Source organism: Chlamydotis macqueenii, chromosome 7 (assembly GCF_036417535.1).
Source record: "Chlamydotis macqueenii isolate bChlMac1 chromosome 7, bChlMac1.mat, whole genome shotgun sequence".
Classification (NCBI taxonomy): domain Eukaryota; kingdom Metazoa; phylum Chordata; class Aves; order Otidiformes; family Otididae; genus Chlamydotis; species Chlamydotis macqueenii.
Window position 1 is genome coordinate 9,734,216 of NC_141562.1, and position 539,430 is coordinate 10,273,645.

The 539,430-nt window shown below is 40.3% G+C and overlaps 6 protein-coding genes across 12 annotated transcripts; 4 read left to right on the forward strand and 2 right to left on the reverse strand.

Moving 5' to 3' along the window:
- The first annotated feature begins 62,959 nt into the window (after positions 1-62,959).
- On the forward strand, positions 62,960-70,262 carry LOC104482003 (protein NDNF). Its single transcript, XM_010123366.2, has 4 exons — positions 62,960-63,068; positions 65,158-65,347; positions 67,280-67,413; positions 68,407-70,262. The coding sequence occupies exons 2-4, from the start codon at positions 65,166-65,168 to the stop codon at positions 69,753-69,755; spliced, it is 1,665 nt and encodes a 554-aa protein (XP_010121668.1). The 5' UTR covers positions 62,960-63,068; positions 65,158-65,165; the 3' UTR covers positions 69,756-70,262.
- A 28,135-nt stretch (positions 70,263-98,397) lies between these two features.
- Positions 98,398-204,672, forward strand: BICC1 (BicC family RNA binding protein 1). 2 transcript variants are annotated; one of them, XM_086752636.1, is made up of 21 exons: positions 98,398-98,857; positions 134,424-134,470; positions 151,619-151,688; positions 176,304-176,383; positions 177,420-177,578; positions 178,525-178,578; positions 179,618-179,812; positions 180,781-181,032; positions 183,609-183,740; positions 184,811-184,997; positions 186,454-186,612; positions 187,015-187,211; positions 187,504-187,645; positions 188,763-188,919; positions 190,323-190,488; positions 191,822-191,861; positions 192,535-192,689; positions 195,120-195,276; positions 197,499-197,659; positions 200,037-200,136; positions 201,694-204,672. In XM_086752636.1, the coding sequence occupies exons 1-21, from the start codon at positions 98,398-98,400 to the stop codon at positions 201,822-201,824; spliced, it is 3,201 nt and encodes a 1,066-aa protein (XP_086608762.1). In that variant the 3' UTR covers positions 201,825-204,672. The 2 variants fall into 2 exon arrangements, with proteins under 2 accessions (XP_086608762.1, XP_086608763.1); XM_086752637.1 differs by lacking the exon at positions 98,398-98,857 and adding an exon at positions 99,881-99,982.
- A 44,642-nt stretch (positions 204,673-249,314) lies between these two features.
- On the forward strand, positions 249,315-350,490 carry PHYHIPL (phytanoyl-CoA 2-hydroxylase interacting protein like). Of its 3 annotated transcripts, none has more exons than XM_086752839.1 (5): positions 249,315-249,329; positions 338,542-338,738; positions 344,430-344,604; positions 345,564-345,681; positions 349,222-350,490. In XM_086752839.1, the coding sequence occupies exons 2-5, from the start codon at positions 338,574-338,576 to the stop codon at positions 349,754-349,756; spliced, it is 993 nt and encodes a 330-aa protein (XP_086608965.1). In that variant the 5' UTR covers positions 249,315-249,329; positions 338,542-338,573; the 3' UTR covers positions 349,757-350,490. The 3 variants fall into 3 exon arrangements, with proteins under 3 accessions (XP_086608965.1, XP_086608964.1, XP_086608963.1); XM_086752838.1 differs by lacking the exon at positions 249,315-249,329 and adding an exon at positions 287,497-287,651; XM_086752837.1 differs by lacking the exon at positions 249,315-249,329 and adding an exon at positions 309,542-309,801.
- Positions 350,491-351,548: 1,058 nt separating this feature from the next.
- On the reverse strand, positions 351,549-487,045 carry FAM13C (family with sequence similarity 13 member C). 2 transcript variants are annotated; one of them, XM_086752834.1, is made up of 22 exons: positions 487,016-487,045; positions 485,219-485,393; positions 484,806-485,015; positions 483,004-483,187; positions 476,997-477,132; positions 453,287-453,333; positions 410,163-410,201; positions 405,232-405,288; positions 403,293-403,491; positions 396,626-396,747; positions 383,312-383,375; positions 375,335-375,485; positions 374,879-374,944; positions 369,459-369,669; positions 368,375-368,513; positions 366,912-366,993; positions 364,368-364,579; positions 358,538-358,621; positions 355,886-355,981; positions 354,445-354,644; positions 353,085-353,186; positions 351,549-352,296 (listed from the first exon to the last, which is right to left on the reverse strand). In XM_086752834.1, the coding sequence occupies exons 1-22, from the start codon at positions 487,043-487,045 to the stop codon at positions 352,173-352,175; spliced, it is 2,730 nt and encodes a 909-aa protein (XP_086608960.1). In that variant the 3' UTR covers positions 351,549-352,172. The 2 variants fall into 2 exon arrangements, with proteins under 2 accessions (XP_086608960.1, XP_086608961.1); XM_086752835.1 differs by lacking the exons at positions 358,538-358,621; positions 374,879-374,944; positions 405,232-405,288; ... (4 more) ...; positions 485,219-485,393; positions 487,016-487,045 and having other exon boundaries at positions 410,163-410,224.
- On the forward strand, positions 384,851-396,084 carry LOC147600044 (uncharacterized). Its single transcript, XM_086751774.1, has 3 exons — positions 384,851-384,872; positions 387,511-388,255; positions 395,964-396,084. The coding sequence occupies exons 1-3, from the start codon at positions 384,851-384,853 to the stop codon at positions 396,082-396,084; spliced, it is 888 nt and encodes a 295-aa protein (XP_086607900.1).
- A 12,384-nt stretch (positions 487,046-499,429) lies between the features above and the next one.
- SLC16A9 (solute carrier family 16 member 9) lies at positions 499,430-526,627 on the reverse strand. 3 transcript variants are annotated; one of them, XM_086752174.1, is made up of 8 exons: positions 526,597-526,627; positions 514,216-514,275; positions 513,675-513,792; positions 512,356-512,584; positions 504,081-504,224; positions 503,061-503,156; positions 500,961-501,869; positions 499,430-500,620 (listed from the first exon to the last, which is right to left on the reverse strand). In XM_086752174.1, exons 4-8 carry the CDS (start codon positions 512,549-512,551, stop codon positions 500,442-500,444), a joined length of 1,524 nt encoding a protein of 507 aa, XP_086608300.1. In that variant the 5' UTR covers positions 512,552-512,584; positions 513,675-513,792; positions 514,216-514,275; positions 526,597-526,627; the 3' UTR covers positions 499,430-500,441. The 3 variants fall into 3 exon arrangements, with proteins under 3 accessions (XP_086608300.1, XP_086608299.1, XP_086608301.1); XM_086752173.1 differs by lacking the exon at positions 526,597-526,627 and adding an exon at positions 518,494-518,615; XM_086752175.1 differs by lacking the exons at positions 513,675-513,792; positions 526,597-526,627 and adding an exon at positions 518,494-518,615.
- Between the last annotated feature and the right edge of the window lie 12,803 nt (positions 526,628-539,430).

Here is a 539,430-nt window from a genome sequence, read left to right on the forward strand (position 1 = left end):
AGATAGATGTAAACAAGTGGCCACACAGTTTGAACCTTCTCAATTATTGTAAGAAAGAATATTTTCCAGTCAGTATCTGTATCATAGGCCAGCTGGAAGGGAAACGGTTCATTCTTTTAACTTCAGGTTGGTTTCCATTTCACATATTTCTGCAAGGTGGACACGCATGTGTTTCCCTAACTCTAGTGGAAAATGAAAGAAGGATTGTTCAAATTTGTCCGTGTAACGGAGTTCTACACTCTTTATAAAATCTGAACTTGGTATTTCCCATCCCCTGCATCACAATTAAGCTGAGTTAGTCTGCTTGAGTTAAAGCCTTCCTCACATCACTTCATAAAAACCATCTTTGCTATGATGTCCACAGAAAAAAATAATTGCTAGGTAGCTCGTATGCTGCGACTGCTGCTAACTAATCTGTTCACAATAATTTCCTTTTCACTTTGTGCATCCACATTCTGTTGCTGGATTCAAATACTTTTTCTTATACTCTGATTTTACATTATTTGATACATGAACCATGTTTTATCTGTTTGCATTGTTTCTAGTTCAAAAGGGCTAAGCAGCTAAGCATTTTCCTTTTATAAAAGACCGTAGCATGGAGTCTTATGATGTCACAAACACTCCAAAAAAAAGGAAAACAGACATTAGAATTAGAGCATGTATGCTTCTTGGGGTACAGCTGGACTTCTGATGAAATACATGACAGTGCAAGCAGTTGGATGGCTATGGGTTGAAATTCTTCACTTCTAAATGTCTCATTCTGTAAAATTTATTCATTGGCAAGTATCAAAAAATGAACTGTCATCTGGTTTTTTAATCTGTGTCTCTACAAATAGTTCTTTCATTAAGGAATATATATTGTTTATGTTTTTCAATTTTTAATTTGACACTGAAGATTCACTGTCTCCAGAATTACTTAATTTTCAACTTCTTGTACTTTTTAAACTATACAAATAACTTCAATTTTGTACGATCTTAAAAATACATACTAAACCAAATATTACAAGTTGAACTTGTTTGCTGAGATACAAAGAAGGAAAACAATGAGCTAATGTCACATACAGAAATACTTACATGACTGTGCTCATATGTGTGTATATTTATTACTTCCATGCATGGTGTCCACAAGAAACTAAACTTTGTACTATTCTGCAATGAATAATTGTATAAGAATAAAACAATTAATAGGAAATTCTGCTTGGTGCAAGCTGAGGTCTTTACAATGGTTCACCATCACTGCATCTTCTTTTGTATGGGAAAACACAGATGAGATGAGCTCAAACTCGTTCTGCTGAAAGAAGTGATATCCTAGTCACGTTTAAGACTAAGTCCTGTATTTTTCTTAATCACTTGAAAAGGAATCCTAATTAAGTACTTCGGCATTTGATGCCTTTTCAGGCATTAGTGATACCTACCCCTTTCTAAATAATCTTTAGATAATATTTAAAGAGGATACTATTTAAATAAAGAACTGTTCATTACCGGTTGGCAGCTGATTTGTCATTTCAGTAGCTGGCTCAGACGTCTACCTTGGATGTGCAAAGACAATGTTGCTGTATTTCTGAGTTTGGCGAGTGACTGATGAGCTGACCCTTCTTACCCTTCTCCTTTCAGAAAAGGTTTTATGGTCTTGTTTAAGTCAAACTCTTCTTCTGAACGTTGCTTAAAGAATACTAAAATACCAGTCCAAGGTGTCTGTTTAAAAAACTCCGTAATGTGTTGCGCTGTGGCTAGCACCACTGACGTTCAGAGGTGCTCAGAATGCGTTACGCTGTCTGTTCATTCACTGTGAGACACGGTGAAGTTACACAGGCCTAAACTACGCTCTTATTTTTAGTATTTCTCATGTAAATGAACAAGTGGGCAGAAAGCTTTCCTCTCTGTCCCTCTCTCTCAAGGCAGGTGACCAAATGTAAGTTAAACTGTCACAGATAAAGATCATGTGCTTGACCTTCTCCTTTCTTTACTCTGGCAGTGCTGTGGTGGAAGTAGCCTGGACCAGTTCAGGAAAGTTTGCTGTTAATACCTGCCCTGGGCAATCCTTACACCTTGCTGCTGCTGCGGCTGACCACGCGTGATGCTTCAAAACACTACATTACTCTAAATAATTTAGACTTGCTTAGGTCTAAATTATTTAGACAGATTAGTTAAACTATTTAAGCAGCCTAGTAAAGCTACTTTGTAAAATACTGCCAATTTTTTTCTACACCTCTTCACTGGCCACACGCTTACAATACATAGCACCTTTAGAAACACAGAAAAGCATTTCTAGATAGTGACTAAGATCATATTGCACTTTTCTAAAATCCAAATGCGCTGTCTTTCAGTTCTTTTTAAACATGTGCTCCTCAGTCTGTAACTGTTAAAATGCATTAGTAAATAATATGTTTCATTTAAGTCTGATACAGTTTCTTCTTTATTTTTCATTGCAACTTAATCTGTATTGTCATAGGCTGAATTTAGATTTTAGCCACAGCAATCTGAAATGGTGAGGCTACAAATGCTCCTGGAGAGGTGAATGAGCAGCTCAGACTCTCGCCTGCTAGATGCGGAACATATCGCACCTCCCTGAGCCCGGTTCATCTCTCAGCCCGCTCAGATGTCCTTGGCTGAGCAGTTAGTTAGCTGTTAGTTAGTTAGTTTATAGAGCGGCTCTACATTGTGCAGGATTCCAGCTTAGCAGAAGTCAGCGCAGGGGACACTTCCCACTTGCTCAGATGAAATGTTAATTCATTCTCATTCATCTCATCCCAGAGAGGATCCTTTTAAGAGGAATCATACATTTTCTGAGTCTCGATTCATAGCTGAGGCAGACTGCAGAAAGGAATTAACTCAAATACAGTGATATTGTTTACATGAATACTATTTCAATCATATTATTTTTAATATGGAAATAATTAGTTTCAACTAACTTGGAGACTTAAAGAAAAATATAAGCAGACTGCTTCAGTAGCAAATAGCACTTTCAAAAAACAGCTCAGCACTTTAAAAATAGTTTTATTCCATGTATGTATTTGACCCTAATCTTTCTTGTCTGAACGTTTGAAAGCATCAGAAGATAAAAAATGAAAGCTAAAATTCCATTTTTTTTTCAGTGATTAGATTACATTTTCAGTATTAAATGGCAATGAAAAACAAAGAGCTCGAAGATGCAGATTAAAAGATACAATTGCTTTTCCTCTTTTTGTGCACATGGCAGTAACATGTGCGCTGAGAAAAGAGTTGACCTTATCCAAAATTATGTATGTGACCAATCTAACCAGTAGCTCAATAATTAACTGAATGTTTCAGAGCTCCACAGGAACATCAAGGACAGTTACACTGTATGCTCAAAACTATAGTGGCTTGGAAAAATAATGCAATATTAGATAAGAAAATGTTTTATAAGGATCTTTTTCCTCCTTACTCCCTCCCTCCTTTTTTATTAGCTCTAGTTACTTGGGAAAGCAATGCTTATATTTGCATGTGTGTATAAATAAAATATATTCATATAAAATGTAACTTTTACATATACCCTGATATACATATATGTGTGTATATATATTTGTATAAACACATTTGTTCTAGGCATTAGGAATCATCTGGAGAATGTAAGTGCAGAATTAGAGGATTCCTCATAGCGACCCTGGGCTGTTGGGGATATCATTTACACAGGTCGCTAGTGATGGCTCCTCCAAGTGGGGCTGGTTAGCCCATCTCAGCATCGGCTGGAGGACAGGCTGCGCTCTGGGGTCCTCCCTCAACACTGGATCTTTCTAGAAACTCTTTTCAAAGTCAGACATAGTTCAGCTGTAATGAGAGTTAATTACTTGCTTTCCTGTCAAGTAAGAAAGCTGAATTCTCACAAGACAAAATAGAAATTTTCTTCTTACAAGCTGGCACCTGCCTCTGATTCATGGACTTCTGCAGACATTATCCCAGGAGATTCTGACAGTTTCCTGAAATACTGGCACCAGAGGTTCAATCACTGCTCTGTCCAGTAAGGCACCTAGCAAGGTTCTGCTGTACTTTTAAACCAGGAGATATTGAAGGTGTTTTTCTCTGAGTTAATAATTACTAACTGTAGATAGCAGCAAGTTTGAAAGAGACTGAACAATTTTAGAAATGCATGCAGTAAATAATAATGGGTAGGCTTCAGATGGTTGTCACAAGGCTCAAGGACAAATTCTAACCAGCATGACTCTGGCATTTTAATGGCTAAAAATATGTCTTCAATCTACATTGTGAAACAGAAAATGCTGGCAGACAAAAAGTTGCATGCAAAATTCTGAGTAAAACTGCTGTTCTTTCAGTCTTGTTATGAAGACAGCTATGAAAAATATTTTGTGCTTTTGATTCTTTGAAATCAAGGAACTCCTGGTGTTCTGCAAACATGAACGTCTCCTCAGAATATGTTTTAATAGAGTTAAGGCTACTTCTAATTAATTTTAAATAAACTGAGGTACAGAAAGGTGCCAGGATCCAACTGGCAAGCTAGTGGCAGAGACAAAGCTGGAATCCACCATCCCTGACTGCTAGATCCGTATGTTTAGCACTGAACCATGCAATACCCAGCATGAAACTGTCCCATACCAAACTGTGTAGAGAAAGAACATCAAATCCAATACAGTGAGCGTAAGACAGCGTTAACAGTAACAACTGTGAGTAAATTAAGGAATATTTGTGGATATTCACCCAAATGTTAATGGTTAAAACCAGAGGTTCTGAACAGAGATTCAGAGAGTCTCAGAGGTGCGGAAAAAGAGGACAACACAAAGAAGCTGAAGGATATCTCTTTACTGAGAATGCAGTTAAAGTGGAGAACTAACCTAAACTGCAACGATGGACATAATGAAGATATTATTAGATAAGCACTTAGAAAATGATAAACCTACAAAGAATCCACAGATAGGTCAATAAGCTTTTAGGGAATGTCTGGCTTTCTTCCATCCTTTAATATAATTATAAACTGTGTATTTGATTGCAAACGTTTTTTAGATGTCTGTTGGGGTGGTTTTATTCTACATTTTTAAAATCCATTGCAATCCTTTTTCAAGGGCAGTATGATACTCTGGCAACATGACTCTCTAAGTTGCAAGAAGAAGTGAGGACAGATCCTTTAGAGAATTCAATCAGTGATGTAATGACAGCTGCCGGGTTTGGATATGGTATTTATGGGTAAAGGAGGATCCTGGTGAAAGGGGAATGTCCTTCTGAATAATTCACTCACAAAAGTGAGAATGGTACTACCTGAACTATGGCTTTTCCAGTGCATGCGGTGACATGTGTATGTGTACAGTACTTAACTCCTACTAAGAATACAGGTTCCACGGCTGTGTAAGTGACATACAATGTTACACACTTTTGCAAGGAATATAATTTTCTTCATGTTCATCAGAGAGCACTTAAGGGAAAAAAAAAAGTTCTTCTTTTGGAGTCAAAATTTCTAATCATAATTAGCTCAAGACACACTGTGGTATCCAGAAGGAAAAGGGGTTTGGAGGCATTTTCATTATAAAAGAGATACATTATTAGTCCTGTGAGAATCTTCAAAGATGACAACCCTCATTAATGTGAAAATTCAGCACCTGAAATTCTCTTACTGTTCCAAAATACTTCACAAGAGAGAAATTAGATAGAAAAAAAAAATTGTTTTATGTCAATTTTCTTTAGGTCAGAATTCTTTACAGGAATAATGACCTAAATAAATAACTATACCCTTCACCCTGGCAGAGGCAGCATGCATTGAAAGTGACGTATTTCAATATTGCGAAAATAGTAGCGTGTGCTGCTGATGCATCTAAATCATAAGCAGTATTGCGGACTCTAGCTGAGAGAAATGAGCCTTAGTTTTCCCTGGAGTTCTGCTTCTCTTACAGTCCCAGTGTCCTGAAAGTCTTTTGCCTGTGGGAAGCACGGAAGCAGCTGCAGTTAAGAATATTAAGCATTATTTCTGTAGGTGCAGATGACCTAGAGTGGTCCAAAGATGGGAGAAAACAGAGCAGAGAAAGAGGTTAGAACAAAGGGGAAATAGAAGAACACAAAATGAGACAGAAAAAAGGTTTTCCAAATCAAAGCACCTCTGTTGGTAAGAGAAGATCAAGTCTCATGAAATATTGAAAAGAGAAGTAAAAAAACCAGGCCTGCCATTTTCCTCTGGAGTGGTGGAAGCCTCTACTTTGCATTCACTTCATGCTGCTTTTAATTCCTGATGCTGATACTGGGGCATCCCCTGGCTAGACAGACACACAGGAGTGTCGCTGGGGAGGCACAATTACGAGCTGTAAAATTTTACACCTGAGGCTAATTTTAAGTACTTAGCTAAATATATAGTTTGCATATTCTGTGAATTAATTAAAATGTATGTATCGAATAGAAACATAATGGTCCTTAAATCTTTTTCTAAATTTTCTAAATGAGTGTTTATAGGTACACGTGAATCTGTGTGAGTTTGTCACTGATTGAATAGGTGCCATTTCATGAGTCATGGCAGTCCGTTGTCACGTTAAATGCAGAAATACCTACCTGGCAATTTTAGGACATGAGTACCCAAGGTTACTGGCTTTTAAAAAAAGCTTCAGCAAGGATCTGCAGTCCTGCAACACCTCTAGTTCTGTCCTGCTCCTCCAGGCAGGCATTGTAGATTGAATAACAGCTTGGGTAGTATTTTATTTCAAATATAATTTAATTGAATTCATTCTATGCACATATTTTCTGTAGGTTCATTATGCATATGCAAACATTTCCCATCTTCATAAGCTTTTGGCTTAAGCAGAATGAACTTACAGAATCGTTGCTTAAATTAATGTGGGCCCATAAATAAATTTTAAACATTAGGATTTTGGTTAAGGGCACATAGGAAGATATTATCCTTTTTCCTGCATCCTCCCCAGGTCTTTATTTTTTTTAAAATGTACCTTATCTCTTACTGCAGTTAAAGATCATAAAAGTCACTCAGCTGCCTGCTTTCTGCACCAAGTTGTTGCCCAAAAGGATGTTGCTACCAGCTTACATGCACCAAGGCTTACTAAAGGGGTCCACAGCTGATGGCAAACATCAACTCCGACAATAAAAGTTAATTTGGAAGAAAAGCAACCCATAGGTAGATTGATGGATCTTTTCAGATCTTTCCATGATTAATAATTCAGCAGAGGATGATTTGGGCCTCTTACAAATTTAGAAAGCTGTGATGATAAAGGTACCAGATTAAGAAACCTGAAAACCAAACTCCTGTATTTATACACGACTTAGAAAAAGCTTTAAGAAATACTGCCAACATATCTCTCCTCTAAGCTACGAAACCCTCTTCAGACGAAAAGACTCTTCAAGATCCCTGTCTAATTAGTCCGTGGCCTTTTTGCCAAAACTACAAACATAACATTCGACTTTATAGAAGTCACAAGACAGAAATATTTATAACCACTGAGAACACCAGTTTTCACTGGAAGTTTGATCACTGAGGACTGGACTAGGACTAAAACTTATGCTGTTGCTCTTTTAATAGCCATCAGACCATACTGTCTGTCAGAAATAATACATCATCTTCACTGAGATGTGACCCGATTGGTGACTGTGAATTGAATCTCACTGTATTCCCCTTACTATTACTGTGAGATAAAGATCCTATTATCCATTACCTCTGTCTTTGTAGAGCATGTAATTTCTTAAGAAATTTATTCATTCAAAAGCTAATAATATGTTTAAAGCTGTATATTAGATGGTCTTCGGTCACTGCCAAGAGGGAATGAAGCTAACGCTAGAAGTTCATCAGTGCCTATAGTAAACAGAAAAAATAAAAACTGATTAGTGAGAATGGATTTTACATTTGCTCTGCAACTCTGTAAAATAATACAGAATTATAGAGTGGTATGGGTTGGAAGGGACCTTTAAAGGCCACCCAGTCCAACCCCCCTGCAAGAAGCAGGGACATCTCCAACCAGATCAGGTTGCTCAGAGCCTCATCCAACCTGGCCTTGAATGTTTCCAGGGATGGGGCACCATCACCTCTCTGGGCAACCTGGGCCAGTGTTCCACCACCCTCCTTGTAAAAATTTTTTTCCTTATATCCAGTCTAAATCTACCTCGTTCTATTTTAAAACCATTACCCCTTGTCCTATGACAACAGGCCCTGCTAAAGAGTTTCTCCCCATCTTTCTTATAAACCTCCTTGAGGTACTGGAAGGCAGCTATAATGTCTCCCTGGAGCCTCCTCGTCTCCAGGCTGAACAGCCCCAACTCTCAGCCTGTCCTCATAGGAGAGGTGCTCCAGCCCTCTGGTCATCTTCATGGCCTCCTCTGGACCTTCTCCAACTGGCCCACGTACTTCTTATGTTGGGGGCTCCAGAACTGGACGCAGTACTGCAGATGGGGTCTCACCAGAGCAGAGTAGAGGGGCAGAATCACCTCCCTCGACCTGCTGGCCACGCTCCTTTTGATGCAGCCCAGGATGCTGATGGCTTTCTGCACTGCAAGCACACATTGCCGGCTCATGTCCAGCTTTTCATCCACCAATACATGCAAGTCTTTCTCGGCAGGGCTGCACTCAATCCATTAATTCCTCAGCCTGTAGTGATACTAGGGGTCATCCTGACCCAGGAGTCAAGTCAGAATACATTTCCATATCAAAATGCAGTCAACAGCAGGAGACTATATTTTGATTAGCATAGTAAATTCTGTATTGGTCAGCTTACACATAAACTGGGGGGAAGAATGAGAAGGAAGGAATATACTGGAGATCCTCTGTCGAAGATGTTTCTATCCTTACTGAGGAAAAAAAAAGTAATTACAAGACTGGGGCTTTCTTGTTTGTCCTTAACTTTAAGAATATAAATGAGGTCCATATTTTTGTTTTATGCTTATTTTTATCATTCATTCTCCTGCCTTAATTTCTTACAACTCTTGCTATACATAAACATATATATAATCTATATTTATAAATATACCTTGCCAGCTTGTTCTTAGAGGAATGAACTCAAGCACTCAGTCCCATCGGCTACTCAGAGATTTGGCGAATGTACACCATCACTGGGCCCTTTCAGTCATTGCTTTTATCTGCTTTACAGGCCATCAGCTAATGGAAATACTGAGACAGAAGAAGTCAAGTCTTGCTAATGCCTTTTTTTTTTTTTAAGTAAAAGATGAGAGAAGAAAAATAAGGCAGAGAAGGAAAAAGAGGTCTTCCCAGGTTTTGTTTGCTGGTGGAAATGAGACCACAATCTCAATATTCCTTCTCTCTGGCTGATATAATCAATGTACGTCCCTGGATCAGGCCCAGAAATGATGCAGTTTTGAGGAGGGTGTGGAGGGAAGCAGGTGGGCTTCTCCAAATCCCAGGGATACTAAAGATGGCAAAGATGACAGAAAAATTCCTTCCATCCTCCCAGCCTTTCTCCACAGCCACTTCCCACACTTTTTAATGACTTCAAAAAACATAAGGAGCAGAGTCATCCCCCCATTACCCTGCCTGCTAGCTGTTGCTAATTGCCAGCACAGCAATTATAATCCATTAATTTCTGCTTCCTTTCCTCCCTTGTTTACCAGACATGATGGCAACTCAGTCTTTCGGTTGTATCAGTAGATGTTTTTGTTTTCGTAAGTCCAGTAAGCCACCCCCTCCACCATCTCTCTCAACAGCCCTTGTCAGAGGCAAATAGGACATTTTATGAAATGTCTCACTTAAAAATCCAGCTTAGAGTTTGGTTCAGCCCACGAAGACCTCAGCGCTCACAAGAGAAAATCTAGTATGCAAGTGTCTCGTAGGAATTGATCATCTTAGCTCTATTTAAATGTTAAAGCTAATGCCATTACAAATTCAAATTATCCTGCCCTGTAGACCTGTAATAACATTTAAGTAGGAAAAGGATTCTGCTCTGTGTTCACTCTGACAACTGTGTCGCTCCCGAGAGCTCCCGGTACCAGGAGTATTCCCGCAGGAGCAGTCGCAGTTTGATTCGCCCACTACGTGCAGCGCGTCAAGTCGTTCTTTTCACATTGTGCACTAATTAAAAAATAAACATGTAGTGTGACAAGTTAGGATCAAAAATCTCTGAAGGACAGGCCTGATTACAGCAAATCAGCTGATACTTTGTGCCCTCAACTATGACTTATTCCTATTCTCTGAAATTACGTTCTACCGGCTGATCAGTTCATAAAGCAAATGGACAGCCGCAGCAGAGAGCAGACATTTTAACAGCAAAGTGCTGTAGACGTGGCTGGCTGCCAACAAACACAGTGTTAAAGCAAGCAGCATAAAATGAAAAATTAAGATACTGGCACCAAGAACTACTGGTAAGAGCTGAGGGTCAATAAAGGACACAGCAATAATCTAGAAGATTTTTTTCCACTAGATTAAATTTAGGACAGGCAAAGCATCCTTGCTTTGGAGAAGTGTTCTGCAGCGCTGGGAAAGGAGGCGAGTCTCAAATCAAACATAAAAGCCCCTGCTGCCTGTCCTGGCCACCGCAGCTTCTCTCCTTGGCCAATTAACAACTGGGTACAATCCTTCTTTATAGCACAACTGTCACAGCTGGACAGAGCACCACTCAGCTCGTTCTCAAACATACTTTGTCAGTAATCACTACATATTTTAATGCGCGCATTTTATTTGATACTCTGTTTTGATTTGTTTATTTGGAAAATAGCAACAGTTTATTGAAATTGCCTTTTACCTGAAACAGATGCAAAATAACAGCAGCAAGGCAAAAGAATATATTCAGATGCTCCTTCCTCAGTAGCCGCCACCGTTAGCACCAGTTAACATACACTGCACATGAAAATGGTTTTGAGAAATTCTCTAGTTAAATGGCTGAGCATTAATTATTCAGGAAACTCCAAACATATGACTGCACGTCCCTTCTTCTGGGTACATATATTGTGTTCCAATCTTTACTTACTTATCATCATGTACTATTACTCAAATAGTATCATGATTTTCTTTTTATTGCTGAATGACTACAGTATAGCCTCTGATGTGTCTTTATTCCCCTCAGTAATTCTATTGTCACTATGACCTACTGCCTCTTTATTGACTCTGACTTCTTTACATACGTTGTATTTCACTCCACAGATGCATTTTAATAGTTTGTCAGCATCTGTATACCATCCCATTTATTTCTGTGCCTGAGAGTACTCCATCCTTTGGAGCAATTTAGAGCTGAAGCAATTAAGCAAACAGCTACAAACTGAGATGGTGAGACTCTTCAACAATATCTTATAGGACCTGCAAATTTAATATTACAGTATAATCCTAAACATTTTTTTTTTTGCTTATTGGTTTATATGGAGTCTGTCTAGGAGTATTCCCAATGGTCCCTGGAGAGCACAGCTAAGAATTAGGAGAAGTCTTCTAAACCTGTGGCTGTTCATAAGCAACAAGCAATCACAGCTACAGAGTTCATCATTTGGAATAATTTAGCCAAAACCAAAGGTATAAAATACAGCCTGCCTGTGTACCAGGAAATCCTGTCAGCTCACTGCAGCAAGATTTTCTCTCTCAAAGGAGAGCAGCTCTGAAATTTCTAAGGTGAATCATGAAAAGTGTCCTTTTGTGAATTTTTATTATAAAGCAGGAGCATTACTAACCCTTTCAGTGATTTACAGAGTGCATAGGGGTTGAGCCTGAACATCTTCAGCACAGTGTTCATTATTCATCTGCCTTAGTCAAGCATAGCTCTCCTTCCATATGTTACATTGGGCAAGAAAGCAACCTGTCTGCGATTATCAGCAGAGACAGAGCCAACCCTGCCATGCGAGGTGATGGGAAGAGGGAGAGAGAGGGGGAAATCTACTCACCCACGTGACGGCAAACACGTCACAGGACGTGGTGGTTCTCGTGCCACATCCAACCGTGCTCACAGGGGAGAAAGGGACCCAACCTCCCTTGGGTTTTTTCTTTCCTATTCACCCCACCTAAATTCAGCATATTTAGCTGTTGGTTCAGATTATAATTGCTCTTTCATCAGACAGATTGCGGTTCTTACACTTGAAGGTTAGGACTTTGGTGTAAGGTATTTGTCTGACCTGACTCCAGATTATTTTTAGACATCAGGAATGAATTACTGTTATGAATAATGCTGCTTTTCAACATTTTGGATTAGGAAACTATACAGAAGAGCTTGGGAAACATTACAGATTTCTTTTCAGCAGCTTAATACAAGCAGATGAAACCAATGGAAAAAATTTAGCCTTTTTCACATTACACGTTTTAACAGAAAAGCCTGTGACATTTGTACCATCATCTCATTTCTCTTACGCATATCATCTCAACAGGGTATGAATAAAAAGTCGTAGATTGATTCTCCTAAGCTTCCTCCATGAAAGTTTCAGCTTGGATAACCCTGTGTCTGACACTCGAATCAAAATGTGTTTAAAAATGCAAGCCTCTAAGATACATAACCAGATATACATGTTTTATATCTCCATCCATATGGAATTTTTGGGCTTATCCATACTGGCCCTAATTGATTACAACTGTCCACTCAGTTTATTTTAGAGCAGTCAGAGAGTCTGGGTCAATTTCTCGTTAGAAAATTGAATTGCATTTGCATTATGTTAATACAGGGTGAAAAAACAGAGTGACTGTAAGGAAAGGTTAAAATCTGGCACAGAAAAATCAATCTGACTCCGCTTATGCACACCTTCCTTGGCGCAGGCTGTACCAATCAGGGCTGATACAAATACAGATATTAAGCTTCCTTCCATTTTAAGCAGCATTATTAAAAAGACCTGAAAAGTGGGACAACTTAGCAGCTTAATATCACTCTAACACAATGCAGAGACTAATCTCCAATATCTTTATTCAGGACGCTGCTTCTCTGGGTTCTCTGCCAACACCCTTTCCCTCAGCCCTGTCTCAGCCAGGGAAGATGTAGGTCCCGCAGCGATTGGGGTCACTGGGGCAGCCAGCCCCAGTGATATAATGACAAGACTGCAAACCACAGGCGTTTGAGCCGACAAACTCCCAGCCGCCGGCTGACCCACATTGGGGGAGAGAGGAGACCCAGACAGGCTCACAGCTGAGCCAGCCATCAATACAGATGCCCCAAGGCCCACAGACAAACATTTCTCACTGATCCTCAGCCTCTTTGAGAGCAGGAGGCATTCAAGCATCGTTTGTCAGGTGGATGTCTAAACAGAAAAACACCACTACTGGTAGTGAAGTGAATATTTTACAAAAGCTACAACAACAGATTCTTTTCTGAGGGTCGTATGGAATAGGCTAAGTCTAATCAGGGGCTGAAGACTGAAGGCTAATATGAATAATCTTTATCCTAATACCTCCTACGCATATTATTGCTGATAAAGTTGAGCTATCAATATGAAAGCCAATTATAAGCAAAAAAAAAAAATAAATAAATTAAACACAGGCATAAATTAGTGAAGCTGGAGTCACATATATCAGTACCAACAATAATGAGTGCAATGTGAGAATCAATTTGTTGCACCTTCTAGAGATGAGACTCTCAGAGTAATAAAAGTAATGTACGTACTAAGCACGTTCAAGGTTAAAGTAACATCGAGGCTCACTTGTTTCAGTTCCTCTGCCTTCCGAAATCCTCTCTTAAATTTTAAGGCTTCAGTGACATCTGCTGTTGAAGACCTATTTAATTAATTAGTTGTCATCTAACAGATATTTCCTCTAAGTGAATTCTTCTTCCACAGAGTTTGATAATCAATTCTGTTTGTAAAATTCCATACTACCACAGAAACCCTTTAATCTCATCAGAAAACCCCTGAGATTGAGCACTTTTGTTGTTCTGTTCATCCAACAAGCTGTTAAATTACTTGGGTTTTTTTAACGCAACAAACTTTCTCTCTACCTTGCTCCTGCCCTCCCTTCCAATTTTAATATGAGGGAATTGCATAAGCACATGTTTAACTTCCAGTAAAGCCATGCCCTATGTGTCCAAATCCATCCATGGAATACCAAGATTGAATTTATGATCAACAAACAATCACGATGAAAGGCTCTGTATAAAATGATCCCAAAACTTTGTAAATTAATGCTTCTGTGCCCTCACAATCGCCTTTAAAGGAGGACTAGCAGAAAAGAGTACACCAATGATTACCCTCATTAATTAATCTGTGGTTCCCTTTCCAGTGTGACTTTCATGCTCCCGAGAGCAGAGCAGAGAAGCTACCAGGCTCCTGTCAAGCCCCTAATCCAAGCAGTTCAAGAGAGGCTGAAAGTAAGGCTAGAAGTCTGATTCTTCAGCTCAGAGCAGAGAGAGAACAACTCGGAATCAAACTCGCTCATTACTCAGTTGATACCACCAGTTATGTGATATGGTGACTACTATCCTGGATGAAAGGTGTTGTGTCAACATAATACTCTGTTAAAAAGATATGGTCAAGCAGTACATAGAATACTGCTGTTCAGTTCCATTTCTTTCTTCTCACTCTGAAAAAAAAAATATTTTCACATTAAAATTAATGGCCCACACTTCTGTGGTGCACTGGAGTTAAGGCCACAGAGTTGAAGTCCAGAATTTTGCATCCTGTTTCTGCTATAAAATTGCTGTATGAACTTGAGTAAGCCACAAAGTCAAACCTTCAAAGCATTCTACGTTTCTGGATGATCAACTTCAGACAATACATTTTTCTTGCAGAAGCGCCCAGTACACCCATAGCAATAACGGAAGTGACTGGAACATGCGAGTGTTTTGGGTCCAAGAAGACCCAAACCAAGGTCTCCCAAGCTGCTCACCCAGAAATTGAAGCATTTAGCACTGAAACGTCTCTTGGAAACACAGATCTCATGTCCCATTTCACAGAGGATTTGTGGCTGATACATTAATTCCCCAGTGCTTAGGCCCTATGTATTAGTATTACTAAGGTGGCAATGAAGAAAAAAAAAATGTGATGTGAAACCTAAACTACCAAAATCCTGACTCCTGTCTTCTATTCCTACTGAATATTAGACACATATTAACAGCACATTGTCTGAGGTGCTTGCAGACAAAGCAAAAATATTCAGAACTGTGACATTTTTATTTTAACATTTGAAGCCCATAGCAGGCAGTGATTTTTTTACATTTACTTCATTAAAACACTCAACACATTAGAAGTAGGAGGTGAAGGAGTGAAGTAAAGAAGCCAAGGGGAAAGCTGCTATTGCCCCATCAAACTTTCAGTCCTCCACATCATGGTAAGCCAATGGAAATTAAACAGTTACCAAACATACGATTGTATTATCTATTTCTAATCTCTTTTAAACTGCAGCTGTGACTGAAACATCCCTTCTCCTCAGCATTTTGACCTTGCATACAGCTGTAGTAAACAGAACCAGTTCAATTTAATGTTTTTTTCTTCACTGGAAGGGATCCAGGTCCAACTTTAGCAACTGTTTGTAGATTCTTAAGAGTTTCTGTACAGCTGCCCAGGCAGGGCAGGGTCCGAGGGTGTGAAAAATAACTGGCTGAGAAAGAGAGACCTCTCTACCAAAAAGAAGTAAGCATCAGCAATCCGGAAATTTAAAGAACTAAACTAAGTGGTAAGGAATCTAAACTCTACTTTAGCTTACCCTAATTATTGCACAGTGTAGAAGAAAAAAAAAACAAACAAAACAAAACAAAAAACCAAACAACAACAAAAAAAAAAACAAACACAAAAATCAAGATAAGAGAATTCTGTGTCTTTGCAGAATTTGTTTACAATGTACTTTGAAGCTGGATACATTATGCAATGTTATATACTATTATATTTTAAAACTGGTTTTTATAAGACATTTTGCCTATATTTATCAAATAAAGAAAGCTGCTTTAATACGGAAAGCTTATTCCAAGGTTATTTCCCTATTTTTGGAATCAAAGCCACACAGTGTACCAGTGAGAGGTTTCTCTTGCACGGAATAAGCAGCTATTGCTCAGTTTGCACATGGACCTCACTTCTTTAATGGAGTATTGGTTGTATTTTTACTTGTTTGTATTTCTTTTAGGTTTCTTGAACTACTAAAAAGCAAAAATAACAAAGTTGTTATATTTAAGAAATGTAAATATTATATTCTTTTACTAACATATAAAGTCTAATTAGTAATATTAGTAAGTCTATTTGTAATATTTAATATTCTGGTAAGTCATATGATAATTACCTGAGAAATTATCTTCCTCATTTAGACTTTATGACAAAGTCTTCCTTATCTGATTTATTTTTTCCATTCCAACACAGTGGGATATGGATAATAATACATAACCCTTGTAAAATTAGTTTTCAGGAGAGACATAACTAGACATTTTAATTTTATTTGGAATAGAGTGCTTATATTTTGCATAAGCCCTCACTGCACAATTACAATGCAAATGTGATACCCAGAAATGCGAAGCTATACTGAAAGCAAGAAGATTTGAACTTATAAATGAAAAGTTACACAGTTCAACCAGTTCAACCACTGTAAGAAGCGACAAATTGCACATTAGAGCTAGAGCTCTCTTTCGACGTGATGCTCGTTCTGGCCAACCTCCCGCACCAAGGCAGCTCTCCTTGGGTCCGGCTCGCTTCCGCTGTGGGTCAAGTCACAGGGGAAGATATGTTCATGCAAAAGGATTGCTGCTGTGAATGAAGTTCCTGCAGGCTGTCGCAGGGGATTTGTCTTCTGCTACTTGGAATGCCCAGACTCTGAGGGAATGACAAGAACTAAAATAATTAGTGGGTTTTGGTTTTTTTTCAGGAGAGATGGTAATTAGGCTGCTATATTTACTCAGGTAAAATTATGTTTTTACTAATTGAGTTAACATCATTTTCTGAGCTAAGTAGATGCAGGATTGATCTCTTTTTGAGCTTCCTGATACTCCAAACTAGGATATAAATTCCTAAAAAGCCAATAGTCCTAAAAAATTCAGCTTATATGAAAGTTTCTTTATCAAATAATTTACAGTAAGTTTAAGTCAGGCTTTTGTATATATATTCTTCATGAATTAACTTCAATTAGAAATGAAGGACTGCATGGCTAAATGAAATATTTTAAACACAAAGGCTATGATTATCTCTAAGACTTTGACTGCTAATTGCACATTTTAATAAAAGAAAGTTAAATACTCTAAGCTCAACTTTCAAAAGCTACCACAAGACTGTAATGCACTTTAATACTCGCTTTCATTTTTTTGGAACCCTCTGGGACTCCAGCTGTGAAGACCCAGTGACAGTTCATCATCGCGTACCTGATCTTACGTCCTCACAGTGAGACACAAAAATCCCTGGGCTGCTTTATTCTTTGCTCAAAGATTAGTAGAACCAGAATGCCAATAGAACGCTATCTCCCAAAAGCTGTGAAGAGGCTAAATACAGAAATGAGTAAAACTTCAAGTAGTCTGTGTTCTCCTGTCTGTTGCGAACCCCTTTCTTTTACTTATCCAGCTTTTTTAGACATGCCTTCCCCCTTTCTGCATCTGCTGTAGTTGATGGGAAAAGCCTCCATTCGCTTTTCCATCGCCTTGAAATTATGCTCCAAAGCCTAAGCATCTCCTTTGAAATGGCTTCTCTAGTCCTTCGACTTGCAAAAATGACCAGAAATATGAGATTAAAGGGAAAGCTAATATGTTGATACCTGTTCAAGACCACCCAAAACAAACAATTAGTTTGAGAAATAAAAACTGGTGTATTCATCTGAATGAACTGTCAGTTCTATTACTTGCAAGTGAATATAAAATAATGCTTAGTTAAAGTTTCCAGGTGACACATTTAGGACAATTCTGCGCTTCCTGCCCCACGTTTGCAGGTATCCAAAATGCTGTGTCCTACTCAGGTAATTCCACTATGTTTGAGTGGGTTTAATATAAAAATATGTAGCTCATAGGTAGCAATTGCTAGATAGCAAACTGAATTCCATCATAGTGCTGAGACATATGCTTGGATATATTTTATTATTATTGCTTCATTCAATGAGATAAATTCAATTTTCATTTCATTTGAGCTATGTAAGAATCTTAGAAACTGTAAAAACAACAGCAGCCAGTAACCTGATTGCTTGTTAGCTCTTTGTACTATGATTTGCAAACCCATGGATGTCCCTAAAATAAGGCTGACCAGGAGATGGAGTTCATATTTTAATGTATAATCTACAAGTTTCAGGCATGGTAGGCATCATCTTGGCACCAGTTCTGCCAGCATGCTAATATTTTCCAGACATGACAATGACCTAAATAAGAATTAAAGTGATTGTCCCCAAGAAGCCCAGCTCACTCCCATTTGCATGAAAAGACCAAAGTTTGAAACACAACAGTCCTAGAAACACCCTTGAGCACATTTCTTTTAAAGGCTGGGAAGAACAGATGGCTTTTGAACCCTGATGCTACTGGTGCTGTCTGCATGATGAAGCACTGTATCCTCATTTGTACTGATTGGGGTCAAATCAGCTCTAGCCTTTAATTCACCCTAACCACTGAATATTTTTTCCAATTATAATATGTGTCATTACCTATTCCTACAGTAATGATCACCTACTGAACTCTAATGAATCAATCCCATCTGCCTTGCTGTGCACATACACAGCCATTTCACCGCTCAGAATCAAAAGAATTCACCGTGGCACACAAGCTAGGAATCAGAAGTGCTGCTCCATGTATCACAATGTAAATCGAGCAGTTATTCTGGGTTGCACTGTGATTTTCTGCAGGATTTTATTACTGAAGAGTTTGTAAGGTCACTCCCAAGAGAACCTTTGACGGCCTGCAGAGCCAAACACAAAATACAGAAGCACAGACACTTCTTCAGCTGAGAATTGATGGTCTTCTGTGAAGGACAGAGATAAAGGGCACCGAACAGATGCATTTCATCTAAACACCAAATTTTAAGCTCTGGGAGGAGTTCATACATTATAGATTGAATGCTGCTGACTTTGACACCTGTTTTACATCAGAGGCATTTGAGCATCACCCCCACAGGTAACAGATGTGATCCTGGCAGGTACTACAAAGCGATATTCAGTGCCCTTACGATCTGTTGATGCCCTGGAACGCCAGAGCAACAGTTCATTTTATCGTACCAAAGATGCCTTCCAGGCAGGAGAGCCGTGGAAGGCCCGCATGCCATGTGTTAAGCTCAAAAACAATTTAGAAACTGCTGCTTATTTAAAGAGGATTTAACTACTGATTCCAGCTCATTCTGCCACAGCCAGGAATGTTTCACAGGAAAAAGAGGACAACAGCAATTAGATTACTAACATTGCATCAGGTTTAAAAACAGTTTTCACAGGTCTACAGTTTGGAATAAAATGGATTTGCTATTTTTTCCCCTGCAATTGTGCACATGTAATATACTTTATTGCCTTACAATTTTTCTCTTCATGCTTTTCTTGTTGCTTTCATGCCCAACCGACTGTTACTTTAGTAATACAAGGTGTGGAAAAGAGCTCAGGAACTAACAAAATCGATTCAAAATTGCTAGAAACAATTGCAGGTGAAATATGAACTGACGACAATGCAAGAGGCTAAATTCGCCTGGGAGGTCAGGCTCCCTGTGCAGAGGAGGCCAGCTTGCCCCCATTATTTTCAACCAGAACATTACCAGCAGTCAGCAGTGACAGAGTTTTAGGAAATATGGAGACCATGGCCATCTTTCTTCGACCCAAGCCACTGGCCCTGCATGTGCTTGCCAAAAGGACGGCAAAGGAAGCACACGCATCCTTCATACAGATGCTTTTAAATTTATGCCCAGTAGTAGTATTTTACTGTTAAACTGCACAGCAGCCATAGCTCAGCAGAGAAACAACTTGGACTGGAAAAAGGATTCATAGATTGGGAATATTTACGCTGGCAAACACTAATCCTTACCCATTACCTCACAGCGGACCCCAGGCGTCTGGATCAGTTACAACAGAGCAGCAGAGCTGCACAGAAGTTGCTTACTTGTGCCTATCAGCAGTGGCAGAAAAAATCTGCTTTGATCAGCCCCGCAAGGGAATATCCTCTTTCCTCGCTGTGACACACAGCCTAGCTATGCCGGCAGAAAGATTTGATCTCTCAAGACTGGCTGCTCTGAGTTGTCCTGCAATTATACCAGTGGCTGAGAGGGAGGATGGATTAAATTGTTGCGTTCTTTTGGCTAAAATACATTTCTGCATATTGCATATAGCTTAAAAGTGGAAAAAGATGTTTCTAGCTTTTCAAGTCCAGCATGCTCCATCCAAGGTATCTCCACTGTTTCCCAAAGGAAAGGCTTAGGAAAATTTGGCCCAATATATAAGATATCTTCCAATCAAATTTTTATTGCTAGATTTTGGCAAGAAACTCAAATTTAATTTCCAGATTCAGATATTTGCTTGTGAAGAATGAAGAACAAAAGGCTTATTGCTGGATTTCTCCACTGCCAGTCAGTGATCTGCCAATAAAATACGAGGCAGCAACAAGCCCCAGAGATTTTGTCAGCGTAAAACTGATGCAGAACAACTGGAAATCTGTAATGACAGATTCCACAGCAGGTTCTCACAGAAGGGATGCACTAGGGATTAATTTCTATAGGGAGTGATGTTAGATCAGCAGTGTCCAGCTACCCACTGTCAGCTGGCCCCGCGAGTCTCCTGGGTCCCCCAAGCCAAATGGCACCAGGACCACCAGAGTGTCCCACCAGTACTAATTATCAAAATAACAGGTTCCTAACAGCTTGATATACTATTTTCTTTCTAGTCTGGAATTAGCAGGAAGAATGGACAACTGCCAGCTTGGGCGGAAAAGCAAGATTATGTGCTGTGTATCTGTGGAGGGAGCTTTAGTGGTTCAGGAGAAGGATTATACGACATGGATGCCTGCAGTACCAAGGAAGGAAACGGAGTAGCTGAAAAGATCAGTTCTAGCCTCATGGTCTCCAATCACAGGCTAGCCCGAAATATCATACTCAGTTAGCAAGTTTTTGATAGGTCAAAGAAAGGATTACCTGGGTATAATAGTTCGTTAATGCAAGTATTTCATTATTCCATCTGCATGTAGGAGCCCTAAGAGTGGAAACCTTGTAAGAGAGCATAAGCAATCTTCAGTAGGCAACATAAGCACAGTTCTATCTATAGCTTCACAGAAAACTGGTCTAGAAAGGATTTTAGAGGTCACGTAGCAATTTGAGGGGGTTAGCAGGAAAGGCTATCTAAAGTACTCCTGACAAGACCTGGGTCTGTGGAATTTGGATCAGGCCCACCGCAGCTGTGTTCGGATACAAGAGATGGTATCTGGGACAACCTTACTCCATCCTCTAAACGGAGCGATCCCACGAGCCAGGGCTCATCTACGGGATGAGTCTGTTAAATGGAGAAGTGCAATGCAACTTCTAATTATGACATCACATGTCATGATACAACTTCAGACCGGGGCTTGGTGTTCGCTTCTTACATGACTGAAAAGCAAGCTTAGCCTGGGACCTGAGTATTATGGTACTTCTTTTCTGTTCTTGGCTTCTCTGAGATTTTAAAAATGAGAATCTGTGCTTAACTATTAACTACATTAAACACCAGTTCTATTCAGTGTGCCTCAAGGAAGTACATTCATGTTCATAGAACAATTATCATCTTATTTAAAATAAAATTTGACCTATACTCAATTAGTCATATAATGGAAATTTCATTGTACTTGTACATCCATGTATTTATGCTTCACATATTTCTATATAAAATCAACCCTTTGTGTAGGGCAGAAATGTTTTTCATATTGACTATCTGATGTCATAATTAGGACAAATTCAAGCAGAGAATTGCCACACGGTATCAACATAATCTAAAAAAAAAAAATAATAAAAATCAAGATCTGAGCTTCAATATCAATGGCTACAGTAACAAGAAATAATATTAGAAAAGAAAAAAGCACTTAAGTAGGCTATTTTTCTAGAATGTATAGATTTTCTTCTGATTTTTTTTTCTTTTTCCCTAGGACTAAGCAAAATACGAAGTCTTCAATAATTTTTCATTAAGAAGAATTAAAACAAATGCTTTGCAGCAGTGTGTGGTTTCCCTAGATTACAGTTTGGAAAAATATTAATGAGATATTTCACCTTAATTGTTGTAGTAATTACTTCACACATTATTTACTCTTGTTTATCAATGGTAACGCACCTCTGCTTATGTTCTGTTTCTGCTTCATTTTGACAGACATGTAGATGTAATAATTTAATCAAATTCTTTGCATTCCTTTACTGACTTGGAGCTTATAATCACTAAACGCTGTTCAGTCAATGAGATGCTTGACAACAATGCCAAATAGCGTGGAGTATATCCCCTTCAGTTAGTCGCTCTTGAGAAACAGCTTCAGGTTGCTGTTGACAAATGTTCTGGCACCAGCAGCTGAACAGGCTGATTACAATTCAGTCTTGAGGCAGAGATTTGCATAAAATACGGTTTCAAGCAGCTTTCAGGGTATGTCCTTACGGTGTTAGAACGGCAATAACAGGAGCTGCTCTAATGTTCTGTCTAAAACACAGCCACTGAGCTACAACTTTCAAAGGCGCCCACGAAACTAAAACAGTAGAACAGACCTATGAACACTTGGCTGAAATTCCTTGCAAAACTCAAGCTATAGATAACAAATGGGATCAGGAAAAGCTTCCTGCAAAAGTAAGAAATCCTATCCCAGTTCCTCCCTCACAAATTTCCAGAGAGTTTGATATATAGTCTTACAAAGGATGCACTATTATCATACTGCGGACCTGCAAGCGTTTGCAATTACTTGTAGTATAAGCATGGACAAACATTTTGCAAGCAAACCCAGGAGCACACATCTGCTGCAAAGGCTCCCCCCTCCCATCAGCTTCAGGAATATTTCTGACCTTTCCCACAACGTCAGCTCCAGTAAGACTCTTTCTTTTCACACTTTTCAATGAACATCGCTGCATATTAAAGGGCAAACAGAGGACAAACTTTTATTTCTAGGCCACAGCAATGAATGTTTACTGAAGGTCTAAACTATTATTTACAGTAGTATTTGCTTACCCATGTGAAAAATCAGTTGAAGCCTACAAGGCCAAATCCTCAACTGGTATGAAACATAGCTCTCTCTCGTGTGAGCGCACCTCAGATTGGCAGACCTTGGCTTTGCAGAAAGCCTGAGTTCAAAAGTGTTCTCCCACCCTCAGAAACAGGGAAGTGTGGGTGAAAAGATGACACAGTGAAAAACTTACCCTGAGTGCTCACCAAGAGATACTGGGCCAGGACCTGCTCTCTCTTATCCCAGCCATCAGCCTTCTCCTGGTACACGTTACTCAGCTAGCAGCAGACTGCATGGTGTCAAGATGGGTGTTGCAGCAGCCAACCTCTCGTCCCATTTCTGAAGCGATGTACTTTTTACTCTCTTGAGACAACAGCATTTACATACGTCCTAGTGGAAAGATTGAGATCCCATCTGCTGAGTCTCACCATCCAAATCTGCGGTGTGCCTGCTTGTTGTTCACCATCTTTTCCCTGGCAGAAATCTCCTCTCTTGCCTTTATAGAGGGGAAAATTTCTCCACGTGCTGAAGAAGGGCTAGGTATCAGAGCCACGTGGGTTAACTGAATGGGCCAGGGAATTGATTTGTCCGCAGTGATGGAGCAGAATGATTCATCGCAGGATGACACTGCAAAATGAGGAGTCCTGCCTTGAGCGATCCAAGAGGAATTTTCCTGGTATCTCAGCACCATAGATAGGTGTCTAAAATAAATTTTAATATGCTCATGAGACTAAAATGGACTTGTGTAAGGGCCTCCAGCAAATTTTGCAGCAATAAACAAAATGTTTACCGCACAAGTGAGATACAAATTTAACTTGCAAACTCTACAGAATTTTCCTTATGTTTAATACAAGGGACAATAGTTATAGGACCTTGCTGGAACATTAATCAAACCTTTTTTTTTTTTGTTTCCCCCTCACCCTTCAGTCTGTGACAGCTTTCCCAGCTGCAGGCTAGAAACGCATTCAGCTCAACTCCTGCCCAATCGGATTAATAAACCAGCTTCTCTTTTTCACTCTGACTTTTGCCTGTTGTATATAAATAGCTTGAAAATTCGAGAAGCTACCTGAACTTGTATCAATGAGTTCATCTTTCAGGCTTTCAGCTCTTACCGTCATCCTCATTATGACAGTAATAAGAACAATCAGAAGAGCAATAACAGTCATTTCTTCAAAGCCTTTATCCTGTGGCATCTAAAAACCTCCCTGCCCTCAAACGAGAGTACTCAGACGGCAGGCTGTGGAAAGGCAAGGACAGGGCCATCCTCCAGGGACCTGGCCAGCTGCACCAAACGTGCACGTCACAGCCAAACAGCAAGGGTCAGTCATTTTTTTTATTGTCTTAGTCATTCGTTATCAGTCAGGCAGCTTCCAAGCCAGAACAGAAGCAGGCTTCTTGTGCTAGAAGCCTAATCCTAACCACTTCAGCATATTACACATATTACTTTCTTCATCACGCCATGGGCGGGGTTCTTGCTGAGGTACCGTGTTAGGGAGAGCACAAGGTCGATGCTGAAGTTTGCTCCTGGCCACATAAAGAAAGAGCAAGGAGGGCAGCTACTGCCTAGCAGCCCTGAGAGTGGGGTCCCTATGGAATATACCGTTACCCTGTGAAAGCACTGAGCCCCTCAGCCATCGCTTCTCGAGGGCACTGTGCAAGTCTTGAGGGCTAGCGGCGCACAGAGCATTAGTGTTGCTTCAACCTAGGCTACAAAGCAGCTTAATGCTGCACTAACCTATTTCTTCTTAGCATGGTTTATTAGTTTAAGCCTGGCTACACACAGGATGGTGAATACATTTTGGGTTAATTCTGCCCAGCTGTGTGACAGTTTATGGGAGTTGCTTGTAATTACCCAAAACCCAAATCCAGCTTATATAAGAGGGGAGAAAAAAAAAATCCAGGAGAAAAGGAAAAATAAGTTTCAGCAGCTAGCACGTTGAATGGAGTATGCTGTGCATCTGCTCTTGAGTTACTGCAATGACATTTGTAGCTTAATTGCCATATCTAAGTGGGAATGCTGTAATTATAGTTTAGGAGCTTTTTCTATTCACAATAGCCATTTTCTTCCTTTATAACTGTCTCAAGCTTTAGAATAGCCTGAAGTAGATCATGTAAGTTCTAGCCTAGATATACTAGATGAACAGCATAACTATTTTTTAATTAGGTGAGTAAAAAAGTTTTATTGTCAAGTACCTTGTGCCACAGACTGCTCTTGGTATGTGCATCTGTCTAACCCAGCTCTGCTTCTTCCCAGCTCATGAGCCTACTCATGGCAGTACCTAGAGATGCGAGATTAACGCTTCCCATCACATCCAAGCCCTTTCCCCTGGCACACAGGCAGTCTTTAGTGCAGTCTTAAATGACCATCTGGATCTCAAACAGCAGGAGCCAGTGTAGGGCATTTTTATGGATTGCCTTATGAACACGGGGATAGTGCTGAGCGGCTGCTGAAGTGCTCTACTCCCGCTGGCTTTCTAGTTTATTTGCTGGGGTGCTGATGGGATGCGTCAGGTTTTGGAGATTTCTGGATGAGTCACTTGTTTCTATTCCAGTTGCAAGCACCTCAGCAACAGGGATTTTTGCCTTGAGTAACAACAGGTAAGTTGCATCAATAACCTGGCACCATCACGGGCTTCACCTGTAGAGGGATGCCGGGACCTGTAAATCCAAGGCACACCGATGACATTAGAGTGCCAAAGCAGTCCTATAATCTGCACGTCCTGAGACAGAGACTGCACCTGCAACAGCAGGAGCAGGACCTGGGCTACATTTCAGACACTTGACACTGTGGGCACACGGGACACTGCTGGTGTGTGAACAATTTTGCCCTGCAGGAGCTGGGAACGCCCTGGGGTCAGGCCAAGGTTGCCCAAAAACAGCCTAGCACTTGCCAGGTCCCTGGTTAATCTGACACTATCCTGACATTACAAAGCCTGCAATTTACAGGAGCTCTACCTGCTGGTGTGCAGACTTCCAGTCCATCTTCTTCCCACTCTGGATGCCTGACCACACTCTCTTGTGCTAGAAGCTCCTGTGGGGCCCAGTGAAGAGCCAAACACATCAGCCTCACATCGACTTTGAGCTGGAAAACTTGTAAAGGTGGCCATGCAGCCACTGCACAAAGAGAACAACATCTGGACCCCACTCCCACATTACTTTCAGGAAGCCTTCTCATTGAGACGTACGCACTGATGCGCTCCCTCACTGCTTGTCTTTTTACAGCCCTGCTATAATTACAAGCCCTACCCATGCCTCCTGAAGTCAGCAGAACATTCCCATTACAGTAGTTCCTTTGAAGTTTTTTTTTTTCCCATCGTCAATTTAGATTTGTATTAACATTACAAATTTTCTACTGTATTAATTTCACCATAAGTCCTTTTATGCAGTTCAGTAATTAATTTCAATTCTCAATAAGGGCTTTCATTAATGTATTGCTATTGTTGAAACTATTTTTACAAAAGAATGAGGTGGTGTTCTCTGGAAAGATATTTAAACACTTTCTTAATTTTAGATAAAGTTACAGTGTGATTGAAGTTACTCATTACATACTATTCAATTTAATTTTTATAATGTTTCCAGGCCCATATCTAAAATTAAAATGAAGGCTAGCTTTTTTCACAACTCATACAGGTACTGCATTGTTTCTGGCTCCTTAGTAGCCAATTGTTTTTATTTGAACTCACATTGTACAGAGGTAACTATAATAAAGTAATTTAATGAACTCATATGCTCTACTTAATAATTCCACATTTGAAAATAAACATAAAGTATCGGTGACAGCCTACATTTTTTATTTATACATTGCCTCAGCAGCATAAGATTTAATTATTCTATTGAATTTTATAGAGAATTGAAATCTCTTTTGTTCCCTTTTTCTTACTTGCCTATGAGGCACTAACCAGTGCTACAGCATTTTATGTACACCTATCAAAGACTGTAGGAAAACAGCACGCGAGATCCCAATTCTCCAGGCTTCACATGGGGAAAGGAGCAGTGAGAAGAGGCTGCCACATAAAACCTTTGTGCTCTGAAATTGTTTTTACAAACTGGGCTGTAATCCACGTTCTGCACAGCAAGTACAAACTGGAACCAGCTTGGGGCATCCCAGTGTCTACTCTGCTCCTTATATCCGCTGAGGAGGGGAAGAACAGCAGCAGTTCAGTGTACCGACCTCCACCCTCCCGCCTGTACCTTCCACCCTGCCTTGCCATCCCCATAGGATGGTGTCTGTGCTATTTCCAAAGCCTCTGTCCGCTGCTAGATCAACAAGAGGGAGACATAAAAAGAAAAAAAAAAAAAGCAACAACTGTACCCTAATGCATGGAGTGGCTGACAGCAAGGAAGTTAACTGTCCCCGAGGGGGGAGAGAGGGACCCATTCCTAACGGGCACTGCGGGGCGGTGTGAAGGCTGAGCTCAGCTGCAGAACCATCTCAGTCCATCTGCTCTCCAGGCTGGCCCTCCCTGGGAGCCCTCAAAGCCTTGGGCTCTTCTGTGAGAGGCTCTGGCTGGTGTTGGGGAAGAAATACAGTGTGGTATGGGGTGCTGTATAAAATTACATGGTGTCTGAGCACTGACTCCCTACCCTGAAGGCTTGACTTCTCCCTCCACACGTGGTGGTTGCTTTGTCCAGGCTCTGGAAAACTGAGTTAAGTCTATATGTTTATTTTCTGACTTCCTGCATTGCTTTTCAGAAGTGAGCAAATTTTTTTCCTAGAGAAAGGGTGGAACAGGTATTTATTCTGTGAGAACAAACATGATTTTTCTCTGTTTTGAAAAGGAATAAAAGGGCAGCAGTAAACAGCAAAGCTTCAGATTCAATAAGCTACTTAAAGCAGCTGTGCTGATGCCTCCAGCCAGCAATGTGCTCATTTCAACAGCTGCATGGCATAAATAGAAGCTGCTCACTCTTATCTCTCAGCTAAACACAGGCCTATGGGTTTTAACCCCTGTAAAAATCCTGTGCTGGTTCCTTCAGGGGAAAGCAATTGTTTCCCAATTGAAATGCCTCTAACCACATAAACAACAAGTTAAATCACCAGGAGACCTGCTAGATCTTCCTCTTGTCTACACAGTGAGAGTCTCTGAGGTCTCTGCTGGGGTCTGAACTAAGGCAGTCTGACCTGCATGCTTATCCCAGTAAGGACGTTGTCCAGAGTATGAAAAATGTTTTAAAATTAGTTAACTGAACACTTAGCACTTCATAAGCATCCACAAAAATACTTCAACAGGATACTGCCACAGCCAAGACTTTGCCATATTTACATTTTCTGTTTGTTTCGTGAGCCCATCCACGTCTCCCACACGCACTCAGAGGCACCGCCAGTCCATGAGCTGCTTGTGCAACCTCTGACTTTGGCAAAATAAGCCATTTCCATGTCTCTCAATGCAAGGAAGCCAACATAACAGCTTCACAGCAACAGGGCACCCTGTAAGAGAGGCACAGCCAGCTCCCACCCCTTTGCCAAGCCCATACTGTAACAGCACAGAGGGCACAGCCTTCCCCAGCACAGAGCCCTGTTATACCAGGCACCAAAGGAAAACTGGTTTGTGGTGCTGACTATCAGCAAAGGCCATTCATTGGAAGGACTACAGCACAAAAAATCACAAGGCAGGTCAGCAACCCACGCTCTGACTCTTCCTGAACTCGGTATTTGGTAGACATTTAAGCAGCATTTATTCCGTAGCCAGGGAACTGGGGACCACAGGTTGACGAGACAAGAGCGTGGTGCTTTCTCTACAGAAGCCAAGTTCCCCTCCAACTTCTGCCTCATGTAAACAGTTAGTGACAGATTTCGGGTTTGGTAGAAAGGGATTGTGACTTCCTAATTCAGAAGAAACTAAAACTGCAGCATAAATTGTTTTACAGAGTCTTCAGTTTTACACTAAGCAAAAAGCAAAACATTACACCTAACACTTGCTTATTAAAAGTAATAAGCAAAATATTCCAGCTGCAAAACAAATAGATACTGTCTAGAATTGTTTGCCTTCCTTTAATTCATATTAAATCTTTTTGACATAAGAAAAATATTTTCTAAATAGAATTTGCACTGTCACCTCCTAGATCTCCCACAAATCGCTTTTCAGTTTTTCTTAAGTAAAACTCACAGTTTATCGGATACCCAACACTGTATGAATTGTTTTTGAGAATTTCCTAGCAAGGTGTACAGAAAAGAATAGATGGAAAATGTAGAAGTGACTCATGTGGGATAATTGCCATTTCTTCCTAATGAAGGGAGCTGCTCAGCACCACGCACTGCAATAGGTTTGTATTGTATGTACGAACAGGGGCGTTAAGGAATCCTTTAAGAGAGCGGAGTCTGCCATGCAGACACATCTTCAACACAGGAATAAGTTACCCTAATTATACAAAAGATACATTCCAAGATGAGGAATTTTACATTATAAAAATGAAAATATGGTTTTGGAAGGCCTTCTTTCCACTATCTGATGAATTAATGATATTTCAGAGTATTTAATAATGCCTTGCAATCAGAAGTTGAGGCATAAACTATGAAAGCTTCTTTTAATAGAAAAAAAATCCCAAGAGGCTGTTCATACATTCTCTTCTCAGAGCTGAAAAATGATCATTTATCTATTGCTCTAAAAACTGATTGTTTTTCAAATTGAAAAATCATAGCAAAAATAGATGTTACAAGTATTTCCAGATGCAGCCTTGTAATTAGCATGAACAGCTACTTAGTGCAATATGCTAATTATGTTACCCAAATACACGGAAATAATAAAAAATGGGGGGGGGGGGCATTCTTAGCTGCCTTTACAGTATTGGGCAATTATCCAATTAGACTAGAAGATGCCCGTAGGCTAATCCCTGCCTGGATGTTCAAGACAGCCAGGTATTTTTAGAAACGTTACTGATTGTCTGGAAATGTAACTTATTTGTAAAACTGCATGAATTTTAAGGCCAGAGCGGTACGACCTCCCCATCCAGACAGGATGCGAGAGGCAGCCGTTAGAGAAAGCTTTACCGGTAAGGAGAGCTGGTGAAACTGGAGCTTCAGGGGATTTGTAACAGGATAGCAAGCTTCTTACCCTCGTGTCACTGGTTCAAATCCTGTCCAGATGGGAAATGAAAGTAACTAGAGGCCTTGGCAGCTGGCTAAATGGGTTTGTATTCTCAAACTGGTTTTAATGGGCAAAGTCTCTCCTTGAGGCATTACTGCAGGCACGAGGACCTGCTTAGAGCAGGCGTTCTTCTCGATGCACTGCAGTTGCCACTTCCAATTAGCAGTGCAAAGCCCTTTAAAATACTGGAAAGTGAATTGCAGCGCATGGAACAGATGATCTACGGACCTCGCCGTGCTGAGCAGCTCCCTTTGCTTTTTTCACATTAGCTCAGGATTCGAAATCACAGCCGAGGCAAAACTCACTAACTGCTGTCTCAGCCACCACTTTGCTTGATTCTAATGGGAGCAGGCCAGGGCTGCTTCATGTTCCAGCTCCCCCTCCTCAGACAGCAGCCTAACTGTAAAGTCTAGTCTGAACTGAAAAAAAACCAGACTGGAGCAGCAGTATCGGTTACGGGGCTGTCTGTGATTTTGTGGCACCAGACCAGACACCATTACTCCCTTCTCGCCTGTGCTCCTGGCACTGAAAGCTTCCAGTGTTGTGAGTTGAACTTTGCTGACATACCAGCCATACACCATGGCCCTCAGAGTGCTTTACAATGAATCTTTATTTTGTATGTAGCCGTATTATGCTGCACATAATAAATAAACGGCACAGCTGTTAAGATTTATGGCAGGCTGTATGCGCGGCTTTATGTTGCTGTTTCCTGAATGTACAGATACACACACGATGTCTGTCACGGTACAGAAAGGGGTCACTTTCACTAGCTTTATTAATCCTGAATAAATAATGATGATTATCACCTACTGCAAGCTCAGTTTATAGTTTAATTAACCTGCGTCTGCTCCCAAGAATCAAAGGCAGAAAAATATTGTTGATGTATTAAGTGACAGCTACTGTTACGTTTTCAGGGCATTACATAGAATTGCAGTCATACAGCTCTTACTGATTTTAGAGAGAATGATGTGGCTTAAATGCTATGTAAGGCTTTGAAAAATCTAGGAATTAGAAGAATCCATCTGACCTGCTCAGCCTGCTGAGCATTTAAGAGCAGTAGTGAACACTTAGCACAAATAACTGAGGGAAAACAAGTTTAAAAATTATTGAAGCTCCTAGTATGCACTTTCGGAGTTGTATAAGTATCTCTGAAAAAGCCAAATAAAAGTAGGAAATTCAAGAATTACTCTAGAAAACAGCACAAGTCCTTGTACAAGGAGCTATGTCACAGCTGAATACGTAATTCAACAGCTCTATTACGTAGTATCTAAACATCACTCTGACTCAAGGCCTCAACTCTGCCAGCGGCTTTACACACAAGCTAAGCATCGCTGTTTCCAGAGTCAGAACATGGCATAACAGTGCTGTTTTCTACAGCAAGCACTCCATTGTTACTTTTCACTTTGTTAACTCACCTTTCCAACACAGGGCTGCTCTCTCCCAGGCAGTGATGCAATGCGGTGTAGATAGTCTTCCCAACTCACGCCTTCATGCACGAGCCTCCGCAGAGGTTTTGCTGCACACAAGCAAAGGCAGTTATGGCTTCAGAGGTAAACTCCTTTATTCTTTTTTAGATGCTCATTTTATAAATAGTAGCGGGGTTCATTTTGTCCATTACTCTCGTGTTGTCTAGCTGTCAGTGAGAAGGAGGTACAATGCAGCCAAAAAAAAAATTAAGTCTTGCTGTCTGCCAGAGGCTTAAATGTAGTACAAAACCAGGCATAAGTGACAGAGGTAAGCACAGGAGGACAAACCCACTAGAACAGCATTGCTCACCGCAACAGGCAGCCATCAACACATCAGCAGTATTGTGTAACTCAAACTTCTTCATTTGTTGTTGAGACAGAGGACAGCTTGGAAGAGATTCAGATGGAGATTCACATGGCCATTTTTTATGAGAATTTTTACTAATATTTGTTATGGAAAGCCCAGAGGTGTTTAAGAAATCTGTTGTACTGGAATAAAACATAAGAGATCAGCAGCCAAAAGGATGGTGAAAGTTGTTGTGGGCCAGTCAGAAGCAAGGTTTGACATCTCACTGCAAAGGCGTCAGTGGCACTAGACAGTGAAAGCGTTCAAAGGAGAGATCAGTAACATCTCACATGCTAGAACAGAGACTGGTGAAAGACAGGAAGCTCAAAACAGACTTAAGACAAAGTCCTTGCCTCAACATACCTTGAGGATCAGGAAGATTTTCTAAGGATGGAGAGGAGCATACTCCAGTAACAGAGATGCAAAATGGTTACAGCCTGAGCAGGAGGTTTAGTGTGGATGGAAAGGAAGGACTGTATCCTCTACAGCTTTCATTTAGGTCATCTTGTGAAAGATAGACCTTTTGGACAGAAGGACATTTGCAGAGGTTTAGATGGTACCCACAGAGTGGATATCGCACTGAGTCACAGCAGGACCACAGTGGTGATGCCTGCGGTAGTTGGAAAGAAAAAGCTCAAAAGCTGTGCTAAGGTGGACACTGACATGGTGCCAGAAAGACTGGCCAAGGCTTTCATTTGGAGGGAGCAGGTAACAAAAGAAGGACACTGAAGTGCACATATAAAGGCAGTGGTTACCTGGGGCTTTGCAGGCAAGATTTCCTGCACCCAAGCTGTAGAGGAGGAAGAAAACAGCACCAAAGCTCCTGTGATCTTCCCAGCAGCCTCCTAGACCATTAGAGAAAGACCTTCCAGCAGACATTGCTGGAGGAGCCGACAAAGGGCTAGAAAATGACATCATGACAGAAAGCTAAGGACAGGTTTGGAGTGGAAGAGCACAGGGAGGGATGTGGAAGGCAGCTGAATGGCCCAGAAGGATGAAGAGGACTCTGGACATGAGTTCTGTGGGGTCTGTGAGGCTTTAGCAGCATCGAGGGAATTACTAGAGGAAAAAACAGAGCCCCATGGCCAGGATGGGGAAAGGGACTCCAGACAGCAAGTACAGACAGCACTCACATCACAGCAGTAACGGGGAAAACAGGCAGAAATTGGAGAAGCAGGTGGAGATCATTGGTAGGTTTCTGGAGAACATTCTTTTACATTTTATGTTATCAGCTAGCAGATGCACATTTCACATTGTCAAGGTTGAGTTCCAGCTTCCATTATAGCACCTCTTTCACTCCCTCATCACTTTCTGAAACAAATTCCTTAAGGATTATAATTTTCCACATTTGGTTGCAGCTTAGAGGGTGAACGGTGCAGAGGACTGAGGCTCAGCAAACGCATGCAACGCTTGCGGTTGTCACCCTCGTACCACATTTCTGGAGATAAATTCACACCTTCCTAATTTAACACACTCCATACACCATTGATAGGATATGGTTTGACAAATAACATGCAATAGAGAGGCGGTATCACAAGGCATATGAGAAGTGACGGAGTCCATCTGGGCTTTGAACCTCAATTCTGCATTTCTGCACATTTGATATTAATCTTAAATTGCATTTCCTGACAAATGCTTGATCATCAGTTTTACTATTCATATTAGCAAGATATGTACAACACATGAAGACAAAGGATAAATACATTTTTATATGAAATATACCTATGAAATAGCTTTCTAAGACTAGACAGAAGAAAGAATTTTCCAGATGTAATGTAAAACTGATTTAAAATTCAAGCTGAAAAATGCCACCATTATTTCTTACTAACCTGTTTTTTCTAACAACGTATTCTGAAGAAGTCCTGTTTTTTTCCTGCTAACAGTTGTATTTCACTTTTCCACATGTATTTCCTCCCAGACAAGAACACAAGGTTGGACTGGAGAAGTTTACAAAACAGCAATAACATTTTCTTAAAAATATTAATACAGGTCACAACTTTGCAGTGAAATAATTAAGTAGTAACCTTGTTTTGCAAGGGGGGAGAAAAACCTAAAATCCATAGGGGTGTCACAGAATGAGCCCAAATGGGCAGATTTGTTGCCTGCAGCCTTGCGTTCAGCCTGCTGGCTGCAGCCTGCTCCAGCAAGTGACCCACACGCGCGGTGTGCTCCATGAAACGCGAGCAGGAAGAGCCTCTGCAGCCTGCGTGTCCTCCCAGACAGGGACCTCTGAAGCATTTATGTGTTGAAACAGTGGCAAACACAGTGAGGCCATGCCTGGAGCTTACAGAAATCAGCAGCAATAAGCTAGCAAATGCAGGGCGTGTTCTTTATCCAGGCCTGTGCAAGGAGCCTGTCTGAAAAGAGGTGGAGTAAGGGGGTCTGACACCCCTCCCAGTGCAGAACAGGCAACATCTGGCAATGAGAGCTGGATTACACTGGCTGTGACACAAGAGGAAGTGAAGTGGCAAGAGGATAAAAATAGTGGGGTGAAAATTCCATGTTAATCTTAGAGGATAAACACTTCATATTGATGTTCTCAAGCCCTAGCTTCAACTAAATTTAAATTAATTGAATCATTTCATGACTGCTCTTATGGCTTTGTTTTTACTAAAAGCCTTATTATTAGCAATTATTCATTTGTACAAAAGATGCCATCAAGAATGTGAAACAAGATACATTGCTAACTGAATACTGAATAACAACGGCAGTCATTTACGTGACTGGCAAGTTTTAAATTCAAATGTTTTCACCATAAACTAAAGCAAATTTACATAGAAAGGCAATTTAAGGATATAAGCATTTCTAATTTTTTTGTTTGTTTGTTTTTGTCTGTTACAGGCCTCTCAGTTATCAGAAGTGCAGCTTTTATCCTCAACTTTGAGCTCAGCCTGACAGGAAAACTCTTTTTTTCAGTCTTAACCTTTCATTTGGTACCCTCTGCTGGCCAAAATCAGCACAGACAGGGAAGTCAAAACCCCAGCCTCCAGTAATGAAAAAGACGCTGAAACACCACGAGTGACCTTCAGCAGAGATGACCTAATCTGTCACAGGGAGGCAGCTAACACGCACAACTCAGCTCCAAGCAGGAAAATCAATACAACGCAACGCATCCCGCAAGGCCTAAGCAGATTGTCACAATGCAGGAAGTGGCACAGGCGCTCTCAGATGTCTCATCAGCTCTATTCACTTTCCTAGCTTTAGCTTTTGTTAAAAATAAAATTGCTGCTTAGTCACCTGGAAGGAACAGTGAAAGCCTTAGGTATTTGTATCCTTCTTCCTCCTCCGACTCAAGGAGCAATGGATGTGAATCACAGCATAACCTGATCTTCCCTTCTTCTCCCTTTCTACAGTGAAACCTTTAAGCGCGCAATTTTTCAGGAGCTCTTATGTAGGAAGATTTCCTGCCCTGAACTGTACTGCCTACAGCTAGAGCCCCAGACGACCAGCGAGCAGGCAGGGAGCACCTCACCACTCCCTGCACTCCCTGCAGCCCGGGATGCTCTTTCCTTTGCGCAAGCTCTCTGGCACGGCTGCCTTCAAGCGGCGCCCTGCACAGTGACGGGTGGCCCAGGCCGCTCTCTGAGGCACGCTGCTTTGCCTTCCCTGGTGAGGGGCTGCACTTCAGCCACGCTCAGGTTCAGGACACACCAGGCTGCTCAAAGTTCACTGCTTCTTTTCAAGCTCAGGAAAAAAAAAAAAAAAAAAAAAAAAAAAAAAAAAAATCTTCCTGCAGCTTGTAGTAATCAGTCTATCCCAAACTTTACGTCGCCCTGCAGACTGTGAGGATGACTGGTTTGACTCATGAGAGAGTCATCAAACAAGCAGAGCAACACATTTCTCAGGCTCAGCTCATGATCCAGGGCATCAGTGCAACCTCACTGCTGGCCCTGCCAGTGAGATAGTGGATAAAGGGGATACACAGATACTGGAAAAAGTGTCTGCTTTCCTCTAAAAATTACCATCCCCAGCACAAATGGGCGAAGGTAAAGGCAGAGCTCTCCTCTTGCATTTTCTTTCCTGTTTCAGGGAAAAGCTCTGCAGGCTCACAAAAAGCAGCAAAGCTGTTGGACACTCGGGTCACATAACGAAAGCCAGGCAGAAGTCTGAAGTGTATGTGTGCGTTCACAGGCCTGCCCCAGGTCAGGATGTGGCGTGCAACCCGAACGCCCCAGGGAAACCTGTCACTGTGTGACAACGCCAAAAAGCTCTGCCTGCTCACTGGTATGACGTAAAACTCATTTTTGTCCACAGCTTACAAAAGCAAAGCCAAAACACTTCAGCAAGAGTTAACCATCAGCACAGAGATAGGGAAAGAAGAGGAAAGTGTCACAGGAAGATTTAACACACAAAAAAAACCAGCCTTGCTTACTACTTCTTCATAACCACATCAAGGAAGAACGTTACTGCCAAGTATGTTCCACCATGGTCTAGCCCTGTCAGACACTGCTTTTTAACTGTGCCCTCATGATTAGGGTAAAACCCCAAAGATTTGGCTTCGGTTCCATGTACAATCTTGTGAACCATGCTGTACAGAGTCACGGGACTGGCATTTTGTAACAAAGTCATGACCTTAGCCGTTGCTGAAGTCCAAAGAAACCACTGGCTGAACTGGGCTCTTGGGTGGCCCCTTGAAAAGGCGATGCCTTTGCCAGGACCCACAGCGACCTCTGAGCCGTGCTGCCAGAGCCAGCAATGTGCCCAAAATAAGTCTCTGGCTCTGGTGAGCACCTTCGGGCCAAGTCTGGCTCCGCATCAGCTCTCCTCACACCTTCTGAGGTTGCTCTGTCCCAGGCAGGTAGCAGGGATCAGGGGAACACTGCAGGCCAGGCCTGCACGAGCCTGGCCAAAATACAGCCAGGGCTCAGACAGGGAAGCTTGTGCCCATCACTCGCCGGGGTAGTTGATCTCCTTTTAATAGCAACACAGCCACTTAAACTTCCTAGGACAACTGCCAGCCCCAAGTCACATCTGTGCTGTACTCCAGGGTATTCAGGCAAGAAACCAGACTATAATAAAGTAAAAACAGGAGAGGGGTAGGAAAATATTCTTCCTAAGTATAGGTCATCTGCTTGGAAAAACACCTGTTTCAGTAACAGGTTCATTGTGAGAGCTTCTGGAGGTCCTTTCCAGCTGAAGTCCCTGGTTTCTAAGGCACCTCCCAGATTGTTGAAGATCAAACTTAGCATCAGGTGAGAGCACTCACATGCTCTGTCATGCAGTTCAGTCCTGTTTTCTTTCCTGTATATGCTAGTCACTTGTCTTTTTTTTTTTTTTTGCACTATCACACGAAGTTTGCTGATCAACGCACAGCAACATTCAAGCCTTCTTCCAAGTCATTCATTACTCAGTTAACAACTCCTTGGTACTCTTGCATAGTTTAAATTAATTCATTCTTCCCATTGGCATTATACAGCATGGATTGATTCTGTACTTAATTTGCCATTGGAAAGCACCGAAATCTGAAAGCTCCTTCGAGTTCCCATCATATCCATCTCGCTTAACCTGAAAAAACACTGTTCCTTGCATATTGTGTAATTTAACCTGGGTCTTAATAAAATCTTTAGGTACGTCATAATTCACACAGCTTTGTACTGAAATTTAAGTAAAAAGCTTTTCATCACTTTGTCTTTTAACCTGTATGCAAACCAGGACATTGCTTTAATCCATAATAGCCTAGTACTTCAACAAGCCCTTTAAGGGAGGTGTTGGCAAAAGATTTTTATTTTTTTTTTGAGATCCCAAGCAAAGTATGGCTGTGTCCACTGTTTCGTTGGTGTACTTGAAGTTCAGCGAATTAGAAGAACATTATTTCCTTTGAAGAAGCCATTATCCAACCAAGTTTACAGAAGGACTTCTGAAAAACTCTAACTACAACACGCATGATGAAGTAAGACTTACAGCTCAACCTTTGCAGCACTCTTGCTTTCTCACATTTTAAAAAATACATAGACTATACCCAAACTTCCAGTATTATAAAAATGCTTTGATTGTCTAAGGTTATCCTTTCCTTCCCTTTTGGGAATGTTGCAGTGGAGAATCCACACCTCAGAAGATAATAGAAACTACAGATGTGGCCAGCAAGAGCTGGAAAAGCTTCATTATCTTTCCCTGGTATTGTGTGCTGATGTATTTTTCCACAAATCTTAAAGTGAAAATCCCCTCCTGTTAAACAACAACGCATCATTTCTATAAATTGGGCAGGCAGAAGGCTCTGCTTCCTTTTCCAGATGTGCCTCTGTCTTTTCACTCCTCTTCAATGCAATGCATTTCATTTCCAAGTGCATTACCTGAGGCCCAGGGGATGGGAAGGCACCTCCTGAAGGCTGCATCTCCAGAGAACTCCCCCATCCTCCTCCACACACATTCAGAGCCTGACATAAAGAGCTGATGTGCCGAGTGCTCAGCAGGCAGCGGTACCTCCTGGAGCTCCAACTTTAACTAAAAACACAACAGCAGGGAACCCTTCGGCTACACATTTCATACCTCATAGAGGCTTTTACACAGCCACCCACTTAGGTGCACAGCGCTGGTGAACTAGACTCTGGTTACCCATCCTGCTAGCACAGTATAGCAACTTGAACTTTATGGATTGGATTCTCATCTCACTGAGGCACTTTTTGTGGGAGCTTTGGGGCAATGTAAGCTATAGTATGAGATATGAACAAGCTGGTGAGTTGCTTGTTAGGATGGTGACGTGCAGGTGCTCTACAGAAGAGCCTGCTAAAAACCACTACCTAGTACCAGCACGGATAACATAACTGGCAAACATTTGACATGGCCTAATTCAGGCTCACAGCTCCCATTACTAATGTTTTATATGAAAACTAGGCAAACATTAGCCATGCTCATTTAAAGCAATCCAGAAGTTATTAGCTGTCCTACGCTAAATAAGGATGGTATTTCCAATTTACAGCTCTAGAAGTTTGCCTGTCTCTGTAGGTATTTGTAGGTTCCTCATTCCTCTGAAACCCTCAGACGCTGTAAACATTCATGATTTACCTCTCCCACTCCCGGGAGAGGCGTGCTGTTTGCATTGAACAGATGCACTGAGATCAGATTTGCTCAAGGTCATTCAGAGGAACACTGGAGAAAAAAAAAATATTTTTCAAGTCTTAGTTCAGTCTCAACTAGGAAGCTTTTTAGCCTGCACCACGGAGGACAAAGTCAAAGATCAAACCTTGAGAACTATTCCAATCAAACAATAAGGCAAAGTATCATGTTTAGCACAGGCAACCTCCCTTTTGGCCCTGTTGAGCCAAATTAATCAACTTTTAAGACCAACTTTTCTCCAACAGCAGAAGAGCCAACATTATATTCTTGGCCAAACCTATCTACTGTTAATCTATTTTAGTCACACAAAATCCAGCCTAGAATTGAGGTCTCTTAAACTGTAATCTCTTCTGCACATCTCTGCAGATAAAAAGCAGGACCAATGTTTTCTAGCACTGTATATTATTTGAACCTAAGCAGTTGAGAAGCAGAAAAGGAGAGCAGAGGGAGGAGTAGGAAAGGAATCAAGGAAACATATGAAAAAGAAATATCAATTGAAAATGAAAGTATGAATGGTATAAGACAATACTGTACTTTTTCCTCCTCCTGTCTGCTTCTCCTCCATCACTTAGTTGCCTTCCAAACACCATTTCTGTTACTTTCTGCTTCATTCCTAGCACTGGCAAGCCTAAGCATTCCTAAATCAAAAGTCAGGCCCTCAGAATCACTTGATTGACTTCCAGATCACACAGATCTTGAAAGCAGCACCCCTGCGGTGTGCCTGCAGAGTTCGTTTCTTCACACAGAGCGTAAGCCCACAAGGAGCTTAGAGTAACAGCAGATACACTAAATACTATTAGAGAAGAGAAAGAGCTTCTTACTAGCTCTCCTTGGCCCTGGCAGACCAGACCAAGGCCAGCTATCTAAACCACAACGTTCTAGATAGTTTAAATGCAAAACTCAGACCTTAAAAGGACAGGCACGTTTACCTATACTAAGCTCTTGACTCTGCTTTCTGATTTTCAGGTTATTATGACTTGCTCAGATCATGTTTCCCTGCAACCATATGGACTTTCTCTTTTTTTTTTTTTTTTTTTTTTTTAAACACAGAAGCTGCAAATAAAACTCACGAGAATTAGAAAGAAAGCCAGAGTTAGCAATACTCTGGCTTTCTTTCAAAAGTACGCTTAGTTTAATTGATATTTAGCTCAGAGGCGTGTTGCAAACACTTAGGGCATTGCAGTGTTCCCACAACTCTTCAAAGAGAGCAAGTCTGTTATTTGCAATCTACTTTCCATCCTCTGAGTCCTGTGACACAGATGGAAACAAGAAGGTTAACCTGGATGAGTGGATCAGCTGTTTGGTAGATGGCTCAGAAACCTGGTACGGGGATTTCACGTAAGTAGCAAATCCCTAAAACATTCTGTTAGCATGGGAATCAAATAAATAACCCCTGCTGAGACCCCTGGGTCAACCAAGCACACACTTGGAGTTTCAGTCTACAGGGTGGATTTGTTATACATATATTTAATTATCTCATAGCCAGAAGGCTATAAAATTACCTGGTTGATAAGCCCCAGTTAAAACACATAGCAGTCCATGGGCTCCCAGAAACCAGCCGATTTAAGTGCCAGCAACACAAAGCAAAGAAAAACCACATGGAACAAAAGTTATTTAGTAGCCAGGAAACTGAGCAGGTTATTAAAATTGTGAAGCAGACCTTTAATTACTTCCAGCAGTTGTGGGAAATACTACCAGTTACATCTCTATAATAGATTTGAATTTACAAGTCATCACTGGAAGGCTGTAATCAATCCTGAATTTGTTTTGCAAGCCGGTTCAAAGAAAAGTTTAAATATGGAAACAAATACTGTGTCTTTTCTATTGAAAGAAGAGAATATTTTTTATTTCTACCAGCTTCACATTTCCAGCAGATTATCTTAAAAAAAAGCTTTTAAAATACAGCTGCAATCATCAGGCTTGAGAGGTATTACAGAACATGGAACCATGCGAAGGGATTAACTCCTAATATCATCCAGCTGAACAGCATGAGCTCATCTGGGCTTAACCTTCTGAATCCATGCCATTTGTAGGACCGAAGCAAAAACAATAAATCACAGCTAACAAGCAGGCAATTTTTATTTCAAACATTAAGAGGGATGGATGATTTCCCTGGCATCTCCATTAAGGAACCAAATTTTTCCTGGAGAGGGCATATTTATCTGGTCATGACTGCTACGCTCCCATCAGTGCCAGGCAAATAATTCATACGATCCTCTGACACAGCATGTCCCTTTGAGCTCACAGACTGGCCATGAGCAGGCTGTATTTCTCTCCAATGCATTTGTTAACACAGGAGAAGGAGCACAGCGCTCGCAGGCAATTGCCAGTTGGCTCATGGGCTTGGGGACGCACCACTGCACGTGGCACGGATCCTTGCCTGGCCCAAATGAGAGAAGTTCAGCACACTGGCTGCAGCGTATGTGGTAGAGAATGAAACCCATCTCTCACTTGGTACCTTGGCTTTTCTATCCGTAAATGTATTGCTGGAGCCAAAACCACCCTGGAGACCTGCTCCAGGTAGGTCTGCTCGGAGCAGATAGATGGGAACCCCAGCTATGTAACTGCCTGCATAAGGCCTGCGAGGGCTGGCAGGGAGCAGGCACCCTTCCGGGCCCTCTGGTACCTCTTGGCCCTAAGAAGATTTTAGCAAATGAGCATAATGATGTCAGTGGGGAAAGGGAATTATTGCTCAGAGCTAAGCATAGACTTAGTGCACAATTTCATTGCTTTCAGCAGTGGTGAGCCAGCTGGCTGCCACTGAGGGAAGAAAACAACAAGTTTTTCCTTTTAATCCCCTTCACCCTTTCAAAAGGCTGGTTCTAGAAAAGTTAGCAGCCAGTGCAGTCAAACACTGACTGAAGGAAAGGCTGTCGCAAAGACAAGATATCCCAGAAGGAACACAGAAGCATCAGAACAGATACTGAACCAAGCGTTGTGGATGGGATTACACCAACTGAGCTGCTCTGGCAGCCTCCCTGCTCACACTTAGCTGAGAGGGGGACTCACTGCTTAAAAAAAAAAAAAAAGAAAAAAGCAGAGAGACTCTGTCAACTTCAATTTCTAAGCTTCCCCAGCACGTTCCCCTTCTGCACAGGAGGGAGGGCTGAAGGGGCAGGGCCAGGCAGGGCAGCCTGACTGCACATCCACCTTTCAAGCTCTTCTGGGTGGGAAGGCTGCAGCATGGCAGCTTTTTGGCATAATTACCTAAACCCCTCCGATTATTTTTCTCAGTCCATCATGAGTTATACTTCTTTTGGCACCTTTATGCATCCTGTCTGTACTTAGTTTGGAAATGAAAGCTCCCTCAGGGAGCACCGTGGCATCGCTGTGTGTACAGATCCAGCCTGAGCCATCCGGGACAAACCCAGTCCAAGTGATAACGGTTGAAGCTCATTAATCATTTACAGCATGTGTGACTTATTGCATAAAGCAATTAAAAAGAAGCAGAATTCCAAGTCTGATGCACACCATAGCACAGCAAACAAAACATTTCTGATTTGGGGGGAACACTCCCACCTCCGCACAGCGGCTCAGGCTGCACCAGGAAGGCCATGCTCTCGACCCAGCACATCCACCCTGTGTTGCCCCTCCTCTACAAAACTCCTCACCACAGCCTTTGTGGGAGCTTCTTTCAAACACTTATCCTTTAATTATAAACCACACTGGATAATTATGCAATTTTTACTGATTAAGCCAATTTGATTGTTTGGGATGATTCAAATAGGCCACATGATGTCAGTTCTCATGAGGGATGAATGCATAAACACTTTTGATATGAATACCCATCCCACGGTGTTTGAATTGCAAATATTCGTGTGTGACTATGACATTCTCTCGTTCAAAAGATTCTCTAAAAAGAATAGCTGTAAGTTTATAGGAGAAATCCTGAAGCAGTCTGAACAAGCCTGAAAGGTAGAAGGGAGGAGGTATGAAGAGTCTAGTCCCTATTCAGAGGTGTTATTACACTCACAGCTGATATGTGGCAGTATTTTTCTCCCTTTCACCAAAAAAACCCCACTGAATCAGTCCATGCAGAAACACTATCTCACTTTAAGAAAATTTCAAAGGCACCAACCAAAAGGGGCATCTGCCTTCACTTAAGAGCCAGGACTCTAGCCCTTCACTCCCAATTACAAAGTACACACCCAAAATAAGAAGCATACAAGCAACACAGTAATGCAATTGAGGAATAAGATTCCCAAAAAATGAAAAACAGATTAAGGCTGGTTGAGCACTTATCAAGTAATTCAGATTCACCTGCAGGACCACTGCTTGCTGAGTTTGTGCACAGTTGCTGCAAAATTACTTTCAGCTGAGGTAATCTGGCCAGTTGAATATAAAATTTAACGGTTGTTTTGCTCTGACCAAGGCAATGCATCTGCTATAGGGGACTTCTCCTTGCTGTTAGTTTTCAGTGTTGATCCCACTGGAAATGTGAGTGTCTGAGAGCAGTGGCTGACTCCAGGCCTTTTGGGAAAAGAACCTGCCAAGGTCATTGTCCTTGTCTGCATCCTTTCTGCCTGTTATTTATGTCCCCTGCCGCCCTGACAAGAAACGCTAACACACAAAGGCGCTGCAGCAGACTCCAGAGTAGTTCTCACTGTGTGCTCACTGTGCGTGTGTGCCAAGGGTTAGGTGACAGGGGAAACACGCAGCATTCACATACCTGCTGGGCTGGCTCATGAAGCACACGCAGGGATGCTGCTGAACAGAAAGACTCGCAGGAATCAGCTGTAAATGCAGATTCAAAGTGGGCGCCTCTAGCTGTTTCCACACACTCGAAGGTGGTCACCCTTTCCGTGCCTGAGCTGGAAGAGAGCCCAACATAGCTGTAGTTGTCATGATTGAACTACATATTGGATTTTTTATTTTCTTGCTTTACCTAAAGAATTGTTAAATTCCTGTATTTTTCCTCAGCTGTCAAACTGGGATCCAGCAGCCTACCAGGCAATGAGAGACTGTGAATCCACAAAGCACAATCCATTTCCTCCTTACCATTCAGAGGAATCAGACTCAAAGTTGACAACTGCTGAGGTACACGGAGTTGCAGCTCCTAACCACAGGATACATCAGAGAGCCTCAACTCTCCCTGCTTCACGTCAACAGTTCTCTAGTTGCGTGCTGTGCTTCCAGATAGTGCCTGGTTGACTGCACGTGCAAAGGATGCTGCAATTGTAAACTTTCTCCTCCCCTACAAGCTCTCCTAGAGGCATTGCAACAAAAAGCTTGCAGAGCGCAGAAACCCAAACAGCACATGCCAGCTGTAGTACCTAGATAGGACATGAGGAATCTCAGCTCCAGACAGCTCCAGCACCTGTAAACCACCTCTTTAAACACAAGCACCTCTTCCACCAATGCATGAGGCACTTACTCTGGCTAATAGATCTCAGAGCAGTTAGTGCTTGAGTGGCAGAAACCACATTGCTCCAACAACTACAAGCATCCTCAGCTTGCCATGGCTTCAGAACAGGGAGAGTCACCTGAATATTTAATGCCTTCTTCACATCTATACTTTATTATTAGAAAGGAAGTTCCTTACAGAGCTTTCATTTGTAAAAATGTAACTCTCAGCACTAAAGGTTGCCCCAGATGGCCCTTTAGCACTCCTGCTAGGACTGGGAAGCAGCAAGGGCCAGCTGCTCCCTGAGGGACAAGGGGAGAGGCAGGCACAGTCATGAGGCTGGTAGGACAGGTGCCTTACCAGCCAGGGCCCCACCTCATGGTACGTGAGCAAGGCAGGCTGGAGACAGCAGCCTAGGTCAGACAACTTCACACTGTTGTTCTTAACTAACGTTCATAACTTCATGGAAGTGAAGCCAACCCACAGGTCTGGAGCAGCAGGGTGCACAGCCGAGCTGGAAACCAGAGCTTCCACAGCACAGCTCCAACCAGAGCTACTGGCCCAGGGCTGAGCTTAAATAGAGCTCCTGGCCCCTGGGCAGGGGCTGGAGCCCCAGGTGAGGCTGGTCAGGGCCACTACGGACTGGGAAAGACTAGTTTCTCTACAAAAGGTGGCAGTTTGGTATCCAGCAGAAAAAGTGAACTATCCAGAGACTTTGTGTGTCTTTCCATGATGTAGATGGTACTGGCTTGAGCTCGTTGGAGTGCCTCAGAACAGCGCTGATAGAGAGATAATACAAAACACACCAAGCTGTCTAACACACTGACTGGTCCTTATCTCCTGCTGCACTGCGATTGTTCTCTACTCTAAAAAGTAAGTGCATACTGATGAAAGTTATTGATTGTCAGCTCTGCAGATAGGTAACCTGTGCCCATCCACAGAGCAGCCACTGCATATAAAGAGACAACAAATATAATGTCAACAGATGGAGCCAGACAGTGACAATTCTTCTGCCATGCTGTCAAGAAGACGCTGCTCTGTAGAGTAGTTTCATCTGCACACAGAGTCTAAGCAGTGTGGTTGCTTAGGTTTTAGTCACTCAATGGAATGAGACTGCACAGCCTCAGTATTTAAAAGGCACTTTCAAAACTATGTCAAGTGTTTGTACCAGGTGATCCTTTCAGATCTCTTGTGGTAGGAAAGAATTCCATCTAAATACATAACCTCCTTGTGTTTTTTCCCATTCCTGGTGTGGCAGCAGGTTCTGCAGAGCCTCTGACTGTGCTGGTGAGGCATTTGTATGCTCTCCTGATCAAAAGTACCCAAACTGATTATAATGAGAGGTATACTGGGGGACACAGAAAGAGATCTCTCTCTCTTGGAGAACCTTTTATAGAGGACAGTCATAACTCTCAATCACATTAATAGATCCCAAAGTTCCCTACAGTTGAAAAGCCCCATATTCCATTACCAGAGATCAGGGAAGTGAGTTGCCCTGTGAATTAACCCCTCACACAGTGGCATTTTGCCACCTATTTGAATACTCTGGATGCTTTGAAAAGTGCTATTAACGCTTCGGAGTGATGCTAAACTACTGGCATTTTGCAGTTTCAAATACATAGTGATTTTTTAATGATACTGTAATTCACCTTGTAGATCAATGCTTCCACTTGTAGATTTCTACTTTTATTAACTTCCATTCTTTTAAAGAGGTTATTTTGTCATAGTTCTTCATGGCATTATACAAAAAGTAAATGGCATAGCATTAAAAAAATCCCCAGCCATTATTGTCAGCTGTCACTACTGAGGACAAGAACCCATCTGACTGTCTGCATCTCTATTACCAAAACCGCTCAGAGGCCCATCAACTTGTCTTGAGCTAAATGAATGCCTTTCAGCTCCTCAGCAGGAACTCTACGAAGCCCAGGAAACACCCAACCGTCCCTCTCCTGCACACTGACACAGAAGTGAATGAGAGGGAAGAATGAAGTATTGGGAACCTAAGGGCTGAATTTAAGACTTACGGTGTGATGTGCACTCAGGCATGCTCAAAATAGGGATCTTAGGTCCTAAGAGCTGAGGACCTGTTCCGAAACACACAGCAAAGAAATTTAGGACTTCAGTGGAGGTCAAAAAATTGAGGATTTTTTTTTTTTTTTGGCACCATCTGACATTTGAATGGCAGCAGTGTGGTGTAAACAGTGAATCCATAAAGTGAATAAATTATGAAAACCTAAATGGACTCTCAATTTCAAGCTGTGCTGTACAAATGTGTCCACCATTTCAGTCCATCTCAGATAACACTACATTTCAGATAATATTGATAAATATTAAAACCATAGGTAGGAGGTGATTAACTGTTCATCATTCATTTCAGAATGCATCCATCTACTCATAAATGTCAGTCTTAAGGAAATAGTCTCTTGCCTCCTACTTTATCTGCTGTCTTCTGAAAATCAGATCAGTGACTCAGCTTTTCCCAGTTGTGAGTCCCCACAGAAGTGCACCGTTCACAGTTCTCTGTGTCCCAGCTAGATCCTCACCCCACCCTGCTCCATTTGGCAATGCAGAAAGGACAAGAGGGTCATGATCTGCAAACAGAAAACAGTTGACTTCAACATAGGAGGAGCTGCATGCTCACATACTTGAAGTCTCAAGACTAATTCATGAGGGAGACAGGGAACCTGTACTCTCATTTACATCCACTCTGTGAAACAAGTGGTGTCACTAAGTGCGCGAGTTCTCATTCCTGTCTGAAGAGAGGAATTTTTTCCCTCAGTGGAGAGAAGGGCGTGCTTCCCAAAGGCTCCAGGGCTGGAGACACAAGTATGAGGAATTTCTCTCTGAACTCCTTAGGGCAGAATTATATATTGCATACTATGTATGTAACAGGGATGTATGTATGTGTCCAGGGATGCCTGGATGGGTCTGATATCCCTATTTAAACTGAAAGTATTATTATGTCATCTGCTAAATTTATTCTTGTTCTAATTATGGTAATGTATCTATCATCCCTAGCATGGCTCCTTTCCAGCATTATAAATACACCTGTTCTTCAATCTGCAAGAGCGCTGGATGCGTAAATCACATATTACAAATTAAATTTCCATTAATAAAAAATTAAGTTTCCATTAATAAAGGTTCCCTCTTTCCTCATAGCTGTGACAGAGAGGCCCAATAGTCATGCTGTTTGGTATTTTGTCCTTTGGTTAGCAGATGCTCTGCAAGGAGGGAATTTCTTCTTCCTAAAATACAAAGACACAGCAGGTGAAGCAAGAATGTAGGCTAAAATCTTTTGAATGACAGGCTAGAGAAGCAAGTACCAAATTTGTCACCAGGTAGTACTTCTGGTGTCCAAAAAGCCTACATGCTCTTCTCTTCTATTTTAGTTGAAAGAGCTGCTTTAGTTTAAAGAGTGTCAAGAGATGTCCCACATAGAAAGGGTTTCCCTCCATCCACCCCTCTCTGTCTGGCAGGGACTTCTCCCCGTTAGGTGTACCTCCACGTCTGGTGCAATACGGGCTTCAGATAAGTCTCACATCTGACATCACCCCCCACCACCTGTGTTCCCATCACTCCACTGTATGTCCCTCTTCTATGTCCAGAAAATGCTTGTGGAGCAGTGCTGGGAGGTAGGAGAAGGGTTGATGCTGCAGGGCTGGGAATGGTTCTGTCCATTGGCATGGGAGAGGAGAAAGGGTAGTCACTGACGAAATATGCACGTCACAGAGTGATTTTGCTTCTAAAAGATGACACAGTAAATAGGTCTGATCATAGTCTTTATTGACTGTTACAGTTCTTTAAGCACATGTTAAATACAAAGACGGTGTCCCCAGTAAAATATGGAGGATCATATACGTGGGCTCACCCCACAGAGCACCCAGAGTCACTGGAGCTTGGGCCTTCTCCCCTAAAAAACTTCTCCTCGCTTTAGGGCAGAGTGTTACATCCGAGGCTTCTACACCAGTCAGTCAAGCCCCATCATTGCCTGTCTGTCTTAAAGTCCCATCAGGGGCTGACGTGAAGTCTTAAAGTTGGGTCTGACTGTGTCACGCCCTGCCAAAAGCAGTAGGAAAACATGCTCTCTCAGAATGCTCAAGGTCAAAGACAGAGCCTGATCTGTGCTGCGGAAATTGTATACCTTACAACACAATTAAGAAGCTGATCTACCATCTCTCACAGGTGCCTGCTGTCTGATTCTGACGGACAGAAATAGAAGTAGTGTCACCAGACAGGAGTCATCAATCGACTTTTTAAGATATGTTTGATGGAAAAATATTCAGGGACAGTACAACCTGTCAAATGGCAGTCTAACTTCTCTACAAATGGTTCATAAATTGGTATTTTAATATAGGGAAAATATAAGCAGCTTCAGCCATGCTATGAATACTGTAAGCTATGCTTTTATGCTGCTGTGAAACTATTGCTATTATTTCCAGATGGTTATTTAGTTGTTTTTAATTTCTGGCACCTAGAATAGTTTGTGTTTTCACGAGGGTTTGCAAACATTTCTCAAACTTTCTTCAATCTTCCTGATACTGGCTTTAATAAGAAGGCAAAAGTATTTCCCACTGAACTCAAAGGGCAGACCAAAGATACGCACCTGCCCAGAAGGACAGACTGAGTTAATAGTGGAGACAAAATTAGAAGCAGGGAGAAAACTGGAAACCCCAGTACTGCACTAAATGTTCTTCACAGGGAAGTGTCATCTTCGTAAATAGGATTGCAGGGAATCACGGTCAGGACTGACCGAGGCTGTGTGTTCCTGTGTGCCAGGCATGAGGATGGCCCAAAGCATGCTCAACTCAATGCAGAGTGTCTCAGTGATGGGTATGAAATGAAATTAATTGGGGTGGGAACAAAGAGAGAGAATAGGAAAGTGGAAGAGACAGGGCTCAAAGGAAATGCAACCAACAAAGTACTAGATGTGACTTGTCTTCCTCTGTTTCGACCGCCTGATATTATACCATCTCAGTTTTCATACCCAGTTGCCCGTGGAAGGAAGAGCCTGGGGAGGGGATCTTGGAGAATGCAGGTTTTCTCTTTTTAACAAGTAAACCACCATCAGCAACAAAAGGCAAAAACAATTTTAATTAGTCAAAAGACCTCTAGAAGATTACTTTAAAAGCGTGCACAGTTTGAAGCCTTTACATCTGCATATTTAAATACTGATATATACAGCTGCTTTTGTAATAAAATGAGTGCACATCCCTCACGAATGCTTGGACTATGTCAGCTGAAAGACCCTGACAACAACTGAGCTCTGGATCCGCCGCAGCTTGGCCAGAGTTGGTGACTTCACAGAGTACCTCCATGAAGATGAAGAATTTTACCCTCTGCTTTCAGAGAAGGCTCTTAGCATGTCTTGCAAACCACATTTGACAGTCAACCTATGCCACAAGGAAAGAACAGCTTCTGACGCTGTTTACTACCAGCTTCCACTCTTTTTGCTCCCGGTTTGGCTGGAAGGAGTGTGGACACGTCAGCAGTGTGCAGGCCATTAGCTAGCAGGGAGGTAAGTGAAGACTACTGAGCCACTCTCTGCCACCAAAACCTCTTTGCAGCATGGGTTACGGTGGGGGAGCTCAGAGGTTTTTCACCAAGGTGTGACAGCAATCTCTTTCTCTGAGCATTAATATAATCTGCACCTGTGCTCTCTCTGCATAACTTTTCGGCACCTCTGGCCAAGAACGAAGCCGCTCCCCAGGGTCCACCTCAGCCTCTGTGAAAAAGCTCAGCCTGCTCCTCTGGTGCAGGGCTATCCGGAGCAGAATGCTGCTGTGAGTCGTTTGCTGGTCATCACTCAGCACACAGGCCTGACACCTCCCCACTGCATGGTGGTACACAGTATGGGCTTACATCCCTCAGGCTTTCCAAATAACCAAGGTAGCTGCAGCCTGAGATCCTCCTGCGGGAGCTGCCAACATGGAAAAGGGTTTTTTGAGAAGTGGAAAATGTCAGGGAAGTCTCTCATGTGGAAATTTAATAGGCAGATACTCTCAAAACAGCTTGGAGAAATGGTCCCACACATTTCATTAAGTGGAAAATGTGTGGTCAGACTGCCAGATTTGTCAGCCTCTTTTGTGCATTAAGCAACTATACAGAGATAACAAAATTTTGTGGGGTTTCTATCTCAAAGATAAGGGTGCCCTCCTCTGGTTAAGCTGTGCTGTTTGTGGCATTAAACATTTTTTTTAATTGGCTTTTTTAACTGTGCAATTACCAGCACATTCTTAGCACCTTTCTAAGCCAGAATGGCTCCTGTGAGCCAAAGGCTCAGCTTTGTAACGCTCATCCCTGTGCATAACTTCACGGGCAGGGGAAGCCTTGTTAAGAATTCATGAGTAGCGCCCGCAGATTGAAGGCCTCAAGCACTTCTTCTGTTGTTGTGAAGAAAGGAAAAAAAGTGTTTGCTTTGTAAAGGTGTGAGAGTTATATTAAAAAAAAAACAAACAAAAAAAAAACAACAAAACTTTGAAAATACTGCATTGGCTTGTTCATAAGAGCAGAAGGGAGTTAACTTGATCATCTGCCCTAAAGTTCAGAGCTCATGGGTGGGCTTCTGAAACCTAGGAATAAAGCCAACTTGGCCCAAATGATGTCTCGTTTGTCTTGACCATTTAGACTGCTGACTTTCTTCAGGTGCTGTTTGATTTCACGCCTTCATATGAGTGCAATATGCATTCCCTACTTTAGCTTCCTTCTATGGCTGGATCAGACTGGCCTGGTGTAGTGTGAAGGTAATTTCATTTCCTTGTGGTCATGTAGTTTGAAATATGATGGCAGAGAAACATAATTCCTTGGAATGCATTTCTCTGACAACCTGCTTTGTATTTCCAAGTAGATCCTTTGAGAAAAATCTACTTTCTTTCCCCACCTTTCTCCCCGAACTCTGTTTTAGCATCTTTCTCTGAGCTAAGATGCTTTATCAGATCTTTTTGCCTTCCATCAGACAAATAAGTCAGGTGCACACAGCACATGAAAAAAACATTTTTAATCAATTAACAGAAATCCCCTGCTGATAGCAGTGCAATCACTCAGCTAGTATGATAAAGATGCTCATCAGAGGTGATTATGAAGAGATTAATCCTTCAGGAATTGACTGTTGCTTGCCTGACAATAGTGCAGTTTTGCTTAGAAAGGTATCCTCCTGGTGTAGACATTTATCAACGTCTGGTTTCCCAGCAGTTGCTTGCCCCTCGTTGAAAGCTCTACTTTTCTGATTCTTCCCCTGTTCCACTGTTAAAAGGAGATTTATTAACATAAATCAGAAATATAAATCCGGGATACTGTATGGCAGACACTCACCCCAGGAGCCAGGTGAGGAGGCACATGTTTGGATTCTTTGGCCTATGCAGTACCAGGTTGTGGAAACTATTAAAAGAGATCACACGTTCACATATGTTGCTCCAGCCAAGAATATCTGACAAACCTGCATTGTAAAAATGGAAATAAGAGAAGAGCTCCCCCCGCCCACCAGGGCCCAGCCTTCAGAGGCAATGACCTGAAGCTAAAATGGTGTGGCTGTTCCTGCTCCCTCCTCGGCCTGACCTCCTGGCTCTCTATTCACCAACTCATTCCCTCTGCTCCTCAGACAGCAGCTCCTCTGTGTTGCAGGGAGTAGGTACTGCTCTCATGCTGCCCTTGCCATCTGGAGCAGCATCCCTCTTACTCTGTGCCTCATTGAATTTGAAGAGAAGCAGGGAGCTGGTCTTGGGAAGAGACATTTCCTGACCCTGCCTTATGACTCCCCCAAACACAGCGTCTGCTGGGAGAATGAAACACCTCCTGCAGCTCTGCTCCTTTTTGCCTCCACAACTTCAATACCCTGTGGACCACGATACCTTGAAATGATGCCTTTCTCCTACAGCCAAGTTGCACTGTGGCTTCATCCTAGGCTATCCCCTTCTGTGCCAGGAATGTCCCACCCTTGGCCCAGTCCCAATCCCGTGTCTTCAGGGCAATGAAATCTGGGTTTTTTTCCTATGTGGAAGGGTCAGACACACCCCACAGCTCCCCTCTCACTCTGAGTTGTGTGTAACACAACAGCCAGAAAAATGAGTTCCCAACAGCTTGGTGAAAAAACAGCACGCAGGATTCAGGGCAGGGAATGGCAAGACCTAATGGTTTTGCTTCCTGCTGCACAGAGTAGATCGTGCTGATGGATAACCTGGTTTATGGCTAGTGAAAACCAGCAACAAGGAATTTCTAATCATCGCTCAGGGAAAGTATGAAAAAATGTCAATTGACATGCAATACAGCCTTATAGGTGTCAAGGCTCTGGCAACATCACAATTTTTGGTGACTTATTCTTAGTATCAGTCCTAATACCAGACAAACAAGTTAGAATCAAGTCTGACTCAAGCCAAGAACAATTCCATGTAGAGCAAAACCAACAATTAAGTTTGCAGAAACTCACAGAGAAGGAAAGCTCAAAGAGTTCTCATGACTGCTGCTCTCTGACAATCTGTTCTTCAGCCCTTTCAAGGAAACTTCAGCCTGAAATGGTTTGGCATTACCAGAACCCCCAAAAGAGAATTGGACATGGAAGTAAGGAGCCACGGAACAGCACTGTGTGGCATCAAGGATGGCTTGAAGGCCATACAGTGAGCCATATGTAGACAGCTGGGCCACCCCACTGACCTTATAGTTGATGACTGAAGCAATTTGTGGGACAACTGGAAGCCAAGGGCAACAGGTTACTGTAAATTTTGAGGCCTCTCCAAAGGATCTCAGGAGTATGAGGGTCTTGAGACACATGGACATAAAGGGCCATGTGTCCCAGCAAGAGCCAAGGGGCTACCAGTGAGTAGGGCTGGCCATGTGGGCCATCAGTTATGGGACAGGCTCCTCAGACAGCTCCGTGCTGAAGGAGTCCTACTCTGTGCACCTTCCTGGAAAGCTGCATGCTGACAGGGAGCGCTAGCAAGGCGGCGAAATTTCATCTCATGCTGAAATCTAAAGACAAGAGTCAGTAGGAAATGGCCACTGGCCAAGTAGTAAAATAAATGAGGCCAGTGTTGGGAATAAATCAGAAAAGCTGGACAACACCAGAGCTAATCTAATGTCAGAAACAGTATTTCAACACAGACTGAGTCTGATGCTTAAGTAGCTGTGTCAGTGAAGGGGCAATACTGAATTAGTCCCACCTGAGCTTGTAGCTGCACTTTCTTTGCATACATTTGCCTCTGATTCAGTGCAAACCCAGTACCATTAAGTATTATGTAAAGGGTGGAATTTTCCCAAATCCTCTGTGCTCCTGCCTTTGCAGTGCCATCACCGCTTCTTCTCTTGTCATCAGACTCTCCAAAGGCCCATCCAGGAGTCCAGGAACTTGCCCATGGAGACTAGGGGTGACTTGAACACAGCAGAGGCACAGAAAGGGCAATATCCCTTATCTCTGCCCCAGATATCTCCCATAATCCTCCAGAATGAACGCGCCATGGGAACTGCCTTAGTTTTCCCTAGTTCCCCCTTGTGCTGCAGAAGCCTCATGGGATGATTTGTTGGAGTGATGGTAGGATCAGTGAGCCTGACTCACTCTTCCTTGGGGATGGAGATGAAGCCACATGGTTCTGGAGTCAGGACAGAGTCACAGTTTATACCCAGACCATGCCAGGACTCTGCCTTTAATAGGCAGATCATTTATCCTCAGGGCACTTTATGCCCTAATCTGGAAGTCTGGGATGCCAGGCTGAATACACCCCCTGTGGTACAGGTGGAGACAGTTAGAGAGCTCCTCCTCCATCTGGACTGCCACAAGTCCATGGGACCTAGGATGGGCTCCATCCTAGGGTGCTAAGGGAGTTGGTGGGGGTGATTGCCGAGCCGCTCTCGGCCATCTACCAGCGCTCCTGGTTATCTGGGGAGGTCCCGGAGGACTGGAGGCTTGCCGATGTGACTCCCATCTACAAGAAGGGCTGTAAGGAGGATCCGGGAAACTACAGGCCTGTCAGCCTGACCTCAGTACCTGGGAAAGTTATGGAGCAAATCATCTTGGGTGAGATCACTTGGCATATGCGTGGCATCCAGGGGATCAGGCCCAGCCAGCACGGGTTCACGAAAGGCAGGTCGTGCTTGACCAACCTCATTTCCTTTTACGACTGGGTGACCAGACTGGTGGATGAGGGAAAGGCTGTTGATGTGGTCTACCTGGACTTCAGCAAAGCCTTTGACACGGTCTCACAGTATTCTCCTAGGGAAACTGGCTGCCCGTGGACTGGGTAGGTATACCCTTCTTTGGATAAAGAATTGGCTAGGGGGCCGTGCCCAGCGGGTGGTGGTTAATGGAGTCAAGTCCAGCTGGCAGCCTTTTACAAGTGGTGTCCCCCAGGGGTCGGTACTTGGGCCCATCTTGTTCAATATCTTTGTTGATGACCTAGACGAGGGGATTGAGTGTACCCTCAGTAAGTTTGCAGATGACACCAAGTTGGGTGGCGGTGTTGATCTGCCTGAGGGTAGGGAGGCCCTTCAGAGGGATCTGGATAGGCTGGATCGCTGGGCTGAGCTGAATGGGATGAGGTTCAACAAGGCCAAGTGTCGGGTCCTGCACTTTGGCCCCAGTAACCCCATGCAGCGCTATAGGCTCGGAGCTGAGTGGCTGGAGGACTGTGAAGAGGAAAGGGACCTGGGGGTGTTGGTTGATGCTCAGCTGAACATGAGCCGACAGTGTGCCCAGGTGGCCAAGAGGGCCAACGGCATCCTGGCCTGCATTAGAAATAGTGTGGCCAGCAGGAGCAGGGAGGTAATCATCCCCCTGTATTCGGCGCTGGTGAGGCCGCACCTCGAGTATTGTGTTCAGTTTTGGGCCCCTCACTACAAGAAAGACATTGAAGCCCTGGAACGTGTCCAGAGAAGGGCAACAAAGCTGGTGAGGGGTCTGGAGCACAAGTCTTATGAGGAGCGGCTGAGAGAGTTGGGACTGTTTAGTCTGGAGAAGAGGAGGCTCAGGGGAGATCTCATTGCACTCTATAGCTTCCTGAAGGCAGGTTGTGATGAGCAGGGGTTTGGCCTCTTCTCCCAGGCAACAAGCAGGACCCGAGGAAATGGCCACAAGTTGTACCAGAGGAGGTTTAGATTGGACGTGAGGAAAAACTTTTTCTCCCAAAGAGTGGTAAGGCACTGGAATGGCCTGCCCAGAGAGGTGGTGGAGTCTCCGTCCCTGGCAGTGTTCAAGAGGCGGCTTGATGAGGAGCTACAAGATATGGTTTAGTAGCTGTGGCAGCAATGGTAGTGGGAAGACGGTTGGACTAGATGATCTTATAGGTCCCATCCAACTATGTGATTCTATGAATTCTATGAATTCTATGAATTCTATGACTCTAATGGATAACCTGCAATCTGCAGAATGTGGGGGCCAAACATCTGCCACATGAAAGAGGGAGCACAAGGAAAATGAGCTGAGAGTGTTGTAAAGGAAATGCCTCTTCCACCCAAGGGCTGAAGAGCGCTCAGTCACTGCTGTTAGAAACTGCCTGGAAGTGTAGATGTTAATGTCACGCCAGATCCAGCATAGAAGCAGAGATTAATTCCATTTCATTATGAAATGATACCAAGCACCATAAAGTGTCAGCTTTCAAATTCATAATTTATAAATTAAGTGTAAATAGCCCATATTCTGAGCTCCTCTCCAGCTGCTCATTTATCCTTCCCCCGTGAAAAATTAATGAGTATATAAAATACCTTGTAAATTTAGAGCAGTCATGTTTTTTTACAAAAAATCAACAGTGCAATTTTCCTAGAAACTCGGAAGCATTAGCTGGCTGCAGCCACTGCTGTTAATCACTGGTCTTAGGTGTGCTACTATGCTACAGCAAAGGTTCTCCACCTCCTGCTAAGATTCCTGCTGCAGACTACTGCCAGAGACAAGATAAAGCACTCTGGTTACTAGGTTGTCCAAGTAGAGCAATCCCTGCTCTCAGCAGCCTGGCAGACTGCTTCCTTCAGGGTGTGCTTGAGGACTTAACATCTTAGCCAAGACATCAGGAGAAGAATTAGCAAGACAATTTTTATAATCAAATTTTCTAAGTGGAAAATTCACCCCAGGCAAAACTTTTGGTCTGTGAGAAGGAAAACGAGCAGAACCAGATCAGCTAACTCTGTATTTCCACTAAGAGGATTTCCTAAGGGACTGTTCTGCTGTTTTGTGACCTTTTAGGCTTGCCTCTGGACAAAAAGCTGTGTTGGTCATTTTGCAAGGCCCTCTGCAATTTCTCAAGGAACTGTATTCCTGCCCATTGGCATACAGGCATTTACCAATCCCACGTAAAGATCAGAGAGGGGTAGAAGACAATCAGAGGGGAGCAGGAGACAGGTAGGCTGAGGAACAGATGAGGACAGGCACAGCACTCTGGATGTTGGAGTCATGAAGGACCACAACAGGGGAGTGCAGAGAACAGGCAATGGAGTGGTCTGGATGTACCCACATGGTACATGTGTGAAGGTGAAGGCATGCCCTCACCTACCTCCACTCTCTTCTGTCTCTGGGGGACTTTGCTCAACACTCAAATAAATGCCTATGAAGCCCATTCAAAAACAAAGACATTCCTACACAAGAACTCTGTACCAAAATGCGTTGCTGCTTGCTGGTCTGTGCTTGGCCGTGGATGCTGGAAGAGGAGACAGGATTTTACAGCTGCTATGGCATCATAGCAGGGGATGTTCTGTACCATAAGGGAGGGTGACACCAGGAGATGCAGGGTTAGATTGCTGTAGGATGAGCTCCATGATTTTCTGTTCACTTTTAAACTTATGCTTAACATTTGGAGGGATTTGCTCAATAAAGAACTTTGGCTAAAAAATTGTTTCATGGAAATAAACTCTTACTGTTAAGTTCTCTCATAAAATATCCAGCTCTTTGTAATTGAACAGAAAAAAACTCAGAGTAAACAAAGCACAGAGACTGCTTTTCCCCTTCTGTATACATATGTATGAGTATATTCTGTATTCCTTCTCCTATACAGTCTAACGCTGACTATCACAAACACTAGGTCACTGTGACGATTTATGACAAAAGTGGCAGATTTTATTAGATGTCACGTTAACTTATTCATTAAATTCCTACAATCAACCATTAAAATAAAAACGGTTCCTCCAGGGACAAGACAGAGATGAACATAATAACTTTATCTCTGTTGCATGTAAAATACTTGTAACTAAGCAGAAAGCCTGATCCAAAGTGCTTAAAAATATAAGGCCAGGGCAGCAAATGTGATTGGATTTCTTATAATCTAATCATTTTGCTCCATATGTGGCCCCCAATCTGTTTAGGATTGTTAAAATTCCTCAGTATTGTAGTGCCTTCCCCAGAGAAGCTGGGAAGAGCTACGGACAGCCTGGACCAGATGGGATGCCAGTGACTCCAGCCAGAAAAGGCAGAAAAGAGGACAGTGGTTAACTCCTTCTCTGCCAACCACCACGGAGGAGGTCTGAACAGGAAAATTAATGCAGGCTGCTTTCCAACACTGTAAAAGGCAGTTTATAGTTTAAAGCTCCTGGGAGCAAACTGCTGCAGCCCATGGGGACAAAGCAAGGACCGATAATTACACCCTTCTGAAAAATTGCTCAGTGCTGTAGGTAGAGATTTCGGTTGCTTGAAAATTCCCCCGGGTATGTGAAGGAAGTAGGGCTCCCAGGCGCCCAAGAGGAAAGTGAAATGCTGTAAATGAAACCAGCACCTACAAGATGAAAGGCCTCTTGATCAGATCGAAGGTGTTTTTAAAAAGCTTACAGAGTAACACAGGATCAGAGAGCCTCTCTCCACATGCATGAAATTTGGCAGGCCCATGGTTGATTTAAGAGCAAGAGGCTGGCTGCTGAGCATTCCCTGCCCCTCTCTAACTTGTCACTGAAGGGAGGTAAACCGGCACTGGAGGACCCCTGCCATAGGAAACACTTGGATGCTCCTTGTCCACCAGGGTGGATTTGTTCTATTTATACAGGTTTAATCCTTTGGCATATAAAACAGGTGACACTGCAGCTAAAAACAAAATATGGGATTACCCTATTAAAATGGTGCACTGATTACAGACAATTCCACTTCTTTCCTTCCTGTGACTTTCTCAACTGAAATATCCAGCAGCTTTTAGCTAAGCTGAAAACTTCACCTTATTATTCCATAGCCGCCCAAATTGTTATGCTGCTTTGATGGCTTGAAGGGAATTTGGGAGATGTTTTCTAAGGCACTATTTACCAAGACTTAACCTAAAACCCTGAAAGCCTAGGGGTATGGTAAAAGGAAAAGGAAATTAAAATAACAGCTCAGGAGCTTCAATATGTTTTCCTCTTTAATTCATAAAGAAGCTGTTATTGTAATACTGACTCCTGGCTGAGGACGTGAAGATTTCTCTGTTGCATTGAATTTACAGTTGTGGAGGAACAAATTCTGTCATAAAAATAAGGATTTTTCTCATTAAGTTGGATATTGTAACCTCAGAAGCAATCTCTCACATCCTGCAAGATCAGAGCTTTGCACAGGAAACCTCCCCTACATCACATCTAGTATTTCTCAACAGGCTCTTCTGATGACTTACAGTAATTCTTAAAAGTATGGAGTTTAAAAATAGTGGGGGGCAATCATGTGTCCATAATCTTTAGATTGTTGCTTACTAAAAGACCCTTCAAGGTTGTCTTTAATTTCAGCAGCATCAGAAAAAGATTATTTTCACGTGTAAAGGTGCCAACATCTTATCCTGGAGAGGGACTGCTAAGCAAAAAAAAACTTACGTGCAATTTTAGTAGCTACAGCAGTTATCACTGTATAATTCCCTGGAAAACTTTTCAACATAAACATGCCATAACAGGGGCTTATGGATCCAAAACACAGAAGGCCACTGGCTTTTTATCCTACAAAACCGATACGTACTGCCAGGACAAGCCACCAGCTTCCAGAACAACCTGTTCCTATACTCTCACCTGGGTACTCACTGCAGGAAAGTTCCAAGTCTGCTTTTGACTTATAAGCAATTCCCTGTCTCTCCTGCATATTAATGCCTCTGAATAAGAACAGACTAGGGCTTTTCTCATCAGACAGTCCTTGGAGTGCTTGTGCATTGCCAGGATTTGACAAAACCTGGAAGAAATAGAAGCAGCTGCCCCACTATGGTACCCTCAATAGGTTTTAAGTGCCAGACTTTTGCTTAGACTCATCTTTCACAGCTTCAAAGGAAAGTGTGATTCTTTCTGGAGCCCAGCTGTGTGTCTAAAGATATTTTTGAGCAATAATACTAACCAGAAGTGTGTTCACTTCACAAGGACATACTAGTTCCAGTAGCTGTCAAGCAATAATTACAACAATCCCTCCACTTGGGAAAGGATTTTTAAGGAAATTTGCACACCCCCCCCCCTTTCCATAGCCATAAGGACAAGTCAGAAGTTAGAGTCTTTTGCCAAGAGGAATAGATTGTAACTTGCAGCCATGCAAAATGTGTTTGGATGCTGTAATTGCCCTTGCAGATCTGATATGGAAGACATTAGAAAACGTCAGACATACACAGGTATTTCCACTCAGGGCTATGAGCATAGTTTATAAATGCTAATTAGTTAAGAAGGTGTTCTGCAGGCAGATGGGTATAGCCAGGAACTAACAATTTCAACACATGTGTTCATAGGATATATGTGTGCATGTGTAAAAGAAAAGAATATTACTGGTCTCATAACTGAAAGATTAGATTTCTATTTCTCCATGCATCTTTAATGTGCTTACAGAGTTTCATGAAACAGAACTCCCTGGGCAGGGTGAGGGATGCAGGGAAGTGGTTTGTGTTTGGGTAACGGCCTGGGTGTTGTAGTTCAGCCCCGATCGGGACCAGACTACGCAGTCTCTCTCTCACTCCCCACCCGCTCCAAGAGAATAGGGGGAGAATAGGGGGTTACAGACAGGGCCTGATCCAGCTGGGCAGTGGATGGGAAGACCACGCAGTCCTGTTACCGCTCTCCCATACATTGTACTCCTGGCCCTTCACACAGATACTGTTTCCTGATGAAGGTGACCTGACCATCTCAAAGGTAAGTTGCCAGGGCAGGGGAATTACCTCATCAGAAATACATGTGGTCAATTTTTTTCCATCCCCTCTGTGAAGTATGAAGTGGTACTGCGTGGGGTGGGCTGGGGCATGCTGTGCAGCTCTACGAGCATACTTTTGAAAGTATTTTGTTGTGAAAGAGCAACAAAATGCTGTGGGCCAGGACTGCTGTGGGCCAGTGTGCTGTCAGGACTGTGGGATGCTCCTCTGGCTTGCAGGTTCCCTCACCTGAATACAGAAACGGAGACTGCACTTCTAGGAAATATATATCTGAAGCATCTTTGAGAGCTTCAAGGAGATTCCTGATGGTCTGACTCCAAGCTACAATTTCAACAGAGCTCCATTTTTTTTTTTAGCATTACTGATCTTTTAGCAGAGCTACTACATAACAGAGTATCAATCAAGCCTTGGTGTCAAAGGTGGTCAACTCTTGCATTTGTGAAAGGTGTTGATGGCCTGCAGGGTTGGGACAGAAGTATGATCTATTGAACAGCTCTCCTGAACCTACTGACTCAGCTCTGGGGCACAGCAGAGCCTGCTCATTACAGACCACATTTTTCTAGTAAAAAGTCTGTTGTATCAATTTTATGCCAAATCAAAGGTTTGATTTATCCCTGTCGTAACTCCACTGAGTTCTGTCAAGCTCTTTGAGTCATGAATTTAGCTCTTAACTTTCTCCATAGAGAATACTTTTTTTTCCTTTGATATTGCTTCAGTGAACCTCTAAATCTTTGAACACACATCCTGCTCCAGCAAAGCATGTAAGCACACATATGTGGGAAGAATGCAAAAAATTGTTAGAGGAACTGGACTAGTTCCGTACTGAAAACATCTTGTCAGCCTCTTCCACCTGACATCCTTGCTCATGTTATTCAGTGGGTAACAGCGCATTTGGCTTAACACAGCTGAAATAATAGCCAATGGAAAGACACTCTGGAAGCTAAACTGCTCCCTGGGTAATGGCTTGTCTTGATGGCAGTGGGGAGGTTCGGGGAGGATGAGACAGCGAGTCCATCCCTTCTGTAACAAACACGTCCACTCTGTCTGTATGGACTATGGATTTAATCAGACATGAGTGATGACTGCTCCTGAGCCCTGCCCAAACGTCTTCCTGCTTAACAACGCTGGTTACTTCCTTACAATTCTCCCTGCTTACCTCTGTCCATGAGTCCCTCCAGATCTCAGCAAAAATACACAATAGGCCCTACACTTCTATTACAGACAATAATTTATCTTGTGGTTGGTTTTCAGTGCACATTTTTCAATGTACCTCATCTCACCTCCATTTCCCTATTCCAGGCCTGTTCTGGGAACTTACTGGGCTTCACAGCACCTTTTTCTCATGTTTCTCTTTCATTAGGGGAAGAGTTTCCTTCTGGCTAGGTGCTTATATTTTCATTAGTTCCCACGTCTGCTACCCAGACGTTACCTGGGTCTATTCTGCATTTCCACACCAGGATGGCAATTCGTCTGTAAGATGCTATTTGCCGTTAACCCTGCCTTTGCTACTTGTCTAGCAAGCATCTTGCTATGTCCCTTCCTAGCTGAACAGTGCCAATACTGACCACACAGTGCCTGAATCAAGGCTCCCACACAATGTCCCTTTTTTAAAAAGCTCAGTTGCTCAGCAAAATTTTTTCTGCAGATAAGTTTTTACCAAACTTTTGAACAACACTGTAATTATTCCTGCCATCTTCTGCAGTAAGAGTAAACACACTAATTATTTCTTTACATTACATCAGTTGATAACAGTTGACATCTCAGGCCAAGAAGTCCCAGCAGCGCAGGAGGCCTGGCCGTACCCTGCTTTCACTCAGCAGGACCAGGCTTTTTCAGGACCATGGCTTTGCTGCAACTGCTTTGTAGCCCCAGCTGCAGGAGCAATTCTTTGCTCTTGCTTTGAGCCGTTTCTCATGCACCCTTTTCCTGCCTGCCATAATACTTCCACACCAGAAATACCCACCCCAGCCCACACATGTTTGGAGTTTTTCTTACACTGCCTCTACAAGCCAAGAAATCCACACAGCTCTATTCAGTAGACTCCTGATAGTCTTCAAAGGATTGCTAATTCCACTCTGCTTACAAAATACAGAGCATTCCCTCCCTTACAGCCTTTCTGCATCCCTTTGTGAGCCAGTCAGCACCTGCTGGGCCATAAAAACCACACCAGCAATGCAGTACACCTGAAGCCATCTGAAACTTCTGCAGCACTGTGGGCAAGGAGATTGCACACTCCACAGAAGGGCCATCAAGCCTCTAACATAAAACCAGTTTTCTGGAGGAGATCTGTGTGCCCCTGGCTGGCTTGTGTTAAGGGCTAACAAGGGTTAACAGTGTTTGCTCTCTCCATCTCACCCCCTCCTCCTCACTGTGCATTTCTGTCAGAGACCTGCTCTCCGGCCAGGCAGCCAGGCTGGGATTAGGCTGCTCCAGCAGCTTGGCTGACGCTCTGTGCGGAAAGAAAGTCCTGCTGGCAGGAGGCACCGCGCTCCAACCTGCTTCACAGCGCTCCAGAAGGAACTCTGGAACTGGAAGAGCGACAACCAGGACTTCAAAAACTTCAAAATTATGCAAGTTTAAAATAACCTTTGAAAACACTCAACTTAAGAAAATACCAAAACTCTGGGGGTTTTTTTGTTTTGTTTTGTTTTTTGTTTTTTTTTTTTTCTTTTCCTGAAAGACTGCAAGCATTCTAGTTACTATGGCTGTTCAGGAGCCATATGGAAAAATCAGTTCTGTCCCATTAAACTGGTCCCACAGTTTTGGTTTTCATCTGTCTACAGAGATCTGAAAAGTCTATGTTGTTTTATTTTATTGTTGGTTTTTTTTTTTGGCAAAGAAAGCAAGTGGTCTGCGGATCATTTGGCCAGGAACACAATAGGTAAGCATAGTATTTTTTGTTTAACATATTTCCAAGAGGCTGGGAGTATACAGTTTGTGTAATTGGGTGAAAGCAGCCTTTAGGATGATGTTCTCTTTGGGATAAGCTGATTATAGGTTGGTTGGTCGCTTGGTTTGTTTGTTTTCCTGGACAAGAAAAGCTTAGCTGCCGTGGTATCAGTGTGGCTTGCAAGATCCTGTCATTTAAGCAGCAAAAGAGGTTTTTTTTAATCCTCTCTGGAGTACGGAGCAACTCAGATTCCACTGTCAAAGGTAAAATAATATATTTGGGGTTATATTTTGAATGTGTAAGCTACAGTTAGACTACATGAACAACAAAGCAGCAAAGTAGTGACTCAGAGTCGTAAGGAAAGCTGTAAGAACATTAAAAATGGAATAGCTATAGTAATCTTAACTATTCTTTCAACTTGTTCGGATGGTTGTTTAATCTTGCATTCAGCCATGTACTAAAAATATTACGAAGAGGAAAAGAATATCCTAACTTTCTTAGGATGTTAAGTAGGACATTCAAATGACCTAGTAGTGATAATTTCAATAATCTCACTGATACTGAAGAAGTGTGCTACTTTGGGAATCACAGATTAAAACAAATTTTGTACATAAAAATCTACAGATGTATTCTATACTGTGTTTAAATGTGCATGTTTAAAATGAATTTATAAAGGAACTAGTCCTTTTATGAAGTCACTTTAATTGTAATGGACAGCAGGTCTACTAAATTGTAGATATTTTGACTGCCTAAGGTCTTCTGTACATTTGCAGGCACCATGAGGAAAAGGGCTGATCACAGAAACAAGTAAAAATTAAAGTTTTGACTGTTTGTCTTGTATATTCTCTTCTATCATTACCCAATCATCATATTTAATCAGGATCTTTACTGGTTACTAAGATGCATTAAGCTACTTTTTCCTCAAAAAAAAAGAAAACAAAAAAGTGATCTTGCTCACAGAGCTCCCTCTGCTTTCCAAATCCCTGAGCTACAGCTGGCACCTGTATTAAAGGTCTATGCCCTTCTTTTATGCCTTTTCCACTTTTGTACTTTCCTCTCTTTCTGAAACTGTATGTGGCAGACAAAAAAAAAAGTTGTAAGGATAATCAATAACCTCACATAGTAGTGTACTGTCAAAATTTCTTGTCCTAACTGGAGTCTGTGTAGCTCTGTGTAATACACACAGCACAGTTTAAATGTCAGCATTTGCAGAGATGATTTTTGGGACTGTTTGTGTACATTTCATTCATAGGTTCAAAGCTGATAACAAAACGTCCTGACAAAAGGAAGGGGGGTACATGATTTTTTTTAAATCTTATCTGAGCAAACACAATAGAGCTGTTACAGTTCCAGTGAGCAGCAAATGCTGATATGGGCTGGAAGTGACATAGGTGTGAAAGGGATGGGCAATACGAACATCTCAATGATTTAGCCAGTTGCCCTGCAGTAATAAAGCCTTTCTCCAAATGAGATACTTAAGAGATTTAAAGCTCTTTGTGTATCGGTTTAGGGATTCTTATCCAGGATCCTCCAATTTTCAAACAGTATCTGACACTGCTCTAAGTTATTCTGATCCTCTTCTCTACACATATGAACAGTCATGATGGATGAAACAAAAATTAAATAATCTCTGAACAGCAGCAGCAGCATTTGGGATATAGTGACCTCCTGTGAGTTTGAAAGTGACAGTTCCATTACAAATAACCCAGCCTTGAAGCGTAGCAAATGAACACTATAAACTAGGAAAACTATTTTAAATGTAGTTCTCCACTCATTTTGTCAGCAGTGAAAGTTTTTTTTATAACTGTCTTGTGATATTGCACTTATGCCACATTTACTGTATTTTTCTACAATAGACTTCATAGCAGCTTCTGCCATTAAATCTTTGCAGAGACATCCTCTGAGAAATAGTTCTCTGTGAACTTCAAACAATTTAGCAAAATTGAGAATGGCACTGTTTGAATGCCTAGCTTGCCATGATTATGATAAATGCCAGGAAAGGCACAAAAAGAGAAGGTCACTGATTACTTTCTCCCCCAAAACAGCAGTTTCCATTCACTTTTGTCATCTCACTTTGCAGTATTAAAGATGTTCTGGTTTTATCTGCCTCTCCATCTTCTCCTGGTGGCTTGCTTGTGTCATTCCATAAAAGTACCCACCACCAGTTCCCAACACAGCTTCACGACCAATCTCTTCAATTTCTACCACTCCCTGATACTTGCTGATGGTAAGGAAACTACAGTTCACCTGCTGAAGGATATACCTAAAAGGTAAGAGCAAATCCATCATTCCTATTCTCAGGTACCTTCCTATGACACTGGTAGCTGCATGCTACCAGTAGAAGCCAAGAATTGCCATGCACCTGCAGAGCTTTATGAGCACACACTGAATTTCCAGAGAATTGCCCCATTGCTGTCAAGCACAAGTGTCATTACATGGCCCAGAATCTGGAACAAGCCTCTGAGATGAAGTTCAGATTCACATACACATTTCAGGCAGCTGTGTGTGGTGTCAGAGCAGCAGAGCAGGTGGGCTCCAACAGTTGTGTCACATAAACAGCCTTGCTTCAGAACTTCAGAGCAATATCAGCCATCCTACATTCACTGTGAAATATAAGAATTTTACCTAGCAAATGAGCTATCCCAAAAATCAATAGAATATCTGCACACACTTCTTATCAGAAAAGTTTATGCCAGTGTCCTGCATACTGGAAGTGTTTTTGTTGAATGGTGCTAAAGCTTGCTAAGATGAAAAATGCTTTGCATGCAGAAATGCCACAGATTCTTCACTTTTCCAGAATATCTGCAAAGTTTTCTGCCACATCTAAATACTTAGGTGATGTAGATATTACAACTGGCACTGCATCTTGGGAGGCAAAGACTTACCTGCTTGTTTGGGATGAGATGCCCTTCAAGTGGTTTAATCAGACTCCACTTTGGACAGTGACCAACACGTACAAATTTTAACATACACCCGAGCAGAGTGTGAGCCAGATGGTTCAGTCCTGATATGCATTACACAGAAATAAACTGGAACATGACACATGTTATATAATGTGACAACACTTACACAAGCAAAACTAGGATCTTTCCTTAAAGGAAAATGGGTATTGAAATCTCAGAGAAAAATTATCTTTGCTTTGCTCTTGTGGCATAACATTAAGATTGCACTTAGGAAGCAAAACCCCCTTCAGTTCAGCATGAAAAGACCTTATGAACCCCACAGTCATCCAAAGAGGAAACCAAGACATGACAAGTTTTGTCTTAAAGTAAAAAACTCAAGAATGTGGAACTCTTTCTGGTGAAGTTTGACTCTGGCCCAGCAGCCATAACCTGAAAGTAAGCCAGACCTCTAGGCAGGCATGACCTATCCATAATGACTAGGCTTGTCTGACCAATGAGCAAAAAACCTCAAACTGCCTTCATTTAACTGCAGAGTGAGTGAGCCAACTCCAAACATTCCTGTGGCTGTATACAGTCCATATATACCAAAACAACAGAAAAACAGAAAACCAAAGGAGTGAGACAAGAGGCTGGGCTTTACTGTAAATAAACAAGAATCAAAACCTGACTGAGTAGACTGATGTCACTTTGTACTGCTAATGCACAGCAGCCTCCATCGTGAAGGCAAGTTAGAGCTGGCCTGGATTAAACTGCCATTGACATCTGATAAACATCTGATAACGTCAGGGCTGGCTAAAACCATGCCATTTTATCCACTTCATCTCACCCAGGAACACCTAGATACACAAACAGATAGGAGGGAGAATAGGCTCCAAGAGCATTCACAGAACTCTAGCCAGGAAATCCTGGGAAAAAGCACACCAAGTTCCCCACAGTTAGCCAATGGGAGGTTATCTAGAAGGCAGTCAGTTTAATCACATCCATCATCCAAAATAAGCAGGTAAGTACGAGATATGATATTCACGTGGAGTGTGTTAAAATTCAGTGAAAAAAATACTGCCTATGGTAAGGGGATAAAATTTCTAGCAAATATTTGTGGATTAGAAAAAAAAACATAGCATGTATTCTTCCCACAGCTGATTATTTCAAACATTTATCATCCCTTTGTGTTAATGCACCTCAAAGGGCAACAGTCATTTCTACCCACGGTGGAGTGACTCACATCAGAATGGCTGACTACAAGGAGTCTGACAGACTTGAATTTCTGACACTTTCTCTGTTTTTAACCCACATTTACAGGTACTACTTTGTTTTGGAGGAAGGCAGAGCCCTCGCACCTTTCACAATAACAGTGACACCCTGTGATGTTCCCATTGAGTGGAGCATACTTGTGCACAAGGCTTCAGCAGGTTTCCTTGGAAAAACAGCTCGAGGTAAGACCATCAGTCTGCTTAAGCAGAGACAAAGAAAGCAGAAGTTAATCATAAGGAGTTGTGTGACAGGAAATTCTCCACAAGCTTAAACATCTCATGCTTCCCTCTCTTGTAAACTGCCATGGGCTGAAGATGACATCCATGTCTCCATGGGTGGAACATGGGAGATCATGGGATTTTGCCATCAACTCAAGTAAATTAAGGATTACATGCAAAAAAGTCTAAATCTAAGGTTAATATTTGGGAATAACCCTAGGTCTTCTGGGCTCCACAAACACAGATCAGCTTCATAAGCTGTTTGTACTGGCCCAAACTTCCCTCTGCTGCCTCAGCTCTTTTTCTGTGGCTTAGGCCACTTAAACCAGTCATTTTACTTCCCACAGCGATGCAGAAAAGATTTAGCTGTTTGTTTTTCTAGGAATACAATCAACCATGGCAGTGGGCATTACGCTGCCTTTAGCCTAAGAGGAAATTCCATACTCTTTCATGACTTTTTAAAATTAATTTTTCCGAACTAAAACCCGAAAGCTGTCATTAACAAGTCCTTACCTGTCAGGCAGGTAACCCTGACTGAGGAGTTCACATAATGTTCCTTTGAAGTGATAAATTTCCCTTCTTCAGAGGAAACAATGGCACAAAACTAAACCAAAGCAAAGTCCTTTCACAGAAAGAATGAGTGTCCTTGAAATAAAGTACCCAAAGACACAGCCATTGGAAGCAGAAAATTGTGGGGACATCAGTCAAGCTTGAGCAGGTTGCGGTTTTATAATTATAGTCTTTTTGAAAACAATTCTACAACTGCACTGCTAAAGTAAAACCTACTCAAATTTTATTTTCATAAATTGCCAGTAGCAAAAGTATTTTTAGTTATAATTATTGTTTTCAGGAAGAAAATAGAACATTCCTTGACATATGAACAATAAATCCTATACCATTCTTTATATTCTTTACTTCTGTTAAAACAAAAGTTACAAGCCTGCTTTTTGCCTGCAGGTGATGTTACACAAGAGGTCCCAAAATCTCAGAAGACTCCAAGCATCACGTCCACCATTTTTAACTATAAGGGAAATTCTGTAGAGACTTACATGGGTATGTCTTCTCATTCTGCCCTTTACGTGCTAGAGTTCTTATCCACTGAGCGAGATACACACATAACCGTGTACTTAACAACTGACACAACATCTGGGCACCTCTATCCAGAACTTCCAACAGATCCACGCATAGATGTTATTGGCATTGGGCATACAACAGTGACTCTGACCTGGAAACACAGTCCCTCTGCCTTGCAACACAGAGAAAACATCCAGTACTGTCTTCTAGTCAATGAAAAGCACAATTATAAGAGCTTATGTGCTGCTGAGACAGCAATCCGATCCTCTGGAATGAAACTGCCACCTACATTAGCTTTGTCTCTCTCTCCGTACCTTCTTGAACCACAGCAGGTGATGATACTGTCCAACAGTGAGTTGAGCATCATCAACAAAGTGAGCAGTGGGGAAGTCAGGCAGATATGCATGGGTACCAAGAACACTTACACCGTGCCCAATCTCAGTCCCAGCACACAATATTACTTTGACATTTTTGTTGTCAATCTGCTCACAAATGCCAGCGCTGCTTACACTGGGACATTTGCAAGAACCCTGGAAGAACCTGAACCTAAGGTGATGGAGCTGAAAGATGGGAAAGTGATTCAGGTTGTCCTGGATGGGAAGAAACAGAAATTCTACAGTCTGCAGTACCAGGCAAGGCACAAGAAAATACAATTCACCTTTCAGTTGTGTCGTGGCCAAGTACGGGTTCACATAGCAAAGAATGGTAAAACAGTGGCATCAGAAAACATCTCAGGGCTGAGGTATTTCTCACTGAAGGGAAAGCTGCTGGACACATATGTGGTGCAGTTGAGGTCCACAGAGGAATCCAACTCCTCTGTCAAAGTACAAGTGTCCCCCCATTTCCACAAGCCCTTATTCCCACTTCTTCCAGAAAGCTTAAAAATCAAGTCCTTCAGTAAACTGAGGACCTGCAACTCAGTCACCATTGCCTGGCTAGGAACACAAGAGGAGAGCAAGTATTGTGTGTACAAGAAAAGGGTTGAAGAAGATCAGGTCTGGATAGAACTGCAGAGTGCGGACAGGTGCTCAGGACCTGAATCTCGGCACAAGTCAGAGAAAGTGCTGTGCAAGTATTTCTATGATGTGAATCTCCAGCGAGCTGTCACCACAGAGACCATCAACGGGCTGGATGCAGGGACACTTTACTTGTTTGATGTTTATCTCTTTGGGCCATCTGGCATCCCTGTCAGATATCACAGTAAAGTTGTGAAGACCAGAAAAAAATGCTGAAGATTTAAAAATGCTGAAGGTTGTTAAAGAAATGCCTTGAAGTGAGTGAATGAAGACTATTATCAAAATCCATGCCATAGCTCATGTAATTTAAAATATACTGACACACAAAACAAAGCTGGGAGATTCTATGGAAGAAGCGTCTTAGTTGTCTAGATCATTACACTTACTTTTGCATCTTTTTCTCCTGTATAAGGTTTTTTTTTCTGCTCGGCTGTCTCATTCAGACATCAAAAACAGACCTGTGAAACAAATCCATGCACATGGAAATAAAATACCCGCAATAGCACCCATGAGAAACAGTTTAGTTACTTAAAATGCTTCTGATGTCCAACACAGAAGTGATGGGAAATGCCTCTAAAGAAGCACACATTCTTATTTTAAAGTCCCACAGAGTTTTCCACTTTGTGTAACTCCATCAGCTAACGAGGAACTGAGAGACCCCACAAGTCAAGTTGCTCTTGAGAAACTGAACTTCCCCATTGCTTCAACACAGATGGACACAAAAAAAAACCCCAAATTTAAAAAAGCAAGGGAACTGGTGTAAAGCTCCACACTCTGAGTAAAGCCAGCTAAAATACATCTTCCCCTACTACCCACATGTTTGCTTGGCTTTCATTTCTACAAAGAAACCGTGCTTGGTTAGAAATGGACAAAATTCAGGCCAGGAACTGGCTCTGGGTCCAGCTTTTCCGAGGAATGTACAAATACACTGCTGTGCTGCTACCCATTGAGGAAAGCCGCAAGTAAGGCATCTTGCCATGGAAAGGAGGTTTTTATCTCTAGTCTCTAGATCAAGCCCAGATCTATATCACTGTGTGACTTGTAAGTGTCTTTACATCCTTAGCCCAGTCTGTATCAATGGATGTGTTGCTTTAGAAAAAAAGTAAATGTGGTTTTCCTATTAAATATCACAGAGGGAAAATATTTGTAGTAAAAATCCTGACAAACCCTTTTTTCTTACGTCGTTTTCTTCATTACCTTCCTCAGATGACAAGTATTAAAAAAAAAAAAACTAAAAAAAAATTAAAAGCCTTCCTAAAAAACCCTTACATTCAATTTCAATTATCAGCAGAAAGTATTTCACACACAGGCTCCTGGCAGTCTGGAATTCACATCTAAAGAGATATGATAGATTCACTGACCCAGAGGTCACCAGAGAAATTCTGCCTGCTGTAATTCTCTTTCCTCTACAATTACATTAAGTAGCAACAGAAGTGATTGATTTCATTACTGTATATTTCAGAAGTTCACTTCCAATTCAGGGTTGTCAAGGTTTTAGTTTACTCTGAGTAATTATTACCTCCAAGCATGCTCGGAGGCACTTGGTAAGGACTGCATCAGTCCCCCGTGCACACACAGAGGATTGTGCTTCAAAGACTTCATAATGCCATGCACACTACACATAAGCAGACTCATTAGTCCAAGAAGAAGGGTTCTGGCCTTCACATGGGATCAGCTGCGATATCTGGGCTTCGGCTAGGCTTTATGTTCCTGCAGGCGCTACTCCAGATTGAGCTGTGCCATGGCAGGAGCTGCGTGCTCTGTGACCCCCTCCCCACACTCCGCAGGCCTTTTGGCTGATTATGCGGCTGGCAGCTGCACTGCCTTCTTTCCAACACAAGTCTACTCTTCATTTTGCTTCTGCCAAAAATAGTTTGAGCTCAAAGAGCAGAGGTCATCTCCACTTGGAAGTTTTAATGTTTTCTTCTCTGCCTTCCTCCTCAGTTTCAGGCGTTTACATTCTGGATGAACTTCACTTAGATGCTCTACAAATGACTGTGATAATAACCATAATAACAACAGAGAAGGAACAGGAAGATCTGTTTAATTGCAGATACAATATACACTTAATGCACTGCCCTCAGCCTATCAGAGCATTAACCCTTGCTTTTGCCCTCTGTACACAAATGCCACAAAAATATCACTTGGAACAGCAAGTGCCTCTACTGAAGAATACCTTTCATAAAAGAACTGGCTTTAACCTTCTCAGCAAAACCTTAGTTTAGGGCTGTAGCCAAGAGGTCTGAGGAAGGGATAAAAGGAGAGGCTGGGACAGGGCAGGAAGAGCTAAGCAGTCAGAGGTGATACATAAGCAAAGGCTTGGCACGGCACCGAGTTGACTGACTTTTAATCAGAGTCTGCAGGGAAAGAAGTGCAGGTTTGGAGGTCAGCAGATATTTCAGGGGTCTTTGAGTAGGGTCAAGAGTCTCCTCTTCCCAGCTTCACCAGCTCCTCTTTACACCACCTCCCCCAGCCATTGCCACACACAGAGGCAGAGACCAGTGGGAAGCTCTGAAAACCACAACTTGCTGCTCACCAGCCCAGCCTGTGACACAAGCACAACACTGACTACTGCTGCCGCTTCTGGTCCCTCGCTCACAGGAGGAGCTGCCACCCACATATACCAGTCCCTCCATCCAAGGCCCTTGCACATTGGAGGGAGAGCTTGGCTATAGCAGAAGATGCTGTTCTGTCAAAACCCATTGTTTCTAATATAAGCAGAGCAGGCAACCTGCCCTCCAGGTAGCAGCCTACTTTGCTTACGCATGCAGCCAACCATGGTCTGGCCAGCCTGTAACACAGACCCCCAGAGCAGCAGGGAATATTCCTCTCCATTGATCTTTCCACTGTGATTCCACCTGCGTGCACCAGACTGCAAACCTGGTTTTGATTCACCCATGCCCATACCCTGCTTATGAGGCAGCCTTCAGTGCATCAGTTTTTAAGTTGTGTCACTTTGACTGCTGTCCCAGGAGTGCAGTTGCAGAGGTTTATCCACAACAAAACCAAAGGTGCTGCATTACACCATTGGTGCTCTTCCTACCAGCTGCTCATGTGCACAGCTGCTTGTCTTCAACACTCAGGAGCCCTTCTCTTTCAAAGCTGTTGGGCATCTTTCCATCTTCTCCCCCTGCCATTTGACTAGTGTTTGCCTACTGCAGCCTGACCATAAACATTCCCCAAGCTACAGTCACCTCCCTTTTCTTGAGGCTTTCTGCAGTCTTTCCTGCTGAATTTCTAGAGAAGCTCAGCTCCTTCAGTCCAGCCTGTCCTAAGCTGTCATCGGCTTGTCCCATCTGCTCACCATCCCTGCTGAATCTGAGTCACACCAGAAGTACAGACATATCTTCATGGAGAAGATTTCAAGAGCAATGTTTTGCTTTTGTGGATCACTTAAAGTAAATCCTCAACATGGTTATCAGGCCAAAGTATTTTTCCTAGTGTTCCATGGTGGGTCCCAGCTTTTGTGTGCTATCATATCTCAACTCCTGTCACAGCTGAGACCAAAGCCTCAGGCCATGCATCTCTGCCCAGCATTTTCACAGAATTGCTCCCACTGCTAAGCTACCCCTCCACATGGGAAGTGGGGTTCAGGGGCACCAAAAACAGACTTCGGCCTCTACAGAGACCTGATGGGCCAAGTGCCATGGGAGGCAGCCCTGGAGGGAAGAGGGGCCCAGGAAAGTTGGTCCGTATTCAAGGAGCACCTCCTCCAAGCTCAGCAGAGGTGCATCCCTGTCCTGGTTCTGGCCAGGATAGAGTTAATATTTACCTGAGCTGGGTGGAGAACTGAAGCTGGTAGCCCCTATGGCTGGGATAGTTAACTAATTAGCTAACAGCTGGGGTTAATTTACCCAAATTAGCCAAAGGGCTATTCCATCCCATCTGACATCATGCTCAGTATATAAGTGAGGAGGGTGCTGAAGGGAGGCCCTCCTAGTTGGAAGAGACTGGATGTGGAGATCTGTTGTGAGCTATTATACTGTATTTGTGTTCCATCACTCTATTGTTTTCTTCTGTCATTACTGTTAAATTTACTTTTTGTTCAATCTCAACCCGCGTGTTTGGTTTTTTTTTCCTGGTTTTCTTTTGTTTGTCAAATCTCCTCCTATTCTCTCGGAGAGTCGGGGGAGTGAGAGAGAGACTGCGTACTCTGGTCCCCGTTGGGGCTGAACTACGACAATCCCGATGAAAAACAAGTCGGGCAAAAAGGCCAGGAGGCCGGCGTGGATGAGCAAGGAGCTCCTGGACCAACTGAAAGTGAAAAAGGAAGCCTATAGAGGGTGGAAGTGGGGACAGGTAGCCTGGGAGGACTACAAAGAGGCTGCGCGAGTGGCCAGGGATAAGGTAAGGAAGGCCAAAGCCCTGGCAGAACTGAATCTGGCCAGGGATATAAAATGTAACAGGAAGAGCTTTTATAGGTACGTAGGGGACAAAAGAAAGTCCAGGGTAAATGTAGGCCCCCTCCAGAAGGGAACTGGTGTCCTGGTTACCCAGGACATGGAGAAGGCTGAGGTTCTCAATGACTTTTTTGCCTCAGTCTTCACCGACAAGAGTTCCTGTCCCACCGCCCAAGCTGTAGAAGGTGCAAGCAGGGACTGCGAGAATGAAGAACTGCCCATTGTACTCGAAGAGCAGGTTCAGGATCATCTAAGGAACCTGAAGGTGCACAAGTCCATGGGTCCTGATGAGATCCATCCGCAGGTCCTGAGGGAACTGGCGGATGAAGTTGCCAAGCCACTGGCCATCATATTTGAGAAGTCGTGGCGGTCTGGTGAGGTCCCCGATGACTGGAAGAGGGGGAACATAACCCCAATTTTTAACAAGGGGAATAAGGAAGACCCAGGTAACTACAGGCTGGTCAGCCTCACCTCTGTGCCTGGCAAGGTCATGGAGCAGATTCTCCTGGAAACCATGCTAAGGCACATGGTGAGCAAGGAGGTGGTTGGTGACAGCCAACATGGCTTCACCAAGGGCAGATCGTGCCTGACCAATTTGGTGGCCTTCTATGATGGGGTGACAGCATCAGTGGACAAGGGATGAGCAACTGACATCATCTACCTGGACTTGTGCAAAGCTTTTGACACTGTCCCGCACAACATCCTTCTCTCTAAACTAGAGAGACACGGGTTTGATGGACGGACCACTCGGTGGATAAGGAGTTGGCTGGATGGCCACACTCAGAGAATGGTGGTCAACGGCTCGATGTCCAGGTGGAGACCAGTCAGGAGTGGCGTCCCTCAGGGGTCCGTGCTGGGCCCGACCCTGTTCAACATCTTTGTCGGCGACATGGACAGTGGGATAGAGTGCACCCTTAGCAAGTTCGCCGACGACACCAAGTTGTGTGGTGCCGTCAACACGCTGGAAGGGAGGGATGCCATCCAGAGGGACCTTGACAGGCTGGAGAGGTGGGCCCGTGCCAACCTCATGAAGTTCAACCAGGCCAAGTGCAAGGTCCTGCACCTGGGTCACGGCAATCCCAGGCACAAATACAGGCTGGGCAGAGAATGGATTGAGAGCATCCCTGAGGAGAAGGACTTGGGAGTGCTGGTGGTTGAGAAGCTTAACATGAGCAGGCAATGCGCCCTTGCAGCCCAGAAGGCCAACCGCATCCTGGGCTGCATCAAGAGAAACGTGGCCAGCAGGTCGAGGGAGGTGATTCTCCCCCTCTACTCTGCCCTGGTGAGACCCCACCGGGAGTACTGTGTCCAGTTCTGGAGCCCCCAGCACAAGAAGGACATGGACCAGTTGGAGAAGGTCCAGAGGAGGGCCACAAAGATGATAAAAGGGCTGGAGCACCTCTCTTATGAGGACAGGCTGAGAGAGTTGGGGCTGTTCAGCCTGGAGAAGAGGAGGCTCCGGGGAGACCTGATAGCGGTCTTCCAGTACCTCAAGGGGGCCTACAAGAAAGATGGGGATAGGCTGTTTAGTAGGGCCTGTTGCAATAGGACGAGAGGTAATGGTTTTAAAATAGAGGGAGGTAGATTTAGATTGGAAATTAGGAAAATTTTTTATGATGCGGGTTATAGAACACTGGAACAGGTTGCCCAGAAAGGTGGTGGAGGCCCCACCTCTGGAAACGTTCAAGGCCAGGCTGGATGAGGCTCTGAGCATCCTGATCTAGTTGGGGATGTCCCTGCTCCTTGCAGGGGGGTTGGACTAGACGACCTTTGAAGGTCCCTTCCAACCCTAACCATTCTATGATTCTAATAAAACAAGTTTCATAGCCACCTTTCCTTCCCCTGTGGGCTCAGCCTCACAAGTCACCACTTGCCTTCTGAAATGAGGTGCAGGTATCTGAAACAGTGAAATAATAAAGCACAGCCTTCTAAGTTTGCCATTGTGTATATCTGTAAGCTACAAACTAGTACAGCAAGGGACTTTTCAGCATCACTTCCCAGTATTTCATACAACTGCTATTGCTGGAAACTTTAAAATGTAACAAGACAGTAATAATTGCTCATTCAAGTTACACACTTTGAAAGATACCACTACTGAAAAGCAGTGTAGAGGTTTCTGACACTGCGTTCAAGGACTGATGACATTTATGAGTTAATATTTAACCGATATTGGGAATCGGTTATTTTGTCATTCCTTTATTCCTCCTGTATTTAACAGCCCATTTATTCATTCCATGTTACTCTGAGTTACCTAACAAATGTAAATACCCTTCAAAGTGGGTCCGGTAGTCTTTTAGAAACTGCTCCCTATCTGCCCACAAATACATTTAGGGATGCATTCACAGCTTTGAATAAAATTTTTATTAGTTCTTCACCTTTGCATATTTGCATGGTTTTTTCTGGCTAATGCCTTCCAACTCAGAAGACTGCCTTCTGGCTTAAGCAGCATGTTAAAAAAAATAGTCTTCCTATTTTGGCCCCAGATTCTGGACTGAAATCCTGCTCACTGATTGCTTTCAAAGACAGAGCTGATGTTTCTTCACATGTATGCACATCGCCCCTATTTGGGGCTTTATTACTAAGAGTTGTTGGGTTTTGGTGGGTGGAGATTTTTAACTACGGATGCTGTAGTTAAATATCCTGGACACGTGTAGCTTTCCACAATGCTTGAAGTCTAATTTTATGACTCAAATAATATTAGCACTGACAGCAAGTCCAGACCAGTGACCCCAAAACGCCAAAGGCTTTCAAGTACTGCTAAAGCAACTGAAGCTCTCTGGCATTTCAAGAAAAATGGATGACTTCACAGATGAGCACTCATTCAGCAAAATAACAAACCCAGCAAAACAGAATAGATAATTGTATCTTTGGGGATGAAGGTGAACAAAAGCTGCATGGCTGCTTGTTAGTGTTACCAATTCTGCACAGGCTGGATTGAGAAACCAACAGCATAACAAGGCACAGACAGGTGAACGTGCCTCTCTTGCACAACAGGTATTTCCCAGGCAAGGCTGACAAGGAATATTAAGAAACAGCATTGCACAAAGCAGCTAAATTGACTAGAAGAGGCAAACAGTAAGTATGTCACACTCCTGCATTGCCTTCTTCTGCAAAGAAACACAGTGGAACCGAAGGATGAGCCCAGAGGATACTGGGGTAACCGGTGCTGGGATGAGTGCTGTGGCTCCGGCAGCCTACGCTGCCCAGCGACAGCTGAGCATCCCGGGCAGCACTGAAACCCTGTGCTGCTGCCAGGCCGGTGAGCAGGAGAGGGCAGTGTCAGGCTGTGCGAGAAGCAGAAAGAGTTTACTTGGTAAGGCTTGTCAGGAGCAAATGGTTCCATGAATTTAACAAGCCAAGCATCTTGCTGATAAGATTAAGGCAGAATAGATAGAAAAGAACCCCAGAAACTTACATTTTTTTCTTTTAGTCTTTCAAGCGCTCCAAGTTTGGGTTTGGTTTTTTTTTTGTTTAAAATTAAAGGGCATAAAAAGTGACAGCCAAGGAATAAAAAGTGACAGGCAGTTACTTGGAAGGACTGTAACACCAGTGTTCCCAGTGCCTCTGAGAGGTTCAAGACTGCCATCACCAAAGAGCACAAAGCTCCCATCAAACAGAAACACAGGAGTGCCAAGGACAGTCACAGTGATGAGGTTCAAGTGAGGAGTTCCAGTTCAGACATATTCTACTCAGCAAGTTGTGATCCCAGGCATCCCCAACAACTCTGCATCTCCTCCTGTAGTGCCCTTGCACTGAAGGAGGTTCTCTGGGACGTGACTCCCCTGTCTCACTGACAACACTTAGCAGCGACTTACCTCCCACCAGAGCTGGATAGCCCACCAATACTCTGGGACATGGGCAGACTCCAGTTTGTCAGCGATTTCTTCTTCAGGGATTTTGGTCACTGATTTTGTGGCCTCTCCAAGGGACTGAGGATTCACTTACAGGGACTAAGAGCCATCCCTAGGGAACTGTAGACCCTGTCCTATACTGTTTTTGCTCTGAGGAACATTCTCTGCAATGCTGCTCCTCTACCTCAGACTCATGAAAGCATTTGAACAAGGATCATCTGTCCTTGGCTGACAGCAGAGTAGACCAAGGAGGTAAGCACCAGAGTGCTGTTTCTTTTTGCAGATATTGGTACCAGTGACACAGGAGTGGTTCTGAGAAGGTGACCTGGGAGCTCAGTTTAAAAGGGTTGTGTCCGACTTCTATGGTAATTTGCTCTGAAAGCAGAACCCTGCAGTAAAGAAGAACTTCAGAGGCCAGGGTGGGAGTAGAAGAAAAGCATGAAGAATCTGAAAGTAATGAGGTAAAATTTGAGTTTGTTAAAAGCTTCTAAGGAAAGGAAAGGCCCAGCCTGAATCCACATTTTACATCCAGCTCCCATTTTTCCAAGTTGCCTGCTGCTCAGAAAGCCTCTTTGCCTGGGTAGAGTTTTCCCTAGAACAAGATTCATTTTCAGCAGGGCTCTGCAGGAGCCCTCATCAAGGCTGCCAGTGGGATACATCCATCCTGGCCCTTCCTGCAGCACTTTCCAAGCACCAGCACCACAGTGGTAACTGTGATACCCATCACATTTTCATTCTCTTTCCAGCAGAAGGAAGACTGTGCTTGATTGAGCTTTGCTACTGATTCATTTCTGACTTAGATTCAGCGCAGCACACAACCCACTAAGCCCCCAGTATTCCTGTAGCTTGTGACTCACACAAATAGGAGAACTCTGCATGCAGCATGTTGTTTGTACCAAGACCATAACTCCAAGGAAATACTCAATCTCTGAGTCTCCTTTAGAGGACTCTGAACATAACCACACATGGCACACTTAAGACAGTGTGCTGCAGGAGCTGGATTTCATATCTTACAGATCAGCTACATGAAAACCCACAAAACCACAACAGGGACTTGAAGCAAATAGGCAAAGTCTATCTCTTCTGCTTTCCACTTCCTTCTGGGAGGCACAGGTCAAAACCAGCCTGGCAATACTCAGTAAGGTACTACATAGCACAGCTGAGGTGGTACCATTGTTGAGAAAAACATGGAACTTAAAGATAGAAGGTACCAGTGTGGGCTCCCATACTTTCTGTGGAGGCACAAGGAGCCTGGCGATGGCTTTAAACAAGTTAAACCCACTAAGAGCTTTGGGCATGATCTGTCTCTTCTAAGGCACAGACATAATAACTATGAAGTTTTCGGTTGGCTATTTGAGTGTATCTCTCAGAGGAGTGCAGAAAGGCAACTTTCCTGTCACGTCCCACGGGACAGTCTCACAGCTACAGCTGAGAAATGGCTAAGAAGCACAGCTAGCAACCTGACTGGCTTCCTAGGCCTCACTAATGAGGTAAGGAGGATTCGAGGCTGTTGAGAATGAGTGCCATCTGGTTGGAAAATTATTTAAAGTCAACATTTCTGCATGCAAATTACTGACAACATTATGATATACTAAGTACATCTGTAAGATGTACAGGTAGGAATCTGTAAGGCCTCCTCCTGCACTTATCTTCATTTTCATAAAACCCATGCTCCAAACAACTTTATATGGAGTTGCACAGTGGTATCTAGAGATATCAAGTCATCCATGCTTTAGCCACTACTAAGGAAGGGAACTAAAGCTCTCTCCACTCACTCAAGATTCCTTAACAAATCCATGCTTTCAAATCCCATTGAGCTTGTCTTGCAATAAGTTCACCGTGAGCAGGGACTAGAAAAAAATTGCCATAAAACACAACTCAGATGTTTCAGAAATGAAAAAAAGTACTAAGGAGACTGAGGAGAGTGGATGGGTCAAAGTTGAGTTCCCCATAATTTCAGGAATTAACAAAGCTACCTGCCAACAACATGCACAGCATTGCTGGCTCTCACTGTGTTTCCAGGATGCTTGCAATATTATGATAACAGTGGTGTGAGACAAGCAGAACTATTGCTACTCATTGCAGTGGTGCCAAGGGTTCATCTCCTAATGCTTCACCCACTGAACTCTAACTGGGGAGTTCATTCCTTCCTTCACCCTTTCCCATTCTTGATACATAGAAAGTAATTGCATGCATGAACTACATGGCTTAACAGTATCTCAGTGTCACGACTTGGGGCCAGTTTCATGGTTAAGCATTTGGAGTTGACAGTACCCATGACTGTTGATTGCCAGCTGCAGACTCCTGGAGGACCATAAAAGCAAGACCAGTTTCCTTACAGTGACAATCATGACGTCTCAGAATGCTTATTGTATTTGGTGGAAAGTTTTAAGTTGAAAAATTCTTTGGCTTTTTTTTTTTATATTTAAGAATCTTAACCAAAGAGGGAACCAATATTAAGCACTACTGTCAGTGACCAGTGCCTTTGAGGACAACAACAATCCACCCACAGAGAAGGATTCCTGTCTTTATCTACAGCTCAAAGAAGGCAACAATTTTGTTATTGGGTTGAGCTAAGAAAAAAAACCCAAAGATTTGTATTCAGGCAGTTAGTTTCTTAAGTGGGCCAAAACCTCTGGTTTTGTCCTGTGGAAGCCAGATTTCCACAAAGCACACAGTGCCAGTTTCTCAGCTCAGACTGAGAACCCACAAATTGGCTAGTCCATCAGAAGTGCTTTGCATATATTATCTCCTGTTGAGACCAAGTCTTTTAAAATCTATCCATAACTCAATGAAACCACAACAGTTACATCTGCAAACAATTTGGCCCATAATATTTTCCTCCCCAGTCATGCTTATGCAAAGGAAAAATGCTACTTTTATAGCAACTACTTTATTCATGTTAATCACATGTACTGATGCTGATGCTCAACTTTCTAGAGTACCTGGGAGAAAGATGCAAGGTGATTTTGTTTTGAATCCCAGAATAGAATTTCATTAGTCACTTCTAACCCCAAAATACAACTATCCTATTGTTAAAAAGCAGACAGTTTTACTTTGAAATTAAACTTCTCTAAAAGCAATATTAGAACTCCTATTAATGGAAATAGTTTCTTTGCAAGGTAGTTACTCTTGAATAAAGGACTCAGATGGAATCGGAAGGTGTTTCAGAACATGCAAAACACCTGTAAGTCTATAGTTCAAAACAAGACATTGGAAAAGTCAGCAGCAGCTCACGTTGTGCTGGGCACTGTAATTGTCCATTACTCTAGTCTGAACTGACCATTACATTATTTAATAGCCTTTTGAGTCTCAGAAATTGGCAGCAAACCTAATATTTTAGCTATTTGGATAAAACTGTTCCTCATTTCTAGGGTATTGCTGTTTATTTGCCTCAACTCTATTAATTCTATCTTAACCAGGTATTCAGAAAATGTGTGATAGCAGAATTGATCAGTCAAAACATACCGAACATTCTTTTCCAGAGGATTGAGAAATAATTCACTTAAGTAGTTCTTTTGCAACATCCTTTGGCTATATTGTCCCTCCCACTAGCTTCTTACAAGGATAAAGAATTACTTCTATTATTGTCTCACTGCAGTTCCTGTCTCTACAGACTTCAGCAAAATATTCACATATATTTTAACTTCATTTAGAACAGGAAGTTACCTCCCCTCTCCATAATAAAAGTTTCCCACCCACTCCCCATGATAAGTATGAAAAGCAAAGCACAAAGACATCCAGTGTTAAAACGATAAGCATGCTCATGCTCCACTGCTCAAGTGTATTTCAAGGTAAGCAAATGGAATAACAAAAATAATGGAAAGACCAAATCTTAAGTGCATGAGAGGAAAGAAACTATAAAGAATTACCTACAGCCTTCATGCAGAAAGGAGGAGATTGAGGTCTCTTAAGTGTTACTTGGGGCAGGTAAGGAGACAGGCTTCCAGGCTATAAACCATCTACAAGAACCTGACCTCCTCTGAGTGTCCAACCACACTCTGTAGAGTTTCTGGATCTGTTTTGACTTGCAGCCTCTTTCACCTTGTACTATCCCTCACCTGCTGCAGGGGGGACCTTTGCACATCCTTCAGCACACTGTCTGCCATGCTGAGTACATTCACCACCTGTGCAGATAGCACAACTGCTCTGAAACGCTCAGAGGCTATCAAGATGGTGCAAAGTGAGTGGCATTATTGCCATGCATCCATACTATGTTTTCCAACTTCAGAGAGCTATCTTCCTGCTTGCTAGAAGTCACACAAGACCAGCAAATTCCAGCACTGGGGCAAGAACACAGAAAAAAAAAAAAAACATTAAGGTACAAACCTGGAATCCCTGTTTGAATTTTCTATTCCCAATAGAATAAGGGTGAACAGCATATTGAGTTTTTCATTTGGCCTTAAACAAAATTGTGGGTTATTTTCAGAATGCAGCTTTAAGTTCTGGATGGTTTGGTTCAGGCTTGTATCCAAACCTTTTAGAAAACAGTTCAGTTAAAACAGTTAAAGGAAGTAGGATAGGGTTTACTGTACTTTTTCCTCTAACAGTGAAATGTTTTGACTGGAAGCAATTGAGTCAGGACCCATTTTTTTTTACTATATGTATATTCAGGCCACAGCACTGATCCTGATGGACCTAAGTGCAATAATAAACGTGGTGGGTGCCCATTGTTTATTTTCACTTTAAAGTAACTGAATAATTTTACCATTAGGTGGCACCAGAGAGTATTTTATCCTTCATACGAAAGACCAGGAACTGAAATCTGGAATAGTCTTAAAGCAGATGTAGCCACTAAATTTAAAAAAAAGTCATCTCTGTTATGCGTACGAGCACTTTAATTACTTGACTAGAAGAGGTAGCTTTACACAGCTCATCAAAATGCAAGTTACAGCTAAATCCATGATTTCTTTATTAGCAAGTTTTTTTTTCCTACTCATAATCACACACGAGAAGTTTCTAATGTCAAATTGCCATACAATTGCCATCTCATAACTGAGATGAATCACTTTGTAGTGTTTTATTTATCTTACTGAAAAGAGAAATATATCTCTGCCCAGACAATTCCAAATGTAGGCTATTAAAAAAGACCCTTTCAAGAGTCCCTGTGCATATCTGGTACAATTCCAGCTAGGTCTATGAATAATTTACCAGCTAATGAGCTCTTTTCTGTTTATGAAATAATACTCTTAAGAATTGTAAGGCAAGACATAAGCAGTAGCCATATGTTTCTTCTCAAATTCCAGCTAGACAAATGACCTGAAAATTGCTGTTGCTAGAACTTCTAAAACATATGGCAAAGTACAGGGAATTTGTTAACTTCTTGTGTCAGATCCAAGAGTTTCCAATTATCAACAAAAGATGGCATACCAACCCAATTACTCCTGATATATTCCAGTCAAGACAAATTCCAAGTAACCATAGCTGTGTGGGTGTATGTGGCTTGAACTAACAGAAATCACTGAAAGTTTAGTGTAAATAAAAAAAGAACTAGACCTTCTACATACCACATCCAGACAAACGTGTCCCAGTGTGCTGAATGTGCTTTCAACAGGAAGCAGAAATTTTTAGGCATTCTACCAAACTGATTTTAAGCCATCATAAACTATTAGAGGTACATTTATTTTCCAGCATTACTGAAAACTCCTTATTTATTTCATTTGTCAGAGTGGAAAAAACAAACATGTCTCTTACATAAGATCACAAAAATGTACCAAATCATCTTCAATTTTTTTTTTTAAATTATTAATTGCAGATTGCTTTTTAAAGCAACATCCTTGTAGTGCTGGATAAATACTAGGCTACAATCAACAGTCAGAGCACTGGTACATTGTCCGCATTACCGATACATCTGACTAATCAACTGCATCCAGTCACAGTTCTTACTCACAGGAGTACTTAGATTTGGACTCTGCAGACAGTGTGTTTTCATACGATGCCTTACCCAAAGAATCTCTAGGCATTCTACTTTACAGTGAGATGGAGAAATAATGATATATTCACAACAATGAACCAGACTGCAGAGAACCACTAAGGAAAAAAAAACATAAGGAACACATTTGTAAACTAAATATTTCATATTCATACTGTAAAATTTATTACATCATCTTAAGAGCTATATTAACTGTGCAGAATTATTCCCACTGTACTATGCCAGTGTGTCAATCCAGGTCAATGACAGTATATTCTTCATTAAGTATTTTTCTAGGTTAACATTTGTTTTAACCACACATTCATCCTGCAAGGAAGATAAAGGTCCACAGGTCACTTAGTGCTCCATTTACATTTTAATTCAGCACACTGAAAGCCACTGCTTCGGCCCTTTTTGTTTAATTTCCAACTACCACAACTGTTCTAAGGTTTAACCATGGGTGGTAGCAAAACTTATTAAATGACAATTATCCATAGGCAAGCCAATTACTGAAGTGCTTGCCTTCTGATCAGTCACAGTCCTGCAGTCACTTCTTAGACATAGGTCCTCTTGGGTCAAGTTGTGCAATCCTTACCAGAGCAGAACTCACTCACTACACTATAGACATCTGGCTTGGCCCTGGTGGGAGTACAGCCTAAATTCTGTGTGAACATCCCGAATGGGCCACTTGCTGAGGAAAAAATCCTGAAGCAAGTCATGGCACTGGTGAAGCAAGAGGAAAAAAAAAAAGCCTGAGAGCCTCCTCATCTTCCTCAAGATTTCCAGCCAGACATGCTGATCATGATGGAGAATGGTCCATTCCAACCAAAGTAAACGAAATTCATGGAAAGTGATCCCCAAATACTTAAAACAGACTAAACATAAGAATAATTGCATGTACAAAAGATGTTTTATTCAAGAGTCTAGAAATGTGATCTTTGCATAATGGCTCAGTTTTCACTTTCATGAAACTCATGATCACCAATATAACTAACCCCTTATTGTATTGGCTTTAAGAGTAAAAAAAATAGGTTTTTTTTTTTAAAACACAACTCTGGTCTAATTAATGTGTCATTAGGAAGAAAAAAAAAAAGCAAGGAGGTAAAAAAAAAAAAACCACATTTTTACCTGCCTAATCTTTAACTACAGTAGGAAGATTCAAAAAACCTCAAGTTCATTCTGAAATCGGCTACCTCCATGTTATCTGAGTGTATATGACTGATGTAGTCCTCCCAAACACAAGATTAAAACTAAACTGTTGTTCCTTATCAGAGCAAATAATATCTGGCACTGTTCATAGGAATTTCCAATATTAACCCACCTGTAAACTAAAGAAAACATTTTCTCATAGCTCAGGAATCACAGTGCCATGGCAGCTCATTTGTAAGACACAGGAATGTTGCTTGTGAAACTTAATCTGGTCTGAGCACATGGAGGTTTTTCAATGATTAGCTATTGTTTTATCAGCTCCATGATGCAAAAAAAAAAAAAAAAAAAACAAAAAACCCAAGTTTTCACCAGAATGTTAATAGTATCTAACTGGCAATGCTTCCTCACCACTAGAATAAATATTAGCAGTCAATAGGTTTTCCTAAGCATCCTTATACACTTTTTTTCCTACTTAAATGTGGAAAAAGTATTCAGAAGACTGTGCCATGAATCAGAATACCTAGTTTAAAGTCAGCAACAATCCACCTGCCAAAACACTAGTCCTCACTGCACAATATGCTCCACTTGTCAAACCAGGGCTCTCTGACTTGCATATAGCAACAGCCAAATACATATTTGTATCTCCTCCTTTTCATGCTATTAATTTTATTGGGGACTGTACTTTCTCCTTGGAGCACACTGTCTCACATGCCATAGCTTAAAGTATGTGACTCCATTCCAGCAATACACTTACACAAATTCAGTCACATAAAAAAGCCTATTGTTTTTGGTGAACCTATCTGTACATGTAAAGGCAAGCTTAAGCACCACAGTGAGTGGTGACCTTTCTTTGTAAGATTATATATTGTCTAGAATAATCTACCTCTCAATGTCAAGTAATGTATATGCAATCAACCAACTTCAGCTATTTCAGAATAGTTGTGTCCATTATTTTTTATGGTATTAGCCAAATATTGATATTGCAGTACCACAGAGCACCTACTACAGGTATCTGACTCCTGCTCAGCCTCCCTCCCAAGGGGCAGGATACCACAGGTGACTCTTGACTACTAGTCTCTGAAAGGGGATTCAAGAAGTCTATCCCTCTACATCAATGTTCAGAGTCACTGCAGTAACACCACATCCACCAGCAGATTATTTGACTGTTGTACTGTATTTCTGGACTGTTTCTATATATAAACAATTATGTACCTCATCTGCTCACACCTCAAGACCCACATGCCTTTTGCCACTCCAGCACTAGCCAATTTGTAACACAAAATGAGTTCAGGAAGGGTACAGATTAGTTAAGTGAGCTTCATTTAGCACACAGCATCTGTGCAGAAGCCCTTGTATTGCAGTATTACATCTCATTTATGAGAGCCCTCATCTCCCTGCTTTCTCACATCACTCTCTGAAGTTGTTCTGCTCCTCACTAACTCCACCAACTCTTTCCTGTGCATGATGGCTCTGTGGAATGGCACTGCTCGTTAGTTACAATCATTGCTGCACCTCTTCAGACTCATTTGGTTCAATGGTCTCAGTGGTTTTGTATTGGATATTAAAACATTTGTTTATCTTAAATATCCCAATAAAGTCAGATAAGACACACTCACCCCATTTTAGTATAAAATGCATAACATTCTCAGGGCAAAATGTGCAAAACTCCCACAACTATTTAAGTTAATAATTAAAAGGCCTTTCCCTAGGGTTAACCAAGGCAAGTTAGTGATTCATCTCATTTTAAAGTGCATGTACCAGGTCTAAAAAGGAATCAAAGACTTAAATTATTTTGCATTTCATCCATGCATAGCTCTATTATAACTGCATACATGCAATATACATCCAGAGAAGTAAAGTATTACTTCAGCAGTTGTGACAGAGTGCAGCAGGTCACATACCTTGAAAGTATCCAAGCCTCTCAGTGCCCCTCAGGTTGCTATAGAAGACATATCTGCATATCTGAAACTACTCTGGTGGCTGCACCAGTTCAAACACTATGGCATGCGCTTAAAATATAGGCTGACTCGTACATGTGAAAATACATTTGCAAAGTTACTTGTATTAGTGACTTTATACCTCCTGTATGGCTCGTGGAGACTTGTGACCAGTCGTTCTAGCTGGTCACTACTCCAAACAGTGCTTGAAAAGCAAATTTGATTTAATCCCAATATTGTTTGTGGCTCTGCAGAAAGACTAAACCACATGAGAAGGCTGCAAGTAGAAAAAGCAATTCCAGAGGGCACAGAAAGAAATAAGGTGCTTGATTCCTATTGTAAATTAATCTGAACTGATTGCCTAATTCCATCAGTTTCCTGATAATCCTTTTTTAAAAAAAGTGTACTCACCTACACCAACTAAATCCGGAAAGACAATAATCCCAGCAGTCTCCAGTTCAGCATTTTGGAAGTTACATCTGTCTCTTCTGCTGCCAGAAAATTGCTCAGCAGAAAAACATGAATATGGTGAGCCTTACAGAAGATGACTATTTACTTGATACCAGTCAATTGTAACGTGTAGGGGAAAGACTAGTTGCTGCCTCCATCAGACAATAAACAGTGCTTTCATGACAAACCTCTCTCTGTCCCCATGCCCCCATCTATAGAGATCAAAGCATTGTGCAGACCAAGAGAAAAGAAGCAGCTCCAGTTATCACAGCAGAGATGCTGTATTTCCCGAAGGCCATTTTCACTCCATGCAGGTGATACATCAGGGATCATCTTTAAAAAAAAAAAAACACAAAACACACACACACTGCAGTTCTCCGGAAATAAAGACATACAAAAGAAATACAAGAGTGTAGCATCAAACCCAAAACCAGGAAAAAGTGGTGATACTAGAACTAATTATTAATAAGTTACTTTTGAGCAATTATGACAAAGAATAGCCAGATTTGTCAAAAATATGTCAGTGTTTCAACTAGCAGATGTAGCTTATAGTAATAGTAAGATAAGCCTTTACCAAAGTTCCACATAATAACCTTATAAGTAAACTAGAAAACTGCAGTCCGGACTACATTTCTAGAATAAGAACAACTAGCAGTTTGAAATGCAAAATCAGAAAACACCCTCAGTATATTTCACAAAAGAAGAGGAAAATAGAATCATAGACTGAATCAAGGTGAAGTCAAAACCAGTCCCACAGTCCAAGCAGTGCCAGTTAGACCAGGTTGTTCATAGCCTTATCCAGTCAAGTTCTGGTACCTCCAAGGATTGAAACCCTACATTCTCCCTGTGCAATATCTGACCACCATTAAGGTGATCATGTTCTAAATAAAATCTGTTCAGAACTGTGTGCTAACCTGTGTCCACTACCTCCATCCCATCATCAGCTGACTGCTCTTCAAAAAAAAATAATTTTAAAAAAAGAATGGCTATCAACCAGGTAACCCTACTAACTGCAGCCACAGTAACACTGGAGATTGTGCTGAGGGCAATATCAATTGTTCCAGAAAAATGCCATTACATGAATTTGAGTTTTGAAATAAATATTACATTATGGCTTAAGCTATTTTTCAGATGAATTCTATGTCTACATATAATCTTCATCATTACAGTAGAGACCCAGCTTTGGCTTTACTATTTGTAGCTCAATCATGCAGTAAGATAGCAAGCATTCCTACATAATTAGTCTTGCTAGTAATGGTATTGAAAAGGATCCTTTTTTTTTGAAAGCAATACAAACATTAGCCCAGAAATCATCAAAACACAGGATTTTTTTTTTCCATGTAAGATATTAAAAATTGGCATATTAGCAAATTGAGAGTCAGGCATTTATTTGGCAAACTAAAGAACATGCATCATAATATTGCCAAAAAGTATTTGTTACACTAAGATATCTTGATCAAATCTTTATCTGCTACATGTGTAAATTCATTTACTCCAAGATATCTGTGTAAAAATGTCCAAGAGGAAAATGTATTCCTTCATGTCCACTGAAGTTCCTGGCCATTTACAGCCACTAACCTGATAAAACACTATTACAGACTTGTTTTAGGAATGTAATTCAGTCGTTTTAGTGCTTCCTGTCTCTGCCTCTGTGGGCTAGTAAACTTGACTTCAACAGTTTGGTTACATTAACCTAGCTTTTCTTGCCATTACTATGTTTTTCTTTCTTCTGAGTACTATGAGTCATTTCCTTAAATCTTTGCTGGTTTGGCTGCAGTCTTTAAGATAGCAGGAACTGCCAATGCTCCTCTTCCACTTCTGGTTTTAATTCCACTATGTGCTAGAACAATTGCTCTATTACATTGGTTTTATCTAAGGTATTTTTTGTTGAAATAATTAGATTTTTCACCTGATGTAAGTCATCCAAGCTTATCTGTCAGCATAGCTTCTTTGAAGCCATACAAGTTCAAAGTTGTTGAGGGTCTGGGCCCCGCGTCCTACCACTGTTCTGACAGAGCCCTTGCAGCTGACTAGCTGTTTCCCATGTGTTTAGAAACATGGCTGTACCACTGCATTCCTTTATTCCTCAGTTTAGACTGAAGGAGTAAATGAAAAGAAATCTTTATGCTTCAGTATGTGAAGTCTTCTCATGCATTTTGATGGCTCAGGTAGTCCTCTAGGTATTCCTTAACTCTGGGCAGGGTTAAATATACAAAAAAAAGGAACAAGAATATCAATAAATGAAGCCTTTGACCTCCCGAATGTGAATAATTGTTTTTAATCTATTTTCCTACGGGATCACACACAGAACTCATGCCAATTCTTAATAAATAAATACAGATGGAGAATACAGATTTCCTGATAGATACAACTCAATACATTAAGTCCAGAAGAGACCAGGCAAAGTGGTTCGCACCATCTTTGAACCACTTGGGCTCAAGACTGTTACCACTACTGAAATGGTTCTTGTTGCCAGTGGGCTTTAAAAAAAACTCCATACAAGATACCAGACAGTATTCCACAGTAAGTGTCTGCTTCACCAAAGTGTTACATAGGCAAGGAACAGAAAAAAAAAAAAAAAAAAAAAAAAGGATGACGGCTGAAACTGCCTCTGTATAAGGCCAATATACTGACAAATAGGGTACTGTGGCCTCTAATAACCTCCCCACTAGCACCAACAGGAAAGGAGCACATTTCTAGGACCACTGGAGCCAGCCATAGTTGCAAAGCCAGGCTTGCTCCTCCTCCTCCCCAGCCATTTAAGTCATAACTGCATTTGCCTCAGACAGAAACACATGGGAAAAAACAAAGGCTACTCTCTTCCCAGTCATGGCTCACATTTAATGTGCATTAACATAAAACTAGTTCTACCAAAAATTTAATCACAAAATAGCTCCTCACCCTTGGTAGGCCCAACATGCCCAAAAGAAAGAAATCTTCCCCTCTCTCATTGCTAAATCAAATATTAAAATCATCAAATTACACAGCATAAAACAAAGTATGATATGTGAAAAAGGGAAAAAAAAAGAAAAAGGACTGTTCCCATGCATCCTTACAAGGCAATTTATACAGCTTGGCTACTGCTTTATGCATACCTATGTTTAAAACTCAGAGAGGTATTATGCTGAATTTAAGACAACAGCTATACAAACTGGGAATAGAAAATACTGAGAAGCACTGTCTCCTAAGAACCCTGCCTGTTCTGAATTGCTATAGCAAAACTAAGCTTCTCTGGTGCAGTGCAGAAAAAAAGTTATGCAAGAGAAAGATTATTTCAACTATCAGTTTCCTTGCGCTGATGTTGAGGCAGTCTCCCTGCCTCTTACTGAGTACTTGCATGTCTTCTCATAAGTAGTTTTGTGCTCTCACAGCCAGTTATCTGTTCAAGTTCAGGGACCTTTTGTCTCTCTTCCTTTACCAGAGGTCATATATTTATTTTGTCTTTGCAAACAGAACAAGAAGTTCCTCAGGAATCATGCAAAACCAAAGGCATCAAAGCCACTAAGAGAGAAATAGAATTGAAAAAAAACTAAGAGAACATCTTTTCAAGAGTAGGGTTTTTTTCCCCCCTGCAGTTCTATGAACCAATGAAATACCAGGTCTGCTCAAGTCAAAAAGTTACTTTACATAAAATAAGTTTTTAAAAAATTCAGTTTCCAAAGGGAAAGGAAAGTAAAAATCTCTTTTTTTTTGTTTTGACTTTTCACTCCATATATTTTGTTCAGCTACTTATAGCCGCATGAATTTGACATCAGTGTTACCTTGGCAATAAGTTATTGGAAATTCTGAAATAGTTGAATTTGATACGGGAGGAATGAGTGACTACATAGAGTAAAGGGTACTGAAGAAACAGCTGCCTGGAGTTCAGATTGCAGCTCATGAGAATCTTTTTTTTCTCCTACCTAGAAAACCATGTCCATATCACCCTGTGTCACTGAAAAGCCTGCTATAAAACACAATATAGCTCCCCTAGCATCACCTCTAACGTTTCAGCCACAATGAAACATCTTAAGTTTGTAGTATTGACACTTACCCACTTGGGAGTTGGGCTCCTTTTCAGAAACCAAGAACAGCCAGCTGATAAATGGCATTCCTGTAACAGGAGGGAAGTTCCTACCAGGGAGCAGCAAGGGCTGGGCTGCTCCACAAGGCAGGACAAGCCAGGAGCACAGGACAACAGTGCCTCACCAATCCAGGTGCAATTTCACCCTGTCCCAACAGAGCAGGAAGAAGAGGGTGCTGGTAACAAGTCTAAGTCACAGGTCAATAACAAATTACCAAGATCCATCCAGGAAACCCATGCAGCAACATCAGAGACAAAACAAGAAACCAGCTACCTACACCACAAGTCTAACATCCAACCAAGCCAAAGACAAGAGAAGAGAGCAAGCTCCAGTAGAGCTCAATATAGGTGCAAATGCTCAGGGCCCAGCTTAAATGGAGCTCCTGGGCCCATGGGTAGAGGGTGTAGGTGGGGCCCCAGGTGAGGCTGGTCAGGGAAATTGAAGCCTATTAGTGCTCTCAGAGCCCTGACAGTGTGAGAGCGGGGCTACTGAGGACTGACAGATGAATCGTGTTGTGCAGAATAAAAGCAAGCATGTTTTAGTTGCTAGATCTATCTAGGTGTTTTTTACAGAATAGTGACTCACAAAGTGCAAGCAATTTTTTAGTAGTGCAATCAAGTATCAGACTTGTATGAGAAAAAAAAAAATAATTCCTCAAATCACATTTTTCTGTTTGATTTCTGGTAGATAACCAAAGCCTGATCTCAGCAGCTATTAGCCTTTATTACTGAAGTGGAAATGCATGAATTATACCAGCCATTTTAGACAATATCAAAGTCTTGAGTAATCAAGGGTGTCTGTGCAGTATAAAGGAGAATTTTTCTTCATTGAAAGACTATAATAAGAATTTAGTAAATTTTATTTGCCAATACAAATGGATTAATAGATCTTTAAGAATGTGTCATTGTTATATGCAGCGTTTCAGCTATGCAGGATGCTAAGAATGTATACTGCATGTACAAGTAATAGCAAAACAAAAATGATCAGAATATTATTAATAAAGAAAGTTGATCCATTTGGAATCTGACTCCAGAAAACACTTTCATATATATATCATTTTATTTCTAATTATTTAAGAATACAGAGGAAAAATGTTTAATTTTATATTTGTCTTTAAGTGAAGGATTAACTCCCCTGAGTGGTAAAGTTGTATCAGAAATTATTTTATATACCCTCTCCCTCTTTTCATAAAGACAATCTTTCCTGCCTGCCACTTCAAACCCATTTCAGTGAAACAGAAGGAATGTGAAATACCTAAAAATCACCTGTGAAGATTACAGTGGCAAAGGGGGAGTTTCAGAACAGGAATAATTTTCCACAATCCAGGAAGACTTTTTTCCAACAGCTTCTAAAGAAGAGAGAGAGAGAGACAGTCTCTCTTCCTCTTAAGTAAGAAAATAATATGGTCGCAAAATCCAGGATTTAGTATTTAGATTCTAATTTACTGAAAACATTACAAAACAACTTTTCCTAAGTTACAGATAAATAATGCAGTTCCTTTGACAGCAATGCAGGACATTACCTGACAGGACATGTTGATTCCCAGTGCAATGTTCATGTTCTCAGTCTTTTGGTTCTTTATAGTGCCATCTCCAACTACACTCGAATTCATGCTATTATTTATTATTATTTATTAACTTCTTTCCTTACAAATTAGGCAATATCAATATATTTCTTCTAATTCATAGTATGTAAATCTTTCTTTATAGTTGATTTCTAATTAGATTTAGAATGTTAATTTATTACTTTGTTTCTGAGAGCCAAAAGAGACAGGTTGCACTCTTGCCAGAAATTGCCGCTGCCATTTCCACGAGTGAAAATTCCTGGATTTCTGAGTCTCGTACATTTGTTTCTAATTCTCCTAACGTTTCAGCAAAGACAAAGTTCACAAAGTCTATCTCTATCCAGAGATTAAGATGTTTAACACGCATGGCTATAACAAATAACAGTGTACATAGAAGGTTATACAGCACATTGAACATTACCAAATGTTAACACCTTGTGTATGATCAGTCAGACTTTTGAGCCTAGACTTTTTTAGATCCTCAGGTTTTCCGTCAGGTTCACTAAGGCTATATTTATCCCTCTGCTCCTTCTCACAACCACTAATGGCTTGCTTTGAAATTCTTTGGTGATGGGAGAGGTACTAAAAAACTGTCAAATATAGTGACTGTCTTTAAAAAAGGCAGGAAAGGATGGAAGAAATTTTAGCCTAGTCAGTTTAACTTCAGCTCCCACAAATATTCTGGGGAAAAAAAAAAAAGCATCACATAAATTTGAACAGGTAACTGGAACAGGTGACTTAAGAAGATCTATACACAGAAGATCTATATACACCCTATCAGACTAATGTGCTGCTGTGATAAACCATGAATTTATGCAGATAGGGGAGTAGCAGCAGAGGCCGTGCTTCAGGACTTGAGCAGAGTTAAAGCCCTGTTTCCTGCAACATTCCCATAAAGTATAGCAAAAATTGCCAGTCGAAGACATAAAAATGGGTGAACAAGCATCTCCACACAGGATTGTTATGATTGTTACATTCAAAATGGAAGGATATGTCAAATAGGACTCTGATATTCTATTCTGGGCCCATATCTGTTCCGTGTTTCACTGATAATCTGGGTGAAGGAACTGAAAGTATGCTTCTCAGAGGCATAAAAAAATAAAAGAGCACAAGTACAGCATTAGTGCAAATAGATGTTAAAACATCAGGAAAACAATAAGAAAAACAGGATGAAATTCAGCAGGGACAAGACCAGGAGGCCATGCTGAGCAGGACTAATCAACACCACCAATACACGATGAGGAACAATTAGTTAGACAGTAGTTTTTCAGAAAAGGACCTAGGCATTATAGAACATCAACACAAGCTAGTAACATCACGCCACAGAAACAGGGTAAGCATGACACAGAGATGAATAAGCAGGAGTACAGTTTGTGAGACACCTGACGAGATCATGCAGTTCTGTCCAGCACTGGTAAGGCCTCAGCTGGGGGACGCCCTCCAGTTTTGTGCTTCGTATTCCAAGAAGGATATAGACTACTGTGGAAAAAGTTTGTTGGAGAGCAACAAGAAACGTAACCTCTGAGAATAGGCTGAAGGACTTAGGAGTGACTAGCTAAATGAAGAGAACACTTAAGGCCTGATCAATGCTTGATAAAAGCCTTCACAAGTGTTGAAGGTTGGTACAAAGAAGAAATATTCCATTACTTGTGTCTGTGCTGGACAGGACAAGAAGTAATGGCTTCAAGTTGCAGCAAGAATAATTCAAGTTACTTATTAAAGGGAAAAAAAGTACTGCTCGATGGTAAGTGAAGCACAGGAATTTCCCAGAGAGGTCATGGAGACCTCATCATTAGAAATTGTAAAGGAGCGGATAAACAAATATCTCTCAGGAATGAACTCAGCATAGCTAGGAGTTGAACTAGATGACCTCTTGAGATCTCTTTCAATCTTTTTTTATGGTCCCATGATTCAGTATAACTAAGAAGAGGTTTCAGAATCTCTCTGCTCTTATGGTTAGAAAAATAATTTATCTTGGGAATTTCTAGAGGTGGAAAAGCTTTTATAACAGCTGTGGATGACCTTTTATTTATTTTCTGGTGTGTCGTAAATGCACGGTACTTGAGTACATAGTAGGCCACATCACATTATTCTGAGAAATTGGAATTAATGGGGCCTACTTGGGGAATATGACACAACATCATGAAAGTCAAACGATTCTGGGCTCTTCTTCAAAATAAATGAATGCAATAAATAATGCCTTTCAAAACACCCCCAGCATTACTTTTCACCAGTAATAAACCTTTCCTGAACAATTAAAACAAAATTTAGCATTCTCCCTAGAACAACATTTCTAGATACCACAGATCACTTTTAAGGATTCTGTATGCCTCCTTCTCTTTCCCCACCCCTCACTTCATAGCTTTCTGAGCCGGTCTTTTTGCACATGGCTCCCACCACAGAAAAATATATATAACGACACTTTGCTTCAAAATGGTGTTGTGAAATAAATAAACTAGAGAATAATAAATAAATGCAAGATCTGGAATACAGATGGTGCTGTATTAATGGTAAGTTACATTGCAGCACTCTTCCATTTACAGAGAACCTCTACATCTTGCGCTCGTGGAGCACAGAGATAGCCAGCCATCAGCTCCGCACTTCGGCAGCAGCCCTAAGGCAGACCCGGAGCCGTCTAATGGTGCTCTTTGCATGGTGACTGTCACTTCTCGTCCACAGGTCCATGGGCAGACCCTCACTCTTCACAGGAGAGATCCTGTATCGCTCTAAATCTGGGGGTTCTATGCAGTCCCAAAGAGATGTGACTTATTACCGATCAACCGATTCATTAATCTCCTTTGAATTCATAGGACGTATTCCACCCCAACAACTATTATCCAACAGACTTTACATTATAGGTTGTGTGTGAGCATAAAACACGTTTATATTCAGTTATGTGTTTTCTGAGATTTGCAGATACTATGTGTGTGTGAGGTGAGGAAAAGAGACCAGGATGAAAAAAGAGGGAGAGAGTCTAGCAAAATAAATGGGGTATGCCAAAATGAGAAAGATCCTGTTATTTCTTTCTTTGATCAAGCTACTGGCCACAGAAAAATGGCCAACATAAATGATATATGCCAAAGTCAGCTTCAGCCGATGTTCTTGCTAGCCATTCAATCTTTTATCTGCCAACTTCCACCCATTTTCTCCAATTGTATCCACACTTAATATTATTTTAGCCATTAAAAATGTGGTTTTCTACTTAGTTCAAGTTTTCTGGGTTACAGACATTTTATTCTCCCACTGCAATACACTGGAAAAATAAAAAGCCATTTATGCAACAGAAGTAATACCCTACTGAATATATACTACCAATAATAACTCCTAATCACTAGAACTCTTTCTTTTTTTTGACCCTTTATATGAATTTAAAGAGGAAATCAAAGAGTTTACTTCTTATTTTCAGTCTAAAATCACACCATGAAAGGGTTCTTTTCAATGAATAAAAACTAAACTGTGTACATCATTACTTTTTAAGAGATCTTTGATTTACTATATTGTTTACATGGCTGCTGAAAAAAAAATACTGCTGAGTTTAACCACAGCTAACTGATGAGAAAGAAGGTTTCTGTGGCTATATTGCAGGAATTGATAAAATGCAAGGAAAGAGACCTCCTACATTGAGAATCTCTGACTGTAAATCTCAGTAGTTTATGAGTGGAAAATACCCAAATAATTGTTTTGCTCAGAGGTGCTAAGCACCTGTACCTGCTGCGGACTGTAATTGGCGCTGTCAACACTCAACTTCTGAACATTTGGATCATGTAACTCACCAGTCCTGGTGTCTAGAAGACAGACAACTCCAGCTGGTGCTGATCTGGGGTGAGGCAGCAGACTTTGCTGAATTTCAGGTTGGTTTGATATGGACAATGTTCACTTTCCCATCTGAAAAAAAAAAAAAAGGCAGTCAATAACTGTAAACTTCTGAACTGAGAAGAAAAAAACTTTCAGTCTGTCCTCAGACTGCCCTGCACATCTGAAGTGTTATCAGGCCACAAGAAAACTATTAAGAGAAATGGAGACTGTGCTGTTTTCCTGACACGTATTCATATTTTGTTCTGTTAGTTTTGACTTCAGCTGTTTTATTTCCCACAGTCATGGGAAGTATCAGAGGATCTTGTGAGCATTGTGTTGCCTCCGAGCTACCGGCTAGGATCCACAGAGGCTGTGAGACCACCACGAAAATTAAATACTACAATTGAATACTAGATGTTTCCACTAAGAGTGCCTCCCTCCATGCACATGATGTTCAGTAGAAATGAAACCACGGGAGCTGTAGAATTCACACTGTCATAGCTCTAAGAGGGAAATACGTAAAGACTCAGTAAGTCAAAATCTCAACCTCTGACAAAATGACTGCATATTGCGACTGGACACAGCACAGTTCCCATCTACCTGGAGTATGGTCCTTCAAGCTGGTGTCAACTATGAGATGAGTAACCATCATCTAAGCCAGCTGTCATTTTTGTATTGCTTTCCAGCGTGCATACCACATCCCGGTAATTATGACCGCTGTAGTAAATACGCAGATGCATCGGCAGTGCTGCAGGTGAGGTGTGATGCTCTCAGGGTGGGATACCTTGTGGGATTCCAGGCACTGCGCTGCCGGAATGTCTTGTAGCAGGCTGCTTTTTCACTGGAAAACGGTGAATCATTGAAACAGGAAGCTTTGGTTGGAATAGGTGATGTGCAGCCTAACTTTTTTTTTTTGTCAGAAAGGATTTCTCAGATTCAGGAGAAATGAGCCGGCTGGCACCGGAGAGGCTCAGATAGGGGTGTGCATGCCTCACCCTCGCCTACGTGGTTTGGGCAGCAATCGGCCTCCCAGGCAGTGTGTCCGGCTGCAGGGACAGGGAAACAACACCGCTGCAACCGGACCAGTGTGGCTGGCTGCTCTACACCAGCGCATGCTTTGGGCTTACACCGTTTGTGAAGCGATACCAGTTGCGCCATGGCAAAATCCAGTGCGGCAGCTCAGGGCACCTCGGCTCTCCGAGGCGTCGTGCGGAAGAACCGCCGAGCCAGGGCCTTCTCCACCACGAGATCTGTCAGCCCCGCCAAGCGAACAGCATTGTTTCTCCTGCGCACACGGGCACGTTGCAGGGGAGGGGGATCGGTTTTAGGCGGGGGTATTGTTCAGAGCCCATTTTGCTGGGCCGCCGCCCGGCCTGTCGCGTCCCTCGCTCGGTACCGCACGATGGCTGCCGACCCTCCGTCAGGCGGCGGGGGCAGGAGGCCCGAGGGGGGCGGCGGGCAGCCCGGCACCCCACGCCCTGCTCCGGGCAACCGCTCACCTCACGGCGGGGCCTGCGCCCGGGGGCAGGGCGGCGGTGGCACCCCCATAGCCCCGCTGTCAGGGTCCCCGGCCCGGGCCGGCCCGCGGGCGGAGGCGTTGCCGTTGGGGGCGGCCTCTCCTCTCCCCTCCCCTTTCCCTCCCCTCTCTCCTCCCGCCGCGCCGCGCCACCGCCCCCTTCTCCCGGGCGGCCGCCGGGGATATCCCCGGCCCCTCCCCGGCGGGCCGGCGGCGGCCCAATGGAGGCGGAGATGTTGTGCGGGCTGCGGGCGGGCTGGGGGCGCCGCCGAGCCGCGGAGGCCACCGCCGGCCCGGGGCCGCGCACACTCGGCGGGGAGCCGGAGGCAGAGGCGGGCGCAGGCGGCGGCGCCGGGGCCGGGACTCTGGCAGGCGGCGGCTGGGATGAGGCAGGGGGGCGGCTGTGGGGGCAGATAGCGTCCCGCGGGGAGGCGGCCGAGTGGGGCTCGGAGCGGCGGCGGGGTCCGCCCGGCAGCGCCATGGCGGCTCAGTGCGACCCGCTGAGCGGGTACCTGCAGCAGCCGCTCTCCGACCCGGGCTCCAACAGCGAGCGCAGCACCGACTCCCCCGTGCCCGGCTCCGAGGAGGACTCGGCCGGCCCGCCGCGGCCCCTGCACAGCCCCGAGTGGGGCGAGGAGCGATTCCGGGTGGACAGGAAGAAACTGGAGGCCATGCTCCAAGGTGAGGGCGGGGAGAGGCGACGGCGGGTGCCGGGGCGGCGGACCGGCCCGGGAGGGGAGGGGGACGTGTCCCCGGCCCGCCGTGCCCGGCCGGGCCGGGGACCCTCCTGTCAGCCCCTCCGGCGCCGCTGAGAGGCGTCCGCTGGCCGGTCGGGCGCTGGCCGCGGCCCTGGGGCGGCGGGAGCCCGGCGGGCCGGTTCCGGGCTCCCGGGCGCCGTCGTGGCCTCTTTGGAGGAGGAGGCGGCTCCTTGTCTCCCCGTGCAGCGGAGCCGGGGCGTCGCGGCCCCTGTCCCGGCCTCGCCAGCCCCGAGTGTCAGGCGTCGCTTGGGGCCGGAGCCCACCCTCGCCCGGAGGTGGAGGTCTCCCAGAAATCCCGCTTCTGGAGACGTGACAGCCCGGCTCGGGCAGGGCGGCTGGGGCTCCCGGCTTTCGAGGAACAGCCGAGGCCGGGGACAGGGCCAGAGCTGCCTTGGGGCTCGCTTTGCCTTCGGCTCGCCTTATTTATTTATTTATTTATTTTATTTTCCTTGAGACGATGTATTTTGCCCCGGTGTGTTTTGTGTTGTCTTAACTCTCGGTGGAAGTTACGTAGGCAGATTTGGACCAAGTAGTGTAAGAGTAGTAGTTTCTGGTTTTGTTGCTAAACAGCAGATAAATGGATTTAAACCATTTGGGGATGTTGGTGAGTGGGGTTGTTCCCCTGGGCTGTTGGCTGCTCTGAAGAGCCGGTGAGAACGCGGGTGAGTTCCAGGTCCTAGGTTGTGAAATCTCAGGGCACGCTTGGATCAACAAGGCAAGGTGGTGATGGCTTGGAGGAGCATACTCTTTCCTCTGGAACCGCTGTTTTGTAAACTTTTAAGGTTTCACTCAACACTGTAACTGAAGTGCTTACGCACATTTTCAAAACAAATAAACCCCTGACAAATATTTCACTGTTGCTGGTGTATTTCACTCACTGACTGGAAGCCATAGGTGCTGGCTCCCTGAGCATTCCCTGCCATCAGAGGCTGCGGGATCCAGCAGAGGAACGGGAGTGGGTGAGTCGGGTCAGCCGCTGAAGAGCTGCGGTTTGACTTGGTGACTACAATGTTTGGAATTTCTTTAATTGAGAGTCTTTCTCCTGGGGGTGAGTTAATCTTTAATTGGTTAATACGTTAGTGCTAGTAGAGAAATCTCATTATGTAATGCGGTGAAGAGGAAGGAATTTGGAGAAACAGAAGTCTCACGATCAGCAACAACTATTTATAAAGATGTGCTCATCGAAAGTGTCTTAGAACCAAAACTACGTGGATATTGCAGATAAAAAGTATTTTTATGTATGAAGTGTTAGCAAAAAGGGTCAAAAGTTACCAAGTGCTATAAGAAGTTTGAAGGTTGCCCTAACGTTTTCCTTTCGTAGCAAAATAAATTTCCATTATCTCATCCCACACACAGTCCTTCTACTGCCTGAGGTAGTAAGCATGTGAGGGTAAACAAAGCTTCTAAGTGGAATCCAAATATGTATAGGTTGTGTCATCCAACAGTAGCCGGTGTCAAACGTGAGAGGTTTTTTTGTTTGCTCCTTTTAAAATTGTTTTGGTTTTTTTTCTTCTTATCCTTGTAGGAGTGTACCCAGAAGTGTATGATTGATACAGTGCAGGGAATAAGGGCAAACAGAATGCTGCCTGCTTTTTGATGAGAGGTTGCTCTGTGTCCAGTCTAGAAGACATATTTTTCAGGTGATGGTTTGAGGAGTTTGCATCAGATAGTTATGCTTTTTTGTAAAGAAAAACATGTGTTGGACTCCCTAATAAGTGATTTTGTGTGAAAACCTGAACTTCCTGGCTTATTGGTAATGAAAAACTACTTACGAGGAAACACGAGGCAGACGTAATAGTTCTTTCTGTCAGAAAATTGTGAACTGTTTAACAGTATTGCTTTCATTCAGTTTCTTCTCTGTACTTTATGAGTTTTTATCTCACCTCTTGACTTCCTGCGAGGTAAATTTTACTTATCCTTTTCTTGTAGGAGAATACTTCAAGCACTGAGCAGCTCTGCCAGGTTATCATAAAGAGCATCATGAAGCCAGATCTGTAACTGGTACCTGGAAATTCAGAATCTGATTACAAGCCAAAGTTGATTTTAGTTTTTAACCTTTTCCCTCCGTCCCTTCTTTTTTTCTTTTGTTTCCACTTTTCAGAGTGGAAACTTTGACTCACCCTAGTAGGGAAGGAACAATGGAAAATAAGCAGTGTGCCATCTCCAGAAACTAACTGTTAGACAATTCATAGGGTCATGTTTCTTGTGGTTTCTAATACCAGATTCTTCACTGGAAGTTCTTAAAATATGCAGAAATTGCTTGTGGGAGGAAAACATCTTTGTAAACTAAGTGGTGATTACCATATTTCTGATTTCCAAAAGTTATCCGATCTTTTGATTGTTTTTGTATCAACTTGAATTAAAAAAAAAATAAATACAGCTTGTTGTTCATATTAGATGCTTAAAGGCTCTTCTTTAGCTTTTACCAGCTGCTAGAGAGCATGTTTACAATTGTTAAAGTCAGTTTTTAAGTGATTTAAGAACCTATAATGTCTTCCAGTGTTCACCATAGCTGTCTTATATTATGGGGAAGTGAGAATGTGTCATATTTAGTTCAGTTGTCTTTAAAGCCAAGTTTGAAACAGCATCTGTTGAAGAAACCTGTCAGGAAATGTTCTCATTCTTGCTTGAAGATCCCTTATTTTTTTGCTAGTCAACATCTGTTGTTTACTGTACTAATGATGAAATGTAAAAAAACAATCAGGAGTAGAAAGAATATGAAGAAGTTCAGTGTTTGGCTTTGTGCTTCTGTTACATTCCGTGATTGCGTTGCTGAATTTTATGTGTATTTCTGCCATGGTTATTTTCATCTTTGCTGCACTTGATATTTTGTGAATAGTTTCCTGAGGGACAATGCTGACTTCAGTGAGACTTGCCTGGGCATAGCAGGCTGCATAGGTCGTAGAGGGGACTGGGGTATCTTACTCTCAGATACAGAGCCCACAACTGGAGTAAGTGCTGTAGCAAGACACTGCGTAGCTCTCTCTGGAAAAAAAGAGGTGATGTGGATAGCTTGCTACCAGTTGCAGCTGAAGCAGAAACCAAATTTGAATTGAGATGTCAGAAAATCTTGACAGAACACTGGAACAGGTTGCCCAGAAAGGTGGTGGAGGCCCCATCCCTGGAAACGTTCAAGGCCAGGCTGGATGAGGCTCTGAGTAACCTGATCTAGTCGGGGATGTCCCTGCTCCTTGCAGGGGGGTTGGACTAGATGACCTTTGAAGGTCCCTTCCAATCCTAACCATTCTATGATCTGGCGGTGCTTCTGGTACTTTTTTTTCCAGTTTTGGTATTTCTGATGTTTCCAAGTTTGGTTCTGAATAGCCTTAAGGTAAATGTGTTAAATGAAAGTTAGAGGGAGTTTCTCCAAGAGCTTTGCTTTTTCTGTTTAGAATATCAGAAAATGCAAAAGCTGTGGTACAAAACTTGAACATAAGAGTAACTTTCTCTTGTTGTGTCCAACTACTTTGTATGACTTCTGTTATTTGATCGTAAGTGAGTGGAATGATGTTCTATAAACAAATCTCAGACGTTATAGTGGGGCGTTAGCTATCTTGTACTGCATGTCTTCATCAGAGTTTGGTGAAGAAGAGCTCTTTAGAATACTTTTTTTAATTCCCCCCCCCCCCCGGAATCAAATTTGAGTAAAATGGATTATCTAGTGTTTTCAGCAGTGACAGAAGATGATATTTCATAGTTAAGCTATTAATGCTCAGGTGACTTAATAGTGTGGAATGATTTACTTTTAATGCCTGTTGGAGTGACTATTGCCATAGCAGCTGAGTATTATTACAAAAATGCAAACCACTAATCTTCGAAAAACTGTCCAAAAAGTAGAATCTAACAGCTAATATCACAGCAATCAGTAGACGTAGACAAGTTGGCAGTGAACCCTAAAGAAAACAAACAAAATGGCTGAAGAAAAAGAAGCAACATTTATCTTGCGTAGTGTGCCTTATTCTTGGCTACAAAGTGTTATGCACGTCTTGCATTTCAGATAACCCTTTTTTTTCAAATCTTGTGTTCGATAACAGACCTTGGGGATTTTGATGGGATGTGTGTACAGCATGTGCTTAAAAAAATTGTGACTTTAGAATGCTCTAGTACATAACAGTACCTGGGTTAAAAAAAAAACAAATCCACACTGCGGCTAACTCCAGTAGTGGTCTGTGTGCCATATTATATATGGCTCTTTTTTTAAAAAAAAAAAGATGTGCCTACTAGGATTCTCTTTTTCTGTTTTGTTTTTTTTATGCATCATCTTTCAGTTTGAGGACTCTTTGGGGTAATTTTAATTATGTGACCTGAAATTTTGAGCAGTGCAATTTCTGGGTTTTTTTTTCCTCATGAGATAATTCAGCGTTGGCTTGACTATTGATAAACAAACACATGAAGAAAAGCACAGACCTTCTTGCTTAGGAAACTCTGAAGAGTACTGAGCACCGCAAGTGCTCTATTTGCTGCTGAGCTTGTCTTCCAGAGCATATTGTGTTGATACCAAGTGGCAGTCTTTGAAAACAGAAGTGTGCTGTGCTGATTCAGTACTGACAGTCGTTGGTGCCTCCGTATGTTAGCTGGAGTAGGTCAGAATTTATAGGAATTATAACCATCTTAGTTTACATAATCTAGACTTGATTTCTAAAAATAATAAAGGATCATTTATTATTTCCCAGGCAGTAAGGATAGAGGTACTGTAATTCAAATATAGTATGAGCAGTCAGTACAAGCAGCTTGTTTCAGTACCTTTATGCGGCTCTCCCTTCTGCCATCACAGCGTTAGGTGAACATTCCCCTGTCCTGCTCCCTCGGTTTTGGTACTTTTTGCATGCCATGGGCAGTTGGAAAAACGCTCAGCTAGTAATTTTTCACCAAAAGAAGCCCTACTTTTCTTAGCGGGAAGTGATGTAAATACTTAGTTAACTTTTTTGCACAATTTAATCTAGGTGAAACTTGTTTACTGTATATCTACTGAAAATCAATTGTTAATTCCTTTGCTTAATGGTCACACTTGATGCCGTTGCCCAATCCTAAAGCTATACTTACGCAATGCCTGGTTCTGATGCTTGGATGATAACCCATTTATTTTGTTTGCTGATCCATCAGGTGAAACTTACTGTGTTCAAACAAATGTATTTTCCCTACTTAATACTTTGACTACTCTTCTTAGATTTCTTGACTAGATTTCTTTAACTACAGAAAATGCTAAGTTGATAAGTGTGACAAGCAAAGTTTGGGGGTGAGGGGAAGAACAACACTTGTATTTGAATGCAGTAAAGAAGATGGAGATGTTCTAGGAAACCTGGGCCTCTGCTGAGACTTTGCTACAAACAATATTTTTGTTAGAGGGTAGACCCTGAAGATGTGAATTAACAGATTTTGAGCAAGTTAGCTGCTTAATAGGCAATTGTAACTTAACTAGAATGGTCCTGACTGTGATGGTGTCTGTGTGGGGGTGGCAAGTTCTGTGTTAAATTTATGTTGGGTTTTTATGTTTAAATAGCTAAGCAGGAATTAATACTTCTCTTATGGTTTTGAGTGTGTGTGATGGTGGTAGAAAGCTGTATAATAAAACTAAATGTACTGTGATCCTCCATGTAACTAGTGTACCTTACCTTGCTTGCCACTGAAGTTAAAATAATCAGTGCTGATGATTTATACTAATTTTTAAAGTTCCCTCATGGAGCTTTGAGAGATGTGAAGTGTGTCTTTCTTTGACCAAATTCTGACTGAAATATCTATTAAAACTCTTTATTTTAGTAGACCCTAAACACAGGTTCTTTTCCTAGAGGAAGAAAATGTTTTTGGTTTTGTTTTTTTTCTACTACATTGTGAGATTTCTATTGGTGTTTTTTTTTGTTCCTTGCAATGTATCAGCATAACCTGGAAAAGAACATATTTGCGGGGAAACTGGAACCTTTTTAATAGCATTTACATTTGGTGTTTAACTTGCATGTAGCAGGAAAAAAAAAATTAAGTTCTTTGTCAAGTTTTCAAATCCCTAAAGTGCTGAATAGTCTATTTCTGTGAAAATAAATATATGAAATGAATTTCTGTGACTTGTAGTTTAAAAATGTTCTTGCATTCCATTGTTAACAATTGTAATAATACCACTTTCTCAAGTTTCAGTGTTTTTTAAGTAGTACGGCGGACTATCATGGTTTGGCATGAACTGCTAAGTTAAGTATTGCTGGCTTGCACATTCCTGTTGGTTGTATTGTAATCTTTACCTCCATTGGAAAATATGTCCTATTTTGAGTACTTATTTTAGACTCTTGGCTTTATGCCTGTCAAAGAATGAAAGATGCTACTTTTCCTTTATTTCGTACCTGTGTGTTGAAGAACTAATACCTTTTAATTTATTTTTTTTACAGTGTTATCTCTTACTGTGAAGCTTCAGTAGCGAATTTCATAAACTTTGAGCCTAAAAACTAGGGAGACTACACAGGAATTGGAGCTCAGATAGCTTATTAATTGTGTGTACTCCTTGTAGCTGAAGGAGTGAGTGCTTGATTTAAGGATTTCTTCTTTAAGATGCTACCTGTTAATCAGTGGTAGTTTTAAAAAATCATTTTGACTTAAGCAGCTAAAAACATTCCTTGAACATATCTGCAACTGTTGTTCAGTGTCTATTTTTGTTTGTGACTAGGCTTTCTTGTCTCTAGTTCAGATCGGTATGACTGTATTGCATGGGGCAACGTAACCCTTCATGTTTCGGTGACTTTTATAGCTGATTTATGTAAAGATGTCTAGTGATACCCTCTTTGCAGGAATAGAAATACGTTTTTGTTTTTTTTTTTTTAAACCTGTTTCCTGTTAAAGGTTCATGGATGTTGTGAGGGAACACTCATGAGTGATAGCAGCTCTCTGCCAGGTCAGTATGTGTGGAGCTATTGGAGTAACCTTACAGAAAACAGAGTTGTATCCTTTGTGCTGCTATCTCTCTAGCTAATGCAGCCTGAGGAATCAGAGTATTCAACAAGTTCTCTCATATTATTTATATGTGAAAGTGTGATTTTTGGATACTGGAGGAAAAACTGTTGATGTCTATGTAAGAAAAGATGGGTGTGATGGACAGGGAGTTTAAAACAAATACAGAACAGAGATAATGCTAAGAGTCTGAATGGGTAAGTCACTTGTCTAGTAGCGTAACTGTTTAGTTTTTCTGCTGCAGACCAGATTTCATGATGGGTTGATGGCCATGTAGCAACATTGGTCTGTCCCAGTCATTGTCCCGGTTGTATACCTCTAGTGTAATAGAAACTGGAGCACAGAAATCAGGAGGTGACAACAGGAGGAGGACTTTCTACTTGGAAGCAAGGAAAAACTGGTCAGGGATGTGAAGGTGGAGGGCAGCCATTCAGAGGGACCTTAACAGACTGGGCCAGCAGGAATGTCATGAGGTTCAACAAAAACAAACATCAAGTTCTGCACCAGAGAAGAAATTGCCCCATATGCCGTCACCAGTTTGGGATAACAGGCTGGAGAGCAGCGTTTCACAAAAGGACCTGGGATCCCTGGTGGACAAGCTGGTCATGAGTAAGCCTGCAGTGTGGCCTTGTGACAAAGAAGCCCAACAGCATTTTGGGCTGTGTGAGGAAGAGTGTTGCCAGCAGGCTGAAGGTGGTGATGTTTGCTCACTACTCAGATGTGGTAATGGATCAGGAGTGCTGTGTCCAGACCTGAGTTCCACAGTACAAGAGAGAAATCAGCATACTGGACCAAGTCCAGCAAAGGGCCGCAAAACTGTTGAGGGACTGGAGTATCTGACATAGCAGGAGAGGCAGAGACATCTGGGACTGCTTAGCTTTAATCTTGAGAGAAGGCACAGTGAAGTCCTTACTAATTTTGTGTGTGTGTCAGGGGGATGGAGCGTAAGCAGATGGAGCCAGACTCTTCTCAGTAGTGCCTAATGACAGGACAAGAAGCAAGGATTGTTTTCTCCTTTTTCTGGAAAGGAAACAATCTGTGAAGTCTGGAGATTTGTCAGTTTTGCAGGGTTTAGTGCTGAAGTGATATCACTAATGTCTTTTTTTTTTTTTTTTTTTTTTTGAGAGCAAAGGCATCGAAGGATACTGTCGTGGTTGAACTGAACTACGACAGATACTCAACTACAAAGCTAAATATTTTACATTGTTAATTGAGTTAAAATACTAAATCTAATATTGGATTATAATATTACAGCATAATATCTATTAATGTTATGTATTGAATAAGACTACAAATACACATTTTAAGTAAATGCTTGATCAGATAGCAGTATTAAAACTGGCGTTTTGCAGCCTGAACTGTATTCTAGGATTGATAAAATTGTGACTGAGTATAGGGGTTGATTTGCCTTCTGTAGGGTGGTGAGAAGCATCGGCTGGGAAAAACTGGTCTGTACATCCCACTTTTAAAAGTCCTGATAGGATTTAGATTTAATTTTTTAACTTCAGTTTTCTTATGCTTGATTGATCCTTGTCCTGTTAATGACACTTAACTTTTAACCACTCCATTAGTATTTTATTTAGGTTGCCTTTGCATTTTTAAGCTGTGGTCCTCTTGAACAGGTAGAAAATCATTAATACTTCTAAAATTTTTGTTCTTGTTCTATTTGTTTAGTATGGTTACTGCTGTTCTTTAGACACTTAACACTTTATAATTTGTGGTGGCTTCTAAATACAGGCTAATAATCATCTTGCAAGTCATTACCATTCTATAGTGTTTCTAATTTTCTTTTTTAATATGTGATTTTCTTTTTTAATATGTGATACAGTTTCACAGGCCAGTTGCTGACCACTGGCTTCTGCCTGGGAACTGTTGTTTCATGATGAACAATGATGATCAAAATGTTGGAGCAGCTGACTTTTTCCTATACTCACTTTTTATTTTTATTTTAACCCTTGTATCTTTTGCCAAGGCTGTATCCTGTCTTATTTCCTTAAATATTTATATATTGACCAAAAAAAAGGAAATGTTTTGGATACTCTACCTTAGACGTTGAGGTAGCCAGGGCTTTGGATAAGCAACACTGAGAACAAGTGCAGGGCAGGTCTCGGTAGGCACTTTATTTTATCCTGTTCTCATCCACGCGAGAGGTTAAACTGAGGCGTCAGGGTTGACTTACGGGAACTGGATGAACTGACTGGACAGGAGCTGACTACGGGTTGGAGTGGCCTTGCTGGTTCAGCTGGTGCAGTTCATGGACTCCACGCTATGGCTTACACTGTGTCCTACTGAGCTTTAGGGTCTTACTGATAGCATGTTAGTAAGTTGTGAAAGCAAAACTTCCTAATGCAGCTGAGATTGGAACATGGTCGTGTTATCTCTGACTTGGATTCTGTTACGTAAACCACAGAAAAACTTGTTGCTCCATGTAGCTTTCCTGGAAGTCTCTTCCTTGCACATGTGAGTGGGAATGAACAGGACGTAACTTGTTCTTCAGATTTCTTTTCTTTCAAGGGCTTAAAAAAAAGTTCATAAATGTATCACTAGTGATGAGAAAGACAGAAAATAATAGATGTTGCATTTAAAAGGCACGAGATTTCCAGTCATTCTGACTACCTCCCAGATGGCCAGCTGCCAGCAGCTGTGTCTTTTGAATTTGGCATCTTGAGATCAACAGTTTAATAAATGCTGTGGAGTAAAGGTATGATCTTTAATGCTTAGGGTTTTTTTTGAAGTTGCCCAGGTTGATATTCCCCAGAACTTCAGAGATGGGATTTTGACCCATTTTAGAGGCTAAGGACTACTGGAGCACACTGTGGACACTTGCCAGTGCACACGCAACCTGTGATCAGCTGAAGATTTTTTTTGAAGATGTAGTTAGCACCTGATACATGATACGTGTGTATGTGGTTAAATGTTTTCGCTGTTATGCCGTCTCTAGAGGTACAAATGCAGCCTGATAGAAATGTTGCTGGACTAGGAGTGATATCCTCCTTTGATCTGCCTTGAGACCTCGATTAAATTGCTTTTCTTTCCCAAGTCTGATTTGACGGTTGAGCCTTTTCGCAGAGATAGGAAGCTGGTCACCACTGGCCAGCTGCCACACAGCCTCAAATTCCCTATTCCCGTGCAATTGGTGTGTAAGGGTTGTAATAAACCTTGTGAAAAATACTTCTTATGTTGGTAAACATGTATGGAGAAGCTTCCTCTCAAATATTAATTGAAGAAAATAGTGACTTCCCATTCCTCTTCTGGCATTTTGCCTGTTGGGAACATGTGTAGATGCAAGTGAAGCATGAGCCATCCATTTTCCATTTGCTAAACTTCTGCGCAGGCCAGGCTGGGAGGCTTTGTGGAATCTTGGTTCCATTTTCCGCTAAAACTGTGATATGAATCAGGTCTGTAAGAATTGTTTTCGAGGAAAAATGAGCAGTAATCTTGGTTCTTTTATGGTTACTGTGAGGCTTGCAGTGTGTAGATGCTGAAGAATTTCTTTGTGACACTGTGGCTTTTATAGGTACTTCTTCTTCCCCTGCTATCCCACAGAAAGATTTTCTTGATTTTTTTTTTTATTTTTATTTTTTTTTTCCTATGGGCTTGCCCAATATTTTATTTAATAAGCTATGGGATGGGTGGGTTTTTTAAGTCTTTCAGTCCTTCTCTAAAACTTTTAAACTGACATTTTGTAAGAGTACAGTGCCACTGGCTGTTTTTGCTCTGGATGCGAGAGTATTACAGAGTTTTTGAAAGCAAAAATTCTAAATAAAAATGAGTGCCAAAGAAAGAAAAAAATGGAACCTCATTCCAGATAGTTCTTGTGAAATAAGTGTATAATTGGAATATTAATATAAAAAAAAATGTGGACTGTATTATTTCTCACTTACCTGATACGAAGTGTCTGTAAAAGCTAGATTAGTTGTCCATACTGCAAATGAGGTGACTAGCAGAACAAAACCAAAATGCCATTCTGCTGCTTGTGGAACAGGTCAGATCATGGGCTTTGAATGCTTGGACTTCATTCCATGTTTCTTAGTGAAGAAAACTTGCAACATTTTTATAATTAAGTTCTGCTATACAGTTTCTGCTGTAACACATCTGGAAATCAACATTAAGCCAAGCAAATCTGTCCTGAAAGAAACAAGATTAGTAGATAATTGGAGGTAGAAATTGGTAATACTAATTATTTATTCTGTTTTTTAAAAGTATAATTTCAGTCCTTTTGAGCATATATGATATACAAGTGATTTTATTTCTTAATGTAATGTGTACATATGCAAACAGTCTGTTTTAGTATGCACCTGTGCTATTAGTATCTTGCTATATCAAGTTTTAAAATTTTTGATTGTATTGGTATTCTAAAGGTCCATGGTGAGGTTACCAGATGTTCCAAAGTTTTAAATATGTTTTCACCACTTCCTTTTTGTTTTATAGAGTATTTTTAAATTCTGCTTACAAGTGATGATACTTTTTTTTTCTCAGTTTTAAGCAAAGTCTGGTTTTAGGAATCTGTATTGACACTCTGGATTAGTGGTTTAAACAGACCTTTAAATTTGCCTTTTTCCTTATTATCAATAACTTTGTGTGAATGGAGGGCTTTGATTGTATCCATTTTTATTGGCTCTGTTCTGTTCAGACTTTGCCTGCAGTAACTTTAGACTAAGCATCTTGAGAAATTTAAAAAATTAAATCTGTAATTCCAAAATAAATATTAGGTCAATTAAGTGAAGCGGTGAAGCATTTTTATGTTATGCTTTAGCAGATTGATGTCTTCTGAAGATACTGCTCATGACCTTTATGGTAAGATAACTGTATTGCTTGAGGGACTACAAAGTGGAATTCGGAGAACTGTTTGCAGTGTAATTAAACCACAGATTAGTTATAAGGTAGTTCCTGTGCGGAACATTACACTGGGCTACAAAAGTTGTGGTGAGTGAGAGGTTAATCTCCTGATTGAAAGAAACCAAACCTGTTTAAAATCATATCTGTGTGTGTGATAAATATATTTAAATAATGAGTATTTATATGTATTTGTGTGTAATTCAAATGAGTGATACTTCGGTGTGTAATCCTTACTATGATATGGAAGTACTTCGTTTCATATGACCTTTTCTGAATGTGTAAGTGCATCCATGGGTGAGAAGTGCTATAGAACAGTGAAATATTAATGTACATTAAGTGGTCTTTGTTTTTATGCAGTTGGAGCAGTTAAAATAGCATTGATTTAAAGTGCCTGGATATGGAATACATATTAAAAATATTGTTTTATATAGTGGAAAAGAATCTTGGTACATTATTAGGTTTTTTTAGTAAAACAAACATAAGTGCTGTTTTTCCATAGTAAATTTACTTCTAGAGCATGTGTACAATAGCAGATAAGAGAATCTGTTTCTAATCTATTCCATGTGCAGAAACAGTGAATAAATTTGCTCAAATATTTAGTCCTTAATAAGCAATTCCTCTTTGAAATGTGAACATATCCTGCAGAATTTTCTTTTCTCCCTCTGTGTGGAAGACATTACCATCACTAGAGTCCAGAATACATGGAATCTTAATATGTGTGAAATTTTTTAATGCACTAAACAATTGAGCATGTAAGGATGTTTTCTGGGTTGCTTAGCAGCAGTCAGGTTTTTTAATTTAAGTGGCCTTCAGTGACATCTTCAGATTGTTCAGAGATTTGGCAGAAATAAAAAACTCATTCCAGTGTTTGAAACATGAGGAATCGTTTAAGCCAGGGAAAAAAGTGGGATTGGCTTATTGTGAAGTTTTGTTTATACTTAAACATTCACAGAACTTTATATTCTGTGTTCTTGTAAATGTTTGGGAGGAGTGAGTGCTAGAGGAGTATTTTGTTGGATGTTAAGTATGGTTTGAGGTGACTTACCACCTGAAAGATGCAAACTTTGACTACAGATCAATTGTATCTGAATTATTGGGTTTTTTTAATTGGTATATATCTGGTTGGAGGTATATTTGCTGTGTTTATATATAGAGCTAAGTATTGTTAGTGGTGTTTTTAGTTGAGGAGATATTTCAAGCAAACTAGAATGTAAAATATTAAATAAACTTTATTTTCCCATATGGGATACCAAATGCATATTTACAAGGACCGTTTAATTGGGTGGGTCTCCTGTATCACTGCAGAGCTTGTGTGGGCACAGCCTTCCGCTTCGGCTTGAACAGCCAGCACAGAATCTGAGACGGGTTTTAGTGCGTGTTAAAGGGTTACACGCCATCATCTTCATGCTGTGGCTCCCTGTGGAGTTAGGATGCTTTTGGTGTTTCTCTTCCCTGCTGCTTTCCTTCTGCATTGCACAAGTTACAGGAACACTCATCCTCCAAGTAGCGTAGTGGCTTGGGTCTAGCCGGAGCGTGCCGCTGGACCGAGTAAGGCGTGGGAGAAGTGAGTGGCTGAGTTAAAGGAAAGATTGACATAGCTGCCCATGCAGGTTAGCCAGACCAGAGTTTTAGTAGAAGGGGATCAAGGCCAAGTTTTTCAGACGGATAGGAAATATTTTTTGAAGTGGGAAATCTTGGGACCCAAGAGGCAAACGGAGACGTGACTAAGAGAATTATAAAAGTCCAGTAGCTTTGGACGTGCACACGAAAGATCTCCCCGCATGTCGTGCAGCGGCCAGCAGAGCTGTTCTGAGAGGAGCTGCTCTCGGTGCTTCTGTTCAGCTTCTCTTCCTCTCTCTTTCTGTTCGTACTGTGTTATGAGAGGAGAGAGAGGAGGAGAAACCACTCACCAGCTCTGTTCTGCCTCCTTCCAACAGTGTGATGAATTGAGATCGATTGGAACACATTTGGCATTTTTGCAGCTGGTGCACAGACTCGGGGCTGTTGCCGCTTCGTGCGAGCGAGTGCGGAATAAGGGCAGGCGCCGGGAGCTGGGAACCCGCAGGGGCTAGGGGAATGCTCAACTTTCTTCCATCTTCTAACCTACTCTTTCAGAGCGAGTAGAGCTTTGGTGAACACTTAAATTCTAGTGTAGGCTTTGGTGTAAGTAGTTTCTTACTTACCTACCAAGGCTTGCCTTCTTTCCATCTGATGTGTTGAGCAGGGAGATTCAGTGTGTATGTCAGAGCTATTCCAGTTGATCAGATCTGCTTTACTGGAGTGGAGGCCGTGCTGAGACAGTTGGCTCTAGTACCTTTTCTATTGGCAGTGGTAAAGCACATTCAGATGCCTCAGTGCATCTTGACTTCATATTAAAGATTTAAACTGGAAGACCATGATGCAGAGCTGCTGGTTGTGCATCAGTCATCTTCAGTTTGCATCACTCTACTCTGAAGAGAAAAGTAACAACCATTACATTTTTGTAATCTTCTAGATAATGCTAGAGAATATAGCTTTGAGTACAGCTGAGTATTCACTTTGTAAGGTATGAGTATTATGCCATTTTACTGATCATCTTAGTGTCTTGCAAATTATTTTTAAGTAACTTAGAGAATATGCATTTTTCTAAGGTAGATCAATTTTACCTGGTAGTGTGATGGTAATGGTAAACTTAAAAACAGAACGCCTTATTCTGAAACACTTAAAAGTCCTTAGTATTTGGCATTATGTTGTAATTTATCATTTCTTACATCATTTTAATAATCAAAGGAATAAGAATGCATTCTTCATGTCTGAGTGATTTTTATATGCTGCAAAGGAGTTCAGCATGAGCAAAGGTTAAAACATTATGATTTCTTCTAGTGATAGAATAGAAAAATCTTTCATTGCGGTCTCTTGTAATTCCCAAGTGATGTAGCCCTCTCAAACGTGCTGATCTTGGGCTCTGTGATTTTAGTTCAGGTTCAGAAATGCAGCAGCAGTTTATCTTCAAGTAGTTCATGAGTTAAAAATATATTGAGTTCCAAGGGATCGTATTCCAACATTTCTGAGGACAGATGAAGATGATGAGGTTTGTTTAGGAGAAAGATACCTTTTTAAGCAAGTTATTATGTAACTTTTAATTGGGTTTTTTTAATGTGCTCTAATGATTCTAGTACTTTCTTCTGTAAGTGGCAGTTACTGCCCTAGATGGACTGCAGATCCCAACTAATATGTTGCCGGCTTCTTTTGCTCCAACTAGTCACTGGTTTGTGACTCAGGCAGGAACTAGTTATCACTGCAAAGTGGATGTTGGCAGCTGAGCATCCACACTTCATGCATCAAGGATTTGTGCTTGAGCTAGCTTCCTGATGCTATTCCTAGCAATGTAGGAATAGTATTCTGGAGAAACCTCTCTAATCCGTGATCAGGTGGGCTCATGCAGGCACAGTTAGAGCTGGTAAACATTTCATTGTGACAGAAGATGATTTGGGTTTTTTTAAAACAAAATGTCTCTTCTGACACCTTAAATTTGCTGATTATTTTTCAGCAAGTTACAGAAAAGATTTGTATCAGTTTCTGCAAATTGGTCTTGCCAAGATTGTGGGTTCATAGTAGCCAAGCTGTCTCATGATTTCAGGGTAGCAGCTTACAGAGTTGAAAAGTATTTTATGGTTAAAGCAAGTTGAGCTGTAACAGGAAACCTGAATTCAACCAAAATCAAAATAAAAAAAAAAATGCAAACAGGAAATGTTGCTTTTTTTGGGCAGTCTTAATGATAATGGTTTATGAACTCTAGAAATGGAGTAGACGTTCCAAACTTTCTCCTCTGTTAATTCTAGATTTTTTTTTTATTATGCATGATTGAGATTTGCAGAGACTTTAAGAATCTCATGAGCTTTTTTGACTTCTATTCTCGCTATTGCAGTTTTATTTCATAGAATCATAGAATAGTTAGTGTTGGAAGGGACCTTTAAGGGCCATCTAGTCCAATTTCCCTGCAAGGAACAGGGACATCTTGCAGATCAGGTTGCTAAGGGCCCCGTCCAAACTGGCCTTGAATATTTCCGGGGATGGGGCATCCAGCACCTCTCTGGGCAACCTGTGCCACCACCCTCATTGTAAATATAGAATTTTCCTTATATGTAGTCAAAAATCAACTGTCTTTTAGTTTAAAACCATTACCCCTTGTCCTATTGCGATAGGCTCTGCTAAAATGTTTCTCCCCATCTTTCTTGTAGGCCCCCTTTAGGTGCTGGAAGGCTGCTATCAGGTCTCCCCAAAGCCTTCTCTTCTCCAGGCTGAACAGCCCCAGCTCTCTGTTGGTCCTCACAGGAGAGGTGCTCCAGCCATCTGATCATCTTTATGGCCTCCTCTGGACTTGCTCCAACAGGTCCATGTCCTCCTTGTGTTGGGGTCTCCAGAACTGGAGTCCTCAACATTTCCTCTGTCAAGACAGCTTTGGGAGTTTTGCTGTGTCTGTGGAAAAAGAATAACTTACCTGCTTGTCCTTGCAGAACAAGTACTGGTCCCCATACAACTAAATGAGTCCTAATTGTATGCACTGCCTCACAGTTTTTAGTAATGTGCCCAGAAAAAGCAAACAATAGCCAAATTCTGGTTTAAAGGGACAGCTGAAATAGTTGAAGTAGCACTGGTAAAAAGAGCATGAAGAAAGAAGCTGAAAAGCCTAAATGAAGTGATAAAGTCATTGTTTGCACAGTAGAAGACACAGTACTGTTAAGTTTATCTCAAGAACAGGTAGTAGAATAAATTATTTTTCTCAGATAAGAGAACTGTATGAAGTGTGAGGTTTGGAGCTGTATCTGATGCATTGTAACGATCAACCGCATGCAATAGCACGCTTCCATAATATCTTGAGCTCAAGAATAAAATAATAAGTAGTACTGATGGTAAGTATTGTCTTTAGAATGTGGCCAAATAAGTGAAGCGTGTGTATTGTTTATAACTTCTTTGTTAGACTACCTGGAGTTCAGTATTAGGAGATGCTATTCTGGGTCTTGGGTTTGCATTTCTGTGAGTGTGTGGGGTTTTCTTCAACTATAAAAATAGACACTATATGAAATCACTCGGAGTCTCTGCTAACTAAGAAACTGGGAAAATTCCTACAGATCAATTGCAGCTGAAGGAAGACCCATTTGAATAAAATCAATAGTAGGAGGCTTTGCTTGATGCTTACCGTGTGTGGGTAGGGCTGCGTTTGCTGTTTTTCTGATGTAGGCGTAATGTAGTTGTATGCTGCTTGTTCTATGGACACTTCCACTTCAGGGAGGATTTTTCTGGACTCAAAATGCCCATTTACTCTGGTGTCCATTGTGTCTGCAACAAGAGCAGAACAGAGCCTCTGCTTCGTCGCCAGAGTTCTTTGTGCAGTGACTTGTCCTTACACTTTCTCCATGCCTTGGTGAGTTGAGTTAAGGTTACTGAATGAGGGCTGCCTTAAGATTTCAAGAGCTGGTTGTTACGCATAACAACAGGACAAGGAGTAATGGTTTTAAAATAGAGGGAGGTAGATTTAGATTTTTACAATGCGAGTTATAGAACACTGGCACAGGTTGCCCAGAAAGGTGTGGAAGCCCCATCTCTGGAAACATTCAAGGCCAGGCTGGAGGAGGCTCTGAGTAACCTGATCTAGTTGGGGATGTCCCTGCTCCTTGCAGGGGGGTTGGACTAGATGACCTTTGAAGGTCCCTTCCAACCCTAACCATTCTATGATTCTATGATTCTATAATGCCTCCTGTCTGGAAGTGGAAGTTTCAAGTATGGTACTTTTGCAAGAAAGCTCTGCTAGTACAACTTAAGAATTGTTGACCACCTTCCTCCTCAAGTGCAGTCTTCTGCAGCCTTTAGATACTGTTTACTCTGCTTAAAGACTCATGGAACATAAACTTTCCAAATATTCAACAGAGGAACTAGAGCAGCAAGTCCTCAATTTTTGCTTTCTGCTTAGTTTTAAAGCTAATTAATTTTAACTGCACAAAGAATGTACTTTTTCTATTAGCTGGTTTGCACTGCACGAAGCTGTAGGTCACATTGTGGAACATCTTAAAGTCTCTGTTGTAATGGACAATGAATGCTAGGAATCTTCTGTGGACAACTTATTTTTTTGCCACAGAGCTTTCTGTACCCTTGCTTTAGATGACGAAGAGCAAAGACTGTAATTGCTTGTTTAATTATCCTGTTCCTTAGAGGTAGGCATTTTCTGATGCAAGGGCTCCGTGATCTATCCTCTCTTTCCTGTCTTAAGAAAAAAAAATGGTAGGATTGGCAATTTGAAGAAAGATATGTATATTTAAATTTCCTGTTTTCAGCTGGTGGTGCACCCCTACTTTTTTGTTGTGGTGGTTTTGGGGTTTTTGTTGTTTTTTGTTTTGGGATTTTTTTATTTTCTTCTGGATTACTTAATGACATTGTTCAGCATTACTCTGGGCTTTGCATAGCTCTTAAGAACCTGTGAGGATGCTGACCTGCCTTTCTCCATCCTGAGTCACTATGTGTGAATGAGGTAGCTGAAATAGAGGCGAAGGGCTCAATATATTGAAAAGAACACATAATTCAAGAGGGTGATCAGTGGACTTACTTTATTAAATTATAAGAGGAAGAGGCATTACAGGGTGAAGTTAAGTTGCAGATCTTCCCAGAAGTGTAAATCAGACCCAACCTGTGAAAGACTTCTTTTGTGAGGGCTTGATAAATCCTAGAGGAACTAATGGAGGATTAAAAATTTCAGATTTTTTTCTGTGATTGTGATATTTGCCTGTATGCATTGCAATTTGGTGTTGAAAACCCATATGGCTTAAAATAGTAATCGGAAAGAAAGTGAGACCAAGTTATAGTGTATCTACCTCTTGGGTAAACTTCTATACTTTTTCATGAGGTTTTTATATTCCTGCTTTTCATTGTTTGCAATTTTCTCATATTATTCTCTTAATACAGACTTTGGAGAATCAAAATCTAAAGCATTTTGTTTTTTCAGTATTTGTAAATTATATCTGATTAGGAATTAGAGGAAGACATTGTTGCTTTTTTTTTTTTTTTTTTTTAATCAACTACCAACTGGTGTTTAGGGGAGACAGTAGCCAAATACGAGTACATAAGGAGGATCAACAAATCTGTACTCCGGAGTGATGGTGGTTGTTGCTATCCACTGCAATACAAAACTGACATTTCCTGGGCTGTCAAGTGACAAAGGTGCCGTTATGTTTTTACTCTCCAGCAAAACTGAGTATTCGAGGTTTGGCTTATCATTACTTCTGTTGAACATAAACTGCTGATACCATTCCTTTTTGACTGAAGATACTACTGATGGCTATTGCAGACAAGCATGTAGTCATTTTTTTTTTTTATTGATGGGTAACTTGTCTCCTTCACAGAAGCCTGACCTCGATTCATGCTTATGTCTGGGAATGCTGACTTGAGCTACTTCACCCTGCTCTCAAGTGGACTGTATTTCTTAATGAGGGTTTGGAGTTCAAAGACCCTTGCCTGTTTAAACCAAAATTGTTGTTCAATTAGAAATTATGCATTCGTACAATGTTCCTGTTTTCCCAGATATTTTATTCACTGTCAAGTCCTCAGAGTGACATTATGCTCCTTCATGATAAAATATATCTTAAAAAAAAAAAAAGAGGCTTTTGTACCATGTCAGCTCAGTTTCAACAGTTAGATACGGATGTGTGCATTAATTATTTCAATTCATTATGACTACCCCGAAGAACACAAATTAGCAGGTAACAGGGCAAATAACAGGATTTTAAAGTAAAATTGATTTTTCTCTTTGATTCACTGACATCCCTTCCAAATTAGTGATATCTCCATGTCACTTAAAAAGAGAGTGTTTTGGCAGAAGCTTTATGCAGGCATGAAACACATGAACAGTATTTATAAAAACTGGGATGTTTTGTAAGAACGTGTTGAGGTGTTGCACAACACTTGGTTCATAGTGCTTTATACTGATAGGTGGTAATGTCACTCAATTTAGCGATAAAGGATTACAATTTTTGTATTTCTTACTCCTTTACTTAAAATCTGCTCAAATTTGAAGGAGCTGTCAGTTTCATCAATTCTTATGAAGTGTATTGCCGGCTGTCTTGGAGTATTTTTTAGAGGAGTAGGGTAGTGTGCCTCCGGAGTGAAGAGACGCTTACCATCAGGCTTAAGACTCTGTAAGCTTTTTGCTTTAGCACTCTGCAAGCATACAAAAGTAAATGGAAAAACAGACATTAAAGGCACTGTTTATGCTGGTAAATGTCATGTTGGGATATGCTAAATGCTTGCTGTGATGCTTACCATCATCTCATCATTGATTGAGTTGTGCTTTCTGCTGATCAGCAGACACTTAAAAATGGCAACTGAAAATATTAAGTCATGTTTGAGGTCGTTTATAAATATGCATTATGATGTATTAAAACTTTCTGCTGCAGATTAGGTTTGGATTAACTTTCTTATTTCTCCTGTGTACAAGTTAATTTGTTACTGCTAAATACTGAAAAAGGAGTTGATACTTGACCTAAGATGGAAAAAACAGACATTAACTTTTACTGAAGGGATCTGAGTTGAATAATACTAAGTAGAAACAGTAAAAATATTCCTGAAAACGGCATTACATTAAATCAGCTGCACTAACATCTTGCTGCTTAGTACTGATTTTGTTTGCAGAAATGCAGTATTTCTTGTGCTAAAGCTCCCACTCAGGAACTGGAGGCAGAAGTAGGCCAAATATTAGTTCCTCACTCTTTATCGTTTGTTTTTCTAGATTTTGGCAGAACTCGCACATTCTTTGTTATAATTTTTCACTTCCCCACACTTGACATTTTATATCCTTTAAGTTTACAAGTTTCTTCCCAGTTTATTTTTCATGAACTTAAATGGTTTTGGTATTGTATCAGCTCTTCTAAGGAAGACCTTCTTGAGTCTTAAGAGTGCGAAAGAGGAACTTTAATTTCAGAAATACTCAAGGTTACTAGATAAATGAGTTGCATAACTCAGAATTAGTTGTCTAACCACAAAACAATGCTTTCTTGTTTACTTGTGGTCATTAATTTAGCTTAAGCATTTCCTGCGCTGTATCACAAGGTTGTGGAAATGGAGTCCTGTAGAATTTCTCTGGTTTATATCTTTCTTGTAAGCCACAGTCTCAGAAATAGCTTTGTGTCCATAAAAATCCAGATCAGCTAGCAGGGGGCTACATGCTAGTCTTAAAAATTGTACTCTGTGGGCAATGATTTGCTTGCATGCAGAAAGAGAGTAGTCTTGTGATTTGAGTAACACATTTTGGGTCTGTTTGTGTAGTCAAGAAAACTTCAAAACAACTTTCTACTTCCTGACTGATTCTTAAACGCCTTGCTCAGTTTGATACAGTTGGGATAAAAGGTTCACCAGTCCACAAAGGCTGGCTTTCAAATCTTGTTAGACATACTCATCAGTGATGTTTATTTAGAATTGGTCGATATTCATAGCAGTTCTGCGATATTCGCTTTCACTGCTCAAACCTATGAGAGCTTCCAGTCCTCTGCAGGGTTGCTTCCTGAATACTGAAAAGTGCAAATGAAGATTTTTCACATCTTGCAAGTGTAGCAGTTCAAAGGCGTTGCCAGGAGTTTGCGGTCTCTCTGGAGCATTTCAGCTACCCTATGGCAGGACCTTGTCTCTAGGGGATGGAAATCACAAGGAATCTTACAGTTAATAGATGTGGCTTTCTCAACACCCGTCTGTTAAGAGGGTTGTGGTGGCGGAGCTTTGTATTTTTGTACATCTTCCATGTAGGCAGAATACGTAATTTGGAAACCAAGGAAGATTTACTTGGGAATGTTTGTGTGTATGAAAGCATGGCCCAAAAATACGTGTGGAGTTAGATGGTTGAACTATAAAGTTGGTAAAATTTAAATATTAGAAAATTAAATTATCTTTGTTCCTATGGCATGTTAATATATTTCTGTTTGTTCAAGTACTGCAAGATATGCATCCTAGACTAATTTTTGTCATCTCGACATCAGCCTAAACCGGGGAGGAGTCCCTGTGTGAAGATGACTAACCGCCTACATGAGTGCAAGAATACCTAGGTTTTCTGAAACTGTATTTAGGAAACTGAATGCAATATGCAACTCAAAAGACTTATCCTCCTGTTCTTCAGCTCTTAGTTAATTGTAGAGATAATACGTTGTAGTTTTTTCCATAGTTACTGATGAAAAATTAACTACAAATAGTTGGTGGAAGAATGTAATTATCATCCTTAGAAGTTAACAAGGATTTGCTACCACTCTGCAAAAATTATATAGAAGATGATTTAGTTTGAAGGACATGTTGGTGATAAAAAGATACTCCACCTGTGTAAGTGCAGAATTTCTTGTAGAGCTGCATCTTTTTGTCCAGAAGAAGACATTCTGCTGGTGCCAGTTTAGAGCAATTTTTTTTTTTCTGGATAGATGGGTCTGTCTCACTCCAGTACTGTTTATCTGTTGCATTGCTTCAGTGAAGAAGGTAGGATTTCCCAAATGGAGTATTTTAACTTGAGAAATAAAAATAATGTAATGGTTTTAATTTGTTTTTTTTTTTCTAATTCTCTGAAGTTGAAATGCTTTTGCTTGTCTTAAGCTAGCTGTACTCTTTTCAGCTAAACAGTTCACAATGCTAAAGTAAAAGCTAATAAATTATGCTTAACAGCTAATGCGGTCCATGTCTTCTAACCTTGTATGATTGGAGCCAGCATGGGTGCGAGGCTCCTGGCTAAATTTTACCACTGCAATGTAAACTAGTGCAGACTTTTATCTTACTGTAAACTGTAGCTAGAAATTTTAGTTATACAACATGGCATTCTTTCCTCTGGTGTGTGTGTGTATGTTTTTATTTATATGCATAAACAATCATATAATGCTTTGGCAGCTGTATAGAACAGTTGTGTGTTTTAATATGGGGACTCTTCATTAAAAAAAAAATCATGTGGATGTTGAAAATGTGGACATCAAACCAGCTGTGAAAATAAAACTTTCACCTTTACCAGAAGGGTCTAGACTTCTGTTGTGCTTTGATCTTCTTACCTAAACAATTACTTCATTTCCTTAGTTTCTTATGAGCAGAAAGATCTTGGTGTTGTGAGTAAACTTTAGTTTGGCAAAACAACTTATATTGCTGTGGTTTTGTGCTGATACGTAATTTGGATTTTTTTCCCTAGCTAATGTGTGGGGAAAATGGGTGACAACTCAGTACACGCTTTGTTGTGGTGATGCATAGCTCTAAACTTGATGTATGGATGAGTTTCTCATTTCCTCTACCTCCACCCTTTGGGGAAATCCATCCCACTCTCTCTTTTTTATCCAACTACTTGGCAACTTCCACATTGATGATGTTTGATCTATATTTTGCAATGCACAGAACTAACTGTATTTATTCCTGAGTGAAACAGGTGAACTTGTTCTATTCAAGTGTTGTCTAGACTATGGTTATATCTAAGAATAAGCCAAACAGAGACAATTTTTTCTGTATTTAAAGCTGTGAATGGTACAAATTGAGACATACAATGCATTGCTGTAAGTTGAGTTACACATTAAAATGTGATTTTTTTTTTTCCTTCTGTGTTCAAGTATGAGGTTTTGTATTTTCTCAATTTTTTAATTAACTAAATTATTTAAAGCCTTGCCCCAGTCCTTGTGCATTTACTTAGTTAAATGTGTTAATATTTTTTGCTTTTCTTGGATTTTTAACTTTTTGTCCTTTGCTACTTTATACCAGTGTATAGTACAGTTATGCTTAGTTTACAGTTTCCTGAATGTAAGCTTAAACTTATGTTTTTTTCATTCAGGAGGAGTAAAAGATACAAAAAGGATCTGATTTACTTTTATCAAATACTCAAAGCAGCAATTTATATTAAGTGGTCACTACTTCAGTAGTAGTGTCAGTAGTGGTGTAACGCATTACAAATTTAATCTGGAAGAGTGATTTACAATCCTACCCTGAACTGGAAATCAGTTATGCTAAATTTAACAACTCTTTTCTAGAATTCCTCTATAGTGACATACCTTACATCCTAGAATTAGAAGATTATAAAAATAAGACTGAATTTGGTTTGATTAGTACTTGAATTGTCAATGAAGGCATTTTATGCTTCTGTATGAAATGGAATTTTATAAGCTTGTAATATATCTAGAATTGGATAATTAGTAGAACTAATGTTCGTGATGCCAATTCCATGTAGCACAATAGGTACTGAATGATTGACCTGAGTACTAAGTACTTTGTAAGGAGACTGGAGATGAGAAGCATAAAGAATAAAAGGATCTGTGAATGGTACCTGGAAAAGAATTGACATCTGAGGTGATCCATCAGCTATCAAACTGATTAACACAAAATGGAAACAGGCAGACATTCAGAACACTGAGGCTAAGGGGAAAAAATGATGCCAAGCAGCCTGGAAGTGTGGATTTGAGAGTGTGGCCTTTGTCGTATGAGGAGTTACCAGCTGTGTAGAAACAGGAGATCAGGTGCCTAGAAAAGGATTCATGTCCTTTAAAAACTCCGAGGGTGTTGGTTTTTTTGTGTGAGTTTGTTTGTGCGTTGTTTTGTTGTTTTTTTTTTTAATTCTGATAGAGACAGAAATGGAAAAGAAAAGAAAGAAAAGGTTTTGGTTTTTTTTTTTTTTTGGACAGGAAAAGGGAACTATTTGTATTTCGTTCTCCAAATATTCCAGTTGCATCCAGGAAGCTGAAGAGTGTGGAGTTGGTTGGTTTTTAGAAATGAAAGAGACCTCTTAATTCCAAATGATGTCTTTTGTCCCTGTACATATGCATTTGCAGAATCTTGTTCAAGCGTAATGATGCCAGATACACGCAGTGTCTCATTACTGTTTGAAAAGGCTTTTTTTTTAACTTGTAGCTCAGTATGTAACCTGCATTGCAAAAGACTTAAACTGGTTTCCTGTATAAAGCTTTGTCTTTGACTTAATCTTGGCTGCTCTCCTGCAACTCCACATCTGTGAATGACTCATAACAAGCAGAGCCATCAGAAAAATATTGTGTACATTTTTATCTCAATCTGTGGGGTTTTCGTTTCAAATTTTTTTACAGCCTTGCTGCATTCTTGTCTCCCATGTAACGAATCATACAGTATCTGTACGCATAGCTGGCAAGAAAAGTGGTTGTGCATTGAGAGAAAGTTGAACGCTAAACAAACAGAAGGAATATCCTCGGCCATCCATCTGCTGAGAGCAGAGCTTTTTGTATTTGGCAGTTATCCTCTGTCAGCCCCTGGAGCACTTCTGATATTATTATTTTCTTTCCCCCTGTAAACAGCAAGTTCTGTTAAATGGATACTCTGGCTTGGGGGCAGAGTAGGATCTGTCGGGCTCTGGCAGCAAGAAAGATTCTGTCTCCTGAGGCACTCAGGGGATTTTTTTGAGCCTTCACAGCATCCAGTAACTGAAGAGGGCAGCCCCACTGTAGAGCTTTTAAGAAAAACGCCAAGCTTTACCTTTCTTAATTCTCTTATATGAATGTTTAGAGTCACTTCCAGATGTGTCATGGCACGGGGGTAGCTTGATCAGCTGTCCTGTCCCTCTGGAGTGTTTATGGTGGCAAGGCTGCAGGGAAGAGGAAAAATGCTACCCCTAAAAGATGAGTCCTTGTCTTCAATCTTATCCTCTCAGGAAGTATCTTCCTAGAGGAACAATAGTTCCCAAATTGAGTACAAGTTAAATGCACGTCAGCCCACACACAATAAGGCAGTCAACTGAGGTAGGCAAGATGAAAGCATGACTGGAATGGCTTAACCCTACCGCAATGTTTTGATCTCTTCCCTTGTGTCACGGAGTAAGCGTATAGTAATGGAAAAGTTGGTGGTTGGTATAAATAGCTTTTCATTGCTGTGATGAGAAGTTGCATATGTCAAGTATGTTCTCTAACTTTGTATAGTATATCTGGAACTTTAACAGTGTTGTTTAAGTCCTGGTGATAAAACAAGAAATCATTAAACTGAAAAGGTTTTAAATTTCATTTATGAATGCTCACAGTAATGAGCCAACTGTTTTTGTTTCAGAAAAATATCCAGTCTCTTTTATGACTAGCAGCCCTCTAGATGGGATGCCTTGTCTTGAATTCTTTCTTCCTTTGAATTCTCATCTCCTTTCTTACAGCCTAGCAGCTGGCTACGCTTTATGCATGGATGTTCTCCTATAATTTTAACCTTTTGCCAGTTTTATCTATTATAGTGCTTACAAACTTGAAACAGAATCTTTGTATTAGCTTGAGACTCCTTAAGGAGTCTGACATGAAGTTTTGGGTTTTTTTTATTTTAGACTTCAGTTTTTATTAGCTAAGGAATTTCTAACGAGCTCTCTGCTGCTCCCAGGAGCAGGGCCATTGATTTAATCTCTGTCAGTCATTGAAATCAAGCATTTGGAAGGGTTTTTTAAAGAAAAGTGTAGGATATATAGTTATTTCCAAAGATACTTCTTAATCTTTCGTCAGGTTATGATTCAGCAACTGGGTATTCTAAGAGGCTTTGGTTTCCACCTAGCTTTTGGCAGTGAGAAATAGAAAGGTGAGAATGGGCACTGGAAATACTAGCATCAAACTGAAGAAGTTGGTAAAAGTTTAGGTGGAGGAAAATGAATTTGAAAACTTGATCTAGAAACATCAGCTGGCATATCTGCTATAGGAAACAGCGAAAGCCCTTGAATGCATCTGAAAGATGATGTAGGAGACTTCCAGGAGTACTTTACCCAGTATGCTAAAGCACAGCATAGAAGAACTGACTTGGGCAGCGTTGGGACAGACTGCCAGTAATCACTTGTACTTTTTGGCCTCTTCCTGATCCGTGATTGCTGTTCTACCATAGCAATCCTAATCAAGCTGCGAAGGGGAGAGCTGTTATTGGGATTTCCGTATTTAGGGAGGAGAAACAAAGTAATAGAGATGATAGGATGTTTGAGGCTTCAATAGTGAACAAGTGTCAATCTGAGGCAGCTAATGGAGTAGATTTAATCAGGTAATATAGTGCTGACAGCTAGTCAGTTTTCCTGGCTTGGTTCTTAAGAGTAGCTGGCAGGAAGGAAAGCATTCACTTCATTATCTTCATTAAAATCCTAAATCTTGTGCCATGCACTCGACTGTGCTCCATGGTGCGTAAGGAAACAGTCTGTGTTTGTGCGGATGAGCTAAACCCGTGTGTGCCTTTCAAAGGAGAGATTTCTAACAAGAACAAGGGGCTCCTAAAGCAACCCCAACTTCACAGCCTGCTTTCAAGCAGTGATTTGGCTACAAAAATAAATAAACAAACAGACTTTCTCTGTGCAGAGACTTGGCAGACAGCTTTTTCCCCTAGAGATAAATTTGTTTTGCAAAATTAGGAAAATCTGTTGTTAGATATCTAAAATTTACAGTTGCTTTGTATTAGATTATTGGTTCTGGATAGACTTTTATACTTAGATAACTCTAAAACTATTGATGTGAGGGGAGGGAAAATTGACAAGGCAAGCAGCCTTCAGTGTAACTAAATTCTTTTTTTTTTTTTTTTTTTTTTTTTTTCTCTCCACCTCCCCAATCCTATTAGTCACCAAATCCATGGAGTCCTTAAGGAAGCTAGAAGCAAATCTATTTGTTAAAATCAATGTCTTTGTGCTCTTTAGAGTGTATAAGCTTTGGATTTTTCTTTCTTGCGTTCTTTGTTGGCCATGTATACAGAGGTAATAGAAGTAAGTATAGATTATTTGAAGCTTTTCCTTTTTGTCTGCACTGTTTTATTTATTTGTTGCAAATGATGGATGGATGAAACTTCATGAATTTTGGTTGTAGAATGGTTTTAGTTATCTGCCACCAATTTTAATATTATGTAGTATGCAGGACAAAACGAGGTTATTGAAAAGTAAATATTCCAATAAGTGAATATGCCTGTATAGTCTTGACAATTCTGGATCTGAGAGTAAATGTGGACTTAAAGGGAGAATGAAGAACATGAACATCTTACCTCTCTGTGTTTACATGCATATTCAGATGACATATGCCTTGATCCAGGAAGCGTCATGCAGCTAGTAAGTAATCCGAAAAGAGGCCATAGACGCTGGACTTTCAGGGGGCTCATAGATGCTGTATTTCAACAGCAGGTTAAAGTATCTTATACACAATCTGCTTTTTTTCCCGGAATTAGTTGTGTCTGTCAAAAGTTATAGAACATCTGGCCTCTTTATGGATAGCTTAGTAGCTTGTGTATCAAATTCCTTCTAACAGAAGGAGATATAGTGGAACCCACCCAAAAATGTCCAGATATTTAACAGTCTATTGTCGTTTACTGAGCACACTGAAATTCTTCCAATTCTTCTTTGGCTGCTCTACCGGAGGAAGAATGCTCCCATGTAAACATTCTAAGTTTGTTTCATGGGTATCTTTGTCTGCATTGCTTTAATTTTTTTTTTTCCTTAACTTGTTAATAAAAGGTGATAGTCTTATTTCACCTTCAGTCCAATAGTGGTCCTCTCACAGAATATGTAGATGTTGGGTAATTTTTGTAATATTCCAGGTGTCATGAAGGTCCTGACTTGACAAATTTGTCAGCATGGTATCTGGACAGGTACGTTTTTGCTAGTTTTCTTGGTTGTTGACTGTGCCAGTAGTTTGAGTATTTAGGGTTTTGTCTCTCTTTGCCATCCACTTCTCCTCCCGTTCTGATACCTCCAGTTGACTTTGTGGCTTTACTCTGATCTGTCTGTGGTGAGCATCCTCAAAAACTAAAGGCTGCTTTATATATGCATTTAAGAAAGTTTAAGTGCCTGATTTTCACTCATTGACATTGAAAAACTTGGTCAAATATATGAAGCCACTTGAGACCCTGGAATACAGAGAATGATATGTGTTACAGGTTAATTAATGACATTTATTACAATGCATAGCAAGATGAATATGTAATTGTTATGTTATTGAAAAGCCGATTGAAAAGTAGTATTCAAGATTGTTATGCATGTTTCTTGTTTGTTTAGGCCACGTTACTTTTTTTTGCTCAACTCTTTCATTTTAGCTGAGTTGTCTCTTTAACTTCTTAGTTTCTAAGCTGAAAACTGGAAGGGAGACTAGCCTTGTAATTACAAGAAAAATAGACAATTGTTTTGTTTGGGTTTCAACAAATTCAACTTAAGGTCAGATTTTTTTTTCTTTAACAATGTGAGCTCTATCTTTTTGTTCCTAAAGGCATATTTTCAGCGATTTGGCTTAACTCTGTAGCCTATGGGGGTGGAATTCTTTATCTTGGCTGGATATAAGCAAGCTTTCAGAGCATGCAGGGGTTAGTGACTGCCTTAGTGCACAGGATAGCATAATCTTTTTGTCAGGTAGTTTCTAGTTCGATGAAAAAAGTTTTTGTTTGGTGCTTTTTGTGTATGGTAACCAGCTTGGTAACTTCTGAGAAATAGTTCAGGCTTTCAATATAGATAACTCTTTCACTTAAAAAAAAAATAAAAAATAAAACCCAACCTTTGTACATAACTAGCATATTTCTATGACAGTTCTAGAAATAATCAGACCTAATTAACATGAGGGCAATCTCAATATAAGAGTTAGGAATTCTTTCTCATTCAGTGGATAGGAAAGGTAAAGAATAACTGATTGCTTACCTTCAGGTATATTGTTCTACAGTTTCTTGAGATCTTAAATTGATTTGTCTTACTCAAATTAAAATAATATCTAGATATCTCTCCTGTAAAAGTGTTTTGTTGCAAGGAACGATTTTTATTTCATCATAGATGAAACCTGAAGAGCAGACGTGCTTTTAAGTTCTCGTGCAAATGTAATCTTTCAATGCAGACAGAGAAAGGAGTCTTGATACTTATCAATGTAAAGGCAAATTCACAAACATATGACACTGTGTTAACAATTTGAAGTATTTTGTTTGTGTCAAATGAGACACAAAGTTGATGTACAAGATTAACCCAAAATTACACTGATTAAGTCAAGTCTTACTTAAATGAATTACTATATCTTGGGTTCGGTTCCTGTAAAAATGGCCTTTATTGGAACTTTTTTCATAATTAAAGTAACATTTGAAGTAAAAGGTCAAATTCATTTTTCCATGTAAACTTAGAAGAAATTACAATTGGGCTTTTTATGATTTGGTGGTTAAGTAGACAAGTGGTGTACTTCATGGGTACCATAATAGTTAACACCTGTTTCAACTGTTTTATATTTGTATTGGATGTAACCTCAGCAATCCAATATATCTTGAAAAGCAAAAACCTGATATAAAATATTTCACGGTATGGAAGAAATTATAATAAACAGAGTGTAACTTAAAATATAAAATGCTTATTATGCACATTTACGTAGCCTTTCATCTGTATTTTTTAAACCAATGTTACCATTTTGTGTAAAAATAATCCTATTTTTTGTGAAGGTCAATTAAGTGATTATTCAGTCCCATAAAGTAAATACTGTTTCTAAGAAAATAATATTTCCTGAGTAGCAGAGGTTGGCAGAAACAAATAAATTTGTCTAGTCAGAAGTCAGTACACTGTATTAGTTACCATCTGGTTTGTGTCTTCTCTCAAATCTGCTTTGGGGACAGGGACCATTGGCAGAAGGTGGACTTGGTCTCTGAAGGCGGGAAGCCAGGCATGGCTTTCCAGAGCTCATCTGGAAATCCTGTCAAAGCACTGGTCCTTTCCTGTTTCTCATTAGAGACACTGCTAAGCAGTTGTCATTGTGCACATTTAGTTGAGTTCAGGGAGTACTTTCGTTGACTTGGTAGCACTGTTGCTGTTAAATGCACCGTTAGAAAGTTAACTACTCTTCTACTCAGGTCATATTTGTGGTGCCTGGTCCTGCTGGTGGAGGAGCCTGTGGTTCTGGAGACTTACTAAAACATAATTTTGTCTGCTGCTGCTTCTTGAAGCTGTGGTTGCCCAAACACCTTCAGTTGGCATAAGCCAGAGCTGCTGACTAAGTGAGCCTCCCAAATCTCCTTCCCCTCTTCCTTCCCAGCTAAGTAAGACTGGGGGGCCATTCCAGTAAACGCTGCTTTTTCTACCAAGTATAAAGCTAGATCCGGTCCCTGCTGTGGCAGCACAGAAAGCTGTGCCATCAAACGAAGGAGAGCAGCACAAGTTGCAAGTCAGCCAAGGCCTTTTCTTTTGGTGGCTGAAAATGTTCTTCTAAAGCAAGTCTTCCACATGTAACTTCCTGAACTCGCCATTTGAGAATATTCTCACAGCAAGTGAAGATGGCAGAGCTCTAGTGAGCTGCATCTGTAGGAAGAAAGCTCTAAATGTTTTTATAATCATTATCTGAAGTGGAATTTAGCAAGCCATTAAGTAACTGGACTGCCCCAGTTGACATAATTATGAAATCAGGATTAGTGATGGTAACTTAGTAAGCACAGGCATTAAGTGTCACTTCTTAATGTTGTTTGTTAATGGTCTGGTCTTTTGAAATCATTAGTTCTGTTTGTAAAGTCAGAAAATGCTAAACTTCATTAAAATCTGAAAGCTTATTTAAAATTTCAGGATCAGACGAGCTACGCTGGCCCCCTCTGCCTCCCACAAAAGGCTTGTTCTCCTGGGTGTTTGAGAACTTGGAGAATTACTGCTCTTTGAAGAGAGCTTGGTTTCATATTAAATTTTCAATTAATATTCGTGAGACTACTAAAATAATCTGCGAGGTTACATCTGTCAGATACAAGTTTTGAGAGCTTCTCGATATGATGTTTCAAAGATGAGGTTTATTTGGAGAGTTGGGGTTAACACTCTTAAGATTTGTTTAGAAAGAAGTTGAGCTTAGGATACAATGACCTAGCAAACTTTTTTCCTAAAGATAAATTAACGTTTGCTTTTGTCTCAGTTTATCTGATTTGAGGTAAACGTCAGTGACTTGCTAAGTTGCAGCTTGTTGTAGTGAACACTGTAAATGGTTCCCACTTTTAATGACTTGTGCATAAATGTTATAACTGGAATACTTCTCTTGCTTGTATTTCCCTGCAGAAGATGCTGGTTTTGTCTTGTTTTTTGAACACAGTCTGTTTAGCTGTTCAATTAGGAAAGAAATGGATAAATTTCCCCTTCTGTCTGGCTAGTTTTGAGAAGTGCTAGAACCGTGCTGTTTTGAGAAGTGCTAGAACTGTGTTTGCCTGCTTTGGAGAGGAAGAAAGGCTTTGAGATAATTTCGTGTGACTAGGAAGTGTTTTGCATATGTGTTGGAAACTTTCTTAAACATAAGTACTTAGTTTGGAGGTAAACATAAATTAAAATGTATGTAGTAGTGGGTAGCATCCCAAAATTCATAAACTGCTGATGAAATTTAACTTTGATTAGCTGTAATTTCTCCTCATAGAAATAAGAGAGCAAGTTTTAGGAAGCTAAGTAAAAGAAGATGAATATAATTAGTACAAAGAATTATATCAAGAGGATGGAGGACAAAAAGAGGAAATAGCTGGAGAACTGCTAACCTAAAAGGTTAGCAGTTAACCCCTCTCACTAACAAAACCACGACAGTAATATACTGCTTCGTGCAGTTTCTCTTCAAATTGTAAGGCATTTTTTTTTCTTTTATGGTGAAAATGATACCATTCTTACTGTAACTTATGCTCAGAATTGTGTCTTAAAGTATATTTAAAAAAAAAAAAATTGGTGCATAATGGCAATTTAATGACTAGGTTACCTTAATATCCAGAAACATATCACTATATGTGAAAAATGATCAGAGGCGTACTTCTTAATGGATTTAGTGCTCCATGAGGGATACGAAGTGACAAAATACTAATATATTGCAATATGTTTTTAATCAGGTGAAGAACTGCTTTAAGGTATCTTAAACTTCAGTATCTTTTCCAAAAAACACCATACATTCTTCCCTACCTTTTCATAGATATCATGAGACCTGACAAATGGGTTATCGTAAAACATCCTACGTGCTGAAAAGCTGCAGTGAACGACCATATCTTTATCGTATGCTGGAACAACTAAAACTGCTGGTTATTAACTAAAGATGTTTCTAAAGTACCTTTTGCTCCAACTTCACAATTCCCTGTACTGTTTTTTTTGTTTGGTTGGTTGTTTTTTTTCCTGTGAACTGTTTAGAATGTTTTCATTCCCTTTCCTTCTTCCTTACCTCGTCCATGCTTGTTGGAGTCCATCTGTTGTGCCATACAGTTGGTGGGGCCAAGCTGTAAATCAGGTCACCAGAATGATTTAGCTTAAAAATAAACCTACAATAAAAAGCTTGGAATTTGCTTTGTCAGCATTCTGTTTAAATGCCCTGCAGAGCATCACTGCTATTATTGAAGTAATCTCTTGTTTGTATTCAGTTTAGAAATCATGTTAACCTCTGTTTTAAAAGCTGCAACTTCAGCCTTGCATCTGTCATGTTCTCATATCCAATTTCTCATATACCCTGTGATGAAAAGCACGTTGGTCCGATGTTTCACTTGAAATAGTATGGTGGTACTCATTTCCCAAAAGCGTTTCATAGCGATCCCTGAGTTAATGAAAACTTGTAAAACAACATGGATCTATGAAGTGGCTGCTGTCAGAAGAAAATCGTGTTTTTCTGCTAGTATCTGTAGCTTGTAAATCTGAGAAACTGAAATCTTCCCCAGTTGTTTTCTTTGCTTTCAGAAAACCTTGTTCTGGGGAAACTTGCACCAGTTTACTCTGTACTTGAAGGCACTTGGGGGTTTTGAGGGCGAGAAGGGCTTTGTGTTCTTCTCAGACTTGTGGAATTGCAGAGTCTGGAATGGCTCTGCGATGAGGTGACTGCTTGATGGGCTTTAGTCCCTGCCTCTGCTGTCACTGCATGTGAGTTCAATAACATGGGCTTCTGAACTGTGTTAGATCAACTCTGCCCTGTGCGCTTTCTCCGTGGTATTTAAGTGTTGTCGTTGATATTTTGAGAAGCCTGTTTCAAATGTCGTCATCTCATGACACTAGCCTGAACCTGCTCAGTTGTTCTTACATTGCATTACCTGATTTAATATTAACTTCAGAGTTCGGGATTGCTTGTGTAATCAGAAGAGTGGGGAGAACTAAGTTCCTGAAGGAAAGTTTTGAAGCCAGAGTGATGGAGTCAGCTAGAGGGGGGTTTTGTACATGAGAAATAAAGAAAAATCATGATGACAATGAGTTTCTTAAGCTATCCAGTGCTATTCAGGAAACTTGCACTTGGAGTTCCATTTGGAGGCATCTCTTTCTCCAGGGAAGAGGAAATTATCCTCTTAATAATTAGCGTGACCTCCCATGTTTGGAATTAAGTTGCTAGGTCTCAAGTTGCAACACAGACAAGCTGCACCATAAGCCGTGTATGCAGTTGTGTCATTTTAAGTGCAATCATTTATGTTAACTAAATATACAATTATGGTTTTACATACACGTGGGAGATAATCCAGGCTCTAATCCAGGCTTGCTCTTGGAATCACTGAATTATACGGTTGCTTCCAAGCTTGTTCTACAATGATGTTTTGTTCTGCCATTGTGGTGTTGTCTGTACTGTTTTTGAAAAGTACTCTGAAGGCTCTGCACTTTGTTTACAGTCTACATGTATTTAGTTATTATTCACTCTGCCTTTAGTAAGCATTTCTATTTATATAAATACAAGTGTCCCAGTGTGACTAGTACAGCCCTAGAGTACAGGGAGCATTTCAGTGTGCTGTCACGTGTTCCTCTGGTGATGTCTCTTTTCCCAGCTCATCCTTTCTGAAGCAGAGGTCCTCGCAGCCCCTGTCATGGTTGACCCAGTGCAAGGGGCCAGTTGGCACTGCAGGAGGTGTGTGTTGGATATGAGTAGGAGTGTAGCGTTCTCCGTTGTCTCTTCTCCTCCAAATGGGATTGGTGTGAAGGTATTTTCTGATGACCTTGCTCTTCATCAAGTCAAGATTGTCACCTTTCAGACTTTGATATACTAGGCTAAGAGAGTAAAGACCTCTTAATTTTTCTCTGCTTGACGATGCTTCTGTGCCCACAGTTGCCAAGCCCTTCGAATAGCCACGTTCATTGCCACTTTTGGCTTCAAGTCATCTTTCATGAACATCACTACCAAACGTGCTCGTGCCTCTGGTTTGCACAATGGCACCCTTTCTAGGGAAGTATCTAGAGCTGCCTTTTGTTTTTCAGCTGCTTTGAATGTAGTAGCTCATAAACATTGGCTGGCGGAAAGTACGTGTTGCAAATCTTCACTGGATAGCAAGCAATCGAGAGAGGACTATTTAACAGCACTAAGAAGTGTTTAGATTCTTGTGGCGTTCTCTCAGGCTCAGTAAACCACATAGCAGTAGCTCTGTATTTCCCTTCAGTATAAAAAAAAAAATAGCAGAATAGAGGAAAATATTTGTTAACACAATTCTGGCTTACCGTAATGCTTATTCTTGTTTTGATTCTTATTTTTAATCTTGATATAGTAAGTCTTGTGCCCTCCTAGCTTTCTTTTGGTCCTCCTATTGGTAGAATTATATGGCAAAGTATGCAGTGTGAATAAATCATTAGACTTGTATGACCATATTTATTTTGGGACTAAAATATGTATCAGTCAGTATTTTATAGCTCTAGCATGCAAATATGAACATCTGCTTGGGCTCCATCCTTAGCGAGTGATTTGCAAAAGGATGTTGTGGGTATTAGCCAGTTGTTGGCACATGTTCATTGCATGAGAAAAAAACTAACCGAGTTACGATTTCAGAGTAGCATGTACTCATTGATAGTTTCTATATGTAAACCTGTACACTTTCTCCTGTGTATTTAGTAACCAGATCCCACTTGTATTTTACAGCTGCTGCAGAGGGCAAAGGGAAAAGTGGGGAAGACTTTTTTCAAAAGGTAAGAAGATATTTTAATTGTGTAACATCAACTGACTAGAGGAAAAATTATGCCCATTGCTCATTCATGAGATCAGCTCGTTAAACCTGATGTGCAGTTTCCACTAGATTGATCAAATCATAAAACGGGTTTTGTCAAATAATGTGTCTGCTAACCATCAGCTGTGTGTGGAATGTGATGAGAAATATGTTCTTTGGTGTATGCTACTGTCATTCGTGTGCGACAACTTAATTATTCTTTAACTGAAAATGTCAAAATATGCATTATGAAAGCTTACTTTGCTTAATAGCAGGGAATTCATCCCAAAGATGATGTGAGGTGGTCTTAAGGTTTTTGTCTGTGGATAAACGCTACATCCTGTTACTGAAAAACTGACGTGAAACTTACTGTGATATTGTTGAAAGCATAAATATTTGGTTGAGAAATGCAAAAGCCTTTTGAGAAAGAAAAGCACAGTCCACAGAGTGATTCAATAAAGTCTGTGGTTAGACAGAGGCACGGAAGGACTGGAAAAAACAGTCCTGCAGCAACTAAACTACAAAGAGAAACATGGTCAAGAGTAATGACTTTGAAATAAATTTTGCAAAGCAACATGTTAGTTGTTTAGTTTTGGTTTTTTTTAAGAATAGTGTGTAAAATGTTATTTACGAGTTACATTGATGAAGATCTGCATATAGTACGCTAGTGAAGATGATGAGCTGTTTTGTCTTTCTGTATTATAGAGAAGGCGGTGTAAGTTTTCATGCTGTGTACTGAAATGCCGTGGAACTCCTTTTGAACCAGTTGCTTTTTAAGCAAGTAGTTTGCCTTATTTTACATGTTCTCTTCATATTTATAAGCAGTGCTTCTGAAAGATCTCTCTTTAGATGTGAAAGTGTATTTTATTCTGTACGTAGTTGTCAGATGCTTTGATGAAGGCTGGTGGGGAGGGGTATGTAAACTGTCAAACTATTTGTTTTAGAAAATATTTTATGGGAGTCTTCAGACTATGTTGCTCTTCCCTGATGACGAGTTACTTTTCCGGACATAGTGCTTGTGCTTAACTGTCTAATATTAGTGTGCACAGAGGAGATGTGTCAGTAATTCTTCCTTAGGATTTTACCAAAATGCATGGGTATGCTGTTACTTGCTGGAGCAAACCAAAGCCATAGTAGCATATACTTCATTCTACGCATTGTTCATTTTACAACAGTGTTTTCTCACACTTGTATAAATCTTCTCATAATTTTTGTTACTGTAGACAAAATATTCCCTCTGTGTGGGATTGAGTGGCTTATATATGACGTGTATTTGGATACTTGATAATTTACTGTAGATGTGATGTACCTTGCAATTATGTAGTTGTTAGTGTAATAGCAGAAAATACTGGTTTAAATTCAAAAGGAGAGCAAAATGTGCTAGAATTTATTAAAATGTGTGAGTAAGAGTCCACTACTTATCCATAATGATAATAGATGTGGTGGCTATTTTGGCATTAGTATACTGTCATATACATCCATAATAATTATACATTGCAGTCTGGATACTGCAATAGGTTAAAGCTGCTTCATTTTGACAGGCATTTTTGTTCCAGTCTCCTCAACTCTAGATTACTGATGTTTCTAAGTACATACACACAATACTATGGCTAATAAAAACAGATGGAAACTGTCTTCTTTGCGAGTTTACCTTTGTTCAAAAAAATCTTTGGGCAGTTGCTCATGGCTTACTCACAGTCTCTGTCTGTGCAATTTCCTTTTATCAGGGTTACGCTTTTTCCTTTCTCATGTGAAGTGATCAAGGCAGGGTTTCTGGAGGTGAAACCAAGAGCCTTCATTTGTTCCAGGTTGTGCAGTAAGGAAGCAAGCGATTTGCAGCACATTGCAAGCTAAGACAGCAAGATGCTTTCAGAAATGTAATACAAATCTGAAGCTACAGGAAATGCATTTGTTAAAATAGTTTTAAAAATGAGACTTTCTTCAGGGCAGTCTTGGCAGGCTTTTCAGTGGAACAGGGAGGGGAAGTGCATTATTTCAGAGGCACATCAAGCACTGAGCGTGTAGTTTGCGTAAACAGTGCCACGTATAGTATTTTCTGACAAACTCTACCCGGGATGTGCTGAAGGTATTGTTGTGTGGAAGGGACGTGCCAGGTGAAAGAAATGCTGAAATGACAGAGGTAACAAGGTAAAGAGGTAACAAGAAAGTGATTCCGTATGCTAAGACGTGCAGACCAAGAGGGAGGAGAGGAGGCTGGTACTGGAGGGAGTGAGGCAAGGCTGACTTGTTGCAGATGGCTCTGGAAGTGGCTGCTGGGTCCTGCTTGGTGGCTGTTCTGTGGGGGACAATGCTCAGTTCTTAATTAGCTCGCCCTCAGGAGGAACAGAAGTTGCTCATATGCTCTCTGAGCTGGGCTCAAAGTTGGGGACTCAGCCTGGATTGCTAAGTTACACAGGGTATGCGCTAATGGATCTGTCATGCTTTTAAAGAAAGTTAAGTTAATACAAGGTTTTGGTGCTAAGTATCTTTTACTGGTCTTCAGACATGAGCAAGCAGCATTTCTTTATTGGATTTTTATAACCACGCAGGTGCTCGGTGAATGTGAACTGGTGCTATCAACTTTCAACTTGCTAAGTTTAATAATGTATTTAAATATCAAAATGCATTATTTCACTGAGCGTATTAGCAGAAACGAGCACATACTCTGCAGTTGCTGGTGGAATTAGAGTATAAGCCCCAGTTCGTGGCTGCAAGGGGCAAACTAAGCTAACATTTCTGCCCTCTCAATGGCAGGGAAGGTCAGGTGAAGTGCCCTTTCCTTTTCTGAATTAAACTGAAAAGTAGATAAATTATTTTTGGTAATGTCACTTAAAAAAGAAATCTGAAGACTTCAGCATACTTTCTTAAATATTTCTGAGTTTTACTATTGCTTCAAAGCGGGGAAAAACTAACATAGTCTAATGTGGATTTTTCAAAACCACTGGGAGCTGCTGATAATTTAGCAAGAAATAAGTAAATAATGTGGTAGTTATCTCTCTAGAGCTTTCCGATCTGCAGTTCAGTGACAGGTAATCTTAAAAAAACGTGGATTGGTTTGCTGTTGTGTTACATACTATTTAGGTACAAGATCCTTGTGGACCTTACTCCGTATATTATTGTCCTAATTTATTCTGTGAGCGTAATACGTAATATGAAGTTATTACTTGTTCTTGATCCAAAGCCCATGTTCAGTTGATGGTGGAATTTTTCAATTGAGTTCCATAACATCTGGTTCACGCCTCATAGGCAAGCAAGGCCCTTCCCAGACAAAGCCAGGACATCGTTCCAAGGAACATATAATTTATGTAGCACTATAGATATGCATGGCACTCTTAGGTTAAATGTAAGAAGGTGGTGGGTCTCTGCCCTGAAGAGTTCATAATCCAAAACAGATGAGGGTTGGCCATGTGGGCAGAGGAGAATTTAATGCATCATTTCTGTTTGCTTTTAGTTCTTGCCTCATCAAGTTGTTTTTTTTTTTTTTCTTTTTTTCTCTTAAACACTTGGAAATCTTAGTGCTGCTGAGAGCCTTACATTCTGAAATTTCTCAGGGCAACAGTGCGTATCTAGCCTTATCATGAGATTATCAACAGTATGGTAGGGCAATCGGTGAAGATTGTGGGTTTAGTGGAAGTTGGGTGGAGTTCCTGGGCTAACGCAGGACTGCATGTGCAGAAGGTGGTGACTGGAAATGATGCACACATTGTGCTCTGCCCAAGTGCTTGACTCTAGGTCAGATGTAAGCTGCTCATTTCAGCATAATTCAGTGTGCATGTGTGTTAGTCATGGGCTTTGGGAGTATTTCTGAAGGGGCTCTGCAGCCTTTCCTTTCCTGGCTTTCAAGAGCTTGTTTGCAGAATTGGTTTTGTAGAAAGCACAATATATACTACCAACCAGCTGTAACTTGTGGGTTTATTGTTTCTGAACGTTGGAGACTGTTTAGATTTTGTGGGGGGATTTCTTTGGGTGGGTTTTGGGGTTTTTTTGTATGTTTTTTAATAAAAGAGAAATGGTGTTTGTGGGAATATATTAATTTGCACAGTTAGAGTTACTTAGGGGTTTTTAGGATAACACTGGATTGAAGTGCAGCGTGTGTTCAAATGCTCACATGTCTCTTGACTGCAGACTCCCTTACTCCTGAAGGGGATGTAATGCTTGACAGTGTGAAGACGCAAGTGGGCCAATGTTGCATGTGTGTACCAGAATCTCTTCTGTTTATTACTAGGAGCTTAGGCGTGTAGAAGACTAGGGTTTTCTTGTTTCATTTTCCTTCCTGTCCTTACATGTAACATGTTTCATCTGTAGCTTCTTATTTTATTAAATGAGTAGCACCTTGAAAGATACTGAGGCTATTGTGGAAGCCATATTTGGTGAAACTATCCTTTAAAAGGAGCTGGTCTTCCAGTATAGATGCTGGAAACAGAGGCAGTAAGAGATTTAAAAAAAAAAAAAACCAACAACAAAACAACAACAACAAAAAAAACCCACAAAAAACCCAACCAAACAACCAAAAAACAAAGACGAAAATACAATTATTGAAAAATAATTGTGAAAAATAAGTATATCGGACCACATCCTTAATTACCTTAATTACCCTTCTGTTAAATTCATCTTCTGTATGCAGTAGATATTACTGAATGTAATATTACTGAATGTACACGACCCTTTATTTGTTTAGGAGGCTCTGGCAGCAGACGCAGTGAGGAAGCTGCCTCAAGCCCAGTTGCTCTAAGACGGTAAAAGATCTTGTTCTGCAACTTTCTGTGCTTTCACTTGTATCTTTGAAAAACATTTGTTAGGTTGATCTGTGACAAACCTTGTAACTCTTGCAAAAATCTTATATGTGAATATATTTATACAGTGTATATGAATATATTAATGCTTTTGTAAGTGTATATAGTATATACTGATACAAATAATTTTAACTAAAAAAAGTTATATCCTTCTGTCTCCAGTAGGTCATGCTGAAAGTTGGTTGGTCGTCCTTCTCAATCTCTATGAAACTTGTAGGTAGAGCTTCAAATGTGAATGGCTTAGGGCATTTTCAGACATAAAAAATAGCAATCATTGACCTGAGACCGAGATGTCTCAGGCTGATTATTGTCCATGTTCAACAGTAACTTCTGAAGGGCTTTCCATTTGTCTTCATCCGTGACTTCTCTTGAACTGCATATTTAAAATTGTAGTTTCCTTAAGGCTATATTCCCATTTCTGATGGCAACAGCTCAGCTATTGGTTTTTTTCCAGTGCTATTTATCTTGCCTAGTGAGAGATAGTGAGTTCATGGTTGTTATACATTATCATGGGTTTTGTCTTTGTCAGCCGCAGGAGCAGTTTTGAATTGCAGAAACTGGTTCCACACCTTCCACTGTTTCTGGGTAGAAATTGGTATCTGCATTAGCACTACAGTAACCTCTTGATGTAGAGTTTGGCTCATGGCATGTGACAAGGATATATTAAGGCCACGCGTTTCCAGAATTTGCTTGAAACACCCAGCTGTGCTAGGCTGTGATGGGAACGCTGACATGCGCTTCTCATTTACATTGAGCTTCCTCTCATTTAGTTTCCTGGGAAGAGGAAGCAACTGCTTGGGGAGGGTGGTTTGGATTAGAGAGTTGAAAGAATGTGAGTTGCAGTCAACATCTGCAGGAAGTCTTGAGATTGAGAGGTTTGTCTCCCTTTTGGCAAAACCACACCCAGTGGAAAGAAGGAGACTGTTTAGGTTGGATCGCTTTCTCTAAAAAGGTAAATCAAGAATGCTTACTTAACTTTTTACTTAGTTCAGGCAGAGTGAAGTAGTGGGAAGGCTTCATTCTTCCAGAAAACTGCATTCGTCACATCTCTAAGATAACAATCATTCTGTTCAGGCAATGGAGTAATTAGAAGGTTTGAGGGGTTTTTTATCTTTAGGTTTTTTTCGTTGATTCTGATATAAAGTGGACAACCTTGAACGTTTACCTGTAATACGAGAATGCTCTCTGATGGGGCTGTTCCTTGAAGTGCCCACTGCAGGTATAAGTCTTACAAGAGCAACTGTCCTTAGAGTTGTTTGTGAACAAATCCTTTGGCCAGAAACAGTGGACATTTTAATCCCATAATATTATACTGAGTGATTCTCTACATCACTGCTCAGTCTGCGTTCCAAGCGAGTCAGAGTTCTAGTTGATGATGAAGTTGCATTTTACACCACCTTGTTGCTATGCTTGACATTGTGTGCAAGATCCCTTGCATTGTAAAGCAACAGAGAAGGAGCAATTTGTCACTACAGTCTCGATTGAGATGCTTAGTCCTTTTCGCTTAACCGTTAAATCCTCTCTTTAAACAGAAGAGGGACTTTGGTCCTCGGAAATGCTTTTACTCTTTCATTTCTTTGTGAAAAAAGTGAGGAAAGAGGAAGTGAGTATGGGAATTATACAGATTAATAGTATACACAAAGTTCCTGATTTGCAGGGATGAGACTTGTTTCATCTGCTTTTGGAGAGAAGAGTTAGCTGCATATTGGTGTTTCGAATTATGTGCTGTGGGGGCTTTGTTGTTAAGTAATGTTTTTTCTCTTATATAAATATCCCTTTTTTTCTAATACTTGTGTAGAATTCATTAATGCTAATCACACAGATACTTTTATAGCTTAGTTTTTGCATGCATCCCTTTACATTTTTGACCATACTTTGTCATTCATTTAAAATAAAAGTATTACCTGTGACCTTTGATTAATATTTCCATTGGCGGTGAGCAAAACATTAAATTCAAGTAAAGGAAGCACTTCTGCTCGGTAGAGTTTTCTTCTCACTTAACTTTATTTGCTGTACTTGTAAATGAAGGACTAAGTTCTGTAAAAGTTATTGTTGTAGAAGGTTCACTTATTGCAGTTTTTGGATGCAGCAAGGATACTGTAATATTTGCTTGCTTAAACAAGATCCTTGTTTCAAGAATCATCTTTCCCAGGTCATTTTAGGTAAAGTGAAGGTTAAAGATGCGGTGTGTGTGTGCATGCATGTGTTCTCTGCCATTCTAAGCTAGAAATGCCTTAATAGAAAAGCAAACAATATAAATTCATAAGCCGTATCCACATAGGTAGCTTTCCCCAATTCTCTCTTTACTGATTTAAGAGCTTTTATTTATAGCCTGAAAGTCTGAGTTGTAAAGCTGATATTGTTTACTCTGCTGCCTTTATTGCCTTTGTATATCACCTATTAATTAGGTTTTTTGAATTATTGTCAGCTGATACCCATTGATCAAAACTATGAATAAATGTATACATTGTCTATGATGTTAATCTTGTCCTCTAGTTTTAGCTTCAGTACCTCTTCATCCTGCACACGCTTGCCTTAATTCTAGATAAAGTCATTAGAAATAGCCTGTGAATACCTAGTAAATAGGGTAAACCTGTTTAGAGTTAACTTGGGCTGGGATATAGTCCTTGACAACAAACAGCTTGCTGCTTTGTGGAAGTCTCAAAGTCTGTACATGCAGACCACAAAATTATTGGTCATGAAAAGCTGGAGGAAACTATTTTGCTTGGTTTGACGTGAAGCTGTGTAGAAGTATGCGAATTGGAAACAGGCATGTTTTTCTTCTGCAGCCTTTTTATACCTAAATCTAGATTAGTTAGAGAATTCAGAAATGCTTTAATTTTTTATGAAACGCAGTTTAACGAAGGTGGACAAATTAGTCTGTGAAGATCAAATTCCTGTAGTATTGAAACAGATGACTTGCAGGGAAAGTATGAAGAAACCCACGTGTGACAGTATTGAACCTTATCCATATGGGTTATCCCATAGAACAGTCTCTAAAACAATTTATGTAATACCCTTTTCAAAGACAAGTGAAATGAGAGAATGACTAGCCACGTAGTCACATACAGATACTTTTCTGAAATGTGTTTGGGGTTTCTGACAGAATATAAAGGAGGAAAATCAGGTAACCCTGCCCTACGAGAGATGCATGCACTTGCACTTGAGGTGGCACACTTTTCGTAATGGTCCTTCCTGTACAGAAATGTAATCAACTGGAGCTTGATGATTGTCCTCCCTATGCATTGTTTTGTTGTGTATTTAAGTAGGTTACAGTTGCATGTATGCCATTAGTAAACATTTTGGCACCACATTTTGGAGATGCCCTATATTTCCTCACCAAATCCAGTAATCCTTGGTGCTCTACCATTGAGGTGTTCTGGCTCTGGCATCTCAAGCTCTTGCTCTGGCTTCTCACCAGTTTTAGATGCTAAATTCACACTGTCAGTTCCTGGGTAACTTTACACAATTCCATTTTGTCTTGTTCTTCATTCCTGTCCTTGTTCTTTCCCTGCTTTCTCCTCCCCAATAACCCAAAAATACCCCAACAAACCATTAAATATAATACTCCTGGTTCAAGCTACACCCATTGCTCTGTTCTTGCTGACAGAACTCGTGTTCAGGGGTCAGTCATCCTCTCAGGTACTGCTGCTTCACCAGTTTTCCTTGTCTACGAGGACTCTTCAGCTCTTCTCCTGCTAATACAGAAACATATATTTTTTTAAAAAAAAGTTTCATGCAAATTATATTCAGTGTTTCAAGTAAACTGTAAGAATAAGCTTGTTTATGCTGCACTAAATGCATACACGTTGAGGGAGCCACACTAATACAACTCTGAAGGCGGAAGATGCAGGATGAACGTTTGCTGTCTGTGAAACAAAATATTCAGAGACTGGCAAAATTAGTGTGTGTTTTTGTTTTAACTGGGCATCCCGAGGTCTGATTTTAAAGCTGTCACATGTCACCAGTTGGTTAATACTTAGATTGTATGTGTAATGGTTTCAGTTTCTAAAATGAAATGCTCATTTGGATGTTAAAAACTTGAGTGAAATCTGCAGTGGTGAATTTTGGCTTTTTTGTGAGTCAGTAAATTGGATAACTCATCCTGTTGCCCTGCTGCTCTTGCTTTGTTAATTACAAGAAGATTCTGCATCAGAACTGTGACTGTGTTTATGTTGAACTCTTTGTGTCTCTTTATTAGAAAGAAGAATGGTTTGGTTTTTTTTGTTGTGTGTTTTTTTTTTTTTTTTTTTGTCAAAAATAAAATTGCTGATCAACTGGAACTTCAGACTTCTAAATATTCAATGCACAGTGCCAGATTTCATTGTGGTTCTTACAGCTGCGTTCAGAGAATGCAAGCTTATATTTTTCATATTCAGTTTGATTTAGAAATACTTGTTAAGTTTCCTGTTCACTTTTTGTGGCTATCTATCTGGTTGAGTTGAAGCAGTTGGAGCACTTGGTTTATACAAACCAGACATTTTAGCAGAAAGTGTTGATATCAAATGCAACTTGTGCATTTGTAAATGATGGTGGGTAAGAACCTGTATCTGTCTTAAAATGAGCATTTGTGTCTGCTAAGAAGCCATTTTACAGGCGTTGCTGAGATAAAGACAGTACTACGTATCGGTTCTGTATTGGCCAATTTCACTACTTAAGATTGTTGTAGGTGTAAGGGAAGATTAACAGGCAGAAAATGAGGAGGTGGTTTATCTTGGGTAAGACAAATGTGATCAGACCACTCGGATATCTCTCATAGTATTTTCAGTTAACTATTGAATTTTGTGTCTTGAAGAATATTTCAAGTAATACTTGGAAAACCAAATAATTAAAAATCTGTGTCAGATAATGGATGACATCATGTAAAGTTCCATCACATTCTGGTCTCCTTTTTATAAGAAACCTGACTTTGAAGTGGTTTTGATGCTTAAAAACATCTGTTGTTACAGCCTTTGTTTTTAAAGCTTGCTTTATCCCTCAAAACCATACTTAAAGAGCTTTCACAGTTATTTCATCTTAAGGTTACTCAGCCAGCATTGTGATCTACCCTCATGGTATATTTTCAGTTTTAAGTTTTAAACAGTGTTCTCCTTGTGAGTAATTAAGAAGTTAAAATGTACCTGTAGAGGAGCAAAAACATGTGATAGGGTTCAGAAATTGCTTGTGTTGGGAGAAGTCGGAGTCGGTGTTGATAGCAGGAATATATCTTTCTACCTGCTGAGCTGAGTAGAATATCAACGTAATGCTTGACTTGCTTTCTGCACCAGCAACTGCTTGTCTGTTTTGGATCTGCAAAAAGAGTGTTAGTTTTTAAGACACTGGATCTGTCTTCCCATTAATATTCCATACCTATGGAAAAACATATTTGTCAAGTTTTGAAAGGCCATTACCATGGTAGTACTTTTTCTTTTACTACTGATATTTCTGTATTTTTTTTCTTTGCTGTCTTACACAGTAACATTCATCTTCTGTAAAATTAATGGAAGAAATCCTCTTGAGGATTTGTGGAAAAAGGGTTCTCAGAAACCAGTCCCATTAAAAATAGAGATGAGTACAATGATGTAAAAAACAACTAGTCAACTTCACCTTCAGAAACTGTGTGTGAAATATTTATTGGGTACAAGTTATCCTCCATAAACTTTGCAAGCTATGGGAATACGTAAGGAATTGCAGTCTTCTTCAATCTGATGGAGATTCAACTTTAAAATGAGATTAGCAGACATCTACTTACAGAGTTCCTATTATCATTCAATTTATGTAAATGATACTTTTTTTTTTAATCCTCTCTGTCCTTCCCTGTCCTTGTCCTACCCTCACACATGAGATTTTCTTCTCTGCAGCAACTCTTAACTTTACACAGTTATACTGCACAGCATTTATTTCTTAGTAATACCTGTTGCAGGTTGTTTCTGGCTCTGGGGGCTTTGTAATTCTTAGGTCAGTGAAGGAATGGGTGTTTATTGATGCTATGTTAAAATGGAGACGAGGAGCCACCTTGAACTTGCAGATCCAGTTGGCTCTGAAGTTCCAGATGGTTGTTTTGCTAATAATAATTCTCTAGAGATGCCCTTATATTTACTGCTCTGAGGTGTGCTCACGAAACAGGGTCTATCCTGCATTTCCAGTCCCTCCCCAATATCTGCTTGATGGAGAACTCGATCCTTTGCAGTTTCTGGAGGGAGGAGGGAGGACTACTGATGCAGCTCAACCATCTGTATTTTATCTCCTACTTCAGTGTGGTTTTGTTCTTTTTCTTATTCACAGTAGTTTCCCCTTTTTCCTCATTTGTTTTTTTGCTTGAGTTTGTTATATTAGCATTGCATCAAATTCTTTTCCGTTTTAAACTTCATATTGCTTGGAAAAATGACATCTTATTTGGTCGTACTTTTTTTGTCTTGCTGGGAGATGATTTTATACAAATAAATACTCTAAGATGTTTAAATGTAGGGCTGAGAATGTCATGGTGATTGACTCAAGATAATTCAAAATACAGTTTGGGCCCTGTCTTGATTGTATGCTTTGTGGTAATTTTTTGTCTGCACACAGAGGCAATTCCTGATTAAAAATCAAGATCTAAAAGGATGAAGTTATTTTTCCTCTAGTTTGCGTTGGCACTTAACCTGTTGAAGGAGAAAGACCTGCCCAAAGGGAACTGGGTCACTTTTAGAAGGGTTAATTTAGTTAGAAGAATTTACTGCCTACTTCCCTCCCCTGCTTTTCATCCACCTCTGTGTTTTATGCTGCCTCAGAGACAATAATGATATTTATTTTCATGGATATGATCACCTGTATTTATTCAACTTATTTTTTTTCTGTATACTTTACCCACCGAGTCTGCTAAACATGCAGGAGGACACTGAATTTTCAAGGTTTGTCACCAGACTGATGGACAGGCTTTGCAGTCTGATTACAAGAAATGGAGAGCAGTCTCTAAAATATTCAAAGCAGCAGAGAAGTTAAGCGCTCTCTGAGGATTTGTGTTGTTTGATAGTCGAAAAAAGGGTACCGCTGCAGTACTGCAAATGTTTAAGTGTAAGTATCTAGTGCCATTGATGCTGTTAATCTAAACCGAAGTGTTTCGGTTTGGTTTTTAACCTGCACAGAGGAAAACCTGGGCCAGCCCTTTGGAGACAAAACCTCAGCTGTTCAAAACATGACATGGACAGATAAATAAAAACCCCCAGTGGGCATACCATGTCATTGCTTCCTAGGGTTTTTAATAGCATGAAAAATTCAGGGTATCCACAAAACCTAGTATTGTATATTTAGGGAAAAAAAAAAAGATGTTCTTACATATTGATAAACATGTAACTGTTCTAAAAATACAATGTAGGTATGTTTACAATATTTTTAACATCTATGCTTCTGTGTCTAAGTACTCTACATATTAAAATTTTGTATATATTGTCTGTTGTATTAAGCAAGGTTAAACTGAGGAAGCTAATACCTCACACTGAAAGAGAGGGTTTTTCCATTGGTGAAATAACGAATGAGCTTTTTTGACAGTTATGCTTGCAATTCTGAGAGTTAATTCTGTCATTTTGGTTGGAATGACTCGTTGAACTGAAGTTGAGAAAACCAATTTTAGAAACCCACTGGTAGATGCAGGCTCTTCTCTTACCTGTTTTTCCTTTCACTGGGAATAAGAACGGAGGCGGAAAAGGCCAAGATGCACAAATCCCAGAGGTGGGAAGATCAGAAATAAATAACAACACTAACTATAAAGAATATTACTTTTATTTACTGTGCTTGCTTTAAATGAAAAAAGATCTATTTGCTGTATTATTATTTTTCATCTACTATGTGTAAAATACTTGCTTTGAATTCCAAAATGCTTGTGGGCTTTTGGGGAGTGTTGGTTGGTTTTTTGCATTCAGGGCATTCCAGTTTTCATCCAAAACCAACTACACAGAAATTACAACATAAGAAAAAATAACTTCTTACTGTCTTAATGTAAATCCATCCAAGTGCTCAAACTATAAATTTTTCAAGCTGGAATACAAGGAAGCCAAAAGCTTTTCTTCCAGCTGCCTTACAGCTAGATGTTTTTTTTCTTGAAGGCACAATGATTTGCAACTACAGCCAGTTTTTTCAGGGGTCAGGGCACAGCCTTACTTGTTCTGTTGGTATCTTCCAGTATCTTGTGTCATCTTCTGACAATAGCTTACATATTTTTGGCTACATAAACACCACAGTTTCTCTTGGGGAAAAGGGAGGAAGGGAAGATGTTGATAGATAATGTCTTAGCGTTGCTCTCATTTTAAGAAGCAGCATGAGAGTATTTACTATGGGATTAAATCTTGCTGACAAATAAGCCTACTCCCTCTGGTCAGTCCATCCCTCAAGGCAAGGAGAGTACTGGTTAGCATAAACCATATCACTTACTTTACATGAAAAGAAGGGATGCCTCTATGTTTTGTAACTGAAGTATTTAAACAATTAAAATATATGCTTTTTATTTCTATTACTTGTCAAATGAGTTCTGTTTTGTTCTGTTCATTTGAGAGCAGTACTGCTGGTTTCAGGGTATGTGGCCTAAGGCTGAGTTTTCTCTAAAAACTATTCCATTGCAAAATGCAGTTAAGGTTTTTATGGAATGATTCCAAATTTTTTTTCAGGAAAAAAACAAAATCCTGGCACTTAAAACTGCCTGAGCTAGAATGGTAAAACAGAACTAGAAATGATGAGGCAGTGACCTACGCTGTGCAGTCTTACTCTTGCACAGTTTTCAACATGGTATTTACCTTCAAGTTTACCAGCTGTAGTAAAAACTCAATTTCTTGGATTTTAGAGCTTTGTGACACTCCTGCTGTTACAATAAATACAGTATGTAAATAATAAAATAAATGCAAGAAATAGTTTAAAAAGCAAGCAATGTAGTTAACTGTCATTTTAAGGGTTCCTATGAAAGCCCCAATTCCTCAAAAATAAAACCAGAAGTTACTTTCCATTGCAAACTTTTAGGCTGTTACAATTCTCATTGTTTTACAGACAAGATAAATTATTTTCACTAGTGAAAAAATAAGTGCTGCAGCAAGAACTATTTTGTTTTTCTCCATAATATACAGCTTTCAAAGTTGTTGAAAAGATATTTATTGCAATCAACTTGGAATTTATCATAAAGTTTACTACTTGGAGTTGAAAGCCAGCACATACTCTGAGCCTTTTTAGACTTCAAAAAATGCGCTTTGTTTAAATGCATCCAGATTTTTTTTTTTTTGCCTAGCTGCCTAAGACAGGAAATAAACTTGTTTTTGTATTGACCAAACTGAGTCATCTTTTTGGTCTAATGTGGTAATTTTTAGCATTGCATTCTCCAAAGATCTTAAGGATATTAGGTGGTGAAATCTCAGGGGCTGGCAGTCAGAATTCTTTCCCTTTGAAGATCTCCTATGCATCTTTCTCATATGTCCCTAGAATGTGTGCATCTCTGAAGTGTTCGGCTTTCATTTTGTTTTGGTTTAGTGTGAGAAATAGGGAGGATTTAATTTCTTTAAGACAGAACTCTCCAGACATTATTGAGAGGGCATAGGACTGATGCGGTGTAACGTTTGTCTTGCATGACATTGATTCACTCCTCTCTTGTGGTTCCTTTTATGTTGGATCATCTTTAACTCAGTCCTGCACCATTCTTTGTTTTAGCATCTCCCTTCTCCTTTTAGTTAATGCCTTCCTATTTTTCTGTGTATTTCATGGCCTGTTGCACAATTAAGAATAATCCTGGCCCAAAGCCCTCCATCAGACACAAGTGAATTCTTTGAAATGGCTTTTTTCACATCTGGGTTGGAAAATTGTGAAAAGCATGTGTATGTTGCTGATCGAATTTCACCCTCCTGGAAATGTCTTATTTCAGCTGTAACTTGTTATCCAATAGCTGCTGAAACCAAAAATAACGTATAATGAAGTCTGGCTGACACTTTCAGTTTTTCCACATGGTATACTAATCTGGAAGTTGTTGTGATGTCCCAGGGATTTGGATGTGGAAGATAAGACTTAAGAACTGTTAGACAAGTCTGCATTAGTTCTAAATTATACCATTATGGAAAACTTATTGGTATTGTAGCTGTTTTCTTAATGCATTCATTTTCTTCTTGGAAGTGGCTTGGCTGGTAATTTTGGAATTTGAATTTTTTTTTATTGCTTATGCTTGTTGCAGATGACTAGAAGTACTAAAACGTACTGCTTTGCTTAATTCACCCCCTTGTCCTTTTATTTGTGTAGTGTCTACTCCTTGTGTATTGTAGCTCTCATTTGTATCAGCAATCAAAAGAGCACAATTTTTTTTTTAGTCCTTTTGAGGAAATTGAATAAATATTCTTTATGCAGGAGGAACCAGACTGTGGGAGTTGCCATCTGTAAAGCTCTTGCCCTTTCCTTTTCTACCTACAGCAATCAAATATTCTTTCAGTTCTTCTGATTTAGGTTTTTCTAGTTCACAGCATAAGTTTACAGTGAGCAGTTGTTTACTTGTTACTGTTACATGCATTAAATAATCTCCCAGCAGATCAAGGGAGAGGGTTAGTCCTCTGTGCACTGTTATTGTGAGGCTGCGTATGGAGAATGTTGTCCAGTTATGTCCCAACTCACCCCAAGAAAGATCCTGACAAGTGGGAGTGACTCCAGTGGATGATCACCAGGTTGATGAAGGGCCTGGAGCACTTGATGTGCAAACAGAAGCTGAGAGCAGGATTTGTTCAGCATGGAGGAGGTGGGGTAAAAGAGAGATCTAATAGCAGTCTTCAGCAACCCTGTGAGTGGTTAGAAGGTAGACTGAGTCAAGCTCCTCCTAAAAGTGCACAGGTAACAATGGCCAAAGGTTGTTCAAAAGAAAACCCAACCAGATAGGAGAAAATAATTTCTAAGTAAGGGTGGCCACACCCTGGAATAATAGTGCAGCGAAGCTGTGGAATCTGTTTCCATCAAGGTAATGAGAGCTTGATGGGCAAAGCCCTGAACAACCTGATCTAACTTTGCACTTGGCCTTGCTGTGAGCATGAGGTTGGGCTTAAATGACTTCCAGAATTGCCCTTTTTCCAAACTTGTTTTGTGGTTCTAGGATTCCTTCTAGTTGAGATGAGTAATGCTGAGCAAACTGATTGTTCTTGGTCACTCCAATGTCTTCTATCATAAGCTACTGGAATTTTCCAAGAAGTAAGGACCCTTCTGTGTGTTGCTGTACAAAATGTTATCCATGTGTGAACAGAACTAGGCAATTCATTTCCACGTGAAAAGTCATCAGGGCCTTCTGTAATCAACACCTCTTCTTAAAAAAATGCCTTCTTTGTGTGATGTTTAACAGGTGCATTTTCTTGGCATCCTACAACTATCTTGTCATGGTCTAATATGGGCAGGTCTTTATTGTTTATTCAGGTCCTCATGATGATGAGAGTTTCTTACTCATGATGATCAGATACTCACATCTCTCAAGTGTGATGAGAGGTATGATCTCATCATACTTATTGATGAGATCTTAATATAAAAAGTTATTTAGTCTCGGTAGATAACGCCTAGCATTTCTTTGAACTGAATTTCAGTTCATACATATCAAGTCTTTAGTGTCATTCAGTTCTTTCTCCTGTGTTATTGCTAAATGTGTTAGTGATGCACTGTAACTCTGTGCCAGTATTAAATTTCAGTATAATGTGTCTACAGCTAGGGAACTTAGTAAAATAAAGGCAACAACAGAATGAGAGTCTACATTGAGCCAAATGACTACATGGATTTCAAAGCAAAGTGTGTGCAAGTGCATAGAGTCTTTCTCTGTTGGAGATAAGTTGCACACTGTGTTGTAATAAATGCTGTTAAATCTCTGCATTGTCAAACCAAGAAGTAAAATTTCTGAAGTCTGGATATGCTTACAATGAAAAATTGCTTTCAAATAAAGGTGAGGCAAAAAAACCAACCTGTGAAGGCAAACCCATCTCTCTTGACTTACGAAGACTCAAAAGGACTTGTTTCAAATTTGATAGGCTTCACCTTGAAGCCATTTTAAGATAACTAAAGAAATACTTTTATTGAATTATAAAGCTTTGACTTTGCTATGAGGTAGACCTGGAGCGTGCTGTGGCTATTAGTGTTCACTTGAACTTCATGGAAACTGTTAAGCATTTTGGTTTGCTCTTCGGATTTTTCTTCAATGATCAGAACTCAGCTCCACCTATCACCAGACAAAAATTGTCAAGAAAACCAGAGAAGTAGTTAATGACTTGTGCTACTTATAATTAATAATAGTTAACAGATTTTAAAATTATAAACATCGTCTTTGCTAAAAATGAACTTTTGAGTTTGTAGAAGAACAATAAAAACTGAATTATTCATAAATGTTTTATTTTTAACAGATTATGGAAGAAACAAATACACAGATTGCTTGGCCATCAAAGTTGAAGATCGGAGCAAAATCGAAAAAAGGTATTTTGGTTTGTTCTTTTTATGGGATGTAATTAGTTATTAGAATAGTAAAACTATAGAAAAACAACTCTCATTAGAGTCACCATATCAATAGTGGACACGGGAAATACTTTCATTTCATTCTTCTGTTTATAAGAATTTCTTGTTTTGTTATCTCAGCTGTGTATAGGTATTTGATGCATAAACCTATCAAGTAGCTTGCACTTCTACAAGTACTTAAGGATAAATACTATTGTACTTACTGTCTGTAGCGTGTGTGCTTTCTTCTGTATAATTTTGCATGTAATCGGAACTATTTCTTTACAGCAGCCAGAGTCAGGTAGTCTTGCTGGTAAAATTGTATATTAGTGGGTGTTCTGTAAGGATTTTTGCTTATTTCTGTGGAGTACAAACATGTATGTTGGTCGAGCTCAGTTAGAACAATATATACTCATTCTGTCCTTGGCAGAGACAGTCTGCATGCTTTTTTTGGTTTCTTGAAGAAACTTAAGTAGAGTTGTTTCTTAGGTATGGCCAGTATTATATGTTTTATATGCTTTTTTTTGGAAGTACAACCTTCTAATGCAAACCAAGTATACAGTCTGGATCATCTCATTTTGAAATAAGCCTTCTAGTTCTATTCTTCAAGAATCATAGCTGTGACTGAATGAAACTAATACTTAATTCATCTTCTGCAGGGAAAATGAAATTGGGAGTGATTTTTAACGTTGCATATATTTCTGTTCAGGCTGAAACTTATTAAAAACCAAGAAAGTAGAATTCAAATAATTTCTCAATGTTATATTTAGAATGTATAGGTGGAGATCTAGGCTAACACTTGTAAATTAAGAAGGTCTCATAAGAATAAAAATAACCTCTTTAGAAAGGTATAGGGTTAATAACACTTCTATGATGTAAAGTGAGATTCAACCTCTGAGCTATTTTCCCACATGGTATTGAAGAACAAATTCATTTGATTTTTTTTCCTCGCTTGCATGGAAAAAGAATCTCACTTGAGAGGGGAAAAATAGGGAAGTAATTCAGACTGGAAAAAATGCAGTTGTGTATGTATATATTCATCTGTGGAACTAATGTTTATAGTAGTGCAAGAGTGACAAGGTCCCTGTGCAAACCTGTGCTCTGCCTTTATTCTTCTGAGTACTTTCTGCCTCAAGTGCTATGAATGGATACAGAGCTAAAGCTTATCAGGAAACTGAGGCAGGAGAGTTTGTTTTTCTTTTGAGGGGAGAAAATAAGAAATAACTCGGGTTCTGGATTGGTCCTTAGAGATGCAGCTTTATATGTAGATTAATTTAACCTCTTTATTAGTGATCTCAAAGAGAAGATAATGGTAGATTTGTGATGAAGTTCTATTAGTATATGGAGTGAGTTTGAATACCGGGGGAAGTAATAGCTAAAAGTTACAAGCTGTTAATAAAACTAAAACTTGAGGGGAGGGAATACGTAATACAGCTGGGCAAAGAGAGTGCATCTGCAGTGGGAATTATTATCCTGGAGAATCTTTATGCCAAAAGATAGTTTAGATAGTGATGGGCTGCAAACTAGGCATTCTAGCAACATCCTATACTATTTATTTTTATATATATTTCACATGCCTGTGGACTGCAGGGTGGCTCTGGAGTTAAGACTTGTATTCTCCTGCTTGCTTTGCTCTGGGAAGTTGTGTGTATATACACCTAAGGTAGTAAATTACAATATGTGTACAAAGAACCCCTTAAGCTAGAGGTCCCTATTTCTTCTGAAATCAAGTGTAGTTTACATATTCTGTTTATACTTGGTATCAATTGTTTGCAATTATGTAACTTTCCATTTGCAGCTACAGCAGCTGTTTATATAGGGAAAATATTCGAAGTGTTTAACATACGCTAGCCTCACTTAATGACATTCTGTGATTGAGAGGAGAGTCTGCAACAAATAACTGGCTGGCTCTCCGGGGACTTGAACTCAGAACACGCTATCTTTCCCTGTTTCCTTGGCTGGGAACAGCGTCTCTGATAAGCAGTCATTCAGTGAGGGAGAAGCAGTTACAGATGGACAGTCTTGTACTCCAGCCATACACTGTATCATGTATTAATCAAGTTATACCAAATTTTTGAGATGATTTTCCAGGATAATTTGCCTGCAGTTTCAGTAGCATCACATTCTATGGATGTATGTTGTGGCCTTTGGTCGTTCCCAGCTTTCCTCCCGAAATATGAAGAGATTTCCTCCTCAGTCAATCATTAGGAAGACATCTCTAGCTGTGCTGTTATTTCTGTCACGTTACTGAGCCTATCATGAAACATTTAGGGCTTACTGTAGGGTTCTTCTCACTGCTATTGTCAGTTTTTAATTTGAGATCCTTAATACCAAATCAATAAGGGCAGGGAACATATTTTCCTTAAAATTTTAATACATAGGTATTGAAATTTGCAGACAAGATGCACATAATAAGGTTCAGCAAGGTTTTAAGATTGTTCTGTACAAGACCCAGGGTTGTTTTCTGATCTTGTGGGAAAAAAAATTACTGTGAAGCTGAAGTGCTAAGAGTAGATGACCTGCAAGTTGGTAAATTGTTTTGTTTTTTTTTCTCTGTTATGCTGTTTACAGCTTTTAATTTGATTACTGCAAAATACTGTATATTGACTATCATAATGATTATTCATTAACTCAAGCTTGATAAATACTTTCTGAAAACTTGAACTGCAAAATGCTAATACCTGGATTTAGCATTATGCTGAATTTAAACAATTTGTGAAGTAAAATTTCTTGTTTACTATGAAATTGCTAAAATAGCTCTTTGAAAAGGCTAAAGTTAAAAAAAAAAAAAAAACAACTCAAAAAACACCAATTAACAACTCTCACCAGTTTCATAAAGACCAAAGCAGCAATTTCCTGGCTTTAATGAGCACCAGATGCTGCAGTCTTGTCTGGTGATGAGGGGTGGAGAGGGTTAAAGTATTTTGAAATATATGTTTAGAAAACACAACCAAATGTAAATCTTCCAGTAGCATCTCTAAGCAAGCCGTTTGTTCAGGTTGATAAAAAGATCCTGTAACATTAAGGCTTTAGCGAGGGAAGTGAAACAACTTAAAGCACTTTTGTAATGACTGATTCCTGCCCAGCAGTACCAGTTTGGCACTGGCATGGTCTGCTCTGCTTTGCATAGGTGCTGAAGAATTCAGGGCATACCACAACCTCATCTTCTGGAGGCTCCGGCTCCTCTATAATCCAATGAATTAAAGATCAGACTGAGAGACAGTAACTTTTTCTATCTGTTCCCCTTCTCCTCTCAACATACTTCCTCACCCTGTTAAATTTACTCTTCCTTAGGAATGCTATTAATTGTCTTTTAAAGACTTCTTCAGTGGTATGAAAGTTCGGACTACATTGCCAGATCTTAAATGGTCAGATGCTGTAGTTCCACAAACACTTTCAAAGCAAGTGTAAGCTAACTTTTTTTTTTTTCCCTCTCCCTTCCCAAAATACAGACCTGCCCTGCTCTCCTGTTCTTGTTGTCAGCCCTTTCTGTTGTGCTGTCACTGGTGTTTATATTGTCACATAGGGGACCAGGCTGGCTTAGAACTAACCATGGATAATTTTTACTTTTGGAGAGAGCTGGAGTTTTGTGCACTTGCTAGCTGGTTTAACCCTGGCTGTTTTAACTCAGGCTATGTCCTTAGTCTGCTTCACCACAGGGTTGTATGGGTCTGCCACGCTTAATGCACTGGGAGCGGGTGAACACCGTGTTGTTCAGCAGCAGTGCTTGCTGATGGGAATTTAAGGTGCTCCTGAGGAACTTCAGGAAATGGATATATGTGAGTTTAGATTTCACTTATATAGCTTACTCTTTTTCTTCCTTTAATTCCTCCTCCTTCTGGCCCCATATAGGTGTGCGCCTTTGTATTTCAACAGCTATAAAGAAGCTACGGAGTTACCTGTGCGCTCAGAGTGCAAACAGCCTTGAAATAGCATTTGGGTAACAACCAGCACAAGAATCAATACAGCTCCTGAAAATTTAGTTGGCTCTAGGCGGGAATGTGTTCGGAGAATTGGAGCAGGGAAAATCTGGGGAGGTTAAAGCTGTTAAGAGGAAATGCGAAGCAAATTGAGCTTACAGAGCAGGGATAACTCTGGTGTCTCTTTCACCATGGACCTTTTAAAGGGGCTGCTTTACTGAAATTGTGTTGCTCTTCTTTCCTTCTTCCTGTTCTTCCTGTATCTTCATTCCTCTTCTGCTTTCTCCAGATTAGTCTCCAGCTCTTCTTTATCTGCATCATATGTTGAAGTTACCCACTTGTTTCTTTTCTTTCTTTCTTGAGCTGCCCTTATTTCATTGTACCTGTTCTTTCATTTGGTGTTTCTGATTTTGGGGTCTGGGTTTTTGTTTGTTTGCTTTTTGTCTTTTAGTTTTTTCCCCCTTTATTACTGATGCATTTTAAGTTGGTTAAGAAAAAAATAAAATCCTGTCCGTGTTCTGTTTGTGGTTTTTTTTCCTCACCTGATTTTTCTTTTTTCTTATTCTTCTATCTTCTGTTTCAAAAATCAAGCTTCAGTAACTTTCTAATTTAAACTATTTTCTATTATCAGAACACTTCCTACATGCTATTTTGCATTAGCGTAGCTCAAAGGCAAATCAAGTACATAACGTGTGAAATTTGATATCTAAGGAGAATGGCAGGAGGGGAGGTAACACAGTGGCACTGAAGACATTGGAATGAAGGCAGCAAATATCTAGCAGTGGCCGCTGCTGGCGTTCATTGCCTGACAGTTTGGTTTCCCACTTTTTCCTTACACTTTGCCTTTTGCAAGCAGAGTCCAGTATTTCCTTCTTTGCATCTTCAGCTGCTGAGACAATATGCAAAATGAAGTTAGCAGCTGTAATACTGTATTTGAGGCAATTACTGTACAGAGAGCCTTCAACCAAATTAGTAAAATATTGCTACCATTATTCTGAATATTATTTAGACACAAGGGAAGAGCTTTGGACATTCCAGGAGGCATTATGGTAAAAGCTAGAGACTGACATTTCTTTAAAAACCAGAAATGTCACTACATAGAATCGTGGAATGGAATCATAGAATAGTTTGGGTTTATGATGAAATGTCGGTGAAAATGGAAGAGTTAATAACCTCAGGGAGCATCATTCTTTAAGGGGTTATGTGAGCTTTAAACAGCAGCATAGCCTCTTCTGGTGTGTCTGGAGGTCTCTGGATTCTCCCTGCCTACCCCTCAAAAATCAACCAAAAACCACAACCCCAAAAAACCCAGCAAAGCAAAACACCCCTAAGCAAAGCAATGAGGCTAACGAGGCAGCGGTTGGGAAACTTTGAGTATGGTGAAAAGTGTCTGTGTGGCATAAAGTGGTCTTGGATCTTCACTTCAGGAGGTTCTATCTTATTGCAGTGATGATTTTTTTTTTTTAATAAATGCCAAGTTTAAATAAATGAATAAATTGCTCTGCTCTGTTGTCGCTGAGGTTGCCAGAATACTGAATGGCTTCCAGTATATGCTACCAAACTTAAGTTACATACTTAAGCTTTTTCTAAGTATCAGATGGCTTGGGGTACTGCAGAGGCTGACATGTTTGCAGTGCAGTGTTATGATACGAAATTTTCCCCAAGACATTGTCCGAGTCTAAGTCTAGTCAAACAAGCATAAGAGTAACTAAAAATTAACTAATAGTTCAGGCTATTGACTTCTTTGACTTAGATAACTCCTTAAGTTGAAAAATGTAGACTCTCTTTACAACAGTTCGGCATCTACAAGAGCGAAGACCTTGCAGTTTAAATATATAATGCTATGCTCTGTGTGTGTGTGTGTGTGTGTAGAACGATGACTGTTAAGGTTGCTTTATTTTAAATTATTCAGTGTTTTCCTTTTCTCAGGCTTTACATGTTTATGTTATCCGTACTTAATATAGTTGCAGCCGTAACACAGCTTTTAAATTCTATGTTTTCCTTAAATGATTTCATTATTCTGGGCTGAAGATAAAATAGTTTTTTCTTTTTTTCACACTGCACATATATTATGCCCACTTTTAATTTTGTTTTACTTGCGTTAAAAAAAGTAATTTGGAACTAGCTGTATTGTGAAAAACTGCAGTTGTTGGCAGCACAGCATCTATTAACTACCCCTGTTGAGCACAGAGATGTTTACCACGAAAGAGACATCGATGAGATATCGATGAACCCTGAAAATAAAAAAAAAAAAGGGGAGGAGGGGGAATTAATCAGACCCTTGGAGACCTGCAGTGGTATAAGGAGCTTCTTGACAAATTTTAGTTTCTAATCCACTAAGATGCTTTGGAAAATTGTGCCAACTGGGCAAGGCTGTACCCTAACTCTTGATAGGAACCAAAAACGTATGGAGTGATGTTCACTTCTGAACCACCACTGCCTTTTCTTTCATCTTTAACTGGGAATGTAAAGTGATGCAGGAAAGAGCACCTAAGCCTCTGAAGTGCTTAGGTGCTTAAGTGCTTTTCAAAAAAAAAGCTAACTTTTTTTTTGGGTTCATGATCAAGTTTTTCAGTTGGTTCTGTGTTGATTTCAGCACAGATGATTGGAAATAGAGGTTCAAATTGCCCAGTGTCATGTTGCTGCTTATAAGGAAAATAACATACTGTGTCCCTGCTGGGGGTCTGCCAACTGCTCTGTCACTGCTGCTGATCTGAGGATTGTTTCAGGCTCTCACAGTGCTGTTGGGTGCCTTTCCTTGTTTGTGTGGATCTCTGCCTTTAGAGAGCAAGGGAAATAGTCCCTTGTCAATAATGGATCAGGTAAGGTGGGTGGAGGTGATGATTTGGTGACTCTGGTGTAGGCACCCCTTCTCTCCCCACCTGGTTACACCTCAGACAGCAAAGAGGTGCTGTAAGATGAGCTTTTGAAGTTATTACCTCATGTGTCTTTCCCATCTGTAAGTGGAAATGGGATCCTAGTGCATCAAACTGAGACAACCTCGTAGAAGAGCAGTAGGCACAATAGTTCTTGATCACTGTACCCCTAGGACAGCCTTGTTCTGTGTGCTGCAAATGATGATAAAGCTGCACTCAGGTGTGCATTTTCCAAGTGCTCTTGAAGGGAAGACTGGTAACAACTTTTGCTAGAAACAAGGGAGACAGAACTATCTCTACAGCTGCTGAACAGCACAATTTTTTGCCCTTATCTCTCTTGTCTTCCTGCATGCTTAAGGTCTGTCCCTCTGCCTCCCTGGCTACCTGCTAGGCAGCTCGGCTCTCCAGCCTGGCATGCCCTGGAATCAAACCCGCTGATGGAGAGGGCGTTTGGGGCTGCTGCGTTATTGAGGCCTGTGCTCTTTTGTTGGCAGAATATTTCCTAAAGTTTTGGTTCCCAAGGTATAAAGTTGTAGGTCTGACTTTATAGCAGTTCAGTAAAGGTTTTCTTAAAAATCTTGGCTTTTACATGTGTTTTTCCTTGTTGGTGCCCATGACAACAGAACCGTTGCTGTGGGTATTCCGTGTCAGCTCACTATGCATGGTGCATAATTCCTTTGCAGCTTTTGTTTGACCTCACTAAAAAATGAGAAAAAAGATTCATCCTGTTATGCAGTTGTCCAGCTGATAACTGTGTATCTAAGCAGAGTTTTTAAAATTATGCTCATATATTAGAAGCAGATAAATTTTACAACAGTATGTTTCTGTATATTGAAGGTAGTCATGTCAGGACATGAAGGATGCTCTGTGATGGTTCTTGAAAATGCTAAAAAGATTTCAGGAGGAAAAAAGATAATTTCTTATATCTACAGTTGCTTCATAAAACTTCAGTCAGACGTGGTACATGATCTCGGTATTTGCAAATTTCTTCTGTTCCTTAGAATGGCATTAAACTTATTTTTGTGCTTGATCTTTCTACAGCAAAACTAATGCTATTCTGCATTTCCCTGTAAGTAAAAATGGATTAACTTGATGTAGCTTTTTAAAAATCATGCAACTTACGTGAACTAAAACTGAACAGTTATATAATCTGAAATGCAGAATACCTTCATTTTGGAAGTTCTTTATAAGATGGAGAAGTATTTGCTTAATTATTTGCCTTTATTTAATTATGCTGGATTGTAACTTATGTAGTCTGAATTACTTAGAATTGGTTTATTTGACTTGGTCTTACTCTGATGTAAATCAAATGGGCATTTTTAAAAGAAAAAAAAAATTACAAAAATGCATTAATAGCCTGGATCGTTAGTGACGATCATCAGAGTACAGAAGATGCTGGTTGGGTAATTCCTGAATTCCTGTCAATCAGGTTGGTGTTTTAGTCTGTCAGGTTTTAGAATGCAGCTCCTGGGGAGGCTGCAGCCATCTGCTTGTGATACTATATGGTGTCTGCTTGTTAATTATTACCATTCTTTAATACCCTTTTCCTTTGAAGAAGGGATTATTCATACTCTTTAGTATTTTTCGTAAGGGAAGATAAACTCTTGATGTCAAATGTCAATTGAAGCCCGTAGTATGTTTTTGTTGGTTTTGTTTTTCAGCATGTACTTTTTTTCTGGGTTTGGCTGGAGAACTGTTGAGAAAGGGCAAGTGTCATGTTTCATTTTTTTAAGTATAACTCACTCCTGCTTCCATGTGTTTTATCGTAATGGTTCAGAAGGTTACAAGAGACGTTGAGAAGTGCTTAATGCTCATCTAAATAATTATTGTATGCAAACGTTTGACACCTGATACGAGAAACTTCTTGCAAGCCTAGTTGAGGATGCTAATGCAAATGCATCAGTTGTGCATTAAGCATCGGGCAATGAATGGCAATGATGTGCTAGGTTAGTAAACGTGATTCAAATTTCTGTTTTGATTTGGAACAAATGGCTTGAGTAGAGGAGGCCAGAACCCCAAAACAGCTTTGAAAAGCATGGGGAAACTAGCATGTAGAGCAGAAAGACACTTACAGATCATGTCACAGTTAAAATAATAATAATAATAATAATAATCACATGCCCACCACTATTACTGGGGAAAATACGACATTTTTATGTTGTGATGGATTAATACCTAATGTGGGTACCTATTATGTAGCTGATAAAATTTTTCTTATAGTCTGTCCAATTTCTTAATATTGTATTTTTGTAAGTACCATCCAAAGACCAGTCTTCCTTAAAGAAAGCCAGTGCCTGAGCTGATGCTCCAGGCTTTCCTGCTGGCAGTAGCACTTGCAGGTAGGGCTGGCTACTGCCTTCCCCTCTTGAAACCTCTGCAGCTCCTGTGAACTGTCCTGTCTCTGCAGGTCTTTGTATTATAAATTAAATTCTGATGATTTTTTTTTAATTGCTTTGGTTTCAAACATTCTTTATACTGTCCATTCTAAATATAGACTGAGTCTGTGCCAAAGACCAAGGGCAAACATACAAAACCATCATTGATAGAAAGTCTCTTTAATGACTTCCTCTGGAAACTATAATTTGAATCACATGATTTTTCTGGAGTAGCAGGACGAGGGAATATCTGAAAAATAACTATAATACAGCTTTTAGAATTTTAAACTTTTCAACTATACAAACCTAACTTTGTATAAACTGTGTTAGTCAATTTTATTCCTTGGTTATTTGGCAAGACTAATATTTCCTGTAAGGCAAGTCAGATCTAAAGAGAACAAAATCAAGGGCATAAATAGTGTGTTTGTGAATTCCACCCCCCACCCCAGTCTTTAGCAATTACAGAATAATTGTTATTTTATGGTAACTGCTTGTAGAGAACTCTGGTAGCCTGTAGTTGTGGCTCTGTGGCAGCAGTTGAAGCTGCTGAACTAGGATGGTTTAACTGGTGAGACTGGTACGATCTGGGAGTGCTTATCAACCATGGCTAGTCTCTGAGGACTGGTGGCAACGTGTGCTCTCTGTATTGACTCCTGTGAAAGGGAAAGGCAAATTATCTCTTCTGAATGGGAGGAAAGCTGTGGGAAAGGAAAAAAAGTTGGGAATGAAGTGGAATGGGGGAATGGAGAGACTTGGAGAGGAAGTGAGACTGATGATGGGTGAAAAGAGGTGGATGTAATTCAACATGAGGTTAGAGTGGGAGTGTTAAAGAAATGAGGCTTTTGAAAGAATAGAGTAATAAAAAGTAAATTACGAAGATGGTATAAAGATAATGGGAAAACAGATGGGAATTGGGAAGAGGAAGATGTGGGGGAAGGACTGAGTGAAGATGTGTATACCAAGAAGCAGAGAGGAGGATTACAGCACAGTGTTCGTAAGTTTCTGGCAGGGACTTCCAATACATATCCTAGTCTTGGAAATGCGATTGGACACAACTCTGAAGTTTCTACTTGATGAATATTCCGGGGAAAAGCATGGTATTGATGTAGATTTTTATTACTGTCCTAGACCAGTGATTAAATATCTAGCATGTCACTATTCTCATGTCTAATATCTTTGTGCTAATTCCATAAAGATGCAGTTTAGATGACTGCAATTTCAATTTGTTAAACATTTAACAGATGTCTCGTCTTGCATCAAAACATATGTATGATTTAAAATACTGGGAACGCGAAACACTAATTTCTAGTCATGAGAGTTGAGGATATTGGCACTTTCTGCTAAAAAAATCACAAAACATAATTAGAATGTGTGGAAGTAAAACAAGATGACCATAAAAAGGATTAAATTTGAGTGCAGCTGTCATCTAGCTTATTAGATTTGTGTCCAGTGCAATGTCAAATAACATGAAGTGCTTGGTTTAGCAATGCTGGAGGAGAATAATAGCCAAGAAAGGAAGGAGATAAAATATTGGGCTTCAAGAAAATGCAAGCTGTTACTTAAAATACTGCCATGCCAAACAGTTCCTACCAAGATTTTCAGCAATAAATTCATAGCGTTATCCCAAGCTCTGTATGTGCAAAATACATTCCTCTGTGTGTTTGTCATCTTCTGTTTCTGTTGTGCCGGAGCGCAGTGAGAAGCGGAGCTCACATTAGCTTTTCTGCCTGTGGGTATTGTCGTGTGGAGAATTACAAACAGGAATTGATTTGCTTACAGGTACATGTTTGGTCATGTCAAAGAAATACAAACTTTGAGAATGAGTGTACACTGTTTGGGAGGGGAAAAAAACTAAACACTGAATATGACTGTTTGGGTGCAGGATTTGTTGTTTTCTTTCCTGCTTGCAGGAAATTTGCCTGAAACCTAAGGAAGGTCTGGTGACTTCCCATCCTTAAAATGATTGACAAGTAGCATCTTACCTTCTGGTAGATGTTCTGACATACTGTCCTGTACTGGGCAGCGTTTTCAGTGATCATTAGTTGGTGGGAGAGCATGTATTGATAAAACTTGCGAGTGGCATCAAGTTGACAGAACACAACTGCCATTCAAAACAAATTGGAGAAACAATGCAAAATCAGTAAAAACTTGGGAATGGTGACTCTACACAGGCTGCTTGGGGAAGAAAGATCACGGGCACAGTATTGAAGAAAGGGATTTAAACATCACTGTGTATCATGGACTAAACAGGCCCTGGAGCGTGATGCTGTGTCCCAGAATAAAGCAAACTGAGGCACATACTCAGGCTCATTGTAGAGAAGAGATTTATCTTGTGCAACCTTGAAAACAGGAATTAGGAGGCGTTTAAAGAAAGTAATGTTATGTATAATTAAAAAACCATAGGCGGCTATGTGGGAATAGGAAAAAGCTGATTGTTATCAGTGTCTGCTCTAGGATGAAAAGCAAACATACCTAGAGATTTCTATTGGACTTCAGGGAGGGTAGGGGTAGCTAATTACTGTAATAAATTGGATAGGCTTTGTGGTCCTTACTAGTGAAGATATTTCAGAACAGATTAATTAACTAACAATGCTCTGATATACTAGATCCTGTCACAAAGGTGGCTTAAGTGACCACCTGTAGTACTTCAGTTCCTCCCTTCTGAAACTTTTTTTTGAAAGACCTGATCCTGATTTGGATGCTTACTGAAGGACACTGCCAGAAGGTATCCGTGTAGAACAGCCACAGCAGTGCATGTCAGTGTGCTACAGAGGGGAGCTGGCTTTGGGGGTCTGTAAGTAAAGATGGGATTCATTCCAGACTGAGGGAGTCAGAAGAAAAATAAACAAACAAAAAAAAATTGTTACAGAGAAGGCCATTCATAGCATGAATTATTGGTAAAATGCGGGACAAGAGAGATAATGAAGTCTATGCGCTTATGACAAAATGGATTATGATTTGAATCAGCTGACTCATATTAAATACTACTTCGCAGCATCAGTAGCCTAAAGGAAGAAATTGTCAAGGACTGAGAGACTCTTGGCAATTAACTTTTTTTTTTGCATATTTTTTGCTTCTTCCTCTTTTGTCATTTTAGTAAATAAACCTTGAACCACAGTCATAGCTAACTTCAGCAGCAGCTGAAAATGACTGTCTGGTAGCTTATATTTGAGTGCCTAAATTTAGGTTCCTAAATCTGTATCTGCAATGTCCTTTGCTGTTCCGTTCTTGTCTGCTGGCAGGGAAAAGCTGTGAGCACGGAGCTGGGCTGAGAGTTGGGGGGGTGTGGCATTTTTTTTAAGTTCCTTTCACTTTTCCTGCCACAACCACACCATGTGTAGTTGTATTACTTCGTGACCAGTATTCTGCCATTAGCAGTGCCCAGGTATTTAAAGCCAAGTTGTGCTGTCCCACTCAGTTTTGTTAGGGGATGGCAGGGGACCCAGTTTGGTAGGTGTTTGAGTTACAGCTGTTCTGTGCAGCGCCGCAGCCGTGCCTCCCCTGGCCTTTTACTGCCCGCCTTGGTGGAGAAAAGCCGGGGGGGTACAGAGCAAATGTTTGCAGTAGATGAGTGAGAGGTTCTGAAGAGCCATCCGACAGCTCTGCGTATCCATGCTTCGCCCCCGGTGAAGGCACAGGGGGCAGCTGTGGGAGAGGCAGCTCTGACCCGCGCTGAGCTGGGAGGGCAGGCGCTGGAACTGCTGGGAGAGGATGGAGCGTTGGCTTGTTAAACCTGCTGTGCCTGTCTGAGGGAAGGTGGCACTCCAGAGGGTTGGATGAGTCAAGTCTTGTATTTGTAGGCAATTTTTGGAGTAAACAAAACCAAGTATCTGCAAGATTTCTTTGTTTACCTCTGAAATTTTCAGAGTAAAATGAGTTGAAGGAAACTGTTTGAATATGGCATAAATTTATTATTGATTGAATTATCAATTTTTACTTTTTTCACTATACTTGAAAGCTACAATTTGACTTTGACTGTTGCACTGCTTTTTCCTGGTTTGAATTTATGGGATTTGTATGACATACTGCAAAGGGGCTGTAATTCTTTCTTTCTTTCTTCTTTTTTTTTTTTTTTTTTTTTTTGCGATCGAGAAAAAATAGTGGAAGACTAGCACTGGATACTTTTTTTTTTTTTTTACTTAAAACTATGAATATAGAACTTGAAACAAAGATGACTTGATTTTTCTCAGCATCTCAGATAAAACACAACTGCCACTCTTTCTAAGTGGACATATTCTCTACTTGGAGGCCCAGATTTCTATACCTTACTATCTTCTAGTCTAGTTTTTCCATAATTTGCCAAGATTGGCAATACTTGCATGTTTTGTAATCTCAAATCCATGCGTGCACGCAAAACGTCCAGTCTCTCTTTTGTGAGTGGCTGCTCTCCCCAGGCTGAGCTGTAAAGCTGGAAAAGTTCAGCTGTTGTCCGTGTTTATGATGCTTGGCTTGTGAATATATCGAGGAAAAGAATCTTTGTAGTTTTAATAGTTCTCTGAGTGTTAATCGTAAGTACTCACTGCTGCACTTCCTAATTAACCTACAGACTACCTGTTGCAGTTCTTGAACTATTGCTTATCTTAACACAACTTCGTATATGGTAAATATTTTCTGTAATGTGTTGTTAAGGCAATCAATGCATAATTGACTTACAGATTTAAAGCAAGTCTCTTGCTGACATTGTGTTTATTGTTTGGAATGCCAGATTAATTATGGCATGTATTGCAGTTGCTGTATTATGAGCTACATCTGCTTTTCGTTAACTATCTCTGTAAGTGAGAAACTGTCAGTGCGTAATGTTTCTCATACTCTGAAGAAAAAAATCCCCAAACCCTGTAATAGTGTACTTTAAAAATTAAAAAATCCTTGTGTTTAGATCACAAGTTCATTTATTTTTCTTGTTTCTGGAGGATCTGACCCAAGCATAGATGACTCCTCCCTGTTTTGCAATAAATAAATGAAGGAAGAGAGTGTCCCAGGCCATTCAGAACTTGGCCGCAGGACTCTGTGTCGATTCCCTTCGATCGGAGCCGTTAGACACGCACAAATCCACAGCATCCCTTGTGCTAGCAGCTGGCAGCAAACACTTCATTTACTGGAGTTATTTATACAAGCCTGCAGATTGCTACCATTTGAGGAACCAGCCAGATGAATTAATTCTCCCTACGTTGCGTGCAGTGGAGGTGACAACGGAGAAAGCTGTTCAAGAAAGTCACATTGGCTTGAGACTTCTGTCATCTTTGCGATCAGCTTCTGTGCTCGGGGTGTGTGTGCCTAAAGCAATGGATGCTGGTTCTACACAAAAATGTGAAATCATGAGTTTGTATCGGCTCAGAGAGAGGTACAATACATTTCTGGTCACACTTCTGAATGGTTCAAGCAAACAAACTCTACTTAGCAAAGGAGCCAGCAGGTGGGCATGGTACTTTGAAATAAATTTACAGAAGTGATTTGAACGGTGTTGCTTCTTGTAGGAAGAGTAAGAACCAAGTTCTGGGCTTTTCCTTTATTTGATTGGGGCTTGCTGTGCTTGCTGTAAAGAACAGCAGTTTGCTTATACTCAGACAGATAAGGGAGAGCCAAAATACAAACACAGTTGTAATGTGAAGGGAATTATCAAGGGGCTCAACATCCAGAGAGAGTGCTTGGCAGGAACTGTAGTACAAACTGAAAAATCAAGCACTGGAATGTAGTAATATAAACTATCTTTGTGATTAAATTACTTGGGAATATAAATTTGTCCCAGTCTTTCAGCAACGACTGGAATTAGCTGATGTATTGGTTTGGGATTTTTAGGAGCTTCTAAACATTAGCAGACACCTTGCGATGTGATCCATACTGCGCTTGCACATAAACTAGAGATTGACTTAGTCTTCCACTCTGTGGTCCCCATCCTTCTATTAAAATTGTATTTTGGGGCACACAAAAAGCAACTTATCAGAATGTCTAAATTTGCATCACACAGAAACTCAAAAGGCAATTAATTTCTAGAGGTGAGCTTTACTATTGGTCTAATACTGGAGAGAGACAGAGGGACAGGAGAGATACAGAAAAGATCCTGGAGACTACAGCCTGCACAGCAGTGATGCATGGAAAAAGCTATTAAATTGCCATGCTGGCTGGAAAAAAAAAAAAAAAAACAAACCAAAAAACCCTTTGTGCTTTTAAAAAATAAATTAAATAAATTAAATAATCTTGTTCAATGAATGGCAGAAATTAGCTGATAACAATCATAACAATTTTTGTAAAATTTCATGCACTTAATATTATCATAACTTCAAAATATGTATTGCTGTCTAACATTTCAAACCCAAGATGTAGAAATGTAATATATGTGGCAGTGATCTAACTTTCTGTGTCAAAAAGAAAATTACGGCCTTTTTTATACCCTCAAGAAGAGTTAAGGAGCGTAGTATCTACATGTTGTAAGCAATGTTATTGGTGTCTGGTAGATGAAAAGATAAAATAGGCAAGGAATATGATCTGCTTGCAATTGAGGTCTCTTTTATAAGAGACTGCTAATACTAAATCAGTATCAGACTGTGGACTGATGGACTGGGGTTTTACTGGACTGTCAGCACTGTGTTGTACTACTGTGTCCTTACGCATGTGTCTGTTACCGTGCTCTGTGTACCAACACCACAGAGGCAGCTGATGCGGAGGTGTCATGCTCTAGGGTTGATGAGCAATAAGCCAATGGCTTTTCAAAATACACAGGTGTTACTTTTATTATAAGTAAGAAAAAGTACTGTCAGTTTATACTCAAGATGGGTAGTTAAAGGTCTGTCAGAGCTTTAAACTCAGTCTTTAACAGTAATCCGCTGTAATGCGAATAGTAAAACCATCTAATGAGGCTTTTTGTGGTTGGTGTTTGCAATGTTTGCTCAGACCTTACTGTTGCTAATGCAGTGGCCAGAAACATCTTGCTACCATTTGCCAGTTGGTCATAGGTAACCATTCATATTCCCTGACTGGAACTGTCCTTGCTGTTGGGCTCCTAGCCTCAGCAGGCACCAGTCTGTTTCTCAGACTTGCTCCAGCTGTTGAGCTGCTTGTGGCTCTGCACCCAAGATCAGCTTGTGGAAACCTGCCTGAACCCCCTGCTCTTGCAGAGGCGGTTTCCTGATGGGGATCTCCTCACTGGGGTGCTCTGTTCCTCTGTGAGGTGTTGCATCCTTGCACCATGTTCATTGCGCTTCAGGTCTTTGCTTGGCACCTGATGAAGTGCTTGATGTTGTGCATTTATACCTCCTGTGTTTGGATTGGGGACTTAGAGGTACTCTTTGAAAGGCAAATACACTCATAATGCATGATCTGACTATGCCTTACTATAATTTGAAGTCAGAATCATTTTCATGTACTTCATGTAGCTGTTGCTACTTGGTTAGCAACAAGAAGATTGTACGGATATTTCTTTGAGACTTTTATTTTTTCTTTAAAAAAAAAAAAAAAAACAAAACCAAAACTCCCCCCAAAACCCCAAACAAAACAAAACAAAACCCCAAACTATTCGCCATGTTGAAATAAGAACCTCTAAAAAATAAGAATCCAGGAAAGGAAAACTTTTATGAGGAGAATCCCGGTTCACTCTGTAGAAGAGTGATACTGAAGCAGAGAAGGTAACAGAGTAATTGTAATATGTTTAGCTGTCCTTGGCTTTAGTCACCAGCTCTCTGTCCTATCAAGAACCAGCTGTTTCCATCTTCCTGATAGCCTTTCATTTCACACTGATCCTGAACAGGACCGTTCTGTTTGTGCTGTTCACTCAGTGTATCCAGTGCTGTAGTCCTCGCTGAAGACAAGCTGCATCCTCCTCCTCCAGCCGCAGGATGAGTACTTTCCAGGGGCTGTGTAACAACCGGCTCCCACAGCGTAATGCAGTCAGAGCACTGAGGCATTAGAAGGCACAGCAGTAACCGGGAAGCACCAAGATGCAAAGTCAGTGTAGTTGGGTTTGGATGTGGGAGAATTTGCGAAGAAGGCGGAGCCTGAGGCGTGCATTTAGGCTCATGAGTCAGATGTTATGAGACTTTTTATTTAGCAGAACAGACACAGTGACTTTTTTTTTTGCAAATATGTGTGTAAGAAACTAAAATTATCTCAAGGCTTATGCAACACAACTGTAACCTTGAGTATAAGTCTGCGTCCAGTGAAGATATAATAGTGTTATTTTTGATAGGAATGTTGTGGGTTGTTTTTTCAAGTCCTTTCTTAAGTTAATATCATACTATAGCTTTTTCCTTCCCTTTATTTCTTATTTTCTTCCCCAGGTTTTGTGGTTCTATGTTTGTGCTTTGAGATACATGGCAACAGACATTTAAGTAATGAACTGTGAATTCATTGGTTCCATGCTGGGAAAAAAAAAAAGGCATAGCAAGACTTGGTGTCCTGCTGAGAGATTGCCTTGCTTTGGGTGGCTTCTTAGGCTAAAGGCTGAAGAACAACTGCCGAAGAAGCAGCAGAGTTGCAACATGGCGCGTGCCTTTTAGTGTCTGACTGCATTTATAAAATGTCCCTAATGACATTTTTTAGAAAAAGTAAAATAAGGAATTTAAGCTAATTATGGTGGTAAGAAACTGAAATAGTTCAATTGAAATGAAGTCTCTGGGTGAATACAATTAATTCATTCTTATTTCTTCTTTTCAGGTTTTCTTCTTCCTCACCTTGGCCTTCCCCTTTCCGAATCTGGTTACTTTCTGTTTAATTGCCGTACGTTCTGTTACCTCTTCCTTGTCTTACCTCTTTGCTTATGCTTTAAGAGAAATCTTTTCAACTCCTTTCCTCTGTCACTGGGTCCGAAATCCAGTCATCAATAGTTTATTTCTCCAAAAATAATAAGTTGTACAGGTAATCTATTTTTTTAAAGCTTATTTGATTTTTCTGGCTAATTTTCACTTAATTCTGGGCATTCTGAACATTAATTTTCAGTGTTCTGCTGGGATGGTTGAAGGTGGCTAAGAGACCCAAATGTGGGATTCAGCTATGATTTGGTGTAGAAGTGCACCTCTTCTTATTTCTTTTAATTTGTGAGGCTGCATCAAACAAGTATCTTGGTAGCCATTTTATTTCAAGTAGCCTGTTACAGATTTTAAAGTTTTCTTTTGAACTACACTATGAAATCTTTTGAGGAACAGGATTCTTTGCTCTGCTCTACCAGGTGTTTGCACAGTATTTCTTTGGTTTTGTGTGTCTAAGGTTGATGTTTTTACCCAGAGTCTCTCCTTCATTAATATCTATGTGTAGGTGTGTATACATGTATTCTTATAAACCATGGAGAAAAGCGAGGAGAGGTTGGTAGGCTTCACCATCATACAGTTGTTACAGTGCAGAATTGAAAAGCAATGCTCTAATATTTAACGTTCCTCAGATGACTGCATAATAGCAACCAAAATGTAGGAAGAGTGAAGGGTTGCATGTAAACTGCTTTCCCTGGAGCTTCCGTCTCCTATTCTAAGTAGAACAGAAATTTTTCTAAAGATGGTTTGGAGTTAGATGCCAATAAGGGGGAGAGGTAAGAGTCAAAAAATTCTGAGAAGACAAAGAGTCTCGAATGTGTGCACACATATAGGCAGTGGCTGTAGCTCTTCTCAAGGACGTTTCGTAATCAGCTGTCCACAACAAACAGATCCCCTAGAACGCTCAGAGCCTTGGGATATGTCTACTCTGAAGACATGGTTAATTACTTGCAGCCCATGTTGAGTTTTGTGATGCTTTGGATAGGCTTTTGATCGTGCCCAAGTTAGCTAGCTGAAATCTGGTTCAGAGATTATGGTGCTGCGGTCTAATTTAAACTACAAAAACACTCCAAAACAAAAAACTCCATGTTGTTGAGTGATATATCTAAGCCTACTGGGAGTCTGCAGCAGGAAATGGCCCATTACACTCTGCCTTAATAGATGAGTAGCTTCTGTTTTCTTTGGTTTAGATACTGGGAGGTGAAGTAAAGGCACTAAGGTGCATCCCATGGGTACAGGGGGAGAATTCTTTTAAACTGATAAGCCAACTGCGAGGAGTGCCCAAGGGACAAATTTCCTTTTTTATTCAATTGAGTTACTTTGCACATGCCCTTACTCATGAGCATTTGCTGCGTGCTTCTAACCTTAGTGTTTCTTCTCCATGGGAATAGACTGAGCCTGTTTCAAGTCTGTCTTGGCTATCATCAGTCCATCTAGTTTGGTCAGTGAATATATGCTGTAGCAACTGTACACACAGCATTTCCTAACTTATTGAAAAGCAGTAAATAAATTGTTTCAATTCAGTTATCTGTTTTTTCCATTCTAACAGTAAGTCCTACTTGTACTTTTTGAGTAACTCACTTGTCTGACAGACCATGTTTCATCTTGTTGTTGTAGGGTGAATAATTTATGCACTCTTTCAGTTGAGAACATACCAACTTACGTGTGTTCATTTGACTTTCTCTCTCTTTTTATTTTAACTTCTCGTATAGCTTAGCATGTTTTTGTTAGCAATTTTGGACCAGATATTTTCATAACTTGTCCTTAAAAATGCTAAGTCTCTTTTGTCTTTGTTTTAATTTGAGTGGCTCAAGTTTAGTAATAGTCATGGGCTATTCAGATCCTAATCAGCTACTTATTAAGAACGACTGTCATCTGCCCTGGTGTTGCCCAGTTGTCTAGCTATTTTTAGAGTAGTGGCCTTTCTGTAACTTGAGTAAAGTCTGTTCATCCTGTAAACAAGCTGTGGTCTGCAGAACTTGTCCAGACGTTAAGTGTAAGGTCTGATTTGCAGAAGCCTAGACAGTTAAAAGTCTTAGCTATTTTAAATACCTCTTGCCTGGCAAAAGTTAGTGTAGATGCATTTGCTCTGGCACAAATGTATCTTTGCTGCGAGGAATTTTATTTTGTTTACTGAAATGTTGCACACAATGGTAGCAAAAAAGCTGGAGGCTTGCTGGTATAGTTGTGGACAAAGATTGAGGAGGTGGAAACTCTGCCAAAGTGTGGAGTGAGGGATTTGAGGATAGGAGCAATAAAAGGCCACTTCAAGGCAGGAGTCTGGCAAAATGAAGAGAAAAATTTCCAGCATTTTCTGTTGTGTAACTTTAGCTTTCTATTTTATGTCAATTGAAAAAAAAAAATTGAGAAAGGAGAGGAGGGAATATCTGTTAAAATTAATTTTATCTTTTCCATTCTTAGGGAAAAAGTTACTGCCCATCAAAATTGATTAAAAGATAGATTACTATACAGTGAAATTTTTTATATTTTGGAACACACTAATCATGGTGTTTCATATGAATCAAAACCTTTTCCAGTTTCTGATATATAAAGTATTAGAGCCTTATATGCTTTTAGCATGCAGACTACTTCAGAAGCCTTTGTTCTGTGTTTGCAAATAGTTTGTAAAGCTTTGGTGTCCCGTTCCTTCCTTCATGGTAGGCACCTGTTCTTTAACTCTAGCTTTCTTTGAAGTATAACTCCACTTGTGTTCAAAAGCTTAAAACAAAAACAAAAAACAAAGCCCCAAACAAAAAAAAAGTGGAGGAATGAGATTTGTTCCAGTAAAAATAGGTACCAAACCCAGTGTTCCTCAGAGGTGAAGTATGGCATGACATCCGGATGATCTGGTCCAGTTGTCATCTGGACAAAAATGGCATTGTTATGGCCCTGGTCTCAACAACATGCATTGCTACACTCATCCCCAGCAGGTATTTTAAATGTTACACGTAGACATTTAACCAACAAAATATTTTTGTCTTGGTACTAAGACAAGGTAGTAATTTTTCTCTAAATTAAAGAAATCTAACTAAATCCATGAAATAAATAGTTGCACTTGGAAAATAAGTGGCAGAAAAAAGGTTTATGTTCAACCCAGTCTAATGTAAATACAATAATAAACATACATCACTTGTCATATGCAAGTACTGAACACCCTAAGTTAGTTAGTGATAAGAAATAATAAATCGTCTGGGACCATTTATAATGTATTTGACTCCTTATTGGTGGCAACAGCTTCAGAAAACATTTAGAAACCTTAAGTCAGCTGTGTTCATCACGCTGTTGTATTGATGCACAAAGACCTTACATGGTCGTTTCATTCCTAGTTGGATTGAAATCCTGAAAACCATTTTCAGATATTATCCAGTTTCAATCTTTTCCACAAAATAGTTCGGATTAACCATAAGGCTGAAACTGAAGGTAAACGCCGATTCCATTAGTGACAGGTTTCCTCTATTTAGCTGACAGTCATCTGAGGTCAGATGCAGCCTGATCTGCACTGGACTTGCAAGAAGTTTGGGAGAAACTTGCCTTTTGATTATCTCCTGGTAACCTGCCTGTGGCATAGTGTTAAAAAACAGAAGCAGGAAATCCTTTACTGTGAAAATAAATAATTTGGCCAGGAAAAAAACAGGCAGCTTCTCTAACTCATTTTTCTTCATGATTGTTCAAATGATAGTGTTTAGGGTTGAGCTCAGAAAAAGAGTTAGTGTAATGATGGGTGATTTGATTAGTATATGGACCTTCACTAGAAGACGCTATTCAACACTAAGGGTATTTTCATCTCAAGGTGGGAGAGAAAAGGTAGAACCAGTGAGCCTAAAATGCAAACAATGCCACAAATCAGGCACAAATCTGGGAGGCTGAAACCGATGAACCATTAGAGCAAAGAATTTTCCACTTGTCCACATTTTCCAGAGGAACTGCAATGCAAACAAGCTAATTGATTCCATAAAGAGGTATATTTAAGAAATTTAAGGGTCCGTCATATAGAGAAAATCCCATTATGTGATCTAATTGTCCCTCTGAATTTTTAAGTAATTCATGAAGTGATCTGTTTGTTCAGTGATTCAGTATTATTTGGGTACCTATTGGTCTTCCTGCAGATCATAGATAATTTCCATGTACTTTCAACTCTTGCAAAGCCAGTTCAAATAAGTCAAACTCTAGTAGTGACAAGTAACTTCTAATGCAAAATTTTGATGTGGATGTCCTGTCTGAATTGTCTTTCCTTGAAGGAGAGAGTGAGTCTCAAAGGAAGAGTTCTGTTAACTTAAAAACGAGTTGCTTCATATCTGTTACCAACCACTGTGTGATTGAGAAGTCAAGTAAGAGGAGAGTACTTAAGACCAATTTTGAAAGATTTCATAGTGTGTTTTAGAATTGTCACAGGCATCAGTGGAATCTCTTTTCCTTTGTGGATTCTTCTTTTTTGTTGTTTTTAAAGTGAATAATTGAGCTTTTTCTTTTCCTCTAAAAAGAACAAAGAAAGGTTAAATGTAGAAATATGAGATTTTTTGCTGAAGCTGTCAATATCAACAAAAAAGAGGAGTCTAACTGAGATGAGAAATTTAAAAAAATAGATATTCTAAAATGTGTTTTCACCCATAGCTAAACAAATAGTATTATGGATGAGGCTCTGGGCAACCTGATCTAGTGGGAGATGTCCCTGCTCCTTGCAGGGGGGTTGGACTAGATGACCTTTGAAGGTCCCTTCCAGCCCTAACCATTCTATGAATCTATGAAATGGTAATAATCCTGTTTGGTACTAATAGGACGCTAGGCTTGATTTCAGGTATTTTTCATACTTGTAACCAAATGTGTATTAAAATATGATGTTTACAAATATGTGAAAATTGACCCCAAAATTAGTGGAGGACTCGTTTTCTGTTTTTCCTGGTTACCTCTAAAGAGCACTTGGAGCACACATCATGTACTAGAATCCGCTTCTGGGAATTTCAGCCTGCAACATCCACTTCAAATATCATTCACAGCTTAAACACATTAGAGCCACATGGCTTAGTGTCAACTTTAAAAAGAAAAGAAAAATTGCCCCTAAGACTATTTTGTTTGCTTTTTTTTTTCCCCTTTGCTCCATTGTGAAAGGGCTGAAGCAGCAGATTTTTGGAGCTTCTGTAGATTCTATGCGCATACCATGTTTTTGCGACTACAGTTTTTCCATTTTACAAATGAAATATATCTGTTTCTCAGAACTCAAAATACTGCGTTTTTCTTGACTTTCACGAACTTGGCAGTGAATCCTGTGTTCCTTCAGCATTTTTGTATCCCCAGCTGAATGTGCTCAGAACTTCCCTGTGGTAAAGACCAGAGGTTTTTTAGTGTTGGAACGAGAAGAGTATCCAGGCATGGCTTAAACGGTTTCAATTTTCAATTGAATACAACAGGTTTACAATCTCAAGTTGTGTTATTTGGCATTTCTTTAGTAGTGAAGTGATTTTAATCATTCAGATGATGGGAAAGGCAGATAGCTTGTTACAGCTATGTTTTCTCCTGCCATTGAGAATATTTACTTTTATATACCCTAAGATGTATGTATCTGTCTAGCCTAATGAATTAAATTAATTCATTAGCCAAAAGAGGGTTAGAAATATTTATTTTTGAGAACAGTTCATCCCATCACAGGAGAAGCAGCACTGTTACCCTGCAGAAGGGCAGAGAACTCATAAACTGGGGAAAGAGAAATAGGTATCACCTGCAAAATCATGTCCTTGTTTCTAATACTTAAAATTTGGGTGGTAGTTGAGGATGTTTTTGTTTGTTTTAATTGAACCTATATTTAATGTTTTGATAGCAATTTTGCATTGTGGCACTTTATGCTTCTGGACACCAGATGGTGCTGCTAAACTATCTAATGTGTGATTCTCACACTATTTTTTTTTGAGTAATTGATACTTGATTTAGTTCCAGGGTCAGTTCTAGGCTTTCCAACCAGGTGTGTACTCCTGGATGCAGAACTGTATCTGATAGCTGAGCACAACGCCTTCTGCTCTTTAAGGACAACAGCCTGATAATAATAATGCAAACTGAAGTGTGTTGTGGAATCCATATTTTAGATCTCACTGGGCAAAAACTGCTGTCAGGTGGTGTTCCTCCTGGGTGTACAGCTTAGTGGCAAATCTCAATTTATATACTTGACACATCAGAGATTTGACTTATTCAAGGGTCGCTTAAACTTGTTTTGATAACTTGAATCAGAAAAATTCTGATGGAGGCACATTTACCGGCAGGCTAAAACTGCAAAGGATATTTCTAGAGACTAATTAAATTTAATGAAGTGCTAATGGGGGCAGGTTTGTGTTTGGTGCAGGGTTTTCTTAGATATTGTTTGTGTTAACCTTGAGCAAGGCTGTCAAAGCTTTTTAGTTGTCCTCTTAATATTTGTTTGAGAAGACATGATGGCTTAGCTATATAATTGCATTGCAGACAGTTTTTATAGTACTGTGATATATATTTGGTATTTGATTTTTATTTATTTTAAGTTGATTATTGTGTTTAATAAACTCATCTGCTAATCCTAATCATGGTGCTGAAGGAATGGAATGATACAGGTTTTTAACTGAATCCCAAAGGTTTGTGGTGCAGTTCATTGCTGAACTATATTTAAGCAGTGAGGAAATTTTTGATGGATATTTTACTGTATTTTTCTTACACAGCCTTATTTCTTTTATAGATCCCCATATTAAAGTATCTGGAAAGAAGGAAAATGTTAAAGAAGCAAAAGAGAAAATCATGTCTGTCTTGGACACAAAAGTAAGAAAGAACTTACTTAGAATGACACCTTAACCTCTAATTTTGTGGTGACATTGCTTAAAGCACTTTTTCTAGCTCTGAACTATAGAGAAATAATAATTCCAGCCATATAGCTAAAAGCATACATAGTTTATTAATGGGATTTAATTTTTAATTTAAAATCTGAAATGCAAACAGTAAGTTATGTGGCCGCTTCAGGGACCCTAAAATTTCGGTTCAGTTTGAAATTTGATTTTTAGGAGTATATATGCAGTTGTATTTTTAACTGTTACTGCATTCTTATACTCTGAAACATTAGGACCAGAATTTCTAGATTTTGGCCAAGAGTCTCGGATGTTCATCAGATTTTCTTTTCATCCAATAGCAAGTCTTTCAGGGCAGTGTATATGGCTTCTGCGTAGTTGTATGCTATCTTTTTGATTCTCTAAACAGATTGCCAAAAGGACGCTGTATTGATAAATGCTAATTCTTTTTTTTCCAATAAATTTTAACATTATTCTGGGCTGTTAGTAATATAGCTTTTAAGAACAGCTGTAGGCAATTTTGGGGGGTTTTAAAAATTGATGTACCAGAAAAAAATTGGTATGTTTGTTAAAGGAGGAAAAAATAACTTGTTATTTTAGGTCCCATGGCTTTTATTTGCCAAAGTCGTCATCATATGATCCTTGCAGATCATACAGGGAGTGTGATTGCAATTGAAAAACTTAAATTAAAAATTAAAACAAATTGTAATGTATTGCAAAAGGGCATTAGTTGATAAATGCTAGGGCATGTTTTAAAAGCCTTAGATACTTTTTTGAAGATGTATCTTTGGGGTATTTAGTTCCATGTTATTTCCACTTGGAAAAGAAAATGTGAATGGTTTAGCATCTGATTGTGACCCATATTAAAAACATCTTACTTGAGTAGAAGTTAAGGCAGTTAAGCCATGGCGAAAATACTTTGGAAGTACAGTTTTGAATGTCATTCTTGAAGCTACATTACTCTAAAATAGGTTCTGCTGTGAAAAATCTAATAATGGGTGCTTGATTTCCAGAGCAATCGGGTAACCTTGAAGATGGATGTTTCACATACAGAACATTCTCATGTGATAGGTAAAGGTGGCAATAATATTAAAAAGGTGATGGAGGAAACAGGGTGCCATATCCATTTTCCAGACTCAAATAGGAATAATCAAGCAGAGAAAAGCAACCAAGTAAGTATTGTTTAATATTTAATTAATTTATACTCTAATTCCTGAGAATATAAAACATTTCTAAACTACTTCGGTCAATCTGGGTTTTATGGGGACAGTGAATTCATGTTCAGGGAAATAAGTTTTTGGTATTTATTCTCTGTGGAAAGCATGGGACTTCATAAGTGAGCAAATATTTAAAAACAGATGGAAACAATTCGCGATGGCTCATGAATCATTTTAATTTTTTTAAACTAAAATTATTTTGAGGATACGGAAGTCAACAACTTAGTGCTAGAGAAGCAGTATGAAAAGCACTGCTTTCGTAAAATTTTTTTCCTATTCAATACCTGACTTATTTAGCATACTGATTAATTTCTTGGTGCTTTGGGCTTATAGTTTAACTTAGTTGAAAGCTAAAGTTGGTGGACGGGTAGCAAAACTTAATGTCCTATTGTAAGGGTTCAAATTGATTAGAATAAGTTATTGAACCTGGATTGTACGTCTTTTGTACTGCTAATGCTACTGGAATGTTTACTTTCATGTCTTTTATCACTGTATTTAGAATTACTTCTTGTGCATCCTATTGGCTGCTGAGCAAAATACAGTCATTTGAAAACATTCCAGAAAACCTGCTTTTGTTGAATATTAGCATTGAGTGTATGTGTACAGTAGTAATTATGTTGTTTGGTCCAAACAACTATAATGTTTGATGTACCAGCTTTTTTCTAGTTGCTTAAGGCTGTGTAACCTAAGATGCTATTAATATTCTTGTATTATTTTTTCTTAAACTGGTTTTAGTTTTCAGCTAGTGTTTAGGAAACCCTTAGGATGTCACCAGGTGTGAAATAAGCGTTGACTTTTTTAACTTTTTTTTTTTTTCAAGAGAACACAGGTATCTGAATGAATTTTCTGATACCTCACTTGAAAGTGTGATGCTATGTCTTCTATATTCTTGCTCTTCCAGGTGTCTATTGCAGGACAGCCAGCTGGAGTGGAGTCCGCAAGAGTTAGAATTCGGGTAATAGTCTATTTAGTGTTCCCTTGAAAATATCTGAAAGCAAAACAATTATAGTTTTGAGAACCCTAGGGTTGTCTGGCTCTGTCTTATGACAGCAGAAATACAGGAACTAATGTGAGTATCTGTATGAGTAAAATGCAAAAAAATATTACAAGAACAGCGATTCACGTTCTGGCAAAATTTTTAACTAGCCCAAGGTGGACCTTGAACTTGAAGTTTACAGTGTAAGCAAGATGTTAAGTATCCCATACTGTCTTTAAAATTGCATCTTAACTTATCCTCCACAGGTGGCCTGTAGAAGCTCAAACATCCTGTCTGAATCTATGGCTTGCAAAAGGCGATTGCTGCCTTTTTCATTTTAACCTTTTTCATGCATATTTTGTGTAAATAATTTGGTGGAATTCAGTTCCATGCTCCTCTTGTAGCACCTTTCTATCTTTACCTTTTAAGTTTTGATGTGTATGTGAATCCTAGGATGAATAATTATAAACCTAATACATGATGAAAATTTTTTCACAGTTGTTGTAGTCAAGGATGTCACTTAAACAACCTAGGTCTTGACAGTCATGAAAGAAGCTGATGTTTATGTAGCTTTAGAGCTGACTTCAGAGCTCCAATTAATCTATGATAGAGAAGAGGCTTCTTCAGGAAGTTTTACAAATATTGACCTATTTGTAGGTCTGCATGGATAAGTATGGAAAAGTACCTGGCTTTACTGTTGCTACGTAGTTGCAGAAGAGCCTGCTATTTTGATGAGGAGAGTGGGGGGAGAGAAAAAATATGTATTTTAAAAAAAAAAAAAATAAAAAATTAAAAAAACCCCACCAATGCAAACCAAAAGTCTCATGTCCCTGGAAAAATCAGTGTTTTTTTCCAACTGAAGATGTGATAACATTTTTATCAGTGAACCCTGGTCAGAGGATGTATTATGTCAATTTAATCATCGCTGACCAGTGCATTATTATGCAGTAAAAAAATTGTTGTAGTTTTAGTGAGTATGATTTCAGTTTTCAATATTTGCTTTTCAATGTTGTTGTAGGAATTGCTTCCATTGGTACTCATGTTTGAATTGCCTATTGCTGGAATTCTCCAACCAATCCCAGATCCTAATTCTCCCACAATTCAGCATATATCTCAGACGTATAATATTTCAGTTTCCTTTAAACAACGCTCTCGAATGTATGGTGCTACAGTCATTGTCAGAGGGTCACAAAATAACACTAGTGCTGTGAAGGTAATGTGTCTTCTCAAGTAGGTTTCTGCATGTCATAAACATATTCGTAATTTAGATACTTAAGAACTTTATTATTGTTATATCCTACTTCGTCAGTACATGTTATTATTGTATAGTCACTTCTGAAGCCTGAGGATTTGGATGTTTTTAAACTTAACTGGTATAGGTGAGGTGTAAAAATGCGTAGAAAATAGTTTTAAGTTTAGGATTTAGCATTGTTTGTGCTAAGCCTTTAATCTGTTTTTCATCTCCTGCACACCTGTTTGGGTTTCTAGCAATTCTGGAACATGTGCTAATCTTACCCATCTCTTAATTAAAAAAAAAAAAAAAAACCAACCAAAAACCAACAACAAAAAACCAACCACAGAAGACCCCAAACGCATGAATTCTTCGTGCTTTGATCTTCTCAACATGCACTCAAATACATAACCTTGAAAGTTGCCCTCACAGTCAGTAAAACTAATCTGGCAAAACCAGGATTGGGAGATGAGTTTGACAGTCAAGTAAAGGAGCTACCATGAGCCTAGTTATTGTAATAAAATAAAAAAGTTTACTTCTTAACAACTGGCAGTGTGACAGATGGATATCGTCTTGGATGGATGTATGTCAAGCCAGTGAGAACATCTTAGGCCAAAACTGAAAGACAAACTTTGCAAGTGTATCTATTCAAATAAATTTATTATCAGCTTTATTGCTGTATGTGGGCACAGGTGGTCTCTTGGGACCAAACCATTCAACATCATCTTACTGCCTTTTACAATGGCCATAAAATGCTGCATTTGGCCTTAAAATGGGAATAGTAGGAAGAGTTTAGTCTGTTACCTTTAACACATCAATCAGGTTTTTAAACAAAAAAAAATTTTCTTTATCTTGATTGTGGAATGCATGACAAATAAGGAAACAGTCTGAAACGTTGTTTTGTCTGCCCTTGAGCGCTGTTTCACTGGTTTCTTGCATTTGCCCTGCAGGAAGGAACAGCCATGCTTTTGGAACACCTAGCTGGGAGTCTGGCCTCTGCAATCCCTGTGAGCACACAACTAGACATTGCAGCACAGCATCATCTCTTCATGATGGGTCGAAATGGGAGTAACATCAAACATATTATGCAGAGGACTGGTGCTCAGATCCACTTCCCTGACCCTAGTAACCCACAGAAGAAATCCACTGTCTACCTCCAGGGCACAATTGAGTCTGTCTGTCTTGCCAGGCAATATCTCATGGTAAATACTTTCGATGAAACTTGCTCGAAAAGAATGACGGATTGTAGAAAATATGCTCATTCTGCATGCATTTATGGGTGAAATTAAAGTGAGGCTTAGGATTACTACTCACATTGCAAAAAGCTGATTCACTTGAGGGCTCTATTTTTGTCAGTGTTTTGTGAGTGTTTATAGTTATCTAAAATACTTGTGATCTCTGGTATCATGAGTTGAAAAATAACCTTGGTAATATAAGTGCAACATAAGCAATTCAAATTTGCAGTAACAATATGCTTCTGAGTAGAAAGCAGATTTTTGGAGAGTTCTGGTTTTGAGCGGTGGGTTGTTTGTTTTATTTTGCCAACCTGCCTTTTCCATGTTTGTCAGGTAAGTAGGTTTCTTTTGGGAGAAAGTGGCAGGAGTTTCTTTGTTCGCGTGTGGGCGAGTTTTCAAGGCAGCTGGGGAACCACAGGAAATAACTACTAATTCTGCAGTCTTACATTCTTTCTAGTACCATAGCCTCAGCACTATAGGGCCTTGTATCTAAATAGCTGTGGTGGTGAATACTGCTATTATTTGTACAGATTTCTGTTATACTTGTCTTTAAGCTTCACAGGAGCCTTTAGGCATTGCTGTAGTACTAATTTTTATGTATATGGATATTTACAAACAACATGTGGGAGGATTGAACTCAAATCCAGTTCAAAGCTGGTATCAGGATAAACCATGATACCATTCAATTCCAGAAGTCTGTATCTCTTGCATTGCACTGTGTCTTGCTGTATAGTGGGGAAAAAAAACCCACAAACCATGGTGCCTTTCTGTTTATACAGTTATATTCATGATGATTATATTCTAGGGTATTATTGTCGGTAAATACTAAGAGATGGCCTTATTCTATGTACTTCCTTGGTGAGGTTTAGGTAGCACTTTTCTGGAGGTTCATGAAGCAGAAGGAAATGCAAACAAGCTATCATATGAACATCAATGTACACCTTTACTCTAGAAAGTTAGAATTATGTGAGGGCCATTTTTTTGAAATATTGATGTTTGTTTTAATTCCAGTACAACGTAGTATCCCACATCACATCTGCTATATCACCCTTTAAGAACTCTACTGACCAGGAGACCTGATCTGTTTCAACTCGCAGGCATTACATGTCCTGAAACTGTTGCTTCCCGTTTTGTAGATAAAACAAGTACTAAAAGCAAATTTTGCAAAGAAGGAATATATTTTTTAAACAGTAAAAATCTGAAAAGCTGAGGGAAGAAGTAACTAACTAGATAAACTTATCTCCAATTCCTAACTTAGTAAAACCAGTTTTTTTCAACTTCAGATAAAAACACTTAAATGTGCCAGCCATGCCAATAGCTACATACAGATAAACAGCTGCAGTCATTCTCAACTTCTTTTGAAGTATGTATTTTAAACATACAATAACAAAGCAATAGTGTAAAAAAAAAAAAAAAAGAAAAAAGAAAAAAATCCTTGACTGATTTTAGTGTTTTTAAATAGACTTAATTTATAATTGTTATTTTCAGAGAAGTTCACTTTGTGGATGCAAGCTGTGTTTCTCAGCCTTCCTGAAGTGAAAATATTTAAGATGCCTTGCTTTAATTTTCCTTAAGTTAAAATTACTTTAATTTAGGTTTGAGAAGTACTATGTAGCTATAGGTGGTACTGCTGAGAAGTGCTATTTAAATATAAAATTACATCGAACTAGTGATCTGAAGAATAAATACACCAATTTGCTCCTTTTCATTCTGAAGCAAAAGCAGGAAACTGATTAAATAAGACCACTTTCCTGAGTCTATCTTGTGGTGGCTTTTTTCCTGATAGGTGTGATACTGTTTACTTTGCTGTGAATCTAAATTCACAAAAAGTAGGATTTGTTTTTAACTGACTTTGAACGCTTCTTTTTGTTGTTTTGTGACAAGAAGCAATCTAATAATTTCTAGACATACTGTGACCATTGAGGTTTCTTTTTTCCTTGGGTTTGAGGTTTTGGGAGAGGGGGGAGGGGGCTTTTTTTTTTTACTTAAAGTTTTAGTATTTCATGTGTTTCAGAGGTGTTATCCATATCGCTAGACAATACTTATCTAGCTGATCTGAACAGGGGAAGAGAAAGGTAAAAGTTAAGACTTGGGCAACAAGACTTACAGAGAATTTTTTTTCAGAATTATATATATATTATCTTAAACATAGTTTAATGTGAGCCATTTGAGGGAGAGTCCTGCTATCAGTTCCTGACAATATTTTGTTCTGATTTAATCGGTAATAGTAGCTTCTGAATTTGAATCCTCCACACACCTCTAAATCTCTGTAAATAGCCAAGATGGGGTGCATATGTGCTGATTGGAATGTCAGATATTCAGCAAATCATTTCATAGTTATATCACCAGAATCCCAGGGTAGAAAGATACACCTGTATTGTTGCATACATGGAAGTGGCTTTACTTAAAATTTCATCCTTGCTATTTTTTCTGAAGTTACTGTCTCATGATGTACATGTGTTACAATCTCTTTCAGTTTATTGCTAAGATTTTCATGGGAAAAGGGTAGATGATAAGCTTTATGAATTTTTGCATCTTTTCAGGGTTGCCTTCCTCTTGTGCTCATGTTTGATATGAAAGAAGAAATTGAAGTAGAACCGCAGTTTATAACACAGCTAATGGAGCAGTTAGATGTCTTCATAAGCATTAAACCGAAGCCAAAGCAACCAAGCAAGGTTAGTGAAAAGCTAATATTTTGGTTTTAGGCTTTCATGTGACAACTTTTCAGAGCTGATGAGTTGACATGTGTGCTCCTCCTCCCCAGCTTAATGGATCGTAAACTTGTAAAAGGCCTACGTGTCATCTGCCTGAAATATCAGTATATATGCTTTGGCATGGAAGATGCTGATGAACGAAATAAATTATGAGGACCTAAATTGTATCTGATTAGAACAACTCTTGATTTGTTTTTAAAGAAATTAGTCTTAAATTGCAGAGCCACACCTAACTGCAGTGCTCTTTAGCAATCAGAAGTTAAAAAAAAAAAAAGAACCCAAACCCATAAAGGAAATATGACTATGAGAGAAATCTGTGTTCTATGCAAGATGTTGAACCACAAGAAATGGAATTACAAAATACCTCTAATGGGAGATATTAATCATAAGATATTCAGGCGAGTATAGATAGGAGACTCTTATCTGCATTGCTGTATACAATGCCCTAACAGACAAAAGTTCCAAAATATGAAAAGACTATTCCATTGTGTCAAATAAGTAAGCGCCTCTGTGTAGGAATATATGGAATCAATACAAAGAAACATGATGTAGAGAACGTACAAGAACAAATAATGGTTTTTGTAATTGGATTTTCTAGGCATTTGTTACTTTATTCTCACAGCTATGAACTTAATTGCTGAATTTAATATGAGTTATTTTTTTTATCCACTTCAAGGTACAGACCTCTGATAAAAGGGAATGCAAGACTTTAATTATAGGTTCACCTCTCTAGATCTTAAGATTTGATATACCAATAGCACCAAGGTACAATAATGATTGTTTCTCTTGGACAGAAAGGACATTCACCATTCTTATTGTCGCGTGCATACAAAATCCCTAAACTTGCCGTCAAGGCCACTGAATTTAAGTAGTTCGTAATGGACATGATCTCATGCTGTCTCACACTGCTCTGGTACTGATAGCTATAAGGGAGTGTTAAGAAGAGTTGTGTTTGTTGCAGATCCATATTATATAGTTGTGTTACTCATTGATTTTCCTTTTTTGTTTTATTTTGTCTTCTTTACCTACAGTCTGTGATTGTAAAAAGCGTTGAACGAAATGCCTTAAATATGTATGAGGCACGGAAATGTCTCTTGGGACTTGAAAGTAGTGGAGTCACCATAGCATCAAATCCCTCTACTGTCTCGTGCCCTGTTGGTCTGTCTTGTCCTGGTTTGGATATCTTGTCCTCAGCAGGACTAGGACTCACTGGGCTTGGTATGTGTTCTATTTTCTATTTATATATTTTTGTTTTTAATAGATATCTATTTGTTTGAAACTTAGTTCATTTGTACTAAAAAAAAAAAGGACCAGATGTGTGTTTTGCATAAGGAATTGTGTTAAAGCATTAGAGAATTCCAAAAGCATCTGGCCTTTCAAGGGCTTGTTGTTGTAAAACTTCCTCCAAGGCTTTCATAATCAGCTGTGTGACTCATCTCTGCTGAAAATCCTCTGGAAGTTCTCAGCTGAAAGGGAGGGAAATACAGGTGAAGTAGGACACTGATTTTACAACTTTCAGGAGAATCTCTTTGAAATGAAACTTCTTCTTTGGTAATATTGTGATATCTCAGGTTGTCCTGAATTTGGGTAGGTGCTTAAGCCTGCCAACACTACCTTGAAAGTTAACATAGCTAACACCACATTTCAGTTCTGGCTGCATCTCAGTGTAATTGAGGCATGCGCATGCTACTAGTTAAGAGCTGATTTATCAATTTGAAATTTAGGATAGAAATGTGTATGCTTTCTAGCTTCGTGTACCTGTATAGAAGCAGCACATAGTCCAGACTGGAAGTACCATTTTATTTTTAAGCTCTGCAAATATCCTATTATCAGAAACGTACAGAAAAATCAAGCAGTCCCAGAAGAATTTAGTGACAAATATTGACACTGATTTTTCAAACTTGGAGTTCTCCTGTAACCACCGTGTTCCCTCATGACCTGCCATCCAGGAGTGCTGTGTAGTTCCATGTCACGTGCTTTCTTGGGGGCCACACGGGGGCAAGCATTTGTGCCATTTGACTGTGGTTTTTAAAGCTGCTTTTGTAACTGTTCTTGTCATGCCTGCATTTTGGGGTTAGTTTTTTTATCTCTTTATAGTGCTAAACTGCCTTGTGAATGCTTTTACTTGAGGAGCTCGTTTGAGGGAATGCTTGGGGAATAAGCAGAGCATTTGGGGGGTGATTCGCAGTCAGTATGGAAGAGGCAAAGAGGACTTGAGTAGTTTTTAGTGTGAAAGTAGTGGTGTATTCATATGAGCTTCTGAGAAGAAGATTATTGTCTGAAATGAAAGTAAGATTGTGTAGTGCAGTTGCTTTCCCGTCTCGAAGTGATGCTTCTTTGAAACAAGCTGACAGCAGCAGCAGTGGGGATACAAAGGGATGATGGTGGGGGTGAGAAGCAGCCGATGCACTTCATGACAACAGTTTGAGTCCAGTAGAAGAACGTAAAAGATGCTGTAATTTTTCTTGGATATGTGATTTCCAGCTCAAGAACAAGCTTTCTTAATGTACTCTGTGCAACAAATAAACAGCAAGTTTAATGTTAAAATTTGTTTGTGAAATACATGCTAGTGCAACTTAGTGGGGTTTTGTTTACTTGTTTTCAATTGGTACTTTTGTGAAAAATGTTTTTCTGTAAGTCTTAGCTAAATATTCACTTGCACAATTTTTTGCAGGCCTTTTAGGTCCAACAGCCCTGTCAGTCAACACCTCAACTGCTCCAAACTCTCTGTTGAATGCCCTTAACAGCTCTGTGAGTCCCTTGCAGAGTCCAAGTTCAGGCACGCCTAGTCCCACGTTATGGGCAACATCTCTTGCTAACACAAATGCCACAGGTTGGTGGAAGTTAAATGTGAATTAAATTAACTGTGCAACACTAAGTCATTAGAATGGCTATTGAAAAATCCGGAATCATTCATTCTTTAGAACCTTAATAATTCTTAAATTTATCCTAATACAGATGACTGAATATCCAAATTTGAAGTTATAATTTAGTATAAAATTACGACATGCTGTCACATGCAATGTTTTCATCTTTTTTCTACAAAAAAAAACCCTATGTTAACCTGCAAAGTAATGATTAGGTAGAGCACTACATTTTTGGCATGCAGTCCTAATGGAAACTTGTTTAGTGATGTATCAAAGCTACATAAAAATAGAGATTTATATAAAGTACTATAATGCCCAATAAAGTTAAATGAGAAACTTAATCAGAACATGACCAAATTTTGTTACAGGTTTTTCTGCTATTCCACACCTAATGATACCATCTACCGCCCAAGCAACCTTAACTAGTATTCTGTTGTCTGGAGTACCTAATTACGGTCAAAACACTCCATCTCCACCGCCAGGCTTGACTCCTGTTGAAGTCCACGTTAATGGCATGCAATCAGAGAGTAAAAAAGGCTCACCTTCTTTAAATGGTCATGTAAAGGTAAGTTATATTACCTCTGGAGAACCAAATCTGTTTGTAACAGACCTCTATGAAGAAAAGCTGAAAGAGAAAATAGCTGTATGAGTAGATTCTTAAAGCTGCTAAGTTTAGAAATAGATCAGTGGTGTTTTCAAAATATGACTTAAAGATTGAAACACTGGATATTCAAATATATTGTTTTTCTGTGCCAGAGATGAATTGCTTGTTTTCCTGCACAGATAGAAAAGGGAAATTCTTTCAATATTTCCTTAAGCATAGCAATCACGTCAGTGATTTTTGACAATCATTTCAGACCTCAAATATCAAGTATGCTGCATTGTCTGCCACATCACTAGGAGAAAATGTGTTGAGCGCAAACCACAGTGATCCGGTAAGGCAAGCAAGTACTCATGGTGCCTCTGAACAAGTGGCTGCCAAGTCAAATAGTGCAGAAGGTAAGATTTTTACATTTTATTCTTTTGTCAAGTAGTGTTTGTGCAGTCTATGTACAGTTCATGAAACAAAAATGTAAATATATTGCTGATCTCCCAGATTTGTTGTCAAAGAAAGTAAATAGAAGTTGTAGTATCTGAGCTGTACTGCTGATAGAAACACCTTAAATCAACATAAATACACTCATAACATTTGATTTATTCCCTAAGAGCAGAGGGAAATAACCTATGAAAATTTTAGAATGCTTTACAGCGGCTTAACTTCATTGCTTAACACAATCTATGCTGATTTAACAATGCTATATTTTTGTTATTTAATGAAAGAAAGAATTAATGTCTTTGAGAAGGTTATTGCAGAAAATCGTATATAGATCAAACCTAGATGACAATGGCAAAGAGAATTTATTTGCATGTTTTATAGCTGTAGTTCAGTTATGCTGCCTTTTAGAAGCTAAAGGAATTAATGAACTATTTTCATTGTTCTTGGAGGGAGGGAAACCTAGTTCCTCTTCTGACTTGATCAGATATGTGTAAAAGCCTTGTTTCCTTTGCAAATACTGATCAACAAGGAGGTGCTCTTTTACTACGGGTTGTGGCCATTTAAAATGTGGATTTGAATAAAAGGTTCATTGCCCAATTAAGGTGATAAATATTTGTAAAAACATTTTCTAAAGATATTTGGATATTAAGTAGGGAGCTTTTCTTCCAGCAAAAGTTACCTGAGCACCTGGCAAGGTTTATTAAAACTGGATATAAAATCAAATTTGTTTGAAATATGTAGTCACTTCTGATAGTCAGTCTTCAGATTAGAAGAATCTAATAGATATATTAAAATATATAGCTTAGACATATGTGAATAGATGTATTAACTATACTGGAAGATTTTTTTCTAAAAAGCAAATATTTAGTGTCTACCATATATGTGAATACTAACACCTTTTTTGTGCATTTGAACTTAGATTTCTGACTACTTAACCCTGACTAAGTTAATGTCCCTGAAGACTAGAATAATTGCGTAAGAAAGGAGAGCAGGTTTTGTTCTGTGGTTGTCATTCCTTCAGTAAGTTCATTAGAACATAAGAGAGTTTTTGTTTAACTATTCGCTTTATTGGTCTTGTAGGTTGCAATGATGCTTTTGTAGAAGTGGGCATGCCAAGAAGTCCATCCCATTCAGCAAATACCAGTGATCTGAAGCAGATGATGAGTTCTTCCAAACAGGCCTGTGCTAAGAGACAAACGGTTGAATTACTGCAAGGCACCAAAAACTCTCACTTACAGTAAGTTAAATGCGCCAATACAGATTAAAGAAACTTCCGCCCTGCAAAAATACTTGATGTGTTTTTGTAGGTAGAAGGGATGGTTCAGTCACAAGATACTTAACTGATTCAAATTGTGCTTGATTTTTTTTTTTTATCACACTGGACATTAATATACCCCCCAGATTGATAATTGCAAACTTTGAATGCTTTTTGTACATCTTCAGTATTTTTTCTTTTGGTTTGGGGGGAAAAAAAAATGCCTTTGCTCTCCCACAAAAGAGTGAAGAATTTTTTCAGGGGAACTTCCATTACCTGTTTCTAAAGGATATGTTTTTTCACTTTCCTTTTTTTATTGATTGCGTTCAGAACAATTCCTAACGGACAGCCTTTTTCCTTTTGAGTGTACCTGAGGCTGTTTTCTTCTTAGAAAATGATACTTAGGGCAAAGTATCTCAAACACTTGTCTCAATGATTTTTTTTTTTTATTTGGTTGTTTTTTTTTAATGAGTTAGCAGTGGGAAAGGCTCTTTTGAGTCATATGTCTTGGCAACACAGGTTTTGTTAACATGGTGTTTTGTCCAATCTACTTTAGTGTTTTCCCTATTGCTTTTGGGAACTGTTTATCATCACTCTCTTGAGATGCGTATTTTATCTTACCTCATTTATTTACACTGTTAAAGCTATGACATGTATTTCATTAATTCCACTCTCATAGTTTAGAAGCACAAGGATTCCTGCTAACCAGACTCAGTTGTTTGTATGTCTTGGTATTTTTGTTGAGGATATAGTGCTCACAGTTTGTTTAGAGCAATTTTCTGGTGTAGTCTACAGCATATAAAACATGATCACTTCGGTTTGACGTAAGAGTTTATATAAGAGTAAGCATAGAATGTGGTTGATTTTTAGAAGTAAAAGATTGCATTAAGAGGTGCTTTGGCATGTAGGACTGCAATTAATGAAGCTTTAGAAGAAAGTAGGACCCATGTTAACTTAGTCCCCATTATACTCTCTATCCTACTACTGTCAGTCTGTTAGAACTTCTGAACTGCTGGTCTGAGCAAGGCTGAATGGTATGAAGTCACACTGGGGATGGCACATGATAACGCCAAATACCAGGCAGCTCAAATCTGAATCTATAAACTATAGATTTATTATTTACTATATCAATATAAACTATATACCAACCTCCTCGTTGGTAATATAGGAAGCCGCAATACATGCTTTGTTTCACTGACAGAGATCAGGTAAAGGAAAGCTGAAACTTGGGAAATGTTGCTGAAAACTCTGAGATATTTGTGTATTGGCATTTCTTGAATTTTTCTGCCCAACTTCTCAGAATAAAGTTCAGTTATCAAAATTGCATTGAATGTTTGCTGCTTGCAAAAAGCAGACTGGAGTTAACACTGGCTTTGCTCCTGCAGTACTGCAGAGAGGCTGCTCTCGGATGCAGAGTTAAGTGCTTCTGAAAGTCCCATGGCTGATAAAAAGGCTCCTGGAAGTGAACGGGCAGCAGAGCGAGCAGCAGCTGCCCAGCAGAACTCTGAAAGAGCACGTCTAGCTCCGCAGCCGTCATATGTAAATATGCAGGTACGTTTCCCTGAATAAACCCAAATCTAGCACAAAACTTAATAATTGCAAAGTAAAATTACCATGGAATGGAAAGGTGGCCGTTGACTAGTAGACTGACTTGCTGTTAAACTTTTACTACAAGTGTTTCCCAGCAAAGTAGTTAACTCTTTCAAATGAAGAGTGGATTGTCAGCTGAAAGTCTTGAAGACAAAAAAGCCTTTATGCTTCTTTTGAATAAGAAATTTAAGTACAGAATAAACTGGATAATTCTTTTTATACTAGTCTATGCAAACGTTACTTGTGTGTAAAAATATCTTATATCGTTGCTCTGAAGAGAGACTTAAATCTACAAAAGCCTTTTTACAACTTTTCGTAAGAAATGTCACCACAACTTTTTTTCTATAGCTTCAGGTTCATATACAGGAGGATTTACCCAGTAACTACACTGGGTTTCGTGTACAAATATGGATCTGTACATACACTCCTTTCTTATGTCCCTACTTGGTTAATTACAGCCTACTACTGTACTATAAACTACTTCCATGTTATTGCAAAGCCCATCAAAGACAGAGACCCGTTTGACTGTCAAGCAGTAGTAACAGAGTAGTTGGGTCTATTGGTGTGGGCATAACTAGACTGCATGGAGTAGTAGGACAAGATTAAGTGTTTTGCAGCCCCTTTCCTTATCAGAGCTCTAGTTATTTCAAGTAGTGAATTTAATGCCTCAGCTCAATACTGCATTTTTGTAGTTATATGTGTATGTTTAGACTTGCTAATCCGTAATTCAGAGAAGTATGGCTTATCTAACCAGGGGTATTTAAACTTCAAATATTCCATTCTCATAGGTAGTGAAAATACAAGGGGTTTTTTTTAATTCTCTCAAAACTTAGGTTCTTTTTCCTACAGAAGATGAGTGCATGGAGAAGAACTAAAGATTTGAAAGATTAGCTAAAATAGCTGTGGTGCCTAGACTTGCTGTCTAAGATAATATATTATCTTTTTTGGTACTGCTAAGGATAGATGATTAAGGAAGAGAAACAATGCTTGAAAAAATATCTTACTAAAAAAATAAGACAAATTCTGCTTAAACAGTTTGTAAATACTGATGCAGCCTCACTCAAATGGATATCAAAGAGTTATTTAAAATCTTTGTTGTCTATGTTTGAGTGAATGCTTTAAGTAACTAAGGCTCTAACTGGACTACTGTCAAATTATTGTGCAGTACTTCAGGTTTCTCCTAGGTGTGTTCACTGGCCACTTCCAAAACCTTTCTTTTTACAAAGAGCTGAGTACTGGAATGACATTTAGTTAGAATGGCAATTAAGCTATCTTCTGCATGTTTAATTTTTAGGCATTTGACTATGAACAGAAGAAGCTACTAGCAACCAAAGGTATGTGAATAAACAGTGACTTCTGAAAAGTTTGTTAGTACACAACTGAAATAATTTTCTGAAGTTTCAGTTTTGTCATTTGATTTTTAATCAAATTTAAAGCTGATAGTCAAACATCTGTATATTAGTTTTCATGTTCCAAAAAAGTCTTAATACCAACATAGTATAACATACAGTGTAAACAACCTGCAGATGGGATATTCTCTGTGTGAGTATATCCATATGCAAATGTTCAGTGTGGTTTTCAGAGACCTCACAGCTGTAATACTTGATTTTATTTGGATGCAAATTAAATTCTAAATGTTTGTCATATTGATAAAGTTTATCCTTATTTCAGGGATAAATTAACTTACAAATTGATAAGGGACTTCATCATATCTTTGTTCCTTTTAAACATAAATCAAATAACCTCTCCACCAACAGTAAATCAGAAACTCCTCTTTTGGAAACAGGTTTGATTCCTTTGGCTTCCTTGCAGCCCTGTGAGGTTTAACTATCTTGTGACAGAGTAAATTGCCTTAAGGAAGGGTAGGATTCAAACTGTGTAGCAAGTGGCATTGTTTAGAACTTACCATTTTGTGGGTTGAAGTATATTAGCATACATTACTTCAGGGTTATCATCACAGTACCTTTACTAAGGTTGAGATTTATTAATTTGTTTCTATTTTTTCAGCTATGTTAAAGAAGCCAGTTGTAACAGAAGTGAGAACTCCAACAAATACGTGGAGTGGTTTGGGATTCTCTAAATCTATGCCTGCAGAAACTATCAAGGAACTAAGAAGAGCGAATCATGTATCATACAAGCCATCTATGACAACTACGTACGAGGTATAAAAACGTAAACTGTAGTGGAAGGTTTATTTGTAGTGAATGATACAATTGTTTCTCTAGAGAAAAGTCTGCACTTTGTAAAAAGAAGGCTTGCAGATAAGGTTTCTAGCTTTCCTCTTAGGGTTGTAACTTTAATTGTGAAAAATTTCTTGCATAAATATTAACGCATATGGAATATCTTCAGCCCAACACACAAAATTATCTCAGCTTTATAAATCTTACCTTAGCTTTACACAAGTCTGCTCCTGAAAATGTATTTTTTTAAAGAAACTTTAAACAACTTAGGACCAGATGTCTTAATAGTTGTAGATAGCGATAGAAATTTTGTAACCTAATTAAAACAGTGTGTATATAGTAAATAAACTATACAATGTGAATCGCTGCATGGTGGAGCAGGAAGTTAGAACAAGAAATGGCTGTGCCTCATCTTATCTTCTGTTGACAAAGCCATAGAACTGGAAGAGCTTTCTCTATTTGCTCTATTCACTGGGCCCAGAAATTTCACAGGGAGAAGGTAGCCATAGGGTCAAGTAAGTCTCTTCAGACTTGCTTGTCTGAGGAGTTCCATCATTGGAATCTTGTAGGGAATTTTTATTCCTTTATTTTTCAAAGGCATTCTCAAGTTGCTTTTTAGTGTCTTTCCTTACTGTAATCTTTTACAACTTCCATAGAGACACCTTTTTCTTTATTTCTGTCCTAGTGATGTAAAATGTAAATGGTCCTTCAGGACTAGGACTTCAGGCAGCTTTTCTCTCTACTTGTCTTTCAATGCAAAAGAAATATTCAGCCATGGTAAAAATGCACCTTGTTGTTCCACAGTTGACATGTGAACTTTTTGTTATTCAGCTACATGGAATAGGCTTGGATATATGTAATGAGCTTGCAGTAGTAATTAGGGGGAGAGAAAAAATGATAACCAAAATATGTTATTTCTTTTTTTCGTGATTTTCTATACTGATTGAGCTAGTTTTCCTCCAGACTATGATGCACTGCTAGAAGTCTCTAAGCAGGCATGTCATTCTAACCAAGGACACAGTCACTGGGAATCTGCCCATGTGCAAACCACAGGCTTAGCTCTCTCCAATTAAATGATACAGTGTACTGGGACTCCTGTTTCCACTGTTTGGTGTGATCTATTGTGGAAACATCTGGGGAAGCTAAAAATCTTGGATTCTTTGTATCATTAAATTTAGCAGTCTTCAGCAGCATTTTTATTAGAGGCAGTACCGCCATGCTTCCTCACTGCATGTTTGACAGTCATCTGCTGAAGTCTTTGAACAGATGTAGTAGTGGTATTATAGTCTAATTTCTGAGAAGTTCATTTGTAAAATAAGCTCACCAAACGTATTTCATCTTCACTGATACTTTACTATGCATTCAGTTTTCCAGAAATGTTGGTTGACATATTTTTTTATTTCACAACTCCTAGCCATCACTATGATCTAACATAATGTAAAAGTGCTGTCTCTTCTTGCTTTTCTCAAAGACTTGAAGTCCATTCCTGCCTTTATTCATTTGTTGAGTTGTACTAACTGTAGGTGATAACTTCCCGATTTTGCCATTGACAAGAAGATTTGCCTTTTTTTCTTCAGTGGTGTCAATTTGCCTGAATAGTAAAGATTACTGCCTCGGAAATTATGCCTTTTAATTGGAATTTGATGCATGTGTGTAGAACTGAATTGTTCATTTGGTTCCACAATTTTTAGTTCATGTAAGTCTGTGGTATCAATAATGTCCATCTTCTTGGGGTACATACTAATTCCATGGTTAACAGCTGCTTTCAGGGAATGGTGTGACCTTATTTTGGAACATTCTGACCCCGAGTGATAAGAGAGTTGATAATTAGTACTTTACAGGAATATGAAAATCTATTTAAAAAAAAAAAAGCTGCAGATTCACAAACCATTGCAGAATTGTTGTTGTGTTGTATACCACACTGTTGTAAAGTATTGTGTACTCAATTGGCTTATCTTCAGACAGATGTTCTGTTATGTTCTTTTTACCATGAAGGGATGAAGTCGATAGACTGCCTTGTCTACAGTTTGTGTGGGAATTTGATAGCATGGAACGTTTTGGAAACAAACTTGGAAATACTGTGCAATTTTGAAGCATAGTCTTTAACTTCTGCTTAAAATCTGTAAACTGTGTATGTTTTAAGCACACCTGCTGTCGTTGTGTCCAGTTTGCAATTATTGATCAACTGCCGAAAGAATGTTTGCAAGCATTAAAAGCTGTTTTGTTTTTTTAAACTGAGCCGCTTCAAAAAAAATGAGTCACAATGAAACTTCTATTTTCTGTCTAAATTTTCTTTTTTTTTTTTTTTTCCTTTTTATTTATTTATTTATTTATTTATTTATTTATTTATTTATTTATTTATTTATTTATTTATTTATTTATTTATTTATTTATTTATTTATTTATTTGCAGGGTTCATCGATGTCTCTCTCGCGGTCCAACAGTCGGGAGCACCTGGGGAGTGGCAGTGAATCTGATAACTGGAGAGACCGTAATGGCCTTGGACCTACAGCTCATAATGAATTTGTCTCCTCAATTGGCAGCCCCAAACGGAAACAAAATAAATCAGGTTAATAATTTCTTAAGGTCTGATTTAAAAAAAAAAAAAAAGCTGATATCAATGAGTATTTCTTTTAATATCAATGTTTTCTGACACCAGTAGGGATTTAAATTACTGGCAAGTGCAAAGTAAACTTATTTTACAAATTGAAAAGTTAAAGCATGTGCAAGGTTGTGTAACGTGATATTTTTTCTATGCAACACATTCTTGCTGAATGCTATATTCTTACTATATTTAAAGTTTTACTTCAGCTGAACTCTTTGAAACTTAATTTCATTTTTTTAATAACTTTATATATACCTTTCTGAAAGAGTGAAAAATGGAGGTAGAGAATACTGGTCTATCCTAACTGCATTATGGGAAAATAACTACTATGGCAAGTTTTATTTTGTTGTTGCTGTTGCATTTTTCTTCTAAAGGTGAATAAAACCTAAATCCCAGATTAACTGCGAAGTACTCAGGTAGTAAAAGTTGGACATCCTAGGAAAGGAGAGATTCAATTAGAGAAAATATTCGTAGTTGGTATACTTGTAATTATTTATGATTTTTATAAGGTGCATTAGTTCAGTTGTGAATGGCTGCATACCATATTCTAAGTACTCACAGAATAAAAGATGAAAGTTTATATTTAAAATCAAGCCATTAATGTTTCCAAGTTCATTGGACAAAAATGGAAACTCTAGGTTAATTAAATAAATAAGGATTTAAAATGTATTTACGTATGCATTAGAAGAACATTAGAAATGTGAATACTTTGGTGATGGGGGGAAACTGTTCTATAGCAGCTGTAGCTTTCCCAGAGAATGAAATGTGTGGAGGAGGGACGAAATAAATAGTTGAGTTGGCTGGACAAATGTATTTACCGTAATGTCTAAGTGCCAGAGTACTAAAATGCAAGTCTTGATTGACACAATTGCATAGTAGTATTGAGTTTCTTCTTTGTTTTTATCACAGTGCTTCCTGACTGAACCAGTAAGAAGTATGTCTTAAGGTTCAGTTTTCAGTAGGTGACCTTGCATCATCTGCCCTGAGTGTAGGATCATGAATTTGTTGGGTATTTTCAGTGTTATCTTTACTCTGATAGTGAAGAATTACAGTGCCACCTTTTAAAGTCTAAAAAAATCAGCTTAGGTACTGCTTCATTTGTCAAACTTAATGTTCACATTTTCAACATTGAGTGGTTTAATGTATGTTAAAGCTCTTTTCCAAAATTGAGCTAAGGTTGATTGAAGCATCTGGGATCGGATTTACAGAGTTTGGAGAATTTCTAACTAGTCAGTACCCAGAAAACCAGAAATGTAGCCTAGCCAGTTGTGAAAATGGTGTTTTTTATATCCAATTGGCATTCTATAGTAGAAGCCATAGCATAAGTCTATGGGACAATCTTAATTTTACTCACCTGGGAAAGTATCCTTCACCTCCTGCAAGCCTCTTATGCATCATTCACTGCTGTTCTTTTCGGTGTCTGTGACAAGGGAGCGCTCTCAGTGGCCCCATCTACACACGTACCTGATGCTCTCCCTGGGAGCTATCCTGCTCTTACACAGCATGAGGAAAAGTAATTATGAACTATGTGATTGCATACTACCAGTATGTACACACAGAGGAGAAGGATTGCACTCTGTTTTAAGAACCTCACCCTGGAAAGTATTAAAAAAATATATACCTTCTAGGAATGTAACTTAGAATTGTGTAGGGAGGGTATATCCAGTTTTAGTCTTTCATAAAACTATTGCATTTTTTTTTGTCTGCATTGTAGTGAAATAAGAACCATATCATGTGTCTGTTATGTAGTTCCTTTACCAGGAATTGCTCCAGCATGGTTTTCTTCCCCTCCAGACCAAAAAGTGCAGTTTGCATTTGTGTGGAATGGTGTTTTCCAAAACAGTCACTGGAGAAAAAGGATGGCTTAAGACAATGAAAAGCAACGGGGTTTTGCGACTCTCACCTCTGTATGAGTTCCTGGGTTGTATCCATGTGACAGTTCACATAAAGTGATTTTATTGCCCAAAAGATTTGCCCAAATATCTTTTTATAGAAAACAAGCACTGGAACTTAACTAACAAAAGAATTGCCTTATGCTGTTCATTCTCAGACCACTGAGAGGCTTTTTGTCCTGAATAATGAAGATTTAAATGTTTTGTTAATTTCATGATCTAACAGAACACAATGTTGATATGACAGAAACTCATGCATTTCTGTGACTAAAAAGTGCGCTTCTTCCCTTTCAGCTGAACACTATCTCAGTAGCAGTAATTACATGGACTGCATTTCCTCGCTGACAGGAAGCAATGGCTGTAACCTGAACAGTTTGTTTAAGGGGTCTGATCTGCCTGAGCTGTTCAGCAAACTTGGTTTGGGCAAATACACAGACGTATTCCAACAGCAAGAGGTTTGTATTCCTTTGAAAGACACCACCTTTGCGTTGATACCATGTTTTCCAGTAATAGTTGTTCTGTCTCTTTACCAAAGCCACTAAGAAGTCTCACTTTGTGACAGGACTTCTCTGAGCTGTTCTTTCAAAGCTGTATCGTACATCTTTCAATTTCCAGATAGCCAGCTTAGATGTGAGTACTATTTTGTCCTGCATCTGTGATATATACTGAACAAAGAATTAAATTAGAGCTTTTTTTCTTTTAATTCAAGGAAGTTTAAACCTTGGGTCCCACTAGGATGTTCGCTACCATTTTAATAGCTTTTGGTCAACTTCACGTATAGGTTATGGAAATCCAGTTTGCATTCAGTAGTAGTGTCTTCTCTCGGCTGATGCTGAGGTCACATATTCATCCCTCACTTCTTCCCCTGTGTGTCAGTTGACTTCCTTTGATCCATTCCCAACAGGGAGATATGGTCAGTCATCTCTGTGAGCTTTCCACCTCTGCACCAGCTCATTTCAAGTTCGTTCAAGTGGTGATATTTCGTCTCTGTAGAATACTATTGGTTATCTGCAAATGATTTATTATAGAATCACAGAATAGACTGCGTTGGAAGGGACCCTTAAAGGCCATCTAGTCCAACCCCTCTGCAAGGAGCAGGGACATCTCCAACCAGATGAGATTGCTCAGAGCCCCATCCAACCTGGTCTTGAATGTTTCCAGGAATGGGGCACATACCACCTATAGTTCATTCTGGTGACAGATTTAACTGTCCCAAAGGGACAGTGAGCCTAGCTGCAAAACTTACTAGCTTAGACACATAGCCCCTGAGTTTGTCCTGAAAGCACTGTAGTTGTGTGTGGGAAGTTGTATGTGTCACACTGCTAGAACTGGGTGTACTAGGGAGCAAAACACACGTCCATGTGGGTTGTGTCAGTACCTGATGTGGTACAGGTGAAGGACTACAGTTGGATTTGGCATCTTCCTGTGTTCTGGACCCATATGTCTGCTTTGCATCTCTAGCAGCAGTGAGGTCTGCACCAGTTGCTGGTCTCGGATTTGCACCTGCATGTTTTCTTCTAATAGACCACACAAAGTAGGCTTTTGCATAGATTACCTTGTCATTGAGAACTGTGCATGTGTTCACGAAGAATGAACTTGCATTCATGTTGCATAAGTTGCTCTGGTGTGCCAGTATTTAGCTTCAGATTTGCTTCCATGAGAGGAAAACTGCACACTGAATTGCATACTACACTGTTCCAAGGGTAGACATGAGGCGAATTTGTACCTTCTGTGCACTCATGTATAAGCATTCACAGAATCATCCTGAGTCCACTGAAATGTGTTGCTGCTATCTCAGCCTGGGGACAACTGAATCTGATGCATTTCATGCCAGCATTTCTTGTCTCTCTCTAATCATGCTGCTTAAATGCTGTGAGGGAATTTTACTGCTGTTCAATACTGCACAAAAGTGCTTAGGAACTGGCTGCATTGAGCTGATGAACTCTTTCTGGATTGCAAAGCACTGGCAGGTGTGGGACTGACACCAGCATGGGTTTGCCTGCAACTGCTCTGAAAGTAGCAAGGTCAGTCCTCAATCTGGGTCAATAAGTCCAGCTGTACCTCAGCTCTGTGTACAGTTCCTCAGGTTTATTTCCTCTGTACTCCCCTGCATGTCCCATAATACCCATATTATCCAGTCGTTAATCCTTTCCTGCTATCTTAGCCACTCTTAAAAAGGAGAGATGGTTGTGTTGGTTTCTAACACTAAAGATGGCGTTTGTTTGACAAATTGGGTTTTGTTTCGGTTTTTCTTACCTCAGGAGTTACTGATTAGGTGTGAGATGAGCCAAGTAGTTTGGCCAGAGTGAGAACTAAACAATTTTTACTATGTTGTTGTGTATTATTGGGAGAAACAAGCCCACAAACATATATGGTTGCACACACATTGCAATGCTATGAAATATTCAGTGCTTTAACTCAAATGCATCACCAGCAGTTGGGCAATCATCCTCTGCTAACCTGCTGTAGCCCAAAGCACCTAGCGTATCTACAGACACATACCTGGCTGTTCCCCAGCACTTGTAGCAATTGTGGTAAATACCCAGAATCTGAAGAGTCACAAATAAGATGAATTGATCTTCTGTGCTTGGCTAAAACTGCTCACTTTTTAATTGCTCAGAAATGCAGAGTAGGTAATTGAGCAACTGTGTGAAGAACAACTGTGTGATTGGAAAGCTATGACTGCTGTTTACATGCAAATAATAGGTTGGCAGAGTAACTGTAAAATGTAATGGGGGGGGAAATGTGAAACTATTCTAAACCACATTTATGGCTTAATACTTTTGGGGAGAGACTTGTTTTGCATTATTTTCCTGTTTCTTTTCACTCTAGATTGATCTGCAGACATTCCTTACTCTTACTGATCAAGATTTGAAAGAGTTAGGAATTACCACTTTCGGTGCCAGAAGAAAAATGCTGCTTGCCATCTCAGGTAAATAACACAGATAATCATTTGTTGATTTTAAGTATTGTTTGTATTCTTTTCGCTTAAATTGTGTGTTTATAGTTGACAACAAATCTTGGAAAGACTGCAAATTAACAATCTATTCCACAGAGATCATATTGGCTTGCCGCTCATCAGAAGGCACTTAAAACCAGGCCTTTTAGAGCTTTCTCATTACTGAATAAGATTTCACTTGCATAGTCCTGTGTCCCTTTGTAAAGTTGGAGCTTGGCAGATAGTTTGGTTCACAGCAGATTGTGAACTTGTTTTATGCCCCAAAACTGTGGGTCATAGAAGCCCTGGGATTACAGGCTCTGAGGCTCTGAACAGTACTGCAGATCAGTCAGAACTGACGCTTTCAGGCTTTTGGTTCCCTGTCCTCCACTTTATTCATTAGCAGAGCAATCATCCTACTGGGAAAAACTTCCTGGTTTGGTGGGGGCTTTGGTTTTGGTTTGGGTTTTTTTGTGGTTTGTTTGGGTTGTGGGTTTTTTTTTTTTTTTCCTCAAGGCCAGTTGTTTCTGCAAAGTGAATAGATTTGAAAAGAAACATGTAACTCTTATTTGGAATTTTTCCAACCCACTTGAATTAAAAGGTTGTCTCCCATCCTTCATGTAGAAAGATGAAGGCCAAATATAATTTCTTACAATGTGCGGTAGCATATAAAGCCTAACTAGCTTTTTTCTAATTGTAATAAATAGCATGAGATTTCATATTACATTGTTTAGGCAATGAATCTGTATCAGAGGAAGAGTTTTCTTCAGATGCTTCATTATAATGTAAGATCATTTTTCTTCCAATTGCATCTCTTCTTCTGATACTATTAGTGAATATTTTTTATGAATTTAAAATGAAGGCATAAAGAGGGTAAAAATTTGGTTGTACTTAGTTCGATACCAGTTATGAAAATCTAGGTAATCTTTCAGTGTTTTGTATCTATCACGGAGTTTGTTTACAAGAATAGAAAAGTGGGGAAAAGAAAAACATTCTGGATGAGCATTTGCCTAGTACAAGCTTAGGGTGCATGTTTGAATAAGAGGTAAGCATCTGTTTTTTCTAAAAGGCCTTATGAAAATATTGTTTCAGTGTTGTGTTTAAAATAAAGAATTTGGCATTACGAAATGATCAAGTTGGTAATAAGCTTTTCTATTATCGCAGTTTACGTTGCATGGTTGTGCTGCGGCCATACATTCTGTGTGCATGTGGCCTTTGAGTAGTGTAACAGAACCTTTTTAAAGTTTCGGCTATGTCACTTTGATCTAAATCAATATTGTAAAATACTATCCACTCCCCACTGTGTCAGTGCCAATTAAGATTTGCATCAAATAGGTGCCTGCATCCCAAGCAGCCTCTTTGAGTCTTAACCTGACGCTCTGACCATCCTCTTGAGCTGTTAAATTGAACGAGTGCCTCCCAGACAGTTTCAGATCATACTGTTCTGTCTAAAATATTTTCTTTGTTTAAATAGATGTTTTGCTTTTGGTTTAGATGAAAATATTTAGAAAAACTTCTGATGAGAGATTTTTTTTTTTGTTACATTTATAGAACTGAATAAAAACCGAAGAAAGCTCTTTGACCCATCAAACATACGTGCCTCATTCCTGGAAGGTGGAGCTAGTGGAAGACTGCCGCGTCAGTATCATTCGGACATTGCTAGTGTCAGCGGACGCTGGTAGCAGTAAGTTGTGGCTCAAAGTCAGCTGTAAAGATGGACATGGCAATCCTGTGGACAGCCTTCACTGCACACCACCCTCTGCACTTTGGGACTTTGGGTGTCAAGGACCAAAGCATTTTGTCTGCACAATACTGTGCCAAAAAAAAAGAGAAAACACATTTTGTCTGTTGTCTTTCAAAACACCAAATGTGGGTTACGTTTTACTCGTGTAGATTGGACAGAATTTGCAATAATAATAATATAGGGTTCTTTGTTTAGTATTTTATTACCTATAACTATAATGTATGCACTGAATTTTTACTATGTTGAATGAAGGAAGAATGAAGAGCTGGGATGCCAGAGAGCATAGATTTTGGTTTTATCAAGATGGATTTTTCTGGTACTGCTTAAAATAATTATTGAGGTCTTTCTGCACTTTACATGTTCTGATTTCTTGTCCTGTGGAAATTTATTTCTCTCTTTCATTTCCATTTCAATTTTTATATTGGCACTAATCAAATTTTTTCCAGGTGTTCCTGCATTAAGTCACATCTCACTATAATGGTACTAGAAACTGGTTCTTAAGCAGATTTTTCCCTCTCTTTGTCTCCCCGGTAGCGATCTGAAGAGATTGTTGCAAAATCAAGCCGCTTGGTAGCGGACCAGTCCTATTACTCTCTTATGAAGAAGTCTCATGCTGCCATACTCTCTGTAACAGATGCGATGAAAGACCAAAATGGACCTTGCAATATTAACCCTTTGCAGTCATCATATTTAACTGCTGCCTGTTATGCTAAAACTGTTTTTAATGGTTGTCTCAAAGCAAAGGGCTATTTTTAGTACCCTGCCACTAAAGGACACTTATTTATATCAGACTTTTATTTTTAGATTCTATACACCTACAATACGTAAAAGATGAAACTGATCTACTGCGGATTTATGGTAGAGAATGAAAGGCATTCATCAAACTAGAGCTCTGGGCTGTCAGTTTGATTAAACAGCCAACTAATCTAATTTGACAAGACAGCACTGTTGCCATTTATTAAATGACGCATATTACTTACATGACTATGCATGCAGCAATTAAGCAACCTACATAAAGTAGGTGTGATAGCATCTGTTTTGTTCAATCTAGATTTGTAATTGTCAGCTGCAGAAGTGTTTAGAACTCCGGAGATGAACTATTTCTGAAACAAGTTAAGTTCAACAGAAAGAGTCTGTATTATAAGTGGCTAGAGCTAACTATTGCATTCTTATACTGTGAAAGTCCAAATAATTTGGCAATATTATTCCTCTGTCTTTACAGATGTCTTGTTATGGGTTTATGAAGGGTTCTGATATAATGAAGGAATTCATGAAGTGCCTCTTTCTGCAATGCAATATGAAGTTTCCAAGCATTAATTTGTTGAAAAGCGTTCCCATGAGAAGTATTGTGAATTACCTCTACTGTAATGTATTATTTATGTTCAGTGTACAAGCCTTTTGAGATGGACATAAACCACTGTCAAGTGCTCTTAACAGAAGGCATTAGAATAACATTTACAGTAGTTGGTTTTTATGCAAAAATGGGTGAGAAATAATTTTGACACTTTCCATGGATAATTCTTTCAAGGTGAGAATACTAAGTGATGTACAGAGAAGTTTGCACACACAAAGGGAATTTAAAGAAACTATTACTTGAGGGCATAGATGATCAAGCAATAATATGAAGTCTTGTTGCAGTTAGCAAAAAATAGCTGCTCAGTACTCATTTCAGCCATATCTACTTAATGATGTATAGCTGAGTGACTTCCCCAGTAGATTGAGTAGCATGGTAGCTTCCTCTGGTTTTAAATTGTACTAGAAATCTGAAAAGATAAAACTGCATCTTGTACACACGCAGTTGCTCACATCAAAGTTACTGTGCTCAAATGCCAGAAGTCAGTATCCACGTATCTATGGGATATTTGTGTGTATGTGTGTTACACGGGCAAGAGCAACTTCATGGAAACCCTTGTGGAAGTCACAGCTTCTAATTCTAAAGCTATTTACACTTGTCCTTACTTCTAAGCATGTAGACAGTTCCATTCACATGGACTACTTATGTGCTTACAGGTAAGCTGTCATTTAACTGTTTGCATTTGCAAGACCAGTGTTTGCAAATCAAATTGTATTCAGTCATATTAATGTTACAAAATATTTTTAATGAAATAAATATTCAGCAACACTTTGTACAGAACTTTCTGCAACCCCTCCTTGCTTATTTTTCCTAAACTTAAAAGCATCAGAAAACCTTTACACTCTTAGATTTTTAGTCTTTCATAAGTACATATTATGTATCTAGACAGTACTATACTCAGAAACTGATTTTATTACAGTATTAAGTTGATGTGGTCTTTGCTGAGCAGTGCTTATATCATCTACACCAAAGTGAAGAATTTCCCATTAACAACATTATTTTTCAATAGGGCTTCACAAAAGAAAAAGAACACACTGGAAGAAAAAAATTTCTCACTTATTTTGATTCCACAAAGGGAATATGACAGTACAGTGTACCGTATTGTTAGTGTTATATTATGCACAAATATTTGACTTGCTACATAAAAATGTTAGTTTAAATCTGTGCCTTAATAGTGACCAGTTATCTGTAAATATAGAGCAGATACAGATTGTATTTTTGTGGGTTGTGTCCTTTTAGTGATTTTTTTTTTTTAAATAAAAGATGAAATTAAAACATTAAAAATGGGAATTTTCAAAACTAATCAATGTTGCATAAAATAAATTTATATAACTCCCTTGTATTCTGATTGGTTAATGAAGTATTTTTATATAGACCCAATTCCAGGGATGCTTGCTTGTTAATAAAATATAAAAAGCAGTATTTGACATAATTGCAACATGTTTCTTTCACATGGTAATGCTCTGTGTTTTACTGTTCTTATATCACATGCGGTGTGTTTGTCTGGCTTTTAAATGAGAAGGCTTTTTTGAGATACCTCTCCTTAAAAATAATATGAAAGGAGTTAAATTATCTCATGTTCAGTTTGTTGCAGGTTTTAATGTTTTGGCTTACATGAGTTTTATTCTTTCTTTGGTCTTCCCATTTTAAAGGCTATTTATGTTTCGGTGTGGTTAGCAGGGCAGTTGTATGTGCTGTTTCATGATGGTCGTTACACTATCACTTCCAGTGTGGAAGTGGGGGGAAAAAAAAAAAAAAACAATAGAGATTCTTTATTTGGGATGCTGGCCGTGCAACCAGGACAGAATCTAGAGAAAGCCATAGCTTTCACACTGAGGTAATATGTACATAATGTCACAGCAGTCCTGTCTGTTTGCTTGACATCTACTGATATGAGTCTAACGTTACTTACCTCACTCAGTGCAGTCAGGCATTTCATTGTTCCAGCCTAATATGTTTTCTTTGTTAATTATTTTATACACATGAGTCTCCACTTAAATTACAATATTCCTGGCTCACTGACCTTTTAAAAATCGGTGAGTTATTTTTCTAAATAGCTACTGGGAGTTGCAGATGTGAGAACAAGTCTGGGAAGGGGACAGATCAACAAACTCTTCTGTTGAGGGCAACTGAAGGGTATGATGCTGAGTACCAACTCATAAGGCATTGGCATAAACGACGTGGAAATTGTACAGGCAGGTGGATTTGCAAATTGCACAGCGTTTCTGAGCAATAGTGAACTACAGAGGTCTGAAACAAGATGGTGTCCTTCGTGGGCCATTTATTTGGGAATGTCGCTTCTAATGGGTTCAAGTCAGCAGAGTGGTAAAGATGGTGTGGGAAAGAGAAGGAATGGTGATGGAGCATCAGAGTTAGATGGCCACTCTCCTTGTGGTGCGAGCAGCGTTCCCAGCAGCTGGCGTAGCATGGCATGAGTGGGATTGCTCCCTGAACAAAGAGGTTTCACTGTCCAGATGCTCATCACCTCTCTCCACTACCAGTCAGAAGAACAAAACTGGTGATGTCCGGTCTGAAGAGGAAGATGTGTACTGGCAGCATCTCTTGGTAGACAGGAGAAGAGAGATGGATTCTCCAAGCTGTGTAAAGGTTAACAGTGAGACATCTGTCCTTACTTTTTGACCTTACTGCAATCAAATGCTTGGTGGAGGAGACTTATTTTTCCAAAGCCCTGGAAAACATTGTTACAACAGGTGTACAAGTACTGTTGCAGGCTGGTCAGGAAAGGTCTGGTAGGCAAGGGTATTCAGAAATCTCTGGGCGTACTGTGAAGTAAGCCAAGAAGTATTTGATTCCAGACAAGTCTGGACACTGCTGGAGCTGCTTTTTGTACTTGAAGAACCATATTACTTTGTGTCATAGACGTCTGAGCAAAAGAAAAGCTTGGCTTTTATTTGGAGTTGCTGCAAAGTTCTTGAGGATTTGAGAAGATGGAAAAGCAAATGGATTTCTAGAAGTTTCTTCAGTATGCAACGCTGGTGCCTACAATATTTTTGACAGCTTCTCTAAAAGTGGATAACTGCAAAGACACGTAGGCAGCTAGGGAAAGTGTTTACAGAACGCTTGGAGTGGTTAAAAGATAAATGAGCTCTTATTTTGCATCAAGGGTAGTTGTGAGTGAGGAAAACTGGAAACCTGAAAAGTACCACACAATAAACTCATGTTTTTGCTATAAATTTCCTTTAATTTCTTTTGGCTTAAGATATTATCTTGGACATATCTGTATCTGAAAACTAAATCCAGAAATTACAAGAGGCTTTTTGCAGATTATGATTTGCCATTGTGTTAAGGAAAATCTGGATTTTATCTTTGTTTCCTTTGCTATAGACATACAGAAGTTTCTGCTTATAGTGTTCTTGATTTTCATGTTTTACATGATTTCATGAATCATCAGAGCTAATTTTATTAATTTTATAAAATATGCATGCTCCATAGGAGTCAGTAGCATGCCCTGGCAGCTGAGAAGGACAAACCATATGCTGGGATGCATCAAAAGCAGTATAACCAGCCGGTGAAGAGAGGCGGTTATTCTACTGTATTCAGCATTGGTGTGGCCTCACCTTGAATACTGTGCGCAGTTTTGGGCACCACAACTTAACGATGCGAAGGTGCTTGAATGCATCCAGAGGAGGGCAGCAAAGCTGGTGAAAGGGCTGAAATGAGTGTCCTATGAGGAGCAGCTAAGAACTTCGGGGTTTTCTAGTTTTTTGGAAAAAAGGAGGCTGAGGGGTGACCTCATTTCTCTCTGCAGCTTCCTGAGGAAGGGAAGTTGAGAGGGAGATGCTGATCTCCTCTCCCTGGGATCCAGTGATAGGATGTGTGGGAATGGTTCAAAGCTGCACCGAGGGAGGTTTAGACTGGACATTAGGAAGCATTTCTTTACCGAGAGGGTGGTCAAACACTGGAAGAGGTTTCCTAGAGAGGCAGTTGATGCCCCAGGCCTGTCAGTGTTTAAGAGGCAGTTGGACAACGCCCTTAATATCATCCTTTAACTTCTGGTCAGCCCTGAAATGGTCAGGCAGTTGGACTAAATGATCATTGTAGATCCTTTTCAACTGAAATAGGCTATTCTATATATCAAGATAAAGTAGTAGAACCCTCATATTTGTGATTTTTTTTTTAATATTGACATAACTATTAGGAGGAGCTAATGGTTGTTAATTAGATTATTCTTTAATAGAATACATCAAAGTGAGAGGAAAAAACAGACTCAAATGTTAACAAACGACTTACTGTAATAAGGTTTAATAGCAAAACAAATACAAAGAAAAACAAAAACAATTAACTCATAACTTTTAATCAAAAAGCAAGTTTTAAGCCTTGAAGGAAAAAAAAAAAAATTGTTTGCAAACTTTTAAATGGTCAGTTGGGGTTTTTTAATAAATAGTCCAGAAACTACTCTGAAATTCTTGGAATCACATGTAAGTATATTTACAGTGTATTGTTTTGTGACTCCCAGTACTCTTTACAATATCTTGAGCTATAATTACCAGAAGTATTCTGTGAATTTCTTTTGACATTGAATTGAATCAGAGTGGGTATGAATTGTGTTGGGAAATGAGGGTACTTGGTTATGAAGATGCAGAAGCTTACGCACTGGTCAAAGCATCATCTAGTGTCAAATTTCTCCACTCTTCTAAAGAGTAAGATTTGGGCAATATTTGCTCTGCTGAAGAATGCAGAACGATTCCAGATGTTTGACGAAAATATGAAGATGAATACATTGTGATGGAAATTATCTAGTTTGTGCCAAAACTGTGTTGCAACTTTATGGAAACTAACAGATGGAAAAAGCAAAACATAATATGAGAAAAAGAACCAATTATATAATGAAGTAAAAATTTGTCACTTATAACAATGGGTGATGAATGTTTTAAGTAATAATGTTGCCACTAATGTAATAACTCTAGGACTGTGAATTGACTTGGATGTTGTTACACTTTTTTGCCATGATCAAAATCGGTTTGTCATCTATAAAGGTCAGAAGATTTGAAGAGGCCTGAAATGCATATGGCACTAGGTTATGGCTTAAAACCATCCACAGAAAAAGCAAACTCATGCTGTATATGGACCATATAGAAGAGCAGTGGAGAAGATGTGAGACTTTTTGGGGAAGGATAACATAAAAGACCTTCAGTAGACAGTAAATATTGCTGTATGTGATGTGTGAATTTAGTAAGGGAAAAGGAAGATGGAACCAAAGAATGAATCCTTTTTAAAGCAAAATAAAATTACAGTTCAGGTACAACAAAACATTCACAACCTTTTACTAGATCAGGAGTCTTCCCACCAAGCAGCAGAACAGTTTTTAGTTTCTCAAGAGTAACCCTCTGTTCTCATGCCTAAGCTCACCTCAATGTGATGTTGCTGTTTCATGGTACCAACAAGATCCTTACTCTGAAATAGCTTGAATGCAGCATTGCGTGCTTAGCAATGCCAGTTTAGTACTACAAATGCTGATCCTTTTGGTTTTGAAAGACTTTTTTTTTTTTTTTTTTTTTTTTTCCCTAGTCCAGCACCTAGAAATCAGTGCATACAAAACTAACATGGTAAATAAGGATAAATTGGTGACAGATTTGTATCTTGCTTGGAAACTGGATGGGAGAGAACTAGCTAACTAATCCCTATGGGCCTATAAATATTTTTTGTACAGTTATATTAAAATTATCTCTGTCCCAGTAGTGTTTCTCCTTGCACCAAATGGTGACAATAGCCAGCAAGCTGGAATGCTGAAGGCATCTGTCACATAGGAAGGCTTCTCCTGAGCATGCCTCTAGCACTGGTTTATCTTCCATCTTCACTGAAAGTGGTTGCAGATGCTCCACTGTTGACTCAGTGCTTTCTTTCCATTATACTTTCGGGCTCCAGATGCTAGAAGGGCTAGTTTATAAATTTTACATGCAGTTTCATGAGCTTTTTGCTTGCACAAGCACAACGTTCACTTCTTTCCCTAGGAGTGATTAATGTGGAGAGTATCCAGAGCCGTTAGTGTGGATGAGAGCTTTGGAGGATATTTTGAAGAGATTTAGAAGTAATGACTGGCGACTGGAAATAACACTTCTGGCACTGCTGTCTTTCTTGGCTGCTGGTGGTGTCTGCTCACCTCTCCTAGATCTTGGCTCTCCCATACTTGGCTCTAGTTTCTGCTCTCTTCTAGTGAGCAGTCAAATTTCAAACAAATACTATTGGGAAGTTTTGAAGCATTTTAAATCTTCAGGCAGACTTGTTTCGTTTGCTTTTTGTGTTGGATTTAAAAACTATGGTAGTGAAGATACAGATGCTAATGGTTGTCATAGGCCAGTGTGAGGAATGAAATTCATAAGCGCAACATAAACAGTACGTTGTGATTACAAGGCTAGTTTAGATGAAAGCATTTCTTCACATGGGCAGTTGTTAATGAAGAGTAAGTAAATAAAACATTCACTTGTTGGGTTCATTTTTTCATATATTCATAGAAAAGAGCATCTATCCTTTTGTGTGGTATTCTTATTACAGCTTTAAAGTGATTATGCAAAGTGACTCCACAGGGCACTTCCTGTAACCAATCATAAATAGATAATTATTCATACACAGAAGTATTCTTTAATGACTGCCCATTTCCTCTTTAACACTAGTTACTGAAATACAATAGCACATTTCTTCCTTGCTTCCCATATGTCTGCACTATTTCTGCTGAGAACAATGGCCAATGCATCCATGTTGTTCAGCTGCATATTAATCTGTGGTTATTCTCTTCCCCGGCGGTGCTGCAAAGACACGATAGCGAAAGACTGAAAACAGAATCAGGTATGATCTAGTTCCTGATGTGTCTTCTCGCTGTGTACACATGTCAGGAGGTACAAGAGAATTTCTGGACTGAACAGATGTTGGTCTGCTGAAAACTTTGAAACATAGTGAATTTGTAAGCTTCAAGACAGTTTACATCTGGTTCTGTTTGTCAAGTCACTTTCAAGTGTTCTGTGATTGCACTATCTGGGATAAAATGGGCATTAAATCAAATACTGTATGAAAAATGCATCGTCTTTTCAAGGCTCTAGTAGAAATTGAATATTGGAGGGGCTTTGTACCCTTTGTCTACTTGGAGTGAAATTTTATGGACATTTCAGAATTTGTGTTTATACATAAACCTAGAATGCTATGACAAAGAATGACTGAGCCTCTGTCCCTTCCACCTCCCTTCCTAAAACCAGATAACAGTTCAGTGTTTTCAACTTAAAGCATCTTTTTATGTAATGAGGATTTTCCAAACTCATGAAATTTGGCAGGAGACAAATGAAGTTCTCTATGGTTCCTGGAGGCAAATCATATTCTGATAAACAGTCTGGTGTGTTTTCATGTGCAATTCAACATGGGAGGTTTGCGGAAATATCAAAAAGATGTTGAAAGCTTTCTTGCTTGACCTCTAACTCTTCACCAGGTCAGCTTTTCCTTTTGCTTGAATCTAGTGAAGTTGTTCTGTATTTAAGCACAGAAAATAAATCCACAGGAGAGCAATACTTCCTCTGTGCGTGCTGTGATCTTGCCTACATCTTTTTGAAAACCAGTTCTCCAGGCTCCTAGGCTTGCTAAGACATTTTTTAAAATGTCTAGCTGGTATCTCTTCACCCCCTCAGAGATGAGAAGCTTGCATTCCATGGTGAAAAGGCAGAACTCCAAGATAGCATAAATTTTCAGATCTTCCTGAAAGTATTGCAAATGTAACTTTGCTATTGCTTATTAGCTGAAATGGTAATGATTAAGGAGGAAACCAACTGTGTGGTGCACTGCACATTACCTCAAGTGCAAATGGGCAAAGGGAGCATCTGCTTGGAGGTGTGATGCACCTTTTAAGAAACAACACTAAATCACTGCTCTGAAGAGAGAGAGGCAATGTTTCATCAATGTTTTCAATATTGCATCATTAAGTACCGAGCTTTTTTTTATAAATGTGGGTTTATACCTCTACTGAGACAGTGTTTGAAAGTTTTCAATTAATGGCAACGCTGCCAATCTTTAGAAGGTGTTTGAGTGGGCAGTTTCCTTTCTAAGCAAAAATCTAACCTTACTGTAAATCTAAATAAAATCAGAATCTATTTCTAGCCCCTTCCTAACATTTGTCATATAAATTAAATTAAATCAAATCATATCTGACACTTCCACAGGAGATAATTAGGCTGCAATAAAGTAATGCTTTGATTTTTGCCCCTTGAAGTTAGCTAAATCAAGTTCCACATATCTTTTACCAAACGTTTTTAGGTCTCTAATCCATTCTCCATCCTTTCTGAAGTGTGAGCACCAGCCATGGACACGTTACTGCTGCAGCAGCACGGGCCGTAGCTATGGCAATGGCAATACTCTAGCTTGACAGGGCACAGGGGTGCTCGATCCCAGATTTGGTGTGCTTCCCCTTCAGCTCTCAAATATTTTGAGCATTGAGCTAAACTGAAAACTGGAATATAGTCTCCTGGCTTTTTTTTTGTTGTTGTTGTTGTTTTCCTCCATTATTTCAAATCTGAAAGAAATGCAGATTTGTGTTGTGTGGGTTTTTTTTGGTTTTTTTTTGTTTTTTTTTTTTATAAAGGCAAACTCTAGAAACCTTCCACTGCTTTGCTGTACAGGTGGTGCATGGCAGTGCTGCCCTGCCCACACCCCCTGCCACGCTGTGGTGGCCGATGCAGGGCCCACTGCCCCCAGCAGCGCCTGGGGAGTGGGCAGTGGGGGCTCAAAGAGGGTCAAGGCCCCAGAGCACCTGTCTGTGTGGGCAGAAACTGTTTTATCTGAAGACTTTCAGCCAGCTCCCAGTACACTGTTTACTTGTGTATGTGCCACAGGACCTCTCCCCTCTCCCTGCTCCCCCTTCCCAGTGTTTCCAAATAATCTATCCGGGTCACAGTGCCAAGCCGGGTGTCTCACAGGACACTGCTATGTACAGGTTTTATTACTGTAATTGGTACAAATTGGCCAAGGGGCCCCCTGAGCCCTGTGGTGGGTCAGCTGGAGCCAAATATCAGGTGCCCACCCAGCTGCTCTCTCACTCCCCCACCTCAGCAGGGCAGGCGGGAAAATAAGGTGAAAAAGCTCCTGTGTGGAGATACGGACAGAGACAGGTCCCAGACTCAACTTGGGGAAAATTAATTTCATTTCTTGACAATTAAAGTAGATTTGGACAGTGAGAAGCAAAGACAACTTAACCCCACCACCCCTTTTCCCTGCCTCAACCTCCCTCCTTTGTTCCCAGCTCCTCTGCCTCTCCCTGTGGCTCCAGGCGCCATTTTCCCGCCTTTCACCTCTGCCAGCTGAGGGGCTCAGCGGGGCCACCAGAACCGGCTGGAACCGGCCCTGTCCCACCCGAGGCAGCCTCGACCTCTCCTCCCAGTGACCCCCTCAGCCCTGCTGCTGCCCCAAATCCCTCCTTGGCCCTCTGAGCTCCCTCTTCCCTGGGTGGGTTTGGGAGCAGCTCTGACACGGATGGTGCCAGTGTTGAGAGTGCTGCCTTAGACCAAAGAGACATGGCGCCTGCGGCCACATCTCCCCCTCACCACAGCACCTGCAGGACAGGGAGCTGAGGCAGGTTGTGCCAGTTTAACGCACACAGGTAAGGAAGTCCCAGCTCCGGGGAGTTATTTGGGAGTGATGGTTTTGGTGTGAGCAGGTCCAGGTGGGAGCCGTTGCTGGTGATGAGCTGCCCTGGGCCCAGGTGGGGGCCATTGCTGGTGACGAGCTGCCCCCAGGGCCCACCCTTCCCCGGGAGCTGGCCAGTTTTAGGCAGGATGGGGCTGCTTAATATGGTGGTTTGGAGTTGTGAGCAGCCTGTGAAGCAGAAGCCTTTGTTGTGAAAAGTTCTTGCCTGAGTTATTCTGAAAAAAGGAATGCTAGCCCTGGCGAGCAGAGAGAGAGGAGGCAAGGCAGGAGTGGTGGTGCACCAGGAGAGCCAACAAAGGTAAGTTATCTCTTAAAATCCTTTAGAAGAAACAAGTTGATTGCAAAGCTGCTTGTGGCACAGCTTGGTCTGGGCAGAGTGTTTGCCTTCCCTGCTGCCTGTTATATGTGTGATGGTGTTCTTCATAGCAGGGGCCTTGCTCCGCTGTCCCTGTAAGGGATTTGTTGTCCATGTGTTGGGTTGTCCTAAAAGCACTTAGTCTGTGGTTGTGTGGCTGAGTATCAATGCCTGTATTTGGACCAGAGAAGGATTGTGGAGGATGCTTTTGTTTCCAAGTGCTTGTTTTCCGTGTCCTTAAAACGCTTTATTGTAACCAGGCATATTTTGAATTGCATATCTAGCTTCATCCAGGGCTTGTTTTGTCAGGTGTGTGTGTATAAATATTTACATTAAATGAAATAGCAGCACTCTGAGGAGAGTCCCCTCCACTGCTGCATGCTTAGTCTCTAGCTCTGGGTGCTGCATGGGCAGAGGTAGTATGTTTCTGTGTATGATGCTGGTTTTAAATGGTTTTATATTGCATTCCAGTGTGATAAGTTCTGTGATGAATTTAGGTCTTGGCTTTGGGAGAGTATTATGTGTTATTCAAGCAGATCAAAAGTGATCTACATTGCAGTTTAAAAAGAAAATGGTTTTCTAAGAAATAAGGTTGAGATAGACTGTTGAATATATTTAATATCCATATAAATCTGACTTTGCATCTTTATTCCTTAATCTGTGCTGACTTGTTATGTTTGTGTGAGTATAAGAGCAACCAAAAAGCAGTCACGGTTCAGATTAACACTATTTGCAAGCATCTGATAAAGGAATTGCTTTCCACTTAGGCTCACCGATATTTTTGTGAGGCATAGGAGTAAAGGCAATAGCAGATGGCAAAAATTTCCAGTAACAGGCAGTGTGACATCTAAGCAGAGCTTTCCCAACACCCCTGCTGTGGCGGCAGATGGAGAGATTGGCGAGTGGGGAGGACGTTACTTTTATAGCGCACAGTGCTTCGAAAGACGGGCTTTGCCGGGTGAGCTGGGGTTGGCAGAGCCGAGCGCACTGCGGCAGCCGAGGCTGAAGGAAGAGTAACGAATGCTGAGAAAGGGGATGCCAAAGGCACCACAAAAATGTAGCAAAACTCCTAATGGTGTTTTGAGGTTTTCCTTGCTTTTGACCTTCCATAACTTTATCTAAGGCAAAGTGTCAGAATTGTGGCTTTCCATCAACCTGTGTGCATGCACACACACACAGAAAGGCATTTCAGCGTTTTGTAAACCTCTGAAAAACATTTGAAAACTTCGAAACCTGTCTGTTGTTTCTGGGACAAAGTGAACTCAGATGTGTGTATATGAGCTTACCACTCAGATATGTATCTGAGCACAGATCTGAGATAATTTAATTCTTGTTATTTGCTGTGAGAAGTGTGTAAAATAATGTTTAATTATGCTAGAAAATGAACCCAGCTTTCTTCTGCTGCAACTTTGATTTTTGAAAGCTGGTAGAAAATTAACTTTAGGAAAGCTTCCAAGTGAATTATTATTTTATATCATGTGTTATCTGCACTATTATGTTCTCTTGCAACTTATTTTCACTTAACCCATCCAAAATGATAAAACTTTACCATCTCATTATAAGCAATATCTGTAGAACTGCTATTTGGAACTGCAGTTTTAGTGGTCAGATGACTACTGAAAATCTTCACTTTTGGGTCTTGTCTTGACGAGGTTATTATTTTCAGGGGCTTTAAAATACTATCCTGATTTAGCTGAAGATGCCATTGCTTGTTCCAGTGGGGTTGGACTAGATGACCTTTAAAGGTCTCTTCCAACCCAAAGCAGTCTGTGATATCTTTAACAGCTAAGAACTACAAATTAAAAGACTCACAAATAAATTAGTTTAAAAATTGAGGATTTTTAAACAGTTGATCGATTTTTACTGTTGATTAATTAATATGTTTAAAGGGAAAGAATTTACAGCATTTTTCTTCTCTGCTTCTCAGGCTTTGTACTAACTTGTTGAAATAAAAAGTGTTTCTTCAGGTAGCTATGGGGCTGGCATGTCAAACAGACATGAATCTCCCAACGCAGCTGTAGAGGACTGGGCTGAGACTTCACGGTTGCTCTGGTGTGGTGCACATCCACTGTGCTCTTAGGCTGGTATATGGGAGGCTAAAGAGTTTCTGGTGTCAAAGAGGAGCGCTAGGACAGTTGCAGCTCAAATTTAGGTCAGAAGCAATTAAAAAAAATCCTCCCTGTGAGTGTCATTGATAAATTTTAAAGTGCAAGATTTTTCTTTCTTTGCGTTTTAAATTACAGTGAGTTAAAATTGTACTCGATGAGTTGTTAGCACAATACGCTTATATCTAGCTGAAGCTTTGTCTGAGGACAGTGACCTGTGAATTGTATTTTAAAACCTGCTGCTGAGCTTTGAGGTGCCCAGAGGCACTGTCTGGACTCATCAGGAATCGTGAAGCAGCTGTATTTCATAAGAGTCTGGAAGTTTGCCAGGTAACAACCTCACAAAACAACATGGTTCTGGCTGAAACTATAAACTTCATTAGGTCAATGTAGCTACATATGCTAAAGAATTTGAAACATACTTTTACAAGATTACGTAAAAGCATCGCATGCTTACAGGCCTTATAACTAATGAAGTCTGAGGAAAATTACCTAGTGCTCATTAAAATTTCTTCCATCCTCTGATTTCTGTAGTCAATACTGAAGTACTTACTCTCTTATTTTCTTCTCTTTTGTCAAAAAGTAAGTTAAATGTTTTCATAGTTTAGACATTTCAATACTAAATAACTCTGTATCTTATAGGGCTTGTGGAATTACAGTAACTTCTGCCTTTTTTTTTTTTTTTTGAGCATATCTATGTAGGAAGGCAGATAGAAGACTTCAGGTGAAGTTAGAGAGCCAATGACTTTTATTTCTGTGCATATTGTATTGTATTTAAAATAACTTGAGCTTTTGGGCAACTGTTTTTTTTTGAGAAGTCACAGAGAGTTGGTGGTGATGGTGGTGTTCTGAGTATATTTATCCCTACTTTTTTCAGTGCTTAATATTGAATCAAATGTAGTACTGGAAATGGGAGGTTTAGTGCATCTCCTGTGGTTTGCACAAATCAAGTGTTTTGGCAAAAGCTGATTGCAGGAGATAAGATGGGGGGCAGGGGTTTGGGGTTTTTTTTTTTTTGTTTGTTTGTTTTTTTTAAAACCATAGAAAGAAAGGTACTTTTTGTATGCATCTGTGAATGTGGGATTTTAATGCAGGTTTCTACAACATGCTGCTGCTTTTCTTGTTTTAAATTGGGAAATTAAGTGATGGTTCCTCTTTAGAGATCCTGAAGTTGTAGGAGGGAAGATCTTCCTGGTAATAAATGAGAAATACATTTGTGCTCCCTCAGCAATGGAAAGAAGGGAGGTAAAACTTATAACTGCAGTGTACTGCGCAAGTACTTCAGGTGTATGTGCTAAAAAAGCGACTTGGTAATGCCCTGCTTGGTCGAAGCAGACAGTGGCACACCTCGGAACGGCTGCGCTGGGTTAGGCCGAGGTTTGTCCGGGCCAGGACTGTACTGCCGAGGGCTGTGAATATTGCCGGGGATTTCCTCTTGGGCTCCAGTAGGTTACTCAGAGGCTTCCACACAATAGGATCAGCTTTCATTTTGGTAGTTATGCTGAGAACATGGAAAAAAAGGTCCACCATTTAATTTTGTAAATGTCTGTCTGTTTTCTGTTTGGTTTTTTTTGTTTGTTTGTTTTTGGTTTTGTTTTTCCCCAGAGCATGTGAGGAGCACACAGCCTAGGTGCCCGCCTGATGCAGCTTGTACCTTTCTGGGGCGTCTGTCCCTCTCTGCCTGCTTTGCTTTCCATTTCCCTTCCACTGCTGCTGCAACATTAAGACAGTTTCTTCAAACTAGTGACTTCTTGGGATTTGGGGGTTTGTGGGTCGGGGTTTTGGTTTGAGGTTTTTTACCCATGTTTAAAAGTGGTAAGCTCATTTCTTATCTACCCTAATATTGTCTGAGTACAATACATGGATGAATGGTGGGTGGGCAGGGAGGCCAGGGCATTGTCCTATGTTGTCCATGCAGTAAAAAAGGGGTGAAACAAACTCTTCAGTGGCTCAGGCTGGGCTCATTCCTTGGATATACAGGTTGCAACACTCTCCCTATGAGTGATGGTCTTGTGGTACAATGCTGGGAAAATGTTCTTTTTTTTTTCTTTAAGAAGAATGTTGATTTTGTTACTAAACTCTACAAGTTTCCTTTCAAGTTCTTCAAGAAATCTCCAGAGCTTCCCCTTCTCGACCAGCACTGCCCTTGATTTGTTGTTGACCCCTGTGGGATGAAGTCATCAGGAGAAAGTTCTTGTTTTCCTGTATCTGTTTTTCTACACAGCCTTGTTGCTTTATTCATTTCACCAGAGTAGGCATGTGTTTTAAGTCTGATGACTTGTATTACGTTAGGAAATCCTCCCACAGCACAGACTTCTCTAAACATTGTTTGCTGACTTACGGGAACAAGACCGTTCCTGTTGCTCCGTGCTGGCCTTCGGAATCGAGCTGATGTTTGTGTGTGGCGGCCACATGCTCTGGGAGACAGGGACAGATCAGGCTCCTTCCTGTTTGTGGAGTCAATGAATAACAGCAACAACAAAATAAGCTGTTGTCTGAGAGGGGCCTTTCTGCATTAAAATGCATGTCAAGACAGCTTTAAAGAGGCATAACTTTCATTAAAAAGAGGTGTTTGCAGCCAGGAGGGTCCTGAGAGCCTGGCACACAAGCGTTTAGAGAGTAGGCGGTACGTCTGTATCTACCAGCTTGCCTGAAAGAATTAGGGCAGGAGCACACGATTGAAAAACAAACAGGCACCAACTTCCTCTCACTGACTCCCCATCCACCAAAAAGAAGAAAAAAAAAAAAACTGGAGGGAGTATTTGGCATCTCCCTATGGAATGCAATAATCCCAAACGTGGTGTGAGAGCACTTCACGATCGCACACTGGCACTCGCTCCCCGCGGTTGCTGCCAGTTTCCCTCCCACGCTTGCTCGGTCTCAGAGGTAATGTGAGTCTGGATGCTGGTCAGTTAATCAGCTGCAGGAAAATTAACGTTTTGGAGACTGTTCGTTGTTTGCGAGGTGCTTGCTGTTTAATAAAACGCAGCACGCTGTCACGTATCGCATACAGGACCCTGCTGGCCGCCTGCTCTGTTGGCTTTTGGTTTTGGCTGGGGTTTAGCATTTCTCAGTGTTGAATTTCTCTTTTCTGTTGCCATTGCCGAGGGGAGGATGGGCTGCACCGTGCTGGGGAAGGCAGCTCAAGTCCAGCCCCGACTGCCCTGCGTTTTCTCCAGGACTGCGTGCTGTCGAGAGAGCGGTGTCCTGTTGTCCCTGGGAGAAACACATTCAATCTGGAAATTGCATTTTGAACAGTCCTTGTGAGACTATTGTGGGGAGAGGATGATGAAGGGGAGGTGAAGGGCCATCATCTGCTAAGGGGTGCACAGGTGTTTCTTATGGTGGTTTTTGTGCAAATGAGAGGCTGCACAGCTTTGTGCAAATGGTGGCTGTGAGCCTGCAGGTGTGGAGCCAAAATCCCCTCCTATGGCAGACCCCTCCTCCCTTGAGGACAAGGATCCTTGCATAGCATGGGGAGGCTTTCCAAAAAGAGCCTGACAGCAGTGAGGGGTTTGTCCCACAGCTCTGCCCTCGTGGGAGCAACACAGACCAACCACGGAGAAGAGAGGAGAGGTCTGCACCCAAATCCAGCACTCTAGGTTGTCCACACCTGACACCTGGCATGTGAAAGCCAAACTGTCCCTAAAAAAAAACCTTAAAGTCATTCCATTGCTATGATGAAAGATATTAAAAATATTTGTTGTGGAAAAATAACTCCATTGAGTTGTGTGTGAGGTTTTTCCATTTAGTGCCTAGACTTTGGGTAAGAGTAGCGCTGTGGTCTTCCAGTGAGGGTGGTTTAGGGAGTGATGTGTAAGTGATGTATGTAAATCCCACATCAGCTGTGTGTGCCTTTGGGACGTGTTGTGCCCCGATGCATGGCCCCCGTGCTCTGATCCAGCTCCTGTGTTTTGCTCTGGAAGGGCTCAGTATGCCCATCACACCAGCTGATAAATGTGTATAACTGGTGTAATTCTTTTGCTTGAGCTTTACCTTTTGTTCATTTTTATAATTTAAATCAATGTATGTAATGTGATAAAGAATAGAAAACTGCATGTTCTGTGATATAATGTCCAAAAGAGACGGCGAACAATACACTCTTAAGGAGGATTTTTCACCTTGGCTTTGCTCAGATAAAAACCTCCATTACTTTACCTTTATCTAAGTCATTTAAACACTCTATTTTCCAGCTCTATGCCATCTGAAAAATGTAACAGTAATCTTGTTTGCTCATTTGCAGTTTCTTACAGGGCTTGGCAGCTCTGCTAGCCTTCTTTCTCTCGGGCATTGATCTGTCTTGATAAAACATCCACAGATTCGGCACTGGAAATGTAATGGTCTGAAGTTGCTCTTGTGGAAGGTTTTCTCCCCACGCCCCACTCCCCCCAGTATATGGAGTGATTTTAGGAACACCAGGAAAAATATATTTAAGTAGCATATAATTTTGTTGACCTTCACCATCAGAACGGTCCTTTTTGTGCACTCTGGAGAAATGGCTGGAGAAGCTCTTGCCAGCCCAAATAAAAAGGTTGATGTCGAACATCGGTGCGGGTAGCACAGCGTGCTCTGGGGTTACGCTCACAGACCAGAAAATGAAGCCACAGCTCAGAAAACAGCAGAGGCATGTGGCTGGAAGAGGTATGCAATTTTAGGCTTGTCCAGAAACAACTAAGCTAAGGTTTTAGAGGGATAATGTAGCGAAAGGAAATCGCTCTCCTCCCACCCTTCACATGCAGGGAGGGGTGGCCAGACAGAGGCAGAGGAAGGGGGATGTTTTGTACTGACACGACAACACAGTTGTCTGGAGAGCAGCAGAGACTTTGTCACTGTTTCAAAATAAACAGATGACTTTGGAAACAGGAGAAAATACAGCAGCTCCTCAAGAAGACATCAGCCGCTGCCGTGAGCAGAGCTGCAAGCTCTCACCACAGAAAGAGCAAAGCTTTACCCCATCTTTAAATGAGGGCTGTAAAGAGAAACTCTCTTTTTCTGGTATTGGTTTGCTGGCCAGGCAAGAGAGGAGCCTCCGGGGTCTGACCTACTGCCCATCTGGGTCTGTTCAGCCACCAGAGGACACTGCCTTTCCAGACAAAAGCATCACAATGCCTCTGAGGAAAGACAGCACATAACCTCTTGCTCCTGTGCTCTAGAAGAAAAATCATTATAAAGTCACTATGATTATTTCCACCGTTAAGGAACAAATGGAAAATATCAGCATGGGAAAAATGTTAATTGTTAGGGTGTGTTAACCTTTCCTCACCAATGAAACCGGTCCCAGCATGCGTCGGCTCTTGTTAGGTAGCCAAAATACAGTCCCAATTCAATTTAAGCTCTAATGCTTTGTTTTAGTAGGTGCTTTCGTATCTTAACGTTTGCGTTAGGTGCCTCTTTAAAGCTCTGTCAGTAACATATACTTATTGCAGCCAGCTGAGAGCCACAGGATCTCAAGTGTGTCCCTGTAAGCCCGTCAGGGCTGCTCCTACACTGGGAAAATGCTCCATCATGCTCCTCCTTAGCAGTGCTGGTCTGTGACGGTTTTCCTAGTGGCAGGTGCTGAGATTTGTGGATGTTTTTTGCCTTTCTCAAAGCAAGGCTCCTCATTGAGCCAGCCTGCTGCTCTGCTTACTGCAAAAATGCTAATTTTGTATTATGGCTCCTCTGTGCTTGAACTCTCGTCTCTGCCCCTGCTCTTCAGCAGACCAGGACTGGTCAGGGTCTGTTAGATTATTGATTTTTTTTTTTTTAATTAATTTTCCATTGCAAGGCTGCAGGTGGAGGAGAGCTGAGCCCCGTGCTGCAGAGCTGCACATTTGTGTCCTCCCAGTCCCAAAGGAAAGCAGAAAGGGAGAGAGCTGATGTGAGAGAGGGGAGAGGCTGACAAAAACACTCACCTGGGTTGATCAGTGGGGCTGTGTTGGACTTTGACTGCAGGAACTTGGAGTTTTGAGAGTCTGAGAAAACCTACACCATTTCTCAATCTGTTCCAAGAAAAATACTCTGCTGTTCCCGGTGCGCAATAGGGGCTGGGTTTGTTCAGCACCTAAATACAGACAAAGGAGAAATGAATTGTTCTCCACCTCAAAAAGGATATTGTTTCCAAAGAATTTGACCTCGGATTGTTTGCGTCATGCAAGGATCTGTTCCCCGTTGACTTTTATATCCCATCTAGCTAAAACTGCAATCACACTGCCAGTATTGATCTGCCTGAATAATTTCTAGTGGGCCTAGGACTCCTGGAACTGGTGCTCAGACTGCGGTGCTCCGTGCTCCGGCTGCCCATATTTGAACTGGGGATAATGACAGCTTTACAAAGCATTTCATCTAGATCTGGACATGAAGTTTAGCAGTTAAGAGGTTGTGCGGCCTGTTGGGGATACACAGAGCACAACATTGATGCAGGATTTTAACTGACTCAGAGATGAGAAAATCTGGGAGTTTGGTCCTGTGAGCTCTCCAAAGTGTTTTCAGCTCCAGTTGCATTTTAGGCTGTAAATGGAAGTTGTGACTCATAGATAATGCAACAGCAAGGGCCATAACCTGTGAGCTTTTTAGCTTACAGCAAGTAACAGAGGAGCAGGAAAGAGCTTGCCAGTGGCTTATGGGTCCCCAGTAAATACAAAGTTTTGGTCCTAGGAAGATGATGTGGTAAAGCTAAGCTCAAAAAGAAAGGCTTTCCCTGCTGCTTTGCTCTCCCTTCTTTCCTTGTGCCCTTCCCATGTGCCATCATAGCTGGTACCTTGCAGAAATGCAAGGCAGAGTTTTTGTTACAGGACCTGGGTGCTTCATTAAGGCAGAGGCTGCCAGGGACCCCATGGCTGCTGTTCACCTGGGAGTGGGGCAGATCCTCCAGTGCTTTTTCAATTCCATAGTGCAACGAGACCCCTTCCAGCACCTACAGCTTGAAGAAAGATTAAAAACTGAGACTTACTCAAGCATTTATTCAAGTCCTTTCAGCAAAAGTCAAATTGTGTTTCTTTCCTTCTTACATCTCTATTACAACAATTCAGGCTCCCCATATGATAAAAGGCAAATTAGTTCACCAAGTCCCAGGGAACACCCATGTATATAAAAAAAAAAGACCAACCCACCTCATTACTTTTAATGTATCTCATATGCGACTTAAACCACAGCTTTCCCCACCTTCCTGGTGGCCTCACAAGACAAATTTGCCTGAAAATAAATGAGACAAACTGTGTGACTAATGACTGTAAGGATGGGTTGGGGTTTTTTGGGGTTTGGTTTTTTTTGTGTTTTTTTTTTTTCTTTCTGTAAAGCAGGAAAGAAAAAAAAAATTAAAATCTGTTCTCAGTTCCTCTGCTTAGGTGTGAAACTTGCCAGACTGCTTTCAAACCATGTAGACACTTAATTCCCAGGGAAAAGCAGGGTTTGTCTCCACAGTTATAAACTTACTTTTTTAGAAGATGTTGGTTCTATAAGATGAGAGTTTTCTCATCCAAGTGGGCATTTTCATTACTTTATCATTCTTATTGTAAAGTAACCTAAGAGGCAACAGAATGAAATTTAATGTAATAAATGGATGCATTTAATAAGCTACCAAAAAGTCTTTATCTCTTTTAAAAATAAACAAAAGTAGAAAATCCAAACAAATGACCCCCAGTATATCAAAGAGTAGCTTGAATTGTTTTTCTTCACTTCAGCTCAGTCTGAGCTTCCCTGTATCTGATCCCAGAACACTTTTGTCAGCAGATGTTTGGAGAATGACAGCTCAACTAAACCATTGATAGGAAATTTCAGCAACCCTGTATGTTACTGCTGTTTACAAAAATATTTTGAACTAATAGAAATTGCAGAACCATGATTGTTGGATTGAGTTTGGTTTCATTTTTTTTTTTTTATTTTTAGTGGAGACTTTTCAAATTAGCGTGCATGCAAACTTATACATTGTTATGAAATTAAAATGAAGCAAAAATAGGGTACATAAAAGCTTTTCTCTGCTTAAAATATCTGCAAAATGTTTATTCACTAGTTTCTGTCTACATAGGAGCAGGGAATGGGCTCTTACTAGGCAGATTTTTGCCTGGGGAGCAACATCATCAAAATACTTGCATTCACCTTTCAATCTGAAGCACTTAAATAGCAGCTTGATTAACTGTGACTACTTGTCCCTTGCACAGCCATTTTAAAGATGCTAGGGTCTGTAAAGAGACAGCAAGTTCTGAAAGGGTGTTTTGACCTGTAGGGTAAGGATGAGAGGAACTTAAATCTGGTTCTGCAGGCTTCAGTGGTGCATTCTGTTGGAGTGGCACTTGCTGCAAGTGAACCTGTGCTTTCCACCACAGCCTCAAGCAGCAGCAGCTTCTGAACAGAGAGGCATTTCTAGCCACTAAACTTGCTTGCTTATACAGCCAATGTGCGTTGGAGAACGTGCATCCAACGCAGTATCACCGTAACGGTATCACTGGGCGCGAGTCAGCGTAAACCACAGTGCGGGACTGAGCGCAGGGGGCATCTGTTGACCCATTGCTGAGAGCAGTGATGGTGGTGTTTGTGCAGCTTCAGACCCTGAGGTTTGAGATCTCTTCTTGCTTGAGATTTTTGTGAATTTTGTACTGCAGTCATGCCTTAATCTCGCAGCTTCTAAAAACATTTAGTGTTAACAATGAAAACATATTGGTGTGTGGGAAACTTGCTGCACTTTCAGAAATTATGTCAAGGATGGAAAATATGCCTGTGTTATCAGCCAGGACAGTTTTATTGTCATTTGTAATATAGCCGAGGGTGCAAAATGCTTGTTTCATCGGGACTATGGTGTAAGTTTCTATAGTGCATTTTCCTTCCTTTGAAATACTCTGTGTAATTGAAATTGTACAAGTCCTCTTTGTAAGAAGGAAAAAAAAAAAAACAACTCTGCAAATAAAAACTAAATGTTAATATTGTACAGACTGTTTTTCACAGACAAAAAAGTTTCTGGTCCATTTGTTTTTTGTCTAGTTTTCCTGATATGTTGAGAAGCTTTCATGGACCTGAATCCACATTCCTGCATGCACTAGGAAGAAATTTTATCCCCAGGATAAGGAATAAGCTATTTACAGATGTCTTAATAGCAGCTGTTTCTCTGTTCGGATGAAAGCCCATTAGAGGTATGTTTACATAGGAGAAAGTTTTGAACACTTTAAAGTGTTCTGACTTCCATACAGTATTTAAAGCCTGAGTGAATTTAACCTTGTAATCAAAGCCAAGCTTCCTCAGTGGAAGGAGCTGATGGGCACAGCCTTGGTAGCTGCCATGTCCCTGGTGGAGGGGACCAGGGAGGCTGTGACTGCTTTGCCTTCCTCCTCACTGGCCAGCGCTGTTGGGGAAGACCCTCCCAGGAGGGTGAACTTGGCTTTTTTGACCATCTCCTCAGGCAGCTGTGGGGATCTGGGCAGTTTTGCAGCCCAGTCAGTTTCTTCTTCAGCTGCAAAGTGAAAAATGCTCACTGTAACATACAGAGTAAAGTGCTGCCCTTTACAGAAAGGCTGTTTCCCTGAAATATGGAAACCAGCCTGAAGTCCCCTACGGCTTCGGACTCTGAGTATGGCACAGCACTGGTCTGGGAGATGGAGGGCTGCACTGGTCCAGAGTGATAGTTTCCAGCCAAGGATTCATTTGGGTGAGGAGGAGAAGCCCTATGGGCAAATGGAATGGGGTCTTTGGAAGGGGAGAGAGCTTTTGCCATGTGTGTTTCTGTGGCAAGGTGCTGCAAATTCCTATTGTGCTGCCGATGCGCTGTGAATCTTAGGTTGGGAAGACAAAATCCATCATTGAGAGCAGCATTGTATGATTTCTTTCACTTAGGAAAAATCTGTGTGTTGAATGCATGTGAAGCCCTTAAAGCTCAAATGGAGTGTAAGGCAGCACAAGCCTACCTCACAACCACAGAAAATACATTTTAAAGTTAGGGAGGAAAAAAAAATATAGCGTTTGTTTCCTGTTTATCTATTTATGTGTTTCCTCATTTTCTTCCAGCTAGAAAATAAGTCCTCAAATACCAAAAATATTTTTTCCACCTATTGTTTCTGCTGCAAGCCCAGAACAGAAGTTCTGCAACTCTGATAAGAAACCTGTTCTCATGGAATTGCCAGTCTGTCTGGCTCAGGCACTGACTGGGCTTTAGTTCAACAATAAACCAGTCTCCAGATGTTTGGGGCTGGTACTAGTAGCTGAGTTCACCCATTTGTTCTCCAATTATGTGTCTTTTGGGCTGCAGAGTGTGTTCCTTGACAGACAGCTGAATATTGGCAAGCTGACTGTGAGGTCGATGACAGCCACGCGAGCTCAAGCTCATGAATCCCATTTCAGAGATATGCACGTATCCAGTGTGTGTACTAGAGAAGGTGCTAGACCTTGGATACGCAAATTGGTAAAATTTAACAATGTTAGCTAGCGACCTTGGATGCACAAATCATTAAAATAAGGCAACAGTAGCTGCCCAGTTTCTGAGTTAATTGGCTATAACATCACCCTGTGCACTGGGATGTAATTTGCTCTCTGCTGTCACAGCCAGATTGTTTTTGCTGTCACTAGTTTTGAAGATTGACAGAGGACCAGTTAGCCTCCCTGTTTCCTAGACGCATTTATGTAGGCAATGTCCCACACAGACCTTGCTTCATTAGCTCTGTCATCTTGAGTTCTCTCTCATTTTCTGCAGTTCCCTGGGTACATAGCACCGTTTCTACTTGAAAACAAACTTCTCCCAACTTGCCTATTCAGGTCCCTTATGCTGAGCCAGAGTGACCGAACCTTGCTCTGTTGAAGCTCTGATAGATGTTAGGAGGACTCTGGTTTACAATTATGTGTTTTTCTGAAGCTCTGTGGCCTGCTTTGTATCAATTTAACTGCATTTCAGAGCAAGCCAGCTTAATTAATGGCTTACTTCGGGATATCAAACAGCAGTATATCAGATTTCTTACTGAAATCCATAAAGGTTTAATTGTCACAAATTCATTTCTTTAGCTGTTAACTTTTTCCGTTTCTTTTAAAATAATACAATCGAGCTTGTTTGGCAATATTTTCCTTTAATGAACGTATGTTGTTTGATTGTCAAGACTTGAGTCACCTTGACCTTGTTTTCCATTAGCATTTCATGCTCAGAAATGAAGAAGATGCCACATCGTCTGGTGAAAATGCACTTTTCATGTGATATTTTGGAAATTTTAATTCCAAGTTGCCGACAAACCAATTTTTATCCTTCATGACAGACAGCCCTCTGTCAAGGAGCCAACTAAGCAGAGAAAGTTTACCGTTACATTCCTTAAAAATAATGATTTACTGCTGTAAAATAATCTGCTGCAATTTTCCTTTCTGTTGTTGCTATGCCAGCAGTTTCCTAGATCAGGAAGGCTTCATCTTTTTTTTTAACCTCACAGTTATGAAAATATCTAAGGGTTTGATTGTGTTTCCATTTCAATCTAAAAATTATGCTGCGGAGATGGAGAAGAGATTTGCTCAGGAGCACAGGGAGGGGAGACAAGAGCTGGGTGTACGGGTTGTGCTGATGGCTGCACTGTCCTGCCGGGAGTGCTCCCGCAGAGGCACACAGGATGCGACTGACGGCAAAGCCGAGGGTCAGATGTAAAGAGGCATACCTAGTTGTAAAGGTAGCACTAGGATGCAGAGCTTAGATTTCTTAGGAAGTGTGACAGCTTTTTGAATATGCGTACACAAGAAAGACAGGCTTAACCTAAGTCAAGCCTGGTTGGTTATAGTTATTTTGGTGCCTTTATGTACATCACCAAGGCTTATGTGCATTTTTTTTTTTTTTTTTTCAAACTGGAAAAGCCATTGTGCATGTAAGACTGCACAATCTGTGTGGCACATGACAAGCAGTTGAAGTAATGAAAATCCTGTAATCCAGGAATAAAAATGATAGATTGTAATAAAATTTCGGAAGGCATAAGAAAGAATATTGCAAGTAAGTAGCCCCTGATAATCACAGCACATAAAACCAGACAAGAAACAAATGTAGAAGCATTTTATACACAAATGCTGCAGATCTAAACAAAAAAAATATCTGTGGTGCATGAAAAGAAATGGCTGGTTTACATCAGAATATAGACATAAAACATGTGCCAAAAGCTTTGTAGAAGTAGTGGCATGCTGTAATAAAAAGAAACAAATCACACAGGTATGACAGATCCCACCATGAGAAGTCATACTCGGCAATCTATCAGGTTTTTTTAAGGCATTGTCAAGAACAAAACACCTACTCCATAATGTGTCTTTGGATCAGTAGCACATGTTCCTATAGATGCTAAGCTGTTGTAGTGTAAGTTTTTGGGTTTTGTTTTGTTTTGTTTTTTTTTTAATGGGTTAATAAATGTAAATAAATGAAATGGGAAAAAAAAGAGTAAGGAATGGGCAGTCTTCAGACAAGAGGAAGGTCTCCATTGAGAATCCAGCACAATCCACTGTTCAATGAACTCATAGCTATGTGGGAAAATGGGTGACTAGTGAGTGACAAAGTTTACTGAAGATGTCACATCATTTGGGATGGTTCAAGCAGAAGTTTTTCACTATTATTCAGGGTGTTGGGAATGTGGTTCTTAAAATTCTGAGCAACTAGAGAAAATGCCAGGCACTTTGTATTAACAGAAACCAAATTTTAAGTTTGATAGTGGTAGGAAACAGCTCCAGTTGTTCTAACCCAGGGATAGGCTCCAAATGAGCTACTGCCTTTTTAGGAAAGAGTTTGTAAGGTCATTATGGAGTTGTGTCTGAAAATGTTTGCTCAGCGCCACTAATGAACATACCTAATGAAGTTTTCCTCCCTGATGACCAACAAGTAGGATTTTCCTTATAAGATATCTCTTGTTTCAAGTAAAGAATCCTCCTCTTGCTGTCATGTTAAGTTAATGGAGTGCATTATCTATTCCTTTCACTTCCCAATTTAATCCTTTGGTATTTGCAAGTTTGTGTGCTTCTGCATTCCTACTTTAAAACATGCTGTTTTGTTTCAAATCCAGCCTAGTTTCTAGTGTAAAGTTTTTGCTCTGATTTTTTCAAAAGCTTTCCAACAGTGTTTTATTTAATCAGTTTGTATAGAGTTTTCTTAGGGTTAGAAACCTTCACTTCCTCTACAGCGGGAATTTCCTTAATTCAATGGAGATCTAGCGCTGGTTAGGCTCTTATACAATTGAGGTGATCGACAGTTTGGGAACTTGGTGGTATTTGCAGATTTTCTTGAAATAATTTATCTTTTTGTTTTATAGGCACTAGTTATCTATGGTAGATATTGATAGCTTCTTCAGCTTGCTCAGTTTTCTCTTGACATTAGTAGGCTTGGGTAGAGTTTGAGAATTATACCAGAAAGAGTTATTTAGAAAGAATAGTAATCTGATTTCATAGAAGTTTAATTTCTGAAGGATTAGGGCTTTATGGGCTTTCATTCAGCGGTTGACTGCATAGTGTTTAAAATAAACTCTTAAATAATCAGAAAAGAACCTTCTAGTATAATAGCCTCTTGAAATATCCCTTGTGATTTTCAGGATTTATTTAATTTTTTAAAGAAGCTGTAGTTTTTACAGCATTGTAACATGGACATTAATATGTAAATAGCATTTGGATTGCTGACCAGAGCAGAAGCTATTGCTGAAGAGTCTCTTGCATTCACTGACTTGTTGCATAGGAAAATAATCATAACAGGGTAAATCTCCGTCTTCCTTTTCTGGATCATGACACACAGCAAAATTCACTTCCCCCACATTCAGGCTCACTTTTGCTAACCCAAACTGCTGGCTGGGTGAAATTTGTCTCTTCAAGGAACTGCATTTGGGATTCGTGCCCAAGAGCAGCCGACCAGGTGCCTGAGATGTGGGGGCCCACCACAGTGCAGAGAGCATGAGGGAGTGGATTGTTTGCCTTATGAAATTTTAGCAGCGAAATGAACTGTGAAACAGTTTTTCATGATTGAATGAAGGGTTTATCTGCATATAGGAGTATTCGTATTCATATGTATTTCATACAGAAACATACAACATAAACAAGCTTTCCCTTCCAACTGCTGAGAAACTGTGTCAGCAGATTTGTTTCCTGCAAATTTGTTCACTCTGACCACACGGATGCATTTGCTGTTCTGTACTGAGCTGATCCACGTTAAAAAACCCCTCAGAGGGTTTTTCACTGGAGTTGCTTTTCATTGGTGCTCTGCTGATAACGTATGCAGGAAGATGGAAAGAAATAAGTTAGTTATTGTTTCATCGGAATAAGTCCCTTAGGATTAATAAGATTATTTTTTCATTACATTTTTTCTGTGTAATAGCTGACCTTTAAAAGAATGATTCTATTGTCCTGGCAAGATATTGGAGTCCATTTTTCAATGAAAATATTTTTTTCTAAGCTTCACATTCTTAAATGAGAAAATATGAATTATTCATATTCATTGCTCATGGTTACTTATGCCACACCACTGAAATAATAAACAAGAATGTAATCGGAAGAGAGAATAGTGGCTTCTCCTCTGTTCCTCCCTTGTCCCCTCCATCCCCTCCAAGTCTAGTACAACTTTGAATGCAAGTTGTAAATAAGGTATTTTAGAATTGAGTGTTTCCTGGTTGCATTAGAGCTCAACGAGAGTTTCAAATCTAGAACACAAATATAGAATTATCACTACATGTTAATTACTAATTATTTAGACCTAAGCTGAAGAATGGTTGCAACGGTCACAAATATTTTCTTTAATATGGTTTAAAAAGGAAATATTTTAGAATGTAGAAATACTTCTGAGAATCACATAGGTTCAGCTGAATTACAGCTTATAAATATAAACTCAGTACCCTGCAGCAATTTATTTCTTTATTGAAATAATATGTTGTCCTATTTTATCATCCTCTGAAAATAATCTCAGGAGTATCTCACATTAAATGAGAGCTAATCTGAGCTGATATCCACTTTCTCTTTCTGCATCACTTGATGGGAAGATTAATGTAATGCCTTGCTTTCAAGTAGGAATCTATTTGTAGGATCTTAAATAGGACCAAATAGGAGAATTTAGACTTTCAAGCCATCCAGTGCACATTGCTCCATCTGGGGCAAACATTGCCCTCACTGCCTACTGGCTCATAAAACAGCAAGGAAAGAAAATGCCTTTCTCTGCACATTTTTTTGCACAAACCACAGAGGCTCTTGTAGGTGGTGGATCTGTAACCCCATTGTAAAGACTCGTGTTTTGTCAAGACCAGGGGAGGGATGTGCTTCCCCACCTTGGCCTGTGTTTCTCACCTTCTGTGTGCTGCTAGCTCCGAAATTGCAGTTCTTAACAAGAAAGAAAGAGAGCAGTTTCTGCAAGGAGATGATGATTGGCAATAGAGTTGTTCCTTGGAAAAAAAAACAGCTGGACATGACTGGAAATAGCTGCAGGCTCAGAGGAAGCATCCTGCCACGTCCTCCTAAACCTTAAAACTAAGGAGAGCAAATGCCTTATAAGAAATCTAAAACCGCATGTAACAAATGCGATCCTCATCATGCTGCTCGTGGAGGCAGTGACAGCCCTGTTTGCCTCCTAGCTCTCTTTTTCTGTTCATGGCTTCAGGTTCTTGCATGGACATTTTCAGTCCCACTGCAGTATAGATGTGGAGCTCCCTGGAGACTGAGAGCTCCCCTTTCTCCTTGACTTTGCCCTATCCAAATTTTGATTACTTAATAGCAGCTATTTCTTATTTCCTGGTGTAAATAAGAGGCCTAACAACAAAAATTTTAGGCTCATTTTAGCCTCCTAAAGAAAGGCTTATAATGAACCACTATGCACTTTCTACCTCTGGACTCTACTGATGTGCAGGAAGAGCAAAGATGACCCTAGGGACAGGAGGAGAAACATCACAAGAATTTTTTTTTTTTTTTTTCCTGAAAACTCCCTCCTGTGGTACTGATACATCATCGATCCTCTACTGTCCCTGTGGTCTGTGACTTTTGATGCCATGTTTATTAGTGCACAGAAGTCTTGTAAAGAAGGCGTGTGGCCTCTCTTTGTGCCTGGAAAGTACCTACTGCATTTGAGGGAGTAGGCTATCAAGTAAGAGTTTATCTGTCTGGAGACCTGCACAGCTCCTACTTAACCTCTCTTTTGTCTTTGTTTTACCTACCCGGAGAGGAGACCAACCCCACCATTTCTCTGGCACCACCCTTTCAAATTGCCTTACCTTGTGTTCAAGTGTATTGTTTTTTTTACTTATATGTGTATATATAAGTATGCATTGGTTTTGGGTAAGCTAATGCAATTGTGAGAACTTTTCAGGTCGGGGGTTTTTTTTATTACCATTGGCAGAGTTTGAAACCATTTGAAATGCAGCCATGTTGGCTTGTGCTCTGTAAGAAACAGGGGGAAGGAATCTGCATCTGCCAAATGGAAAAGGATAAAACTGGTGTAATGATATGTTGCAATCGCACTGCAAAACCTACCACAGTGAATTACTGCTGTAACAACCTCCTTCCTGTTGTGAAAGGCTCCAGCCCAGGCTTTCTTGTGTCTCTCTTCTTGACATTTCAGTTCTTGAGAGAAGGTTATCTCTGTGTCCCTTAGCACTGAGCGACTGCTAAGCTTCTAAGGACAACCTGAAAAGCAAGGATAGAGATCAGGAGGGGCAGGTGCCTGATTTTTGGGCTGGGTGATGCTGCCAGACGTGAGTGCTATCAGTGTGTAGTAGCTGACCCACAGTGTTGTGGGAGAGGCTTCATCTGGCATGTTGGTCTTGCTGTGTAGTGTTTTTTTGTTTGGTTTTTTTTTTGTTTTTTTTTTTCCCCATTTGCTTGCTAGTGGTTGGTATTAGTATCTATAGGTCACCTGAAGTTTTCATGGCATTGCCCGCACAACTTGACTGCTGGGATGCTCTGCTCCCTGCAGCAGCGGTTTGGCCAGGCTCGCCGGCCCAGGGGCAGAGTTGCCCTCTGAGGTGGCCTGTGGGGGATGAGCTGCAGCTCCTGCTTTCATCCATCCCAGATGCATCTCCTCTCCACAGATGTTGCACTGTGTTGGCACACAGTCATGTTTTTGTTAACACTGAATGGAGGAGTGAAAAGAGAGAGAGCCAGAAAAACTAATTACTGTCCTGGTTTCAGAGTGATCCCTCCTAAAGGGAGGGGGAGAAGGTGACAACCTCAGTGTGGGAAAGTTTTTCAGGCTGCTCTCTAAGTTGTTTATGTTCTGTGGAGAGAGTAGTTTGGGTCTCCTGAATCCAACTGCATGTTTGAGAAAGAATTATTCATCTGCTTAGGGGAAGGAGGAAAGAAAGCCGCCTCTTCAAGGGGAAAGCAATGAGATCCCGGTGGTTTTAGAGGCATAAGGTGATGGCCTTTTGACAGCACTTTCCAGAAAAGCATCATACAAAACTTCATCTGACAGCACTAAAACAGGAAAACACTGGGAGGAGCTCAGAGCTGCCTTATACTTAAAATGTGCAAACCACCCAGCGTGATCCAGGGTCCAGGCTCTCAAACCAGTGACTGGGGGGCACTTCTTCCCAGGGGTTTCACCTCCTCCTGCCAAGATGAATGATGAGTATTAAGGGTGCTGAGAATTATAGAGACAAAATCGGGGAGTCTGTGAAAGCCAAGTGGAATGGAAACTCCCTTTTCTCAAGGCACTTCCCAGACTGGAAAATGATGGGGCTCCCAGCATTCCACACTTGCATGCGTGCTTAGCTGGGTGCTGCTTCAGCTGGTCCTGGGCTTTCCACAGCTGACCCTGCTGTGCTGTTTCGCCTGGATGTGAATGAACTCCTACTTTGTTTCCCTTATGCAGTGTTTATACAATAAAATTCACTCTTTAATTTTTTTTAAACATCATTAGCTTCCTGTACTTGACGTTCACCACCACATCCTTGCACTCTCCAAGTCCCCAACCTCTGCTGCTTCCAATAATAATAATAAAACCTGAAAAGGCTTTTTTTCCCTTCCCTTTACAGCTACAACAAAATGGATGTAGATTTATCTGCGCTTTTCCCCTCAGATATCTGGCACTGCTCCCTTTCTCTCTCTCCAAGTCCTCCCTGTGAGGAATGAGCCCAGCTGATGACCGGGATAAGGATCAGCTCAGGGGAGCATGTGCGGGCCAGGGAAAATTTTTCCCTTTGATGCCCATTGCTCCCCACCTCTAATGTCTCATGCGCATTTCACATTCTCCGAGCCCAGAGTCATCTGAAGTCACAGGCCAGAAGCAGCTCCTCTCCCCCAGCTGTGCAGACCAGATCACCCCAAGGGGATTTTCTCCTGTTAAAGTTGCCAGCAAGATATTTTGCATGGCTTAAGTTGAGGTATCAAACTATTTCCCAGCTATGGCCAGTTTGAGCCAAAGGCTGTTATGAAGAAATGCTGTCTGTTACATTAATGTGAGTGGTCAAGAAAAGCCCCAGATAAAAACTCAGAACAGACAGGATCCAGTTGGCCAATTTCTTTCTTTTTCTTTTCTCTTGTGAGTTTAACTAGACTTTCCCTCTTAAAATGAAATCTGATATTTTTGGGAATATCTCATTCTGTATAAAGCTATGAACTTTTTTTTTATGAACAGACCAAATGCTACATATAAACTGCTTGGAACAGATAAGTTGCAGTATGTTTAAGAGAAGTGGATGTTTTTATATAACAGAAGTGGGTGTATCTCATTCTTTCATGCATTGGATGCTCTCTGTGGAAAATCCATAAAACAAAATGGGAAATAAGAAACCATTTCTCGGCTGCTGATGTAAAATGACAGAGAGGAAGAAGTTTCTGTATTCTAATGGGTCAAGCAAAAATGCCTCCCTGACTGCTCTTTTCAAAAGAAAACTGAACAAGACAGAAATCCTGCGTACCAATGGATCAGTTTGGGCTACTCAGTTCAGTTTTTTATCAAGGGGGTTTGGTTGCATTACTTGGGATATTAAGTTCTCTTGGCCTTAAGTACCTTTAATCATGAATGTCACAGAGTATCCATTTCAAATCATGTTTGGGTAATTACTTAGACTGAGAAACAAAGGGAATGGAGTGTGATCTGGGGTTAGACTGCAAAGGGATGGCACGTCTCGGGTGTGGGATTTAGTTTTAGTGCTGTGAGGACCAGGCATCAGGAAAAGGAGAGTGGCTGGAGGCAAGCAGGGCTGGGGTCTCACTGCCTGGGGCTGTGCCACGAGGGGAGTATTTCTGCTTCTCTAGTAGTGCCAGAAGTCAGCTTTTCACCTTCATTGCTACCAAGAGAATGTGTTGGGAAGCACATCGAGGGGGGCTACAAGGGTGGTATCTTCATGGTGGGCAGGGAGCAAGGGAGATGACTGGGCACTGCTCCCCCACATGCCTCCTTGGATGAGGTCTTGCTTTTGCTCTTGCCCTATCCTTTGCTCCTTGAAAACCTCGTAGAAGTTCAGCTGGCAGTGAAGGAGGAGAGAGGCCAGGCACTGCTGCCCCATCACCCTGCATTGTTTTAATCCCATCACAGTGAGGAGCATCATGGCAATGAATGGCCCATGGAAACATGTAATTCACTGCAGCTGAAAATTGCCTCACCAAAGGGATTTAGTTTATTTCTGTGTGTTGCTCCAATAACACTGGCTGTCAGGTCTGTCTTCACTGAATGAGGATTTGAGCTCTAGGAAGCTGTTTTGTTGCTGTCACAGCTAATGGCTTGTCAGAGTTTCCAAGGTAGTTCTGATATTTCAGAAGACCGGTTTCTTAATTGTTTCAAAATGCACTGGGCTTAGACCCACGTCAGCCTAAGGAATGCACTTCTTTATGCACTGTTTTCTTTTGAGTATGCAAAGCAAATTTGCTTATTTACTTTGTCTGCTTTTTGAAATCTCCTTAAGGCAGGCTGCAGGCTTGCTCAAAGGTTCACCTCTGTTTTTTCCCCTGCTTGTTGCCTGTCGTTGGGATGGGCAGAGCTGTGGACGGATGAGCACTCGGCTGGGAGATATCCCTGCCAGATGCGTCCCCCCTATCAGCTGCGGGAGAAAAAGTGGCATTTTTACACTGCTGGACCACTAGATGGGGAAATTGTATTTACATTTTTGGGTTGCAAAATGGATCCTGGCAGCCGGGCTGGAGCTCTTGACAGTAATGAAGCGTATCAAGCCTGTTTTCTGCAAGAGGTACGTGGTGATGACTCAGAGTTCGTCCCTCTCTTTCGCAACGACGCCACAGCTCCTCTGCAAGGAGCCAGGCTCTGCCGAGCCGTTCTAGGACATGACGTGCTTTTGGGAGGTACTCTGCAAAATTGACCTTTACCAATGTCCCCTCCTTTGAAAGATTTCTGTGGTGGAGGGCAGCAGAGGGATTGCTCCCTGGTTCCTGCCCCACTGCCAGCCCCTGCACACACCATGCAGCTTCACATTGGAAACAGGGAGAGGACATAAATATTACAGCAAATCTCTGAACAGAAATGCTGAAGCCAGGAAAACCATCTGGGCATCCGAGAGCTCACATCAGATTTAAGGCAGAAACACAAAGCAACCTTTGCTCAGGGCCTTCTCTTGCTTTTGGTATTTTGCTGCTTGTAGGCCATTGACTTTTTCACGATGAAAGTATTTCTGCACAGAGTGGCAGAAGTGACAGATGTATGATGACACGGGGTCTGACAGGCCTGCAGGTAGGAGACCAGTGGTTATGGGGCAGGGTGATTCGTACAGCAAGCTTGAGAAGATTCAGTAGGCACAAGAATATTTCAAATTTGGGGATTAAAAATCTTTGCTGCAAACATGGTGAGTATTAGTTCTCAACCATTAGATCATTTTTATTTAAAGCAAACATTTTGGGACATAGAGAACTCTTTTTTTTTTTTTTTTTTTTTTTTTTTTCTTGTAAGAGAGCAGTAAGACTGGTTATAGTCTGTTTTGGATTACCCAAAGCTGTGGGTCCACAAGGTGATTGGTGACTTGGTAATGATGCAGTTAACAAAACAAAAAAAAAAAAAAAAAAAGCAGAGTGCAGGTCACAGAGATTATTTTCCTTGCTGCAGGGTGTGAACGATGGGATCACAGCCTGATGTAGTGCGTTTGACTCAATGTTACAGTAATTCAATAACCACTTTCTCAATGCAGTGCTACTTACAGAGCAGATGTGCCTTCTGCTAAGGTGTGTAAAGTTTTTTGGATTTTCTACGGATAATATAACTTTGGAGAGCAGCTTTATTTCTCTAAAGGTATTGCTGTACTGTTTTGGGAAGGATATTTAAAGCGGTGCAACCATCGCAGTGTGACAGCAGCTATAAAAACGCACACCTCTACCTGTGCAGGCAGGGAAATGAGCCGTGCCATGAGAAGTTACCTTCACGCTACCATGACCGAGTCCCTCTAGTTCTCTGTTCCCACGTCTCCCTGCCAGTCTCCGTGGGGTGCAGAGTCTGCATGGGACCAAAACCAATGTCAGCTCATGAAAGAAGCCACAGGAATGTGTTTACATAAGCACACCTGCATCTTTTTGGCATTTAGAGCTACTGTACATAGCTTAGCCAAAAATATGGATGAGTGTTTATATCCTTTCAAATATCACCACCAAGCAACGAGAGAGCCAAATATTTTTGCAGAGTTGTGTGCTTTTTCTGCGTATGCAATATTAGAGAAATAATGTATTTGGGTTGGAGTCTAGAAGTCGGAGGTGTTAAGGAAAGAAGATGCCTGCGAGCAAGAGTTACAATCCTTTGGGTGATTTCAGTTAGCTGTTCAGAAAGACATCTTATGTTTAACCAGATTTGCCACTAGGACTCTACACTTGATGAACTGAGGAAAAATGTATGGGGTTCTTGCATTCTGTGCCTTTGGCTAGGAGAAGTCTTTGTCACATACCACAGTGTGCTTGGGGATGGATGATTTGTGAAAATTTTCCCCTTTTGATTTCTAGAAATGCTTACATAAGGGAAACTTTAAGCCAAGGCTCCTCACAATTTGCGCAAGTCCTGGTACAGGAGCAGCAATGCAGCGTGTGCTCAGGGGAGCCACAGTGCTTGGGTAGCAACACCTCTTTTCTGTGCCGTGGAACAGAGGTAATCTTTCGATTTCATGAAGTCATCGGCTTCTTGCATTTTCACCCACAGATCTTAACATGATTCACCCAGGACATAAGTAGGATTATTTCCATCTTAAATATGAGGAAACAGAGTGTGTGTGCATGCATAGAGGAACAGAGCCTCTTCCTCCCCACCCCAACCTGTGAGTCGACTTCATATGGGATAAATGCATATTCCCAGGCCACTTTAGTGACAGGAGGAAGAGGTGAACCTTCTCCAGGGCATCTGCCCTGGTTTTTTTATTGAAAAAAATCTTCCAGAGTGCATTGAGTCTTCATCTCCTGATATGCCATAGTATGGCATGGCAGGCTGCAAGCAATGCTTTCGCTGAATCCTTCTGTTGTGCTGGAGGGGGTGACTGTGGTGTGAGTGGTCATGCTGGTAGTGGTGCTGGAGACAGCAGCGCGGGATGGGGCTACAGTGCAGGGCTGGATCTCAAAGGCTGCAAAACTGAGGGTTGCTCAGGTATCCCAGCAAGCTAGGCTGAGTTTCCAGTCACACCACAGTGACGGCATGGCAAAACTTTATTGCCTTCAAACCAGCTTTCACATTTGGCAATGTGCATAAGGTGCTTTCTGCACTCATTTTTCCAGACAAGCTAGAGTTACTCTGTACCCTAAGCCAAAAAAAGCCTTTTTGTGCAGATTTAGATGATGTTTGTCAGCTCCTTACTATGTCTGATGGAGCAGAGGCTCAAAGATACTGCATCAAAATTAGGTTTTAAAAATTCATCCATGAGCCAGCATAGAGAAATCTAGGAGGCGAGACATAATCTCAGTCCAACTTTCCCTGGGCACTGGAATGTAGGAGAAATGTCATTGTTACAGTCTTAGCTTGTGCTTCATGATCTTTGTCAAGAACCTATTTTTCTATTATCTTGATTTATTTATAGCCACTCTTTGGCCAGTGCAGGAGCTACCACTGAGGTTTGCTGCTGTTTCTCACCATCCTTTTGCAACTGTTGGTTAAAGAAAAAAGCTGCAGATCACATACTCCATGTAAAAGATCAGTACTTCAGCAGAATAGAGATAGGACAGAATTCCTTATCCTTCTCGTTTGGGTATACGGCTCACACAGGCTGGCTTTATAGACTGAATTCTGGAGAGAGGCATAAATACGTGACTGACAGTTTCTTCAGTCCCTCAAGGGCTTCCCAGAGCTCTCCGTCTGAGATCTCATTTTTAATGGAGGACCATCTGCTGCAAACGCACACGGTTGTTAGCAAATGCCTACCTAATGCTGTTCCAAGCAACACCCAAGGTAGATGAAACAAATAAAGAAAATATACCACCTGCTTTTCTATTTGTTTAGTTTGTGTATAGTCAGTTTTACTGTTCCCCTGCACTGTCTGTCAGATTTTGGTTTTGTGGGTTTTTACACATGTGTGGTGAGAGATAATGGAGGAAACCACAAGGATTGTAAAATCACAAAATAAATAGCTGGACTGCAGAATTGCAGTACCTGAGGCTGTCTGAAAACTGAAAATGGCTAGGTTTGTACTAACCAGCAATGTACCTTCAAAGCTCAAGATATCTTCAGTCTGCAAGTGTAATTTATAGCTTCTTGCCAACTCCCCGTTGGTTAGGCTGCAATTCCCAATACAGTTGGGAATGGCTCCCCTGTTGTTTTTGACACCCCTATAATTACAATTAATTAATTAAAGTATAGATGTATCTCATTTGATTTCTGGAATGGCTTACCAAATTCATATCTCTGCTTTCAAACTTCTTGATGTCTAGACAGTCTGTACAATTTGCATATTCAATTAAAAATGATTTGCTTCTTTGACCTTTGATACACAATATGAGCTTCAACTGGCTGCCTATTCTCTCATAGCCAACTTATTAGCAAAAGCCTCTTAATTATTGAGATGTGGTTGAATTCCTATGAGTTAACATTTACAAAGCTAAGCACCAAAATATTGTGATGCTGCACGTGACCGTTCCTAAGCTCTGCGACTCCGCTACTCTCAAAGCCTTAGTATGCATAGGGCACACAACATGCATCTTCATCTTGTCAACCTCTGCCTTGTCAGGGTAACTACCAACGAAAGGTCAACATTTAGGCCATGCGAATTGCCCGGGATGCATCTCTACACGGCATTATGGATCTAATACCAAACAGTCCTACAGAATGATTGTGCCCCAAAAGAACAAGGGACCCAAGTATGAACAGTCAGGTTGAGATGACTTAATTTCACTATTGATTTTGGATGCAGGATTTGTGATTATTCCCTCTTAGTGAGAGGGGAGGAAAATGGCATCCCTTTTCCCCGCCCACTAAGAGCAGAGACCTGAGCTGCTTGGTCTTGGACAGCTGAGTGCTAGCAGAGGTAACACCTGCGGTTTCCTTTTCAAAGCGGGTAGTTAGGGCTCTTCCCCTCCTTGCATTGGGAAAAATTACAGTACAGCTACACAAGAGCAGCTCAAAGTCATGCGCTTAATGGTACCTGCTCTCCAATGAAGGAATTTTTTTTTATCTCTCTCTCCCTAATTGAGTGGACTGTCTCCATGCAAAGCTGGTACAGCAAATGTCTAAGTGAGGATCTAGAAAGCCCAACTAGGGGTTTATATAAGCCTTTTGCTTTCTCTAGGCCCAGAGCTTGGATAAATAATAAATGCCTCTCCTCTGGTGTGTCTTTGCAGACCTACCCCAGACAAATGCCCACTTGTTCCGATATAAAATGTCCCAAGTGTCATCGGCCAAAACTAAAACGTGTTGTTTTCTCTCTCTTGCTCTCTTTTTATCTTTTTTTTTTTTTTTAAAGTTCTTTCTGGCTTTGTTTCAATTACATCAGTAATACACACAGCTGCAGGCTGAACAGGGACACTCTATAATCTGGCCGATGACAGTGGTATTGTGTGGCACAGCCCAGAGAAGCAGTCAGATTCTCATGTCTCTCAAAATCTGCCACCTCCTCATGACTCCCCACCTGCCAAGGGCCAAAGGGTGTGAGTTAGTCCTCTTGGGAGGGAATGTGGTCTTCCCGCTCCAAATATCCCACAGGAACTCTGTACTTCCGATTTCTTTCCCAGCCCACATGCTGAGCATCACAGGTAATCTAAACTCTTGCAGATTGGCTGCTCCTGGGGTTTTCTGGCAGATTTTTCTGTGTCCTGTGATTTCTTTGCTTTTGTCATCAAAATACTTACCCTCTTCATACCTGCTGCTCCCACTGCACATCCCAGGTTGTGGGGTGTTGGTGCAGGGCAGCTTGTACAGGCAGCTTAGCGTGCTGTACTGTGTCCTAACCCTGCTGTTAAATTCAAAGTTTCTTGGAGATTCAGTGGTGGTTTGCAAACAGATAACTTGCTCCACTTGATTCTTGCAGTAGGAATACAAAGCTTCAGTATTTTCTCTGCACACAGGATCATATTAATAATCTCTACCAAGCGCTACAGCATCATCAAAGTACCTGCGCTGTTCAATTAATTTGCACTGCATCTCTGGGTGACTTTACTGAGCTGTGCTTGGAAAGAGCTGAAATTGTTCCAGGTGTGCCGGGCTGGGACCAGCATTTCCTAGACTGCATCCAGGTTTCCACAGCGCTGCAGCCACGTTTGTCCTGTCTGGCTAAGCCTAGGCTCAGGTTAACTGCACAGCCTCCAGCTACAGGAGAAGTGCCTGCCACACATACTTTGGGAAACAGAAAGGCGGAGAAATGGTGTGCTGGCACGTGTGATGGGCGGCAGGAGGGAGGAGGGGCTGGGGGGTGCTTGCCAGGCATCCATGCGGGATGCAGCCTCCAAGCATGTGAGACCCTGGCAAAGTGTGAAAGCTAAACAGAAATAGAATAAAATAGATGGTAGGAGTTCAACTCCAAATTGCAGGTAGTAACTGAACTGCCTATCTATGGGGGTTTTTTTTTTAATTTTTTTTTTTATAATGTGGTCTTCTCCCTGTGCTATTCTTAAAGCCCATTTTGTAAAACCAATTGTAAAGAGCCTGTATGATTTACTGCCCAGTAAACTACAGAAACCACACAATTGATTAAAAGAATAGAGGGATAATGTCATACCAAAAAGCATACAGTCTGCAATGTAAACCTAAACAGCTTGTAGGGATGGTTAAATGTCAGCACATCATGGGAGCGTTTAATAACCACAAAAGCCACTTATTCCAAATACAAAAGACAACATGAAGGAAAATATTTTGCTTTGGCTTCCGAGAATTTGGGAGATCTGAACCACCATAACTGATATATCAGGTTGGCTCTCAACATGTGCTGGAGGAACAGGGTGAGGAGGTGGCTGGCTGAGGAGGTCCCAGGAAGTGAGTAATTAATCCTGGCCTTCAGTTCGGGGGGAAAAAAAAGGTATGTCAAAGTTAGCTGACTGGCTAAGGAAGCTGTGGCACTCCGCATCCTGTCTTGTATTTACCTGGCTTATTAAGCACTGAGGGGTGCACAGTAGCTAATAGTGATTGCTCTTGTAGATGAATGTGCCCATGGCTTGAGAAACGGAGGTTTTCAGACTGTATATCTTGCATAAAAAAAAAAGAAATGGGACAGGTAGGGAAGGAAAATGGGATTTTTAGAGGATCAGAAGTCTTACGATATTTTAGGCAATGCCAGTGCTCCCAAAGAGTTGGTCTTGCATCTTTTTAAAAAGGCAGTGTCACACAGCAGCCAGCCGGGCTGTGCGCATCTGCCTGCACAGCCGAGCGTCCTTTTCTGAAGGAGCCTCGGGCTCTCCAGCAACACAGCACGGACCTGTCCTGCTGATGGATGCAGAGCTGCATGCCTGGGCTGAGTGGGCTGCCTCTTGCCTGGGGTCTGGCTCCATGTGGCTCTGATCCACCCTCTTGATGTGCTGCTTTAGGGAAGGCATTCCCTAAATACTGTAGGGAATAAAAAATTCCCACAGATGCAGACACTCACCCGTTTGGTTTTGTAGTCTACTGCTGCTTTTTTTCCAATCTTCTGTCTTTGTTATTTTCCTGTTCTGTGCTCAGGCAGGGAGCCTCTGCTCGCAGCTCATGTGCAGGCCCAGCAGCTGCTGCCAGGAAGGACTTGAGCACTCTTTTGTCTCCAAGTAATGCTATTGTTGCTGCCACAAGTCTTGCCCTGACTCTGGATATGTCTCAATCACTGTTTCAACTGAAACCATCGCCTGTGACCATGAAGAACTACGTCTGATGGAGTGGCAGCATGGGAAAGTTGAGCTGCGCTGTCTGCCTTCACCTCATCATGGGAAATGGGTGCTGAGGCTGCCCTGCAGTCCTGGATCTGGCACTTGCATGGTCAAAGCACAACAAACCCCACTGCCGACACATGAAATGGTATAAAAGGATTTTTCACCTTCTTCCCACCTGCACCCATCTCTCCATCGTAAGGGTCAGTGGGGAGAGGAAACAACTGAGGCATTTCCCTCTGGGACAGGAAGGAGCTGGGACTGAGATGCTGCCAGCTCCCCACTCCCCGCCTCCTACAGCCAGCAAAATTTCAAGGTATGTTTCCTTTTATGAGAGGGCAGCAAACCACAGGGACTGGCTCAGGAGAAAACTCCATGTTCAGAGTGTGAAATTTCTCAGTTTTTCTAACTGCCAGCAACATTTCTCAACAGCAACGATGATGTTATTAACCTGAGCTTTGCTCCTCCAATGTAGAGCAATCTGCTGCAAAGCAGCCCCTCTCCTCAGGGTCTGAAGAAAATGGAGTCCCAGTCTGAAAGGAAAACACAAGCTGTTGGTTTGTGTTTCAGTCTTGTTTTCCAGTGAATGTTGCACAGCTGCAGGACAGCGTCATGCAGAGCAGAAGCAAACATGGGTAACTCTGGACATGATGGTGCAACAGCAGAAGTGGCACAAGGAGGTCCCTGTGGGGACAGAAATGAACGGGGAATACATGTACTGCTTACATGTTCTTCAGGCTCCTTTATCTCATATACAGGAAAGTGCAGCTCTGGCTGTGGGCTAGGCTGGACCAAGAATATACCGAAACCTCAGTGCCGCTCCACAGAGGATGTTCAGGCTCACCTGCCTGTGCCTTCGCCAGGCACTGATTCAAAACAGCTATTGAAATCCCTGCCAATGTCTGTTGGCAGCAGCTTGGGCAGAACTACAAAGGAAGAAACAGTCTTGCTATAAAAAGCAGCTTCTCTGCCCTGCTGATAAGGGACAGTGAGGCCGGTTCCTCTTCGCAGAGCTGCAAGGTGCTGGATGTGCTGCTCTGCTGTTGCCAGGGAGCAGTTTGATAATCTCCTCCAAGTGTCACGAGAGTGAAATCTCTGCCAGTTCCTCTGCTGCGCGGAGCCACGAGTCCAAAGGGGCTCAAGAAATGGAGAATCTGAGAGACTCCTGAAATCTTGTCCTCACTGGGGACAAGAGTGTTCCCCTGAGTGACGTGACCATTCAGTAATAGATTACATGACTGTATGCTGACAAGCCTATGGTTACTCCTTTATCATTAGCATATGAGACATTCTAAAACCAAAACCAAAGCCCTTCAGGAGAAAGGAGCCATGGCTGCCCTGTCAGGCAGCGTACAAGGGCCGGTTGCAGTACCTGGAGGCTAGGAGTTGCTTGTGTCTCAGTCTGGGCTTTTCTGTCTGTGGAAGGAAATAGATGTGAGGAGATGCTAAAGAGGAGAAAGCACTGCAAAGAGAAGAGATTGAATGGTTCAAGATGAAGATAGCACTAACCACTGTACAATACTGTACAAAACAAGGCCGTCTTTGTTTTCTGTTAATGAAGTGTGTTCAACTGCTCTCTCCATCTCTCGTCTCTGTCTTTCCTTACCAGTAAGACTGGTATTTCTGTTGTTTTGATCAGTCTGCAGACAAGTGAAACTTTAGCCTTTCTTGGAAATGGCTCGTTTAATCAGAGAGATTTAAGCAGAAGTACTGGGATAAATATGCACCTTCTGAACACAACACCAAAGAGATGTAGATTTGAGATAAACCTGTGTGTGCTCTTGAGTAAATTATTCTCATTTGGGTGCAGATACAGTGCTTAGCAGAAATCCTGCCTGCTGCTAGGAAGTATAAACCATGCTCCATTTAAAAACAAACACACACTCCCCCCAGCAGCAATATTGCTTGTTGTTAATAACCACACACTGGAAGTGAGTGTTAGTTGAGTTAAACACAGATTCCCCCTTTTCTATGTTACACAGGTCTTGCCAAACTGCACCCAGTAGCATGTGAACACAGATCATGGTAAATCCCAGCCAGGGAGAACCTAAACTCTTTAATTGTTTGGGTTTTACTTAAAAACAAACAAACAAAAAAAAAAAACAAAGCCCCTGATATTTTTAGAGGTATTGATGGCAGAAGTACGGCACCCAGCAACATTCCTGGACAGAGCTGAATTTACTGGGTTGGCCACAGTCTGTGTGCTCCGGGTTCCTGCCGGGCGTGGGAGCAGCTCCTAAGGTAGCTGTATTCAGCATACTCTGTTTGGTTTCCCCGCATTGTGCTTGGGTCCGTGCTCTCTGTGCCACGGACATGTTGTGCAATGGATTTTAAAGCAGTTTTCTGTTTTCTTTCATCTGGATAAACTGCAGGTTTGTGAGGTTGGCTTTTGGAACTCAGAAAGCTGCTCTGATGGCAGAAGCTGCACCTCCTGGGACAGTAGAAGGCTACGGGGGGGAGTAAAGAGAAGGGTTGTTTGGGATATAGATGTGATGACTTTGGAATAACACAGTGCTAATAACACCTTTTGCATCTGCATCTATCTGAGAGGATTTGTTGCCAAAAATGCACAAATAAGAATCTTTTCATGCAGAATTAATTTTGCTCTTTACAGCCCAGTGGGCACATCTTTTTAATGGAGTCAGGGACACACCCACACTGAGTGTTTACGTCCGTGTGTGTGTGTATATATATATGTGTATATATTTTAAAGCAGTCTACACTGAAGTGATGTTAACCACTGTAAGAAAGATCCAAAAAATGCCTTGCGTCTCCAGGAGAGTTGAACTATATTCGGAAACCAGAGGGAGTTGCGTTATGGTACAGGTTGTTTCTGCTGCCAGCACAGCGCTTGAGCAACGTGCTGTGCTAAGGTGCAGCTGAGATGGTAAAGATGTCTTGGGTGCATGGACTGAAAGCCTGGTACGCGCAAACCATACCACAGAAATACCCCAGCCAGTTGAACTAGCATTAAATTTATGAAAAGGAGGAATTTCTGATTTTTCCAAACTCAGTTCTGAGTTGACTTCAGCTCTAGGCTTTGCAAACTTATTCAGCTTTGTTCAGTTGATGGAGGAAATATTGTATGTAGTTTCTATTGATCTGGTTATTTTGACTGTATTCCTTCAACATGTTTTTAGGAATTTATGTTGTCACTTGGGGCTATAGTATCTCAGATAATTCAGGTCATTCATAGCCTGTCCACACCTCTGTTTTCCCCAGCCTTTGGGATACTCTATGTCCTTACATGCTCCCTAAGAGTTCACAAAACGTTCCCAGGGATTATAAGTAATCCTTCTTAGGGCAGTAGACTATACAAGTGACAAACTAGTAGAAAGATATGCATCTGGGATGAACAACCTGAGGTTTGATTGTATGAGATGGTCTGTGCTTCCCAAACAGGCAGCATTTTGCTTCAGGCAGTTACAAAGTTTGGAGCAAGTTGTTCTGGGTGTGTGTCAGATGCTTTCTGTTGTGGGATATTACTGGTGTTTGAAATCCAGCCTCACCTAAGGAATAGGTCCTTCACATGAAAGCTCTCTGAGCACCTGACCCATGGCAGAGGCTGTAGTGGGAGACTTTAGTGGCATTAGAAATTTCCAAAAGCTCGAGCACGAAGCCCAGAAGGCTCCTCTGGCGAGGCTGAATCATGAAGCAGCTGGAGGGCTGCCCTTGGGGGGGAGGGGGTCTTTCTCTCCCCGCGAGCCTTTTCACAGGGGTGGTGTGGAGCAGAGTGCTGTACTGAGTATATGGGTGTAAGTTAACATGGCACTGGAGGTTTTATAAGCAATGCCCAGCTTGGGGAGTTTTCCAAAACTCAGGACCACTGCCATTCCCTAAGTTGTGCTGGGGGTCAGCAAGGTGGAACTGAGCCCCCTCTGGTGCACCCTTTTCTCACTGCACGTTCCTCCTGGCATGGAGAGAATCATACTGCCAGTAAAGGAAATTATCGCATCACAATATATAGATTAATACCAATTCTTATCTAAAAAAACTCACTGTATGCATGGAATAATCTGTTTTACATAAACTTTTCATGTCAGTAGATTATAGGAACTTCAGTTTGTGTGAAAGTCACTGTGCTCAAGCTGAAATCAGGTACCTTTGTAAGCCTGTACAAGACAAAAATGAAGACTAAATGATCTATTTGGAAAGCTAGAGGAATTTCAGTTATTCAGAAATCTCTCCAGAACACTGTATGCTGCTATAGCTGCTCCTGCAGAAAATGCTGCAGGAGCTTTGTTGCTCAAGGGTAACCAGTGCCAGCACTGCACAAGTGCATCGTTGTGAATTGTGGGTTCTGACTCAGCAATGCAGCGACATGAGGGAGAGCCCCTGTCTCCACTCTGTGCAACTGCTGCGCATCCATCCTGATGCAGTAGCCTTAGCATTCCTGTGATACGCATCTGTGATTTGAAGCATGATATTAGTAAGTATTTTGTGGGGGAAAGAAAAAAAAAATCAAGTTTCTTCCCCCGCTTCTGTCTTGTTTACATTGTTATCTCAGGTTGACCAGCCAAAAATATGTGTGTGTCATGCTCTAAATGCCATGTCACTTATTTGTCACCTGTGATGGTCCTCCACTTTGTCAGGCAGGAAGGGCACACAGGAATTTTGTGGGAACAGATTTTTTTTTTTTTTTTTTTTTTTTTTTTTTTTTTTTTTTTTTTTTCCCCAGGCAGGTGAGGAGGAGCACGCCTGCGGGTGGGGAGGAGTGGATGGATCTGAGGTGGCTCTGGCTCTGCAGGTCTGCAGTGGCTGCTCCTGGCTGGACGGGGGCAACATTCATGACAACCTTCACCCAGGAATTCATAGCAGTAATGGGATGTTACGACCTAAAAATTCTCTCAGTAACTGAAAACTTTACTGTACATCAGTAAAACATGGTGTACTATTCTTTTTTTCGCCTGATTCCAGTTATAACATAAAGAGAAAAAAATATTAGCAGTGCATATGTCTAAACCGTGATTTCCCAGTTCATGCCGACAGCCATAAAGCATTGCAGCATGGCTGTAAGAGCCCACGCGCAGCTTTGAGAATGAGCATTAGCCTGACCCGCGTGGTGCAGCTGCACTCCAGCCTTGTGAGGGGCAAAATGTAGAATGTGAGGAAAAAACAAAACTATCTCAAACTAGGTAGCTCTGAAGAGCTGGGGTCAAGAAGCACGCCTCTGGTGTTTGCCCTCTATTTTCACTAAAACAGATAAATTTTAGAGGAGGCACTGACCTACATAATATGGGAAGCCTTGCCTGCAACTGTTCCTGGGTGATTAGCAGAGGGGGCTGGCTGTGGGGTCTGAAGGGGTAATAATATTTTATACTTTTTTTTTTTCCACTTGTTAGTTATTTAGAGTCCAACCTCATTAAATCCATGCATTACAATTCAGTGGCCTTTGAATGAATGGATTAATTCAGTGTTATTTTATCGCTTTCCTGCTGCACCCCGCAGCTGTGTGGTCTAAAGTTATCTTGTTTTCTCATTTATAAGTGTTGTAAAAGAAGCTCCCTGGAGATGATGCAGTGTGCTGAACACGAAAGCCTCTGCTGAGCTCGATTGCTGCGAACAATCGACATAACAACTCCTCAAAGCTGCAGCCTGGGCCATGCTTCATGGGGGACGTATTAACTGTACATTTTCCCTTTTTTGCTGTTTCACCTAACGATCTCTGTGAAACACCTAGAAAGGTGCAGAGAGCATTAAGGTAGTGGTATTGATTTGTGAGGTATGGGCTCATTTTTTTTTACGTCTGGGATGATTGTGAATTACGCCTTCTGGCAACAGTGTCAAAGCAGCTGCAGGTCCAGAAAAATGGTATGAAGAATTGGAATTTGTGATCTTCACTGCTTTTATATAGAAAACCCTCAATTTTGTGTTCTTTGTAAACAGAAATCTCTCATGCTGAGCTTCAGAAGAAGTATCTAGAATATCTCAGGCCACTTCTGCCCAGTGGCATTAAGAGGGCTGTCGTAATGCATGCTGCATTTTAACAAAAACCTGTTATCTACTTTGGCATAACATTTGAAAAGCCTTGCTGGATTTCATCTTTCCTGGTAGATAATGAAAGTTTAATTTGATTTTTGGGGTGGAGAGTTGTTCAAACCGGTAGCTGGCAATGCTATCTGTATTCTGTATATCTAAGAAACATCCTTGATTTCTCTGGAGAAGGGACTGGGGGGTTATAAATCTCCCCCTTTGACATCTGAAGCTGAGCTGTCCCTGGACAGCCATCCCCTTAGGGATACTGGAAAGAAAACTCACAGCAATTGTAGGATGGAAACTTTTCTAGGTACAAAACTGTGCTGTAGGACTCCTCATCTCCCCAAGCCTTTCTGACCTGCAGGCTTCATCTACCGCATCTCATGTTGTCTGCATTTTTGTTTCAGATGAAGGGGGACCACCTCAGGGTGTTGTGGTGAGACAGATCCCACCCAGCACTGCTGCAGCTCTTTGCAAGGGAAGTAGAGGAAACAGGCTTTTCCCTGGCAAAAGGGTGTTGAGTGCAGGTGAAAAAGGTGAACTCTGCTTTGTGGTGTAGGCAGGATGGCCATCAGTTGGAGGAAGGCTCCACTGAAGCCATTTTAGGATTTCAGAAGCTGAGCAGTAAATGCAACAGAATCAGTGGAACCCTTCCTGCCTAGTCACTGCATACTGTATGCTCTGATCTCCTAGGAACCAGTTACGTCTTTTGCTTTACCCAGACATTTCTTTTTATTTTAGTTCAAACTTCTCCTCTGATAAATCTGGGATAGCAACCATCCCACTCAACTGTTTTATTCCTGTACAACTTTAATATGAATTATTTCGTAGCTGGAGATCTTAGACCTCTGTGCAAGATACCCCATGAAATGAGCAGCCTGCCCATAGTCCAGTGAAGTGGGGCAGCCAGTTTGAGTAAGTAAATTTCTGTGGTTTGTCTGGAGGATGCTGGGGGCAGGAAGGGTCTCAGAGATTATCCAGAAGGCTTTTTTTTTTTTGGCTTCTGGTCTAAGGGACCTTTGGGATACCTCGTCTCTTCTGAGGAGCACCTCTGTGGACGCTGTAGCCATGGATGCTGCATGGTTGAGGGAGGCTGAGCTCTCTGTAACTGTATTGCTGAGAAGTGGGAACACTGTTGGTGCTACCATAAAGGCAAAACTGAGCTGCTTTTCCTCCAAACCAGCCCAGCCTCTACTGCCTAGTTGCTGGGCACACTGTGTATTTTGTTTAGGCTGAGTGTTCACAGGTCCTGACTTACATTGTCTTTTGGGATTCATTCTTCTGTCCTATGGCTGATACCACTTTCTTACTGAGATGGAATTGGTTGTCCTTCTGCCTCTTGCCAGCTACAAGTCTTTCCTGCAGCAGGAGGAAAAGCCAAGAAGCTGTGTCCCAGGAAGGCACACTTGCTTTCCAGGAGTAAACTGCAGCCTCAATCCAGATGTGAATTTTTCCATTCTGTGTGTTTGATTTTCTGTTTGAAGTTGAATGTTGCGTTAGGGAAAAGCTGACAGGTAAATGTAGTTAGAGAGTTCCCAAAGGCAAGGTACTTAGGCTGTAAAATTTCTTAGACTGCTCCCTCCCTGTGTAGATAATTAGTAAACTACTCAGTGAGATAATTTCCTATTAACAGGTTTGAATAACTGCATAGTCCTTATGCTGCTTTGGGTTTGGTACCTGATAGCCAGAAACCTGCATGTAGGTAAACGTGGAAAATAAATTACTCGCCAGCACTCGTGGGCTGTAACTCCAGGTCTGACTGTGTGTGGGCTGACTTAATGCCACTTTGAAGGGGAGCTTGTTTATGAGGAGCTGGATGATAGATCTGCAGGAGGGAATTGGACTCTGTGTGTCCTACACCTGTGAATAGAATCAGGCTGAGGTGCTTGCAGGGAGGCTGCATTTAGACGATATCAGGGCTTGGTTTGCACCCGTATTGCCCTGGCTTAAAGCTGGAGCTGCGTCTGTAAAAACCCAAAGGGAAGTGATGAATCATCCTCATCACTTGGAGCTGCTCCAGTGTCGGTGTCTGATCAGCAGAGGTGCCTTCAGCCTGGTTTCTGCTCGGTGCTGCAGCACGATCCGAGCAGGGCGAGCTGGGGCGGCTGCGGGCTCTCCTAGGATACAGAAAAGCCGGCAGCAGGCCTGCTTGTGTGAGGCCAGGCACTCCCTGGGACGCAGAGCTGTCAGCCCCTGTTTCTGGTTATGCTGGCAGACTTGCTCTGTGCTAGCATGTTAACTCCTGTAGAAATCTTTCTCTCTCAGAGTAGAGAGAGCATCCATTTCTGCCAAAACTGTTTCTTTGCAATTAGCTCCAAAGAGAAGGGCTCTTAGTGCAGAGATAAAACACCAGTGGGATGTGCAAGATGCTTGCTCTTTTCCTCTGAAACTCCTTTGTTTTCAGGAAGGATGTGCCTGTCATCTCATAATCAAGTTGTGGAAAATTATCTGCATCATTAGATGGAGGTTGTAGTGAGGAGACAGGGTTTTTTTTGATCTTAGAACGTTTAAGTATGCTTGGGCCATTTATAAATTGTTGTAAAATACAAATCTTTGGGAAAAGGCTTAATGCAGCAGTCATTAATACCAGCATTAGGTCAATGCACAAAAACCTATTAGTGCAGCAGTAGCTTTCTGGTTTGATTTTAACATTCTCTCTTACAGTTATTTTTGTTTTATTTTTGGCCAGGAGCACTAACCTTGATATTCACAGATGTAAGTAGTATTACATAAAGACCGAGAGGGACCTCTGGAGGGTCTTCAGTCCAACTCTAAGGCAAGACCAAGTTCATCTACTTCACCCTTGAGAAATATTTGTGTAACCTCTTCTTAAAGCTTTCCACAAAGATTTTCCCAACCTCCAAAGAAAAAATTGAGTATTAGGCCCCGAACCACACTCATTATTCCAGTGGAAGCTTTAAAAACATTGAAGAGAAAGGAATAATTGTCTCCCTTATTAATGCAGCCCATGAAATCTGCCTCCTATTCATCAGCATTGCTTTGCAAACCCCTTTTCAGTTCAAGATGACTCCTAACGCTTTCCTACATATTGCTGCCTGACTAGTTATCACTGATGTTGTACTGCATTTTTGATTTTGCTTTCCTCGGTGTAGGGATTTGCATGTGATAAAGCATTTTGAATCATGTCAGACAGGAAAGATATACATCAGAAGCAAATGTGGCTTTGAACGTCAATGTAGTTTCTAATGTACAGGCAGTTACTCTGTGGTAGTTGCTACAATAACAGCGGTGAGATTTCATTTCCATTTGGTACTGTTATGTATTTTGTTTCTAACAAATATTAATAACTGCAGTAGATAATATTTTCATTTAACCAGGAAGCTACTGATTTCCTGTTGTCCACAGTACACATCTGAAGGTGAACATATTTATATTCCAGACCATAGGAAATTTTGTGCATTTATTGGTACAGTAGTTTTGGGCTTTGTGGCACACAGGGAAAGTCCGTGACACAGGATATATGCTTATTAGTGGGATCTTCTCATAGACTACATTAGCTGATGTAGTTTTCTGCACTTGTTCTTCTGTTAACATAAAAACTTGAGCCCAATGTTCAGCTTTGTGATACTAACCTGGGGAGAGAAATTGCTCGCAACATGTAGTACTGTTTTAAATGTGGTTAAAAGAAATTTTCAATACTTGAAGAAGCCACATGAGATAGCTTAGGACTTGCTTCAGTTTCTTGATACATGATCTCCGTGCATGGAGCTTTTGTTCTGTGTAGAGGTGTAAAACCACCCCGGGTATGTGCAGATGGGGGTGTTAACTTCAGCATCAGACGTCTGCAGTGATTCTAAATAGGAATAGGATGGGTCACAATAATTTGTCAACAGGCTTGTTTTCAGTCTCTTGTTCTAGGCTGAAGAACTCCTTTGTGCAACGGCATAATAACCAGCGGGCAGATGACTTTGACTCTCTCACTGTCCGGGGCACGTGAATAAGACCTAATGAAAATTACAGGGACAAAGAGTGATAGCTACTTCAGGCTGCTAGCAAAGATAGTCCTTTCTAACACTCCATACATCTACAGCAGTCCACATCCACACACACTGGACAGGGCCAAACAACTGTAAACAGCGTGATCAGAGGACAATGTAGGCTGTATGCTTGTTTATTCCATATAAATTAACACAGGCCTGTTCTTCACTGGAGCAGAGAAAATAAAGCAATTCTTTGTTCCTCTGCAAAAACCTGATTTGAAAAGAGCAGTCTTAACCAATAATGTTTGGAAATTGAATGTTAGTGGTGATGAGAGGCTGATTTTTCCACTGTCCTAGCTTTAATTGTTATCCTTCTTGTCACCTAGAAAGAGGGACAGTACCTAAATATGCTGCTTGTGAGAAATGCAAAGGAATGTAGAAAGATGTAAATCCAGTCCAAACTTTTGGTTATGGTGTCTTCCTAGCCTCCAAGATAGATGTTTAATTCTCTGAAATGACATTTGCTCTTTTGCTCCAAAAAAAAGGTGGTCTTTTACTGATGCTTAAAACCTGCATCCAATAGCAAGACAAATAGACTGAGCAAATCCTTCCCTACCAAAATAAATCATCTTTAAAATGCCATGTTTGGTCTCTTAGCAAAACTCCAGCTGAATGTACCAAAATAAATGGGATGTTTGTCTGGTAGGTCTCACCAGCTGCTCGTAGGACTAGACACAAAACACCCAGTATAAATAATAAAATGTAGGTGCAAAAATAGTTTGATTTTACAAAGTACAGCTGTGATAAATGTGCAACACAATAATAGCCTATGCAGCATTAGTCTTAAAGAAAATCTTTCCTGTATTATCATGAAAATAATTTCCTGACTTCCACAAGTCCTGTGGTGTGGTTTTTTTGGTGTTTTTTTTCTGTTGTTGTTGGTGGTGGTTTTGTTTTTGTTTTTGTTTTTTTTTGTAGTTTTACCTCTGCACTTCCCAAACAAACAATAATATATAATTAAGAGACATACTGGGAAAAGAAAGCCTAAAGAAGGTAGTGTTGAGGTTTGATGCTTTTACACCCACTCTCAGCCTTGACTGTCAAGGTTGGGTACATTCCTCACAGGCACGCCATGACTTGCTTTAGGAGTAAATCCTGAGACCTGCAGCTTGTGCTCTCCTGCACACCCACTCCAGGCCCATCCTACAGATGGAAACACTGAAAAGTGTTATTTAAGGTATTTTGAAAGCTATGCCTCTAATAATGCCCTTACACAAATAACTCCTAAGAGTTATCTTGGAAAAATAAACAGTGCCCTCATTGCTCATGTACATGAGAGAGGATGTGAAATGGGATCAGGTGTGAACTAGTGACTAAGATGTGGAGAGTACTGTGTGGGACAAGCCCAGAAGGACTTTATTTGTTCAATGTAGGAAAGGGCAAGGAGATCTCTTTCAATTAGATGAACTGGGGAAAGAAACGCCATAGAAAAGCTATTTTATTTCAAATAAAAAGTTGTCATGAGGAAAAACAGGTATAAAATGGTCACAAATCTAAAATAGAAACAAAAACATAATTTCTAACTTTCACAAAAAAAAAAACAAACCAAAAACAAAAAACCAAAAAACAAAACCCCACCACCTAAACCAAATTAGGTTTGGCAAAAAAATATGTTTTAGATTAAATGTGTACAAGCTGTGGAACAAAGGGCAAAATGGGACAAAACTCAATGGCTATCATTTGTTTAGGAAAACTTAAGACTTGAAGACTTTTTTTTTTCCTTTTAAAGAACGGTAGGTGCAGTAGTTCTTGTGTGTTTCAAAAACATTCATTACTTATTGAAGGACCTTTTATGCTCAAGGGACCAATCTATTTCATGTTAATAGGTCTGCAGTGGCACAGCCTTTGATTGTGACACGGTTCACATGGAATAACAACCCTGCCACTCTTTGAAATATGTGGGAAAGCTTCCACTGGCTGTACTTACAGTAGCCCTTGGCTCTGAATTAGACAGCAGAGCATCCATCCCTGTTAACTTTGCAGCCCCAGTTGTGTTTCACAAAGCGCTCGGAGCAGGCAAACATGCAAGGACTGCTGCAACCATGCCCGCAACCTCGCAAACAATTCATAGTAAACAATCTGTTGGACTTGTTTTTTTTTTTCTCCTGTTTGTGGTGAATTATATGTGAACAGATGGTTAGAATTAATTAACTCAGCCTTTAGAATGACTTCATAAATGCTTTTGTACAAAAAAAAAATCCAGTTTGAATCATTTGCTTTGACTTTTGTCTGGACTGTTTCACCCAGTGAAATGTGCCCCTCTACTTTCTTGTTGGGAAAGCCAGAGGACTAGGAAGTGATGCTGCAATTTATAGCCCAAAGGTAGAAGAGCTGAATGTTGAAAGCATCATGGTCCCCATTTCCAGCTTTTTGGGAAAGAGAGTCCTATAGCAAGTTGGACTGAAGCATTGCCAAAGCCTCAGTGTAAAGCCCTGTTATGCACAGGTTGAAAAGTAGTAGTAGTTATGCTAAAATCAACTGGACAAATCAGCTACACAAGCAAGCATATGCTACAGTTATCTTTTGATATTGTCCTTTACCGAAGTTTTAACTTAATTTCATTCAATTAATAGATATTACTGTTGTTTCTAGCAAACATTTCAAAACTGAACTTCTTTTACTTCAATTTTAAGTATGATTTTATTACTCCAAGTTCTTTTTTTTTAATTGGAATGGCTTTCCATAACAAAGGAAGGAAAACTATGTGGCTTGCTATCTTCTAGTTATCCCCTAGAAATTAAACTAGTATATTTTGAATAGATACTCTGGAAGTAAGTATTCAAAGCACACATCTCAAACGATTATTGTCAGGTTGCTAGGGACCACACTACTAATTACTTTTCTTTTGCTATCAAAACTATACCTGAAAATTAAGCAGTGCATTTACAGATGTTTTTTTTTTTTTTTTTTCCACCCACCCTATAACTGAAGGAAAATACACCATAATTTGTGAAAGACAATTAATGTGTAGGCAAGCACCTTCCCCTGTGTTAGTACAGGGCTCAGAACAATTATGCACCTGAGCGCTACTCTAGCAGACGTGAATAGCAATGGTGTGATAAGTAGCCTATTAAAACCACAGTCAATGCCATGTGAATAATTTCCTTCTCATTTGTCACCAGTCGCTGTAGGATTGGAGGTGCAGGAACTTCTCTGCAAGTGCAAAGAGGGAGACCTAGAGGGGAAAAAAATGTTTTGTCCATTGTTATGTTCCCAATTTGTATAAAAAACTACTGGGAGATAAGAGCTAAGCTGTAAGGACTCTGATAGGAAAGGAGCTGCATTTCTGCAGAATTATGGGTTTAGGCTTTTAAAGTATGAGAAAAAGCAATTGGCTTTGAAGCCTAAACCCATAGTTGTGCAGAAATGAAGTGCCTTTCCTGTTGGAGTTCTTCAAAAGTGCCTAATGGTATCATTTCCACCAAGTTACACAACATTAACTTAGTATGCTTTTTCAGAAATGAGGGGAACATCTAATGCAATTAATTGATATAAATATGCCTTGTGGCAATTAAAAAAACCCCCAAATAATGTTCTTCCTTAATGTAATGAATCAGTTAAGAAATTGTAAAGCAATAATGTATCAGACTGAATTTAACAGCACGTACTGGAAAAACGATGCTGTTAGAGCCACAGTCCTAGAAACGTTATTTCTCTGAGATGGCAGCAGAAAAAGAGAAAACTGAGCTATAAATAGAATAAACTGAATATCAGTGTGTTTCATGCCTGATAATTAAGAAATCAATAACAATACCATATGATATGCCAGGCTCAGCTGCTTTTGACATTTCTAGGACCTGAAGCTCCAGACTTTTATGTAAACACAGGATTTTATTCACATGAGCGTTATCGTTGTTGTCAGGGAGACAGTCACTCCTCTACTGTTGCCACACAGAGCATTTTAATCATCCCTTCTCCAGTCAGAATTTCTGCTTTTGAAATAGCAGACTAAGGCTTCCTTTTCTCACTTGTTTTGCATCTAGATACCACAGTTAGACGAGTCCTGCATCAAGTCATGTGCGATGAAGGGGAAAAAGTCATTCTCAGGGAGAAAAGAGGCACCTATTATTAGTGTTCCCAGGACATGCTGTTATAAGACCAAAAAAATTGATTTTTTTTTTTTTGTTCTTAGTGTGTTCTGTGCCAATGCCTGCTATTTTTGCTGTTAGCTTTTCCCATTTACTTGACTGTTCTTTTGTTACTTTTTTTTTTTATTAAAGCAACAGCCATCTCACACCAAAAACAAAACAAAACAAAACAAAAAGCAAAACCCAAGCTGGCTGGAAGACTTTTTAGTCTTTTGTCATTGAATTCAGCAGAAACTGCTGAAGACCAGAATGCTACAGAATTGTGGGAACTGTCTGCTGCTCGTGTGTTTTTAGTATTACTGAATAATTTATATTTTGAGGGAAGATTTGCCATCTTTGTTACCTTTTATTTCGGTCTTCTCTATAAATTTTAATTTCTCAATGAGGCAGTATGGAACTGCCATAATCACAATAGGGATTGTGCAATAATTTCAACCCCCATGATTTAAAATTTGTGTCTATCAATGCAGAATAATTGCTTCTCCAAAGACTAGCACAATTTGCCAGCGAGTTCAGCCTCTTAATCCAACTGCTGACTCCCAAAGGCATCTGGGCTGTGATGCAGGCTTTGCGTAATTCAGGACTAAAATAAGCACACAAAAAATACTCCAAAATGATGGGATTTGCATGTCCCTCTGCATTGTGTTAATGACCGCATTATATCATAAAACTGCACTGAGCCATCAGGTGACACCTCACCCAGGTTTGTGTGCGTCTGCCTGGGGCAGGCTGGCCCGTTTCCGTGGGCTGAGTGGGGATGTGATGGCCCTGCATGGGCCAGGACGTCCTAGTGAGAATTGTGTTACCAGAAGACAGGTGAGAGATCGTCTCCGAGTATTAATTGTCATACCTTAACTTCTGCTAGGCCATGACAGAGACATGAATCATTTTTGCAAGTCTAAATAAATAACTAATGGGCTCGTGGTGAATGGAAATGGAAAATTCAGAGTTGATGTTGATTTTTGTGGCTTGTTTTCCTAGTGGCCCCTGGCAAGTCAGGTAGATCCTGTCTCTGTCTGTAAAGACCATTTATTACTTATCTTGTGGGCACACTAGAGGGGGTTTTAGCTAATACTTGTGAAACGCTTTGAATGGGAAAAGTGTTGGACAAGAGCTTGTTTCTTTCTAAACTCTGCTTTCTGAGGTAACTATAAGCAGGTACTGGAGTGGTGTTTCAGAGCTATACATTTACAAGAAGCAGATAGTTTGTGAAGCAGTATTTTACAGTTTTGGTTTTTTTTTTTTTTTTTTTTAACTTTTCTGCCTCAAGTTATTTGAAGAATTTCTCCAGGGAGAGGGCAAAGCAGGGAGAATTTAAAGTCTCACAGGAAAAGCTTACCAAAACATTAAGGAAACTAGGCTAAACCTTGGTATCAACATCAATATTTCTTTTAAACATTGTATTGGAAAAGAGGAATTCCAAGGATAAGTTATTTATTTTTTCTGTCAGAGGTGAATCTATGAGAAAATGGTTTACTGCCTGTAAAAACTATAAATTATATGATCTAAACTCATATAGAAATTTGCTCTGTAGACCATACCAAAGAAACAGATGGCTGAAATACTAAGCTGGATCTTAGGGAGTTTCTGGCTGCACTGTGGATCTTGCCCTCTGCAATGTGCAAGTCCACTGAGAGCAGTTCACCATATAAAACAATTCTTTTTCCTGGTGTCCTTTATGTTTATCAGATTGTAAGATTTTTGTGATGGAGACTCCTTTTTTTTGCCTGTTTGCGTTTTTACCGAAATAAACCTACTGCCCAATAATAAGTGCTTATCTCCACTCACCTACCTATGATGTGACAAATTGGTGCCACAACTAATACGTGGTCAGCATTATAATCTGCACAAGTATAGCCAGGGATTCAGAGCGGATGAAATTTTTTTCTTTTTTTTTTTTTTTTTTCCTAGACAGTATGTTTCCTTTAAAATTGGGATGAGAAGCAGAGCTGTCCTTACATTTCTTTTGGATTTGATGAGCAGATTATTTTGGAAAACGTATGTAAGTAGAGGTAGGGACTGAGATTATACAAATAAAATTAGTTTTTATTATTCTGTTAGGGAAGTATTTAAATGAAAGGTAAGGAAAGATCTGATAGGGAATGAAAGCTTAATGTTCCATTTCAGGTGGAACAAAGCATTTCAAATTACCTGACTAGGCAAACAACAAAACTGAAAGAAAAATTTTCACTATGTTCTACTTCTTATTCTTCTATGTTAGGTTCTTCTAGAAATAGCAATCTGGCATAACATTTCCGCAGTATCCATTTTGATTAGCACCTCTGGGCAAACTTGTGCCCAAGTTCCAGGAGTAATTTATTGCTCAAGCAACAAGAGAAACCCATGCTGTTTGCAAACTGCACAGCTTTAGTTATCCTAAGTGTAATTCATCTCGTCGTAAGGCAAAACTTTCATGACACAATTCTGAAGCTAATAATATATTCAACAAAATGTCTTCCCAGGTGCATGCAGTGGCATAAGTCTTTGTAGATTTAATATAAACTGAGTCTGCTTTCAATAAAAAGCTACCAGAGTTTTCCAAGCCAGTGGGGACCCACATATTGTTTAAAAGTATAGAATGTCAATAAAACAAACTTGGCAGGACCATTAATTTCCATTCCAGTATAAAATCCAGTTTTGCTGATTAAAGAGGTCAATAAGGAATTCTGAAGTCTCCAAACAATTGTATTTTATTTTCTTGGCTCTTTGTTCAGAGTAGGTAAGGCTGGCAGACTGGGAAAGCAATGCTACCCGTACCTCATGATGTAAATGTATTTTACAGTGCAGCCTAAGCACTACATCTTAAAGTCAAGTTGTATATTATCAGGCTAGATCCACCTCCTAATTACATTTGCATAAACAGTTGTAGCTTAATTGAATTCCATTGGATTGAATAATTGCTGTGAGAAGAAAGTAGATCTCATTGAATTCACAGTCCAAACTAATGTTTTAAAACCAAACCCGTTACACACAGAAACTATGCCAAGTGCTGAATGTTGTAAGTTCCAGTAGAAATTCAAAAATTGCCTTACATTTGTGACAAATACTCATTTGGTGTACATTAATAACCTGCTGATTCAACTGTGCTTTTTTGCAGGATGCTCCATAAGCCATAAAATCATGGAATCATAGAATGGTTTGGAAGGGATTTTAAAGATAATGTAGTTCAAACCCCCCCTGCCCTGGACGGGGACACCTCCCACCAGACCAGGTCACTGAAAGCTCCATTCAGCCCGGCCTTCAATGCTTCTAGGGAAGGGGCATCCACCACCTCTCTGGGCAACCTGTACCAGTGCCTGGCCACCCTCACAGTGAATAATTTCTTCCTTATGTCTAACCTAAATCTACCCTCTTCCAGTTTAAAGCCATTACGCCTTGTCCTATCACTACATGCCCTTCTCAAATGTCCCTCCCCATCTTTTCTGTAGCCCCCTTTAGGTACTGGACAGCCGCAATAACATCTCCGTGGAGCCTTCTCTTCTCCAGGCTGAACAGCCCCAACTCTTTCAGCCTGTGCTCATAGGAGAGGTGCTCCAGCCCTCTGATCATCCTCGCGGCCCTCCTCTGGACCTGCTCCAGCAGGCCCATGTCCTTCTTATTTTGAGGGCTCCATAGCTGGACACAGTACTCCAGGTAGGGTCTCACAAGAGCAGAGTGGAGGTGTATGATGTTTAGAAATTAGATTAGTTTGCTCATCTAGCCATAGAATCCAGTCCCCTTAATTATTTTGAGAAGAGCATTAGCCTACACATTGCTGTAAGGGCTTCTTTTGGGAATGCTTGAGGCACAAAGCATGCAGCTGGGACCTGATCCTTTGGGTGAGCCAGCTTTGGATATGGACCAGTCCATTGTTTTCAGGGCAACTTCTTGGAGTAAAATGCTTCTCAGTGAAAGTCAGAATGGCATGGTGACAGACACACAGCAACAATGATGCACGAAAATGTATTATTGGTCAAATGGAAAAGAAGTAGCAGGCAAATCTGTAAGCTGTAGGCATAGTCTTTTATTCAAAGTGCTTTAAAAATACAAGTTCAGACTTGTAATGTCATAGAGACATCTAGATTACTTTTTAAGTGCAACCAAAGTTCACCCTTAGTAAGGACCCGTTAGTCCTTCCCTTACAGGCTCTCCTGAAACACCAAAAAGAGGCAGCGTGCTGGTAAGCTGCTGAAGCTAGCTGGTGTGCTATTGAAGCGCGTGCGTATTTATGATGCTTCCCTAAAGAAAGCTTATCAATTGACAGTGTGTTCGCTTCTCAGCTGTTCTGCAGTGGCAGCAGCAACCAGGACTCCTATCACATGGCTGTTGCAAATCTTTTCTTGAGCTGTACATACTATGCATGTAATCAACTGCCATTCAAGTTTGTTCATATGACGTCCTTTGCAGAAATAAATGGATAAATTATTTAGTGTGCAGGCAAGATGATACTGAATACTGTGGCAGCTAAATATTGTAGTTACATTAAGTTCCCATGAACAGGACATAACTTATTCATAGTCAAGAAGTGCACGAACTCTTTCACAAGCTAGATTTTTGTCAGTCATGATGATTTTCCATGTGTTCTGTACTATAGGAAGTCCTCTTTGAAAAGAGGACAGTAAATAATTTACCGTGCAGGGAGGATGATACTAAATGGTACAGCAGATAAACCATGTAGCTACAGTGACTTCACATGTGCGTGATCTGATGTTCATGAGCCATTTATTTAGCCTGGCTTCTGTGCTAAGCTGGTGGTCGCTGGCAGCCCACGTGTGCTTTTCAGCTGTGAAACAGAGCTGTCATCTGGAGAGCAGGCACAGGTTAGCCCTTTGAAATCTGCAGCACCTTCACATCTGTCCAATAAACAAGTTATTCTTGCTGTAAACCTACAGGAGGTATCTGAGTCATTATGGTGTCTCTAGATAATGCTCTGCCTTTTTAATTTACTGTCATCTGGGGCCAGACCCTGCCCCTGGTTGCTAGAGACTTAATCATCTGTCTGCAGGGTGATACATGTACTGCTGAGTGATGGTTGCAGGACGCGGTGCTCTCCAGGGTTGTTTTGAGGTGGAATTGTGCCCTGCAGCTCATGTACAGCACACTGTGTACACGGTATAGTCTGCCATAGACATTGATATAATGTGACGTATCGCTAACCAGAATTCCCCTTAAAAAAGGGAGAGAGAAAAGAGAAAAATACCACCAAAGAAAGTAGATGGCATCTTGAATACTGAAGGAAGTGGACTCAAGTGCTCATCCATTATAATGGCAGAATATTCATTTTTGAACACTAATCTTTCTCTAGAGGGTTGGAAGGGCTTTTTGTCATCAAAAATGAATCTCCTTTGTTTTGTATAGGAGCATTTTGAGGTGTCTGTGATGATTATTGTAGTTCCTGCACCCTGTTCTAGGGAACCGGGAGCCTGGTTCAAGAAGAAAACCCTCCCAGCTGCAGCTCCTAAGCCTGTGCTTGTATCCCTTAGTAAGGGAAGAATATAAAATATCAGTGGTCATAAAATTTTTAAGGAATGAAACAAGGAGAAAAATTCAGTTTCTGCTTCCTCATGCCTGTCCTTAGAGTTCTTCAGATGTTTGTCTCTGTCTTAAGGACTGTTACATCTTCTGCCTCCAACCAGTTGTGCCGTCGTACTCATTTTTCTGAGGGAGGTGAGAGCTCTTGTCTCTCGTGCACAGATGCGAGCAGTGGCACAGTGAAGCTGAGTGACTTGCTCTATGCAGCACAGCCTGTGGCTATCTCTGATGACTGGACAAACCTCCTTTCCTTCTGCAGGGCTGCTGAGGAAAAGGACTTGTCATCCTCCTTATAATTTAACATAGATATAGCAACACGAGAACCAGCGTGAATGCAAATTGGAAAACATTTACCTGCAGAGAGTTAAAACCTGCTCATCTGATTCATTCATGTAAGCCTATATATAAATGTTCATTGAAGATAAATTAGCTATCGTAACTAATTTATTCTGCATACTTCTTATTATCTATGTTAATTCCCTTAACTCACCCCACCACATTTCTCTTCTGCATCAATTCTGTTTTGATCCTCTCAGCACTGGTTTGAGGAAGTTTTACATCATGACTGCTGTGTTAAAATACTTTCCAGAAACAGCCCTATGCTCACTCTTGCTTGTGTAGCACTTCTCTCTTGCAGCATGGAGGTTTTGTTTTGTTTTTTACTTTACATAGTCTCTTGCAAGTGGTTTTTTGTTTTGCCTTATTGCACCTTATCATTTCTGGAAGTAGATGTTTTTGCTTCTATATTCATATTCTATTCTATCATTTGCTTCCATATCCATATTCATATTCTATATTCTATTCATATTCTATTCATATTCATTCTTATAGACAATAAAAGTGCCTCTTGATTCAAGCCTACACTGAAGCCCTGAGCCCAGCCCTGTGTCTAGAGGGACCGTGCAGTCCTTTCTAGGATGCAGAAGGAAGACCTGTGTCTTGCTGAATATTCATAAGGGATGATGCCATTTCAGGTAGAATAGAAGACTAGGTAAACAATGTTTGCTGAAGTCATTTAGTAAGAAGTGCCCACACCCCACAGTATACTTAGGGAAATACTGTTGCTTTTCCTACTTTGGAAGTTGTACACTGATTTTGCAAATGCATTTGTTGTTCAGTTTTTTGAATGAATGCCTTGTGCGAGCAGATTTTTTCCCAGCAGATATCTGAGGAACTATACGCTGCTCATTCACCTTTACATGCTTGTGCATCTCAGCTGTGTGATGCCACCTCAGATTGTGCCCCTGCATGGTTTCTAGAGTGACTCTGAACCTGGGAACTCTGTTTGCCTTCCCATGGGACTGAAAACTCCATTTTGACTGCAAGGCTGCTCCTTGTCTCCCATTTGTAATGGAGCTCGCTGAAGACTTGCAGTATGGAATTGTTGGCTAAGTGCTATACTGCTATACTGTCAAAATATAATTGCTGTAACTAGTGAGAGCGAAACTGTGGCTCTCCCAGCAGATGGGAGAAGAGGTCACCCTAGCAACGCTGCTTGCAGGTAGCTGCTGAGGATGGCTGATGAGAGCTCATTGGGGAGCAATGGGTTTTTGCAAAAGCAACCATGGCTTTTGCTCTCTCAGGCTATTTCCAGTAGCTCAGTGAGAAACTCAGAGAGGCAAAGGAAATCCTGATTTCTTTAGGACTGTCAGACCCTCAGGAACTAGGAAAGGAAAGGAGAGTTAGTCATAGTCATTGCTTTTCCAAAGAGTAGTGTTTCTGTGATGACCTGTCACTTTACTCCTTCAGTAAGATCCGTGGCATATTCAAAATGCCATGAGAAGTATTTTAGTTCACAGCTATTACAAATTTTCTGCAGATTTAGCTGGAAACCAAAATCCTCCTCCGGTGAGAAGAGGGTGTTAAAGCATAGTGGGAGTCTGAATCTCAGCTGGGACACAGCTGCCTGGGGATGCAGCAACTCAGCACCTCACAGTAGTTTGCTGAGTGGCCAATGTGAAATGCTCGGCCAGAGTCACCATTAGCAGCACATGCAAGTCTCCTGGGCATTTTCTTCAATACCTGTTCCATCTGACCTTTATGAACTGTAGTTTAGAATTTTGTAACCATATTTCTGAATTTTTGTTGTGCTTTTCTGCTGTTTTATAGCCCCATAGGTGTCTCACACTTTTGCAAGCAGTGCATGAGGTTTCTGATGTTCTCTGTATGGGAAAAGAGGACCATTTCACAGCCGTGAACAATACAACAAACTGTTTTCTAGTCAAGTAAATTTTATCCTTTTGGTCAAAGTTTGATCCTTTTGTAGTGCAAAGCTGTTAACCATGATCATTCCTTCAAGGACGTTAGACAGTTGTTCAGCTGAGATGAGCTTTGAGCTATTTATCTAGAAATAGAATTAAACCAACACAGACCTCCACCATCAGAGCGGGGCATCTGCTTAGCTGCTGTTTCAAAAGCACCTTCAGCTTCAGAGCAGAGATCCCAGATGGCCCTATGGGACACTTCAAGGGAAATCCACACTCTAGAGTAGAGCCCTTCTCCTTCAGATCTTCTTTGTTTGGGAATCTGCCACTCCTTCAAGTCTGCTCTTGCAATAAGACTGCAATTAGAAAAAGCTGGTTGGAGGGTCCATTCATACTGGCAAAATATTCCCATGAGGGGAGAAAAAAAAAATAACAACACACAACATTCCAAGAAAACAAGCAAAACCAACCAGTCCTCTGCCCATCAGGTGCACTTTCCATCTGCTGCTTGAGTGAGCAGGTCAGGTGAGAAGACCAGGCTGGAGGTAAATTTTCACAGGTACAGCATCGCCTGTGCTTAGCTGGCAGAGGCAGAACCTCTGAGATCTAAAATCTCTTGCTGTGTTTAATTTACAAAATTCTCTGTTAATATTCCCCCAAATGCTTCTAATGGAATTACTTAAGCTTCCGTTTCTCAGGTTGTTATCTGTCTGTAGAAAAGCAGCTTGAGAGATAATTTTCCAACACTTGAGACACAACCTATTGGCTTGATTTCTAAGCAAAATGAGTGGTATTAACAGCTCTGATACATCTAGTCCTTCGTTTAAACATCCTCAGACATGAACTTTGATACCTAGATTATGAATGACAAGTGCCATATTTTAATGAGTTTGCAACGTAGAACTAAGGATTGCTTGGGTAAACTGGGAGTTATTGCATGCATAAAAAGCATGAGCAGATGAATCAAAAAGATTTTTTTTTTTAAATAAGATCAAAACCACTATATGCCAGAGGTTTTCTGACTTCACTGAGGAAATAAATTTTCATAAAGTAATGGTTTGCCACTTTTCTTCATAAAATGCTAGGCTTTTACTCTAATTTTAATGAGACCAGCAGCAGCAAAATATTTGCCATGACAATGTTTAGAAAGGGTGTAGTCCAGTAGTTAAACAGTACACAGGAACATACTGTTGAAGATACCTCTAAGTATTCCTCAGAAAGCTTACAATAGCGTAGCTTTCAGTAGGTGAATATTTATCTCCACAAGGGTATGCACAGACCCCAGCAGATTGTCTCTTCTGTCATGATAAAGAAAATAAATCTGATATGTGCTCTGATTCATGGGCAGAGTGGGAAAGTTCCAAAGCAGGCACAAAGCAGTGCAACAACTTGAATTGAGAGCATCACTTGGCAGGCTCCAGTTTTCACAAACAAGATGAGCTAGTGAGTTAGAGCAATTAGTGGCTACATGAGGATGTCCTTCTCTTTAATGAATCTCTGATAACTACTGTTTCTCCACAAGACCTCATTAAAGCCTTGCAGATTTGGAGCTAGGAAGAGATGGGCTTTTTTGGATTGGAGTCTTTGCAAGTGCTTGCCAGATGACTGGCCGGTCACACCCCACTAAAACAAGTTGTCATTCACAGTCGGAATGAACAGAACAGAGCAGGGGGTACCACCAACACACAGTTACGAGAACTGCTAGAAGGGGAACATAAGAGGACAAAGGGAGCAGTGATGTTTAGGGGCAAGGCATTTACCGAAACATTGTCAAGAGATGTGCAAAAGATGTTTTCTTTCCCTTATGGGTGCAGTACAAATGTATTTGTGTTACTAGCAAAGCTTTTCTTTACTCTGGTGTAAAAGGAGGTCTGTGCAGAAAGTCCTTTCCTGCTGTCCATCAGGAACTAGCCTGTGAGCAGGAGTTTCTTTCTGTTCCTTCCATTCAGTGCTGGCTTGTCATGCCTGCAGCTTGTGGAAGGAAATCAGCCTTTTCTGGTCGTGGGAATTCTTCAGACGGCATGAGGGGCTAGAGGAGGTGAGGATTCAAGCCGCTGCCTAAACTTTGTCATGTCACTTGAAAGTGTCCAGTTCAATTTGAAAAATCAAGGGTGAAAAATTTCAGCCAAAAGTAACAAGGGCCTTGAAAATAACCCTTGTAGCTTGTTGTTTCAGAGAGTGACTGTAGGCCATGGAGAAGAGTGATATTTCAACTAGTCACTGACTTCAGAAAGGAAATAGGCTTTGAGTAGTGCCAATTACAGCACAGACATTGCATCTCAGTTTTGGATCAAAGCATATATTAAAAGAAAAAATAACATATGTATTTCACCTTATGTCTTTTCTCTGGCGAATACATAAATAAGGTTTGGGAAACTAGGGGTATAAAAATTGGATCAGATGTCTGTCTGCTCCATCACAAGTATTTTGCTGAACTCTATTTCTCAGGCCTTCCAATTTTCTACTTTGGCATGACAGCTTCACATTTTCATTCTGCCTTTCTCTTCTGAACTGTGGTTTCCCAGCTGAAATACAAATGGCATGGCAGGGTGAAAAATACACAAGAGCCTCCTCACTGCAGCGTTCTGTGACGTACACAAGTAGAAAACTTGATTTACTTGACCAGGCATGCAGTTGTTTGTTGCCGTCCTTTCCTCATGATTCCTGGTGCAGGGCAAAGTGCTGACACAGTGTTTTCTAATCCAATGTCTGGGATACTTCCTATGGTATTCCCATGGCTTCTTTCTTTGCCAATGTACTTTGTTTACACACGTTCTAAGTAATATCATTTTAATTCTCGCTTCCTTTCTCTGGCAGTGTTCGCTTCAAACCTTCTCCTGCGGGCAGCATCGTAAATCTTGCATAAGGTGCCTATATCTTTCTTGTCACGGCTTTTAACGAGTTCAGCAAGTCTACAGTCACAGTCACTGGTCTTCTTGGGTTCACTCACTGCTTTTTCTGCTTCAGTGCAGGTGCTGGTTCCTGTTCATTGTTAGCTACAATAAAATTTCTTTAGTATCTGTCTCCTATAATGTTTTTATTATGGGTGTTCCACTCTTTCTTCCTCTTTTTTTTATTTTTTTTTATTTTTTTTTTTTCCCATTTTACCCTGTCAATGTAACTACTGGCAGTAATCCCATGGCTTGGCCTGATGTCTGAAAGCCTGATGGGAGGTCTCTGATTATATCAGATATTTTGAAATAATTTCCCAGTTGATGCAGTTTAGGGGAAAACAAGCAATGCACAACATGGTGTGCATCTGCCCATACTTCCTGTTTGAACTGAAAAGGAGGTCATTTTTGGTGCATATTTTTTGGTTTTATGCACAAAGCTGCTTTCAGACCCAAAAGCAGCTTCACTGTACTCACCATGCAGCAGTGTATCAAAGCACACACCAATTTTCACTAAACATCCTTCTCTGGTGTTCAGTGCATTCCTAAGTTACTGGATTAGAGAGCATTTGCAGGAAAGCTCCTCTTTAGACAATAATTAACTAGTCTTTTTATGCTGGCATTTGACAAGAAGCTGTAAGTGCAATACATTTTAAATGCAAAACTGCTTTCTCCAGATTGTGAAATGGTTTCCATTCTCCAGTGTTGACCTTGAGAACACAACTGGCAGCATGGTGTCGGGAAAAGTATTGGGAAGATGTTGACTTAAGCAATGGACAGAGATTGCCGAGGCTATTGTTTATAATAGGGCTATTTTATTTGCCAGGGCCTTGGCACTTAGGTTAGGTAAATCTTGTATTCCCTTCTCTCTTCAACCTCAAGTTGATCAGGTCTCGCCGAACGCTTGGTATCACTTGGCACTGAGAATGAAAGAAGGCAATTAGAGGCAAAAATTACCCAGCTAATAGATAGCAAAGCATGTTGTCTCCTGATCTGAACTTCCTGCTCCTCTTCATGTTAACTCTTCTCTACTGACACTGTTTTCTTTGCTGAGCCTTCTTGAAAGCTCGGTTTTCTTGTGTTGTACATTAAGCTGTAGCAACACGTTGATATAAGCTCTCAGCTGAAACAAGGAATAAAAATAAACAGTCACACAATGTATTAGTCATTCTTAAAACAAACTACACGGCTTTGCACCTAGGGACACTGTATTAAGAGGAAAAACTCCCTGGACTGGAGGATTCTGGCTTAGCAGTTCTCCAGCTGTGCTTCCCTTGTGAAAAAAGCCCTGAGCACAGGTGGGTAGGAGAGCACCAGAAGCACAGCTTCTGCTGCACTGGGCTGGGGGATGTGGCAGCCACCCTCCCGGCTTCAGCTTGAGCTGTGAATCTTGTCTTTACCTCAACTACATAAATAACCAGGAGACCTAATTCTAGCTGCTACAATTGACACACATGTGGATTTCCTCGAGGAAAACAGTTAAATTCTACTGTAATCTAATATGACTTTCAAACTATCATAAGCAGCTTATTCTTTTTCTTCTGTGACAGTGCTTCTAAGTCATACGGATTTTACAGATAGGATTTTAAGCCATAAAGAATGGAGCAACCATGCTAAGGTAACTGGAACCATTTAATTTGTCAAGTTTATCAAAAGCTTTTGGTCTGCACAGAATTCAGATAATATTTAGGGAAAATTACGAACCTGGAAGGGGATGGATCTGAATTAGGGTTTTTTTTGATGATACATGTGTCTGTTAACTGGAATATTATAGAAACCTTTGCTTGCATTATTAAAATTGGCAAATGAGAACAGATGAGTTCTGATTCAAATGCATTAATGCTGCAAAGCCCATCAGAAGAAACTGATTGTGAACCTTCTGTGGGTCATAAATAAAATGGGAGAAATGACACACAGTTTCCTAAGTCCCTCTCCAAAATGTGGTGAAAAAAGATCAGGGCTTATGGGAGAAGGTCAGTTTGAACCTTAAGCTCATATGTCAAAGTTCTTAGGCACCTGAAGTGGAGCATTATTAAGTTCTTAATTGTAAAGTCAAATATTCATTTTCAAAATGTCTTGCCCTTTATACAGAGTAGGTGCATTTTGAGCCTAATTTCTAAGGAAGAAGGGAGTTAACTGGTGGGCTAGAAATCAGTATTTATACAGAAACTGGTGATCATGGCCTGATCACATCAATAATGGATAGAAGGAGGACCAGTCCCAACCACTGTCGTCTATGGTGGCTGATGCCCAAGGTCTGCTTTATCAGAGCTGAAGAAAAACAAGGACAAATATGACATTTGTGTGTGTATATGTACACACATAAAACAAAGTAAAGAATTAGAAATATTAAATGTAAAAAGTGGAGGAAAATCAAACAAACATTAAAGGTTTTAAAATGCAAAAGAGGAGCAGAAAGGATCAAGAATATTGCCGTAATTCTACAAGAGCAGGGAATTCACTTAGCGACATTTCCAAAAAATGGACTAGTTCTCATCTTGTAGAGAAAGGCAAAAAAAAAAAAAAAAAACTTAAGGGAAAAAAAATTCTGACAGAGAGAACTGAAGAATTAGAGTGTAATTAATGTGGTTGGACAAACCTGATTTCAGCCTCTGAGGTAAATTTACTTTCTGACTGAGATGTATATTTTTATCACTTAGCATTGCAACATCAAACCTGTAAAGTACACTTCAGTGAATGATGAGCAGGCCAAATGGTAGGTGCAGTTTCTCAATAATCTGAGCGTAAGCATTAAAAATGGAATAACACAGTGGCTGCTAGAATATTAAATAACAGGATGAACAGGGTATGAGAGATAGCCAAGCCACTTGCTAAACTGATTAACTGCTTCATGGGAAGAATACACCTTTAGGAACAAGGATTGCCAGCTCTACGTAGGGAAAGGGGCACTGTGCCTATTGCTGAATGTAACAGGCAACTAAGACAGGATTCCATGCGCAATTCCCAATATGTATTCAACACTGGAAAAAAAAATCCACAGATAGCTAAAGGAGGCATAATAAACAGGGAAAAAATGGATGATACTATTTCATAGAGCTTTGTTAAATTGGTATTGGTCAAAATGGTCTGATTATGGGTTAAAAACAGGAGAGAAACAGACCAAAAAAAAAAAAAAAAAAGCAGCAGCTAGGAAAGAGCAGAGCATGCTGAGCATTCCCAAACTGATTTGAGGGCTAGAGATAATGCCTTCTGTGGAGAGGTTTAAGGAGCTCAATCTGTTTAGTTGATCAGGAAGAGGCTTGAGAGGTGACTTGATTGCAATATTTAAATACTTCAATGATTTCTAACGGGCTCTTGAATCTAGTGGAGAAAGGCATGAGGAGGATCATCAGCTGGAAGCTGTAGCCAGATGGGTGCAAATAGTAAGACAGGAACATTTACCAGTTACAGTGCTTTACAATTGGAACAAGCTATCAAAGAAAGTGATATATACTGCTGAAGTGTCCAATTCCTTACTGACTGCCTTTCAACATAACGTGCTTTAATCTGATAAAAAGTCACTGGATTCAGGTCTGGAACTTTTGATAAGATCCTGGCTACAGGATCTGCTTGTTTCCCTTCTGGCCCTGTATTTATACCTTTGTAGAATAGATACTCTTATATATTGAGTAAAGATAAGTACAGACTTCACTATTTGCATATAATAATGAACTCCAGCACATTCTGCTGCTGTATAATAAGTTGAACTGGCTGAAAAATTGTTTTATTTTCTGGAAAAAACAAAATGATGTAAGCTTCCTTTAAATATGAAGCTTCCTTTAAATATGCTTTTGATAAATTCTCCTTCTCCTCAAAGCTCTGTTAAAAATGGAGTGTCTTCTAACAACGTATACTTAAATTTTTTTTTTTAAGGTATTTTCAGAGTAAAGACACTGAAGTGGATTTTGAGTGATGCATTGGAGAATCTCAGATAGCTCCTGATACACGCGCCATATGGAAAAAGATATTTGTGGTATATTAATTCTCACATTTCAATCTAGGGATTTATGTCTTCTGCAAGACCCTGCATTTTCACCCCTAAAGCTAGGTTACCAAATCGTGTGTGCTTTTGCAGAGCAGCTGTACTGAATTAGCAATACTGTAGGTTTTCCACTGTTTCAGTCCCTGACCACAGTAAACCATCCATTGCACTGGGACTATTTTTATAGTTTCAGAACCATTCACTGACTACTGCAGAAACTGGCAAGGCAGGCAATAATTCATGATAATTGTGATAAATTTATGTGTCAATATTTTAAAATAAGTGGTCCCAAACAATGCGCTATGGCTTACATTAAACCACACATGGTGCGTGCAGACTGGGAGCTGTACCTCACCACTGACTGGGAGCTCTCTACTGGTGCTTGCTGTCCCTTCCCTCCTTTACCTTTGCCTGTCTCAGAAACGTGACAGCACTGCACTGTGTAGGCTTCACATCACAGTAAATGCCAACTTTTACTCCACACACTGTGAAAAGAGAATGCTTGCCACTACAAATACACTAAAAAATTATTAATGACTTAAAAGGCTCTACATTATTGTCCTGAGTTAGTTCAGTACAAAATACATTTGTGAAAGCACACATGTGAATGTGGGGAGAGAGTCCACAAGCTGAAGTTTACCCACAAATGAATTTTGGTTTTGTTCAGAAAAACACAAACTCCCTTTTTGTAAACCAGACATATATTAATTTGCCAAACATTCATCTCACCCAAATGTGAAAGCAAAATCTGCCCCTAGATGTGAACACGCAAATACTATTCCTGGATAAATCTGTGTCAAAGATGCATGTGCTTAAAGGGTGAAGTGGATCTTTACTGAATAGGCTTGAGGTGCGCTCCTAAAGCTTGTTAGTGTTTCATTGCAACGCTCACCTTGATAGATGGGGGCTAGCCTGTTTGTGAAGCACAGCACTGGATTTGCTAAGACTGATTGGGCTGTTTAAATAAACGAGAATGAGTGTACAACTTTATGGAGTTTGAACATTACGCAGAATCTTCCTGCTGGTAAAATTAATGGAGAATAGTTAGCTTGTGCACAAAAAAAAAATATGTTAAAGCAATTATAGGACAGTAAAGTAAACGTTTACAGAGGTTGCAGGAAAAATCTGGCAATAATAGCTTGCTCTGCAGAACAGAGATTCATGGCAATACTCTGTAGCAAAGTGATCTATTTAATCTGATTTATGAGTTCTTTTCTTCTTTAAAAAAGCAATCAAACAAACTCTATGAATGTGATTAGAATCAAAATAAATGCTAAAAGGGCATATATATATATATATTGTTTTCAAGTCAGAATTTTAGGTGTGGTGAGGCCAGAATGTACATGATCCAAGAGCCAGAAATCTCTGCTGTTATTTAGAACAATAGTTTTAAATAAAATAATCTGATCCATTTACTGTATAAAAACCCTAAGGGTATACCAGTGCCAACATTTTATGCTTGAAGAGACAACATGCTTTCGAAGTACTAAATAATGGGGAGTTTTTAAAAAACATCCTAATAGTGAAAATGAGGATGCAGAACTGTCCCTTTGCAGGCAGAAGAAGGAACTCGGCAGTATTTGTGATGAATTGATGCATCGACCACAGCTGAATTTGAAAAACCAAGCAGCTATAGCTGTGTTTGGGAGTGCGGAAAACAGCTGCCTGTGTGCAGTAGGCACCTCTTGTATGCAGTCAAGTCTTTAGATGAAAGATTCTGAGGATGAGGTAGAGTTCTTTAGTTCTTCCCGTGCACAATCTTTCTTCTTACGGGATTACAACTGTGGAGGGAGATGGCATGCTATGCAGAGAAGTGACTAAGGTGCAACTTGATTTAAGACTATTCAGAAGAAGAAAGCAGGAAAACCAATTTTGTCAGCAAAGTAGCTAAATGTTAGTTTGAACCTGATTGAACCTACAAAGCTTTTTGAAGACCTCATGACTCATACCGAGCGGTGATTCTTCTTCTCCTTTTAATAGTCCTTAGGCTTTTATTGCTATAGTGTGCAAAATACATCTTGGTAGAGGTATATTTTCAGGTTAGGTTGGTTAGGGGCTATCAGTTCTGAGGCACCCCTCCCAGGACAGGAGCCAAAGCTCCTGCCTTGGCTCTCTCACCTTCAAGTGCTGCCCTGGCAGCCCTTACAGCTGTCCCGTCTCCCCAGCTGCAAAGCAGCAGCTCCGGCTGGACTCCTGCAGCTTTAAACACATTTTTGGTATGTGTTTGTGTATGCTTCTCTTTAAACACTGCAGCATTTCTTTCCTGGGCAATTTCTCAAGGATTTTGGTATCTTTACTGTTAGAAACATTTGTTTTGTTTTGTTTTGTTTTTTAATTTGTAAAGTGGTAGGGGAAAAGGTTGAAAGTGACTAGGGTGGCTAAAGGTGGCCTCTGACATAATTTTCTTCTTAGTGTATTTACAGCTTATTTGGTATGAGAACACAGAGTATCACTCCAGGAGTTCAGGGTCATTCCTCAGCAATCTCAGGCCAGCAAAAAAAAAAAAGGCCGTTTCAGAGCAGAAATAAAGCCTGTCCTTGGCTCAGGTTTCCTGTTCTGTGTCTGAACCATTGCAAATTAAAATTCATGTGCTCCTGATGCACAGACACATAATAAACCACAAATAGCAACATGGAGGAGTTTTGTTACTGTCTGGGGGGAAAAAAAAAGCTACAATGCCCTCAGTGGTTTTGGACTTTTTCCTTGGTTCTGCCTCTTGATAAAGGCCTCGTACATTAAAACTGACTCATATTCTGAGATAACTTTTCATCCGCAGTTTTCTCTTGTAGACTATGGCAGCATTTTCAGGCTAAGCAGTAATTTCTTGCCAGAAAAGCAGCCAAAGGTAGGCTGAAGCTTTCATGGCTTGTCTGTTCCTATTTTGCACCAGCTGCTTGAGAGTGAAATAAAAATACTGACCACCCAACCTGAGTATTTCTAGGACTGGTGTGCCTTTAAAAAATAACACTAACAGCTCTTTATGTAAACTATTGAGTTTAATCACAGGAGATAGATATAGATATATATATATCCCCGCCAACTACAATGTATAAAACGTTTTGACCTCACAGATCCCCTACCAGCATCTGGCTTCATCATTCAAATTATCTTGTATTATTTTAGTGTGGTCAGGAGGGAGAGAGAGATCATAAACAGACATTTTAAGTACAGAGCATGAAAGGCTGCGAGTGCCCTGCAGGTCACTTCAGCTCTAAATAATTTCTTCAGGTCTGTGCAAGTTCAGCAGGTTGTACAGCCTCCTTGGTAGCTTATGCACAATGTGATGCTCCAGGATTCTGTAAAGTCTGTGCAGGGAGAGGTGCTTCAGGAAGATCTCATGGTTAGCTGGGTTTCTGTGTACCTTTGAGTGGGCAGATAAATTATATATCACCAAGGGCACCACTGCCTGCCAGGTGATGTGGATTTACACAGTCTTCCCCTCCTCCCTTCCTGAGTGCTTCCAGGAGCTGCAGAGCAGTGGGACTAACATCTGTCACATGTGTGCTGCACACACCCCAAGCAGTGAGGTGTGTGCAGGAGAAAGCATTGAGGCTTTATATGTAAAATACACTGGCAAGTACAATTTAAGATGCTGAGGCTGCTAGCATGCTTTCTGAGAAGCCGGGTGTCACCAATGCGAGTGAAGCGGGCAGAGCTGGCCGTGTGTGTGCTGGGAGGACTCGCTGCCAGGCCCTTCGCCTGCCAGAGCGGCGTGCCTGAATGCTGTGAGTCCTGCTGTCCCACCGCTGAGAAGTGTTTCCAGGCAGAGAGGCTGGCTGTTGATATGGTGTGATAGAGAACCTTGTATATATTGGGAGCTGAATGGTCCTGCTAACACTGCAGAGCATGGTGAATACCTTTCAAACTCTTCAGGGTAAGAGATGCCATATGAATGTAGTAGACTGGTGTGGGAAAAAAAAATCTTATCTGTGCTTACTGTATAGGTCTAGTTCTTCTCCCTTAGTGCCAGTGAGGTCTCTGACTCCAGTAGGAGCAGGGCAGGACACTTTCTTTTTGAGGAAGGTATTTCTATGTGATATATAGTGCTTGTGGAATAACACTGCTTTGACCTGCTCTTTTTGTGAAAAAATAATAGTATGTTTTACATTTATTCATTCACTCTGAAAACACTTTTGCTTGATCTTAGCAAGGCACACTAATTGAAACCTCCCACGTACTGCTGCCTTTGTATTAATTTTTGCCCTGGATGTGGACTTGGATGTGGGCACACTGTGGCTGTCCTTACGCAGCAACCGTTGATTCTTTCAGCTGCCAGCTTTTCTTCCCCCTTCCTTAGCTATGGGGTTTCTGTATCCTTTTGTCTCTGTCCTGTCACAACAACAACACAGAGCTGAGGTCAGATTTTACATCTGAATGCTTTCATCAAACAACTATGTACTGTTTTCCCTCTTGATTCCGCAAATTGGTACATTAAACTTTATCAAGCGCTATATAACCATTCCCTTTTAAATAGCAAAATGTTTTTTTCTGGCTCCTGTTGTGTTACTCCTGGTGATTCAAAGGTCTGTGAAGTCGCTTCCCCTGCCAGGCTCCCTCTCGGGGGGGATGCTTTAGCAGCCTGCAGTTGGGATGCTCTTAGACAGACGCGCTGTTTTCCAAGGCAAGCACCCGTTTGTTAGTGCGAGCTGCTCGTGCTCTCCTCTCAGCGGGAGCTCTTCCCCATTGAACTTTTGAACCACCGAAGCAAATGGAATTGTGTAGCTCTACAAAATGGAAACCGGCATTTGGGCTGCGTGAAGGAAGTGTTCCAGCTTCAGCGCAGTTGCCCGTGGAAGCAAAGCCAACACAGAAACACATTGTCCTGGATTACTAAAGAAAAAGGGCCTGTTAAATGAGTTTTGTCTCTCAAGTTTGTGGCATCTTGATTGTGTCATCTCTTAGGCATGACTGCATAAGGATGATAAATTTTTTGCAAAATTTTTCCCGCTTGTGATTGCTGAAATCTGTGCAATATCTGCTAATGTAGTTTACAGGATTGGTGAGGGAGTGGGAACCAGTGCCCAGAATAATAGCCCTAAGTTCATAATGGCCATACAGACTTTCTGTCTTGTGACAGGGGAATGTACCAGTTCTTACAGATGGGACTCCTTTACACCTCTCCACTTCCCAGGCTCTCTACACCCCACCTCCCCCAAGGCAAAGCACATGTACTGCCCTGCCAGCCAAGCAGCTCCTCTAGATCTATCAGGCCATGTGTTGGGGCCCGGCCAGTAGCCACAGAGAGGAGGGGGTCTCAGAGCAAAGGGCTTGGCATGCAGGGCATCCGTGGGCTCCCAGGGTAGCTCCTTTCCTCCCGCAGCAGATGTGGCTGAGCAGAGGACAGGAGCAGCGGCGGTGCACCCAGCCACCAACAGCAAGTCTGGCAGCAACGCGGGGCGAAGGTGGTGAGGGAGGATTCATAGGAGCACACTTCAGTCCTGACAAGTCAAGTTCAGTCAAAAATGGAGGCAGGGAAAAAAAAAAATTCTCTTTAAGCCTGCAAATAATAATTGATGGAATTGATTGATTTGTCATTGTTGAAACAACTTCTTAAAAATATTGCCATGAAACTAACTGCCCTTTGGTGTGTATTTCAGACCTACTACTTCCCTAAAATGAGTTTAGAATGACCACACCTGCCCTCAGGTGTGCTGCATCAACAAAGTTCAAAAAGAAATCCTAACGAGAGGCATTTCCATGGCCAAGCTGAATTGTGTATTGGAGTAAAGAATACTTCTTAGCTGATCTTTTGTGGGAACAGAGAGTGCAGCACAGCTGTCTGATATTGAAGAATTTGAGCTATGTCCTTGAACACCACTTGCTCAATAACAAAAAACAGCAATTAGAACAAGATAAGTAAATACCAAAGGCAAAAACAGTAAAGACAACTAAAAATCTATAACCAATCCAAATGAAGTTTTAGGCGCATGAACAGTATATTGCTACCAATTGAATTAGATGATTAAGCGCGTGCATTCCGTGTGTAACTGAGAAAAGATATAAAAGACTTAGGCTGACGGACAATAAAGGTCTCCGGTACACCATCCATGGAGTCCGTGTCCTTATTGCAACAATCTTTGGTGGATTTCTTTTCCAGTGACGTATTAGCTCAAATTTTGTTGCATTTCAAGTTGATTTTCTTCAGAGCAATGTCCTCAAGCTTGAGAGGACAGCACTGATTGAAGTGAGCTATCTAAAATGCCTTCATCTTTCACGCAAAGATGCTTACAAGCTTACACAACAGCAGTGAGTCATTCGCATAGGATCACCTTATTCTTCATATAGCAATAGTAAAACTGGTGTTCTCTGCCCCCAACTCCAGCATTGCTAATATGCAGGACACATATAATGGATGTGCTTAATGCTCTTGAAAAAATGAATTATTAGCGGGCGATGACACTTCCATAGTGGATATTCATATTGTCATTCGTAACTATTAAGTTATTTTTCATGTTGCTTTTCCTTGTTTCCAAGTGGAAACAAATCTGAATAATATTTCTGCACTTTAACTGGGAGTAGGAAAAGGTCAGAGATGCTAGAAGCCCCTCTCATATGTTAGAGGCACTACAGCTGTAGGTTTGCTCTTTATCCTTAACACTGTGTTAATTAATCCTCTTAAGGATGGAATATGATTTATACAAGCTTTAACAAGTGAACATTGGTCTAGCTTTTTGAATGAGGGCATGATTCAGCAAGTCCCTTCTGCATTTGCCTGACTGTAAGAATGCACTAATCTCACGGAAATCAGCTGTAATGCATCGCTGAAGCGAAGTATCAGGGCTGGGTCAAACCTGTGAAATTATGCAAAGCTGATTTTAAGTAAAATCAATGGCTTTCACTGCAACTGGCGTTCATATCTTCTGTATTTGGCTGTGTAAATTTTGAGTATGTAGGCAAGATCAGCCGTCTAGGTGGAACTGGTCACTGGAGAGGATCCCAAGATGAGGATGGGGTAGAGTGAGGTGCCTGCCCTACTACATTGACTGTAGAGGGAGCCTAGATAGTTCTTACACTAAATCTCTAATGTGTACATGTCTATACATGGCCAGTTAGGGGAATCTTACCTGAGTCTAGGCATCAGCTCATGTCGGATGTATAATGAGACCACATGGGGGCTTAAAAAAAAAAAAAAAGAAAAATGAAAAAGGCATATTAAGCAAAAGATATATGGCAGCACAGTATGTGATCTTTGGTTTTTAACCAGCTCTTTGTTGGTTTAAACTAATTATCAACACCACAAGATAAATTAGCTCTTAATTTTCAATTCTTTTAAAATATCTAGAAATAGCACATCAAATTTACGTCCTCTTAGCAACCATGTTATGAAACCCTTGAAAGCAAGGACATTGAGATTTCATTATTTTTGCAGGGCACTAACTTATTTCGTTGTGTTCAAGTAGAGATCTCTACATACTACAAACTTGAATACAAGATAAAATAAACGTGTCCTATGCTAAGATAGTTGCTTAATCATCTTCCTGGAAGTACTCTGGTTTTGTACTGAATGGTGTTTGGATCTACAGACCCACTGTGCGTTATGGCGCATTGACTGCAGAGAAAACAGCAAATACGTGCGCTACAATTTGATACACAAATCAATAAATCATGTGTCCCTTTAAATATAGTGAAAGTAAAGGCTCGTATTGATCCACATCAACTCTGATTAGAGTTGCATGGTATTGTCTTTTGAAAAAAGCAGAATAGCTGCTGATGAGTGAATTGTAAGCATCAGATGTTACATAGCTAGCTCCCGCTGCAGTCAGGCAGAGGAGCCAGAGCAAGCAGGGAGCTGTAGGTCTTCATCAGCTTCTGTAAAATGGTGTCTGTAGGAAAGCTGGGGTTTTACAGTGTATTTGCTACAGCACAAGTGTTCATTGCAGTTTTTACTGGTAAGAAAAAGAAAAGAAAATATAGAAGGGAATCCTATTTCTGAGCTGAAGAAATATTGGCATACTTTGCAGTTTATTTAAGGTTTTGATTTTTTGGGAAACTAGCTAAGTACAAAATAACAGGGCCTATGCTGCCAACATGTTCTGAGGAGAAGTAAAACTCTTCCCAAGATGTAATCCATCATCACTTTCCTGTGACACTCAATTTTGAGAACAAGTTATCTAAATGCTTTTCACACTTACATGCTCTAATTTTCTGAAATGTGCTGCTCTTTTTGCCTGTGGATGCTAGCTGTACCTGCCCTCTGCAGCCTTCCCTGAGCAGGAGAGCCACTCGAGGGAAGGCAGCCTCCCCCAGCTCAAAAACTTGTCAGGTACCAGGATATCTAGAAAGGCAGAAAGTCCAAAATCCTCTTTGGCGCCTTTCAAAGCTTATTGTATATAAATATAAAAATTTACTTATATAAAAAATAGTTATATATAAGTAGCTATATATAAACAGTATATTTAGAAATAGTTATATATATAGTTACATAATAGTTATCTATAAATAGTTATATAAAACTACTTCATTTTTATTTGTGACTTTGGCTTGAGCATGGTATGTATCCAGAGTGTCTGTGTTGAGAATACTTTATCATCAAAACTTGCTATTGGCATGGTGTTATTTTGGCCTTGACTGTAGGTTTCTATCTGATTGTCCTCCCGGGGCTTCTGCAAGGTGGTGTTTTCCAAAGTGATGTTAGAGAGAGGACGGTGGAACAGAGAGAAGTCTGTTGTTACACCTGTAGGGCACGTAATGTGCCCCCTGTGTGGGAAGGGTCTCTGGAGCTGGGGATGCAGGGCAAAGTGCAAGCCCTCTCTGTGGGCTCAGAGTGCATGCTTTCTAGGGAAATTCTGCAGTTTGCTCTATTCCAAAAAGTCTGCAAATGCCTACATGCATTTTCGCCTTAAAATGGCTATCTTGTGTTTAAGACAAGGATAGGGACCACTTTCAAAGAATAAACAAAATCCTGGTGAGAAAAATGAGGAAGACAGTGGTTGAGCAGCATTTTCCTCCTTTATTTGCTTTTCCTGTAAAGTAATAGACCTTAGGTATGGAAGTGAGTGCTGCTCTGCACTTCATAAATATGCTGAGGTAGCAAGGTACAGCACTACACGTAGGACCATAACATAGACTCCAAGGGCATCCCATCATCTATTTTACCATTACCTCTTCTTGTGATTACCAGTGTTCCTCAAAAATGGAAGACCGTGCCTCTTCCCCCAGACCCAACTTCTCCAAATTTCTTTTAAGACCTTATGCAAAGAACATGGAACATGCCTGTAAGATGAGACTTGTGGGTAGAAAACAGGGGAATAGCAAAGCAGATCTGGCTACAAGTTCAGAAACCCCACACCCTTTCCTTTGGAAGAAGAAAAACTACCAGAACCAAGCATTTCTCTTCAGCATGTTATCTGACCCTGAAGAAGCTTAAGCGTTGCTTTCCTCTGGCATTGGTTAAAGTAAGTTGCTGCAATAAACTTAGTCTCTCCCTACTTCACCTGTGTGTTTTTCCTCAGGACTTTATCTCACTCCTTTTCTTGCTGTAAATGTAGAGAGACAGATAAAGTACTACCACGTGTAGTACTCTCACTGCTAGGGCTGTGCCCAGGGCCTTAGACTCTCTTAGCTCTGGTCCGTCACATAAATTCTTACTGTGTTAATCATTAGGCAGTACCATAGCTCTGCGCAAAGGAAGTGCTGCTTTGGGTTGCCTGTGGTGCCACCGGTGCACTTGCTTTTGTTGATTCCGGTGGAAGCTCTAATTTTATGTTATATGTTATCCGTGGGTATCAGGTCATTCTTTACACACAAGCTTTTCACAAGTTAAATCTGTACATTCTTCAAAACAGGAGGCAAAAGGCTCGTTTTCATGCCCTGCTCCAGCAAAACTGCTTTCTGACGCACTGCGGGACTACTGATAAGCATTTGCAAGGATGGAAGCACGCATTGGTATATTTTATTGGGTTATGTGGAGCTTGAAATGGAGGAGCATACATGAAAGTAGGACACCAACGGCTAATGCTCCTGACTGACACTTATACTGAAAAACCCTTTGGGATTTACTTTAGGCATGGAGTGTGTAGGTAGGTCTCTCCGCTGTCCCTGAGAGTAGCTGAGGAATGCTGTACTGTTCATTCACCACATCTTGAGATTTTCTTCTAAGAAATGTGGGCAAATTAATTAATAAAAGTTGCACATTGGAAACAGTACATCTTCTTTCCCTTATCAGAAGGAATCTTGTGTGTCATACCTCCAAATGTACTAGAAAATCCATGCTTTTTTAATGTCATCCATTCTTTGTGTTTATTATTGAATTATTTTCTACACTGATTAAGATGTACTAGCTGCCCACAAAAGATTAAGAATCCATATGGATCACTTATCCAAGCTCAAATCTTGTGTACAATTAAAATCCTCCTGCAATTTTACCTACACTTTGAAATTCAAATGGATTAAGAGAAAAGCTCTTTAAGGAGATTGCAACTGGTTAGATATTTTATTGCATGTAACTTCTACAGACATGCTTACAGACAGATAAGCATAATGTGATAGTGTAGTCTGCTTTTTCAGAGTCATAGGTGCATTTAGGAAAGTCCCCAGTTCCAAACTAGCAGAAAATTACACAGGACCTCTCCCTCTGCTGCAGATAAGATCTGTATTTTGGCTTTGTTCTTGAAAAAATCACACACAGAGTTAGTTTAAACTCACGTGTGGAGGCTATAGTTCTTGTCTAATAGCCTTCAGAGCAGCACGGCAGAGTTAAAAGATGGAATGCTACTGAAATTCAATAGGAACTGGGCAGCTACCTCTTTCAGACCCCTTGGAAAAATCCCTACCCTAACATGGAGGAATAAGACAGCTGCAAAACACATTAAAAACCCACTTGGAACAACTTTTATAATCATCTGAATGTGAAGTATTTTTAAGGCCCTTCCTGTCCCAACTCTCCCTGCTTGTTCAGCTCTAAATGCATCCTCAGCTCTGTGGAACAAGATGCTATGCTTTAAAAGCCATCACATTTTAATGCATAGAAAAGCTTTTCTTTTTGGCCCGGGATAGAAACTAACTTCTCTTGGGCTTTGAGGCAGAGTTAGTTTTGAAGAAAAGGTTTGTATTTTAATGTAGACAGCAGACTAGAAGTGCCAGCTGTCTGAGCCTGTCCAACAGTATAAAACTTCAGAATAAGTCCCAAGACAGAATGGTTACTGGCCAGAGAGTACAAAAGTAATTAAAGGTGTTTAATAGGTGCATTTATCAAATAGCTCTGTGGTTTATCACATAGTTCTACAGTTTATCACAGGAATATCACTTCCAGGCATTCCTGGCTGTATGTAAGATATGCATGCTAGCCCTGGCTTTTTTTCTCTCTAATATAATGTTTCATGGGAACAGCAAAGTCTGTAGAAGTCAGAGATCAAAACTGAATGTTATTTCCAAAATACCAATGATACACAGAATGCTGTCATGGAAACCTTCCTTACAGAGCCCTTAGCATAATGGCCAATCATCCCACACTATGCTGTGGAAGTGTTCATCTGTCACCACACCAGACTACATAGTCTATAAATTGTAGTCACAATAAAAATACAAATTTTTGTTACATTATACTGCTTTTCATGGACAAAGGGTGCAGCCTGCTTTTCATGCCTGAATCTGTCTATACATTGCAAAGCTATATGGGCTCAGATGGACTTTGTTTCCTTTGTAAGAAAACTGGAATTTCCTCTTTCCTCTGAAACCCATGTTAGTATCAATACTATGGTTTCAGGAATGCTTTTTGGCTTGCTTGTGACTTGGGGTACAACTCCTCCTTGACCATATCCCATCAAAATCAACATTTCATTGCTACCCAGAGATCTTTTTTTTTTTTTAATCCTTCACAAAATCCTTGTGGTTATTAGTTATATTTCCTGAAGTCACTTATCTTTTTCCAGACCATAAATAGACACTGTACCAAATTCCAGACAATAAGTCAAGCAACAATTTCTTGCCTTTGGCAAGTGCAAAGCATAGGCAGATTAACCCATTGCAAAGACATGACAGTGATATTTAGGGTGAGTGTGAGAGGCAGAAGTAGCAGAGTTCTTGTATTTATAAGAAAAATGTGAAGTTTGGTAATTATATGTCAAAAGGGTTTATATTGCATCAGATTGATTTCCAAGCCACATGTCTGAGAGAAAAATCCAAATTCTTGAATGAGAGACCACAAAGCTGTTCAGATAGATAAGCTATGAGAACGCAAGGACCAGCCTCCTTTGGACTTGGTGTATTTAAGTTAAGGGGACAGTATGTTCAGGCATGTGTCACAGTATTGTTTTAGTTGCATCTTCAATTTTCAGGTAAAATAGAAAGGCTGAATTGGGGCATTTGGAACTCATCACAGGGAGGAAAATGGGAAATCATTGATCTTTTCTTGGTTTGGGTTTAGATTGTTCCCAGTAGTTGATTCCTACAATATGTATGTGGAATTTTTTCTATGCCTTTCAGTGCAAGTGGTTCAGTACCTAAAGGACATCAATGAATATTTAAACAGATTGCACTAAAGGGAATGTATGTTAAAAACAAACCCCCAAAACCTCAGAATTTGCATGATGGAAACATAGTGATTCATAAGCCTGATAAAAGAAAAATAGGAAGATATATGCTTCTCTATGCCCATATAGGCACTGGAGTTAATCTCTGTTCCCCTTAGAGGAGTTGTATCTTCTGAAACAGTCCCAGGAAATGCTACTACAAGTCGTTCTAACCAAAAACCTTATTACATTCGTTTGTTATTGTAGGTCTACCTCTAAGTAAAAAGCCAAGAGAACGTTAAATATCTCCTTTCTTGTGCTGCACGTTTGCAATCAAGTGTTAGAAATCAGGTCATATAAATTATACAGTTTGGTATAGGACTTTCCTAGGTCTTACTGCACAGTAAATAAAACTACAAGAAAATAATTAGATGGGCTTCGCAAAGCCAATGATTATATAAGATCCTAGCACCAATAAGGAGCTGCCAGAAATTAGTTCTCTGTGAGTTAGGCTCCAAAGAAGAAAGAGCTATGAGCAGGAGATAAAAGGCTTGGGAAATCTCACAGAAGTTAATGGTGCTTGTAGCACTGTGTGGTATCAGCTTTGCTCTGTGGCCTCTTATGAAAGATTGTCACAATGCCACAGGAGGGACAGGGAGGGAGATGGCATTTGTGCATTGTGGAGTAGTGGGGAACACAACAAAGTCTAGTTTTCACTTTGGTCTTTGGTCTGACATAGCACTTCTGACTCTGCCTCTGCCCTGTCTATCAGATCTGTTTTTCAGGTGAGTGAATACTGCTAAGTTTTATGCCAAAGATATTAGGGGATAAGTTTCTCTTGTCTTTCTATACAAGGTAGACCATGTAGATCTTGAGAAAAATAAAACTCTTAATTTACTTTCAGCCTGAATAGACATATTTGCTCTGTTCTTACTCCGTGCTGTGTTACTTACTCCCCGGCAAGACCCATTTTCGATGACTCAGCTTGGAAGATCTCTCTCTACTAACCAACCACTGACCCCAATTTTCAACTTCTGTTTTAGTTATGTTGTGATAGTTGAAACAAAATGAGATTTTAAAAAATTTGGAGTAAGTTTTATGAGTTTTCCTTGCCAGATATTGGAAGGCTTTCCTCGTCAGAGAGAATACTCCTCCTACCTGATTTAAAGCTGTACATGGGGTGTATTGAGAAAGAAAGTGTTTGTCTCAGATCTTTTTCCCCCAAAAAAAGAGATCCCAAATAAGAGTTTCTGACTTTCTATCCAATATTGAAATCACTCAGAAGCTCCAGGAATTTTTGGAAAAGCTCTTCTGCCTTCTGCTTTCATTTCCCCCCTTTTAATAAGAAACTCTTTGTTCCTGCATCCGAAAGTGAAGAAAAGTACGCTTCATTAAGCCCGCAATTGTTTAGAACTCAGAAGTGTAGATTGATTAGCAAATACTCTACAATAGCTCTTATAATGGAGAGCTTTAAATAAATGGGTTTTAAACTATTCTTACAGTTTCTAGTGCTTTTTATACAGTCTAAACATGCTGTGTACACCATTATTTGACTCTGCTGTGTTCCTGGAGGGGAATGAATCGGAATATTCTGAATGCCTTATGTAACGTATTTAGAGAACTTTTTTGTTTGTATCTTTGTTTGAATTCCTTGGACGGAATTAATTAATGGCAAAGTATAAAGGCCAACTTTGAAATCCTAGCTGACTAGGATTCTGACTTATACACTAGAGCTCAATTTGTATTCTACATCAAGGAAATGTTTGGATTTGAAAGAAGGACACCATTATCAAAAAGATTTCTGTAGATGGCTCTGTTCTTCAGAGCAGCATCTCTTCGCCACAGAAGTGCGGTTTTAACATTTGGGTAATTCAAAAGGAAATTGATTTTTTGATCAGAGTACATATTTCATTTCTTATTAAAAATTAAATGCAGAACAGGAAATAGTAACTGACTTGGAATAGGAAAAAACGTAAAAAGGTTGGATTTCTTTAAAACAATGTTAATTTCAGAAGAAAGGTGGAGAGAATAAAGTCTGTAGCCTGTGCTTTTATGGTCCTGTAGAAATCTGATGGGATAACAGCTTTTAGAAAAGAGAAATATTATTTTTCTTTTTATATCTATACTTGCATTGCAATTTTGTAACTATATTCCTTTTTATAGTAGTACACTACTGCAGTAATATGTAAGGATTAGTTTCTCAGTGGGTATAAATTTGTCTAGTTTCATTGAAGACCATGGGATAAGGATAACTTACATCAGCTTCCAAAAGTCTGATCAGCTGATCACTGCAGCAATGGGGAAGTCGGCAGGAGAATCCTGCCTTCTGTCTTTGCAGAAAATGGGTTGTTCATGAAATGCTGTGTTCTGGTTTACAGACAACCAAAGCACTGCCTTACAGTACGTTAGCTTGTGCGCTTCACCCCTCTGCCCACTCCACTGTGAGATGGGCAAAGGAGAGCAGATGGAGGGTCTTGCACACCTACGCTTTTCCTAGGTTTCAGGTTTGGCATTCAGGAAGGGCTTTCCTTGCAGGCAAAGAAACTCTGCCTAAGTGATAACAGAGAAAATGAAAAAAAACCAACATAATTTGGGGCTGTAACACATATGCTAGCTTCTATTAAAGCTACTGGAATTTCCCCAGAGTATACGGAGTAGCATCAGCACATGGCCCAAGGGAGGTTTAACACTCAGTATTTGCAGAAGACTGGACCAGTACCTGTGTTAAAGCAACAAGAGGCAGAAAGCCCAACGAGGAAGGCCAGAGGGTCGAGGGTTTCAAGTCTGTGCATTAAGTTCAGAAAGTACAGGGGCATTTTTTCCTATCTGGAGATCTCCAAGTTAGGAGAAGGCCAACCTTGCTGGGTTTTTTTCTGATCTATTTCTTATTTTCTCAGACCTTGAAGTCTATATGGTCACTCAAATATCTGCAAAGTCAGCTTAATGCTCTGGTAGCTCATCTATAGTGCCTAGCAGTAGGGTATTAAGACTTCTAGGTAGATGAAAGATCTTGTCTTTTTGCTTTCCAGGATTATCCTCCCTGTCAAAGAGAGATTAGACAAGAGGGAGTAGAGTATTGATAACATCTTTTATGCTTTTGAATATTTGTAGGGTAGAGAGAGGATTGGTTGAGATAGTCTTTTCTGGTTTAAAATAATTTTTCTCCTCACACTAGTAACTCTTTTTTTTTTTTTTTTCTCAAACATTATGTATTTTCTGTCTCATTTATCTCTCTGGCACTTTGGCGTGGTCCTGAGAAATGTTAAACACTGTCCAATCTGTGTCTTTAGAAACAGTGGAGCATTAAAGACAATTTTGTAGCATTGAACTCTGAGTGAGAACATTTATCACTTGTTATTATGTCTCTTGTTCTGTTTCTCTGATACTGACAAACTTCCATATTCCTACAAGAGACGGGGGATTTAGGATACGGACAGTAACTAGCGTACAGAAAGTAGTCCAGCTTCTCTGGCCTGTTTGACACTGGCAATCATGGATTTCCTCCAGAGCTGTCGAGAGCACTGTGGACAAGTCCATGTTTGTACTCCTGCAGTACAATGCGAGCAGTGGCACAGAAAGGCTGCTGGGCTCCTGCCAAAGGGCTCCACAAAGGCAGCCACATCACCTCCCTGCAATGCAAATACGATGACAGTGGTGGCAGGGGAAGCCTGCTTGAGCAGCCACCTCCTCCTCTCCCCTGCTTGCCCTCCCCAATTCTGGTACTGGGAGGGCATATGTGCTGAGAGGGAGGTCACCAGGAGCACTGACAGCAAAGGGATTTGGGGAGGTGCTCGAAGTTCACACCTGTGTGACTTTGGGATGGGACTAGTAGCATCCCAAGTCCCTTATTGACCCTTCACTCCAGGTGTCTTTGGTGTTTGGCTAGTGGCCAGAGTGGGCAGGACCATTCCCTGCGTGAGGCCCCAACACAACTTTCAACAAAACCTCTCTTCTCTGTGCCCGAACGAGGGAACTGGCAGGAGCCTGGGGGAGGAGCACTGGGAGTGCAGTGCAGAGCCTTCTGCGAGGGGAAGGACCCACAGAGAAGTTGCTGTCTCCAGCATGAGTGGCTCCTCAAGTAAGGATCCCAGCCGGTCACCCTGTGCACGAGGTACAGCAGTTCTGGGGCAGAGGGAAACTGGAAAGAGGGAGGAAAAGGAACTAGAAAAGAGCTGAGCAACTAGGAGGGGAAGGTGATGAAGAGAGCAAAAAAAACTAGGATGGAGGGGTGTTGGAAGAACACGACCCACCACCTACAGGGAAAATGAGATTCAATGTGAAGCTCAGATACGCGTAAAGTAGGGAATAGTGATGCTGTGGGGAGCAGGGGGAGAAATTATTGTAGAATTAATGGCTTGATGCAATCCTAACTATGCAATGACTGAGGGATTTGAGTGGGAATACCCACGTTACACTGGCAAATCTGATGTGCGTTTTGCTTTAAATTTTTACTGTGCTGGCGTTAAGTATTTTTGTCTGGTTCCCACATGTCTCTAGAGTTTAACAACATAAAATCGTATTCTTTTACATTGCTGATCTTCTAAGCCATGAAGTTGGAAAACTGTCTAAAAACAACTTTCAAAATCAAAAGTTTCTCTTCCTGAAATCAGCAAGTAAGGGATTCACTGCATCTATGTCCATCAGGTTTCCTCTCTGTTCAAAAGGTTATGGCTGCTTCCATGAAATGAATACATTTACCTATTTATTTATTCATGGCAGAGGTGGGATACCCGTATGTGATTTGGGAAGAAGCTATAACAGATGGTGCCCTCTTCTGAAGGGGTGGTCAGAACTGTTCTTTAGCATGTGACAAAGCTCAGATATTATTTGTTCTCTTGGACTTGAATGCATTTGGATCCCAGGTGCTCAAGGATAAAGGTTTTCATGTTTGTTGCTTGTTTTCTGAGTGGAGTTTTATTTATATATGTGCAGAATGATCTATTCTACTGAGTGGGATGTCAGACTAGTCATTTCGGCACTTAGTTTGAGAAATAGGTGGTTTTACTGGATAGCTGATGTGTTCTTGCCTTTAAAATCCTTGCCTTAGGGTTGTAAAATCCACTGGACTAGTGGTTCACGGTGAAACAAAGAATGAATTGTACTTGGCTTTATAAATTTCTCAACACTTTCCATACTCTATGTCAAATTCATGCATGTAACCTTCCGTTTTCATGGACCTCACATGGGTCAGCATGCTTGGATTTACTATTTTGTTTTTGGCTTTTGTTTTTTTTTTTTTTTTTTCATTTAAATTCTTATTGGAAAGGTAGTTATGTAGGGTATTAAGTTCCAGCTGTCCTTATTTTGATACAAGATTCTTTACTGCTTCATTAAGAAGTCTGAAGTAACACTGTATATGTGATGGCAGAGTACTTTGTATACCAAAAGCTATTTCACAGTATTTCCCTATAGACATTTCTCCTAAGACTTGGTACCTGGAAGGCATGCTGGAGAAAGCTGGCCAGTACAGGCATGGCTTAAGCCTTGTCCTATCACTATCAAATGCACAAAATGTACAACATTGTGTACAGGACAGGATCTCTATCCATGGAGTGGCTACAAGCCAGACTAAATTCACTAGGTAATATCTGCTTGAAAAGAGAAATCAGAGCTGGGAACAGCAGATATAGTGATGCATCTCAGCCATCTCTGAGCAATGTGTGAGTGTACGCATTCACACTGATGGGACTCTTCCGTATACTTGGGATACTGGAAACACCCTGGGAGAGAACAAGTAGCAGATTCATCCCTCAGCTTCTTTGCTGTCCAGCCAGACTGGTGATGGCTGCATGAGGCTTTCCTTTTACCTCTTTGGTAGGTACAAATGAGGCAGGTTAAAATACAGCCTTGGGCTCCAGCTGGAATGGAAGTGGTGACTTTGGGTGGTTGGGCTCTCCACTTCTCTGTCCTGCCCGGGGCTGGCCCATCCCTACAAGTTCTTCTCTCCTCTCAGGCAGTGGGCTGACCCCACACTGGCAGTCAAGAATTATACTTGCCCCTGCCGAGGTCTGTCTTGGCTGCCTGCTGCTAAAATTGGTCTGCAGATATCCCACTTTCTAGAGCAATGTTTCAGGACCTTCATTTTCATTCTGAAGGTGCAATTTTGTGTTTTAGTTTTTGGCATGAGGGAATGTTACAGTTTGGTATTTCTCTACAGATATAAATGACGAGCTTTTAGGCTTAAGGGATAGGGTGGAGAAAGTATCTTCCTTTTTTTTTTTTATTATGACAATAACTGTGAATGTAAATAACTACATTAATGAGGCTTATTGAAGGTATTTTATTAGGGAAGGTGCAAGTCATTAACTTTTCAGTAAGAAAGTGTAAGTGACCCTTCTTATATTTCCATGTGAAACTATAAAACTTAATTTCCTATGCATATAAGAGCATTTTTGTCCATGATAGTAGCAGGAGGACTTTAATAAGTCATTTTAGTTTGAAATAGCACTGCCATTTAGTACTACCATTTTTTTTTCTCCACTGCCTTACATTCCCAAATTCTTTCATAAAAGACAGCGTGTGATTTTGTGATAAAAATGAAAACATTGGTGGTGGTCTGTGGGTAGAATCTTGATTTTGGAAGCTGTTTTGGAGAGTGGATAAACACTATTACTACTGACTGGAAAATTTTCTTTACCTGAGTAGCCAGCTAGTTTTACTAGTGACTTGATAGGACATTTCGTTGCATTTATTTCAGAATTTCTTAGTGTGTGGTTCATGTACATGCTAGCAGCAAGACACTAATGGACAATGTAGAAAGAAATAAAAATAAGGAATTTATTAACTTAGGGTATTATCATAAGTCCTGAAAGTATGTAATGATTTATATCACCTTACTAAATCTAGTGTGTTCATTTTCAATGAAATGGACTAAAAGATCAAGCCAAGTGCTATAATATATATTTCGAGTTTCCTCCAGTTCTGTGTTTGTAGCTATTTGCATCTGTAAATCATCCTTTTTGAAGCCTCACAGACAAAATTTCTTGAAAATCTCAATGGTTTTGACTCTTCAAAATGGTGACATTTCAGCTGTTGATGTCATGATAATTTCTTATTATAGAGAACTTTCTTGTAGGAGAACATATACGGCAGAAAGTATCAAGCATGGGGCTCTGGGAATTATTCAAAATCAGTAGCTGTGTAGAGATGATACTCAGAAGAGTAGCAGTGGTGGACCGAGGCACAGAAAGACGGCCCTTTGAAGAAGGTGGAGAAAGAAATGTAGACACACTCCTCACAGAGAGAAATCTCATGGCAAAATAAAACCAGAAAATTACTAGAAGACAGAAACCTAACACCAGGTATTTTTTTTTTTTTCCTAATAGAAGGATGTAATGAAACTTTCTGTAAGGGTTGTAAGAGATCCACAGGAGGAAACCTCATGGCAAGAAATAGTTGTAGAAACATACCCCGCTGAGCTTTAGTGCCATTTTTATCTACAATATTTTCTTTGTTGTTTAACTCTAACAGTTATGAAATGTGTCAAATTAATGTGAAACAGAAACAATTTCCTTAGTCCTAAAACAATAATTTTAATATCCTTCCTATTTTTAACAGCAACAACAAAAAATATTGTAAATAACTTAAGCTTATCTCTTTTATGGATGCACGTATGGTTCAAAGCTGTGCTAGGGGAGGTTTAGATTGGATATTAGGAAGCATTTATTTACCAAGAGGGTGGTCAAACACTGGAACAGGCTTCCTAGAGAGGTAGTTGATGCCCCAGGCCTGTCAGTGTTTAAGAGGCAGTTGGACAATGCCCTTAATATCATGCTTTAACTTTCGGTCAGCCCTGAAGTGGTCAGGCAATTGGACTAGATGATCATTGTAGGTCCTTTTCAACTGAAATAGGCTATTCGCATCTGGTCTATACAGCACATAGAAACCAAGTCTCATAGTAAGAAAAATTGTCACGTGCACTTCACAACAGCAGGCTTGTGTGTTTTTCTTTAGAGCTTGAGTCAGCTGAGGAAAAAGTGTCATGTTGAGCATTACACTGTTTTTCTCTAGATAATTCAATATGTGACTTATTTTGCTATTATTTCACTGTTTATCTATACACTAGATTTAAAGAAAACAATTTAATGCATACAGAACTTAAGCACCCACAAAGGCCTGCTGACAGTTGCTGGAATTACACATGAAATTCTGCTGCGAATGCAGAGAATACTCAGCTTCTTCCTCCAAAAGGCTAATCATGTCTTCACATATGATGAGATATTTATTGAGCACAGTGTCAACAGCGACCATATTGCCATACTCCCACGTTGACGCAAATGTTGGCAAAAGCTACTGTGCCAGCTGCCCACTTACACACTCTAGTGGCACCTTTGCTGTTCCTCAAATCCACAAATTGCCATTCTCATCCAATTAATGCTCCAACACTGGTGTGTTTTTTTTTTCTGCCTCATATATTTAGCAGACTTCTGTCAGAAAATAAAAGATGGATACACAGAAGCCTGTCAAACCAGACCAAACCCAGCAAAGTCAAGACTTTTTTGATGCCAGAAAATACCCTGGCATGGTCTGTGGGAATATTACGAAAGAGATCCGAGGATTAGTGCAGAGATGGAGATTAAACCTTAATTAAAATGAGCACTTGTATACAGTACATATGGCAGACAACTATTCTTATAGCTGTAATGGAGCGAAAGTCTTCCTGCAGTTACACAGCTCCTACCTCTCATCCTATGCAAGGCGCGGGCTTCTACAGTGGCTGCTGGAGGACCCGTTGTTAGGCATGGTGCTTCTCTGTAACAAGATAAGGCGACTTCCGTAATCAACATATGTATCTTAGATGCATACATGGTTTTTGCCCTTCTGCTCATAAGACTGTGCTCTTCTAGCCCATGATGGTATGTTTGCTGTCAAGCCAAAGCATGGGAGCTGCATTCCCCTCTTGAGTTCACAGATGTGGAGGTGATGATAATTTCTGATAACTTTTCATCTCTAGCAGTATTTATCTCAGATCTAAGACAGTATCTGCCTGCTGACCTCCAAAATATGCTGCAAGGCATATTCAAGATTTGAATGTGTGTCCCTTTTTATTTTTACATATGTTTACATTTTCTAATGAGTTACATTTCTCATGTTTAAAAAAGAAAAAAAATATCAACTTAATTTGCATGCCATTTCTATGGTTGTGTAATTATTTTTCTTCTGGAGTGTCACTGTTTGAATGCTTTTCAAAACTCCTGATGTTATAATCCATTGCTATCCAATATTTTATAGTTCTCAGTAGGATATTTATTGGAGAGAGAAAGCATGAGTAGGCCATAATTAATCCTTTCAGCAGTTTTAGTTGTGTACTCACAGCTGCATGGAACTATTTGCTCTTAAGTAGAGACCTGAAGGGTCTGCCAGTATGCCCTTCTGACCTAGTCTAGGTTTTGGTGTAGTGTTATTTTAGAGATCATAGAATCATAGAATGGTTAGGGTTGGAAGGGATCTTTAAAGGTCATCTAGTCCAACCCCCCTGCAAGGAGCAGGGACATTCTCGACTAGATCAGGTTGCTCAGAGCCTCATCCAACCTGGCCTTGACAGTTTCCAGGGATGGGGCATCCACCACCTCTCTAGGCAACCTGTACCAGTGCCTCACCACCCTCAGTGTAAAAAATTTCTTCTTTATATCCAGTCTGAATCTGCCTCCTTCTATTTTAAAACCATTACCCCTTGCCCTATCACAACAGGCCCTGCATTTCTTAAAGCAGTGGGGCTTCTACTGCTCAATGTCTCTGATAACTTCATTCCTTTACGTTATTCACATAAAACATTCCTCCAGATCACTGCTAAATAATTTGTTTGTAGTTTCAGGGCATATTATATTTAAATTACTTGAGATAGTGTCATAACAGGAATAAACTAATTATTCTAATAAATGTTGAAATATAGTGCCGTCAAGTTCCAGGTATCATTTTAGAATGTCATCCTGTGAAAATCCTTCTGTGCTTTTCCACTGAGGCTAATTGGACTGGATCCTTCTGTTTCAACCCCTGTGTCAAAATCTGTGAACTTCCTTCTTGCCATCACTCTGGGAAGAAAGAACATAATCTCTATCTTAGGGGACTTCATAAGAGATATTTTATCCTTGCATTTTTCTTTACCCTCTATTCCTTACTTGGCAAATTTATAGGTGTTACATAAAAATACAAAAATATTTACATTGCATATGCTATGTTATCAGGTGAATGAATTTAAAAGGCAAATCAGCAAAAGAGAGTGGAGCGGGGGAGAAGGAAAACCATGCCTTCAGTGCAGAAAGGAAAGCAAAGAGCTTGCAGAAGCAGAGAAAAACTATTACTTCAGAATTCTAATAAGCAGTATTAGTGACTTTTAAAATAATAACGTCTGCTGGGGCACGTATAGAGGAGCACCAGGAAAGCTCAGCTATCTGGTGACTGCCAAACGATACTGCTCAGCAGCCACTGCCTCCAACACAAATAGCTCAGCTACATTTAAGTGTCCTTACTGGAGGCAATCAATCACATGTGGAACAGAGCGGTTATGAATTAGGTCTGTCCTTCATATATGTTCACTTACTTTTGCGACTAAGCTATATTTGCATCCAAAAGAAATATTTGAATAACTGAATATCTCCCTCCTAGGAGGAATGGAGAAAAAAATGAGTGCAAATTGGCAGCATAGGTCAAGGAATAATTGAAATTCAGAATTCAGTGCCTGGATGCATTTCATCTTCAGAACCAAAGTGTTGCCACCCTGTGCAACCTTTTGAAAGACATTGGTGCCTTAGGCTCAGGTACCTAATGTCACAGTGAATGAAGAGATCCAGACAGCCAACTTACTGCTCGTGATGGAAAACACCACGGCAAGTGGAAGGAGGAGGAGCACTGTAAGAATGCTATAAAAATTGCAGAGATAGTTTAAAGAAGATTGTTAATAGAAAATACATCTTTGAGTAGAAAGTTAGCTTCTTGAAATTCCCTTAAGCAAAATGCTTTAGAAACATTGATTATTTTTTTAATTATTTTTTTTTGTGCTATCAATATCTGCCCCACAAAGAACGCTTGGGTTTTTTTTGTGTGTTTTGTCAAGTATGTATATGCACACTGGGTTACCAACTCTCCTGATCTGTCTCAAGGAGTCTGTCCAAAGCACGATGAACTTGGTTACATAGGTAGCACCAGCGAGACGTAGATACCCTTGCTTGGCACAGGGCAGCAAAGCGGAAGACTGGCAGCACTGGTGTGTGCAAGAATAGCACTGCGCAACAGAGCCAGAGAGCTCAGCAGGGCTAACGTCATTGGCCACTGCGGTAATATGCCTGCTCACATTTAGTAGTTTGGTAATAAACATGGGAAAGTCTCATTTTCTTAATGGACTGAATCTAGTCAGATGATCGATATGTCATTACTAATTTTCCCCCATGAAACGAGAACATGCAGTATATCTTCCCCTAGTTTTGGAATTTATTTTCTCCTTCTTTTCCCTCTTTTTGGATATCATTTCTACCGTATATTTCAGAGCTACTCTGTAGGGCCTAAGAGAAGACAGGTGCAAGTACTGTGTTTGGATTTGTTCTGCCTGTGACATTTCACTGTAAATAGAGTCAATGTTAGGAACTTTAACCTTTTTTCCCTTGAGTTTAGCCTTGGTCTTAGTGCCAAGAAAATGCACATCAATCAATGTTTTTCATTTTAAGGAAAAAATGCAAACAGAAAAAAAAATTGTCAAGTTTTTGACAAAATATGCATATTTAGGCTGTGTTTTCCATTCGAGAGGCTGATAAAGTCCAGCATGAGAAACATTTTAATGTTAGCTAATTTCAGAATTACAGCTTTTGAATAGGAAAAAGAAAAGATATAAGCCCTTTTGTTTATAACTAGTTTAGCGATGAGGCAGAGGTGAAAATTTCCTTACTTGCTTCTATCTTTAAGAATCCAGTCTTTACCAATGCATTGTGCCAAATACTTTGCTGAATAATTTGCATAATGATTTCAGTTTCTGTGAGTCTCATCGCCAGCAGATTTGTTCATTAGAATGTTTATGAAGGACAAACATAGAAGGAACTGAACACAGCTGAACTGAATTCATAAAAAAATTTGAGCAAATGCTGGTGGATTTCTTTCTCGTATTTTCTCAGCTCTTAAGAACGGATTCAAATCTCATCTAAAACCAGCGAAAAAACCTCCATCACTTACTGAGTTTTGTAAATCTGTGTGCCTTCTCTGCCTCGTGCTCAGAAGTAAAGACAGGCCAGACTCTCCTGATATTGACCTTTTTTTCTGTAGGTATGAAACTTGTTGAGGTATTTTCATGTTACTACAAACAGCCTCCACCCATGAATGTTGTTAATCTCTCTGGTATGTTCAGGTCTTGCATGTGTTTTATCTGAGCACAATGTTCTTAAAGCTTGCGGTATGACACGTGATACATCAAAGGGAGATAGAGAAGGGAACAGAGCAGAGAGTAATAAATATGAATGAAAAGGGCAAAAGAGCCTCTCTGCATTTTCCATCAGTTCTGCTACTCTTACTTCTTTTCCCTTCTCTTTATCTTTCGTTTTACAGTCTCCTCTCTCTGCCATCAAGATTTTAAACATTTTAAAGTCATTCCCTCTGTCTTTCTCTACTATGAGCATGAGTTACGAGGAATGAGCAATAATGAATGAATGCACTCTTCCTTAGGAGCCACAAGCAATGCGCTTACAGCAGGAGCTGCTGACACAGCACATGGGGAGGCTGTGAATGGAGTAGCACGGCGTGATTTTATAAATCAGCACGCAAAAAAAAATGACAAACATCGTGTGTCACCACGTGGTAGCTGTTTAGGAGAAACAACTTGTTTTTCTCTAACCTGAACCCAGGAATAACCCGTTTGCAATCTCTAGGCTCAAGTTTTTGGAGTTTTTTGTTCAGTTTTGTTCTGATTTTACTTAAGATTAAAACTTACTTGCTTAGTTGCCTTCCATTTCATTCCCTGAACATCTGGTTAGCTAAATACCAGGTAGTGGATTATCACACAGGATTCTGGGATGAGGTGCAAGTCTTAGTTAAGTTTTTTGTGTATATTTAAAAGAGGGTGAATTTTATTTCTGTTGTCTTTTTATTAACTTTGGATATTCAAAAAAGACTCTCAAGATGGCAGTACCCATGTTGAGCTCCAGATCCCCTGCTGTTTGCCATTCAAATTCTGCTCTTTATATGTTTTCTTTCTCGGTCCTTACGTAAAGAGGTTACATAAGAGAAGACTAATCTCCAAAATCATTTACCATATTAAACAGCAGCTACCATCAGTGGATCTTTATCAGCTGCCTGGAGCAGAAAGGAGACACGTGGCTGTACATTTGGAAACCAGTTGTTTACAGTGCTCATCAATGCTTGCTGCCAGTTGTGGGCAGATGTCATCAACAGCCATTACACAGCTTGGAAAATAAAATCAAACTTGTCCTGGACAGGTCCTGAAACAATTGATAAACTGCCTCTGAATGATGGAAATGTGTGTTCATTCTCTCCACCAGCCTCCTGTCCCAACCACTGTACCGTGCTACGGAAAGGGAAGAAACAGCATCGGAGTGCAGAGGGGCTCCTGTGCCTCTATCTTGCCCGCTTTCCCAAACCATGTGAACTTGGCATCAAGAGCTGGCGTCATGGCTCTGACAGCACTCCTGCAATTGTTGTGTTGTGTGCTGTGTTGAGACCACCTGCCATGGTCTCATAACTATACGTTTTCACAAATCTATCTTCCTCTGCTTAGGTCCTGCGAGAGGATCAAGAGTACAGAGAGCAGCTTCCTTTCCCCTTCCTTCCCCTACCCTCACACAAGGCTGGAGAGGAGCACTGCCTCCTCCTTCTCTTTGAGAAGTGCTGGCGAAGCGCAGGCTGTTACACCTCACCCCATACAGCGCCTTGGCATCGGAAGTGGTCTGCTGCCTCCATGCTCCTGTTTGCTTGCTGGTGTGTGGCAGAGGGCACGAGAGACAGGGAAGCAATGCTATACTTCTGAAATGAGGCATCGGAAGCGTTATGTGCCTGCGGCGCCAGCCCAGCCTGCCAGTGTTTGTCTGCTCTTTAGTTAGCAGGTAGAACATTGCAAGTGACTTGCACTTAGTTGCTCCCCCATGCAAACCCCTCTGATCTCCAGCAGGCCTGGAAGACAGGATTTAAGGCTCTAGGAAATGTGTTGCTTATCCTTTTTGAAGCGCACAGCTAGTGTTCATGTGGTAATGTTATCTTTGAAATACAAGAGTGCTTGGTAAAGGCTACCAATACTGCTAAACGTAATGACAGGGAAAAAAATAATTTTTAAGAGATGTCTCTGTCAGAATGATAGTTTGTCAGAAATAGCCAATAGTCCTCCCATAGTGGGAAAGGGCTGGGTATCTCTTTGCTATTTGCTTCTCCTCCTTTACAGTTTCTAGACAGGTGCATGCAGAGGGGTTTTCTATCTGTTTGTCTACTTTACCAAAACAAGGAAGACACCACAGCAATAATCTTTTGGTGGGAAAAATGTTGGACTGAATCGAAGTTTGTTATGAGCTATGTAGCAGAACATGCTGTTATGCTTTATCTGTGCAGGGAGTGATCTCTTTATTCAACAGCGGTTGCAGCAACAGAGATGTTTCTGACCACAGTTTTTGTTATGCTTTTCTGAGCATTCTCCTTCTCCCTTTTGGTTGTTCTTGAAGTTGTGACATGAGATCAGGGAAGCTTAAGAGCTTAAGTGACTTCTTAGCGTACCATCATTTCAAGATGAATAAGCGTTCATGAAGACAGCTTGCGGGAAGGGAACTGATGTACTATTTGAATGCCCTGACTTTATAATTCATACAAAACTCTCTCGGCAGGAGTGTGCCCAGTGCTGAAAACTCTGCCTTAGGGTTCAGATGGATCAAGCAGTAATAAGACTTCATGGCTAGTTGAGGGGGAATAAGAGGAGAAAACAATTTAAAAGCAATGAAAGAAGATACGCACAATCATTGTTGTAGCAAAGCTTTTGCTCCCCCAGCCTGTGCAACCACCACATAATAGGTTGGAGAACTGAGCCTGCTCTCAGTTGCCTGCCTTGCAGCTGCATGTGGAATTGCAACCTCGGTTTGGGAACAACTGGCTGAAGGAGAGACAGCTGGCTGCTCTGCTCAGCTGCGTTTTGAGATGAGCAATTTTCTGTTGAGGTCAGCAACAGTTTGACAGAGTAAGGAGTTCAGACCACCATCCCTGGAGAGGGTGGAGAAATCCAAAATGAGAAAATAGGGATAAGACCATATGTTCGCTCTAAAACTGGTTGCATGATCTATTTCAGTCTGACTATAGTTATCCACAATGTGTTTTTCCCAGCAAGATACAGGAAGGAGGTTTTACTCCAAGATGAATTTAGAGTTTGCGTAAAGCTAGCATAATATTTCCATTTAAATAGTGCTGTCAGGCAGTCATTTTAATGACTGCTGAAAACCCCAAACTAATCCCACTGCTTGCTTCTCTTTCTGTATTGACACTCCTGGCACCTCCCAGGCATTTGCCTTCTGCAACCGAACAGCCGCACGTTGGGAGTGAGCGTCTTTGCCCAGACTGTCTGCTACTTAGTGATGCTTGCTGATAACAACCGTTCTTGTAAGTTCCAGATGGCACAGTTTCAAATGCTGAAACACTGTGCACCAAAATAAAACCAAGACCCAGACAGCTTGGTTTTCCCCAAGTTAGCCACCATGCATATGTTTTTAGATTATTTTTTGCAAGTTTTCATTAAGAAGGGTAGTTTTGAACTATTTGGTGACAGAAGTGGGGGGACCAACCTCTGCTTTCACAGCTGGACTTTCTAATATGTCTCTCATTTGTCAGTAAGCATCCGTTATCCCTCCTAAGGATGGGAAGAAGCCCTGAAAACATCTTGGTGGCACCTTCCTGTGTTTTCTCCTTGAATTATTTGCTGTCATGTTTTTGTTGGACATCACCGCTCTTGTGCTGGAAGCAGGAAGGTTTGCTTGCAATTGAGGTAGAGGCCAGCCATGTGCATTTTTGGTGCTTGTGATGGCTCTGTTATTAACTCCTGAGGGCATAAGACTTAGTGGTCAGGCTATAGATAGCCTATGGGTCTGATAGCTGCTAATCTCATTAACCCTCAGGCTTAGCTTGATTTATACTTCATTTGCTCCTCCTAGTTTATAGCGATATATTACTCAACTTCGAGAAAGAACAAAACCACAGGGTAGATGATGATAAAAAAGTGATCACAGAGCATTTTTGCTCAGGCCTTAAATTCCCTGCAGAGAATGGAGGATTTGGATATAACTTAGTGCCACCGGCACGCATTTCTATTGCCCTATTAGGCAAACAGGAATGGTCCTTCATAGGTGCTAAAGAATTTCAGTTTTGCATCTCTCCTTAGGCTCAGTCTGTGCCATATCTGCCTTTTCTGAATAACTTTGCTTAAATAAATTTTATGAATGCAAACACACATGTAGTAATAAGTTTCTAGAGCTTTTACTATAAATAAACATTTGGCTCTGTTCCAAAAATACACAGGGCACTTCATTCCTGGCAGGAGCTGTTTAGTGGTACACAGAAATTAAGAGGATTTTGTGTTCAGTTTCTGTATGACATTAGCTGTATCACTTTAGATATGTGTATAATTAGGCTCGTGCAACCTCTAAATTAATTTGATGGAGCTACAGCTATAAAATACATTTTAAAGGGTAGTGACTTCTGAAAATTAAAGGAAATAAACTGTAGCAGTGTAGCTATATTGCCCATGCAAAATACGAGGACTGATCTAGATGACTAGCATTTAAAGTACAAAACTCTGTAGGGCTCCACCATTACTTTTGTTGTTCTGCTGGATCTGCTATTGTAAAACTTTTCTGTCACATATATGCACAAATTCATATTTCCACATCATGGCAAGGAATATGTTATGAGATTGATAAAATCCATAAAGAGCTTTCTTGTCTAGCGGCAGCTACTGTAAAGAGTTATGCTAAGGACAAGACACTAGAAAATTTGATTTCACTAAATAAAACCAACTGCTTCAACACAGAAAGCAATTTATTGCTTTTTTGCTATTCTCTATCTTATTTCCCCTCCCCACCCCAGAAATGACCAGGTGGGTGTCACGTGGTCAGACCTAAAAAAGTACTGTCAGTGGCTAAATTGACTTTGTGGAGATAGATTAATGAGAAGCTGGCATTGAGGCAGGTGGGAGTAGATGAGATTAGACTAAAAATGGAGGAAAAAAAAAAAACAGCAGAGAGAACTAAGAAGAAAAAGACTGGTATTAAAAGGAAAAAATAGAGAAATAGCGCTAGTAAATTTGTTTTTAAAAAGCTCATGAAAGATATCAGATTCGCAGTTAGCATGGAAGAAAAAGGAAATTAGAGAAAAAGAGTTTACAGATGATGGGCTTTTGGTGTGAGTTCAGCAGGTCACAGATAGGCAGTGATTAGACAAGTCTGGAAATGGACCCACGCTCCATCACGCAGGAGCCACTGTCCAACCTCTGTCATTAGGCAACAGCTGTGCCTGGGTCAATGAGTACTTGTTCTGCTTTGCAGCCAGCACTGTCCCTGTGAGCAGGTAGTGTAGATTAAGCCCCCTGAACTTTGGACAAGGAGGTGAGGGGCTAGTGTTAGCCTAGGAGAGAGTTTTGCCGTATTTGTTTGCTCTTTTCATTTCTCTTTCTAGGATACATTGCAGATTATCAGAGATGGCTGTTGCAAACACATATAAGAATAATTTAGGGGACATTCACAAAGACTGGATTTAGCCTCAGGATGCTTTTCTCACCCAGCTTCCTGGTGAAAGCATTTGGGGTGCCTCAGAGCACCTACAATGAGCTCCCATCCAGACCGAGCTGATGACTTTACCACTCCCCACTGGCTGTGGAAAGATCCTAAGGCAAATAAGGTCCTTAAGCTAAAGGTGGCCTTTGCACAGCCTGGTTCAAGAACCAGGAGCAGTGAATCAGTCACTAACAGATTTTGGAGTCAGTTCTGTGATTTTCAAGGCACTCATAATGTGAAAATTCTTTTACTGACTTTAAGCATTCGGGCACTGGGTATGTACAGCAACTAGGAATCTGCGAGGATTGCTATAAAGTCAATAAATAACATACTGCAGGGCTGCCGTATATTCAGAACACAAGTAACGCTGACAGGACATCGTTCAGAGCAGAACATGGTTTAATTAGAATGCTTGTGGATGTTATTAACAAAACGGTGCTATAAACTAACGGTCATTTTACTGTCTGTTCATGTACTCTCTCTCTCTCTAATATGCCTGTGTATGGGTGCTGAGTGGGCATACAATCCTACCAGAGCAACACCATGTCGAACACAGCTCTTACTTGCTGTTTCTAATGTATTTCGTTGTGAAATTCTAATAGTGGGTCACATACTTAAATCATCATAGATCTGAAAGATGGTGTAAGAGCTTGTAGTAAGTGACTATGAGTCAAGTGAGTGAAATTTAAGACTAGTCTCACTACACACCCAGGCTCTGAACCAAGGAGGGGGAATGTCTGGGTGTTCCTTCTCTCATTCATTTAACATAGTTTTCCTTCTGTTTCCCTAGCAGTTAATTAGCTGTGTTCATGCTAGCAGTGGGGGATGAGACAATGGTGTCTTTCCTGTCTTGCCATATCACCTCAGTCATAGCAGATCTTGATGGTACGAAAGCTGGTAGGCAGCAACATTAATCTAGATTGACAATCTTCTGTGCTTATACAAAAAGCTTAAAGTTCTGTAGTTATAAGAAAACCAGATCATTAGATGACATTGAGGAACTAATCACTTAGACTGTCTTTATTAACTTTATGTATTACTGAACTGTACCTCCTACTTGGCTGTCTTTGAAGAGTTTTGATGTCATCCAATTAAAGCATGTAGTATTATGAGGAAAATATAATGCACAGAATCAGCTGAGAGTGTTTAAGAAAACCCTTTGTGGGAAGGGGAAGGGCAGTAGGAATGAGTCTAGAAGATCCTGTAATGGAAAGCCAGCAGAAATGTGTCTTGTTCCAATTAAGATTGGGAACACTGAGGAGAGAATGGGTCACCATGGGCTGCTTCAGTAAGGAAAAGTAAAATATGAACTGCACTGGAAACAGAAAAGTGGAGGACCACCAAAACAAGCTTTTATATTCCAAGTTCAGTGCTGCACATGAGAAAAATAGGGGCAGGATGAGGATACACCGAAACAGTTGCCAAGAGGTTAAAGATAATATGAAAAGACTGTGTTGTAAGTCCTGAAGGCATAATAATGCAAAATAACTTGACCAAGCAAATTTTAATTGTAATTAATTTATGATACAGAGATAAATTTTGAGACCAGTTCTTATTCCCACTAAAACTAATTGGTCTTTTGCCATGAAGTTTATTGGGAAGGGGATTAAACTTTTAATAATGGGTTGGTTAAGAAATCACTGATGTAATTGTGAACTGCTGGGAAAAAGTAACTAAGAAATACATAACAAAATATCATCACTTGAACGAATGCATCTGAGGTGTCCCTTTGGGTATTTATAGAACTCATGGAACAACTAGTTGCTAAAAAAAACCCACAGAGAATTGAGGAAGTATCAGGAGACTAATAAAGTGTCAGTATGACACAAGTCTTTAAAAATTGAATTAAGAGTAACTATGGAAACTATCGTCTTACGGGCATGGCTCCAAATTGAAATAAATAGTATAAATATTAAGGCAGAAGGGGAAAATGTATTCATATGGAGGTGAAGAGTATAATAAGACCCCGATATGGCACAGGTGCGCTACAGTAAACTAAGGCAGACAAATTAGAACATTTATTCCTCCACTTCTTTTTAAGATGAAGCCAGAAGATTAGTAGAGTACAGAATAGCATCAAGACTTTACAAAGGCATTTCATGCTCTGCCACATAATGTCTTAAAGGACTTACTTAAACAAGTCAGCTTGGGTTAAAATTCTCTTAAAGATATCATAGACTGACCACTGAACAATAGACAGGAAGTAAATCTGAATAGCAGTTAGCATTGTTGAGGACGAGCAGCCAGTAGTATCCTGTAAAGGTCACGATGTGGTCCAATATCTGGAGGATAAAGCACTAATTAAATGTGAAAATGATACTAAAGTAGGAAGAATTATTAACAGCACAAAAGAGAGGAAATACAGAAGGTTCTAGTTGTTCTCTAGGGATACTATGTATCTAATAAACTGAGGCTAAACTTAAAAGAAAAGCAAATTAATAAATGATAATGCTAAGCATTAACAGCACTTTGTGCCCATTGGGCAACAAATAAATTTTATGAAGCTACAAATATATTATATTTGTCTATGAAGGAATTTGTCTTTCTTATATGCTTATTCAGGCTTTATAAAGCTGAGCAGAAAACTGAAATTTGGAAAGCAGCGGCATAAATAGCACCAGTGAAATGATAATTGCTTGATATCTTTCTGTTTATCTGAGAGGAACATTTCTTTTTAATTGTTTGTTGCTCAGAGTAGGTTGGGAGTTGCACACCTAGGTGACACAGCTGGAGTGCTCCACGCTCAGAAGTGTTCATTGTGAATGAGGACGCCGTGGTGGTGCTGGGTGGTGTTAAGGAATGAAGGCTGAGGTATCAGAGCATTTCCTTGGCTGTGCTGGGTCAGACCAAAGAGCTACCTAGCCCAGTATATTCTCTTTAGCAGTGGCTGACAATGGATGTTTATAGAAGATGAAGAGCAGGACAATCACATGTAACAGTCTTCAGTAACTCTCCCACAGATTCTAATAACTTTCAGATTAGGGACTCTGAATCACTTGTGGGATTTCTTTTCTGGGAACTTTTCCAGCCTCTCCTTGAACAAATACAAACTTTTAGCACTGACACGATCCTTTGGCCTTACAAGCCTAACACCAGTTGCATGCAGTACCACGTCCTTGTTTGTTTTGAAGCTGGTTGCTATTAACTGCATTTGACCCCCTCTAGCTCTTGTACTGGGAGACTTGGCAAACAGCCGGACTTTGGCTACCCTGTTTGTGCTACTCGTGCTTTAGTGAATCTCTATCACATAACCCTTTGGTTGCCTTTCTCACAGACTGATTGTCTTTCTATCTGTGTGGTAGATTGGCTTTTCCCCATCCAGAAGCCATTTTCACATCATACAATACAGAAAACTACAGATTCACAGGTAGGTCCTTTGGCACCAGAAGTCACAAGATTAGTTCAGAATTGTAGCTTTGATTTAAAGGATGCTATATGGCCTTGCAGGAAAAGTCTGAATGCATGAACTGAATTGCTGAAATTAAGTCTTCCTAAGAGGGAAGGAGAGACATTCTGACATATATACATACTATATACAACTACTGCATACATCTCCCTGGAGAGTTCCTAGAAATAGCGAGGGCTTCCCAGCATCATGAGCAACATCAAAGCAGGAAACAGCAGACAGACCACTAAACAGCAGATAGTCCCCTTTCCGAGAGAGCTGCAGCCTCACTGCTGGACTTGGTGTTGGGGGGCCTGGCTGCAATTGTTACCTTTGCAGAGAGTGGGAGAAAGAGCGAGGGACTCGGTCCAGAGCGAAGACTAAGCACTGCTGCTCTGCCTTGGATTCTCCTAGAGAAAAAAAGAGAGACTTATGCCATTATTCTCCTTGTCTGAGCATTTGAGGAGGCTCTTGCTTTGCTATCTGAGAAAAAAAAAAACCAAAAAGGTTCCCTGTGAGATACTGTGCCTAGTGCTCTAAATTGTCATATATCAATGTCTGTCTCTGTGTAGAAAAGGAAGTTGTGTCACACTGTGCGTTAATGGTACATAGTCATGGCTTTCACTTAGGGTCTTAAATATTTTTCTTGTTTTTCTGTCACCGGTGTGTGGATTTTACTTCAAACCTATGGTATTCCAGGAATATCTTGTACACAATCCTTTGCTAGTATGAGCCTTCGCGCGCTTGAAACACTGATATGTCCACTAAAGACAAAGAATGACTGTGAAATTGCAAAGCATTTTTTCCATGAAAGTTCAGGACTTGGTTGCTAAGCTTAGTCAATGCTCCTTTTAGGACTGACCCAAATACTGGTTTTGATGCTTCTGTTTATCTGTCCTTTAATATTTTGCTTTTCTCCTCAAAAGTCACATATTAATAGGAAAAAAAAAAAAAAGGCTGTCTTTTTTTTCCCTCTGTTGCTTTTCTCTTCTGAAAACTATGTCTGTAGCCTTTCTGCCTTCTGCTTGTACAGTCCACTGAGCAATAACACAGGTCTTTTTTATTCCCGAGTGGAAAGGAAGAGCTGGAACTCAGTCTTGCTGAAGTCTGAGAAAGGAGGCTTCTTTTATAACTTGCAAATAAAAACCTGCTAGTGTGAAATACAAAAGTGTTTTCAAACAGGAAGAATGGGGTTGCCTTACAGCTCTGTGCTGTACTCTGCTGCGGAACAGTTTTCCCAAAATGGAGTGCAGAACAGCCGGGACAGAATTTTGTCACGGTGTGTGGGTTTGTTTGTGGGGAGGAGAGGAGAACACAGCACCTTTTCCTCTTGATTTTATGGCTTGAATGAGGTCGTGGCTTTCAGGAAAGAAGCCGCACACCTCGCTGGCTGCCTGCCTGCCTCTCTGCCTGTCGGCTGTAGAGCGGCAGCCCTGCAGCAGGATCTTGGTGACCCACCTGGGCAGCTGTGAACGCCAGGCCAGGGCACTGTTGAACCTAGCCAGGCCAGGGCACTGTTGAACCTAGCCAGGCAAGAGGTGTGTGTCACAGCTCCCGTTTCCTGGTACAGGTATTGTGCCAGAAAATGCTGCTTCTCTCCCCTTAGGTGAGGTTGCAATAATAACAGAACCACTCTTGTACTACAGAAATTGGTGATACTCTATTTAATGTTGAAAGTGCTAAAGGCTGCTGTTTTGGCAAATTCTTTGCAAGATTTTGCAGTTCTAAACACATGACGCTCTGTTGTCTCTAATGTTGTGCTGCCATTGGCAGATTTCCCGTTACATAATGTTGACCTATATTTGTGCTATTTGACTCTTTTTTTTTTTTTTTTTTTTGCTAAACACTGTCAGGGATAATCCATCATAGAGTAAACTTTCTGATTATACGCTGACACTGTCATCCTTTAGCACAAATGTAACTTGTGCCTCAGAGAATGCTGTTCTGCTGTTCCGTGTTAAGACAAGCAGAGTACAGTTCTTCCAGGTAAGAAAAACACCAGGAGAGTTATCAGGTGCTTTGAGATTGAAATACCTAGGACTAAATTCACCGCAGAATGATTGCACAACCAAATCACATCAGGGAGTAATTTGAGCTTTAAAAAATGCTGAGACGCAGCCCAGGTGTGGGCAGTAGCGACTGGCTGAAGGAAGTGTGAAGTCTGTGAAGTGTGACTCTGCAAAATGCTGTCTCAGGCTGGTCCGGCCTTGTTTCATGCTTCAGAAAAGCAGAGCTGTGGAATAAGTTTCTCTGCTTCCACTGAAGTCTGCCAGTATTTGTAGTCTAGCCAATCTTTTCTTAAAAAAAAAAAAAAAAAAAAAAAAAAAGTGTAATGGTGTGGGGAGATAAATAGATACAGCTCAGCCGGGGGTTATTGCTAAAAGGCAGCTGAGAAATGAGAGGCCTTGGAGATATGGGAACCACCCCCAAAGCTGTCTGCTCTCAGAGCTGTGCAAAATCCATCCGTTCTTAAAAACCTGATTTCAGTTGCATAGAATAAAAAGCAGAGGAGAGAAAGGTATATGAAAAGGAGGCAAAGAGAATAAAATGGGAATTCTCTCAGTATTCAAGAACGAGGTGTGCCTCAAATAGACTTTATGTAATGTTGTAGCAAAGAAGTAACAAGATTGTGCGAGCTGTTGAAGTGTCTACCACATTGTGGAAAGGAATGAACGTGGAACATAAGGCTGAGAAACTAAATGCACCGTCTTCAGGAAAAGAAATTTTCCAGCCTTATGTAGGAGATGACTGTGTGCTAAGAACGGTTGCAATATAGAGAGAAAGGTTTTGCTTCTGTACAAGAAATGAATGCTTGTCAGAGCCAAAATTAAAACCTGATGAATGCAGTCTCACCCACTTTCATTTCTTCCCTCTCAGATTCTACATTTGTCCTCGTTCTGTCTGTGCGTTCATTCATATATTCCTCTCCCTTCCCACCTCCCCGTTGACTCACACTCTCTCCCTCCCTCTTTGTTATTCCTTTTCATTTTCTCTTCCTTTAGCTTTTCTTCCCACTCATTCCATTTCTCCTCTGCCTGACCCCTCTGCACACATTTTCCTTTGTGGTGAAAAAAAAGAAACAGCAAAGAGATAAAGAGGAGGGAAAAAAACCAGAAGACAAGCAAGGAAGAGAGGGGGTGAAGAGGAGACAGTGCAGGAAGGGTGCTCAGCGTTGTGCTTTCTCCCCGCGCTGCACTACAGATCTTTGAGGGTGCTGTAGGGGTCAGGGCTCCTAAAACCTGTTCCTTTCTCCCAGGCAGCAGCACTTGACAAGGGCTTTGTGAAAGGTAATGCCAGATTAGTGTCCTTAGAAACCATCTTAGAGAAGAGAATAATCACAAAATCCAACACTCACCCGTGAGTGACAAACATCTGGCTGTGTGTGCAGCTTGCTACTGCACCAGATCAGGGAGAAGGTGGTAGGAGGCTGGGTGGTTCTCAGTACTCTGAAATGGGAAATGGGAGGTTTAGGAGTACTCCGGACTTGCTGGTGTGCGATGCTGACCAAGAAACATCACTGCCTTAAGCTTTGTTGGGCGCCAGTGCGCAATGAACTGGTGTTTCTCAAAGCAGCAGGGGCTGGTGTCTCGAAATGGACAGCCAAATGTTTGCCAATTTCGGTTTAGTGAAACAACAGAGAGGTGCCAGCGACTCTTATTGTGATGTGCTATAGGAAATGGGCTGAAACCACTTTATCTGTAGGCTGGTTATCCCATCTGAGCACGACGAGCTTGGTCCCAAAGTCTGCCTCTGCGACTGGAGAAACTCCTGTACTCCTGCAGCCCCCGAGGCTGCTCCTTCGTGCACCCTGCGGACGTCCCGGGGCGAGGGAGCCGAGCGGTCACGCCCGCCCGTAGTGCTGGGCTGCACAACTCTTAGTTCGTTCTCCTATTGCTCCTTATTTATTTTTTTTTTCTCATTTTCTGGCTCCGTTCTTGTTCCTGAAATTGTTAACTGAGATGGAATCGTTTCTCCCCAATTAAAAAATAAAATAAAATAAAATCTTACTTTTCACAAAAGCTTGGTAGAATAGCACTGGTACGCTGCGGGTTATTTCTCCTTCCCACAGAAGGAGCAGGAGGGATGTGCGCAGGGCAGGCAGCCAGGAACGGCTCCTTCCTGTACCCTGTCCTGCATCTATAACCCTCTGCCAGCCTTTCTTGCTGTACCAATTTAACAGCGGGTATTACTTTCTTCAAATTCTGGCATAACTGGAGGATCAAAGCACCCGCCCGCAGCCCTTGCAGTTTGGTGTGATTTATGCACGGTGGTTGCGGTCTATGGTGCGCCTGGGGAAGGGGAAATCAATAACCGCGGGTTTTGGGGTTTGTGCGTTGATGCAGGTCTCCAGGGAAGGGCTGGAGGTGAAACGCACCTCGGCCCCGGGCGGGCCGGGGGCAGGCAGCTGTGCCCGCAGCGGCCGGGTGGAGCCCCGGGCGGCGCTTGGCAGGGACGGGGCCCAGCCCGGCGCTTCGGCCGCCGGCGAGGTGGGGGGGTGCCCAACGCCGCGCGCTCTCTGGCGCAGGCTGTGGCGCGAGGGAGAGGCCTCCGCGACGGCCGCGCGCCCCCCTGGGGCGCTTCCCGCCGGCCGTTACTAACGGTCGCCGCGCGCAGGTACCGGCGCGTGCCCAGGGGCCCAGTGGGCTTTGGGGGGCGGCGGGAAGGGAAGGGACGCGGCGGGCAGGGGGAGCCGGGCAGGCCGCCGCGCCGCTCCGCTCCCCGCCGCCGTTACATAAGGAGCGGCGGGGGAGGGGAGCGGACCGAGCCGCCGTTTTGAGGCGGCGGCGGTCCCTTTAAATGCGGCGTCGGGGCTGGAGGGCGGGGGGGGGGGGGGGGGAACGACGACGACGACGATGAGCGCGCGCCTCTCTGCTGCCCCCCTCCTCGCCTTACTGCGGTGACAAATCCGCTCCCCGCCCGCCTCCGCCGAGCCCAACCGAGCCGGGCGGCGCCGGGAAGCGCTGCCGCGCGGCTCTGCACCGCCCGCCCGCCCCAGCCCTGGCCCCGGTGCCACAGTAGGGAGCGGCGAAGGGGCGCGATGGAGGCTCCGCGCCTCGCGCACACCATGGGCAGCCCCACCAGCCCCTGCGAGGAGGTGATCAAGAACCTGAGCCTGGAGGCGATTCAGCTCTGCGATAGGGACGGTAAGCCCGGGCTCCACGCGGCTAATCCCCCGCAGGCGCAAGATGCTGCTGCCCTTACGGATGCTAATGCACATTAATCCCCGCGGCGGATGGTCCTTTGTTATCCCTCACGTATTTGTAGGTGCAAGTGTTCCCCACGTTTCCCGCCGCCGCCACCCTCCTGCCAGCGAGAACAAAAGGCAAAACAGAAGGTTGCACCTTGCTGGAGGGAAGGGAGGGAGACCCGCCGCTCCCTGAGCCGTCCCTCGCCTTGCAGTGCGCTTACCCCTGGGCGAGCCTGCTGCGCAGCCCTGCCCCTGCCAGGAATGGACGCCGGGGTTTGTTCTGGGAGAGGCGATGGGGAGAACTGGAGCAGGCGCTGCAGGGCGTCCGGGTCTAGGGACGGGGTGCTGGCCCTGGTGGGTCTACTGTTACCCGTCATATCCAAACTCCTTTGTACCCTAGGGCAGTCCCTCTGCTTCAGATACACAGACGAATCTGCTTGCCGGCGTGGGCTTGCTGCGAAACTTGTTGCCGGTCGCTTGTGCCAGCGATGAGGCGGGGAGCGGACCCACCTCGGGGCTCGAGTGGTGGGGGGCGGCGAGGCCGATGTGCCCCGCGGTTCAGCACCACGGACAGCACAACGCCGGGGGCGGGCGCGGGCTGCGCCGCGCCAGGCCGAGCCCAGCCGAGCTGTGCCGAGCCGGGCAGTGCCAGGCTGAGGAAGAGCGCGGTGCCCCGGAGGCAGCGGCAGTCCTTCCAACGGAAGGCACAGCTGGACCGTCGAGCAGATGAAGTTGGGTTTTAGAGCTGCAGGTGCAGATATGAAAAATTATCTGCGTGGAAGCAACCGGATAAATGTGAGGTGGTGATGAGGGACAGACAAAACAAATTTACATGCTGAAAGCTGACTATGATAGTTGTGCACAAACGATACTCTCTTCTATCACTGACAAACCTGATAGCCAAAGAAGGAAAAAATATTTTCTTGTAGAGTGGTGTATAATTTGTGTTCATGTACCAGGTTATTCTCATCTTCTCATTTGCCATTCAATTACCAAAAATAACTTCTCTTTTTTTTTGATGCAAATGGGCTTTGGGTGTGGAATGTATGTTACCTGGTAAGTACATGGAGGAATGGTGATGCTATGTCAGTGAATGGTACAGCTGAATTCATGAAACTATTTCCTTGTTGCAAGTGTATTTTTGGAGCATAAGTGTTGTAGGTGATGGTTATAGAGTCAGTCCAGCTTGAGATTAGTTGTGATGAAATAGTCCACAGATTAGTTGTGATGAAATACTTCACTTTTTTGACCTAGGTAGACTTACTATTTTAAATGCTGGATTTTTGTAAGCTCTTTCTCTTAATTGAAATACTAAAAAAATTGACAAGGCATTGAAAAGTCTTTTCAGAAATTATTTTTATAGCTGCATTGGAAATTCTTTTTTCTTTTTTTTTTGATGTTTGAATAAAAATATAATATGCATTTCCATCCACTCATGCCTAACTCACTGCCTAAAGAAACTGAACTGTGTTTATAATAGTGGAGGCTAGACCATTCTTTTGATAAAACACTTTTTCACTTGTATTTCTTCTTATTAATAGTAGAGAGAAATTAAAATTATGCAATCCTTCATATTTGTCTACCCCAAGTAATTGTAGCTAAGTACTCCATGTCAAACCATTGCAGACTCTATTTCGTTCAACATAGGGTAGGTAAGGACTGCTCAATTTCTATTGGAATAGTGTCATACAGACAAGCAAATACAAAAATGTAGTATTTTTAGTTTTAGTTCTCTTGAATAGGCTTCACTGGCAAACAAGAACTTTCCTGTAGATCTGATTTTACAAACTAATCTTCATCAAGTAAGCCACTATCATACAGGGTCGTTGCTTCCTACAATACATGGTTGAATTTCTGAAGGAGGCACCTATATTGTGCATGTAAGATAGGCAACTCGTTGCCTAATTTGGCACAAGACTGCACTTCAGCATATTTCAGTATTTCCTACAGGTGGCACTTACGTATCAAAAAGCTTGTTTTAATGGGAAAGTAAAAAGAAGCAAGCAAAGATTGAGGCGTTAGTCTTTCTAGGTAAGTGTGCAAATATATGTGCAACACATGTAGATCCCTAATTGTGTACATGAGTTTAGTTAGAACATTTATATTATAAACACCTACAATTTATTTTAGGGTGTCTTTATTGTAAAAGATGTAGTTCTGAAGGTGATATGTTGGAGTCATTGAGGCTAATCAAAGTTTTGTGGTAAATATCAATATATTACCCATAATGAATTTAAAATATGCTAGATTTTCATATTCTGAAAATGTCCTTGATCTGTAATCTGTAGTAACTGTAAAAGCAACTGATGAAAGGCTGACGTTACGTCTCCAACTATGACAAATTCTGCAGCACACTTAGTTTGGAATGGCAGGCAATGCTGCAGTATAAACATAAGCAATAATGGAGTATTTCTGCAGATAAGAAAATATTTTTGCTGTTTTCCAAGATGAGGAAATTAATACTGAAGCATTTTCTATTCAGAAAACTGGGTTGTACCTCATATGGAGGTATATGCAGAAGCCAGAAATCCAGGAACTGGATTGAGTAATTAATAATATCACAACAATTCATGCTTTTTAGATATTTTTTTCTGTTTTTTTTTTTTCTGTGCTTTCTTGCAAGCATTTTCATCTCTCTTAATGAGTCAAGACCATTTAGAAAACTTACAAATGTCAAATAGAAGAAAACAAATGTATGCATTTTGGAGATTTGAAATTTTTTTTTAATAGAAACACCTGGTAAGATTTGGTTTAAAGTGAATACTATATCATAAAGCCAATTATCAGCCACTCTCTTCAGCATTCTCTGTTATTTACAAATGCATCTTGCATTATTTTTTCATATTATTTTAGGTAGATCTGCTAGCACAGCTTCATAGTAGTCTATTGCACAATTAGAACTCTGCTGAACTACTTTGTGTGTAGGAAAAAGTGTATCACTTGTTATTTTCCTGTGCTGTATTTGAACATTGCAGCTGTATTTCTGTATCCTTAGACCAGGAAAGAACGTTTAATATGTGCTAAAAATTCTGGTGACCTTTTTATAAAATTTGTGTTAGCCCTACCGAGGGATTAAACCTTTAGTAGATGGATGCCCTTTGTGTATGAGCAGGCCAGTTCTATGAAAATATATCTAACTTAAGAAAATCATAAGCCTTTGAAAAAACTATGCTTTTCATGAACTCGGTAGAACAGACTTAGATTTTAGCAGCTGAATTTCCGGAAGCTCCCTGTTGTGGCTGCACCAGTGCTCCCCATACAGATACTGCACTCTGGCTGCTGGGGTCCTGCCAGAGTGCGAGCAGTGATGCTGTCATCTGCTTTCCGTGCTCTTACAGTTGGCATAGCTGGAAAGAGGAAGACACCTATCAAAACACAGAAAAGACAAAAGCAGAGCAACAAACCTTCAAGAAGGATGTTGGAACTTGGGAGACGTGGGCTGGGGAGAGGGGCAGGAAAACTGACCCACAAGGCCCTAATAGAGACTGAGGCAGTGGCTCGTCAAGAAGAACAGGAAAGACTTAGAAGCTGGGAATGTTTATGAGGATTTGGTCAAACGGGAAGGCAGAAGTGGGCAAAATGACCCTGAATGAGAACAGGAAAAGAAGGTGAAAGAGCGAGGAAGGTAATCCAAGTTCTGGCAAGGTGCCCAGGGAAGTAAACCAGGGAAAACAGAGGAGGGGAGTGCTCATCCAGATGAGATTAATTGAGTGAATGAGGATGAAATGAGAACTGGGGACCTGTGAAGAGTAAACCTGGAGACATGTCTGCAAAGAAGAGACAAAGTACAAGAATGTGGAGGGGAAAACTGGGCAGTGTGGACCACAGAGGTTAGGAGTAAAGGAATGGAACCAGGACTTGCTGAGCAAAGAGACTGGGACTGAAAGGACAGCCTTAGGTATGAAGAACAGGACTTTTGAAGTGTGACTGGGGAATAGAAGAAGGGATGGGACAGGAACAAGTTCAAGGAACAGGACAGAAGTGGATGCCCCATCCCTGGAAGTGTTCAAGGCCAGGTTGGATGGGGCTTTGAGCTGCCTGATCTAGTGGGAGGTGCCCATGCCAAGGGCAGGGGGGTTGGAACTGCATGATCTTTATAGTCCCTTCCAACCCAAACCATCCCATGATTCCTGTGTTTTGGTGTGACAGCCAGAGAAAGGTCAGTGTGTATCAGTGTGTGCCATCTTCCAAAGCCACACATGACCTCAGGATACCAAATTCTCCTTGTTAATTTGACAGCAAAGAAGTCTAAAATCCACTGGCAAAGCATGACATCCATTTTCAGTGCTTATCTATGTGAAGGATGCCGTCTGGTATGGCTGATGGTTGGCCCATGAGCTCAAATGGTAGCATCTGGGCCTGTTGCTGTGCACTTAAATGTTCCAGCACTGCAGGTTACCTATATGAGAATTGATATGAAGCCACAGGTAGATTTTTTTAATCTTTTTTTTTCAGTTGTCATGTCATAAAGCCTAAGAAATTTCAGACGTATAATAGGTGATTAAGGTTGCTAAGTTATGCACTCAAAGCTAGGAAATGAAAGTTTGGTCCTCTGTGCAGAGCTGGCATGGTGTTGGGATGTTTATGTTGTGCAGTGAATACTGGGGATGTTGGATGACATGTTGTAAACAAGGTGAGGGAGAAAGAAAGGAGAGAGAAATTTAGTTCTAACATGGAGCCTACTCCAGACTTTCTGCATGGAACTGAGCAAGAGCTACCTATTTTTCAAAGGGGTTTGTTACTTGTTGTGTTTCTCCTTTTCCGGATGCTTGATCCTGGTACCATGCTGTCAGGGCTTCAGAGGTACTGAGAGTCATAGCTGCAGCTGGCTTCAGTGAGAGTAGGGCTTTGAACATACAAAGCGCAGTGCTAAATGCTTTGAGAACAGAGATGGTAACCACCTTAAATAGGCACTGAAAGTTAGTAACCATCTTTTAACTTCTCTCTGTCTCCATTTTCCATGTGTAAAATGGAAGCAGTATTATTGCCTCCCCTCACAGACGTGTTTTCAAAATAAACTAATGAATGTTTGGTAAGCAGCCAGGCACTGTAGTAGCCTAGAAAACCCATGAGGTGCATGGAAAAACCCATGATGAAATTAATAATTTTGTCTTCAGAGGAGAATATGAATAATGTGTAGCAAATAAGTCCTGGGACAACACGCTGAACAATAGCAAATAGCTGTTAGAAGAAAAATAGTTCATTATGTATGCACTATTCATTATGTATGCTGAATGAGTCAGAATTTATGTGGAAAAAATAGTATGTAATCATGTAGTTAAAGACCATATCATAATCTGAACAAACAAAGGGGCCAATTTAAGGTTATTCAAGTATGCTTCAGTCTGATGTTTTTTATCTATTGATGACTTAAACTATGCAATCCCACTAAAGTGTTTTTTAAAGTTTTCTTTGTGTTTACTTCATATATTTAAAGACAGTATTTGGCTATCAGGATCAGAACCGGAATTGATGTCTTGGCCAGTTTCAGTTGAATAAATCAATTTCTTCACCCTCCAAACACTTGGCACCATCAAAATTGTTTAGCCTAACAAGCTTGTATAAAAGCATTACGTCATACAATCTAAGATGTCATTTCTGGTTTTTATAAACAACTTGCATCTGTGGCTTTGCATGTTATTTAAGCATGTCTCGTGTTTTCTTATTTATTTCAGAAGTTTATTATTATGCTGGATTTATTGGAGCATTCTGAACCATATTTCTAGAGTTTGTAAATGGGAGTTTTCATGGCCATATCATGTACGCATTTGGCTTTCAAACAGAAGGGACAAAGTGGCCTCATCCAGTCTCTGCATGCATTCTTCAAGTCCCTTTTTTGGCATTGTGGAGCAGTATCACTGCTGTTTCTGAAACATTATCCTATAAGTCTCAGAGACAGAGAAAAATTGCATTTCTAGGTAGAGTCTCACATGCAGGACAATGGAGAGGTACAAATTTCGCAGTAATTCTTGGTGTCCTGAATAGTTGGACTTGCATAGTTGTTTGAGTTTTTTAAAACAATGGGAATTCTAAGCACAGGAATAAACAATTTATATATTTGTGTCCAGTATAATAGATAAGTGTTTGTGACTGTGATACTTTTGATAGGACACAAAATTCAGAGGCATGTTTGTGTTTTTGATTCCTCTCCCTCTGTGGCAAGTTTGGAGATGTAAATTAACTGTATTAAAAATGCAAACTGTGTCACTTTTCTAGGGTTTGAATGATGGAATAGCCAACTAATAAATTTATTTCTTCCGTAAAATTTTGTCTAACCTGGCTGAACTTAGAAATAGATTGTGGGTTTGGTTTGTTTGGGGTTTTTGTTTTTCTTTTTTGTTTTGGTTTGGGGTTTTTTTTTGTGGCAAATAATAGTGCTGCTTCAGGTAGGAGCTAAAATCTAGTACATAGCTTCGAAAGTTCTCTTGTGGCAAAGAAAATTACTTATTATGGTTTGAGCTTTACATTCTTGCTAAAGACTAAGATTTCACTTGTAATATGCCTTATTGTTAGGAAACAAAAAAAAATCCTAAATAAAGCTGAGCAGCTATTTTAAAGTCTCTGTAAATTATCTTTAGAGTTGTAGAAGAGAAGAAAACTAATGATTTGTTTTATGTCTTTCACTTTGTCTCACCAATGCAAGTGTTTTATCATAGAATAGTTTGGGTTGGAAGGGACCTTCAAAGGTCATCTAGTCCAACCCCCCTGCAAGGAGCAGGGACATCTCCAACCAGATCAGGTTGCTCGGAGCCCCATCCAGCCTGGCCTTGAATGTTTCCAGGGATGTTCCACCACCCTCCTTGTAAAAAATTTTTTCCTTATGTCTAGTCTGAATCCACCTCCCTCTATTTTAAAACCATTATCCCTTGTCCTATGTCAACAGACCTTACTGAAGAGTTCCTACCTGTCTTTCCTGTAGGCCCCCTTGAGGGCCACTACTGGAAGGCCACTATAAGGTCTCCCCAGAGCCTCCTCATCTCCAGGCTGAACAGTCCCAGCTCTCTCAGCCTGTCCTCATACGAGAGGTGCTCCAGCCCTCTGATCATCTTTGTGGCCCTCCTCTGAACCTGCTCCAACTGGTCCACATACTTATGTTGAGGGCTCCAGAGCTGGATGCAGTACTCAAGATGGGGGTCTCACTAGAGCAGAGGGGCAGAATAGCCTCCCTTGACCTGGTGGCCGCACTCCTCTTGATGCAGCCCAGAATGCAGTTGGTTTTCTGACCTGCAAGCACACATTGCTGGCTCATGTTGAGCTTCTCATCCACCAGTACCCGCAAGTCCTCCTCCTTAGGACTGCTTAGAATCCTTTCTCTGCCCAGCCTGTGTTTGTGCTTGGGATTTCCCTGATCCATGTGCAGGACCTTGCACTTGGCCTTATTGAACTTTGTGAGGTTGGCACGGCCCACATCTCCAGCCTGTCAAGGTCCCTCAGGATGACATCCCACCCCTCCAGTGTGGGATTCGACTGCACCACACAGCTTGGTGTCATCAGCAAACTTGCTGAGGGTGCACTCTATCCCACTGTCCATGTCGCTGACAAAGATGTTAAACGGGGCTGGTCCCAATACCGATCCCTGAGGAACGCCACCTGTCACTGGTCTCCATTTGAACATTGAGCCATTTTATACTGTCCTGTTTTGTATCATAAGCAATCATGCCATTAATAACTAGTGGGACTTTGCTAGAAACTGACTAGTCAGCATCCCTGTGTCAAGAAACGTAGTCATTTCCATTCTTCCTTTATATTCTTAATTTTTAGAGTTATTTTCCTTCCTTCTTTCTCTTTTCTCAGCTCCTTTTATAGCTTTATGCTATCAAATTTGTGTAATTGATTATTAACTATTTTAATGGGCAATGACCAAGTTATATATTATTAACTATTTAAATCTTGCCTGGTATTCTATTTGTGCCTCCGTTGATTCAGTTATTCTTCAGTTGAATTTTTCTAGATCCTTTATAAAGCAGCTGAAGTGCTTGATGTGTAATTATGCCAGATTCATGTACAGAAGCACTGTCTTCCCCCAAGCGCTACGTGCTGATATTGCTAGGCTGAAACTCAAATATATAATGTGGGGTTTGTAGTTAATTTCTACTCATTTTTTATAATTAAGGCTTTGAAAATATTACTATCTCCTATGTATGTCCCTTCTTCTTTGTGTTTGTTTCAGATTATAGTTCCCAGACACCTTTCTTTATTCTGTAACAGAATCAATTTTATCTGAATGGCTATGTTTCTAAGCCACCTTGTGCTTGCAGCTCTTTCTATTTTAATGTTGTCTGCATTACAGAAATGTGTTCTCTCTTTCCAGATCATTCATAAAGATGCTTGTTTAGCCTGGAACTGGCCATAGGCTCTATGGGAGCCCAGCAGACACCTGAACTCTAAGCTGTTTTGCCATGTATCGATCTCATATCTGCCAGACAGTGTTCACCCCTGCAGATCAGTAGTACAATGGCAGGGGGAATAATTTAGGGAAGAGAAATGCTACTCCCTCCAGCATCTGAGAAACCAGAATGCCAAGCCAACCCTTCATTTAAAATTTCATATGTTTTCTGCAAATCTCAAAGACAAAACCTGTTTTTCTTGAGTAAGAGTTAAGCCATTATTATCCTCTTCATCTGTTTCATCTTCCATCTTAAAATAGATGTAGCAATTTTCTTCTCAGCCTACTAATCTGATGGCTCTGCCACCTATGGTAAGCTGTTTCTGAGCTCGCTTCTCCAAATTTACTATTTACCCTGCAGTTACGCCTGCATAATCTAGATCAGTCTGCTCTACAGGCCACTTCAGCTTTTACAGCAGCTTTCCAATGAGCTCCTCTAGAAGCCCTAGCTTCTAGAACAAGCAGAATATCACTCTTGTCATGTAAGATGGGGGGACAAGAGACTAGATCACATTCTTATTTACAGTTCTATAGTGTTTCATCATTCGTTTTTTAATGAGTTCCAGTTAGGCATTGTTGTGTTCAATTGCCTCCAAAGGCTTGCTGAATCTTATCTTCCTGACCTTGAGTTTTCCTTCTGCCACTTCTCTGCCTCATTAATTTTCCTTTTTTTTTTCTTCAGCATCTAGAAAGATCTCCTCCTTCACCCATTCCTTGTAATTTCCTCCACCTTTTATTATTCATAGCCTCTATATAGGAGGTTTGGAGGCCCCAACTTTTCTGAATAAGGTAGTTTTCAGTTCCCTTTGTGCTGCTGAAATAGTGCCAGCATCTTTAACCACAACTGAGGAGGTAATCTTTAAAAGTTCTTACAGTCTATGTTTGTTTTTCTTAGTCCACTTGGTACAGTAGGTACATCTGCCACACTGCCAGCATGCATGGCCTTTTGTGCTTTATGTGACCTGGAAGGCTATATTTAATTTTGGCTGAACACAGCCCAGAATCATCCACTAAGTTTTATTTTCTCTTCTGATAGAATTTTTAATATTTGACTTGCAGACTGCGTTCTTCAAAAATTTATAAACATACCTTTATATGTTTATGAAATATGTCACTGCTGTAGGAAAGTATGAACAAATACAATGTTTAAGATGTTGGAACTAAAGAAAGCTCTGCTCCAGGATTACTTCCTGTGGTTTCCACACTAGATTTTGTTATACAGTGGAGCATCCTTTATTTGACCTTGAAAATGTTTCCTTCAGCACAGGTTTGCTTAGAATTTGTTGTAGTGTTTGTAGCTGGATCAGTTTTCACAGTGATGTTTGTAGTTGAATCATTAATCAATTTTATTTTATTGTTTTCACAGAGTGTTCTTGTTTTATTTATGCTTGAATGAACAAGCTGTTTTGCATGGATGTTTTCAAAACCAATGATTAGCTATACTGTTTTTATAACCTAACAACAGTTTCTCTGAGCTTTGACAGTTCTAGCTGCTGCCAAAAAGGGGAAACCTTAAAACTCATTTGGTGTTATTTTTCATTCCTGCAGAATGAAACAAAGTATTACCAGAGTTGCGCTCTTTCTTTGTTCCAAGTATGGAGTGGCATGTGGAGTTTATTTCTCCAATACTCTTAAGTCAGACACAGCCGGCAGCTCTAAGAGAAGCATAGTTTGAGGAATTCCCATATTAAGCTTTGTATATCAATGCACTCTTGTTAGGAGAATTCTGCAGGTTGCAATTGTCAGAGGCATCCCATAGATTTATTCCCTGAGCTGTTCCATTAACCTCAATAAGATTTTGTGTAAAAATTTGTGTGTGTAATACAGCATGATAAAGATCTTACAACTACTGAAATTTTCTAATTTTTTTTTTGTGTGTATTCTACCTTATTTCAGACAGATAGGCATCTGATTTGGAAATTCTCTCTTTAAGTTGCAATTTGTCTGGATTTCATCTACCTTTACTTTTGGGCTAGAAATAATATTTTTTAAAGATTATTCTGGGTTTTTTTTGCAGTTCATGTCTATGTATACTCCTAGTTGAAGACATATGAACTTCAAAGTCAGCAGGATAAAAAGATGTTAAAAGGCTCTTTCAATCTTGGTCAGCCATAAGTACTGCATACAAGTATCAGTGGAGTGATTCACGCTGTGTCATTGGTCCTTGTAATCCAACTTATGTAAAGGGAAGTTATACATGAGTTTACATAAACTAAGGGATAAAATTAAGAACAGAGTGTGCCGCAGACTGTATTTTAATGCTACTGAGGTGCATCTGATGACAAAGTATATATTATGCATTTAGACTTTTATGATGGAATTTATGCTGGTAATTTAATGTAAATGCTCAGTAGTAAACATTTGACTTTTGGAGTGCTAATGTTTCTGACAAATTTCTAGCCTTTACACTTTCAGTGTAATTTCAAGGCAAATCTCTAATCACAGGAACTGAAAATCCCCAATCCTCACTGAATCCATTGCATCACAGAGAAGTTCTGTCCTTCTTGTGTGGAACATACTGGAATTTTATCCCGTGTTACTTATTCTCTGATGACACGGCTATCACCTTACACTTAATGAAAGGACAGATTTGAGCACTTCACACACAGTTTATTGGGATTGTCTTACCTCTGCCCATGTGTAGAAGTTACTTTCTCTTTCCCCTTAGATGGAGGCATCTGAAACTCCAGGTACTTTTCTTTGTTTCCTCTGTCTATGAACTGCTTTGTACCATGCTTTGGAACCTCGACTCATTGATTATCTTGTTTCTGTACTTCCCTTTGTCACTCTGTTTAGGTAGCATGGAATTCTTAAATTATACTTCATTTACAGGGATCTGAGCATAGCAGCCTTTCTAGAGTATGAGAGGTTAATTTCAAATTTCGTGACACATTAGGTAGCTAGCTGCCCCACAATGACCTGTGTAGCGGCAATGTGTCTGGTACTCTGTGCTTTCTCATAACTGTACAAGTGCAGGGAAGACAGAATCAGGTCTCATATGTGAAAAAAAAACAAAAGTACTGATTTTCCTCCTCCTATTTTTGTATATTCTGTAATGTTCAGCTGGTTTCTGGGTTGCTTTCTTGAGCAAACCACCTAGGCTATCTGCTGAGGCTGTCAGCCCTAATGCAAGTGTATAGTGCTTGAGATGGAAGGCATACAGTGAAACTAAATTCTTCAGTATATCTTAGTGTGCTTGTTATATTTAGCTCATGTAGTAGAGAGTGTGAGTTGGAAAGCATTACTTGGGATGGTTCTAAGTCCTGTAAATCCAAAAGATGGAAAATGAATCTAAATATGAATTATTTTTAACTATCATACCCAAGGGGACTTGGTTGGCTTAGTGAATTTGTAGTAGCCTGTGTAGCTATTTCTCTGTAGGTAGTAATTTGATTTTGTCTTACCATGATCATGACTGATAACTTGTTACAATCCAATGACTGTTCGATAGCCTGGATTATAAGACTACAGAAGGCTTTGTGATGGAAACTATTTCAAGTACACAACTGAGCTGTGCTTTTGAAAAAAAAATAATTCTGGAACTTTTGAGGACCAATGGATTTGAATCTGGTAGTTGTTATAGGTTTCTTTTAACTTAATTACATCAAAACTTCAGTTTGAGTTTCCTCCTCTTAGTTAGACAATCTTCACTAGAGAATCTACATGAGATCTGTTACAAATATCATCAGGACAGGAAAATGATGAGCTGGAGTCAAGACTTTTAATAAACCCACACAGTCTGTATGCTCGACTGTGTCTGAGTAACGGGTGAATTCTAACATGGTGAAAACTCTGCTTAAAGATTTCTCTTGACTACAGTATTCATAGCTGTGTCATTTTTGTGTTCTAGTGTCTGTGAAAAGCCTTCCCCTTGATAAGGGAGTATTTAACAGGGTCTGCTCTCCTTTCTGCATGCTTGCCTACCTTAGTGGAACTGACAGCAACCTGAATTATATATGAGCTCTCTACTCTTGTCAGAGGTTCAAAAGTTAGTAACAGTCAACCAGTGGAAGACCCACATCCAAAGACCTTGACTATGTTTTGATGCCCTAGGAAACCAGCTAAAAATGAAACAGAACAATTTCAGGTTCTGCCAAAAAAGGCTCTCGAAATCTCTGTATCCTTTATTTGTCAGGGCTTGAGAGAAAGTCTGAAACCTGCATAAAAATAAAACAAAAAAAAAGTACAATTTACAGGGTAGAATTTCCTAAACTATTGTGAATGTGTAATACATTTCAGATCACAGGTAAAAAGCACAAACTGGTGTAAAACAGAGCCAAATCCTATTTCTTACGAGAGATCTGTGTGAAAAGCACACAATTACCAGTGCGCTAAAGTAAAGAAATGCTCCATTCATGCTGCAGACTGCCAAGGTATGCAGTGAGTTACGAAAGCCCACTCATGCTGAGCACCCTACTTTCTTAAGAAAAATGCTTAGTAAAATTATGTTCCTCAGTCTTGAGTTCTCTCTGCTGCCCTTCAAGTGCTGAGTTTTGCCTCTCTCTCTGTACTTCCCTTTGCTTGAAAGAAAAGTGAGTTTTAAATAAAAATCCTTGTGCAATCAAGGCAGTCCCGGTTTTCAGACAAGCTGGCAGGTCAAATTAAAGCTCTTGTGAATCAAGGCTGCCTCTCCTTGCTAGATTTGAACTCACATGGCTTAACCTGAGGTAGAGAACATATTTTTGTTTTGATTAAGACATAGCTGCGATAAGTGGCACAAGTTGTTGCCAGCCACATAAGAATTAGGTAAACAAGTATGAGTGTGAGGTTCATAGTAATAAACTAAAATGAAAGTGTTTGCTTTTCTCTTTCGTTTAGTGACATGTGAAGGCACAAATTATGAAAGGCCACTCACTTCTCTAACGTGTAGTTAATATTAGAAGCAGTAGAAGATTAAGGCCAATACTTTGCCCTCAGTTACACTGTATTAGATGAAGAGCATTGGAGCAATTAGGCCAGTGACCCAGAGCAGCGTAACTTGGATTGGAATCTGGCCCCAGGCGACTTGTCCAGGGTCATACAGTCAGTGCCTTCATCTATGAGATCTGTTTTCTTTTGTTGTTAGTCTTGGAGACACAGGCAGTTCCACAGTCTCAGAGGAGAGAACTGTACAGAGAGCTGTACTTGTTTATTCATGAGAAGAGAAAAACCTCTTGCCATGAGAAGCTCTGTATCTCTTCCTGCTCTAAAATCTGTCCCTTTAGTAGCCAGCAGGGTGAGAGTCTGCTGAAAATGTCACTCCCTGTTTTCCAGCAAAACAGTGCTGAGATAGCATCCTTCTGAAAATACACCACAAAATTGGTCTGAGTGCAGTCTGAAGTATGGTCAGGATGTCATAAGAATGCATAGATACCTGGTAAATACAGGCTTCTTCTGCTACATAAGTAAAGTGCATGTGATAAATTAATCTACTTTTGTAGTAGTGTTTCTGATGTAGTTAGTTACTTTCAAAATCTGGACTTCCATCTAACTGAAGGTATGCATTATCTGCAAATTCTAGTATATAGAAATGGCTGTAAAGTTCATTTCCATTTTTCAATGACGTTTAAATTAAACTAGAAGATGGTTTAGAGCCTTTTACACCCCTTATTATTTCCCTTTCAGCAGCTGAGAAATGCTCATTTTAATTAAAATTTGTTTTTAAAATGCATCTTGTAGTCAACACATGCTGAGAAGAGCCACTTACCACCCATGTACAGTAAGCATGCTGTGCTGAACAAAGTCAAAGCATTACTGTAATTAGTAGTAAATACTGTGGTGGCTTAGTGTTTGTGGTCTACTATAATGTCCTGTTTGATTTCAGGGAGGTACACTTTCAGTAGCCTAGCTCTGACAGTCAGGGGCATGAAAACCAATGGTGTGCCAGTAGGAGCTGTGGTGCAGCTGTAGCTATTTTTTCCACACTGCAGTTCTCATTCTATAGAAAGTTGCGGAGAAGCCTGTTTACTTTCAACATGACAAGGTAGAGTGAAAAATAAAAACATGTCTTTACTCTAAGCAGTCTAAGAGAACTTCAGTGGGAACAGTATATTGGTATAAATCTTTTTGCATGTGTGAGTCACTTAGCAGCCAGGATGAGGAGCAAGTTGCTGGTGTTTGGTGATGTTATTTGCACTTGTCTCAGCTTATCTGGCCAATTACACTTACTTGGTTTTGATATTCATGGATCATAAAAGGAGATCCCACCACTTCTCAGCTCTCTACCACAAAGATTTAGTTGGTCCTCAGAGCACGGCAGGATCAGTAGATCTGCGTAATGGGAAAAGTGGGCATGATGGCATGACAATTTAATCTTCTGGGCTAGGTGGTTTTTTAGTGTCTTGCAGTTTTCACAGTCCTTAGTGTAATCATCTAGGCTAGATATTTTTCTAGTGTCTTGCAGTTTTCCCAGTCCTTAGTGAAGAAATGTGTACTCACGTGACTATTCACAACCTTCCAGTTGCTTTTGTCTGATAATGAAATTCCTCCTTTTTCAAAATTTTCCCATATAGCTTTTAAAAAGCAAAAATTAAATGTCCTGTGAATGTATGTGTTTAGCTTAGCATTTTACTGAGTTAACACTCCTCAACTTACGTGTAATAAAAATGTGAAAAGGAAAGAGGAAAATTTGAGTAATAGGAGCTCAGCTTTGTGGAACACAAAGTACTTTATAGAAGCATAGAGGCATCCGGTTTTCATAAAAAAAAAATTTCTGCCAAAAAATATCCATCTAAAAATGTGTAATTTTATCAATAGAAATTTGTATCTATTTCCATTGTAGTACTCAGTTTATCAGAAAGTCTAGGTTTAAGAATTTTGTCTTAGTGAAAGAATAAGGTCAGCCTTGCCACGTTAGCCATTGCACAAAGTTTTGCTGATCAGCTTTTCAGTTAGGTTTTATCTTATAATTTGGGTTTGTGAAACTCATACGTGCCGCCACAGTTCACTTTCAGCCATGGCTATGAGTTGTTAGATATTTGCAGTCAAGTTTTCAGAAGGCCTCAAGTAACTCATCTTAAATCCCATTAATTTTCCTAAGACTCTTCTAAATCATATAGGTACTTCTGAAGATGTTACCAAATGGTACTTAAATTTTTGCTTCAAGTAAGGATGGGTCAAAAATCAAAGGAGGAAATGGCACTGAACTGGAAAATTTGGCTGATAACAAAAGAGGGGAACTCACAGTAATGTATCTGAATTTTCTTTATGGTATTAACAAAATAGGAAACAATTATTTTGATAAATTAGTTTAATGATGCAATGGGGTACATTATTTATTTTTCATTAAAATTAATTAAATAACGGTTATTAAATAATTTGGGTATAATTGCAGTTAGCAAGATATAAATTCATCCACGGTCAAGCTTTAATGGTCCTGAGATGTTTGATCCCATTAATACTTTCAGAAAAAATATTGTGGGGATAAGTGTAAAACTCTGAAGTATTTGACACAGGCATTCAGAGAAATTATTCTTGAAAAGTTTATCCCTTTTAAAGTGTCAGTCCAGATGATGTTTCTGAGTCACTGAGATGTAGATTTCCTTGCTGTGCAAATTCAGAAATTGGCTGCATTGTTATACTTACTTTTCCCCCCAATGTTCTTTTTCTTGTTTCTCTTTGGTGGGAATCTTGCAAATTATCAGAAGTTGCTGTTGCCTCATGAGAATGGTGAGAATTGACTAACGTAATTCAGGAAATAATTACAAAAGGTAACTTCAGCTAGCTCTTAACTTTTGTGACCTCCCTCTGTAGTTGGAAAAGAATTAGACTCCTCTAGGGTGTAGTTAAATGTGAGAACTAAATGTGGGTACTCAGATTCTCCCATTTAGGAAACTGCCTTTCTTCACTGAATGGAAAGTGAGCCCATGGAGACTAACTTCCCAAGGCTGATGTTGGTAGTCTTTAGCATTTTCTTTCTTAGCATAGGAAGAATATTAGTGGTTTCCACAGTATTGCACATGAACATCATTGCAAGTCATATGTATAAAATCTTTTGGGCAGTAGCCTTTGCTTTTGAATTAGAGAATGCATCTTTTATATAAATTTATTCCAAGTGTTGTAATGGGACTATTTGATTTCTGCTTACTAATTATAGTAACCTTCTCTGTACAGATTGACTTAATTTCCTATTTAACCTGATATTGCACTCGGTGTCCACTGAGAGAATGCTTGAAGTCTAAACCAAAGCCCTACAGTTCTGATGGCATAATCATATTCCAAAGTATACCAGTGTAACTCTCTGTTTGCTGCTACTAGCTCTCTGGTTTGCCACACTTGCATTGTGTATTCCCATTGGTGTTAGTGGAAAACATACACACATTTGAGGAAGCAGCCTCTGAAGTCCCATCTGTACAAGATCTCAAAATACAGAATAGTGAAATATTTTTGCTAAGGGCAACTGAGCATCTCAGTTGAGTTAGTATTGAGGTGAATGGCAAGTATTCAGGTGCTGAATGCTTTTCTTTCATTAGACGCTGTCCTTCTGTTGCTGTACTACGCCTCCTGTTAGGTGGAAGTGAGCCATCTTCATGAAACAAGAGGCTGCTGGTAGAACAAGGTTTCAGTCCTGTAGCTGACAGCAGGCAGTGAGAAATGAGGCTTGGGAGAGAGAGGGGCACTGCTCGGTGGGAGCTAAGAGCCTGCACTTTTCTTGCTGTCGGTGGCAGGACTGAAATATTGGTCTGCTCCTGATTTGAATCATGGGACCACTTGCAGAGTACATTTGTTCTTCACGCAAGATGGAGGAAGAATTGAGTCCTTTGTAAGAGGCTGAGAGAAATTCTTTAATGCAGACACAGGACAATCTGGAGACTGCTGGGTGCTTTATGTAGGCACAGTTTTGGGGTACCCTCTTTGCTGAAGGCGATGGCTGTACTAAAGGCACGATTGTGCTCGCAGAGTCTAGTTTTGTCCTCTTTGTTTTGCAATGTGGAATATTCCTGCTGAAGTCAATGGTGTAGATTAGTAGGAAACAGCTAAATTAAGCCTGAGTTAATAACAAGTAACAAGAAAATCTGAATGTATATGAGTATTTCAAAAACACTCAGTAAATATAGATATACATATTATAGTCATAAATAAGTAATGCTTTCTTTTCAAAACTTTTTTAAAAATTTTGAATAGAGTGTACATTATCGTACTAGAAAATCCACGACAGTAGCATCAGACATGGGGAGGAAATGAGGAGAAGATTTAAAGGGGTTTATCCCTCTAACAGGATTTATAGAGCCAGGCATTTTCTCTTTATCTAATGTAGGAATTAGTTTTATGAGGATACTTATTTAGAAAATATTCTTAAGTATACTTATATAAATATAAAAATCTGTATTGGGAGTTAGTTCATCAGGATTCTGAGGGAGAGGAGAGAGTGACATTTAAGAGCTTGAGACTATTGACTCATTTTTTGTACATGAGAAGTACAAATAAAGCGTAAATGTTACTTATGTGGTTATGGATAGCAAGTTGAACTTTGAAATAGAATAGCTGTCCTGGAGAAGTGCCACTGACACGGCCTAACAAATATAAATGTTGTATTGGTATTTCCTCTGTCCTTTTGTTGTCTCTCTTGAGCAAGGTGTTGCAGTGAACATAGAAATTCTTGATATTCAGGTTCATTATTTGCTTGGTAGGGACGTATTGTCCTGGTCCTGTAAAACAATTTTATATAGCTAGTAGTTGGACAGGGACCCACTCATTCTGCAGCTCAGGAGAAGGACATGCTATTTTATTTTTGCTTAGTTATATTTAAAGTATGCAGCTAATATATAATTTCCTGGCACTTTCCTGTCATTTTTGGTGGTTATAGAGAAAGAAGAATTCTCCCTCCTACTGAATTTTAGAGTAAATAAAATACCTCCGCAGTAAGCTGGAGAATTCAGTCTGGATTGTGGCACTCAAATATTATCAGTCTATATTAATTTTCTAGAACTAAACTTAAATATTTTACCTTTGTAGAGCTGATATATAACCAATCAGCTGAATTATCAAGGCAAAGAAAGGTAGAAATGTTTCTGTTTCAGAAAGTGTCAAGATGTCTCTGTTCATTTTATAGGAGTTACTGTTTGTAAATGAGTTGTATTCACCTGTTAGTATCAGCATCTAGTAAAAAATTTTCTTACGTCATGGTACATAGGTGCTCCTTATGAAGTTGATTCCCTCAGTTAAACATTGCTACTTTTTTCATACTATGAAAAAGTCATAGCTAATGTGTCTCGTATTGAAAATGTTAACTTGAGAAAAACACTTTCTGTTTTCCCCAATGGATATATTTTAAGATCTGAAAAAGGTGTCATTTTAGAAAAATGTGACTTGTATTGTAAGATTTTTGTTTGGCTTCTTGTTTGTTTATTGCATGTGCAGTTAGTATCTGTGTATAATGTAAACTTTATCTTTTGGGGTCTCAAAAATTGCTTTGCCTTACAGTTTATTCCTCTATACCTCTCATCCTCATCTGTGATCTTTTGAATTGCAGGTACCTTTTCAGAATGTATTAAGGATCCAGTGTTAGCTTTTAGTTCTATGCTATGTGGGTGAAGTCTCACCTTGCTTGTTTTCTGGCTCACAAACCTTAGTTGCATTGCCCTTATCAAATTCCTAGGTTTTCATGGAGCTGACACTTCACAGAAGTAACTGCAGGCTTTAATATCTTGTGTGTCTCTCTAAAGATAGTACAGAGCAGCACTTAGTGCACTTTCTTTCGCATGACAGCAGCTCAGATAAACCCCAAACTATGTGAACCCGATGAGCAAAATTACATCAGTGTAGGATAATATTGTGGTGACGTAGAAGTGGCACGATGACTGTTCCACTGGCTTTTCGTCCTAATTGGTGGTTGGGGGATATCACCAGGGCTTCCTTGTGCTTTTGGCGTTCCCAGTTAGTTCAGTAGCTTCCAGTTGTCTTACCTGCCATAAAAAATTGCAGCATGCTAGAGGCTGCTTTGATTTGCTTTAGCACAGGCAGCCACAGTTTGGATGAATGGAACACTTAACACTGAATCTAGGCTTTCGTCTTTGTAGCAAGCTTTCAATCCTGGCCCACAGCTCAGTGTTAGGGGTGGAGGTTCTTCAGTAGCTTAGCATGTTACATAGGTTTACTTAGTTTCTTTATTTTCTGTATAGTTGCCCTGAAATATGTGTTTTGTATCACCTAGTTTTCCATCATATTTTTTTCTCCCCATCAGAAAGCCAGTTTTCGTCATATAAATGTCAAAAGATCTCATTTTTGGAAAATGTCTTGAACTGTTTTCTTTTGTTGCTGCTAGAGGTAAGTTTGTAGGACAGCCAGTCTTCAGATAGAATTTGAATAGGACCTGTTATTTACTTTGCTGTTCCTCTACCAAGTTTTAATTGAGCCTTAAATGAGTGCCTTGACTTTAAGAAGTAGTTACATTTCTGTATTTTCAATTAAATTATTTGGGAATTATTAGATTCCATTACTTTTAACACTATTTTTTTTTAAATCTTTACGTATATGCATGTCTTCTGGAAAATTAAAATGATGTTTTAAACAGGTGTTTTCTGCAAATCCATTGTGAAATCAAAGTTTAAGAAACTGCTCTTCCTAAGTCACATCCTCAGCTGAGAATGTGGTAGCTAGACTGATGAGCTCTTAGGATGTTTCAGTGTAACTTACAGCTGGAAAAGACAGGGTTATAACTGGAAATAGCCATTGCTAACAAGCATTCCACTGTTCATATTTTGTTGTGTTTTGTTTTAAGTCTAGACCTTACTAAATGCAAAGAGTTTCATCCTCAGATAAAGAAACTTTTTCATAGCAACTATTTCAGATGCAAGGACAAACATGAGATTTGCAAAGAACAAATTGACAGCCCAAAATGCTTTAATGTTTTTATGAATCCTTTGGGAATGTGTTTTCAGTGATCCATTGCAACGGTGTTGGCAGCTTAGGAGAGCCATAATAATAGTTTTTGAATGTCTGCTCCAGAAGCATCAGAAGTCCATGTTTCCCGCAACATGGCTCTAAAAACTCTGAAGATTTATCCCCGAGTACAAAGAAACTTAGAACCAGTTGATTTGTGTTTGTCCGTACAGCTGAATATTTTCCAAATTTGCCAAAAGAGGCAAATCTATTTATACGTGTTGAGAGGGGTTCATAATGGGTTTAAATGAAAAATGTAAGTTACACTTCATTAAGCTGATGTAATTTGTGTCTTGAGGGACAGAAGGACAAAGCCTTAGCAGGAAACACAGTTGACAAGAGATTTTAAAGTAATGAAAGGAAAAAACATTTTATCGCTTTCTTCTCTTTTCTGTTGGTCTTTCTCCTGGCACGTTTGGACCCTGTGATACACAGTGCAATTAGATTAGAGTGCACCCTCAGCAAGTATAGAGTGCACCCTCAGCAAGTTCGCCGACGACACCAAGTTGTGTGGTGCCGTCGACACGCTGGAAGGGAGGGGTGCCATCCAGAGGGACCTTGACAGGCTGGAGAGGTGGGCCCGTGCCAACCTCATGAAGTTCAACCAGGCCAAGTGCAAGGTCCTGCACCTGGGTCATGGCAATCCCAGGCACAAATACAGGCTGGGCAGAGAATGGATTTGAGAGCAGCCCTGAGGAGAAGGACTTGGGAGTGCTGGTGGTTGAGAAGCTTAACATGAGCAGGCAATGCGCCCTTGCGGCCCAGAAGGCCAACCGCATCCTGGGCTGCATCAAGAGAAACGTGGCCAGCAGGTCGAGGGAGGTGATTCTCCCCCTCTACTCTGCCCTGGTGAGACCCCACCTGGAGTACTGTGTCCGGTTCTGGGGCCCCCAACACAAGAAGGACATGGACCAGTTGGAGAAGGTCCAGAGGAGGCCCATGAAGATGATAAAAGGGCTGGAGCACCTCTTTTATGAGGACAGGCTGAGAGAGTTGGGGCTGTTCAGCCTGGAGAAGAGGAGGCTCCGGGGAGACCTGATAGCGGTCTTCCAGTACCTCAAGGGGGGCTACAGGAAAGATGGGGATAGGCTGTTTAGTAGGGCCTGTTGCGATAGGACGAGAGGTAATGGTTTTAAAATAGAGGGGGGTAGATTTAGATTAGAAATTAGGAAAAATTTTTTTACGATGCGAGTTAGAACACCGGAACAGGTTGCCCAGAAAGGTGGTGGAGGCCCCACCTCTGGAAACGTTCAAGGCCAGGCTGGATGAGGCTCTGAGCAACCTGATCTAGTTGGGGATGTCCCTGCTCCTTGCAGGGGGGTTGGACTAGGTGACCTTTGAAGGTCCCTTCCAACCCTAACCATTCTATGATTCTATGATTACTTCAGGGATGTGTAACTTTCCGCCACTACTTAGGACAGCTCTGAATTTGGTTGAGTGATGGTTCAAACAGGGCCCCCTGCCCTTTATTCCAAATTCTGGTTAGATATTTACTTTTATTCCACATATAAAATGAATAAACAATTTTTGTCTGGATATTGGACAAATTTCTAAATTGGTTCAATCTAAGCCCCATGAAGGGGAAACAGAAATTTGAAAAGTGTTCTTATATTGCTTTGATGGTCATTACCCCTAGTATCCAAGTCTAAATTGCAGCCAAACAGTAATATTTTACAGCTATATGTTGTCATCCATGATTACTGAAGGGATACATTCACAACTCCAGCAGAAAAAAGGTTTTTCTCCCAACCCTGCCTTTTAATTTCTCCAGCTTTAATGGGTATCATTGCAGTTGAATTAATATTTCACCAGTTTACTTCACACTGAGTACAAGCAATCACACTCATTATGGCTGTAATATTTGTAGTTTTTTTCCTGTTGATGGGTGGCCTTCATGTCATTGTATGCAGTCACTTGCAGGTTCTGTTTTCTGTGAACTTGTTTCTTGACTGCTGGATAATTTTTCATGGTGCATAGTGCAGCAAGCTACACAATTAATGCTGTGAAAGATGAGATATTAGTGTTATGGATGGGGTTGTGGGAAAGAGAGTGTGATCTGATTGCTGAATACAAATTGCATGAGTTCTGAATGCTTAGTTCTCTTGCAGCATGTCTGCTACAACCTTTGAGCATGAACCTGTCTTTTTAATGTTTCCAGATGATGAATTACATAGAAATTATGGGAGAGACAGATGTATGTGTAGGAATTCTATGTATTCATTAAATGTGTATCATACTGCTTCAATTATTTTTTCCATTGTTAATGCTTAATGACAGGAATGTATTTGCCAAGATAATATCAGAGTCAAAACATCTATAAGCAAGGCTGTAAGAATCCAGAAATGTTTGGTTTTTTGTTTTGTTTTTTTTTTTTTTATTGGTCTAGTTTCATAAAACTAAATTCTGTGAGCTGTAAGTATACTTAGAGAGTGGATTACAAATTAGCACTTTCAGGATTTCCTTTGTGGATAACATAAACAGTTTGTCTGTGAAATGAAAAATCAGTAGGCACGTACTCCCTTTCCCTCCTGTGAAGTTTTGCATTTTTAGAACTAAGGAAAAAGAATGATCAAGTATTCTAAAATTGTCAAAATTCAGTGATTGTGAATGCTCAGTCGCTACCCGTCAGAGATTGCGTTAAAGTTCTTTTCTACAATCCTTCCACTGCTGCAGATGTAATGGTTCAGCTTGTTTTGAGTGATGAGGCAAATTTTTTTAAAAAAAGCGTCCTTTTCCAAATCTTTTCAGTGTGGGCTTATCAATTTCCAAGTCTTACCATTTGTCTCCAGTAGTGACAGATGAAAGCCATGAATGTTCAATTGGAATTTTCTGCCTTTTTTTTCCTATTCAGAGATAATTTATGTAAGTAGAAGATATAATGAGGATACTAAATTAAGTGTGTCTATGTGTATATAAATAAAATCGGTTTGTTACCCATTTGTCAGCATTTTGGCTCAGCTGCAGCAGTGAGTATCATAACCGCTTTAAAATTGATTAGACAATTTAACTTGAAATTTAACTCTGGATATGGCAGAGAACGATAAGCCTGTGAACAGGAGCATAAAACATTAATCTTGTGGTTCTCTAGCTGATCTCAGTAAAGCTGAAGTATTTATTCTTTAGCTTTGAAGAAATTTAAAGTCTTATGCTTCCAGTGTGACTTATGTACACACAAGTCGTCTTTGACTTCATATCATACAAGTCAGGACTCACTGGGCTCTTTGGCTTGTTCTAAAACTGAACTGGGTTTGTATTAAAACAGGGTCTTTCTGCAGCACACAGGGATGACATGCCTATTTTTTTTTTTTTTTGGCAGGGAAGACCAGGTTTGTTTGACTACTAACTACTACTATAAGTTTCTGCCCTAAAGAGACCTGAAAGTAGTGTTTCCATCCAGTCCTGCAGTGGCTTCCAATGTTGAAGATACATGAATGTGCAAAATGAAGTAGCCATTTTAATTGGAAGCTGATGTATTTTAATTTAATATGAAGCTGTTCAGAGCAACATTTCCTATGCTACTTTCCTTTTTAATTTTTGTCTTCTTGTGATGCTTCATTAAAGAAAGCTCAGTTTAGCCTCATTGAAGTGACAAAGTGACAAATGGGAGAGCAGCCAGTTCTAAGGCCTTCTCCACCTGTTTTCACATGCGTAACAGTAGTAGCTTCTTTTCAGCTGGTGTTTTGGCGTGCTTTAGGGCAACTATATGCTGGTTTTGAGTAAGTTCAGCTGCTATGTCTGCTTTTAGTAGACATCCTATTTCCTGATGTTGATCTAGTCTTCAAATTGATCGTGGTATAAAGTGGTTTGAAGTGGGCATGGTTTCCAGTATGAAAACCAATTCAAAATCTTTACCAAAGCACAAGTGGAAAAAAGGCAAGGTACAAATATGTTACCTTTTTAGTCAGTTTTATCTGTCCTGGTTTTGGCAGGGATAGAGTTAATTTTCTTCTCAGTAGCTGGTGTGTTTTGGATTTTGTGTGTGAAGAATGTTCATAAACACCCTGATGATACCAGTTGTTGTGAATGAGACCAAGGACACTGTCCTGCTTTCCAAGTCTCGCTAATGTGCAGATGCAGGAAGCTGGGAGGAAGACAGACAGCATAATTGATCCAAACTGGCCAAAGAGAGTATTCCATGCCATAAACGTCATGCTCAGTATATAAGTGGGGGCTGGCCAGGGCAGGTATCTGCCTTCCTGGCATCCATCTTTCCCCCTTGTTCGCTGGCATCATTCCCTCTACCCTTGCTGGCTCCCTTTTGCTCCTTTGCTTACTGCTCGGTTTTGTTTCTGTGATCGCTGCTCGGGATGGGCTGTATTGGTCATTGGGACATTGAGTGGTGAGAAAACGTATATTGTTCATTTTTTATATTTTAATATTCTTATTATTCTTTACCTTATTATTATTCTGTTATTATTGTAGTTTTCCCTTGTTATTTTAGTAGATTGTCTTCATCTCAACCCACAAGTTTTCCTTCATTCCCAATTCTCTTCCCCATCCTGCAGAAGAGGGGGAGAGAAAGAGAGAAACTGTGTGATAATTCGGGCTAAACCATCACAGTCTTTTAGTAGGGGAAGCTACCCTCCTCTGACTTCCCCATAGACTGGTTCTCTGGGGAGGGAGGAGAAAAAAAAAAAAAGTGCAATTATTAATAATTCTTGCAAAATGGCGTCCGAAGTACCGAGTTGCCAGCCATGCCGAAAACAAGGACCAGACTGATTTAATGACCAGTGATGTTATTATATCATAAGCCAGTAGTTCCCAGTACAACAAAATGAGAATTCTCATCCATTTCCAAGAAGTGATAAACAGCACCAAAGGAAATATGTGATGCAACTTAGGATTTACATAACACAACCACATGAACACGTAGTACAACATTGTGACTAGGGACTCAAATAAAATAATGAGCACTTGTAACAACTTCAACACACTCCAGTCAAATCTGTCATTACCTCAACCCTTCGTGCCCCACATTGGGCGCCAAAAAGACTGTGATGGTTTAGCCTGAATTACCACACAGTTTCTCACTTACTCACATTTTGATCTCCATGACTTACCACACGTGAAGTCTTTTGTAGCAGCCAGTATTTTTGAGTGGTTCGGTTGACAATATTATCAGACCCTAGTTGAACTCCCACTTTAAAAGCAGATGATAGTGTCTTCTTGAACACCTGACTTCCAAGTTTAGCTCAGTTACCCTTCTGCAGTTGAAAATTCTGCCCATTCTTACTCTTTTGTCTTGTAAGTATGTAATTATATATTATAGTGGTTGTAATGCTTTTATAATATTGATAAACTCTAATGGGAATATTCCATGTTACGTAGTTGTTATGAGTGATGTATGTACATTACCAGACTGGATAGGACATTCTGACTCTCCTTCTGTACTATCCTGTCATCTACATTTCTTTCCAGTTAATTACGGTGCAATGCTGTCAACCCTGTATCTCACATGTTTAACACACATTGCAGTATGTCTCAGGACAGAATGCTGTTCCTAACGTTGAAAAGCACTAGGTTTTACAGGATCTGGATTCTGAGTTACAGCTTATGTTTTATGAAGAATGCTTCTTCAGCATTTCTTGGTGGTCTGAATGCTAGGGTGTCTGCTATGTGGGCAAAGCTGGTCTGATGCCTGCATGTTTGGTTCCTAGCATCAGTCAAATCTAAGAGAGCAAGAGCATACTTTTCATGCTCTGTCTTTTTTTTTTTTCCATGTTCTTATGCAATGGTACACGGATTGCTATTCAGAAGTCACCGTTTACCAATACTCATTGAATCATCATCCTCAATGTTAATACTATGTATCATTATCAGGTTCCTATTACTGCCTGTCAACTCAATGGATTTTGACTTTCAGGACTACACAAATATGTATCAAAATGTAAGTTTGCGTTACAAATATCACAAATACTTCATACTCTAAATAGAAGGGAAACTGGAGTATTGCTTGCTGATGATGGTTGTGAGGTATTTTCCTTTCTTCTTTCATATACTGTTTGTATTTCAACATCTGTAAAATATTTTTTTTTCCACTTTCTAAGAGCTTTGAAGATTTCAGAAAAGTGTTTATTTCGGATTTTGTTCCATCACAAAAAAAAAGAGGATAGCTTAGCACTTGATAATGCATGTGGTTTCTTTTTCTGGCATATTAAAAATATTGATAAAAATTACCTGGAGAATTTCTGCTAGAAATTTACTTAAACTATTTAATCACTTCTTAAGCAAAGAAAGTAAAAGGATCAGGAGCACAGGCATCTAAAGATGTAAGCCAGACATTCCTTCCAAGAATTGTACAGAAAACAATACCCGTTTACAGAAGCACTTTTGCTCTTTGACCGTCATTGTTGTGGTCCAAAATTTTTTTTTCCTCTCTGCTACTTTTTGTCAGTGGTCATTACTGCTTTACACGTCTCTTGGAGCTTAAACTACTTTGTCTGTTTGTAACATGGCTAGGGCTCATAGTTACGGAGTATAGAAGCTTGCTTTTGAAGCAAAGAAGTTGCACGTTAAAGTACTGTGGATATAGATGGCTTGGTTTTCCGACTGCATATCTGTTCAGGTCTTTATTCAGGTATTCAGTGTCCTGGGATCCAAGTCTATCCAGCTCCCCAGCAGGTTTGAGAACCTCAGCAGCATCACTCCCATCTTCTGCTTAAACACAGAGCCTTGCTCCTGGAAGAGCAATCATGTATAGCCTTTTCAGTGTACCTAGTAGAGCTTTCGGTCATTTTTCAAATACAAAATGCTTACAAAAGAAAGCAATGTCATTTTCTCCCTGCTAGCTTTCTGAAATCTCATGCTGGGAAAAGCACTTACCATGTACTTCGTCTGAACAGAAAGCTTTTAGTAATGGCTGATATTTCTGAGTCTGTTGCAACCAGTGTGGCTGTTGAAAATGTCGTTATAGATGGCATAAATAGGGTAGGATTTTGAGCAAGACCGTGCGCCATCTGTCTTTGATATTGGTTGAAAAGGAAAAAAAGAGCAATAGGATGTTTAAAGAATAGACAGCCTGTTGGATCTAAATGCATAAAATGTAACAAAAATAGAAAAGTGTTATTATTGGCTCTTGAAGTAATCAGTAAAATTACTTTATTCAGAATACTAGCTGGAAACCTATAGATTTTGCAGACTCTCTGGTTGAATTTCACATATCTATGAGGAGAATTTTGAACAATCGGGCTAGCCTTAATAATCCTGCCTTGAGGTGTTGGTATAATGCTTTGATAATGATGTCATAGGTTGAAATGTCCCTAATGTTTTCCAAGTAAAATTTTTATTATTATTACTGACTAGACTCACCTTCTGTGTCCAGTTTTTTATCAGTTATGATGGAATTATATAAATACTATCTTTTTTCTATAATTAGATGTGACTAAAATAATCCTGGCAATGTGTTCCCTCACATCTCTGCATAGGTTTTCAATCTTCTCATCTGGACAGAATTTGTGAGCTTTCCTCTCTTTCTTACACAGACATTAGCTTTGTTTTCCTCCATTGTTTCTTTCTATTCTTATCTATGTTTGATCTTAATTTTTTATGCCCTGTTTCTTTACTCCTTCTCTTACATGATCTTCTCTGTTTTTTCCTTTTTACCCACACATTTTTCTTGTCTTTCTGCCTTTTTTGTTGTTTGTTCACTTTTGACTTGAGACTTATGTAGTGCAAGATCACCTAATGTGTCTGAGTTTTAGTATTCACAGAATGCGCTACTACAAGGTTGCCTTGGGAACTAAGGGAAGACCTGATCTTAGAACCTGTGATGCTTTTTGGGGTCAATGGTGATTTGTTCATATACCGTATGCACTTAAAGAAATTAGAAGAAACTTCCCAATAAACCTGCATAGTCTCAACTGGGCAAATAGGACAGAGAGAATAAGGATCAGAAAATGAACTTGTGTGTGTATGGCTCAACAAAGTGATCATTGTTAATTGTTTCATTGTGAAGGAGACTGTTTTATATATGTGTATACATATGTGTATATACACCATCTATAAACCTTGAAGAGATTGGTTTTACTTTGTGCTTGAAAAATAGTTTTCAGTTGAATATGATTTCTGTTTGTATTTATTTCGCTGACAGGTATGGGTGAGGCCTTTATATTAACTGTGGACATTGCTGCCATCTTAGCTAAACACTGTCTCACCAGATAGCTTCAGATGTTTCTTACTCTCAAACTGCAACTGCACATGGTTGGGATACTAGCCAGTCTATGCAGCCTGCTTACATGTTATTGGTGCTTATTCACATGAGGAATTTCATCCCTTTTCGATATTTCCCATCACTGAAACTGAGACTTGTATAATTGTACCTCATAGCTGCTTCTGAGTACCACCTATGAGACTTTGTGGAAGGCTGTTCAGAGATGTGATTGTATTGAACCACAGAAAACAGATATCTAACAGGCCTTTAACTGAATCATGCTTTTTTTTTTTTTTATGCAGGGAATAAATCACAAGATAGTGGAATTGCAGAAATGGAGGAACTTCCGGTCCCGCACAACATTAAAATAAGTAACATCACATGCGATTCCTTCAAGATTTCCTGGGAGATGGATTCTAAATCCAAGGACCGCATTACTCATTACTTCATCGATCTCAACAAGAAAGAAAATAAGAATTCCAACAAATTCAAACACAAGGTAATTTTCAATTAAAAATCAAGGTAGGAATACTTGATTTTAAATAGATGAATCTGTCTTTTATTAACCTTTCAAAGCCAGACTGTGGGAAACAGGTATTGGACATGCAGCAAAGGTGGGGTTTGATTAATCTGATTAACAGGTTTTTTTTACTCTGCCTTTGTGCTGTTTGTTTAATAGAGAACTGAACATTACTTTTCTATTTTGTTTGAAATTAAACCAGTTTTGGAATCTGTACAATTTATGGCAATACAGACATTTTTATTCCTGACTAGTTCTTAATCATTATTTAAACAATTTACGTATTCTGTGCCTGTCCTTGTTCAGTGACAGACTCATGAGAGCAAAACATGTCATTTCAACAGAAGAGTTGCAAATTCTAATGCACTTCTAGGAAGGCTTCCAGCAATTTTAGTTTGCAGCATTCAGCACTGTGACCTGAATATTCATCTGGCCTCTTTCCTCAAGCCACTGATGCAGGGACATACTGGATGTATTGCAGAATCTGTAGTTATCAAATCCAGCAAAATTTGGTTTGACCTCAGAATCGTTTAAATACTCAGATGTCTAGAGAAGCATGGAATGAGATAGGAGATTAAACAACACAATCATCTGCAAATTTAAAAACAGTGTTGGCAATATGTCTAAAAGATAAGGTTTGCCAAGGCACAAATAGCCATCCAGGCAAATATGAGAGCTCTAATTCTACCAGCATCTAAATTACTATTGGTTTATAAACCAGTGGGATAACCAGGAAATATTTCCACTGATTTCTCCGAGTCTTTTTATTGTGAGAGTATTTTTCCTGTGACTGCTGTTGATAGCATGTATATAATTTTCACATTTCCTTGTTTGACTTTTTTTGTTTGTTTTTAATGTGTCTGGAAGTAACATATTCATTAAGTGTAATGAAAAATCACTTACTAGTACTTGAAATCAAGAATTTTACATGTTTAGTCAAGATGTTGCAATTGCTACGAACCAGTGTGCAAAGCACTACCAAATTTAATGTAGTTGTAGCTATTTATTTTGACCCATTTTTAATTGTGCTAGCAAATAAAATAGTTTATGTTTGATATTTTTCTTACTGTTACTACTTTTGGACTGGCAGCCTTTGCATTTTGAATTGCTATTTTATACTGCAGGAGCAAATATAGCTTCTAATATAAATACTCACTTGGATGGAATATTTTTAATTTATTTCATTTTATTAAGCTACATTTTTTTTTCATTATTGTGCAAACTAATCTACAATTGTAAAATTTGCTTTTGTAAAAAGTAGAGCCAACCTAGCAGATCAAGCACTATATTCACTTAAAAATCTATATCACAGTGATGAGACTAGTGTTAAAATGGAGAGAAAAAAACCCTGATATTGGTAGTGAAATAAAGATAAGCCATTAGATTTATTTTGTTTTTCTCAGCAATTCCGTAGCCTTTTTACTGTGATGAAGTGTTTAGTCAAAGGAGAGAGGTAATTGGTTTTGTAAGAATAGGAGACTAAAGTCTATCAGTTGAAATGATTAATAAGTTGGATGTCTTGTCAGAATTAAATTAAAATTTCTTGGTACTAATTGTGTTAGTGACTTTGGTAAAACTTTTTCGGGATTTTGGTGTCGTCGTGTCGTCCCGTCCCGTGTCCCACCCTCCCCCCGCCGCCCCCAGCCAGAGTGATGGAAATCCTGACAGCAGACAAGGGTGGGTTGACTGAACTGCACAGATTGAATTCTCTAGCAACTATCTGTGCCAGAGCACATATGTGCTTGCTTTCATGCGTCTTTAGTACTGAGTAATTTTTAACATGCTTTCTAGAATGAGATTTTCTTGAGAAAGTAAAAATTGCTCAAATTAAAAATTTGCCATAACCTTAGAATGGTTACAGACAACACATCCTTCTGTTGCAAATCTGTTATGAATACCAGCTCGCTGCAAGGAAACCCCCTACCCTTTCAATCTCGATCTGGGTATCGAGGACTTTAATCAGTAGAATTATAATCCATGATAATACCAATGATTGATAATAGGAAAACGCTTAATCAATATGATTCTGGAATATAAATATAGGGTGATTCTTGTTAACCATAGAACTATAGGGTTAAATTTTATGTGAAATATCCTTACCTTAGAAATATAAAACATCCTTATCTTAGAAATATGAAATATCCTTATCTTAGAAATTAGCCTAGCGTGTTGGGGGGTAGTTTAGGGAGTGGTAGAACGAGGCACCAGCTATGCAGCTTGGGCTCTGAGCCATCACTTTCAAGCCAAAAGATTCAAGGGCAAGATGACCTTGTTCTCAGGACCATATATAGAGATTTCAAGGAAGGGTTCGACCAACGAATTTGAGGAGGGGGCATCCTGATGACTCCCAAGACCACCAGGAGACCCTCGACTCAAATGACTGAGCATGTGTGAATGGGAGGAGAGGTATTATAATGATTTCTCGGAAAATTGATGTTTATGCATAACATTTCTCGTAAATCTAATGAATATGTATATCGAATGTGTATTCAACTAGGTGGAGTGATCCCCCGTGCGCCCAGTGCTGCAATAAAGAAGTGCTTGCTTCAGATTCCTGTTAAGGAGTTTTATTCTGGATTTTGGTAACACTTCCCGCCTAGAATATTAGTTATACCACTTTCACAGCAGAAGCTCAGCAGCAGACCTGCTGAGTAGGGAGCTGGTAACATGACAGCTGCAGTGCCTGGTTACCTGAATCCTCTCAGAATCTGGAGGGAACTCAGTCAAACCCCACCCATCCACTGCCTTCATAACAAAGCTGTTGTATAAAGGTGAAGGGTATCACTGCCTTTTCTTCTAGCAGAGCTTTTTAGAGCCCTACCACTTAGTTATAAAAAAAGAGCATTGGGACTTACTCTCAGGAGTCATCCATCAGTCAGGCTGTGGAAGGAGAAAGGTGTCTTCAGGGGAAAAAAAATTATCCTTCCTTAGCTTGGTGGTAGGTCACTGTCTGCAAGTACCTGTCTCTCTCACAGGTGATAAGCCGGGTGACCAGCTTAAACTGTTTTCTAACTTGTAGAAGAGTTGGTGTTAACTCTTAAGTTTTCTCACAAGGCTGTGAGCAAGTGACTTGGGATTTAGACTTAACCTAATAGACCCATCCAGTACTTCAGGAAAGGGAGCTGATGGTTTTCTTGTGTACCTAGGAGAGGATATGTGAATAATTCATCCTTTCAGTGTATTTGGGATGCATATAGTTTTAGTATTTCTGACTATTGTCATCATATCTGTGAAGGAGGAGATTTGTATTGGTAGTAGTATGTAAAGACTGGAGTTCTAATAAGACTTTGTATTTTTCTCAATGCAATTTGCCTACCTCCCCTCTTTTTTTAAGATATGGAAGCATGATTAGACCCATGTAATAGGAGATAAAGCTCAGATATTTAGCAAAACTAGGACTGGAACCTGGGTGTGCTGAGTTCCCACAGTGTGTCCTATGAGCAGAGGAGGCGAAGGGAAGGATAAGATGAAATGGGAGAAACCTGAAAATTGAAAGCTGCTTCTTTGGCAGTGAAAAGGGACTGCAAAGTAGGCAGCCCTTCCCGGAAGGGAGAGAGGTAGTGTGACTTGTATACCTTGCTGCTTAGTTATTGAGTGCTTCCAGGCTGTTCTTGGAAATTAGTGTTGTCGTCTGGGTGCTGGTGCTGGAACAGCCATCTGCCGCTCCAGAATGCTGGCTGGCATATAACCTTCTTTGCACTTGTCTGGGGGCTCAGCCAGGAAAGAGAGCAGAGCAGAAAAGAGATGAAAGGTAGAAATGGAAAATCCCCAGAGAAATTTCAACATGAATATTTGAACAATTGAACATTTTTTCCTGAGGTCAGTATAGCCACCTTAAAAAAAAAAAAAAAAAGTGTTTGCTTAGAAAAAGAACAGATTAGAGTTATGAAAAGCATCATATCTGCCCCTCCTCCCCAGCTGTGCAAGATATAAAACCCTCTATTTAATGTGGGTTTAGGTAGTCTGCCCTTTTTTCATACAGTTAGAAGTTTCCTCATACACTGCTGGAAGGTAAGGCTTTGACGCATGGGGCAATGAGGGTTTTAGTGTTCCATGAAAACTGACAAAATTAATGGGGGCAAAAACCACCACTGGGTTGTGGGCACAGAGACCTGACCCACGTGAAGGCAGTTTTTACCGTAGCCAAAGAAAAGATGACAGGAAGACTGATGATCGTAATTGTAGCAGCTGCTGACTGCTTTAGCACTAACAAATTCAGTCCAGTGGGATGCCTTTGCAATATAGTTCCAGGGTGGTAGCTTTATTTGTCATTTGAGGTTTCTTTTCTTTTTCCTTGTAACTTTTTTCTGTCTTTTATATATTATTTATTTCAGAGGGCACAATTGAGTCCTTTACAGAGAAAGTTTTCTCCCAGCTGTTATTTGATTGAAATTAAAATTAGCAAAAAAGAAATAATGACCAAAAAAAATCTTACGCTTGCTTATTAGTCAATCACATTTCAGTTCTTGTAATAACATAAGCTGCTAATTTTACAGTTACTTAGTAGAGAAACTGAAGAATATTTTTTGCTGACATAAAAACAATAAAAGAAAGATGTTTTTCCGTAATAGAAGACAAGCAAAAAAAAACCCCTTTCAGGTCTATCATACAGATCATGAACAGAAAATGTCTCTCTTCTATTTATTTTTTCCTTAAGGGACTACTGTGCTAGTATTTTAGGTGGATGACCCTGAACTGGTATTTATATGTGGTTAGCTATGGATGTTATATAAAGTGCCCCCTTTTCACATGGCAACTATCATACTATTCTGTGATTACTGATGAACATTCAAGAGTAAATATCTCTCTGTCTATCACAGCTCCGTGCAGAGAATCATTCCACTCCACTGGGAGTTTTTTCATCCACAGTTCTAGCATGAACTGTCCAGTTTTTAATTTTGTTTTCCTCCCCTTTGGTGTTCTGTGCTGCAGTCTTTGGTGCTGTAGAAATTAGGTATTTCGACAACAAGCAGCAGCTGCTGTTCTTTGTTGCACAATCGTGTGATATGTGGGAAGAGCAAAACAGAGTATCTGAAATGGTGGTGGGGTGGGAAGCAAGAGGTGCAATGACAGGCACAAACCTGTCTGGCTGTATGTTTGGCTTGTTTTGGTCTTCCTGCACATAAGCATATTTTGATACATTTAAAATGCACAAAGTTACTCTCCAATGTGTTTAATTTTCTCTGTTGAAGGTTGGTTTGGAAAGTGTCAACAGCAATACAGGTGAACTGTAGGATGGCAGGAGGGATTTTGTTTAGTTACACTGACTGCAAGAAAACAATGGCAATGAGAGCACAAGAAGCTCTTAAATAAAGATATCCTTGTGTGTTTTAGTGTGTCTTTCTCTGTTTGCATGGTTAAACACAAACAGCACTGGTATGAATTATGTATTTGGGCTGTATATAATAGTATCAGTCTCTAATCACTTGGAAGCAATAATAAACTCATACATGCAAGTTAATCACCGTAGCTCTTAGAGCAGACCTTAGACCAGTGTCCTCAGCCGCTCTGTTAACTTTGCTGCATGAATGGACTGTGAGAAGTAACTTGGGTTTACACAGAAGAGCTAGGGGTTGGGGATTACATTGCAAAAACAATGAAGGAAGGGGTGGTGGATTGGTTTGGTTGCACTGGAGATTGTGTATTGTTTTGTCTTTTTGTTTCCATCAGGATGTACCCACTAAATTGGTGGCCAAAGCTGTTCCTTTGCCTATGACGGTTCGTGGGCACTGGTTCTTGAGCCCAAGGACAGAATACACAGTAGCAGTGCAGACAGCATCAAAGCAAGTTGATGGCGATTATGTTGTTTCCGAGTGGAGTGAAATCATCGAGTTTTGCACAGCAGGTAATATTGCTGAAGAAACATGCACCATAGGATGTATGCAATTAACAGTAGCTTTGCTGCTTGAGTGGGTTAGCTAGCTACCAGTGCTACCTAGGCTGGTAGAGTTCTTATGGTCACACCTGGAAACTGGGAATTCTAACTTTAGACTTTGTATGTGCTCAGGTTTGGTGCGGTTATGAGAGGTGGGAGGCAGCTGGAGTGCCCCTTCGTTCCACAGTAGCTTGGCTGCCCCAAAGTGCTGTGCCTGGGACCATTACTTGTCCCAGGCTGGGGAAGGAGAGTGGTGAACCAAAGTGGAGCAGGGCCACTTGCATGCCTGTTGCTGGCTACTAGCGCCTGTGGAGAAAAGACGCAGTGGCAGCTCTGCTCCCTAGCGGGCAGCTTGCTGAGACATTCTGCTGTTCTCACTTCTCTGCATGCTGCCGAGCCTGAGCATCATCAACACCCTGTCTTGAGGATGAGTTTAGCTTGTCATTGATTTGAGTCTTGTCCTTTGGATGTTCATCACCTAGTGCGAATGTGCTTGCCTCTGAAAGCTGAGAGCTGAAGCAAGCTCTCTATGAATCTCATGTTGGTTGAGATGCTGTTTTGGCTAGGTCCTAAGCAAGCTTTTTTAGTTATGTGAATTGATATTGGCTCATGACAGGGTATGTTGGTAGCAAACAGTTTATCAAATGGCTTAACTCAGAAAGGGCAGTTCTCAGCTCCTCAGCAGTCCCAAATACAAGGAAACCAGCTCTAACACAGGAAATCCTGAGCTGAAAGTTGCTGTCATTTGTTTGTTGCTGCTATTGGAAACTGGTGCTGGGCTCTATAGTTTCTGTATGGCACTGCATGATGTGGGGTATGTTACTGAGGCTCTGTTCCCAGTTTTAGTCTGCGTTTCTGTGTAGCTTTTGGAGAGTGTTGTGGTTTTTCCCTGCCCCTCCCCGTACTAGTAGATTGTCTTTTCTTTCCAGATTATTCAAAAGTTCACCTAACACAGCTACTGGAAAAAGCTGAAGTGATTGCAGGCCGTATGCTTAAACTGTCTGTTTTTTATCGGAATCAGCACAAAGAATACTTTGATTATATCAGGTAAGAAAGTAAACATATGCAAAATTGTTTAGCAAATTAAGGGAGTAATGAAAATAAGTAAATGGAAGCAGCTGTGCTAAAGTAGAATGCCTGTATGCTATATTGCCAGTTCAGAATAAGGAAAAAAAATAAAAATAAAATATAACTAATTTCTTCCACCTTGCTTAACTCAGCACTTTTATTAGGCAATAAAAATTTGTGTTTCGAAGCAGAAACTGAAGTATTCACAGGGTCTCCAGCCTGATTAAAGTGTCTGTTATCATAACAAAGTATTTAGTAGCCAAATACTTCTTTTGTAGTAAGGAATTCAGAGTGAGATGTCTAATACTAGGAGAGCACAACTGGCACTCCTGCACTGCAGGCATTTGCCTGCATATAAGAGTTCCACTTCACATATTTTTCTCTCCATGTACAATTACCCCATTTCTATGCCCAAATGTAGTAACTGATGCTCTGCAATCCCAATGTTAATTTACAGATCATGGAGGGAGGGAAAGGGGATGATGTTTAGACAATCTTACAGCACTGTGCTTCAGTTGGAATGAATAAATGGGATAGCTGGAGGTAGGTTCCTTATTCCTACTGGAGACCTAATGTGCCTTTGCACACCGAACTGGAAGCGTCATTACAATAGAAAAGGCGACTTTTCAATAGAAGGAGTCAAAGCTCGTGTACTGACTGAGCAGGAGCAGCCAGCATGCAGAGGTAACCTTCCACCATTAGAAGAACATGGATGAGAGGTAAGCGGTGTGTTTGACATCTGTTCCAGTATTGTGTCAGAAAGGTGGCAGTGCTGACTCTGCTTCTTTAGTATGTGTTGAGAGATGGGGCTATTCTAGTGTTATGTGAGTGTCACACTAGTACCTGTCTAGAACTAAAAGCTTACTAAAACTAGTGAAGGAAAAAAAATACTTGAGGGACTGCAACCAACTCCACCACCATTGGAAACATTCCCACTTTGTAGTCACGAGTATCTGCTCAGTTCCAGAACTGCTTTGTATATTCCAGAGCATGGGGTTTGCTCTTTCCATTCCGTGTTTTGGAAGAATTATTTTATTGCATATAGTGAAAAAGCTGCACAATGCAGTGGAGGCAGAGAAGGAGTTGCAGTTTTTTGTTGGGGTTCTTTGAAGACTTTGAAATCTCTACTGCCATTCTGGACTCCTATGGTGGATCTGATTTCATGTAGCTTTGTTTTCAGCTATATCATCACAGTGCAACTGTCTTTGTGTTCATAAAGCTTTGAAAGTGGCCACTGAGGTGCACTTATAGCTGTGGTTTTGGCCTTGTTCTGACAAATGTGACCCTAATTGATTGCAGTGTATCTTTTCCCCTCTCTCCTGTTATTTTCTTTCTTGGTTCATTACAAATAGAGACTAGTTTGTTTCCCTTTATATTAGTGAGTTAAAGAAACAAAAAGCTATGTATGTTTTACCAGGTCAATATGAAGCTAGAATACCTGTAACTGTCTGCTGGTTGCCTTTTCTGATCAGATGTGTACTAACGTGGTCACAAGGGCTAGTCTTTCACAATGCACCCTTGTGAATGTTATGTTGAAACCCCGGACCACATGCTTCCTTGCGGTGGCAGAACTAGTTAGTTAACAGGCTTGGAAAAAAATCTTACAGAGTAGCTCTGGTAGCATTGGCAAACAAGCAACTGTCAGGGTGCTAAAGCAGCAACCCCTAAATGAAGGGTTTGAAGCATATCTCAGCTTCATATATCTCATGTATCTGCTTATCTCAGCTGGGAGTGCCGTAAAGCAGCTCAGATCCCTGAGAAGAGTGACCTATAATTAGCCTAATTGGCCACTGGATGTCAGTATCTTGCCACAGAAATAGAACTGCAAGAAACCTGGCTTTTCAGGTTGCAGAGACAGTAATTTTTCAAGCTGGTGTGTTTGTGGGTTGTGGTTTTGTTTTTTTTTTTTTGGTGTGGTTTTGTTTTATTTTTTTTCTCTTTCCTCCCTAGTAATTGCTTCAGTCATAAAATACCAATGGTAACCCCCTCTACCCCAATCAATGTCTCGTGAAACAGGGCTTGAGACAATAACTATGTAGTATTTGAATGACCTAGAATACTTTTGAAATTTATCTTACAGTCAAATTAAGATATGCTGCTGGGGATATTAGAAATAATGAAAGTCACAGTTAGAGACATTACTGAGTTGAGTTGATTAAAGCTGTTTTATATGTATACACTGAATTTATTTGCTTTGACTGCTACCTCCTGCGTTAACTAAAACCTTCTCCCACACAGCACTGTTTTACCTGGTTCTAGTTAAAACAGAGAGAGCACAGTCTTGCTTGGCTAATTTCCCCTCTCCTCCAAGGATTAAAAAAAAAAAAAAAAAAGAAGAGGAGGAAAGAAGGAAGAAAACAAAAATGTAAAGCACAAGGGGGATGCAAGAACACTCTCCAGCCTCACAGCCTCAGGCATTTTTAATCTGTCAGTGTGTATAAAGGTGTTTTCTAAGGATGCTTAGTAAATCTGGTGTTTTGCAGGACTTCTAAATTACCAAAAGGGAATGGTTCCCTTTCCGGTATCACAGAGTTGCAGGTGCAGAGAGAGGTGTGGGGCAGAAGGTCTGGGGAAAGATCCTGCTATACATGAAATCTCAGGTGCTAAGGAGGAGTAGATGGGGTGTTTTGGACTGTTCCCCTAAATTTAGCAGCCTAATGCTGCTGAGTGCAATTTGACATTTAGGGTTTTAAAAAAATCACTTGTTATATCGAACCTTTCTTTTCACTGGAACCAAACTGAGCTTAGCTAGCAAAAAAAAAAGAAAAAGAGTGAGTTAGTCTTGTACATATTTTCCCCTTAGGACTAGTGACTGCAGAAGCTGCATTCCAGCCAAAGTGGAAACTAACCAAATTACCTAATACACTGCCCAGCTCTGCTTTGATTGAAGTCACCAGTAGAAAAATAGACCTGAAGTTATCATTTGGGGGAAAAAATAAAAAACTATGGCAGACAGTACATTCTTTGCTGTAAGCTCTCTGAAAAACATTGTTCAGAAATAACTTTCACTTACATGAAATAGATACTGCCTATGCTAAAAAAAATACACATTAACAAACAAACGGCATATTCAGCATATTGAGACCGATTTGTAATTTTCATCATGTGATTAACCTAAAATGTGTTTATTTTATAGAATTGTAGTGGAAGGCTGAACAAATCAGCTAGTTAGTTAAAGATAGATAGTGGTGGTTTGGGGGCTTTTTTTTTTTGTGTATGTTATTCTTTGCCTGCATATAATACCCCCCCCCCCTTGCCCTCTCCCCCCAGCTCACAGAGAAGCTAGACTGGAAAAGCAGATTTTTCCCTTGAGCAGTAGTTATTCTAGCTCAGAGTCTGGTGTTACTTCATTTTTCTTGGTTCTAAGATTGTGACACTAACTACAGTTTTCAGTTTAATGGTTTTTTCCTTTGTGTCCCTTCATACTGTTACTGAACAGACAGCATGATGTCCTAACTATCCACTTTTTCTTTCACATGTGTTACAAACTAAACAATACCAGTCATTCATTATTTGTAGAGAGCATCACGGGAATGCTATGCAGCCCTCTGTTAAGGATAACAGTGGCAGCCACGGCTCTCCGATCAGTGGGAAGCTGGAAGGCATCTTCTTTAGCTGCAACACTGAGTTTAACACTGGGAAGCCACCACAAGATTCGCCTTATGGAAGATACAGGTTTGAGATTGCAGCTGAAAAACTCTTCAATCCAAATACAAACTTGTACTTTGGAGACTTCTACTGCATGTACACCGCCTACCACTACGTCATTCTCGTTATGGCCCCTGTTGGATCACCAGGAGATGAATTCTGTAAGCAGCGCCTTCCTCAACTAAATATAAAAGATAACAAATTTCTGACCTGCGATGAAGAAGATGGTGTCATGGTTTACCATCACGCCCAGGATGTTATTTTGGAAGTAATTTACACTGATCCTGTGGATCTCTCCCTTGGCACAGTTGCAGAAATTACTGGTCACCAACTAATGAGCTTGTCTACTGCAAATGCAAAGAAAGATCCCAGCTGCAAGACCTGCAATATCAGCGTTGGACGTTAAAACCTCCCTTGTTACTTAGGAGCCTTCAAACCTCTGTTGCTCATTTCCATAGTCAGAAGTTTTTTGTCAGAAGCATGCACATGCTGCTGTCACCAAAAGCAAACACGAGTCTTCAAAGTCTCCAATAGTGTTTTTAGTATTTCTTCTCTCCCTCTTTCCCTTCTGTTTCCCCGATGCTTTAAATCATTAGAAGTAAGTCCTGGATTTCTTTCTGGCAACCATTTATACCTAGATGCTGCAAAAATTGTTTTCTGTCTCTTGCCAAACATAACAAAAATCCTATATAAACAACTGCTTTAGCAAAATAAAAATAACGGCTTATAAATGGTGTTTAAATATGCATTCATTTTAACTACTGAACAAATACTGGGATAACTCCAAACAGCATGAAAGGTTGTAATTGCAGCATGATTTAAATTTCAAAGCCTAGATATGTCAGCACTTCCAACGTGTTGTTTGACAGTGTTATTTATGTTATTTATATTAGCTAACAGAAAACAGAAACTGTGTCTTGACATAATAAATATAATAGAAAAATATTTTATTTGTACCATTGTATAAAATATTATACAATCATATAGAATATATAGATTACATTTTAATATCAATTGTATACATTTGTCATGAAATCATTTTCCCTTATCAAAGATGTAGTTTGTAAACTTCAAATAGCTCTGTATCTGTTCCTGTTGCTCTAGATGACTTTAATTAAAACAGATTTACGAAAGAGACCATTTCTGATTCATAAAAGTTGTTATAAATTATTAAGAAGTCAGTACACTGAAACCACAAACCTCTGAGAAATAAAAAAAAAAAAAAACCTTTTGTAGTGTTCATACTTTTTCCTCCCGACTACTTGAAAATGTATACGTCTTCAAAATCATGCCAAGCCATTACATACAATATAAATACAAACAGGGTTGGTACATAATAGGCTTTATAAAATGAAAAGCTCCTTACCAAGATAAAAACCAGGTTGCTTGCTTCTTATACTACGTGGTCAATACAAAATGACAGTTAAAGCAAAACACTAAACATGATTCAACTATTCAAGTCCCCTTTTTTTTTTTTCAATTCTTCCTTCCTTTATGCCTGGGCTAGGTATTTCCCAGAATCCCTGCTTTTCAATTCTAGTAGAAAAAACACTGATAATTCTTCTGTTAATAGTCCACTTTTCACACAAATGGTCTATCACAAATAGTGAAAAAAAAAATATCTCCTTACTATTACAAAGTGTGGTGCTCTGAAAGTTAAGAAAGATGCATAATTCCAATGGAAAAAATACCTTTTTATAATATTATTTTTAGTAAATAAGGAGGCTAACATTCCCTTCTCAGATAACTGCAACACTCAATTATATACCATGTACTTCATCTATCCAAAATATCTTAACATAATGCAACAATCTAGTCTTGTTTTAATGTTTATATGTGGCAATTTGTAACACAAAAAATACTTCGACATCTTACAAAGTGCATGCGTCTAAACAAGCTTTGGTAGTTAGAAAAGCACATGTTATAGCATCAGGCTAAATAAAGTGCAAAGTTTTGTACAGACAAAAAAAAAATAGCATCTACTTTTGATCTATTTACTGAATTTTAAGTACCATAAGCCAGATCCTGCGACCGATAGTGTAAAGGACAGCAGCCAGTACATTTGTGTTATCTCTCCCCAGAAAACTGTATCTATTTTGTTTTACCAAACAATTTCTATTATTTCTTTAAAAAAAAAAAAAACCAAAAACAAACAAACCGCTCCACTCCATTTGGCAGTCATATTCCTTGTTTGGTTTTTTTTTGGCATAGGCAGCATCACTTTGCTCTACTCTCATTTTAGACCAAATCCTGGCACTGGTTCTTTGTGTGCACCCCTTTGAAACTACTGGACTTGAACGGCAACTCTATCTTGAAAGACAGAGTATGGTCATGAGTTTTTTTTCCTTCATTTGTTTTAAGCTCTTGTTTCTTTTAGACTAGTGAATCAGCACATTGAGAACTGATGTTAATAGTTAATTACAGTGCATGTTAGTTCTGGAAAGAAATGTGTGGTACATTACATTATCATGTAGTAAGATGTACTAAAAACCTGGAGAGCATTTCCTCACACTTTTTAAAATGAAGAGCAGGTCAAACTAAGAATCTACAATACTTTACTGTCCTTTTAATTTCTAACATTCTCACAGTGCACTTCAAGGCTTTTTCAAAAGGAAAAAAAAAATATATACTATAGTCCACTCACCCGTTCTTAATATTCTTGCATATTGCTGTCCTCTCTCATCCCAGCTAGTATAATTGGTAAAGTGCATCAAAAATCTCAGTGTGTAAAATAATTGTGCAGCAGACCAAGACCTGTAAAATTCATCTTTTTTCATTACTTGTTTGTTGCTAGAGAACAATACCACAGCATTGCATTCACTTCAAATTGTTTTGGAGATATCATGCTTGCTGATAAGAACCTCCAGGAGCCTGATTTTGGCTTTTGTGTGCTTGTATTCAGAGTATTCCTCAGCCATTGGAACCCGATCTTCTTTTTGAGGACTCCTATGAAAAGCAAATAAAAGTACTATCACTTTTATGAGTAAGAGGCAAAACAGTCTTTAAAATTAATTTTGCAACAACTAATGAGGTTTGGATTGGATTACTTCCCCCCCCCCCCCCAACTGTAGGTGACTACAGATAATTTGACAACCAAAAAAAGCTCCAATAGAAATTAAATAATAGTCTTTAAAATACTGGATTTTGATATACCAGGTAATTTTCTTTCTTGTCACTATTCAAGAATACTTCATTCTAAAAAATGCAGAGAAGTTATTACATGATGCTTTGTAAACTGTTACCAAAATACTACATGCCCATGGTTTTCACCAAACAAGTTTGCTAAAGGAAGGGAGGAGGATAAACAAAGAGTGAAACGTAGCCAGCACTTATCTAGAAGCAGTGGCTTCTGTTTTTAAATCTGGCCTTTTAAAAATGGTTCAGCTGCCAAGTGTAATCCCTTCAGATTGACATCCTCAGAAAGACTCTTTAGCAGCCTCCCTTCAGCTCAGGAAAGATCCTGTGCTGAGTTGGGGTTTATTCCCATTGCAGGCACGTCCTGGAAGATCCCCAGCTCCAGACTGTCCTCAGGATGCCCCCATCTAAGAGAAACCAAGGAGGGAGATAGGTGGACATCTTCACAGAAACCAGGCACCTCCCTGGTATCATCCAGTCTCTAGCTGCAGCTTCTTTGGCCTGCTGAGCTAAGAGTATCCACCCTAGCAGAAATACACGTGTCTGCATAGGAGCCCAAAGGGCAGGAGGAGAGGGCTTTTGTTGAGCTGGTTATTTACCTTCCTGTTTGTTTATAGAATTGCTCCTCAAACTCTCTCAGAGCTTTGCGAAGCCTTTTCTTATCTGCTCTTGTTTCTCTGAGATGTTCAAGCAGAACGGGCCTGTGAAAAACAGAGACAAGGACATGAAATACCCGTACGCTTGGCAGTATTGTAAAAGCTGTGGCCTTGTGTAATAAGCAGCCTGCTCCTGTGGGCCACAGCAGGCGCTGATCTCAGTGCCTGGAGATACTCCACCACATCCCTCCAACTACGGCTATCACTGGCTGTACCATCATACATGATCAACAGTTCTACTCCTTTTTCACTTGTAGTCTCATTCTTCTAACAAAGTGAAGGCAGAGACTCCATGGTAGGAAAAGCTTTCAGGATTGAGTCCTGCTAGTGGTTTTAACTTAACTTACTGTGGAATTAATGGTGTTGACGGGGCGCAGCATCTCACAGGACATGCTTTGCATCTCTGACTGAATTAATAAAGTAAATATCCAAGCCCTACTGCTAAAAGCAGCTGTTACCAAACATTACTGTGACTCAGTGGCAAATCAAGACGTTGCTATTTACTCTCAATTTTGGTAGAGCCTACTCAACTTCATTTATGTATCTAAGAGCTCCCAATCAAAAGACAAGAAAAAGATACCATCCCCTAAGCTGTGAGAACAGATCTGTTCCTGGAAGGCATATTCTTCAGCAAGTTTCAGGGCTGAGTGATAACAGCCCACATGCATCTTGAGATTTGTTGTCTCATGCAACCCTTAACTATAAATAAAGCAAAAATTGGGCTTTATTTTGGTTTAATAATGGCATGTAGGAGGGTGGTGGTAAGTTTTCTGGGCATCCAGACACTAATAACTATTCTTATGCAAGGAAGAAACTGATTTTACACACATTTCATGGCCTCCCATGTCACCTGCTGTTACTTGTATGCCTCACATCTCTGGCATCACTCACAAAGTCAATCCCAGTACACACACACAGGAGCAGACTATCCTGCTTGGCTGAATTGTGCTTTGTTTTATGACTGCTTTGTAAGAACACAAGTAGTTACTTATCTAAAAATTTTGCAGTGATTATAGATAGATCAGCATATATTTACTATGTCATTACGTAGCGTTTACCCGTCTGTAGTTATTTCTCCTATCTGCTCATATTCCACCACCTTTCTCTTCATGGACTTCATACAAAATTTGAATCAATAGCCCAAACAACACCTACCCTCTGCCTCTTTTCTCCCCTAAGAAAACATTCAGTCACTTCTGCAGTATAGACTATGTCCATGCAGTAAGTATGGATCTTTCATTTTAAACATCTACATAAAACATTTTAAAAGAGTCGTGGAAAAAAAAAAAAAGACAGAACTTACATTGTTGCCTCATGTAAATTGGACATAGACACAGCTGTTTGCCTGAAAGCTTTCTTTTCATCCAGAGGCGAAACATATGCAGGCTCACGCTCCTCCTGAGAGTAACACAGGTGCTCATCGACAGGGAGGCAAGATATTGGACCGGATGATAATTCATGGCTGCTTTGAGAATGGTCTTCATCTGAGTCTTCTTCCTCCTGCTTGTAAAATGTAAAGCATTCTTAAATTAGTTGTTTACAATACTAACAATTAATAGGATGACAACATAAAGAATTAGGATCTAACTTCCTGGATGTATTTACTGAAATAGATCACACATCTTGAAAGCTTTACTGAGGTCTACCCAAGATTGTTCATGAGAGGTCCCGTGGGGCTCACTGTGTATTGTCCACCATGACAAAACAGGACAGAAGTCAGCCCTGCTTCTGAATATCTCCAGCCAGCAATTTATTTCTGTTTACTCAAAAGCCTTTATAAGTAGCAAAGATTTAAAGAACATTTTGTATTTATGTAAGCACTGCAGTCTTGCTGGAGCTTGTACTTATCTTATATACCATCTACTGTTTGTATTATGTCCAGAAATTCTGACTATAGAAAGAGTTGGAGGTAGAGATTCTACAGGTTTATAGCTACAAATGTTAACTACCAAAACAGAGTGGTATCTCTGTCTTCCTCATGTTCCTTCATCCTCTGAAGAAAAGTTCAGCTTTTGAAACTAAGACTTAAACATAAAAACTCCGTGGAGCAAAGCTCCTGAGAGGTAACACAAGGGAACTTCAGTTAAATTTTAAAATAAAATATCCAGGAACATGTGTACAAAGATTTATGCTGGGATTTTTCCAAGAAAGCAATCTAAACCTCCACTGTCATCTAACATGACAATAGTTCATAATTTTTAAAGTCAACGCAGCCCCAATTACTATTAGATTAGTATTTCTGATAGAGAGATGCTAACTTCCAAATAGCCAGATTCTCTACTACCTCTACTCACAGTGAGTCCAGAACTGTTACATTACATTGATAAATTAATTAAAAAGTACTACTAATGATATTTATGTGTTGCACAAATTATAAAAGCATAGTCAACAAAACAGAGAAGATAAAGCGACAGTATAGTGCTTCATGGAAAGAGACAAGTGTCATTCTGTGCTGGGGACGTTAGCCGTAATAGAAAACTAATGCCAGCCTTTGACCTCTCACCTGGTCATTTGAAGTGATTGCCTCAGAAACTGCTGCCGGACATTACAACCTCTGGCATGCTCAGAAGTTGAATTTTACAGAGCATTTGCTCTGTTTGAAATATCATCAACCTGTATTAACCAATAAGCAGATTCTTCAAATATCAGCAGTTCTGTTGCTGCCAAACTGACATACAGGTACAAATCAAACACTGCATTTAATATATTTTCTTGACAATGGATATGAATTCTTTTTAACTTACAATTGTTGTGATCAAAGATGGAGTAGCGAGAAGTTTCTTGATAATTCTGTATCTGTCATAAAGAGGTTTCATGAGACACTTTTCTTGCTTAGTTACCTAAAGAGAAAACATAACAAAATATAATCCTCCAAAAGTAAAAATAAAAATTAAATAAATAAATTTCTCATTTGCTCCTGTAAAGCTGAGAAAGGTATTAGAAGAGTATGACTTGATGTGTATTTTGCTTCCATGGGAACTGTAGCTTAATCCATACAATTTCTAAAAAGGAAAATGGCAATCTCTTGTCTAATGGAAAATAGCCATTGTGGATTCCTCACTGCCTTGAGCCACACCGCCAGGCAGAGGGTAAACTATTCTCTGTCCCTTTCTGAAGCTGCTAACAGAGTTGTAAGAGTTACGATACGCTTCTACTGTGCACTGCATTGATCTCTCACTTACTTCACTCTAATAATGGCAGCAAGCTAGCTACGGTAGCGTGACAGGCTGCCTGGGTCATATGCTCAGCAGCCCGGTGGGATGGAGAGTTTTGAGAATACAGCTTTACAGCCTCAGTGAGCGAGCTGGCTCCATGCAGCATTGCTGCATGCATCGCTACTGGAACCGCCTTCCACAATCAGGATTAATCGTCTGTTCATTTAATTTGCTCTTGCTCTTCTATGAGCACTAAAAGCATTGATATGAAGGAGAATACTATTTTAGATTTGGTATTAGGGGCCTGATCCAGCCACAAATATTTGTTAATATAAAAATAAACCTTCTATAAAAATAGAAACTAGCTGTTCAGACCTATGTACTGCATAAGAAAAAAAAAAAAAAAGAGCAAATCCCATACAAAAAAAAAAATATCAAAAAAGCAACATGTTTTTCAGTGATTAAATGTCAAAACAGAGTCATTTGCAATCTAAACTAGTCCACCATCAGCCTCTGGTCCTCAGCTTGCATGCCTCTCAGCACCCACTGGGTACAATTTCACTGTCTTTTGGCACTGCAACTGTACTACTGCGTTGAAGCCCAGCTACACAGGCTCAGAGGAGGGATCACAGGGCAGGTTTAGCTGGCACTATGGACAGGTGTCCAGAGTTTCTCCGAAACAGACAAATACCTGGTCCTCAGGAGGAGGAGTGACAGCAGACAAACACGGGTTGATGACACTGCATATGCCTGGCTGATTGAGTAGTTAGGGGCTATTTCTAGAGGTGTGCTTCCCTGCAGAACGTCAGGGCTCATCTGTCCCAGCTCACCCACTTTTTTTCCCCAGTCTTCACGTTCCATGTCATTGCAGCATATAAGAGCTCCACGAAGTGCCAAAAAAGCCAGAATAGACCATTTTCTGTTTTAAACCTAGTCAGTACCCTCTGTGTCTGACTGCTCAGCTAAGTCTGGATAAAGATGGAGCTCACCCAAATACATTGATATAGACAAGAAGATTACAGTTTGCTTCCCTGGAATACATGATTATGTAAGTGTGCAACTGTAACTGTGTGGAGCATCTCCAGATTGCTTATTTTCAACAACAAAAGACAGATGTAAAAATCTTGCCTAATGTCCATTTCCCTGCTTTAAAGTCTTGACTGTCCCTGAGCTTCCTGTGACCTGAAGTCAGAGCGGTTTGGCAGACCTAGGATTCCCTCATGGCTGCTTAGGATCGCTAATCACCTCTGACCTTATGCAGTTAGCATCCTCTTTCTTAGCTGGTTAGAGAGCTGCTTCAACCTTGGGAAGACACACCCTCTCTCAACCCTGTGCTCAAAGCATGCCCTATTATTCTCTTTATCTTTGGATCTTTAGTTTTCTTTTACCTCTACAGAGCACTAATAACTTGATTTCTTTTTTGTTCTCCTTGTTCAGAAATATAATTTCTTCATACTCTTCCTATATATTCTTTCCATCCCTCAGCTCTCATTCCAAGCCCAAAGAAGATAGACAAAAATTATTTTATCTAAGATACAGAGATATCAGGTTCAGACCATAATAATTTTAAGAGCTGGCATTTTTTGGACACATGCTGGTGCCACTCCCCTTTCCCTCTACCACAACAATTACTATGCAGAAACAGAGACAGTCATAAGAGTGCAGACACAGACATCAAACAGGAATTCCTCAGCTGTGACAAATATTGAGATCATCACCTCAGCAATGGTGGCAATTTTTTGTTTTGTACTTAGATTCAGCAATAAAGTTCCTTGAAAGGATTTTAATTAATAGTTTTAAATGCTGCTGCGAAATAAAGGAAAACACAGATGACAAGTCACGTCATTTTTGTATTTCATGTCTCAGATGATGCCCTATAAACCTTTCTCAGCTGCAAAGCATTCTAACCTTTCATGCATCATAGCACAGCTACAGTATGGATGAGCCCAGTCTGCTGTGGATATATAATCCTCCACTTTAATCACCAAAATCAGCAACTTCCAATTATGAAGAGAGATGCATGGCTGCTATAAAGTTGTCTTTATATTTTAGTTTTAAAAATATAAACCAAATTTGTCCGTATCAGGCAATAACTTTTATACCTGAAGATTAGTTTGAAAAAACTAAAATTATGTTAATAATGTAAAATTTATCTAAATATATTTAATATATAAGTCCAAAAATATTTGTTAGAGAAGTTAGATAATTTTTAATTTACCTATCTTTCCGTGGCATACTTACATGTTGTCCATTACTATTCTCAAAATATAGTAGATGTTTCTGAAGACTGATTTTTTCCAAAGCCATTTGCTTTTTTGTCATATCCTATTTAAAAAGTTATTTTTAAAATTACGAGCCAGGATTTCATTACAAGTGTACAGGTAAGTATCTGTTTAATAATCTATTCTCCCCACATAAACATTAATAATGAATTCTGTTTCTGTCCACACTGAGGTCAACGGGGACTTGTCACTGACTTAGCAAGAACAGAGTCCAAATGTACATGACTGAAGTTTTAAATGACTCAAAGTGCACATCACCCTCTCAAGGCCTAATTCAAAGCCAATGAGAGCTGGGAGATACTTCCACTAATTAAAATGATTAGGCTAGGCCTTTACCAGGGGAACACACACTGTAAGTCTAAGTATGTAAGTGGAGGTTTTGTGCCGTGAACTTGTGCTCCTTCTTCTGGAGAAAGATGCATGAATGAAAATGCACTGAAATGCTGGAATCTTATTTTTCTTAATGTCATTATATAAAGATCTAACACTTGATTGCCTTGATTTCTTTCAAAAGTAAGCTTGTTAAACTGCTTTCATAGAACAGTAAAGTCAGGAAGCAGTATTAGGCTATTAACTGCATCCTTATATAGAAAGTTTTCAGGGGTACAAACTGTGGTCTTAGTAAGGCAAGAATCTTTGACTTGCTCAATCAGAGCCTGCATCTGAAATTTTTTTCTGGAAATACTGGTTGACAGAAAATCTCAGCAAGCACTGGTTTTTGCTTGAATATCACAGCCAAACTGCATGGACATGGGTTATGTCTCATGGGTTGGGTTTTGGACAGACAGGCTCAGAAAAGAGGACTGCAGCATCTGAGTGGAGAGTGTTGGCACTAGGGTCAGTGCAGCAGATATCAGTGCAGCAGTTTCCTAGAACATTTTCCAGTGTTTAGGTAACATTTATGAATAGTCATGATACTGAAAAACTAAAGAAATATTTTTCTCATCCATCCTAGGGAGAAATTGGTTTATGAGATCTATGTGTTATTAACTTCTATTTGCCTGATCAGTTTGTAAGTCACAGATAGCATTCCCCTGTTCAATGCATATTGAACATGATTTAGTTGTAGCAAACGAGAACAGCCAGCATTCTGGAGGAATTATTCAGAAACTTGCAAAAATACAGGGAGGACATTCCTTAACTTTTAAACTATTCATCAAGAAAAACAGATTTGCCTTGACTGGTGAGGGATGAAGAACAGAAAGCTTCAGCTATGCAAACACAACACATTTACAGAGTGGAATGATAGATTCACAATGAAATCTCTAAATAGCCAATCACTGTGATACCATGGTTAACACCCCATAAATTCTGAGCACAGTAGAAAAAGACGCTATCTCTAAAATGAGATGGAAGAATAACCTGATCAGACAGCAGGAAATTACAGCTGGACAGTACGCATCTGTAGAACCACTATGCGCAAGTTGCAGAAATGCAGCCCTTGCTAACAATGGGAATGGAGGCGGGCTTTCATCATCAGTCAGTTCTTGCTCTCCTGGGCGAACACCTAGCACTAGGAGTTTATTTCTGTTCAAAAATCACAATATTGGTACCAGAAAGAAGACTGTTGATTTTTCAACAATGCAGTTTGTCATTGTTGGTGATACACCGATATACATAGAGCTGCCTGCTGTGCTATTTAACTGCTATTTCTCGCATTCTCCCTCCTTCCCCCTGTTTCCAAGATCTGCTCCTAACACTTGCAGATTTTCATCTGGGTTGGAACAGCAAGGAGCACGTGAAGCTAATGTAATTTTCCACACTCCCTGCCAGATCACAACAGATCTGTATGGATTAGGGCCAAGTGTTTGGAGATATGGAGAAGAGTTCATCCACCACAATGAAGTACTGTGAAGAACAATGGAGGTTGGTGTGGGAGATGCACAAAGTTGATGACTAGGGTTTTTTATTGACAACTTGGAGACGTGTTTTAAATAATTAGCCTCTACTTTTAAAAAAAATATATCAAGCCCTGAATAGTAATGCTCTTCTAATATTAAAGGAGTGCCTTGCTATTAACTTCAGCAGGAGTAAAACAATTTTTTTTTTTTGCCCCCTAAATGCAAAAGTGGTGCAGAACCACTAATCATATTTTGCCTTAAAGGTCTGCATGAGTTAATCACTCCAAAATTATCTGTCATTCACTTTAAGAGAAGAGCTGCTAACCAGAATGTGGGAGTATCATAAAGTAGCTAATTGGTTTACTGATTGCTAGTTCTGCAATTAATATAAGGTTAATTCTTTCAAAAACTATTAAGCCTGGAACAGCTGAATGGTTAGGAGGAAACAGGAAGTGATCATTAATATTGATTTTACACATGAGAAACAATCTCAAGAGGGTTTAGCATTTGGGCCTATTTCATTAGCTCATTTTATCAGCAATCTCAAGAGGGGTTTGTATTCAGCTAAGTTCAAAATGGGTGGCAATTTCAAAACCTGAGAAGGCAAATGGAATCACAAACTACAGAATTGTCTGAGACATCTTAGGACTGTAGGCTGCATACAGCAGTGTGAAATTCAGTGCTAATTAAATAAAACCACTGCTTCATAGCCACAGAAAAGATGAACTGAAGTGGGTCAATAATGAGAGGACAGATGCATAAAGCGAACCAGTCTGAGAAAAGCCTTGGGGGACAGGCTGCGAATCTTAAAACTGAACATAAGGCAAAAGTTGTTTCTTGCACATAAAAGAAGAAAAAGACGACTACATGTAAAGCTAAGGTAGTAGTTTGGTTTCATAGCTTGGACCAAAGGCACACAAACTATTGTATACAGCTGTCTTCCTCACCATAAGCATCCCCCTCAATGCTTATGCCTCTTAAGCTCCCTGTTTTTTTTCCAGACAGAAAACACAAACTCTGGGGACAGACAGAAAGACAGCGAGGACTGGGCCTGGCTGAGGCCTTTCACCCTCAGAGGCAGTGCTTTGTTTCCATCCAGGCAATGAGTCTGGGTTCCCAGGGCCCACTGAGTCTACCACTTGGGGATGTGTACTGGCTCATTATGAAGTAGCATTTGACACAAAAATAGGAAGAAAAATTTTAGAGGAACGCAACAAGCGACATGACACATCCATGGAACGATGCCAGTTTACTCAGGCTGAGGGACGGGCCAAGTCTGAGTGTAGCCCCGCTGTGAAAGGCTGCGTTTGCTGGTGAACCACAGCTGGGCACCACAGGGCTGCTGCTTCTCCTCGCTGTGACTGGGGCAGCAGTTAACCCCCAGCCATTCAACATTCAGATTGGCTTAGAAATCAGGACTTGGGATTTGGATTTTTTTAGTTTTTACAGGATTTTTGCGTAATATGATTCAAATTATGTCTACTTGTCTTTTGGCTCATGGGCTTTTACATTCATGGTCTTTATCTCTTTTTTTTTTTTCTGAAGCCTTGTACCTAAAACTGAGGTGAATGGTTAAATAACTCATCAGCTCCCAGCACAAAGAGCTAGTGACACAAATAGTAACAGCTGGCCATCCCTTTTTGGATTATTGAAGCATTCACACACCAATCCCAATTTTCTCTATGTCTGCTCATAGCCTTTTTTTTTTTTGTGGGAGGGGTGTTTTGTTCTGAAAATCATTCTGCTATTTCATTTTCAGATCTTGTGGTTTGCCTTCTTTAGACAGACTGGGTGGCTCAGGATTTACTCTGCACCTCTTAAGGACTCTCGTTCTCTCATTTGTATTTCAGCAGGGCCTTAGAGGCTTTCCACAGTTGAACTTTAGGGGAGGACTTGGCAGGCTTTTATGGAAACACTATCCTTGCCCAAAATAACTAAATCTTGAAAAAAGAAACATGTAGCTGCTCTTAGTTTACTGCTAATCTACCTCAGATTCTGGACAGGATCTAAATGTTACATACAAAATAAAATGTTGCATATTAAAAATGTCTACAGCAACACTAAAGTTGCAGGTAGCTAAAATGAAGCCTTTGATCTTTGCTGTTACCTGCAGGCATCCTTGATTCATTTCACACCATCAGTGCTGTAAATCTCATACTCCACCAAAAGCCCAGGATAAGTCATAATCAAAACCCAATAATTTTTAATGTTATACTTAAAGACCTACTACAATATCTAATTTTTAAATAGATCAGTTTGACTTCATATTATTCCTTTTCAAGTCTCTGTTCTATAGCAGTTTCATATAACTTATCAAACATCTTTGCTAACAAAGTTCTATCTACAAGACTACAAGAAGAAAATAAATAAAATCTTTAAAAAAAAAACATTTAAAATATTAACTTGTGCAAACATTTAATTTACATTACAGAATTTTCAGTGAGAATACTTCAAACCAGCACTGCCATTGCATAGATTTAGGAAGTGCTCTCTTAGAAAATGAGAGGTCCAATCAATTGAAAAATGAGCGAGATAGAGACCTACACCCTACCACTCATGAAAGAGTTTTTCTGGACAGGATTTCCTCACTGACATCTGTTTTCCTGTCATCTGATCTCACCCCTTGCATAATAAAAAAAAAATAACAACTGAAAATAATATCATACAGTCTGCACTGTTGGGATTTTAGGACTACATACAGAACAGCATGGTTTTGTTGTCCTATTTTGTTTTCTTACAAAGGAGTTCTGGTTATGAAACACTTTTTCCATTTCAGGTTTTTAAAAAGTGGTTTATAAAAAGAAACAATTAAAAAGTCAGTCATGTATACAGAGCTCAAGATCTCAGAAGCACAACATCTTTGTGCACAGTTTAGGTTTTCTACAGTAAGCAGTTGTTTAAGAACCAAGAATAGGAAAAAAAAAATTAAATTATCTCTGCTGATACTTTCTGCTACTGAAATCCACCTAGAATAATTTCTTAATTCTCACATAGTTTAACATTTAGTTCTTCTTCACTCCTCTTGTCTCCCTAACCCTCTCCCCTTTTTCATTCATCAGCCAGAGTCTAAATGCTACTGTCAACATTTAGATTTTAGGTAATTTTGAGGACAGAATTTATTGTCTTGCTTGCCTGTATAGCATGAGGAGTAGCAACATCATCTGACAAAAACAATAGCTAAAACGAAATATTTTTTTAATGGACAGTACGTATCGCAGAACAACAGCTTCACACAGACACTATAGTGTGCGAGTAGTGTGGAGGTACAGCAGAAGTTTAAAATATGTGCTAGTTTAAAAACAAAAATAAATTGCCCAGCCAAGCAAGCACATTTCATGGACTATTGCTTCTATACTTAGAAGAGTAATTGAGAACGTGGAAGAGCAGAGGCTGTATCAGCACAAGTACACGGACAAGATCAGAAGGGCAAAGCAGTCTGGATGGCTGTGCTATCCATGTGATCCTAGTGGAGTGCTATCGACTGGGCAGAGGCTTTCAGAATTTCTCAGGTGAGAGGAGACCTTTTTTATCTAAATAACTTCAGGAATATTTTTAGTCAGACAGTTTCTGTGGACTCAAAATAGGATTGCTTTTGCTGTCACCACATTCAGTACAGCAGATTACGTGCTTCCTGTGCACACAGCCTCACCTCAAGCAGGCAGGTTTCAGCAGTGCCTGGCAAACAGTTTTATGCATGCATCTCTGAACAAAAAGCGCTTAGCACTATTTGAAAAAAACCTTCTGCACCTCTTTTTCTGTGCACCTCTTCACAGAAAAGTCACTTCAGAAAACTGCACTAGAGCTCCCATCTTGTTAGAGAGAAAATGCACTCAAGTGCCAGGAGACACAGGATGCACACCCACCAGCATACCCTGAGACAGCTACGACTAATTAGTATCTGCCTCAGATGATAAAGTTCTGAAAGAAACAGTCATACTTGTAAAATACCTTAATGGCCTCAGGAAGGTTAAAGTGTTGTCTTTTCTCCTTTATCCGTCTCAATACACTATCCATGGTTTCTTCTACTGATGGAGCTGGTTCCATGCTTGTGGCCTCTTGTGTCCCAGCCTCTTTAGAGGTCTCCATGCTCTTTCTATGATCATTTCTTTGGGGTGCTCTAGAGGTACAGTTTTGCTCTTCTGAAATTCTGAGTTTCAGTTCTGAAAGGTAAATTACTTGACAAGTAAATAGATCAGAAATATTTGCAAAGAAGTTTCCTCTGACACTACAAAAAAAACCCCACCCCTACTTCTGGCATACAATTACTGTCATGTCTAGGAAAATAACTCTGTTTCACTTCAACATGTCACATCTCTTACCTGGTTCAAGTGAAACCCAGTGGTCAAGGGATGAGACATGTCCAGACAATGAACTTACAGCACATACGTACTTCTCTCTTTCCTCCAAAACCACCTTTGACACAAAAGGTGTTACCGTGGGTGAGGACTGAAGAGGCACTGGGTTAAAGAGTGGGGTCTGGGTAGGAATCAGTGCAGGATTTCAGCGGAGTAAGGTTAGGAAAGGGGCTTAAGAGGACAAACAGCTCTTGAGAGTGGGTGGGAATATGGAAGCAGAGCTCGCTCTCTCCCTCCTCTTCAGTAAACCCATGCACTCTCCAGAGATCTGATGTCTGGATGAGTGAGAACATGTCCAAGACTGCTGTAGGGATTGTTGTCCAAGGATGCAGTCCCTCACAGACACCTTCCTGGACAAGAGGCAGTGTCTCCGCAGCCACCTGCCCCACTCACACCCAAGCTGTGCTTGCCTGCCCTCCTGTGCTGCTGCGTAAGTGAGGAGGAGAGCAAAGGCCCTCCCTGAGAGAGGCTGGGGAGGCTAAGCTGTGCTGCAGAGCCTGCCACGCCAGCTGCCAGGCTGCTGGAGCTGTGTACTGCAGGTCTGCATAAACAACCCCACACTTCTCTAGTGCAATTTCAAACATAACTCTGCCTTGCAGAGGCTGCATTGCCATCCCAGCCAGGTTACTGAGCTGGTCCTCACAAGGATCAGCTTAAACGAGTTCCCTTGGCAGAAGAGCACCGGATCAGCCCAGCAGAAGACATATAGGTTACAGTGCGTCCTGGCTTCCCAGTCAGCAACCTGCCTGGATGCAATAATGTAAGTATATTAGCTTGACACCAAGCCAAAGACCCTGGAGCTCTAGGGACCTGCATAGGGTAACAGGGAAATTGAACTAAGGTCTGAATTTACTCCCCAAAAAAGCAGGCTTTCTTCCTGGCTGGTGAAGGACCCCGGGCAAGGCAGAGATTGATGGCTCAAAATGTGTTAAATTTATTTAAATCTGTGCAGAAACTAATTTTTTTAGCTGTGACAATCTGAGGATACAGGCCAGGCTTGCAGGGAAAAGTAGTAATTTTTATTAAACTCCTAGAGCTACGAAGGATGGACAAGCCTTACAAACTTTAAGAAGGACCTACAAGCACTTGAGTGTTTTTCTATTTCAATTGCATTTGTCTCAAGAACCTCATGAATCTTGCTGCAGTTAAAAATGTCATTATTCAGGATAATAAAATCAAGGGTGATCAAGGATCAAGGCATTTTGGGGGTGCAGGTGAGGCTGGTCTATGAAAGCTAGACCCCCTGGCTAGCTGAAGCAATGGCTGAGTCATATTCAGGAAGTTAACTACTAATTTGCCCTTCCTGGATTTGTAACACAAACTTCAAGGGGAAAAAAAAAAAATCTAGTAATTACACAGCCTAGTATCTAAGGGAGAACTTTCCAGATGAAAGTTACTGAAAGATTATTTTTCTAATGCTTTACTCACCCTCTTTATCTACATTCTTAACCATAACCAAAACAGAGATGAAGCATAATACTACAATTTAATTAGTACTGAGAATCCATTTATAATGGGGAAAAGATTTAGATATATTATAAATAGCCTTAAAAAAAATTTAAAATAAATCAATCAGTCCTGGCTACACTCTCCCCAAGGGCAAGCATGTGATACACCCACAGACATTAATGAATGGTATGCAGACAGTCAAGGGCAAAACTCGACCCTCAAGACCAAATCTAACATCAGGGAAAGATCCATTTTTATGTTCATAAACATAAAAGCTTTAGACTTGTGTAACCTCGGTCCTAAAGAAATATTTTGCACCTACATTTGTACTATTACAAGGACACTCCTAACTTGGTAGTTCTGTATTTCAGACACTCATAAAAACATTCAGAAAAACATTGCCTTTTGCATGAATGTTTACAGTGGTGAGGGAGAGACGATGTCTTTTTCCCTGTCCCCTTTTTAGCCTTGTTACGAGGGCTGAAGTGGCTTACTTTAATCCCTGCCTTTAGGAATGAAGGCAAGCCATATCACCTAATATCTTTGTTGTTATTGGGAGACTTATCGCCACGCACTAGTGAAAAATAAGCAGAGCACTGAGGTTAGAAAAGTAACTCTAAAATATTCCAGGAACACTCATACTTCCAAAAGCTTCAGCAATAAAGTGAAACAGCATGCTATTATGTACCTTTGAGCTGCTTACGACCTTTGGCCAAATCATTCATCCATTTCAGAACTTCAGGATTGGAAGTCTTGTCCCCATGGGAAGGCTGAACGTAAATAAAAGGAAGAATAAAAAAGAAGGAATTGACAGTTATACAATCAAACAGATAAAACCTATCCACACACAATATGCCAAAAATATCCATAGTTCCAACTGTGCTATACTCTAGTGTCATGCAGAGCATTTGGCTTGATCACAGCACTAACTTATTATCCCTGTCTCTCCCCATTGTGCCACACTGCTGCAGGGATCTGGGTATTTCAGTTCTGATCTTAAAAAAACCCAAACATTTAAGTCAGGTAATCTCTGTCAAGTACCTCATGTTAGTCAAGTTCCTAAATGATTTCCAGAATTGTAACTGAAGCACTCTGTCCCTTGCAGGGGTAAGTCCTTGCTGCTTTAAAACAGGGATTCTCTTGGGAAACAGCACTTTAAACAGTTCAACTGAACTGCTTAACTAATCAAATGAAAAAATCCTGCGCAAGGCTGTGGTTGCAAAAACAACAAAAGCTTTGTCTATCAGTTCTTTCTTTGCATTTAGAAATTGCCTCCAAATTAAAATCAATTTACACTGGATATTCAAAACTCAGATATTTAAAATGGCAAAACAGTTTTGCAAAATTAAACCTCTGAAATAATTTATTTTCTGGTCACAGTGAGATGACTGTTTAAGTACGAAATTTTACTCCTAAGATATACGACGACCATAGGGCAGTACAAGTCACAAATGTACATTTAATTTTGCAGTCATTGCTGAGATTAAAAGGTAATATACAATTAGCTGAATTTTCATTTTAACGTAGTCATAAAATATCACAAACTTCCCTGTTTTGTATTGTACACTTAGCATCACAGATGTTCTGGTATATTTCTACTGCACAATTCGCATTACACAAACTGGCTTGATACGAGCAACGATCTGGCATACGCTGCACAGAGCACACCATGGACCTCAAACAACCCTCTACCTGAAACACACCACAATTTTTATTTCTTTAGTTTCTGCTGTCAGCTTCTATTGAGCTCTGTGCTTTGGAGGTTTACAGGAGTCTTCCTGAATGAAGGAATCTGCATAGCAGAGCAAGTTTCCAAGCAAATGACTTCTATAAGGTAAATAAGTAGCTTTGAATATTTTGAATCATTTTGGTTCACAAGCCTGTCAGCTCTGTTTCACTGATTCACACTTCTTGCACATTTAGAAGATGGATATTTTGCAACAAAGGTAATCCAAAGAAAATACAAATTAGAGTCTCAGAGCTACGGCATACACTGAAAGATGATAAAAAGATATTCCCTCATTTATGATTTCCCTATTTCATTTTACCAAAACCACTCTTTTTCCTATTGTTTTGCATAAGTTTAAATACACAGGGATCCTTGCTTGCCTCTTGTAATATTTCTCTTTATCTTTTCAATTATTATCTTACCAGATACTTTTTTTCTTGCTCAAACTTTTCTTCATACTTTCTAATTTTTCTCTTGAGACTCTGAAGACGCTTGGTAAGTTGTGCTACTGTTTGTGGTTCTTTGCACTCTTCACAGTTACATCTAGAAGAACTTCTTGGCCTGCAAAAGCCAAAAGCATAGCAGCTGCATCAAAGAACTGTCTATAATAGACTGTGCCTCGTTTCAGGCATACTTAATGCTTTCCTAGCACTTCAGAATTTGCAGCTAGGTTCTCTCATAGGATAGAGATAGTTTAGTTTCACAAAGTAAGCACAAAATAATTGCTTTCGCTTGAAGGTACCCCTAGGAACCTAATGGGTTCACCACCTGTCTTTCACTCTTTTTTTTTTATTAATTGTGGGATTTCTGAATACTTTTCAGTTTAATCTACTAGGTCTCAACTTGATTCAGTATTTACATTTAATACCCTCATCTTACTTCACAAATCTTCCAGCTGTAATAGGAGACTGTAATGACAATGATTTGTAAAAGTAAGCTCAGTGACTTTTTTATTACTGGGGAAAAAACATTATTGTTTTGAAGGCAGTTTAGTTTTTTTGGTTTTTTTACAGCTGCAAATCAAGAGATCTGATCATTATCCATATGCAGCTGACAGCTATGTATATAAGCTTTTAAGAAAGTTTGGTTTCTGTCTGAAACTCACAGCTTGGTTTCTGGAGATCATATATATGGACTGTTCATATGTTCTGTGACATTCTCGTATCTAATGAATGACTCAAGCTGTAGTTCTTTTACAGATGAAATTTTAGGTATTATACCTTGGTAGCCCTCTATCTTATATTCCCTCATCAGTCTAATTACTAACTAACATTTCAAACTGACCTTGCCAACTATAATTAACAAATACTTCAAACAATATCGTACTGGGTTATAGCTGAATAAATGCCAGGTCCTGTTTCTGATATTGCAATTAACCATGGCAAAACATGCTACAATATGAACATTTCTTGTTTATGACATAACAGTAACTGAAAAAAGAGTCAAAGCTCATGGATTGTACAAAAATTATTTAAAATATGTAAGAATTAAAACACATTTTCTTACATCATGAAAGGTTGAGCACTTGGTGGAGAAGGGGCAGACTCTGTGTCTAGATTAAACCTCTGGCTTTGGCTAAAGATAGAGCAGCGTGGTGACAAAAGAGGATTGTCTCCATCCGTGATGTGATACAGCAGTCGACTGGTCCCTAGGGAGTGATGTTCTTGTGGGCTGCTGTCCGTGTCATTCTGCCAGTCTCTGTGGGCTGGCACAGACTCTAGAAAGAAAGCATAGACCAGGATGGAATGAGGGTCACTCACAAGGTATTTTGCTACCTAGATAAAAACAAAGCTATACTTACAGAACTATTCAAAGCATAAGTGTTCAAAGTAAAGAGCAAATAGTTCAGCAAAGTGTCACATGCAGGATGAACATAATACTGAGGATAAGAAAATAGAAAGGATAGTTACTGGCTTAGCATAAAGCCTTTTGGAGTCCCACAGGAAAAAGTGGGTGGGTGTGTTTGTAAACTATGAAGCATAATACAAAGATGGAGAGTTTTCCAGAAAAGTAGCATTAATTCTATTTTCATAAATCTGTTTCCCTTTGAAAGCCACATTCCTAAAGATGATGATGAATGTACAAAACAAGTTTTATTTTGTGGTTTAGCATTTAGTCCTTTGGTCAAGAGAAAGTCAGAACAAAACTATAATATGTCCTGATGCGAAGAACCTCCAGTGTTTTGCTTGCAGTATCCTGCAAAATTTCTTTAAGGTTTGCAGCAACATACACACGGGTCTATAGAACACAAGATATGAAAATAACAACCACAACTAATAGCATTCAAGGTAGTGTGCAGTGACTGCTACTTGGAGGAGTCCTGCTTATGATTCTACGTTAATATCATTTTTGACTACATATGGAAACCTCACCTCCAGTGCCTCAAAAGGTAAAATTTGTTTTATAGAGATGGTCAAGCTAGAAGACAGAATGATTTATTCTGGACTGAAAAAGTAGGATTTGGTGAACTCCATCACACTGACTCTGTTTATCAGTAACGTGGAAAATAACAGGCACATTACAGAGCCTACCTCCAGGGGATACCAAGAGTTACCTTCCCTTTGCTGTAGCTGGGTACATTAAAAGGAAGAACCACTGAATCTTCTTCCTCACCCTCAGTGAGGTGAAATGGGCAAGGATGATCCAGCCTAGTCAGTATTTTTGCTATCAGATAGTTGTGTTTAAAGCAGATTTTATTTTTAGGGAGAAACTCCACACTTTCATAAAAGCTCTCGCCCAAAAAAACTGTTAGTGCATGTTAAAGCAAATATTATGCTCAATCTCAGGTTCCCCTACATTAGTTTTCATAGTACACAATATTTTACACCAGCTACATTATTTTTACCTCTAAAATTATGTGTGTGTATATATACACACCGCCTTTGAATTCAGATCAATTCTATTTCCAGGCAGCATACGTGTTATTTCTTATCAGGGTTTTATTTCCAACAGTATGCATTCTAATATCTTTCACAGAATCTTTTCATTCAATGAAAGTCTAAAACTGCACAGAAAACCAACTGCACATTGATTTACTCACAGCAGAGCAAGCAAGTATAAAAGTTCTTTCACTTTCACTGTCTTTCCATTTTCTCCTTTGTACATGGGACACGACATTCCCATGGTAAGTGGGTAGTACGTTCAGGATTTCAATGGAACCTTCATAATACATTTTATTTTACCTCTGCCCAACAGATGCTGAAGCTACAAATCCCTATTGCTGCTCTAGGACAGTAGGGACAAACGAGCTCTGAATGGCACCCTTCATAGGGAGCAACTATTGCTTTAAAAAATTATAGTTACTGTGGCCTAAAGTATCATTTTATCAGGCACTATCCAACTGGTTTTGCTTTACAGACAATAAAAAATCCAGTTGTAGAATGACGGTTTAGTCTGTCGTGCAAAAGTTAACTGGTGACTTTTTATCTCTAAGCTAACAGCACCATCAATCATAAATACGTTAAGCATTTTTACAATGAGACAATGTACTTGATTATTAATTCTAATGTAGCATCTTTTTTCTAAGTACTTCATACTCTGTAGGTCAAACACAACTCTCCAAGATACCAAATCAACACCCAAAACTTCTACATCATCTATGAGATTGAAATCCTCCCATGAAGAGGCCCAGAAAGGTGTCTGGGAGAAGCAAGGGTAGAGCACTGTACCAACACAGGAAACTGTGTACACAGACAACATGCAGTGATACAGGCTGGAATAAGTGTTATTCTGCAAACAAGAGTGTTTTCCCTTTCTGACAACTGATCTTTCCTTATGCTATAACACTTTAAAAACTAATAGTTTTTGTTGGGCTTTGGTTTGGTGGTGTTTTGGTTTAGTTTTAACTTCTCAAAAACAACATTGTCAATGAGAAGAAACTGACTGACTTCCTGTTATTTCACTGTCTTTGAACTTAAAGAAACATATAATCACCGTGAGGTACGTTGACTAAGAATACTTTCACTATTTCTTATACTCTGTTACCAAAAGGAATAATTTATAGTCATATTAGCATATTTCTCACTGTGAAAGGAAAATTATGTCATAAAAAAAAAAAATCAGTCTGTGTATGATAGGTGCAGGAAAAAAGTTTCCAACACTTGCAGTCTGATTTTCTGTGGACTTAGAAGTCCTCCTCTTGCAGGAGGAGTCTGTACTCTGCTAAACTGTATGGTGACAGACCATAGACCAGGTATAGACCACATTTGCTCCTTTTGTCATTTACAACCAGGCAATTTTACCAGGCCCAGTCCAGCCTCAGAAGTGGAAGAGAAGTGCACATTCAAGAGCAAACACTCCTAGAAGATAAATGCAAAGGACAAGCAGTGGCTGGAGCAGCCCCAGTGTAAAACCAAACACACAAAGCTGCAGGGAGCTCAGGGAGGTTTTTTTTATTCAGCTAGCAAATGAAAGAGAGGCAACCTGCACGCCAGGTGAATTTGGGAGTATTTCCCAAAGGCCAGAGCTCTCCATTCCCTTGGCAGCAGGGCTTCCTGACTGCATTGCTCTACTAAAGCTTCCAAACTGGTGCAACTTTGATATGGTTCCAGGAAAGTTTTTAATCTCAGCCCTACCACAGATGCATTATATTACTACCTACTGTCCAGAGGTGGTCAGTAAGTTATTAAAACTGATTCATTTACATGGCCTGATTCCTGTAACAGTGGCACATCTCAGGATATTGACCAGTTATAACCAACCTCATTTTTAGTTACAACTTAGGGCCATCATCTTGATTCCAGCTCTGTGTAAGCAGAAATAAGCATTATCCTGAGTGTAGCCCATGAACTGACCAAACATCTACCTATGTTCATGTGTCTGATCTAATTTTAGCCTCTGTTTTTGCCAAAACTGGGAACTAAAGCCACCTAGTCAAGCCAGTATGTTGCCCCTTCGCCTGCACTTACTACAGGACTTAAAGCCAAGATCTAGCATCTTATAACATGCAGCATGCTTCATAATGTGGACTTCAATCATAGGACAAGTCATACGGTACAAGTCTATACTCCTACATGTGATATTCTTTAGGTAAAACAATAATACACCGAAATCTGTTGCATCTAAAAAAAAGAATATGCAGATGTAATGTGTTCATCCCTTCACACATCATATCCATGAATGCTAGCACCAGAATTTTTAATTTAAAAGATATTTAGAACACCTTGTAGTTAAGTTCAGCTGCTCACTGCTCAAGTCACATATTTGATGTATACTCATACACAAAAGCTATAAAAATCGCACTCTGCTTTTCTTTTTTCCCCTTAAAAAACTCCTAGCTTAACACTCCCTCGCAATTCCTAAAGGTCTCATTTTGCCAGCTCTAATTCAAGTTTTTTCATATTCAAAAGTAAATTGGAAATTGCTGACTTTGCTCAGAGGTAAGAGTTACTGTCCATCTCTTAAAATCTCTGAAATACCCTGCCATTTTACTAGACTGTTCTAGGTTCACTCATATACTTTTTTTTTTTTTTTGACTAGGATATGAAACAAAAGAAATTCAATACACTACACAATCATGTTTATTTTAAAACTAATACATTTGTACATTGTTAGTATTAAAATTTTTATTGCCTGAGCAAAGTCTAATAACTAGAGACACAGCATATGTGGCACATCCTCTAAAAACTGTGTTCCTAGCCTGGTACAAATCTCTGGACTTCATCCAAGTTCAAGCTGAAATAGCCAACAGTCTCATGTGAAAACTGTACCTAAACAGAATGTATCAGAAGATTTCAGTAGTAATTTAAGAGAGAGTTAGGCTAGCTCTATCTATGAAAAATGGCAAGTTACTTAAAAACAAACAAAAAAAAAAATCCAAACAAACAAAAAAAAACAAAACACAAACCACAAAGCAGGTGTTAGCAGGAATGCGCATACATTAAAACCCATTAAATAAGTAAGCTTTAACTAAAGCACAAGCTCTGAACTGTGAGAGAGAAATGCTACATCATCCCTGTGTGACCTGTGTAGCTGGAGATAGGCAAATAGGAGCTAGAGAGGGTATCAGAAGCAGGGGTCACCAACAGTACGAATTAAAAAAAATCCAATCCAAAAAGCAAAAATAAGCAAAGGAAACAATCATGAACCATTCTAACAATGAATGATGAAACCACCAGAACAAAATAATTCAGTAAACTACTGGAAAAGGAGGAAATCCCACCCTGCCATAAAGGAAAATAGTGCAGATTTTGAGTGGGCTGCAAAATGTCTCTGCCTGTGCAGCACAGATATGAGATCTGTCTCTGCCTCAGATCCACGCCAAGGGACCAGCACCAGTGCAAGTTCCATGCCTGTCTCCAAGAGCTATCCAGGTATTTGCCTAGCTGGGCTAAAGCATCCTTTTTTTTCTTTTTTTTAGCTAAAACCAAAGATATTTAGTATTTTTTACATTCCATCATCTCTATAATGACTCGGATTCTACATACCGTTTAGTGCAATGCAAATGTCAAACTTCAGAATTTCTTCAGTAGAACACTATCATTTGTGGTTTTTTAGGTAAATAACTTACTGTTATTTCTTGCTGAAAATTCTAAGCAAATAGCTTCTGAAACAAGTTCTGAACCCAGCCTTTATTCTGACACAAAGCATCATTGCAAAAGGGATTACTGACCTGCCTTAATTTAGACCATACATGGTAAATGATTTAGGTATTGTGTATTCATGTCACTTGTCTGCAAGATGTATTAGTCATATTGCCTTTGACCTATTTTTCACAGTGATTCCTCTTCTACTGAGCATCACGACTCTGCCAACCCTGTGATTACAAGCTATGAATTGACAAAAATAGTGCCGAGCCTTAGGGCTATTTATTTGCAAAGGACTGGTTTCCATATTGAGGAAAGAGGGAGAGAGAACATGCCACAGTTTGCCCAGATGCAATAATACAGGCTCATAAACGATTAAAATCCACATGCTGTAAAACTCACCTTTGCTATTTCTCTGCTGATGCATTAAATTAAAATCAGTAATAGGAAAAATGAAGTGATATTGCTCTGACAAAAAGAATGACAGAAATGGAATTACATGATATGGCAGGTGATGTCACACAATACAAATATAGGAGGTAAAGAGCATAAATTTACTTGAACAAAAAAAAAAAAAAAAAACAGATTAAAATGAAAATAAAAAAAAAAATCAGGATTCTTAAAATGTGTCTGAAAAGCAAGAGACTCTCTCAGAAAAACAGAAGGTTGTAGCCATCCATTTACATTCTTTTAACAGCTCTCCCCGCTTTTTACGTTACATAGCCTTTGCCTCAGGAAATGGTGCTTTGCATTAGCTCTGCACTGTTTCCCAGAGGACTGCAAATCTGATATTAAACTGCAAGTCACAAGGCTTTTTTATAATTGCAAATGAGAACACATCATGACACGATCGCTTACCTCCACAACTGGCTCCATCAGCTTGCACGCTGGTTTGGACTGATGAAGAGGCTGGATCCTTGGGTGCCGGCAGCTGAGGAGTTTCTTCCTGGGTCGGCAAAAACGCAGAGCACAGATCGGTTTCAAGGGCTTGTAGCTTCAACAAAGAATTCTGCAGACAAAAGCAGAACATTGGGCTAGATAGAGAACAACAGGATACAGCGACAGCTCTTCAACTCACTGAGCCCATCAGCAGCGCCTGCAAAGGGGTGTTCCACTAGCAGCTCTGAGAGGATGTGCAAGAGAACAAACATGCACTATTCTACGAGTTTCTTGACTTGTGGTTATTTAAGTCCCAATTTACATGGATTATTCATGACACGTGGGAAAGACGACTTCGTCAGCAAAAGATGATTTATTCTAGGAAGCCAAACTGAGATGGTGTCCCTTTTCTTGGTCTTGAAGCAATACACTAAGCAAGTATTTCATTCACTGGGCTGACATAACGATCTGATGACATTATGTCCCTCCCCATTTACCATTCATAAAAAAACAAATCTCCCTCGCCAGCCTATTGTGCAGTACGCAGCAGTGAACAAAGGGTTACTGAGAACACACTCCCTCGTGGGATTCCTGGAAGAGGTATTTTTTAATTGGCTTCTTCAGCAATACTTCTTTACATAGACGTAGCTTTTCTGTAGGTTGCTGCTGCTTCTGCAGGGCAACCAGATCATTTCCTATCAGCTGCAAAAGTAAAATTAACAGATCATTGTCACTTGCTGCAGACAAATCAACGAGGACAAGGCTAGTTATCTGTAACATCACTTCCAGCTACTCTGTCACGCTTGGTCCATCTCTCATTTCAATCTTTAATGCTGCCTGCGATGTTCAGCTGCACAATCTGACACAAGCATCTTGCTGTGATGTAAATGCTGTGAAAGCCCTAATCACCATCTGACTGGGCCAAGTGAGTCACTACCCATACCCCACACATTCAGTTCCCCTCTCTCAAGTGTAATACAGTTTGCAACATAAAACAAAATCACACAAGGCTGTCTTAATAATCACACAGCTGGCACACACAGAATTATACGTAAAATTTTAAGTGACTCAAATGGTACATAATTTGTGACAAGCAATTTCTGAAAAAAAAAAATAAAAATCTGAGATGCAACAGAAAAAATTTCCTCAGGTTTATACCCTGAAAAGTTCCTTTCCCCACTCTGTCAAAGACCTGAAAAAAAGAAAGAAGGAAACTGATTTAGCTGAGAACAGCAGGGGAGATTTCAGCCTTAATCCTTTCATTCCTTTTATAGAATTCAGGCAGTGAAAAAGGAGCAGAAAGTAGCTCTTTCTAGAAGAAATCTCAAAACAGAGAGGTTCTGAAAAAGCACAAGATCACCATAACTAGATCCTGTGACGCTCTCTGTGCTGTCAGGAGTGCTTCAAAATCCACGTCCCATTCCACAAAATGGATTAGGTTACAATCAAACACGTGGACTTTGGTCTCAGCTTAGGTCAAAAAGGAAGTCCAGAAACACCTTCCTTCTGGTCCCAGAGCAAACAGGAGCTCTGACCATTCCTATCAGAAGCAGCTTGATACTAGAGACATATGAGCAAAGAAATGGATTGTGCTATGTATTTATTCTAGAATTAAGTTCCTCTCATCTGTTGTCAAGATACATTTTGATATCTCATCCTATAATACCAGGAAAAAAGTTATTGCAAGATCAAGCACTGATTCGTAATGAAATGCCTAAATGTAATACTATTATTTTAAAAATATGGCATGATAAAGAGCTGGTTTCTATGACCTGGACAAAAGATACTTTTACTATTCCCAGGTACAGGTTGCATTAACAAGCAACCATCCTCTGGCCCAGCTGCCATTTGTTAGGACAACTTACCCATCTTGACCAGCAGTGCCTCATCTCACACCCCAGTTTCTCCAGGACTCTTGAATGACTGGCATCTTTTCTTTGTCACTTACTGACACCGTTTGGTCCAATATTTACATCTATTACTTCAAACTGATCTGGCTCCTTTGGCCTGTCTGCTAGGAAGACTGTACCAGGTGTGCAAACGTCCCCAGCATGGGCTTTATTGGTGAAGACTGATATAACAAATTCACTCAGCCTCTCTGCTTACAGCCGCATCACCTTAGTGCCCATTTTACATGTCAGCCAGCTGTAGTCCCAGCAATACTCCACCTGGCTTCCTGCTTTTGATGTGCTTAGTTGACTTCTTACCATCAATTTGAGCAGCTTTTATGAGGCACTTTCAAAGTCTACTTTAATCTTCTACAGGGCTTTCTTTAATTGGAGACAGAATGATGGGAACTATCTCACCTTTCACAGCTTTCAGGTGGCAGTGAATTTTTCTTGTCAAAAGAAGGGTGCTGACTTGAGTCGTACCCATGACACTGTTTTGGCAAGAGTTTTCACGACATGGTTGGCCTCATTTTCCACTGCCTCTCACCCCAGCTAGACCCAAATGAAATGGCTGAGCAGTTACCACAACAGACAGGCAGCCTTTTACAGTCGTTAATGCCATCTAGCAAAAGATGTCTACAGCAGTTACAGACCAGCGAGGACTCTGACCCCAGCATGGACCTTATCATGAGAACTGCTGACGGCAACTAAGAAAAACAGGCAAACATGCCAGAAGAACATACCAACAAGGTGAAGAGAGGTGAATAACTGAGAAAAGTACCTAACCTTCACAGACTGTTACTTCAAGTATTTGACAAAAAAAAATTCTCATATCAAGAAAATACATTAGCTTTGCACCACTATTTCTTATGAAACATAAATATTTATGGTCAGTTCAGCATAGAGGCATTCGCACAGACGACATTGTTAAACACTGTATTTCAGCAATGCTTATGCTGTAATTCACCAGCTGGTTTATATTCAGTTGCTCTAAATGATATTTTTCACCCATCTGTGGAAGGTGGGTGGATGGCAAATTTCCAGTCACTGACAAATACTGAAAAGATTCATATAATAATAATAATAATAATAGAAATACCTTATATGATTTCATGAATGTGCCCTTGACAAGGATTTGATGTAGGGAGAAAAAGACTTAAGTAGCTTTGATCATTTTGATGTTACCAGGGAGATGATGAATCTTGGAGCACACCATCAACCTTGTCTTACTCCTAAAACACAGCTGAGTACTATGGTACTGCCACAGCACACTATAAAAGCCACCACCTATTTACGGGAACACATGTAAGGAGACATAGCTTTAAGCGAAGGCCAAACACAAAGCTGCCCAGGGTCACCAGCTGATGGACACCAGGAGAGTCCTAGTAAACGGTAGGCATTGACCTTGCTGCCTGCCCTGTCGCATGTCCTGTCCTGCCCCTGTCACAGGGCTCCTTGAAGTACCAGCAATGCCAGAGGCAGCTGGGCTGGATCTCGCCAGCTTCTTCCCTCCCGCTCTGTGGCAGGAGCAGTGCGACCCCTCATTTCTGCAACTGCAGCCCAGGCAGAGCAGCAAGGTGCTCTGGGAGGGGACACAGCCATATATCAGCAATTGGCAGTAGGTCCTCTATCCCAGGGCTCACTAGGGGCAGGCCAACGTACTACCAACTGCCAGCAAAAGAAGACAAGAAGAGAGAAAAACAGAGTCTGAGCCCTGTCTTCATCTTCTCAAGCCTCCCAAGTTCATTTAACCACTAAGTTCATTACTGACCCCTTCCAACTTCCCCCCAATTCTCCAGTACTTTCCAGTACCTGTAGAGCCCTGATGTGACTGCAGGTGTCCTGTCACAGTGGCAAGGATGTGTACTCTTCTGTGCTGCACACACTCAGCAATATGTCTAATCTGGAGATGAAGCAGCCTGTGCATACGACACTTAAAACTCTCTCATGGTCCAGACATGCTCCTGCGGCCCAACTGGGCCATCTCTGCTCTTGGTCATTTAAAAGAAGTTGCAAAGCATGTTAGAAGCAAATACAAGCAGCTAAAATACATACAGAGGGAAGTGTTAGTTTATGGTGGGTATCATCCTAAATTTTAGTAAGCTATTATATGGAAAATCAGTATCACTGAAGTAATTTAAGCCATGGCATATTATATCAGCTAATGATCTCAGCTGAAATACCTCAGATCTTATGCTCATTCCAGCTTTACTCTGGTGCCTAAATACAGCTTCATGATGCAGTGATTCCTGATCTATGTTAATGCAAATGAAAGGACATACTAATATTTAAAATGGACCCTTAAGTTTCTTTGGAAAAATAACCACACGTAACTGGTTCATAGGATTCCTATGCACAAAGTTCACCCAACATAGGATATTTAAAAGCACAACAGTATTTATTGCTCTGTTATAGCCTTGCATAAGCAGTTCCCAGCATAAGCAGTTCCCAGCGTATTGTTTTCCCTTTGTGAGAGTCCTACCACCCCGACTACGCCGGAGACATCACCGAGCAGGAGGATGATGATCAGCGGGGTCAGAGCAGAGAAGGCAGGCAGGCGCAGCACCTTCAGGGCATCCCCTGTTGTTCATAGAGTGCTCTGGGTCCTTTCTCTCTCTCTTCCGCTCTGAGCCGCCTCTGTTTACACCCTCAGCAGACTGAGTGGCAGAGTACTGACCAGGTGTTGGTGCACGCATGGCCAGCACACGCAGCAAGGCTGCCAGGTACATGCCCTGCTGGCTAACAGCGGTTCCCGGACAGCAGCAACATCCTGCTCCATAACAGCCCTCCTAGCTCCCCTCTCTGAGATGACACCCCTCCTAGCTCCCCTCTCCGAGATGACACCCCTCCTAGCTCCCCTCTCCAAGGTCGCATTCTCACAGCTGTGTGCAGCTTGTAATTTCCCACAGTGGCCCTACACAGACCATCACTGAAATCCCTCACACACCATATTGTTGCCTCTTCAGAATAGTATTTTGCAAGTTTGAAAAAGAAGCAATTATAATTTTCTTGGACAAAGGTTTATCATCTCTTCTTATGTCCTCTTAAAGCAACTGACAATTCAAAGAACTTGAGCTATGTCAATTCCACCAGAAGAAGAAAAAACATCCTGCATTATTCCCGATCAAAGATAATGGAAAAAATAAAGACATTTACAGGAAACCCAAGGAAAACAGAAAAAGAGACAGTGTAGTATTTCTCTCCTATTTGTAATTTTTGCTAATGCTTTAAGTAAACATAGCCATTAAAGTATCATACCCCCATACTGGAGATAACACCGCAAAAAAAGGATTGCAGTTTGCAGAGGAAGCTCAGCCTGTAGTAAATAAATAATCTTTACAAATAAGTAAGCATGCAGACTGTACCCCACTGACCATGTCTCTTTCCAACCAACGATTATTGAAAATGAAGAGTTGAGACCTTAGGGCAAGGAATGATTGAGATGATAAATAACCTCACACATCTAGAGATAAATACCACACACGTACGCTCACACTGCTTAATCCCTCCAGAGGATGGGACACTGAACGTGCAAACACTCCCAATTCATCACCAAAACACTGTGGCAATGAGTGGGAGTCCCCTGAAATATCTTTAAAATGTTTTCTTGGTAGGCACCATCAGTAACTCCCTCTCCAGCTGGAGGTTCCTGCACAGGGCCCTGCGGGATCAGCGCCACGAGACACGTTGATCCGCATGTCCAGGGAACTGTAGCCTGACGGCAGACAGTGTGCCAAACGGAGCCCCACAGCCCTGCGCTCTCCCTTACTGCACCCAGAGCTCCAGCACTGCCAAACCTGCTGATCGATCCGCGCTCACTGCATATCTGCAGAGAGCAGGTAGCTAACAACTGCCAAAAGAGAGTCACTGCTGTTAGAAATAATTTCTTTCCCTGAAAATACATTACTATTACCAGTATCCTTTGTTTCATCCTTGTAGACATCTTAAGGTCTGGTAAATTTAAAAGCTGAGGGGAGAGGGAAAGGGAACAGGTCTGCCTGCCCCATGGACCCTGGCCAGTTTCAGCCTGGAGGCCGACAGGGAGCAGGGAGGAGAAGCACCCAGACTTGGTACTTTCTGTATAAACTGAAACCACCCTGCCCCACACACAGTGTTTCTGAACATTAAGGACATCTGCACTCTGCCCCCGGGCCTGCTCCTGCAGGACAGGAAGGCAGCTATTCTATTATATCCAGTTTACTGGTGGATTTACTGGATTTATGAAATCAGCTGGGGCAGAGAATGAGAATTATCCAAGCTTTCAGCATTTAATGGCCTTTGAAGTGATTCATATAGAAAAGAAACTGAGCAAATATCAACCTGTTCAATTTCTTCACTCTAAGGAAATTAATGCTTTTATATGACACATTAGAACAGCGATGTATAACAGCATCTCCCTTGCTTTTTAATCTGAGAGTTCAGGTTAAAATAAGATAGGCCTATTTTATATGAACATAAATAAATCTCTGCGGTATCTGATATGGCAATATTTGTGTCTTGAGGCATATGACACATTCACTTCAGAACTTCCTTTATGGGGAACAAATAAGCAACAATAAGATAGAACAAGATATGCTCTGGTTCTGTATAATGCCATGGGTGAGCAGTGCAGAGAGACGCCATTTTCTCTAACCCAAGAAGGGAATTTATTTTCTTACGACACATGCCCATTTGGGTAGACCTGAGACACAACACAATCCAAGATTTTGCAAAAGAAAGCACCAGAATGTAACCCTTGCTCATTCTCCATAAATTATTAGCAATTTATTTTAATTTCTGATCTAATTACCTGTTTTAATATCTTACACTGATTTATTTATTAAAATACTTTATCTTAACCTTTAAGGAATCCTTACAAGAATTTTAAATGGAAGCTTTTAAGTGGAGGCTTTGGTGAACATTTGGGGCTTCTTAAAAGAAACAATACCTTAATGACTTCTCCCTGGGTCTTAATTGACTTGACAGAGGCTTAATATACTCCCTTGAATCAGTCCTGGCATGTGCCTTGCTAGTTAGCACTGCAAATTTCAATAGTGAGCTGCACAACAATGACACAAACGCACAGGAAATAATCCATTGTAAGGAGAAAATTAAGTCTGAATTCCTTTAAAAGGACACACTGTGGGTTTCCCCTAATGGAAGTCAGGCATCTATTAATAGACATAGATGTTCTCTGGCTCATTATAGAAAAAAAGTTGACTTTTCCCTTCCCCCCAGCTCTTTTTCCCTTGCTTCTGTTGTCTTGGTCTATCCTTAAAAATACTGTCTGCTCCTTGTTTAAGTCCAGCATTGTTCATTGCTCTTGAAGTATGCGAGCATACTCTATGCTAGTACGCAGATACCCTTGTTTGCGGGAGATGCTTTGTAAGGTTTCCCACTTTGAATAATTGCAAAGCTTGGTTTTGGCCTCCAGTATATTGCTGATTGTCAGAATCAAGCCCAAGCTCATCCATTGTTTGACATGATCACACAGACAGCTGCTTTGTGCTTTACTCTTACGCTATCCTCCTGGCACAATACCTGTGAAAACAGCTCTTGTTTCACGTCTCACAGGTGTTACTTGGATTTCCTTGCTTCCTCTCTTCACTCCAACTCTCCACTCCTCCCGTCTTACAGCAAGAGTACCTTTTAGGCTACGTTATACTGTTCATAGTTTATTTGGCCAGGATGTAGCAACCCTGAGAACCTCTTATTTTTAAACAAAACATAATTGATAGCTGAACGTTTTTGAGCTGTAATTTGAGGAAAAAAAATCAAATGTTCTTGAAAGACAGCTTTTCACTCGGTCAATATTGAATGTTTAATTCTTTTCTGAGCACAAACAGAAAGCAGCATGAAGTTGACTTAAAATATTTTAAAAATCTCTTGCTTCTGGCTTTTAAACTATTATAGCAGTCTCATGTCACATTTTTAAGCTTTTCTCCTAAAATATTACTAGAATGATTCATTTGAAAGCTAACTTAAGATTCTCAAGTTATTACATTATTCCAGGACCTTAGTATTAACAAAAACCAAACATCTAATTCAAAATCTGTAACATTATATTTCAACTTTTGCTTAAGCTTACCTCATTTAAGCTGTTAAATGGCTCAGTTGCGTCTTTTGGTGAAATGCATGTGTTCTGATCTATTCTACAAAACAAAACAAAATTTTTCACTCAGTAGATTGCTTATCTGTGCTACAAATACTTCAAACATTTAATCATGTCTGTACATAATACAAAGTTACAAGATAAAGTTGTTTTATTTCAAAAAATAACATTTCTATGAAAGTTACATCTGTCTTTTATACCTCACTCGAAACAACAGTGATCTTACTGTAATCCTAAATAATATATTTAAAATGTGAATGAGGTCCTGGCAACTCTGGCATTAAAATCCAGGTTCACTCTGTCACACAGTAAAAGTTCTACATAAGCATGATCAGCTCTCAGTATCTTGGTGAGTTAATAGGGTTAAAACCAAAAAAAAACCCTCAAACATATGTTTAAATCTAAGCACAATTTGTCCCACATGTTCCAGTCAGGAACAAGAGTTCTTGTTCCAGTCAGGAACAAGAGTTTTCCTGTATCAGAGCCATGAAGAATAAATCTTTCCATATTTAAAATTGAAGGTATTTCAGGCTCCCAATCTTCAACTGTCTGCTTAAGTTCTGTTTTGCAAATTTCACAAAGACCCAAGGGACTTTCATGAGGAGCTGGAAATCCTTTGAGTAAGATTGATGTCTGAATTTTCTAATGAGTGCCACTTTGCAACCAGAGATGTCCATATCTTTGGTTTTCCCTCAGTGTACCACTGCTTCTCCACATGGAATTAGGGAAGGAAGGCCCTGGGCCAGCAAGGGGAAAATCTCTTCCCTCTGACTATGGCTAATGAGACAACTGTGCCCCACCCAGGCAGATGTGGTTGTGGCCTAAGGCTCCACACCCCTACCAGCTTCAGGACTAGTTACAAATTCACTCTACCAAGGAATGGAACTGAAGCCTAAAAAAACCTTCCCATGGATTATGTGAGCAGCTGAATAGCTTCATGCCACAGCTCTGTCTTTCCCCAAAGGAAACACAGGCTTTCCACACTCAACTACAAAGCCTGACATCACAGGTCTATCACAAGTTGACTCGCAACTCAGCTGAAGCAAGAAAACTATTGCTGTCTTAGAGAGTGAGATTCCTTACTGCTGAAAAAGTGGCAATGTTTGCTGGCTCCTGTGAGGCTCACTCAGACATGATAAAATTAACATAAAACTCAGACTCCTTTAAACAAAATAATTCATGTTTTTCAATGTAATGTGGTCAGTCACTCCAGCAAAACCAAATAGTTTTAGAAGTCTCTAGAGACATCAAAAACAGTACAGATAGATGCACAGGCCTTTGTTGCAGTTCTTCACGGATTTATGAGGCATTTAAAGACTGAAATGATGGGTATGCCACTTTCCTTCCCAAAATAAACACATTAGATAGCTACACCACTGTGAACAACCACTTGCCTCCAAACAGGATCCAAGGTGCGCAATTCACATAGGAACAAAAATGGGTAATTTTGGAGGTGGTACATCTAGCACCAGAATGGGAGGGTTCACAGGCCAGCCAGCCTGCACCTCCCTCGAGATGCACAGGTACATGATCGGAAGTGAGTGATTTCTGGAGATACTTAAGCAGCAAGGTGCCTTGGTTGACTGTTGCACAAGCACCTACCTACATCTCTAAGTAGCTCTCCACATATATAATCTTTCCACCCTTTCACCTGAAAATGAATAGCAAATGTCTCCTAACGTGAAGAGAACAGAAGGAAAATGGAATTACAGAAGCAAAAAGGTTGATGCCTAACAACCAATCCCTAGCTTTCAGGCAGCAAAGAGGACAGTATGAAGCAGCAGAAGAGAGTTAAATAAAACGGAGAAAAAGCACGGGAAGAGTAAAAGAACTAACATAATAGGAAAGAGTGAAATGTTTATATTTGGTTTAACAACATGTAAGGAAGGACCTGCAAGGCTACAAAGGGCTGAAGAATTCATTCACTAATGACAAAAAAAAAAAAATATTTAGAGTGATTTATTGCATTGAACTAGAGCTAGATGTAAAGGCAAGGAAGAAAAGGACACGTGTCAGATTCGTACGCTTCTGGTATTCATTTGGGTGACTTCTTTCAGGGTGTGTAACACACAGCAAATGTGAACTGTCCTTTAGAAATAAAAAAAAAAAAAAAACCAAACACACACCTAAATGGTAGCAGCAGTTCTTACGGGTGCTATACAAAGTTCTACATAATTCACAGCTGTATCACTCCAGCACTCTGGAGAGTAAAAAGTTTACAGTACCCCTGAAAGCCTCTCTCTCATTCAGGTTGATGTTGTCTGGTGTTTTAGGGATGCAGAAGCCTTGCATTTTACTGTTTCTTTTTCACTAAAAATGCTGGAGTAAGGTGCTCTTAGTTTTGCATTCTTTGAATTCTGGAGATACTGAAATCATTAAGGTGAGTAACCATTTTTGTGTGAAGACCATTTACATTAACAGTCATGTATGCTGAGCTGATCTTACTGTATATAGAGAATTTTGGGATGTGCTTTTTTGTTTTCACCAAGATTTGCTCTGCTAGGCAAATGCAGGTTATCTGATTGTCACCAGGCAACAAAGGGCTTACAATGTAATAATTATGGGTTGGATCCTACTCTCATTAAAAGTCAATCACAAAATATCCATTAACTTCAAAAGCAGCAGGAACAAGACCTGATTTTCCATCTGTGCTGAGTACATTAAAATTATTTTAAGCCTTGGCTGAAATTTTGAATAATTGCAGGCAACCCTTATTTTGTATAATTTACATCATGTAAAATAATGAAAATGGAATTCTCTCCATGGCTACTTTTCAAATATATGTTATATCATTCTTTATGAAATACGAAAGGCCTGATCTCTCATGCTCCCTGTAGACTCTGGCTTTGGCAGAATTATCCTGTTCTGCAGGGAACAGATTACAAAGATGCAACCCAACAACATGTACATTTGAAGCTTGTGAACATAACAAAACAACAACAAAAAAAGAAAATACCAGTTATCATAACAGAGTTCCTACCAGACTCCAAGGAGAAGAACAATTTGCATGAGCAGTGTGCTGTTTAAAAAACAGACCAGAACACGTGAATTACTGAATTATGCATGATATCACTTCTAAACCTAAGCAAATTAACTTCTTATTTTCCAGATGAAACCCAGAAAGGAGCATTGCACTTTGTAATTTGCAAGTCTCAATCCAGTCCAGCCCTGGATTACACTAACCCCACCCTCAGGAGACTTACATGTTTATGCACCATAATGCTACACATGCTCAACGTCTTGGGCCAATTAATGCATTAGTAATGCCAGGATAAATCACACACACTGCTGTGGGATTAAACCCCTTTTCCAGATTCACTTTCAGTCTGTTCTGACCCAGGACTGCTGCCCTGTCTCCCATCTAGCAAACAGTTTTACCCTCCCCACCGTGAGGGTGCCCTGCCAGGTTAACAGCTCTGGAAGGGCAGTCCCAGTACTGCACCAGAGCACTGATTCAGCCTGTCCAGGGGTCACATCACATGAGCCGACAGAAAGGCAGACCCCACAGCCAACACACCTCAGCACCAGGAAAACAAAAAGGTCCTGAGACCTCCACAAATGGCAAAAAGCATGATGAAATTCAAACATAGTCACCATCATTTTTGCTGCGGAGACAAGCTTCAGAGCAGGCAAAACTGCACTGGGCAGGGGATCTGAAGCAAAATAGGCAACCAAAAAAGCTCTTTTGGACTTTTTTGGAGCCACCAACAGCCAGCTACAGTGCCTGTGCCTGGGCTGGCTGCTGGCAGCTTGTGCGCGGGCTCCTGACTCACCAGGGGTGGAGCTGACAACTCACAGCTGACCACTCTTAATCTCTGAGTGTGACCTTGACCCATTGTCTGTGTTGTTAAAAGCAATTTGGGGAGTTCTTGCCCACGTGTCACAGGAAGTGAGTAAAGGTGTTACTGACCACCTACGGAGGAGGAGATCAGAGTGTGAGCAGCCCGCACTCCCCATTCAATACAGTAGCAGCGGGAGTGGGAGTTGGATCTAGTCTTTTCTCGGGCGACCTGCTCTCCTATTGACAGGCTCTGACATCACAGCTTTAAACATGGTCCTCACCAGGAAGCGGGCTTCCCCCAAGAAGACTGTGGCAACCCAGACAGAAGGTCTGCCCAAAAATGCGGCAGTTCAGGTCTCTGGCTGCAGGGAGTGCCTGTGCCTGCTGCTGCCAGGAGAGGACGGGAAGGATGCCACCTGTGCGAGGTGTGAGCAGCTGGATGAGCTGCTCAGTCTGGTGGTGGAGCTTAGGGAGGACATAGAGAGGTTACGGAGTATCAGAGAGTGTGAGCGGGAGATTGACTGGTGGAGTGACTCTCTGCGAGAAAGACGCAGAGATTGCACCCCCCGGACTGAGGGAGTAGTGGACACTCTCCCTTGCCATAGTCAAGCGGAGAGGGACTGCTTGAGAGAAGAGGAGGGATGGCAGCAGGTCCCAGGTTGGCGTCGCAGGCAACCCCCATCCCGACCTACCTCGGTTCCCCAGGTCCCTCTGTGTAACAGGTTTGAAGTCCTGAAACCGGAGGGAGAGGCGAGTGAGGATGACGTGGGAACGCCGCCTCCTAGCTTGCATAAGGTGAGGCAGTCGGAGCCACGCTTGAAGACTGCCTCCTCCAAAAAAGAAAGAAGGGTGATAGTTGTAGGTGACTCCCTTCTGAGAGGGACAGAGGGCCCAATATGCCGGCCTGACCCTACCCGTAGGGAGGTGTGCTGCCTTCCTGGGGCCCGGGTCAGAGACATAACCCGGAAACTCCCACAGCTGGTTAGGCCCACTGATTATTTTCCACTCCTCATAGTTCAAGTGGGCAGTGATGAAATTGCACAGAGAAGCCTACGAACTATGAAAAGAGATTTCAGGGGTTTAGGGCGTTTGGTTCAAGGAGCAGGAGCTCAAGTGATCTTCTGTTCTATACCTTCAGGGTCAGCGAGCGGCACGGAGTGGGCTTGGAAAGTTCCATTAATGAATAATTGGCTTAGAGGCTGGTGTCGAGACAGAAACTTTGGGTTCTTTGATCATGGGGCAGTTTACTCGGCCCCTGGCCTGTCTTCTGTTTGTGGAACCCACCTTTCTTACAGGGGACAACGAATCCTAGCACAGGAGCTGGCGGGGCTTATCGACAGATCTTTAAACTAGCTACGAAGGGGGAAGGGGACAAAACAAGGCCCTCAAGGGAAGAGCCCAGGGGAACGGTGCTCGATCTGGGGCTGAGGCAGCCGTCTCGGCTGAAGTGCATGTACACCAATGCACGCAGCATGAGTAACAAACAGGAGGAGCTGGAAGCGATTGTGCAGCAGGATAACTATGACCTGGTTGCCATTACTGAAACGTGGTGGGACCACTCCCACGACTGGAGTGCTGTGATGGAAGGCTACAAGCTCTTCAGAAGGGATAGACGAGGAAGGAAGGGTGGTGGTGTGGCCCTTTATATTAAAGACTGTTTTGACGTTGAAGAGCTTGGGGTTGGGAATGATACAGTTGAGTGTCTATGGATAAGGATAAGAGGAAAGGCCTGTAGGAGTGACATCGTGGTGGGGGTCTGTTATAGACCGCCTAATCAGGATGAAGAGAAGGACGAGGCGTTCTATGGGCAGCTTGAGCGAGTCGCGCAATCGCCAGCACTCGTTCTTGTGGGAGACTTCAACTTCCCTGATATATGCTGGGAATATCATACAGCGCACAGGAAGCAGTCCAAAAGGTTCCTAGAGGGTGTGGAAGATAGTTTCCTTATGCAGCTGGTACGAGAGCCTACCAGGGGTGGTGCCCTGATTGACCTACTCTTTACTAACAGAGAAGGTCTGGTGGGAGACGTGAAGGTTGGGCACTGTCTTGGGCAGAGCGACCATGAAATTGTAGAATTCTCTATTCTTGGAGATGTCAGAAGGATCACTAGCAGAACGGCTATCCTGAACTTCAAGAGGGCGGACTTTGACTTGTTCAGGACGCTTGTTGCGAGGGTCCCTTGGGAGTCGCTCCTTAAGGGTAAAGGGGTCCAGGAAGCCTGGACGCTCCTCAAGATGGAGATCTTAAAGGCACAAGAACAGGCTGTTCCTGAATGCTGTAAGGCGAGCCGTAGGGGAAGAAGACCGGTGTGGATGAACCGGGAACTATTGTTGAGGCTCCGGAAGAAAAAGAGAGTCTATGTCCTCTGGAAGAAGGGACAGGCTACTTGGGGAGATTACAAAGAAGTTTCTAAGGTATGCAGGGAGGAAGTTAGGAAGGCAAAAGCTCAGCATGAACTCAGATTGGCCACTGCAGTAAAAGAGAACAAGAAATCCTTTTACAAATATATCAGTGCTAAGAGAAGAAATAAGGAGCATTTACACCCTTTACTTGATGCAGCGGGGAATGTGATCACTGAGGATAAGGAGAAGGCTGAGGTCCTCAACGCCTTCTTTACTTTTGCCTTTAATAGGCAGATCAGTTATCCTCAGGGCACTTTATGCCCTAATCTGGAAGTCTGGGATGCCAGGCCGAGTACACCCCCTGTGGTACAGGTGGAGACAGTTAGAGAGCTCCTTCTCCATCTGGACTGCCACAAGTCCATGGGACCGGACGGGCTCCATCCTAGGGTGCTAAGGGAGTTGGTGGGGGTGATTGCCGAGCCGCTCTCGGCCATCTACCAGCGGTCCTGGTTATCTGGGGAGGTCCCGGAGGATTGGAGGCTTGCCGATGTGAGAAGGGCCGTAAGGAGGATCCGGGGAACTACAGGCCTGTCAGCCTGACCTCAGTACCTGGGAAAGTTATGGAGCAAATCATCTTGGGTGAGATCACTCGGCATATGAGTGGCATCCAGGGGATCAGGCCCAGCCAGCACGGGTTCACGAAAGGCAGGTCGTGCTTGACCAACCTCATTTCCTTTTACGACTGGGTGACCAGACTGGTGGATGAAGGAAAGGCTGTTGATGTGGTCCACCTGGACTTCAGCAAGGCCTTTGACACGGTCTCTCACAGTATTCTCCTAGGGAAACTGGCTGCCTGTGGACTGGGTAGGTATACCCTTCTTTGGATAAAGAATTGGCTAGGGGGCCGTGCCCAGCGGGTGGTGGTTAATGGAGTCAAGTCCAGCTGGCAGCCTGTTACAAGTGGTGTCCCCCAGGGGTCGGTACTTGGGCCCATCTTGTTCAATATCTTTGTTGATGACCTAGACGAGGGGATTGAGTGTACCCTCAGTAAGTTTGCAGATGACACCAAGTTGGGTGGCGGTGTTGATCTGCCTGAGGGTAGGGAGGCCCTTCAGAGGGATCTGGATAGGCTGGATCACTGGGCTGAGCTGAATGGCATGAGGTTCAACAAGGCCAAGTGCCGGGTCCTGCACTTTGGCCACAATAACCCCATGCAGCGCTATAGGCTCGGAGCTGAGTGGCCGGAGGACTGTGAAGAGGAAAGGGACCTGGGGGTGTTGGTTGATGCTCAGCTGAACATGAGCCGACAGTGTGCCCAGGTGGCCAAGAGGGCCAACGGCATCCTGGCCTGCATTAGAAATAGTGTGGCCAGCAGGAGCAGGGAGGTAATCATCCCCCTGTATTCGGCACTGGTGAGGCCGCACCTTGAGTATTGTGTTCAGTTTTGGGCCCCTCACTACAAGAAAGACATTGAAGCCCTGGAACGTGTCCAGAGAAGGGCAACAAAGCTGGTGAGGGGTCTGGAGCACAAGTCTTATGAGGAGCGGCTGAGAGAGTTGGGATTGTTTAGTCTGGAGAAGAGGAGGCTCAGGGGAGACCTCATTGCACTCTATAGCTTCCTGAAGGCAGGTTGTGATGAGCAGGGGTTTGGCCTCTTCTTCCAGGCAACAAGCAGGACCTGAGGAAATGGCCACAAGTTGTACCAGAGGAGGTTTAGATTGGACTTGAGGAAAAACTTTTTCTCTCAAAGAGTGGTAAGGCACTGGAACGGCCTGCCCAGGGAGGTGGTGGAGTCTCCGTCCCTGGCAGTGTTCAAGAGGCGGCTTGATGAGGAGCTACAGGATATGGTTTAGTAGCTGTGGCAGCAATGGTAGTGGGAAGACGGTTGGACTAGATGATCTTATAGGTCCCATCCAACCATGTGATTCTATGATTCTATGATCTTAATACAGGGCTGCAGATGAATGCTTTAAAAGCATGCCTATGACTGCTCACAAAGCAACACAGAGCTGCAGCAGGCTTTCGGATGAACTTTAAGAGCACACTTGGAATGGAGGAAACACCACCATTAAGGGCCCAAGGCTGTTTGGGTACATCCCGGGCTACTCCTCGGGCAGTCCCTGGATGCTGGAATAAGCAGCCAGACGGAGAGCCAGTGTGGCATTGCTTGTCTCATTAATCACAGCAGTTACATAGAGGCAGGTTGCACATGGCCACGCTTGTTTTTCTTGTTACAAGCACCTCTCACACTCACCAGGCACAGTCCTTACGTGGGCTACAGTAAGAGGCTATATTTTTTTTGTCCCTCTGTCCTCTCTCTATCCTCCCTTCTTTCTTTTTTTTTTCTTTAAGTGTATTGCAACCCAAGAGCTTGCTCAGGGATTTTCTATGCCTTGATACAAGAAGTATCACTGGAACCATAAATACCAATATTTTAATATCAAGATTCCGGAAGAAACTGTTCTTAGGAACTAGTCAGTCATTTCCCAACAAAGCAATGTTTCATCAGCAAATCCTGATTTGCTGACACAGAGCTATTTGCAGACACATACTGGTCGTGATGAATTTTCGCCAGATCTGAGCAGGACTCGGAGGGAATCTGGCCAAGTTTTCTCCCTGCTCGTCTGGCCGCCTGTGCAGGAATGCAGCCTCACAAGCTCTGCCTCCCCAGCACGGCTTCGCCATATGGCGCGGGGACACCAGCACTTTTGCAGCTTCCCTGCTCCCTCCCACACAGCCCCGAGTTGTAGCTGTTCAGCAGAAAGCATCGAAACTACGAGAGTCCACACTTGAACTACACTCTCAAAAGCTACTTGCCTTGAAAACTTAAATACCGAAAGCCTCACAAGAGCTCGGTCTCCCTCAGGGGAGCACAGAAATCCTGGGAGACTCTGGTTGAACTCAAGATCCAGAGCAGCCCAGGGCTCCCAGCATTTCCAGTTTTGCTGGAGAATGATCACAGATCTGACAGCAACTGCCACCCTACTGCCTCTGCACAAACTAGGGACCGGCTCAGTCCTACTAAATGAATCCACTCCACTCCCATTATATTTGGGAAATGGGAAAGAGTGGGAACTTTCAGGAATTTTTCTTTGGCAGAAAACCTGACCCCAAAGTATAGTTCCCACACTGACTTGGGAATGCAACCTTCTCTGACACACTGACATTCCCACCACCCAGGAGTCCCACGTTTCAGACCCCTCTCGTGTAACAGGCATCTGGAGAAAACACCATCCTCCATTCAGGTAACTGCACACACAGCTCTGGATCCACATCAGTTTTGCTGATTGCCTTTGAGAAGGCAATCAGTAAGAGCAGCTTTCCGTAATCATATGTATTGTTCCATACTGGCTTTCCCATTCTCTGTTAAAAAAAAAAAGCAATTCTTTTTATTGTAACATTTGTTCCTGGGGCCTGCATATAACTTTTATATTGCAAAGCTGCAGATTATTTTATGCTCTTATCCAAACCCAACTACACACAACGGCTAGAGCAGTATTCAATGTAATCACTAGCAATAGTATTAGAAATTCATGTTCTTTTAATAAAATGTAAAGGTTTTCTGCCACACAGGTGGCTTTTCATATTCTAAATTCATGCTGATGTTCATAATCATGCATGATAAACACTTCTTGACATTAAAATCTTGTTTCACAGGTCAGGCATAGTTTAGCCAAGAACAAGACAGTATCCCCTCATTCTTCTGACTGGAAACCTTTTCAACAAGTCTATTCTTCAATTTCCCTCAAATCCTACTAAAACTTTTCCTTTGCTGTTTCAGTGGTTATCATAAAATCACAGAATCATAGAATCATAGAATGGTTAGGGCTGGAAGGGATCTTCAAAGGCCATCTAGTCCAACCCCCCTGCAAGGGACATCCCCCACTAGATCAGGTTGCCCAGAACCATATCCAACCTGGCCTTGAATGTTTCCAGGGATGGGGCCTCCACCACCTCTCTGGGCAACCTGTGCCAGTGTTCTACAACTCTCATTGTAAAAAATTTTTTCGTAATATATAAGCTGAATCTACCCCCCTCTATTTTAAAACCATTACTCCTTGTCCTATCGCAACAGGCCCTACTGAACAGCCTCTCCCCATCTTTCCTGTAGGCCCCCTTGAGATACTGGAAGACCACTATCAGGTCTCTCCAGAGCCTTCTCTTCTCCAGGCTGAACAGCCCCAACTCTCTCAGCCTGTCCTCATAGGAGAGGTGCTCCAGCCCTTTTATAATCTTTGTGGCCTCCTCTGCACCCTCTCCAACTGGTCCATGTCCTTCAAAGTACTCCCCCCAAAAAACAATCAACACAAACACTTAAGAGTCATTTTTCTGTAGATTGTTTCTCTTATATCGCCTGTTCTGTTTTTCTGTCACGTATCTGTTTATGAACATCTTTTGTTAGGTCACCCTGAATTTAGATTGCTCTGCTTAACAGAGACCGCACTGAAGAGTTTTTCATATCTCAATACTCTTAAATCCATATTTAGACAGATGAAAACTATCCTGTTTTTAGCTGTCCCACACTCGCTAGAATGGATTTTTTTAAAAACTCTGTACAATTCCGAGGCATTTAGACCTTTAAACTCCAATGAGACTAATGACAGAGCTATAGCAGTCTGCAGAAACTAAATTAAAGCAGAAGTAACAACAAGCCACACTAGAAATAATCAACCTTGCTTTTTAGTATGAGACAGAAATAAATCCTTCTTCTCCTATCCCACTCACACACGTGAGAGAGGAGCCTGCCCAGGGGCATCCCTGCAGCAGTGTGATCATCTTCTCTTTTCCAAAAGACCAGAAAGCTTTTGGTCTATGAGTTAGGGATCCTAGGTAGATTTAGTGTTCCAAAGCACTGCTGATTTTACCAGCAACCTAGCAAAAACAGGGTGGAAGATAGTGAAACTCAAGTTTTGTGGGACTAGCAGATGTGTTCTGTCAAAACCTAGCTATCATTGTTGCCTGCTGCCAAGACTGAATGCTTAACCTTTGCCATGTCCCAGAGCAGAGAAGGCAGAAAACAAGGCAAGATGTCATACCCTGGCAGCTATGCTTCACAGTCTGTTGCACAAGCCAATTCTGTGATCCTGATACATCAGCCAGCAATCTGCATGAGCTGAGAAATGGGCATGTAATTGCTCTGGACCTGTCACAGCTGATTGACAGCAGAGGGATGGGGCAAGCTGCCGGTGACCCTTAAGAGGAGTCACCAGACACAGTGAACTTCAAACTGAAAGTGGTAACTTCAGCATATGTAATTCAAAGTTCCCCACCCCAACTAGATGGTGGAAATGTTTTTCCCAAGGACAGTTAAGACAGCTAAAGTAAACAAAGTGTGTGTGAGGTCAGGGACCCTGCGTTGATGTGCGTTTACTCGACCTTTGAAGTTCTTTATTTGAGAATAAAGTCATCTCTGGTTTGTTGTAATATAATCAAAGACATGGCCAGCGCTGAGATTTGATCACTGTGCTTTCACAGCTCTTAGCATGGTAAATCCAGATACCATTACTTAACAGATTTAGCACTTGTGGACAGCAGGCTTCCTAAGGAGCTACCCTGGTGTTAAACTAGAATAAATAGCATAGGGAACAGTGGTTCAGTACCAGGCTAAAAAGGCCAAACTCTTGAAGTGGACTGCGGAACTTTGCTGTGGTTGCTGTTTTATTCATGCACACTCTACTCTGGTTCTTATCTTTAAAGTCCATGTTTCTTTCAGCACGTTCCTTTCATCAAACAAAATTAACCAATGTTGCTTCATTATCTACCCATACACAGACCTCCCTCCAGCAGAGCCACTATGTAGGTCTAATTCTGTGATACCAAATCCATTATGCTCCTCTTTACAAGAGATCCATGTGATTTTTTCCTATCATAAGGAATGCCACAAAAAGAGAAGACAGGCATCCTAGGCTGGTGCTAATCGGAAACACTTTGAGATGCAGTGTCTCGATTGCACAAACAAGCATTGGAGAGTGAAAGCAGTTCTTTGTGAAAGCTAATTAAATTCTTGGTCATTCTGCTAAAGCTTCCTTTGAGAGCACAAATGAATATCATTTACAATGTTGCCTACTAAAAGCTGCAGTGAAACCAACCAGTTCATTTCACATAAAGCACCACACTGCTGTTGGATGGCAACTGTCGCTACAAACCTAGACCTGACCTGAAACAGACTTTTGGGACACTGAGCTCAGTATGTCCACTAGCTGTGCCCTGAGCTGCTGAGCATCGCTAGGACATACAGCTGCTGCTCTGATCCATCTGAAGAGAGCCAGAGCCTCTGCCACACAGCACCACGGCTATCGTGCACCTTGAGACAGAGCACAAAGAGCAGAGACCTGGCTCACCTGCCTTAAAGTCTATGTGTGCAGCAAACAGGGCCAAAACAGCACCTGGGCATGGAAAATTTGTAAAGTAGTGTCCCAAAAACTGATGGCTGTGAAGAGCATTATCTTGTTTACACCATCCAAGCCTGCCAGTAAGACCTAAATTTTATACATCTTATCCTTAGGCATGCTCTCACCAATAGATTGGGTCAATTTGGTGAGTTGAAAGCCAATTTTAGCCTTTTGCATAGCCACGAAGGATCAGAGAAGGTGCTCAGCCATGAAAAATCGGAGGAGGAACTGTAATTTCCAGTAGTTACCAGTGCTGAGTTACTTCATCATCAGCTGAGTTACCTGCCATAAAGACTCGGCTAGTGCTTGACCTGAACACCCTGTACCCCTTCACAGCACTGGAACAAGCACAGTTGCCACAGCAGCCAGGGTCTAAACTATACGTAAATGCATACTCATGCTAAAATCAGGTGTATGGGTTCCTATTCCCATTTCTCCGTGAGAACACAGCTCTGAGAATGAGTGAGGCAAGTCAGCGCTGGGGGAAAAAGAAAAGAAGTGCCAAGATATTTTTGAAACTTGGCACAGAGGAATGGAAGTTTCTGAACTGAGGATGTTCTTCCTGCTTGAAATGTAAGGGGTTTAAAGAATGATGAAATTTGCATTCTTATCTTCATCCCTTTCACTTTCTCAAGCAGTTCTATCCATATAAATACAAAATACAAATGCCAATGAGAGCTAGGAGTCTGAATATTTTATACAAAAGGCAACAAATTAATTAGCCTTTCCTACAGTTAATCAGAAGTGAAATGCATTGTCTTATCCCAAGCCTTACCTTGGTTGAAACCTCACAACTGCTTCCTGGCGTCTTAAAGCCACGTTCTGTGCATAGTCATTAGCTGAGGATCCAGCCTTCCCTTGCCACTCTGAGAGGCCTGGCACTGCACTTTCCAGCTCCTGCATAAAGCAAACAAACAACGTTGAATGCCCTGTCAGTACCAATCAGGCTTAGCTGAATATTTTGCTTTCAGAAAAAAAAAGAGCTCCACAAGACAGGATACTGATCATGGTTCTTTGTTATTTTCGGTAATAATCTGGAAACAACTGGACAACACAGACTACGAAAGGTTCTAAACAAAGACGTATCTTCTTTCACTGCAAAACATTTTTTTGAAACCAAAGCAGACTGCAACCTATTTTCTGTTAGACAACAGATGTCAGCTTCTGAGCTAAGAGGTGCTAAACACAGAGTTCAATATTTTTTTGCTTATATATACATTCACATTTAATTTGAAATTATTTACTCACATCAGTAATATTTTATTACTTGTGCATCATAAGAAAAATTTTGGCTGACAAAAGTAAACATAGTTCACTTAAATAAGATTTGTAAGGCTTAACCAGTTTTCTTTTTCCTTTTGCTCTCTCCCTTCCCTAGCATACGCATAGCTTATGCGTTAATGCAGGAGTGAAAGAGAGGGGGGGGGAAAAAGTCACATCAGCCAACCTGCCACACAGAAAATAATAAAAAAAAAAGAAAGCCAATTTAGTCCAAGAAATTAAGTAAGGGAGTAGGAATCAGAAAGGTACAGCAAAACTGGAAGAAAGAATTCAGCATCATCACTGTCACACATACTGAAAATATTATTTCTCAAAGAGATTAATAACACAGACACATAGGAAGACTACGAATCAGATCTTAAAAACCTCGGGAATCAAAGTTGGGAATTTATATTATTTGTAAATCTGAGCAACGTAGATTGGAGGGATAGAGGGAAGAGGCCGAGACACTGGTGTTCAGGAGGTTACTTTCTTATGACTGCAGTAGCACCGTGAGGAGAGATTTCTAGTCAGGACTTGAACCCTGGCTTTTTGTGCCATCATATGACAGTATGGAGTTTCAGGCTACAATAAAATACCAAAAGAGGCTACAGCCATTGACTTATACCAGTTGAAGAGCTGATCTAGAGTTCTCACAACAGTCTCAACAGTTATGCTTAGATGTGCTTAGCTTCAGAAGCTGGCCAAAAAAAAAGCTGTTAATATAAATAAAAAGAAAACTGTGGCTGCTATGTAAATAAGTGAAATAAGCACATTTCAAGTCAAGCAAGCATATCTTACAGCTGAGGCCTTCTCAGTGTTGTACTATGTAAGTTAATCATTCAAAGAAAGTCAGTCCACTTAAGGCAAAACCAAACCTGTATTAAAGTGATAAACTTGCTTCAGCAGAAGCCTCTTCAGCAAATACCCTTCTCCAATATCAGCAGAGAAAACATGGCCATTCAAGATGCTTTCTGCTAGATGAAAGGGAAAGCTGAGGACAAGAATACATGCTGATAATAAGCGCTCACTTAAAGGCTTGATGTTAGAGGACTTGGGTAGGGTTTTTCTTTTTGGGTTTATTTTTTGTGTGTTTTTTTTTTTTCCTCTCCTTTGCTGCTGTTGTTATTCATAAGTTATGTCATCAGGATGTTAAAAGAGCAACCCTAGGAAAAGCCTTGATGGAACCTCTATTTCTTAACAGCAAGGAAATCCATTCCTGATGTGTCAAAGGCATCCAATAGTACAGTGCTGTCTTCTACTGTAATTTTGTTTCTTCTTCGCTATGAAGAGTGAAGCTTCTACAATGAGGCTGCATCTGGTAAGCAGTCTGTGAAGAGGAAAACCTCCAGGCATTGCTGAGAAGACTTAGTGCTGCATAATCACTACCATGATATTTGCTTTGTACACAAAACACAAGGGTTTGGAAGCAGCCAAAAATTACTGTCATGGATACACATGCTGAGATAAATCAGTTTCTGTTTCACAAGCTGATTTTTTTTTCCTATAATCTATTTTCCTTAAAAAATTCACAGCATATCATAATCCATCTCATCAGAGCGTCAGAATTACAGTACAGACATATAAACCTTTGCTGTGTTGATGCAGCAGCTTAATCTGCTCTTGAACTTCACAAACTGCATTTCATCCTTCATATGCTTTATCCAAAACACAAACACTTCCGTTGCTCTTCAAATGTGAGCACCATCAAATATTGTACCAGCATTTGGAAGTACAGCCCTGGCACACCTCATGGTGCTGTGTCAATATAGAAAACAGCCAGGACTGAAGGCCTGAGCAGAAGTGCCTCCTACCCCTCCTGAAAATGCCAGTCCATACAAGAAAATAAGCAGGTACCTTTAATGGAGAGTGAATTGAACAGATTTCATCCACGATGGGAGGTATGGTTTAAAATAGAGTATATCTAAAAATTGAACCGGAACTTGCAGACCGCCTGACAAATTCATATGTTTGTGTAGCTATTTTGTTAATAGTGGCTGTGTTTTTTTTTTTTTTTTATTCCTGTGCATTTAAAAACACAATTTTAATTTGAAATTACAGGAAGTTCTTTGAAATCCATGCAATTTTCCCACTTAATTTATACTCAAAATACAAAATTTCACCTAGCAGTTTTCAGCATTCTCACCTCTAGGCATTGATTATCAAGCCATCATTTCATTTTTATAGTCATTTACCTTGATAACATGAGTTTAAAACTGAACTTTTACTGTCTCTAGCTATTAACTAGCATGTTCAGTGTCATTTTACAAGTATATTTCGGTTTCAATAAGGAATTTGAGGGTAACTCATTTAATAAACTGTATTCACGACTATGCATCAAAGGTGAATAACAGGAGAAAGGATTAGGCAAGGAAAGCAGACTTCCCAGTCCTCACCATCTGTTCTCACACTGACTTCCTGGAGTATATTCTGAGCATATGCTTTCTCACCTCTTTAAGTCAAATAAATCCTAATTAATTTGATTTTTTATAGATTAACATTGCAGAATCGCTAAAGAAGCTCATGAAATCATAGGACAGACAAAACCAAGTAGCTAGAGTGTACAGTGGGGTAATCACATTCCAGCAGCCTGCCTCTCTTCTCCTGCTTTGGAAAGGTTACAGCTGCCTCCATACCCAGCTCCTGCCCCAAAGAAATAACTGCATTGTCACAGTTCAGCCCCGATGGGGACCAGAATATGCAGTCTCTCTCTCACTCCCCCCACCCTCCAGTGGGACAGAAGGGAAAATTGGTAAACAAAAGGCAGCAAAAACACGTGGGTTGAGGTGAAACAAAAAATAAATTTAAGAGATAACAGAAGAAAACAAAACAGTGATGGAAAACAAATACAGTACAATGGCTCACAACAAATCTCAATGCCTGGTTTCTTCCCACATAGCAGGAGGCTCCCCTCAGCACCCTCCTCACATATTGAGCATGGTGTCACATGGGATGGAACAGCCCTTTGTCTAATTTGGGTAAATTTACCCCAACTAGTAAACTATCCCAGCTGGTGGCCCCAGCCATAGGGGCCACCTGCTTCAGTTCTCCTCCCAGTTCAGGTGAGGGCTAGGCTCTATCCTAGCCAGAAAACAGAAAACACATGCAATATCCAAGGTACAGCTTTATTCTAGTGACATTTTATCAGCTGATAAGTGGTCAAGTGAAGTCACTTGGTACTGCACTTTTATTAGACTTGTCCTGATAACCATCACTGTAAATTCAATAACCTTTTCTTCATCAAGACCTAGGGTACATGGCCATAGTACTGGACTTCAGTGACCTTTCTATAATGGAAATCCCCTGGACTCTCACTAGTAGAAAGGCACATAAAACTGGTTCCCATCCAAACAGACTTTAATCCTTCCAACACATGCAGCAAACTTATCTATCTCCCAATAGCTTACTCTGATTTTAAAGGGACAATTTTTTTAGAAAAGTAACTCATGGGCTTATAACAGATAGAAGCGAGTAGCAAACATTTCCTTGCCTTATCAGAGCAACACTTTAAAAAGAGATACTGTCACTGCACTATTGTCACTGTTCCTTTCTGATGCCATAGAGAAGTCAGGTTGGGGAAGTGAGGAGACTGTTGAAAAAGCACACTATCAAAAACTCAGGAAAGTGAGGATGAACAGATTAATCACCATGTGCAGTGCATCATGCTTTTCTTTCATAAATGCATGTACTCAGATACTGCTGTTTGTCAGCTTGACATCAGCAGCTTGTAAGTACGTGGTTTATCTCATTGAGTGGCTTGGTGGCAAGGTGTTTCACGAAAGGAAGGTATATGCAGTTATATGGTGTTTCAAAGCATCAGTCTGGCCCCCTTTTCCAGGTAATAACAACCTGCCACATACATATGAACAGCAGCTATTAGAAACAACACAACAGGACTTTGCTTTTGGACAGAAGCAGTTGCTAGCAGTTCACAACTAGGACTGCTAACAGACAGCTGCAATAGGGTTTGGGACATCATAACACACCAAGGGCCACAGTGAAAACCCACACACAGAAACAAATCCTTTGCAGAGCTCTTCTGCAAGTAGAGCCCTGTTTTTCACAGGCAACTTTAACAAAGCCAGGAGCCTAACACTTGCTTCTTTAAGAACAAAAGCCTTTGAGGTGGCTGAAGATGCAGCAAGGCAAGCACTCAGGGTCAAGGGGCATGCACACCCTCACTAATGAGGCTGAAGGCTATGCAAAATGAAGAGTTCTGCAGATGCTTTCTCCAAAACAGCTTCCTTCTGCAAATCCTCCCAAGTAGTAAACTGTTTCCTCTACAGCAACCACCTCTGAACTCAGCACAGATACAAGATACCCACTGAAAAGTCTTCCATGGTACTAGGATACAATTCCCTCTATGAACGAGTGGAGCTCCTGTATGGAGGGATGTTTGCTTTGTGGTAACGTTTTATATTACACTCAAAGCTTCACACTAGCTCCCATCCCTCAAGTATTCCCAGCAAATCAAAGGTGAGCTAAAATAGTGCCTACACATCCTACATCTTCCAGTATGCCAGAGATGGGAGCAAAGGGTAGTGTGGGGGCCCAGGACCACTTTTGTTTTTTTTCCTAATTCAAACCCTTCAGTCATGTGACAATTATCTGCCTGACATTGTTTTTCCTTCCAGAGGCTGCATATCTAAGTTGCACTGGCATTTTATGACAGTCTAATTATATACTCAAAAAGTTTCCCATGAAAGAATATCAACATTTTCAGTTAACCACTTCAAGTCACTTAAAATACCAGAGAGCAGGAAATCTGTGCTGTGTTAGCTTTCACTGGGTGAGAGATACAGGCACGACACACAAGGAGCAGCCAGACAGGAGATTCAGAAGCAGCTAAAAGGGCAATAGATGATCTACAGGACAGATCTTGCCCTGTTTATGCCTTCTTTATGACTCGTCTTCCTAATACACCTCCACTTGCCCTTCATAGGGCAATATTTCATATAATTTTTTTCTTATCTGCTGATAAACACGCACATCTCCCTGCAGCCTAAATAGCATTTCCTAGTAACACAATACCGTTACAAAAAAAAAATCATCAGTTATTACTTCATCTCAGGCATGAACTCCAGCAAAAACACACAAGAAGATTAGGGCAAGAGTTAACACTGATATTCTGAAAAAAACTATGATAATATCATTGGGATGCCATTTGCTTTTGCTTTTTCTTCTGAGATTCAAAAGGACATTCCTCACTTAAAAGGTAAGGCACATCATCCATAATTATGAATTCTCACTCTAAATTTCAAAAAATGAACCAAAATGATTCCTGGTCTACAATGGGTTCAAAGTACTTCAGAAAGTGCTCTGCAAATTTCTTTCCAGAAATAAGAAGAGAGAAGAGACATAAAATAGCCAAATATATTTAACATCAAAGAGGAGATATAAATGTAGACATCTCTCAGGCCTTGTGCCCACTACAGGCCAACAATCTACCAACATTAACATCAACGGTCTTGGTTATGAGAAGATTTCTAGCTGAGAGGTCAAACCTGGAGCAGAGCTCTATCCCTTACACTGCGCATGAGACATGGCTTGGGGAGCACTGGGGGAGAACAGAACTTCCAGTAGCTGCTGGGAGGTGCTAATTCCAGAGTCTACATAGCAATGTACCTCCACAGATAGCAGCAGAAGCTTCTTAATTTCTAGCCTTCTTTCATAGTCTTTAGAAAAGTTACAGTTCTGCTCCCCTCAGCTCAACACAAGAAAGTGTGTGGGCAAGAGCACCAGTACCAGAATTAACACTGGAATGGATTTATTGTTTAAAGATGAGAAAAACAAGAAAGTAAGATAAAGGGAAAGTACAAAATGCTAGCACAAGAGATCCTCAGTCAAATAAAAAGAAAAAGTCTAATCAAGTGCTGCAACTAACAAGACTTTTATATTTGGTGAAGCAGTCATAGGAAATCTAAAGAGAGATAACTGCACATCTTCAGCTATGTTCTCCACTCACTTCCGACAGCGGTTACAATACACCTCTCTCTGCAATTCTCCAGCTGAAAGAAATTACAAGAGGGTGGCAGGACTTCAGGTTCCTGAAAATTGGGGTAGATTATTGTGGGGTCTCAGTCACGTCACAGATTACCAGGAAGTCCCACTTTGCATTTCAAAAGGTATGTTTCCTCTGACACTGTGCCACAAACCTACCCTTGGTAAGTTTAGTTCTTTACCTGACTTTCCTCATGGCTTTTTCCATTTTCTAGCTTTGCAATAGGCTTAGGTTTTCTCAGCTTCAAATTGCCCATTTCAAGCTTTAGAGCGTAGTCAATTACAGCCTGCTGCTTGTGCCGCTGAGTATCTTGCAAAGACAGCTGCCTTTCCCCTAAGACAGCAGCGTTGTCCAGATAATTTTCTTTGTTATCATCATCTCTGTAAGAAAATAAAATCAAAATGTATCAGGCAGGACTTCAAACACCTGTCAAAACACTGTAAGGGAAGAACAGCAACAAGTTCTTAGCTATTCATGGCATTTTAATTTTTCCAGGTGAGCAGTCTACACACCAAACATTGCATATGTTAGTAAAATGAATCTGAGAGGCTACTGTTTATTGTCAAATCACAATCTAAACTACTCTTAATATTATTACACATTCAGCTGTGGAGCCATTTAAATAAGACTAGTTTTAGAGGAACCCTTTGTCTTCAGCCTTAGAGTTCATATCCTCCAAATAAAATCTGAAACTTTTTCATGCAGAAGACCTCTCCCTGTCCAATGACTCACACTAGGTTATAATCTCACAAAAATGCCATCACGCACAATAATTCCTCCCTATAATCACATTTCCCTTCTGACAGTCTCTGTTATTGAGGGCTTTTGGACAAAGTGAGGGAGGTAGGCATGCAAAGCAGGGTTTGAACAGCCAGAGATGTGTTTGGGTGGAAGGGACAAGTATCATGTGCTCCTGGTTTGGAGAAAAGGTCCCCCTGTATAACAGCACATCTGGGGTTTCAACAGACACTGTTGCTCATGGATGCTCAGTTAACCACTGAATCTGGGACAGATATTTTTCACAGAGTGCAACCTGTCCTAAGACAACTTTGTTAGTTTTATCCACATCCAGTCAACCCAACCCTAGGCTGGTCTAATGTCTTCCACTGGAAGCATCTCCCTGGCACCATTAAGAAAGCTACCACAATGCAGAATGCACGGCTGCCTGCCTAGTTGGCAGGATGAGCAGATCGGCATTACTGCTCTGAAATCCCTGGCTGTGGCTTAGGTTGCAGGTGGAATTTCAGATGTTAGCTTCAGCTGGTAAAATCCTAATGGTTAGCTGAGAGATGACCCCTCTCCTGGTATGAAACTTCCACAACTGAAGGAGTCAAGGACTACTGAATTAAATCCACTTGAGATTTTTTTTTGAGAGTTTAACTTGCTAATTCAACATTTTCCTCTAAGGATTCTGAGCTGCCAAACTCACTTCCATCTGTGGTCCATCAGCATCCAGATGGATGCTTGCAGGGTGCCTATGGAACTAAACACCATCGCTGCCCATGCCTTCTGCAAGTGTGCTCCAAGGCAGTTGTTATAGTTACAGGGCAGGTTGTTTTATATCCTACGAGCATTTCAACAATGTGCAGAAGTGCTGCTAATTTTAAGGTACCATCTGATTTAAAAGTCTTTCTGAAAGGTTAAGTTGCATCCTCTATCAATCAACATACACTAACATAGCCATGAGAGACACATGCCTCAAGAATACTTCAGTTAAATTACAGTCTGAAGGATTTTTTTTCACAGAGATACTCATCAATGAGGATATCCTTGCACAGTTGCAAAACCCCACTTACAACTACTTTGTACCAGCTGCCGTACAGTAAAATTCAATGTATTAGCATCAGAGCTGCATCTGAACAGAGGTAATATGATGTAGAGTTAAGAACAGAGACCATAATATATTTACTCATATAACAACAGTAATTAATCTTAATATTGTTTACACATAAGTATACAAGACAAATATGCATTTCTCAGAAATACTAATAGCCTTAGCAAGTAATACCCCAGAAACTCTACATTCCCTTGAGAACAAAGGTTTCTAATGTTTTAATAGAAGCACTCTGACAGCTTTATTGGTTGCCAATGGATTTCAGACAAAATTTGCAGTAGAATACCTGGGGCTGGAACTGGCTGCTTGATCTTCATGTACAGAGTCTGAATCCCCATCACACCTTGAAAATGGATACAAAATAATTGCTGATTTTCTGCCAGCTGCAGAAATTTAGCTTTTAGTAACATGACAGTGCAGCTCAAAGTATAAACACATTTCTCCTTCTCACACCTTAGCTGGGGTCATTTAATGCCATAGCTGCTCCACGATAGTCTAAATCTCCAATTTGGTATATAATTTTCAGCCAGATGGAAATAATGATGACAAAGAATTCATATAAATTACAGTAAAATTACAAGAAATTCTGTGGTTTAATTGCTTATAGTACACTTCACATTTAAAAAAAAAACCAAAAACAATTAGCTAAGGGTGTTTTTCTCCTAGACTCAGAAAAGTATTAACTATAGTAGAGCCGTCATTCTTTGTGTAGTAGGGAAAAGAATCCCCAAACAACTTACATTATAAAGTGATCGCTAGTCTTATAAAGTGAACTAGCAGAATTTTTAAGATGCCTGAAGAATCATAATTAATTACGTACCCTTAAGTTAAAAACAACAGAATTGTCATAAGGCTGGCTAATCAAAAGATAAATCTGGATAAGTATGCTAACCACTCCGTGCTGAACGCTATATTGTGCAGCATGGCTGAACTTTGCAGAATGATACAAATGCAAAGCCTATGAGCAGTCTATCTTCAAATAAACATACATATATATAATACATACACTCCTAACAAATACACATACACACTTTCTAGGTATTACTTATGAGGAAAAGTCAGGGCCCTCTCCTCACCCTCTGTTCGTACTCACAGGGCACAGACACTAAGCAGGCCTGGATCACCTGAAGTTTGCGGGCAGAGGAATCTCTTCATTACGGGGGAAGCAGCCTGTACTTCCACTGACCTGTCAAATTTTCACAAGAGCTGCCCCGCTTAGGATAGAGCGCATTAAGGAATGAATGCATAGCTCTGCGTTGCAATTTGATGGTACGGTTTTAATATATTCCTTTTTCCCACCAGTCTTCTGCTAGTATCCTTATCAAAAGCCAGGCAGCAGTGGAGAATACTTAAAGGGACAATCAAGTGTTTACACTCACTGAATACATCAGCATATGAACGAAAGCATTTGCTGCTTGAAACTGGAACAGTTGCAGATCCCTCCTAGTTACATAAAATTCCAGCAATGGATGCAGTTCTCCCCATCTCTCTGGGATGACAGATAAGACAGGGGATGATGTACAAAATTGATAAATTCATTATAGAACTCTAGTTTCCTTTGCCTCCAGATGCCAGTCACATCTTCCCCTCTCGTCTATCACCTTATAGGTCTCTGACACCATCAAGATCTGAGGATAGGGTATACTGGGGGTATGAAGAAGGAAGTCCAGTATGAAAGGAACTGGGAACCTTGATGGAAAACAATGGGGAATTTCAGAGGGTGAAAAACATAGCAAGAAAATACACTGTGAGGAGGCAGTGCCAAGGACACAGCTGGATGGACAGAGCTCCCAGCACAGGCAGAGGAGCTGTGTAAGATGCAACCACATGTGCTGGGGACCATGGGTCAAGCCACAGACAACAAAGGCCAGGGACCTTCTAAAGGGACAAATTCTCCCTCCTGCATGTGCCACAAGAAGAAGAGGTGGGAGGAAGCAGCTCTGCTATTGGCTTTACTCCCTCCCTTCTCCAACCCAGTGGCCACACTTGGCAGCCTTCAGTCCTGAAAGACCATTTTGGTGACTGGGAACACTTTCTGGAGGGAGGATGGATGGCAAAGCACAGGTCCATCAGCCAAGTCTATGTGTGCGTACCTGTACGCAATACGCTCCTTAACTTGGGGAAGTGCCCTGGGGGTTGCTTTCCCTGAGCTGGCTGTAATAAGGTGATCTTGTGAAGCAGAGATCCCAACTTAGCATCCACCGACAGAAGTCATAAAACAAGGCAGAACTTATAAACAACATAAGTGAGTATGATAAAACGTATTTGAATAACGGGATAGCAGTAGATAGGAAAGATAAGCAATAACGAATCTGAGAAGACCATGTATATCATGTAATAAAAAGATTGTGAGGAAGTTCAGAAGCAACTTGTTAACAGAAATGTTTCTCTTTGTAAGAATAAATATTAACCAAGCATGCTCACTCAGACAAGACAGTGCTTGAGGGTAAGACCATAACAGCGCCTTTAAAAAGACACATCTACGGTATACTGCAAATATCCATCGTTAAAGCACAGAGTGTTTTTACCTTGGCTTCTTTAAGAAATGCATCTTATGTGTTCATGCCACTTGTCTGCACACATCAACACAGACAGGCACACACTCCTCTCATCAGTAACTTGTAAATCTTGTTGTCCAACTTTAGCTGTACTTAACAGATAGAGGGATATTCAAAGGTTTGATAAGTTTTGTTAAAGCTTGTGGCCACATAGTAGAGAGAGTTCCCACCAACCCAAAAACTAGAGCAGCACCTCACTCATTCCTCAAACTTCAGAGAATATAACAGAACACCTCCAAGTCATAAATCCATAAGCGTTGAAGCTTACATTGGGCAGGAAGCATGTCTTTTGACAAAATCTTTTCCTTCAGTGCCCAATCTAACTACTAACTGATGAATATGTCTCTTAAAAGTAAATACATCCATTACTGATCTATGGCACTGGCCAGAGTCAGGTCAGAGATCAGATCCCAGTCTAGATGGACTGCTGCTCTGACTCTTTATAGTACTGCCTCTTTATGTTTCTTTGAAGGATCTCTGGTTTAACAGGATTAGATTTTTTAACTTTCTTCCATTTTCACCTTTCCATAGGAGTCATTTCAGTACAACTTGAAAACTGCTCCCTTTTGCTGACTTGACCATTAAGATGTTCACATGAAGAACTTCAAAATCAGGCTACACGCATGGCTTGCTGGAAGCTTAGCAGCCCCAGGCACTTGCCTTGTCTGGAGAAATGTTCCTGAAAGTATTGTATCACTGATTTTCTATCATTCAGGAAGCCCTGATTTTGCCTTTGCCAGAAGTAAAGACGGAAATTGTGGAATGGGAATGTCTAAAGTTGCATGGCAAGCTCTCTCTTTATTCTGCTAAATAAAAGTAACCTATTTTCAGATATGGCCAGCACAAACAACTAGTGCTGAAATCAGTAAGAATTGTGTATCCTCAGCAGTTCTCAAAAATAGGCTTTAGGGGGAGGATCTAAACAGGATTTAGGGAAATCAACTCTGGAAACCAAGTTTGTTCTTTTTGACAATGCTTTTCAGATGTCATTGTTCACTCGCTTTGTTTTCTAAAAGCATGTTTCTACTTCTATGTTTGGGAAGAAAAGATTAAAAATCAAAGCCCCTGAAATGAACCAACAACAGCTTAAATTAGGGATATTTGTCCTTTAGGCAATGCCTGACCCAGCCCCAGCTCTGCCATGCTGCTGCCCCTCAGGTCAGCGCAGCATAGCACCGCCAGCACCCCTCTCCCTTTCCCCAGGGGCAGTGCTGGCACTGCGGTCAGCTTTTATGCCATCCTGGCCCTTGTCCTAAGGATCACCACTGTGGAGCACCAGAGAGAAAGGCCATCACCTTCAGGTCCCAGAAACCTCCAAGGTGAGACAGCCACAGGGGCTGCTCCAGGGGAATTTCTATGGGAAACAATGGATGTACTTAGGGACAGAGAAAAGGTAAGGAGAAAAAAAAAAAAAAAAAGAAAAATGTATTGTCTGTAAGCTGGTTATTTTTCTGTGAAGGGGGAGCATCCCAGAACTTTACACACCACAATTCACCACTTAACTAATAGGGACACAGGAAAATAATAGAAAATTACTTAATGATTTATTAGCTTCTGTTAAATTTTTCCATATTTGTCACAATCACATAAAAAGTGACTAAGTTAAAATATTAAATAAAGCAAAGCAATATGAGCAAACAAGGCAAAGTAATGCATGAGATGGAAATTACTTGGATCCCTATGAAATGTTAATTTTCCTGTAGTTATTTTGACAGTACTTAGGGATGGCTCAGACAACTACAACTTGGCCTGCTTTCAGAACACATCCTATCCTCACAATGCTTAGGCAAACAGCTCACTGTCCAGCTAAGGTTTTTTTAATTATGAGCACTTTAGGAGTACAAAACTTACTTAATACATAAACAAATCTATAAATCATCTCCTTCCTGAGAAACTGCTTGGCACATTACTGCTGAAGAATCTTCCCTAAAAGCTCCTGAAACAATCAAAAGCATGCAAAATAGTAACATAAAGAAGACAACATTTTAAGTGTTTTAGACTAAAATAAGATAGAGATAATACATTTGTAATAGTTCCTAAAGCCCTTGCCTTTCTAACTTTCTAATGTTCTCCCTTGTCCTGTTCTGTTATCTCTAAAATAATAATTAAAAAAAAAATCAACATATACATCCTTATGATCATGATATATACGAAAAGCCTTCTAATGAGTTTATGAAATTTATTAGAAAGAAATTACATATTTGGTACTTGGCCTGTCTAAATAATGGATAGGGTTTTTTTCCAAAATATTTGAAAGAATTTTTTTTTTCTAATAATGCTTACAGGAAGTACAGATCATGTGTTCTTAGAAAACTGACATACTTGTGCTTGTCAAGATCATCACTATCAGAAATGAGCAATATTTTCACAGGAGATTTATCCTACACTGAAAATCATGCACTGAACATGTGTGATGTGCATCAAACATATTCTCCCAGAACACTACTTCACTGCTGAATGGTCACAGAGCACATAAAGGCAGCTGTTTCATGCAATCTTTCCCACACAGACAATAATACACTTAGATTACAGAAAACTGAACCAAAATATATGACAGACAGCTTGGGGCTTCTCACATACTACTTACAATTATTCTCTACAGTAACTAAACTCATCATTCTTATTTAAAAATAAGGACATCTTTAAACTGTTCACTTACTCTGCTAAAGCTGTCGTGTTGAAGGAATTATCCTGAATGCTGAAACAGAAACAAGAAAACATCAGATAAGTCAGCAAGGCAGGCAGGCTCCCTGTATCCTTCTCAGTTGTAGGAGCACATGCACAAACATGGCATTGCAAGGCAAGTCGCTGTGCGTTCGCTCTACATGCACAACTGTACCTTCGGCAGCTCTGCACATGCTCATAATCAAGGAGCCACCGGGATTAGTCCTACAACACTCACAAAGCCCATCCAGCAGCGCTTGGAATTAATACAGGGATGCAGGTAGTCTGTGAGGCTCAGAAAGGGATCACGTTCTTTTATAACTGTAACAGGGCTGCTAATAAAGGCTTAGGTTTACAAACAAGTATTTGGCATTCCATCCTTTAAATGTTCGCTCTGTGTAATTGGCTCACCACATGCAGTTGTTTTTATTACTTAGATAGGGTTGCTCAGCTAAGATCTCTGGAGTGTTTTTCTCCTTCTTTAGTGGTCTCTTACACACTCAGCTCATGGACAAACCCCAGGGGAAGCTATGAAAAAATAATCTAGCAGAAAGGACAGTTCAAGTAGCAAAAGGTTATTAAGCTAACAGCAAGCAATGGATGAAACTGTTCCTATGAAAGGAATAGGCTGCTGTGCTCCTGCAACGAAATGTTTCAGACCTGATGTCATACATTCAGTAGGGGTCAGCTCAGGATACCGTGAGCTGCTGGTCTGGAGGCAGCAGTGGAACTCCATTTCCAACACCACCTCTCAAATCCAGTAAACACACTGTTGGATCATCCTGAAATCTTACAGCACCAGGGGGGGAAAAAAAAAATAAAAAAAAAATAATCTCACTGCTACATACTAGATGTGGGTTCTTGCGGGTTTTTTTTTTTGTTTGGGTGGGTAAGAAGAAGGCAATGCAGGCAACAGCATCTTACGAGCACTCCGGTTTGTGACAATGGCACCTCACAGATGACAGCGCCAAGCAGAACAGGGACACAGAGACGTGCAGCGTCCTCCTCCCCACAGCAGCTTGTGCTGCTGTCTGGTGCTGACACACATTTCCCAGGCAGCAGCAGCCAGGAGCTGCAGCCCTGACAATTTCCCTTCTTGCATCAACAGCACTAACAATGTGTCTTACCATCACCTCTTCCCAGCTTTCCTACCTGCTTGCACACACTGTTTTGCTCTTTTCTTTCCCATATTTGCATATAGATGTCAAGTTATATAATGGCACAAATTACCTGGGGATCACAATATCACAGCCAGTCTATAGCGACTTCTGCCCTACAGAGTAGCAGGCTTTATGAGAGAAGGGTGAATAGAAAAGCTGAATTTAATGTTCAGCATTTAAATCTTGGCTTAGACCTAAAATTTAAAATTTTTTCTCCTCCTACTTCCAGTTTCTTGAGTCTGACCGTACAAATGTAAATTTCTTTATTGTTTGTCTATTTGCAGGAGAGCACCTGAACAAAAGGTATACTTTCAGCTATTGTGGCAATCAAAAACTCAATATACATGCTCAAAAAGTAGAGAGCCATTTAAAAAATCTGATGTTATTTTTAATAAATACATTTCAGAACACTTAAGTGCTTGGCTTTTGATTTTTAATGGTTAGACTAGGTTTACAGCTAGCATTTCAAGTGTGTAATGGAGGAATCACAATTTTTTATCACAAAATCACATTGATAAGCATCACAGCTCGGTTAGAGTGGGGCTTAAAGAGAGACCGGGTACTTACCCCCACTCCCTTACACACACCCACACATGAAGGGGAGCAAACACGGAATGCTCTTGCAAATCTAACTTCTCTGTTTCTGCGTGGAAAAGCTGAGGTCAAGTTATCTGCTAATTCATGCCCTAATTCATACAAACACGCTGCAGGGCTTTGTTGCTATTGCTAGCAACATGATAGAGGATCAGTTTGTAAAACAGGGATGCTTTGGACTGGGACCAAGTTTAAAATGCCATCACTTTTCCATTGTTTGCCTGAAATTCAGTGCTACACAACTGTTGCTAAATCTCTTCTAGGAAAGCATCTTACATTTGTTTCAGGTCACTCAAACCTTCTTTTTTTTTTTTTTTTTTTTTTTTTAAAGATTATATTTGACCAGTGTTATCAGATAGTGTCTTCCTGCAAGGTTGCGAAATCATTCAACGGAAACCAAATTTTACGCAAAACAGAATAGTATTAATAAATGCATGAAAGTAAAGGCCAGCTAAAGCCAGGATCCTGTTTCAGAGCTAATCTCCCAATCGGAGGGATGAAGCCATCCTGCTCTCAGGAGAACCAAAGGGAGGAACTACAGTAGACTCACAACAACTGCTCTTTTCCTCCCAGAAGGAAGTAATTGCTCTTAAGGGAGAAAAGCTTATTTCACCAATGATGTTGGCTCGGGCCTGTTGGCCAACCCCACTTCCTTTCACCTGCTTCCTATCCACATGCTCTGGGTGAAACTAGAGCAGGCAAAGAGCTCCTGGCCTTATCCCGCCCCGCAAGGGTGAGCCAAAGATGCTTGAACCTGCATCTGTTTCCCTCTAAGCCCAAGGCACAAGGAAAACAATAATACTGCTGTACTTCCTCATTTTCAATAACGACATTAAAGTCAAATAGACCTGTAATGCTATAAAACATGACACTTTAAAATACTGAAATTCTCAGTGCCAGATATATTTCATCACCACATGCAGAAGACAGGTCAGGTCTCTCGTCATTCTGAAGTCCCAATGTAAATAATGCTACACCTGTACATGAAGTAAGCTTCGGACCTCACCACTGAGCAGCAGATTTACTTTTAAGGACTTTACATTTTGAAGTCATTAAAATACATCTTTCTGACAATAAATCAATCAACAAATAAATCAATCAATAAATTCTGACTTCTAAATCAGTTTTTTTTCATATTTATGCTGAACAGCTTAAGTGATTCATATTTTTGCAATGTCGTTATCTATGGAAAGACACCTTCTCTGTTAAAAGCTTCCCATTTTATACTCAGTTTTGTTCTTACCCTCCTTTGCCAAATGTTGATCAAGCCAACATAAATACCACATGCCAGCTCTCAGCTAACAACAAAAATGTCAAACTCTAAAGCAAACATCTACATGTATTTTGGAGATACCAGGATTCAGAAATACATTGCTGTTAACTTCTGAAAATTTGACTGGTATATTGCCGATTTATGGCTGACAAGTTGATTGGCATAGAAATTCCTTTTTTTTTTTTTTTCGTTTGTATCATCAAGAGAATTACTGCTAGGTCAGGAGGAAGATGGAAACAGGAATCACTTAGCCTCCAGCTCAGTTTTTCCACGTAAGAGAGAGACATGCTCAATATAAAGGACACCTTCATAAGCTCAGAACACCATTAGTTGGCCCTATAAACACGTATCAGGCAGCGACTGCTTTACAAAGGCAGCATGGTCTGGTTGCAAAAGACTGGAAAAGAAGAGAGAGGTAGTGAGACAGGAGTGGGTAGAAGTAGTTCTGGCTTCAGGAGAGCAGAAGAGAGCATAACAATCAAGATCAAAAGGCCAGAAAACCAGGAGGAAGAGTGAAGCTTTCCAAGGTACAGCTGTCTAAATGGTCACAAACACACACACGACCTCCTGCAAAATTTGTGGCAGCTTGGTTTCACCTGCAGAATGGAACCTTTGCCTCAATTTCCAGAATTTGCTCATCTTAGTAAACCGCTGTGTTTTCTCAAGGGCATTTCTGACTCAGGTAAACGATGAGGCCTTTCAGCCTTAACTACAGAATAATGAAGAATTTGTACTGGGAAATAAACTATATGTTTAGAGGGAGAATTACATATTTACAAAGAACTTTAAACTCTCTAAGCTTCTGGGAAAGTTAGTATTTCTGCATTTAATATCTACTATCTAATGACAAATTCAGTGCAATCCTGTGGAGTGTGATTAGCATTTATTGCAAGACTATTTTCTTTATTATTATTTCTTATTCCACAGGGTCCAAAGTGCTTGTGCTGAAATTGCTGCATCAGAGGCAATTACACATTGCACTATGGTTAGGCCACACAAGGGAGCTGCACTAGAAACCACGGAGGGACGCAAGAGACGTGGTACGACACGTTGTGCGTGATGAGGAGCCCGAGACGACTCCCTCCAGCTTTGGGCAGAAGTCACTCATGTTCCACTACTAAAATAAAGGGAAAGTTGGAATGATCTCCCCTCTACTGCCTCTCTGGATGAAGTCAAGTCATCCCTGCCAGAACCAGCTGAGCTCAGAGGCTCATAAAAATATTGAGCAAATTTGTTTGCCTTGGAGTACATGTGTCCTGCCAAGTAGCAATACCCTGGAGTGCTCCAACAGTCCTTTGTCTCCCTCCCAAATTGTACCAGCACAGAGCTGCACTCACACCTACCTGTACGCATACACAGCATATGCTTTCATGGACAAAATACATTCAGCTCTGCCAAGGGAGCAGATTAAATACGCTTGCTTCCCAGGTCACACCACTTCTGAGGTCACGCTTATGACAGAACACTTTTATTTAAGCAGAAAATAAACTGGGGGACTCCACAGTAAATCACCTCTGCCTTCAGTAAATCTGTTCCCTTCCAACACACGGAACTTTCTTATGAGATAAAAGCAGGGATCATTCTGCAGCAAAATGTTAGCACCGTGGATCTTGCCAGTGCTGTGCCCTTTCTCCAAAACTGATCCTGCAGGATACTGTTGCTATTTTCCAGTCAGTAAGGCACAAACCAAGGAGCTGCCATGTGAGAGAGAAGTCACATGCCTCTTTCCCGTAGTGATAAATACTGAATGCTACACTCTGCAGCTCAAAATATTCATGTGTTCACTGATTTGCTTTCTTGATGTGCAGTCTGCCTTTTTATGGGTAACATTCTCAGACACATCAGAAAACATCTTAAGACAAACTAAACTAAAACACAGCAATCACATGTAGGAACTGCTTCGTGAACGCTCAATCCAGTTTCTGTATCTTTGATTTTCTCAGTGACCTAATTAGCACATCATCTGAGCGGATGGACCTGGGGGAAAAAAGCACTCGGCTGATCTTGCTGTATGTCTTAAAATGCACAGACAAGCTCATGCAAGAAGAGACTCAGGCTGACTGTGCAGACACAGTTGTCATTATCCAATCCAGGACAATTCCATAAGGTGTCTATATGTTGGGTTGGATAAAGCTTTGTGCAACCGTGCAGACCTTCAGTGTTATATTTTCTGAAGATATTTCAGTGAGTAATCAAACTGCACATACCTCGTTACTCAAGCCTTCTAAGCAGTGGGCCCACGAATCCCATACACACTCACACACATAGTACACTGGGGGAGGTACATCTACCCTGTACCTCAAAACGAACAGCCATCCATCAGTCAGGTCCCCGGCTCTTCTAAAGGGAAAAATTTAATGGAAATGCACAATCTTTTGCAGACTGGAAGTTCTGATTTGTCAACCACTTCAGTCACTTCATTTGGGTTACATTTCCGCAGCTCACACCTGAGCAAGCGCTAAACTTGCCAACAGGGAAACCTCCCAAAAACAGAGGTAAAATCTGGGGCAGGGAGCACACACTAAGCTCCCTGCTGGAAGGCTACACCACTACTGGTGCCCTGGTTAGTTAGCACAAGCCTACTTCACATAGCTCTGCTGACTTAAGTAAGTGTGCTAAGCTGGAAATACAGGACTGTGCCTCTAATTTTGTTATTAATGAACAAGTTTCTTTATGAAGTCTCATCAGCTCTGCTGAAAACCTCTGCAGAGCTGCCCAAGAATCATCATCCAGCATGCACTGGGCTGCATAACAAACCCAACTGTACCAGTCAAACGGGTGCTAGTGACTGAGCCATTATAGGCACTAAAACTTGCTTGACTACAGTCAGCCACTGCAGATAAAGTAATACTGCCACAGATGACAACACTATTTCCAGCAAGTTTACACCAAAGTCAGGCTAGACTCAACACAGCACTAATTCAGAACCAGTTTTTCCTCTGAGCGTTGCAAGATGGGGAAAAATTACACACACACATCCCCTCCTAATTCTACTGAGGTGCCCCGAATGCTTCAACAGATCACTACACCTAAAAGTAAACATTCTTATTTAAGAAGCCCTGATCTTTTCCACTACTTACTTTAGAAAACATTAGAGTTGCAAGAATGACCTCTCTGAATTAATTTATCTGCCTGATGTATCTGCAAGCTCACCATGTTCCTTTTGCTTCTGATAATAGGAAGAGAAGAGAGGCAAATAGAGGCAAAGACATTGTAAAAAATAGTACTTCTTCCCTGGAGCAGAGCATGTGTGAAGCATGTATTTCAACAACGGCAGCAATGGGGTTTTAGGTTTTGTTTTCGTGGGTTTGTTGTTGTGGTGGTGGTAGCTTTTTCAAACAGCTTTCCCTCTTTTTTGTCCAACCTGTCTAGTAGTGGAGGAATGCTGCAGGGTCACATTCCTCCTTTACAATCCCAGTCTGATTATTTTAGAGGCTTACTAAAAACAACACAAAACATTAACAGTATTAATTAGTATAGCTATTAAGAGGAATTAGCATCTTGTAAACACAAAAATTAAGGAAAGCCAGAATTAATAAGTTCCATACTTTGTGTTTCTTCACCTGAAGACAACCACACAGAACTAGATTACTCAGCCACAAAAAGACCTAACTCTCAAACATTCAAGAATTTCCTTTTCTTTCTAAGAGTGCAGATGTGGCTGAACAATTTGAATGTGATCATACAGGTAGAGATCAGACTGTAATTTATGAGCAAGAATGCCAAATTAAGACTTAAATGTATAGCTTTCCCAGCATTTTCCACAACAAAGTTAAATGGAAAGGTGAACTTGAGCTAAACCAGATTCTCAAAAAGTTGAATATCTGAAAGTAAAGGGAAAACCAAGCAAAGAGCTGCTCATACACTCGAAAAACATTAATGCCTTTTTCTGTTAGATCTGTAGACAAGTAGAGGCACACAATTTGGTTCTTGTTAAGCCCAGGCATGAGAAAGACACATACAAGATATGTATGAAGGTACCCTCACGATTCTTGGCTACTTCTTGGGGAGATGACTGTTGCCATCTAGAGCAATGCTGATTATGCTGGGTAATCTACTTGTTTTCTGAAAGCAGTAAGTAAACAAGAAAGCACACGGGGTTTTTTTTTTCTCAGATTTCCCTTTGCAGAGCTCTTCCTCAGCACCTGGGAATCCAACCGTGTAGCCTGTGTGCACATACACATGCATGCATGCCTGTGTAGACATGTTTATGTTTCTTCAAAACACCTGTTCACAGAACTATAAACCTGAAAAGGTTCAGTATTTGCCTTTTCCCACATCTGCCTGAAGTAGTATACTTACTCATGAGGTACTTTGCCAATCTTGCTCACTATCCTCCATGTAACTAGAAGAGTAGTACCTACCACCTTCGTTCACCTGTAGCATTATCTTCCTAGCAGCACAAAAACCAGAATGATATAAAACAAATTCTGTACAAATGTAGAAATCACACAACAAGACCAACTTACAGTAATTGTTGTCTAATGTCAGAGCTTATTCTCAGTGACATATAGGCAACACCTCTTTAATTAGCATGATCAAAGAGCTCTGTTATCATTGAGTACCTATTTTCAAAGTGCACCTGGCCTTCTCCCCAAGCACACACTGTGCACCACACATCCCCCGCTGATCAGTCCTGTGGCTGTCTGAGGGACAGTGCAGGTAACAAAAAAACAGATTCACACTGAATCCCCCTAAGCCTCTTTCTAGTGTACAAAACATGGCTGTGTGTATTTCTACACTTAAGACTACAAGCAGAAAACAGCAACAGGCTGCCCCGAGGGCTGGGCAACTATACCATGGGGCCATGCAAAGCTGTGCTAGTTTACACCACCGAACAACATTGCCCACAATATTTATAGCCCAGCAGGGCTGATCCCTTTGGTCTGATGTGCCTGAGTACTTTTTGGGTATAAAGCCAGACAGATCTTTCAAGTCCTTGAATATTTATTTTTCATAGCTTGCTTCCTACATTCTAGTTTTGTTGCACTGCAGGAAAAACTAACTGGTACAGACAAATTAAGAAGCATTAATTTATAAACTAACCAGAGATATCAAATGTAAAACTACACCACTATATGGCACTTAACTTCAACAGAAGCTACTTCCTATTTACGAATTTAGATCACATTCAGAGAATTCTGAATAACCACTACTGTTTGTGTGACACCAAGAGTGATTCCTAAAATTCAGAAAGAGAATAGTAATAAATGCAGATACAAAAGTATAAAGTGTAACTTAAGACTCCTGTAGCACAATAAATAACCAGAACTACTTCTCATTTGGAAACAAAATAAGAGGCAGTAAACACATGGATGTTTAGGACTGAATTAGCTTTACACTGCACTACTCTGTACATTTGAAATCTCTGAAAAACTAAAGATAACTTTGTTTCTTACAGCTGAAAAAACAAGGACTCTCCATTTGCACACACAAGACACGGGATCCCACAGAGAGCTTTTTGACCCCCTTCACTGCAGTCAGTGTTTCAATACATACGAATCTTGTTACCCCTTTGCTGAGTGTTTATTAATTTCAGCAGCTAGTAGAGCCGAAAGAGAAGTTGATGTCATTAAGTCAGAACTGATGTAATGTGTTTATTAACATGTCCTTTTCTGAACTTGCTGCATGCATCACATAAATATAAAAACAAGACAGATTCAACTTCTCACAGGCCCCTCTGAGCCATGGTCAAAGCCCACCAAGAACTGTGTTTAGTTAACTTTTTTTCTGGCTGTTAATTCAGCATAGTATTTCTTCCCAGGCATCTTACCTCTCATAGAGAGGAAAAGCTGCCCACATGGCAAACAATTTTGGACAAGGAGAAGAAAAAAAAAGATAAAAAATAAAAGCATGTGATGGGAAAAAGGAATGAAACTGATACTGGAGGACATAATAGGAAGGCACAAATGGAATCCAGAAAAAATACAAACAATATAAGCAAAAATATCACTATGTAAAATGTGGTTGTGATGGGCAGCTGGGGGAGATCTCTACTTTTGGGCAGTAGCTCATCTGTTTTTGTGGGGGTTTGTGAAGCTCCACTTGCTCATTCTGATTTCCACCACAAAAAAAAAATGGTAATGAATCCCACCACTTTTTTTCCAAGCTGTTTTTCTGAATTCCTATTCACTGTAATGTATAGTCAATGACATTTGAAAACCACTGATTCAAACCATTAACTTTTCCGATATCATGATCCATCGACATCAAAAGAATCTCATCAGTTATGGCATATTCCCCTGTACTTGTATTTCACTGAAATGCCATGAATAAGCCACTCAATATTAGTAGCCACAGTCAGCGGTGAACTGCTGCTCAGCTTCTACCTTGCTGTTTTAATTTCTTTCATAGCAAGTAGTCCTCCTCTATTTGGCTTCTATTTCCATCCAGGCTCATGATCTGTGCTAGTGTCCTACCACCTACTGTTTTAATTTACCAGGACAATGAATGGCTCCTCAGCACAGATGAAAGTTCGTTGTTCCAAAGTCTGAGAAAATATTTAACTCTCAACATTTTGTTTTGTTTATTCCAGTATGCAAAATATTTTTCTTTTTTCTTTTAGACTGAGGGAAAGACAGAGGAAATTCTATTTCACCCAGACATATACTGCCAGCAGATTACGTCTTTCAACACAGTAAAACAGTCAGGACAGGACACAAGTCTACAGAAATTAAATTATACAAAGCTATTACATAATATTCGGCCTTGGGGCATAAAACCAGAACCCTACAGAAAATATAAGTAAATGGCACAGAGATGTCTTACACACATTTGAATTTACCTCCTTATGACTTAAAAGCATTTTCTTTCATATAATAGTTGTTTGGAGAAGAGATAAATCTGTGGCAGCCACTGAAACAGAGGGAACTCAAGACCTAATTTCTTTACAAAGCTGAGGAAATATCCACATAACCACACACCATCTGTACTCCTGGCCTTTTATTCTCCTGTCACACTGCGTACTGCTTAAGTGTGTGGACTTTTATCTTGTGAGCTGGCTTAGTTCCCTTGCTGTGCAAGAAATATCCTGAGATAGCACCAAGGTCAAGCATGTCTGCAGACGTGCCCTGTACTAGGGCCACTGGGACATCTCCATTTCTTAGGTAATGGAGTTTCTTGCCCCAGATACCAAGATCTGAAGCCAGACCACAGGAGATCTACCACCCATTGCACCACGGAAAGGCCTTTACAACAGCCCATGATTTTCATGAGGCCAAGTTTTGCAGCTCTTTCCAACTTCTAAGGGGAAGTCCTCTTCCAAGGACCAAGAAAAATCTCACTTAATTAGACTGCAAAAGAGCTGCCTTTTCATTCTGACTTAGAACGTCTCATGGAAATCTCTAGAATTAGTTCAGTAAACTGTAAGTACACACACAAAGGACAGCAGTCAGTCCTTCGGTTACAAAATGCGCTCCATGTGCTATTTTTCAGTTGGTTATTTGTTTTAATATGTTCTCATCCCAAGTTAGCAACAGCTTTTAAGGCTCAAAAAGAATTTGAAAGCAAGAATTTTTTCTGGGATAACCTTGTGCAGCCTTACAACAACTGATGACACTGAACAAATGACCTCTTCTCACATGAATTTGGTCCCAATGAAAACTCTTTGTGACTCAATTATTTCCTGTATAGATCAGCTGAAATGAAGCAGAAGCATATGGGAAAGACATTTATGCAGGAAGCGGCTTTACCACTTTGCTATCTATTGTAACAGTTTTGTTACAAAAGGGCAGTGAAAATTACTTTTCCCTTTTGAGGCATTTAAATCCTTTGTTGTAAAGCACATTGAGCGCTCTTCATGATAGCATCACATTTTCTAACTCAAATTGTCTGTCCCCTGACCTCTTTGATAAACTAGAGAAAACTGGTTTGCGTTTTCCATTATTAAGCAGAGAAGTAAAAATAAGAATAATGTTTTCATGCTAATTTTAATAATATTTTTCATCTAGTAGTCATGCAGCACCAATCAGCAAGATACCAGTCATAGAAGAAAGCTTTATTTCTAGGTGAGCTATCAATTTTTTGAGAGAATAAGAGTCTTTAGAAAAATTCTCAGAAGCAGAGCCAGTGAAAAATAATAAATAATCCTTGAAACTGTGACTGTAATATCTTTTTTTTTTCTATAAAGATTACAAGGAAACTGTGTCTTGCCTTTATACTAACAAACATGCTGACAGTACTTATTAAAAAGAGCAATGAATATTGCAGTCTAAATGTAGGCATATTCAGGAATATTCAGAGCTACAGTAACTTCCCTCTCTCTGCTGATTCTTGAAGAACTTCAGCCTACATTTTCCAACCCAAACCCAGGCTCCCAAACCCACGTTTAAGCACCTACACAGTTTCACACTAATTTTAGGTAGCCACCAAGATAAAAACATTTGGCCAATACATATTATGCTAATTTTGTGTCTAGAATGACAGTTGTAAAGGCTGTGGGATGATGCCTAACACTACAGCTGTGTTGATGCACGCTCACTACAAATATAGAAGAAAAAAATTCCAACACATTCAAATCCAGCTTCAATAGTTATTAAGCCATCAGCCCAGTTATCATCTAAGGACATATTTGTGCCTCCCTACTTGTTTCTTCTGTTCCTCACAGATCATCTCCATTCTGTATAACCACCTCAAAGCTCCCGTCTCAGCCACTGTAGGTGGTAAAAGGGCTCATGCAAACCGGGACGGCTATGAGTATCTCCTGCTAACCCCCACAGAAACGGTACAAATCGTGGATTGATAGTGAGGTCCCTTGTTTGCTTGGCTCTCTCGACTCAACACTTGACACATATTTCATTGCTTGTTTTATGCAACCAGCCACTCAAGTGTTTTGAAAGAACAGGCCAAATAATGACACTGTATACTGCCCAATGCAAAAATGTATTCAGACAGGGCATCATGCAGAGTACGGAAGAGCCATTCTCCAAAGCAATAATAGTTCTTAATGCAGCATTACTCATAGCTGCATGGAGAAACAGGAAAACCAGATAATCTATAGCTACCAAATGTAAGCATGACTCAATTCAAGTGACTCATGGTTGTGACTAACCTGTTTAATAGCTCTCTTTTTAAAAATCGTCTTTAAATCATTTCTGCGTGTTCTTTCTCAATTGCTTTGCATTCCATAATTGTAAAATGATTACCAAAGCTCAATCACAGTGTAGATGTAAGCAAATCACAATGACATATAAATGTACCTTAAAGCTTTAAATAAAACATATAGCAAGTGTTAGGAAAGTGCATTCATCTAGAATCTAGCAGATTATTTTGCAGCCAAACATAAGGCAAGTATAACTGAATGCCACACTGGAGGGCTGAGTCATCCTGCTATCAGGTGCCTGCACCCTGCCTGCAGGTGCTGTACAACTCCTTGCTCAATCGCATTACAGTTTTGCACAGTGAATTTCAAGCAGAATAAAAACGTAACTGAGTCCTCTCTTAGGAGCAAATGCAGTTGAGGTCAGGAACAGCAACGCTTTTAAGGAAAGCTGGAGGCACAGTCCTCTTCTGGCAAAAAGCATTTTGCATTTTTAAATCAATAGGGATATTAAATCTATAAAAGAGAGGAAAGCTTAGAGTTTATTCATTATTAGCCCACTCTTCAATACAGGGTAAACATTCCTCCTCAAACACCGTTAAGATGAGTCCATACTATTTAAAAACACTTATAAAACCATAACTACTGTTTGCTCCTGTGATGTAGAGTAGGCAAATTAATTTATTACTAGTTAATTTTTACAAATAGTCATATGCCAAACTCAAACAGCAAGTAGGAAGGAGAAAAGGAGCCCAACGAAATCTGTTCTCCAAGTGCATCACCAAAGAAAGCTTTTTAATTTCAACTCTTGCCACAAAGTGTCCTGTCACCCTTTGAAGCAATGATGTTCATATCCACCCAATGCAGCCAGCACTAACTGAAAAAGCTGTGAAGTCAGCTGAAGACACATACGGAAATTGCCCATTATATGGTGCTGTAATTCATCAGCTATTCTACTCTATCATTTGGTGAATCTACAGAGGTACCATGTTTCAAAATTACACTTCCATCTAAAACTACACATACAACAAATCATGCCTGTAACATTTCTCAAGAGTCTCTAAGTAGGTTTATCTGACATTGCCAGTAATGGAAAAGAGGATTAATGGACTTTATTATTATTTATTACCCTCCCCTTGACTGTAGAAAATCCAGTTGCTTTGCCCAGGTTGTTGCTAAAGGAGTTGATCTGAATCCCTATTCAGAGTCTTAGGTGGGAGAAGCATGAGAAAGGGAATAAAAGGTTTGTGCTGTCACTTGGGGAGCAGGCAGTAACCAAGGACATATTAAATTTAATCCATACTGTAGGGAGCATTTGACTGATTGATTGACTAACAACTGCTGTAGACCAGTCAAGCATCTCTCTCCACTATCAGGTAATTTATCAGAAGATTTTTACTTATATGTGCTGATGAACTCCTGAATTTCCACTGTCCTCAGCATTCTCGCTTCCTTGCTTGTGCATTGTACACTTTTCAACAAATCTGAAACTGTTTTATACTCAAAAGTATGATAAACTGATTACAATTAATGCATCAGTTGTTGTGATAAATCATATAACACACCTTCAGGAGTTTCATCTTACGCATCAAAACTGCAGAGGCTTTGTAAATAATAAATACGCCAATGCACACATATTCAAGCTCTCACCCAAATACCTTTTGGCTCACAGCAAAATAAGACTATAACGCATTTCCCCATTTCATTTTTGGGAGGTAGTCATCTAACTTTTTGTGAAAAAAAATGCATCATGCAAAAATTATATTATGCAATCCTAAATTTCATTAATATTTCATTTGTTGGCAGAAGCATGTTCCAATTTTCAAAATCCATTATGAAGGTAGGGAATGATGCCCATGAAAAGGGTGAGTCACAACACTGCAGCAACTTAAAATGAATAATCATCAGCTTTCTTCATAATGTCCTGATCTGTGCATAAAACAACCTTCTGCTTTAACAGGAAATCTTTGAGAAACAGTAAAACTGGAGACACGTGTCTTGGATTTAGTCTCGAAAAATAGTGACATTTTGCCATATCGTTTAAAAGTAGTCTTAAAATGAAATATTTATTATCAGTAGCAATCTGTTTACACAGATAACATCAGGACACACTCCCTCCCATGGCAGTGAACTTACATACAAAACATTACATCCATACAAAGTAATTAGTAAAAACTTCAGAGAGATATTGAGGAGTTCCTGCAGATCTCAGTCAGCTATCTGGACAAGCTTTTAAAACCTGACTCCAATACAGAGTATCTGATATTTGCAGATACAGTCTGCAAAATCTGCAAATGAAAAGTCACAGCAGCTACCCCTGAGTTTAATTCTCAATCTCTCTTATCTAGTGGGTTACACAAGACTTCATCAATAACAGTGCAGTTCCCCTGCTCCACAAGCACAGGCTTGAGGTACGCACGTAACAGCCAAAGCATGCAGCAACCTCATCTCCGACCTCATAGATGTATTTTCCTGGAAAGCTGCCAAGTTGTTAATATGTTAGATGGGAGATTCCTCACGGAGGAGCTCCGAGGGGATTAGCGGCTAGATTAGCCTCATGCAACAGCAAGTTCTGCTTTGCTGCACAGATACCCTAAAACTACCTTGCTATCTCCTACATTTTTGTTGTATTCTCTTCACCCGCTTTATCTCTCACTTGCAAAGCTGCTGGCTTTCTCAGGCTCTCAGGAGTACGAATCTTAGTTGTTACTTAAGGTGCCTCTTCGGCAATTAAAAATTTTAAGGAAATAACCTCAAAATTTCTCATACGTAAGCAGATCACCTGGTTATTCCATAAGTCATAAGGAGGCAAGCAGCCAGTCTGCTTCCAACTTGGGACCATTCCCATCATTTTAAAGTGCCATTATAGCACTGACGTAGAACAGCACAATCCATTTTTTTGGTGCAAAGCAGCCATCTAAGCCATGAAACATCCTAAGAATCTTGAGAGTCACATAGTTTCCATAACTCAAGCCACCATCCAGCCATCTGTGTTTCTATATGCGTTTCCACAGTGCACAGTTTTCAGAATATAATTTTTGCAGTTTGCTTAGGTCAACAAGATATATTCCTTAGCAAGAAGTCATCACCCAATTGTAAGATTAAAAACAACCATACAATTTTGAGAATCTGAAAATCTGTGATTAATCTAGGAAAACATTCTTGTAAATCCATTTCAGATACAGAGACAGGAAACATCTACATAACAAAGTACCTTCCTACTATCACTCACACAAGCACAAATTAGAAATGTATCAGCATTATTTGAATGGAGCCTCATATTATTTACTTTGAGCTGGTTTTAACATGTCTTTGCTAAATCCCTAGACATAGAATATGAGCTTGAATATTCTTTTCCAATTGCTATTCAAAGTAAGATCAAAACTGAAAAGGTCTGGAGCTATAAACAAAAAAAAAAAAAAAAAAGATGGAAAAAAAAAAGTTGTTTTCCTTCCTTAAAATTCAGTCAAAGAGAACTGAAGGGGAGAAAAATAGTTAGTGCCTGGAAGGGATGTGCTGATGCTCTCAAGTTTACTGATATTAAGTCAGTAACCATCCAAAGCCTCTTATTCCACCCACCATATATGCAAAAAAAAAAAAAAAAAAAAAAGCCTTTTCACTTGTGGGATCAAAACCAGATTCAGGACAAGGTAAAAAGGGAGCAGTGGCCCTGCTCTTACACATGAAAAAAGTTGGAAGTTACTGAATTGTTGAGAGCGAGGAGAAATAAAACCTATTAAAAGATAGAAAAGGGTAGAAGTATCTCAGTTCATGGTTGTCAAGAGGGCTGACAAAACTTGAGTTGTTCAAGTGGGATGGGGAGATGCACTGAAACCAAATGGAGGAGGGGGAAGTTGGTCTCATGTTGAATTTGAAAAAGAGAAGACAGAGAATGGAAAGACTGAATCTTGATAAATTTCCTGTAACATGGAAAGATTAATTATGATAACAGATGACAAACTAAGATTTCTCTGCAAAATACTGTATAAACACCTGTTTAGTAGCCTGCTGAGGGAGGGCATTGGCTGCTTTGTAGTATCTCTGTTGAATGGCACTGAACTTCCATTTTGTCTGAAAAAGTTGCTGTGAAAAAGATTGGCACATCTTTGCCTCATCCTCCAGAAGAGTATCTCCTTGTTTCACTGATGTGGTAAGACTAGGATGGGAGCTCAGGGTGTGACATCCCTCCCCTCAATTGATGAACAGATTTATTGAACATGGTCATATGTGAGGATGGATTCAGAAAGCAGGAATGGCACCTGAGCTCCTGAACTACTCTTTCCTGTTGGCCGGCATTATGCCTCAAGTGAGACATAATTTGAAAAAATGTCAGGTCATCTCCAGCCAGAGATTGACTTGGCTGTGTTTCTGTTCAGCAATGTACATTGTAGTCAGAGCTTTACTGTGCCTTGTAAGAAGAAAAATATATTGACTAAAAAAATGCAGTTTCAGGCAGATCGCATTTGATGAAAAGTTTAGTCCCTAACCTCCCAGGTAACTTTTGTTTTTTTAAGTTCATTGAAACATTTCTATAATGCTTAAGTTTGGGGAATAGGATTCATGTGGGCAATTGGGTGTCACTAAACTGAGAGATGCATCCAGAGTCCTAACCCTCCCTCATGTTGAGTTGTGGTACAAACTGGAACAGTTTAACAAGAAAGGTCAAGAGGGATTAATTCTCTGTAGCCAACAGTTTGGGACAAAGTGTTTGGAGAGGAACAGCCCAAGTTCGTATTCAACACTCCAGGACAGGCAGATTGAGCTGTGATTCTTGGTACCACTTGCGCACAAATTATGGGAATGGTAGGAGGCTGAGCGATAGAGAAAAGGAGGATAGGGAGAGGGTAGGCATATCTTTTCTTACTCTTTCTTTGTAAGTCGCTCTATGAGACTGTTTCATATTTTTTTCCCTTTAAAAAAATCTGCAAATGGAAATGTTTTATTTTAGATAAAAATAGGTGCTGTGTTGGTACTTTTCACTTCTTTTTTCATCAGTTTGTCGCTGATGAGTAACTGATGGAGTTCTGAATAAATGTGGTTTTAGTTTAGTTCTAGAAACCCATGCAAGGGTTGCTCTTAGGCGGTGTATAAATTAGCTTGGCACATCCTCATTTCATGCATTAGCATTTGACAGAAACCAAACATTTTCAAAGAAAAAAATTAAATCTCTTAAGAAGTATTGCTGAAATATTTTAATTGAGCTGGACAGAAGTGTTCTAACTAGAGAAAAGGGCTCCTTTATGCTGCAGTGTTGAAAACATACTAGCTTCCAAATAAGTTAGTACTCAGGTAACATCAAGTCCTAATTTATTTCTGTTCCCTGGACTCATCTGCCCATCTGTCCTATCTGTTTAGTCTCTGTCATTGAAGATACAAATGCCAGAATTTCTGCTTCTCTTTTAGAGTGAAAGCCTTTGTGCACAACATCTGCAAAGTAGAGCTGGCAACTGGAGAGAATGAATTAAAATGTAAATCTGGCTATGGCTGATATAAATATAAATCAAAGTATAAATCATAAACTTAGATGAGGTAGTTGTATATGAAAAAATGTTAATACAATTCTGTTAATAAATTATAAGTTTTTTTAAAAAATCAAACATCCAGGGATGAAAATGGGTACAAAAATATTTCTTTTTAATTTTATGGTAACTCAAATTTCAATTTTAATTTTAATCCAAATTCTTGTCAGTCAGTTCTGTAATTATTTCTAATTGTTCCAAACTCACAGAGGTTAAGTTATAAACTGTACTCCATAGAATATTCTGAAACCCAGAGTATTAGCAATGCATTAGTAAGATGCCAGAAGATCAATAGGCACATACGAAAAACATGTTTCCCACATAATTTGCATTAGTTTTATCATGATTTAATGCAAATAAGTATTGCACACATACTTATGCAACCAACTGACCACTGACACATGCAGAAATCCAGTTTAGCGAATATGAAATCTAAGGAGAAATGCAGATTGTGTTTTTATGTCTGCGTATGTGTCTGCATGTATTTCAGAAACATAGAATCCTAACTGTCTAGGATGCTAAGGTTAAGGAGCAGTCACTGGGCTTGATTACATGGCTAGAATCACCAGATGGCTTTTTATGGTCATGCATATTTCCAAGCATTATTTCAATTAAAAAGACAGCATAACACCTCTAATTTTTGAATGAAATGCAAAATAAAGCAAGCATAGTTACCAACTCAAACCTCTGCCCTGGATTAATTAGTTTTGCAAATTTTCAGAGATCCTACAGCATATTTTTAGATACAGCTGGAAACGATGTCAAGCATGACAGTGTCTTTACAGTGGGCAGTAAGAATAAGTCACACATAAGATGGCTTATCTAAACAGATTGATTTGCAGGGTCTTTATTACAGGTTTTGCAAAAAAAAAAAAAAAAAAAAAAAAGAAAAAAAATATTTGTGTGTCTCTAAATATAGTAAAGATAAATTACCTTAGCTCTTATTAGTGCTTTTCTTCTAGTGTAATAGTAGTGTGACGCAGAAATAACTAATAAGCTCAGTTTAAAAATGCAATTGCATTGCTTCCAGTCAGGTCATTCCAAGGGCAAAGAAAGGACTGTCACAAAAATAAGTATGCATATAGTTTAGTTTCTAATATTCACCATTAAAGGCATCAGAGATTTAAAACTGGCACTATAACTCAGATATTTCAGTACCACTGAGTTTAACATTCTTACCACTTGCCATAACTTTCAGGACCAACATCGTTTTACAAGTAATGGTATTCATTAGAATACTAATGGTGCTCAGTTGCATCAAATAGAACAGTGTGCACAAAGCTGTTTTAAGGTCAAATCCAGCATATATTCACAAATAAATTAGAAGGGACATAAAGTGACAACCAGCTCAAGATGAAAGTTTTGACTAACACAAATCAGAACTGTTGGTTAATGGATTATTCCCAGGACATTAAATAAATTAGATGTTCTTTCTGTATGGTCTACTGTAGGCATTTTCACTTAATATTTCACATCAGATGGATGATCTTTCCTCGTGGAAAACCTTGACTCATCTTCCCAGTCACTACTAAAAACCTCAGCATAACACTCTTAAAAGCATAAGCACAGAGAAACTTATAAAAATGTCTTGCTTATCAACAGTTATAAATATTTTCAACTGAATATTGTTAAAAAGGTGAAACCAGAAGCAACATGCTCTGAAGCCACTTAATATTACAGCAAGCTGTGCTCAACACACCACCTTAGTGGGATGTGACAAGAGTGATATGATCTATCACCGAGTGCTGCACGGCCTCAAATCAGCTGCAGGCCAGCTGACACTGTGTTCAGGTACCCAAAGCTACACAGGATTTTGCATACAACAGTTGCATCCCATATAACTCGAGCGGAACTGCTGTCACGCCCCTTGCTGCGGATGTGCCAAGCATACTCCAGGCTACCAGATGCTGCAATGCAGGCTTGTTTTGCCTGTCTAGATGTTCTCTGAGAAACTGATCCAGCTAATTTATGGCCACTCCGCTATTAGAGCATCATAAACTACTTTCTCAGGTCCTAGTAATGGGCTCCATTAATTTTATTAAAAACACAAATTTCACATTAGATTTTTGATCTGTTATTTTGACAAAGCCACTAATGCTCAGACAAACAATTTTCATCCGTCATACATTATTTTCTGCTAGCATACAGTATATATTCTATTCCAAATCACATAAAGCCTTTGTGCAAACTAATAATATTATCCCCTGTGATACCTTTATGTATGATGAACAGTCCTGGAGTCCCTAAATTATTCAGGATTATGTGCTTCAGAAGCAGAATTTGCTTATATTTCTTTAGGTGAAATGTAGTTGGAAGCCAAGTGGTTCTATTTAACCTGTTCCCCATTCAAGTAGCACTCATTTGGTTAACATTAAGCAAAAGAAATGTATCTTTTGCTTTTCATTTTCATGTTTTAAACTAATACAGCAGGTCTGAATCATCCTATTTTACCTTCAGTTCAAACTTCACAAACAAGCACATTGCAGAAGCTAAGGAACTATGACAGATGACAAAACGCACTGTGTAGTTAAAGAAGAGAAAGACAAATTCGTTAAGTGCTGGAGTAAATCTCCAGGGATGTTGCTCAATTTCCATCTCCGGTGGAGAGATCAGGTTAGACAAATGACTGTAAGGCCTGTTTTAAGTGGAGTTTACCTTACCTTTGGGCAAAAGTATGGATTAGACCTCCTGAGGTTTCTTTCAGATCTGTGAGTCTACAAATATAGTAACACTAATCACTGTCTGTCTTTGGAGTAGCCTTCATGACCCTTGTAACTCTCAAGAAGAACAGCAGCTACTATGGCAACATCACAGAGCTACTTCACCTTCTTCTATAGGGCAAAAGAATGACAACCAGTAATAGTTCTGAGACTTGTTACAACACGTGCATTTTTTTTCTTCAGCTGACTATATCTTACAAGATAAGACAAAGTGTTTTAAAAGTTTTAAAGCAACAGGCTTTCTAGCTGACTGGCAAACCTTTGTAAATCATTTGGTGAGAAGTAAAAAGCAATATACTTCTAGGGTTCAAGGAGTTGTGAGTTTGAGAGCTGCTTGAAGGGAATGAGGACTAAAGGCCCTCTGCACCTGTAGGTTCCTGGTACTGACCCAATACCATCTGTGCAAAAATCTGTAGGAAGGAGAGCTTTATTCATTCAATGTATTAAACATTTTTTTTCTGTTCTGTTCTGCTTATGCTTATACTTCTGTTCTTCTCAAAAGCCTGTCATAATTCAAAACAGCTACTACAAACTAAATTAATGCTTTCCATTTTTAAGTTTCCTTAGTAGGAGCTAAAGGATGGTAAGAACAGTATGAAAGCCAGGCGTCCATTTTTATTGCCTCCTCACTGCCCAGCATCTCCAGGTCAGAAACAGGTTTTCAATTTCTTTTTTGGCAGCCACAGCAGACCTGTTTCAGAAACACACGATTCTGTGTAAGCAAGAAATCCAGAGATACAGGTAATGTCTTTGTGAAGCAGGCAGACAGAAACAGATACTGTAATGCTTGTGCATTTTGGGGAAAAAAAAAAAAAAAAAAAAAAGGGGAAAGTTACTGACTCAAATAATTATTTCTTACCCTGAAACTATTTGTTCAATTTACCTAAAGTATGGCTTGAAATGTAACAGGCAAACCACAGGAGAAAGCATTTCCAGAGTTCAGCTTTTCTTCTTTCATCATACACCCCAAAGTAAATGACAGCTGATATAACAGAAAAGTAGGCTGACATATTGAGAGAGGTGAACAGGGAGCAATTCAGAGAGAAGAAAACAAGATTGTACTTGCATTTTATTCTTTTGGCTTTAAAGTGAGCACCTGGCTGAAACATTATGAACTGTCATAACAGAACAGTAGCATATATTTCCTTTGCATTATTAGATTTTTGTTTCTGTTTGTAAGAGTTGATTAGTCCCAAATTTTGAGGGAAGAAGAGAACAGCACATGCTGAAAGTTTTGCCATGTTTCAGAGTGGGAAATGGAGGTCAAAGCAGCAGCTGCTTTGTCAAAGTAACAGATGCAAAATCTATTGTGAAATTTGTGTTTCATATTATAAATGTTTCATCCATTTACATACATTCAATACTTAGGTCAATTGATTCCCAAGAATTTTCAAAGCTTTCTAAAACTTCTTGAAAATAAAAATAATTTTCTTTGGCAGTAAGTTTGCTTGCAAGATTGAAGTCCCTGTGATCTGTGACCAGTATTGTGTCTGGACAGTCACTATTGCTATAAATGTCATAAAAGGAAAAATTGTTTTGGCCTTTTTTACAGACAAAACTTTATTACTATAAAGTACTTTGATTAAATTCCTCTACTTGTTTTTTAAAAGCACTAATTAAAACTAAAATCTTTGATACTTGGGCCCATCTTGTTCAATATCTTTATTGATGACCTAGACGAGGGGATTGAGTGTACCCTCAGTAAGTTTGCAGATGACACCAAGTTGGGTGGTGGTGTTGATCTGCCTGAGGGTAGGGAGGCCCTTCAGAGGGATCTGGATAGGCTGGATCGCTGGGCTGAACTGAATGGGATGAGGTTCAACAAGGCCAAGTGTCGGGTCCTGCACTTTGGCCACAATAACCCCATGCAGCGCTATAGGCTCGGAGCTGAGTGGCTGGAGGACTGTGAAGAGGAAAGGGACCTGGGGGTGTTGGTTGATGCTCAGCTGAACATGAGCCGACAGTGTGCCCAGGTGGCCAAGAGGGCCAACGGCATCCTGGCCTGCATTAGAAATAGTGTGGCCAGCAGGAGCAGGGAGGTAATCATCCCCCTGTATTCGGCGCTGGTGAGGCCACACCTCGAGTATTGTGTTCAGTTTTGGGCCCCTCACTACAAGAAAGACATTGAAGCCCTGGAACGTGTCCAGAGAAGGGCAACAAAGCTGGTGAGGGGTCTGGAGCACAAGTCTTATGAGGAGCAGCTGAGAGAGTTGGGATTGTTTAGTCTGGAGAAGAGGAGGCTCAGGGGAGACCTCATTGCACTCTATAGCTTCCAGAAGGCAGGTTGTGATGAGCAGGGGTTTGGCCTCTTCTCCCAGGCAACAAGCAGGACCTGAGGAAATGGCCACAAGTTGTACCAGAGGAGGTTTAGATTGGACTTGAGGAAAAATTTTTTCTCTCAAAGAGTGGTCAGGCACTGGAATGGCCTGCCCAGGGAGGTGGTGGAGTCTCTCCCTGGCAGTGTTCAAGAGGCGGCTTGATGAGAAGCTACAGGATATGGTTTAGTAGCTGTGGCAGCAATGGTAGTGGGAAGACGGTTGGACTAGATGATCTTATAGGTCCCATCCAACCATGTGATTCTATGATTCTATGATTATGTAGCAAATAATTTACATAAGGTTCAAACTGCTGTTGTTCCAAAATCAGAAGAGAGAGACAATATTTTGTTGCTGACAGTGCACAGCTTGGTTTTCAGCAATACTTAAGATACCTCATATCTGAAGAAATAGGTACAAAGTTGAATACACACTTTTGAAAAGGAACAAAGATTACATTCAAACAGACAGTAATATAGAGTAAGTCTTTCAATAACATGAAATAAAATGGTTGTGCAAGAAAATAACCAAAATTACATTACTATTCTGGAGCTTCATCACAGTATCTTTGGCCCCTATTGAAGGGGGAGGAAGGAAAAAAAAAAAGAAAGATTCCTTTATATATATGCACATACACAGAGATACATTTATGTGTTTCTTAAATATATTCTCCCTGCCTTTTGATGTTTGTTTTTAACCCCACTGATGAAGCAGAACTTCAGAGTTCTGCTCTGCTTAGTCATTTCCTAACTTTTCATTAAAAGCTAGCATGATCACCAGTAGGACCTGTGCTACATCATTGCATTTGGAGTAAAACGCATTTCTTATTGAGTTTTGCATCACTGGAGCATATAAGTGACTTCATGGTAGAAAATGATGCAAGTGATGAGTACCTTTAGGATCAAAGAGCTTCACAGCAGCTTGGTATAAAATTTTAGTAGCTCCTAAGTGAGCTAGATGTTCAGATCTATTGATCTATCATTGAAATTTTGGCTCCCAAATACCTAGCTATGTCACCTTTTACAGTAGCGCCTTGGAAAACACTGAAAGAAATGACCTTCTAAAATCTCTCACCATGCAGACCAGAGCCCTAACTCATCCTGAGAGCAGACAAACACCCACATCACCAGCATCAAACCCCTATGCTGCAGACCAATTGGCAGCACCACCAGTATTCCCACTGGAAATGTCAAAGGCTCGGTGTGTTTGTGGTCTCACTGCCCAGCTCACCTCTGGAAGAGTTCAAACTACTTCATCGCCCACTTTGAAGCATGGCAAAACTTGCTTTAATGCAGCATGTACTGGTCTCTTCTTTCTGCATATGAGACTACTCAGCTCTTACAAACAGAAACAAAAATGTAGTAACACAAAGGAAACATACCTCATAATTCACACCATCTGGCATGCTATCATGTTTTCAATAAAAAAGGATCATTTTAATGGACTTTGTGCACACTGAAGAAAAGAAGATCTCAAGCAATCTCCAATGCCTTTTTGGTAGATCAGAGCTTGGAAAGCTCTTCAGGCACAAGGCAACATTTTTGTGTCTAACTATATTTGATAGCATCTGCGAAAACATTGTGGTGCTGATCAGCAGGGATAAACCATATAGGGGGAACAGCAGGGTCATCTCTGTCATACATCAACACTCATGATGAGTGGCAAACCTCAGATTTCCTAAACAATAGGGACACATAAGTGATAAAGGGCATTCTGTTGTCACGCAGCTCAGATGCTAAGGTTTATGCCAACCTTAAAAAAAAAAAAAAAAAAAAAAAAAAAAAAAAAGGTAAAACTAATACTGGAACTCCCAGACTATCACAAGTGTCTAATTTATATGCAGAATTATACAGATGGTTGTTTTCCACATTTTCAAGTATTATTGCAATGCCTTTCCTTATAAGCAGACAAACAAAAGCATTTGAACTGCAGTAGTATTGACTTTTCTGGTTTGGTGTTGTGTTTGTTGGATTTTTTGCCTATTCTCATTGCTTAAAAAAAGAACAAGTGTTGACATGCTGAGACCTTTACAGTTGTCTTGGAGTCATTAATCTTTCTGGCTGCCCTAATACAATCAACCTTTACTTATTTTTCACTCATACTTAGTGATAGTCTTGCACGTATCTCTGATGCAGGAACTTGCTAATGGTCATATTTGTACCAGAAACCATGAAATGTAACACTAGAAAGAAATCACTTTCTTTTGTAGAGGAGAAAAATCAGTACCATATTTAAAATCTGAAAACATTTCAAAAAGTGTATCATTCGCCATTACCAGTACCTTGAAGAAAGTAGATTTTCCTGCTTTAAGTGGAAGCCAAAATGGTGACTGTCATACAATTACAGACTCTCTGAAATTCTACCAAGAGGCAAAACAATAAACACACTTTAAAACAAATCTCTCTGCTAAGCAAACCTAGCCTTGCTAAATTACTTCAGAATTTTTTTCTTCCTTGCACTTTCTGGAAATTGACATTTTCTGAATTTGACCTTTACATATTCACATTCTGGGCCTTAATTGATTTCATTTTTATGTAAACACAGACATTTTGGTGAACACAGGCAATATGTTTATACTAATTACAGAAGCATTTTTTGCTAAACAATTTGTTTTCCATGTGTTCTTTGTGCAAAAGTACCACCTATGGATATAACTTCCTAGAGCATTTAAGTCCTACTGTCTGCATGGAAAAGACTCTCCTGTCCCATCACTGCCACTCTTGATTTTTCCATTAGTCCTCTGCACAGAGTGCTGTATTTATGCAAGAAATACACCTAGCAAGACACGGAAGTGTTCAAAAAGTATCAGAAAAAGATCACAAAATGACAAAAGAAGCTATCCCAAGGTGAATTACTGATTGTTCAGTTCTAGCACTTGTGTTCCTCAGTATCATGCACCCATGCCTCGATGTTATTTTAGAAACAAGTTTTATCAAAACATACATAAGTTTTTTGTTATATTTATTACATCTATAATTTGAAGTCCTCAGATAAATTGTTTTTTATTGCATCCCAAATATTAAAGAAGCAATTTATAGCTTGTTAATTTTGTGGCTTGTTAAATTGTGATCATAATATTCATCTCAGCTCAAGAAAAAGGGAGATTTACTGTGAACTTAGCATATAAAACGAGCCATCAATAACCCGAGGCACTACTGGGAAACAGGTCAAGGAAAGGAGAACAGAAAAGAGGTATGTCATAAAACTGTAATTCTATTTGCCTTGTTTTCAGATAAAGAAAAAAATCAAAGAGGAGCAACCACTAAAAAAATTTATGCACACACATAATGTTGTGTACCCTGAAGTTACTAGGCAATCTATCTCAAGGATGTTTTTCCTCATCTCAATGATTTGGCAAACACTTTTCTCTGAACTTCCTATGAAAAAGTTGAATCTGACCTTGCTCACTCTAAGAATCTCCGTGCAAAGAGCTTACCAACAGTCATTGGCCTGCTTCCTGAAAGGCCAGCTGTTTCAAAAACAAAGGTTTTCCCCCGAAAATGTGAGAAAAATAATTTCTTTATGGTCTCAGCTGGTGTCCAGCTTGTTACCCAAAGTTGGAAGATGATATTATATATTGTGAAATGAACATATAATATTTATTTATTTTACTGACAGTTATCAATTTATTTTAGCTTATTGCTTTGTTATTAATCTGTTTATTATATTCCACACAAAATATTGAAATATACTGCAATATTCTGATGTATTCTGATTTTTGCTTTTTGAAAAGCATACAAAGTTACTTTCTGATGCTTGTTTCTTTTGAGACTCTTCTTAGGTATTACCATATTTAATATTACGGGAAAAATAAATAAATACCTTCATATGGTAATATTCAACAAGGCAATCTTTAAAGAAAGGGATCTCACAAATTTTTCAAGTTGTTTTTGCGGAATATCTAATCATAAGTACATTGCATTTTCTATTTATGTGAAAAGATAAAGTTTTCAATAGTTTGCTATCAAACAATGTCTCATAATTTGTTCAAAGGAGTTGAGGGCTGCAAGTTTTTAAGAGCATTATGCCTGTCACATAAATAAGGGTATAATCTCCAACAAAATTCAATTTCCAAGTGAAAGGACAAGTAATCTGGAATATCGCAATGAAAGAAAAAAAACAACAGTGCAAATTGCCATTTCATTTTGCCCAGATTTTTGAGGCAGTAGTCCTTCTTTGAAGTCCTCTCCTTTAATTCATTAATCTTAGGTGCACAATGGTTTTGAACTAAACAAATAAATTTCTGCCAGCTCTTTAATACTACCTTTTAGAAACCGGGTGAAGTTCTTCCGTCATGTCTTACTTGCCACTGGAGAACTGCAAGAGTTAGTCCATGTTATCCTCCCTCAAACAACAGTACCAAACACACTAAAGCACTCGGCATTCTTTATAAAAGAGCACTAGATGAACATTCTCTCTAAATTGATTGGGTTTTTTATGTGATTGCTCTTCTAAAATAACTTCTTTTTTTCCTCTCTAAGTCTCTTTACATAGTGGAAAAAAAAATTAATTGCATTGAATAGACCCAGAATTAAGCTTTTAAAGACAGGCAGACTGCAGGGCTAAAAATCACCGTCTCAGGGGTCCTGATTCAGGGAAGGAGATGTACACGTAGGCACTTCACCCAGCTGAGCGATGTTTGGAGTACAGTGCACTGGCAGCTCCTACCTCAACCAATGAAGCTGTGACATCTCAACACTTCTGCAAAGCAGCCCATAATTAATTGTGGGTTTATGGTTCCCTTTACGCAGGCTCATCTGAAAGTGCTGACAACCTCACTGGCATCAGCCTCTAACTATTTTTTTTTTTAATTTGTTTGCAAGATAGGATATAATTTTCATTGCTTGTCTTGGGCAATCCATAGGCCAAATTAAGATTGCATCTATATTTTCTTTCTAAGACAGAAATACAATAATTGATAGCAAATACTAAACATTTCTTGAAATTGCACTGGCAGAAATTCAAAGAATACTGTGCATGGGTAAATCATCTCCACTCATCAGCCTGTTTCAGTGAGGGGCACTTATTTTCTGAGTTTCTGATGATTCTCATTAATTTAGTGATTTTGGGGAGATATCTGTGGCATCTTTTCATATCAAGTGTGATTTAACAGTCTACAATAGACAGCAGCATGTCTGGAGACACCTATATCAGACATTCTTGCCCAACTGTGATATTACTTGTCTATTATTTTAATGAGAACCTGTTTTATTGCCTTAGCTTTAGGTATCACATTAGAAATTTTCAGCAGGTTATAAACTCCTTGGGCTTGGAATAGTTCAGAAAGAAAAACCTTTTTGCTGGGGGAGAACCATTTCATGGTGAGATTATTTTTAGTTCTTGAGAAAACTAGACAAAATATTGCATCAATCTGGTAGGAAATTGCCTAAAAATAGGCATATTCAGAATTTTTGTTATTTATGTTTGTCATACTAGTGACTGTCTCCCAGCAGAAACATGCACCAAATGGAGCTCAGTCTCTGGGAACCAGGAAACATAAATTTTCAAAGCCTTCTCTCTAAAATTTTTATTTCCTGCATTTTCCAACTGGTTCAAAATACAACCAACAAAAGAAGTAAACTATCCTTTCTCCCCCACCACTACCTTAACCCTCCCCAATAGGCAACGGCCGGGCAGAATAAGACATTTATCCCAGTAGTAAAACATACACACTGTTTGCCCCTTAATCCTTACTTAAGTGGTCTACTAGCATTAATGGCATTTGTGCATGCGTGCAGGAGAATTATCCACCCAAAGGTCTCATTTTGCACCATTTTCTGTACTCTTTAAAGATAATGGGGAAAAAAAAGAGATGGTTGCACAGCTTTTAGCTGTCAAGATCATGCTTACAGTGTGAACTGACAAACTGATCTCTTGAAGGGTTAAAACAGTGCCTGAGGTGTGAACTTGCAGTTGTTCTCAATGAAACTTGAACTTCAGCTAGCCACAATAATATTAACACTATTAGAAAAAATGTTACAGTAAAATGTGGCTTGAGCAATTAAACAAGTATTTAAGGCTTCACTGAAAGCTGAAACATTATCTCCACCTCAACATATAGAAGGAAAAGCTGCAAATACATTGAAGGTATCAATATTTGTCTAAATACTAAAATCAAACATAAGGAATGATAGTAAAACAAATGCCAGAACTGATCAATATTTATAAATATTATTGCTCAAATTATGCAAAAGAGACAATGGAACCACCTCACCCCTTAATGAAGGCATTCCTTCCTTGTCAGCAGGAATGTGTGAAAGAGCACCTCTGCCAAGAAGTTTTTGTCCTTACTAGCAAGACTTAACATCATGAAGAACACACAAACCAAAAAGCCCAAGACAGACATTGTTGAATAAATCTGTCCTTATGTTTTCTGTTACGATATGAAAGGGAGACTGTAGAAGGAGCCCAAAGCTCTTCCATAGTCAAAAAGAAAGCCTTAATTGAATTTTGGATCATCTGGTAATTGAGTAACAAAAAAAAAAAAAGCCATCTCCTCATGAGAAATTAAAGTTTTCTTGAACATCCTTACTTGAAGCAGAGAGGTAGAAGAGCCCCAAGCAACAGTCAGCAACCAGCTCAGGTGCCTGTGCTAACCAGGTAGGTAAGCTGGACATAAGGGGTATTCCAGCAGCATTCTAGATGACAGAAAACAGCACAGGCACCGAAGGCAATCTCAAATGTCTATCCTAATTTTAAGCAAAAATGGCAGCCTCCTCATTAAAATTTATTTATAGAGCTATGGATATTGTGTAGCTAGAAGTATTCACTTTAAGACAAGCATGACAATCTCAGTTTGGTGAACAGGCAATAAAGGAGCTAATAATCATTCTGCTAATTTAAAATTGAACTGGGAGAGATTTCTGCTAATAAAATAAACCACATAAAAGTAATTAGCTTTCTCCAAAATAAACTTTGTGACCCTCTCAAGTGTTGTCAGGGTGCTACTTTCAAATTTAATACTAACTTTGTCAAGCAGAGTAAATTATGTTACTGGTACATGTTTGGCTTTTCACTTAATTGTTATAAAAATATTTTTAGACAGACACAAAAAGTCAATGTATAGAGAAAAGCACAAGAACTAAACATAAAGGTTTATAATTTGGTTATTTTCAAGTATTTCTAGCATAACTTTCCTGGGAACATGCAACCACACCTGCTGTGGCCACTGCTGCAACTGTAATATAGCACGCAGATAAAGTCAAGTTAATTTTAAACTAGTTAGCTCAAGAAATTAGTAAGTGCTTCTTACTTTGCTGTGGTGAGGCAAGAGCTCAGCATGGGCTCCTTTTCTCGGTGTTTAATCAGCTCCTAACTCGATTTTTGTAACTTAAATGGGTCTCTACAGTCACACTGATGTTATTTCAGCTAACTTGAGTTAACTCATCCAAAATTGTTCTTTTACCTACATTATACAGCAATTTCAGCTACCAGACTGCAGTAGACAAGTAGAGCAGAAATATTTAGAACAAAAATCTCATGTAAATCAAGCCACTGATGCACTCCATAAATATATAATAAAAGAAATGCTATGCTGCTTTTAAAGTATATTTGAAAATTAAGCTTTTTTTTTTTTGGCAGCCATCTGAGCAAACATGTTAAAAAAAATACTTAAATGGACAAAGTTATTTCAAAGAGAGAGAATGAAGTGGGATGTTGATGTAACATTTGTAGGAAACTTATATTTTCTTGGTGACCAGTTCATAATATTTTTATTAACCTGCCTCACATCTTTCAGCTCCCCTGAAGGGAGACTAAACAAGCTGTCCATCACATACTAAATTGCAGGACAAGGATGCCTCCTCTCATACTGGAGCTCGTATGCTCAGGAGTCCCTATGCTTGCTGCACCTCTGGCTCATGCAACCCTTTCTTGACTACATCACAGTCTCGGAAGGAGCGAGGTGTAAATTTACCCCCTACCTGGCAGCCCAAAGATATGTATGAGCATCACTGCAAAACTACCCTGTATTTTCTGTAGGATTTCATGACACCTGAGACTGTATGCTTTAGATGGATATTATCAAGGAGTCCACCCACACTGTACTTGCACCATCTGCTTTCCCAGCATAGCCATATCACACTTTTATAAGTCTCAAAATCTTTTATGGTCTTTCTAGGTGCTCAGATGTGACCAGGCTGAGGGCATAAAATATTCTCAAAAAACAACATTCCAGAAAATTTTCCAATTTACCATTTTTATTGTATACAGCTTTTTAAAAAAAAAAAAACTATTACTACCTTTTATGGCAGTCCTTGCTTTTCTGAACAGATCTCTTAAAATAAAATACAAAATAAAATAAAATAAAATAAAAAAGAAACCATGACACAAACCATTCTCACAGGATGCTATGGACTATGAAGGGATACAGTTGTTGAACAGAGGAGAAAAATTGAAGTACTTTTTATACAAAATTGTAATTTTGAAAAAGAAAAAACCACAATTTTCTGCATCAAAGAAATACAGTATACAGAATTCAAAACACAACTTGAGGGTAGAAGGACATTCTGGCTACCCCTCTGAAAACCTCTATCAATTTACTTCTCTTCAGGGTAGATTCGATTTTCTTAAAGCGGGAAGCATGGGAAAAAAAAAAAAGTAGCATTTTGGCACATTGAGGATTTTACTGGAAAGATATTTATCCATGAGAAAACATCTGCAGCATGCAGTTTTAATGAGATTCTGTATCTGTGTCACTACATGATATTTTTAATCTGCAAATGGTAAAGGATGAAAGTTGAAAATCACTAGGGCTTAGCTTTAACTTTTTCTCAGATTTTTTTTTGGTGAAGGAAGAATACAATACATAGTCATAAGACAGAAAAAAATAAAGCTATGGTGTGAATTTCAGTCAGGATATTGTCTTCCCTTTTGTATAGTATCTAGAGCAATCAAGTGGGAAATGTAAGCAGCAGGCTTCTCAGAGCTTTCTCTGAAAGTCAGCTAGCTTTTTCATGCTGAATCTAAAACTCAACAAGATTGTATCACATATTTTTTGCTTCATAGAACTGTCAAGTTAAAAAATGTCTAACACATTCATTCGTGTTTACATTAAAAGAGTAAAGGATCCACATATCAGCCTTCTCAAAGTTATAAAAATATTTCTCAAAATCATCAAACAAGTCAAACAAAAATTAGATATCACAATTGAGTTAAAAACAACATTTCAGCAGTGTGATTGGAGGCTTGCCTGCTTTCAATGTAATCAGCCATCTTTTCCTTTTAATATTTGAAGTCTTCCACCTGCAGGCTATTAGCTTTATGCTTTACAGAGAAGGAGTCAAAAGAGCTGATAAATAGAAAATATAAGCCTTTTTTTGCCAGACAACAGAAACATCAGAGGTGACATGCAAAGCTAACCAATATGAAGTAGCTCAGCGTGAATTTTCCATTAACTCAGGAATATGCTGTTTGTATGGAAAACTACTGAACTTCAAATGAAGGAAGAAAAACACTGCCGCCGACATATCCATTTCAACATATTACAATGAAACCAAAATAGAAGTTCAGAGAGTTTTATGAATGCTATACTGTGAAGTAGTAGGAAGAATACTGTTTGGTTTTTGTTTGTTGGTTGTTTTTTTTTTTTTTAAAAAAAGAGGTTATTCCTTTTGAAGCCACAGCTATAGGACACAGAAAACAAATAATCATTGTCTTGAGAGATAATCTAATTTCACTATGCCTCCATATTACTTGGAAAAATTTTGGCTGCAATAAATACAATGAAAAAAATGCCAAAGCTTTGGAAAGCACTGAATGAAAGCGGAAAATACTTCAGAATACTAAGTGTCAAATGAGTGTCAGTGATTCGTATAGAAATCTTCAATATCAGAGAAAATAATAAGCAGACACTGAAAAAGACGAACAACCTTAACTATTAAATTGCAAATTGACCACGATATATGACCCACGCATTCATGCACAAACCTGTCTGAGCCAGGTGTAACAACTGGATGAGTTATACTGCCCACTGCATCAGACCACAACAGTAACACAAAGCTAGTAATCCTCCACTAAATTAGTATATCACCTGGAAAAAAAGAATGAAGGTGGCATTCACTGTTGGCATGTTGCTCATGGTCTGAGAAAGAAATGAAACACAGTTACCCTTAAAAGGATGAGATAAAAATAGCCAACATATGCATTGGTGTAAAGTCAAAACTCAGTTTGGGAAGAGCCTTAATAAAACACTCGCACAGTACTCCCGCAGTCGAATGCCTGTGCAGTACTATCACCCATGGACGCAGAGGCGTGTGAGGCAGAAACCAGCAGGAGGCTTAGGAGACCAAATACAGGTCCCAAAACACTGCTAAGCGTTACACCAAACCCCAGCTCCAGATGTTAGAGAAAGTTTTTGAAATCCCAAGGTAGTGTCCCTTAGCACTGCTGGCTCTTGGTGCTGACCACCACAGCCCTATCCAACACAGCACACTTCCAGCATAACCAGAGTGCAGCCATGAGCTCGGTGCATCTCCTGCCCTAACCACAAGGCCTGAACTCATTTCAGATCCAGGGATCTGAATACACCATCCACGTGTCCAGTATCTGCATTAGCCACAGCTAGATTGCATGAGATTTGTCTAACCTTGCTCAACCAGAAAAGCACATGTGCCACTTTAGAGGTAAGCAGTCCATGAAAGCAGAAAACGTCCAGAGTTCCCATTCCTTCTGTAAGACAGTAACAAGAATTGCACCAAAAACTATGGAAGATACATTTTATTTTCCTTTCTGTTCCCAGGAGTAGAGATTTCTTCTAAAAGATTGCATACAAACCACAATCAGGCTTTCCTTCCTAGTAGAAATGTGGCTTAAGAGAAGACCAACGAGTACAAACATTTTCAGAATCCAAGCAGTGCACAGAACTGCACTTCCAAAACAAGATCAAAGCTTTTTCCCTTTGCCAATAGTCTCATATGGGAAAGGATATTTAAGAGTGTATTAGTCCGTCACTGCAGGTCTACATTGGTGTAACTTCATATAATAACAAGCTCTAATTGGAGTAACACAGGCATGACTCAGATGTTAGATGGTATCTAACTATACAGTTACTAATGAATTTCTGACATTGTCCATACACAAGAAAAGATTCACAGCCACCTAAAACATCATCTGTAGTACTTGAAAAATACTTGTCCACTAGCAAAGAGCTGGCCAGAAGCTTTTTCATTCTGAACTCAATTAAGTGTCACCAAAACATCCCATACCATCAGAAAGGGAACACTTATTGTGAATGTGACAAGGGGATATTGAGAGATTTACTTAGTAACAAAAGTACTCTACAGAATTAAAACATTGCCATCAAACCATGTGAGTCGTAAAAGAAAAAGGTCGCTCCATTAATTAGACAGAGCCTCCAAGATCATTCCCCATTGGTCATATCAAAACATTATAGACTTCATCCCTTTAATTACCCCTAGAAATATTTTATCACAAATATCTTCAGATCACAGGAAAGCCAAAGCAAAACAGATAGCATCTCAACCCAATATGCTAGAGATGTTGAAGGAGGTTGAATTATTAGAGCAAATTAATAATTGTTTAATGAAATATAAGGCAATCAGAGGCTTTGTGTATTGATAGCGGTTTAGAAGTGCCTTCAAAATCTAGGTTCAGAATATTTCATTAAACATCACAATTAATTAGGGGGCCTAATGACCCCTTCTTCAGTAATCTGAGAGAAATAAAGACGAACATCTTCTCTGGCCATGTCGATCCTCTCTAGAAATGTTTTGCAATACGTTGCAATAAATAACTAGTATTCCTGCTCAAAGACAGTTTTTTCAGGTTTTTGTGCCGTTACTCACAATTACTTAATTATTCCAAAATAATTAAATAGAATTAAACAGCTAGATGGCTTGTGGTAACAAAGAAAGCACCAAGGAGTATCAGGGAACTTCCTTCCCAATCCACTGAATTTCTGTTCTCAGTAATAAAGCAGGATCTGATCCAGAGTTATATCATGGACCAGTAGTCATGGAAAATAACATTACCACTGTTTTTATGATGACTCATATCCTTTAATTTTCAAATTCTCTTGACAGTCCTGCTGTGCCACAAAGAGCATTAATGTCACACTAGAAGAAAACCACTGATCATAAGTGCCATTTCTGAGAAAGCAGTTCATAAAATTAATAATCTGTTATTTTCCACACTCAGGCTTTGTCAAAGATGTATCTGCAGGACAGTAACAAAGTCAATGTACAATACAAGTCTCCAATATTTTTCAAAATAAAAGACCATATAAACTGCAAAACATACTGACCACAAAATAAAAAAAAAAAACCACTAAAATATTCCATATTGACACTGTTGATTTTATGAAAAAAAAAATCTTTGCATACTACCTTTCCCATGCAGTCTGAGTCATGAAAAATGTAAGATGTTGTAGCTATGGTAGGAAGCTAAGATAAATTCAATTAGTTTTAGAGTTCTGCTCTTTAATTTTGTTTCAGCAGCAAATAAAACTGGCTCTGAGACACTTTCTGTAATACCCTTCCTACATGAAGAAAGATTTACTCATTATCCCCCTCTAAAGCTAAGGAACTGCTCCAAAAGCAGAGGCCAGTACCAGGCTGTACTACCATAGCTGCTTACACTGGCAGGAATGGTGCACAGCGAACTAGGCATCCAGCCTTCCCTCCTTCCCACGCCTTTGTGCTGCCCATTAACACCAGAATGACCCTACCCCTGAAGCCAAGAGCTGGTCCACAGACAGCATATAGGCATAGTACGCACAAAGAGTTGGCTATTTATATATTTTGCATATGCTTTAATTACACTGTCACTACGGTACACAACAGCAACATGCTTTATAAAGCACTGAGCACAAATTTTACGGTAATTAGAAAGCCCAATTAGCAATCCTCACACTACAGGCAGATTTTGTTTGATTTAGCAACAGTTGAAGAGAGAAAAATTTAGAAGAAAAAAAAGGCTTAAATGTATTTGAAGTTAAAGACAGAGGAATCTAAATCTGCAATTTAAAGTATATTTAACATATGTTTGAAATTTGTTCTGCTCAACAAGGGTTCTGACTCAGGAACGTGCTTCTTGACTCAATTCTCCAGTATTTTTTCTCTCATTGACATAAATAGCTTATGGTTTCTCTGGAAAATAATTTTATCCATTAAGAAGAACTATCCAGAGCTAAGAGTAAATGAAACTTTAGCTTAGCAAGTTATATGCCATCATAAAACATTTCTGAATAGAAATACAATCAGCAGTTCTGCTAGTATAGGTAACACTCAAATGAGAGACAGTTCTCAATTACTCATACTACAAACGGTTCCCTGTGGTGGTTTATATACCTTTCACTCTTAAAGTATCTATTGCCCAAGGTGATCCTATGCAGTTCCTAGTCACAATACATCACCAACTGGATCAGAAATGCAGTCCTGTTATTCCAGAGCTGTTTAGAAAGGTGCCCAGGTATGCCAGCCTTGAAATGTTGCTGTTTGATACGAGAGATGGATGGTGTAAATTGGAAGTAAAGCAAATCCAACCTCGGACTTGGGATGAATTCTGAATTTTGTAGCTCAACACTGTCCCCAGTGTAAACTGGACTGACTTCTCAAAGCTCTTAAGTTAAATAAATTTTATTTTCATAAGAAATCAATAGGAAACAGTTCATGCAACTCTATTTCTTCAGGTCCACCCACGCAGCTGATATGACTCACAATCCTCAAAGTTGTTTCAGCTTTCAGGGATATTAGTACTTGCCTCATTCAATTTACTGTAGCACTAGTTATACAGAGATAGACACCTGCTTTACAGCTGCGAAAAAAAAAAAAAGCTACTTGACAGCAATTAAGGTAAAACTTTGCTTTGGCATAAATTCTGGAAAACTGCTATTTCCTCAGTTTTTCATGCTCCCTGAAGAAAGGGTGAAATGTTAGCAAATTTTAATTACTGCTTTTAAGGGGAAATTAGGGAAATTCAGAAAATTATACTTGCAGATTAAAATATGGTAACCTAAAACTTCTGTGGAGTTCTACTGTCAAACTCACAAAGCTGAAAACAAACCTGCTGAACTACAATTTACAATGATTGCCAACAACACTTCTCAAGGATTTTGCATGTGTGTCAGTTGTTACTGGATTTAATTTTACTAGAGACTAGATGAAAACTATTTTCTTTCATTTGGAAAATACTCAAAAATTCCTTACTTTTTTTTTTCCAACAGTGAAAGTTAGAAATGAAAGCCGGGCATTTGGCATAGTACCTACGAGTACTTCCATATTTACTTCTGCATCTGCATCAAAACCACTTGAAATATTCTCTGCTGCACAGCCTATATCAATATACAGGACTCAAAAATGCACACTTACACGGATGGATACAGCAGAACTGAGCTGACTCTGGAAAGTGGGGCACATCAGTTAAAATCATTCATGGTCATCTATTAAAGAAGATGTGCCTGCACCTACTTAGCCTGGATCTATCCCTAAGGTGCCTACAGGCAATGCCCAAAATGGCTGGACTTGCTTTCCCTTGACCAGCCTGACTGTGTAAACAGAATTAGTGTTAACAATAATACAGTTTAAAAAAAAAAAAAAAAAAAAGTAAAAAAGATTAGTGTAAACAGCGGAGCAGCAGTAACAGCAATGAAAACAGGTCTCTCTAAATAGGCATGAGGGAGCTGAAACAACAATAGCACACCACATTACACATTACCCTGGCGTAAGAACGCACATGAACACAATGGGGAAGTAATCTTAAGCTGATACAGTTACACTAGTACAAAAGACTGTCTGGATGCATTATCCCTTAATCAGGTTTGTTTTGGTTTCATTCATATCAAGCAGAAAAAAAAGTCTAAGAAAAACTAGACCTACTCTCAAAATCAAAGGAAAAAAGCATGATGTATTTTTTTACATTACTAATAGCAAAGTAAGCCTGTGTACGTGAGTACACATCTGGACACATACAAAACAGTGGATTTCTTCAAAACTCTCACCTAGAGGATGTAAAAAGGGTATTTGGGAGCCTAAAGCAAAGCCAAGACCATTTACTGATCAATATATCTTCATCATTGAGCTCACTACCAAGAAAATATCAAAACTATATTTTTTATTTCTTGTGTTTTATACATGAGAAAAAGAGCACCAAAAATTAATTCCAGTGTACTGCAAGAGGCATTGGTATCTCAAGCCTACTGCATAGCCACAGATTGCCAAGCCCTGGTCAACTTCTCTGAATCAAAGACAAAAAATTCAGTTTCAAATATAAAGGGTGATCAGAAAAAAATCTAATCAGAGAAAAAAATACTCTAGAACGTTTTATTAAACACTTAACTTTGCTTGTCAATTTTGTCATCTTTAATCTTCATTATAAATTGTCATTGTATTTGCATAATTTATAAAAAGCATATTAGTAGAGTGAAGGAGGGAAGTGAAACATCAGCCTTGTGATCCCTTCCTTCAAAAGACACTTCATCCATTTCAAACTTGTCTTTCTGGACTCGCTAGTTTGTTAATCCCTAGACAGTTTCTGACAAAACTTTCTTGGGACAAGATATGTCAGTTTTATATTGCTAATATTTTATGCTCTAAGCTCTCTGGTTACTTTGCACATATTTTTCAAATAAGGCAACAGGATTATATTGGTATTGGGAGTGTATAATGCAGTTAGGCAGGACAAAAGACCAGTTTTCCATAACAGCAGCAATACTATTTGTGCCTACTAGATTCAACAGTATTTAGCATTATGTACATTCAGACTAGTGACACTACCCTGGTGATAGTGTGGTGCCATGGGGTTCAAGGATAGCTGCAGTTATCCTTGAATTTAGCCAGCAGAGTTGGTAAATGTAATCATATTTAACAATTAGCTTTCATATGAAAAGAAGTAACAACAAAGCCCACCAGGATGAAACTGTTATAATTAATTGTTCACAAAAGAAAAATATCCTGCAGCATTCTAGAATCCTATATGTGCTAGCAGTCTGTCCCCAAGACAGACACTTTTATTTGCCCTTAATAACAAACTTAAAGGGATTAAAATTGCCTGGCTAGGCATACTAATAGACATCTATCAGACACATTTCCGTATATCAGATTCCCAAGCTGACAGGTTTGTATATGCAATCAAGTTAAGCCTCTATGGAAAAAAAAAAAAAAAAACAAACCAACAGAAAATCAGTTACAGGTATCTTGTGGTAGCATACTGATTTACTTTAAAAGGGCATAACATTAAACCAGCTAAATGAAAGACAACAACTGTTACATAAAATTTAAGTAACAGAAGTCTGTAGCTTGTTAATCAAAAGCATGAGTCATCCTCACTTTTCCATGATAAGAGGAATTGGATAAAATTTAAATTATCAGGTCAAGTTTTAGTTCCAAAATATAAGAGCACAGGATATGAAAAAGGTAGTAAGTAACTGAACAAGGGAACCATCATTCATTTTATCTGAGACTGCTTATATTATAAAAGAAACTAGCAACACCATATAGACATACGAAACAAAAAATAAAATACTCAATGTCAGTGATGTGAAGGCAGGTGAATGGTAATTAGTTGTGCTCTTAGTTCAGAGCTAGGCATGAATTTTGGCAAGCTAAAGTAGATTTACTGTTCTTTCCCAGTCACGTGCTCTGGATAACACCTTTCTTCACTGACATATTTGCTAAGAACTGGGCAGCACTGAATTGTGCTTAGACCTAACAGAAAGGTGATTTTATGGCAACCAAATACCAGCACTTCGGTTCTGAATCAGTAAGCTTCACAGTACGTACACACTACACAATTACAATACCTATTCCCATCACAGCAAACTGAGGCTACAGCTCTCTCTTCCATGTATTTATTTCATGAGTATTTGTCTTTGTGCAGCACTCATCTTTTGGGTGGTAGACTGTCACAACTAAGCTTGTTTCCGAAGCGACCTTCCTGTGGCTTCGGACAATTTTTTTTAAAACAACAATGTCATTCAATGCAAGTAGTGCCCCTGCTTGCTGGAGGTCAGGTCACTTCATCCAGGAGCTCCATTCTGTGCTCAGACAAGAACGTGACACGCTAACTCAAACTAAATGGTTACTTTGGTTAGTTCAGCCTATGTTGCCAGAAACCAACTATTATGCATTTGCACTCGAACAGAGCTGCAGTAACAAACAGCTGGGCTTACAGCTTTGTCACTAGTACATTCAACTGGCCTGAGGGTCTGCAAAGTGAGTATTTACCAAAAGCCTTTGCTTAGCTTAAACGAAAACAAACAACTGAGGAAGTTCACATCAGTAATTGGCCCACTTGCTAATACTTATTAAACAAATAATGAAGCACTGCTTCCAAGACAGGCATATTCAAATTCATTTCCTGAAAAAATTGGCTTTGGCTGATGTTCATTATAACTTGATTGTAAAAGAATGAACACGAGTGAACACTAAGCTATCTGAGAAATGCAAATCTGTCTGTTCTAAGGATATGTAAATTAGGTTTGAATTTTCTGCAGAAATTTCAGTTAACAAGACAAAATTATGGTAGGTGGATTAAAAAAAATATTTGAGGATGAAATTATTTGTTTTTATAAATCCACAATGCGTGGCATAAACTTAAGATCGAAAACTTGGCTTTAATTCCACTCTCTGCCCAAAGGGATTTGAACTTAAATCCCTGAGAAGAACCCTAATTTCAGTAGGGTTGAAGCTGAGCATTTCCAGTCTCCCTGTTGATATGCTCCAGTGTTTATAAAACACATTCACACACACTTTTTTTTTTCTTTGCAGATACTGAAACTCAGCTGTTTTATTACCTGGATGAACATCCAAACCATTATTTACCAATTGTGTAAGATAGGAAGGACTTAAATTCAGTGTGAGCAGAAAAAAAAAAAAAAAAAAAAAAAAAAAAAAAAAAAACACAAAAAACCAAACCAAAACAACTGCCAGTTGTTCCATTATGATCAAAAATTTAGAAAAAATGCCCAGAGTTCCTATTGTCTACTGAACCCAGTGCTGTATCTCAAATCCAGAAATGAATTAGAACTACAAGCAAGTCCTCCACCAGACCTAGCCAATCAGTATGATTTAGAAGATACCATCTCACAGAACAGATCTTTATTTCAACAACAGTGCTTGGTAATTTCTGTGGTGATAAAGTGTCCTGATTTTGGCCAGGATGGAGCTAATTTTTTTCCCAGTAGCTGTTGTGTTTTGAATTTAGTATGATATTTGATATGTGAGGAACATTGATAATACACTGATGTTATGACTTGTTAGTAAGAGATCAAAGACTTTTTTCCAACTTCCCAGGTTTTGCTAACGTGCAGGTGCAAGAAACTGGAAGGGGTATGGCCAGTACAGCCGACCCAAAGTGTCCAAAGGAAGTATTTCGCACCACAGACATCATACTCAGTATATAAGCGGGGGGTGGCCAGTAGGCAACTCTCTTTCTCTTTCTCTCCCTGAGGATTGTTCCGAGATTGCTTTCGGTTTCATTCCATGATCGCTGCCTGGGACAGGCTGTATTAGTTGTTGGGTCATCGGGCAGTGAGAAATTGTGCATTGTTCATTTCGCATATTTTATTATCTTTCTATTTTATTATTATCATCATAATTATGTATTATCTTTCCCTTTACTGTCCTAGTAAACTGTTTTTATCTCAATCCATGAGTTTTCCTTTCTTTCCAATTTTGTTCCCTATTCCTCCTCAGGAGGGGGATGGACAGTGAGCGGCTACATAGTACTTAATTATTGGCTGAAGTTAAACCACAACATAAAGGCTTAACATTGAGAGGTACTATCTGCTGGCAAATACATACAGTAGCTTTTGAAATCTTCTCCCTTGATTTTTGTCTCCCAAATGATCTATTATACTCCCTTGTTGCTTTACTAGTATTTTATTAGCTTTTGGGAAATACCAGCTTGTCTCTGCTTCAATAGCTTTGTCTAAAACAGTTCCTAGTTCTCTCAGAAAGCTGTTTCCTAACTAATGTAGTTTATTAATCTGCTACTTTTCTGGCAAAGCAAGCAGAATATTAAGTGCGATACTTCAGCAGCGTCTGGCATTACAAAATATCTGGGAAATCCTTGAAATTGCTCTGAATCATAACAACTTTTCCTCATCTTTTTTGCTGCAGAGCACAATAAACTTGGCCTCCATTATGGTGTTTTAGTGGAATCTCAGAACAAAACCCACAAAATCTAAAAGACCATAACCTGTACCATGATTTTCCAGTGGCTATTATCTTAATCCACGTATTTCAACTCCAAAATGCAAATAAGGATGGGAATGCATTACTGCATTTTTAAGCTATATAGGCTAAAATATTCTCTTAAGAAATTTTTTGGCTAAGCTATGGTGCTGTGGTCAGACAAGTCAAATGCTGGAGAAATGATGTAAGGAAATCTAGTCTTGGGATGTAAAATAACACTGTTTTCTTACTCTTGTAGTTTAGCCCCAATGGGGAGCAGACTATGCAGTCTCTCTCTCACTCCCCCCACCCTCCAGTGGGACAGAAGGAAAAACTGGTAAACAAAAGGCAGCAAAAACACATGGGTTGAGATGAAACAAAAATAAATTTAAGAGATAACAGAAGAAAACAAAACAGTGATGGAAAACAAATACAGTACAATGACTTACAATAAATCTCAATGTCCAGTTTCTTCCCATGTAGCAGGAGGCTCCCCTCAGCACGCTCCTCACATATTGAGCATGGTATCACATGCGATGGAACAGCCCCTTGGCTAATTTGGGTAAACTTACCCCAGCTGTTGGCTAACTAGTAAACTATCCCAGCTGGTGGCCCCAGCCATAGGGGCCACCTGCTTCAGTTCACCTCCCAGCTCAGGTGAATATTAACTCTATCCTAGCCAGAACCAGGATACTTACATAAATGCAAGTCTCAGAAAAGCCAAATTTTTCTGACAGAAACACAATGAAAGATTTCAGCTTTGTTTAGACATCAGTTTTTCTCTCTCCAGAAAATTTAGCAATCTGCATAAAGCACAGTCATTGCGCACCCCAACCCTCTCCAAAAAGAAGCTTTCAGGACACTGACTTCACCCTCCCTTTCCCAGGAGTAAGCACGTGCAGTTATCGATATATTCATTCTGATTGCATCTCAGCCTACTAGTGCAATACTACACTAGTGCAAAACCCATGAAACACTTCCTGAAACTAGGCAGTTCATCCTTGCAACTTAAGAAATATCAACATGGGACCCATGATGTAATTATGTATAAACAGCATAAAAAATTAGAGGAATACTGGGGGGGGGGGGGGGGGGGGGGGAAGAAAAAGAAAAAGAAAAAAGGCAAACAACCCACCCAAGAATTAAGAATACATTTGTTTGTGGGTCAGGCAGTGACACTGGCCTCCTAGGTCTCCATTTATCTATTTACAACTGATATACATCAGCATTAGGACTTTGAGAAGTTTCACTTTTAGATTATTCCTCCAACAAACCAACTATAATTGCATTATAGAAGCATATTATACAGATTGGTAGCAAGATATCAAAAGTTTCCATTAAGTAATTAAATAACAGGTGCTTTCATCCTACCTTAATAACATGAGTTTGTCTCCTTCATCATCTTCTGCGTTATTTTCCTGTGTAGAGAAAAGAAACAAAATGTACAAGGCTGGAATTCAATTCAAGACCAGCTTGGTCCACTGTTCAGTTGTGCTGTTCTTGTTTATTTTCAGGGGGATAAACACTTCTTGCTCATTTAAGTGTTGTTAATCGTCTTTTCATAGTCAAGATTGTGCCCTATCATTTTCTTAGCTCACAGCCCATGAGAAGGAGCAGGAAACTGTAGCACAATCCCAATAGAAACAACTAGAAATAAACCTCACCTATCAAATACTAAAATATTATTTTTAATGCCCAGTAAATTAGGGGCACTTTTCTACATATGGTAAAGCAGTAACTGAGTAGGAACACAAATAAAGGAAAGTGTACTAAAAAAATACCCAGACCATAAAGCATACCAGCACACAACACTTGTTTCTCAAGCAGGAAAAAAAAAAAAGAAAAAAAAAAAAAAAAAAAAGAGGAGGAGGGGAAAAAGAAGCTCATTTGGGCAATAAAAGGTGATGCTTTTTATTTTCTGTTTATTATTATACAATGGTGATAAATCCAAATCAAGAGGAAGAGCTCAGCTTGGACTCAGAATAATACTTTCCCAAGCCCAAACTTTCTGAGAATGCTGTAGCCTGAGTGCAGACATCTCTGCTCTCTGAGAAAACTTGGCTCTGCAGCTTTTCACGTTGATGTCATGTATTCCATGCAATAAATTCCCTTCTGCTCAGGATACCTGCAGTTTTACACAATTTAAGAGCTATGACAACCCTATAATTGGTAAACATTGTGGCAAACAGAAGACACAAATTTAAAAGAAGAGCTCTTAGTTGAACATGGGAGGCATCTATAGGAAACACCAACATAGCCAAGAAGGAAGATTTTTAAAAGACTCAGCTTTTAAAAGTTTCAGCTTTGAAGGACCTCAGTGGTACTATTTTAATTTATTTTAAGATATAATAGAGTTATGAATCAGATCTTGTGTTATCAAGACCCCAGCAACGTAATTGGAAACTGGAAAAACTATTCAGGCTTTGCCATCCTTTTCACTTTTTATCCTCTCATCCCTTGCGATTTTTCCTGCCTCAGTGTTATATCCTAATCTAGAAAATTAGGACATGACAAATATTCACCAGTTTGTAGTATAGACAGAAAAATGCTACTGTAATTGTGTCTGTCATGTAGTTATTATGAAGTAACGGAACAGTCACTACATACCTAATCAGAGCTATCCAGGAAGAACTTGTCATGCATAAAAAGTGATCAAGTGACCTTCTGTTAACTCAAGCTTCAAGTAATCTTACAATAATTATCATAAAAATGGAAAATTTCTGATTTAGGTCCCAAGTCAGGCAAACATGCATGTGCTTAACTTTAAGAACTTAAATATGCTAACCACTTGCTTAATAGGTTGGCAAGCACCGAACTGCCTTGTTCAATAAAGCAAGACCTAAATCTTACACACACACACAAAGCAGTCAGTGCCTGCCAACAGGAATTTCAGGCATAGCACCGAACGACACAATTTCCATTCATTTGCATTACTAATACTAATAATGCTCAGGCAAAAAGGAAGCTGATGAGCTCAACAGCTATTAGATCAATGGTTTAGCATGTGGGAATGCCCACCCAGAACCTCAAGTCTTCTTACTTTCTTTGCTCTCCTCCCCTAATACATGCATATATTTCCAGTTTCACAATAAATTTCCCTGACTGTAAATAAGGAACTGTAGGTTTTTAATCTTTATCCCCAAATGTGCTGGTTCTCTCTTTTCAGCACCACAAATTTACCAACCACTATACCTGTCTGAACATAGCAGACACTCTGGGAAAAGGGAAACTACTACTGGGAAGATGGTTAGGACCTCCTGAGGTTCCTTCTATCCTGAGTTATTCTACAATCCTAAACCAGTCCGTTCCCATAGCCCTGTGGCTGCAGTACTCACTCAGAATGGAAAGCTGGGTTCAATTCCCTCATCTCCCCAGGAGTGTACCTTAACCAACCGCTGCAAACTCCAGTGGGTGACTGCATTTCATCCCACCAGATGCAGCTGCCTTATTTTATTCTGGCCTTGCTCCAATATTTTGTTAAATATTTGGGGACTGAAACTAGGCCTCCCTCTTCCTCTGCAGTGACTACAGTTCTCCCAGGTTAAAGAGTCAGCATTATTTTTGTTCAAACTCCCTCTAGGAAGATCAGCTTTTAATTATTGCATGGTCTTCACTGGAACCTTTTCAACATGGCACACTAAATGTTTTCTTCCTGAGCAAGGAAAATAAACTCTCTTTAGAAGTAAGACAGCTATGAACAATACATGGCGCACACAGCTTCATTGTTTACTTCACTGTAGCTTAAGTATACATAACTGGTTTTCAATTGCACATGGATTTCTGCCTAAGAGCAAGGATTTCTCCAGGGATCTTTGCAGTTAGTTAGTGTAAGAAATTGCTCTAATTAACAACCCTTTCAACAATTTAAAAAAGCATCCCTTGCAGCCAAGGAGTCCGGAGCCACAGAAAAGGAGAACAGGTCTGCAAAATAAATAACATTGTGTATCTGACAAAGACACACAAACACATTGATTTTTTTTTTGTTGTTGTTCCATTTTAAAGCTAGGCTTTGGTTCTAGATATCTGGACTTCTTCCACTAATAGCTAAACTGCTGCAGGATGGTACACAAAACTACTGCAAATTGCATTTGACCAAGTTGCTATTTGAGTGGAGGGTAAAATATGCCAAAGAGAAACCATTTGTTTGACAATACCTTAGGCTATTTTAAGTAGAAAACTGCAATGCAAAAGGTTAATTTCAATCATTACACTGAGGCAGTATGTAATAAAACTTTCAATAACCACAGATTTTCTAATAAAAGTGAAATTTCCAAGTTTCTTTGAAAATGCAAGTCATAAAATAAGTACTAATGGGTAAATTTTTATCTGAAGGTTGTATACTAATGACTTTACCTGCCCCTCTTCAATCACAAAGAAAGAAATATTAGAAGGTGTCAGGATTTTTAATTTTTAAGAGGGTCAGGGTAAATTAAAGGGTCTCTTCAGCAGTTCTGCATGTTTCCCACCATTGGCCCTATGTAAAAGTGTTCTTCATCCACGCACCTTTCTGCAAGAAGCACCTCTCTTTTCTGATGATGCAGCAGAAGGCTAGCAGAGAACACGCTACTCCTTTGAAGGTTACCATGGAGGACACATTCATCCAGAATCTACTAATACAAAAACCCCAAAACATAGCCCCAAACTCATCCTCTCCAGCGGCAGGAATATTTAAAGATAAAGCAATACTTTTCAAAAATGCACACCCTGATAATCCATCATCTTCCCCACAGTGTTTTGGGCCTAATGCCTTGAATTTGTTCTGCTAAACTTTGCTATGAAAAATATTTTTCTGGCAGCCTATTAAAAGAATGTAATTATAAGAGCAGTGCTGGGAGAGAAGATATAACACAAAGTCAAAGAAAGGTTGCACGCATCACTGAATACAGTATCTCAAAACTCACAGCAGAATGAGCTGCTGTGAGTAAACCCATATGATAATTTATTAAAACATAACTTTCGAGAGATCACCTGCTACAGGGAGAAAACAAAAATGGGTTTCTTATAGGTAGAGTGATCTGAGTTAGTGTCTGGCATTGCTTGGTTCAGCTATTCTCCAGCTATCTTGACATTTTCAAGAACAAGGAACTAGAATTTGGATTCAAAATAAAAACAGAGCTCAACAATATATGCACTCATTTACATATTTTTAATATATGCATCTTCTTTGAGTACATAATATACAAGAATCACTATAAACTTCAGTTTCATTTTTCTTTTATTGAAATTATACTGTAAGGCCCAGTAACATTGTTACAGTTGTTTAGGTTTAGTACTCTTTTTCAAATCTATTTCATTATCACGTTAGATAGTCATTTAATAATCCAAGGTCATATAACCTCAATAGTGTACTAAATAAATCAGCCATGGTAATAATACCCACTTCACCAACACCGTTTTTTCAACTGAATTAATTTAGTATGAAAGAAAGGGAGGTATATCTTACAACAGTAATCTATATACTTGACTACTCAGTTGCAATATTCTAACTGCTTTTTAATCAGGACGCAATATTAGTATGCCATTTGCCTTTGAGAATTCACCGTTGTGACAGAACCTAGGAGATTTTGAGCAGATACCTCCATGATTTTACCCCTAAGGAATATCATTAATCCTGAAAAATAAAATTTTACAAAAATAAAAAAAAGAAATAGATTAGTACAAATATCTTTCACAATGGAAGATATTTAAGTACTCACTATCACAGTCAGTTAAGTCTTCAGCTCTGATCTCAAAATTTATTAATGGATCTTCTGTACAGAATACTAGAAATGAGTAGGGGCAGAGATTTTAGGTTTTGACTGCATTTTCTCTCTCATTCTAAGGCCAAAACAGGTAAGTCTAGCTTTTCTTGTGTTGGAATAGAATACCAAATTGCAGCAGCCTGAGTTTAGCTCAGTTGATAAAAATTTGATGGTGTATTACCATTTCTAATGAGGTGGAAGGTTTGTGAAAACACACGCTGCCAAAATTATAAAATGTTTATCCATTTAACAGAAACAGTCATTTTCAACTTTAAAAAACCTGACACAGAGAGCTGCTAAAAACCAGGCATCATCCACTGCATCATTGAGTAACTCTTGAAACTGATCTAACAGTAAATTCAGCATTTCTCTACACTGATGCATGTGAGCAGGGTGATAACACACTAAACTCCTAAAAAAGGCTTTATAATTACCTGATTAAATTTGTCTGTAATATTTCTTCCAGTTTTTTTCTCAATCAGTTTGATGCATATTCACCCTCAGTTTAGACATACATCACCTTACTGCTCTGGCCTGGTTCCTTCCTCCCTGCCTAAAGCCAGATCTGCAATATGAAACACCGCAATGCCACATCACTGTAGTGCCCAAAGAGCATCTTTCGAGAGCTTGCTTTTCCCAGTAAGATTCATTGATTGTATGATCCTAGCACCACTAGCTCTTCATAGACTTGTAATGAGAAGCTTTCAAATGCCTGCTGCACAACAGCTTTGTAATAAAACTCGTACAAGGAGGAAGTGTTTGTCCTGTTCAGTTACTGTTCAAGCTGGCCTGGAAGTCAGCTTACTGCCTACCTCAAATTTCAACTGACACATCGCCTCACAGGGCACAATTGTTTTGGCACACTGCATGCAAGATAGACAAATATTTTGAAGACGCAGGAGTCCTAACACTTCGCTTTTAGTCTCCTTCCAAAAGTTCTTGCTAATATCTCACCTATAAGCTTCAGAATTGATTTGTCTTATTGTTCTCATTAGCACAATGTAACTGACTTTTTGGGGGTAAGGTGCAGAATGAGGATGCATTTCATTACTAGTCTCATTTTTGTGAACCAGAAACATAGGCAACTGCAACAGTGTTGGGTTGATTTGTTTTTGAACATCATTAACCAAATTCTAATTTGTGAAGCCTGTAACAATAAGAAACACTAAGCCTGTCAGCAATAATCCAGTGCAGCCTAGTTTAAGAAAGAGGCATAGAAATGCTTTGGAAACAAATTTCATTGCTTAAAAATAAAATAAAATAAAATTTAAAAATCACACAGTGTTTAGGAGTGGACATCACATACAGAAAAGAGTCTGGGATAGGAGCATGTTTCAACCCCACAAATTTTGCAAGGCGTTGCAATGGCTGTCATCTTTTCCACCTTTGAGAAACTTAAATTACTTCTGGAAAAAAATCCAAGCAAAGTCCTCTTTGCTGTCCCACACATGCCACAGTTAATTACCAAAATGTCAGTGCTCTTCATGCAGGCAGGCAATGCTGCCAAAGTTACTTCTTTAAAGAAAAACAGTTTTAACATGCTGGGCATTTCAAAACTTCATCACTAGACTTCAAATTCACTTACATCTCTCTGCATTTACATCTCTCTCCCCACCTCCTGTTTCCTTACATTATTTCCACGGTCAAACATTACAACCCATAGAGTTCAGGCAACGTGGTGGCTCCCACGAAGCACATAAATTCAAATTTTGCAGTTACTCTTGTAACTTCTTTCAATAGCAATAAAGAGTGAGACACGCTATTTCTTTTCCTGCAAAAATTAAAGACTACACCTCTTCTGCACCATGCTGTCTTGAAACACATTTCATTGTTCAGCAGGTAAGAGAAAATTAGAACTACATTCACAGCTATTTGTTACTATTTAAGTTAAATAACAGAGAGGGCAGAAGAGAGTCAGTCCCAGATGGTGGCATGTAGGGAAAACCATATTGCTACATTAAAGATGTGCTTTTAATTAACTTCTATCTCAATGATTAGAATTAAAAATTTTATCACAGGTGTTCCTAGAATAATTACCTTCTATTTCCTTGCGTAGTGCATATTCCCAGGAAATGCGATTCAAGACTTTTTAATTTAAATAACTTTCTCAATAATTTTAAAAAATTATGGCTTTTTAATAGTTTTATTATTGCTATTTTCTTTGTGCTTTTTTGGCCCTTTCAGATTCCTATAGTCTTTTCCAAGACCTCAGAAATGTCTTTCAGGTGTCCAGGTGCAATTCTGAGCAGGTTGCATTTTATCACATTTATATCCAGGAAAACCAGTTCATACAGAGAGTTATAAATTTACTTTTGTACTTGGGAATAAATGGCTCATTTTTGTCACCAGTGCTGCACATGTGGCACTAATTCCCTTCAATTTTGTTCTAGAGAGTGATATTTCTTTTACCGTTGCATTTGTATACAAGTCTTAGCAGATAACCTTGTTGCACATCAACTGTTGCAATGTGTACTGAATACAAAAGACTGAGTAGCTATCCTGATTTTTTTCCATAAGACTAATTGTGCAGGTCAATGCATTAAGTAGTGATTCCTTGGCTTCCTAGAATATGCCCCCTGATAATATAACAACATATTGTGAACTAGATATTAGAAAACATAAGCCAAGAGAAACAGGCTACTGCTTTATCTGCTCTGCAAAGATATATTGGGTCACATTTTTCCCATGAGTTAGAAATTCATAATTCATAATTTTATTAAAACAGAAAGACAGAGAGGGCTGGAGATACGATTTCACGAAGGGAGAAGAATAATGCACAAAGGAGAATGATTTAAGGCAGAGAGTCCTGCCTTCTCTTGCATTAGGTCCTGCCAGATCTAGAGCAGTTCTTTGTGTGCAAGATTACATTCTGAAATTCTTCCTAACTATATCTTTCAGTCTAGGGAAAACAAACAATAAACCAAGAATAAGTAGGATCATTCATCTTTTGTTCATGTTTATCTCTGATGATGTTATCTTTATACTGAAATAATATTCAGCCAGAGGCAGTCTTAAGAAACTGAAGTGACTTTTGAAGTAGCACCTCCTGAGACAAAGCAACAGCATCAAAAGGCACATATGCTGGTTTCAGTTTAATAGAGATAAACTAAGGTGCTAATATCACATTCACAGAGATATCGGCATTCAGCCCAGCTAAGAAGCCATTGGGGAAGAGAGCTCCCCACTTTTCTCCACTTCTCTCCATCAGCGTACATCAGAGAAGTACCAGATAGATGGATGCATGAGGGGCTGGGCTCACCTGCATGTGGCATAGCATTGCAGAGAAGCCACAGGTTGTCATTTAATACACTCATTTAACATAAGAGTGCAAGAAAAATTTTAAAGGGTGTTGTAAAAGTTATGATGTTGTGAATCTAATACTATCTAATGCCTCCATTACAGCCTTCTCCAAAAACCCCAAAAAGGCAGTCTATAGGACCACATAAAACAATTCAGGTGCTCCTGTGGCTACTTTTATTAAAATTTTATAGCAACTGATGACAGAAATCCAGTTATTGCTGAGTAAGTCACATTAGTTACCTTATGTCTTTTGGTTTTGTCTTTGTATTTTAAGGACATTGACAGACAAAGTGTTGAGAAAAAAAAAAAAAAAAAACAACCAAACATTTCCATTCTGTCAGCATTTGGAAGTAAATAAAGAGAATTTTCCTAAGTCTCCATTTGGAACTCAAACTCTTATTTTCTTTCATTAGACCCTCTCCCCAAAATTGAGTATCTGGCTGTAACTAGATAAAATGAAGCCTTCTCTGAAATAAACTTTGGGATTTCTGTGTGTCAGTTTTCAAAGACAGGCAGAAACACTCGGTGTCTATTTATTTAAACTCTTATCTAGAACAAGACCTTATTACCGTTGGCTCTTACAAAGCAGGCCTAGAGCATAAAGCATCTTTTGCCAAGAAACACTGAGATTCTTCCTTGTAGAGTAATTCCCAAGATTCTGGCTGTCTTGTTCCCACAGTGCTTCATCAGCTGAAGAACTGAATAAAATGGATTCTGTTTATGTAAGAACAGATATTAATAGAGTCCATGCTCATTTCTATTGCATGCCATGCAAGGACATACAAAATGACTAATTTAGTTAACACATGGGTGAAGCCCTTCTGCTAAGTGGCCAATAAGATGAGTAGGGTTAAGATAGAAATTTCACTGGGGATTGATTCTGGAGGCATAAGCAGGGGAAAAAAGAGACAGAAATCACGTTAAAAGTAATTAAGAGGTTTGTATTTCAATAATTTTTAAAAGTTTAGCCCTACAGAGCCTACATTTTATAAGTGTTATCTTTCATCTTGCTCAGCATATCCTATAGGAAAGCTTAGTATACCAAACAAAAACAAAAAAAAAAAGTGATACAAAACTCAGGAGCAGATCTTCTGAATGGCCTGTCCCTACCTATGCACCACATTCTCAGTGCTTCTCCTTATTTCACTGGGAATATTTGCCTGAGATATGCATGAACCATTTCAGTAGTACCCTTGCTTATCCAAAACTCTATTTATGGTCCCTCTTCTTTGTTTATACTGAGGAAAAAAAGAGGATAAGAAATTAAAGCTTGAAATTAATTACAAGGTTTAATCTTTCCACTGTCCACTAAGCAACCTGGCTCAAATCTCCCCCTGACTTCTGCCAGTAGCTTGCATGGTTTATCTTCCCTCCTCCCAGAAACAGCAAGGCTTCCAATACAAAGATCCCAAAGTAGCATTTGTCTGGTCTGACAAACAAAAGGGAGAGCACAAAGGCTGTAAAAGAGAAGCATCCCTACTTTTTGTCCACCTCTGGATAGCGTATAAGAGTTGATTGTGCGTCAGTTGGACTGAAGACGAACAATAGCTACCTGAAGACAGATTTTGGCAAGGCATGACAAGCAAAGTACAATGGTAAGTGCCACTCAGCAACACAATGCTGCCTTCCCTAACCAGAACTGCATGAGCTTATGTGGCCGCAGCGATACCCTAAACATCCAGCCAGCTATACTCTAAAGATGGGCTGTGCCTGCAAGAACAGCCTACCATCAACATACCATCAATTATAGGAACAGTCTAAAAATACCAGAAACTACAGAAATCATAAGAAATTATGGCTTGTGAAAAAAAAACCTTTTGCAATACATTCTACAGCAGAGTAAAACAACCTGCTGTTGGCATGTCTCAGACTTTTAGTGAGTCTTTTCCCTTGACTAAGATGACTACCAACTGTATGTAACCAGTGTCAAGCCTTCCACACGCTCACACATTGGGCTGTCCAGTTGATAGGCAAGGTCTTTGCTCTGAACGCCTACAGAGACACTGCAAGCAGAACTTTCTGTAAATGAAGTGCTGTCACTGCCTGGAAAACAGCTCATGCAGGCAGACAACTTGGAGAGATGGCAACTATCTAGCTTCTCAAGAATGACAAGGAGCCAACAAACAATACTTATTTTATATTCAAATCCAAATGAATACCATCCCAAAGTAAGCGTTTTTAGAATGGTTGAGGAAGGTGTTCAGCACACACAGATTTTTAGAATATATGTTGACATTCCATAGGGAAAACCAGGAAATGTAACTTGAGCCAGAGCTGGCAGAGAAATCCAGCTCTCTTTAATATACAAGCTTAAAAAGCAGCTAAAAAAGAAAGCTGAGATGTTGTGGCAGAGATTTAAGTTCTGAGACAGAAGTGCACTGTGTTGTGGCAAGAAGTGTATAATAGGTAGCTAATGAAAAAGGATATAAGGAAAAAAAGAGAGTGAAAATCTGTGCTGCAAAACCATCTACGCTTTTTCAGATTAATCTTGACAATATTGTCATAATTTCTTCCTTTCCCAATTGACTTTTTGTTGAATGCACTAAACAAAAATTTCCACACAAATTCAGAGATACTAGCAGTAAGGCTGAGGCCAGAAAAGCTACCTTGGCTTACCTGACTCAATTACAAAGATTTTTATAGGGGACCATCAATACATAATTCAAGCAATACAGCACATACAGAGAATGAGAAACAGGGGGAAAAAAATGTTAACTACATGAAAAACATTAGCACAAAGGGTCATATCGTAAAAGATATTTGAAAAGTTTAAAAGTTGTAATGGATATATTTAAGCTGTCTTCAGATATTCAGGATCTAAAAACATGACTTAATGTGCATGAATATTTTACATGACACATTGGTGAAATTCTCCCTTTGCCCTGTTTCTCAGTATCAGTCTGACTTTGTCCATTCATGAGTTGTGGGTTGTCTCTAATGCTTCTAATGAGGAAAGAAATACATCTCTGGGCCAGCATTAACACAAGCATAGAAACATCCCAGGTCTGAGAGCAACACTGCACAGAGTATGTCTGTCGTATTCACCATCTCTTACCTGCTGAACACAAGCAAAGCAGAGCTGAGACACAGGGCTTAATAGGAGATGGAAATACATATACTGTTTGCTCGCTTCCTTCTGTTGTGATACATTTTCTCTCCTCCTTTTGCGCAATAAGAGAACAGTGGGGATTGTTTTATTTTATTATGAAGGTCTTACATCCAGTGAACACGGAGGAAAGTGACGTTAACCATCAGTTCCCAATGTTTATCCCCACTGAAAGCAGAACAGTATCAGTAAGAACAGTACATCTGCACTGACAGCATCATCATGCTGAGAACTGAGTAGGAAAGCAGATCTCTAAGATTTGGTTATACTAGTTGAATAAGACACATTCTCAGTCCAGTTTTGATGAGAAATTCCATCAAGGATGTCATAAATACTTCCCAGAAAAGCCTTATCAAACCTTGCATACAGCCATACTCAGTTTCTACTTTGATGAATTGCTATTTCCTACATAAAAACGGACCTGGTGGAAAAACACTGATCAAGCAAAAATTATGTGAAGTGCACTGACGCAGCACAGAGTTACCAGAGCTATTGAAACAGTAGGTATGCACTTCCATGTCTGTATTCACAGAGGTGAAGAAGTCTCAGAAAAACTTCAGCAGAGCTAAGATAGTTCCTTCCTTAAGGGAAAAAAAAAACCAAACCATCCCTAAGACTAATGGCTCTTGCACCTACTCTGATGGCATCAAAGACTTGAAAACATCAAATATAGTGGTGGCAAACAAAAAGAATCCAGCCCTGTGGTATCACTACATTTTACAGAAGAGTTTAACCAGCTGGTAAAGCAAAATTTGAAAAGGGATATGGAAACACAATATTAAAAAATGCATATATCATATTGAACCATTAATTCAACTCATTCTGCTACGTGCTTGTGTCTGCCAGTGCTGCAGTTAATAGATAGCGTATGAAACTCAGAATGCAATTAAGTCTTGGAGGAAGCACAGTTGGAGGCTGTGGCAGTTTCTATAGCAACCTGAAAGGCTCAAGACTAGTAACGGGAGATTAACTTTAAAGGCAAGATAAGTACGTAAATATAGCTCTCATTTACCATTTTCTCTGCTTCCAAATGGGCAATATATTTTTGATTTAAACAATAGAATTTATGATTCCATGAATACAGAAATGCAGTCAAATGTCCTACTTGTTATTAACTAGGGAAAAAAAATATAATATTTTAAAACATCCTGTTAAAAAAATTCTGACAATTTCAGTATCAGGGAATCATCCAAACTACACTAATTAATTCAATCAAAATAGAAAGCCCTGAACTTGAACGCTTCCAGAAGATTAGAATGAGGCTTCAAGATATGGAACATGACAGTCATAATAAGAGTTTGCTGATGTCAACACACTGTATGCTTATGAACAAATCCTCTTGACATATTTTTCTGGATTATGCCTCAGATCAGGTTTGAAGTCTTCAAAACAGTGAGGGCAAGATAAAGAATTTTTGTAAGCACTACAGACCTTTTTTGTTTCCTTTTTAAAAATACTCTCTTCAGCAAGAAAGACAATATTGAAGAAACTTTGTCCAATATTTTTCGTGGCACTTAAGAGCTTTTGTTCAAAGGTTCAGTTGAGACTGAGACTGCAGCCACCCTACCCACGTTACACGCAAATTTTTTAAAAGCACATGAAAGAGATGTCCTGGCCACATCCCTAGTGCAGCCAGTTGCTCAGGACTTGTTTTACTTTACCATTTAAAAACAACTGATACATGCATAAGACGTTCAGGAACATGTATGTATCCAGGAAACAAATATGTAGTGAGAGTACTACCACAGGTACTGAAAGAAGTTACATCAGTTAGATAGCTAGTCCAAACTCATTTACCCTATCCAGCCTGCACAAGCACCTTTGCACAGCACTGGGTTGTCCTGCACAGCATCTGTTAGCATCAGACTAATGAAAGAAAAATAGCACTACCCCTAGTTCACTACTAATTGGCAAATTAACCAAGTGCATGATTAACTCACAATGTGTCCAAGGATTACCATGGAATATCTGCCTCAGATGACACAACTGTGCCTTCAAACCCTCATGTGATTTTACTTGCATGGTGAGCTTTTTTGGTTAGAATTTGTTGACTTGTTGCCTATCAGAGGAAAAAATGTAGAAAATATCAAGTCTTTGCTGTTATGTAATTCAAAATGTTTGTTCCACTTCACTGAAGATATTCCAACCTGCCCACGATAATATCTAAGCACCACTTAGAGTGATGGGACAGGCAATTCAATGGAACATGTTCTCTGCTTCTACTATGGTGGGAGGTTGGCTGTTGTATACCAGAGAACAAGAAAACAATAGGCTGATATTTTCTGTCAAAAACATACTACATTTTCTGCCATAAGTGAAATATTTCATCTTGTAAAATGCCTTGAAAGTACTCTGGTTCAGGAATAGTACTCTCTTCTCCAGGAGATCATTCCAGAGTCAAAAGTGGGTTTACCCAGGGAACTCCACAAATCAGAGCAGAGGTGATACAGGAATGTTTTCAATGGCATAGCTGGACACTGATCCATTGAGAACTTCTAACATTTGGACTAAGGCCTTCAATCTCTATCCAAAGCAACTGACAGACAATGAAGAGCGTGAAATACACTAGGATTTTCTCCAACGTTTTCCCTTACTAGAAAAAACAAAACAAAACAAACACCTGCAACAAGAGCTACGGAACCAGGCTGAGAAGCATAGTGATAGGGAAGAACCTTGCTATCCCTCTCTACAAGGAACAATTTACTTCACCTCTACCAATACAATACCTAATTTATAGACAGGTGACATCTACTTGCTCTAGTGTCTAGTGCCAATAGTTTAACAGCTGTGAAATGGGTTGGAATAGTGAAAGTTTCCTCCTATTGGCTTTACTTTCACAAGGAATAAGAAATAAAAATAAAGAATCTCTCTAACGCCAAGTGTTTGTTCTACTTTGTAACAGCAACAGTTTCAAAGAAGTATGTAACACTTTTTCACTTTCAAGAAAAAAAAGTTAGTAGGGGAGGGGAAAGGGAATACCTAAAGACCCTGTAGCAGTTTTCAGAATTAATATTTTGTTCTGGGTGGAACAGTTGCAACAGGGTGAGATGAGGACACCACTCTCAACTTCTTAATTGAAGTGATTTGTAAGTTGATAACAAAGAATTAATTTATTCTTGTATTTTCCTCTACTATTTTTTTTCTCCTTTTCAACTAATTGAAAAGCCACAATTGAAGACCACACAGGCACAACAGCAGCCGTTCAACTCTGAAGTTAATTTTGATTAGAAAAAGAAAGCCCATGCTATATAAAAATTTCAAAGAAGGGAACATTGCATATTGTAGAATCTATTATGTGGAAGAAGTTGAAGAGATCCATCATTCCCCTCAGTATTCTTAGGAGCTGACCTGTCCTTTAATTGAAGTTACCATATCCCACTTTGAAGAGTTTCTTTTCCTTTTCTAGAGCAGCTGTGGCAGTGCCAAGCTTCTCAAGAGAGATAGCTTAATAAGAATATTTAAAATGCTGCCCTCACCTTCTGCACTTAAAGGGTTTTGTATTTTTTTCTTTGATTTTGACTCAATATGAACTTCTCTCCTTTAAAGAAATAAAGTAGGCTTCACTGGAGGAAAATGCAGCAACCACACTTAGAAATATCTGTCACAGGTATTAGCAAAGGGTTTAAAAACAGAAATCAGAGCACAGCTTTGCAAAGTTGTTTTGTTTTGTTTGGGATTGTTTTTGTGGGGTTTTTTTTTTTGCTTTTGTTTTTTTAAATAATGGTTTAGGAGATCCCTAAGCACACTTTTCAGAAACAGCATATCTGTGAATTTTAAGCATGCAAATGAATTCATCTCCTCCCTGGGTTGCTATAAACTTTAGAAACAAACAGACTTCATAAAGAATGACAATTACATGGATCTGGACTTGCTATAGACATACGAAACAAACAGACTTTATAAGGAATGACATTTACATGGATCTGGATTTAGATTTCATCTACTTACACTCTCTCTTGTCAGTAAATGCAATGACACTTACCATGTGAATACACGGCATAACGAACACTGGAAAACAACTCAACGCTGCTGCTGCTAATAAAAAACTCATGCTCCAAGTAGATCCAGAAGTAGATTTTTTTTTAATTTATAAGTTTGCCTGCAACTACAAAGTCACTAGAAGCATCTTTATTCTACAACTTGCAAGAAGAAAAGACTGTTTTCTTTGTAATACACAAATTACTCAGGGCAGGTGAATAAAAAGGCATGCACAGCTCACTGATTATCTAGAATACAGCAGCTTGCTGGTCTGTCAACAGCAGTTTTCACAAGTTACTTAAGCTTCTAAAATGAACTGTGCTTAATGGTTGCAAAGGGTAATTAAATAGATACAGTTCTTTACTATTCCATAGCCCATTTAATATTAATTTTGAACACAGCTTATCTTCCTCTTCTCCCACTCTGCACCCCACTCAGCATTTTGGTTAAGCATGGAAAGCATTATGGAATATAAATGATTAGCAAAATAGCTAGGAATTTGGTTAGACTAAACATTAAAGACATGAAAGCAAGAGCTGGAAGAAAAGTAAAGCAACGGATCAGATATTTAATCCATCATTCCTTACAATTAAGCAGTAGATTGCTTGCTGTACTTTCCTGGTGAAAATATGCAAAAGACAAACATATTTGTAGAAGTACTGTATGGTTTTGAGTTACAGCATGCTGCATGTATCCAAAGATGGAGAGAAACTCTTTAGCAGGACCTGTTGCGATAGCACGAGCTGTAATGGTTTTAAAATAGAGGGGAGTAGATTCAGACTGGACATCAGGAAGAAATTTTTTGTAATGAGGGTGGTGGAACACTGAAACAGGTTGCCCAGAGAGGTGGTGGTGCCCCATCCCTGGAAGCATTCATGTTGGACAGGGCTCTGAGCAACCTGATCTGGTTGAAGATGTCCCCGCTCCTTGCACGGGGTTTGACTGGATGGGCTTTAAAGGTCCCTTGCATCCCAAACAATTCCACGATTCTATTAAATTCATCTCACTGTTTACTGTTGCTGCATGGTCCTCTTGTATTGACTGATTAAAAAGATCATGAAGCTCAAAGCTACCCATGTAATTCTCAGAGAGTTTGAAAATAAAATTAGAAAGTAAAGAACTAAAATAATCATAGAATCATAGAACAGTTAGGGCTGGAAGGGACCTTCAAAGGCCATCTAGTCCAACCCCCCTGCAAGGAGCAGGAACATCCCCCACTAGATCAGGTTGCTCAGAGCCTCATCCAACCTGACCTTGAACGTTTCCAGGGATGGGGCTTCCACCACCTCTCTGGGCAACCTGTGCCAGTGTTCTACAACCCTCATTGTAAAAAATTTTTTCCTAAGCTGAATCTACCTCCCTCTGTTTTGAAACCATTACCCCTAGTCCTGTCACAACAGGCCCTGCTGAACAGTCTCTCCCTATCTTTCCTGTAGCCCCCTTTAGGTACTGGAAGGCCACTATAAGGTCTCCCGGGAGCCTTCTCTTCTCCAAGCTGAACAGCCCCAACTCCCTCAGCCTGTCCTCACAGAAGAGGTGCTTCAGCCCTCTGATCATCTTCGTGGCCCTCCTCTGGACCCTCTCCAGGGTTTACACAGGGACCAGCCTTTCCTTGACCCAGGCCCCTCTCCTGCTTATGCAAGGCAGAGATCCCAGCAGCCCTCATCTTTGGAAACCTCTGCATCTTTTGGCTACCCCATAGGCAAGATGGAAGGGAGGTCAGGTTTAACGTGTGGATTTGGCTTCCACTCTGCTCAGCTCCCTATGCATGGATGCTAGCATGAGGACTCTCCCTAAGAAATCCAAATCCGAGCTCCTACAGCTGTTCTTGCACGCAGCCCAGGGACACTAGCAACTCCTGGGCAAAGCTCCAGTTGCACACTGGAAGCGATGGTGGATCAAACAGCAGCAACCTTTCAAGTATTTCCTTGTCCTAACAGCTTACAGAAAAATTCAGTCCTGATCAGCATCCTTTAACATGATCATCTCTAGGCACAGCTGATTACCCCACCACTTGGCAGAACAGCCTAAGGCCCACCCTATTATTTCTTTACTAGCCAGAATCCCTGTATGCGCATCTGCAGTCCTCTGGAAATAAGGCAACATCTAATTAAAGCAGATGGTCAGTGAAAATTCAAAGGTCATAATTAAAGTTGTTGACAGAACCTCAGCTTCAAGCATTCATCTGAATTACCAGCCACGCAAGCCAACCCCTGTGTGCAAAGCCAAACTGCAGTAATTTTTGTTTAAATTAAAAATAGTGTTTGACCTAACTAGAAATGCATTGGGAAAAAAAGCACATACAGAGGTGTGGTGTTTATTTGCTCTTATTAAAACTTTCTCAAGTCTCACGGTGGTTTTTCCATAATACTCCTACAGGCTTTTTCTGCTTATTCCTCCCCATTTTTTCCACAAATCTCTTTTATTTGTTTTTTCTCCCCACTTGGGGGCGCGGGGTGGGGGGGGAAGATGTGTCAGTAAATCATAACAACTTGGACTAAATTTTTCTAACTATGAGCCCTGGGGAACAGGTGTAGCATGCAACTTTGCCATACATTTTGTTTCTCATATTTTTAGCTCAATTGCGTTTGTGTTTTTATTACAGGCATATTTCATCCCTTTCCTTTTCCATAGAAAAATAAAAAGGTACCCAGCATATAATCTGATAGTTCTGGAAACTATTTAGCAGAAATGCTGACTCATGAACATGCCTTTCCTTTTTTTACTTGAAGCAAGGTAATTAAACACTGCAGACTGCTCTACAGCAAAACTCCAACTAAACTGGGAGAGAGTGAAACTGCATTAGGCTATAAAACGCTAATATGCTTTCAAGATTCAGCCAAGCCTTTCTGCATGCGACTACGATGAGTGCTAGCCCTATTCTTCTTTAAATTCGTGTTGCTTAAGTACTTAAGCATGTTTTCATCTTTGCTAGAATAGGTGAAATGAACTAATTAAAGTCGGACAAAGCAGTCTAGGAATTGCCAGGGGGAGGAGGAGGGGAGGTAGCTTGAGGGCAATCTGTGCATTCAGAATATGCCTATTAACTTCACTGTTGCACTGCAACACAGCTCTGCAACAATTCAATGAGCTACCATTAACTACAGTTAAATGAAAAAAAAATATATTTTCTTATTTTTATCTTTTTCTGACAGTGGATTTTTTTCAGGTTTGTATTTTACTCTGCATTTCTTCCCTGCTTTTCTGAAAAGCATTTCCCACTGCCATCCCTAACCTTGCATGAAACGAAAAGCCACTAAGGGTTTGAAATGTCTTTTTCCCCACTACTATTACAGCCAATGACAAGTAAAAAGGCTGAAATATTTTGATGCTTACGTATCACAAGTCTTTCAGTAAAAATACTATTAATTTCCCAAGGGATGATTCGCCTATCAAAGACTTCACTTCTGGTGTTTTTTTTCAAAAAGCTCTGATCATCAGCAAACAAATCAAATTGCTCATGTACACCGAAGAAAAGGAATACAGAAGTGGTAAGAGATGTTATTGGTAGTCCTGCTGAGGTAAGGAAGGTGACATGAGCATAAAATAAAAAAGGCTTGCATTTCATAATGGTTTGGATGTGAATTCATACCCTTCCTTCATGCCTCTCTGATATCAGTAATTATCTGAGGAAGGAACAGGCTGATGTTCTGACATGTTACCAAAATAGAAATGTAATACCGAATTTTGAGATAGTACTCAGAACATATTAAAGGGTTACGTTCAAAGCAAACAACAGCTCTGGAGCGAGAGAGAACAATGCTGACACCAAGTGGAAGAAAACGCTGCTGGCTCCATCCCTTATTGCAACCTTGAGATGCCTGAAAATCTCAGACCCGCAAAGTCTTAGGCTTAGGTGTTGTGATAATTTTTTTTTAAACATCAAAGGAAGACCACACAGATCCTCTGAAAGTAGAAATTTGTGTTATCCTAACGTGTACCCTAGCTGATTAATTATAATGCTCTTCCTTGCAGTGTAGCTGATCTTAGTAAGCAAAGCAACTGGCTGCCGCTCTGAACACATCAGGTATTACTCTCCTTCCCAAATTGCAGATAAAACTCCTTAATCTGTAATCTACATAAATTCTGTGAGCCTGAATATGGCAGGAGCTTTTGAGATGCTCTGTTCAAAGCAAAACTGAAAATGGTCATTCAGAGACTGAGAAGTAATAGACAAGTCTCCACCGAGTTGGTTTCTGTACAGCACACTGCCTTCAAAACATATTTTCCAAGCTAGGAAAGGCCTGTTTCAGTAAACAGCTTTAGAGAGGCCTTCCCCTCTCACAAACTCTATACCATTATTGAGTGACAAACAGCGGTCAGTGTAATCAGTTAGTGCGATTGCCTGAGCTTTGTTCTTGTATTATCGACTGCAGTAAGGAGTCTCAGGATTTCAGTTTGACCACCTTCCCTCTTCTATGTTCAAGCTGCTCGTTACAGCAAAGCAGAGCCAAGAGTGTGCTTCATGTCACTCAGAGCACACCTTCTCCTGCCAGTATCCTGTCCTAATGCAGCCTTCTGCAACCAAAAAAAAAATTAAATTATAGAAATCTACGTACTGGGGGGAAGGAGAAGAGAGAGGAGTAGACATTCGCAAAATCCACAAGGTCACAGAAAGAGGTTGAAGTGTGACAGCAGTGTCCAAGAGCACTTGTACAGCAAGTCAAGAGAAACCCCCAGCAATGCTGGAGCAAACATTAAACCAGTGACATTCCCTCCACACCCTGCGGTACGCTAAAAATGGAGACCAGGCATGCTTGTTGTTTCCAAGTTACAGATCTGTAGTACAAAGGACAGTCTGCTGCAGATCATGGGCACAGAACAGAAAAAGCACCTCGCTCTCTCCATGCCCCATTCTCTCCACCGACAAGCAGAAAGGCTCTGGTACCGAAGTCCTACAAAGTATTGAGTACCTCAGCCACATCCAGTTTGGGTGTTTTAAGTCACACTTGCCTAGGCTACAGCAGTTTTTATCAAATCCTTATACCTACAGTCAGTAAAATATTCTGCACTATTTATCCAGAAGAAAAAACAATACAATTTATTGGCCACAATTTTTGCGGAGATCTATATTCTTCTTTGACCCTCAATGTATGTCATTTTTTTAATCCAGTCTTCTGATGTGGGCAGCACTGAAATACAAAACTAAATCTTAATGTTTAATGAGTCCATATTTTGCTAAATTTACAAAGGTTAGGGAAAACAGTCTTTCTGTAATGTAACAGTGATCCCTACAGAAACATTGACAGATCTCCTGGCAGTTCACATGGTACACACAGGATTTGCTATGTTCACATCTAAACCCAGTTAAAAGTTATCATTGCTAAGAAAAGAAGTTAAATGAAAGAAAGTAATTAAGACTTATACCAGTTTAGATTCAGGAAAAATTGTTAAGAGCCACAGATAAGAATTGAAACTATGTTCCCCTATCCACGAAAAATTATCTGACAGGACAATTTAGTCTAACCTGAAAATTTTGTTTTACTAGATCTTGAGACAACGTCTGTTTGTTTGGTTGTTCGTTCACTCTGAAAACTTCCAGCTAATTCCACAAGCATTGTCATGGGACTAGCAAAGAAAAACATCAGTTAAATTATTGCTGTCCTCCAAATTGAGGACAGTTCATTTGGGAGACCACAATTCTTTTTTATGGCAACTTCAGATAAGAGCGAGGCACCACTTTTTTTTTTTTCCACAGAATACAGTTAATGCTGAAACGTTCATTTCCTCTTTGAAAAAGGCTAAAAATCTGAGACTAAGAAAACTCTCAAGACCACAAAAGCCTTCCCAACAAAACCATAATTTCAGTAGGTAAAATCTCCATCAAATATTTAGTTGCACTGTTTCAATCAACTCCAAACCATACTGCAGTTTCAGAAATTCACTCTGAGGTGTCTGTGGTCAACTTGCCAGCTCAGGATACTGTCCAGCTCCACCTCCCCAGCCCCCTAGACCTCTGCAATCCCTTTATAACGGGGTTCCACGATTGTAAGGAGTAGCTACCTGGGATCCAATCAATAGGCAGTCCCTGCAGCCCTGCTAATATATAGTGAAGCATGCATAAAAGAACAAAGCAAGAAAAGAAAATAAGAAATTAGACTAATTTCCTCAGGGTGTAGGCTTTTATTCTAATGAATCCCATGCTTTCATAGAGATACATGCAGTGGCTTGTACACACCCACAAAGTCATGCTTCTGTTTGTTTGCAAGACAAAGGTAGTGTGCATAACTCAGGAAGGATTTATCTATGACTTCTATACAAAATGGAGATATGAAAAAACACTCTTGGACTAGATGCAAAAGAGTTTCCATAGTCAACTTTTATCTAGAACAAACGATTCAGAAACGATGAGGCAAACAGCATTACAAATTGCTATTAGCAAGGTTTGGTTCATAATTTAATTACACTATAGAAGTTAAGCTAATCTTGTACACATCCAACACAGCTAGCGATACACTTCAGGTTAAATACAGTTCTCTAGAGAGGCCTCAGGTCAAAACAAATGCCAAAGTGTCTACCCTCTTTATAAAGAACGATTTAAGCCAAACAGGATGATCAGTTCAGTACCAGTGAAGATTGCAAGCTAGGACAGAAGGCTATAGGACAGCTTTAAACACTAATGGACTCTCAGGGGGAAAAATTTAAAAAACTAAAAAATAAAATGAAAAATCTGGCAGGATTTTACAACATTCCAACTCTATTTTAAGGAAAAAAAAAAAATATATTAAAAAAATTTGTACAACATACAGAGGCCAGGAAGGACAAGCTAAAATACACAGTATCTTAGATATAACTTTTAAACCACTATCTTTAGATGGAATAGGTGGCTGCGAATAGTCTACTATCCAGCCCAAGGTAATAGTTCTGAACTATTAGACTGGCGCCTTTCAAAAAATTGCAAATTCTTCTCCCAGTCTGTCAGTGTGAATCAGCCTGCAGACACAGACTAAGAGGGACGACTGCTGGCACTTCAAGATACTAAGAGCTCTGCTCAGGAACAATCAATCTTGCCCATCTCAGCCTGCAAACAACACAACTGAAGGTCAAGCCTACATCAGCTGTATGGCACGTCTGCCAGATTGGTATGGCTTTAACTTGTCAGAGCTCAATTAATTAGAGTAATATATAAAAAAAAGCACTTCAACAAGAAGAAGAAAAAAAAAAAAATCACATGAATTAAGTAGTCCAAATGTAAGTATCTGTGTAAATGCTTTAAGTTATTTCATGAGAAACAGCCAATAAAAGCAAGTTTCATTTCCAGGAAGCAACAAGGGATCCAAGCCAGGTTTGCCATTTCACTTTTTGCTTGCTTTGCTGGAACTAGAATATGCACTTTTAATATGTTTATTTTGTAAACCTAACTTTGATGTTTCCAGTTTAGTGGACTTTGAGCAATTGTTACATTATGAAAGATGATGGGTACCTATCCAATGTGCTGGGTTTCGTGCCAGAAATCACAAAAACAAGATCAACCACAGAATACTGAACTCCCTTCTCACCCACAGATGGGATTTCGTTCATAAGCTTACCTCAGAGCAGGAGTGTGCCTCATGGCTATGCCTTGTCTGAGGTTTTATTAAAGAACTTGAAAGGATCTTTTCAGCAGAATTCTTTCCCACATCACCACAATCCCAGACAGACTGTGACATTTTGCAGAATTACAGAGAGTGAAGTTGCTTCTAAAACAAAAGCACTGCAATAGAAAGCCAGGTTTCCTGGCTTCTCTCATACCTTTCCAATTTCCTTTAGCTGCTGACTCTTCTTCTAGTTTTGCAAGCAAAAGCAGATATAATATGATAGCTAATATTTTTGATCTTGCAAGCTCATTTGAGATCAGGTTGTGGCAATTCTCAAAGGTGATAGTGACATGGGACAGCTTCAGAGAGCAAGGGGAGTTGAAGGCATGGGCTCCAGCACTATCTTTGTGTGAAACAATGCTAGTTTTAAATTTGGGGCCATGTCCTGTGACATAGAGGAAATATTTCAGAAACATCCTTGTATCAGTGTATTCTGTGATCTGCACAGGATTTATTTTAAAAGAGAGTTTCCAAGAAGCATTACTCTCTCAATATTCAGTTTGGGATATACAATATGCTCTAAATACTGAATTTGACTTTGTATGAGAATTCCACTGGTTTTCCTTAACAGAGGTACTCAGAGAAAGAAGCTAGGAAATTAAGGAGTCACAAACATGAGCAGCATGATCTACAATTACATGCAATGCAAACTTCTTTTAATAATCCTTCACCAGATCCAGCACACTGCTATCAATCTAGTCATGACCCGCAAGGATGCATGGTAACTGCATGGCGCAGTATTAACCTGTACATTTTGCTACAACATTGCCCTTCATGTCTGTTTCTAAAAATCAATTTCAAGTTAAGCACCAACGATATATTACATCACAAACTGAAAACAGGACTTATATCGGCCTCTCCCTAAACCAACATTTGTCTATCATGTTTCTTCCACTAGGAGGTTTCTGACAAAAGAGGCAAAAAAGGAATCAAAGCACCAACAATTTTTTTTAGAAAAGAATAAGTCCGAGGAGAGTCTGAAACATAAACAATTTGTTCTGAAAAGGTGAGAGGCGTTTCACCTTTCTGGTTTTGCTTTCCTGCATCAACAGTGGATAGCCAAACACACGTGCTTCACTCAAGGGAAAATCCAGTGGCTTTGATCTAACAAAGCTTTGCTTTGAGATATTTAAAGTGGACTAGCTTGAAAGATTATTCTTGACCTTTTACTTTTGCACTTGCATTTTTTTTTCAAAATCAGAATTTTAAACACTCAGGTTTCCCCTCTAGCTTTGGCACATGATGAATATTTACATTGCTGGCAACAAGCTATAGTCTTTCATCACACTATGTATAAGCAAATATATTTGCATTTATAGGTTCCAACCTAAAGAAGCACTTTTGATTACTTGGTGAATCAATGAACGTAACTTTCTTACCTGAAGGCCATCTGCTTGTCTCTGTGAAAAACAAGGGTTCAGGTCAACAAAAAGCACCTCATGGTGTTGAAGCAAATACAGCAGGAGGCCATTGTAAAGCCTTTGTTGTTCACAAGCCGAGGGACTGACAGGGATCCTAAAGGAAGACGAGATGGATTACATTTAGGAGCTCTCAGATCAGGGGCTGATGATGAGTCACACAGGGAGCCTCCCAGTACCCACGATAACTCAGCAAAGCAGCCAGTTGGGTGACTGGATAAAACAGAGTTCCAGCCTAATTTCCAACAAGCAATTGTTGGGATAGAGACCGACTTAATTAGGTGGGTTCACAACTCTAGGAGCCTCACAGAGAAGGAGCCCGTTTGCTGCAATGGTTCAAAACACAACAAATCTTCGAGGCAGCACAGCAAGATAGCTAGAATCTGACAATAACACAGACACGAAGTTCATAAAATCAGGGATGAAAAGGACAAAAGAAAAGCCTCAGAAATATGCCATGACTCACTGGCATTGGGGCTGGAAGAGAGTAGCTTTGTTCTAGCTTAGTTTATGAAGGTGAACTTTGATGGCTAGAATGTCTGATTACCAGAACTGCCTGGAAAAAAAAAAAAAACAACACACCGGTAAGAAACTCTTTCAGGGTGATAATTGCAAAATTATGTAATAATTTTGTCTTTCAGTGTAATAACAGCAAAATAAATGCACAGGCATCAGGCACATCATGCAGTGGAACTTTCGGATGCTCTCATTAACAGCTTGGGTTTTGGTTGTTTTTTCTCTTTTTTTCTAGCTCTCTCTTTAAAAAAAAAAATTAAAATAAAATAAATAAATAGTAATTGAACTTGTACTATCCACACAAGTAGACTAAATTGGAATCATTTAATTAAAGTCAAGGGATTCTTTATATGGGATTCTAATCTCGTTCTCTGAAGGAACTGTGTATTCCTCCTGTGAACTACTTGGAAGCTTGGAGGACATTTACATAAATGCTGTTGCCTTAATCCAGCTTCTCTAGCTATGCTGTGCCAACTCAGTTCCACTCAGCACAACATTAATATTTAAACAAGAAATTCACAAACCCTGCAGGCTCACGTGGAGACATACACACACCAGCCTTCTGTTTGCCAAATCAATACATTCATTATTTATTTGTGATTTTAAAGTACAAATACACACACAGTCCAATTGCTTTCATCCATGTTCTTCTTTTGTAAACTTACTGTAGTTTCTGAAGTTTGGGCTCCTTTTGAAAGAAGGTGGTTTAAGCAGAGTTATAGCCAGGTACAACGTAGACAAATTTACAAGATAAACTACTATGTCATCACTTCTTTCTTTAGGGTTGGCTAACATTTCTCCTTCTTGTATTCCTATTCTTCCCAGGACAGACCAAATTTCTCCACAAAAAGCAAACCTGGTTGGCTGAGCAACAGCCTTTCCTGCATACAGCAATCCTAAGAGATTATTCGTCACTTACCCAAACATTAACACCTTCAACTCACAGGACATACAAGCCATCTTTTTAGTTCCTTGCCTTTTTTTTCAGCTTCTTTCTTTAACTTAGACCTATGTTCTCAAATCCATCTCTACCAGCTGTTAACTCCTTACTAGCAAGAAGCCCTCCACAAGTTGTTCATGAAAATAAAGAGCTCTTGTCCTAGTTATTGGGTCCCACTTTTCCTTACTAGCAGCCTATGTTTTGGGTGCCCAGATCTCATTTCATCTTCAGACAAATCTAAGCTATACTCTGGGATGCGACCGTACAGCTGACTCCAAGTATCAATGTCTGCTGATCCGCAGGTATTCATGGATGACGGCAGATGTGTATTCCAAATATAGAATTTTCTATTTTATTTTTCTCTGCAGCTACCTTCCACAATGACTTTCAATTAATTCTGTAAAATAATAACTTCCTGCCTCTTCAGATATTTCTGCTGCTAGCAAAAACTATATTATCAGGCTGACAGTAGGGGAACCATGTTCACACACTACTAAATCCAGGAACATGTTTTCCTAGGAAGAGACAGCTACTGAAGTATATTCTGCACTTCACCATAAAAGCCCTGTTATCAGTTGTAGTGCAAATCATACACAGGAGAACACTCACCAAAAACAAGAAACAATTAAAACCTAATCATCAGGAATCAGCTACTGGCTTCCTTGAGTCTAAACCTTTCAGAGCTGCTTTGCCACAAAGTGCAAGCTAGAAAATCCATACAGTCCCTTGCCTCGGCTTTGTTCAGGAGTCTGCTGGCAGAGTCTGGCTGCAAATTTACAGAAAGAATGAGTCAGTGAGTAGAAGCAAACAGCTGGCTGGCTAGCATCCTTGTGGACTCATGCAAAAATTACTCAGGTTAGTAGCAGAAATCTCTTTAGCAAAATGAGGCATCAAAGTACTCATACAAATGTAAGTAATATCAGTTGAATCTGATAAAAGCAAAGCAACACATTCTCCTCAGTATTTACAGAGACTAGCAGGACATGAAACAGCTCACAAGAAGGATGAATGGCAACAAAAATAAATAGTTCAGAGGATGAGCAGAAAGAAATCAATAGCCGAAGTTGACAGAAGGGTGGAGCTTAGTGAAGAAAGTCTAGGGAGCAGCCAGCCTGATACTTGACTTATGAGTTATGTTTCTGGTTCCCTTACCTACAAGAAGGTGAGAACAGACATGAAAGTTACATCATGCTTCATGCATGCATCATGTTAAGACTGAAGTCTCAAAAGGAAAGAAACAGATGCCAGGGTCAAAAATCAAAAATAAAAGCAATGTGAAAGGTGCTGGTGGAGCAACTTAACAGCAGTGAATGTTGCTTAACTCAGTCTCACATGCAAAAAAAATAGCATGAGGGAGGAAGGCCAGCAAAAGAAATCAGAAGGAGCTGGTTTGCAAAGATGACTAAGGTAAAAATAAAGTATTTTACTCAGTTGTGCCTTTTCTGAAAGTACAACTTCTTTTCTTATTCACACTTTGGATCTCACCACCCTGAACAAGGACAGCAAGTATATATACTAATAACATAACAATTCTTCCAATATGAAGATGATTTTAGAAAAATATTCAATACAAGCAGCATTAAAGTAAGGGGCTGCAACAGACTAAAAATAGAGAAGAGAGAGCTCATTTAACATTCAGTTTTCACACAAACAGTGATATTAGTTTTCTAGCATTTAAAATTAATGATAATAGGAGTTTTCCATGACCCCATAACTAGACTTCCAATATACCTGTGTAAGGCTTTTACTTTTTGTGTTGCAATTACCATAGTTACTAATTGTGAAGCATATGCAGTTTAGCCTTGCAAGGTATAATGAGCGGCAAGTTTTATATTCTGATTTTGTGTCCCAAAGGCCCCTGTGTGTTCCATGTTCCAACCACTGAATATTCCAACTCAGTCCCTTCAGTGAGACTATAAGCATGACAGGTCTCCACAAATAAAAGTCTCAGCAGATTTAAATAGGTGATAATCATAGACAGAATTTACACTTGAATATAAATAGATCAAAAATTTAAAGTAAAAAGGCTTATAAACAACCTAGTTTACTTGTTTAGTTTCAAAGAAGGAAGAAGTAATTGCACAAAAATGCAGATTGCCCAAATACATGCAGAACAGTTTTAACACCTGCAGTGAATTAGTGCAGCTGACATTACATCCAGAAGGTTATTTCCAGCAATTGCATGGGGTATACTTTTCTGCAGATTAGATCTAGAGTTGGGTTTTTTTTTCATAACCTTCATGTTCTGACTGAACAACTATAGCAAGTACTACTCAGTGTATCTCACTTTCCAGTGAATCTACACGCCGGCTGCCAAACGTTTCATAACATGGCAGCTAACTGCACTAATTCTTGCTCTGAAAGACATGAAGGATATGTATGGCTTTGTATTCCCTGTGTCAGCAGGTGTGGTTTGCCACATTAGACTACCTTGAATTTTGCTGCTGTACAGGACAATACAAACGGTTTACTCTGAATCATTTGAGGCCTCAGCCAAGGAAGTGGTACAGCACTCTCTCGGAGAGAAAATGCCAGTTGCAAGGCTCTGCTCTCTACCCAACTACCGAAAAGGTGATTTTTCATAATTTGAGGAGGTAAAGCTCCAAGGACAGCACTAGTTATACACTTCACAAAACACGAGCTCCAGACTTACTGGTTTCTCTCCCAGAGCTGGTGAAATCAGAATGACTAAAAAACTAGGGTTGTTGTTCATAGGGCAGATGCACTTCTATTTATGATAGCTGTGTTGTCTTGACAAGTCATTGGCAGGGAAACCCGATGCTGATTGTTTTCAAGGCTTCTCAGACAGGTCATTGCCACAAGCATTTAGCACGAAGCTTACTTCAAAAAGCAGACAGAGAGGCATGTTCAGAAGTAGCTGGACCATCTCCCAGAACAGTGGGATGCTTAAAAACTGAAACAGTTCATCAATCAACAAGGGAGCCTACGGGATTCTTATGTGTAGATACAGAAATCAGTGGGCACATGTTCAGACAATTTGGGAATGGGGATAAAGGAATAAAATAAAGTATTCTTGTATGTGTGTGCATGCACAGAAGCCCCATGGGATAGCAAAGGGGGCCTGATGGCAGAAGAATGACAGTCAGTGCAGTCCTTGTTGAGTCAGTGTGGAGGTCAAGGGACAGATTTTCAATGAAGGCCTTCTGGCATCAGCTTACCTGTTTAAGTATCACCACAAATCTAATCCAGACACTGGGAAGTAAAGCTCACCTGCCTATAGTCATTTACTAATTTTAGCATGCAGATATTAGGAACTTGGGGTTTGGTTGCAGAACTGCTTTGTTCCATCACAGAATATCCTCCATGGTGAAGCCTATTGTCACAGGAGTGAATGGCAGAACTCCTACCACATTACAGGTTGTTAGATTCTTCTCCCTAGCTGTACTGTTGCTAAACTAAGGATCCTTTTACTTCTACATGCTCAAATGCTTGGTTATATGCTGATACATCTGGTGATAAGCCTACAGAGCAGGTAAACAGATACAAACATAGAGACCTATAGAAACAGCAGCAGGATTTAAGAGTGCAGCTTCCCAAAACAAAGCCTGTCATTGATTTCTAATATGCGTGGTAACAATTCTGCTGAATATATCTTTTTAATAACTTACTTGGCTCGCCATACAAGAAAAAGGAAAACAACAAGACTTTTTTACTGCATAGAAAATACTAATGCTTAACATACACATTTTGCAAAGTGGCATTGGCTTACAGTTCACATTAAGCTGAAATGGCTATGATCCACTAAAACAAAAGTTTACAAATTATAAGACAAGTATAAACATCTTAACAACCTTAAGTGTCAACATGAAGGATAAGATAAAGAACTAAATCATTCCAGCTTCACTGAAAAATCCCCAAATCCTCCGGTATCAGATTACTCTAGGCTGTCCCTTCTCACCACCTTGACTTGCATGACATATGCTCTTCCACTTTTCTTTTTTTAGCATCCAGTTATGTGTCCACTCACCATCGTCCCAAACATGCCTTCTCTAGCTTCAGCCAAACACTCACTGCTTGCAAGCTCAGCTGGCCTCTGCTTGGGTGTCAGCTTGCACTTCAGTGGCAAGAGCAGAATGAGTTACTTCTCTTCCTTGATAGAGGAGATTCCTTTCTCTGATATCAAATGCTATTACAAAGTCAAAGTCAGCCTTAGCTTTTCAGAATCAAGGCTAACAACTAAGAATCCTCCACAGCTAGCGCTTCACTTGGCTAAGAAAAGAGGAGTAGTTCTCATTAAACAGCTCTCCATCCCTCATGCCTCTTCTCTTCAGATGGTTTCTTACTTGTGGCTGGACCTGTACAGTCAGTGCCTAACAGGATGAAGGTGGTCAGCCAGCTCAGGATATGTCACTTCCACCCATAATACACTATATAAATATTTAACTTCCAAAGCACTCTACTTACTATCAGACATACAGTTACAACAAAAAGCCTCATTGTAAAGTGTGATCTAGCAGTACTATTCAAGGTAGCTAAATAAAAAGTACTTACTTGAATAGAGCGGGTCCAAACACAATGGCAAGGTTTTCCAGAGTCATGAAATTCACTGCACTGTATGTTGCTACCTTTAACAGGAAAGCAGACAGGAACTGAAGAAGGTTTTGATGGGCTTTGGGCAGGCAGCTGAGCAACTGTTTCAGGTCGTCTATGCATTCTGTTGTGTGGATTTTGTGCTCTGGGGAAGGGGGGAAAAAAAAAAGTTATGACATAGATAATCCTAATAATAACACAATTTAATCATAGATATTATTATAGATCTGAGAAAAGGGGAATGGTTTAAAATGTATTAGAGCAAAGTAAAGAATAAATACGTTCTAAACAAAGAATTTGTACACTATATTTTTACAACAATTTTCACATATTAGTTATTTAAGTACCATGGATTTTCCAGATATTTAGTTTTATATACACTATTTCTGCTATTCTTCCTGTTGTGACAGAATCATCCACCACTGGCTGCTTTTTAATGGAATTGCAGGCAGTAGTCACGTACCTGAATCCTTAAAGCTGCCTTTAAAGATGATACAAGACTGTCAGCCTTGACACTCTCCAGAGATTTTACATATGCTGTATGATTCTCATTAAGAGGAATAAGAAATTGTGCCCTTTCAGCCCCATATAATCTTCATTTCCTAACTAATTGGTAGCTCTCAATCTCAAAACACTTTTGCTCTATAAATATGCAACTGTAGTTACACAAGAGATGCTTAAAAAATCTAAATTGGGGATACTTAGCATTTTCTTGGTTCTCGTTCTTCAAAGAAGACTTACAAGGCAGCAAATCAGTTCACAAACAACTCTATTTGATCAGCAGTTCAGAATTAGTATGATAAATCTTCCTGGTTATTAGAACTGAGATGACAATACTGCTCAATAACTGGCAGCTGATGCTCAAATTTGCCATAGATCACCAGGACACATCTGCTTAGCTTTGATATTGTGAATAGCAAATCATGCCCTAAAGGGCAATTTTAGCCCTAAAAAAAAAACTTTCATAAAGGCTAAGACCCATGGCACTCAGCCTGTTAATGACAGATATAAAAAAGAGGACTAGAGAGGGGAAAAGAAAAAAAAAAAATTAAAAAAGAACAGCAAGACTGTTCAGGATAGTGAAAACAAGGTGCTTGCAAAAAAAAAAAAACCTGTAGCTTTCAGTATAGACTTTAATAATTCATAAAAGTCACTCCTTTCTCTTTTTTCCCCTTTTTTTATTTTAGTAAATATGTACATAACTTGGTACTTAGCAGATAAAGTTTGAACACAAGCAACCTGTAATCTAACCCACAAAACCCACTTATTTGTACGCAAACACCTGAATTAATTATCACTCAAAAATCACTGGGCAGTATATCTGAACACATTAGCTCAGCTTTTATAGACATGAATAGGGAACTAGACGGTATGTTGCTGTAGGTACTCATCTTGGCTTTGCATTTTGAATACTTCATGCTGCTCCACACACTGCTATCCAAGACGACTATAAGAAAACTAGTAAAAAGTACTAAATAGGAACAGGGAGGTGCAAAAAAGCTTCTGTACGAGAGAAGGTTAAATAGAGAAAAAGGCTTTAGCCCGGAAAATAGAGAAGTGAGGCAGCAGCTACACAAAGGCATAAGCAGCATTACAATGGTGATTAGACTAAAAACATAAATGTTATCTCAGTGATGATTAAAGTATCCCATTTAAAAAGAAAGCATGCAGAAAAGGTACTTCCTTCTCAGGAAGGTGCAATAAACACGTTATCTGCCACTGTCAGAGAAAGGACAGCAGCTTGGAAGGTGCTCATTCTGTACCTTGGAAAATTTTTAGCAAGCCAGAACAGATGTTGTCTGGAAAAACAGCCACTGGAAGTTCTTTCAGAAAGAGTTTCAGGAGACTGGCCACAGAATCAACATCTCCATCATTAATAAGGTCTACTTTTTCTCCTTGATTGTATTTCTGCTTCAATTCCTTTATTTTATTCAATGAGCCACTGACTCGAAATATACCGACACGCTCCAGACCTGTTTAAAAAGAAATATGAAACAGTAAGCAACGGTTGTATTACTATACCTGTGTTATGAGAACTGGATCTCAAAAAGCAAGAGCTCTTCCAATAAAGCATAATAATTGTAAAAATAGACTTTTCAGAAGTTACACCTGAAAACTACAGCTTAAACAAAGAATAACAGTTTTCAGAGACCAAACAGAGAAAACATGAACTTACCAAATACTTCTAGGTACTCCACCATCTGCATCACAAGAAAAGGAACTCCACATTGCGTTGCATCCTGTATGAGGGTTTCCAGAGGAACACCAAATGTGCTTCTTTCCCTACTGAACTGTACATCTGGTGAGACTTTATTTGTTGTGTGCCTGACTTGAACAGAAGATGATGATTTCTGGGGAATAAAAACAGGCAAGTGATAAGCAGAAACTGATTTTTATTATTTTAAGGTCTGAGGGCCTACATCTTAGGTAAAATTACTGTCCTCGTTATAGCATCTTAGTACAGATTTTACTTCTACTGCATGCTCTTAGAATACTAATACCATTCTTCTTCTGTAGAGCTGAGACAGGAGCTCTGATGGGATAAATCCTAATTAAACCCATTCACACCTGCACTCAGAGAAAACAGGGCTCCAGGTCAACGCAGATGCCCTGTTTAGGGGAGAAAGGGATTGCTAAACCCCTTCCTCCTTGAGGAGGCTGAAGAGTTAGGAAAAAAGGCTGACTGGGTGCCCAGCCTTCCAGCCCCGTGAAATTTCTAAATCTCTACCCAGTTCACAAAGAATAAAAATGTAATATTCACGGAGGACCCAGAGGAGAAGTTTAAGCAGCAGCCACAGCACAAGCCTGGTAAAGGCTTCCTGTCTTCTCACCCACTTACTCCAAATTTCTTAACCCAATAACTGATGCAAAAAATATATGTACGAAAAAATGAATAACCTGCACTCAGGACCTGCTTTTTCATCTTGTTAGGGCAGAGAGGCTGCCCAGTATGTCAGCTGAAAAGGACGTAGGGTATTGTGCAGCTTGCCGGCAGCGGGGCTGAGGGGTCGCTGTGAGGAGAGGCGAGGGCTGCTCTGGGCCGGGCACAGCCAGTTCCAGCCAGTCTGGAAGGTTCCCCGGCCAGGCCTGCTGAGGCCCTCAGCCCTGCAAATGGCACCTCAGGGGGATGTGTTTAAGAAAGGGGGAAATACCACCTGGCCATGAGGAGCCCTTGCTCCCTTACCCTCTTTCCCTCCTCTTCCACCCCTGCTTTTTCTTACAAGCAGGTGACATGACCCACTGTGCTACATTTTTTCCTCATTTTCCTATCAAGCCAGGCCACGCTCCCAGTCACTAAGGAGAACCCATTTCTGCCAAGTCACCCATTTCACACCATGCAATGAGAGCGGAAGTCCAGATCGGGAACACCTGGATTTACCAGTTCTGCATACCAGTTCTGGAATATTTAAACAGTATCTGCATTTCTTTTTAAAGGGGGATTTTAATTTTTTTTGTAGCATCATCCCAACACATTCTAAAACCAGCCTCTTCTTAAATATTTTCATTACTATGTTTTCAGAAGAAAAAAGGAAAGCTATTCCTACAGATTTGTAGCTGGTCCACTATAGAAAAGCTGGGTTTTAGCTCCTAAAGCACACACCTTCAGTAAAGCCGCAAGTGGGAGCTCGAGGAGGCCACGTTCAGCCATGCTGCCATGGCGAGCACACACAAACACGCAGATCAGAAACACCTAGACCTCATTTCGCTCTTTCTGTACGTAAGTGAGCTTAGAATGTGATATTAATGCTAAAACATTAATAATTACCCAAATGGAATCAAAATCAGCATATACCAAACATATTTTACAGCATTTTCTTTTAAAGTCTATCAAGTACCTATGGTACATTACTCTAAATACCTCCTCTTTCCCTCTTCAGATGCAGCAGGTAAGTTTGAGGAAGAAACACAGTCTTCTCAGAAATAAGAAAGAATGCAAGAAAGGACTCAAGAAGCCAGATTTAAGTTCACTTACACAAATCGAAAAGGAGGTGCCTACTCCCATATTAGATTGCAGGAGAGTATCGGTATTTCAGCTGTGCTGCCCAGAAGACACCATCACCTTTCTTCCCCTCACAAATCCATGTAGTCTGGCCAAAGCTGACTGCAGACATGGGGCTGTTCCTCTCTAATTAACTTATTGTAACATAAATGCTAGGCATCATCTGAATCAGTAGTTTCACTCCAGATTTTGTTGAAGGTAGAAATAACTGCTAGTAGAAGTGGACTCCTTGAAGCCAATGCTTGCCTCCGGTCACATTGCACAAGCTGATGGATGTGTTACCATCAGATGTTTCCATGGCACCTAACACACACAGTGACACGGCTTCCTCAAGCACACCAATCACATGCTTGATATTTACTTTTGAGTGGGTTTTTTTCAATGCAGGTTTGCAGATATTCATATCACCTCCTCTCCATTCTGCCTGCTAGCAGCATTAAGTAAAATATTTTGAGATAGCCCACAGTGTGTATATATATAACAGATACACATTTATATAACATCTGCACAATCATTTTGGTAAACGTACAAGCAAGGACCCATCCAGCCTCTGAAATATAGAAGATGTAGATGCTGTTAAGCCCAACATTCTCTATTACAATTCTTTCAGATACAAAGCCTCTTGTAGGAAACAAGCCCCAATGAAGCATGTATTGTTGCAATTAAATCTAATCAGGTGAGATTCTCAATACAAATTCGGTAGTTACATACGAAAAAAAAAAAACCCACAAGGCAAAAAAACCCCCAGGCACTGAGTCAGAGCCCCTTGGTGGGGTATTAGAAAAGCTGGAGAACTGCTGGTTGAGCCCCAATGGCAGAAGTAATTCCCTCTTCCTTAGAAGAGGAAATACTGCTTTAAAAATTGTGCAGATTTTTAGCCCACTTACCTTTCTACGAGATCCCACGACAAGGTCTGAAAGTGCTATAGTGTAAGGATTTCCTGCTCACCCGGTATGAGAATAGACCTCACAGAGGAGAAGGCCTTGCTTCCACATTAGGGCATGCCAACCCCCACAACCCAGGTGCAGCCAGGACATGGGTAAATCCCTAACAAGCAGGGTTCATGCCTGGACAAAAAATTCCTCACTGCTTCCCCTGCTTGCTCCTGATCTTAGCTTTCCAGCCTTGAGAAAATGATGCATTTACCCTGCTGTGCACCAGAACAGGCTAGCTGACTGAGCCGGCCTAACGGGCAATCAATCCCTTTCTCCACAGTGCATGGGCCATTCCCACAGCATGGCTGGCTCTCCCCAAGCCCATTTTGGCCAGTGGCATGCAAAGCTCAGCCCTCCCCTCAACACCACAGCCCCCTCACTGCTCAGCTCACAAGCTCAACTGGGGGCAGACGCCATCTTGTCCAGCCTTCCTCAAGACAGCAAGAGAGGGGAGCCTCTCCTCACAGCTGCCAGCCAGTGCCTCCCCAGCACCGCAGGCAAGGGCAGCTTGGGCAGACGTGCTCCACCTGTGCTCATCACCACAGGTGTGTCTGCTTGAGGGGCCCTGTGCCTGCCCTGACCCCTCCAGCACTGCCCCCTTATGACAGTAAGGACTTCACAGCCAAGCCTACTCAAAGCTCTTGGGCCCACAGGCAGCGCTGAGGCACATGGTGCTGACCCCCTCAACACTACTCTCTAAAAAAAAAATAAATAAAATAAAAAGAGAAGAAAATATCTTGGTCCTCCCATGCCCCATGGTGTGACTGCCCTTCTCTGCCACAGCAGTATGTTGTCCAGCACTCATATCTGAGAGGACAGGGGACATTTTGGTGTGCAACATCTCCTTGTTGCATTCAAATCCTCTGTTCCACTACTGCCCTCCAACCAGAAGAAACAGTGTTTTCCCACCCTCCACGCCCTCATGTACTTTATTGCTGTGTTTGTGAGCCATCTGGAGTGGGAGCAGCTCCCCCACCTCCACTGAGTCCCTTTCGGACAGACAAAAACATAAAGGCACTCAGAGCCACCAGTGCCCCAGCTAACCATGCCCATGGGCCTGCAACAATTTGCTCTCTGCAGAGAAGCATATGAAAAAAAAAGGCCTGTGAAAAAACAAAAACAAAACAAAACAAAAAGATCAACAGCTCCCTCTTTGCTCCTTGCCCCACAGCACATTTCCACCCTCCATCTTACTAGACGTCACAGGAATCATCCTGCTGACATGTCACTCTCCTCTGCTTCAGCTGAACTTGTAAACTCCAGGCAAATACATTTTAAAGCACAAAATCCCCTGCCTGGGCAGCAGACACAATTTTTTTTTCAATTGAATCATGACAGGGCAAACAAGGCAGCAGCGACTGCAATCACCCACTTGGTCTCTACTGCTGCTCCAGCTGCAGTTATTGAAGAATTTGTTTTCAAGACTTGCCTGTTGGGTCCAAAAGCGAAATTCGAGGAGGCTTACAGAAAATGAAACCGTTTCGGTTTCCCAGAAACCTGCAGCAGCTAGAGGGCACACGAGGCTTGCTGCTGGTGGTCCTGCAAACCTCTCTTCAGACACAGCAAGGAGACCCAAGCCCTGGACAGGATTTTCTGTTCGTACAAAGTAATGCAGTGCAGAGGGATGATTTCTCCTCGCGTTGCTGTTGTACAGAGAGCAGAAGGCCGCAGGCAGCACAAATTAAACATGTAACTGCTCACACTGTGCAGCTGCAATTCAAACCCTTCCTTCACAACCTCTGGATCAAAGTCAGTCCCTTGAAGGACTTCAGCTACATGAATATGATGTGTGGTACTTTGAGCAGCTGCTCTGACTTCAAGGGCTGTATCTAAATTAAAACCCAAACTTTTCCTCTCCCAACACCCTGCTGCTCAGATGAGGGCTTGTGAGGAAAGGCAGGGCTCTGGCCTGGGCGGTGTGAGGAGCTGGGGGAGTATCTGGGGTTGCTTTTGTACTCTCTTCGCTGCAGGCACGGCCTCCAGCTACTAAAAGGGCTGTTGATGTCTCAAAAAATAGAGAAAGTATAAACATAAAAGGAAAACAGAAAAGTTTAGTTTTCTTCCTTACAAAACAAGTTTTTCTACAGAAGCATAAGGAACAGCAGGATCTCTGCGAGAGAGGGCAGAGGTAAATCCACTATCAGCAGCAGTAAAAAACAATAGCAGCAAGAAAAATAATTAACCGAGCCTTTACGGTTCATTTCAGTTTTCCTTCAAAGCTGCAAACAGCCTGTTCTGCTGACCTAGTGAGCTGTGCCTTGGCTTGGGGAGTCTCCAAACACCCAGCCAAATAGGAAAACGAGCCCTTCCTGGTGGGCAAGAGCTGAGCAGGCAGAGCGCGTGGCCGGCGGGGAGACTGCCGTGGGGACATGGGGTGAGCAGTCCTGCCGTGGCCCAGATCCAGCTGGAGAGGCTGCTGTGGCTCTGGATTAGAAGTAAACACTGGGGAAAGCAGCCCCGCTGATCCCAGCTGAAAAGTAGCTTGCAAACTGCGGGCTCGTAACCATGAGGTTCGTAGAAAAACAGATAAAGCTTGATCTAAAGCAAAGAAATTCAATCCAATTGCAACTGCTAGCCAGCTCCCCCATGACATGATCCTCATTATCCAGTGACTTCAACAGCAACTTTTCAAGGATACGTGGGCATACAATGCTGATTAAAAATTCATACTGTATGTTTTTCATTTAAAGCATTGTCCACCCCTAAGTGCTGTGTTTCAGTCACACTGCTTGTCTTCTGGTATCTAATGTTATTCTTAAACAGAATTTGTGATGCCTTGATTTTAATTGTGTTGATGCCTTGATGTATTTAGACTGTTTAGTTCTTTTTTTCTTGTTTTTTTTCAAGTGGATAACTGCAGAGAAGAAAAACCCTTCCACTGTGTCAGAAGGTCAGAGAACACCATAAAAACAAATTAATCAGCTCATAAAAACATGACTAAATCTGTAGTCCCTCTGCAATTGCTCTGCTGGAGTTGCTAAATTCTGCTCTTGCTACAGGAAGATTATGCATTGACTGTGTTGTATCCAGAACACTGGACATCACAAATTCATACAATCAACCTCTAGGTCATTTCAGCTGCTTTAAAAAAAAACCCTTTTCTTCCCATGTATCAAAATAAATGCCAGCCTGGTGGAGGAGAAGGCCAAGGGGTAGCATCCCACAGGACCTCACAGCTAATGGTGTTGCTTTCTGCAGCTTGCCAGCAGACAAATCAGCACGTGTGCCCCAGCCAACTGGTCAGCAATGCCCAGCTGCAAGACCTATGGCGTAGTACTCTGTCTCTTTCCCCACCCCAGTGCTGGGGCCTGGGGACAGCGTGGGGTAAAGAGGGACAGACAGACCCTGCAGGACCTGAGGGAGGAGGAGAAGAAATAGCGAGACGAGAGAGCATAAGAAGCTGATGTTGCAGCAGGGGATCTAGGACTCCAATGCACTGTTCAGAACTGTTTTGAAAAGCACAGTCTGTTTTGTGTGGGGACCGCAGAGAGAAGTCACTGGCATAAGTAGGAACACTATTGCTCTGACTTGGCAATTTATGTGACTTTTTAAAAATAGGGTAAGACACCACAACAAGCCCGTGAACCCATGCCAAGTGAGCGTGTGCTGACCTCTTACACTTCAGAGCTGACAGCTTCAGCAAGTAGGACTGGAAATGCTAAAAAGCCCTAACGATTTGTCTGAACAGAAGGAAAACAGAAAAATTATCCCGTCTACTCCTTGGCTTAACATGCTCAAAACTATCCTGTTCAGGAATGTATTTTTTTTCCTTCCTCTATATAATCTTTTGGTAACAACATGATCCTTTGCTAAATGCACTATGATGCAATGGTTGCACCATCTCAGCCTTGACAACCCTTGTGCACTTACCCCATAAAAGCATCCCTAAATTATCACAGGAAAAAAAAAAAACAGTCAGGGCCAGATGCACGCCAATGAGTTTCCATCAGACAAACCTGTCTTACTGGCTTTCAAGCAGATTTTCATTGCCACTCTAGATACACAGCATTTGTATATTTTATTCCAATTCATCATAAGCCACTTCCAATTCAAAAATGATAAAATGCTGAAAAATCGCACATTTTAAAGTATATGGTGCTGGTAGAGAAACTACCGTGAGTCTCAAACAAAAGGAAAAATGGAAATATGAGCTACAACTAAGAAGTACAGATGGGGAAAAAATGCGTCTAGCATTAGGTAATCATTGGCAAGAAATAAGGCATGAAAAAATGGTATTTCTATTTTAATTGCTATTGTATCAATATATATTTTCCTACATCTTAGCTGCTAAAAGCCATAGTACAGTCTTACAGGATGGTTGCCACATATCCCTCATCACAATATATTTTGACTACCAGTTATGTCTACTCACCAAGCTAAATTATTGGAAAGGAAGAGTTGCTGTCCTGACAAGCAAGCAGCTCTCCCTTGCTGCTACATGTATTGCTTTTCACTGTGCCAGGGAAGCTCTTGTCAGTTGCCAGCAGCGTCCCCTCTAACTCTTTTATTTCAGCTCGCAGCTGATCGGGTGGTCTCCTTGGGATGTGCATGCCCAGGGGCAAAGATGGGTGTGTCTCCACAGCCAGGGCCAGGCAGGCACGGGGGAACTGCCCCCTTCTCCATCAGCCAAGCACAGGTTAGTCCCGTGCTGTATCTCCTGAGTCATGGCAAGGCTCTTTGTTACTGTAGACGCAGCACTACATTAACCCACCCGGCAAGCTTGGAGTTGCTTCCCCCTATCTGCACCCATCTCTGGCAATGGATGTATTGATGTCCTGCGGTGGCTCAGCAGAACCTATTTCCAGGCAGCTGAATTACAGGCATGTGGAGAACTGCCCAATGAAGCAGTGGGAACACATGTTCAGACTGCTTGCTTGCCTGGATTTTTTCCCACCAGCCTATTAAACTCTCTAGCATAATTTTTCTTTTAAAGGCTTTAGAAAAGCAACTTCCTTGGAAGTTTTGCAGAACTGAAAACCCCAAGTGACAGGTCAATAACTGTCAATACTCTTCTCCTCCTCTTAGAGTGAGATGACATGAAGGTTGAATTGGAGCCTACCTCTCTCTGCTTCCTGTTTTGAATTTCATTTTCTTCTGCTAATCTCCACCTGGCACCTAAACCTCTTAACTTTCTTGATGCTGTTCCAGGGAAAACAAGTCAGCATTCAAAATTCATTACTGCTTCATTATCTAAAGGCACTATCTTGCTGGTGGTGCTGAAGAGCAGAACATCAGCAAAAAATAGCTGTGAGCTGAAAACTATTGTAATGAAGCATGTAAAGCTCTTTTTCAGGCCATTTTAGTCTATATCATGAAGTCCAAACCACACATGAATAAGGCTGATAACTGAACTCTCTATTCACTGAATTGAGTGAAAACAAATCCCCAACTTTGACACACAGGGTAAATTTGAGAAAAATATATCCAAAGTAGCTGGAGGTATAGCTGTACCCAGTAAAGGCTCTATCTGGTAAAAACTAAGCCCAGGCGCAAGGGCTATACTGCAGCTAGACAGTCTGATCACTGTTCCTTATTCGAGTTCACATGCCAGTGTATACAGCATTGCTTACTGGAAAAAATACAGAAAGAATACATCATGGGAAGAAAAAACATCCTCCCTCCCCACAATCTTATCATCCTGCCAGAAAGGCAAATATTCAATCTGCTTCTTGGTGCAGTTTGCACAAAAAAAAAAAAAAAAAGAGGCTGTCATGGGAATAACAGTTTGGGCTGAAAATTTGTAATTGGGAGAGACAATAGTTTATTCTTCTTTCCATGCAGATTTCCTTGCCATTTTCTGGTGGTTCCTTCATCTCACTTTCTTCAGTCTGAAGGAGAAAGATCAGAAAAATCCTCTGTTCAAATCTCTTAAACAGCATGTTCTCCACTTCAAAGTGGGTTAGAGTACTAGAACTTAGTATTTCTAACATTGCAATTGCACTGGAGTGCAAACTGACAAAAAGTCTTTGGCCTCTGCTGCAGGTATTTTCATACATGGCTAAGGGTACCTGGATTTTCTGCTAAGGCACTACAGCAATAATTAAGCAACATGGCTCAGTTGATTGGCAATTACTGAGCCCACATTTAAATGTAATCAGGAAATAATAACTAAAGAGAATGTTCTTTCAGTCTGGCTGATGTCAGGTTTATTTCTCCAAGAAACAGGAAGCTGAAAAGCAAAACACAAAGTAACACAAAAATTCTGTAATCGTGGTTTGTTCCCTATCTGCTTATTTTCATAGGGAATTTGAACTGTTGGGACTAGTTTTAGCAAAAGCTACAAGTACTCAGCCAGTTTCTGCAGCCCACATCATCCTCCCAGGAAGACAGATCTCCCTTGAGGCTCCATCCACAAGCTGGTCACTGGTTTCTGACAGCTTCCCACAGCCGATGGGAAACTCAGCTTCCAGCTTCAGCTCTAGACAGCTCATGGCCTATGAATCTCTTGCACCATACACCGCTATTTTGCATAAATAATACAGTCCCAGCACAATATTACCTCTTTGAAGAAATCTTTGAAGAGCTGAAAATAAACAAAATATGGTTAGCCCTTGCCTCCTCTCTGCCTCTAGCTTGCACAGCACCTGAGGTGGAGATTAAAAAAAAACAAAAAAAAAAACCCCACAAACAAAAAAAAAACCCATTTAAAAGTCAGGCACAGGCAGGTTTTTATTTGTATTTCTCCAATGGCATAGAATTTCAATACCTTTGGTCCTTTGTTCAATTATCTCTGCCTTCTGCAGTCTTATGATACTACTTCTTGAGCAAAATTAGAGAAAACTCAAAAAAGGTGGAAAACCCTCAGAAGGGAGGTCTTTCCTCCAGAGAAACTGTGAAGGCAGCAGCAGCTCCATCAAGCTTTCCAGTTCCGGGTGAGAGGGTGAAAGCCTGTTTTCAGTAATTCAGTCTGTCAGCTGCAAATTTAAGTCTCCTGTTTCTGAAGCAACAAGGTACATGGTGTGTTCAGTCAGAATTCCCTCTTCCCCATCTCTCTCTCCCAGGAATCTTTTTGGTAGTCAAAATGGTCATCCACACACCCAAAACAGTGGCTATTTACTTGTTACCTATAACTGACGGTGCCCAGGGAGATACCAGGTTGTCAAGCCCAGTCTTGTAAATGTACTTTTAAAAAATCTCTTATTCCATGACAGCCTCCACATAACCCTGTTTTATTTGAAGCAAATATTAATTAATTGAAGCATTTTTTATGTAGCCTTGCATAACCTCATACATAGTATTTATTGTAATTCAAGACACACCAGATTATTTCCGTTATCCTGATTTGCAAAGACAGTTGCCTAAGTAATGCAAAGGGAAACAGCCACTCCAACCCAGGGACATTTTAGTTAAACAGCAAAGTAATTTGATTCCAACAGAAGACAGCATGACCTAATACAACTTGATATGCATATCATATATAAAATTTTAAAGTTATAACCACAAAAAAACCCCACACAATTTAGATATGATCTGTAAATATAGATTGGGTCAGAGCACTGGTCATGTACAAAACAGGACGGTAGGTATTCATCTCGTTACTCAGCAACATCTCCTAGTTATTGCTGTTTACTTTGCAGTGTGAACTGTGACACCAGGAAAGGAGAAAAGATAGTTTAGTTGGATGATTTTCAGCCTGCAATGAGGGAAACGAGGAATCGGGGGGAACAAACATGAATTTGAACTAAAACACAATGTTTTTGCAAGTTTAACTACGACCAAGTAAGATTAATCTAGGAGCCAAAGGCACCTGGGAACACCACTTGCTGCAGTCTCACCGCACAGGGGCAGGACCGCAGGAGCAGCTTACAAAGGAATTGCTCCAAGCTCCTTCCCACCCATGCGCTGCAGCCCACCATGGCGTGTTGTGCTAGAAGTTAGGTGTGAGCCCGCACCATAAAAACAATAAGCTGATCTCAGTTACCAAAAAAAAGCATTTCCAAGGGTTCCCTGAGTTAATTTACAACACAGCACCCACAATGATGCATTGTTGAGGCCTTAAGCAAGCATTTCCACTGGCAGAAAACATAACTTGAAGCTATGGCCTGGAAAACTCAGTGGACTTAACCCCTCAGCAGCGGCACTGGGGCTCAGCAAGGAACGGGTGCAGCGGTGCTCCCTTGAAGACTCCCGAGCTACATATTCCATTACTGAACATTGCACGATACTCCTTGTTGCATGCTAAGTGAGAAGACTGGATGTACCTGAGTGTTAAATCTCAGGCTCCAGGCATGCAATTCTCCTACCTCTCACCTTACGCTAGCTCACAAAACTGCAGTGTACGTAGCACAAAAGCTGCACCTGACACAGGAGATCCAAAACCAAGAAAGAACAGCAGTGAGACCCCAGAGCCAAAAGATTTGCCCTATCTTCAACTCTTTTTTATCACATGTGCACAAGAGTCCCATTCCTCATTAAATGAAATCTTGAGCATCTGCAGGCAGAGAGGTTGAGAAATCTGCATTCATACCAGTCATATTTTTATTCTAGTTTTATAGCTCTGGCTGAGAATTTCAGTGACTTGCTCATTTTTTATATCTTGGCCTTTAGATTCTGGCAACATTAAATCATTTTAGGGCTAACAAAATGAATTTGTACTAATGTGATTACTTACTGCTGATGAAAAACATCCAAGAAAGCAAATACTCCACAAATTGAACAAAGGTAGCTGATCGACAGTGTTGTTGCAAACAGATATGACCACAATAAAGAAAAATAACACAAGAAATTATTGCGGAAAGTGTGAGGCCCTACAATGAGGACATAAAAGAAAGGAGTCAAGACTTCCTCACAGAGCCATGAAAGCGACCACAAGCAGACTAGCTATTTGGAGAAACTTGAAATCACTGTATCATGGCAGAGAGGTTGGACTAGATGAGCTTTACAGGTCCCTTCCCAGTAAAACAATTCTGTGATTCTATGATTTAGTTCCTGCAACAAAATAATTACATGATATAACATGGTACAAGATGAGCATCTGTGTAACGGCTTCTAAGAACTGTTTCCATTTAAAAGCACAAATGTCATTCTTAAAAACTTTTAATCTGAGGAATTCTATTTCATACTACAAAGATGCTTTTGCCACTTCGTTCAACATACCTGTCTGGTTTCTGTATGATTTATCTTTTGCCATTTTTAATCTGACCAGTATCATGCTCAGCCCAAAATATTCATCAGATTTGTCCTCCTGAAATGCCTTAAGTGAAATATCTTTCAAATAAAAAAATACCTCAGTGTCAGTTCAATGCTATGCAAACATCTCAACCCATTTTTATAGCATATGACCTGTAGCCCTTACTCAGCACATTGTTCAATGTCAGTACACAATGCACGAACCCAGCATGATGCAGGCAAATTAACAGCTACCAAAGGAATGTAATCCATTTTTGCATCTAATCATAAAGACCATCAATTGAGCAAGGCACAGAATAGACTTTAAATCTAATAAAACTTAGCAGTTTCATTTGTCTTGTGTTCTGATAACTACAATAAATTTTCTTAAGATCTGCAAATAAGATAAATATTCTGTTCATGACAGACTCCTCAGTAACCAATTAATTTATGCAATAAACAATAACTTTTTATTCTACTATAAAGAGTAATTATTTAAGCATCTCATGCCTTCTGTTCCAGATCTGTTTCTCAGGGACTATAAAACTCAAGAGAATGCAGAATTTAATTCTACATAGCAGAACTGTGTACCTAGCTACCTCTACCACCCTGCCAATGCTGATGACCTACTTTTCAAGCAAATGAGGCAGAGATAATCACATTGTACCTCTTCTGCCACCTTCCAAAAAACATTTGGGCCAATTTGAATGAAGCATACCAGACAGAAGAAGGAAAGGCTCTCAGATAATACTCAAGTTGCAGCATCTCTGGAAATTTCTTCTTGGAAAGGAACCCTGCAAAACTAGAGAAGTAAAAAGCAAAGAAATGAAACATTAAATCTTAGGTCTTGTTTATCAGTTAAAGTCAGTATTAGTACGGTCACAGTGCTTAACTAACTGGCTAGGACTAGCAGTCCTAACACATACTGCCTGCAGTGGCAATATAAAATTCTTCAACTGCCAGGGCTCTTTCCTCACTGATGGGTAGGATTACATTAGGAAACTATCACAGATGAGTAGTCATATTTCCAGACATATCAAGTTGCCTAATAATAGACTCCATTTCCATTGCAAAAGTGTGCTACACATTGCCCAATCATTAATTCCAGATGAATTTTTTCAGACAGACTGACAACTAATTTAAAATCAGTTCCATATTTAAAGTACTCAGAATGTATTGTTGGCTGGATGAGAGAGACTTTAAAATACATTAATCTGAAGGCACATATACCCTGATCATGTGCAGTATATCACCACAGTTTCTTTAAGATGTGTAAAACATGCTACTACTTTTATATGCAAGTGGTTAAATCTGACCACAGCTGCCATACAGAGCATAAAATGGGAGCAAATCCACATCAGGTAGCCAGGGCTCCAATTTGGAAGTGGCGTTGCCTTTATGCCTATACTGAATACTCAGTATTTTTTCCACATGCACTGAATAAACAGTCCAGGAAAAAAACTCACACAGTAGTTACACCCAGTAACACATGGATGAAAAAAATAAAGAGACAAACTAACTGCATCATTATTTTTGTCAAGCCTAAATACAAACATAAGTGAATCTCAGAAAGTCAGCAAAAACTGTCTGATTTTCCTACCTTGGACCAGAAGAGGGAACATTACTTGCACTTACGTCTGCCCATGCTTAGAGGTTACATCGCTCTTGCTTAATGAGGTGTGCAAACACAGTAACTGTGCATACCACTCTGACAATAAAGGTTGCTCATTACATGCCTGGTTTTTATCTTAAGGATTATTTATGAGCCAGAATCACAGCAGACATTTGAAGCACACGGTACTGCTGAGAACTACTTGGGCATTCACAGGCAACCATACAGATACGTAACTCAGGACGAAGAACTTCTGTCTCACCCAAGGCTTCCTATCGTGCCCCAGTAAACTTTACCCTACAGCAAGAAGCCAAAGCACGCAGCATGTACCACACATGGATAGGAGTTTTCTGTGACTACTACGCAAGAGCAACCAGACACATCTTTGGCACCGGAGCAGCTACAGAAGCAAAAGCTATTGCACAGGGCACGCAAGGCAGTGCAGAGCTAGCTGAGTAATCCTGCCTTTGCTGTAGCACCTGCCTGGCTCAGGAAAGACTTCATCATCACATAGTGTTCCCCTCAGTCAGGCCAGCCTTGGGCCTGGGGTTAAACAAAAGCAAAGAGCCAGCACACAACAAGGCTAGCCTGCAGCTAGAGAGTATCCAGGCAGTGGGTTTCAGGGGCTCTCTCTTCATTGGCCTGTTCGGTGTTCAAGTGTTGCAACTTTTTCCACCTCAGCTTCCCCTGTACCTCTTCTGCTATCCCTCCCCCATGCTCTTTCTTGCTCCCTGTGACTAACTTTTCTCTTTGCTATGCCCATTCCAAGAAGGACTGAGCAAAGATTACATTGCTGTCACATTTTTCCTGTTTTCATCAAATCTAGCTTTTTGAAAGCTCTACTACTAAGCTTTCCACAGCAGGTTCAACCTGCTAAACTGTACTTGTGCAAAAAGAGATGCCCCCAGTACTGCCAGACTGCGGATGACTTGCTTAGAGGCACTCACCTGTGGGCTTCTGTGAGCGCATCTCCAACCTCCATCTAAAGATTATGAACTTGCACAATCAAGTCAGCATTTCTTTTCATGGTTTCAACAATCATATTTATTCCTTGGTTGAAAAGGTTTTGGTTCAACAGTTTTATAAACAGACTTCACAAAATGTGCAATATTTATAAACATAGTTCTTAGTTGCAGTGGTAGTAAGAATCTTGACTTTAATCATAAAGTTCACTTCAGTTACGCAACACAAGGTTGGTTTTGTTCCCCCTCTTCTCCCTCCTCCAATTGGCACTTCATTGTAAATTGGAGAAACATTAAAAAGACAAAAAGTTAATCTAAGCATGATGTTACAAGCACCTTGCCAGAGTATTATATTCTAATAAGGCAATTTTTTGTTTTGTAAAGTCTGATTGTGCAACTTGGAGACCTATAAAAGGTGACAGAAATGCCAGCCTTCTCCTATAAGGAACAGGCCTTCATTTTTGCTTCAAAGTTTTCACACCTTCACACCATCCCTGTTAAAAATAAAAAAGTACAGCTGACAATACAGCAGAATATACCCCTAACAGGGCGAAAGGAAATTACAGTAGACAAAGGCGGAAAACACAGTGCATAGTAGACAAAATAAGACTGTTCTAAAAAATAAAATAAAAAAGAAATAACAGAAGAAAAAGGAACTGAACAAGCAGCAACAACGGAATTTTTCTAGTGGAAAGGGGTGTTTGGGCTTCATAAATAAGTGAAAAATTACTAAAATACTTTGCTGTATAATATAAAAACGCAAAGTGTTTTCCAGTTGTCACCTAAGCGCTAGATGCAACTTTGTAGGAGTAAGTATTTGGAGGCAGCTTTGAGCTCTGATTGGTACAGGCATTCCAGCAGGGTAACGCTGCCAACAGCAGAAGAAATCCACCCAGTAAGACACAAAAGCCGCTGAAATAGAATGCAGTGTCATACTCCTGCGTCCAGTCGTAAAACCAACCTGAGGGTGAAAATGAGAGAAGCAAGTCAGTGAGGAGTTAAATGTAACACAGCACCGTAAGTTAGAGAAACATCATGGAAAAGCCCCCAACAACAACAAAAAAGGCCAAATCTAAAATGCAGTTTGACCACTTGGTGGTGAAACGTGCTTTTCATCAAAGTCAAAACCAGAACACAATCAGCTTGGCCAGCTCAAGCAAAATAGGCTTTGATTTTTGCTGAAGATTTTGATTTCAACTTTCCATTGTTATTAGGACCAACTAGAACTACTTGCATGCAAATTAATGCTGTCTGGTCCTGACAAGCTCATGTTCATGTTACAGTATCTACCTTGACCTTACCTACAATTGGTGGTCCGAGGCTATTTCCAAGTCCAGCAAAGAACATCAATATCCCATACGCGTGAGTCAGTTTCTCAATTCCCACGGTCTTTGTTGTTACATATGGAAAAATCGACCAGTTCCCAGTCAGAAAACCCAAAGTCCCAGAAAGCATAGCTAATGTAAGGTAACTTTTGGCAAATGGAATTGCAAACAAGGCCATTCCTGTCATTAGTAAGGTAGTTACATATAGATATAAAGTGTTAACCCACTTAAAATCTGCCATTATTCCTAAAGTCAATTTGCCAACAGCAGTCATAATGCCTATAATGGAAATCAGGGGCACATGATAGTCCTCTTCATTAATGTTTGCACTTCTTGCTATATCTTCCATGAGCAGAGAAGGAGGAAATCCACCAATATCAAAGAGCAAGATGGCAACAAAGAGAGCTGAAAACACTTTGTTTTTAAAAAGAACCATGGTTTCCTCCCAGTAGTTCAAATAGAGCTGCCACTTTCTTTTGGCGAGTTGCTTGCAGAAGTTTGTCTGTTCTACAACTTTCTTTTTATAAGTTTCTTTCTCATTTACATTTATTGAGCTTAATACATTCTTATTTAAAATGCTATCCTGTTTGTAATCAGGTATATTGTTCGCACATTTTTCATCAATGTAGCCCTTTTCAAGGATGCTGATGTTTTCTTCAACAGTCTTTTCTTTTCCATGGTAAACAAAATATTGATCTGGGACTTTCTCTACACACGTTTTTTCTGGTGGAGGGGACTCAGATGACTCTAATGGTCTCATTAAGCTGCCACATGCTAATATATTTAGAGACAGTGCACCAACTATTAGCAGACAACCATCCAGTCCATATAGATCAATAAGCTCTCTTTGCAATGCTGCATATATAAAGAGTCCAACACTTGAGCCTATAAAAGGAAAATAAGATCAGTTTAAACTGAAGAACTGAGAACATCCTTCAACACTAGTAAACTTCTACATTTCAGTAGCTACAAATATACTGCCACAGAAATGGCAAGTCATTGGTGCCTCTCTCTCCCCAGTCTAATGAACTGGTAAGTTACCATCCCTCTTGAAGTTACAGTTTCTTTACTGAGCATGCACAAAATAAAAAGTCTTTCAAAATATCTGAACAATTTATGACAATTAACACTAGCAGATATTTAATCAATGGATGTCCACTCACAAAGCTTTGGTCTTTCAAGTCAATTTAAAGACAAACTTCAAATTAAATTATTTGCTAAAAAAAGTCTCTAGCCTATATTAAAGTCATTTATATACTTCAGTGCTAACATGGGAAAAAGTAATTATAAAATTCAGACTTGTTTTGTCCTCCAGGTACTAAAATTAACCAAGGCTCAATAAGATCAGGCCTGAAGGCAAACTACCTGGAATCCCAACAAAAACGACTGGAAATTACTACAAGGAACATTTCTGCAGAAGTTCCCCTTTGTTCCACTAGCGTGGATCTGGCATTAATATCTCACAACACTGACTGTACTGACCAAGTCTCTCCTCACTAACAGCTACTTGAGAGTTTTCCTTGAATTATCTGACGTTCATTTTTCTGGGATTCCTTTAACACACATTGACAAGAAGCTGGGATGAACTCTTGAAAGATTTCAGAATTTAGTCTCCTTTTAGATTGGAAATGAAAAAACATTTGAAATGTAAGCCCAAACTTTAACTACTTCTTTAAAGATATAACTGATGTGAGGTTATGGTGATCCAGCATTTACCACCTGCGTCTTCAATCTCTTTCTCACCTCTGATCTTATGTAAGACAGAAGAGGGAGAAGAGAGCTTTATGGAAAGCTTCCCCTCATTACCCATGGCATACAGCCCAAGTCACTCATGAGTCTGCCTTCATTTTAGTGAATATCCTTTTCTCATCTATACAGATAACCCATAGCATACACCTGCAAGTGCAGTTACTATTTTATCTGAAGTCTGTCTATATCTGTTCATTGCTACTGATGTTTTGACTTAAAAAGTACTTCAGAAAGTGAGAAAAACATTTTTTTTTTTTTTTATTGCCAGGGTAATGGTAGCTGTATCACAGTTGAAAATTTAGAGAGAATGACAGTTAAGAGGCATACCTGTTGAAATCAGACCAAGTGCAAGGCCTCGGCGTTTGTCAAAGTACTGGCAAGTGATGGTAACTGTTGCGGTATACAAAAGGCCACATCCAAGCCCTTGAGAAAAAGAGAAATAAAGCGTGCAACATACTCTGGGCACTGAACATGCCTTTTTATTCCCCAGATCATACAGTAGTGTACCCTGGGCAGAGAGATACCTTTTGACTCTGGCTCAGCACGAGCCACACTGGCCTCATATTGACAGGGCCTTTAAGCTGCCTGCACTGTCCCACCTCACTCTCCCCTGACCATCCTTGGCTGCAGAACTTCCGTGGAGCAGGCTGGGTTTGAGGAGTTCACCAGCTCAGGTTCTGTGCTACGTGGAAGGGTTACATGGCTTTCAGTCCAGGGGCTGGCCCCAGGAAACAGCAGAGCTGCATCCGCGTGGCAGCGTGCCCGAGCCAGCACACTGCTGGGTCCCCGCTGGCCAGCGAGGTGCCCGGGTTCCTGACACAGTTAATCTGATGAACCACCCACAGCAGCCCTCTGCAGCACAGGGGGCCAAGGTCACCACCTGCCAGGAGAACAGGCCTTTCATGTCTTTAGCACAGCCTTTTAGGTGCAATCCAGTTATGTGCAGAAAAACACTGCTCCCTAATGATCCCTAATTTATCAAATTAGAATCAGTACATGACAAAATTCCTGAAGAGATATTATGCCTTGAAGACTGGCACCTCATGCCTGCAGAAGACCTGCTTAATTCCCTCCCTTAGGCAAAACCTCAGCTTCTCCATCTCTAACAATCACATCAGAGGACAAACCGTTTTCAAACCCTGCTGAACATATGCATTGCCTTCATCTTTCACATGGTAACAGTTTGCCTGTGCGACAGCCCTCCCCGCCCCAAAGTAAAGTATTCCTTGATTAATCGAGTCCCAGATTACTGTTGCCTCTGTGAATCAGTTTCCCAATTTCAGATACATAAATTGAGACTCAAAATGAAAAAGATAAGTCTCTATTTGAAGAAGAGGTGTTTCTTACCAACAACAATCCCATATGAAATATACAGAAAGTAGATGTTAGGTGCAAAACTGCTAATCATGAGGCCACCGGCCACCATAAAGCCACTGAAAATTGCCACTGGTCTTGCTCCAAAAGATGATACACATATACTGCAGACAGGACCTAGTGGAAAAGCAGGAAAAACATTCCTAGTAAATACCAGCACCAGGAAGAACTTCTAAAAAAATCTCAGTCTAGTCTATGGAAATGTTTCTCGCAATAAATATTTTAATATATAATTATATTAAACAACAATTCAGAGTACTCATTTTTTACAGGATTCTTTAAAAGACTCAGTTATAAAAACATACAAGACCAGGCTTTGCAAGATTTTTGCTCAGGGAGAACCTGACATCAAGACCATGAAATGGTACCAGGGTTGGGAGGGAGACACTGAGCAAAACATTATTTAAACACAGGATGATGCATACATACTAGGCTGTAACACTGTCACTGCACTCCTAAGCACTTTGTACAAAGGTTCTGAAAAGAATCTTCCTCTGTAGGTACCAAAAGAAGTTAGACTATCAGCCAGGCTTTAACCAAGCAGGCATTTTTTGACAGTGCTTCAGAAAAGATAGTATCTGTATTCATCATGACATAAGATGAGATTTAACAAACTGAAATGGAAAATAGTCTGATCATAATCATGGTAAGAATGCCATCTGGTGCTTACTTAGGGGAAATATCTGCTGATACACCAGATAAAGACAAACAGTACTCTTCCCTAATATTCTAGTGAATTAAATACCTGCTAGTTAGTAGTCTACCAAATAACTGTTTACTACCTATCTTGGTTTCTACTGTAAAACTACAGAAACGAAAAGGCATTTATTGAGAATGTCCAGAGCAATGCTGACGAGGTTCGGAAGAGGTTCTCCCTCTCTTTAACCCCTTGATATTTCTTGGTTGGTTAGTTCTTCAAAACAAGAACAAAGTGCAGGCAACATTCATGCTCTGCCTGTACTCAGCCAGTTCTCTCCTCACAGGAGTTGTAGAACACGCACTTATTTTCAGTTGTGTGACCTGGAATACACTTTTTAGCCCAAAGTAGCGTGCAAGCTTGATGCCCTGCATAAACAAGCAACCAGCAAGGGACCTGGCTTGCAAAAGACAATCTCTCATCTGAAACCCTGCAGTTCCAAACATTCATATATAGACTCACATATTGGCCCCAAGATCCTAGACTCGGCAACTCTGAGATTAGAAGTTAGATACATAGATGAATTATATTATTTAAAAAACAGCACCCCCCTCCCCCCAGCACCTCTGTCTCTCATTTGCTGCCATACAAAGACACTCCATGGTTGATACAATCTGCAAAAGCAATAACTTTGGAGTCTGCCATTTGTTAAGGTTGGTCCTCCCTGACTCATGCAGAACTGAGATTCCCAGCAGATGGGAGATGAGCCCAGAGGGGTGATATGAGGTGAACAACAGTTGGAGCCGAGGAGGGTGCTTGCCTAGGTTTGCAGACAGGAGCTAGCAGCTGGGAATGTAGGCAAGGTTTTCGTGTGGTTACCGGCCACAGGACAAGCAGTTCTGGCAGGCAGGAGCACAGATTTGTTAGCAGGTGAAACGATCCTCAAAGGCAAGGCAGGTCAGAACTTTTGCCCTACGTAAGAGCTAGCTGCCTATGGAACGTGAAGGGAAGCGAGTCTGAATTGGGGCTTATCCAGGCAAAGAGCTAAAGAAGGATCGAGAAAAATCTGTGGAAGTGGGGTTTATTTCAATTTTGGAAACGATGAAAAAAGAAGATGTAAGCGCTCGTTGCTTCTCAAGAGTCAGCACGCTGTGGGAATGAAAGCTGGCCAGAATAACTTGGGCAGCGCAACTTGTCGAGAACAAAAGCTGGGAGTATTAGATTGTTGCTGATTCTTAGAATTAATTACCAGAACTGGCAAATTAAGATTGGTATGTTTCCTAAAACCATAGGATTTAAAAATAAACAAAGGATTGAATCTGTATTACATAAAAAATTCTTCTACACTAAAAGAACATTAAGTAGTGATAACTTAATTCAATTAAGCAGAGGAATTTGCACTCTTTCTATTCTTTATTTCTCACCCACTACCTTGCTAAAACAAACAGTGTTTCCCTTCTGCCTGGATCTATATTTTGACACAGATTCTTTCAGAAGGTCTCTGCCCAACCTGGGATGGTGGTACTGGTACAGACTGTACCGATCGCTACTAGAGGATCTGAGATGAAGCTGGACCCTCTGACCTCACACCAGAAAAAGGGAGACACGGAGCTGAAGAACATGTCTTCATAATCTGACAAGGACATTCTCCTCTGGAACATCATCAAAAGTATCTCTGACAGGGTCCAAGAAGATGCTCTTCCAGCTTCTCCCACTTACAAAACATAATTCCAAAGGAGTACAGAAAGTAGAGAGATCATTTTGCTCTGACATGGAAAACAACCTGCACAAAAGTGAAGAACCTGCTCCAATAAGCTCGGTATTATTGTGTCACCATCTCACAAAGCGAGAGATCTGGCAGCTCAGCAATGACCCTGTTTATAAGAAGGAACGCCAGTGTAAGTATTAAAATACTTATTATAGGTCTCCAGGATGAGAAGAAAAACAGCTCCATCTTCCCCTACACACTAGGCCCTGCTTTCACACTCCCCTCATCGTACTGCTAGAAAATCAGAGTCACAAAAGCAAACCCCCATGACAGCCAGCATCTTTGTTTTTTCCCAGCCTCCTCGTATTCCTTCTCTTTCTATGTTTCCCAAAGAGCTGGCTTTTTTTTTTTTCACCAGGCACAGTACCTTTGGTTATTACTATGGTATTTGCACAGGAGTTCGCTGTACACAAACGTGATATTCTCTACAAGTAATTCAAGCACAATGAGCTCAAGGCAGTTAATTCTGGTCAAACATCTAACTTTCCCAGAGTGGGACTGAGACGTGAACGCCTGCCCTGTGGATTTGGTTCAAAGTGGACATTCTGAAGAATGTAAGAGTTTACATACAGCTGCATAGGAAACAGCTCGTCAGACAGCATAAAGGTTTTAATTTAGTTGACTCTTTTTCAGGAAAATCCTTCCACTGATAATGTATTTCTCACTGTAACGCAGGCAACATAAAAATAAAATCCTGCTGGCAATCCTCAATTGGAAGCATGGAAAACAGCTTTTAAGCTAGTATTTTCTTCAGTTTGCTGAGCAAGCTGGTATTAGAATAATATTTGAAGACATTGATAAATTCTTACCTCTTTTACAAATAAAATCTCTGGGGCTTTTTTTTTTTTGTTCCAAATTATGCCTCTCAAAACCAGATAAAACTCTATCAAAAAAAGCTATCAGCCCAGTTTATAAGAAAGACAGCCAACTCCAGGAAGAAGACTGGACTGTTCTGAAAGACTTAGAAGCCAGAACAGTGACAGCCACTGCTTCTCTGCACACAATCACTCACGGCTTGGCAGACAGTAATGAAATTATCAGGCTCTGCAGGGGAGCAGTCAAGAAGATCCTTAGACAAAATGGGAAGAAGTAGCAGAAAGAAGATGGGCTCTCTCAGTAGATCTTCATGCAGAGAGATCAAAGAGGAAGAACTCCTAGGAGGAAACATTCGTACACTGATATTTTCATTAAGGATTTTTTTAATAAAAGACTTAACCCTCAGTGAGACTCGGATGTAGCAGTGAGTCCTTCTGAGATGTGAAAAAAAGCCATCTGCTGCTCACACAGGAACTTTATAACTACTGCAATCTTCTGACCTCCTGACAAGTACAGATATTAAGAACTGTTAGAGGACATCAAGAACTAACACTCTCTTCCTCAGTCTTCTCACATTGAGAGAAAAATTCTGCCACCTAACACTTCCCTCCTCCACTTGCTCATCTCAAGGGTCCTCCCTCCTTCACTTCATACACACATAACACCTTTTGCTAAACAAACAATACTGGACAACTGAGTTATTTTTCTTATCATCTGCATTAATCTGACCCACCCTACTTGTTGGTATCTGTCTGAGAGTGTTGAAATTGTAGAGTAGAAGGAATGCTCATGGACTTACATAAAGTCCACTGGACAGAACACAAGAATATTTTTTTGCATATTAAATGCATTGCTAAAACTTGGTCATAATAAATACAATATTCTCCAAGTATTTGTCCTTTGGATAAGACTATAGATCAAAAAAAGCCTTTTTATACTGGACAGCAACCCACTCCCAGCTGGCTGAAAGGACTGCTCCTTTCTGATAAAGTTATTAAACAAACTGGGCTCCTCTTCGGTGGAATCTTTGCAATACCCTCTCCCCTCCCCACAAACTATATATACCTTCCCTAGCTTACAGTGGGGGCTATCTAAGTGCAAGACTTTTGTCCAAATATATGCAGATGCTGCAAAGTTTTTTAGAGTTGTAAAAATATTGCTTGAAAACACAAAATTAAGCTTTTTAAACATTTAGCACTGAATGCCTTGGACCAGCAGAAGCGCTCCATTAATTTATCAAAACATGCCTTTCAAGGAAGAATCTTCCCTTTGTTCTTTCGCCATTAATAAAGGGGAGTGGGAATGGGAAACATATTGCTGGTGTCTCCTGCTATGCTGAATATAGTGAAGTCAGCTCGTACTACAAACAGCTGTGGTGCCAATTACAGGCGCCAAGGCCTTTGTCTGTTTTGCTTTTAACAAGTGTAACATGGATCAAATTTAACTTCAGGCTCCAAATGGATGTAAAATTAAGAACACTTGGTACAAGAGAAACACACGATCTTCAACAATGTAATATCCTCCTCTGGCGTGTTTTAGTAGGGGAAACATCCTAAGCTCGTTCAATTTTTTCCTGTGCAACAGGCCCCACATCATCCATGGAGCTCTGTGCCACATGTACTATAGCCTGACCAGCATTATGACACCTAATATTGCAGAGGAGGTCTCACCACTGTGAGACTGCACCCTGTGCAATAACACTGATGCTTTTTTTTAAAACTGTTTTAGGCACGTTTCTTCCAATACCCTGTAAGGTCACATCACAGAAAGTTATATCTCAAGTTATCCCACAAAGAAGAGATCAATCAGGTCCCTGTCCCACTCCCTTTTCCAGCTGATGAGCTGAACAGTCCAGCTGAGGGCTGAGCACCGGCCTTAGCAACGCTGACTGTGCTGCGAGCAAGAGGACAGAAACTGAACACCAGGCGGCTAGGAAGCTCCTCTCAATAAACAAGGTACTGTACTGGGTTTCTATGTCTCCAGTCTAAGTTTAGCTCTCACACAAGTCAGAAGTAAACACTGTAGAAAGGATACAGCAAATGTGAAAGGGCTCACCAGCATCAGCTACTTTAAAAATGTTTAAGACTACATGTACAGAGGGAAGGGGAGAAGACGCACTGAACCTTTTTCTGTGCCAGCTGGCACACATATAAGGACATTTTCTTCTTTTTAGTGAAATTACAATACTAATATAGCAAAGTCACTGGACCTGCCTTCCACTGTTACAGAAGCTAGCTAACCTGTCTTCCAGTGCTACCAACAAGAAAATTCTTCCTTAAGAAAATGGACACTAACTTATTTCCTTTATGTAGCTTCAAATCTACCGTAACTGCCATTCTTTTTCCAGTCTGGCATCTACAGCTTCAGACAGGTAATATGAAGTTGTAAAGGGCTCACAAAAGAGTCTTAATGGCTCTTCAGAAGAGCTGAATTGAAAGAGCGGAAGTCTCTTGCATCAATAGCAGAAAGCCTGTATCAAAGTACAGGCTTAAAAGAACATTTAGAAATCATTTGATTGCAGTCTCTAGACATACACCACACTCATTCAGAGACACTTCAAAATATACCACTTAAAGATAACATTACTCATCAGGAACTTGTATCATAAGATTATATACTTCTAAGGTAGGGAATTCACTACTGAGAAAAGTTGTAAAAGATGGAGAATGCACTAAAAAACACATTCTAAATCAAATGAGAATTACAATATTTTCTGCACGCTACATGGATTGCTTTAAGAGTACCAATACTTGAAAATATGTCTTTGGATAACTAGATCAGAGACCAGAAACCACAGGAGGAGACAGAACAACAAATACTCTAAGAGTCAAGTTAGGAGCAGTAAAAGGCAAGGGGACTACTGAAAGGCTTGGGCGGGAAGCTGTTCTGTTACTAGCATTCACACATGCTATTATATTGCTTGCAATCAGCTTGCTTGGGGAGATTGTTACTAAATTACACATAATATATTTTCACATACATGAAAAAAATAAACAAATTCAGAAAAATTCAGCTAGCCCAATCATCTATTTAACACAGGCGACAACACACAATGGTCCCACCCAGGCCATAACACTGGAACCTGCAACAGGAGAAATAAGAACAGAAGCAAGTTCTCTTTTCCTGTATTTATGAAAAGGGCCTGACTTTGCAATGTGCTATATCAATGGCTTTGCACTGAAAACACGTATGTTCTTTATACTGGTGACTAGGTCTGAAAAAGGCCTGCTATGAAAACTGCATGAAAAAATGTAACTTGTCAAGAGCATTCCAGTTTTAGGTAGAGGTTACGATACTTACAGTGTCCCTTCAACAAGTTTACTTTACCTCAAGTTAACATTACAGTCAGATCCCAGCTTGATAAGACAGTGGGATCTTCCATTTCAGGCTATCACAGGGAACATATATTTTGTTTTCAGTCAACTGTGATAACATCAATGCAATTAAAAGGCCCTCACTGTACTTTTCTTTGAAGGCATTAAAAATAGGAATGATTATTAAGCTTCCAAATCCCAAACTGAAAGAATAAAAGTACACTGACAGACAACGTTCCTGTGAACCTGTCAAAATTTCAAGTAATTTAATCATCCCATACCAAAATCAATTACAATAGTACCTTTTATTTGTGTTATTCAGTCACAAAAGTTTCTATTTGCTCTAAAGCACACTGCTGACAATTGCTCACAGTGGCAAGACAGAAGGCATTAAGAAATCTGGAAACCAGCATGGTGCTGACATACGAGAAACAGGGCTAAGGCTCTTCTCAGAGGAGTGAGCCAGAGACTTCTGGTCTCCAGGGAGAGGGTTTTTCTTCATCCCGTCTCTCGCAATCCCCTTCTGCCTAGTTTTTCTTCAGTAACTATCTTGTTTAGCTCCCCCCACTTCTTTCTCTCACTCAAGTTTATCTAGGTCTTGATCCATTAATACCACAAGTTAATGCCCTTAAAATAGGAAATTTTAAAAGTGTGACCAAGAAGAAGTGTAAAAAAGAAGAGCAGTCTACAGTCCTTCGCCCACTTACACCCTGGGACTGAACACAGTCTTCTTGTGGTTAATGATACACCTGCCTTTGCCCATTCTTGTTCTACCTACTGATAAAACACAAGTGTGACACCAGTAGTTGGCCAGTTATAGCGTCTTACAAAGCAGTGGTCTTTATTGAGGTTTTTATCACTATTTCATCACCAACTTTCTTTTAAGGAGAGATTTACCCAGAATCCTGAGCTGCATTTTGTCCACTAAGCTACATAATTGCTTTTGCCCATAGCAATTTCTCTGCTGACAGGCATTTTTTTTCCAGAATCAGCAAAAAGATAATAGTTCCTGTGGTGAATCTTTGAAAAGCACAAGTTAGTGGTATTACTCAGTACAATATCCATGCTTGATATTAAAACAACAACAACAAAATGGACCTATGGATTCTCAAAGTGGTGTTTTATTTCCCTAAAACCCTGCTGTCACTCTCCAAGTGGCAATGTCTTACTAAAGAAAAGCTTCCAGTAAAGTTATTTTATTTAATGCCACTGTTATCCATAACTTTCCAGGCAAAAAAAAGAGCCCTCACCTACCCTAAATGGACAGTTTACTTCTAGAGCTGAAAAATGAGTAACTAGTTTACTGATTGGCTTTTTTTTTTTTTCAGATTAACAGTTTGCTTTGATTGTTTATATACTAATGCAAATGTTAGTCTTAAGGCCTAATTAAAACAATGAAAAGATCCCATCAACAAAATTACCATTCAGTTTCCCAGACAGAGTTTGGTTTTTCTAGTTTATTTAAATACAATAATTTTGAATTTTCTAAGGGTAATATTTTTATTGCTTTTTTTACCATTATATTGTTTTGGTTTATGTATAGTGGAACTACAAATGTAATTTTCTTACCCATCTTGACCTAAAACAAAAATGCAGCATCTTCATTCTATCATTTGCAGCTGTCTTTAATATAATTCCAAAAGTACACACAAATGAAAGCATTTATTAGAAAGGAACATTTCAATTTAAGATAGATACTGCATCTACACTTACTGGCAAGCAAACCGATTCCATTTGCTAGCGATCCAACCCAAGCGGTCTTGCCTTTCCCTTCTCCAAAAGCATCCAGCCATTCTAAATACAAGACTCCCACCGCCAGCGGTGATCCATAACACAAGAACTGAGTAAAGAAGGAAACGACAACAATCACCCAGCCCCAGCCACCATCTGGGGGTTTCCGAAATACCATCTTGTCAGATGAGTGCAGTTGTACAGGCAGAACCTGTGTAACGAAAACACAAACAAAGCAGAGCATTAGAAATGTGACTGACCTAGGTTTGCTGATACAAGTGAGCTGTACAGAGAAGTACACATTCAAACAGAGCTTATTTCAAACATCCTTCGAGAAATATATGCAACACAGCATACAGGCAATGAAAATTAGTTACCGTTTGGTACTTCTACCTCTTCTGCATAACACAGGAACGGGACACAAAGCATTAGTAAGTCACACATACATTATCACTGTATTACACAAAGGGGGAATATTTCATTTTCTGAGTGTTAAATAGGTTTTGTGAAGACCTCAGGCATTAATATCTGCCAGAGTTCAACAAAAAAACTACATGGCCACCAGCTGTTAAGCCCTCAGGTATCCTGAGTGAAGTGTATGGGCTTGAAGGACAAGAAAAGCTGCAAGTAAAAAATAATCTCAATAAATAATTTAGGATTTAAAAAAAAATCACAAGTATAAAAATATTAGTTCAAGGTCCCCCCAGCAAAATTTTTAAAATCCCTACTTTGCTGTAATCTCAGCATAGTACCTTGCAGTTTAGCAAGGTGTTTGCCACCAGATAGTGTACTCTGTGAGGGGTGGGTCAAGAGGAAGACTGACATTCTGGAAATAGTAACAGTTCAGTACTCTGCTCTGTCAACAAGATGATATGCAAAGGAGCGATGCATCCAAAAATCACTTTGTACCTATTAGTAAGTGAAGTGAGTTCTAAAACTGTATACAGGTGTTGGCTTCTGTGCCAATACGTGGCAATATTAAACACGCACACAAAAATCTCTTATAAGCTGTTACAGTGTCTGTCCTCTGCGTAGTTTGCACACATCACCCTTCCCCAAGCTGGGACTCACTTCTTGGACTCCATGAGTACCACCTTACTCCTTTGCATGGCAAGATCCATCACCTGTGCATCTATGGCTTGAAACAACTGACTGTCCTCATGCCTTCACAAGACTAGTTTGTTAACGTAGGGACCAATGCCTCTAACATCTAGCAAAGAAGTCAGAGGTTGTCCAGGCTAAATCGCTTTGGAGTTCAGATGACTCCAATGATACTGTGAGTCCCTGTGCACACAACTAACCTGCCCTCCCTCTCTACAGGGAGCAATCTGCCGAAGTGATGATCACAAAACCCATGTTCTGTTGCTGGCTCTGTCACTAACCAGACGTGTGATTCTCAACAACTTTATTTCCTTTACCCTGTAAGATAGAAACAGATAAGATCTTACCCTGTTTTCTTTGTGAAATACTCTCAAGGACCATCTTCATGCTACAGCTTACACGTTAAGACTGCTGCAGTACCAGTTCAGCTCTGGGAGACCCCCCACAAGAGGCAAAGCAGAAAAATAAACGTGTCGCACTGCCTTTTTGACTTACAGCCCAGAGGAGATGGAAAAAAATTACTGCTGTATGAAAGCAATAGTGTAAACAAGTAGACAATAACAGAACTTCCATTCAAGCTCCTCGTACTTATTGCTCTGGCAATTTTTAAGAATTTGCATGGAAAACTTACCAAAAAAACAACAGTATAAAATTTTGGGGAATAATTACTATAGAGACATTAAAAAGGCCAGTTCTAGTTCACAGACACACTTAAATGTTACTTTGAGGGCAAGTACTTACAGATGACGACAGAAAAGTCCTTCAGCTTCCTACAAATGTACCCTCACTTGGCCACTCCACCTGCAGGAAAAAAGCAGCAAAGCAAGTTTTCAGTTAAGTATCACTGCAACAGTGAACATAACTCTGAAAAACTGGCGTCTTCACATTAAGTTTCTTCTTTTAAATATCTTTTCAGAGAAACTTCAAAAGCAGTCAAGTTATCTCAGTGGAGAAATACTGATCCTACCTCAATTAATTAACAGCTGACAGCAACCTTGAGCCCCAAAATAAGAAAAACGTTGTCTACTAATGTAAAATAAACTTTGACGTTCTAGGTCCTTCAGGAGTGATTTACAATTTTAACATACTGACAGTCCTTCAAGATATAATATTTCTTGTTACCAGTATTATAAAGTTATATGTTTCAGTTATAAACATAAGCTCTGACTTTTTTTTTTCCTCAAATGTCTGGTAAGCGTACCTTGATTAAATCAGATGCAAGGGTGGCACCTGGGATTAACAGAAATCATACCACACCATACGGTATCGAAGCATGAAAAATCTGCTTAAGTTACTTTCCTACAGCAACAACCTTTATACAAAAGGGGAACCCCATATTTCTACATAAAATATTAAAACTATATGTATGCAGTCACCAAAAGTGCTGACGTATGCATCTCTCCGTGCATTAAGTAAGTATCACTTACCTTGTTTTGTCCCTAACTGCAGTAAAAATGGTGGCAATAAGTAACAGCTTCAAGAAAAGACACTTCCACTGAGACAAAGCAAGGAAGTTTTCAGTAAACCACTAAAATCATGGAAATTGATAGTAAATAATCCCAAATTGTGTTTGTTTAAAAAATAATCTTTAGAAAACAAACACATTTTAGCTGTTACATTGATTTCCACTATATTGACGTCCTAAAATTTGGCTCAGAAACAACCCTGAGTTCAGTTCCGCTATTCTAAACATCTGATGGGGAGGAAGTAAGGGCAGGGCAGGAGAAGAAAAAAGTTTTTGTAATCTTAGGTCACATAGTCTTTTCTAATAGAAAGGCTAAAAAACTCTGGATCAGTTTCTCATCTGCTGCAAGTCTGCACAGCTTTATTGACTCCAACAAACTGCTCCCAACTTACAGCAGCAAAAGAGCTGATCTACATCCTGATACCTCCTATTTTGTGCCACAGATCTCTTTGGCATCTTTCAGCTTAGTAACAGGATTTTAGGTAGCAAAACCATCTCTGCTTTCTAAACACTTCAAGCCATTTACAGTCTGCAATTGTCAAGCAAAAAGTTAAAATCATTGTCATTTCCCCTCCCTCCCCCCTCCAGAAATCATCCTCAAAGTGAACACAGATCTACAAAAGTCTCAAGAGTTTGTTTTTAAGAACCAACACGTCCTGGCTTTTCCTTCCATTTCTTGCAGGTTGCTCTTTCACCTCACGCTGCTGTGCACCTATTACCTAAAATAAGGTGTATTTTCTAACTTTTCTGGAGGCACAAAGTCCTTCTGAAGAGAGTGCGTGAGCCGAGAGCCCTGTGCAAGGACTCATTTTCTCAGAGCCCTCTGCTATGATACCTGGTTAAAGATGTCCCAGACAACCAAGCTGCTGCCGGGACTGCGGCTATAAATACATCTTCTATTGGTACATTATTTAATGCTTCCCTGAAAATGGCAAGTTGTAGTATAAAAGCTTAGCAGCACGAACAAAAGTCAACAGTAGGAACTAAACCTTCGCTACTCCCAACACTGCCTGCACGGGCATCAAATCTGTGCATTGACTTGGGAGGGATCCAAAGTGCCTTTCGCTATTTTCTGTCTGTGTGGAAGGAGGACACCGCCTGAACAGATACACGCGATCATCAAAGTAAAGCAGCAGAAACACATACAGAAAAGAACACTTCACAGTTTTGTTTTCTCTTGGAACCAATCAGGAAGACTTGTGTGATCCTGGAAAGAGATGAACAACCATGGGTTTAAGGTTCAAGTGGGAACCATTTCACAAAACTTATTGTTCACAAAACCTAAGGATGTTGTTTCAGACTCCAGGAAACCTAGCCACATCAAAAACACCGAAGTGGAGAAATGAAGCATAAAGAATTAAACAGTAACTTGAAGTTTGGTCAGAAAAAGCTGTTCAGTGAGTTGTACTCACTGAGAATAAGAATCAGAGGAACAGAGCTGCTTGATGAAAGCCTTTACCAACAACAACAGAAACCCTAGAAAACAGAACAACAGTTTTAATATGGAAAGAGAGGGAGGTCTGGCTGCAACTATTTACTTTTATCTAAGCAGCTTTATCATAATATTGAGCTCTTTTTCTACAAATCTTAAAATTTAGCTTAAAGATGACAGAGGAGCACAAAAAAAAAAGAACTAGTCTAAAGAACACGGGTATGACTGAAATGTTAGCCCTCAGCACAGAAACCTGTATTAATCTGAGGCAAAGGGAATCTTGAGAAAGACAGAAGCAATATGGTTGTTTCTAGTTTATTATTCGTGCAACTGGAGTCTGGTTAAGTATGCTGCTTTCTGCGAGCAGCACATGGCTGTAAAGAAAGCCGATGTCAGCAGAATCACTGGGTGATTAACACTCGGCTATCCCAGTTTTGCAAGGCACTGGTACAAATGAAGCCAGTACCAGCCAGAATGGTTAACATCTCTCATTTTAAGTTGAATTAGATTTCATGTAAATTTCTATTTATTTTTCAGGTAACATTCTTGCCATTATCATCTGAAGTTTCTGCTATCCTTAGCTTGCAAGTAACACCGAGAGCGTTAGAGTAGCAGTGATGCATAACAGTTGTTTTGAAAGTACTCATCGTACCTCCATAGGTACTGACATGATGGCATAAGCATTACATTAAATGCACTGAAAAAGACACATCTGTACTTTGATGACATCAGACTTTAACTGATGTTCTAACTACACGAGCTCCCCATATTGAAATATTTGTCTTTAAGTTCTTTCACACTGAATGTATATATTTCCCTCTCAGTCCTCAGCACTCAGGTCTACCTCTTCATTGTGCTCCTCCACTTTCCCTTCTTTAAGTTAGGCAAGAGGCTCATCAACAGAAACATTTCCTTCCATTTCTGCCTGACCAGGGAAGAAACATAGTGTCTAAACCAAACCAGAACACCAGAACAAAACTTACCGACAACATAATAACGTTTTCCCATTGTGCAAAATAAGTTCGCATAAGGAAGCATCAACCAGACCAGCATTTAAACCAGCCAGCTTTGTACAAATCTGTCAAGCTCAGCAGAACCAGTCCTACCTGTTTCCAGAGCCTCACTGCCCCAGAGGGGATGGAAAACCCCCCCACAAGTATAACTGCCTGTCAGATACCAGCACGCATCCACGCAGACAGATGTAACCAGCGCTGCTATACACCACCAGCCAACTCGATTTACCAGAGGAGGACTCCTCTGCAAAACCAGAGCGCGGTACGCGCCACCTCACGCATCACAACCTGCGACGGCTCCCCTCGGCGTCCACTCTCCCAGTCGGTCCACGTCCCTTGGCTTGGCCAGCTCCTCGGTGGGGATGGATGGGCTCTTATAGCCCCCCGGCGCGCCTCGCCTCCCCCCACACCCCCAGGGGCCAGCCCACTCTCCCACTCCACAGGACCACGTTACACGCATCGGTGCCTTCCAAACCCCTTTGGACGGGCAGTGCCCATCCACACAGCGACAGGCTCCAGGAGAAGACCGCAGGTTGCCTTCGCCAGCCCGATGCCACGCATGCGGCGAGGCAGCCTCGCGCCTTCTGCCCCGCTCCCGGGCTGCCGCAGCCTCCAGGACCCCCGTGGGCGCCCGCAATGGGCACACGCTGATGCCGATGGGTGCCCGCTGCCGTGTGCCCACGGCAGGCACCAAGTCCACGACACCGGTGGGTACCCAGCGGATGCCAACAGGCACCCACGGGCGACGCTAGGCAGTACCCAGCCGGCACCACGGGGGTGCTCACAGCGGGCCCCGAGGGGTGGGCGGCCATGGGCACCCAGGGGCCACGGCAGGTCCTGAGCCAGCTCCCGCCGCCCAAGTCCCCGTGTTGCAGAGGTCCCTGCAGAGCCCTCCCCCCCCGCCCCGCCAAGTGCCACCGGCCTGGCCCGGCCGCCCCCGGGCTCGGGACAGCCCTGCCAAGCGTCCCGCCGGAAAGAAGGGCCGGGCAGCTGCGGCCCCGGTGGTGGGCCCGCCCGGCCGCCCCCGCCGCTCCCGCCGGCCTGGCCCGGCCCGGCCCCCTCGCTCCCCTCAGCCCGGGTCCCCCCCGAGGCGGTGCCGCCTCCGTTACCTGCGCCCCGCACCGGCAGCAGCGGGCGGCCCGTGGGGCAGGAGCCGCCCCCGGCGAGCCGGGGCAGCCCCGCATCCCCGGCGCGGCGCGGTGGGGCGGGGCCCGGCCGCGGCCGGTGCCGGCACGAACCGGTTGTAACTCGGGCGGGGGGGGAGGAGCCGCCGGGGGCCGCCAGCGCCTCCGCCTGCAGCCCCAGGGCGGGGGGCGGTGGGCTTGGCCCGGCCCCCTCAGCCCTCGGCCTCGCCCCCCTCGCTACCCCAGCTCAGGCCGGGGACGACTCACGTTGGGAGCGGCGGAGCCGCAGCCCGGATCAGTGTGCGTGGCACGGACAGCGCTGCGAGACAGGAGAAGGTCGCTGTCAGCTCACACGAGTTCAGCCTCCTGCAACTTTCGCCCTCCACACTGCAAAATCCGTGGCAGAAGCCGGCTGAATACTCAGCAAGGATCAGGCTCTGCACCCCAGCTCCGCTGCTGTCTCTGCCCAGTTAGGCCAGCTAAGCTACCCGCACCGGCTGCAGGTGGAAATACAAACAGTCCCAGAGCGGAGTGAAATTTTGAGAGCTGTAATAATCCTAGAGTTGAAAGTCTGAAGCAATATCAGGTGTTTACAGCCCCTGCAGTTCCTACAGGCGTGGTGTAACGCCTTCCAGACCTGCAGTCCAGATTTACTCAGTGCAATATTTACAAAGGTTCATGAACTTCAAGTGTCTTTTAAAGTGCCTAGATCCACCTTGCAGTGTTCAGGCAAACAGTAAAATGAGTACTTGCTACTGGAAGGACTGACAGAAGAATAACAAACTCAAGACTCACTTCTAAGACATCTCTGAAGCGAGGCGGCCTCCGCTAGCATCTGGTTCAATTCTGGGTATCTCATGTCAAAACAGGCAGTCAATAGAAAAGGAAAAAACAAAACAAAACAAAACAAAAACATACAACACCAAAAAACCAAACAAACTACCAGAGCTCTAGAAAACTGGTCCATGGAGGAGAACTGAAATGAATGGCACTTAAACTAGAGAAAAAGTAGAAGAGAAACATAACATTCCTCAAGAACTGTAAAGCAGGTACTGCAAAAAGAAAGGAAGGAATTTTTCTGCATACATGTTAGATAACTAAAAGATGTGAGTGGGCTTAAACTCCACCCAGAGATATTCCTTCTGATATTAGGAAAGCAAGGCTAGCTTGGTACTGGCAGAGATTTCTCTGGGAGAGCATAGCATTTTGGGAACACACGTGCACTGAGTTGCCCAAGCAAGAAGTGACTGAAGACAGCTGTCCGGGCAGTAAACATCCTCTGTTTACTTTGATCATTTCTTGGGCTCCAGGACACAGGCTGAAATCGAAAGCTAACCGAAATCTTTCCAGCCAAGAGATGGCTGGAAAAATAACAATTCTGAAACAACTGTCCAAGATGTGCTGTTTCCTACACTTCAGTACAAAACTAATAAATACAAAAAAAACCCCCTTTTTGCATACAAGTGCATATAAAGTTCCTGTTCCCACTATAGTGCTTGATATAAGCGTTTTGCTTTTTGAATTCTACAGAAGTTTAAAACCCAATGTTGTGGGCTAAAATTAAGCACAGGACATTTCACTCCAGCAAAACTGGTTATGAGTATCTGAAAACCATGGTGAAGAAGAATATTAGTGTATTCACAAGTAGTCGTTAGACTACTGCCTGCAAGAAACTTTGAGTTCATAACAGTTTATCTACCCAGGAATGTTCAGAAGAGTTAAGGCATATCAGTTGCAGCATACACTGAAATACACTGGATCTTTATGCAGAGGAAGCAGTCCTAGTCAGATGCAAACTGACTTTAGATCACAGGCAGCTTTGGACCTGAACGAGAAACCCTACTTGAGAAAAAAAATCCACTTTAAATGAGTATATATTGATGCTAATGACTTTGCTTTAACTTCTCCGGATGCTCTCCTGGTGACAAGTCCTCTGCTTTTAATTAACTCTGCTTTTCATATGAACGTGTCAGTCAAGCAAATGCCATAACTTCGAGGGGGCAACCTTGCTGGCAAAAGACAGACCTGTGAAAACAAGCCACAGAAACAAAAGGCCATGTGTCCTTTGTCCTTGGTATCTTAACAAGGAACACAGCTCCCTCCTACTCTAGGTTTCTGCTCACTCAGTCTACAGTATTTTGGCAACTGGCATTTGGCTTCGATTTCAAATCACTGATTAATCTTCTCACTTCTTCACTTCAGAAACTCTTCCTACGGGGCCTTCAAAAGCAAGTGAATTTTAACAGTGCCATAGCTGCACCTTCCATAACCACACTTTTGTCCCACACATCACCACCAGCACTCTTAAACCTTCACTTTAAAATAGAAAATGAAGGGAAACATTAAATAATGCCTAGAAACCCCTCCCTCCCCTAGCCTCTGGGGTTTAAGAATCCAAAGGATAAAGGTACTCACGTAGCATAGCTGGAGATGAGAACAACATCTAGTTAAAAAGTTACCTTTACACAATCTACATAAGAGGAGAGAGTCTGGAATAAAAGGGCCAAGTTAATACATCTAAAGTTTATTGTCATCGTCAGTGTTTTGTTAACTTGCTTGTGGAAAATGTCTATTAATTATTGAAGGAGAAAAAAGGGTGAGGAACGCAACCAGTAGGTTGACTAGAGTTTAATTTCAGCAGATGTATGTGCACTTGCAGAGTCTAAAGGACACTCATTTGTCTTCAGCAGCCTTAAAAGGTAATACTTCAGTAGTTATAATTTAACCCTTCATGTGAGAGGCAGAAAGAGTGAGGCTTGGCAAGTGCTGTTCGAATGCACTAAGCAGGGTCATTACACCTTCTCTCTGATTTGTGTGAAAGGGAATAAGTTTGCTTAAGCTGCAAAGAATGCAGATTTCCCTCGAGAAGCCAATAAAGTACAAGTCACCCTGGTGTCATCACGGCTATGCTGACAGGGAACTTGGGTGATGTTGTTTGCGGAGATGCAGATTTAGCGGCAGAACCGCCTCCCTCCACCCAGTCTGTCTGTCTGTCACTGCCAACACAGATTGCAGTGCATCCACGCCACCGCCTTCCGAAGAGGATCCATAACAAGGGCAAGGAGGTGCTCAGATGAACTGTACCACCAGTCTAACCACCGTCTAACAAACTGCTCAGCTGCGTACTTCCAAACGCTGATTTGTAAATCAGTTTTCTGTGTTAGTCTTCAAATCTACATATACATGCAAAACAAACACCATGTGCAAATCTTCTATACCACTTGTAACAAAAGAAATGTAGCAGCCATTTAGATTGAAACATTACAATCTATAATATCTTTTTTTACTTTTACAGGACTGAAAGGGTTGGTTTTTTTTGTTCTTACACTACCCATATAGGTATCAAGGACATGGAAATAGTACAAGAAAAATTCATGTAAGAAAAGTAATTTTATCACGCTGTTCACTTAAATACTTTTGCTACGCAACGCAATCAACTAATGCAGTTGCAAGGAAAGTTTTTTGAAGATTTCAGAAGTAAAATTGCTCAGTAAAAGTTTGTCGTGACAAACTAGGGAAATACGGCAACTTTTACATAATGTAATCTTCTGACTCGGCCGCATATATTTGCATTCTCGAAACTGATAAAGGAACTATTTCTGTCCGTTAAATAATGATGTTCTATGTTAAGGAAAATCACAATAATTTCAAGCTATTTTTAAAATCACATATACTTCAACTACAATACAATAGTGCACAGGAAATGACAAATAAGTGCTGGCAGCATAAAGCGCATTTGCCAAGAGTATAAAATGGAAATAAAATTAGTGCTGCATCTCCAAGCAAAGAAATAGATCAGTTCCATTTTTCTAGAGCATCCACTTTCAAGGAATATAAAGTAGTACATTTTTATTATGGTTATGTCTCTGACGACCTCCACGTTTGCCATATATGCACCAAGATCAACGCCAGCACAGACCACAACTGCTATTTTTACTGAGATAAAAATTTCCTGTTGTTCAAACCCATCTTCCCATGTGGCACTGTTCTCATTAAGTGTCCCTCACACTAAAGCCAAAACCCAGTTAAGATGGTGCTTACTTACTAGGATAGCTCAGAATGCACTCCTTATCTTAGGGAAAGGATTCAATTTTCTTTATGGATTGGAAGAAGATTCCTTACAGAAGAAAGGCACAGGTCAGAGCTATCTCATATAGGGTGAATCTTGTATATACAAGTATGTATGGTTACACTAGACAACCAGATGTCAGTGAAAATACCAGCTTATTACAAAAATCACAATACATAAGTAATCAAATCACTTTTTCAGAAAATAACTTAATGAAGAACTTCAAATATCTTTCCCCTTTCTAGATGTCACAGCTCTTTCTGAGCTATTGTATATATGGCACAAAATGCGTGCTTAACTTAGAGGCTGACTGATTTATGCTACCTCTGCTTTTTTGGTTTTATTCAGGAATATCAGATTGGTTAAACACATTCTTACTTTCAGCACTGGATGGACAGAAAAGAGAGACCTGGACCCTCAGTATTGCTGAAAAAATGGCATGAGCTAGAACAAAGCAAGTACCAGAATGTCCCCTCTAGTTCCATGCTATAAACTCCTGGGCGATGGCTACAGTAATCAGAGGTGTGGCAGAGAGCATGATGAGGTAGCAAAAATGCACTAAGAACGTCCTTTAAGAAAATAATGACTCATTTGTTACACAGAACTATCTCCAGCTTCTGCCTGTGGAGCACATGACATGAAGAGGGCTGTTACCAACCACATCACAGGGCTGCTGATTTCCCAGTGGGAACCAGATCGTACAATATTGTGCGAGTTGGATGCTCTAGAAATCCTCAATTCCCCTCTGGTGGATGGCTTTTATTCTTTGTAAAGACTAAGTAAAATAACTTTTGTAAATACAGGCCAAGTAGATGACTTCAGCTCCAGAGCAAAAAAGATGACAATCTCAGTATATCAAAGGCAAGTACTTTTGCTGAGGTAGTCAGCAGGTAAAGCATGAATACTGGAGACAGCTCCTCAGAAGCTGTGTTTCCTTATTCCCTGCTGACAACTCATCCACGTCTTACCAGTAGAAAATACTGCAGTTTAATGGTACACATTCATCAGGGCAGGAAGTAGCGTAACGCATTCCTGTGAGACTCTGCAGAGTACAGGCATACACTTCTCAATCTTGCTTGAGGATTAAGTTCATTTAATAGAGTTGAGTTGGCTTCACCCTCACTTATTTAAGTACATTAAAATACCAAGGCAGGCATTTATTTTCTGTCAATGAAATGGAGAGGCTAATGGTAGCAGTACTGTCGTGGTTTTGTTAGTGAGGGGGGGCCTAAGGTGGTAGCTTCTGTAGGAAACTGCTAGAAGTCGCTCCCCTTTGTTCAGTGGACTCGGCCGGGCCTAGGGCGGACCTGCTGCTGGCCAAGGCCGAGCCGATTGGTAGCAGAATGTCCCGTGATAACGCCTCTGCGATAACGTATTTAAGAAGGGGAAAACGGGAAAAAAAAGAGAGGAGAGAAGATGTGAAGATGCTGAGCGGGGGCAGAGGCGCAGAGGGGGAGGCACAGGCCTCATGGGCCTTGCAGGCCTCACCCTCTGGCCTCTCGCCAGGCGGCTGACTGGGCCAGACTCCGTCCAGCCCGGCTTCAAGAAGTGGAGAGGAGATGAGAAGTGAAGTGAATAAGATGTAAAAAAGATCCTGAGAGACATCTACCAGCCTGTTGTGAGGAACGGCTGCAGACGCCAAGGTCAGTTCAGAAGGAGGGGGAGGAGTAATATGGCTCCTGGCCAAGATTCCCCTGCAGCCTGTGGTGAAGACCATGGTGGAGCGGGTTGTCCCCCTGCAGCCCATGGAGGTCCACGGAGGGGCAGAGATCCACCTGCAGCCCGTGGAGGACCCCACACCGGGGAAGGTGGATGCCTGAAGGCGGCTGTGGCCCATGGAGGGCCCACTGGGACAGCTGTTCTGAAGGGACTGAACTCCGTGGAAGAGATGACCCACGCCGGAGCAGTTTCACGAAGAACTGTGGCATTTGGGTGGGACCCCACAACGGAGCAGGGGAGGAATGTGAGGAGTTCTTCCCCCAACCATGAAGCAGCGGCATGAAACAACGCATGATGAACTGACCGCAACCCCCATTCCCTCTTCCCCCCTGTGCCGCTCGGGAGGGGAAGGTAGTAGAGTTAATATTAAGCTTGGGAAGAGGGAAGGGTGGAGGGAGGTTATCTTGTTCTCTGTCTCATTATCCTGCTGTTTGTAGTAATAAATGAATAGTTTTCCCCAAGTCGAGTCTGTTTTGCCCGTGACGGTAACTTTAAGGATTTCTCCCTGTCCTTATCTCAAGCCTCGAGCCGTTTTTCCTTATATTTTCTCTCCCTGTTTTCTCGGAAGGTGGGGGGAGTGAGAGAGAGAATGCGTAGTCTGGTCCTGATCAGGGCTGAACTACAACAAGTACGAAACTGCAAGTGACCTAAAATCATCTCAGTGCAATTTCATTTCAATGCAAATCTTGTCAATATTTTTTTCCTGTATAATGCAGTTCTGCCAGTTAAGATGTAGCCTTATTTCCAGTACTGCCCTTAGCCTAGTCTTGGGTCTTTGCAGGCTAAGACCACGATTCCAAATTACACTGCATTTTTGTAGTTATGCTTATGCATTGATCTGTTGGCAAATGCTGAAGCAGTTCACAATTTATCTCCAAATTTCTTTAATGTGTCCCAAAAAAACCTATGTATTTTAATTTTGTACTGCCATGACAAACTTGTTCAGCAGAGGGACCAGAGGGAAAGGAAGATTCCACAATGGAAGAAGTTTATTTTAAGCCTATATTAAGCTGCCACCGGGGCTTGTCTAAATATAGATTTGTCCACTGCAAACACACGCAGAGTTACTCAGCAATGGCAAGCAGGCTTTACATTCACAGCCAGGCCCACGATAACTCTCACTTGCAGCTGATTCCTGAAGAAGTAGTTTGTAAGTGGGTTTTTGTATCCAAAGCGAAACATCGACCCAGAAAAGCTTACCGCCTCCTGTTGCCATCCCGTCTTTGTCATCTAAGCTTTGGGAAGCTCTGTGAATGCTCTCAAGGTAAGAAGCGAGCTCACCAAGGGGCTGTAGCTTTCAGGCCCAGCTCCTCAACTCACCGTGGTTTGCAAAGGACAGGCAAGGAGGGGCTGCGCAGACATGTTCCCCGAGCTTCTGCAGTGGCTCACGCGGGACAAGGCAGGAAACAGCCTGCGCTGGGCAGGCGTGGGTCATTGTTCTGCCACTCAGAAATCCCAGCATCCGTAACACAGTTTCCTGCTAACTCCTGTCCTCCACTTGTTAATGCTTGCTCTGCCTCCGAACCATCAATCCTTGTATTCTGCAGCATAAATAAATACTGTGCTATCCTGAAGCCATTTATCTCAAGTACTGGTAATCTCACCACATCTACAAAGAGCTCAGACAATTTACCCTCAATAAATTAGCCTAAAATGTACTTGCTCTGACAACTACAATGTAAACATATCCCGTGTGTTCTACCACTGCAATGTGATACTCTCTCCAAGTTTATGTGAATCATCCCCTCAGTGACTGAAGAGAATTGGAAACCATTGTCTGTTTACTGATCATTTCAGTTTCCTTACCAAAAAAGTACAAATACAAAAACTGTCTTCACTGAAACAACTTGGGGCCTCCTCTGTAATTTGTCTGTAAACCAAACAAAAATAAAATGTGTAACTGTACCTGTGTTACACTTTATTTGGCATTTGGGATCTGCTACTTAAAGAGTTCACAGCAACGACTGCCAGATGAAAGGATCAGGATGCTGTATTTCAGTGGGCTGGCAGCCCAAGATCTGCCAGGGCTGTGCTCTTTTTGCTGACCTGGAGTCAGAGTTGTGCAGGGTCAGCATGTGGGATGGTTCCAGACCTCTGTGTAATAGCTGATCCTAGAGGGGCTTTTATCCCTGAGGTACATCATCCACCAACTACATTGTGTAACAAGAGCTATCTCTGAAACCTTCGCAATCTGCTTTGAGGTGTATTCCAACTTGTTCAGTAATTATTACAGGAAGTAGTGGAACAACTACAAAAAGTTAGAAAACCAAATGGTCAGTAGAATATACACATGTACATACTCATCTCTGTCCTGAAAACAGGCTGAGGAAGTTTTCTTCTTCTCAGCACCGCAAGTGACACTTCCAATGCAACACATCCACGTAGCAAGTTTTGTCCAAAGCCATGCAGTATTCCTTTATCATTTTGTGAGCATCAGCATTTTGGTCACTTTACATTGCCGTTGTCTGTGGCTTTCTTGCACTTCAGGAAGACTCCAGGCACCTGTCACAAATAACACTCCTCACACAAAACGGCCAGGCTGGAGCATCCTAACAGTCTTATGGAACAGCTACAGCCCACTACAAATCAGGTATCAGACGCTTACTGTTAGCAGTAGCTAGAATCACCTGGGAGTGTCGTAATTATTCAGATGATCAGCTCTCCATAACTGCTGCCAATGTTTGGAAACATTAATTCATTTTTTAACAAGGCATTAGAAGTTTCTTTATAGCACTTGAGTGTTAGACAGTCAGTGTTATCCTTATTTCATGAAGGATGCTCGTAAGACTTAGTGGTACGACAGGCCAAAAAGGTACATATGAATGAGGCACAAGAGAATACCCACCTCCAAGGGTATAAAGCACAGAGTGCATCTACTGTGTGTCAGTTTCCTTTAACCTAACTTTGGGGCTCAAAACAGTGGATAAAACAGTGTGCACCATGCACACAAGCAAGGCATCTAATAGCAAATTATCTGTGTTTCAGATTTGCCAATGCCAAAGCAGAAACTTCCCACCCTGACAGCGAGACCAGCAGAGAGAGGCTAAACCACCAGCTCACTGACTTCAATCTTAGAAAACCCAACGCTATTACACACATAAATAGAGCTCCAAGGGATTGATTCAGACAGCATTCAGACAACGTCTCTGGAGAACACTGAGGTGAAGTACACTCTAATAGGGATAAATGGGTCTACCTTGGAAATTTTGTAGCATGTTCACATCCAGTCTCAATTGATTTGGAGAGTTTCTGGCTAGGGATGGCTTTGATCCTCTTGCCCCTTACAACAGCTATTAAAACCTGAAAAGCTTTTGTCTGAACAGTTAGAAATTAGACCACATCTCACATCTAAGACAGAGTGAAGCCTCTACCATGAATTCACAAGGCTTTGGAGAAGATTTTTTTAATTTTTTTTTTCCCCCCCAAAGCAAACTCATGTATTTAAGACGAAGAACAATCACTTTCAGCAGGAATCTAAAATGCTTCCTCAAAGATGGAAGCAGTCCTACCTTGAACTGTGGGACTGCACAAGCCAGAACCATGACTATGACATGAGACTGACGGCCAAACCAAGGTTCTGCAGTGGGTTCAATTTAGGTAGGGGTAGGCTGGGCTTGGAGCGAGCTCTTCCGATTCTTCTCTACTGTTATGGATGACTCTTGCCTCAGGGAAAGGTTATTTCTCAATTGATTCATGTGGCTTACTTTTAGGTAATGAGAAGTCCATCAGAAGAGGCATAATATCTGCAAGGATATTAAAGGATTTGAGAGTCAAAGAAAAAAAATGTTAATTTGACAAAAAAAAATTGGCTACACTATTTTTTTTTTTGTCTTTTTAATTTCTGTGGTTTGGAAATAGTTGAGACACTGGAGAAAGTTTATTTCAAATAACTCTACACAGGCTTGGAATTCGTTTTTAACACACAAAGTATTCCTATACAGTTAACAGGTGTGTGAACTGACACAAGAATTTCCTCTTCCATTTTCTTCCTCATTACTGGTTTTCCCACCTCTCCACACAGTCATTAAAAGAAGTCTCTATAATTTGCCTAACAGGCCAATTGGCACAAGCTTCATATACAAATACACAGTATCTTAAATGCAGGGCCAGGCCCTTCACAGCAAATGCCGTTGCTTCAAGTCACAGAAGTTTTTTAAGTATTATTTTATATATCCATCACTAAAGAGAATAATCTTAGACCATATTTACCCTAGTTAAAAGAATTTAAATAAAACAGGTAAAAAGAGATTAACTTTAAATTTGAATTACAGTGAGTTAATGCTGCATATGCAGAAAATTATTTTATTAAAGGGAAGTTTTCTGCTTTAGGGTAAGCTGACAAGCCACCTTAAGTTTCTCCAGTTCAGAGATGGAAAACATCCTTAATGACTTCCGTTAACCTATCTTTGAAGTCCTGCAGTAATTGTGTAACTGTTCTGGAAACAGAAGAGGCACAGCCAGGAACCCTGCCTCTGAGCAAAGCACTTGGGAGGGGAAAACAAAAACGTCTTTGCTGAATCCTTGCTCTTTGCTGAGACTTCCCCCCACCTCAGCCTTAAGCCAACTTGGATGGGAAAGCTGCAGCAAGTGTCAGGCTTTTATTGTTTGCTCAAATTTTTTTTTTAATTTGTTGTGGAGGAAGAAAGAGAAGCCTGAGCATCATGTGGGTAACTTTAGTATCAGGGCATAAATGCCAAGAGCGTAGTGCCCTGGCTCCTTTTGCCTCTGCAGAACTAACATTGCTGCGCCTTTCATTGAACTCTGAGATCTAAGGCTTGGAGGAAGCATTCAGTTTAGAAACCATTGTAAAATTTTCAGGAAGGTGTAGGAGACAGCAAAGCCAATTTCGAAGCCCACTGATCCATTTGGAAGTAGCAATCAAACTCAGTTTTAATTTTCGCTTGTCTAAGTCCAAAATAATCTCACTTTAATTATTTCATTAGTGTGAACAAGAACAACAGCTGACCCACAATACCTAGATAAGTACCAATTTCAGCCCTCAAGAAATCCAAGTATTTTGGGGAACTGACCAAAGGTTCATTGATGTTTGCTGAATTGTATCTTAAAATATTCCTTGTATTAATACATTTTAAATAAGATCAGATGGCAATTCATAAATGCAAGTGGCAGTGCTGTAATAAAAACCAAACTATTACAAACTCTTCCTTCCAGAACAGTTTTAAAAACAGGAATTTGGAAGATAGGAGATAACTGAAAAGCGTGTGAGGATATGGAAGATGTACTGTGAGCAGCAGATAAGACTACTATAGCATGACAGCTAAGCTTGGCAGGTTCATTATCATCTGTAAATTACAGGACATTTGTATCATTAAAGAAAACTCTAAAATACAGTTCTGCAGTGGTAAAGGAAAGCTGCCCCAGCAGTTGTAGGACATTGCTAAAATGCAGTGTGGACCAAATAGTAAGATTTGCAAAACCACCAGTAGCAGGCAAATAAACCTGTCAGTATGTTAACAAAAACAAACAAAACAACCCAAAACACCCAAGCCAAAAACTAAGGCAAGAGGTTTAAATATATTTTCCTTATACCATGCACAAAAATACCAGGCTACAATTTTGGCTGCTTGTGCCAATATAAACCATTTGAGATGTGGATTTTGTAGCCTGAAAGACTATCTCGGTCACAATCAACTCCAACAGTGTAGAGTTTATTTAACATTTAATGGCTTGACCTAGCATATCTTTAGCAAATCTTGAGGCAAATTTTATTGCTATCATGAGGCATCCTGACTCTGATCAATTAAACATTAGGACTCTTTGGGAAACAAACTAGCTTACTTTTACAGTTTTCTTCAAAGAAGTAACGTGGGAAAATTGAGATACCTTCTTACACTTAACGGAAACCTGAAACTGAGAAAAAGTTTCAGAATCAGCATGTTCCATTTATTTCAGAAGAACAGAGTTCTGTAAAGACTGAGTAAAGTGAAAGTATTTGGAAAAAAAACGAGCTACTTAACTCCAGCAGAAGTACCGAAATCTGGTCTGTTTCCTGTTAGAAAACAAGCTGGATTTCCCCCTCACTCGGTTATTAGGCAATGCAAAGGCAAGTATTCTGTTCACATTGTGTCCTCTTCACCCTTGTTATTCCCCGGCACATCCAAACTGTTTTCATGTACTGCTCACAATGATTTGTTTCATTATTCTAATTAGCATTCTGTAAAATGGAGAGTGGTTAAGTTAAGCTGTTAAACAGCAGAACAGAAACAAAGTCTCTCTTTCCTCGCCTGACAGTTCTGCCCTGGAAACAGTGGTCCATTTTGCATGTTCAAAATTCAAAGCATAAAAATCCTTCAGGGGTTCTCGCTCTCTGTAGACGTGGGAGATAGTGTTCACAGAAGCCACTTATTTCCTTTGTGTTTTTCTTTCTGCTTTCCTTCCGTACGTGTCTCCCCTTGGACCCTTTGCACACAAGGATAGGAACAAGCCTGAACTCTGAAACGAGAGCCTCTCGCGAGCAGTCTCCACGGTGGTCTCCAGCTTGCATACTGGCAGTGCTAAGAACGTGCTACAGAATTCAATCCAAAATGGGTTTGGTTTTGCCCATCTCTTACAGATCAGGGAGGTGGGTAGAGCAAAGATAGATGGTAAAACTGGCAGGACATGAATGACATTTCTAACCACATTTGCACACGCGTGGAGTAACATCTATGTTACATCTAGATGTAACATCTATGTAACATCTAGATGTTACCCTAGTAACATCTATGTTTAGAAAAAAAATATGATTACGCTCTAGACAAGCTTAGCAGGGTTATTGCTGTCAAGAGATGTTTTCCCAAAAATCTAGGCAAGATCTGGGCTGAAATTCTAGTTAACATATATTTTAGTGCAAAGGGTTATCAACTCAGTTCAGTGGACTCCTTAAACGTACCATTGGCCTGTATTTTGGATGACCAAACTACTTAGGAGCAACGAACTCACGAACAAGTTACAAAAAGTCAAATGGTCAAAGCTTTATCACGTAATTTTGACTCACACAAATTATTATTGCAATATCTCACCCCTTAAACCAGGGAGACTGCTGAAACAAGGGCACAGCATTCCCAGAGCATCTCTGGGAAGCTCTTGGGGTGTTTCAGCTAAAAAGATAGGTTCCCCTCTTAATTCAGGTATTAATTTCTGTTACACAGAGTCAATACATATACACTTAATAGTAGGAGATGCTTTAGTGTACACAAAAGTTTTTTGAAGAAACTTAATAACTGTTCACAATATCAAACAGTTAAGTTGAAAACCCTTAATTATCTTCAGAAACTAACAGCACTAAAATCGTCCTTAATTAAACACTCAAGGCAACAGCCAGACTAATCCTAGCGTTCCTTAATAGCGTGAGGAATGCAGTAAGTTTTAACAGGTTTAATTCCTTAGCATGTTGTCATGGATAACACTTGTTTTGGAAAGAAAACCCAGGAAAATAAATTTAAAATAAAACTTATGACAGTTAAAGTTCACTAAATCTGCTGCAAAAATCCCTGTGTGGGAAAAGTGAACAGATGATTTTAAAATTATACAGAAGTATGTCCTGACAAGCAAAAGCAACACAAGAGTGTATTAAGTTTAAAAGCCTTAATTGTTTTAATCAGCCATCCACAGAAACTCATTTCTAGCTACAGTTTCTGTGAAAATTCAGATTTTGCCGATATGTAACACTGCAGCTGTGGATTTGATCATATTTAGGAACTTTCATTTCTCTACTGCCAAGGCTGTGGTATAATTTTTTTTTACTTATGTTGGAGCCTAGATAATTGATAGATTACTTCAGACACAAGACATGCAACAGCAGGAGAGTAACCCCAAACTCACTGCCAATCTTTTCTTCCCCCATTTGCTCCAGTATACATCAATACATAAATTATAACCTATTTCAGGAAAATAAGAGTGCTTCATTGCCAAGGGTCATATGCAGCCTTTAACCTCTCAGAAATGATGTCCTGGCTGCTGGACCACCACTTCCAGCAGCTTTCAGTCCCTTGGGCTAATCGACCATCCCAGCCATTCCCACACAGCTCCTTCCCTCCCTTTCCCTTCTACACTTGCCCGCCTGGCACTGCCCTCTACTCTCCTGTCTGCTCCTAGCTTTCCAGCAAGTAAGTCTCTCCGAAGCTCATCCAGCTCTCTCATCTAACTGGTTTGCTTTCATACTTTCTGGTGCCAGCACTGCTGCGTAAGAGAAACAAGCTCTATTAGTGTTACTCAGCTTAGGGCTGTTCACAGCCAGTAGAGTTGTTTTTGTAGGCCCAGCTAGGCAGAGAGCAAAGAGTTAGTAAAAAAAATCTTTGAATACCTGTCCTATTTTCTCTCTCCCCCTTTATTAGCCTCAAATACCACTCTTCCCTTTCAACCAGGCCCATCTATTATCCATCTGTTCATCACAGCAGCACAACGTTCTATTGTCCTCCTTCAGTCACTTAGCAGTGTCACACATCTGCATGAGACACACTTTTAGATATAGGACTGGGTCCAGTGCCACGTTCAAATCAAGAGGGGCTTTTCTTTGGCCATTTCAGGAAAATGAGGCAAGACTGTGCTGTGGCCAAGAGCTGTGGAGCACAGCCCACAGGAAAGGGCTGAGCTGGCCTTTTGTCTGCAAGTTCCTGCTGTTTCAGGTTCTGCAGAGACAGAAAGCTGCCGGTAGCCAGGGCTGGGAAGGAGGTGGGGGGATCCAACCCTTACAGTACCCAACCTGGTGAGCTAACACCACGTTTGTTTGCAGAGCCGAGAGCTGCAAAGTGACCTCAGCCTGTGCATCCTGTACACTCCAGTTTCCACCTTACTCTGCATTTAGCTACAAGGGTGGAGGAAGGCTTTCTTACACTGCTCTCCCAATGGCCTCTGCAGCTTTGGATCCACCCCATGGGGCACCTGAAGGCTCAGAAGGTCCTGAGGACATCAGTCTACCTTGGAGTAAGTAAACATAGTGCAACTGTCCCAGTGCAGGCAGGTATACAGAAAGGGGAACACCACCACCTAGACAACAGTTATAAAAAAAAAAATAGTAACAATCCAACCCTTTTCATACCATGACGACTGCAAAAATTCATCTACAAGTGACCCAAACCAACTCGCCTTATTTGATGATGCAGATTAGATCTGCATATTCCAAATAAAGTTAGCTACCAATCTCAGCTGAAATGCAAAATTACTTCATATTACCAACATTCCTTCTTTCCCTTGCTAGAAAATAAGCAAAAGTAGATAGCATATGCTGAAGAGACAGAGAAAAATCAGGATGATTTTTAGGAACCACGAAAAAAGACAGGTCACAGTAGATTTTAAATTCCCATCTCCAGGCAGAAAGATAAAGTACTCATTATTGACCTCTTCTCCATTTATGACTCTGACAGTCAAGAGAGTGTTAAGATTCACTATGGAGTTACAGCCTCTTTCATTCAGCAGTAACTGTCAAAACACACTCAGATCCAGAATGGCAAGAGCCCAGTTTGCAGCACTGCTTTTTCGCACTGGATCGAAGGGGCCTTCAACAGGAGAAAAGCCAGTGTGACTACAGGGATTGAGGAAGAAAGGAGGGAAGAGTGGTATAGTTCTGAAGTTCAGCCCCAAAAATACATTCCACACTGACTGGGTGAACTAAAACTCCATGTAATGTATTATAAAGAGGATCTCAAGCTATGAAAGTGCTCTCTACCATACTGTGATCCCCGAATTCAGCTGGCTACACCTAGATGTTCTGCAAAGCTCCTGTCACTTCTCCAACTCATTCATCTCCAGTGTGACAAAGAAAAGCACTCATGCTGTGAAGTTTAAAATCAGTCCCACCAAACATCAGTATTTCCCTCCTTGTTAGAAAAGATGGAGATGGTCACGCAACAGATAATTGAGACTCCCACAGATCACTGTTCTGGTTTCATTAAATTCACATGCCAGATTTTGTTCAAGCCTTAGAAAAAAAAAATGGGGCATACTGCACAGCATTTTCACTAATACAAAGCATTTGGAACTAACCTTGTCCCACTCTGCAAACACAAGCCATATCTTGCTTGCATTTTTTACTCGCCATTGTAAATGCTCCAACTTTTGTTCTGTATCACCCAAAGGAAACAAAGTTTGTCACAGCAGGCATCACTGGTTAGCATGAAGAGACTTTTCCCCATGCAGGAAAAGAGAAAAACCATAGCTGATTTTCATGAAGAGCCCTGAGGCTTAAAAGCAAGGTTCCCATCTCTGTCTCCCCCATACTTGTCTTTAGTTCTTGCTGCATTCAAGTGAACTAATGGTCCTCATACATACCTTCAGTCTCCATCTGGAAAATGCAGGACTGACTGCAACCTCTTCTTGCTTCTGGGCTGAAGGATATACCGTATATCTTGAAATGTATGGAATGGCCTCAAAAGCATGTGAAACAGACTGATATCTGAGCTGGCATCTTTATATACAGGAAGGATTAGGCTTATTAAAATTGCTTGCTTTGCAATGCATCATTCCTTCTCCTGCTCTCAGCAGTTTACCAGAATTTCTAAGTTAACTCCTGCAATGCTGCAAACTTGCTTTCCTTTATAAAGGGGTACAAGCACCAGAAGAAATGCAAAAGAACCATCGAAAGTGGAGATCACCTGGACAAGGTAACTTGAAATCAAACCAGTCATATGCCTCATCTTTCTTTATTTGGTCTTCTGAAAGTATTAAAGTGATTAATTTCTGCTCAGGAAGGTGTCACAGGGGAAACAAACGACATGCCTGAAGACAGACAGCGTCAACATAGCTCATTCATCCAAGTTCACAGACCCACCGGCTGTGTCAGCGCCAGGCAGGGGACTCACAAGGCGAGAGGCAGAACTACCAACTGCCCAGCACTGGCAGCAGGGCAGAGAGAATGGAGGTGCTTCAAGAAATACTGCATGTGTTCTAGGAACAGAGTGACATGGATCAGCTAGATGAGCACTCACTGAAGTACTTCCACGGCCTGCTGCTCAAGAACTTACAGCCATCATAACACAGGAATGTTACCAGTTAAAATGGAGTAGCATGCTTTATACTGCGTGCAGAGGCCTGTGCTGACTAGACCAGAGTGTGCAGTCGCAGAGCACCCAAGTGGCAGCTGAACAAGGCAGAGACAAGTGGATTCAACCAAAGAGCTTAGCAAGACTCAGACTGAAAACAGGACAAGCACAGGTGAGTGCTACTGACAGTTTTAAGACCTAAGCCCAGAAACCTGGCAATACAGCCAGATACTGCAAGTAACACAAAACGTATGGAGGTGAGCTCTGTGCTAAGTTGATGACTGAACACAGACAATAAAACGGTGACAAAACCAGAGACTTCACAAGGGATTACACAACAAAGTATGCACAGAATTTTCACAAATGCATACCACCATCTTTAGGCATCTAAAGTTTACAATTCAACTGTAAATATAAAGTTCACAATTCAATTATAACACTGCAGTTATAGTACACTATTCTGTTTTTGTCCTGTTTTTATCCAAAGATAGTATGATGTCCCAGTGTCAAGAAAGCCCTCACTACAATTAAGATAGATATCCATAAATTAAAATTGGTTAATGCTTTAATATTGATTCTTAATATAATAATGGATTAATGTTTTAATAAGAAGAGGTGACAAAACAGTATATATCACAGTGGATTCTTAAGACAAATCTCCATTAGAAAATTGTGGAATCCATCAATAGTAGAAGTACTTAACTGTAACCAGGTCTGCTCACAAGAAAATCGAGAGAAGCTGAAGCAGACCACCAGACACCGTAACCTTTACTACTATGAAGAAATCACAAAAGCACTCTTTTCTGAACTACAAAACATACAGCACACCCCTTTACAGAGGCAAGGAAATACTTTTTTCCCTTCTTCCCCTCTCATACTTAATATCAGATTAGAAAAATAGCTGTACTGCTGTATACTGCTTTTGACTCAAAACACCTAAGATGCATTTTCCTGTAACTTCGTACAAATACACATCTCTCTCCCTATGAGCTTAGAAAAACTGGAAACAAAGATGAAAGTCTGTTCTTCTCCCACCCCCAATCATCAGAAAGTAACCTCAAGGCAAGAAGGCCTCCTAAGACCAAAAGATACTGCAGTTCTTGCTGTGGCAAAAAAAAGCCCAAACTCTCCCTGGAAGGCAGCTGTAAAAGGTTAAACATACATATTTAATTCAGCAGGAGAAAGATACTCTGGAATTTTCCCACAATAACAGCTCAAGAAATATAGCTACATTCTTCCAAGACAGAAGCAGAACTGATGGAGTCAAGCATGCATGATTATTCTTTGAATATTCACCTAATTCAAAGCGAGGAGCATCTCACAAACTTTATTATGCAAATAGGATTATCCCGATTCCCCACTCAGCCATTTAAGTGAAAATACCAGAAACAGCCCAATCAGAATCAAGGACAGCAAAAATAAAGACAAGAACATGTCTTTCTCCGATTCCTAGTTCTCATTTTCTTCCTCTTCTTCCCAGTGATGTCAGGCTGACAGACAGAAGGAAATATACATTCACCCCATAGTCTTCCATACAAGTAAATACAAAAAAATCAAGTGTTTATTGGAAGTCTGCATGAAGGCACAGATGAGCTTGATTACAGACACATTGTAACAATTACAAATATATGTAAACACCTTCAGATATACAACAAAGCAATAATACAGCTAATACAGGAATAAAATGTAACCCGCTAAAAAAAAACCTTCTTTGTATCTGAGGTTCTTCCAATGATAAGATCTGATTCACACCAACACAGTGTAATGCTTTTAAAGTCATCACTTGGATTCATGCTCAACAAAACTGCACTTTGACCATTGTTGTTAACCAGTGGATTTATAAATTTGATCCAAATTTGAACAGGCTTCCTTCACTAGGATTAGGAAGACACAGGAATAACCAGCTAGACACCCAACCAATCTATTATGAGGCTTCGCAGAGTCTCTAAATACACAGAAGCAATCACCAAGGTACTGAAGTTAAATATAAGCTTCAGAAAAGCTCAAGGATGCTTGTTCAATTTTTACTTGCATTTGAGGAAACTGCTGTATTTCTGCAGGAAAGGAACAGTCTACAGCTGTCAGGTGATATTTTTTCTTCCTCCACAGGAGGCTTAGATTTCATCTGAAACACCTGCCAAAACAAAAGTCAGCAATCACAAACTAAAGTGCCTTGGACAGCTTAGGTTTTACCACTAGAATAAAACACCTTTGTTTACAGATACAGTATTAATTTATATCATGAGAAAACCTGCCTTTGCACATAGAAGACTACTTCCAATATTCCTGTGGAAAGGGGAATCGCTTCTTGTGGTGGGTTTTTGTTTTTTTTTTTAATACCAATGCCAGGAACTTAAAGAATTGCAACATAGCTCTTTTCAAAAGGAACCACACAGAAAAAAAAATGGCAGTTTTACTTCAGGCAATTCCCAGGCCTAGCCAAAGAGTACTCTGAGCAGCAATTTACTACAGGGACACACAGTTTTCTCAAAGTCAACCCTCAACCATCTGTCCTAACTCCCCACTCCACCTCTACAAAAGCTTTATAACCTCCGGAGCCCAGTTCCAGTGAGGAAAGACTCCCATCCAGGTAACACATGCAGAACAAAAGCTAGCACAGCTACAACATTTCTCCTGACCCCACGGCCACATCATCCCAACCTAAAGATGAGGTAGTACTTTTCTTTGGAGCCTAACTAGTTGAATAGGAACAAGCACTATTCTCCTTAATGTAGCAGCTCTCTGTTAATGCAGCACTAAACTCCATAGTTTTATCTCCTCTTCAGGGCACGCTACTAACACAAAAACAGCAACAGCTGCTTAAAAAAAAAAAAAAAAAAACCAAAAAACCCTGATGATACAAGCACACACTCCCACTTGAACTATGACTGCATCGTAAAGGCCACAGTCTGGCATATTCAGTGACTTCCTCCAGTCCACAAAGTGGCAAAGGGTCTTAACCTCTATTTGTACTGGGACTAGTGGTTATTACCCAAAAGGAACATGAAGGATATCCTGAGTACTTACTACAGTCAGATGTGGAATTTAAAAAAATTTGAAAGATTAAGAACTCTAGTCCGAATCTGAGAAGGGCTGGGAGAGAAATTCAACTCCTCAGGGAACCGAGGAAACCAGATTGTCTCTATGCATACAGTCCATTTGGTAATTAGGGGCTCTGTTTTCTCTCTCTTCAAGAGGACAGATCTTTCCTCTCAAGGAGGCTGTTGTAACATATGCATGTATTATAATTTTATAGCTTACACTCATAAACCTTCAGGTTTCTTATGAGATGCCTTGAACTGGAGAAATATGCTCTTTATAGTCCATGCTCTGTAGACTCCCAAGGATCAAAAAGAAATAGACTGCCATGACTGAAACAAAAAGGAAACATCAAGAAGAGTTGAATGGTATTAGAACTCATACTGCTTGTAAAACTAAGCACTAGGATTAGAAAAAGCACTACAAGACTTAAACAAAGTCCCTGGATGCATCCTCTTCATAAGCAATAATCAATATTGAGGATGAGAGACTGCATTCTTTGATTGACAAAGTATTCAAGGCTCGTTTATTTGTCTCCATGATCAGTTTCCATTTATTTAACAAAACACAGAGAATCTATATTGTCTCATGTCAGCAGTGCAACTCGCACAGATCTCAGGAAGCTTTTTTTGTTTTCATTGCTTCCAAGACTGCATTTTTCATTCAGCTGAAGTACACAGAGATTCCACTCAGGCAGATCAATTCCTGAACACAAACATTTTAACAGGAAAATAATCCTGTTCTGTTCAGCTCCAGTACAGCTATTGCCAACAGAAAAGCACTGGCACTTTCTTGAAAAACTCTTGATAGTCCTTTTCTGCCCTTGGAAATATGCTCTCAGAAGAGTACATGTAATTAAAACAATCTTATCTGGCTGTTAGCTGGAAGAATATCTCCGAACAGTTCCATCTCTTCTTCCAAAGAACTTCTCTGGAACAAATCGTGGATAAAATAAACTCTTAAATGCTGTACAGAGTATCAGCTGCATTCCAGTGTCCAAGCCAGATCCTTTGAGACAAATATAAAAAGAAAGCTGCTTGATTGTCAGGGAGGAAAACACTGTGGAAACAGCTAAAAGATTGATTTTTTTTTTTTTTAAACCTTTAGCTGTAAAGG

Excerpts from the sequence above, each read along its gene's own strand:
- LOC104482003 (XM_010123366.2), top strand. The coding sequence starts at position 65,166 with ATGTTCTGGTTTTATCTGCCTCTCCATCTTCTCCTGGTGGCTTGCTTG. Across the intron at positions 65,348-67,279 it reads CTGAAGGATATACCTAAAAG|GTACTACTTTGTTTTGGAGG; the intron begins GTAAGAGCAAAT and ends CCACATTTACAG. Across the intron at positions 67,414-68,406 it reads CCTTGGAAAAACAGCTCGAG|GTGATGTTACACAAGAGGTC; the intron begins GTAAGACCATCA and ends TTTTGCCTGCAG.
- BICC1 (XM_086752636.1), top strand. The coding sequence starts at position 98,398 with ATGGAGGCGGAGATGTTGTGCGGGCTGCGGGCGGGCTGGGGGCGCCGC. Across the intron at positions 187,646-188,762 it reads CAAGTCAAATAGTGCAGAAG|GTTGCAATGATGCTTTTGTA; the intron begins GTAAGATTTTTA and ends TTGGTCTTGTAG. Across the intron at positions 188,920-190,322 it reads ACCAAAAACTCTCACTTACA|TACTGCAGAGAGGCTGCTCT; the intron begins GTAAGTTAAATG and ends TTGCTCCTGCAG.
- PHYHIPL (XM_086752837.1), top strand. The coding sequence starts at position 309,696 with ATGGAGGCTCCGCGCCTCGCGCACACCATGGGCAGCCCCACCAGCCCC. Across the intron at positions 344,605-345,563 it reads CATCGAGTTTTGCACAGCAG|ATTATTCAAAAGTTCACCTA; the intron begins GTAATATTGCTG and ends TTTTCTTTCCAG. Across the intron at positions 345,682-349,221 it reads GAATACTTTGATTATATCAG|AGAGCATCACGGGAATGCTA; the intron begins GTAAGAAAGTAA and ends CATTATTTGTAG.
- LOC147600044 (XM_086751774.1), top strand. The coding sequence starts at position 384,851 with ATGCACAGGTACATGATCGGAA. Across the intron at positions 384,873-387,510 it reads GCACAGGTACATGATCGGAA|GAGAGGACGGGAAGGATGCC; the intron begins GTGAGTGATTTC and ends TGCTGCTGCCAG. Across the intron at positions 388,256-395,963 it reads TTCTGTTCTATACCTTCAGG|GCATGCTCTCACCAATAGAT; the intron begins GTCAGCGAGCGG and ends TCTTATCCTTAG.
- FAM13C (XM_086752834.1), bottom strand. The coding sequence starts at position 487,045 with ATGGGAGTAGGCACCTCCTTTTCGATTTGT. Across the intron at positions 483,188-484,805 it reads CTTGCTAAAAATTTTCCAAG|AGCACAAAATCCACACAACA; the intron begins GTACAGAATGAG and ends CCCCTTCCCCAG. Across the intron at positions 353,187-354,444 it reads AATTTACATGAGGCAACAAT|GCCCGTTCTGCTTGAACATC; the intron begins GTAAGTTCTGTC and ends TGTTTTTCACAG.
- SLC16A9 (XM_086752174.1), bottom strand. The coding sequence starts at position 512,551 with ATGGTATTTCGGAAACCCCCAGATGGTGGCTGGGGCTGGGTGATTGTT. Across the intron at positions 504,225-512,355 it reads TGGAATCGGTTTGCTTGCCA|GTCCTGTCTGCAGTATATGT; the intron begins GTAAGTGTAGAT and ends CTTTTCCACTAG. Across the intron at positions 501,870-503,060 it reads ACTTGGTCTGATTTCAACAG|GCTCAAGTGTTGGACTCTTT; the intron begins GTATGCCTCTTA and ends TTCCTTTTATAG.